The sequence below is a fragment of the Notechis scutatus genome, chromosome 9 (assembly GCF_049901735.1).
Source record: "Notechis scutatus isolate UNSWTSFEM ecotype Mainland chromosome 9, rNotScu1.2, whole genome shotgun sequence".
NCBI lineage: Eukaryota > Metazoa > Chordata > Lepidosauria > Squamata > Elapidae > Notechis > Notechis scutatus.
The window spans coordinates 10,363,655-10,827,089 of record NC_142017.1 but is presented as its reverse complement, the minus strand read 5'-3'; the positions used below and the strand labels follow the sequence as shown (position 1 = coordinate 10,827,089).

At 42.6% G+C, this 463,435-nt stretch overlaps 17 protein-coding genes, 2 long non-coding RNA genes and 1 pseudogene across 35 annotated transcripts in view; 13 read left to right on the top strand and 7 right to left on the bottom strand.

The window, feature by feature from the left end:
* Positions 1 to 10,102, top strand: part of LOC148129831 (uncharacterized) — a 14,299-nt gene extending 4,197 nt beyond the window's left edge. Inside the window, exons 1-6 of one of the 2 annotated variants that reach the window (XM_087971566.1) lie at positions 62 to 228; positions 666 to 717; positions 6,914 to 7,101; positions 7,427 to 7,585; positions 8,583 to 8,690; positions 9,908 to 10,102. In XM_087971566.1, coding sequence (XP_087827692.1) covers positions 202 to 228; positions 666 to 717; positions 6,914 to 7,101; positions 7,427 to 7,585; positions 8,583 to 8,690; positions 9,908 to 10,021 — 648 coding nt within the window. In that variant the 5' untranslated portion in view covers positions 62 to 201 and the 3' untranslated portion in view covers positions 10,022 to 10,102. Of the gene's footprint in view, positions 1 to 61; positions 229 to 665; positions 718 to 6,913; positions 7,102 to 7,426; positions 7,586 to 8,582; positions 8,691 to 9,907 lie in introns of those variants that run through there. The other variant, XM_087971567.1, reaches the window with a different exon arrangement.
* A 1,918-nt stretch (positions 10,103 to 12,020) lies between these two features.
* On the top strand, positions 12,021 to 16,563 carry LOC148129830 (uncharacterized). The gene is made up of 6 exons (XM_087971563.1): positions 12,021 to 12,180; positions 13,187 to 13,238; positions 13,385 to 13,572; positions 13,897 to 14,055; positions 15,047 to 15,154; positions 16,376 to 16,563. The coding sequence occupies exons 1-6, from the start codon at positions 12,025 to 12,027 to the stop codon at positions 16,487 to 16,489; spliced, it is 777 nt and encodes a 258-aa protein (XP_087827689.1). The 5' UTR covers positions 12,021 to 12,024; the 3' UTR covers positions 16,490 to 16,563.
* A 1,352-nt stretch (positions 16,564 to 17,915) lies between these two features.
* LOC148129829 (uncharacterized) lies at positions 17,916 to 30,485 on the top strand. Its single transcript, XM_087971560.1, has 7 exons — positions 17,916 to 18,088; positions 19,127 to 19,178; positions 25,497 to 25,684; positions 26,010 to 26,168; positions 27,160 to 27,267; positions 28,480 to 28,632; positions 29,742 to 30,485. The coding sequence occupies exons 1-6, from the start codon at positions 17,933 to 17,935 to the stop codon at positions 28,591 to 28,593; spliced, it is 777 nt and encodes a 258-aa protein (XP_087827686.1). The 5' UTR covers positions 17,916 to 17,932; the 3' UTR covers positions 28,594 to 28,632; positions 29,742 to 30,485.
* A 2,485-nt stretch (positions 30,486 to 32,970) lies between these two features.
* Positions 32,971 to 40,192, top strand: GFOD2 (Gfo/Idh/MocA-like oxidoreductase domain containing 2). Its single transcript, XM_026675959.2, has 3 exons — positions 32,971 to 33,144; positions 35,100 to 35,446; positions 37,834 to 40,192. The coding sequence occupies exons 2-3, from the start codon at positions 35,188 to 35,190 to the stop codon at positions 38,730 to 38,732; spliced, it is 1,158 nt and encodes a 385-aa protein (XP_026531744.1). The 5' UTR covers positions 32,971 to 33,144; positions 35,100 to 35,187; the 3' UTR covers positions 38,733 to 40,192.
* C9H16orf86 (chromosome 9 C16orf86 homolog) lies at positions 39,632 to 47,346 on the bottom strand. Its single transcript, XM_087971562.1, has 5 exons — positions 47,142 to 47,346; positions 45,727 to 45,886; positions 43,711 to 43,919; positions 42,414 to 42,575; positions 39,632 to 42,169 (listed from the first exon to the last, which is right to left on the bottom strand). The coding sequence occupies exons 1-5, from the start codon at positions 47,260 to 47,262 to the stop codon at positions 42,009 to 42,011; spliced, it is 813 nt and encodes a 270-aa protein (XP_087827688.1). The 5' UTR covers positions 47,263 to 47,346; the 3' UTR covers positions 39,632 to 42,008.
* A 3,087-nt stretch (positions 47,347 to 50,433) lies between these two features.
* Positions 50,434 to 63,434, top strand: ENKD1 (enkurin domain containing 1). Of its 3 annotated transcripts, none has more exons than XM_087971549.1 (8): positions 50,434 to 50,529; positions 55,255 to 55,458; positions 56,418 to 56,642; positions 56,946 to 57,118; positions 58,431 to 58,589; positions 60,855 to 61,024; positions 62,121 to 62,257; positions 62,849 to 63,434. In XM_087971549.1, the coding sequence occupies exons 2-8, from the start codon at positions 55,374 to 55,376 to the stop codon at positions 63,007 to 63,009; spliced, it is 1,110 nt and encodes a 369-aa protein (XP_087827675.1). In that variant the 5' UTR covers positions 50,434 to 50,529; positions 55,255 to 55,373; the 3' UTR covers positions 63,010 to 63,434. The 3 variants fall into 3 exon arrangements, with proteins under 3 accessions (XP_087827675.1, XP_087827677.1, XP_087827676.1); XM_087971550.1 differs by having other exon boundaries at positions 50,440 to 50,531; positions 55,317 to 55,458; XM_087971551.1 differs by lacking the exon at positions 58,431 to 58,589.
* A 4,142-nt stretch (positions 63,435 to 67,576) lies between these two features.
* Positions 67,577 to 84,724, bottom strand: PARD6A (par-6 family cell polarity regulator alpha). Of its 2 annotated transcripts, none has more exons than XM_087971548.1 (3): positions 84,513 to 84,724; positions 78,912 to 79,134; positions 67,577 to 68,846 (listed from the first exon to the last, which is right to left on the bottom strand). In XM_087971548.1, exons 1-3 carry the CDS (start codon positions 84,573 to 84,575, stop codon positions 68,053 to 68,055), a joined length of 1,080 nt encoding a protein of 359 aa, XP_087827674.1. In that variant the 5' UTR covers positions 84,576 to 84,724; the 3' UTR covers positions 67,577 to 68,052. The 2 variants fall into 2 exon arrangements, with proteins under 2 accessions (XP_087827674.1, XP_087827673.1); XM_087971547.1 differs by having other exon boundaries at positions 67,577 to 68,843; positions 84,513 to 84,708.
* Positions 84,725 to 95,681: 10,957 nt separating this feature from the next.
* ACD (ACD shelterin complex subunit and telomerase recruitment factor) lies at positions 95,682 to 113,902 on the top strand. 6 transcript variants are annotated; one of them, XR_015750635.1, is made up of 14 exons: positions 95,682 to 95,829; positions 97,270 to 97,405; positions 98,190 to 98,305; positions 99,523 to 99,613; positions 102,398 to 102,477; positions 103,491 to 103,535; positions 104,865 to 104,899; positions 105,299 to 105,477; positions 106,769 to 106,856; positions 108,295 to 108,366; positions 109,783 to 109,860; positions 110,096 to 110,896; positions 111,980 to 112,046; positions 112,416 to 112,471. XR_015750635.1 is itself a non-coding variant. In XM_087971535.1 (14 exons), the coding sequence occupies exons 1-14, from the start codon at positions 95,762 to 95,764 to the stop codon at positions 112,474 to 112,476; spliced, it is 1,911 nt and encodes a 636-aa protein (XP_087827661.1). In that variant the 5' UTR covers positions 95,682 to 95,761; the 3' UTR covers positions 112,477 to 113,902. The 6 variants fall into 6 exon arrangements, 5 of the variants coding, with proteins under 5 accessions (XP_087827661.1, XP_087827660.1, XP_087827663.1 ...); XM_087971535.1 differs by having other exon boundaries at positions 109,786 to 109,860; positions 110,096 to 110,883; positions 111,970 to 112,046; positions 112,416 to 113,902; XM_087971534.1 differs by having other exon boundaries at positions 110,096 to 110,883; positions 111,970 to 112,046; positions 112,416 to 113,902.
* Positions 112,795 to 190,725, bottom strand: CARMIL2 (capping protein regulator and myosin 1 linker 2). The gene is made up of 38 exons (XM_087971778.1): positions 190,686 to 190,725; positions 183,766 to 183,854; positions 180,994 to 181,044; positions 178,576 to 178,635; positions 176,344 to 176,465; positions 175,515 to 175,606; positions 174,437 to 174,507; positions 172,521 to 172,594; positions 170,694 to 170,769; positions 170,207 to 170,295; positions 169,061 to 169,155; positions 168,153 to 168,239; positions 167,480 to 167,589; positions 163,048 to 163,125; positions 162,579 to 162,655; positions 159,841 to 159,945; positions 159,628 to 159,697; positions 158,759 to 158,840; positions 157,407 to 157,503; positions 156,917 to 156,974; positions 155,106 to 155,278; positions 153,860 to 153,928; positions 150,278 to 150,371; positions 149,948 to 150,020; positions 149,173 to 149,186; positions 147,890 to 148,000; positions 147,521 to 147,544; positions 141,842 to 141,902; positions 138,938 to 139,212; positions 128,998 to 129,101; positions 127,840 to 128,245; positions 126,143 to 126,262; positions 124,374 to 124,410; positions 123,095 to 123,166; positions 121,414 to 121,764; positions 118,663 to 118,770; positions 116,685 to 116,789; positions 112,795 to 116,032 (listed from the first exon to the last, which is right to left on the bottom strand). Exons 1-38 carry the CDS (start codon positions 190,723 to 190,725, stop codon positions 115,869 to 115,871), a joined length of 3,984 nt encoding a protein of 1,327 aa, XP_087827904.1. The 3' UTR covers positions 112,795 to 115,868.
* Positions 190,726 to 195,485: 4,760 nt separating this feature from the next.
* On the bottom strand, positions 195,486 to 215,569 carry CTCF (CCCTC-binding factor). Its single transcript, XM_087971545.1, is given in 13 exon segments — positions 195,486 to 197,226; positions 198,242 to 198,406; positions 199,063 to 199,198; positions 200,229 to 200,411; positions 200,529 to 200,689; positions 201,003 to 201,128; positions 201,131 to 201,148; positions 202,727 to 202,847; positions 205,903 to 206,036; positions 206,970 to 207,140; positions 208,286 to 209,075; positions 210,335 to 210,454; positions 214,689 to 215,569. Coding segments are annotated over 12 exon segments (2,190 nt in total). The 5' UTR covers positions 210,338 to 210,454; positions 214,689 to 215,569; the 3' UTR covers positions 195,486 to 197,044.
* A 227-nt stretch (positions 215,570 to 215,796) lies between these two features.
* LOC113417519 (uncharacterized) lies at positions 215,797 to 221,055 on the top strand. The gene is made up of 2 exons (XR_015750636.1): positions 215,797 to 215,899; positions 218,363 to 221,055. It is a non-coding gene; the product is annotated as an uncharacterized LOC113417519 (long non-coding RNA).
* Positions 216,105 to 221,055, top strand: LOC148129828 (uncharacterized). Its single transcript, XM_087971546.1, has 2 exons — positions 216,105 to 218,542; positions 219,305 to 221,055. Exon 1 carries the CDS (start codon positions 216,144 to 216,146, stop codon positions 217,461 to 217,463), a length of 1,320 nt encoding a protein of 439 aa, XP_087827672.1. The 5' UTR covers positions 216,105 to 216,143; the 3' UTR covers positions 217,464 to 218,542; positions 219,305 to 221,055.
* On the bottom strand, positions 220,523 to 337,722 carry RIPOR1 (RHO family interacting cell polarization regulator 1). Of its 8 annotated transcripts, XM_087971542.1 has the most exons (24): positions 281,691 to 281,871; positions 253,893 to 254,019; positions 251,874 to 252,026; positions 250,682 to 250,760; positions 249,467 to 249,490; positions 248,917 to 248,970; positions 247,039 to 247,191; positions 246,858 to 246,921; positions 246,252 to 246,295; positions 245,574 to 245,699; positions 245,329 to 245,477; positions 244,986 to 245,115; positions 243,242 to 243,385; positions 239,573 to 240,274; positions 236,416 to 236,537; positions 233,963 to 234,143; positions 231,386 to 231,521; positions 229,713 to 229,874; positions 228,187 to 228,345; positions 227,426 to 227,622; positions 226,955 to 227,038; positions 225,587 to 225,677; positions 224,318 to 224,383; positions 220,523 to 221,568 (listed from the first exon to the last, which is right to left on the bottom strand). In XM_087971542.1, the coding sequence occupies exons 1-23, from the start codon at positions 281,707 to 281,709 to the stop codon at positions 224,361 to 224,363; spliced, it is 3,123 nt and encodes a 1,040-aa protein (XP_087827668.1). In that variant the 5' UTR covers positions 281,710 to 281,871; the 3' UTR covers positions 220,523 to 221,568; positions 224,318 to 224,360. The 8 variants fall into 8 exon arrangements, with proteins under 8 accessions (XP_087827668.1, XP_087827667.1, XP_087827666.1 ...); XM_087971541.1 differs by lacking the exons at positions 224,318 to 224,383; positions 281,691 to 281,871 and adding an exon at positions 337,578 to 337,722; XM_087971540.1 differs by lacking the exons at positions 224,318 to 224,383; positions 281,691 to 281,871 and adding an exon at positions 322,070 to 322,231.
* Positions 293,544 to 293,659, top strand: LOC148129827 (small nucleolar RNA U3; annotated as a pseudogene).
* A 20,034-nt stretch (positions 337,723 to 357,756) lies between the features above and the next one.
* Positions 357,757 to 366,629, top strand: LOC113417515 (uncharacterized). The gene is made up of 6 exons (XM_026675946.2): positions 357,757 to 357,985; positions 359,795 to 359,846; positions 360,741 to 360,931; positions 362,615 to 362,773; positions 363,681 to 363,791; positions 366,410 to 366,629. Exons 1-6 carry the CDS (start codon positions 357,839 to 357,841, stop codon positions 366,521 to 366,523), a joined length of 774 nt encoding a protein of 257 aa, XP_026531731.1. The 5' UTR covers positions 357,757 to 357,838; the 3' UTR covers positions 366,524 to 366,629.
* A 1,157-nt stretch (positions 366,630 to 367,786) lies between these two features.
* LOC148129826 (uncharacterized) lies at positions 367,787 to 376,639 on the bottom strand. The gene is made up of 3 exons (XR_015750638.1): positions 376,460 to 376,639; positions 371,280 to 371,418; positions 367,787 to 367,951 (listed from the first exon to the last, which is right to left on the bottom strand). It is a non-coding gene; the product is annotated as an uncharacterized LOC148129826 (long non-coding RNA).
* Positions 374,289 to 384,267, top strand: LOC148129825 (uncharacterized). The gene is given in 7 exon segments (XM_087971559.1): positions 374,289 to 374,458; positions 374,846 to 374,897; positions 377,542 to 377,607; positions 377,610 to 377,728; positions 378,152 to 378,310; positions 382,101 to 382,211; positions 383,517 to 384,267. Coding segments are annotated over 7 exon segments (774 nt in total). The 5' UTR covers positions 374,289 to 374,311; the 3' UTR covers positions 383,637 to 384,267.
* Positions 384,268 to 389,128: 4,861 nt separating this feature from the next.
* On the top strand, positions 389,129 to 396,802 carry LOC113417513 (uncharacterized). The gene is made up of 6 exons (XM_026675943.2): positions 389,129 to 389,510; positions 389,984 to 390,035; positions 392,405 to 392,592; positions 394,201 to 394,359; positions 394,507 to 394,617; positions 396,210 to 396,802. Exons 1-6 carry the CDS (start codon positions 389,364 to 389,366, stop codon positions 396,327 to 396,329), a joined length of 777 nt encoding a protein of 258 aa, XP_026531728.1. The 5' UTR covers positions 389,129 to 389,363; the 3' UTR covers positions 396,330 to 396,802.
* Positions 396,803 to 412,015: 15,213 nt separating this feature from the next.
* LOC113417514 (uncharacterized) lies at positions 412,016 to 427,464 on the top strand. Its single transcript, XM_026675945.2, has 6 exons — positions 412,016 to 412,506; positions 418,042 to 418,093; positions 419,969 to 420,156; positions 421,629 to 421,787; positions 423,277 to 423,387; positions 426,869 to 427,464. The coding sequence occupies exons 1-6, from the start codon at positions 412,360 to 412,362 to the stop codon at positions 426,986 to 426,988; spliced, it is 777 nt and encodes a 258-aa protein (XP_026531730.2). The 5' UTR covers positions 412,016 to 412,359; the 3' UTR covers positions 426,989 to 427,464.
* Positions 427,465 to 429,910: 2,446 nt separating this feature from the next.
* On the bottom strand, positions 429,911 to 445,397 carry LOC113417512 (uncharacterized). Its single transcript, XM_026675942.2, has 6 exons — positions 444,802 to 445,397; positions 444,524 to 444,578; positions 434,758 to 434,945; positions 433,166 to 433,324; positions 431,808 to 431,924; positions 429,911 to 430,870 (listed from the first exon to the last, which is right to left on the bottom strand). Exons 1-6 carry the CDS (start codon positions 444,946 to 444,948, stop codon positions 430,751 to 430,753), a joined length of 786 nt encoding a protein of 261 aa, XP_026531727.1. The 5' UTR covers positions 444,949 to 445,397; the 3' UTR covers positions 429,911 to 430,750.
* Between the last annotated feature and the right edge of the window lie 18,038 nt (positions 445,398 to 463,435).

Here is a 463,435-nt window from a genome sequence, read left to right as displayed (position 1 = left end):
CCATTCAAAGCAGAGGAATGAGAGAGTTAAGTAGAGGAAAATATCAAGCAAAATAAATTAAGGCATAATGCAAAAGGTAAGTGAGACAGTGAAAAGAACATGTAATTAAATCTACTTCATATCAACAAAATCTATTACATCTCTCTATGAATTTTTTTGATCGTATCCCAGGGGCAAGCTCTGTCATAAATACTCTGCTTCATGCATTATATTCCTAGAAAACAAAATGTGAGTAGATCAAGTTGTTTGTCCACCAATGGGCTATTTTGCTCCTAATTGTCCAGATAAAGATTGAATAGATAAGCTATTCTACAAGATAAGACTCAGAATTCAAGGGTGAATTCAGGACTGAACCATTAATTTTATAGTGGGGGGGGTTTCCCCCTTAAAATGCTTTGAATCTACAGTAGAGTGTAGAGGGTTTTGAGGGGAGCAATATATGGTTGGGTTGGGTTAAGTTGAATGGATTAAGATTCTAAATTGCATTAAGCTTTAATTTAGTTTCTTAAATTTTGTTTGGTTCAGAAAGACTTGTAACACATCTAATGAAGCAGAAATCACATATCATTCCTGCTTTTGAGATTGTCTTCCTTGGCATCCAGCTCATATCATTCTCTGTGAATTTTAAGTCACAGGACAATCTAAGATCTTTTTTCTCTCTCCAGGAACTAAGAGAGTTGGCTTGCAAACATCCGAATCTGGTGGTATTGCAATTAGGTAAGTTTCAAGAGCCATGTGAAAATGGGACAAGTTTGGTATTAGAGGAATGTCCAGAGCAACAAAATTCAAAGTTATTCTCAGAACTAACCAAAGCTGTAAACATCATTGGTTGGGTTTGTTAGGAATAACATAGGTTACCTAACGTAGTTTGAGTAAAATAATATATATAGACTATGATTGTAAGTTAAAGTGTGTGTCACTTTAAACAGCAAAGCATGTAATTTTGGGTGCGGTGGTAAAACCGCCATAAGAGGGAGCAAGAGAACCTGCTAGCTTACTGTATTGCTGGCTTACTGGATTGCTTGCAGACGATGATGGATTGATGGTTTGATAACTGCGTGTTTTCCCTGCTGTTGCTGAAGGAAGAAAAGAGGTTTGACTTCTTCATATCTCTAACTGCAAGGAGATATATTGCTGGACTGATTTTGTAAGTTTACTGACCTCTTTTACGACACTGGACTTTGCAACTGATTAATCCCCGGACGGACTGAACTAGTGTATGATATATGGACTGTTTGACTATGTTATAAATCTTACTGGAATAAACTATTTAACTAGCACATTGTATCTGTTTTACTGAGTGTAAACTACAACAACGTTTATCTCACATATTTGCCTGCCTGCCTGACTGCCGTGCAGGTTCTGCTAGGCTGTATATCCCTAACACTGGTTATGGGCCCAGCTGCACAGTCAGACTAACCAGGATATAACAGGCTTATATAAAGTGAGAATTTGTGTAGTTACACAATACTGTAAACAGACAGCTGTGGTTTATTAATTATAGTTTAATATCCAGAAAAAGATGGCACAAGTCAATTTACCAAGTTTGTCTCTAATATCCAAACTGGATGGAACAAACTATGTTTCATGGTCTATGAAATGCAGCCTACTTCTACGCAGAGAAGGTTTGTGGAGTATAATACAAAACCCACCAGAGGTAGATGCATGGGATCCGGAGGATGAGGATGATGCCCAGAAAATACAAGAATATAAACTAAAGAATGAGCAAGCTCTCTGTATAATAGGACTGACACTCTCTGACCAGCAGCTTGTCCATATTCGTGGAGAAGAAACAGCTGCGAAATGTTGGGAGAATTTAAAGAAGATTTATGTTCGAGACAGTGTAGGAGCACATATAAATCTTACACGGAAACTGTTCAGAACAAATCTTCAAAAGAATGGAGACATGTTGAATCATATAAACACAATGAAGAGAATTTTTCAGGAACTGCATGAAAAAGAACTTATCTTCACAGTACTACATCAGATTTATATAATTTTGTCTTCGTTAGATGAGAGTTATGACGACTATGTAACTTCACTGGAAGTACTGCCAAAAGATAACCTCACATTAACTGACATTACTGGCAGATTAATTGAAGAAGCCAGGAGAAGGCTTGAAAGGGATCAACTCAGAAGGGAACAACCAAAACAAGAAGATAAAGAATCTTCGACAGCCTATACAATTAGAAAATGTTTTAATTGTGGAGGAAAAGGACATTTGGCTAGATTCTGCAAGAAAGGAAAACACCACAATACCAGCCAGAATGCTAAAAGGCATCAAAAGGATAAAAAATGCTTTGAGTTAGCCATGTACAGCAACGAAACTGTGAATAATAATTTATGGGTTGTAGATAGTGGAGCATCGCACTGCATAACGAAAGATAAGAAAAGATTTGTTAAGATGTCCACGAGTTCACAGCAGATATCGTTAGCTAATGGCTGGAAAATGAAAGCAAAAGGTTAAGGTATTGCACATTGTTCTTGCATAAAAGAAAATGTAAAAATGTTATATGTACCACAACTTAAGTTTAATTTGCTTTCGGTTAGAGTTTTGGTTAAACTAGGTTATGTAGTTACCTTTAGGGGAGAAAACTGCATAATAGAAAAGGAAGGTAAAAAAGTGACTGCAACTTTAAAAGGTGAATTGTATGTGTTAAATGATAATTCATTAGAGGTAGCTAACACAGTTTATAATAACGTTAAACCTCATGATGAATGCATACATTTGTTACACAGACGTTTAGGGCATATAAATTTTAAAATGCTCAAACAAACGGTTGAACTGTCTGAAGGTATAAAACTTAAGCCTTGCAGTAAGTATTTGCACTGCAATACTTGCAGTCAAGAAAAAAGCAAGGTAATACCAGCAAATAGAATAAATGGATTTAAGACAAAGGAACCTCTAGAGGTCGTATTTGCTGATATTATAGGTCCTAAAAAACCAAGTGTGGGAGGTGCTCGTTACATATTAAGTATAATGGATCATTATTCTAGATATGGTTTCTGTTATTTAATGAAGAGTAAAACGGAAACATATCAGAATTTCTTTAATTGGTTGAAGTTTGCAGAAAGAAAAACTAAAAGGAAACTAGTAACTCTTGTAACTGATAATGGTATGGAATTTATAAATAATAAATTCCAAAATAGACTGAAGATGGCAGGTGTTGAACATAAAAAGTCTGCACCATATAGGCCACAACATAATTCCTTTATAGAAAGACGAGGCCAAACAATACAGGCAATGGCTCGTACTATGTTGTCGGATTCAGGATTACCTGAAACTTTGTGGGGAGAAGCAATAATGTGTGGTAATCATATTTGAATAATGTTGTTAACTCAACAACAGGTGAATTACCATTCACACGGTGGCATGGTAGAAAACCTGACCTAAGCTATATGCACACATTTGGAGCACCAGCATGGGTGCATATTCCTACACAACTGAGACATAAGGGGCAGCATAGGGCTAAAAAGTTATACTTTGTAGGTTATGAATCTAATCACAAATCATACAGATTCTGGGAAAAAGGTACACCTAGAGTTTACTGTAGTGCTAGTGCACAATTCCTTGAACATGTAGGATGGGAAAAACTGGAACAAGATTTAAGTAAGGAAGTAATCAGAGAAACCTACAAAAGATCAAAACAGCATATCAGTAATAAGAAGAGTACAATTAAAGAGGAAGTACAGGAAGAGCACATAGGACCAGAAGAGGAAGAAATAGATGAACAGGAAGAAATAGATAACCAGGAACAGGTAGTACATGAAAGTCCACCTGTAAGCCCTGTAATACCTAGACGAACAACACGTGAAACCAGACCACCTGATAGGTACCAAGCAAGTGTAATTTGCCAAGTTAGTAAAGTTCCAACTACTGTTGAAGAACTTAGAATGTATCCAGCAAAGGAACAAGAAAATTGGCAAAGAGCAATGGAGAAAGAATTAAATTCATTAAAACAAATGGAAGTTTATGAAAATGTTAAATTACCTCCAGGTGAAAAGTCCATTGGCTGTAAATGGATATTTAAATTAAAAACAGGTAAAAATGGGACTTTTATCCATAAGGCTAGGTTGGTAGCTCAAGGATTTAATCAAACTGCATGTGATTATGATGAAGTATTTGCACCGAGTCTAAAAGCAACAACCTTGAGAGCAGCTTTAGTGTGGGCAGCTAAGAAGAATTATATTATAAATCACTTAGATGTAGAAACTGCCTATCTGCATGCGCCATTGCAGCAAACTATATATTTAAAGAAACCAGTAGGAATTAAGGATGATAAAACTAATAATGACTGTTGGAAACTTAAAAAGAGTCTCTATGGATTAAAACAATCTGGTTACGAATGGAACCAATATATTGTTAAGGAGTTAAACAATATAGGGTTTAAAGCAGGTTTAGCTGATCCATGTGTATTTAAGAGAGAGAAAAATGGAACAGTGTCATTATTATTGTTGTTTACAGATGATATTGCATTAATTACAAAAACTAATAATGAAGCTACTGAAATAATATCATTATTAGGTAAGAGGATAAAATTAAAGCAATTAGGAGAGATAAAACAGTATCTAGGATTGACAATAAATAAAACCAAAAGTGGCTATAAGATATCTCAAGAGGATAAGATTTATCAATTACTAAAAACATACAAGATGGAACTTTGTAAGCCGGCTAAAATTCCAATGAGTCAGGAATTTGGCCACACTGATGCTCAAAGTCCAAAATTCGATAAGACTATTTATCAATCACTAATTGGTAGTTTATCATACATTAGTAATTGGTCAAGGCCAGATATTGCCTATGGCATTAATCAATTGGCAAGATTCAACGCTGAACCCACTGAACGACACTGACAAGCGACAAAGCGTATATTAAGATATCTTAAAAGAACAATGCACTATGCATTGTATTTGGAGCCAAAAGATTATCTGATGCAAGTTTTGCAACAGACATAAACACTAGGAAATCAACTTCAGGTACAGCTATACTTTTAGGTAAAGCACTGATTGGTTGGAGATCAATTAGACAGCAACACATAAGTATGTCCACAATGGAAGCAGAATTTTCATGTCTATCTTTATTATGTACTGATTTAATTCTGTATAAACAGTTGTTATTGGATATGGGAATAACTGTTAATGATTCTATTGTAGTTTATGAGGACAATCAAACAGCCATACGGTTGGCTACAAATATTGCTGTGAAAACGAGATCTAAGCATACAGACCTTAGATATCTGAATGTAAGACAATCTGTAAAAAATGGTTTGATAAGATTGGAATATTGCATGACTGAAGAAAATATTGCCGATCAATTTACAAAAGCCCAAGGTTCAGTCAAACATAAAGAAAGTTGTGACAACTATGGTTTAAAGATGTAAATAGATATATATATATTATTATATTACCCAAAAGGGGAGTATGTTAGGAATAACATAGGTTACCTAACGTAGTTTGAGTAAAATTATATATATAGACTATGATTGTAAGTTAAAGTGTGTGTCACTTTAAACAGCAAAGCATGTAATTTTGGGTGCGGTGGTAAAACCGCCATAAGAGGAAGCAAGAGAACCTGTTAGCTTACTGTATTGCTGGCTTACTGGATTGCTTGCAGACGATGATGGATTGATGGTTTGATAACTGCGTGTTTTCCCTGCTGTTGCTGAAGGAAGAAAAGAGGTTTGACTTCTTCATATCTCTAACTGCAAGGAGATATATTGCTGGACTGATTTTGTAAGTTTACTGACCTCTTTTACGACACTGGACTTTGCAACTGATTAATCCCCGGACGGACTGAACTAGTGTATGATATATGGACTGTTTGACTATGCTATAAATCTTACTGGAATAAACTATTTAACTAGCACATTGTATCTGTTTTACTGAGTGTAAACTACAACAACGTTTATCTCACATATTTGCCTGCCTGCCTGACTGCCGTGCAGGTTCTGCTAGGGTGTATATCCCTAACAGGGTTCATGAAAGTCAGCTTCCCAGAGAGAAGAGAATTTAACTTACATGCCTCCACATGTTAGAATAGCATGTGAGGATGTTCTGAACAACTAGGTCTCATGGCAAGTATCTGCAATTACAGGCTGTTCGATTTGAAGAAAGACTCTGCGACTTTGGTGTTGAAAGACTTCACATATATACTGTTGATATGATCCGATGGTTAAACAATAAACTCAGTTGTTGGTGGTGATGGTTGTGGCTTGGTTCACAGTGGTTACTTTGAGTTGGGGTAGATTGTTGTGTGACCACCACCACCCCAGTTAAATAAAGATAAACTGCTTCCCCTTCCAAGAGGTGGGCAGTCAGATAAAGCTCCATGCATGGACATCTGACATAAAGGAACATCTGCACCTCTGCTTTGAGAAGGGAAGAGACTGTACACAGCAGCTTTAAGAAATGTGGACTTCCGACCCTCAGAACTGAACGCCAAACTGTCCCGAGAATCTGTAAACTGATGGAATCTTTTTGCAGCCCTGATGGGTTATGTATTAGGCAAACTTTATATTAGTTTGTAGGGTCCAGGAAGACCTCATGTGCATCTTTATATTTTAATTGTTTTATTCAATTTCTATAGTCGCCCATCGCAATGCAAGTGATTTCAATTGTCGGTCTGGGGTTGAGTGTTGGAGAAACAGAATCAGTTGTGAGTTTGTGCTTTTGGTTATAAAGCCACGATTTGGATATAGTGTGTGAAGACCATCTGAGTTTAGCGCTCTGCGGGAGTCAGTTCAGAGCAGAAAAACTAGGTCGACTTGTGTGATCATAAAAGTTTTCTTTGAAGTTTGAAGGTGGTTAGTGGTGTGAAGAGACACCAAGAGACACTGTGGTTTCAGGAAGCTTTTGCCTTGCAACTACAGAACTTCATGTTACTGATGTTTCCATAACTTTGTTTATTCCTTAGATGTTACTAAACTTGAAAGCATCCAGGCCGCTCAGCAAGAAGTGCAGAAATGTGTTGGAGAAGGTGGCCTGACCATCCTATACAACAATGCCGGCATTTGGACTTTCACTGACCTGCAAACAGAAAATGCCAAGAATATGATGAATGTTTATTCTGTCAATACCATTGGTCCATTACAAATGAGCCAGGTTTGTTTAGGAACAAAACACCTTTCAATCAAAGGAAGACTTTTAATAAAAGAAAAAAAAAAGATTGAACCATTGAATTTAGTATAACTCAGGGGCTTGGTATCACTGTGGTGCTCAAACCCTAGAAATTGTATATTGACTTGCAAATTAGGGATGTGGTTTTTTTAGGGAGTGTTGGAATATAGCAGTTTTCCTGGGTGTGTTCAGATTATGATGAGTCTCTGAAGGTCCCCTTGGAAAAGAGACAGAAGACCTTTCCCGGTCATTGTACAGCTCTTTTCCTTAGAAATGACTGCAGCTCCTTCTCTTTTCTTCTCTCTACAAGGCATTCCTACCCCTGTTGAAGAAGGCAGCCCGGAGAAGCCCATGTCAAGGGCTGAGCAGAAGCAAGGCAGCCATTATTAATATGAGCAGCATTGCGGGTTCAATTGAACTTATGGCTCTTTGGGACCAATCTCAAGTACTTGGATACCGCTGCTCTAAGGTATCTCATGTGTTCTTTTATGTGGACCTGCCTGCAGGTATTGGGACCTCCTTTTTCATCCAGGGGGGCATGTGTCCATGCTTCTGTGTCCCTGCTAAATATGCATATTAATCCATTGCTGAGATGCAACCCTGTGTGGTGTCCCACTTCTGGGTCAGCAATGATGCTTTATTGCTGTCATCTGTGCTCTTCTACAAGCAGTTTCCCCAGTTTTGATGCTGGAGTCTTGTATGAAAGCCCTCCCTTCCACTTTTGAGCTCTTCCTCACAAGAACTTGGTTCAAATTCAGTAGGAAAGGATTATTTGAAAAAGAAAACTCACTTAGTTGTGGAGAATGGTTTACCTCTAATGTAAGGACTGAGATAAAGAAAAGAGAAAAACTAAGTTGAGCAGGTTGTTTTTGTACAACCAAAATGTTACCACTTTCATTTATTGTATAAAAGTCAACTGCTCCTCAGGAACAATATAAAAAATATTTCAGTGGGAATGTTTGTCTTGGGATGGTGCAAATAATTATTTGCAAAAAGCAGCTCCATTGGTACCTTGGTACTCAACTTCTTTGAAACTCATCAAATTGGTGCTCAATGTATTTTGACATGAAAATTTTGTCCTGGTACTTTCATTTGTTTGGTACTAAAATGCACAAGCTAGAATATGTCGGTGCCAGTTGCTTTGTGACTCATTACATTAATCCTTACGGAAAAAAATTGTTTGCTACTCATCATGATTAACCGAGGTACCACTCTATTTAATGGGATATTGTTTTGACAGGCCGAACAGGTTATTAAGCAGACCCTGACACATATTTTGCTTGCATGAGATGAAGAATAATTAAACATTTTCACTCTGGTGTGACCTCAAGGAATTTTTCAGTTGATTGCTGATGCGCCTCATGGACCTTTCCAGGCCTGTGTAACATTTTTATCTCCACTTTATCCTTCCCTTTTTTCCTTCAATGCATTTTCCCCTCATAGTCTTTTTTTCCTTATTTTTATAGGCTGCTCTAAACATGCTCACCAAGTGTCAGTCTCTTGGATATTCAGCCGATGGTATCATGACTGTGGCCATCCACCCTGGATCTGTTAATACTACTCTCAACTCACGTGTAAGTTGGAAAACCAATAAGGGAGAATATTTGCAATTCAGGGTTGAAGTGAGAGGTCCTTGGTGCTTTCTGAACTTGGTTGTTTTCTTGTAGATGTTTCATTACCCAACTAAGTAACATCATCAGTGCTAGGGATGTTGTTCTCTAGTACTGATTACTAGCATTGATGATGTTGCCTAGTTTGGTTAATGAAATGTCTTCAAGAAAACAACTAAGCTCAGAGATCACCAAGGACTCCTCAGGACATAGGAAAAGATAGAACACATTCAGTTATCTATGAATCAGCATAGACAGACATTTTCAAAGACATATGAATGATAAAGGAGAATATTTGTAGGTCAAGGTTGAAATGAAGATCCTTGGTGGTCTATGACCTCGTTTGTTTTCTTGCAAACATTTTGTTACCAAATTACATAATACCAGTACACTGATGATGTTACCTAGTTTGGTTAATGAAAGGTCTTCAAGAAAACAACCAAGCTCAGAGAGCATCATGGGCCCCACACATATGAATAACTTAATGATGAGTCCCTGAAAGTGTTGGTATCCTGATTATTTGGGTCTTTAGTGCTTTGTTTGATGAAATAATGTGCTAGTATAAAAATAGACACATCAACTACGTCTGTTAAAGTTACACTACATGTTGAATTAAAGCACTGAATGAGATGTAAAGATAGTGAAGGAACAATAATTTTAAGCGAACAAACTGAACAATCTTCCCCTATAAAAGTTAAAATACATTTTCTCTTAAAAGGAAATCTACTAAATCTTACCTTCTCATCTTTGAATCTCTTCTACTGGTGATTCTGCCTATTTGCAGAGCGCTCTTTCTACAGGAAAGCATGGGCTTATATACAAAATGTCAAGGACTCTGTCCATGCCATACATGAGATTCAAAGCAGGATTGACACATTTGTTTTGGAAATCATAACAGCAAAGCAAGTAATAAAAGTTCCACTTTGCAAATATTAGAAGTAAGTGGATGAGGCCTGCTCATTCATGCTCAACTTAACGAACCCAAATTTAGGGATTGACATGATGCTTTGCATCATCACCCATCACAGGGGCTGTGCTTGTACAAGCCAAAATGAGGTTGGTCTGTTTTAGAGTTGAACATTTATGTCAAGAGGTCCAACTGCATTCTGCTGATCTGTTTAGGGGAGGGTTCTGGGCTGGCAGGACCGATTATGTTTCACAAGATTCTTTTTTTGTGGCAGCCGGAAATCAGCGTGGAAGAGAGCACACAAGGCATCATGACTGTGTTGTCCAACCTTTGTGAAGAGGACAACGGGACCTTTCTGGATTATTTGGGTCAGCGACTTCCCTGGTGATCCATCAGTCCCACCTTAACATCATGGACATATAATAAAGCGAGGAGAAAAAAATAAATAAATAATTGAATGGCATGAAAATCTTGGTTTTGTGTTCTCTTTTTTTCAGAAGAAAGCAAATAAGAGTTCTGTTAGGGATAACATTGTTTACCCTAACTGGTTTGGGTAAAAATAATAAATAAGGTATCATGGTTTGTTAATTAAAGTGTGTGTAACTTTAACTGCAAGAATGTAATTGAGGGTGTGGTTGTAAAAGCACTATATAAGAAGCGAGGCAATTCCAGCTCTCTCTCTGGCTTACTGATCCCTAATTACTTGATGGATTGATGACTGCGTTCTTGCTGGAAAGGGGAGAGAAGAAGGAGTGTTGATTTTCTCAACGGAGAGAAAATAAAGATTGGACTGATTTATTGTAAGTGAACTGACATTGGCTATTCAACACGGACTTTGCAAATAGAGTATCCCCGACAAGAATTGACTGAAATTGATATATGACTAATGGACCGTTTATATGACTATGCTATAATTCTTAAATGGAATAAACTATATTTTTGATAGCACAAGCGTATCTGTATTTTTACTGCGTGTTAACTAGAAAACTTATCTCACACATTTACCTGTCTTCCTATCTGACTTCGCTGCACGTTCTGTTTAGTTTGTTTTCCTTAACACCCATTGGGGAATCCAGGCTTAACAAGTTCTACTTTGCAAGTACCCATGTGAAGTTATTTTGAACTATATTTGCTGAACTACAATTTTGAATGTAGACTTGCAAGGTGTGCTTATGTGTGGTTAATTTAATTTAACTCATCCAAATTTAGGAATTTTCATAATGTTTTGCATCATAGGGACTGTGCTCATATATCTTTATAAGCCAAAATGAGATGGGCTCATTTAATACAAATCCATCTCAGTTAGTGTTGAAGATTTATGGACAAGAAGTCCGTCTGCTGACCATAAATCCTTACCAGGGTAAGGATTCTGGGCTGGGCCAAATTGATTCTCTAAACTTCATGAGATCTTTTTTGGGGGCAGCTGGAAATGAGCATGGAAAAGAGCACACAAGACATCATGACAATCTTGTCCAAGCTTTGTGAAGAGGACAAAGAGGACCTTGGTGGATTGGTTGGGCTGCCCAACTCCCTGGTGGTCCATCAGTTTCACCCAGATGTTTCAGCTCGTAACAGACAACAGGCGATGGAGACTTTTTCCATTTACAGCAAAAAAAATCCCACAAACTTTCCAGAGTTTTCTCTTTCAATAAAGGTACTTATAGTTTTGTCCCTGTCCAAATAGGTCAGTGGTGCCCTTTCTGCCATTTTCTCAATCTGTTCTGGGTAGTCCAGAATGTCTCCTTTGTTGTCCGTATCATCATGTTGGCTGCCTAGAGAAAGATCAAATAAGGGAGACAAAGCCAGCTGCTGCCTGACAGGCAGAGAAAAGAAACCAAGGAAGGGACATTCCTAACTTCTCCCACTGTGCAAGATATTGTGGCAGATCTGTACATTGACTGGGTGGGAACCAGATTTCACAAGGAACAGGGTTGAAGGTAAGCCAGCTCCTTGGTGGCACTTTCCCATGAAAAGTGTGGCTCTGTCACAACTTCTGGATACAAACTGACCGTGAAGAATGACATTTAAGGCAAGGCATGCCTTTCCACTCTTTTTCCAGGGATGAATTCAGAAACAGGAGTGTCCTAGGAAATACATTACAGCCGTGGGTGCAAGTAAGTCATAAATATATTCCGTAGAGCAGCAGCTTGTTTTCCTGATTGTTCCTTCAGTTATAGGCAAGCAATGCTGGTTTTTGAAATAATTAAAATAGTTGTGGACAGAGTCGCTGGGAGTTGGCAGCAAACAAATGTAATAATAAATACAGTTCCCCAAAAGATCTAAAGGTGGGTGTTGTCCATTCATTATAATGTTATATCTCCAATTGTGAGAAGAAGCATTTGAAACATACCACTGCGCAAGTTGCAAGCAGAAGCTGCAGCTCCTGGAGAGATGGCAAAATCAATGGATTTCTGTGTTTTCAGTGTTCTGGTGACTGGATCTGATCGAGGGATTGGTCTGGGTCTGGTGAAGAGATTTCTGGAGCTGCCCTATCCACCCAAATGGGTCTTTGCTACAACTCTTGATCTGGAAGGAAAAGAAACCGAGGTAAGAATTAGTTAGTACAGGATGGGTTGGAAATAGTGATTCGGAATTTGAATTGAGGCTGAATGTCAACCTTGCATTTTGAATATCCCAGGAATATTCTGACACACGTACACTTACAATTATGTTCTTTCCTTTCGCAGCAGGCAGTGCTAAGTAAAATGCAAATGGAATTCCTTCTGTTTAAACAGTATAGAGTTCCCCTTTTCTTTTTTCCTTTTCCTTAAATTCTATTGACTTGGTTATTATGTATTAATTTTTCTCACTGCATAATCCCCGTTGTTTCTTCTTCTCTATAGCATAATTTGTTTCTTATATTCAACCAAAAATATTTTTTTAAAAAAACAATGCCATTCAAAGCAGAGGAATAGAGTTAAGTAGAGGAAAATATCAAGCAAAATAAATTAAGGCATAATGCAAAAGGTAAGTGAGACAGTGAAAAGAACATGTAATTAAATCTACTTCATATCAACAAAATCTATTACATCTCTCTATGAATTTTTTTGATCGTATCCCAGGGGCAAGCTCTGCCATAAATACTCTGCTTCATGCATTATATTCCTAGAAAACAAAATGTGAGTAGATCAAGTTGTTTGTCCACCAATGGGCTATTTTGCTCCTAATTGTCCAGATAAAGATTGAATAGATAAGCTCTTCTACAAGATAAGACTCAGAATTCAAGGGTGAATTCAGGACTGAGCCATTAATTTTATAGTGGGGGGGTCCCCTTAAAAGCTTTGAATCTACAGTAGAGTGTAGAGGGTTTTGAGGGAGCAATATATGGTTGGTTGGGTTGGGTTAGTTGAATGGATTAAGATCCTAAATTGCATTAAGCTTTAATTTAGTTCCTTAAATTTTGTTTGGTTCAGAAAGACTTGTAACACATCTAATGAAGCAGAAATCACATATCATTCCTGCTTTTGAGATTGTCTTCCTTGGCATCCAGCTCATATCATTCTCTGTGACTTTTAAGTCACAGGACAATCTAAGATCTTTTTTCTCTCTCCAGGAACTAAGAGAGTTGGCTTGCAAACATCCGAATCTGGTGGTATTGCAATTAGGTAAGTTTCAAGAGCCATGTGAAAATGGGACAAGTTTGGTATTAGAGGAAGAGACACCAAGACACACTGTGGTTTCAGGAAGCTTTTGCCTTGCAATTACAGAACTTCATGTTGCTGATGTTTCCATAACCTTGTTTATTCCTTAGATGTTACTAAACTTGAAAGCATCCAGGCCGCTCAGCAAGAAGTGCAGAAATGTGTTGGAGAAGGTGGCCTGACCATCCTATACAACAATGCTGCCTCTGGGACCTTCAACGATCTGCAAACAGAAAATGCCAAGGATATGATGAATGTTTATTCTGTCAATACCATTGGTCCATTACAAATGAGCCAGGTTCGTTTAGGAACAAAACACCTTTCAATCAAAGGAAGACTTTTAATAAAAGAAAAAAAAATTGAACCATTGAATTCAGTATAACTCAGGGGCTTGGTACCACTGTGCTGCTCAAACCCTAGAAATTGTATATTGATTTGCAAATTAGGGATGTGGTTTTTTTAGGGAGTGTTGAAATATAGCAGTTTTCCTGGGTGTGTTCAGATTATGATTAGTCTCTGAAGGTGCCCTTGGAAAAGAGACAGAAGACCTTTCCCGGTCATTGTACAGCTCCTTTCCTTAGAAATGACTGCAGCTCCTTCTCTCTTTTCTTCTCTCTACAAGGCATTCCTACCCCTGTTGAAGAAGGCAGCCCGGAGAAGCCCATGTCAAGGGCTGAGCAGCAGCAAGGCAGCCATTATTAATATGAGCAGCATTGCGGGTTCAATTGAACTTATGGATGCTTGGGACCAATATCAACTAATTGCATACTGCTGCTCTAAGGTATCTCGTGAGTAATTTTATGTGGACCTGCCTGCAGGTATTGGGACCTCCTTTTTCATCCATGGGGGCATGTGTTCATGCTTCTGTGTCCCTGCTAAATATGCATATTAATCCATTGCTGAGATGCAACCCTGCGTGGTGTCCCACTTCTGGGTCAGCAATGATGCTTTATTGCTGTCATCTGTGCTCTTCTACAAGCAGTTTCCCCAATTTTGATGCAGGAGTCTTGTATGAAAGCGCTCCCTTCCACTTTTGAGCTCTTCCTCAGAAGAACTTGGTTCAAATTCAGTAGGAAAGGATTCTTTGAAAAAGAAAACTCACTTAGTTTTGGAGAATGGTTTACCTCTAATGTAAGGACTGAGATAAAGAAAAGAGAAAAAGTAAGTTGAGCAGGTTGTTTTTGTACAACCAAAATGTTACCACTTTCATTTATTGTATAAAAGTCAACTGCTCCTCAGGAACAATATAAAAAATATTTCAGTGGGAATGTTTGTCTTGGGATGGTGCAAATAATTATTTGCAAAAAGCAGCTCCATTGGTACCTTGGTACTCAACTTCTTTGAAACTCATCAAATTGGTGCTCAATGTATTTTGACATGAAAATTTTGTCCTGGTACTTTCATTTGTTTAGTACTAAAATGCACAAGCTAGAACATGTCGGTGCCAGTTGTTTTGTGACTCATTACATTAATCCTTATGGAAAAAAATTGTTTGCTACTCATCATGATTAACCGAGGTACCACTCTATTTAATGGGATATTGTTTTGACAGCCGAACAGGTTATTAAGCCTGACACATATTTTGCTTGCATGAGATAAAGAATAATTAAACATTTTCTCTTTTGTGTGACCTCAAGGAATTTTTCAGTTGATTGCTGATGCGCCTCATGGACCTTTCCAGGCCTGTGTAACATTTTTATCTCCACTTTATCCTTCCCTTTTTTCCTTCAATGCATTTTCCCCTCATAGCCTTTTTTTCCTTATTCTTATAGGCTGCTCTAAACATGCTCACCAAGTGTCAGTCTCTTGGATATTCAGCCGATGGTATCATGACTGTGGCCATCCACCCTGGATCTGTTAATACTACTAACAACCCAATTGTAAGTTGGAAAACCAACAAGGGAGAATATTTGCAGTTCAGGGTTGAAATGAGAGGTCCTTGGTGCTTTTTGAACTTGGTTGTTTTCTTGTAGATGTTTCATTACCCAACTAAGTAACATCATCAGTGCTAGGGATGTTGTTCTCTAGTACTGATGACTAGCCTTGATGATGTTGCCTAGTTTGGTTAATGAAATGTCTTCAAGAAAACAACCAAGCTCAGAGATCACCAAGGACTCCTCAGGACATAGGAAAAGATAGAACACATTCAGTTATCTATGAATCAGCATAGACAGACATTTTCAAAGACATATGAATGATAAAGGAGAATATTTATAGGTCAAGTTTGAAATGAAGATCCTTGGTGGTCTATGACCTCGTTTGTTTTCTTGCAAACATTTTGTTACCAAATTACATAATACCAGTACACTGATGATGTTGCCTAGTTTGGTTAATGAAATGTCTTCAAGAAAACAACCAAGCTCAGAGAGCATCATGGGCCCCACACATATGAATGACTTAATGATGAGTCCCTGAAAGTGTTGGTATCCTGATTATTTGGGTCTTTAGTGCTTTGTTTGATGAAATAATGTGCTAGTATAAAAATAGACACATCAACTATGTCTGTTAAAGTTACACTACATGTTGAATTACAGCACTGAATGAGAAGTAAAGATAGTGAAGGAACAATAACTTTAAGCGAACAAACTGAACAATCTTCCCTTATAAAAGTTAAAATACATTTTCTCTTAAAAGGAAATCTACTAAATCTTACCTTCTCATCTTTGAATCTCTTCTACTGGTGATTCTGCCTATTTGCAGAGCGCTCTTTCTATAGGAAAGCATGGGCTTATATACAAAATGTCAAGGACTCTGTCCATGCCATACATGAGATTCAAAGCAGGATTGACACATTTGTTTTGGAAATCATAACAGCAAAGCAAGTAATAAAAGTTCCACTTTGCAAAGATTAGAAGTAAGTGGATGAGGCCTGCTCATTCACGCTCAACTTAACGAACCCAAATTTAGGGATTGACATGATGCTTTGCATCATCACCCATCACAGGGGCTGTGCTTGTACAAGCCAAAGTGAGGTTGGTCTGTTTTAGAGTTGAACATTTATGTCAAGAGGTCCAACTGCATTCTGCTGATCTGTTTAGGGGAGGGTTCTGGGCTGGCAGGACCGATTCTCTACATTTCACAAGATCCTTTTTTTGTGGCAGCCGAAAATCAGCGTCGAAGAGAGCACACAAGGCATCATGACTGTGTTGTCCAACCTTTGTGAAGAGGACAACGGGACCTTTCTGGATTATTTGGGTCAGCGACTTCCCTGGTGATCCATCAGTCCCACCTTAACATCATGGACATATAATAAAGTGAGGAGAAATAAATAAATAAAATAAATAATTGAATGGCATGAAAATCTTGGTTTTGTGTTCTCTTTTTTTCAGAAGAAAGCAAATAATAAGAGTTCTACTTTGCAAGTACCCATGTGAAGTTATTTTGAACTATATTTGCTGAACTACAATTTTGAACGTAGACTTGCAAGGTGTGCTCATGTGTGGTTAATTTAATTTAACTCATCCAAATTTAGGAATTTTCATAATGTTTTGCATCATAGGGACTGTGCTCATATATCTTTATAAGCCAAAATGAGATGGGCTCATTTAATACAAATCCATCTCCGTTAGTGTTGAAGATTTATGGACAAGAAGTCCGTCTGCTGACCATAAATCCTTACCAGGGTAAGGATTCTGGGCTGGGCCAAATTGATTCTCTAAACTTCATGAGATCTTTTTTGGGGGCAGCTGGAAATGAGCATGGAAAAGAGCACACAAGACATCATGACAATCTTGTCCAAGCTTTCTGAAGAGGACAAAGAGGACCTTGGTGGATTGGTTGGGCTGCCCAAATCCCTGGTGGTCCATCAGTTTCACCCAGATGTTTCAGCTCGTAACAGAGCAACAGGCGATGGAGACTTTTTCCATTTACAGCAAAAAAAAAATCCCACAAACTTTCCAGAGTTTTCTCTTTCAATAAAGGAACTTTTAGTTTTGTCCCTGTCCAAATAGGTCAGTGGTGCCCTTTCTGCCATTTGCTCAATCTGTTCTGGGTAGTCCAGAATGTCTCCTTCGTTGTCCGTATCATCATGTTGGCTGCCTAGGGAAAGATCAAATAAGGGAGACAAAGCCAGCTGCTGCCTGACAGGCAGAGAAAAGAAACCAAGGAAGGGACATTCCTAACTTCTCCCACTGTGCAAGATATTGTGGCAGATCTGTACATTGACTGGGTGGGAACCAGATTTCACAAGGAACAGGGTTGAAGGTAAGCCAGCTCCTTGGTGGCACTTTCCCATGAAAAGTGTGGCTCTGTCACAACTTCTGGATACAAACTGACCGTGAAGAATGACATTTAAGGCAAGGCATGCCTTTCCACTCTTTTTTCCAGGGGTGAATTCAGAAACAGGAGTGTCCTAGGAAATACATTACAGCCATGGGTGCAAGTAAGTCATAAATATATTCCGTAGAGCAGCAGCTTGTTTTCCTGATTGTTCCTTCAGTTATAGGCAAGCAATGCTGGTTTTTGAAATAATTAAAATAGTTGTGGACAGAGTCGCTGGGAGTTGGCAGCAAACAAATGTAATAATAAATACAGTTCCCCAAAAGATCTAAAGGTGGGTGTTGTCCATTCATTATAATGTTATATCTCCCTCTGTGAGAAGAAGCATTTGAAACATACCACTGCGTAAGTTGCAAGCAGAAGCTGCAGCTCCTGGAGAGATGGCAAAATCAATGGATTTCTGTGTTTTCAGTGTTCTGGTGACTGGATCTGATCGAGGGATTGGTCTGGGTCTGGTGAAGAGATTTCTGGAGCTGCCCTATCCACCCAAATGGGTCTTTGCTACAACTCTTGATCTGGAAGGAAAAGAAACCGAGGTAAGAATTAGTTAGTACAGGATGGGTTGGAAATAGTGATTCAGAATTTGAACTGAGGCTGAATGTCAACCTTGCATTTTGAATATCCCAGGAATATTCTGACACACGTACACTTATACATCAATTATATTCTTTCCTTTCGCAGCAGGCAGATGGAATTCCTTCTGTTTAAACCGTATAGAGTTCCCCTTTTCTTTTTTCCTTTTCCTTAAATTCTATTGAATTTAAATTCTATAGAATTTCCTTAAATTCTATTAATTCTATCTTGGTTATTATGTATTAATTTTTCTCACTGCATAATCCCCGTTGTTTCTTCTTCTCTATAGCATAATTTGTTTCTTATATTCAACCAAAAATATTTTTTTAAAAAAACAATGCCATTCAAAGCAGAGGAATAGAGTTAAGTACAGGAAAATATCAAGCAAAATAAATTAAGGCATAATGCAAAAGGTAAGTGAGACAGTGAAAAGAACATGTAATTAAATCTACTTCATATCAACAAAATCTATTACATCTCTCTATGAATTTTTTTGATCGCATCCCATGGGCAAGCTCTGCCATAAATACTCTGCTTCATGCATTATATTCCTAGAAAACAAAATGTGAGTAGATCAAGTTGTTTGTCCACCAATGGGCTATTTTGCTCCTAATTGTCCAGATAAAGATTGAATAGATAAGCTATTCTACAAGATAAGACTCAGAATTCAAGGGTGAATTCAGGACTGAGCCATTAATTTTATAGTGTGGGGGGGGTCCCCTTAAAAAGCTTTGAATCTACAGTAGAGTGTAGAGGGTTTTGAGGGGAGCAATATATGGTTGGGTTGGGTTAAGTTGAATGGATTAAGATCCTAAATTGCATTAAGCTTTAATTTAGTTCCTTAAATTTTGTTTCATTCAGAAAGACTTGTTACACATCTAATGAAGCAGAAATCACACTTCATTCCTGCTTTTGAGATTGTCTTCCTTGGCATCCAGCTCATATCATTCTCTGTGAATTTTAACTCACAGAACAATCTAAGATCTTTTTTCTCTCTCCAGGAACTAAGAGAGTTGGCTTGCAAACATCCGAATCTGGTGGTATTGCAATTAGGTAAGTTTGAAGAGCCATGTGAAAATGGGACAAGTTTGGTATTAGAGGAATGTCCAGAGCAACAAAATTCAACGTTATTCTCAGAACTAACCAAAGCTGTAAACATCATTGGTTGGGTTCATGAAAGTCAGCTTCCCAGAGAGAAGAGAATTTAACTTACATGCCTCCACATGTTAGAATAGCATGTGAGGATGTTCTGAACAACTAGGTCTCATGGCAAGTATCTGCAATTACAGGCTGTTCGATTTGAAGAAAGACTCTGCGACTTTGGTGTTGAAAGACTTCACATATATACTGTTGATATGATCCAATGGTTAAACAATAAACTCAGTTGGTGGTGGTGATGGTTGTGGCTTGGTTCACAGTGGTTACTTTGAGTTGGGGTAGATTGTTGTGTGACCACCCCGCCCCCCCAGTTAAATAAAGATAAACTGCTTCCCCTTCCAAGAGGTGGGCAGTCAGATAAAGCTCCATGCATGGGCATCTGACATAAAGGAACATCTGCACCTCTGCTTTGAGAAGGGAAGAGACGGTACACAGCAGTGCTTGTCAAAATTAGCAGCTTTAAGAAATGTGGACTTCCAACCCTCAAACTGAACGCCAATCTATTCCAAGAATCTGTAAACTAATCTCTTTTCAGCCCTGATAGATTGCCCCTGATTATATATCAGGCAAACTTTATATTAGTTCACAGGGTCCAGGAAGACCTCATGTGCATCTTTATATTTTAATTGTTTTATTCAATTTCTATAGTCGCCCATCTCAATGCAAGTGATTTCAATTGTCAGTCTGGGGTTGAGTGTTGGAGAAACAGAATCAGTTGTGAGTTTGTGCTTTTGGTTATAAAGCCACGATTTGGATATAGTGTGTAAAAACCATCTGAGTTTAGCGCTCTGCGGGAGTCAGTTCAGAGCAGAGAAACTAGGTCGACTTGTGTGATCATAAAAGTTCTTTCTTTGAAGTTTGAAGGTGGTTAGTGGTGTGAAGAGACACCAAGACACACTGTGGTTTCAGGAAGCTTTTGCCTTGCAATTAAAGAACTTAATGTTGCTGATGTTTCCATAACCTTTGTTAAGGCTGGATTCCCCAACGGGTGTTAAGGAAAACAAACTAAACAGAATGTGCAGCGAAGTCAGATAGGAAGACAGGTAAATGTGTGAGATAAGTTTTCTAGTTAACACGCAGTAAAAATACAGATACGCTTGTGCTATCAAAAATATTGTTTATTCCATTTAAGAATTATAGCATAGTCAAATAAACGGTCCATTAGTCATATATCAATTTCAGTCAAGTCTTGTCGGGGATACTCTATTTGCAAAATCCGTGTTGAATAGCCAATGTCAGTACACTTACAATAAATCAATCCAATCTTTATTTTCTCTCCGTTGAGAAAAATCAACACTCCTTCTTCTCTCCCCTTTCCAGCAAGAACGCAGTCATCAATCCATCAAGTAATTAGGGATCAGTAAGCCAGAGAGAGAGAGCTGCATTGCCTCGCTTCTTATATAGTGCTTTTACAACCACACCCTTAATTACATTCTTGTAGTTAAAGTTACACACACTTTAACTAACAAACCATGATACCATATTTATTATTTTTACCCAAACCAGTTAGGGTAAACAATGTTATCCCTAACATTCTCCCCTTTTGGGTAATAATAATAATATTACAATAATATAACCATTTACACCTTTAAATCATAATTGTCACAACTCTCTTTAAATTTTACAACACCTTGAGCTTTTGTAAACTGGTCTGCAATATTTTCTTCTGTTATGCAGTACTCAAGTTTAATTAGACCATTTTTCACAGATTCTCTAACATTTAAGTATCTTAAATCAGTATGCTTTGATCTAGTCTTTACAGCAATATTAGTAGCTAATTGTATAGCTGCCTGGTTGTCCTCATATACAATAATAGAATCTTTAACAGTTATACCCATGTCTAATAATAATTGTTTGTACAGAATTAAGTCAGTGCATAGTAATGACAGACATGAAAATTCTGCTTCCATCGTTGACAAGCTAATATGCTGTTGCCTGATTGACCTCCACCCTATTAGTGTCTTACTAAATAATATAGCCATCCCAGATGTTGATTTTCTAGTATTTATGTCAGTTGCAAAACTTGCATCTGCATAGGCACTAAGAATCAAATCACCTTTTGGCTCTAGATACAATGCATGATGCATTGTTCCTTTAAGATATCTTAAAATTCTCTTTAGTGCTTGCCAATGACATTGATGTGGATCATTATTAAATTGTGCCAGCTGATTAATACTATAAGCTATATCTGGCCTAGACCAATTGCTAATATATGATAAGCTACCAATCAAAGATTGATATATGGTCTTATCAAATTTGGGACTTTGAGCATCAATTTTGCAAATTTCCTGACTCATTGGAGTCTTTGCAGGCTTACAAAGTTCCATTTTATACAATTTAATTAATTGGCAAATTTTATCCTCTTGAGATATCTTAAATCCTTTTGTGGTTTTGTTAATTGTCAATCCTAGATACTTTTTGATTTCACCTAAATGCTTTAATTTTATCTTTTTGGCTAATAATGAAATAATCTCAGTAGCTTCATTATTGGTCTTAGTAATCAAAGCAATATCATCTGTAAATAATAACAATAATGACACCGTTCCATTATTTTCTCTTTTAAACATACATGGATCTGCTAAACCAGATTTAAACCCTATATTGTTTAATTCTTTCACAATATATTGGTTCCATTCATAGCCAGATTGTTTCAATTCATATAAACTCTTCTTGAGTTTCCAACAATCATTGCTATTTACTTTATTATCATTTATACCAACCGGTTTTTTCAAATATATTGTATGCTGCAATGGTGCATGCAGATATGCAGTTTCTACGTCTAAATGGTTAACTATATAATTATTCTTAGCTGCCCATACTAAAGCGGCTCTTAAAGTTGTAGCCTTAAGATTTGTGCAAATACCTCATTATAATCAAATAGATTTTGGTTAAATCCTTGTGCTACTAATCTAGCCTTATAAATTACTTTCCCATTATTTCCAGTCTTTACTTTGAATATCCATTTGCACCCAATGGATTTTTCTCCTGGAGGTAATTTGGTTTCTTCATAAACCTTCATTTCCTTTAATGAATTTAACTCTTTTTCCATTGCCTTTTGCCAATTCTCCTGATCCTTAGCAGGATACATCTTAAGTTCATCTATGCTAGTAGGAACTTTATTTACTTGGCAAACAATACTTGCCTGATACCTATCAGGTGGTTTAGTTATACGCGTTGTACGTCTAGGTATAACAGGACTTACGGGTGGACTTTCCTTTATTTCCTGTTCTTGACTATCTATCTCTTCTTGATCAATTATCTCCTCTTGATCTGGTTCTATTTGCTCTTCATGGACTTCTTCTTTAATTGGACTTTTCTTATAACTAGTCTTTTCCTTCTGCCTCTTATAGGGTTCTATAATAATATCATTATCTGAATCTTGCTCTAATCTATTCCATCCTATATGTTCTAGGAATTGTGCACTAGCACTGCAGTATACTCTAGATATACCTGGTTCCCAGAATTTATAAGATCTATGGTTTGCTTGATATCCAACAAAAATTAATCTTTTAGCTCTACGTTGTCCTTTGTGCCTGAGTTGTGTAGGGATATGCACCCATGCTGGTGCACCAAATGTGTGAATATAACTCAAATCAGGTTTCCTACCATGCCACAGAGTGAATGGTAATTCACCTGTTGTTGAATTAACAACATTGTTTAATATGTGATTCCCACACATTATAGCTTCTCCCCACAAATTGTCAGGTAATCCAGAATCAGATAACATTGTCCTTCCCATTGATTGCAGTGTTTGGCCTCGTCTCTCTATAAATGCATTATGTTGAGGCCTATATGGTGCAGACTTTTTATGTTGAATACCTGCCATACTAAGTCTATTTTGGAATTTATTATTTGTAAATTCCGTACCATTATCTGTTATAAGAGTTACTAGTTTCTTTTTAGTTTTCCTCTCTGCAAATTTTAACCAATTAAAGAAATTTGTATACGTTTCAGTTTTTCTCTTCATTAGAAAACAGAAACCATACCTAGAATAGTGGTCCATTATGCTTAATATGTATCTAGCACCACCTACACTTGGCTTTTTAGGACCTATTATATCGGCAAATACTACCTCTAAAGCCTCTTTGGTAGTAAATCCATCAAATCTATTTGCCGGTATAACTTTGCTTTTGTTTTGATTACAAGCAGAACATTGCAAATACTTATTACAAGGTTTCAAACTTATTCCTTTAGATAGTTGAATCATGTTAATCATGTTAAATCATGTTAATCATGTTAAAATTTAAATGACCTAGCCGTCGGTGTAACAAGTGAATACATTCATTATGAGGTTTCTTATTATCATAAATTGTGTTAGCCACCTCTAAACCATTATCATTTAACACATATAAGTCACCTCTTAACGTTGCAGTAATTTTCTTACCTTCTTTTTCAATTAAACAAGTATCTCCCCTAAAGGTAACTATGTATCCTAATCTAACCAACATTCTAACTGAAAGCAAATTAAATTTAAGTTGAGGTACATATAACATTTTTACGTTCTCATTTATATAAGAACAATGTGCAATACCTTCACCTTTTGCTTTAATTTTCCAGCCGTTTGCCAATGAGATATGCTGTGAACTCATGGACATTTTTACAAATTTTTTGTTATCATTTGTTATACAGTGGGATGCACCACTGTCAACCACCAATAAATTATTATTTACAACTCCATTACTATACATTGCTAACTCATAATTCTTATTTCTTCTTTGTTGGCTTCCAGTATTCTGGCTTGCATTCTGGCGTTTTGATTTCTTACAAAATCTTGCAAAATGTCCTCTCCCCCCACAATTAAAACACTTTTTAATTGCGTATGCAGTAGGAGATTCATTATTTTCCTTTTGAGGTTGCTCCCTCCTTAACTGATCTCTTTCAAGCCTTCTTCTGGCCTCTTCAATCAATCTGCCAGTGATATCAGTTAAAGTTAGGCTTTCGTTAGGCAATATTTCAAGGGAAGTTACGTAGTCATCAAAACTTTCGTCTAATGAAGATAGAATTATGTAGACCTGGTGTAGCTCAGAGAAAATTAACTCCTTCTCATGAAGTTCTTGGAAAATGTTTTTCATAGTATTCAAATGACTCAGCATATCTCCATTCTTTTGGAGATACGTGCGGAAAAGCTTCCATGTTAGATTTATGTGAGCACCAACGTTATCTCGAACATAAATCCTCCTCAGTTTTTGCCAACACCCAACAGCAGTTTTCTCTCCACGTATATGAACAAGTTGCTGATCAGTTAATGTTAGTCCTATGATGCAAAGTGCTTGTTCATTTTTCTGTTTAAATTCTTCTATCTTTTGACTATCTTCCTCATCTTCAGGATCCCATTCTTCTACGTTTGGTGGGTTTTCAATTATGTTCCACAGACCTTCTCTTCGTAGAAGTAGACTACATTTCATAGACTATGAAACATAGTTTGTTCCATCCAGCTTGGATATAAGGGACAAACTTTGTAGACTGTCTTGTGCCATGTTTCACTATATGGATATAAAACTTATAATTGATAAAACACAGCTGTCTGTTTACTGTAACGTGTAACAATACAAAATCTCACTTTTTACATAAACCTGTTTTTATCCTAGTTAAACTGACTTTGCACTCTCTCTGGGCCCATAACCAGTGTTAAGCCTGGATTCCCCAACGGGTGTTAAGGAAAACAAACTAAACAGAATGTGCAGCGAAGTCAGATAAGAAGACAGGTAAATGTGTGAGATAAGTTTTCTAGTTAACACGCAGTAAAAATACAGATACGCTTGTGCTATCAAAAATATTGTTTATTCCATTTAAGAATTATAGCATAGTCAAATAAACGGTCCATTAGTCATATATCAATTTCAGTCAAGTCTTGTCGGGGATACTCTATTTGCAAAATCCGTGTTGAATAGCCAATGTCAGTACACTAACAATAAATCAATCCAATCTTTATTTTCTCTCCATTGAGAAAAATCAACACTCCTTCTTCTCTCCCCTTTCCAGCAAGAACGCAGTCATCAATCCATCAAGTAATTAGGGATCAGTAAGCCAGAGAGAGAGAGCTGCATTGCCTCGCTTCTTATATAGTGCTTTTACAACCACACCCTTAATTACATTCTTGTAGTTAAAGTTACACACACTTTAACTAACAAACCATGATACCATATTTATTATTTTTACCCAAACCAGTTAGGGTAAACAATGTTATCCCTAACAACCTTGTTTATTCCTTAGATGTTACTAAACTTGAAAGCATCCAGGCCGCTCAGCAAGAAGTGCAGAAATGTGTTGGGGAAGGTGGCCTGACCATCCTATACAACAATGCCGGCATTTGGACCCTCAACGATCTGCAAACAGAAAATGCCAAGAATATGATGAATGTTTATTCTGTCAATACCATTGGTCCATTACAAATGAGCCAGGTTCGTTTAGGAACAAAACACCTTTCAATCAAAGGAAGACTTTTAATAAAAGAGAAAAAAAAGATTGAACCATTGAATTCAGTATAACTCAGGGGCTTGGTACCACTGTGCTGCTCAAACCCTAGAAATTGTATATTGATTTGCAAATTAGGGGTGTGGTTTTTTTAGGGAGTGTTGGAATATAGCAGTTTTCCTGGGTGTGTTCAGATTATGATGAGTCTCTGAAGGTCCCCTTGGAAAAGAGACAGAAGACCTTTCCCAGACATTGTACAGCTCCTTTCCTTAGAAATGACTGCAGCTCCTTCTCTTTTCTTCTCTCTACAAGGCATTCCTACCCCTGCTGAAGAAGGCAGCCCGGAGACGCCCATGTCAAGGGCTGAGCAGCAGCAAGGCAGCCATTATTAATATGAGCAGCATTTTGGGTTCAATTGAACTTATGGCTTTTTGGGACCAATATCAAGTAGTTGGACACCGCTGCTCTAAGGTATCTTGTGAGTTCTTTTATGTGGACCTGCCTGCAGGTATTGGGACCTCCTTTTTCACCCATGGGGGCATGTGTCCATGCTTCTGTGTCCCTGATAAATATGCATATTAATCCATTGCTGAGATGCAACCCTGTGTGGTGTCCCACTTCTGGGTCAGCAATGATGCTTTATTGCTGTCATCTGTGCTCTTCTACAAGCAGTTTCCCCAGTTTTGATGCAGGAGTCTTGTATGAAAGCCCTCCCTTCCACTTTTGAGCTCTTCCTCAGAAGAACTTGGTTCAAATTCAGTAGGAAAGGATTCTTTGAAAAAGAAAACTCATTTAGTTTTGGAGAATGGTTTACCTCTAATGTAAGGACTGAGATAAAGAAAAGAGAAAAGGTAAGTTGAGCAGGTTGTTTTTGTACAACCAAAATGTTACCACTTTCATTTATTGTATAAAAGTCAACTGCTCCTCAGGAACAATATAAAAAATTTATCAGTGGGAATGTTTGTCTTGGGATGGTGCAAATAATTATTTGCAAAAAGCAGCTCCATTGGTACCTTGGTACTCAACTTCTTTGAAACTCATCAAATTGGTGCTCAATGTATTTTGACATGAAAATTTTGTCCTGGTACTTTCATTTGTTTAGTACTAAAATGCACAAGCTAGAACATGTCGGTGCCAGTTGTTTTGTGACTCATTACATTAATCCTTATGGAAAAAAATTGTTTGCTGCTCATCATGATTAACCGAGGTACCACTCTATTTAATGGGATATTGTTTTGACAGACCGAACAGGTTATTAAGCCTGACACATATTTTGCTTGCATGAGATGAAGAATAATTAAACATTTTCACTCTGGTGTGACCTCAAGGAATTTTTCAGTTGATTGCTGATGCGCCTCATGGACCTTTCCAGGACTGTGTAACATTTTTATCTCCACTTTATCCTTCCCTTTATTCCTTCAATGCATTTTCCCCTCATAGTCTTATTTCCTTATTGTTATAGGCTGCTCTAAACATGCTCACCAAGTGTCAGTCTCTTGGATATTCAGCCGATGGTATCATGACTGTGGCCATCCACCCTGGATCTGTTAATACTACTAACAACTCAGGTGTAAGTTGGAAAACCAATAAGGGAGAATATTTGCAGTTCAGGGTTGAAGTGAGAGGTCCTTGGTGCTTTTTGAACTTGGTTGTTTTCTTGTAGATGTTTCATTACCCAACTAAGTAACATCATCAGTGCTAGGGATGTTGTTCTCTAGTACTGATGACTAGCATTGAGGATGTTGCCTAGTTTGGTTAATGAAATGTCTTCAAGAAAACAACCAAGCTCAGAGATCACCAAGGACTCCTCAGGACATAGGAAAATATAGAACACATTCAGTTATCTATGAATCAGCATAGACAGACATTTTCAAAGACATATGAATGATAAAGGAGAATATTTATAGGTCAAGTTTGAAATGGAGATCCTTGGTGGTCTATGAGCTCGTTTGTTTTCTTGCAAATATTTCATTACCAAATTAGGTAATAGCAGTACACTGATGATGTTACCTAGTTTGGTTAATGAAATGTCTTCAAGAAAACAACCAACCTCAGAGCGCACCAAGGACCCCACATATATGAATGACTTAATGATGAGTCTCTGAAAGTTTTGGTATTTTGATTATTTGGGTCTTTAGTGCTTTGTTTGATGAAATAATGTGCTAGTATAAAAATAGACACATCAACTATGTCTGTTAAAGTTACACTACATGTTGAATTACAGCACTGAATGAGAAGTAAAGATAGTGAAGGAGCAATAACTTTAAGCGAACAAACTGAACAATCTTCCCTTATAAAAGTTAAAATACATTTTCTCTTAAAAGGAAATCTACTAAATCTAAACTTCTCATCTTTGAATTTCTTCTACTGGTGATTCTGCCTATTTGCAGAGCGCTCTTTCTATAGGAAAGCATGGGCTTATATACAAAATGTCAAGGACTCTGTCCATGCCATACATGAGATTCAAAGCAGGATTGACACATTTGTTTTGGAAATCATAACAGCAAAGCAAGTTCCACTTTGCAAATATTAGAAGTAAGTGGATGAGGCCTGCTCATTCACGCTCAACCTAACGAACCCAAATTTAGGGATTGACATGATGCTTTGCATCATCACCCATCACAGGGGCTGTGCTTGTACAAGCCAAAATGAGGTTGGTCTGTTTTAGAGTTGAACATTTATGTCAAGAGGTCCAACTGCATTCTGCTGATCTGTTTAGGGGAGGGTTCTGGGCTGGCAGGACCGATTCTCTATGTTTCACAAGATCCTTTTTTTGTGGCAGGCGGATATCAGCGTGGAAGAGAGCACACAGGGCATCATGACTGTGTTGTCCAACCTTTGTGAAGAGGACAACGGGACCTTTCTGGATTATTTGGGTCAGCGACTTCCCTGGTGATCCATCAGTCCCACCTTAACATCATGGACATATAATAAAGTGAGGAGAAATAAATAAATAAATAAATAAATAATTGAATGGCATGAAAATCTTGGTTTTGTTTTCTCTTTCTTTCGGAAGGATTTTTTAAAATTAATATTTAATGTTTAATGTGAGAAGATGAAGAATTAAACCTTACATCAAACCTGTACCATAATCTATTAGTTGCCAATACTTTTTTCACAACATATACCTTAAACATATCCCTATAAACACATATATGCAATCAACACACACATACACATATGCAAAAGAAGAGAGAAAAGCAAAGTAAAAGAGAAAAGAAAGATAATTAAAAAAACAAGAATCAGAAAAAAATAAGCAACTTCCAACCATCTTTTCAACAATTATAAACCAACTCATTGTCCTTCTTACCTCTTCAATATATTACAAAATCCCTTATTCCATTCTTTTTTTAGTCATCAAATCCAGAATTCATTATTATTTCATTTTTTGCCATTTCCATCAAAAATGTCCACAAGGTTTCCAATGTTTTATAAAATTATATATTGTTTTGTACTTATCCAGACAGGTGAGTTTTTCCATTTCTGCCAGAGTTGCTATTTTTACATTCCTTTCCTCTATTGTGGGTGTTTCAGTATTCCTCCATCATTGTGCATGTTACAATCTTGGCAAAGCCACGAATATACCTGTACCTGAAATGAACAGGAGAGTAATTATTTGCCACTCCTTCCAGGTAGGAAAAAGGAACTTCTTTCATTTGAACTTTACATCTGGTCGTTGTTTTAAGGGCCCTTCTAGGCTGGATGTTTCAAGAAAGGAAATAAGCAAACCCAAAGTTCTTTTGAGGGCACCGAACTACAGTTTAGGTGAAATGATTTTTCCCTGACTTCCAGAGCTTTTAAAACCTGTCAAAGACTTTTGTCTTGTGGTCTCCTTATGGGGAGCCACTGTATGGAGTACTTTTGTTGTGGAAAGACAGGCTATTAAGATTTTTCAACAGTTTTAGAAGGGAGTGTGCCGTATTCCTTATTATAGTCCTTCTAATGAAAGGAAGAGATATTTGAAGGAAGTGTTCCAAGCAAATTGGAAGCAGAAGCTGCAGCTCCCGGAGAGATGGCAACATCACTGAATTTCTGCGTTTTCAGCGTTCTGGTGACAGGATCCAATCGGGGGATCCGTCTGGGTTTGGTGAAGAGGTTTCTGGAGCTGCCCTATCCACCCAAGTGGGTCTTTGTTACAACCCTCGATCTGGAAGGAAACGAAACGAAGGTGAGAATCACCTAATCTAGCAGGTACAGTAGTTATTGTGTTGAATGGAGGTTGGAATGACCTCCATGCAAGTCCTCAGTTGGCCAGGGTGCTCACAGGTGATTAGGGGCCTCCTGTTTATCCCCACACCTGCTTGTTCCCAAAGGTTGTTGTTGGGGAGAAAAGAACTGAAGGTACCATCTACACTAACCAAGCTTCCAGATGGAAGACAGAAGAAAGTGTGACCTTGAAAACTGAGTAGCAAATTACCCAAAAGATTTACATCACAATTAATTATCTTATCCTGTAGTGATGGCAGAGATGAGCAAGCTGGCCAGATTGTCCTCTGCAGCACAGGATATGGTTTCTCCAATTAAGAAAATCAGAGGTAGCACTGAGATGTGGACTGTTTCTTGGGGACACTATGGATTCACACATTATGTTAAGCTTCAAAGTGGTTTGTTTCCATTTGTTTTATTGGAGCTGTAATATTGCACAGCTGCCATTTAATGAAAAAGACCCTTCGTACTTTTCCTGGTTGGTCCACTTTTTAATATTATTCTTTTTAGAATCTTGCTCAGCTTGTTACTTGCTCCTGGTATGTATAATTACAAGTTTTAATTCCTTAAGGTTTTGTTTTGTTCAGCTAGTAAAATTCTATAGCTGCCATTTAGTAAAGAAGAAAGTGTATACCTTGTTTTTTTAAATATCGACGTCTTTAATATCCTGCTCAAATTATTATCTGCTTCTTGTACATAATTGTGAGTTGTAACTGATAATAAGGTGCCCTATGATCTTTTATTTCTCCTCTAGGAGATGAAAGAGTTGGCTTGCAATCACCCATATCTGGTACTGTTGCAGTTAGGTAAGTTTCAAGGAGCCTGCGCAAATAGGACACATTTTGTTCTACACAAATGTAGTATGTACTACATAAATGTAGTATGAATCTAGAAGCCATTCTTGGAACTAACATGACTTGCAGAGTCACTCGTGGTAAATCCAGATAGTGACTCTGCTGGATATTTTTTAGGGTTTGGCTGGTTTGGCTACTGATTTTGTGGTATTTTTTAGGGTTTGGCTAGTATGTGTCATGTAAATGATGGCAGTTGTGTAGTTTGTCAGTTAACAGAATGAGTTACAGCCATAAGCTCTGGGCTACAAAATACCGATGAGAATGACATGTCAGGAACGAGAGAAAGAAAACTGATGAAGATGTTGAGGCTCTAGATAGAGTGCAGAGAAGAGCAACAAAAATGATGAGGTGACTGTAGGCTACAACATATCAAGAATGGTTGCTGGAATTGGGTATGTCTGGTCCGATAAAAAGAGGGACTAGAGGTGACATGATAGCAGTGTTCTGATATTTCAGGGATTGCCACAAAGAAGAGGGAGCCAAGCTATTCTCCAAAGCCCCTGAGGGCAGGACAAGAAGCAAGATGGAAACTAATCAAGGAGAGAAGCAATCTGGAACTAAGAAGTAATTTCCTGACAGTTAGAACAATTAACTAATGGAACAACTTGCCTTCAGAAGTTGCGAATTCTCCAATACTGGAAGTTTTTAAGAAGATCTGTGTCACAATTGATCTTTGATCTCACTAATCAAATCCAACTACCGATAACAGATTTTGTTTCAGCTCTGCTTGGAGCCCAGATTTTAAGAATGACTGGGTGTGTGACCTTAAACTTCTTATATTTAGACAATATCATTTGCACTAGATGACCTCCAAGGTCCCTTCCAACTCTGTTAATATATATATATATACACACATGTTTCGGCAGAATCTCATCTGCCATCATCAGGCATCATCACAATACAGAAGCCTGATGATGGCAGACACACATACACACATATACATACACATATACATACACATACACATACACACACACATACACACACACACACATACACTGAAGGGACTAAATACCAATGTCATTACTCCTATTATGGAAAATTATCCAAAGAGACTGTTTTTCCAGAGATTTGGAAATCTTATTGTTGGCCTTATATTATGTGTGTGTGTGTGTGTGTGTGTGTGTGTGTGTGTGTGTATCATGATGAGCCGCACCTCACATCTGCTTCAGGCTTGGTAAGAAACAACACCATTTTTGTCAACTACCAGTTGCAGGAGTCAGGTAGAGTTTAATGCCCCCAATAAAACTCATTATCAACCTCAGGCAGTTGCCTTGGATTCTTTTTTACTTTGCTTGTCTGAAGATGGTCACAAAAGGTGCAACCGTCATAAAAATGAGTCAGTTGCCAAGCATCCAAATTTTGATCATGTGATCATTGGGGATGCTGCAGCGGTGGTAAGTTGTCATTAAAATGAGGACCCAGATTGTTTAGAAATTTAGAGATTTATGTAAAGCACTGTAAAGTGGTGTATAATATAAATCTAAGTGCTAAATGTTATTGCTACCAGTATATCCTAAGAAACCCGGAATATCCTAAGAAATAAGTTCTCAGACAGTCCTTTGGACATCAAGTGCGGACTGATGGAATTAAAGCACTGAAAGATAAATTAAAATGAAACATTTTGCAGGTTGATCTATCCTTTCTCCGCTAGCAGGAGCAGGAGGGAAATCCCACACCCCTTCCATTTTGTTTGACATCCCCTCAAGAGCCCTGTGAAGTATTTTGAAAGTTGTGGCTAGAAATCAGTAACAACATGGTTTTGTAGGGTGGCAGATCGCCTCCTGCTGCCCACTGTGAGTTAATGTTGCCTTCTGCAAAATTTAAACGAAGTTTATAAGGAAAACATAAAGTCAGCGTGGCATGTAAATCAGATTGGCAACACCTATAATGGAAAAGAAAAACATTTGAAGGGAATCTTGAAGCATTCAAGAAGAGATTTATTGGATTGTCAATTTGTCAGAAATGGTGCATGGTCTCCTGCTTGGGGGAGGGAGGTGGGGTTGGACTAGATGACCTACAAGGTCCCTTCCAACTCAGTTATGTTATGCTATATTGGACACGGAAGCTGTCAGTGGGGTTCCCTCTCATTGTGAAACACGAGGGAGGGAGGGACGCAGCTCCCGCCGCCCTCTTTGTCCTGGCTCCGCCCCGCGCGTCGGCGCACGCGCAGAGCGCTCCGCCCTCCTGAGATGGGGGGGAAAGAGGAGGTGGCCGGCCGGAGCGCGCGCCGCTCGCGAGAGGGGAGGCGTGCGCGCCGCCGCGGGCGTCGGGGGCGAGCCAGCGCGGAGCCGGCCGAGTCGTCGCGGCCCGTCTTCGCTTCTTCTCCGTCTCCGGCCGAGCCCGCGCGTTGAGAAGGGCAAGGAAGGGACGCCGACAGACGGGAGGTGGGTCCTGGGGGGGAAAAAGGGAGAGGAGCGGGGTGGGGGCCGGGATCTCTTGTCAGGTAGCCGTGTGAACGTGCGTGCACGCATTGGCGCGTGTATGCGTGTTAATGTCTGTGTCCCACCTCCCTCTGTGATCTCCATGTGCCTCAAGGGCGGACAGATGTCTCAGTCTGGACTTTTGTGCCGACACGTGTCTGTGCACGCGTGTGTGGATGAGCGTTTGTAATAACCCAGGTGTGCCTGTGGGTTTGACGCTGCCATTTAACAGGTCAGGGATCCCTCGGACACCAAAGAAGGACCTGCCTCTGTCTAAGCCGCCACCCTCACACATGCATCGCCGCCTTCTTGGGGAGCCCTTAATGCAAAGCACCCCAATGAGTGGCAGGGGTCCTACAGATCCCCACAACCCCACCCCGGTTTTGCAGGGGTTGCTATCCAGGGCATCCGTCTGAATGAGCCAGATCCTGTTTTACAGCGCAGACCCCTTCAGTCTGCAACGGCGATAATAATCAAAGATCTTGATCCATTCCAGCCTGGCTTCCAATTGGAGTTTTTGTCCCCAAAGTCTTCTGATTGTTTTCAGCCACGGATATAAAACAGATGGATGGACCCAGGTAGCAAGTGGCCCTTCGACTCCTCTTTGTTACCTCCTTGGCTTTGCAATCACCTTTGTTACCTTTGTTCCTTGGCTCTGGAATTCTCTCTAGGTTGGACCATGGAGTCAGGGAAGGGCCGTGGCTTGGCTCATGTTTGAGAGAACAGAGTTTAAAAAGCGACGGGTTGTGTAGAAGGGAACCGTTTGTAATGTGGGTCCTTCGACGCTCCCCATATTTTTTGTAGCCACATGAAGCTCTGCTGGACGAAGGCCGTTGGCAGGTTGGCTTGAAATGTGATGAATGCAGTGGTGAGACATAGCTCCACCCTTCTTGGGTTACCTGGGGTCCAGAAAGAGATGGTGAGAATCTGAAACGGAACAGATCTATGCAGGCAGGCTTATTAGCCTCTGTGCTCACTCACACAGTAGCCAATACATATGCAAATTCATGAAAGGAAATGTTTGCAGTGCCTACAGGTAGACCTTGGCTTACAACAGTTCGTTTGCTGACTGTTCGAAATTACAACGGCACTGAAAATAATGACTTATAACCATCTTATAGCAGCACGCTGAAAAGCAGAGACATCCCCCTGCCAATAAAAGTGCGTATAGTCAAGGCTATGGTGTTCCCAGTTGCAATGGGAACAAAGGGGGCGTGCATAAGCGCACCAACGTGCCTACCGTCCCTTTCCTATTGTTTCTCTTATTCTTTTATCTTTCTTATATGTACCCATTTCATGTATTCACAACTATGTATACACTTATATTTATTATCTTGTAAACAATTGGCAAATCAAATAAATAAATAAAAATAAAATAAATAAATAAATAAATAAATGTATGGCTGTGAAAGTTGGACCGTAAGGAAGGCTGAGCGCCAAGGAATGGAGGCCTGGAGAAGACTCCTTGGACTGCAAGGAGATCCAACCGGTCAGGTCAGTCGTAGAGGAGATCAGCCCTGACTGCTCTTTAGAAGGCCAGATCCTAAAGATGAAACTCAGAGACTTTGACCACCTCATGAGAAGGAAGGACTCGCTGGAGAAGAGCCTAATGCTGGGAATGATTGAGGGTAATAGAAGAAGAAGGGGAATTAATTTTGTTTAATTAATTAATTCCCTTAACAAACGTGGTGAGAAAAGTCATGAAATGAGGCAAAACTCACTAAGCTATTTAAAATTTTGGGCTCAGTTGTGGTCGAACGTTTAGGGCTATCTCTATTGCATACGGGCAAGATTACTATTTAAAAGAATATAGAAAGGCAGTCAAGTAACTACCTTTAGGTTAAATAGGAAACTAGCAAATCAAACATGCATTTTGTGAATGATCCATTTCCCCCCCCCCCGCCCCCCTTCTCTTGTAGACGCGATGGATGAAACAAGATGCTGAAGAGATCCGCCAGCTCTTTGGGAGCTTTGCCCAGGGGCACTGGAGTGTGAAAGGAGCACAACATGAAAATGCTTCCCGGTGTCGGGGTGTTTGGGACCGGGAGCTCGGCCCGTGTGCTGGTCCCTCTGCTGAGAGCAAAAGGCTTCTCCATTGAAGCTCTGTGGGGGAAGACTGAAGAGGAAGCCAAACAGCTAGCTGAGGAAATGAACATTTCCTTCTACACAAGTCGAACAGATGATGTTTTACTGCACCAGGATGTAGATCTGGTTTGCATCAACATTCCCCCACCACTCACGCGACAAATAGCTGTGAAGGCTCTAGGTATGGTGTTTTTTCCCATAGCCAGTTTTGGGCATTGTATAAGATTTCAGTTTTCTCTTGGGTAGAAGCCAACTGGAAGACGGTCATGGTTGTTGAGTAATTAAGAGCAGAAAATTGAAAATTTCATCCTGGAACAAATTGTATCAGGGAACTGGGAATTCTGTTGTTAAAAAAATCTCATACCTGGTGAATTTTCAGTTGGTAAAGTAAAGGCCTGGTGTTTGTTTCTAACTACAAACTTGGAGGGCTATTGTTACTCCAAAAAGAACAGACCCCATGAATTTCCCATAGGAAAAATGGTCATACCACTGCATGCCTTGCAAATAAATAGATCATGGGGAACATACAGAAAAAAAATTATGCATAGAACATTTCCTGCAGAGGCTCGGATCCACATGGTGAGCTTGAAAATGATTAGGCTTTAAGGCAATTGTTTGTGCCCAGAAATATGTTTTATTTCAGGCTTTTGTGTTTGCAGGTACAATTTTCTGATAAACATATTTGCTTTTCCGAGAGTGAATTTGCATAGCAGATGCCACATATTAAACCAAAAATACCTTGGGAACAGAGGTCTTCTTTTCATTTTTGACAGCCAGCCAGTATTAATGCTATCCTGCTTTGTTTAAACCCAAATTACAGGTAGTCCTTGTTTAGCAACCACAACTGAAATTGACAACTTGATCATTGAGCAAAGGGTGGCTCAATGAAACTCTGGCTGTGTTTACAATCTTACTTCAGCTTTACAGACCTGTGAAAGTTGTAAATGTGAGTCTTGGTTGCATAGTTACTTTCTCATCACCATTATAACTGCCCACAGAAAGGACAACCTGTATTTCTTCATGGATTTATTTTGATTTATACAAGATAAAACTTTTCTATGTTTCAGTAACAATATTGTTGCACGGTCTTCTCCTGGGCAACACAGCAAAAAAATAGTTATGTTGATTGTTGAAGGAATATTCAGGACGATTTGCACAATCTTTTCCTAAGGAATATAGCAAAAAATAGTTATGTTTACTTTTGAAAGAGTATTCAGGGCAATTTGCTTGCCTGGGTGCATACAGGCAAAATTATATATTTCAGGAGCGTTATAAGCTGTTTTTAATTCTTGGCTTGACTTGGCTTTCGCTTTCTTCCGCGTGCAGTTCTCTGAATACAGACTTGTACTTCTTCCTACTCAAGATTAATTCAGCATTCCACCCTTGCTGCGTCTGGCAATATTTTCTGCCCAATGCCTGGGAGAACAGCCAGGTCTTCAAAGTCTTTCAGGCTGCCTCTGGGTTGCCTAAAACAGTGCAGCTCGGTAGCTGTTTCTCAGGGTATTTTTCACCAGCCTCATCCCTGCAAATTACAAGCGTTATTGTGGCTTGTTGGCCTATCCAGCACTATAAGAAAGAAGATTACTTAGTCATTTATATTCCTCTTAAATAAAACTGAAATAATGTCCCAGGCTTTCAGAACATAAATGCTTTTTTTTTTTTTTTTTTGCAGAAGTTAAAAAAGTGGCATTTTCTGTATATGACTGAATTGACTGTATATGTTCTGAGAAGTTCTAAGGGATAAAGTTATAAATAAACCAGCATGTTTCTGTAAATTTGCTAAGCACTGGAAATCTACAAAGACTACAACAACATCTTTAAACTTTAAATGATAGAATGAACAACTTCAGATGTTCCGGAAAAAAATAGAATTTTTAGTCACTGCATTTCTTGTTATCAGTCCATCTCGCTGCTATAACATGTATTACAAAAACAAGCAGACAAGTTCATTTTTCATGGATGAATTGCTAAAAATAACTTAACATTGCTTCCTGCTGAATTAACACAACCAGTTTAGGAGCATCTTAAGTACTAAAAAGATGTCAGGAGGAATATATAGAAAAAATATAAATGAAATGTGAGCACCTGTTACGCTGCGCCTTATCCTCCAATCTAATGGGAAACATGACAAATAGTATAGAGGCCTGATAATCCTTGCAGGCAGTAAAAAAAATGTAGATCATAGCAGAATGTAAAATAAAAACAAAGTAGTTGGACATTGGCTAGTTACAGCTGCCCTGCTTTCAAAGGCTTCGTTTTTCTCATTGTTTGGGTGTTGAATAAAAAGTCTCCAAATTAACCATTGGATAAACAATAGAAATAAGGAATTAAATAAATAAGGAATGTATGAAAGAGACATATACATAAGAACAAATAGGAGTATAAAATATGCACGGGAATAACAATTGAAATGTAAGCGCTGTCAAAATGGATTGTAATATACATAACACTTTCATTTTAAATATTTGTATTGCATTTTGTATTTTAATGTTTTAATTTTTCAATAAAGGTTTGTAAAAAAAATTTTTTAAAAAGTCTCCGAATTAAAATGCCGCCCTTTGTTTGCAGGAATTGGAAAGAACGTAATCTGTGAGAAAGCCGCTACCTCTCTTGATGCTTTTAGGATGGTCACGGCTGCTAGGTATTACCCCAAGCTCATGAGCATCGTGGGCAATGCCCTGCGCTTTCTACCCGCCTTTGTCAGAATGAAACAGTTACTCGACGAGCACTACGTCGGCAGCATCCTGGTCTGTGATGTGCGTGTGTACTGGGGGAGCCTCCTCAGCCAGAAATACAACTGGATTTGCGATGAGCTGATGGGCGGTGGCGGCCTTCACACGATGGGCACCTACATCATAGACTTGCTGACCCATCTCACAAGCCAGAAGGCCGAGAAGGTCCACGGGCTGCTGAAAACCTTCGTCAAGCAGAACTCGGCCATCAGCGGCATCCGTCACGTCACCAGTGACGACTTCTGCTTCTTCCAGATGCTGATGACCGGCGGCATCTGCAGCACCGTGACTCTGAACTTCAACATGCCCGGGTCCTTCGTTCACGAGGTCATGATCGTAGGCTCCGCGGGCCGTCTTGTCGCTCGCGGGATGGACTTGTACGGCCAGAAGAACGCAGCGGCCCAGGAGGAGCTGCTGTTTAAAGACTCCTTGAATGTCCACGCGGAGCTTTCCGAGAAGGAATTTGAAGACATCCCTCTTCTGTACCTCAAAGGGATGGTCTATCTGGTGCAAGCTCTCCGCCTTTCCTTCCAGGATCAGGAAGACCAGCGGACCTGGGATCCCAAACCGGTGGCCATGGCAGCTTCCTTTGAAGACGGACTCTACATGCAAAGTGTCGTAGATGCCATTAAAAGGTCCAGCAGGTCTGGGGAATGGGAAACAGTGGAGGAGATGGTGGAAGAGCCTGATGCTAATCAGAACCTCTGTGAGGCGCTGCAGAGAAATAACTTATAATGCAGATATTCCTGCAAAACAGAACAATTGGAAACAGAAGTGGGGTGGGGTGGAATGGAAGCAGAGGAAAGGAAGAAGGGTATGTGTGTGTGAAGGGTTTTTAATCTGGGAGAATTTTAAATGTGGCAGGTGTACGTGTCTTTGGTTACTTAAATTTAATAATTTGTGTATTGTTACGAAAACTTGAATTGCCAGTTGCACTCAGCGGACAAGGGCTCTGACCCCCCCCCATCCCCAAACAAGAACTTTTGGGGTGCAAAACTCTCTTCTCCGCCCAGCTCACGTATTAATGCAAGTTGAACATAATTGGCATGTAGTGCTAGAGAACGCCGATCGTTGTTTTTAAAATAGGAATTGGAAGTTATTTTTTTTTACAGCTCTTTTGAAATGGGAAACAGCTTCCCCAAAGGAATATAAGGAGTCAGATCTTTAGAGCTGGTTTTCAAAGAGGATTAGAAGAATCAGAAACAGGTGTCTCATTGCAGATACACAATATTTTGCTACAATTCAGGGACAAACCGGTAAAGATCATGTTCATTCCTTGGGTTTCCCCAACTTGGGTTTCAGTCTTTCAGTACTGAAGCATGGATCTGAGAAAGTTTGCATTGAATTATCCCAGTTTAGAACTCTATAGCTAGATGCTCAAGACTCTTTCCGGCTGTTTTTCAGTCTATCCGTGAAAGTAGAAATGAGGAAAAGATGATTGGAGCCCAAAGCCAAAAACAAGTGAAATGGGGAGTATATGTATGAGGATAACAAAAGAGACAGAGAGGATTTAGAATTAAATTCCTATATTCCTTCCCTTGAAAAAAGAACACATACACACCAAATCCTGCTTTTTGCATGAACAGGGTGAACTTGGAAGTGACTATCTAATTTGCATCATCTTCTTGAATGCCCTTGCTTTATCTGATCTGACAAAACACCCGATGGAATGCAGTTGCTGTTTGTGCATCTCAATGCTTCGTACCCTTGCTGGTACGAGGGTTGTGCAAGGCCCAATATTCTTTTCTGCCTTTTTTCCATGCTGCCCAATCCCACCAAGGTGGTTTCTTGGCCAAGCAAAAAAAAAAAACCCATGTGCTTTGATGGTGAGAATTTTCGGCTGTTTAATGAAGCAAGCATTAAGACTGTCCAAAGGAAGGGAAGCTGACCTTGAAAATATATCCGAGTTACTCTTTTAACTGTAATCTGGTAGGGCTTGGCATTTTTTGGAGACTATCCAAGATAAACAGTTTAGTGAATTGAAGCAAACTCTGGTTCCTTGGCCTTTCTCCCATTTTTTTTTTTATGCTGTAGGATCTCTGGAGGAGATTTTATCACCAGGACTCAATCTTAACTTTTTAAAACAACCCTTAACTTTTTAATGAAGGTCGTTTACTTGAATGTTATTTTATTTTTCTTACATTGTTTTCCTACTGGGTTTTAATCCTGTAAATTAAGATAAAGCATTAACAAGCGTGCCTCCGTTGTGTTCTTTTAAGTGATAGTCTATAATGGAAACTAAGAACAGATAACAATCAGTGACCAGATCAGCTGCTCTGCTTCCCCAGGGGGGGAAAAATCTTAATTATTTTCTTATCTTTGGTGACTTTGAAGCTATTTTTAGCTACCACGGCTAATTCTTATGATTAGCGGCTAAGTCTTATGATTAGCGTTTCAGTTGGACTGAGGAGGTCCAGGATTTATACAGCTTCTCGAGTAAACAAAAGGCAAGATCTTGAATGATGATTCCCCCACCACCACCAATTTCTCTTCCCAGTACAGGTAGTCCTCAACTTACAACAATTCATTTAGTGACCAAAGTTAACAGCAGCACTGAAAAAAGTGACTTTCGACTGTTTTTCACACTACCATTGTAACATCTCCATGGTCACAATCCAATTTTAGATCCTTGGCAATTGACTCATATTTATGACAGTGTGTTAAACGTGAACCACACAGGCACATAAGATTTGATTCCAGGAATTCAGAGATCTGGCTTCTGAATTTTTTAAAGTGTATCCTCTTTATATACTTTCACATTAGGAGCAGTAGGAATTTTTTTTTTCCAAATACAACCTGATAAATAATACATCAAAATAATACTTCAAAATTTATTGCTTGCAAATGTGCAAAATAAGTACAGCTCCAGGTGGTAACTTCTGTTTATATTTTGCCTTACTCAAAAGAACTGATTTTCCGAAGTCATAAATTCCTCTCTTCCTTTTAAGGCAGAAAATCTGATTAAATAAGAACACTCGATGGCTTTGTCCTTCAGCAATAAGGAATCTCGCAAAATGCTGATGATAGAATTCTCTCTAAGAAATTCAAGATTCCTCAGATGTCTTTAGGGAACCTGTATTTGCCTTGATAGATTCCCCCCCAAAAAAAGTACAATCCAGTGATGGGAAAGTGGACAAAATAATTTAATTTGAAGTTTTCTTTGAGTAAATACATTTTATTGTCAAAGGACAATGTAGTCCACCACCCCATCTTTTAAGTCTTGTTTCCTTGTTTATTTTCAGTGAATTAGAATATCCTTTTCTTCCTTAATTCCCTCTGTAAGTTCACATCAGGATTCAAGGCTAAAAATATCATTTCTGTTCTCTGGGATTTCTTGTTCAACACATGGCCCTTGTGACATACATTTTGTATGGGAATCTCTTTAACTTTGTAAAGAGTAGTAGAGTATAAATGGTATGCACTTGAACCTGCAAAAGATACGTAAGAACATCCACGCCATCTATTGATGTTCTGGAAATGTTAGCCAAATGTTTTGGAAAACCCCAAAGCTAGGATGGATGGACAAAGTCCTTCCCAGCTGCTATTAAAAATGTATAGAAATTAAGGTTGTGTCATCCATAAGAAGCAGGTACAAATTATTTACTATCCTTGCTTGGACCAACTAACTCATAAGAGAGATTGCTATGGGAATAAAATGTGGGAGAAACCCATGTACATCTTGGTCATTGTGTAATTACTCAGAAATGTCCTAAGGGCTTGAGGAGGATCGAGATGATGATGAACAGCCTTTTGTGTATTTTTTTATACTCACTTTGGCACTAATTTACAGTATTTAGACAGGAGCAATTCCACTCCTGTTTAGACTGCCTCCATTTTTTCCTCTTATTTTACAGCAAGGAACAAGACAAATACTTACACTTTTTGACCCTGACTATAATGAACAAAACTTAAAAGAATTTGATGCTCCTCAGATGACCTTCAAGGAGCAAACTCCAGTTTCTGGAAGAAAAGCACCGTTGAGCAACGAGCTTGGCCTCCTATCAGATACGATTATTTGTTCTGCGGGGACAGGGGTGGGACTAGGTGAGCTGCACAGACGCTGAGCATCTTATCAATGTCCACTTGAGTAGACTTATCCACTTCTGTTTTCACCGCAGCTCCAGAAGTGGCACTCGGTAGACTCCTCAGTTCCCTGCCTTTCTCTTCTGCAACTGCTACAAAAAAACAGAGGATCAGTATGGAGTAACTTCTGACCTAGGTAGATAAGCAAAGGCAATGGTCGCAAACAGAGTGGCTTTTTGAGTTCCGTAGCATAGATATTTCAAACTGCATCATAACTTCAGACTTTTTGAAAAAGGAAAGACATAGATTTCACATCAAGAATAGGTTTAGCCAATCACTAAGAGCACCAAACTATTTTTCAATTCCAGCCCCTCTTCGTTTCCAGATTGTTACCTATTGATGGAGTTGTTCTCAGTTCTATGGCGCCTGTCTTGTTTTCTTGGGTAGAAGGAGCCTCCATTGGGGGCAGATCATATTCCTTGTCCAACGGTCTATTCATTTCTGGGTTGTCGTAGTTAATGTATTGATATAAAGGACGCAAACGCTGGGATTTTTCTAGAAGTAATGAGACAGTGAATGTTGTAGAGCAGATGACCTCTGAAATATAACAATCTGTTAGTGAATACAGCTACGGTACTCCTTAAACGTGACAAATGCAACCCAATTTGGTGTAGTGGTGAAGGCATCTGGTTAGAAAGTGTGAGATTTGTGAGATGATTGATAGATGAGAGAGAGAGATGACAGATAGATTCCCACCTTTTGTTAAGGTGGAAAATGAGGTAGGTATTGTCCCTGAATCTTTATCTGACCTATTTAGGTACATACCTTGCAAACCTGTCCAACTGGTAAAACCATAAACACCTTCAACTGTTTTGCTTACGACTTCATTCATCCATCCATCCATCCATCTATACATCTATACCTCCATACTTCCATACATCCATTTATTCTATATGGTGCTGCATTCCCTTAGTTTATGAGTCATCATAAGGAACAACGACTTTGGAACTGGATTTCCCATTCTCCCATGGTGGAATGTGTTTGAGAAAAATGTTCTTGGTTTTCCAAACAAGCAGTAACACTATTCTTTCTTTTCCATGTCTGCTTAGATCTTTCTTGAAGAATATCACATACACATACTTCATGGGACTGAGTGCAAGATATAAGTAGCATTTGCTACTTACTATTTTCTGTGTCTATATCTGTCTGTCTGTCTGTCTGTCTGTCTATCTTTCTATCTATCTATCTATCTATCTATCTATCTATCTATCTATCTATCTATCTATCTATCTATCTATCTGTTTCTATATTGTGAAAGAGAAAAAGATGTATCTGTACCTGATACAAATACAATTAATTTTGGAGGAGGAGTTCCTTACTAACAAATGAAAAAGGAATTACATTCATAATAACTATTTTAATCAGTAGTTATTTAATATTTATTGATTTAATCTCATTTATGCTTTTTTTCTTCTGTCCTGGTCTTTCTGCTGTGGGACTCCTGACAGAGCAACAATTAAATCAACAGCTAATAGGGTTCAGTTAAGATAAACTAAACAAACGTTATCTCCTCATCTTCAGACCCTTGAAATGCAGTACTTGCATCAGAAAGTAATACAACAAAATGCTGAATATCCCAGGTATTGCCACTCTCTCAAATCCACCCTCCGATGCTCTCCTGTCCACTCACTCTCGGTAGTTGCAGATTCTGGGGGCAGAGAAGTCCCCGGGGAGGCAGGTGGAACTGGGGTGGTCTCTTGAGTGGACTTCCTTTTCTTAGATTTCTTGGGCTGCTTCAGAAGAAGAGAAGCTTCCATTTTGGCGCTTTCAGCCTCCTCTGCCCTCGGAGACAACTTCTTGAAGTCTGCATGCTGAAAAGTGAGCATGTCAGAATCAGTTCTGTGGGGCAGAAAGAAGACAGGAGAGGAGCAAGGGGGGAGGTCCAGCCCCTCTCCCTTAACCCCCATCCAGCGGTGGGATTCAAAAAATAATAATCTTTTTTTAAAATAAAGTTTTATTTCAGTTTTCCACATTTTTAAAAACATCTCTTTTCAGTGAACAACATGATTCCAGGTTTTCACATTTCATACAAAAATGACCATAATTGCAACATTCATCTTTCATATTCAACTTCATATCTTATCAATACTTCACATATTTCTATTATATTTTTTCCAAATACTTTCCTCCTATTTGAATCACAAATAACTCTCATATCTTCTTAATCATTATACTTTTGTACTTTTATCTGTCAGATTTGCAATTTCATCACATATTCTTATTTCATCATTCCACAAATTCTAGTTTCATTCGAACATTTCAAAAAAATTTCCCCCTCCACAATTACTAATTTGAGTATGCCATCCCTATAGCTTGCATGTTCTTTAATTATTCCCCCTTTATATCCCAATAAACATTTAACTTTTATTACCTATAGATTTAATAATAAAACTCTCCTAACAACTACATAACATATTGTGTATACCTTTTAGGTTAAAGTTAGAATGATTCCGCATAGCATTTCCCTCTTCCATTTCAGAAAAGATTTTTTTTTATAATTTCGATAAAAAAAAAAAATCTATTCAATTAATCCTAAACACTGATATTAATCTCATTACAACAATCCTCGTAATTCTTTTCAATTGTGTTCTATGTATTCATTAAACATATTTAATAAACTTATCATTATTTCCCTTTTTCCATATTTATTCCGTTTAAAAGAGAGAAAAAACCCAAGTATTCCAATAGCAAAAGAAACTCTATATGGCCCGATCCCTTCTTAGAAACCCACATTGCTAGACCATGATTGTTGGTTTGAAGTGTTGGTCTCTATGCCTTCTTCTTGCATCCATCCTTACGGAGGGGCAGAAGAAACAGTCAAGATGAAGTCTTGCTCCAAGAAACAGGACCACCTACAACCAGTCTCGAAAACTCTTAGGACCAGAAGGCCTTAGGGCTTTATAGGAAGTCCTCAACTTACAACACATTTAGTGACCGTCTAAAGTTACACCAGCACTGAAAAGAAGTGACTTGGGATCGTTTTTCACACGTAACGACCACTGCAGCATCCCCATGGCCATGTGGTCAAAATTTGGACGCTTGGCAACTGACTCCTATTTACAACGGTTGCAGGCAATCACCTTTGGCAACCTTTTGACAACCAAAGTCAGTGGGGAAGCCAGATTCACTTAACAACGGTGTTACTTGTTGAACAGCTGTGGTGATTCGCTTAACAACTGCGACAGGAAAGGTCATAAAATGGAGCAAAACTTACTTAAATGTCTCGCTTAGCAACAGAAATTCCGGGCTCACTTGCAGTCATAAGTTAAGGACTGCCTGTATTTTTCCTATCTTAGGTGACATGATGCTTCCTACTCCGTTTTGCATAGAGAGATCTTTGGGGTCTCCAACCTTGGCAACTTTAAGGTTTGTGGACTTCAATTCCCAGAATTCTGGGAGTTGAAGTCCACAAACTTTAAAGTTGCTAAGGTTGGAGACTCCAATATCATTTTTTTCCATACGTGGAGATCTTCCTCCTGAATCAGGCTCAATCTTTAAAAGTAGAGGGTAAATCCTTTCATTCCACTCAAGTTTTCTTCCACCTGTGCGTCCTGAAAACCTGAAACACTAAATCCGTGATACTCAACGTTCCCACTGCGGAATGATCTCCTTTGGAGTTCCAAGGCACAGATTTCCCATAACTTACTTGGTCATCCTTGCCTTGAAGCCGTAATTCGCCAGCCAAGCTTGCAAAACTGGAGCAGATTTCAGGTTCTTGAGCTCAGGAAACAAATCTTGGTGTTGCTGGACTTCTTCCTCATACAGCTTGGCATGCAGGTTAATGCCCTTGCCATCTTCATTCCACTGGGAAGAACGTGAAATGTGAACCTAATTTTCTCAGGAAGAATATGGAAGTTTATGGGGGTGAAGCAAATTAGTTTTTTAAGGCCCGGGGCATATTAAGAATTATTATTTATATAGTGCAGGCTTACGAAATACAGATAGTCCTTGATTTATCACCATTCATTTAGTGACTGTGCAAAGTTACAACGACACCCCAAAAAAGTGACTTACGACCGTTTTTCACACGGCTGTTGCAGCTTCCCTGTAATCGGTCATTAAGGGAACTGTTGTAAGTAGAGGATTATCTATACAATGCTACAAGTTGGATCTTCTAACACTATGCCAGATTGCTGGGGTTTTTTAATTATTAAAAGTGCTTTTAAAAAAGATACAGTAAGGAATCTGTGAGTATCAAGGAATGTGTACAAGATGTATACTGCCAATAACTGAGCTTGGGACAAAAGACATAATTTGGAGAAAAATAAGGCGTAACCTTCCAAAGTGGTAATCAATATTTCTAGTATTGATTCAGTGGTGGGATTCAAAAATTTTTACTATCAGTTCTGTGGGCGTGGCTTGTTGGCAGAGGTGGCATTCAGCAGGTTCTGACCAGTTCTGGAGAACCGGTAGCGGAAATGTTGAGTAGTTCGGAGAACTGGCCAATACCACCTCTGACTGGCCCCGCCCCATCTAGTCTCCGCCTCCCGAGTCCCAGCTGATTGGCTGGGTCTTCTTTGGTTGCCCTGCACAGGAGAACGGAGCTGGAAAGCAGGTTAGTGGGGTGGGGAGGGAATGGAGATTTTGCAGTATCCTTCCCCTGCCACGCAAGCCATACCCACCAAGCCACGCCCACAGAACCAGTAGTAAAAAAAATTGAATCCCACCACTGCTTGGTGGGCGTGGCAGGGGAAGGATACTGCAAAGTCCCCATTCCCTCCCACCTCACTAACCTGCTTTCCAGCTCCATTCTCCTGTGTAGGGCAACCAAAGAAGACCCAGCCAATCAGGTGGAGGCAGGCAGAGAATAGATGGGGGCGGGGCCAGTCAAGAGGTGGGATTTGCCGGTTCTCTGAACTACTCCAAATTTCCACTACTGGTTCTCTAGAACTGGTCAGAACCTGCTGAATACCACCTCTGTATTGATTGACATATCCTTCTCTCCTGCTCATTCCTGCATCAAGTTATTATCCATTCGTTCCAACTTTCCAACATATGGGTGTTGCCAGTGTTTATAAGTCATGCATCCTTCCGTTTTTTCTTTCCTGTATTACTCATCTTTTACCTCCAGTGACTTGATGGTGGGATTTTCTAAGGCTGCAGCCAGCTGGAACAGGAAATGTGGGATGTTGGTCTTCCCTCCCAGTTTTTTCTCATTGGGGCTTCTGGCACAGGTTGCCATCAACTACCAGATAAGAAAAGAAGAAGAAAAACAAAAACAGAAATGGTACTGGCTGTTGTGTGTATTTTGCTGGGCAAATAAAATAGCAGATTTACAGTTTATTTACAGTTAGAAATAGTGGTGTTTCCTGCTCTCAGGGCACCACTGTTTGAATTGTGGAGAGAAATTGAGAGTTAGAGGAACTGGATTGATGCAAAAGATAACAAAGTGAAGATTTTTCAGAATTGTACTGGGGAAAAGAAGTTTGCAAAGCAGGGTCATGATCAGCTATAGCACAATAACTGGTTACTAAATTGTTTATGTCTATGGAGATTCTCAATCATCCAAACCATGGTTGTCCCAAAGGTCCTTTTGAAAAGGTCACTGGACTTTCTTGTTGTTGTTTTTTGTCCTTTGAAGACGTTTTGCTTCTCATCCAAGAAGCTTCTTTCATTCTGAACTAAGAACGGAAGAAGCTTCTTGGATGAGAAGCAAAATGTTTTCAAAGAAAAAAAACCCAAGAAAGTCGAATTGTCTTTTGGAAAAAGCAAAAGGTAACAAAGTGAAGATTTTTCAGAATTGTACTGGGGAAAAGAAGTTTGCAAAGCAGGGTTTTTGGATCCCTTCGTGATCAGCTCTAGCACAATAAACTGTGGTTGAATAAACTGTGGTTACCAAAAACCCAACTTAGTGCAGCCTTAGAGAAAAATGCCTCAGTTCCCATGGAAGCTCTGGGTAAAACTTCTAGTTATTATAGCAATAACTCTAGCAAGTGATGTCAACTGGATTATAGAACAAAAAGCAGATAATTCTGATGCACCAAGGACAGATAGCTTTTTGGGGTGTCCTTCTCAGTGACTAATAATTGTTCCTTCTGTGACTCCGGCTGCTCCTGCTAACCATTTTAAGAAGCTTCTAAAGTTATATTATTTACCACTGGTTCATGAATGATGGGGATTTCAAAAAATCCTGAAACCCGAATGAGGACTTATTTTTAAAAGGTAAGGAGGTTCTGTTTCCCATTTTCATTGCTGTACGCTTGGAAGCTATGAACATCCAAGCATCACTTTGTTGTTATCATTCAAACTAAAGCACCAACTCAGTGATAATGGCAATTCAAAAATAGATAAATAAAGGTTCTCACCACAACTGCCTGTGACAGTTTGTCTAGACTAAAGCGCTGGCGGGTTTCCACTGCTCCAACCAGTAGCGAATGGTTAGTAGGCCTCGGAGATATTAGCTTGCCTTCTTTAGGACCAGGTTGCTAAGCTACCAGGTTCCTAGCATTCTGCTGCCACTCCATCAATGGCTAGGAATCTAGATCCTTTCTTCGGTACAGCTCCAGAAATGCTTGCTACGTTCTCCATCAGTTAGCCTCTTGGAGTGGTGACTAAATTGCTTAATATGTTAGCTACAGAATATGCTGCCCTTCTGTCTTTTGGCAAGCCATTTCAACTGTGCAAGATCAACAGGTGTGGAAGGGCATTGCACATTGGATGAATAACGAATTGATTTTTCATTAGAAGTCACAAATAGGATGCTTTCAGTGGGTCTTTCCCTTATTTATCTAAACCTCTGCCCAATGCTTCTGAAGAAGGCCTTAACACTAGGAAAGGGAGGAGGAAGAGGAGGAAGAGGGTAACCAGCAGCCAGAGGAGTGGATGGACTCAGTTATGGTAGTAATGCTGGAAGATCAGAAAGATCAAATTAGGGACAGATCTTCTTCATGGAGGAAATCGATGTGGTCACCAGCTACAAACTGATGGCACATAATCAATATTCTAGCAAACTAATGAGCACCAAAATGAAGATATAGACGATAGGAAGATGGGTGGGTGGGTGGATGGATGGATAGATAGACAGATGAGGGAGGGAGATGGGGAGTGGGAGAGAAAGGAAAAGAAGGAAGAAAGGAAGGAAAGAAAAAAGGAAAGAAGGAAAGAAAGAGGGAGGGAGGAAGTAGGAAGAAAGGAAGAAAAGAAAGAAAGGGAGGGAGGGAGGGAGAAAGAAAAGAAGGAAAGAAAGAGAGGAGGGAGGGAGGGAGGGAGAAAAGAAAGAAAATAAAATAAGGGAGGGAGGGAGGAAAGGGAGGGAGGGAGAAAGGAAAAGAGAAGAGAGAGAAGAGAAAGGAAAGAAAGAAAGAAAGAAAGAAAGAAAGAAAGAAAGAAAGAAAGAAAGAAAGAAAGAAAGAAAGAAAGGGAGGGAGGAAGGGAGAAAGAAAAGAGAGAAAAGGAAAGAAAGAAAGAGAGGGAGGGAGGGAGGGAGGGAAAAAAAGAAAATAAAATAAGGGAGGGAGGAAGGAAAGGGAGGGAGGGAGAAAGAAAAGAGAAAAGAAAAGAAGGAAAGAAAGAAAGGGAGGGAGGGAGAAAAGAGAAAAGAGAAAAGAAAAGAAGAAGGAAAGAAAGAAAGGGAGGGAGAAAGAGAGAAAAGAGAGAAAAGAAGGAAAGAAAGAAAGAAATTGAGGGAGGGAGGGAGGGAGGGAGGGAGAAAAGAAAGAAAATAAAATAAGGAAGGAAGGAAAGAAAGGGAGGGAGGGAGAAAGAGAAAAGAAAAGAAGAAGGAAGAAAGGAAAGAAAGGAAAGAAAGAAAGAAAGAAAGAAAGAAAGAAAGAAAGAAAGAAAGAAAGAGAAGAAGAGGAAGGGAGAAAGATAGAAAAGAAAGGAAAGAAGGAAAGAAAGAAAGAAATTGAGGGAGGGAGGGAGAAAGAAAGAAAATAAAATAAGGAAGGAAGGAAAGAAATTGAGGAGGGAGGGAGAAAGAAAAGAAAATAAAAGGAAGGAAGGAAGGAAGGAAGGGAGGGAGGAAAGAAAGAAAGAAAAGAAAGAAAAAGAAAGAAAGAAAGAAAGAAAGAAAGAAAGAAAGAAAGAAAGAAAGAAATTGAGGGAGGGAGGGAGGGAAAAAGAAAGAAAATAAAATAAGGAAGGAAGGAAAGAAAGGGAGGGAGGGAAAAAGAAAAGAAGGAAAGAAAAAGAAAGAAAGAAAGAAAGAAAGAAAGAAAGAAAGAAAGAAAGAAAGAAAGAAAGAAAGAAAGAAAGACAGACAGACAGACGGGCGCTGGCTGAGATGAAGGGAAAGGAAGCTCAGCGTACTTGAAAAGGCTCCATTGGGCACCGGTTCTAAGCCGGTCCTGTACAGAGAAAGGAAAAACTACAATTCCCAGCAGCCTCCGGGGAGCCCTGTTGCTAAGAGACCGGAGGCGGGGAGTCCAACTGTCCGCAGCCGGATTTTTCTCGGCTCCGCAGAGCAGGAATCGCCACGCGGGGCTGCTGCGGAGGACCGGCTCCAAATGTGAGTCGGGGGCCTCGGTGGGGAGGCGGGGGCGCCTGGGGAGCTTCTCCGGGAAGAGGGGGCTGTTGCTGGCATGCAACCAAAGCAGGGGGGCGGTTCGCGTCCATGGGGGAGGGGGAATCGGGGGAGCTGGACGCGGGATCCCCTGGGCTTGGAAGGGTGGGGGCGGCCATTGAGGGAGGGGGGCGGTTGCTCGTGACGCGTGGATTTTGCATTGCCCCCCCCCTCCCCCGGAGCTGGAATTGAGATGCCTGGCTTTGCAGTTTCTTGTTCACAACAACCCTTTGCGGTAGGACTGCAAAACAGGACTGGCCCCAGGACCCTCAGCGACCTGGGAGGGGGGAGGAACCCGAATCCGGTCTGAGCCCTCTGCATTGCAGGACTTTGTGGGCTACACGGAGTTGTGGAGAGTTGAGCGGCAGACAAATTTAATAAATGGTGGTTGTTGTTGCAGTTGTTATATTGCATCGCGCGTGTTCAGTGTTGGCCGGATGTTGGGGTGGTTCCTTTTGAGTGGAAGGATCCTCCAGATGGCAGGATAGAAAGTTTGCAACTGTTTGCAATTTTCCCCTCTTCTTTGCATTTCCTCTCACCCTCCCTCCCTCTCTCTCTCTCTGTGTCCCTTGCTAAATTCGCTCAAGGGGCTGCATTCATGCAACCTGCTAAAACAATAAACGTACTAAACTAACAATACCAGCTAAATTTTCCTGAGCCACAAACTAGCCAACCAAGATCTCCCTGGATATTTGGAGAAGGAGGTTCAGCAAAACTCAACTGCTAGTTTTTATATTGACTGTTTTCTAGTATGATTTGATGGCTTATTGTACTCTATGACTATTATTAAGTGTTGTACCTGATGATTCTTGACTCTTGATGAATGTATATTTTATTTTTATGTACACAGAGAGCATTTGCACCAAGACAAATTCCTTGTGTGTCCAATCACACTTGGCCAATAAAGAATTCTATTTTATTCCTATTCCTATTCTATTTTATTCTATGTTCTCCTCTACATTCTGTTCTACTCTACTCTACTCTACTCTACCCTACCCTACCCTACCCTACTCTATCCTCTCCTCTCCTCTCTATTGTCTATATTCTACTCTACTCTACTCTACTCTACTCTACTCTACTCTACTCTACTCTACTCTACTCTACTCTACTTTACTTTATATTCTCCCCAAATTCTATTCTATTATAGCATGTTTTTTTATGATTGGGATGTATTGTTTATCTTCGTTGATTCGGTCATTGAGATCCAGAGGTGAAACATAAAAATGCACTGAAAAGCAGTGGTTCCCATTCTCCAGCACTGTTATTTCCAAAATGCCTCTGAGACCTAAATATTTGCCATATACTTCCTTACGAATCTTTAAAAAAAAAAAAGAGGTGAGTAACTGAAGGGCTTTGCTTGGCAATATGTTCCCCTGAAAAAGGACTAATACAGAAAGTCCTCATCTTACAGCAGTTTGTTTAGTGACAGAAGTTACAACGGCACTGAAAAAAGTGACTTATGACCGTTTCCCACACTTATAGCTGTAGGAAGTTAGCACCCACTCCTCTCCTAGAAAAATGAAATATCCTGGGAAATATTAAAAAGGCAGAATATTTCCCCTAAAAAGAGTAGAAACTCAGAAGAAGAAACTCACCTCAGAAGCAGAAGCTCACCCCCATCTTTGTTAATGGGTGGGCCATTAAGGCCTGGGTCAGTCTATTTTACATAACAAAGATCTACCTTCTTCAGGCAGACCCATAATAGGAATTGCCCAAAGCCCTTTCATTACATCATCATCCAGCAAGGCTCAACCAAGCCTGGCACTCAGGACAGCCTACAGAGTTGCCCCTGCATGGCCCCATGGGAGTCTGACAACCCATCAGAATACAAGCTCACATTCAAATCTCAACAGGGTATATAAGGGACTCTCAGCATCTCAGTCCTTCCTTCTTTTCCTTCATCTTGAAGCATGTGATCGTTCTTCCTTCTTTGGAGCTCCAAGCCATGTGGTCCTGTCCACCATTAAACCATCTTTCCAAACAGCCTCCATGTTTCCAGTGTCTTTTTCCACACTTGGGACTGAACCCAGAAGGATAGTTCTTCCAACAGGCCATTGCAGCATCCCCATAGTCAGGTGATTTACATTCAGATGCTTGGCAACAGATTCATATTTATGAGGGTTGCAGTAGGGGTTGTGTGATACCCTTTTGCGACCTTCTAACAATCAGGTTACTCCTTTAACCTCCGCAGGGATTCCCTTAACAAACGGGGCGAGAAAAGTAACACGGGGCAAAACTCACTTAACCAATTTCTCATTTAGCAACATAAATTTTGGGTTCAATTGTGGTTGTAAATTGAAGACTTACCTACATTAGCAGAGGTGGCAGAGAAAGAGAAATTTCTGCAGGAGAAAGAGGCAGGGAAGAAGAGGGTAGTTAGCACAAGTAGTCCTCAAACTATGAACATAATTGAGCCCAAAGTTTATATTGCTGCAACCGTCGTAAATTTGAACCAGTTGCCAAGCATCTATCTGGATTTTGATTACAGCAATAGCAAAAACACTTAGACTTATATATCACTTTGCAGTGCTTTTACAGCCCTCTCTAAGCGGTTTTACAGAGTCAGCCTATTGCCCCCAACAATCTGGCTCCTCGTTTTACCCACCTTGGAAGGATGGAAGGCTGAGTCAAGTCAACCTTGAGTCTGATGGGATTCGAACTGCCAAATTGTAGGCAGCTGGCTGCAGCAGAAGTAGCTTGCAGTACTACACTCTAGCCACTGCGTCACAGAGACTCCTCATTATGTGGCCATGGAGATGCTGCAACGGTCGTAAATGTGGAAAAATGTTCATCAGTCGCTTTTTTCAGTAACTTTGGTAACTTTGAACTGTTGTAAGTCAAGGACTACCTGTGCAGTTGTGCTTTCTACCTGCCTCATAGCAAACCGTAGTTGGGCAGGGCAGTTTTCCTGACTAACTGCAACCTAGTCTCAAGATTCCAAACTCCCCTTGCAACCACCAGCTTATCTGGGTCAACAGTCCTGCTAAATATTTAGTAAGATTTTTCTTACACCAGCGTAAAGTTTGCTTCCCCAGCAGTTTTCCCAGGTTGGAACCACCTGCCCTCAAACAACCCTTACAAAAGGGCCTCTTCCCTTCCCCTTTTAGATCCTTGCAGTCCCAATGATTTCAAGCCAAACAGCCTCCCAACTGCATGTTTGTACAGTACTTGGCTCTTAAAAACAGCCGTTTACCCTCCAAGCTGACAGAATAAACATCTCTTTGCTGGGCCTGGAATGAGGCCAAGCATTAATCCTCCTCCTCCTCTTCCTCCTCCGATAACAGATTACAGGTAACAGATAATCAGAGTTGGAAGGGACCTTGTAGGTCATCTAGTCCAACCCCCTGCCCAAACAGGAGACCCTACACCATTTCTGACAGATGGCAGTCCAATCTCTTCTTGAAAGTCTCCAGTGGTGAAGCTCCCACAACTTCTAAAGGCAAGCTCTTCCACTGGTTGATTGTTCTCACTGTCAGAAAGTTTCTCCTTATTTCCAGGTTGAATCTCTCCTTGTTCAGTTTCCGTCCATTATTCCTTGTCTGGCCTTCGGGTGCCTTGGAAAATAGCTTGACCCCTTCCTCTCTGTGGCAGCCCCTCCACTATTGGAAGACCGCTATCCTGTCTCCCCTGGTCCTTCTCTTCACTAGACTAGCCAAGCCCAGTTCCTGCAACCATTCTTCATATGTTCTACCCTCCAATCCCCTAATCATCCTGGTTGCTCTTCTCTGTCCTTTTTCTAGAGTCTCAACATCTTTTTTATAATGTGGTGAACAAAACTGGATGCAGTACTCTAGGTGTGGTCTTACTAAGGCTTTATAGAGTGGTATTAGTACCTCCCTTGATCTTGATTGTATCCCTCTGTTAATACAATTTAGGATTGCATTAGCTTTTCTCCTCCTCCTCCTCCTCCTCCTCCTCCTCCTCCTCCTGCCTCCTCCTCCTCCTCCTCCTCCTCCTCCTCCTCCTCCTCCTCCTCCTCCTCCTCCTCCTCCTCCTCGTAAGAGAAAAGCATTTGGCTGCTAACGCCAAAGCAGGCCTGATACAGTGCCAGCCAGCTATTGTCTTTATGCAAACTCAGGGATCATCCATGGCATTTTGCTTCTCCTAGGAACGCAGGGAAAATATTTAAAATTGGCTTTTAGGATGTTCCAAGTTCAGAGACTGCTGCTATTTTTTGCTCACTGTCTTTATGCCTACCTAGCTCCACAGGCAGCTTCCTGGTATCTGTTTATAGATGCACCCATCCCAGATATCTGCAATGAATGTATCTGCTCGGTGGAGACAGATTACCAAGGTTTTGATGTCTCTCTGCTATGTCGAAATGCAAGGCATGAACTTTTTACTTGAAAAAGAGGTTCACAACTGATTTGGTTCGGACCATTGCAGTGTAAACAGCCATTGGCATGGATTGTTTTAGGAATATCCTCACTTTAAAGAATGGTCCCTGAGTCTGTTATCAGGACGAGAGCTCGTGAATACTGGATTGAGCTGCATCTGGAGGACCACAGGAGTTTCATTTGCTATTCTGGGCATGACTATGACACATAATGTATGAATAATACAATAGAAGGGAAGAAAAATATATCTAATTGGTGCCTGACATTTTCACTCCTTAATAATACAGTGGTTGATGATGGCATTTTCTTCTTCTTCTAAACTTCTTCCTTCCAGCTACCCACTCATACATTATCCATGGTTCCATCCCAGACTTGGTTCTTGCTTGCAACAGATTCCCCCCAAAAGATGAGATTTTAGCCAATCCTGGTTAGAATCTACGAAGGAAGCTTGAGATGTCGGAAGGCCCCTCCAGGATCACAGGTCCCATTCCTCCAGATCCTACCCTGTGTCCGGATTACTACAGACGCCCACTATCAGGTCAGTGTCTGGTTGTGTCTGGAATACTTATGAAGTCTATTCACCGCAATGAACCTGTCCTCCACCTGCAGGTTGCATGTTTGTCTTCCTACATCAAAACTGATGGCCCAGGTTTGAGACCTATGCACTGAGTGACGGGGTGAGCTCCCTGCTCTTTGCTCCAGCTCCTGCCCACCTAGCAGTTTGAAAGCATGTAAATGCAAGTAGATAAATAGGTACCACTTCGGTGGGAAGGTAACAGCATTCTGTTGTGGTTCGCCAGCAGCCAGTGCAGATGGCAGCGGAATCGGACAGTGAGGAAGAAAGGGACCAGTCAAAGAGTCTGCAGAGGACTCGGACGAGGGCCCTGCGTCCAATGCAGAGATGGGGCCAGGACCCTCTGGGAGAGGGGTTCTGCCTCCAGAGCCTTTGGAGTCTGGCAGCAGCGAGGCAGAGGACCCAGGGGAGCCTGTTCCCAGTGTGCGTGTGCGCAGAGGTGCCAGAAGGCGAGAGCAGCTGAGACAAAAGGGGCGACTTGGGAGTAAGGCTGGGAGGTGATTGCCATAAGATATAAAGATCAGGCCAAGATGACGAAACCTTTGCAGGAAGCAAAGTAGTTCAATCGGTTCAGAATCATTCTTGAAGCTTTTTGTACTTCGGTTGTTTTTTTCTTGTACTTCGGTTGGTTTCTTTTCTAGTTAATTTGATACTTCTGTTTTTGGCAGCATTTCACAGAATTGAAAGGTGGGTGCTTATCTCGGGGGACTGTTTGAGATTAATTCTGGCTGGGAATGAAAACAATTCCCAGCGTTGCATTAAACTAAGTCTTGTTTTTAAAATAAGCGTGTGCGTAATTACAGTTTAGGAAGCCTTAGGTCAGACACGTTCCATTCAGTATGGCATATGCTGGCCACATGATCACAGAAAAATGTCTTTGGACAATGCTGACAATCCTGGTTTTCTCTTTTTTCTGTCTTTAGCACGAGGAAGGTTAGAAGGGAACTCCCTGAAATTGGATCTGCTCCCTGGCCCCATCCCGCCAGAGTTCAGCCTCTATCCTGGGTGCTACAGTGCTCGCTGCCCACAGCCTCCTCCACGGATTAAGCCCAACGCCAAGGACATCTTGGAGAAGGGACAAAATGGCACCGTAGGAGTTCTCCTGAAGCTAGATGAGATCTCCTTCTTTGAGGAACTGAGGCCCAAACGTAAGTGGAGCAGTTGCTGCCCGTGGATTCCACAGATATTGGTAGAGTTTTATCTAAGCTGACAACTGGTTCCTCAGACCTGCTTTTAACATCTGCTCTGTTGGAGCAGTTTATGGCCAGGGTGCCTTCAGAGCAGGGGTCTCCAACCTTGGCCACTTGAAGACTTGTGGACTTCAACTCCCAGAATTCTCTTGGTCTACGGAATTCTGGGACTTGAAGACCACAAGTCTTAAAAGTGGCCCAGGTTGGAGACCCCTGCTTCGGAGTACACCCCAAGAAGCCTTCTTTTTCCCTTTGGTGCAGGCAGGGATCACAAAGACCACGAGAAGGAGAACCTGAGGCGCATGAGAGAGATCCAGCGGAAGTGCCGAGAGAAAGAACAAGCCAGGCAGCTGAGCCAACCCAAACCCGTGAAAGCCCTGTGGAAGTCCCAGAAGTATGAAAACGTGGAATCCAAAGTCAAGGCAAAGTTGCAGGTACCACCGAGGCCGTTCCTTACTTTCCTTAAATTAATGCGGTCGAGAAACAATCCGGTGTACCAGTTCAAAAGCAGTAGTTCCCCCACCTGAGCAAGTATTCCAGATATGTGCATATCAACTCCCCAGGATTCTTGGCCACCGAATTGGTGGTTTGGGTTAAGAAATGTGCAGCTGTTGGGGGTCCTTGGTGTTCTCGGAGCTCGGTTGTTTCCTTGCAGATGTTTCATTACCCAACTAGGTAACAACCACCAGTGCTAGAAGAGAGTGGGGTTTGCCCTCAATTTATATTCTAGTGGTTTGCCCTGTCAGTGTTGGTGGGAGTGTTCGTGGTAGTTCCCTTGATGAGGTTTGATGTTAGCTTGTTTGCCTAACTTGGTCATTCCTTGATTGTGGTATCTATGGAGATTCTGAGTCGTCCAGGTCATAGTTGTCCCAAAGGTGATTTTTTTCTGGACTTTCTTTGAAGACGTTTCACTTCTCATCCAAGAAGCTTCTTCCGCTCTGACTGGATGGTGGGGAATGGAAGGATTTCCACGGGTTAATTGTTCTAACTGTCAGGAAATTTCTCCTTAGTTCTAAGTTGCTTCTCTCCTTGATTAGTTTCCACCTGTTGCTTCTTGTCCTGCCCTCAGGAGCTTTGGAGAATAAGGTGACCTGTGGCAGCCTCTCGAATACTGGAATACTTCTCAGTAGAGACCTGCTGATCTGAAATATTTGTTTATATAGTAATATATAATAAATACTCTATATTATAAGTAAAATATAATGTAGTTTTCTTGTTAGATAAGGATATTATCATCATCATCATTTAACGACCCCATAATCCCTTGCGGGGTGTAGCCTGGGCAACTGAATGGAGCTAGCAGAGCGTTTATTGGCCGGATGCCTTTTCCTGTCACCAATGAGGAGTTTTGTTCAGCAGATATATTCTCATTGTGCCTCAGAGAGAGAAATAACTGCCTCTACCTAGGATCGAACTCACAGCCTCCTGATTGTGGGGCGGGAGCTCCACCTCTAGGTCACTGCACCACTCTGTTAGATAAGGATATGCCCGTGATGGCGAACCTATAGCCTATGTGCCGGAAGTGGCACATAGAGCCACTTCTGCCGGCCCGCGAGACGTCGCCCGGAAGAGCCCTACTGCGCATGTGCACACACACCCCCCACCACCCAGCTGATTGTCGGGTATCTGCTACACACATGTGCAGAGGCATTTGGCACGTGGGGGTGTTAGCCATCACTGGGATATGCAGTACTTCCCCCCAATCTTTTCTCAAGTACCTGTTCCTTCTCTTTCTGGGCTTCGCAGGAGAGTCCCAGCCCACCACATCCAGAGGCCCAGAAGTTCCTGAGAGCCTATTCTCGCTGCGGCACAGGAATTCATCCACGCCGATCTCCATCCCCGAACCCTCCCCAGTTGTGTGAAATGGATCCAGGAGCTGCCCCGGCTCAGAATGGGAATGGCAAGGTGCGTGTATGTGTGTGTGTATATACATATACAGGTAGTCCCTGACTTACAACCAGAGGTGGGATTCTACCATTTCGCACCTATTCGCTAGAACCGGTTGTTAACATTCTAAGCAGTTCGGAGAACCGGTTGTCAGAAGAAATTACTGGCCTAATCCTGTAAGGAAGGCAGGAAGGAAACATTCTGGTGTTGCTTACAGAAACTGCCTCTCCGTTAACCCTTATTACGTTCTTGGCAGGACTAGACTTCCTGTCTCAGGAACTTCTCTGGAGTTTTTTCCCCCTCCTTTGCTGGTACTTTGCTTGTGTGGAGTGGACCATTCAAAGTTACAATGGCACTGGAAAAAGTGAGTTATGACCATTTTTCACACTTACGACTGTTGCAGCATCCCCACAGTCATGAGAGGCTAGGCGAGGAGATGCGTGTCTCGATGTGAGTGATATTGAGTTGGCCACACCCAGCCAATAACATGAGCACCAAGCCATGTCCACCCAGTCACATGACCACCAAGGCACGCCCACCACCTAAGCCATGCCCACCGAACCGATTGTTAAAAATTTTGAATCCCACCCCTGCTTACAACACTTCATTTAGTTGACCGTTCAAAGTTACAACGGCACTGAAAACAGCGACTTAGGACCGTTTTTCACACTTCATGACAATTTCAGCACCCATCCCTTCCATCAAAATTCAGATGCTTGGTTTTAGGTAATAAAAAGTTAAAATGATTAATGGGATTTAAAAGGGGAGATAATCAATGAATATGTAATACTTAGAGGCAGCACACGTAAATGGATAATTTAGGGGGGGGAATTATTTCTTGGAATGATTGTATCAAATGGGAATTCAAGATGAAACATGCAAATGTGACAGTTAAAAGTATTAAAGTATAATAATTATGAAGATATCAGAAATATTGGTGAATTAAATAAGAGGCAAGCATTTGGAATAATACAATAAAATAGAAAATGTATAAAAGCATTGTTAAGATAAGTTGAAAAAAAACTGAATATGTAACTATAGTCATATTTGTATGTAAATGTGGAAACCTGTAATCATGCTGTTCACTAAAAAGAGATGTTTTTAATATGTGAAAAACTGAAATAAAACTTGTTTTTTTTTTAAAAAAAAAATCGGATGCTTGGCAATTGGCTCGTATTTATGACGGTTGCAGGATCATGCAGTCAACTTTTGTCACCTTCTGACCAGCAGAGTCAACAGGGGGGGAGCCAGGTTCACTTAACAACCGTATGACTAATTTAACAACTGCAGTTTGTAGCAATTCACTTAATGACTGTGGCAAGGAAGGTTGTAAAAACGGGGCAACATTCACTCAAATGTTTCTCTTAGCAGCAGAAATTTTGGCCTCAGCGGTCATGAGCTGAGAACGACCTACAATGGGGAGGGGAGAAGAAAATAAGAGGCAAGGAAAATATGAGGGATTTGAATCTGACTAGATGTTTCTGAACTACAGTTCCCAGCTTCCCTCACCGTTGACAGCTAGGGATGCTGGGAGATGTAGTTCCACCTCTGCAAAACATGGCAAAAAACAGGACCTGCCTCTATCCTGAGTTTGCTCTGTGGCACCGTTATGGGAATTATGCCTTGGCCCAGTGGATGGATCCAGCCATTTCGGGGTTGCCATCATCCAGAAGCTCCCTGCTTGGTATCGTTGCCTTCCGTTGTGATTCGATGGCAGCGGGTGAGGACGGCTGAGGTCTCGGAGAGCGAGGACTCGGATGAGGGGCCTGCGTGGGATGCAGGGATGGAGCCAGGACCATCAGGGAGTGGAGTGCTGCCATCGGAGATTGTGGAGGCTGGCGGCAGCGATGAAGAGGTCCCTGAGGAGCCTGTGCCCAGTGCGCACAGGGCTGCTCGAAGGAAACTCGGGAGTAAGGCTGCAAGGTGATGGCTCCTCCCTTAAGGGATAAAAGCCAGCCTGAGAGACTGGAATTCTTTGCAGGAAGCAAAGAAAGTCTTGCACTTCAAGCCTTGTGGAAGTTCGGACTATCTTGGTTGGTGTTTGAAGACTTTGTGTTTGGAATATTTCTTAGTAACTTTATCTGGTGTTTTTGGCAGCCTTGCACAACCTTGGCAAGGCTCGTTCTTATCAGAGACAATTAATTTTAATAGCCTTTTAACGGTGATTGAACGGGAATTCGCAGAGAAGCATTCAAGGGCTTTGCTTTGACCTCTGTTTGGCGTTTGTCTCCTTGGAACAAGGTTTGGGTCAGAACACTCTTTCTTTCTTTCTTTCTATTCCAGGTCCCAGAGAACAGCAGCAAAGTGGATTTCGTCAGCCACAACGCCCACAACGCGAAACGCACCTCGATGCAACGCTCCCGCTCCCTGCAGTCAATCCACAAAGTCCTGGAGCAGAAGCAGAAGGATCTGGAAGAGTACAACACCAAGCAGAAAGGCCACGTGCCCCACTAGTAAGCTCCCCGGGCTGGCTGAGGCCATACGGGCTGCAGGCCAGCCTGTCTAGAGGGTGGCAGGTTGGGAACGGCTGTGCTGCCCTTGGGCAGAGGGCAAGCGGCCGCCTCCAGGAAAACTCAGAGCGCCACTCCTCTCCGGTACTTTCAATGGCCCAGAGCGGGTCAGATTCAGCTTTGGAAACATGTATTGGCAAACCAGTGGAGGTGGGATTCTTCTGGTCTTAACAGCCTGCTTTGCTATATCGGTGCAAGAAACTAAAATCTGTATTTTTGGATCCAGTTTCAGAAAGGTGCTTTAGATTAGAATAGACCGAACATTTACTTGTAGTTGTGACCTCCACTGAGTTCCATTGCTAAAAAGGCTGGGTTGATGACCATGCCAGAAAGAGAAAGCATTTTGGCTGGGAAAAGGATTTTCTTCCTTCCTTCCTTCTTCCCTCCCTCCCTCCTCCCTTTCCTTCCTTCCTCCCTCCCTCCTTCCCTTTCCTTTCTTCCTCCTTCCCTCCCTCCTTCCTTTCCTTCCTACCTCCCTTTCCTCCCTCCCTTTCCTTTCTTCCTCCTTCCCTCCCTCCTCCCTTTCCTTCCTACCTCCCTTTCCCTCTTTCCTTCCTCCCTCCCTCCCTTCCTCCTCCTTCCCTCCCTCCTTCCTTTCCTTCTTCCTCCCTCCCTTTCCCCCTTCCTACCTCCTTTCCTTCCTACCTCCCTTTCCTTCTTTCCTCCCTCCCTCCCTCCTTCCTTTTCCTTCCTTCCTCCTTCCCTTTCTTCCTCCTTCCCTCCCTCCTTCCTTTTCTTCCTACCTCCCTTTCTTCTTCCCTCCTTCCCTCCTCCCTCCTTCCTCCCTCCTTCCTACCTTCCCTTTCCTTCCTTCCTCCTTCCCTTTCCTTCCTTCCTCCTTCCTCCTCCTCCCTTTCCTTCCTACCTCCCTTTCCTTCTTTCCTCCCTCCCTCCCTCCTTCCTCCCTTTCCTTCCCTCCTCCCTTTCTTTCTTTCCTTCTTCCCTCCCTCCCTCCCTTTTCCTTCCTTCCTTCCTTCCTTCCATGTGGTCTCCGCTTTATTATTCTTATAAGTGACTTCCACTTTTCTGCTCTATGTAGCCTGATTGAGCGGAAGGACCACTGGCGTAAGGAAGCGGAGGAACGCCTGCGTAACACACCTGATCCTGACACGCCACCTGGCCATGCCATGATGCCCGAGAACCAGCGCCTGGAAACCCTCAAGAACCTGAAAGAGAGTAAGAAGGATGGAGATGAAACCCTCTGAAGCTGCCTTCTTATAGGCTTCACATACACACACACACACACACACACACACACACACACAGAGAGGATAAGGAAAGCACTAGGGGTTATGCTAAGGATAGGATTAGGTTCCAGGTGTTCCTTTCTCCTCTTCCTTGCCTTACTGAGTTTTTAATCTCTTGGAATTTAAACAGAGGGTGGATTTACTCTTAAGATACAAGGAAGGTGTTTGTGGCAAACTAGATTTCTCAGAATCCTAATGTTACCTTATAAGCATCCCAGTATTATCTTAACAAGCAACCAAGGATTGGTCTCATGCGTTGTGCTGAGCCATGATTCATGTAATCATGGCTCATTGAACATCACATCTTGCTGGCTAGTGGTATGCAGTACAACAGGGTAAACCATAAAACCAGGCTCCCAAATCCAAATGGCTGAGTTCACACAACCAACGACACTAGAACCAAATAAGCCCCAGTTATGGCTTGGCGCAACATGTTGAATAGAATCAACTGGAGTCACTGAAGGCTGTTAGAATTGTCCACTGATGGTGCTTCTTTTTCTTCCCCATCTCTTCTCTGTAGGCCAAGAGAAGTTCTTAAAGGAGCTCCTGTTGCTTCCCATGAGAGTCGATACCCTGAGTGTTCACACCCGGCGTGTTTCTTTAGAGAAGAAGCTGTCACAGATCGAAGAGGCCCTCAAAATCTTCTCCCGACCCAAAGTCTTCATCAAGTTGGACTCCTAAGCACAGAGGCCCTCTTGCCTTTGGCCTCTCCAGCCTTGTGCCCTCAAATCACAGGTGGCTTTGCTTCCTCACATGGTGGTTCCCGCAATGTAGGGTTTGTCTTGTTGCGTTGTCCTGATTCTTCTCAGCATGGGGAAGCAAATCCATGTGTCTAGGACAGGCATGGGTTAACGAGTGCAAGCAGTAAGGGTCAAGACCTGGGATGATGGAACCCAAGAGCTTCTGATGGGCCAAGAGAGCCGTTTCCAAAATAAATCTTCTCAAGAAGATCTTCTCCTTCAAGCAGAGGGAAAGTTGTATTATTATTATTTTTTAAAACTACATATTCTCAGCGAGTTTAGAGGAGTATGTGCATTTTTAACTGAAACGATTGGACTGTTTTAAACAAATAAAGCATGTTTTGCAAGCAAGCTTGTAAGTTGAAAGTTGTGAGGGCCTTCCTAAGCAATTCTGAACGATTCTTCAACATTGGCCGTGTCAAGTCTTTTTATTTTCTTCAATACATCAAAAAGGTTGCCCTTAAATTACAAATTTCAGTTAAGATGATTTTCTCCTTTGAAATAACTTTCCAAAGTTTGTTTGTTTCTTCCTTCCTTCCTTCCTTCCTTCCTTCCTTCCTTCCTTCCTTCCTTCCTTCCTTCTTTCTTTCTTTCTTTCTTTCTTTCTTTCTTTCTTTCTTTCTTTCTTTCTTTCTTTCTTTCTTCCTTCCTTCCTTCCTTCCTTCCTTCCTTCCTTCCTTCCTTCCTTCCTTCCTTCCTTCCTTTCTGCAACTCACCATGGCCAACTCGCCACCACCAACTTGCCACGGGACCAGAGTTACACTAATATTACAAATAATAATAATGGTGGAATTGAATCATGAAAGAAAGGATGCAAAAAGGAGGGGCAGAACGAAACGTGAATGACAAAACTGTTAAATATTTATTTATTTATTTTAAACCATTAGATCGAATGGTTAAATTAAATTGTCCTGCTTGCAGGTTGTCCCATGGGAAGTTGGAGGCGGGGAGTTGGCTGCATCAAGGCCAGTTGTCTCCTTCGGAGCAAGAATGGTGGCTCTGGATTTCTTGGCCAAATTTTAACATCTTTGTTGATCTGGTTTGCGCTGCCCTCTACCGAGGGATCCAAGAAATGCTTCACTGCCCAGGAAGGACTACAACAAGCCAAGGGTTTATTTTAGGGTTAGTGTGACCTTTGGCAACTATGGCATGACTTAAGCTGGTTGGGCAATTCCGGGTGTTGAAAGTCCCACAAGTCTTCAAGTGGCCAAGGCTGGAGACCCCGGTCCAGATAATCCTGTATCAGTAAGTTATTTGGATGCACTGAAACATTCAGTGCTTTGAGAAGTTAGTAATCTGCTTTAACTATCTGCACTAAAGCACTTTTAATCTCTTACTGTAACGCAGTACAGGTAACCACCACAGTCGGGACCAGAATTTTTGTGGCTAGGAAGGTCGTGGTCAAGTGAAAGGGGCCCAATTTTATGACCTTTTTTTGCCACAGTTGTAAAGCAAATCACTGCAGTCCTTAAGTGAATCATAGGATGGTTAAGTGAAACCACCGTCCCCAGGCTGGGAAGGTCATAATTGGGGGGTCACATTACCCCGGGGCACTGCCACTGTTTGCCCAGCCCCTGAATTTGGATCGTGTGATAATGGGGGATGCTGCCACCATTGTGTGAGGATCCATTGTGAGTTGTTGTTGTTTTTCCCCAGTGCCGTCACTTCACTCGCTAAACCAAAGGTTGCCAGTTGAGAACTAGAGAGATAGAATTCTTTATTGGCCAAGTGTGATTGGACACATGAGGGATTTGTCTTGGTGCAAATGCTCTCAAGTCTATCAGAGATGCTGTACGATTCCATCTGATCTCTTTGCCTTCCTTAGCAAAACGTAGGTGTAGCCCCTAGATCAGCAGTCAGCAACCTGCGGCTCTGGAGCCACATGTGGCTCTTTCGGCCCTCTGCTGCGGCTTCCTGTCAGCTGATCCCACCCCTGGCTGGCCCCTCCTCTCCCCTCCCCATCACTCCTTGCCTGGCCTGAGAAGTTGAGGGTGATGGCAGGGGATGGAGACTCGCTCCATACTCCAGAGCAGGAGGTGACTGGCTGGGAGCAAGTGACCTAGAGTTGGCCACGCCCACCCAGTCGCAGCAGTTGTTAAACGATTGGCTCCCGGTGTTTTCTTTTTTGTGGGAAACGGGTCCAAATGGCTCTTTTGAGTATTTAAGGTGGAAGACCCCTGCCCTAGGTGTATAGTGCTAAGGCAGAAGAGCCCTCAAAACATCACGGTCCCTGTTCCTACACATCAAAGAGGTGCAACTCTTTGCAGCCCCACACAAAAGCCAGGGGCACAACTCCCGCTGTCTTTGCAGACATTGCCACCGAGCTGTGGTGGACTTGGTCCCCTCCGCAGAACGAGAGAACTTCGGTCTTCCAAGGGGGACGTCAAAACAGTCAAAGTTTCAGGCAATGGAATTTTTTTTTTTCCTGGGTAGCTGAAGACCAGTGGGTCAGTAAGCTTGGTACCAAATGTGGCATGTATACCGAATGCTAATTTGTGAACATTTGAAATAACACTCATCGTTTTGTTACATCCTAGCTGCTTAATAGTTCTTTTCTGGAGCACTGCTAGGCAGCACAAACGATGAAAATGCTGGAGATGATTGATAGATTGGATGGATGGATGGATAGAGACGGATGTAGATGGATGGATGGATAGAGAGATGGATGTAGATAGATGATAGATGGATGTAGATGGATGGATGGATAGAGATGTATAGAGATGGATGGATGGATGGATAGAGAGATGTAGATAGATGATGGATGGATGGATAGATTAGATGATAGATAGATAGATAGATAGATAGATAGATAGATAGATAGATAGATAGATAGATAGATAGAGATGGATGTAGATGGATGGATGGATGTAGATAGATGATGGATGGATAGATGGATGGATGGATAGAGATGGATGTAGATGGATGGATGCATATAGATAGATAGATGATAGACAGATATGTAGATAGACACACAGAGAGAGACAGACAGACAACAGACAGGTATAGATGCTTAGCCACATTTCGCTTAGGTCTGAATGAGTCAAAAGAGCAAGTACCCAAAACCTGCAGGCCGTGTCTCTGCTGGTTAAACTTTAAAGTGAACAAGAGGAATCTTGAGTGTCTGTAATTTAAAAAGTAAATGAAGTTTCTGCATGATCAGTCTTTCAAGTGCTGTTAGCCGACTGTAGGAGAAAAGCAGCCCTGACTTGCTGCGATCAATACAGTAGGTTTCGCTTGAAAGCATCAGTACCTCTCTTTTGTTTGTTTGGCTGGAGAAGATTTAAGTAAGTGGGTGGCCACCATTTCCTGATCATTCATGAAAAGACAGTAGGTTCCACCTCGCAAAGATCCATACGTGCATCAAGAACGCAATGTGTACATCAAAATCTGCCCCCTTAGTGAGAAATAAGATAGTTTTCCCAACCTGGTGCCCTCCAGACAGATGGAAGGACCATCGTTGGGCGGAAGGCTGGCATACAAGATTAGCCTTTCAAGTGCTTAGAAGCTTCGCTGTTGTTCTTGGAGATCACTCTGGGTCCCCTTCTAAAAGATGAAAATAAAAGCCACCCTTTGGCCCAGGGTCTTTCAACCCCAGCCGTTTGAAGATGGGTGGCTGGGGAATTCTGGGAGTTGAAGTCCACCCATCTTCAAAGGGGCCAAGGTTGAGAAACATCTGCTTTTAATTTATGGAAGAAATTCCCCTTGTCTGCTGCCCTTCCAACCTACACCCCGTTCCTATCAGCAGGCGTTCAATAGCATCGTGGGAGAAAATGAAGACCGTTTTGGGATCTTCACCAATGTGGTCTTGGTAATAAACCATGTAAGTTGTATTATCTTGGCACAGGTTCTTTGCTCACTTGCTAAAAGGCCTGGGAGTGTTCTTGGCTAATGGGGGGGTGGTTCACCCCCAGTGAAGAATGGTTGCAGGAACTGGGCATGGCTGGTCTAGTGAAGAGAAGGACCAAATATTGGAAACATGATAGCATCTTCCAATATTTGAAAGGCTGCCATAGAGAGGAAGGGGTCAAGCTATTTTCTAAAGCACCCGAAGGCCAGACAAGGAATAATGGATGGAAACTGACCAAGGAGAGATTCAACCTGGAAATAAGGAGAAACTTTCTGACAGGGAGAACAATCAACCCATGGAACAGAAGTTGCCTGAGTTGAGGGAGCGCCATCACTTGAGACCTTCAAGAAGAGATCGGACTCCCATTTGTCGGGTGTAGGGTCTCCCGCTTGGGCAGGGGGTTGGACTATATGACCTACAAGGTCCCTTCCAACTCTGGTTATCTGTTATCTAATCTGCCTGCCATAGAGACTGAGGAAGGGACGTGGCTGAATTTGCCAAGCCGCCACTTCAAATGGACACAGGTGCCTGTCTCTCAGAGGCAGACCAGTTTCTCTCTCTCTTTCTCTTTCAGGATGGTTTCCTTCCATTGTCGTCTCCTCCTATCCCTCCTGCAGGTTTCTTTCAAAAATAAAATAAAACAATGTGAAGGAACACTGTATAAAAAAAAACCCCATGGTTTAATAGTCTGTTGCAATATATTAACTGTGACACACATATGTCATCGTAAAAACACCTAAAATCAAACACCTCATGAGAAGTTGGTGGAGGCAGAGCTTGGGGGATGAATGAGGCCAGCCCTCCCCTACCTGGAAGACAGGTAAGAGGCCAAAGAAAGTAATAGGAGGCCCGTCCCTTTAGCCCCCTGGACATGGAAAGGAGAGAGAGCCTCTGGGGCAGCCAAGGGTTGGGAGAAGGCAAGTTGGTCCTTCCAACTGCCCCAGTCAACCTGGTTGCAAGAAGCACCATCGGAGCATGAAGGGGGTGTGTGCATGTCCGGCTCAGTGAGGGCGAGCCTTGGTTCCAATCTCTAGAGTTGACCTCCGATGGTCAAGGAGGGCGTGGCTCTTCCACGCTGACCCCAGAAACCATGTTTTTCAAGTAGAACCGGGAAGGAGAGACCTTGCCGCCCAAAGGCTATAGGGTGATGATGGTGCCATCCTCCTGGAGGCTTCCTGCTCTGCTACCCCGCATGGGGCTCCCACTGCCGCTGTGACTGTTCAGGGAAGGCAGGGAGCCTTGGGAGCTATAGAGCGAGAGGCTGTGCTGGAGGCTGTCGAGGAGACCCCCATTGGGGCAGCTGGCAGGCAAGTCGCTCTCGATGACCAGGTCTCCTTCTTCGTCACTTTCCCCTTCGGCGGTGCTACAGTTGCTCAGGTACTGGGAAGCCGGGCTAGGCGTCTGCTGGCTGGGCGTGCTGTCCGTGGACATGCCGGAACTCCCCGAAGCCTTGCTGCTGCGGATCACGTTGTTACGCTGATTGGCCGGCTTGACGGTGATGATGAGGTTGTGGCTGTTGGCCACCATCATGTCAGTGACCTGGTCCAGCGACTTGCCCGCCACGTCAATGCCGTTGACTTCGAGGATCTCGTCGTTGACAGCCAGAAGTCCGGTGCTCTCTGCCAAGCCGCCCTTGACCAAGCGGGAGATGAAGATCCCGGGCACTTTCTCCACCCCGTGGTGCGCCACTCGCACACTGACCCCATCCCGGATATAGAAGCCCAGGGGCTTGTTGGATCCATGTTTATGGAGCCGCACACGCCGGTGGGTCTCGGGCAAGATGTCCACGTCGATAATGGAGGAGATCTGGCGGAAGTCCTGAGGCATGCCGATCAACAGGTGTGGCTTGGCCCGTTGGTGCGCCGGCCGCAGCAGTCCCTTTTTCTTCCGCTGCAGTGAGTTGGAGGCAAAGACGCTGGCGTTGGCTTCTGCTGCAATGAACAAAGGAAACAAACAAGAAAATGTCACAAGGGGAAGTTCCCCAGCGATAGGGTGGGGTGGGGGGTGGGTGGGGGGTGGAATAGAATAGAATGGAATGGAATGGAATGAAAATATGAATGGAATGGAATGGAATGGAATGAATAGAATAGAAATAGAATAGAATAGAATAGAATAGAATAGAATAGAATAGAATAGAATAGAATAGAATAGAATAGAATAGAATAGAATATAGAGACTAGACTAGAGAACTATAGAATAGAATAGAATAGAATAGAATAGAATAGAATAGAATAGGAATAGAATAGAATAGAGGAGAATATAGAATAGAATAGAATAGAATAGAATAGAATAGAATAGAATAGAATAGAATAGAATAGAACAGAATTCTTTTATTCTCCAAGTGTGATTGGACACACAAGGAATTTGTCTTAGTGAATATACTCTCAGTGTACATAAAAGAAAAAATACGTCAAGAGTCAAGAATCATCAGGTACAACACTTAATAATAGTCATAGGTTACAATAAGCAATCAAATCATACTAGGAAACAGTCAGTATAAATCATAATGATACAAGCGACAAAGTTACAGTCATACAGTCACAAGTGGGAGGGGTGGGTGATAAGGAGTGATCAGAAGATTAATAGCAATACTAATGCAGACTTTGTAAATAGTTGGTCAGGGTTGAGGAATTATTTGTTTAGCAGCGTGAAGGCATGGGGGGGAAAAACTGTCCTTGTTTCTAGTTCTGGTGTGCAATGCTCTATAGCATCATTTTGAGGTTTGCTGGAATGCTGACATTAACCCGAATCTAAAGTTTTTTCGGCTTTCCACAATTAAATGCCAGCGTTCCAGCAAACCTCCATTCCAATCAGTTACTCTGAGACAAACATACTGTATTTTCCGGACTATAAGCCGCTACTTTTTTCCCATGCTTTGAACCCTGCGGCTTGTACAACAATGCGGCTTATCTATCAATTTTTCTTTGCTAACTGCCATCAGGGGGTGCAAAAAAGTGACAGACGCAAGAGGTCAATGCAAAGAAGAAGACGCTACCGGTAGTTTTTAGCGCACTCGACACAAGCAGCACGACACACACGAACGCAAAATATTTTTCACACCCTCATCATGGAAAGTACACGAAGAAAAGCATATGATGCAGCTCTTCAGTTGACAGCAATCAATCTATCTAGGAAGGGGATAGAGCTGCTGCACGTAAGCTTGGCGTTAATAAATCAATGGTGAGACGTTGGAGACTTCTGGCTGCATGCAAAGAGCATTCTTCTCTTTCTGTGTAAATATCCCATTTCACAACATATATATCTGCGGCTTATAGTCTGGTGTGGCTAATATATTTAAAAATATTTTTTTCTTTTAAAATTTAGTGGGTGCAGCTTATATTCCGATGCGCTCTCTAGTCCGGTAAACATGGTATCTCAAAAGTACCTTGATTAGAATAGCAACTGGCACATCTGTGGAAAACCGAATCTAAAAGTTTTTTCGGGCTTCCCACAATTTCCCAAACTACAAATCTATCCCCGCTTGGCCGTCATCACATCTCATGGGCCAATCAAGCATCCGTCCAGAAGTAAGATCCTTATTTCATCCTGCGCCACACTAAATGACCTTGAACTAACAAAAGAATTTTATCACTTAGAGCTACTCAATTGAAATCACCTCCCGCCCACTCTCTTAGGTTATGTGGCAGCATGGAATATGGCTCCCAAAGCGGACACATAGATCCCAAATCTAATAGCTTACCAGCCACTTATCACCTCCCATGTGGCCTGGATACATACATACATACATGTGTATATTTGTACACAAACATACCTATGTTACCCATTTACAAACATAGATTTAACATAGAATAACAGAATTGGAAGGGACCTTGGAGGTCATTTACTCCAACCCATTGCTCGAGCAGGAGAGTCTATTCCAAATATTAGCCTTTACCTAGGATCGAACTCACAGCTTCCCGATTGTGACAAAGTTGCCTTTCTCTCCCTATTGGCTACCCAGCAATATTAGGTGCTAAATTCTGAGTTTCCATCTCTTGGGGTGCTCTTTTGTAATCCTTCGTGCCTTTGGATCACCCAAGTGATCTATCTTTTCACAGCTCTCTCTTTCTCCCAACATCGGATACTTTGAAAGTGCTGGATGGTTTAGTGATGCAAAAACGATTTAGCGTTTGGGATGTAGAATAGCTGAAGGCCAAGGTGGTGTCTGTCTGGCAAGGAGAAACATCAGCCAGATGTGCCATTTTTGATTTTGTCTAAGCAAGGCACAGCACCAGGCCATATGACTTAATCACCCAAGGATAATCCTCTTATCTATGTTACATAATGGAATGTTAGAATATGAGTTATTCTCTTCGTGGAAACCTGCCAGACTGGGGTGAGGATTAAGGAAAACTGAATAATTGGGTGCTTTTATACTTACACGCTGGAATACTGACAATACTATGGCCAACCTGAGGAATTCTGGGAGTTGAAGTCCGCCGATCTTAAAACTGCCCAGGTTGAGAAACCTTGCTATAAGAAGATAAATCCAATATTTTTCTCCTCCCAGAAGGGTTGCCTCCTTCCTCTCACCCTACTTCTGAGTGGCATTTGCTTCTAGGATTACAGAGCACAGCCTGGGAGGATTACAAAGGAGTATGAATAATTCAGTTTTAATCACACTTTGAGTTATGCCCCGCAGGCATTATATTGTAGATCTCAGCTACAGAACACAAAGGGCCACAGCATTTAACCATTGCCACAGCCAGTGCCCCAGACAAAGAAGGCAACCAATGGGTTTGAATCCCGCAAGAATTCATCAGAAATAACCTTCGCTGAAACCCTCAAAATATATGTGCTTAGGCTGCCAATTGTTCCATATTGAACAAGGGGTTAAAAAGGGATGTGTGTGGAGGGAGGGGTGTTTTGTGCCATAATGCCATAGGATGACTTAGTTAAACGTTTGCTGACCTAAAATAATTACATATTAGCATTTAAGCAGAGTAAAAGACACAAATACACACATTCATTAAAATTATTATTTAGAATTGACATATTCCAATGGTAAATAAAAAAACATTGGGTGCCCAATGGTAAAAATCAGACTTGGAATAATGCATCCAGTTTTGGCCACCGCCACAATGCAGAAAAGATGTTGAGAAAGGGTGCAGAGAAGAGCAACAAAGATAATTAGGGGACCTGAGGCTAAAACATATAAGGAACAGTTGCTGGAATTGAGTATGTCTACGTTTAATGAAAAGAAGGACCAGGAGTGACATGATAGCAGTCTCCCAGTACCTGAGGGGCTGCCACAAAGAAAAGGGAGTCAAGCTATTCTCCAAAGCAACTGAAGGGCAGGACAAGAAACAATGGATGGAAACTAATCAAGGAGAGAAACGACCTAGAACTCAGGAGAAATTTCCTAACAGTGAGAATAATTAACCAGTGGAACGGCTTGCCTCCAGAAGTTGTAATTCTCCAACACTGGAAGTTTTTGAGAAGAGATTGGATAACCGTTTGACTGAAATTACATAGGGTTTCCTGCCTGAATAAGGGGGTTGGACTAGAAGACCTCCAAGGTCCCTTCCAACTCTGTTATTCTGTTCTGACCTCAAGCCATTTGTTTCAGCCCTCCTCTGAAGCAGGCCAGGTTGAATCCCACCGTTTGTTTGACACTTTCTCTTCCTCTGCTGACAGATACGAGTCAGCTCTACATTTCTACTGCCCATGCCTCCCTGAGCTCTAAAGGCAAAGTTTGTTTATGAAAGAAAAAAGACAAAATTGGAAATAACGAAAAGAGAAGAGCCCATGAATCTGGACAATCCAGCTCCCTACATTGTAAAAAACTGCCAAGGACCGATCTGAAGGCCTGGGAGAACATCCAGTTTGCAGGCATATTGCTATGATTCCGTTAAGGCCATGATGGCAAACCATAGGTGGCACGCAGAGCCATTTGTGTCGGCACGCAAGCTGCAGGCAAACTTACCTCACTGGGCCTGCGCATGCCTCACAGCTGATTTTCGGCCCGTTTGAGGCCTTTTTCGGCCTCCCAAAGGCTTGAGGAAGGCTTCTGCAGGCTGAAAACTAGCCCCGTTTTGTCACTTCCTGTTTTTCCGAAAATACCAGAAGTGATGAAACGGGGCTAGTTTTCGGCCTGCAGAAGCCTTCTTCAAACCTTTGGGAAGCCAAAAAAGGCCTCAAACTGGCTGAAAATCAGCTGTGAGGGGCAGTGCAGGTAAGCGGGTGGCGGGGGTGGGTGGGTGGGGTTTACGCACGCAGGCGTAGGGGACGTTGGGGGGTGCATTGCCTTCTGTGTGCAGGCACGCAAGTGCCAGCATGCAAGCGCACACACCATTTTTAGGCACAGGAGCCCCAAAAGGTTAGCCACCGCTGCATTAAGGGCCGGGGAAGGAGAAGAGGGAGTCATTTGTTTTGCAACTAACCCAAGTATGATTTGCCAAAAGGTAACAACAAGACCAAGTAGACATATCTTTGAAGCCTTGCTCCCTTCCAAAGCAATGGGAAGGTGCAAAAGGAAAACATAAACAACTCTCATGCTTCTGCCAGTTTTTATACCATATGTCGTCAAAAAAAGGGGGATGCCAGAATGCAAAGGAGCTGGCAAGACCTGAGGGCTATGTGTAAAAGAATTCTTTTTATAAGGAGGGACACCAGAGCTGCTTTTCAGGCTTCAGGGAGCCATCGCTTCACATTTTCCACGCCTCGGTGAGTAGATGAACTACAATGGCCGTCACCCAACCTTCGCAGTCATGGTTAGTTTTGGGGAGGAGTAATCAAACACATACGAAGGATGTCAGACTAGAGAAGGTTGGCCTGCTGATCCATGAAGAGCTCTGGAGACAGGAACAGAAAGGGGTCTATCCATCTTACGACTTTGTGCGCTATATAAATTGAATGGTTTTCTCTCTCTCTCTCTCTCTCTCTCTCTCTGTCTCTGTCTCTCTCTCTCTCAGCCAGACTAACCGACAGCCAAACTGGTTTTGAGAACGAAACAGATGGTAGAAAGAGCTAACAGTCCACAGAGAAATAACAAGTAGCCAAAAGAAGCAGCGTAGTGTGATAAAATTGGAATAGTTCTTAAACGGACAAGCCACCGAGAATACGGGTAAGATACAATTTATGAATGAGCTCTCGGTATTAAGCCAAAGATCGCATACAAGCAGCAGAGAAGCAGGTTTGGGTTAAGGGATCTCTTACATCATAACATGGATTTGAAGAATAAAAACAATAACCTGGCTGGATGTCCCAAAGCTGCTTTTTTTTTTTTCTTCAAGAGGCAACTGGACTTTCTTGCTTTTCTTTTGAAGATGTTTCACTCCTCATCCAAGAAGCTTCTTCAGCTCTGACGGGATGGTGGGGAATGGAAGGATTCTGACCATTCAGTCAGAGCTGAAGAAGCTTCTTGGATGAGAAGTGAAACATCTTCAGAGAGAGAGAGAGAGAGGGAGGGAGGGAGGGAGGGAGAGAGAGAGAGAGAGAGAGGAAAAGGAAGAGGCCTTTCCAGATGGCCATGCCTAAATGGAGCACCTTGGCAGACCCAGATCCCAAGTTATAAATATCATCCTGTGTTTTGGGTACAGCGGCTTATTTTTAGCCTGGGAGCCTGGGTTGAACAACAGAATCTTTTTCCCCACTCCAGGAAGTGATCCAAGTTACATCAACTCCAGGTTTTGCCAGGAATCTTGGACAAGATGTGCTCCATGGGGTCTCCCACTGGAAGTGGGCATTGTTCTCCCTATCATCTCTCAGCTCAGTGTGTACCATCGCACACAAGACGCCAGAAACCGTTCTCAGAAGCCATTCTCTCTGGAGCTCTGAGAAGACAGGAAAACGAAAGAAAAGAGATATGAAAACATAAGCTGGTTTCTGGCCAGTGGTTGGCTATGGCCAGCTCTGGTATGTGCCCTGATTCCAAATAAATCACATTAACCGTCTCATGAACTTTACTGCTGCTACTGGATGCCAACCGACTGATGAGATCAAAACTTCACTGCGGAGAGACATGCCAGCAGCTCCCACCAGTTCCCTCTGCCCAGCCTGATGCTCTGTCACCGTTGCCTAACTCTTTTTGCAAACTCTTTTTCAGATCTGTAGTTTATACAACCTTGGTAATCTGTGATTAGCTGGATTTTTATTTCTCACAATGTACGTTTAAAGGCCAACAGCCCGGTGCTGTTTGAAATGCGATGCTCGTTATTATTAGTAAATCAGAAGACTTTTAATCCTGGAGGGCAACTTTTCTTGGGCAGCAGACAAGATCATTTTCAGAATAGGTTTTTGAAAGACCTGAAATGGCAGATCAGGAGCTAAGAATACATGCACTGCAGCTTGTGAATTTGGGTCTAAACGTTGAGCTAAGTAATCTGATTTCTTTGGGTTTTTTTTATTTAGCATGTGGTGCAAACCCAGCCAACTAAGGTAACTGAGTTACCAACTGAGTTAACAGAAGGTATAAATTCAAGTCTGAATGTCTGGGATAGTATCTTTACATACGGCTCCCCAATGTTCAATTCTTTTGTACTCTGCTCTAATCCTTCCAATGCTGGAATGAAAATAAGTAATATGCAAAAATGTAAACTTCGATGGAGTCAAATCAAACATTGACAAATACGCTCATGTCATTTTTTTTTAAATTGCACAACAAATGTCAACTGTCAGGATTTCAGCCCACAAACATCTTTGGATTCTATTGTTATCGCAAAGTATACAAATTTATTTTCTCTTCTTTAAGGCAAGAGGGCGCTACTACTGCACAGATCGTCTCTGATGAAAGGACCCTCCTTAATATGGGAATCCCCCTCAATGCCCAGATTCAGAGGAAGAAGACTCTGATTACTGAAATTATTACAAGATCCTAGATTACAACTCATAGTATTTCATTATAGGGTGTTGTGGTTAGCCGTCAGAGGTGCAGATGGCTGAGGAGAGCGAGGACTCCGATGAGGGGACAGGACCATTAAGAAGTGGACTGCTGCCTTCAGAGATTGTGGGGGCTGGCAGCAGCGATGAGGAGGTTCCCGAGGAGCCTGTGCTAAGTGCACATGCACGAAGGATTGCTCGGAGGAAAGAACAATTACAGCAGCACAGGCGACTCGGGAGTAAGGCTGCAAGGTAATAGCCCCTCCCTCAAGAGGATACAAGCCAGGTTTGGAAAAGCGTTCTTTGCAGAAAGCAAAGAAGCTCTGAAACTCAACTGGTGGACATATTAGTTCGCGTTTGGAGAATTCTGTAAATTAGTTCTTATCTCTGGGTTTTTGGCAGCCTTGACAAACAACTTGACAAGGCTCTTTCTTGTCGGAATTAATTGTTAGAGAGCAGCCTTTTATCTGTAAAGGAACAGAATTGTGATTAAACCTTAAAAGGTGGGGGCTGCTGGCTTTGTCTGTGTTTGCTCTCTGGGAACCCGGTTAGGTCAGAACATAGGGTCATCAATGACCAGTCCGTATTTTCCTACGGGCTAGCTAAGTTTTGGAAAGCAGATTTTTCAACCCATTTAAAACAACATCTCCTATCAAAGCACAACTATTTTTTTTTAAAAAAAAACCTCTTAATCTTCTCCCTTCTGATCTTTAAAAGCCCTATTATTAACACCACATCCCTAGTCAGGCATTTGTGGTAGGCAAAGATAAGGGAGCTGTTCCCTTTCAAATATTGCTAAACTGCAATTCCCACCCTTCCTCACCATCGCACCTACTGCCTGGGACTGCCTAAGACACCGTTTTTTCAACCAGGTTGGCTGGGGAATTCTGGGAGTTGAAGTCCACCCTCCTTAAATAGGTACACAAGGGATGGTGTCCGTTTGAGCTTCCCGTCCCTGGTTTCATGTTCCCCATCATATTTTTTTAATCCTTTGTCCCCCTTCTCCTACAGCCAATAACCTAGTGACTGCAAATAGGCAAAGAAATTTCACCACTTGGAGGCTTTCCAGAAGAGACTAGGCTGTCATTTGTCAGAAATGGTGTAGGGCAGGGGTCTCCAACCTTGGCAACTTTAAGCCTGGAGGACTTCAATTCCCAGAATTCCCCAGCCAGCTGGCTGGGGAATTCTGGGAGTTGAAGTCCTCCAGGCTTAAAGTTGCCAAGGTTGGAGACCCCTGGTGTAGGGTCTTTGCTTGGGCAGGGGAATTGGATTAGATGACCTACAGCAGTGATCCCCAACCTTTTTTATGCCGCGGCCCGGTACCGGCATCAGCTGGGCGCCGCGCCCGGTACCGGCATCAGCTGGGCGCCCGCCCGGTACGCACAGCTGGCGCCGCCATCTTTTTGATGAAAAAGTGCTTCCGGTGACCTCACGGAAGCACTTTTCATCAAAAAGATGCGGCGCTTCTCGTGAGCTTTTCCGGTAGAAATGGCTTTCTACCCGGAAAAGCTCACGAAAGCTAGCCGCCATCTTTTGATGAAAAGTGCTTCCGTGAGCTTTCACCCGGAAAAGCTCACCGGAAGCACTTTTTCATCAAAAAGATGGCGGCGCCCAGCAAACCAGCGGCCCGGTAGGACTTGTTCCACGGACCGGTACCGGTCCATGGACCGGTGGTTGGGGACCCCTGACCTACAGGGTCCCTTCCAACTCTGTTAATCTGCCTGAACTCAAAATGTTAAAACTGAATTGAATCGAATACTCTATTGGGGGGCGTGCATAAGCGCACCAATGTGCCTACCGTCCCTGTCCCTGTTTCTTTTTATTCGTATCTGTTTCATGTATTCATAACCATGTTTACGTTTATACCTGTTATCTAATACTTGCTTGACAAATAAATAAAATAAAAATAATAAAATAAAATAAAATAAAATAAAATAATAAAATAAAATAAAATAAAATAAAATAAAATAATAAAATAAAATAAAATAAAATAAAATAATAAAATAAAATAAAATAAAATAAAATAAAATAAAATAAAATAAATAAATAAATAAAATAAATAAATATTTGGCTAAATGTGATTAGCCACACAAGAAATTTGCCTCTGGTTGCAGAGGCTCTCAGTGCACACGGAAAACAACAGAATAATGATAATCATTGTAAAGAAGATAATAGAAGGATAAATGATAATGCTACGGCTACATTACATGGGTAAATACACACAGAAATTAGGCAGCACTGTGAGAATTAGGTATTCAGTTAGAGTGATGGCACGAGGGGAAAAAAACTGTCCCCGTGTCTAGTTGTTTTGGCATGTAACGCTCCATAGCGCCATCCCAAGGGGAAGAGTTGAAACAGTTTGTGTCCAGAATGTGAAGCGTCTGCAGATATCAACTCAGCCCTCCTTCTGACTTGCACAATATGGGCCTTTCCATAAAATGCAGGTAATTGCAGTGGTTCTTTCCACAGTCTTAACTTCATCTGTTGGAGTCTATACCTGTCCTGTTTGCTTGCTGTACCAAACAGCAGCCAATATAATATTGTTCTCAATATATCATAATTGATTTGTTTTCCTATTCAGAATCATCGTCTTCATTTAACGAGCCCATAATCCCTTGCGGGGAGGAGTCTGGGCAACTGAATGGAGCTGAGTGTTTACTGGCCAGATGCCCTTCCTATCGCCAGTGAGGAGTTTTGTTTGACAGACACATTCTCAGTGTGCCCAGAGAGAGAAATATCTGCCTCTACTTAGGACCGAACTCACGGCCTCCTGATTGTGAGGCGAGAGCTCCACCTTTAGGCCACTGTGCACTACTCTAAGTGTTTAATGGCCAGGTGCCCTTCCCGTCGCCAATGCAGAGTTTTGTTTCAGCAGATATATTCTCAGTGTGCCCCAGAGAGAGAAATATCTGCCTTACCTAGGATTGAACTCACGGTGTCCTGATTGTGAGTGTGTGGGTTCTACCTGTCAGCCAACGCACGACTCCTTTTACTATTCTGAATGAAAGTTATCAATCTTTCTCAGCATTTGATGAGAACCTGAAGCAATGACCCTCATTTTAACTCTTTAAAAAATGCTTTAAATAAGTAAAATAAATAAAAGCACACACCACCGGAAATAGAACACGTAAAAGAGGTGAGGGGTGGGTGGGTTAATCCTCAAGATTTAAACCTACCTCTCTTCTGGATGATGATTCGGAGAAGAGGATTGGCAGAGGACAGGGCCTTGTGATAGTTGTCATCGTTGTTGATGGGGAGCAGATCTCCATGGATGTCGGTGTATCCCAGGAGGACCTCGGAACAAGGGATCTGGTGGACCCTCTGGATCAGCTGATAGAATTCCTGGAAACCCCCCACGCTGGATCTCTTCATGGCAAAACGGCGGAACTCAGCCTCGAACTGCCAAGAAGACAAAAACAGACACAAAATAATAGCCAAACCGATAAAACCGCTTGGCCAAGGCAGGGGGAAAAAAAGAAAAAGTAAAGAAAACTGGCCTTGGGGAAAACTTTCCAAAGCAGCAAAGAAAGTTGAGATCTCTCTTAATTCACCTTCCCCACCCCCCAACCCCTCTTCAAATGAAAACTACCTTTTTTCACGGTTTGGAGAAAATACCCAGCAAAGCACCACCTGCGCTGACACATCCCAACAAGCTGTCATGTGCTTGTTTGGTTTTTGGCTTAGTGGGAAAGGTAAGCAGGGCGTGGAGACAATCCATTTGAGTTTGTCAAACTACAATGAACACAAACCAGGGCTTGGTGTGATATAAACAAAACACTCTATAGCGGTTTTAAGAGAATACCGGGAAATAACAGTCCTTTAAGACACCTGGAGGGCAGAGGATCCAACAAGGTAGATTTAGCCTTCCATCCTTCCGAGGTCGGTAAATGAGGACCCAGATTGTTGTGGGCAATAGGCTGATTCTGTAAGCCGCTTGGAGAGGGCTGGAAAACACTGTGAAGCGGTATATAAGTCTAAGGACTAATGCTGTTGTCCATCCATCCATCCATCCTTCCTTCCATCCATCCATCCATCCATGATGAGCAGTGATTAGAATGCAATATTGCAGGCTAACTTTGCCGACTGCCAGCAGTTCAATCCTGACCAACTCAAGGTAGATTCAGCCTTCTATCCTTCCGAGGTCGGTAAACGAGGACCCAGATTGTTGGGGGCAATAGGCTGACTCTGTAAACTGCTTAGAGAGGGCTGCGAAGCGCTGTGAAGCAGTATCTAAATCTAAGTGCTACTGCTATTCAGAACTGTTTTAAGGATTTGCTAAATACTATACTGGTAGTCCTTGAATTACAACAGTTCATTTAGAGACCAAACTTATCACAGCACTGAAAAAAGTGACTTACGACCATTTTTCATACTTAACACCCGTTGCAGCCTCCCCCATGGTCACGTGATCCAAATCCAGGTGCTTGGCAACTGACTCATAGTTATGACGGTTGCAGTGTAACTCTTTGCAACCTTCTGGCAAGCAAAGTCAATGGGGGAAGGCAGTTTCACTTAACAACCGTCTTACTAAATTAAGAACTGTAGAGATTCACTTAGCAACCTTGTTACTAACTAATTAACTTCAGTGGTTCACTTAACAACTGTGGCAAGAAAGGTCGTAAAATGGGGCAAAACTCTCTCAGCCAACGTCTCGCTTAGCAACAGAAATTTTGGGCTCAATTGTGGTCATAGGTCGAGGACTACCTGGACAGACAGGTAGTCAGTTTTGAGTAGCTACATGATGTTGTACTCAAGGAAGATCATGAACGTCGTTCTCAGAGACTCAAATATGTACAACACAGCATCTTCTCTTCTATATTTGCTGTTTAAATGGAAAAACGGATACAGAGGCTGGGCATGTTATTAGAATTAGCTCATTTCCTGCTCTCAAAACCTTTGATTTTAATCTCCGCTAACTGTGAATTCATGCCTTGAATTTCTGATCTTTCCAGCCTGAGTTGTGCCCAGCAATCAACAGAATCATCCAAATGGAAAATAAAGTTTTTTTTTCTTTTTCCTTGACAGAAGCTTTTCTAACTAATGCCCTCTGGATATGTTAGGACCGTGTTCTGAGAATCCGCAGCCCACTGCTCCCTAATTTGGAAAGTCATACTTCCAACACACCTGGAAGGCACCTGTCAAGCTTTAGCAGCTGCTTACCAGCTAAAATTAGATACAGGTACTTGTGATGACCCAGAGTGTAACACAAACGTAAGAAAATCCAAAACGTAAATAAATGTCCTTTAATGCCTTCCAACTCGGCCCCACTGTTCAATAATTCTCAGTTGGAGATGTAACGTATTCAAAAATAGTCTTCAAAAGAAAGCAATACTGTCCGAACTTAATGAGCAGATAGAGGTGAAATAAAAAACCAAACAAACTACAATGAAGGAAATTCCACAACAGACCAGAATAAGTAATTACCAAATTCAAGGAGATAACAAGGCACAGTCTGTTGGAAGGACGCCAACCAGATAACTTCAGACCAAAATAAAACACGTTTTGCTTCTGGCAATGCTGTGTTGTAACTGTCTCTCTTATATGCTATTCTCCCCAGCTGCAACTAATGAGGGGGATCATGGCCGCTTCCTCTCTCGTAAGCCAAGTTGTTTCCTTCTCTGTTCCTCCCTGCATATCCTAGGATGAAGAGGGGATGGGCCTAGTTCTTCCTCTGACTGCCCAGCCAGCCTCTGCCCTTCCCCAGCCTCCTCCACAGCCTCTGGAGCCACACCTACACTCCCTGTCGGCTGTTCCTCCGCTCCCTCAGAGTCCAACTCTAAGAAGGGCATGACAGTAGTCTTCGACTTATAACAGTTCATTTAGTGGCCGTTCAACATTATAGCAGCACTGAAAAAAGTGAGTTATGACCATTTTTCACACTTAACAACTGTTGCAACATCCACATGATCATGTGATCAAAATTCAGAAGCTTGGCAACTTTCATATTTATGACGGTTGCAGTGTCCTTGGGTCATATGTTCCCCTTTTGCGGCCTTCTGATCAGCAGAGTTAATGGGAGGGAGCCAGGTTCACTTAACAACCGGGTTACTAACTGATCAGTTGCAGTGATTCACTTAACAGCTGCGCCAAGATAGGTTGCAAAATGAGGCAAAACCACTTAACCAATGTCTCACAACAGAAATGTTAGGCTCAATTGTGGTCGTAAGTTGAGGACTACCTGCCTATTGAAAAGGGGAAAAAGGTATTAGGTTAAAAAAAAATGTCTTGCCAAATGGATTCCTTTGCATAGCAGTCATTTCATCTCTAAGTTTGTTGTGGATTTTCTTGATCTTCTTGCTAACTGCTTGTTGATTTCCCGGGGACACGGCAACTCCTTTTCCAAATAAAAGCACATTCTCCGTATACCTTTAATATTTTGCAAACTTCCCCAGGTCCTGAGAAGCCCATGACAGTAACTATTCAGCACTGGTGGGATTTTTACTACCAGTTCTGTGGGTATGGCTTAGTGGGTATGGCTTGGTGGGCGTGGCAGGGGAAAAGATACTGCAAAATCCCCATTCCCTCCGCATCCCACTAACCTACTTTCCAGCTCCGTTCTCCTGTGCAGGGCAACCAAAGAAGACCCAGCCATTCAGCTGGGACTCAATGGGAGGCAGAGAAGAGATGGGGTTGGTGGGGCCAGTCAGAGGTGGCATTTGCCGGTTCTCCAAACTTCTCAATATTTCCGCTACCGGTTTTCCAGAACTGGTCAGAACCTGCTGAAGACCACCTCTGCTATCCAGGCACGTCTTACATAGTCATTCTCTTCAAGCGCACAGATATTTTTCAACCATTTAATACAGGCATGCCAACCCACAACTCACACGCCACATGTGGTCCTCGTAATGCAGCCCCACAAATTCATACACTTGTATATTTTATACATGGCCCAAGACAATTCCTCTTCACTCAGTGTGGATCAGGCAAGTCAAAATGTTGTCTATTAAGCCTGATCTCACACATTATTTCCTTGAAAGCAATCACATTCAGTCCTTGCTATTTATCCTCATTATGAAATAGACGCTGTGTTTTTATTATACTATTTATGGTTACATTTGTGTCTTTTTCATTATGAAGGTTGTATTTCTTTTTCACCTGGTGAACTTTGGAATTCTCCAGAGGATCCAAACAACAGCAGACTTTTTTTAAAAGGTTTTCTTGCTCTGTTGCAAGAAGTTAATGTTATGCTCTCCAAAGACAACTATGAACAAAGAGCAACATATGGCCCATTATTACAATAACTGAGAGCATACAAGATTTTCATGCAAGGTCTCAGCTCCTCCAGGCTAACACCATACAAAACAAAATTCCTTATTCAGTGCTACTTCTAATCTCTACAACAATCAATAACAACAGCCATCCGTTAGGAGCAGCATACATTAAACAGGGTGTATTCAAATATCAAACTATATTAAACTACACTGTGATTTATTCAACCCCGCTGCATTTGAACAAACCACATTTTCTCGGTTCCACATATCAAATCACCCACCCCAATTTCCCAGTTCATCCAATAAAATCAACCCAGGCAAGTCAACAAATGGTTGTGTGAACCAGATTACAGTGCAATAGCCTTTCCTGGAAATACGGAAATGCCGCTTCCATTAACTGCAACCAATATAGGTAACCCTATACAAGTAGTCCTCAACTTACAAGAGTTCGTTTAGTGACTGTTCTAAATTACAAGGGCACTGAAAAAAGTGACTTAGGACCATTTTTCACCCTTATGACCATGGCAGCATCCACAGGGTCATGCAATTTACATTTGACAACTGACTCACACTTATGACAGTGGGTTTCCCCTTTTGCGACCTTCTGACAAGCAAACTCAACGGCGAAACCAGCTTCTTCCTGCTCAAGCAGGGGGCTGGACTAGAAGACCTCCAAGGTCCCTTCTGACTCTGTTTATTCTACGTTCTCTATTCTAAAGCAAAGCACTCCCATGCTCCCTCTGATTTTCCATGCCTTGTGTGTGTTTTCAATGTGTTGTGGTATCCCACAACAAAGGATACCCTCCCTTTTTACCAGGGGGGTCCCAGAAGAAGCAAAGCCAGTAGCCTCCCTGGATTAGGGATACTCACCCCCCCTCTCCATCCTTGGGGGTGGGGGGGTGCATTTGCTACACCGAGACATCCCCTCAGCCGCCGCCCCCCCCTCCCCTTTTGCAAACCCCGCACTATTGCATAACCCGTCGGTGGCGGCTGTGTGTGTGTGTGTGTGTGTGTGAGTGCTTATCACCTAGGAGGAAAAAAACTCCGGGCGATTCCTCTCTCACGTACAGGCTGCCCAGCAGCAGCAGCAGCACCAGCAACGCGCGGAAATCCCTCCAGATCGGAGCAAATACTAATCATCCCCATCAAAAGCATCAGCCCCGCCGCCCGTTAGGCCGAGCTTCCGAGGCCGGCGCAGCGCTGCGCCCAGCAATAAGGCAGATGCGTCGCGATCCCCCACCCACCCGCCTCCTCCTCCTCCTCCTCCCCAGGCAAGAGATCGCCGGGTCGAGCCGGGTCGAGAGACCCAACGCCCGCTTGGGAAGAGGAGGAGGAGGAGGAGGAGGAGGAGGCTGCTCCTAGGTGCACCTGCCGCGCGGCCGACATCCTACATTCAGCCCGGCATCCGACATTGCACCGCTGCCTGCCTGGGCCCGGCGGCTCTCGCCTTGCATCTCGCGGGGGGGCGGGGGGGTAGACTGCCGCAGCCTCCTCGGAGGGTTTCTCCCCGCCCGCCGCTTGGAGCCGTCCCCGATCTGGGCAAAGCCCCGCTTCCCGCTGGCTCACCTTGCTTTTGACCTCAATGACCGGCTCCGAGCTGCGCGCCGGTGTGCGGTGGTGCTTAGCCATGCTGCGCCCGCCGGGCAGGGCCGGGGTTGCCCTCAATCGCCCCGCGGGTGTCTCGCCGCCGCCGCCGCCGCCTCCTCCTCCTCCGGCTATTATTGCTGCTGCTGCTGCTGCTCCGCCGCCGCCGCCGCCGAACGGGGACAGCCAGCAGGAGGGAGGGAGGGAGGGGGGAATAAAACTCACCGTCCATGACGTCACCCCCAGCAGAAGGAGAGGGGCCGCGCCATTGGCTCAGGCGGGGGCGAAGGGGGCGGGTTCAGAACCTCCGCGGCGTTCGGACGGAAGGATGCTGACAACGTCGTCTAGGTAACCGAACTCCGGTGGAGGCGGGGGGTTGCGGTTGGTCCAAGGTGTATCCCGCGGGGTGAGATCATAGCGAGTTTGGACCGTTCAGCGTCATTCAGAGTCGCTTGGCTTCTTCAATGGGGAGGAAGGGAAAAGAGGGGGGAAACTTACCTGAGCCTTTGAGTCACCGTCGTGCAGGGGTCTCCAAGCATGGCCACTTTAGCCTGGGGACTTCAACTCCCAGAATTCCCCAGCCAGCAAAGCTGGCTGGGGAATTCTGGGAGTTGAAGTCCCCAGGCTTAAAGTGGCCATGCTTGAGACCCTGCTTCCCTTTGCCGGGGTTGGCGAGGTCTCTATAAGCCCACTTGCTGCTTGACGAAGCCAAAGCGAGCATCCTCCATCTGAGATCCAGTATGAGATCTTCAGGGATCCCACTCTCAACCACTCCGATTCTGTCCAAGCAGAGGTGTGGGCAAGAGAGGGCAGAGGACAACCTGGAAGAGAGCGGGGGCAGCAAACGGGGCCGGGGTGCCTCTTGGGGGCGTATCAGATGATGAGTGGCCCCTTGGAGGAATGGATTGGATGCAAAGAAACCTTTGAAACCCTCCCCCAAATCACAGACCGAGGTTGAGGATCCGTAAGAGATGCAGTGCAACCTAGTTATTTGAGGGCTCCATATTGTGCAAGCTCAGGGTGGCAGATTAACTGATCTAAGTATAGAGGTCCCCCAAACCTGGCAACTTTAAGACTTGTGGACTTCAACTTCCAGAATTCCTCAGCCAGCTATGCTGGGAGTTGAAGTCCACAAGTCTTACAGTTGCCAGGTTTGGAGACCTCTGGACGATTATTGTGAAGCATAACGTGCAAATGCAGTTGATACATAACATCCTGTCTGGGTCTAAAGTAAGGGTCTTCAAACTTGGCGAGTTTAAGACTTGTGGACTTCAACTCCCAGAATTCCTGAGCTAACATGACTGGAGGAGGAATTCTGGGAGTTAAGTCCACAAGTCTTAAACCTCTCAAGTTTGAAGACCCCTGGTCTAAAGTGCCCTTAGTCCTTTCCCTTTAAGGTATGTGGACTTCAACTCCCAGAATTCCTGGCTAGGGAATTCTGGGAGTTGAAACCCACACATTTTAAAGGTTCAGAAACATTGCTTAGCGCCTTACTTGTGCTGTCTTATTCCTCTCTAGCTGTCTCAACTATATTCAGTACAGTAGAAGTGCCTGGGAGGAAATGGATATCTATTTCTTTTTGTTTTGAACTGCAGTTGTCCCTAAAAATCTAACAAAATAAATACACTGTGTTTTTTTTTGCATATTTGTAATTAAATATTATCAAGTAAGAATGGAGCTTCATGTAAGGGTTTAATTAAAGCTCACTCACTGAATTGTTGTTGTTTTTTTTAATTGAGGAAATGTACTAAAGGGCTGGGTAATTCTGTCTTCCCAAATGGCCCCACTTTTAGCTTAGTTTAGACCAGGGGTCTTCAAACTTAACAGCTTTAAGACTTGTGGACTTCAACTCCCAGAATTCCTCCTCCAGTCATGTTAGCTCAGGAATTCTGGGAGTTGAAGTCCACAAGTCTTAAACGTGCCAAGTTTGAAGGACCTTTGTTTTAGACTAAACAGCGAAGCCTGTCAAAGGCCTGGGTGCCGTTTTGGAGATTAAAAAAAAGTTTCCTGCAACTTATGGTTACCAAGGAAAAACTGAATTTTGTAGGAGTTAGTTACTTAAATTAAATCATGGTTAGTGGCTGCCCTGCCCCCACCCACTTCTATTTTTAGGAATGCTTAAAAACAGTTCAGTTTTCCTCTTTTAACTATATTATTCTTGAAGTAATTTTGGGCTAACAGACCATTCAGAACTAATTCCCTCTAGATTTTGTTTTGCCCACTGTTTACAGCACTTTACAGCTGAAAGTAATGCATGTAGAAGCTCATATATGTTTGCCTAAAGCCACAATGTTTCTCAGCCTTGGCAACTTCAAAAAATAGATGTAATTCAACTCCCAGAATTCCCCAACCAGCAGTAGCACAATTATGTCTTTGCTGTTTGCAGCTTTAAAACCAGAAAAGGGAGGAAGTGGAGTGTAAAGCATTTGAAACCTTGAGTAAATGCACTCTTCCCAAACTCATGTCTTTTTTTTCATGTCATGGTATTTAATGTCTGGGGGGGGGGGGAATCTTTGATTCTTTTTCTGTTGTGGATTAAAGACATTAGATTTGTTTTTTTCTCTGCCCAGTTTTTCTAACACAGAACGATTAGAAACAATCTGTTTAGATTTGGGAAGGTTTTTTTTTTGCAGTCTTATTTTTATAGATTTGAAAAACAACTTTAAAGAAATCTTTGAGCTTGGATTAAAATTTGCAGGAACTGGTAACAACAGTGTGAACCTTATGTATCATTTCGGCCAGTGTTCAAAGTATTTTACCATGTTTTATCTTTATTTTTTAAGAAAGTAGGACATGCTATTTTGAATGAAGCCTGCTTCCTGCAGAGACTAATACAGTGCTTCTAGAAAGGCTATAAGCAAGCTATTAAACATAGATTATTAAATATACATTCTCCTCTGTTTCTATCCTTAGCAACTGATATGCAGTGATATATATGGCCCTTAAACTTTCCATGCCAAGATAATAAATTATTTTGAAGACTTCTAAGCAGGTGACAAAATTCTACGATGATGGTCTAGTCCAGGGGTGTCCAACCTTGGTAACGTTAAGCCTGGAGGACTTCAACTCCCAGAATTCCCCAGCCAGCTTTGCTGGCTGGGGAATTCTGGCAGTTGAAGTCCTCCAGGCTTAACGTTACCAAGGTTGGACACCCCTGGTCTAGTCGTTCAGGCACCAGGCTACAAACCAGGAGGCTGTGAATTCTAGTCACGCCTTAGCCATGAAATCTGCCTGGGTGTCTTAGGGCCAAACTCTCTCAACCTTCCTTTCTCAACCCAACCCACCCAGGGGTGGGCTTCAAAAAGATTAGCAAAGTAAAGGCCTCCCACACACATTAAAACAAACCGGCCTTTACTGCTCGGTTGCTGGGTGGCGTGGCCATAACATGTTTTGGCCATGGTGGGCATGACCTCCTGCACCACGGCGAGGGCGGGGCATTTTTGCCCTTTCCTCAAGCCTCGAGGAGGGTGAAAATGGTCTCTCTGGGCTCCAAAAGCTTTCTGGGAGCCGGAATGGGCCCATTTCCGGCCTTCCCAAACTTCCGGGAGGCCCGTTTTTAGCCCTCCCTTGCACTTACCTGGATCCAAAACCGGCCAGGTGGGGACTCCTGGGAGAGGCGGGCTGGGGCAGGCTGGGCAGGGCCAGAAATTGGGGGTTCTCCGAAATTCACAGAATCTTAGCTAGGGTCTCTCCCGAACCCCTGCAAACCCCCAGCAGCCCACCCCTGAACCAGAGGTCGTATGCAGCCGGTTCTGACCAGTTCTGGAGAACCGGTAGCAGATATTTTGCATAGTTTGGAAAACTGGCAAATGCTACCTGTGACTGGCCTGCCCCCATCTCTTCTCTTCCTCCCGAGTCCCAGCTGATTGGCTGGGTCTTCTTTTGTTGCCCTGCACAGGAGAACGGAGCTGGAAAGCAGGCTAGTGGGGTGGGGAGGGGAGGGAGATTTTGCAGTATCCTTCCCCTGCCACGCCCACCAAGCCACGCCCACCAAACCAAGCCACACCCACCAAGCCACACCCACAGAACAGGTAGTTAAAAAAATTTGAATCCCACCACTGCCCTGAACCCACCTCACAGGGTGGTTGTTGGTGGGAAAATGGCAGGAAGGAGGCACGTTGAATATGTTTGCTCCCTGGAGTGTTTTGTAAAAATAATAAAAGTGAAATATAAACAATTGTGTGAGAGGAGAAAAAAAAATGTCTGCCCAATATTTCTTGATCGCACATAAATTCATGCAATTCTATCCCTGACCCCCTTGCTTCCTTTATAAATGAGTTCTGACAATGCCCAGCAACTTGTTTAAGAAGAAGATGGCGGCTATGGCTGTCATCTTTTGAAGGTCTGGCCTTTTCTGGCATACTTTGCCCATTCAAAAATCCCAGTTTTGGTTTTAATGTGTGTGGGAAACCTTTACTAATTTTGCTCTGCAGCAGCTTCCTTGGGTGTCCTTGGCTGGCTTAACCTTCCTTTTGTAAGGGGTGCCTTCCGAAGGAGGCTTTGTACCGCTTAGAAGGCGTGGAGCATGCCGGTGATTCAACATAAATGAGAACGTTTTGGTCTATTCCCTGCAGGATTTATGACCAGCTGGTCCAGCTGATGATAGTGAGTAGATGCAAAAAGCGAGCTGTAGGTTTATTTATTTATTTATTTTCTCTCTCTGTCTATGCTTTGAAAAAGCAATTTCCAAATGTTCTTCAGCCCTCTTTTATTACATCCCTGCTTTAATCAGTCCTGATTACTGGTGACAACAGGAACCGGTCCCTGAATATATATATTCCATAAATAATAGTAATAATTTTTGTGGCCAACATTTACCTGGGGCTGGGAAGGCCTGACTAAGTCCATCCCCATCCATCTGGTTTTGTGCCTAAGGCAAGACTAAACTCCCGGTCTCCTGGCTGGTAATCCAGCACCGGATCCATTAGGCCAAATGGTTTTCATAGCTCCAAGCAATGCGTGCTCAATTCTGCCAAAACAGAAGGAACAGAAGGATGTAGGCAACTGAACCAGTGGCATATCAGTGCAACTGTAGAGAGATGGAGCTTCTCAGGGCACCTTGGAGGTCTTTTAGTCCAACTCCCTCCTCAGGCAGGAAACCCTATGCCCAGGGGTAGGATTCAATTTTTTAACAACCGGTTCTGTGGGCGTGGCTTAGGTGGTGGGCGTGGCTTGATGGTCATGTGACTGGGTGGGTGTGGCTTGGTGGTCATGTTATTGGCTGGGTGTGGCCAACTCAATATCACTCACGTCGAGGCACGCATCTCCTCGCCTGGCCTCTCATGACTGTGGGGATGCTGCAATAGTCGTAAGTGTGAAAAATGGTCATAAGTCATTTTTTTCAGTGCCATTGTAACTTTGAATGGTCACTCCACACAAGCAAAGTACCAGCAAAGGAGGGAGAAAGAAAACTCCATTCCTGAGACAGGAAGTCTAGTCCTGCCAAGAATGTAATAAGGTTAACGGAGAGGCAGTTTCTGTAAGCAACACCAGAATGTTTCCTTCCTGCCTTCCTTACAGGATTAGGCCAGTAATTTCTTCTAACAACCGGTTCTCCAAACTGCTTAGAATGTTAACAACCGGTTCTAGCGAATAGGTGTGAACTGGTAGAATCCCACCCCTGCCTATGCCCATGATGGTGAACCTTTGGCACACGTGCCAGAAATGGCACGCAGAGCCATCTCTGCAGGCACGCAAGTTCAGTTCCACTGCGCATGCACGCACACCTCCTGCCAGCCACCTGATTTTCAGGTATCTGCCACACATGAATGGGGGGGACAGGGCACATGCAGGAGACGCGTGCACATGTGCAGGGAGGCAGGGGGAGCGCGGGGGGTCCCACGCACATGTGCGCTGTGGGAGTGCAGGGTGGTCACATATGCATTGCATTATAGGTGCAGGCACGCATGCACGCTCTTATATGCACACGCACGTACTTTTGGCACACAACAACAAAAAGGTTAGCCATCACTGTCCTCTGCCATTTCAGACAAATGACTATCCAATCTCATCTCAAAAACTTCCAGTTTTGGAGCATCCACAACTTCTGGAGGCAACTTGTTCCACTGATTAATTGTTCTCACTGTCACTGTTTGTTTCTATCCATGGCTTCTTGTCCTGCCTTCAAGACGCTTTGGAAAATAGCTTGTCTCCCTTTTCTTTGTGGCAGCTCCTGAGATATTGGAAGACTGCTATCATGTCACTCCTAGTCCTTCTTTTCATCAAACTAAACATAACCCAATTATCCCCATGTCTTTGTTGCTCTTCTCTGTACTCTGTACATAGGGCCACCATAAAAATAGGTTGAAATATTAAATAATTAAATAGGTAGAAAAATGATCTTGCATTTTTCCATAGCAATTTTCACCCAATATGCAGAAATAGAATTAGCTTTAGAATTTTAGAAAGAAGATGCTTATGCAAAAAATTTGAGGTGTATTTATTTAGTACTGAAAGACTCTGAATATCTTGTCTTTGCTGTATTATCCTCTCTCCAGTGCTCTACAATCTTGCAAGCTCCCCATTGTTCCATTAATTCTCCAGGAAAGTTCTCATGAAGTGACTCATTCAATAACTATTCAATAACTATTCAAGTTATTCAGTACCACAGAAGAAAGTTGCTTTTCTGAAATAATCCAGACACTGAGAAATTCATGGGGAAATTCTTTCGTTGGAGAACATTGGGTGGAAAAATAAATCACCCCCCTGTACATCAATTAAATAAGAGGATTGAAAGACAAGGTGTGTGCTTCACTTAAAAGCCACTGCATCAGGTAGCTGGGCTGAAGTTCTAGTCATTTTGTTTGATGGCTCCTGGCCATTTCCCTTTCTGAATCTGTTTTATAACTTAAATTGCTCTCCTACAGCCCTGTTATATAACAAAGAAGCCTCTTCTGTCAACCCAGCTGAGCTGAGATTAGGTTACTAGCTGAACTAGATTCTAGAACAAGGATCTTCAAACTTGGCAAGTTTAAGATTTGTGGACTTCAACTCCCAGAATTCCTGAGCTAACATGACTGGAGGAGGAATTCTGGGAGTTGAAGTCCATAAGTCTTACAGCTGTCAAGTCTGAAGGCCCCTGTTCTAGAGATAGATTGAAGCCCCAAAGAAAAGTGTCAACTGTGTATAACCAAGCCAATGAATGAATGGTGATGTTGCAGTAACCAAACAGGCTCCCGAATGCCATGATTTGAGATGGAGTTGAGCTCAAATAATAGGTTGGCATATTTGTGGTTTCCTGTTGAGTGAGGATTATTTTTGTTCCAAGTAGCTGATTTTTTTTTTTTTGGCTGGATCTGCCCATGTCCGGTTTATGCCCTTAAAATTCAGGAAAGGGAGTCCAGTTTTTCATGCTTAGTAAGTAATATTATCTTCTGACCAGGCTGATGGTTTTTAATTGCTCGATACATTTTTAACAACCGAACTGGGTGTAAAACACGGAAAACAGTCCCTCCTTGGCAACTTGTCCAAGGTCTTATCACTTCTGCCGAGAATGTGAATTGCAGAAAACCCGGTGGCTATCTTAGGCCGCCAGGCTGATGCCGAGCATGTTTGCATGTTCTGCCCTGTCAGATGTAGTGTCTGCTCTTAATCAGCAACTTAGCAGATATCTGCAACAGCATGAAAGTTCTTCCCCTAATGTTGTTCTCACTGAGTGCATATCGGGGGGGCATCGGAGGATCAAATTAGATCTTGGTATGCTATAAGGCGAAACAATTTCTTTTGGGTAGTGGGAATTCAGAAGAGCGATGAATGCAAAAAATGTGTGTGTGTGTCTCTGCGTGGGAGACTCACCGTGTGGGCCCTTTATATCAAAGCGGTGAACACTTTTGATTCTGCACGTAAAAACACAGCATTGAACCCCTGGCCAATCTGTCCCAGCAATCTGTTCTCATAGCGGCCAACCAACTGCACAAGGAAGCCAAAGATTTCCCAACAGATGGCTTGCAGAGGCTTCTATCCAGATTAAGAAGCACTGATGACCAGGACTTCCATAAATGTCTCCAATTGGTAGCCAGCAGCACATTTCAGGAGGAAGCACTTGTTGTTTTTTATTTATATCCCGCCTTTATTATTTTATAAACAACTCAAGGCGTTGAACATATCTAATATCCTCCCTCCTTCTATTTTCTCCACAATAATTATCCTGCGAGTTGGGCTGAGAGAGAGGGGCCAGTCCAAAGTCACCCAGTTGGCTTTCATCACTAAGACGGGACTATAACTCATGGTCTCCCAGTTTCTCACTGTAGGAAGTTAGCCCCTCTCCTAGAAAAATGAAATATCCTAGGAAATATTAAAAAGGCAGAATATTTTCCCTAAAAAGAATAGAAACTCAGAAGCAGAAGCTCACCCTTACCTTTGTTAATGAGTGGGCTATTAAGGCCTGGGCCAGAATATTTTACATAACAAAGATCTCCAGGTAGAGCTGTAATAGAAATTGCCCAAAGCCCTGTCTTTTTTAAAAATAGACTTTATTGAATTTTTATTACATTAAAAACATAAGAAATATATCACTCAATAAATCACTCAATAATGCCCAAAGCCCTTTCATTACATCATCATCCAGCAAGGCTCAACCAAGCCTGGGACTCAGGACAGCCTACAGAGTTGCCCCTGCATGGCCCCATGTGAGTCTGACAACCCATCAGAATACAAGCTCAAATTCAAATCCCAACAGAGGGTATGTAAGGGACTCAGTCCTTCCTTCTTTTCCTTCATCTTGAAGCATGTGATCATTCTTCCTTCTTTGGAGCTCCAAGCCATGTGGTCCTGTCCACCATTAAATCATCTTTCCAAGCAGCCTCCATGTTTCCGGTGTCTTTCTTCCCCACTTGGAACTGAACCCAGAAGAATAGTTCTTCCAACAGTTAGTAGCTTGGTTGTTAAGTGAATCTGGCTTCCCCATTGACTTGGCTTGTCGGAAGGTGGCAAAGGGGGATCTCACGACACAGGAAACACAGCAATGGTCATAAATCTGAGCCAGTTGCCAAGCCTCTGAATTTTGATCGCATGATCATGGGAACAAATGCCACTAGGTCGTAACTGTGGAAAAACGGTCATCGATCACTTTTTCCAGTGCTGTTGTGAGTTTGAACGGTCACTAAACGAACCATTGTAAGCTGAGGACTACCTGTATATACTGCCCTCCCCCCATTCTAGAGGCCTCTGGAGGTGACAAAACAAATGTGGGGCAGCCCTTCATCCAAAGTGACTGATATTTCTACAAACCTGACCATAGGGGTGAACTGTATTAATCTAAGGTGGCAAAAATCCAGGGTAGCTTCCTAGCACCTTTCCTGACCAACCAATTTTCTTGAAAGGCACAAACTTGACCCTTGTCTCCTTGCCTCCAGCTCTTCCAAGTTAATAGATTTGCACCTTGCTGTACACAATACGCATCCTGCCAGTTCTAATTACTCACATCACTTCACAGGGCCATCCTGCAAGGGGGGATATAAAGTCTTTTAATATCATTTTTAGCAGCCGATACATGATTTGGTAGCGGTTGCCTTTACGTCTCATTTGGTAACTCAGCATGATGTCCGAGCCCTGACTTATGATGGATTACGGTTGGGTGCCACTTTGTCCCCAACTTCCTTCCCCATGCTCAAAGCTAGCTAGGTTAAAACGAGCAAGATGTGTCAATAGAATTCAGTACAATCGCGTCTTGCTCGTAATAAAAAGCATTATTTTTCAAGACATGCTCTTTCAGCTACTAGCTTTCCCCATTTCCCCATAATTTAACTGCAATATATATATATATAATTTGTCTGTGAATCAGGCACAATACAGAATACAGTACTGACACAATACAGAAGCCTGATGATGGCAGATGAGATTCTGCCGAAATATTGCTACAACTTTAAAAGCACAACTATAATGACGTGGGAAAATACCTGAACAAAGCTGAATACCATACATGTAAGTACCACGAAAACTTAAGAAAATATATATATACATATACATACATACATACATACATATATGTATGTATACATATGTATACTAATACCCATGAGAAAAGAAGAAATACCTCAGAACACACACACACACACACACACACTATGAATCTATTAAAACCATAACAGGAAATAAATATATATATATATATATATGGTATTTAGGTTTCTTCGGGTATTTTCCCACGTCTTAATATTTGTGCTTTTATTATAGCGATGTTTCGGCAGGTCTGACCCTTTTTCTTTCTTTCTTGTGTGTCAGGCTTGGCAGCCGTTTTTTGTTTGAATTTGGTGCTGGCTTTCTGCTTTATTTGAATGGTTTTTTTTTCCCTCATCCTCATCAAGAACCCAGCAACTCGAATACCAATAAACACAGACCTAGACTCCCAGCCAATCAGGATGAGGAAAAAAACCATTCAAATAAAGCAGAAAGCCAGCACCAAATTCAAAAACACACGCGATTAAAAAGAACCCAATACACAAGCCTGAGGATGGCAGATGAGATTCTGCTGAAACTTCGCTATAATAAAAGCACAAATATTAAGACATGGGAAAATACCCGAAGAAACCTAAATACCATACATACATACATACAATTTTCTATATATGCTACTATCTATCTCTGTCTGTCTGTCTATCTATCCACTCTCTCACTCTCTCACTCTCTGTCTGTCTGTCTATCATCTGTCTATCTATCTATCTATCTATCTATCTATCTATCTATCTATCTATCTATCTATCTATCTATCTATCTATCTATCTATCTTTCCCGTTGTGGTTGTTTTAATAGGTTCGTGGGTCCTTATTTCCCCCCTCCAAAAAAACATTTTTACCCAGATTTGGGTAATTCACCCAGATTTGGAAAGCACTGGTCTATTAGACCGCAGGCTGAGCGCAACTGAGGTCGACGCCAGGTCACTCCACCCGCACCAACTGTTTCCCGGCGCTCAGCCAAGCGCTTTCGATCCTGGCGCGCCCCCTAACATTTGAATCGGGACAAAAATCTGCCTGCGGGTTAAGGCTGCGAGAGGCCGGCGTGAGCTCGCCTCCCTCCTCCAAACAACGTGGGCGGCCGTTGAATCCAACGGGCTGCGCCAGCGCCTTTGTTTCCTTTTTGGCGCTTGGGTTGCCCTTTGCAGCAGGGACGAGAGGCGCGCAAAGCGCCTGGCTTCATCGGGAGGAGGAGGAGCCCGGGCTTGTGACGCGGCAACGAGGCTTCGCAGTCGTAGCAAAGGGGACAGGGCGGCCTAGGGCAGCCTAAGCGCCGTCCGCATGGATCAGGGCCCGGCGCCGTATTGCTTGCGCCGAAGGAAGTCTCCGCGACGCGCGCAGCCCGGCGGGTGAGCTTGCAAAACGGCGGAGAGGTTGCAAAAGAGCCGCTCCCCGTGGAAATCGCAGGTTTCCCAACTGTCCAGGATCCCACCGCCATTCCCGGGACTTCTGGGATCGGGGTGGGGTGAGGGGGTCTTCCACGTTGCTCCCGTCTGTTATCGCCTTTCGGTCTCCAAGCCTCGCCTTGGCGCGCTTGCCTGGCGTTGCTTTTGCTTTCGGTTTGTTGGGGTTGTTGCAAATCCCTTGTAAGTCGGGTCCGCTTGACTCTGCCCCGGGGTGGCCTCGGAGGATAGTTTGGCTGCCAGCCGTCTTTGCGATGCATCCGACAGACTTTGGTGGACCCCCGAGGTAAAAGATAGGAGACTGCGGTCTTGGGGGCGTTGCATATGATTGCACACCTTTAAACAGGAATGGTTTCAGCATCCGTGGATCGGTTTAGCATGGTAACTTTTTGGGGGGACAAGCTTGCTTGGTTGCAAGTTTTATTAGGAAAAATACACGTCTTTTTGCTCAGTGTATTATTGGGTTTTTTATTGTGTGACCTCAGAAGGATGTCATAAGCATCGCTTTTGCTCCTTATTGTTTGTAAAGAGGAGGCGTGCACAAGCGAACCAACGTGCCTACCGTCCCTGTCCTGTTGTTTCTTTTTGTTTTTCTTACATGTATCAATTTCATGTATCCATAACTGTGTTTATACTTATACCTGTTATCTTGTAAGCGATTGACAAATCAAATCAAATCAAATAAATAAAAAGCAAGTTTCATCCATGTGGCATATACCCTTGGGCACGTCTCTACAAGCTTTCTACTCGGATCTTGGTTGAGTTCAAGCTTCTCCTTGCCTGGTTTGTAGGGCAAGCCAGAAATCTTGACACACACACCCTCCAGGTTTTCCATAGAGTGAAAAGAAGAACATCTCGAGGTAGCCAGATATTTGATTGAGTAGAATGGCAGGATTTAAATACTGCTCATCCTAGTTTATCATGGTTTATTAAATAACTAGATTCATAGAGTGGACTAAGTAGAGAACCAGACTGGAGAAGTGGTTAAAGTATCAGGCTAGAAACTGGGAGGATGTGAATTCTAGTCCTGCTTCAGAATGGGGAGCTATCTGCATGCCCTTTAGGCCAGTCACTTTCTCCCAACCCTAGGAAGAAGGCAACAACTAAATACTTCCCCAAAAATTTTTGCCAAGAAAATGGTAGGAACTAGTCCTGGACATTGCCTGAAATAAAAGCTGACTTTTATTTCCCCAATTAATAAGAAACAATCATAGGTTTGCATCTCATTGTTAAGCCATGATTATTTTGGTTAGAGTGATCTATCATTATGGCTAGTACTGTGGTTTTCCCTATCCTCCCTTTCAGATGATGTTGAGTTGAATTGATGCTTCCTTCTCACCATTTTTACAGAAGCTTTTTGACTTTGCTTACATTTTTTCCCACCAGCTTAGACACTGAGTATAGCCTGGCCAGCAGCAATAGACCTAATTTATCGTATTTGGACCCTTGGATTGTGACTCTTCTGTTGGAGTACAAAGAATCCGTAATCAAAACAGATGGTCAGCTTGGACATGTTCTGAAGGTGGACTTTCAAACTTACTTATTTATGTTGTCTCCCTCCCCCTTACTCAACTCTAAGAATGCAGACCTGTCCTGCATATCCTTGGTTTGTTTTTACTTTGCAGCAGACTAGACACAGTTCAGAACAGTTATAGGCTTAACATTGGAATGTTGAGAGTGCCTTGCATGATACTACAAAAACGTGCATACCAAAGGTGTTTTTTTAAAAAATTATAAAATGATTGCTGTCATTGGCCTGGCTAATTGCAAAATACAGTATCTGTTTACCAAAGGAAACGGGTATCTTATTTCCTGCTGCTTCCTCAACAGCAGTGTTTCTAGAGCTGCCTGGGGAATTCTGGGAGTTGGTTCACACATCTTAAAGTTGCTGGAGTTGAAAAACATTGCTGTAGATATCCAGGGAACTCCATTCTAGCTTAGCACCATGTTCCTTCTGTGAAATAACAGCAATTTTCTAAACAAAACTCCAGATTGCATTGGGCTATCGCTTTCATCTTTTAATAATTATTATGGAGTCCCCGTGAAGCATCCTGATTGTTAAAAGATGGCAAGACTGCTTTTTTTCCTTCTGTGCCAGGTTCCAGTACTTCTTTTTCTGTTTTAAACTAAGACAGACACAGGTAGAAGAACCCAATAGACAGCCAAAAGAACTATCTGCAGATTTTATAGTGTCTGTGATACCCATCTCTGCTTTACACTGATGGAAAATAATGGGCCCAAATCACAGAATAAACTCGGTTTCCAAATATGTTTGTCATGGAGTAATTTTTTTGCCTCTTCCCCAGGTTTTGAATGAGCCGAGGGTTTACGAAGATGCTGAGCAGGAACCAAAAACAATTCTACATATTGGAGATGGGCTTCACTATATTGAAGTGATGGTTGCAGGCAAAATGACAAAACAGTAAGTTTTACTTTGAATTTATTTTGGATCACTATTCAATATATAGATTTTTACGGAATCCAAAATTTATGTTTCTCTTCCATGAACTCTATACAATTTTACAAGACCTCTGCATTACTATGAACAGAATTTATTGTGATTCATAATTTCATTTTATGATTTATGGTGTGCTGACCATGATCTTTGACATCTAGTGTATGCTTGCTTAGAGCTTAATAGAGATCTTCAAGCAATCAGAATTATAATGTATTCTTTCATTCACATTCTATTAAAATTCTAATCTGTATTTGTAAATCCTTTATTTATTCATTTGTTTCCACTCCTTTATTCCTTTTATTCTCTTTCCTTTTTCGTTTACATGTTTACACTAAAATGTCTGATAAATATGTGTATACAGGTGGTCCTTGACTTATGACCACAGGTGAGCCCAAATTTTACGTTGCTAAACAAGACATTTGTTAAGCGAGTTTTGTCCCATTTTATGACCTTTTTGCCACAGTTGTTAAGTGAGTTACTGCAGTTAAGTGAATCATGTCATTAAGTGAATCTGGCTTCCCTCACTGACTTTTGATCATGTTACCATGGAGATGCTGCAATGGTCACAAGTGTGAAAAACAATCCTAAATCATTTTTTTCAGTGCCAGTGTAACTTCAGCCAGTCCCTAAATTAATTGTTGTAAGTCAAGGATTACCTGTAATATATCATCTATAAGTATTCATTTAGAAATTTTGTGCTTCTGCAGAAATTATAATTGGAGATCAACCCTCCTCAGTTGGATTTTATCATTTGTCTGTAACAAAATATGAGGGATTATGCCAATCTGGTAGAGGTTTGATAATTCCATATTCAAAATTTGTTACATCGTTATTTGAACTAGTATTTTGGGTTCTGGAATTAACAGTTATATATTTTTAAAGTTGCCAACTTTTTACATGTGGTTTCAAAGTCATGTTTACTTGGAAAAATCTATTCTACTAGATGGTCAAAACAATTTACAAGAGAACTATAATCCCTTTTTATATATGCTGGCATAGAAAGTTTGACTGTGAGAATAAATGTTGACTTTATTGATAAAAAGAGATTCCCAGCATTCTAAAGAAGCTTGTGGATCTTTTTAAATTTTGCAGATCAATATGGAAAAATATCACCCTTAGCTGTAAGAGACAATGTGATGCTTTAAGATGTGGTGATACATTTCTTCCTGTTTATTTCCCAGGTCTATGGCTCGGTCTGGATTGTCTGGAATTATTGGCCAGTTCATCGTCTTGCAGAATTATAGAGTCAATTTTAAAAGAGCAACTGAAATGGTAAGGTGCACTAAATGCTCTTGTTGTAGTGTTTTCTTTGGAGGAGCACATACTGATAATGCAGTTTGACCCTCCGAGGATATGACATGAAATTTATTTATTTATTTAGAAAATTGATATTGCCGCCTACTCGCACATGGTGAATCAAGGCAGCTTTCGGGACATAAAAGCACAATATAAAAGAAATAAAAATGATAAAAAATGAAAATAATAAAATAATAACACGTAGTCCTAGTCTTTAGGATCACAATTGGGATCAGAATTTATGTTGCCAAGTAAGTTGTTAAGTGAGCCGTGCCCAATTTTAAGATTTCTTTGCTACTGTTGTTAAGTGAATCATGAGTCATTAAGTGAATCCAACATCCTCCATTGAATTTACTTGTCAGAAGTTGGCTGGGCAGCTCCCATGTGGTGATAATGTGAATTCAAAGATGCTGTGTCTATTATAAATACAAGCCAATTGCCAAGCACCTGAATTTTGATCACGTAACTGTGGGAATGCTATTGTAACATGAGGACTGGTAATAAGTCACCTTTTTTAGAGCCATTGTAGTTTCAAACAGTCACTAATGAATTGGTTGGTTGACTATTGCCCTCATTTAAATGCCTATATAGGAAACAGGATTTCAAGATGAGTTTACTGCAGCATATTGTAATTAAGGACAGATAATGGCTGAAATCATACAGTTTACTAACTCAAACTAGGTGTTTTTTTTTAATAAGCCACAGAGGTGTATAAAAAGTGTTAAAACACTTTTCCTGCACTGATAATACTTGGCATTGGAGTGGCATATAATTTAAATTTAAGAAGCATTCAACTGTAATGATTACTCTGCAGTTGTGTTGAATTTCAACTTCTCCCTTTCTATCACGGTACAAATTAAAATTCCCTATCAACTTTTGGAAGTCACTTCCAAAAGGGGGACTTACTTCTTGGTAATCAGACTTTTAAAAAGAAAGAAAGAAAAAAAGGGTCAGACCTGAAGGAGTTTCATGAGGGGAAAATATAGGTTTGTTTGTTTATTAAATTTATATGCCACTTGATATTAGCTTGGTCCAAACCCTGTGGCCCTTTTTGCAAGCTCATTTTCTATCAATATTGAGGGCATTTTTATGATTCTCTGATTGTTGTGCCTTTCACTTAATAGTGAACGTGTGTGTGTGTGTGTGTGTGTGTAAAACCTTTATATGGACAGAAAGCTATCCTTTAAATGTATTCACACATTTATTTATATATTTATTTACAGCTGCCGTTTAGATTTATTCACATTTCAGATACGGTCACTAAGGGAGGCAATCGTTAAAACGAGGACTCCCTGTATGAAAATTTTCTCCTGCCTACCGCAATATTTATATTTATTTGGTTGTTCGTTAGTTAAATTTATTCGCTGCCTATCTTACAGTGTGATGGGGATCGCCTGTAAAATGTTATTTATTCAGCATATGGCAAGCCTGTAAAATGTCTCCCATAAAGAAACGGGCCCATCTTTGACCAAATTATTTGAGGCTCCTTTTTTTTCTTGATTTCATTGGCAGTTTGCCCTATTTTTGAATCTTGACAGCTACTCCATGCCCTACAGCCATTCCTGCAACAAGTCGAGGGTCACTTTATTCTTTAATTAAAACGGATACAATAATTCGTCTCCTGTGTTTGGCGTGAGGGAGAGAAATCCACCTTTTTTGACTTTACTCCCTCAAAGTAGGCCTATTGCCAGGCGGAATATATGTATCCTTAAACGTGCAATCTTTGGTCTCCGATGTTTAACCCACCAGTGGTTTTTCGCCTGAAATGTAGCTTTTTGTGGCCTTTTTGAAGCCTCCCTGAGGGAGCCGGCCGCCATTAAATCCCACTTAGCAGCCATAAAAAGCCCTGAAAATCTTCCTCCTTCAGGGAGGAAAGGAGGACAAGGCAGACCCACACAAACCCCACTGCTGTTTTTCTTCCAGTGGGGTTTGTGTGAGTTTCGGAGGAGACCGTTTTTCCCTCCGAGGAAAACTTTGGATATTCAGGAAACCCTCTTAAGCCTTTCAGAAGCCACAACGAGCCTCATGGGGCCTTGTATTGTTTTATTTCTTTTTGGTGCCAGAGAGAGGAAGGGGCTTCATTGGGCAGGGGGAGCCCCTCAATGTGGGGATGGGTTGCATCATTTGAGGGATGCTTTTCCAAGCATCCAAAAGTCTCCGGTTGATTTTTTTTTTCCTTGCTTCTTTCACTGATGGAAGGCAACGGAGAGAGAAGCCCCTTGCCTTTTGCAGCTTAGGTTCATTTTTGGGAGGGGGGGGGGGCGGCATAATAAGTATAAAGTATTTAATTTGGGCACCTTCCACTTCTTGAAGAATTCTTCCGGTTCTTCAGGTCTGACTCAGGAATTCTGAGAGTTGAAGTCCAGAGATCCTCAAGTTGCCATAGTTGCTTCTGCTTTAGGACGCTTATATCTTCATTTCTGTTTGAAAGGTCTCCTAATTGGATCCTTGCCCACCTCCTTGGGTAAAGCTAGTTTGGGCTGAGAAGCAGGGACTGGCCCAAAGTCACCCAGGTAGCTTTGTATCCAAGTGGGGATTTGAACTGGGGTCTCCCTGAGTTCAAATTCCACCCTTTTAACCATCAATATATCCTGGATTTGAATTCCACACGTCTGGTGGAGGGCACCTCAGCTGGAGATGCCTTGCTTTGATGATTTTTAATCACAGGCCATGCTGCTTTCTCTCCATCATTGAGATCACGTTCAGTGTGAGATTTCTCCTTGAGCATCGTTCATTGTGCTTGTTTTTCACTCTTTTCAGGAAGATTGTCAATTTTATCTCATCCTTGAGTGTTTCCAAGTCATGCCCATAAAGAGAGAGGGGAAGAATCTGCAAAACTGGTGAGACCCACAAGAACACGGATCTTAGTTGTGTAGTTGGGGTGTAGTTGGGAAGATGGGGGCCTAAGCTATAACCCTTAAGATTGCAGAATTTTCTGCATCCCATCCAACATGCATCCTATTTTAATCAGGGTTTGGAAATTTAACAGAATGTATTCTTTATAAACGCTTAACTGTACTTCAATAGCTGCTGTTGTCTGTTGTTGACTGTTCTAACTCTTGCTGTAGAGTTGAGTAGGTTTACAAATTTAAAAATAGTCAAGTTTTGGAAAGAGGAAGGATTAAACAATACAGCTGCACCTAAATGACCTTTTGATTTTCAAAAAGCTAAGTATGGTTAGACTTGATATTTGGATGAAAGATCACACACAGGTCCCAAGGCGGTTGATTAGAGGTTGGAAACATGTTCTGCCAGAAGACAGCACTTCTGTTTTCCACAACATAAATGTGTCCATGGTCACCAGCAACTGACTTGAACTTGAGAGGGAATTGACTATCATCTTTACCTAGGTATTAAAATGGAAGAACGAGGCCCCAAGAGAACTATTCTTTTTGTCATTCTCTGATTCAGTTGATCTTTATAGTGACACTGAACAATCCATGATCTGTTGGGTAGTAGTTTCAGAGATATTTCTTTACCAGATTCCTCAAAACAATGGTAGAGCTTTTGATGTACTACATTCAGAGATACCTCATGTTGAAGTGGATAGCCCAGTCAAACATTGGCACAGGAAATGTTTTATGACATTTGGTATTATGTCATAAACTGGTTTATAATAATATTTATGTTATAAAATGTTTAGAATAGAATAGAATTCTTTATTGGCCAAGTGTGATTGGGGACACAAGGAATTTGTCTTGGTGCAAACCAAATTGATGAGATGCTTGGGGTTCTACATATGTCAACAATCAGCTTCTGTTTCACTGACCTACTGATTGGATGTGGTTTTATTATATGAGTTTTTATACTATGATAAAAAAAAACTGAGGATGTTAAATGTCTTTTTGTATAGCAATCAGGAGCTGTCAGTCATACAAAAGATAAAGGACCTATGGCAGTAAGTATGTGGGCCAGCTGTTTGTTTCTGTTCTATGAGTGATCTTAAAGCTAGCAGTTTGAAATTCAGATCTGTTCATAGCAACATTATAAAATCTTTCTATGTATCATGGAAAATTCCAGGTTCAACACACAATCCAAGGACTAACTTTTTATTGTATTTGACCTCATTATGCATTATGTGAATGGCAGCCTGCCTTCTCATGCTTGAAAAGCAGTAGGACATTCTCTTATTGTGTATTAATAATGATTAATGGATAATTAATGAATAAGTCAATAATAAGCAGGATAGTCCTTGATAACAGATTTGTTAAACCACTTTCCATTTCCCCAAGAAATGCAGCATTAGCTGACCCACCGAAAACTTTAATTCCGTTCTCATGACAAATTAGTAATACATCATGATCTAGCACTCATAATGGCTGTTTGTAATGCTGTTCTCATTTTGATTAAAAAGGAAGATACAGGATTTTTCCCTTTTTTCCATCTAGCACAATGTTCAAGTCAAAATGTGGCTTAGTCCTAGGAAACACCTGGCTACAATTAGTAAATTGTGTGTTTTTTAAAAAAATGTTTTGATTGCAGTTTTCAAAAAATACAAATCTTATGTATATTTGTTGCAGCATTTTGGCAACGACAAACACATATATCTTATATACCTTATTATATACACATCTACATTGGTTTTTATGGCATAACTTAGTGTAAAACCACAGCCAAATGTCATTTATTAGGTAAGAACTTTGTTTAAAAGTAGTTTAAAGTAGGCATATCCAAACTGCAGGCCACAGTCCATATGTGGCCCTGGACAGCTAGTAATGTTCCGCAAGATAGAACAAAATATTTAAAAATAAAGGCAGATTGTTATTTATGTACCTAAACTATATTATATATTTTATATGCAACCCAAGACAATTCCTCTTCACTCAGTTTGGCTCACAAGCCAAAAGGTTGGCTGCCTATGGCTTAAAGCAAAGTACAAAATCAGCTAATTGATAGCTTGCGTTGGCAGTTGAAATGTACATTGATGTTCAGAATTGGTCCTCTTGACCTCAGTTCCTTCATGTCTCTCCTCCATTTAACCATTTTTATCTGTTTATCCTTATACGAAGTGATGATGGATACCCATCCCGATGAGCTGCATTGAGGAGACAATAGAAACATGCCAAAAGTTACCTTCTTGGAAGGTTGAGATTGGGGTAGAAGAAGCTTGGGAGAAAGCAAAAAATAACTCTGTATAGGGCATTTCAGGATGTAAATAAACAAGGGAGAAGGCCTGAGAAGTTACTGTCATGCTTAACTCTTAATTCTGTTTGGTTGTGTATTTCAGAAAATGTTTTGCCAGGGAGACATGGTTCAACTCAGGTATGCTAGATTAAATGTTGGTGGCCTTCTAAATGAAGTTTAGTGAAAAGGGTCAGTTTTAAGTGGGTTCCTCTGATTTTCTGTCATATTTCATTGTGGAACAAATCTTATTTTATACTCCCCAATAGAGAATTCATTCAGGCCACCTAAAGGCTAAACATTTATAACCCAAGTCCTTCCTAAATTGTATTTTTTTTCATAACATAACTTTTTCACCTTGTGAGATAGATTCAAAAGATGTTTACCTTCAGGCCAGAATGATGCCAATGTATTTCTGAATATGACAGTTGATTAAAAAAAAATTGCTAGTTCTGCATCATTCAGTCTTAAAGCAAAATGTTATAGGGTATTGCTTGTAAGCCGGTTGTCTATTTACAATGTGCTTTTTTTTATATTCAGGACAAGAATCCCAGGCAGTTTCCCAAATATTGAAAGAAGTAAACCAGGATCCCCTGAACACTTTGAAACAAACTGCTAAGGATTGTCTCAACTTATTAGGCACCAGCAAACTGTTGGACTCTGAGCAACTGGCTGTGTATCCAGAAACTAAGTGGCAACTGGAGCGGAAGCAAAATAAGGTTTGTATTTATTTTCTGTGCCCTGGTTATGACATTGCAATTGAAATTATAGGTGGAGGGGATGAAGGTAATTCGATAAATACCTCTGGTGAAGGAATAGATAATGGAAAATTGGGAAACATAAAAAAGGAAAACTGTTAGCATTTTTTATTTATTTATTCATTTATTCCTCACTACAGGAATTACTGTGGTCACATGATCAATATTTAGAGACTGGGCAACTGGCATGTACTTATGACAGTTGCAGTGGGTCAAGTGATCACCATTTGCAATCTTTCAAAGGGACTTCCGACAAGCAAAGTGTGATGGCACAAAGGCAACACAGTCATATAAGCAATAAGAGTCCCTTTATTATCTCTAACTTTGCCCCCAATGTTCAGGTTGCCTTCGGCTGGAGAGAAAATCTCCCAGGAACAGTCTTTAACTGTAGAAAATTCAGTCCAAAACAAGGTACATACAAACTGTAACTAAAAATCCAAACAAACCAAACTGAAGTAATTAGCTTGACAGGACAGGAGAAGGAATTTCAGACTTGAAAGCATGGCAAAACTCACACAGTTGGGAAGACGCCAGGAGCACAGATAAGCCACGACAAGACCAGATAAATTCACGATTTGCTCCCAACAACTTGCTGTGCGCAGCTGCCTCTTTTATACACTGTGTTCCCAGCTGCAATTAATGAAGGGAATCAGGGCCCTTTCCTCCCCTGTAAGTCACGCAACTCACGTTGCTCCCTTCTCCGTTCCTGTGTGCCCTAGGATGAAGAGGGGGTGGGCCTGGGTCTTCCTCCAAATTCTCTCTGCCTTGCTTTACCTCTCCCCTACTCTGCCCAGCCAGACTGTGCCCTTCCCGTTTTTTCCACAGCCAACGGAGCCACACTCCCACTCCCTGTCAGCTGTTCGGCTTCCCCCTCCGATTCAGATTCCGACAGGCATGACACAAAGCCAATGGGGAGATCTAGATTCTCCCTAACAGCTGAGGGATTCGCTTAATGACCGTGGCCAAACAAGTCATAAAATCAGACATGTTTCATTTAACCACATCACTTTGCAATGGAAGCTCCAGTTGCAATGATGGTCTTAACTTGAGACTCCCTGAATTGAGGCTTTTGACTTCTCAAACCAGTGGACTATTTTTTTTTTTTAAGAACTATTTTTAGAGTTACTTGATTCCTAGGTTAAGAATGAAAGTGAGGGAAATTGGAAGAACTTGGCACCCGGCTGCGAAAGAGCAGCTGAGAATGCTTATATATTGCATAAAGCAGGAACAGATGAAAAGTTTTTGATTTCAGATGCACGAAGATATCTTCACGGTTCCAGCTGAATACCTGGTGATCGGTGCAGAAAACGAGGCAGCCCTTTCCCAGTCCTACATATCAAGTGAGTGCCAGAACCGGGGGCCAGATTTATGAATGAAAATGGGTTGGCTTGGATGTTTCTTCTCTCTCTCTCCCCCCAATAAAACAGTATTCCTGATTTCTGACTACAGGTACCCTGTTTCTCCAACAATACGGCCTCCCCCAATAGGAGGTCCCAGCATGTTTTATAGGCATGAAATGAAATTAAGCCCCTCCCCCCCAAATTAAGGCCTATATTAAAACATGCGGAATGGCGGGGGGGCTTGCCGTTAGGAAGTACTTTTGTTGCACACCCGGATATGGTGCTGCCTGCGTTGACCCCGATACGAAGTGCCCCACCAACACCGAGGTCAACATCCAAGCCATTGCTGCCTGCCTTAAGATGCAAGGGGGGGAATTAAGTCACCCCCGAAAAGACGGCCTAGCCATTTTTTCAGGGCTCAAAAAAACATAAGACCCAGCCTTATTATATGAGAAACACGGTAGTCGTTGATTGATTGTTGAAAGTTAGAACAGCACTGCAGAAAATGACTTACGACTGCTTTTTCACACTTACGACCTTTGCAGCAGTCACATGATCACGTGGTCAAAATTCAGGTGCTTGGCAATTGGTTTGTACTTATGACTGTTGCTATGTCCCAAGGTTGCAGCCTTTTGACGAGCAAAATCAATGGGGAAATCAGATTCACTTAGCAACCTTGTTGCTAATGTATCAGCTGCAGTGATTCGTTTAACAAATGTGGCAAGATAAGGTCGTAAAATAGGGCAAAACTCACTCACCAAATGTCTCACTTAACAACATACATTTTGGACTCAATTGTGGTCATAAGTCAAGGGCATTGTAGTTAAATGTGACAATCGTAATGGAGTTGTCAAGGAATGGCATTACTCATCCGTGAAATTGAAGCTGAAATTTTGCTTGTCCCTGTGTTCCAGCTTATATAGGACGGGCAGACAAATGGGCTAGGTTTTAAGTTCACAAGATTTTTGTAGTTTTTATTGAGGCACATCCTGCAATCTTATCGTCAAGAGATACATATATCTTACAGATTCAGTTACAGGACTATCTTGTGGATAATTTTTCTTTTGAAAAAATCAAGAATAAAAAGTAAAGAGAATTGGAAAGCAGTTCTCTTGGAAAGAGAATTGGAAAGCAGTGGCTACTAGCAATTTAAGTAGCTTTCTTAAATCAATGTTGGGTAGGGTCGCTATCGTAAATGTATAGGCTTACAACAAAACAGCAATTCCCATGCCACAGTTTGATAAGTTAAGCTATATTGCATTCCCTTAATTTGTTCCTGAAGAACCTGCAGAGTATGTCTCATTACCTACTTTGGATTCCAACATTGGCTGTTGCAAAGCCACAAATTAAGTCCTTAAGTTTACTTGTGTGGATTGATCTAAAATGATACCCTTTGGGAGGGAGTGGATGCTGATAGTGAAGCTCTAATTTTTCTCAGATACCCCTCAAGCTCCTGAAGAAGGTGAAGATGTTCAAGAAGATGATCGTAGTACTGTCTCCTTTTTCAGTGGTGAGTACCATTGGTTGTCTCTCGTGAACAAGCAGGTGAATGGTGCATTTTAAAGTTCCTTTTTTACAAAAGGGAATATTACCCCAAAGATTCAGGAATCAACATTCAGAAAAGTTTCTAGCCAATGAATATTTTGTAATTATCATTAGTGTTCGATGTACTTTTTTTAGTCATATCTGTGCCAAGGAAAGTCATTCTGTTTCTGTTCTCATCTTCTTCTTTTTTTGCACTTTTATCTTGCTTTTTTCTGATCTTTCGGTTTTTTTCAATTCTTTTTTTTCTTATTCATTTAACTTGTGATTGATTTATTTAATCTAGTGAAGAGAGATATTTATATCCCTTTACTGGAGTGTGTGTGTGTGTGTGTGTGTGTATGTGTGTATACACACGTACGTACATACATACATAAATACATATTCATTGGCATCCATTCAAGATGATCTTTAGAACCAACAATAAAACATAGTCTTAAACTCTCACAAAGTCTGCACTATTGCATCTCCCAGGAAAAAAGTGATATGGATAGTTGCAAAATGGTATATATAGGCCACCTCCCTTAAATCTTTAGGGACAGAGTTGCTCAAATATTACATTTTGTCATGCCCGCATGTACAGAATGTCACATGATTTCCACCTGCCTCTGTTTTTACCGTGTTTATCTTGTGTTTTTAGTTGCATTGTCCGCCAGGAGGCACCATTCAACCAGGTTCACTCTCTCGTCTTCCAAAGGAAGTAGGGGTGGCCTAATGTAAAACTTTGAATGTAGGGGCCATGGCATAAAGTAACACCTGCTTCTGTCTCTTCTCTGGGACCCTAATGGGCAGCATAAAGTATAAAGTATAATTAAGAGATATAAAGAGTATAAGGAGACAGTATAATAAGTCAGTTTGGTCTAGCGGTTAAGGCACCAAGCCAGAAACCAGGAGAGCATGAGTTCTAGTCCCATCTTAGACATCAAAGCCACTGGGTGACTTCGGGCCATTCAGTCTTCCTTAGCCCAACTATCTCCCAGGGCTGCTGTTATGGGGAAAATAGGGAGGAGGAAGGGAGTATTAAGAATTATCTTTAGCTGGATATCAAATACATAAGAGCAACAATATTGGGCTTGTGAATCTGGGTGTTTTAATAGAAACCAGCAACTCCACTTTCAACACCTAACACTGTTTATGAAGTCTGTTCAGAAGACCTTCCTCCTAAATCAAATTTTGAATGAACTTAGGTGAATTTACTCCCTATTTCTTGAGCTCTTCACCCTGAACGCAGGTCCGTTTGTTTGACATACTGGGTCAGAATGGATTCCTATAATCTTTTGCACTGTTTGAATATTGCTGCTCTTTATGACTTATTCTAACCTGCTCCGGCATGGGATGTTGAGAGGAAGATGTTAATTTGCTTTTCTTTATGCAGCAGATTCTGCAGATTCTGCAAGTTTGGATGGTTCTTTAGAAAATCCCTGGGATGCAGTTCCTGGAATAACCTTGAGCACCTCCAGTGGTGAGTGAAATCAAAAGCTACCTGTACTGGTTTCTGCATCCCCATTGAATCATGTTAAATCAAGTGTTTGATAGGGGTTATTGGCTCTTACTATTCATTTCAACACGCTACCCCTTTTCTAGCAACATGCTAATACACGGCTCAAAAAAATAAACCACTCAACCATGACCTGGATGACTGAGAATCTCCGTAGACTTAAAAACAGCTGAACTTTTTCTTTTTTGCACTTTGACAGATGCCTCTAGCACATCCCATGGCCTTCCCCAGGTGCAGCAAATGCTTTTGGCCAGTCCTGCTGAAGAAGCAAGGCCAGAATCCAACACTAGCACCCCACGTCTCCCGGAGCCTTGTGATAATACACCTCACTGTAGCTCTGAGCACGCTGCACCACCGAAGTTCCCGTCGCTGTTTCATTCTCAGAACAGTGAATCTCTCATCGAAACGGCCAAACAGAAACCCAACTTGGTTATGTCAACCGCATCAGGCCAGGCCAGCGAACTTGCAGACAGCCTTCCTTGTGGCCAGCCATTAAATAAATCCTACCTTCCTTTTTCTCCTGTTCGTCATTCCAAAGAGGGCGACTTCTCCTTGGAGCCGGTGTCTGAAAATAGGAAGGATTGTCTATCCCTTACCCATGGAGCTAAAGGGATGACAGCTAGGTGGAAATACTTTGAAACTGAGAAATACGTGTCAGCTCAAAGGAAACAGGTGCCAAACGAAGGAGAACCTTCTGCGACTTCTACTCCAACTTGTAGTAGTAACAATCTGGAAGCCGTAGGGCATTGCTCTACTGAGACCGTTACAAAAACTCGTACTCCAAATAAGAGACGTGTAAATCAGCACCTTCCCTTGAAATTTGAAAACACCCCCAAGAAAAGGCGGCTGGGGGAGATTCAGGATGAGCAAACCCATGTATTTGCCCGTCGCAGTTGTAGAGAGAGATCTCTAGAAGAAAGAAGCGAGGAGGAACCAATAGGAAGGGTCACCAGGAGGAAATCAAAGCAAATTGGAGTTCAACAAAAGGTAAATCTGCCATGTGAGCGAAGGAAAATAATAATAAACCTCTCTATAGCTTTGTTTCGTGACCAGAGTCAGAGTGGAATTAGTGGCTCTTTGCAAAGGAAATTCCTGTCTTTTCTCTCGGGCTTGTTTTGTATATATGTTTTGGTTGCCAGTATAAATTTAATATTCAATCAGTCAAACATCGCCGATGCAGGTAATCCTTGACTTTGCCATAATTGAGCCTGTCAAACGACCGACTAGATTTTATCACTTTTTCAAGGTGGGTCCTTCAGGTAAATTCATTGTGTACTAAGGAGGGATTTTTGCCAGGAATCGGAAATAAACCCTGTTTTTTTCGGCAAAAACATCATAAAACGGAGTCCTGTGACCACAGACACCTGCAAACAGCCATAAATGCTGGCTGGTTGCCAAAACCCCCAAATAACTAGCAGGTAGTTGTCAGAACTTCAGAATAAGATTGTATGTACCTTTTTTGGGGGGTGGGGGAGTGTGTGTGTGTTATTAGTTCAAACAGTTACTATACCACTGTAGTGAGTTAGGACGATCTGTAATTCTATCTAGTGAGAAACCATAAAGTGGCAACATTTAACATGAGGTTTTTCCCATTTGTGGAACTTAGGACCACAATTGAGCCCAAAGTTTATGTGGCTGAGACATTCGTTAAGTGAATCACTGCAGTTGTTAAGTGAATCCAGCTTCCCCGTTGACTTGGCTTGTCAGGAGCTTGCAAAAGGGGATCGCCTGACCCCGGGACATTGCAGCCGTCATAAATAGGAGCCAGTTGCCAAGCGTCCGAATTTTGATAGGGATGCTGCAATGGTCATAAGTGTGAAAAATGGTTGTCCCTTTTTTCCCCAGTGCTGCTGTAATGATGAACGGTCCCTAAATGAGCTGTTGTAAGTCAAGGACTGCTTGTAATTTGGGTGGCACTTAAAGCCCAGCAACCATATTGTTGATTTCTCACTCAACACCTTCTCTCATCCTCAAATTGTTCCAAAATAGCAATTTCAAAATGAGCAGAATTTTAAAAAACAAGGATTCACTTTGCTTCTCGCTCTCTCTCTGTCTCTCTCTCTCTCTCTCTAGAATGGGAAAGGAAACGGTGTTCATCTTAAACGCAACGCACCTACACCAGACCTCCGCTCTCAAGTGCAGTCTGTAAGGTTAGTCTCTTTCTTGGCTAGTCACACATATCATGGGGAAGGGTCTACGTCAGGGGTGTCCAACCTTGGTAACGTTAAGCCTGGAGGACTTCAACTCCCAGAATTCCCAGCCAGCTTTGCTGGCTGGGGAATTCTGGGAGTTGAAGTCCTCCAGGCTTAACGTTACCAAGGTTGGACACCCCTGGTCTACGTTATATGTGCTGGGCCAGAACAACCATATATTAATGGAGAACAGTTTGTGCAGCGACTGCCGCTTTACTTAAAATCTTGCTAATAACCCCATATTTTTGCTCCCAAGACCCAGCACATTTGAATATTTGCTTACCCTTCAGGTCTGATGCTTTCATGTTTCTTCTTTTTGATCTCTAGGATCTCAAGAGCATTACTGGGTTGGGCACGCTGGGTTTTCAGCAAGGCAGAGAAGCAATAAACTTCCCAAAGATTCTATGATCTCAGGTTGAATTACCTGGACACTTTTGTTAAGGTTAAGCTGTTTGTTTTTTTTAATTCTGTTTTTCTGAAGATATGTTGTTTCAATTTTACATACAGAAAAAAAAAGGAAGCCATCACCTTTTCATCTAAGGTGGTTTGGATGCCTCGATCAAAGATGGCTTTGATTTTTGATAACAAAGATGTGCCACCTGCTTTTTCTAAGGATGGCAGAATGACAATGCCATGAGACATAATGCGACTATTTACATACACTATAAGCGGGACTCAAGCTATAAATGCAAACGTGTTTGTATGTTTTTGCTTTGTAACTTGTTAAAACAAACTGGCAACCATTACAGCTTGTCTTGTATGTCACAAAGATAAAGAGTTGTTTTTAAGTATGGGGGAAGCTGTTTTTTTTTTTACAGTTGATTGTAAATACAATGCAAAGAAATTTAGTCTTTAAAAGTTGACATATGGAAAGCACAGTTCCTAAAGCTAGTGAGCCCTGGCATGCAAAACCTGTAATTTTATCTGTGATAAGGGATTTGCAGGTATTTTAAGGAGCATGTCCATTTTTGAAGTTAGAGAGGGTCTGTAGCCTACGTGCCTTAGAGCTGGTCCAGGAATTGTTCAAATTATTGTATTCATTTTGCTCTCTTAAGAGACTTACACTTTAGACAGAGAAGTATATTCTCTGTCTAAATGTGACATGTTACACAATTTTCTTGTGCCTTAGAATTCCAGGAGTTTGTAGAGAGTAAATCCATAAAACAGTAGCATGTAGCTAGGACCACATAGTGGTTTTTAATGCAGTTAAGAATACATTTCATTTCATTTATGGGTACAATTCCAGTCTGGTTTGTTGCAGTGAGAGTGAGATGTCAGTAGTAAGCCTGCAACACATGAAGACAAATACTAACTCTGATATTATTCTCCGGTGACAGAATTTATATCTTTTTTGCTTCTAAAGTGGCAAGTTACAGGTTATGCCTGATACCCGTGAATCTGTTTTATCTCTTTGAGAACATTACAAAATGGATGTAATTGCTTCTTGTAGCTTTCATAGTTTAGAATTGTATAAATAAAAACTTCCTTTGTCTGTTCTCATTTTTCTATCATTAGATAACTATGCAGGAAAGCAATGCTAATTTTGTAGAGCATTTCAGGAGACAGATATATTAGGACAGTTATGTGTCATTAAGGTAACTTGAGTGTGGCATTGAGAAAGACCATATGGAAGACGGTAAAACATTCATTACTCTAATAGAAATACATCTAGTGAAATGCTACACAAATTAAACATTACTTGCTTTAAGTGATGAATGGTTTCTACAGCAGTATATATTTGTAAAAAAAAATGCCATAAAGGTAATAAACAATTGTATGCCAACATCAATGTGAATTAAAATGCTTATTTTTAATTATTTTTGTCATCTCCTCCTTTCATTTAATTACAAAATACTTCATATAGCTTACATGCTTGATAAAATGTTTTGAAAATTAAAACAAATTAGGAAAAATACAACAGCACAGCTCTCGATAAAAAATATACCTTGTGTGCCAATTTTCCAAATCCGAGCACAGTCACTCAAACATAGTTTGAAAGTTAAAATAAAATTCTGTGATTCTTTGCTTTAAAATAAGGACCTTAATGTAAATAAGTTGGCTATCTGTGCTAGAATATTTTTAAAAGATGCATGCAATAATCATCTGGTAATAGATGGCAGATACCCAAGTATGGTTACAAGGAGCTCAACTCCTACTGAGCTTGTGGTTGAGGATGATTGGTAATTGAGCCATTATGCCAAAACGTTATCTGTGTTGAAACAGGTTCGTGTGTATGTGGCGTTACACTAGTAGACACTGTTGTGAGAACTCTGCGTCTGCATATATCCTCCATTATCTTAACTGTGGTGTGGTTCATAATTCTTCCTTGTTCTCTCAATCCAAATGCACCGATAGCCAGAATCAAAAGCCTCAAAGGATGCCTTCAGGTGATGGGACCCTGAACTTTCCACATTTGGCTGGGAACCTCTCAGCTGAAAGCTGTATAACTTTTCCAATCCTCTGGGGAATATAACACAGATTAGCCGAGCACCACATATTTTTTTTCTTCCAGTGTCTGAAAAAAAAGGCTAGTGGTGAAAGTACCGAATACTCTACGAAACAGCTGCATTTTTTTTTCATAGTATGTAACTATATTTAACACAGTGTTTAGTTGCAGGCTATCAGTGTGGAGAAATATGTACGTACCCTTTCGTCTATGTGCTAGTGCTTCGGATGGAAGGAGCTGTAACAAGTTAAGCAATTCATGTTGTAAAAACTATTTCCTAGAGCCTCCTTAAAAGCCAATGGATTAGAGTAAAGGTGTGTTTCCTTTAAGAAGGCTGCAAATCCTGGTTCGTGAGACAAGGCTACGGGGTTAAGCATCTTCACAATGAGTTTGAACAGAAACACCGAGCTTGGTGTGTTGCCCTCACATCTTCCCATGATAGATGTGAAGTCTTCTCCGTTCCTTCCATTTTCTCTGCCACGGCAAAGCACTGCTGACTCTTGTAGCAATGTGAAATGAAGCTGAGAGGAGAGGCCTAATAACACCAGAATAAATGAGATGGGAACAGTTGCAATTTCCAAGATTTAATTGTAGACAGGAGGAACTACAACCTGATTTGGGTTAAACGTGGCTGAAAGCTGCTATAATGCATATCGTTCCTCCTACCTTGTTCACGCCAAGCCTCTCATCGGTGCCAGCAGATATTGGTTCTAGCATGACAGCTTTGTTCCTAGACTGCAAAAGGATGTGGACATAAGGAAATAAGACCTTAAGGGCAAATGGGGTATAGGATGGCAGCGGAGTAAGTTTGTTACGAGAGACATGTACCTGGATTAACCGAGTGCCTGCTTTTAACTCCCCTACAAACCACAAACTAGCCTAGTCTCAAACTTCCAAAACATACAATGCAAGGCAAGCAAGTTTAGTGTATGTAAAACAACCCCCATCCCGCCTGCTGGTGGTTCTGAGTTTCTGGCACTATAACATTTGTCACATCTGGTACCAACTGTACAACGTCTGCTGGAAAAGACTAGTTTCCGGCAGACTGGAGATTTTGGCTTTCCTCACACAAACCATTAGAATACTGGGCACTTTGATGAGCGTGTACAAGGATGAAAGATGAAACGGGGCGATCCAGAAAGACGTGCAGGAGATTAAGATGCCACTATCCATCACTGGAAATCCCAGTTCTTCCAGCCAAGGAGCTATGGGAGGGCAGGTCCCTCGCTCATCCTTGTACCAAAGAACTCTTGGCACCCTCACCGCTGGCTGTTGCTTCAAACCGTAAGCCTTCCCTCGGTCCTTCAACGGAGCGGCCATCATGCAGAAATCATTCAATGCTCATGTATTGGAGACTTGGAGAGGGGCACAGCAGTTCTTTGGTCTAGCGCTGTATTTTGTGCATTCTTTAGAGTTTGTTCTGTAGCTTGGGGCAACTCTTCTTCTGTTTCTGCTCTCGAGTCGGAGGCAACCACATTCTGTTCTTGTGGAGGAGGGCCTAGAAAAAAGTTCCCACAAATGGTCATCACAACTGGATTGATTGACAACAGCCCAATTCCCGGAAGCAAGGGGACCCCAAGAAATCAGGACTGAGAGAACCTCTAGTCCAAGGGTCTTCAAACTTGGCAAGTTTAAGACTTGTGGACTTCAACTCCCAGAATTCCTGAGCTAACATGACTGGAGGAGGAATTCTGGGAGTTGAAGCCCACAAGTCTTAAAGACCCCCCTGCTCTAGCTTTAATGCTCGTCAAACGACATAGGCACTAAATGAAGGTTGGCTGAGCATTTTATGTGATTCTTCTAAGCTTTGATTGTGAGCCACGGTTTGCGCAGTGGTTAGAGTGCAGTACTGCAGGCTACTTCTGCTGCCTGCCGGCTGCCTGCAATTTGGCAGTTCGAATCTCAGCAGGCTCAAGGTTGACTCAGCCTTCCATCCTTCCAAGGTGGGTAAACTGAGGACCCAGATTGCAAGAGGCTGTAAACTGTTGAGAGAAGGGCGGTAAAGCACTGTGAAGCGGAATATAAGTCTATTGCTATTAACGATCAAAGTAGTCCGGTCCTAAAACTTTGGAATGAACGTGGGAGACGTTTACGATTTAGAAGATGAGTTTATATCTAGGAAGAGTAAAGTTGGGGTGTTTCTCTCTCACCTAGAGAATCCGAGGGCGCAGACGGTCCAGTCTCCAAAAGCAACTTGGGCTTAGTCTTCCATTTCAGAATCGGGGAGCGTTGCAAACAAAGAGGGAATTTTGCATCTGTAAAGGAATGCAGGCCGTGTTAACCAGATCTAGAAAAGACACCTCGCAATCCAGAACAAAAGTGTGCCGTGTATAATTCAGGGTGTAGATCACACACTGATGTAGAAAACCATGTTTCAGCAGAGCTACTGGTGGCCAGACACCTCATTTTTACCTTCTGGGAAATGGGCTCCTGCTTTGAGTCTATAGCAGCAGCTGCAGATCAGGCCCTGCATCCTTTAGGACAGGGGTCTCCAACCTTGGCAACTTTAAGACTTGTGGTCTTCAACTCCCAGAGTTCCCCAGCCAGCAAAACTGCTTTAGGATACAGTTATATTACTTCGCTGAAGTAGAATGTTGCTGTTGTTTCTTCACAATTGACATAATTTTTGTACTTTTCTAGGTCTACATTTGAATGAGCATGCACTGCACAGTCTATGTCTTTGTTTCCAGCTATTTATCATGGGCAAATGAGCTCCTTGGGTAGCATGATATACAAGTGAGCTGGATTTGCTTAAGGACTTTCCATGATTAACTGAACAGCTGCCATGGTTCACTTAACCACCATGGCAAACCTTGTAAAAGGGGAGGCGTCCCAACCTTTGCTTAAGCTTTGCTTAGCAATGGAAATTCTGCTATCCACTCTGGTCATAAGTAAAAGACGACCACTATTTCAGGTTCCAATCGTTGTCTGCTCATCCCTTATCAACAGGTAATTGTATTTTCTCTTCCCTTCCCCTGTACGCATTAACTCTCTCCATCCCTCAGCCTAAAAGGCACCTGATTTTCACCTAAAGCGTAGGTGAAAATTAATGGTTGCGCCAATTTACATTCTGCGATACAATAACCCATAATAAGGATGGAAAATTGAAATGGGCCCATCGAAACCTTTTGTTTAATAGATACTGCACTATCGATCTGCACTCTGATTAAACATCATAAATTTCCCTATTGGCCTCACCTCCACTTTGCATGATTACAAGGAAGCATTTGTTGTAGTTTCAGGCAATATAGACATTTCTTCTTAAACATTAACAACATCTGAAATGACTCATAGAAACATTGACTTGGAAAGGAGATTTTATCTCAGATTTTTTGGGAGGAATCGGCATTTTTGTGGAAATATTTACAGACCCCTCACATCCTGGACATAAACTGTTTCAACTCCTTCCCTCAAAACGACGCTATGCACACCAGAACAACTAGACACAAGGGCAGTTTTTCCCCGAACGCCATCACTCGGCTAAACAAATAATTCCCTCAACACTGTCCAACTATTTACAAAGTGTGCACTACTATTACTGTTAATCTTCTCAGCACTCCTTATCACCCATCTCCTCCCAGCTGTGACTGTATGACTGTAACCTTGTTGCTTGTATCCTTACGATTTATACTGACTGTTTCCTAGTATTATTTGATTGCTTATTGTATCCTATGACTATTATTAAGTGTTGTACCTGATGATTCTTGACTGTTGACGAATGTATTTTTTCTTTTATGTACACTGAGAGCATTTGCACCAAGATAAATTCCTTGTGTGTCCAAACACATTTGGCCAATAAAAGAATTTGATATTCATTCTATCCATCTAATAAATATTACTTCTATTCTATTCTATTCTATTCTATTCTATTCTATTCTACTCTACTCTACTCTACTCTACTCTACTCTACTCTACTCTACTCTATTCTATCCTATTCTCTATTCTATTCTATCCTATTCTATTCTCCCCCCGCATCTGCTTTTTGGAAGTCTTTCAATTAGATAAAAGTTTCTTCCTTGTGAAGAGAAGAAGGTTGTCAGTCTACCTCCAAACTCCCTCCCAGTTCTATTCTTACCAGTTGATTGGTTGAAATGGTCTAGGGTCTAGGGATTGATTGAATTTACTTACGGTGAAGCTCGGCTGCACAAGCCTGGTCCCTGAGCTGCTCTTCATGAACAGACATGGCCCTTCGGTTGACCGCTGGCTTTAGGCGAGGTTTGGGTTTGAACTGATTGTCTGAAAAGTGGGAGCGAATAAAATCATAACGATGTTCAGGCAGGCAGGCATCAATCCATGGCAGGTAAATAAATTCGGGGGGCTACCTTTGCTCCCCCCAAAAAGTATCCAGCAAATTGTGGCTCAGAGGAAGTTCCTGACTTAACAACCACCACCACCTAGAGCACCATTTCCCAGCCGCAAGGCAGTTCAGTGAGTCACAGCCGATTGTATGTATCGCCCTTGACTTAACGATTACAACTTGCTCAGCAAGAGAGCGGCTGGGTGAGTTTTGCCCCAGTTTATTGCCTCAGCGGCTTAAGTGAGTCGCTGCAGTTGTTAAGCTAGGAAACTGGCTTCCTCACGGACTTTGTCAGAAAGTCCACCAAAGGTGATCCCATGACTCTGGGACCCTGCAACGGTCATCCATACATGCCAAGCACCTCAGTTTACATCATATGACCATGAGGATGTTGCGAGAGTCGTACGTGGCAAGACCTGTGGTCAGGGCCTTTGCAACTTTATAAACAGTCGCTAAATGAATAGTTGTAAGTTGAGGACAACCTGTACTACTCCTGACTTGTCACAATTGGATGGTTTTTGCTGGAAAGTGGAAATAAATGCCAATTGCCATATTATATATACATATACAGTATACACACACACACACACACACACACAGGCTATTTGCAGCAACATGCGGTTGTGGTACCCCAATGTATGTCTATACCTAGCTATATCTATCTGTCTGTCTGTTGTCTATATCTATGTATCCAGTGGTGGGATTCAGTTTTTTTTACTACTGGTTCTGTGGGCGTGGCTTGGTGGTCGTGGCAGGGAAAGGATATTGTAAAATCTCCAGTCAGAGGTGGGATTTGCTGGTTCTCCAAACTATTCAAAATTTCCGCTACCGGTTCTCCAGAACTGGTCAGAACCTGCTGAATACCATCTATCTATCTATCTATCTATCTATCTATCTATCTATCTATCTATCTATCTATCTATCTATCTAAATATCATCTATCTCGCTCCCTCTCCCTCTCCCTCTCTCTATCTCCCTCCCTCCCTATCTCTCTATCTTTATCTCTCTCTCTCTCCCTCCCTCCCTCTCTCTATCTATCTATCTATCTATCTATCTATCTATCTATCTATCTATCTATCTATCTATCTATCTATCTATCTATCTATCTATCTATGTATCTATCTGTCTATCTATCTATCTATCTATCTATCTATCTATCTATCTATCTATCTATCTATCTATCTATCTATCTATCTATCTATCTATCTATCTATCTATCTATCTATCTATCTATCTATCTATCTATCTATCTATCTATCTATCATCTAACTATATCTATCTATCTATCTATCTATCCATCCATCCATCCATCCGTCTATCTGTCTATCTGTGTATATATATATATATTGTGGTCGCACAGCCGCATGCTGCAAATAGCCATAAAGGCATGCTGGTTGCCAAGCATCCAAAATGCAGCCCTTATGGCCATGGTTCATTCATGGTCATAAGGACTGCATTCATCTACTGGGGAAAGTAGATGCTGGAACTTCAAAGCCAGGTTGTAAATACAGGCAGCCCTCAACAGTTCATTTAGTGACTGTTCAAGCTTACAATGGCACTGCAAAAAGTGACTTATGACCATTTTTCCCACTTAGCGACCTTTGCAGCAGCCGCATGATCACGTGATCAAAATTCGGATGCTTGGCAACCAATTCATATTTATGATGGTGGCAGAGTTCCTGGGGGTCTCATGATCCCCTTTTGCGACCTTTTGACAAGCAAAATCAAGGGGAAAGCCAGATTCGATCAACAACCTTGTTACTAAAACTTATCGACTGCAGTAATTCACTCAGCAACAGGGGCCACGAAGGTCACAAAATGGGGAACTCACTTAAGAAACATCTTGCCCTTAGCAAAAGAAATTTTGCCCTCTATTGTGGTCATAAGTTGAGGACTTATTTAGGAGGGGGAGTGTCCTAAGTTTGGTCGCTAAACAAGCAGTGGTAAGTTGAAAATCAGCAGCCTGTTCTGACCAAGGCTTCCGAAACTAATTATGCACATGCTTATTTTAAAAAGAAGTCTTGTTTTATTGCAATGCTGGGAATTATTTTCATTCCCCGCTGGTAATGAATCTCAAACAGTCCCTCGAGATAAGCACTCACCTTTCTTTCCTGTGAAGTGCTGCCAATAATAGAAGTGTCAAATAACTAAAACAAAACCCAACCGAAGTACAAAGAGATTCAAGAATGAATCTGAACCGAATGAATGACTTTGCTTCCTGCAAAGGTTTCATCATCTTGGCCTGATTTTTATCCTGTATGGGAGGGGCAATCCTCTCCCAGCCTTGCCCCCAAGTCGTCCCTTTTGTTTCAGCTGCTCTCGCCTTCTAGCAGCTCTGTGCACATGCACATTGGGAACAGGCTCCCCTGGGTCCTCTGCCTCGCTGCTGCCAGACTCCGGAGGTTCCAGAGGCAGCACCCCACTCCCAGATGGTCCTGACTCCATCTCTGCATTGGGCGCAGGACCCTCATCCAAGTCCTCTCCAGAGTCCCTGACTGGTCCGTGTTCTTCCCCACTGTCCAGTTCCACTGCCGTCTGCACCGGCTGCCGGCGAACCACAACACAGCCTCCATTTCACCTACCTCCAGCAACCGTGTTCAAGTGGGCGAAGGAATTCTGCAGTTCGACAGGCGCCCGTCCTTCGCCCGCATTGCTGGTCCTCCTGAGCAGAAGAGGAGCAGCCGTGCTTCTCCCAGTCCTGGGCAAACTGCTGCTCCAGCTCTCTCTCCCTTTTTGCTCCCGGAGCCCGGCTGGCTCCTGACCGGCCAAACCTCTTCTTGGCGAAGGGCTGAGTTCCGAACACTTGCCCTTAAACTCGGCGTTCAGCTGCTTCCCAAGAACCTTCCACGAAAGTCGGCCCTCAAAGGATCCACCGCTTGGCTCTGTGCCTGCTCGGCCAACGGGATCCACAGATCCGGTGCGTACGGAAGGATCTGCAATAGAACGGCCTATGTTCTCAAGCTGATAAAAACCCAAATGAACGTTCCCACTTCACCACATGCCTCTGCTGGAGTTGCCCTACCAGAATAAACTGTTGGAAGGGACTTTGGAGGTCTTCTAGTCCAACCCACTGCTCAGACAGGAGACCCTATAGCATTTCAGACAAGTGGTTGTCCAATCTCTTCTTGAAAACCTCCAGTGATAGAGCATTCACAACTTCTGGAGGCAAGTTATTCCACTGGTTAAGAAATATCTCCTTTGTTCTAGGTTGCCTCTCCATTGCTTCTTGTCGTGCTTTGGAGAATACGTTGACCCCTTCTTTGTGGCAGCCCAGAAGTGGTCTTCAGCAGGTTCTGACCAGTTCTGGAGAACTGGTAGTGGAAATTTTGAGTAGTTTGCAGAACCGGCAAATCCCATCTCTGACTGGCCTCACCCCCATCTATTCTCTGCCTCCCGAGTCCCAGCTGATCGACTGGGTTTTCTTTGGTTGCCCTGCACAGGAGAACAGAGCTGGAAAGCAGGTTAGTGGGGTGGGGTGGAGAGGGAATGGGATTTTGTGGTATCCTTCCCCTGCCACCAAGCCACACCCACCAAGCCATACCAGGCCCACCACGCCATGCCCACAGAACCGGTAGTAAAAAAATTTTTGAATCCCACCACTGTGGCAGCCTCTCAGATATTGGAATACTGATGTGATCTCTCCCCAGTTCATTTTTTCATCATACCCATCTCCTGCAATTGTTTTTCATATGTTTTAGCCTCCAGTCTCCTAATCATCTTTATTGATCTTCTCTGCACTCTTTCCAGAGTCTCAACACCATTTTTGATTGTGATGACCAAGATGAACCAAGGTGCTAGGATGGTTCTCCATCCATTGGTGCTGTAGTCACGTTTTAGCTTTTACTTATCTCCGAAATAGGCAAAGGAACCAGTTGGGGATAGTTGCTGCACATATGGTTATTTATCTCGCCACAATATCCATCAAGCCCCAAGCACAACACTTAATATTATAATGCTCTCCCCCATCCACTAGCCAGTCCTTGATTTCTGGGTTTTGCACATATGTCTAAGCTCAAATGTCAAATGCTAATTGTTTTTGGGAGTGCAGTAAGATTGATGGGAACAAATTTAATTAAATTGCTTCATTAAAATTGGCATTTACATTGACCAGTCTGCCTAAATGGCTCACATCTACCTTGGGACTGTGCGTTTTCAGGGAAGGATTCATTAGCAAGCAACCGAATCCAAAGGCTCCGCAAAGAAGAGAGAATGAAAAAAATTAGGTACCAGGGAACTGAGATGGTCTGCGTCTCCCATGCTTACCTGTGGATATGGAGTGGGTTCGTGATTTCAAAGAGCATGGAGGAGACTCTGCAGAACAATCTACAATATCCCCTAAAAGAAAATAAAATTCAAGCAGTCATACTTCAAGGAGTGGGATGAATCAAGCAGGAGAGAAGAAAGTATTTGGCGATCTATCTGTGAAGGCTGATCAAACCATTAGTTGTCTACACCATCAGATCCTCATTTTGAAGTTAGCCAACTTAAGCCATTTGAGAACGCAAATGAGGATTTCGAGGACAGAACACTAGCATGACTAAACCTTGGTTAGTTTATATGTGAAGGTATGTTTGGATGTGGCAGGGCTATTTTATTAAACATTAAGCCAGCTTGGGTCTAAACAGCAGTGAATTTGAGGGGTCCCTGGTGCTCTCTGAGCTTGTTTTCTTGCACACATTTCATTACCCTGACTAAGTAACACCATCAGTACTAAGGGTGAGTACTAAGAAGCTCCTTTACTTGATTTTTACAACGATGGGAAAAACGCTGGGAATGAATGAGATTAACAATAAATACCATCATATGGTTCTCATTCACAGGGTGGAGCAGTATATAGATCCCTTAAAAGAACCCTTGGTTAGGTTCCTACAAGCTCATTATATTGTCTTACCCACAACCCACAACCCAGCACTGCTTAAGATCTGGATTCATGCTACATGCCTAATACTGAAATCTGGTCTGGGACTTCACGTTGCTTTCACAGGTTTATTTTATTTTATTTTATTTTTATTTTTATTTGTCAATTGCTTACAAGGTAATAGGTATAAGTAAAAACATAGTTATGAATACATGGATACATATAAGAAAAATAAAAAAATAAAAGAAACAATAGGACAGGGGGCGCGTTGGTGCACTTATGCACGCCCCCCTACAGACCTCTTAGGAAAGGGGTGAGGTCAATAGTAGACAGTCTAAGGTTAAAGTTTTTGGGGTTTGGGGAAGAAACCAGAGAGTCGGGTAGAGTCAGGTATGCGATACTGATAGTTCTTGATGTACAACCGTTTTGTTTAATGACTGTTCAAAGTTACAGTGGCACTGGAAAAAAATGGTGATCTATCCATTGCAGCTTAAAAAATTAAAAGAAGTTTTGAAAAGCGGGCTTTTCTTGCTAGAAAGTTCCCCAGGGGATCTTGTGTCATTGTGGTTGCCGTTTCATCTCAGAAAGGAACATCAAGGGCCCCTTTGCTGTTTAAGCTTCCAGTAAAAGCTTGAACTCTCAGTAGTAAACAGAGGGGGGAAAAGAACATTGATTGTTACTCACCGTCAGACCCGGCCTTTTTGATTTCTCCATCTTTGCTCTGTAAAAAAATGCAAAATAATACAAGCTCTCAAGCAGGATATTTTCTAGAAAAAAGTTTTACTTGTAAAATAGACTGTATCCAAAACAGGGGAAATGAACCCCCCCCACACAACTGGGCCTGAATTGAAGAAGCCCTCAGATGAAGAAAAGCAAAAATCATATTTTAATTGGACCACGCCAAATAGATATGTGTGGCACTTAAATCAGTTTCTTTATAGAAGTATTTCTAGCAGGACTACCAGATTCTGGGACAGCTCTGTTCCACCTATGCCATCCGTCTGATAAACTTGCAGGATTCATTTCTCTTGCCATGTACAGGTATACATCTGAGCTAGACTGTGTTGTTTCTCTGTGTTGTATATATACAGGTATATTCATATTTGTTTGTGTGTTTGTTTGTTCTGTCATGATTATGTAGTATATGTTGGAGGTGATGACCCGTTGAGAGCTCTATGCAACGAAATTTCATTTTAATGTATGCCGATTAGTATACATTCGAAGTGACAATAAAGTTCTATTCTATTGTAGCATAACCTTAACTCTTCTGCTATTGTCACTGTCATCCATCAGTGGGATGAGAAAGTGAGGTTAGGTGCATTATGACATTATTGCACAAATGATATGAATTACATAATTGACATGTCATTTATATGAGAATGTCATGTCATAAGTGACATCCTTCTGGCACCTGGCATGATCTCTACAATGAAACTGAGAATAGGTTCACCCAAAACTCTAAGGGTTTCCTGCCTGAGCAGGGGGTTGGACTAGAAGACCTCCAAGGTCCCTTTCAACTCCTCTTCTCTTCTCTTCTCTTCTCTTCTCTTCTCTTCTCTTCTCTTCTCTTCTCTTCTCTTCTCTTCTCTTCTCTTCTCTTCTCTTCTCTCCTCTCCTCTCCTCTCCTCTCTCCTCTCCTCTATTCTACTCTATTATTCTGTTCTGTTCTGTTCTGTTCTATTCTATTCTATTCTATTCTATTCTATTCTATTCTATTCTATTCTATTCTATTCTATTCTATTCTATTCTATTCTCTCCTCTCCTCTCCTCTATTCTATTCTATTCTATTCTATTCTATTCTATTCTATTCTATTCTATTCCATTCCATTCCTACTCTACTCTTATTTCTATTTCTATTATTTCTATTTCTATTCTATTAGATGTATTGTTCTTTTATATTATTACATTCAATGCCCATTTAGTGATGGATTCCAAATGTTTCCTGGAATCAGAGAGATCCGCACCCCTCAGCTTTTTTTGCCAAAAGAACTATTTTCTTAATCTTGGCATCTTCTAACATAGCTCGGAGTTCTGCAAATTTCCAGCACAGCACGACGGAGGGCACTGGGTAGGATAGCCTGATCTGGAATAATTCTGTCAACTAACATCCATGAGCAAACTCCTCAGGCTCTCTGCTCAGGAAGGTGGAATATCAGTCAAGCAAGAGGCTACAATAGAAGGTTATTTTGGAACATTTTCTTCCACAACAACCCATAGGAAAACATTTCATATGAAAGGTAACCCTGACTGGCAAATGGAGACCTTTCAGAATTGGTACTGCGCCATCCCTGCATGTTTAGGCCTAGTTTGGTTGGTGGGTTTTACTTCCTGGAAAAGGGTAGAGTAGAGTACAGAGAGCCAGGTTGATGCAGCGGTTAAGGCACCAGGCTACAAACTGGGAGGCTGTGAGTTCTAATCTTGCTCAGGAAAATGTGCAACATTCTCTTCCTTACCTGTTTCTTTTTGCCTTCAGAAGACAACACCTTGGTGACCCCAATCCGATGCAACATGACATGGACACGCTGTTCAAAGGAACTGGGCAGCTCACCATCGCTCTTCTCAAAAGATCGCTTCTGTAGGGCAAAGCATTGAAAGTTAACACACCTTATTAGGAACCTATGACTATAACTAAGTGTTGTATCTTACAATTCTTGATGAATGTATTTTTATTTTTATTTTTTTCTTATGTACACTGAGAGCATATGCATCAAAGACAAATTCCTTGTATCCAATCACACTTGGCCAATAAATAATTCTATCTATCATCTATCTATCTATCCTCTATCTATAATCTATCTATCTATCTATCTATCTATCTATCTATCTATCTATCTATCTATTATCATTTATCTATCATCTATCTATCTATCTATCTATCTATCTATCTATCTATCTATCTATCTATCTATTATCTATCTATCTATCTATCTATCTATCTATCTATCTATCTATCTATCTATCTATCTATCATTTATCTATCATCTATCATCCATCCATCCATCCATCCATCCATCCATCTATTATCTATCTATCTATCTATCTATCTATCTATCTATCTATCTATCTATCTATCATTTATCTATCATCTATCCATCCATCCATCCATCTATCTATCTATCTATCTATCTAATAAATATTACTTTGATTCACACATCAGAAGCCATAGTTATTTCACACCCACTAACACAACTGCCACACTGATTTTTTTTTTTCCATTTCCAGGGGAGATCTTTTTGAAATCAACCCTCTGGTATTCTGCTACGAACACAAACAACCCAAAAGAGAGGTCCTTGGTGCTCTCTGAACTGGGCTTTTTTCTTGCAGACGTTTCATTACCTAAACAAGGTAACATCAGGGTTAGTGCTAGTGACTAGCATTGATGATGTTACTTAGTTTGAGTAAGGAAACATCTGCAAGAAAACAACCAAGCCCAGACAGAACCAAGGAGCCCTCATTTCAATCCTGAGCTACAAATATTCTCCTTTTTAAGTAGACTAGAGATGCCATTTTTCACAAACCATAATTGCTGCCATCCAGATCACATTCAATTCCATCCACTTTCATTCTCTGTTTTGAGACACCAAGAAATATCATTTCTCTGTTTCTACAGTAAGCATTGTTCAGTAAACTTGGGAGCTGCTATCACCATACTTGCTGTTTCCTATGACATCACCAGGTGGGGAAGACAATTCTCCTACAATTTCCCTATAGCTCTTCCATAAAGTAGACAATTATCTCGGGATAATTGCCTAAATATTGTTGCATGTCCACAATGGTCTCCTTCACACACAACCAGAAAATCAACACCCTCAAAAGGACACATCCCAACGACTCCCATATAACTCTGCTGAAAACCATAGGCCCAGCGAAGTCCACTTGGGTTGGTTGGTGAACCTACCAACTTCTCGTTGACAAGTTCCCTCTGCCAACAATGTCCTACTTTCCATTTTCAGAGAAAATGGATTCTTCATGTGATAAGCAGAGATGATAATTCCAGGGTATCTTCTGAAGGTTCAACCCTGTCCACCACGCCTTGTTGAATAAGAGGCCTCCTTGAAATGCCATGAGTTCTCCACTTTGAGTTCCATGGAGGAAGGAAAGAGGAACAAGTAACCACAGAGCTACCAATGACATCAAAGAAGAGACTCACCTTCTCATGCCTCACACCAAGTCCCTCTGTCTCTTCTCCTGACAAGAGTATCAAAGACTGAGACTTCCCTTCTCTGGAATACTTTGGCCTGGCCCTACGAGCACTATCTGGTGTCTGGCTTTGGTCCAGGTAGCCTCTGTTCTCCCCAGCCAGCCCTCCTTCCTCAGATTTGCTTAGCGCTTTGGCCGAGTCGCTGGCTTTGCTAGGGGTCCTTAAAATGTCACTGAGCATCAGCTTCCTGCCTCTTGCTGGTGAGGGGCTCCCCTCAGAGTCTTTCTCGGACTTGGTCCCTCGACTTGACCTCGGCTTCTTGAAGGCAAAGAAGTGTCCGATTTTCTTTTTCAAGGTCCGAGAACCAGAAGATGGTGATGCGGCGGCTGTTGGAGAGGTTTCCAAGGAAGTAGGACTGCGGGAAGGAAAGGAAGCATGGAATTACTTGCAATATTATATGGGGTGGGGAGAACGAATGAAGAGATTAAGTAGGTAGGTCACCGTTGCCAAAAAATATGTCCATAAAGTTTTGCATGTATTATTTGGAAGAAGAACAAGATCGGTGCTAATATGATCAACCTATTTCTGACAGAGATGAGAACATAGAACACAGAATCTTAGGGTTGGAAGGACCTTGAAGATCTTCTAAACCAGCCCTACACCTCCATTCACCAAGGCCTGGGGGGAGGCGGATAGGTATTAAGGAGAATAGCTTTGCATACATAGCCCCAAAACACAGACATTTACTACTTATACAGTAGAAGCCAGGCAAACTGCTCTGCTTGTTCCATCATATGGCTTGACACTGTCACTCATTTATGACTCCAAAGGGATTCTAGGCTGATCTCGCTTTTCACTCCACCCCTAGTTTCTACCATCTCTTCTCCTACATCAAAGGACTTCAACAATAACAACATTTATATATGCTGATGACCCTTGTTTTTACCTGATCATGGCTGGCTGGGGAATTCTGGAAGTTGAAGTCCACATGTCTTGAAGTTGCGAAGGTTGGACACCCCTGATCTAAATATTGTTTTGGTCGAAGCTCTTCCTCCTGTTCCTCAAAGTTACCACCTTTTTCCATCCCCTGTTCTGTAGAAAGTCCCCGTCTATGCCTACCACCCGGTTATCACTTGTTGGAAATGCCTCCACAGAGTCTTTACTTACAGTAAATATTCATGAATCACCGTCTTGGTGAAGAATTCATCTAAGCCTTCATCCAGCCTGGCAATGCTTCTGTCTTCTGTATTCTCACGCACAGGCGGCTGGACCTAGAAGAAGAATCAGTTACTTTTCCTCCATTTGGGGCTCTTGGGATATTTTAGGGAAACAAGCTAGAAGATACATGGAACAGCACTTTCCATCACACCAATCTGCACACCTTGTGAATGCTGAAAGGAAGTAGAAGGTCAGCATGGGTGAGGGACAACAGAAGAAAACAATCTAAAGTTTAAACCTGATGTGAACATTTGAGCATGGACCAAGAAGAGCAGGCAAGTGCTGAATGAAGCATGAATGCCATCTGTTTGATTCCTAAACTAAATATAACATTTTACTTGCATCAATCATTTTGCATAAGTCCCACAACATTCTCAGAGACTCTTCCCATCCTGCTCACAATCTTTGTGGACTGTTGCCTTCTGGCAGAAGATACAGAGCAATTAAAACTCAGATCTCACGTTTTCTGAACAGTTTTTATCCCAGAGCTATAATTGCACTTAACAATGAACTTAGGGACCACCATCAGTGAGCTGTTGGACAGTATTACTTGGTCTGTTGTGTGAATGCTTGTGTGTTTTTAGGGGACAGGGAATTTTGGTGAGTGAGGAGATGTTTGGGGATTTTCATGTGTGTGTGTTGGGCCTGGTCTCTGGGTGTTATGTGAATTTCGTTGTATGGGTATACTGTGTATATTCGTACAATGGCAATAAAGTATGATGATGATGATGATGTGTGGTTGATGCAAGTAAAAACATTAAACAAGCTGCTAAATTTAAAAAATATACTAGTCAAGCGGACTTCATAGATTAGTTTATATAAACAGCACGCAGCCCCAGGAACTAAACCCGAAGGTTTCTGTTCAGTGGGATTTTAGCGTGCCTATATTCCATGGCACAAATCCAAGCCACGCTAAAACCCTATTAAAATCAATAAGACATAAATTCATTCTGACAACTTGCTGCATTGATTTCACTAATAATTCAGCATCATTTGGGTCACCAACTACCACCACAAAGGACACAGTGCTACACGATTAAAATAGACCAGTCTCCCCATCAACAAAGCCTAGTCCAGATAGGAGAAGGTCTTCATAATATGGTCACTCCGTAAAACTTGGCCTCATTTTGCCCCATACAGGTATTCCTTGAGTTACAACCACAACTTGCCATTTATTGCTAAGTAAGAAGGTAATTTAGTTGCGCTCGATTGTATGATTTTTTTTTTGCCATGGTTGTTAAGCAAAACATGGTGTCATTAAGTGAATCTGACTTTGCTTGTCATAACCAAAGACCTCTGAGAAGGTCGCAGAGGGAATTCAGATGGTCTGAGGATACTGCAACTACCGTAAATACATGCTGGTTGCCAGATACTCAAATTTTGATCACATAACCATGGGGATGTTGAACATAAGTGAGAGAACCAGTCTTAAGTCGCTTTTTTCATGCCAACTTCAAATGGTTGCTAAATGAGTAGCCACTACTTGAGGACTAGCTGTACGTGCAAATGCAGACTTTGGCAATTCTGTCCTCTTTAAATTTTAGCAGGACAGCACTGTCTTATCTTACATATAAGCAAAGGAGGCAAATATAATTTATTACAAAGCCGCAGATGATGCACTAAGTTGTAGAATAAACCCTTTAAATTAAGACCTGGTATTCACGGAAATCTTAGAATTACGAAAGGTTTCCTCCAGGAAAATCTGAATTAATCCTATAAATCTTGTTGTGTTTAACCCCATTAAGTAGTGGAGTAGAGGTCATATGATCAGCATCCCAAAATGGCAACTTCTTTTGCATATAAATATACCTACTTTTAAATTATTTGGTTACTGTACTGTAATTTCTTTTAGTAAATAAGAAATTCAGAGAGTCTTATCTTTAACACATATTCCAGAAAAGGAGATGATGATTTATTACCAGTCTTGGCAGATACTAGGTCAAAGATAGTGAAAGTTTGGTTCATGGAAATATTTAAAAACAGTGTTGCTGGCTGGGGAATTCTGGGAGTTGAAGTCCACACGTCTTTAAAAGTCACCATGGTGGAGAAACACTTGTCTAAAACATCATAATCAGCTTATGATTATGGCTAACTGACAATAAGTAGATATATGTATAATGAAAATAATGCAGTTATTCCCTTATTTCAATGGTTCTCAATTATTCTTCACCACGGATTCCCTTTAAATACCTTCTGTGGCCATGGACCACCAAGACTTAACTCAAGATTTAAATCATAACATTTCTTCAAACCTTCATGGACCCAATGTAATGACATTGTTGCCCCCTAAGGGTCCGTGGACTACTGGTTGAGAACCACTGCCTTATTTAGTGATTAAAACGGTAGAGGTAAACTGTTACACCATATTATAACATCATTATAGAAAATTATCATCATTTTTTAACGACCCCATAATCCCTTGCAGGGTGGATTGTGAGTAACTGAATGGAGCTAGCAAAGTGTTTAATGGCCAGATGCCTTTCCTGTTGCCAATGTGGAGTTTTGTTCAGCAGATATATATTCTCATTGTGCCCAGAGAGAGAAATATCTGCCTCTCCCTAGGTTCGAACTCATTGCCTTCTGATTGTGAGGCAAGAGCTCCACATTTAGTGTAGAAAATTAAGATTCAAATTAATGAATTAAGATGCTGTAGGAAGTATGCGGTTGCCAGCAAAATAGAAGGGCCTGGTGTAGGTCCTGTTGTAGCGAATGAGGTTATTGGTGGATAGCAGAATATATTCTTTCTAAACAGAAAAATGGTATTTTTCAGCTTGGAATGGTGGGCCCATTTCGTAAAGAAACTATCGATTCCTGGACACACGGGGTTACTAGCATTGTGGGAGGCAGAGGGAACAGAATGTAATTTAATTGCAGGACTGACCAAGGGAGAAAGGAAGAGATAGATAAAAACATTCTGGAAAAAATTAAAAATAGAATACAAGTAGTCATCGACTTACAACAGTTCATTTAGTGACTGTTCCAAGTTGCAATGGCGCTGAAAAAAGTGACATATGACCGTTTTTCACACAACCGTTGACGTATCCCCTTGGTCACCTGATCAAAATTCAGATACTAGGCAACTGGTTCATATTTATGATGGGTTGCAGTGTCCCAGGTTCATCTGATCTCCTTTTGCGACCTTCAGACAAGCAAAGTCAACGGCGAAGCCAGGTTCAATCAACCACCATGTTACTAACTTAACAACTGTGGCAAGAAAGGTCATAAAATGGAGCAAAGCTCACTTGACCAATGTTTTACTAAGCAAATTCTGGGCTCCATTGCGGTCATAAGTGGAGGACTGCCTGTATTAAAAAATAATAAATGTATTAAAAAGAAAACAAAAAAACAAACTCAAAGAGGAGCTTGATGGACCACTAGATCTTTTTCTGCTGTCTGTTTTCTATGTGTGTTGACACAACCATGAATTTATAAATGTATAAAGTACAAGGGTAGAGACAGACATTTCTCTCCCTGGGCACACTGAGAATATATCTGCTGAACAAAACTCCACATTGGTGACAGAAAGGGCATCCGGCCATTAAAACACTCTGCTAGCTCCATTCAGTTGCCTTGACTCCACCCCACAAGGGATTATGGGGTTGTTAAAAGATGATGATAGAGTACAGTGATGGCTAACCTTTTTGGGCTTCTGTGCCAAAAACTGTGCACGCACTCACATGCCAGCACCCAGAAGGCAATGCATGCCTCCCCCATGCCCCCTGCGCGTATGCATGCAATCCTCCCCACACTGCCCCCTTATCTGCACTGCGCCTCACAGCTGATTTTTGGCTGGTTTGAGGCCTTTTTCGGCCTCCCAGAGGCTTGAAAAAATCCTCTGCGGGCTTGCAGGATGAATAATAGGCCCGTTTCTCACTTCCGGTATTATAGGAAATGATGAAATGGGCTTATTATTCGGCCTGCAAAGCCTGAAGAAGCTTTTTTCAAGCCTCTGGGAGACCGAAAAAGGCCTCAAACCAGCTGAAAAATCAGGTGTGAGGCATGTGCATGCACAGTGAGGTAAGTTTGCCTGTAGCTCACGTGCTGGCACAAATGGCTCTGCGTGCCACCTGTGGCATGCATGCCATAGGTTCACCATCATGGATATAGTACAAGGGTTCTAGTTCTATGTTAACACCAGTACTAGAACTCTCTCATTTCATCTCTCCCCCCCCCACACACACACACTCTCACACACACTTCAGATCATGTTCTATCATTGTTTCCTTCCATGGATATCTGCAGAGAATGTTCTGAGCTTTATAACTTCTCTGGCAACCCAGATTGTCTCTAATTTTAAAAAAAATCAGCACACACAGGAAGCATTGGCTATTTTCCCACGTTTAACGCCAATTTGAGCCTCCCTGAAATTACACCACAGACTGTTGTTCACCCTTGTGAATTAAAGGAGTATCTACACAGACTTGTCATCTGACTGCAAAAAAATAAAAATAAAAAATGAAGGAGGCTGTTATATTCCCCGAGAGCTTATGTTTAACTAGAAATTTTAGGGCCGTCAATTTTAATTCTACATATGTTTCAAGGCATTAGTAGATGTATGGCAACGTTGGAGAGTTTCAACAAGTTTGACGCCTCCGTGAAATTGGAGCTCTTGTGGACTAGAAGGGTAGTGAAGGTTAGACGCTCCTTCTTGTGAACTTATTCGTCTCAGGAGGAACCTAAGGGCTTCACAACATCACCTTTCCTTCTGAATCATTCTAAAAATGCAATTCTTTGCTTGGCTCATGCCTGGTGCCATCAGCCAAGGTGGACTAGGAGCACCATATAACCTTGAGCTGACATTGCCTGCACTGATTTCATACTATGATTGTTCACAGGCGTAAATCTGTGATTTGGTTCCAATGAGAAAGACCAGATAAAAGGAACAGATACTTGATTGAGCCTCCCAACAGCCCAGTAGTAGAAAATGGTAGGCGAGATTAATTCAAGTCTGCCTCAAGTATAAGTCAGATTCCCATGATTATAAGTTGCTTATGGTAAGTTAGCTGGTACTATTTAGATCTAAGGCTACCAATAAAGGAGAGTATTTGTAGCTCAGGGTTGAAATGAGGGGTCCTTGGCGCTCTCTGAGTTTGTTTGTTTTCTTGCAGATATTTCATTGCCCCAACTAGGTATAATATCATCAGACTAGCACTAATGATGTTACCTATTTAGGTTAATGAAGCATCTACAAGAAAACAACCAAGCTCAGGGAGCACCAAGGATCCCTCAGATCTAAGGCTAATTTATCCAGGACACAGGAACAAATCTGGATAATTTGTTCAAGAGTCCAACTCTCAGACATGAATACCTGACTAGTACAAACCTTCTGAGTTAGCAGCTTAGAATTATATTTAGGTATACCTGTTTTTATATATCTATCATCTCTATCTCTCTATCTCAATCTCTTCTATCTCTCTCTCTCTCTCTCTCTCTCTCTCTCTCTCTCTCTCTCTCTCTCTCTCTATCTATCTATCTATCTATCATCTATCTATCTATCTATCTATCTTCTATCTATCTATCTATCTATCTATCTATCTATCTATCTATCTATCTATCTATCTATCTATCTATCTATCTATCTGAGCCTCTGTGGCGCAGTGGTTAGAGTGCAGTACTACAAGCTACTTCGGCAGCCAACTGCCTACAATTTGGCAGTTCAAATCCCACCAGGCTCAAGGTTGACTCAGCCTTCCATCCTTCTGAGGTGGGTAAAATGAGGACCCAGCTTGTTGGGGGCAATTATGCTGACTCTGTAAACCACTTAGAGAGGGCTGTAAAGCACTTTAAGTGGTATGTAAGTCTAAGTGCTATTGCTGCTATCTGTCTGTCTGTCTGTCTGTCCATCTGCACACACACACACACACACACACACACACACACACACAACCTAAATGAAACCACATGAAAAGGCCCTTAGTTTCATCAACTACATGCATGTAGGTACAATGGTAAAGGAGAGAAAGTGAACCTATTTGGACAAAAATTTGGACACTTCAGCATTCAGAGATGTCCACCTGCCTATCATGTTTAGTGACCTACTACAGGATACTTATTTTGCTGGAAATTTTATATTTCATTTCTAATGGGTCACCATGAATAGGAGACAATTTCTTCAGTTGTTTCATTACAATACGGGTGAATAATTAAATTCTTCCTCCACTTGATACAATTGATACAAAAAGAAAAATGGATAATAAGCTTGGTCCCCATGCCTTAAGTCATCATGCATCTTGAAATGTTACTTCTCAGAAGAAATTATGATTGCTGGTTGTTTGTGCACTGGAACTTAGTTCCCTTAATAAAATAGGATAAGGAGGTACACCATTTCCCCCTCTGCCTCAACTGCTATTAATTATTAGACATGACTCAGTCATTTCTTTCCTTTATTCCACTAGTTTTCTGATGGAGAAGCCCTTTCAAGTTATTAGATTAGCAGTGCTCACCAAATTACAATAAGTCAGGTTTGTGAATTGCAACAGCCTCCAACTGATTCCCACTTTTAGCATAGATAATTTGCACAAATAAGTTCTATTAAAGGATCAGACTCATTAATGTTGATTCAGGGAACATATACGGAACTGCAGAATCCAATTTATTGTAGACCTCTTTCTACATGAAATATTTTCTTGCCTCCTTTGATAATCCTAGAAACTATCCTTGCACCTCCTCTTATTACATATTCATGAGTATATGAGCAAAGATGAATCATCTGGTCCAACCAAAAAGAGATAACCACTGTTGCCTTTGGGAATATAATTGACCAGTTCATTTCAACTGAAATCTGGAACTTCTCAATACTTACTTTGGCTACTATGGCTAATGGATGACTATCGATCTATCATGCATAATATAATTTGACAAAGAAACCATCCACAATAGACTTTAGTCACCCTAAGAGGGACCACCAACAAGCTGCCTTCCCTTAAGTCAGATCCAAATTGTGCTGATATGAGTTCTCAAAGCTTTGGTCCATAATTATTCATGTCCATCTAAAAACAACAGAACTTGCTACACGAGAAGGACACGCTCAACAATGAGTTATCACTCCTCTGTATAAAATGCTTAATCTTCAAGAACGCAACCTACCCTTAAACAATTGTGTTGTTAAGAAGCTACTTGAAAATTCCATACAGTATGTTAAAAAGATAAGTTGTAAGCAACGACACACCAAACAGGTTCAGATTATAGTATTAAACATTGATCTGAACATGTGGAAATGCTATAAAAATGATGCTTTGTGGAGATTAACCCAACATCCATATATTCCTGTATTGGCTGAGCAGTGAACTTGAACTGAAAGCAACTTTAGCTGGCCACAAGCTTTCAGAGTCTGTCGCATGGCATAGAATAATTTACCAAGTATAAGCATGTATTCTACATTTGTCTACATATACTGTACGTCTATCCAATGCCAAACATAGATAGGAGATACTTTAAAGCACGGATCTTGAGTTCTGGTTAGAGGACACGGGATTTTAATTGGCGAATCTTGGGGTTCTAGAGAAAAACTAAATAGATCCTGAAATCTGAAAGCTGCTCATCTCTTTGCTTAACTGAAACCAGGTGGAAAATAATATGGTAAGTGTATTTTGCACACATATGCAGTCCAAACACAAGGATGTGTTTTCCCACCGAAGTCCATTCTCCCAAAAACAGAAGTTGCTTATACCAGAGTTTGTCAACAGTTGGGATGAAACTCTTTGAGACATGACTAGACATGACAGATCCAAGGTACTTTACTGGCATCAGTTGAATGATTGCTTAGAAATAATTAAGGTCAACCAATATCAAGCAGATAACCTAATACAGGCCCATGCAAATCTTTCTCTCTTTTTTTTTTTTTTTTTGGCAGAAGGGATTTTTCCTTTCTTTAAACCAGAGACCTGGTAATAATAGGGATACCAACTAAAAAGATACAGTTGAAGTTGTCTGTCTTTTAGTGGTCAATTGTTATTAAATTTGGTGTAGTGTATGTTGGGGAGGCAGTAAAATTTTTAAGCAAAACCACATGCTAAGTCTTGAGGAGACAACATATCTATTTTGCTTCCTACTATATTAGAAATAGCTCAGAAATTCTTCTATAAATCCTTGGTAGGATGATTTGGTAAGGGTTGCTCACTCCCACCCTAATAAGTGTGGGTAGGATTGCAAATATCATGTTATTAATTAAGTAATTAATCAGACTTGCATGCCCACCCAGTCAAAGGCCCGTTGACATCAAATCTAACCTGAAAAATGCAAATCAGATCTATAAAAAAGGTTTTAAAAAAATCCTAGCACAAAAATAATAACACTCATCCTCAGCATTATTGCTTATATTTTGAAGGAATCCTTTGGGGTTTTTAAAGAGCTTTATGGAGTTCTGGATGCTAATTTCTTGTATTCCAGGAGCTCGGTAGGTTGTTGAATATTTCAACACATTTGCATCTTAATGGAGTAAAAAAAAGTGTTACTCTGTGCTGGAAAAACTGGAGCAGTGGAAGAAAATTAGCCTAGGATTTGTAATACACCCCTTTCTGGCCACTTCTCCTGCATTGCTTCCGGGATAAATCTTAAGAGGAAATATTGATGGCAGGGGAGAGGTATCCATTGTACAGAAGAAGAAAAAATATACAAAATAAACCATGTATTTTGGTGTCTTCCATTTTCATTCATTTTTTTTCATGGATGCCCCTTTGAATCCAGGATAATCCTCAAGAGCCTGAGCTCCAAAGTTCAATTCATATTCTGCAGATTTCTAGAGGTAATCGATAATTATGCCCTAATTGGATAATTAATAAGCTCTTTCCTTCTCCTCCCCCCCACTTTCCCCCTAGCACTGGTCACTTTGTAACTGGATTGAGGTTTTATTAAGAGGCATGATCAGAAAGGGGTATGGAGCCTTCCCTTCAAGGCTACAATGTCTAATTAGCAATAATAATAATAATAATAATAATAATAATAATGTTTTCCAGGGTATCAAGTTTTACCTGATTAGCTCTGGAGAGTTTTATTGCTGGAGACCTCAACCTGGGTACGTACTACATGTTTTATTTCTCTCCCATATACACTCATTCACATCCTATGTAAACACTGGATTTTCCTCCCTACATCTCAGCTCTACGGTTTGCCTGCACCAAGAACTTATTTCCCCACCACAAGCAAGGGCTCATTCCATCAACGGTCCCTTTTCTGACAAAAGGACATCCAGATCAGATGCTGATCTCATCTTCCTTCACCTGAGAAAGCAAATCCAGCCCATGGCCCCAAAGGTTCCGAACAGGGGGGAAAAAAACCTGACCTTCCCCCAGAAAGCGGAAATAAATAGCAGTGCACCGTTTTGTTTTTGTTTAAATAAGAACAATCATCATGCAGAATGCAATGACATAGATAATGTCTGATAACACGGGAGCAGCTTTCCAGGAAGACATAAGCAAATGAGACGCTTGTTCTTCTTCCGTAAATGGGAGCAGGATTTTCATAAACATATGCCAAAAAAAAAAAAAGCCAGTACATGCATGTAAATAGGCTGGGATCCTTTCCTTCCCTCTGCTTCCTTCCCTCCCGAGCCTGCAGTTGCAGAGCAGGCATCACCGCCACGATTCCCCACCACTAGTAAATAAACACAGGCAGCCAAGATGCCAGCCATCCTGCTCTCCTCCCTCAGATATTAACTAGCTTGTCCTCTGTGCGGAGATGGCCAGTGGCCCAGCTGAATAGGCGCATAACCGAACAGCCGCTGCTCCGGTTCCTTCTCCCTTTCCCAGGGTTGCTGCTGTGGCTGCTGCAACGAACATCACCTCACCCTCGGAGAGCACACACCACCACAAATGTAAATAAAAATACAGCCCTCTCCCCCCAGCCACCCCTCCCCTGTGCCCACCTCCCGCTGGTGTAGGAAAGCTCTTACATTCGACTTGCTGGGAGGCTGCCTGTTCCTTCGGTTCGGCCTGGGCCTGTCTCGGGTGTAATGCTCCAATTTCTCCCCTGCAGTCGGCAGGTCCATAAGGGATGCTGCGGATGCAGGCTCTGTGCGAGGCAGCAGCCCGCTCCCAAGCTTAGCATCCTTTGTGGAAGCAGGGCGTGACTTCGCGGAGGCACGGCTGAGTGACAGCTCAGGCTGGGGACTCCCAATCTTGTTCTCGTCGGCGGCGGCTCCTACCTTCGGCGCCCGTTCTGACAGACCTGGGAGAGGGAAGAGGCAGGGGAGGCAGGCAGGGAAGGAGGGAGGGAGGAAAAAGGAGATAAAAGAGGGAGGGGGGGGTTGGTGGAGAGTTGCCAGGCAGACAGCAGAGTGCCCCTCTCTGCCACACAACAACATCTCTTGTCACCTGAAGGCTTGTTACAGCCCAGGCGACTAAACTGACAAGGCATCCTTAGCCACCAGGCTCTGGAGGATGGGAATGGACAGGAGAAGCTTGACTTGCCCCAGTAACATTACGTATCTGATATTAACACAGTTGAGAAAGTCCAGAAATATTTCACAAGAAGAGTTCTCCACTCCTCTACTCGGTGCAGAAAGGGGGGGGCACCTTATGCCACCAGACTTGAAACTCTAGACCTAGAAAAGCTAGAACTATGCCGTCTCCGGTCCAATCTAAGAATAGTATATAAAATTATACACTGCAATGTCCTACCTGTCAATGAATACTTCAGCTTCAACCATAACATTACAAGAGCAAACAATAGATACAAACTCAAGGTTAACCGCACCAAAGTTGATTGCAGGAAATACGACTTCAGCAACAGAGTGGTCAATGTCTGGAATACACTACCTGACTCTCTGGTTTCTTCCCCAAACCCCAAAAACTTTAACCTTAGACTGTCTACCATTGACCACACCCCTTTCCTAAGAGGTCTGTAGGGGGCGTGCATAAGTGCACCAACGTGCCAACCATCCCTGTCCTATTGTTTCTTTTATTTTTCTTATATGTATCCATGTATTCATAACTATGTTTTTACTTATACCTATTATCTTGTAAACAGTTGACAAAAATAAAAAAATAAAAAAAAATAAAGTAAGGAGGAAGAAGCAAGTCCAGAGAGAGTCTCTAATGTCCAAGCCAGAAGGACTCAGCTCTTGGAACATGTATACATGCCCAAGAGAGACAAATGTGTGGCCGTTTCCTCCTTCCTCATCTCTCTGGGATTCTGTCAGAGGTTGCTGAGGTCACTCTTGAGGTCACTCTTTAAAACTAGAGGAAAAGGAGGTTGGGATTGTCTAAAGGCAGCTCTTCCCTTGACCCCCACCCCAAGAGGAAGAGAGACCAGCCTGGATTCCCCGCTTAATGCAGAGTCAGAGTTGACTTCCACGGAGGCCAAGCAATATTGCAGCACATCTTCGGATGGGTCCAGAAATCAAACCACTTTGCAAATGGAAATAAATATACATGTCCCAGGATAATGTTGCAGGATCCAATTGAGGTCGGTCATTGGGACCGGAGGTTTACATTTCCAAGCTTTCAGGCTTGTGCTGGAGCCCACATCTCTCTCTCTCTCTCTCTCTCTCTCACATGCACCTAAACCACTTTGAATATGGATCCTAAACCACTTTGCCCCAAAGCCAAGGGGGGAGGGAAATGAATCAATCTGGGATGGTTCGATTCAATTCGATTAAGATTAGATTAACAGAGTTGGGAGGGATCTTGTAGGTCATCTAGTCCACCCTCCCACCCAAGCAGACCCAACAGCATTTTTGACAGATGGTAGTCCAGTCTCTTCTTGAAAGCCTCCAGTGATGAAGCTCCCACAACTTCCGAAGGCAACTTCTGTTCCATGGGCTGGTTGTTCTCACTGTCAGAAAGTTTCTCCTTATTTCCAGGTTGAATTTCTCCTTGTTCGGTTTCCCTCCATTATTCCTTCTCTGGCCTTCAGGTGCTTTGGAAAATAGTTTGACTCTCTGTGGCAGCCCCTCAAATATTGGAAGGCTGCTCTCATGTCTCCTCTGGTCCTTCTCTTCACTAGACTAGCCATGCCCAGTTCCTGCAACCATTCTTCATATGTTTTAGTCTCCAGTCCCCTAATCATTTTGGCTGCTCTTCTCTGCACTCTTTCTAAAGTCTCAACATCTTTTTTATAGTATGATTATTATTTAGATCCCATGAATTTAAATTAGCATGATTAATTTTCTTTGGCTTTCAGAGTTTATGGGGTTTGTCCAATTTGCATGTTTCAGTTTTGCTGAAATAACTCCCTGACAAATACAACAATATTTTGGTGGCTGGTGGTCAGAATTTATTTTGAGCAGTTAAGAGCTAGAGATGGCAGGACAACCAGAGGTGGAATTCCGCAAGTTCTGACCAGTTCTGGAGAACCGGTAGTGGAAATTTTGAGTAGTTCGGAGAACCGGCAAACACCACCTCCGACTGGCCCCGCCCCCATCTATTCTCTGCCTCCCAAGTCCCAGCTGATTGGCTGGGTCTTCTTTGGTTGCCCTGCACAGGAGAGCGGAGCTGGAAAGCAGGTTACTGGGGTGGGGAGGGAAGGGGGATTTTGTAGTAACCTTCCCCAGCCACGTCCACCAAGCCACAGTAGTAATATTTTTTGAATCCCACCACTGAGGACAGCCCTCTAGAGTTGATGGAATGATGTTGTTCCCAGGATATTCTTCATGTTTCTTTTTTTTTTTTTTTGCAGGAAACTTTTGCAAGCTTTTTTTTTTTTTTTTAAAAAAGCACCCTTTTCATTAAAGATGTGCCATGTAGGGAATGTGAAGTTGATTTTTTGGCAACTCCAACATGGGAAATAATGGGCCGAGCTGAATGCGATGTCAAGATCTAGACTGCCCACTCCACTCAAATAGGACAAGTCTTACCGTTTAAACTAGGTGTTGGCAGAAGACTCAGAGGGCAAGAATGTCTCCATTGGGCAGCCACCTATGGATAAAAGAAACAGTATCTTAAATCTCCACTAGGCTGAGCAGATGCAAGCTAAGTACAGAACCAAGGCATGAGAAGAGCCTAGGCTGAAAGGGATAAATGAGAATATTCTTTTAAAGAGAGAGGAATGTCTGGTTAATGGGAAGGGAGCAAGGCAGTTGTTAGCATGCAAAAACATCTGGCTGAACTCATCAAGGCTTAGAAGGGAAGTAGGATCCCTCCTGGTTACCTGGAGTTCCTACAGGAGGAAATGCTTGGAGAGGTTAGAGGATGACGTGCTGTCAGCTGTCACTTTTCCCACCTGGTGGCTATGCCTGAGTTCGCTTGGACAATGAGGAAGATGCTTTGGCGAGGTTTGAGCCTGCGTAGGATGGATTGCGTTCCTCCCAGGACTTTCTCTTGCAAGCTGTCACTGTTGCACTCAGGTGTGCATCAGGGCTTACCACCGGATGCGGTTGACAGTCTGGCATGAAAGCTCTGGGAAGGATGAGAGACTGAGAAGAGGAACGGGAAAAAGGGGTTTGCCGAGACTGGTTTGGGACAAAATTTGGAGAGAAGCTGGAAGATCTGGCTGCATATTTATGTTCCTGAGATGCTTTGACTTCAACAGGTCACGCCAAGAACTTGGCTCAAGGAATTAACCCGTCATACTGGACTGTTGTGTTTTTTCATTTAATGGACTTCCCCTGTTGCACAGGTGGCATACGCAACCTACTCTGGAAGTGACCATTCTGAAAACATCTTGCTTGAATCTGATTGGACATGGGGGCAGGGTGATCAGCGAGGGGAGGTAGTTGAGGGAGGGAAAAGTTGAACTTAGGGATTTTGGTGAGCAATTGTCAGTTCTGCCTCTAATAATATTTTTCCTTCCCAACAAATGGAGCCAAGGGTTGCTTTTACTTAAGAGTTTTAAGGAGTGGCGGGTTTGACAGGTGCCATCAAATTATTTTCAACGCTTAGTGACCACATGGCAACGTTGCCTTTTTCTAGGATTTATTTTGGCTTTTTAGCCAACAGCCCTTGGATCTCCAAGGAGTCTCCCACCCAAGTAACGATGAGGGGCTGTCATGTTTACATTTTAAGATCAATCAAGGTCAACTTGATGCTGCCACCTGCTTGTTGAAGCTCCCAGCATCCCAAATATTGACCATGCTGGCTGTGGCTGGTGGAAATTATATTTCAGCAAGAACCTGAATCACTTGGAAGAGTTCAGCTGGGACTGAAGCGAGCCATTGTTCAAAGCTGTGGTTAGAATACTTCATCAAGTCAGGTTTTATATCTGTTATTTTTCAATGACATGGCACATCATTTTACTTTGGACTGGCTGACATCATTTTTGCTTTGTCTGTTTCTGTTTTGTGCTGTGCCAAACATTTCTTCTTATTCATAGAAATGTGTCTGCTTCTACTTTTTTTTTTTTAATTCAGAAGAAATTCTGACTATATCTCAATTGAAAATATCCTATTGTCCTTTTTTCAGATTAGGAACAACTGACGAAGTCTTAAAAAAACAAATCAAACCAAACCGATCCACAACCTAAGCTGATTGTAGCAAAACAAGATAAAACATGTTATCGAAAAAAAAAAAAAAAGATTCATCCCGAGAATGAGTTGTAAAATAGACTTTTCTTTTGCAGGAACTGAATTTAAGGGTACATGAATTACTTCTTCTTGGCATAATATTGCCTGAAGACTTTTATATTGTCAGCTGCCTTGATCACATAGGGTGGATATTTGGGGTTATAGTAGACAAAAGGAATACAGTGCGATCTTACCGATAGTTTGCTCAGAGCAAAATATTGTTCTTCCTAGTTTAGTGTGGGGATCAAACCTACTGAAGAATGGAAGGGTGGAAGGAAACAGTAGTACAACTTACAACAGTTCATTTAGTGACCAAGTTAGAATAGCATTGAAAAAAGTGACTTCTGACCATTTTTAAACTTATGACCCTTGCAACATCCCTATGGTCACCTGATCAAAATTTGGATGCTTGACAACTGACTCATATTTATGACGGTTGCAGTGTCCCAGGATCATATGATACCCCTTTCCTGACAAGCAAGGTCAATGGGGAAGACAGATTCATTTAACGACTGTGTTACCAACTTAACAATTGCAGTGATTTGACTTAATAGCTGTGGCAAGAAAAGTTACAAAATGGAGCAAAACTCACTTAACAAATGTCTCACTTAGCGACAGAAAATTTGGGCTCAATTGTGGTCCTACGTCAAGGGCTACCTGTACACAAAACTTCTATAGGGCCATTGATGTCTTTGAAGGTTGGCCAACCGACTCACCAGCCTGTCTTGAATGGTGGTTAACTCTTCCAACGTCTTCTCAGTGATAATATCGGTCATGGCCTCCGTAATTGATCGTTGGATTTTCCTATCAAGCAGAAGAAGACTTGGTGGGCCAGGAAAAACGAAATATGGAAGCTGAGTAGGCCAAGAGAGAGGATTGCTCAAGACTCCTTGAGCAAGTACCCATATACTTGTGGGGTGGAAAGAGAAGGTAACACTCTCTTGCTCCTTCAACCCAATCACACTGGGTCACCAGGCATGCTGAAATCTGACGAGCAAGACAGCTTACAGGCAAAGCCTGCAATATACATATATGTAAGTACAAATGCAGCTATTTTCCACTCTTCTGATAAGTCCTGAAGGGGGTGGATTACTTACATGACCTTGTCATACACTTCAGTCAGCAACTGGTCCAGGAAGGTTGTCTCTGAGGCATTGCAGAATAATTGCTTCAAGATATCTGTTTTCTGCAAAATTTGAGGGTGCAAACTCTGCGTAGCATCCAACTGTGATTGCACAACAGCCTGTAAGGAAAGCTCGGTGGGTATCACTTCTGGGAACTGGAGTAAATTAATTCATTCTCTCCTCACTAGTAACTTCTAGCATCTTCATGACATCTCCTGGTCACTGTTGAAAGCCAATCCTCATTAGTAATATTTTGGCGCAATGATAATTAGAAGACAACATAAATAGTTGTCAGTGGGGCAAGTAGCTGAGGTGATCCTGCCCTTTGTGTGTATCCTTCACGTCCATGGCTAATTGACACAAGGTTAGTCACCAAGGAGATGTTTGAGCAAAGCTGCTGGAGTGACCAGAAGAGATAAAATCAGAAATGAGACCAGAAGAGAAAGAATTGGCATAGAACCAATCTTAAACTACACACAAAAAGAAGCAAATAAAGTGGTTTGCTCACCCCCCCAAAAGAAGGTGTCGTAGGATTCCATACCGTACAAGGCTTATACAAAAAGAAGGAAGGTCAAAGAACATGAGGCAGACCCAGAAGAAGATGGAGAGACAACATCAAAGACACAACATCAACGGTTGAGGCCGTCACAAGAGCAAGAACCAGATGTCCGAAGCGATAAAAGAGAAAGCAAAGAAGTCCAGAAAAGGAAACTAAGGCAGGTGAAAGCAACATTTTTTTTCTTTCTGCTGGTCTTCACCTACTTGGAGAAGGCAAGTGAAACCACCTTTGTGGTAAGAGGAAGGAACAGTCAAGTGACACTGGAAACAATAATGTCAACCTATTGGCCCTCATCACAAGCAAAGGACAACAATGGCAGAAGGACAAGTTGGAGCTTTTGGAATATACCATCAATTTGGTAATGTTTAAGACAAACCATCCTTGTTTCCAAGACGCTTTTGTGTTTTCCATGATAGTGACAATGTATAAAAAAGTAAGCATTCACATCACACTTTCAGCTTCCTTGGTGCTCTCTGGCCTTGGTTGTTTTCTTGCAGGCATTTCATTACCCAAAGTAGGTAACATCATCAGTGCTAGTAAGGTGTGGGGTTTGCTCCCAGTTACCTAGTTTGAGTAATGAAATGTGTGCAAGAAAACAACCAAGCTTAGACAGCACCAAGGACCCCGTATACAAGTCTGAGTTACAAATATTCTCCTTTATCTTCCGCTTCTCAAAGCCAGAGAAAGGGACATGTTTGTGAATGCTCAAAGATACGACCAAAATAATCCTTCTTCACCTGGAACTTTTTGAATGGGCTGAGTCAGTGGTGGGATTCAAAAATTTTTTACTACCAGTTCTGTGGGCGTGGCTTGGTGGGTGTGGCTTGGGAAGGATATTGTAAAATCTCCAGTCAGAGGTGGCATTTGCTGGTTCTCCAAACTACTCAGAATTTCTACTACCGGTTCTCCAGAACTGGTCAGAACCTGCTGAATACCCACCTCTGGGCTGAGTGGACAGTTTTGGTATTTCCATTTCCACATAGCCAGATGGCACCAGCATGGCAAAAGCTAAGCGACATGTTCTTGGACATATTGTTCTATCATATGGAGTAGATATGTTCATTTTTAAAAAGCAATTAAAGCAAGGTTACCAGGACACTAAGTTCCAGGCCAACACCAAATGCTAGGTTTTGCAGTACAAATGTTAGATGAAGAACACAGAAAGGAAGTTGTCTTCTTCTAAATCCTAAAGTCTCTCTATCTAATTCAATATAGGCTCTCTGCGGCTATAGCAGTTTCCCAAAAGATCAAGGAGAAAAAAAAAATGTTTGCAAGTAGGGGTAGAATTCTACCGGTTCAGAAGGGTTCGCGTGAACCGGATGTTAAATTTGCATCTGGTTTGCAGAACCAACATTTGAACCGACAGGCTGGCTCTGCCCATTCCTGCCCTCCCCTCCCTGGAGTCTCCACACAACTCATTTTTGAATCCCACCCCTGTTTGCAACCAACAGGTCAACGCAACACCAGCTTTACCTGGATTTCCTTGCTGTAAGTCTGAGAAACTTCCTCAATTAGTTTTTCCAGTTTGTGCTGAAGTTTGCAGTTCTGGTAGGAAGCCCTTCCTCCTGCCTCGTACAAAATGGGCAAAATCTGTTGGAAAAGAGATCGGTATAGTTTTCACAAGTAGCCACGCATGGTCTTTGTGATCAACCCTGAAAGGAGGAGAACTTCATCAACATCTGAAGAAGGACAGAAAGGTTGAGGAACTTTCAACTCTCCAGATCAGATCAACAACTCCTACCACTGCCAGCAGGCTGATGGACAGGAATTCTAGGAGTTGTTGCTCATCCATGAATTTAGAGGAACATATTTATTGGACCAAATGTTCTTGTTACTTTAAAAAACAACAACACTGGAATTAAACGAACAGGCAGCACATAAAGCAAACATTTTAAGGCTGGAACATCTATCAAGGAAAGTTATTCATGATATCAGAACATTCCAGCATAACCTTAATTCTTCTGCTGCACATTGTCACCCATCAGTGGGATGAAAAAGTGGGGTTCGGCGCGTTATGACATTATTGCACAAATGATATGAATTACATAATTGACATGTCATTTATATGAAAATGTCATGTCATGAGCGGCATCCTTATGGTTATAGTTACAGGGGCACCTGGCATGACCTCTACAATGAAACTGAGAATAGGTTCACCCAAAACTCTATGTGTGGTTCCTCTTCATCACTGTTGCCTGAGTGCAATTGTTTGGATGCTCCACATCAAGTACACCACTAGTCCTGACCTACAAGCCACAATGGCTGGATTCACATAACCAACTAATTCTGACATTAACTCTGAAAACGATTGTTATTTAGTGCAATGGTGAAATCATTGGGCAATGAAACTACCTGATAATCAGAGGAACAACTTGCCTCCAGATATTGTGAATGCTCCAACACTGGAAGTTTTTAAGAAGAGATTGGACAACCATTTGTCTGAAGTGGTGTAGGGTTTTCTGCCTAGGCAAGGGGGTTGGACTAGAAGACCTCCAAGGTCCCTTCCAACTCTGTCCTATTCTATTCTATTCTATTCTATTCTATTCTATTCTATTCTATTCTATTCTATTCCAGTCAACTCTACTCAACTCTACTCTACTCTACTCTACCCTCCTACCTATCCTACTCTCTACTCTCCCATCCAAATCAAGAGAAGCCATCAAAAGGAAAAGTAACAAACACAATGAAGAAGACAAAACCCACATCCATGAAGAGGGTTGCATCCTTGATGGCTTCCTCAGCCCAAAGCAGATCAGCCTTAACTTCCAAATCCTGAACACAGCTCAGCAGCCCAATGTATCTCTGCACAGTCTGGCAAGCATGTTTCACTGCCTAACAATGAAAGCAAGATCATTAGATCTTCCAAGGCAATGTTGCAAGAATAGGTCTGAGCTAGAAAGGGAAAGGGAAACTGAAAGATGTCTGATCCGTGAAAAACATTTTTTAAGATACTGCACCTGGAGTGCTTTTGTTGGAATTGGGCTTGTAGCCTTCTTCTGGAGTACCATAGACATACACGGGACATGTTTCTAGTGCAAATCTATACGATTTGTACCTTTATTCCTTTGCCCATAAAGTCAATTGTCCCACATAACATTCAAGTTCATTGTTCAAGACACTGATGATGTTACCTAGTTTGGTAAAGAAATGTCTGCAAGAAAACCACCAAGCTCAGAGAGCACCAAGGACCCCACACAGTTCAACAGGGAGCTATAAATATTCTCTTCTGTCAGGGCATTGTAGCCTCTTGTAGACTGATTTCCCCCAGGTGTACTGGATTTCAACTTTCAGAACTCCTAACCAAAGGCTGCTCTGAGTAGGCATTCTACATTGGGGGAAATGTTGCTTAATAGTCTTTAAAAATGAAAAGAGGAAATACTTTGATGATCGCAGGACCTGTAGCCTTATAGAACTTCTAGGAGTTCTTAGTCAATGTGAGAGAAGCTGAATTGTCTAGCCTTCTATAGATCTGATTTAAAGAGAAAATGGATGGAAAAAGGGGAATTTGCTTTAATGTGGTTTTCAAATTTTTCATCCCCTTCAGTACCTTTACACTTTCAATTTCACACACTAGTCAGAATTCAGGAATTCTGCCACTGTATACTGTAAACTGGGTATATCCATTGGGTTCAATTCCTAGTGATACAGGAATGACCGTTGATTGATTTGGTGGCCATAGGGCAGCCAGGGTCAGCGTTAGAATCTGGTATTTTGAGGGCAAATTCACACCCCAATGAAATATTGATTATTTCCCATCATGAATGCTATACGGGAGAGACATTTCCCAAGAGGCATTGTCACATTTCCGATTCCAGAACAGTCTAGCATTTGGTGAAATATAAATAGCACCTTCCTGCTTGTTGCAGATTATAACATTTCATTTGTACCAGCATCCCAGTTTGACTTGGAGGTCTGCCACTGTGGAGGCTTGCAAACTGAGAATAAGAGGACATATTTCATTGAGGAGACTGCCCTCAAACATGGACTCAGAAATGTTCTTGAACTTTGGGGTTCCCATCTGCTCTGGATCATAAAAATAACTTCACGGTGTTGTTCTAAGTCCTGGAAGATAACAACCGTGAAGCACTTCAACACATTGACTTGTTTTATGATTTTATTCTTATTACTGGCAGTTTTCATGGACCTCTTGGGAACAGCTCATTGTCTTTAGATCAGCCTTCTCCAAGCAGCATCTTGTCGATGTGCTGAATTTCACCTCAATTCAGAAGGGACTTTGGAGGTCTTCTAGTCTGACCCCCTGCTCAAACAGGAGACCCTATACCATTTCAGACAAGTAGCTGTCCAGTCTCTTCTTCAAAACCTCCAGTGATGAAGCACCCACAGGAAAGCTGCTCCACTGGTTAATTGAACTCACCGTGGGTGGCTTCTCCTTAATTCTAGGTTGCTTTTCTCCTTGATTAGTTTCCGTCCATTGTTTCTTGTCCTGCCCTCTGGATGCTTTGAAAAATAAGTCAACCCCCTCTTCTTTGTGTCTCAAATACTGGCATGCTGCTATCCTGTCCCCCTTAGTCCTCCTTTTCTCTAGAGTAACCACAGCCAAATCCTGCAGCCATTTTTCATTTGTTTTTATACTGAATATAGTGCCTGTTCTTATACACATCAACGCTCAACATTCCCAGCCAACCGATGTGCAATGTGATGTATTGACCTCAAGCAACATCTTTTGCCTTTGCTAGAAGACGAAGGTGAGCTACATGCAAAGCAACAAAGGTAGGCAGGTTCCAGGTATTCCCACCTGTTCAGAAGAGTTGGCTTGACTGTCTATCTGGAGCTGGCTTGTCTCCTTGGGCAGGTTCGCCTGAATCTGATTTCTTGCAAGGTAAGACTGTATCTGTAGACACATACAAGCATTTCACGTACACAAGGAATACACATGCCCTTCCCCTTCTACCTAAACAAGCAGCTACGCTTACCGAAAAATAAGTATCATTTCCCCACCATCTTGGAACATGCAGGATTACATAAATCCTGTACATAAATCCTTTGGTAGAATCTCAGCATTCAAAAGAGGCCCCCAAGCTGAACAAAGTTGCTTTGTGGGTTAAATTATTACCCATTCTTCTTTCAACATCCCTTCCTCCTTCATACCTGGTGCACAATTTCCTCCATTTTCTCTGGATGACTCCGGTAAGCCACAGCAATGTCGTTCATGGGCAAAGGCATTTTCGTGAGGATGAAATTCCTGGGGAACAAACACTACATTCATTAGACGACCCAAATTACAATGACCTCTTCAGGACATTGTCCAGGGCACTGGTGTGCTTGGCCCCATCACTGGGGTGCACAGAAGGGGCAAAGCATTTCACATATTGATGTTTATAAGTCTATAGATATTGAGATGTCTGCTTAAATACATTGGCTTTGATTCAAGTTTCTGAATTGTATACTTCAACATTTTAGTTCATTCTAGCCAACTTGCACACCCAGATGGAAAAGAAAGGTGGACTTATGGCCACAACTGAGCCCACGATTTCTGCTGCTAAGTGAGACATTTATTAAGTGAGCTTTGCCCCATTTTGTGACCTTTCTTGCCCTGGCTGTTAAGTGAAGCACTGTAGTTGTTAAGTTACAAACACGATTGTTAAAATGAAACTGACTTTCCCGTTGACTTTGCTTGTCAGATGGTCGCAAAAGGGGATCGCATGACCCAGGGACAATGAAACTGTCATAGATATGAGTCAGTTACCAAGGCTCTGAATTTTGATCAGGTGACCATGAGAATGCCACAACAGTTGTAAGCATAAAAAATGATCGTTACTTTGTTCAGTGCTGTTGTAATTTCATACAGTCACTAAGTGAAATGTTTTAAGTCGAGGACTACCTGTATAAATCCATTCATCCATCTATCCATCTATCCATCAATCCATCTATCCATCCATCCATCCATCTATCCATTCATCTATCTATCTATCCATCCATCCATTCATCTATCCATCCATCTATTCATTCATCTATCCATCTATCCATCAATCTATCCATCCATTCATCTATCCATTCATCTATCCATCCAACCATCTATCTATCCATCCATCCATCCATCCATCCATCTATCCATTCATCTATCCATCCAACCATCTATCTATCCATCCATCCATCCATCCATCCATCCATTCATCTATCCATCTCCATCTATCCATCTCCATCCATCCATCCATCCATCCATCCATACATACATACATACATCTATCCATCCATCCATCCATTCATCCATATCCATCCATCCATCCATCCATCCATCCATCCATCCATACATACATACATACATACATACATACATACATCTATCCATTCATCTATCCATCCAACCATCTATCTATCCATCTATCCATCCATCCATCCATCCATCTATCCATTCATCTATCCATTCATCTATCCATCTATCTATCCATCCATCCATACATACATACATACATACATACATACATACATACATACATCTATCCATTCATCCATCCATCCACATAGGTACAACATACTATATTTACCTATTTTATGGACAACCATGTATCTATCCACAACCATCAGCCATACATATGAAACATCTTCGGTGTTTCATGCTAGTTAATTCAGGATTGTTTTCTAGTTCCAACTGCTGAAAGATGTATTAAGGCAGAAAATATGACAGTCACCGCTTACCTGGGGAGTTGGCTAATGTTAATTCAGCAAAACTAAAGGAAGAAAGGAAGGAAGAGAAAGCGGGGAGGGGGGGGGGGGGGAGAAGCAGAGTCTCATTATGATACCTCAAAGACTAACATGCTTAATGTAGCCATGAGCTTTCTAGCGTACAGATTTCCTTAGCAGGAACATGAAGAAGTTGCTCAACAAATCAAACGCAGGTGTGCTTCATTAAGGTGCATTTTAAGTCACAATTGGCTAGATTTGCATCAAACTACACAGGTAGTCCTCGACTTACAACAGCAATTGAGCCCAACATTGCTGCTGCTAAGTGAAACATTTGTTAAGTGAATTTTGCCCCATTTTACAACTTTTCTTCCCGCAGTTGTTAAGTGAATCACAGCAGTAGTTGAGTTAGTGACACGGTTGTTAAATGAATTGGCTTCCCCCTTTGGTATTTGCTTGTAAGATGGTCGCAAAAGGGGATCATGTGACCCTGGGACATTGCAATCGTCATAAATATGAGCCAGTTGCCAAGTGTCAAAAAATTGATCACATGACCTTGGGGATGCCATAACGGTCATTAAGTGTCAAAAATAGTCATAAGTTACTTTTTTTGGTGCCATTGTAAGTTTGAATGGTCACTACATGGACTCTTCATGCCCCTGTTAAAGACTGACTCCGAGGGAGAGGAGGAACAGCCAACAGGGAGTGGAGATGTGGCTCCTGAGGTTGTGGAGGAGGCTGGGGAAGGGCAGAGGCTGGTTGGGCAGTCAGAGGAGCACCCAGGCTCATCCCTTCTCCATCCTAGAGCATGCAGGGAGGAGAGGATAAGGGTGAGACATGAATGGCATGGTCTACGGGGGAGGAAAGGGCCTTGATCCCCTTCATGGGCTGCAGCTGTGGGAACTGGTTAAAAGGACAGACATGCATATGGGCCAGTGCTGGAAACAAAGCTTGGAAATATCTCTAGTTTGTCATTCCTCTCTGAGTTTGGTGTCCTTCCCAGTGTGTGTTCCGATATTTGTGGACGTCTTCAAGCCCTTATCTTGCCTGGTTCCCTTAATTGCTTCAGTGTGGTTTGTGTTGTTCTTACTCTTTATAATTTATAGGCATTTTTGGTTTAAACGGCATTTCCTCCTTTCCGTAATTGTTTGTGGGGGAGGTTTTTGTCTCCAGTCAAGGATATTTGGAGCTTTGAAGCAAAGTGAAGGAATAAAAGGGGCTTCATCTGTTTTTGGGACTTTGTTTATTTTGTATCCCACCCTGGGTCATCACATGTAAGTCGAGGACTACCTGTAAACTCGTAAAGCTCTAAGCAGTGGTTGGGATTTGACTACTCTTGAACCAAATTATGGTGTAACTTGCTGTGTGATACCAGTTATCCTCCCTCAACATACTGCGGCTGAGTTCACACAACATTTATAAGCAGGCCAGATAGCAGATGCATTCTGTGCTTAATCTAGCACCAAGCTCCTTTAATCTTCATTGTGATTTAGCATGCTGTGTGAAAACAAGTAGGTTAGGATTTACAGGTCATCCTCGCTTAATGACTGGCTGCTTAGGCACCATTCAAAGTTACAACGGGCTGCCAAAAGGTACTTATGACCTGATTTCAAAGTTCTGAGCGCCACACCCATCCGCAGTGGTCACTTGATTGCATTTTGGAATGAATTTATGAGTCCAAACCTTTTCTTATAACCCATAAAAATATTTAATTTTAACTTGTTTAATTGCCTTGTGCGGCCTGAAGCAATCTGATGTGTTTCAGTTTCAGGCTTTGCTTCCTGCTAAGGGATTCGCAAGCAAATTAAGCATCATCAAAACCCAAGTCTAAAAATAATCCTGATACATTAAAATTGCAGCCTGCAAAAGATGCCATTTGACCTACCCTCTCCAGTTTATGTTGACATTGTTGTTATTAGCATTATATTATCTTGTACACTTGGATGCTAGTAAGAAAAAACGTTAGGGATAACATGAATTTGTTGTTCCTTATTTTATCTTCTTTTTTTAGCACTTGGCTACCCCTATAAAAAAGATAAAAATACGCACCTCTCCAAAGCTGAAATCACATCAAGAAATCCATATAAGGTTGTGTTGTTTCTGTCCCACATTAGAGTCCTATGAACAGATAAATGTTTAATAAAAAAAATAGATTTGGTGTAGACATCAAGCAATTGGGTGCATCCTCTAAGTTTTCCCTCATTATAAATATCTATTGCACTTTCCCTGAAAATACTTTGCTATTTTATTCTAGGATGTTTTTTCAACATTTGAATCTAGGATAGATGGCTATCAACCTTCCCAGGTTGTCCAGACAAGAAGCCAACCCCAAATGCAGACTAGAAGTAGGCTTTATTGAGATAGGCCACAGTAACAGAATCTTGCAAGATGGATTGTGTTTTTCTTTCTCTACCTCGCATACTCTGCATGCATACATGCATCCAGTTTAGGTCACCACATTATAAAAAAGATATTGAGACTCTTGAAAAAATGCAGAGAAGTGCAACTAGGATAATGAGGGGACTGGAGGCTAAAACATATGAAGAACAGTTGCAGGAACTGGGCATGGCTAGTCTAGTGAAGAGAAGGACCAGGGGAGATATGATAGCAGTCTTCCAATATCTGAGGGGCTGCCACAGAGAGGAGGGGGTCAAACTATTTTCCATGGCACCTGTAGGCCAGACAAGGAATAATGGATGGAAACTGAACAAGGAGAGATTCAACTTGGAAATCAGGAGAAACTTTCCGACAGTGAGAACAATCAACCAATGAAACAGCTTTTGTCTTCGGAAGTTGTGGGAGCGCCATCACTTGAGACCTTCAAGAAGAGATTGGACTGCCATTAGTCAGAAATGGTGTAGGGTCTCTTGCTTGGGTGGGGGGTTGGACTAGATGACCTACAAGGTCCCTTCCAACTCTGATTATCTGTTTATCTGACTCTAAGAAGTCAAGAAGGAGCTCGCTCCTCCTTACCCTTTCTCCTTTCCCAAGGCTTAAGGAATGTTTCTTGTCCTTGTTGTTTCTGAAACAGCTTCTGGGTATTTCCCTCAAGATGATCTTTGTGGCTATCTACAATAGCCTTGAGGTTTTCTACCCATGCTACTATTCAGCCTTCTGAACTCAGCCAGTTCAGTCAGTCATCTTTTGGGGACATAGACTTGCCCCCCAGTTCTTGTACCTTGACATGTCAGAGACAAAGCATGACTATTTCTCTGGCAAACCAAAATTCTTCTAACAAGTTCTGTCTTCCCCATCCCGCTCTTTCATCCACTGATCGAGAAGAAGTCCAACACACCTGAGAGTTTTATTCACCGACAAAGTTTTGGCCAGTATTTTGGCACCCAGGTCTCCCATGGCATTTCCGCTGATATCCAAGGCCACAAGATGGCTGCTGCTTCCTAAACCATTAAAGAGAATGCCAGTTCTCAGCTTCAGGCATGATTCGGCCACTGATACAGATTCAACTGACTGAAATAAAATCAGGGGAAAACAAAGCAGAAAATCTTCTAAGTGCTAATGTTTATCTTGGTCATATCAGAGAGGAGAAGGAACAGGTAGCTGGTTCACACACAACGTACTAAGCCTTGTCAAGGATGAACTCAAAAGCAATGGTGGTGTTTTCATAACTTATTATATTTAAATAAATAAATACATATTATTCCTTTGCGTTGGGTTTGGGTCTCTTCCACTGACTCACTGGCTGACTAAACCAGGTTAAAACATAGTTCATATGAAATGCAACTGTTCATTAAATGGGACAATAAAAGTTTACCTAACATATTATCAGTCTGGCAAGATAGTCCGGAATAGAAGCACATCCAGAAGAACTAGCTCTACTTTATTTTAAGGTGAGATTAGCAGAATGGTCAAGAGTTGACCAGCTTGGTCAGCAACAATCTTGGCCTGTATGGAAATTGCTAAATAGACAGTGTGCTGGGCTAGGAAGATCGAGGGACAATCCAAGAAAATGGGGCTTCCCTTTAGAAGATACTTTGTGTGAATGTGGAGAACCATCCATCTCACATATGCTACGGTGCATAGAATATCCTTCAATGTATTCAGAGGAAGACTCATGCTGGCAAGAAAAAATGCTGTTGACATGGTCCAATACTGGGTGAATGTCATTTAATTTCAATCTTATTTATTCTATATAGTTTTACACAGGCAACATTTCTATGACCTATTTCATACCTGTTTTATTCACTCAGTATTGATTGCTATATGTCTATCATGTGTAGGAAACTTCTGACATGAATAGACAAAAGAAGTAACAGAATCTTGCAAGTCTGAAAACACATTTCTCCCCCATTATCTTTGCAGCCCAAGAATCTAGGGAAGGTCCCTTCTGAGATGTTTGCCACATTTGACTTCCTGCTGTGGGCTACGCTGCCTCTTATCCACTTGTGGCTCTTCCGCCTGTCTCCCAAGGTCCTTCCCACACGCCATTACACTAGAGACAATGGCTTTTCCAGAAGAAGATGAAGTACATTACCAACCTCACTTGAGCTTACTCTAGCACGCTGTACAACATTGATCTGTGTGTCAGCATCCCAATTAAACTCCCCATTTCATTCAGCACTCAGAATCAAAGTTCATCCAAGTAAGAATTTATTAAAGAAGTCATGTTGTCACATCTGGAAAGTCCCGAATCAGGCAGTTTCTGGGTTTTCCCTTCCTAATTGAAAATCAAAAGCCCCATCCCCCTGCACCCAGCAGTCCATCACATGGCCCAATCAACCATCGTACCAACTGGAGACATCCCTCCTGTCACTCCTCTCCTGGTGCAGGGTAACTTGTCCTTGACTTTATGAGAAGAATGTTGTTGAGTCTAATCTTCCAGCTCTTTATGAAATCGCCCTCCCAAATCCCCAGGCACTAAAATGTGGCAGCCTTGAAGCTTCCAAATAAAACATGGCTTCCAAGGCCGACACTGTGGTTCAAACTTTGAAAGCAGGTTATATTTTAACGATCAGCCTGGTATCAAATAGACACGGACTTTGGTAAGACTTCACATTTATAAAAATAGGGGTGCTGATAGCTTTGCCCCAGAGATGATGAGATACTATGCACAATGAAGCTTTCTCTTTTTTTTTAAGTTTCACTTACACAATCTTCATCCTGAGTGAGTTGAACAATCCGGTGCAAGGTGTCAACCAGAGTGTCTCTAGGGGAATGAAACAAAAAGAATCTGACAACTCTTGAGTTTTAATTCATATAATTCAATCTCCTGTAAGAGGTGTCCAATTGCCTCAGTAGATTGATCTGATGGAGAAGCTTCAAGTGATATTAAAACACCTTCTGCCTGGACTTGGGGAACCCAAGTTGCTCTAATCTTTCAAGAGCTGTAACCTTTCTGCCTTTAAGATTTACACTTTAAGAACCCTGGACAATTGAGTGCAATAGACACGACTTCTTTACTATGTGACTGGATGTTCAGTTGAGCATCAGATCTTTGTTTCAAATTCTCATTAGCAGCAGACCATTTTAAATTATGATGCCTCTCCTGTGGATGGATCTACTCTTATCAAAAGCATAGCAATGCTATCTTATTTTGGGCTTGCTTTGTTTTAATGCCACGAGAGTGCTGTATGCTTACCTAGATTGGATGTTAAAGTTCTTCCCTAATGCGACATGTTTAATGGATTTGCTTCGGTTGAGGCTCAAAACCAGAGTCACCATGTCAGAATCAAAGCCTGCAGAAAAGAGGCGATCAAACAAGAACCACAGGTGTTTTCATTCAGGGGGAGGTAAATGTTTTGAGCCATTGGACACCCTGGAAATGCTGAGGGCATGCAATGGACTTGTTCTCACCAATGGCTTTTATGGGAGAAGGACTATTCCCAAAATTGCAAGGCCATTCTTGGTATTTTACGGTGGGTTTTTAAAAATGAGATTTTACTATTAGGTTTTTATTGAATTTTGGGAAGCCAGCCAGAGACATTAAAGGAACAAAGAACATAGTCATTTAAAAATAAATAGATTCCCATTCCCAGAAAGCAGGCAGATGAGATTAAAGCGTACAAAGAATGGTTGCAGGAATTGAGTGTGCCTTGTTTAACGAAAAGAAGTACTAGGGGTGACATGATAACAGTGTTCCAATATCTAAGGGTTGCCATAAAAAAGGAGACAAGCTATTCTCCAAAACAGCTGAAGGGCAGGACAAGAAGCAATGGATGGAAACTAATCAAGGAGAGAAGCAACTTAGAACTAAGGAGAAATTTCCTAACAGTGAGAATAATAAATCAGTGGAACAGCTTGCCTCAGAAGTTGTGGGTGCTCCAACACTGGTAATTTTGAAGAAGAGATTGGACAACCACCTGTCTGAAATGGTATAGGGTTTCCTTCTTTAGCCGGGGGTCGGACTAGAAGACCTGCTTACTGTCACTGTTATTTTGTTATTCTGGTCTAATTCTCTCTCAATCATCTCAGAGATTGGTCCCCAGTCACCCAATGGGATCCCTGCCTAAGAGAAGAATATATCACACACTCTCCTGGCTTCTAATCCACCACCTTAACCACTATACTGAAACTGGATTTCCCGATTGTACTTCTGCAGAATCTCTCTTGAGGGGGAAGATAAGGTAGAGCATCCATTGACAAAGACCCTAACCCTAACCCAGGCTGGACAAAAATGGGGAGGGGTATGTAATGCAAGCAAACCAGTACTTAGGTGCTATAAACCTAGCAAGACCCCCATCTGCTTCTCTTTGGGAAGTCTGTGCCTGCAAACTTGGTCAGGAACCAAATGAGCACTCTGGATATTCCCACAAAGATTTTTTTTTTTAAAAAAAAAATCTACATATCCTAGTTGAAAGCCAGAGAGATTATTGTACTGACTGCTATCCAGATACAGTGACAACTGCTTGGGTTAATGTCAGGTTGAAAAATGTAGGAAACATTACCCTCCCCTTATTCTCAACAGGCTGGCAGAGAACAAATAGACCCTACCGTTGTCTGACAAATTCAAGTCACGGATTGAACTGGCATCTGATATCAGATCCTGGATCACTTGGGCTCCTGCTGATCTCAGCTATGGAATAAGGATCATAGTATTGAGGGTCAGATAGTTTTGTTGTAGTAACATTGAAATACTCAGAAAACTATGATCCTTTTAATCTTCAGAAGCTTCTACAATCAATATATCTTCACTGTAGCTACTGAAAGCAGCTTATATCTATTGACAGATATCTCCCAACATGGAGGGTGCACTGAATTATTATGACTAGGAACAAATAGTAGAGCAGATCTTCTAAATTCACCTAGTCTCCTTTTCTCATGGCAGATGTAAGGATGTAATTGATTCAAAAGAAGTGTTGTAGATCTTGCATAAACACAGCTTTTTACATTTTTAAAGCAGGCACATCTTTTTCCAGACCAACCTGGAAAGGGATGCTGTTGCTTTAATGAGTAAAATTGATTAAAATGCAATCTTTCTAATCAAGCCTATTCTGTTTGGCTTGATTTAAATGCAAAAAGGCTACCCAAGAGTACACCATTTTTGCAAAATAAAATAAAATTATATCCTCTTGTAACCCCACTCTTCTCAGTGACAGGAAATACATTTAGACTGAAATGTCTTCAAGGAAAAACAAAGAAAGGCCAGTTGTCTCCTAAAAAAGCACTTTGGGACAACCATGACCTGGATGACTGAGAATCTCTGTAAACATTTAGAACGACTTCCCCTTATTCTCCTTGATGAATCTCAAGGGGACAGTAATATTGTGTTTCCTGTGTATTTCCAGCTTCTTCACTTCAGATTTCTGGAACTGGCTCTTGTACCATCAATCAGACGTGCTTCCTAGGAAATCACTGTTTACCTCACAGCTACTGAGGTCCAGGTGCAGGTTCTTCAGTTGGGTGTTGTTGGCTAAAGCCTGAAGCAAAGCTCTGAGGAAAACCAAACAGGAAGCAAGCAATGAATTAGCCAACTCTCTTGTTGACACATCCCTTAATGCATTTTGTCCCATGTCATGGCCATATTTCATCTTTCTCTCTCTCCCCTTTGAGCTAAGTTTTCATCACTCCTTTACCTTAAAGCCTCTGGAGGAAGCTTGGTTCCAGACATGGAAACCTGTTGTAGGGCAGAGGCCTGGCTGAAGAACTGGCCGATTGCAAAAGGATCACCTCTGGATTTTCTGAGGAGAAAAAAAAAAGTTGGCACCTACATTTTATGTGAGGACTCTTCAAAAGCAATCACCTCTCTTTCGGGAAATGGTAGTAATGGAGTACCACAAACCCAGCATGAATTCGGATAGAATAGCATCTCTAAAGGAATCCTTTCCTGTTTCTACACTCCACAGTCTTTATCCAATCAATAACAGTATTTTGGGAAGCCACAAGATCCAGCCAGTCCTAGGTGGCTTTGGTTGATCACAGAAAACCTAGCAAGATCAGATTTGATTAGTAATTCAGTGGGAATGTTGGAAAAGAAGAAGAAAGTAATGGCAAATAAGAGAACAACGTAGATCAGTGTTCCTCAAACTCAGTAAATATAAAATGTGTGGACTTCAACTCCCAGAATTCCCCAGCTGACATGGTTGGCTGGGGAATTCTGGGAATTTTGGGAAATCTGGGAATTGAAGTCCACATATCTTAATGTTTTTGAAGATGAGAAACATTGACATAGGTGAATCCAAATTCAACATAAAGGAAATGCAATTTTTGATATTCTAAAAAGAAGGGCGCAGCAGTTCTGAATATGTGGAGATTGAGGCATTTTGCATTTTTGAACCAGGATGTCAGAATCACTATTTATTTAGCTTTTTTTTTTTTTTTTTTGCAAATACTGTATATTTTCAAACAGGAATTAACTTTTGCAGGGATGCTTGTTTTAAAATAGATGTGAAAATAGATTAAGGCTTTTTTTTTTTTAAAGAAAAACCTTCTTTGTATTTATTAGAAAAAGCAGGCTATGAAATGCTCTCTATTGCTTGCAGACATAAGTGCATTTAGCTTTAAAAACACACAACAAATTCAAACACAAAAAATATTCAATACACAAAAAAGGATAGAAATAAAAATGAATAGATTCATCCATCACTTTTTAACATTTTTGCAGCCTGGTGGCTGTTGTATCTTGCACAGAGTTACTGGAGAGAGAACAGCTCTTTTTCTCGTCTCAGTAATAAGGCAGTTTGTCAACTGTTGCTGGACAGCTCCCTGCGAAGCATGAAAAGCTAGTAAAGGCCAAATAGATGTTGCTTGCATGAGGCTGCGTAGAAGAAATATTGCTACTGTAGACTATGTCTTCGGGACACAAATGATTCTGGACCTCCCAAGATTTAATGTGCAAATGCAAATTCTGGCAGAGATTATCCTCAAGATCTAAATTACAAACACGTACGATGATTACATCCTCAAGATCAGGGCTTCAGAGCTTGCATCAGGAACAAGGCAAATCTTTTATGCAGCAGAGAGCCAGTTTGATTACATTTCGGAAATAATTTTTGGCTCCCTCTCTTGTTTAACCCTTTAGAGCTCTCGGAAGCCAAAAGTAATTTTAAAGTGGAAAGCGCCTCCATCCTGTTTCAGAATGATGGACCGTACGTGATCTAGTCTCCCACCCACTCTAAAGAATTGGCTGACTTGGATTCTTATAAGCCTCGCCTTGCAAAACGTCTCCCTTTGTTCTCTGTATATTTGTGCCCAATGTTGCAACTAGAACCATAGTGGCATGTTTGTGCACCTGGCTGTGTTTGCCTGGGAAGACAATCGCTGTCTTTTCTTTGCAATTAAGGTCCAATATTTTGCCTCTGAAAGATGTGGCTTCAGAGTTGTGCCTGATGGCAATAGGTAAGGGAGCACAGAAAGGCCAGCTTATTTAAGAAAGGGCAAGCAAGTTTTTGCTCCACTCTATATTTCTGTTCCTTGCCATCATTGTCCTTTTGTCTTATGCTGCTCTTATCTTTTTTTTCTCTTTGTTCTTTGTTTTTGAATGGTTTAACGGTTATAAATTGCTCAAAGCTGCTGGGATATGCATTTAATACATCATCATCATCATCATTATTATTGTTATTAGGCTGGTGATGAAGACTGGATTTGGCATTTTTATCCATCTATCGAGTCCTTACCAAGGACCTGGGAATAGGCAGATATTCCTGTTTCATAGTATTAAAAAGTATTTTTGCAGGATGTAAGCTGTTACAAGTCAAGCTGCCTTTTGTAATCGACTCTTGGGGATTTTGTCAATGCTGATGGTATTTAAGTGGTGGCTACAGATGTTCTGGGTTTGCATGAGGTGCCTATTGCTATATATTATTCATGCATTATTCATTATCATGGTTCTTTGTACAGTTAGCCAGATGTTTAGAGTGAATTTGGCATTTTTATCCACCAGCGGAGTCCTTCCCAAGGACTTGCAATATGCAGATGTGGTTTGATTCCAGGTCCTTAGGAAGATTTACTGTGGTTCATCAGTCAGCCAGGTGTTCAGACTGGATGTGGCAATGTTTATCCACCTGTTGCATCCTTCCCAAAGGACCTGGGATAGGAAAACGTTGTCGTTCAATGGTATTAAAAGTATCGTTTTAGGATGTCAGCTGTTCCAAATAGAGCTGTTTTTTTGCGATTGTCAGAAAGTGGATTTTGTCAATGCCGATGACAACATGACAATCGTCTAGCAAATTCCAAAGCAGGTGTGTGTGTGTGTGTGTGTGTGTGTGTGTGTGTGTGTGCGTGCTAGTGCAGGCATGAACCCAGCCTTCCCACCCCCTTCACCAACTTGTCTCCCCCAGCCGGAGAAGTTGAGCAAAACATTTCAGGCTCTTACTTGTGAGAGTAAACGTTCTTGCAGAGATTCAGATGAGTCAGGTTTACACAGCACCCACCGGCCAAGGCACCAAAGAGCTTGCAGGAGGAACAAAAAATAGACAGCAACATGGTGAGAAACAAGTCAACTCATGGAGCAGGTGTCTGGCTTAGCGTACAAGGGGTCCTTGTCCTTTTACTACAGGTGCTCATGACAGTCTTTGCAGTCATGTTGGATTTCACCAAAATGATGCAAAAAAAAAAAAAAAAAAAAAAAGAGGACAGGATGTCACACATTGTAAGGGGCGTGCATAAGCGTACAATCGTGCCTACCGTCCCTGTCCTATTGTCCCCAGTTATTAGTTCCTATTTCTTGTATTTAAACTGATGTTTATTCTTGTTTCTGTTATATTGTAAGCTTTTGACAAATAAATGAATAAATAAACATTCCAGGTGGATCGGAAACAATGGTTGCTACGGTAGTTGCTCACCATATCCACAGCACAGTCTGACCCAGAGAGATCAAGATGACCCAGAGCATTTGGATGACTCAGGAAGGAAAACAAACCCTGGGGGGCAAAAAGAGACAGGGGAGAGCAGATCAAAGAGAAATTGCGACTGGGCTCTTGTCAAGAAGGGCATGACATTAACTTACAACCACAATTCGGGGCTAGAATTTTTCCATGCCTAAGCAAGGCAATTCTTAAGTGAGTGGCGCCCGATTTTACAACCGTTTTTGCCATCGTTGTTAAACAAATCACTGCAGTTGTTAAGTGAATTCTATGGTCGTTAAGCAAATCTGGCTCTCTCCATTGATTATGCTTGTTGGAAGCCAGCTGAGAAGGTCACAAATGTTGATCACACGATCCAGGGATGCTACTTACCAGTTGCCAAGCATCTACTCCCCACTAGAGCGAGGAGGCAGGGAATATCCTGGGTCCCGCACCCTGAGGAGATACACCTGGTGGGACCCAGAAGAAGGGCCTTCTTCGTGGTGGCTCCCTCGTTCTGGAAAATCATTCCCCCAGAGATGAGACATTCTAATACTGTTTCGGAAGGCCTTGGAAACATAGTTTTTGCCAGTGCGCCTGAGGAACCCAGAGTGAGATGGAGCTCATTAAATGGTTGAATTAATTGTGTGTTGTCACCAAGGGGTGGATTGGGGGGTGTATTATTATTTTATTATTTTTTCCTTTTATTATTTTTATTTCCTTTATATGGTGTTTTTATATCCTTGTATGCTGCTTTGAGTCGCCGTGGGCGTGTAGGTGGCAATATAAATTTTCTAAATAAATACATAAAATAAATAATAAATCCAAATTTTGGTTACGTGGTCATAACCGTGAGGACTGATTGCAAGTCACTTTTTTCATTGCTGTTGTAAGTTTCAAACAGTCACTAAACAAATGTCAATGTGAGGACCCAGAGTGTAACAAAAACGTAACAAAATCCAAAACATAAATAAATGTACTTTAATGCCTCCAACTTGGCCCCACTGTTCAATAATACTCAGTTGGAGATAAAATGTACTCAAAAATAGTCTTCAAAAGAAAGCAAAACAGTCCGAACTTAATGAGCAAATAGAGGTGAAATAAAAACCCAAACAAAATACAATGAAGGAAATTCCACAACGGACCAGGAGAAGTATTTACCAAATTCAAGGAGATAACAAGGCACAGTCTATTGGAAGAACGCCAACCAAGATAACTTCAGACCAAAATAAAACACGCTTAGTTTTCAGCGTTTGCTAGTCTGCAGGTCCAAACTCTTATTCAGTTGTCACAGCTGCATCCTATGAAGAGGATCAAGGCCCTCTCCTCCCGAGGAGACCATGTCTCTCCCTTATCCTCTCCTCCTTGCGTGCCCTAGGATGGATAAGGAATGGGCCTGGGTCCTCCTCTGACTGCCCAGCCGGCCTCTACCGGTTCTGTGGGTGTGGCTTGGTGGGCGTGGCAGGGGAAGGATACTGTAAAATCTCCAGTCAGAGGTGGGATTTGCCGGTTCTCCGAACTACTCAAAATTTCTGCTACCGGTTCTCCAGAACTGGTCAGAACCTGCTGAATACCACCTCTGCACCCCACTAACCTGCTTTCCAGCTCCGTTCTCCTGTGCAGGGCAACCAAAGAAGACCCAGCCAATCAGCTGGGACTCAATGGGAGGCGGAGAATAGATGGGGGCGGGACCAGTCAGAGGTGGTATTTGCTGGTTCTCCGAATGACTCAAAATTTCTGCTACCGGTTCTCCAGAACTGGTCAGAACCTGCTGAATATCTCCTCTGGCTCTGCCCCCTGTCTCCTATATTTCCTTGTTGTTTTAGCTAAGCTGATTTGCGGCAGACCGGATTGCCCTGCCTCATCTGAGGTAAAAAAACAGTTCAGGCAGCTCACCAGCATTGACAGAGGTCAGTATATGAGCCTTGCAACCACGTGCACATAGAACCAGTAGGAAAAAAAATGGAAACCCACCACTGGCTGTTTGTCAAGGACCAGCTGTACATAATATTACCTACCCCTGAAGTGTTCAGAAATGGAGCAGGCTGGAAGTCCTGCTGCGAAATTATTTTATGAGATTATAATTCTGCTTGAGCTACATTAGTGATGATGTTTCCAGCCTCCAGGGAACTATCTTTACAAACCCAAAAGATTTTAAGGCTGGGATAGATTAAGAAAGGGGGCAATGTTACATATTTGTCAGTAATTTTTGGGAATGACTTTTAAAGAACCTTTCTGCTGAATTTTGGCCATTGTTTAAAATCGGTGGTGCTTGATTTAGCCAATAGCACAATTTTTAAAAAATAGAATTATTATTCTTATTTTTTAAAAGCAGCTCTTTTTTCTCCCCCCAAGTTTTTTATTTTTTACAAGCATATCAATGCATGAACAGCGTGGCACCTGTGTCATACATTTTGATACAAATAAAACAGTATTAATCATATTTGTTCCATTTAACAAGCTTATATAATTCTAATAATAATGCACATATTTTGATTAAATTATAATCTTTCATTATTTAGTTATTCAATATTTCAATGTGTTATTTTTATGCCAGTCACCCTATTTTAAATGTCATACCTTTTAACACAAATGGAATATTATTTATTATATTTATTATATTAAGCAAGCTTATATAATTCTAATAATAATATTTTTTTAAATTATTATTTTAAAAAGAGTAACTCTTCATTGGCCTCACTAAGAGAGGTGATCTGGTTATTATCTCACTTCTTGATTCTTTAGCCATTAAATAGGATCTTAGTTCACTAAAATATTCTCCTTTACTTGCAAGGAGTGAACTAAACATGGACTTGATTGTGTCATGCAACAATATTATGGAACAATATTATGGAATATTACAGTATTGATCAACAGACTCATGATCCAAATTCAGATTAAAAGATAACATTTAAAAATCCACACCAATTATATCTCCCACCACAATTCTATTTAATTAGTAGGGAAATTTATTTTATTTTATTTATTTCCAGTATCTTTATTTTATTTATTTATTTTATTTATTTTGATTTATCAATTGCTTCAAAGATAATAGGTATAAGTATATACATAGTTATGGATACATGAAATGGATACATATAAGAAAAATAAAAAGAAACAATAGGACAAGGACGGTAGGCATGTTGGTGTGCTTATGCACGCCCCCTACAGACCTCTTAGGAAAGGGGTGAGGTCAATAGTGGATAGTCTGAGGCTAAAGGAGTGGTGGTTAGAGGATGTAACCACAGAGTCAGGTAGAGTATTCCAGACATTGACCACTCTGTTGCTGAAGTCATATTTCCTGCAATCAAGTTTGGTGCAGTTAACCTTGAGTTTGCATCTATTGTGTGCTCTTGTGTTGTTATGGTTGAAGCTGAAGTATTCATTGACAGGTAGGACATTGCAATGTATGATTTTATATACTATGCTTAGATCAGACCGGAGACGGCATATTCATGGTTTTCTAGGTCTGGAATTTCAAGTCTGTTGTTTCAGGAATACAAGCAAAATCAGTGAACCATGAATGTTATCTCCTTCATTGGGGAAAACTGCAAATATTTTGCCTTATTTACTCTTTCACCAATTATGTATCAATTCTAGAAGGAACATTTTGTCAACAATTAGAACGGCTCCTCAGATACTGATAGTCATAAAATCTCTGATGGGTGAAAGCTATGTAAACCACTGAGCTGGTTGCAAAGTTTGCTGAAATAGCCAGAAAATTAAGAGCAATTTTTCTCTTGTGGGATACAGTTGACTGCAAAGGATATGAGTATGTGAAATGTCTTTATGTTTTGAAATCTACTTTTATTGGTTTGAGAGCAATTAAACTGAAATGCTTCTGCATTTTAACATTCCTTTTGCATGCTTGAATTGCAGAGCCTTTGGCTATAACCAGACAAAAGTGTATCAGTTATTTAACTGCCACCAATAAAGCAAATCACCACGTAATATAGACTTAATTTATCTTTTCATCACACCGATTTCATTTCCCATCTAATCCTTACTACAAGTAGTCCTTGACTGACAACAGTTTGCTTACTTACAACGGCACTGAAAAAGGTGACTTATGACCATTTTTCACAGTTATGACCACTGTAGCATCTCCATGGTCATGTGATTTACATTCTGATGTCTGACAACGGATTCACATTTATGATGGTTGCAGTGTCCTGGAGTCACATGATCCCCTTTTGTGACCTTCTGACAAGCAAAGTCAATGAGGAAACCAGATTCACTTCACAACGATGCTACTAGTTTAACAATCGCAGTGGTTCACTTAACAAAAGTGGCCAGAAAAGTCGTAAAATGAGGCAAAACTCATTTGACACAACTCACCTGAGAACTAGGATTATCTGTTTCTCCCTGTTCTTAAGGAGTGAAGAAGGCAGAGTTATTTGTTAAACTGCTCCCATAACTCATTCACACTTACATTTCCACCTTCAGCCAACAAACTTCCTGGATTTCCAGAGAGGTCCAGATGGGATAGGCTGGTTCTGAATTGTCCATTGTTGACGAAAGATTGACATAAGGCCATCATTCCTAGCAAGACATGGTCAAAAATATGTTAAGAATACACTTGGGCAGAAAAATTATCCAGGGATCATTCAGTACACTACCAGAGATTAGCTAGTCACTTATCTGATATAGTATTGGTTTAATGTGATAGTTGGTGCATTCAGTCTTTGTCTGGTGGCATAAATTTTTGTATCGGCTTTTGAAGTTGTCAACGTGACCAGATTTGTTTTTCCGCCAAAGTGATCTCTTTTTGGATTCTCCTGCTTGAGCAGGGGGCTGGACTGGAAGACCTCTTAAGGCCCCTTCCAGCTCTATTCTATTTGAATTCTAATTACAACATGAAACAGAACTTCCTCTCAAAGAAATAATTTTGGAGAAAATCTTGGGGAAGGAAATGTGCACAGTGTCGGATTTAGACATAAACTGAACAAGCTAGAGTTTATGCAAGTAAAAGGCCCCCAGTCACAGTGATAGATCTCACAGCAGGACAGCAATAGTGATCCAGTGAAAGAAGAGAGTTTGTGGATTTCAGAAAGATGGAATTCATCATTAGAAGCTTTGGAGAGAAGAACAAGGATGGGATGTACCTTTCTGAGTGACAGAAGTCCTTGCGAAGTTCAGGGACTGGAAACCCTTGTTCCCTTGGTCGAAGATCTGGCTTAGAGCAATTATACCTGTGGGCAGAGTAAGTCAACCAGAGACAAGTCATAGGGGTGGTGCAATCCACCATTGATATTGGTAGTTGTCCGCTTATACTGTATCGCGGGTTTCTATTGTGAAGGATACATGAGCAAGTTCATACAGATGCATACACCCATCTGAGATTCTACTATGATTGGCCTAAATTCTCCCAATAGCTTTCCATGTCTAAATGTGGGCTTGGACCTGGATCTCCCTAGATCTGATCCACATGTTAACCATAGTACCAACTCTACAACAGGCTCCTCCCTGGTAGGCGCCCTCCAACATGTGGAGAAAGATAGCACCATGGCCCTGGCTATATAATTCCACCAGCAAGTTCAGATCATACTATTCTAATCATATGACAGAATAAAATAGAATAGAATAACAGAGTCGGAAGGGACCTTGGAGGTCTTCTAGTCCAACCTCCTGCTTAGGCAGGAAACCCTACACCACTTCAGACAAATGGCTGTCCAATCTCTTCTTGCAAACTTCCAGTGTTGGAGCATTTACAACTTCTGGAGGCAAGTTGTTCCACTGGTTAATTGTTCTAACTGTCGGGAAATTTTTCCTTGGTCCTAAGTTGCTTCTCTCTTTGATGAGTTTCCACCCATTGCTTTCTTGTCCTTCCCTCAGGTGCTTTGGAGAATAGCTTGAGTCCCTCTTCTTTGGGGCAGCCCCTGAGATATTGGAACACTGCTACCATGTCACAGTTGAAAAGCTGAACAGTAGTGATGAATCCAATCCATTTTTATGGCCAGATCATGGGAAATCCTACTTCAAAATATCTGCTGAGACATTGGGAATATCCTACCTCGGTCCTCCAGGAGGTTTCTAGAGAGATTAAGGCTGTTTAAAGCAGAGTCTGGATATTCTTGAAGGACAAGGGCCATCTGCTGAGCAAAGTCACTACAAAAGAGAGACAATTTCACACAATAACAAAAAAAAAATCCATGCACAGACATATATACAAGGCTGTAGGAAATATTTGTAGTTGTCTGGAGTTTGTTCCCTCCTTGTGTCTTATCCATGACGTATTTTCCACAACACAACTCAAGCACCATGGACAGCGAGATAGTCCTTTGAATTCAATTGTTTGACAACAATGCCAGATTTAATGGGTTTTTTTTTTTTTTCATTCCGTGCTTCCAAAATATATCAAACATTTATGAAACCCAGCCTGGATTGAGGAGAAAGGGAGGAAAGGAGACCAAATGTGCAATCGTGCATACAGTATAACTTTGAGGACAATCCCTGACTTCCCTTTCCAGCTTTTGAGATTGAGAGAGAGAGCCTGTGGTTTGGTGTCCATGCAATGGAAAGGGGGAAGAAGAATCTGCGATCACAAGGAGGTTGAGCAGAATTCTTGGCCAATGTCCAGTTGGCTAGGACTGATTTCCGATTAGATTTCTGGTTGGTGTGTATATGTAATCTAGAAAAACAGCTAAAGTCAACCTGGAACCATCAATGTCCTTCTAAACCTAGACAAGTGCTCGAGTTTTTTGGTGGTTTGGATGGGCTGCATTTGTGCACAACATGAATAACTGAAAATATGGTATCCTGGTTTCTCCAAAATTATAATGTAAGCCATGTGTAAAAGTGGGTAGTTTTAAAACAAATAAAATTTGTTGAACTACCCAGAGTCATTGGGACTCAGCCAGTATACAAATTGTATTGCTTCTTCTACTAATAGCAATCATTCATTCTCTTTCATTAAATAGCTTTGTTTTGTTCTATTTTTGTGGGTTGGAGTTCTTTTGTTTGGTTATTTTCCAAGATAGTTTACTCACCTCTGAATAACTGCAGTGTTTCTTCTACAGTTTTTGTTTTAAATTATTGGCTCTCTTAGTCAGCTACTCTAATACAAACTCAATTGTCAGAAAGCTTCCACATTTTACCGCAGCTAGAATTTTATTTCTTAAATTTCTAAGGAAGCTGTAGTTCAAGCACCTTCGCTTACCATTTTAAGCCACAGTTTTCCAGTTCCAATTCTTCCAAAGTCACTGATTTTCTTAGGGCCAGAAGGATCTCCTCCAAAATAACCTGATTCTGTTATAAGGAAAACATAGACAAAGCTAAGAAATGAAAGCATATGAAAAAGTTCTCCTTCCAAGTTACGAAAAAGAGTAAAAATTGTGATCAAAAAATAGTCAGACACTTCTTGACATTTTACTGGTCTACAGCAGGTTAATAATCAATAATCACTATTGAAAGCCCTTACTGCATTTCTATCCAACTTCATCTATTCTCTCTGATCATTATCTCATCCTGGCCTGGTTATGGGAACATTAAAAACTATTCCATGCCAGAGCAGACTGTAAAACTTGTCACACAATAATCTTAGCACATCAAGATGCTTTTATACAATGTGCAAAAATTTGATTAGGATTAAACCTGTTTAGATGGGAGGGGTATTTTTAAGTCTTTTGGGTGACTGCTGCTCTCACCAGTTTGAAGTCTTTGCAATGTAGCTTTGTAAACCATTGATTGAACGATAAGCTGGCCACACAAAGAGCAATATCTCTGCAGAAAAACAAAAACAATATACAAAGATAATATTCTTTGCAGCTAAGACAGCAGTTCAGCAAGAATCTCATCTAACTATAGGGAGAACAATTAACCAGTGGAACCAGTTGCCTTCTAAAGTTGTGGGTGCTCCACAGAGGTGGTATTCTGCCGGTTCTGACCAGTTCTGGAGAACCGGTAGAGGACATTTTGAGTAGTTCAGAGAACTGGCAAATACCACCTCTGACTGGCCCCACCCCATCTATTCTCTGCCTCCCAAGTCCCAGCTGATTGGCTGGGTCTCCTTTGGTTGCCCTGCACAGGAGAACGGAGCTGGAAAGCAGGTTAGTGTGGTGGGGAGGGGTGATTTTGCAGTAATCTTCCCCCTGGAGTGGGGGGAATGGGGATTTTGCAGTATTCTTCCTCTGCCACGCTCACCAAGCCAAGCCACACCCACCAAGCCACGCCCACAGAACCAGTAGTAAAAATATTTGAATCCCACCACTGGATCACTGAAGGTTTTTAAGAAGACAACGGACAGTCAATTGTCTGGAATGGTATATGATCACCTACTTGAGCAGGGGTTGGACTAGAAGACCTCCAAGGTCCCTTCCATCCCTGTTATTCTGTTAATCTGTTATATGGCTTTAGGCCAGGGGTCCCCAAACTTGGCAACTTTAAGACTTGTGGACTTCAACTCCCAGAATTCCTCAGCCAGCTATGTTATGTTGGCTGAGGAATTCTGGGAGTTGAAGTCCACAAATCGTAAAGCTGCCAAGTTTGGAGACCTCTGTTTTAGGCCATCCTGCAAATATAAAACATGATTTCTACTTGGTTAAATAGGAATGTGATGGGATTTTTTTTTTTACCTCTATGTGACCTATTCAGATGCCCATCAACCAAACGGATGATTTGCATGATCCCCTCCTTAACTTTGCTAAGGGGTTGAGAATTAAAAAGTTGTAGCATTACCTTAGATCAAAGACCTCTCAACAAATACAGGCAGTTGCGATCAAAAATTACAAAGGTACAGAAAAAAAAGTGACTTATGACAATCCTCAAAGTTAAGAACCGCTGCAGCATCTCCATGATCAAAAATTCAGGCACTCAGCCATGTGATTGCTATTGGCAGTCTTCCCAGCCAACGTCCAACAAGCAAAATCAGTGGAGTAAGCCCAATTCGCTTAACAATTGGGTGATTCACTTAACAACTGCAGTGATTTGCTTAATGACCATGGCAAAAAAGGTTGTAAAGTGGGGAGGTGACTCAAATGCCTTGCTTAGCAACAGAAATGTTGGTCCCAATTGCAGTCGTAAGTTGAGGGCAACCCATTTTTAGATTAGATTAGATTCAACTTTATTGTTATTGCCATGGATACAGGCAACAAAATGCAGTTAGCATCCAACAAGAAGTGCAAAATAACAGTAAAATATAAATATATGTATGCAAATATGCAAGGCATCCATGAATATGTCAATGGAAAACACAATAAAATGTATGTACACGAGCACACAAAGATAAGTGTGACTGCACATATATGAACCTATACAACTGTACAAAATGTTTATGGACACATTGAATATAAATTCAATTCATTTAAGGCTAGAATTCTGCTTACTTTTTTTTAAAAGCAAGAAATGAAATTGAGGACTGCAGGTGTTTAAACTTATTTTAACCCTCTTTTGTGATTGCTGTTGCACAAACTCCAACCTACAATTTGCACATCCAAGCGCCTCCATTACCCCAGGATTCTTTGATATAAACTCACTTGCTGGGCAGGTGGTTGAAATCCAACAGGTTGAATTCTCTGCATCCCCGGGCACGATAAATATTATCCACATCCTGAGAGGGGAAAAATAATATGTCTTCTCTTACTGTCAATAAGAATTTGTGATCGGTGAATGGACACTATCTTTGCTGAGTGCCCAATTGTTTTGAAACGGCCTAGTGAAAATTGAAAAGAGGTTTTCTAGTGAAAAGAAGGACTGGGGGTGACTTGATAGCGGTGTTCCAGTACTGGAAGGGGGCTGCCAAAGAGAAAAGGAGTCAAGCTATTCTCCAAAGCACCTGAAGGCAAGACAAGAAGCAATGGATGGAAACCAAGCAAGGAGAGAACCAAACTAGAACTAAGGAGAAATGTCTTGACAGCGAGAACAATTAATCAGGGGAACAACTTTGTCTTTAGAAGTTGTAGGTGCTCCATCACTGGAGGCTTTTAAGAAGAGATTGGGCAGCCACTTGTCTGCAAAAGGTTTCATCCAGGGGGTTGGTCTAGAAGATCTTTGAGGTCCCTTCTCACTCTGTTCTGACCTCAAGCCATTTATTTCATCCCTCCTCTAAAGCAGGTCAGGTTGAATCCCACCGTTTTAGAGGTGGTCTTCAGCCGGTTCTGACCAGTTCTGGAGAACCAGTAGCGGAAATTTTGAGTAGTTTGGAGAACCAGCCAATACCGCCTCTGACTGGCCCCGCCCCCATCTCTTCTCTGCCTCCCATTGAGTCCCAGCTGATCGGCTGGGTCTTCTTTGATTGCCCTGCACAGGAGAACGGAGCTGGAAAGCAGGTTAGTGGGGTGGGGAGGGAATGGGGATTTTGCAGTAACCTACCCCCAAGAATTGGGTGGGAATGGATATTTTACAGTATCCTTCCCCTGCCATGCCCACCAAGCCATGTCATGCCCACCACAGAACCGGTAGTAAAAAAATTCAAATCCCACCACTGCACCGTTTGTTACTTTCTCTCCCTCTCCCTCTGACTCACCTCTCCTGACAGATACGAGTCAGCTCTCCATTACTACTGCCCATGCCTCCCTGAGCTCTAAAGGCCAACTTTGTTTACGAGAGAAAAAGACAAGATTGAAAATAAGGAAAAGAGAAGAGCCCATGAATCTGGACAACGCAGCTCCCTACATTGTAAAAAACTCTCAGGGTTCCCTATCTGAAGGCCTGGGAGAACATCCAGTTTGCAGGTATATTGCTAAAAATGTAGCAGGGAAAGTGCTAAAAGAAGCACACACCCCAAAACGTTATATTTCTGTAAATAAGGATGTGGAAATAAAAACACAGCACTTTGTTTTTTTCACCCGCATTCTCGAGCTAATTTCTTATTGGGTCTGGCACAGCAATTTGCAGCATCCGTCCCACCTTTCCCTCAAAGGAAATCTGTGTGCAGTTGATCTTGGCAGAAGCAGCAATTTCAGAATGCTGATCCCAAAATCCTCTATTCCTGAATCTTTCTTTCTTTTTTTTTTCATTAGGAAAATACTTTATTAAACATATTTTCACAAATACGATAGAACTAAACAGTCCGCTTATTGCAACGTGAGCAAAACAGTGTTCACTCAATTTGACATCTCTCAAATTATGTAAAATAATCATTCACACTTATTACATTAGTATATAACACGAAGTTTCGTCTAGTTATATATGACAAATGAATCTTTCAAAGAACTTCCTGGTTGACCAATGAACCGGTTATAAAGGCAGCCTCATTCCCAAAGGCAACATGTTGACTGTCTCCATCTTTGGAAAAAATCACTATAGGACGTCTCTTTGTAGGATTTCTAGTCTCACCAACAGCAGTCCTTGCCTGAATTCTGTGTTGACACACTAAATCTGATGGTTCTACAAACCCCAATTTCTTTTGATGTTTGTGGCTGAGCTAAAAATGACCCATCTGTTTCCTTACCCATTGGACTTCCTCTCGGACAGAAAGCCCACTGTAATCGCAGAGGGCAGCGTAGGTCTCAGAAAATCCACCTGTAAGCATGAAGAGATGCTTAATCAGAGGTCACCAAACTTGGCAACTTTAAGACTTCAACTTCCAGAAATGAGTCTTTGGGACCCTGCAAGCCATCCTGCTCCAAGAGGCTGTGTTGGCAAAGACTCGTTTCTGGCAGAGTTTGGGAGAGAGAAAGAAAGACTTCTGCTGCTTCTGCTGCTTTCCTTGCATGAAGCCAAAAGTCTCTCTCTCTCTCTCTCTCTCTCTCTCTCTCTCTCTCTCTCTCTCTCTCTCTCCCTCCCTCCCTCCCCCCCCCCGTCTCTCCCCTGAGAACAGAGCTGGAGACGGTATCCTGCGATCCCAAATAAAGAATGATCGATTGGTAGGAAAATGGGATGGGGAATTTTCCTGCAGACTTTTTTTTTGGCGATTTTCCCAGGGTCTCTGGTCTGCAGGATTTAAAATTATGAATTTGGTGGTCCCTGAGGTCCAAAAGGTTGGTGACCCCTGCTCTAGGCAATGGTATTGTCACTGGCAAATCCTTTCAACCCAGAAGCACCTTTAGGCTAGCTTTGTAGGTGCTTCTGATGTGAATGCAGGCAGATCTTTGCTTAAAATGCTTTCCAAAGGGTAGAGTATTGGAAGGAAACAATAGCTTAGTAGTATTTCCAAACTGAAAGTGATTTAGATCTTGGCATACATCATAAAGTTCTGCTTCAGAAAGGGTGCGGAAGTTCAGATTAGACAGTAACAACACAGTTGTGCATTAAGTCAAGGGAATGGGTACATGCTACCTTCAAGGTTATTTAGATGCTGACTTTCCTCCGTTACAATTCCCTTGGGGGGAATATTAAGAAATCGTAGTCCCAACTATTTGGAGGCTCTTGGGTTATCCAAGAACGTTATCCCATTTTCAGGGGAAAACGATGTAGCTTTATCGCCACACTAACCGTGTGCACTTAGATCAACTATTCTCCAATTGCCCCTTGAATCAACTATTACTTGGAATATTTTCCCGCCATTAATTTCCATAGAGTTGAATTACCGCAAGGACTTTCTTTCCATGCCTCTTCCAAGGAATCGATCGTCCCTTGAATTCTCGCAAGCAAGCTGGGAGGGGCGTTCTGGAGGAGATCTCTTTAATATCAAGAGGGTGATTAAATTAGCATTAAAGAAATAACTTTATTCAAGAAAAAGTGCCAAATACCATTTTATTTCGGAGTTTCTTCCTTTTGAGAGGGGAGCTGGCCGGATGAGAGAAGCTACTGCTTTTTTAAAAGCATCTTATTTTTATATTTCTCTTCCTTCACAATGGCTTTGATATCAGAATTTATAAATATTGTGTTGAATAATTAAAAAAGCGAGCCTGTTCAATCTTAGCCTTAGTCACAACTTCTCAAACATCTCTTCTCAATAGAAGTTTCTAAAACAGAGGAGAGAACTCTAGCTATCATCAGTTGAGGTGCAGAAGGATGCATGTCTTAAGTCATCAAGATCTGGAAAGCCGGAGTATTAATGGTCAGGCTTCATTCAATGGTCATGCCTAGATTCCATCTTCAGTGGTTGAATGTCCATGGAGACTCTCAATCATCCAGGGCATGGTTGTCCCGAAGGTGTTTCCAAAAAAAAAAAAAAGAGCAACTGGGCTGTCTTGGTTTTTTTTTTCCTTGAAAACATTTCGCTTCTCATCCAAGGAGCTTCTTCACTTCTTCAGAACCAAAGAAGCTTCTTCATGCAAGAACTTCTCATCCAAGAAGCTTCTGAAGAAGTTTTGAAGAAGGGAAAAAAAAAACCCCAAGGAAGTCCAGTTGCCTTTTGGAAAAAAGCAGCTTTGGGACATTTTCCTGGTTTATCATCCCTGACAAACTCCTTACCCAGGTGAGGATCCTGGAAAAACCTTTTTGAGTGATGTAATCATGTGGCTGACCGCATGTTCCAGATCATCTGATGACAGGAAGTCAAGCTCAAAGGAAGAAGTATCCGTTTCTATGACGATCTGGACAAGATGGAAGAGGAAGAAACATGAGAAGTAGTTCTCGACTTACAACCATTTGCTTTAATGACTGTTCGAAGTCACAACACCACTGAAAATTGTGACAGGATTGGCCTTCCTATTTGCAACTGCTGCAGCATCGTCACACAGTCACATAATCAAAATCCGGCTGCTCAGCAACCAATATGTATTGACGATAGCAATAGCAATAGCACTTAGACTTATATACTGCTTCACGGTGCTTTAAAGCCCTCTCTAAGCTGTTTACAGAGTCAGCCTCTTGCCCCCAACAATCTGGGTCCTCATTTTACCCACCTCAGAAGGATGGAAGGCTGAGTCAACCTTGAGCCTGGTGAGATTCAAACTGCCAAAGTGCAGATAGCCGGCAGTCAGCAGAAGTAGCCTGCAGTACTGCATTCTAACCACTGCAACACCACGGCTGTGGTTGTCACCACGCTGGTTGTCATGTGATCACCATTTGCCACCTTCCCAGCCAGGTTCCCACAAGCAAAGTCAATGGGGCAAACTGGGTTTGTTTAATGATGACCATTCCCACACTCTCCAGACCGCATGGGGAGTTGAAGTCGAAACACGTTGTTAAAGTTGAGAAACGCTGCCCTACAGTTTCAAGGCAGGATGGAAACAGCCGTCTCCCAAGCACCAGGCGATTTCAGCCATTGCTGCTAACAATCTTAAGCTAAGTCGACTATCACCTAGGTTGCTTGTAAGGAAACGCCGTGTTCCTTTGCTTGATTTTTTTTAATAAGGAGGAGGAATATAATTTTATCCTCAAAGGAACTCCTGCCCTTTCGCGGCTGGACATTTGCAATTTCAATGAGATTAGATTGACTGTTGAATGTCAGGGCTCTCAACAGGTCTGGGCATCCTGTCTCCTGTGCCCTTGGCTGCACTCCTCAGTTAGACCAATGCTTCCATTTCCTTCATCTCCAGTGTCACGAAAAGATCCCCTAAAGGTCTGTGCGTCATGGGTGCTCAAAAAGAAACCAAAGGCGAGTGAATGACACCGAAGACGTCGGGAGCTGCCAAGGAGAAGGCTGCAATTTTAAAAATTAAATAGATAAATCTGGTACCATTGCAAGCACAGATTTGAGGCCTGATGATATGCAAATTCTTATGAAAGTTTCTTTGGAACATTTGCTATGGGAAAGAAAGGGTTTCTCCAAGAAGATACCATAAACTCAACCGACAGGGGTGGGAGAAAAGCATATGAGCCATGGTGGCGCAACGGTTAGAGTGCAGTACTGCAGGCTATTTCTGCTGCCTGCCAGCTGCCTGCACTTTGGCAGTTCAAATCCCACCAGGCTCAAAGTTGACTCAGCCTTCCATCCTTCCGAGGTGGGTAAAATGAGGACCCAGATTGTTGGGGGCAAGAGGCTGACTCTGTAAATTTATTTATTTGTTTATTTGATTTGTCAGTCGCTTACAACAGTGGCCCCCAACCTTTTTTGTGCCACGGCCCGGTACCGGCATCACAAAATGATCCACGGCCCGGTACCGGCATCAGCACGCATGACCAAGGCAAGGCGAGCCGAGCGACCGGCCAGCCAACCGTCCCCCACTTCTCCCCGCCACCTTCAACTCCTCCTTTGTACCTTTTTTGTGCTTTTTTGTGCTTTCTTAATCTCCTCTGCCATCGGGACGTCTCTTCGTTCGAAGCTGCCCCCCCCTTCGATGAAACTAAGGCGCGAGGATTCCTTCAGGACCCAAACGCCGCTTTCCAACCGGAAAAGCTCACCCGGAAGCACTTTCTCGTTGAAACAAGATGGCGGCGCCCAGCAAACCGGTGGCCCGGTAGAAAATGATCCACGGACCGGGACCGGTCCGGGGCCTGGTGGTTGGGGACCACTGGCTTACAAGATAATAAGTAAAATATAAACATGAGTAAGAATACAGGAAATAGGTACAAATAAATGGGGACAATAGGACAGGGACGGTAGGCATGATGGTGCACTTATGCATGCCCCTTAAATGGCTTAGAGAGGGCTATAAAAGCACTGTGAAGCAGTATATAAGTCTAAGTGTTATGGCTATTGCTGTATTTTTTTTAGAGGAGGAAGCAGATTGCACAGTTCATTCCCCAACTTCAAGTTACCTTTTTAGCTTCTCTCATTTTGATCAACTGCACAGCTAGGAAGCTGAAGCTAACTTGGACCTGCGAAGAGAAACGCACGAGAATTATTCCATGCCTGCTTTTGGTGTAACAAGCCGATAGCTAAACATTTTAAAGAGAAAGCTTGAAACCCATACAGGTAGCCTTCAACTCATGACAATTGGGCCCAAAATGTCCGTTGCTAAGCAAGGCGCAAAATGTTCATTGCTAAGCAAGTTTTTCAGTGAGATGTGCTCCATTTTACGATCTTCCTTGCCACGGACAGTAAGCGAATCACTGCAGCCCAAATTTTGATCACCTGACCATTGAGGATGCTGCAACAATCGTTAAGTGTGAATGTTGGTCATAAGTTACTTTTTTCTGTTCTGTTGTTAACTTTGGTCACTACATGAATGGGTGTAAATCGTGGATGTCAGGCTCTGAGTTCGCTACGGAGCCCGTCAGCTCCAAACTCGCCTCGCAGCAAGTCCGCTGGCCATGGAGAATGTCACCTTATCTCTGCTGCCGGATCTGTATTTCTGCTGGCCGATGGTGTTGAGAGTCGCTGCAGGATGGATTCTGGAGCAACTGCAGGGATGCAGGATGGATTCTGAAGCAACTGCCGGGCTGCTGGAAATGGCTCTTTTCATGTATTGATGCGATGCATATTGTTAGAGGGGATTGGGGCACAGATAGGGGGTAATTCATCCTTAGGTTAAAACATGGTGAAGGGGGCACCAGGTGGGGATCAGTTAGTGAGGGCTGGAATAGGTTGGGGATGTAGACACGTCATAGGGTTAATAGCATTTAGGGATAATAGTTTAGGCGTGGCCAGAACTAGAACTGCGTATTGGCCTGGGTGTGGTGGGGTGTGGCTGGGCGTGTCACATGATAATGGTAATAAAAGGAAAGGGAGCAAACTCAAACCCAACAGTAACCTTGCCTGGCGTTGAGCCTTTCTTGTCAGATAAGGAGTTTGTTGTTTGCTGATCTAGTGAATAAACCATCATTGCACTACAAAGGAGCTGGAGTCTGTATGCATTTCAGCACAAATCTTCAATACTCAAGGATTGGCTGAGGGAGGACTGCTGGTATGTATCAGGAGAAATTCCCTACAAATTAATCAATGGAATGACACGCCTCCAGAAGCTGTGGGTGCTCCAACATATAGAAGGTTTTAAAGAAAAGATTGGACAGCCATTTGTCTGAAATGGTACAGGGTGCCCTGATTGAGCTGGGGGTTGGACTAGAAGACCTCCAAGGTCCCTTCCAACTCTATTATCCTGTATTCTGAATCGATCTGAGGTTTAACTGTGCTCGGCCTGATAAGTTCAAAATCCAAAATCTGCCTTTGTGCGACTGTTCTTTTAGGTGTGACTTACCAGGTTGTACAATTTAGTTCACTCAGAAAGCTTAGGATACGCTGATTCGGCATGAGAGGCAAACTCACGAACCAAGTTAAATGTGTTTTGCAAGCCCAGCTCAAATCCTCTTTTTTATCTGCTGCACGTATCTTGTAAAACTCATCCCAGGACAACAGCAGTGATGGGAAGAGATAAAATTCATTCTTGCAAAGTTTCAGGCTGATGTAATTTGCATTCAGGCAAAATACATGTGCAAAATTAAGAATTAAAAAAAAGCAGCATGTTCGATTTTGGTCTACACTTCTTAAGCTACGTTCCTCCAAGTTCCCTTCCAATTCTGTTATTCCGTTAAGGCAGGGATCTCCAAACTTGGCAACTTTAAGACTTGTGGACTTCAACTCCCAGAATTTCCCAGCCAGCATAGCTAGCTGGGGAATTCTGGGAGTTCAAGTCCACAAGTCTTAAAGTTGCCAAGTTAAGGGATGCTGTATTGATCACTTGGGAAGGGATGCGGTGGCTCAGTGGCTAAGAGGCTGAGCTTGTCCATCAGAACGGTTGGCAGTTTGGTGGTTCGAATCCCTAGCACTGTGTAATGGAGTCAGCTCCCGCTACTTCTCCCAGATTCTGCCAACCTAGCAGTTCGAAAGCTTGTAAAAAATGCAAGTAGAAAAATAGGGACCCCTTTGGTGGGAAGGGAACAGAATTCCATGCGCCTTTGGTGTTTAGCCATGCCAGCCACATGACCATGGAGACGTCTTTGGACAGCGCTGGCTCTTTGGCTTTGTAACAGAGATGAGCACCGTCCCCTGGAGCCAGAAAAAGGCTTGGTGAGTTTTCACCGGCACATGTCATAAAAGAGGGGAACCTTTTTACCCGAATACCTTTTCCTTTACTGATCACCCGACTAATAATAGGGGGGAACCCCTTTTCCTTTACTGATCACCCGACTAATTTAGGCACCTGCATTTTTGCAGGTGGCTTGATGGGACTGTACTAAGAAAAACAGCACCTGATTGCTAAGTCAAGAAGGCTAAGGACAAAATAGGGTTTAAGATACCTTGAGTGGAAGATTTGCCATCACCACCAATGCTCGCCACGGCATCAAAACCTACATACAGAAAGAGACATTGAAAAAGAAAAGAGACCCAAGTAGGATGAAGCCAAGGTTGTTCTCCACGTGTGATATCGGTAGCAACTAAAACTTGACCAGGAAATCCCTGGGGAACATCCACAAAGGATTTAAGAGTTGTAATAGATGGTCACATATAAACACACTGGCCCATGGAGTTGATTATCTATATAATACTCTGTAAAACAGGACATACCATATGGCAGGACAATCTTAGAATTAACTTAGAATAGAGCTGGAAGGGACCTTGGAGGTCTTCTAGTCCATCCCTGTGCTCAAACAGGAGAACCTATACAATCTCAGACAAGTGACTGTCTAGTCTCTTCTTAAAAACCTCCAGTGATGGAACAGTCATAACTTCTGGTGGCAAGCTGTTCCACTGGTTAATTGTCCTCATTGCTAGGAAGCCTCTCCTTAATTCCAGATTGTTTCTCTCTTTGATTAGTTTCCACCCATTGCTTCTTGTCCTGCCCTCTGGTGCTTTTTGAAGAATAATTTGACCCCCTCTTCTTTGTGGTAGCCTCTTAAATACTGAAATACTGCTCACCCCTAATTCTTCTTTTCTTTAGATTAGCCAGGCTCAAAATCATTATGCAAAGAACCAATGTATGGCACTCTGCAGTTTGGGTCTCCTGCTGAAACAGGAAATGAATGAGACCGATTGCTAGGTAGCTGATATTAATTAGCCAGCACTTAAAATCCAGCAAAGGGACAGGTGCAATTATTTAGAGCTGTTGTTCTCAACCTCGGCAGCTGGAAGATGCGTGGACTTCAACTCCCAGAATTCTTTGCTGGCTGGGGAATTCTGGGAGTTGAAGTCCACACATTTTCCAGCTGCCAAGGTTGAGAAACACAGATTTAGAGAGCTGAATGTACACAATTGCTTTGGTATAAAAGATCACTACCCTATTTTTTTTTTTCCGAGTAGTGAAAAAGCAACAGATTGAGCATATATAATATAGTAAGTATTCCCTGGTACTTCTTAAGTCTTAGCCGAACAAGGTGTGATATTTCCTAATAACGTATCTCCATAATTTATGCAGCTCAGTAGCATATGAGCTATTGTGTTCGTCTAATTGGCTCCTTGTGAGCAGGTACAATCGGAGCCTGGTGTGACTCACAACCTGGCCTTGCTGGGGCTGCTGGAGAAACGTTCAAATGTCTCCATGCAAATCTAACTTACTGCAGCCAAATTGGAAAAGGATCCCAGCTGCAAGTAAGATCTTTCACCTTGTATTAATTTGGCCCGATATTTCCCTGACGTTGGATATCAGTACATGCTGGTTAATCCGTTGTTTAACTTTTCTCCCATGTAAAATCTGCTAGGAATCCCTTGTAGATGCTTTTGAATTCTTGGATGTTTCAACTTTGCAAATACGGTTTCACCTTACAAAAACCTGGGGAAATACAGCACACTATTTTGGGGATCACTTCCAAACGAGCTCACTTCGTAATCATCTATGCATTCCCAGGTCTTCCTCATTTAACAACTGGTTTAGTGATTATTTGAGGTTATGACACCAATCACCCAAGCAAACTGGTTCTGGAGTTCCAGTGGTTGAACCCCCATACGTAACTGCATTTTGGGTGCCTTGCAAGTGATTCAATTTTATGGCCGGTTGCAGCATGCTGCAATCACATGACCACAATTTACAATGGGGTTATTTTTGCCAGTTCTGGCCCCTTCAGCTATTTTTTAGTTAAAAACACCCATAGGAATAAATTCATTTGCTATCTATCTATCTATCTATCTATCTATCTATCTATCTATCTATCTATCTATCTATCTATCTATCAATATAGAGATAGAGATATAGAGATATAGAAATAGATGATAGATAGAGACAGATAGATAGAAAGATAGATAGATAGATAGATAGATAGATAGATAGATAGATAGATAGATAGATAGATAGATAGATGGATGGATGGATGGATGGACGGACGACAGACAGACAGACAGACAGACAGACAGACAGACAGACAGACAGACAGACAGACAGACAGACAGATAGATAGATAGATAGATAGATAGATAGATAGATAGATAGATAGATAGATAGATAGATAGAGATACAGATATACAGATATACAGATTCACACACACGCACACACACACACACACACTACAAACTATTCTAAAAATACGAGTTCCAGGTATACTTGTAAAAGAAGAAACAGACATCCTGTGATCTCCGGAACTTAAAATTTACATTTATTGTAATTTTATTGTACATTTATTGTACTTACTAAGCTTTCATCAGCCTCTGCTGACGTCGTCAGAGTATTAAGCTACCATAACAAAGATCTCTGCCTTTTAATGATATATAAAGGCAGAGATCTCTATAATGGTAGCTTAATACCTGGACGATGTCAGCAGGCGTCATGACTTAGAATGAAAAATCAGGCTCCCTTATGGTCGTAAGTCGAGGACTACCTGTGCACAGGATCGCATCGAGCAGATATTACAGGAACGGACAAACAAACCCACAGCTTGCAACAAGAGTCTAACAGTGAGACGCAAATGGACTTTTTCCATTCATTCTTTCTGTTAAATTTGTTATACATCCCTACTATCAATCAAAAACGTTTCCCCCAAGGACTTCAAAGAACATTGTGCTGTCTGTTTTCGCACAGGAATTACGCCCACACACACATCAAACTGACAAGATAAATAAAAAACAAACCACACATACATACCATGACAATTTCCTCTACTTTGGACTTGATGTGGAACCGAGCATCCAGTAAAAGAAACTCACGTGTCCCTAAGAAATTAGTGATGCTTTCTGGAAAAAACAAAACATAAATGGATAAATGGAACTGGGAGAATAGTTACAAACAAACAACACCAATAAACTTCCAATGGTTTCTTAGAAAAGGATATTTGCTGCTGTTGGGAGGCGATCCAGCATTGGCTTTTATTTAAATTTTATTTAAGTTTATGGTATGGATAGGATAATGGGGTAGTTCTCCACCTATTTTGGCCTGCAACTTCATCAGCCCTTCTGCAAACTAACTGCAGCTAGTAGGCCTTGAAATCAAATTTATGGAGGAATTCATGCTAAAGAAATTTGGCCTGGAAGAACGAGCTAAGCTTACACAAAAGGCAGGAATAAACTACAGGTATTCCTCAACTTACAACTGTTCGTTTAATGACAGTTTTAAGTTACAACGGCACTAGAAAAAAAGGTGATTTTTGACCATTTTTCACACTTACGATGGTCGCAGCATCCCTATGGTCACGTGATCAAAATTTGGGCACTGGAAACTGGCATGTCTTTATGACGGTTGCAGTGTCCTGGATCCATTTGTAACCTTCCTAACTGGCTTCCGACAAGCGAAGTCATTGTGGAGGATTCAGATTCGCTTAATCATCATCCTTTTTTAATGACCCCTTGTGGAGTCTGGGCAACTGAATGGAGCTGAGTGTTTACTGGCCAGATGCCTTTCCTGTCGCCAATGCGGAGTTTTTTCTCTCCAGCAGATATATTTCTCAGTGTGCCCAGAGAAAGAGAAATATCTGCCTCTACCTAGGATTGAACCCACAGCCTCCTGATTGTGAGGTGAGAGCTTCCCCTCTAGGCCACCACACCACTCATCCGGATTCGCTTAATGACTGCAGAGATTCATCTAATAAGTGTGGCAAAAAAAGGTCATAAAATGGGGCAAAATTTACTTAACAACTTGTTTGCTGAGCAATGGAAATTTTAGGTTCAGTTGTGGTTGTAAGTCAAGAACTGCCTCTATACTGAAACCCAAAATCCTCAGATGGGCCAGAAATCAGTGTGGATTACAGGATCCACCTTCTTAATTCTCATACGAAGGTAAGCTAGTACATTGTTTTAACTGCGGTGGATTAAATCAAGTGGCCAGACACATCAATCTTCTCTATGGTATATTTACGTATTCCCTCATTCTTTTCCTAATTGCCATTTTATTTTATTTTTATTGCTAAACCACTCATACCAGACGTCCCAGGCCCTATAGTAAATTGAATCTTCTCTGTCTTTTATTTTCATCGTTAGGCGGTCCATCTCTTATAACCATGCCTTCTGGTGGAACCCTTTTTTCTTTCCAGAGTTGTGCGTAGGAAATCCTTGCAGCTGTTAATATGTGTCACATGACATATCTATCTTATTGCATTTTTGTGTTATTATACCTAATAAAAAAGTTTCCGGATTAAGTTCAATTTTTCTGATTCGTGATTTCTTCTAGCCCTTGTCTAATTGTATCCCAATATTTGATGTGTAAGGATAAATATATATTGATTTATAGCAAGAATGAGATGTAATGGTAAAGGAATAAGTAAATACATATATACTGAAAAATGTAAGGAGGTGCAAAAGATGTCTTGATGTTGTTAACAATGTATAAAGTTTTATTTTGTGTTGTTAAAATTTGAAAACTTAATAAAATTTATTAAAATAAGTAAATAAATCAAGTGGCCAGGTTTACAGGTAACCACAGAACGTGAGCCATTGTTTATAGCTAAAACCAACAATGGGACAATGGGCTAGGCAACCACCCTCTTCTTCTTTAGGTAGATGTTTCGCTTATTACAATTATCTGAGTGCTGCCCAGCCCCAAAAGTCAACCTATAACCAAGACCTGGCATAGAAAAGCAATTTAAAGAAAAAAAAAACCAACCAGATGCCCCAAACACCAGCTTTTGGAAGGTCAAAATAAAATGATTTCGATGACCTTGTGGAAGGTCAATCGTGAGGGTGGGTCAGGTGTAACTCCAGGATAAGGGAGTGTAGAGCATTAGGGCTACCATGAAAAAAAACGTATCTCTAGGTCCTAAATTTGGAGGGGAGGTGTGTTGAAACCCTAAACAGCACCTTTCTCCCTGATCTCAGAAAAGTGGAAGAATTATTCCAAAGGAAACAATCCAGCAGCCATGGAAAGCTGGCCAACACTTCAAAGATAAATCCATGTGGGATTGGGACTTTATTTTTAAATCTATACCGCCCTCCCCCCCCCCAAAAAAAAAACATTTGTCAGTGTTTGGAAAAGAAAAAGAAAAAGAGGAACATTGCACCGTTGAGAAAGATGTCCACTTTGCATCGAGCTCAGAAAGGGGGCAAAGAAACTCTGCCTTCCAGCTGCTGCTGCTGCTGCATCTTGTCCACCTGACACTCCCAAATGGCCTTCAAAGTTAGGTCAGGTACATCATGCGGCAGCAGCCCAATTACGCAGTCATGAAGGTATGAAGCCACCGTTCTTTTATAGGAAGAATAAGGTTTGTCTTCAGAGGTTGTGGGTGCTCCATCACTGCAGGCTTTTAAGAAGGGACTAGACCGGGGTGGGATTCTACCAGTTCGCACCTATTCGCTAGAACCGGTTGTTAACATTCTAAGCAGTTCGGAGAACCGGTTGTTAGAAGAAATTATTGGCCTAATCCTGTAAGGAAGGCAGGAAGGAAACATTCTGGTGTTGCTTACAGAAACTGCCTCTCCGTTAACCCCTTATTACATTCTTGGCAGGACTAGACTTCCTGTCTCAGGAATGTCTCTGGAGTTTTCTTTTCCTCCTTTGCTGGTACTTTGCTTGTGTGGAGTGACCATTCAAAGTTACAATGGCACTGAAAAAGTGACTTATGACCATTTTCACACTTACGACTGTTTCAGCATCCCCACAGTCATGAGAGGCCAGGTGAGGAGATGCGTGCCTCGATGTGAGTGATATTCAGTTGGCCACGCCCAGCCAATAAAATGACCACCAAGCCATGTCCACCCAGTCACATGACCACCAAGCCACACCTACCAACTAAGCCTCGCTCACAGAACCGGTTGTTAAAAAAATTTGAATCCCACCCCTGGACTAGACAGCCACTTGTCTGAAATGGTATAGGGCAGTGACGCCGAACCTTTTTGTTGTGGTGTGCTGAAAGTGCCCGTGCTGGCACCCACAATGCAATGCGCCCCGTCCCCCCTGCACATGTGCGTGCAATACCCCTTGCCCCCTTAACTGCACTGCACATGCGTGTGCCTCCCAGCTGATTTTCGGCCCATTTGAGGCCGTTTTTCACCCTCCCGGAGGTTCGTGGGAAGTTTCTGCAGTGTCGGAAGGCCGAAAAACAGGCCTTCCGGAAATACCGGAAGTGCCCGTTTTCAGCCTCCAGAGGGCCTCTGGAGCCCAGGGGAGGCCATTTTAGCCTCCTGGAGGCTTGAGGAAAGCAACCTCGGGAGGCCGAAAACGGGCCCATTTCGGCACTTCCGGTATTTCTGGAAGGCCAGTTTTTCGGCCTCCTGAGGCTAGAGAGGCTTCCCTCGAGCCTCTGGGAGGGTGAAAATGGCCTCAAACGGGCCAAAAATCAGCTGGGAGGCATGCGCATGCGCAGTGCAGGTCAGTTTGGCTGGGAAACATGTGCCATAGGTTCGCTATCATGGGTGTTTGAGCAGGGGGTTGGACTTGAAAACCTCCGAAGTCCCTTCCAATTCTATTGCTCTGTATTCTGAATAAATCTGTGGTTTAACTGTGCTCAGCCTGAAAAGTTCAAGATCCGAAATGTTCCTTTGTTCTTTTAGGTGTGACTTATCAGGTTGTACGGCTTAGGTCATTCAGAAAGTTTAGGATACGCTGATACGGCGTGGGTGCTGCAAATTCAGGAACCAAGTTAAATGCATTTTGCAAGACCAGCCCAAATCCTGTTTATCTGCTGCTCATATCTTGATAACAGCAGTGATGGGAAGAGATAAAATTCATTCTTGCAAATCTTCAGGCTGGTGTAATTTGCATTCAGACAAATACATGTGCAAAATTTAAATTTTTTTTTTTTTTAAAAAGAGCAGCGTGTGTTTAATTTTGGTCTACAAATCTGGAGCTATCGTCTTTCCCTTCTGTTAGCCCATGACATTGTTGGAAAACATAAATAAGAATCCTGCGACTTTTGCCCTGATCTAGTGAGTGTTTCTCATTTTTTGAAACATATTGATTTATTCAGTTTGTGCACTGCCTGATTCTCAATAGCTCTGGATGGTTCACAAGAAAACATAAAGCAGTAGAGCAATAAAAAAAAGACACAAGGATGGCACAACCAGCAGCAATCAAAACACACCCAGGCCTTCAAAAGGATTATACCCATCCTATCCAAAGGTCCTCTTAAACCGCTCTAAGGTAGGCCTCACCTGAATATGAGCTCCTAGAATTTCCAGAGCCACCAGGACATTGTGGATCTTCATTGAAGCATAAGATATAAAAAGCTGCTGCAAACTGAGAATGTAATTTGCCATATCCTGTTTTGCTTTGTTTTATGCAAGTGAACATTAACCATTGTCAATCAAAGGGAATTGGCGCACTACCCACAATTTCTTTTTCCACTCCCGCACGTTGTAAATTTGATAACCATCAGGTGTTATACTACAGCAGAAGATTTTCTATGGGAGAGAGATTGCACTGGGATCTTAAAATACCTTTTGTGATGATGGAATTGAGTCTTAAATCTTTTGTAGTCCCTCTATTTTGAGTTTCTCTAGGAGCTGTTGAAGGCTGAAGGCCAAGTGCCTAGTACATATTTATTTATTGAATTTATATTGCTGCCTCTTCACCCAGGGCGACTTGAGGCGGCTTACAGAATGTAAAACCATGTTTAAAATTAAAAAAAAACCACAATAAAAAGTAACAAAAAGAATCAAATAAATTAAAGTACAATAGAACAAAATCTGGGGAAAAATAAATAAAAAAATTACCCCCCCAACTCCCACCCCCCGCTCCGACGACAGCAGATCACACGAGCCATTTGATGGGCTCCATCCCATTCTGGGTTACCCAGACCCGCTGGTAGAACCAGGTCTTCAGCGCTTTCCAAAAGAATATTAGAGAGGGGCCTATTCTAATCTCTGGGGGATGGGGGGGGCGATGAGGTTCCAGAGACAGGGAGCCACCACGGAGAAGGCCCTTCTTCTGGGTCCCACCAGGTGTATCTCCCTCAGGGATGGGACCAGCAGCATTCCCTGCCTCCCTGCTCTGACGGGTCGGGTAGATGTTACCGACAAGAGACGGTCCCTCAGACACCTGGTCCCAAGCCACGAAGGGCTTTAAACTGTTGGTCCAGGAAAGGAAGTAACTGGTGCACAACCCTCAGTTGAGCAAAGACCCTCCTGGCCACGACCGCCACCTGCTCTTCGAGAAGCAGAAATACGACTTCAGCAACAGAGCGGTCAATGTCTGGAATACTCTACCTGACTCTCTGGTTTCTTCCCCAAACCCCAAAAACTTTAACCTTAGACTGTCTACTATTGACCTCACCCCTTTCCTAAGAGGTCTGTAGGGGGTGTGCATAAGCGCACCAACGTGCCTACCGTCCCTGTCCTATTGTTTCTTTTTTATTTTTCTTATATGTATCCATTTCATGTATCCATAACTATGTATATACTGGTACCTGTTATCTTATAATTGCTTGACAAAATAAATAACAAATAAACAAAGAAAACCCCTAGATTACGCACAGGTTCTGTTTGGGGGGTAGTGTCACCCCATCCAAGACCAAAGGTGGCAATTCTGCCTGAGCCAACGAACCCCAAACCCAGAGCCACTTCCCATATAAGAGACAGAGATAGAAATATGTGTTGCCTGGAGTCAGGCTGCAAACTTCCAGATGACCACTAGCTAGCAGCAGAGTTGGAATTATTTCTTTAGTGTCATCTAGTGGTCATCTGAATTTTGGCAGTCTTGAACTAATAATAGCCTTCGTATTATCTAGTACAGTGGTCGCCAAGCGGTGGGCTGGGGAGAAAATTTTGGCGGTCTGCAGAGAAATGTCCCCCCCAAAGCAATTAATCCAGGCTGCACGGGAATACAAGGCTGCACCGCCCACATGGCACCCCACCTGCTGGCCCCCACAAAGCTTACCTTGAGTAGAGCCACTGGAAGATAAGGCCAACAGGGGGAGGGAAATCCGCCCCAGGGTGGCTCGCTGACATTGGTGGGAAAGTCAGTCCCATATTCCAGGGCTGCAGTAGTCACAGGACTGGCCCTTTGGTCATCCAGAGCAGCTCCTCCAGTCCATGGCAGGCCGGTGCACCCGGGTGGAGGAGCAGCTGCTCCGGGATGACCAAAGGGCCAGTCCTGTGATTACTGCAGCTCTGGAATATGGGACCGACTTTCCCACCAACGTCAGCAAGCCACCGTCAGTCAAAATTCATATTAGCGGTCCGTGGAATTTAAAATTATGAGCTTGGTGGACCCTGAGATCAAAAAGGTTGGTGACCCCTGATCTAGTAGTTCATTTACATTTTATGGAGAGTACCTAACCAGCTAGATCTACAGAATTAGTTATTAGCAGTAGAAGGAATACAAGAGAAACCAACGTCAACATTTCTGAACGTTAGAAATTGACTCTTGGACTACTTTGATTAACTGGAAAGAAATTGCTCATCTCCCTTCTCTCTCTCACACACACAAGCACACTTCTTAATAAACAAGCCCATCAAATATGTCAAAGCTAAGTCCCAAATCCCCATTTAAGAGAAATCAATCAAACAGGGACCACCAGAAAGATAGAGGGAAGTTTTCCTAAGCAACCCGACTAGCCTCCTGAAGACGAGTAATCGTAGCAGTCTCCTGGCCTTCTTTGCTCAGGCTGAGAAGGACAAAGAAAACATGACTTTGCTTACCATGCAGCTCTGCAGATCTCTCTTTGAAGGAGGCAGCCATCTTCTGACCTTTTGCAGAGACCTACTTGGAAGGAAGTGGTGTTTCCGTCAGGCTTAGGCACAGCAGGTTACCAGGGCACAGGATGACAGTTTGTGTTGCCTACCTCCTTTTTTGCTTCTTCTTCCTGCCCTTACCTTGAACTGGCTCTTCCTGTCTTCCAGAACTTTGACTTAAAGTAAGCCCTGAGCAGGGAAGCAGACACCACAGGTGCATTTTGCATGAGCAAGTAAGGAGAGCAGAGCCCCACAGATGGGAATCTATTTGTCCTCCTACACACTGCATGTAAAGTCAAAAGCTCATTGCATTAAGATCAGTGACTAATTAAGCAGCCCGTTGGATAAATGAAAGCAAGGACTTGTGAAGCACCACATCTCTCTTGCCTAACAGCAACCTGAACCTTGCTGTTGAAGGCTTCAAGAAATTGCTGAACTACAAGTCCCAGCATCCTTCATTACTGAGGGGAGTTGCTGAGGTAATTCAACAGCCTTCTGGAAAGCCAGAAATTTGCCCTTGTAATATTAGCCAAATTCACAACAAAGACTACCAGTTATGAAAAAAATAATACATAATTAAAAAATAATTTAGGGATTCAGGAGCTAAATTACACCATGACCTGGGATATAAACTAAGTTAAAACAGATTGGATTCCACAAATCCAGTAAACTACCAATGATTTTATTTTGACTCCGCTAACAACCAAAGCAAGTTCCATGTCCTTATGAAAACTGGAGTTCACCATGAACTAGATCAAGGGTTTTCAAACTTGGCATGTTTAAGACTTGTGGACTTCAACTCCCAGGATTCCTGAGCTAACATGACTGGAGGAGGAATTCTGGGAGTTGAAGTCCACGTCTTAAACATGCCAAGTTTGAAGACCCCTGAACTAGATAGTTTTGCTGGTGTGGACTCCGTTTAATTCTCGGAAATCATACCTGGATTCAGAAGTCTTTAATGCTAAAAATATTTTCAACCATGGGTTCTGGTTGGTGGGTTTCTGAATTACTGACAAAGCAGTTTCAATCCTTTTAAGTTTGAGGCTTCCTAGTTCTGCTTGGAGAGGTTAACAAATAGAGAGGTTAACTTTCATCCTCCCCCCTATTTTTTTTTTTTTTTTGTGGGGGGGCAGAGGTTCTGATACTCCATTTCTGGAGAACATTTTGGAAGTTGATCTGTTAGCAACTGGCTACTTGCTTCTACAAGGGAGTCACAGTTCTAGAAAAGCTCTAGGAACAATACAGGAAAGCAATTAATTCGTGACTGTTTAATAAACTTCCTACAAATACACAATTTGTTTTAATTTCATTCAACTCTGCAGAGTTCATGGCACCACCTTTTAAAGGATAGAGGAATCAGAGTAAGTTCAGAGGAAACTTACTAAGATGAAAGGGTTCTGGTAATAAAGCTGTATGAATAATGGTTGAAGAAACGACGACCCCTTTAAGTTGGAAAAGAGCAAAAGTGTTGTACAAGTCTTTAATTTTCTAAAAGATGATTGGCATGCAAGTGGCCCAACAGCCACTCAACTGAAACCAAAGGCAAGATAGATTTGTGTAAATTTAAAAGAAATGATATTCAGACTGAAAACCAAATAATTTGTTGATGGTGAATGTTCTTTCAAGCAGTGGAACAGTCTGTTAAGACAGTGAACTCCCTTTTGCTGGAAATTTTCAGCAAAATGCTCTTAAGATAAATTCCTCTGCTGAACCTTATGTTGAATTAAATCAGGGATGTCCAACCTTGGCAATTGTTAAGACTTGTGGACTTCAACAGCGTGACTGGCTAGGAAATTCTGGGGGTTGAAGCCCACAAGTTTAAAAGTTGCCATGTTTGGATATCTGTGGACTAATCCAGAAGAGAACTTTCAACTAGTATATTCTATGAATCTAATTAATGTTACCTTGCTTCAGTTATACAAGAACCACGAAGTACGCTAGAATGGAAAAAAAAATACATTCTATTTTTTGATCTGATCGAGCAAGATTATTTTTCATGCTTATAATACCCAGCGTAGCAATATATGCGTAGAAACGAAAAACCTGCCTTTGAAATTCAAAACAGGAAATCACAACAGGTTTATTGAAAAAATTGCTGAGCCCCAGTATGTGGGTGATACGTGGAATGTTTAATTTGCTAAGTTGCAAACTGCACACAACCAGTGAAGAGACTGTGAATTTTAATACATCACTCAAGTCTTTTAACATTTAGCATCGGTCTACATGGAGTCAGGGAGAAAGCTCTGAAGTTTTCTCATAATCTCAGAACATTGTGGGCTCAAAGATCATATTAAGCTCTGAGAAGTTTCTTCTTGTTGTGCCATTTCCATCATTGGATGTTAGCGATCCTATTTTTATTAACAGCCACATGAAAAAGTGCTGCTGAGTTTTGTCCAAACCAGTCCCTTAGATTTGAAGCCATGATGTTCTTCTTCTGTCTGGACCTGGTTTGCCTTCAATCTTTCCCTTGGGGTTTAAGTAAAGTATGCTGTATTTTTCCGGGTGTCGCATCACATGTCCAAAATATTCTAACTTTCGCTTTTTAATGGTTTTGATGATTTCCCTTGGCTTTCCCAGGCAGCTTATCACCTCTTCATTTTGGATTTTGTCAACCCAGTTTATATGTAATGGCCATCTGTAAATCCACATTTCAAAGGCTTCTAGTCTCTTCAGGTGGGTTTCTGTCAGAAACCAGCTTTCCACTCCGTAGAGGATAGAAAAGATCGAACATCTGACAATCCTCACTTTCAGTCTTAGTCTTATGTCGTGACTGCAGAAGACCTTTTTCATTTTGAAGAATACTGTTCGAGCTTTCTCTATCCTTGTCTTTACTTCAGTGGTCACGTCCCAGCTTTCTTGTAAATTAGAACCCAGGTACGCGATCCTTTCGACTTTTTCTAGTGGTATTCTGAAAAGTTTAACCACTCTTATTGAATTAACTATAATGGCTGGGGTTCACATGATCAACTAATGTGAAGGAATGGATTAAGATTATTGTCAAGCTTCATCTTCCGTTACTGAATAATTGCAAAACTCTGCAACAATATGATTCATAGAAACAAATAACAAGCTGTCCTGAGAGCATATTAATTTTACTAATAAATTAACAAATGCTATCTTAAATTTGCGCAAAAATGTCTAAGCCTAGAGTTCTGTTTGATTTTTAATACAGAAGCATAAAAACACAACCTCTTTTGAATTAGGAATATTAAAAAGCACAGAGGGAATAAAATCTGTGGAACATATTTACTCTACTTTTGCAAGGCTCAGATTTGACTTCGACCTCTTTAGAAAACAGTGTTAATTAAATGTCAATGGTCCAGAATATTATAGTAATATATCTAAGTGCAAAGTGCATGAAAAGATACATGCTCGGCAATACAAGACAAGATAGAAAGACCTGTACACGGATTAGAGAACAAATGAAAGTATATGATGCCATCAAGAGTAAAAGAATTGAAATGGAAATGGGCTGGTCACATAGCAAGAAGGACCGATGGTAGGTGGACCAAGGCAGTCACAGAATGGATCGCACTTGATTAAAAAGTTTCCACAAGACCTAAAACAAGAAACGACATCAGGAAGCATTGTGGGCCCAATTGGCAAAAGGAAGCTTGGTTGGAAACATGTCGAAGAGACCTTCATTCTGCAGTGAATAATGGCTAAAATGATGATGGTACAGTATCCCAGTTTTAATCCTATTCTACACCACCAGCTTCTCCTAAATAAAACGATTAAAGCAATTCAGAAAAATCCCAACATTGATTAGGCTTTGCAATGTCCACAACAGATCTTGTGTATTTCTTCCGACTACCACGTTCAAAGAATAAACAACTCAGATCTTCCAGACAGCAAAAAAAAAATTGGAAACTTGCAGCACTCTTGGGAAACGACCTTTTCTTAAAATAGGCCGTCTATTAACACAGGGATCTCCAAGCTTCTCAACTTTGTAAGACTTGTGGACTTCAACTCCTAAAATTCCTCAGCCAGCCGTACTGGGAGTTGAAGTCCATAAGTCTTAAAAGTCGCCAAGCTGGGAGACCTCTGTATTAACACGTGTCCAGTGCAACTCAAGTAAGGAAATCCTGAAAGCAGTTTTAAGTGAAGAAGCTATATAGCAGACAAGCTTCAGTTGCATAGAAATTGCAACTGGATTTTTGTGAAGGACAGCAAGGTTTTGAGGAAGTATAATCGCCCCAAAGCAAAGTCTGCGTGTATATAGGCATCCCAAAAAGTGCACACAAAGCCTTATGAGATTTCCAGAACTCTAGTATACTTTTATTATTTTGTAAGGTTTTGGCATGTTCAAGCAAGTTTTGGGTAAGAATGAAAGAGTATCTCAAGGTTTTGTCAATGTTTAAACTATTTTTTGAATGGAGATTCGCATGAATTATCCAAGGGCGTTTGCAGGTTCAATGGCCCTCTCTGATATTTTATGGCCGATCCCTACATATTAAGATATTTTATTTTCTTATAAAAAACTATAGGCTGAATTACATTTTGGCATGGATATCATGCAATCATGGAACACTGCTAGAAGCTAGAAATGCACAGCTCTTATTCACATCACTGTATATACAAAGCTGCCCTAAAGGCATAAGCAACTGCCAACAAATTGAGATGTATAAAAAATGAGTGTTTAATAGGAAAAACCTTCCCCTTCCTACCCCAAATAAAATAAGATGTGGCACCCCATGTTTACTAAAATTGACCCCCTCCAATGGGGAGTGCTCCAAAAAGTAGAAAACACACAAACTCACGCACACAGAGGATAATCATTGTTATTTATTAGCTGTACAGCAGTATATTCTCCTTCCCATAGTCCAAACCCCATTATACGTTTTATGATGTTTTGTTTCATGTTGGTTTCCTAAAATAATGAAAAATATCACACAGTACAGCTAAGTACAAAAATGCATCAACCTAGAATTGGATAGCTAACCTGATAGCTCTCTTAAAAGCGATACATAGAACAAAAGTTCTTGGTTCTGAAATCAGCAAGACTGAGGCTCTATAAAAAGCTTATGCGTTTTTAACATGTGATGGTCTGATATACAGGCATCCTTTTTTTAAAAAAAATTTCACATTATTCTTTATTTTATTTTTTTAATTTTAATTAAACCCCAAATTTTATGATCACTGACCTAGTAAAATTTCCTGCCCTAGGTTTTGAGGGGCTGGGAAGCCCTATTACAAATTAACACCTTGGCTTTTTAAACACAGAATTCATAAACACACACACGCCTGAAGGGGTGAAAAAAGAGAGAAAGAGAGACAGAGACAGAGAGAGAGAGAGAGAGAGAGAGAGAGAGAGAGAGAGAGAGAGAGAGAGAAAGAGAGAAAGAGAGCAAAGAAAAGAGTTATGACAACTTGAAACTCAAAAGGGTGCTTTTTAAGGGACACACGTTTTGAGACCAAGTTCATGGACTAAGAAACTGAGCTGGGGTGTGGATGTCTACCACTTTTAACCCAGGTAGCGCTCTCTCACTGACTTGATAGGTTCCAGTATTTCATTCGGTAGCAATTCCTGCATAATTCCTAGTTGCAATAGTTAAAAATGACAGGTTTTTTTTTTTCCTTTCAAACTATAAGCCCCACCCCACCCCAAAAAACCTCTTAAATGGAAAAAAAAGTTTAAAATGTAAAAAAAAAAAAAGTTATTTACAAGCTCGATCATTACAAAGATGCCCTGCAGACAGCAAAGCATCTGGGAGAGACGGGATGATGGTATAAAGCATGCTGAACCTACAGTGCTGATGTGGCGCTGGGGAGGAGCAGGTTCGGGTAAGAAAAAGCAAACCTAAAATGCAATATCAGTTTTACAACCCTCCTGAGTCTGAATTTACAATTAAAAAAATCTCTAGACAAGAGGAAAGAAAAAAAAACAAAAAAAACGAAGCCGTGGGCTTCTAGAAATGCATAAACAGCTCCAGAACAGTCTGGGTGAGGTCCAGACGGAGAAAGCCAACCACAGCCTGGCACTAACAGTTAATTGGATTGAGTGATTTGCAAAAACGCCCTTGGGGAACTGAGAAAAATCAACCAGCAAATTAAAAATAAAAATCACCCCATGTTCCATGATCCGGTTAGGTAAACATTAAACATAAAGGGGGGTGGGTTGGGGGGGGGGGGGAAGAGAATGTTCTAGGCAAATCACATCCTATCATCATTTGAAGTTTTGTTTCCCAGGTTGTTTGGTAAAACGGTCTTTAAAAAACAAAAACACGATGCATTTCCCAAAGCCGAAAATAAGATAAGAAGGAAAATAAAATAATAAAATAAAACGGATTGAGCCAGTTCAGTTAAGAGCGTTAACCCTTCCTCCATCACCGGTCCATCATGCTAAGGATCATCTCTGGGGTGAGGTCTCCGTTGGGCGCTTCCACGGCTGCTGGCTGACTTCCTGGAGTAGCCCCGTCAGTCTCTGCTTCCGACTTCTTCTTCACTTCCACAATAATGTTTTCAATTGCACCAGTGCTCTGGTCTTTCACCTGAATGATTGCTGTAGCTAGTGGATAAAATAAAACCAAAACAGAAGGGAGAGGGAAGAGAAATCAGGTTCTGCCTGGACATCATTGTAAGTCACTGACCTGGTTTGCCCCTTGCTAGGCAATTTCCCAGCATCTAAAGCAAGGGTGTCCAACCTTGGCAACTTTAAGACTTGTGGACTTCAACTCCCAGAGTTCCTCAGCCAGCTTTGCTGGCTGAGGAACTCTGGGAGTTGAAGTCCACAAGTCTTAAAGTTGCCAAGGTTGGACACCCTGATCTAAAGCAAAAGTGGCTGGGGAATTCTGGGACTTGAAGTGCACAAGACTTATATTGTCAAGGTTGGACACCCCTGGACTAGATCAACCCAGAAAAGTCCTTCCAACTCAACACATTTCTATGAATCTTGCCTTAGTTACACAAGAATCACACAATATGACACGATGTAGAAAAATAGGGCTGGGGAATTTTGGCAGTTGAAGTCCAGAAGCCTTAAATTTGCCAAGGTGGGCTCTAAAGGATAGGGCCTTCTTTTCAAGAGAAGTCTGTTTCAAGTCTACATATGACACTACAGTTGAGTGTCACAATAATGGCCAGAGGAGTCCTCCTGTCCTATTGCATTTCTCGAGACTAAACGCTTCTGCTCCGGGTTTTAGATTAATCACAGCTTATGGTGTTGTTTAACCTGAAGCCTAAACCATGGTTAATGTTAATTACAGTAAGTAAAAGAGAGTCACAAGCCAGTGAATGTAAATTCTGACTTGCACTTTCCACTCATGGTATCTTGAAATCTGTCTACAGCAAAATCTTCTTGGCACTTCTTACTAAAAGTAGGGATTACGCAGGTCCCATACTCAACCTGAGCTGGCCTTATGCAGATGTAGCTTGTATTATCTGGTCCAAAAACAGCACCAGAGACCTCCAGTTATTTACTGAAGATACCTCCTCTTCAAGCTCCTCATCTCACCTGACTTAACTTTCCTCTTTATTTATAAGACTGGGCCCTGCAGTCATCTGTAGAAAAATGGCAAACTTACGCTGGGGCTGTTTGGGTTGGTTGGCTTTGCCTGGTGGACGTCCTCTCCGTTTCTTGGCTGGTGGAGGAGTTGGGGCCACAGGTTCTACTTCTGGCTCAGCCTCAACTTCAACCGCTGTTTCTTCTTCCTCTTCATTCTCATCCAATTCTGGTTCAGCATTTTCCTCTTTATTATGAGCAAGGATTTTTTTTAAAAATCAAGGCAATGAACAAGGAAGAAAATAAAATGTCAACTGCCTAACTATGTTCCCCTGAGGCAAAGCTGTTGGGTTAATGTTTCTACCAGAAAGGAGCCTTCCATTCAAAAGGTGGTTGGGCAACAGAAGGAAGCCAAAGTGCCACTGCCAGAAATTTCAGTTGGGTGAAAATTACTTTTGTTACTTGCAAAAGCTTTGATGGAAAAGTGATGACTGTGTGTGTGTAAATATGTTTGCATCCAAGTATGAACACACCATGATTATGTTTAGTTTGACTCTGTGAATGTTTTAAACTGAAATATGTCAATTATTATGAGATAAATTATTAATGGAATGGAATGGCAGAAAGCAATTCTGAAAATATTTTCCCTGAACAAGTTCAAATACACCAACAGCTTTCTTAAAAGAAGGAATGTCTCCCACCCTCAAACTTTTGCCCAAAGATCCTTGCTGTACTCTTATCAACATTTTTCTGCCACTGTTCAGAAACTGAAATGGCTGAGGTGGCTATTAGCAAGTTACTATTTTGTGCTCTGCAACAGCTGATAACACCTGCAGTGACTTTATGAATCATTCAGCAAGGTCAGGAGATCTAAAATATTTTTGGAGATGTTCTCTTTCTTACCACTGTCAGAAGAATCCTCTTTCTTGGAGCGCATCTTTCTCTTCCGCCCACGTTTTCCCTTCTTGGGCTCCCCTCCGTTCTCTCCTTCAACCCCATCAGGCCCTAAGCAATTATCTGCATGTCTGGCCATTGTGTTCTGGTGATAGAAAGGCAGGCAAATGTTAGATGTTGGCTGCATGCAATGAGAGGTATCTGAACAACCTCCCCCAGTGAATCAAGAAATTCATTAAAAAAACAACAACTGCCCTTCAGGTCATTCTTGACTCCTGGCAACTATTTGGACAAGCCCCTGAAGTTTTCTTGGAAGGGGCTCCTCACTGCTTTCCTCCTTGGGCTGGGAGAGAGAGTGACTGGTCCATGGTTACTCATTTTTAAAGGCAGAACTAGAACTCACAATCTCCCCCCCCTTTTTTTAAAGAATCTGCATTCATTGTCAGCTTTTGGAAGAGCCACCCAAGCTTGACGTGACCTGACCTCCGATCAAACTGCTTCAATTTGCAAGAACATGTGTGTTATGAGTCAAAGATAACATGGGTCCCACAGCTTCTGAGACAAGGGATAGAAAAGACACCCCCACACAACCACACAAAAAAAGTAGAAGGCAGCAGCGTGTAATAAAACAAGACCGTGCAGCTTCTGTTGGCTCTTTTCTGCCACGCCGAGTGGCACGCGAAGCTCCCCCTGTAAAAATGGGTGAGGGCTGGGCCTATTTGGGAGAGGATTTCAGAAGCTTTAAGAGGAAAGAAAGGGTGTCTCAAACATGTGCAAGGCTTGTTTGCACCCACCTTGTTCTTTCATCTTAATTTTCAAAAGTGGGAGGGGAAAAAAAACCTCTCTCCCAGCACTGTGTTCCAAGGCCATTAAAAGCTGGCAAATTGTGACAGTCCAGACCACATTTCTCCTATCCTTGCCTTGAAGTTTTGCCGCCCTCAAACAGTTCCCCGTTTTTAAAAGCGGCAAACGCCGTCCGGATGATTCCCACAGCAGGGTTTACAGACCATGAGCTCGGGCTGTTTGCCAGAAACGTAACACAGGGGGTTTTTTGGTAACCCACTGGCGTTAAGACACCATCCATCTCCTTCTCTTATTTACTGGTACTTCATTCGGAGCTCCCTGCAACACTTGTTTCCCACCCCAAAATCCTCCCATGTGTTCTGAGCACTTACACGGCGTGTGAATGTTTTGCCACACTTAGAGCAGACGAAGGCAGCTGGGACAAAGTTGGGATCATGGTAGCGCTTGAAGTGCATGTCAAGCAGCTGCTTCTGGCGGAAGGTTTTGTCGCAATGGCTGCAGGCGTAAGGCTTTTCTCCAGTGTGGGTTCGCTTGTGCATGATCATGTGCCGTTCCTGGGAGGAATCAGAGGGCAGGATATCAAAGGGGGGGGGGGGGACGCAGTGACCCACAGGTAGCCTAAAGGTGGTAAATGAACCGATCCCAGTTTCCTTGTGAGGGTCCATGCTTACCTGTCGGCACGCATAGTCGCACTGGTCGCATTTGAAGCGCTTCTCATTTTTGTGAGACTTCTGGTGCTGGATGAGCGCGTATCGCTCGTGGAACACGGCGTCACAGTAACGGCACTTCTTGCCCTGCTCAATGTAGGAATGCTGCTTCCGCAAATGGACACCTGGAAAGAGACAGTCACGTGGAACCCTCCGTCTTTAAATCACCATCAACTGGGGAGGAGACTGAGGGATGCAAACATCTTCCCTGTAGCCGATTGTTATATTTAACTGAGCCACCAGATTCCTGCCTGATGATGTGAAGACAAAAACGTTTAAAAATGCTAGGATCTAAGCCAGCTGGGTCTAGTGGTTGAAGCACCAGGGTTGAAATGCTGAGTTCTAGTCCCACCTTAGGCACGAAAAGCTGGATGGGTGAATTTGATAAAGAGTCTGCCTCTCCTTTTTCGCAGAAGACTCAACTCCCGCAACGCTCACCTAAGTCGCTCTTTCGTGCAATCACTGTGTCACAGTGGGGGCAGTGGAACTTAGCCACATTTTCCGTGTGCTTCTGCAGGATGTGCATCTTCATGGTCCCACTCTGGGTGAAGCGAGCATGGCATAACACTCGTAGGGCTTCTCACCTTTGGGAACCAGGGAGAGAAACGGTTAGCTCTGGGGAGGAAGGCATTGTGGATTATGGGATAGAGAAGAGGAGCTTGGATAGATGGTTTAATCCCAGTTTGTCATATAAGCCAAAATCAAGACTAGGTTTTGCTGACAAACAACATGTGCACTGTTTGTTTGTAGTTTCCTGATCCATTCTCCTTTTTAGACATTCTTACATTTATTTCAGTTGGTTATAGCTTTCCTCAATCTTTTTGTCCCGGAGGAATCCTTTACATTATTTTCAGTTCTCAGGGAGCCCCTGAGTAAAAATTATGATATCTACATCCCATAGTATGCTACCAGAATCAGTAAGTTGAGTTACAATGTGTAAAAATTCCCACCATTGTGAGTGCTAACGTTGCACAGCATGCAAAGTAAAAACAACAACACACAATTATTTTCTTTTCCAATTGAGAAAGGCTGGGTTAGAATCTTGGGCAGAGCACAAATTAGGAATACAACAGAAATCTATAAAAATGCAAAATCTACATATCTTGCTTCACACATCATACTGTATCATAATTGCAATCAAGTCAAAAACATGATTTCAAACTCTGCTTAACTGACCAAAACAAACTGTAGGTACTGTAACAAATATGAGCTTCCTAGTTAAGCAAACAAAGGAAAGAAAAGCAATTTTGTTTTAATCTATTGTGGAAATAGTCCCCAAATCTAATTAACTTGCAAAACATTTCCAGTTATACAGAATAAATGTTGTAAAACTGCTATAAGAGAACCTCTATTTCCAGTGCTTGCAACATGCTTTACAAAGGTATGAAATATCAAGAACCAAGCATGAAAGCAACCTGGAAAGGCTTTCTCGTTGCTTTTAGGGATAGGCAGCTTCATTTACAATGGCAGATGTTACCTAAACTCCCTGAAACGTTAAAATGAATGCCGCCCGTTGTAGGACAATCAAGAAATTGGACACAAGAGAGAGAGAGAGAGGGAGGGAGGGAGAGGGGAGAGAGGCAGAAGAGAGAAGAGAGAGAGAGAGAGAGAGAGAGAGGGAGGGAGAGAGAGAGAGAAGAGAGAGAGGAAAGAGAGAGAGAGGAGGAGAGGGAGGCAGAGGAGAAAGAGAAAGAGGAGGGGGAGGCAGAGGGAGAAAGAGAGGAAGAGAGAGAGAGAGGGAGAGGGAGAAAGAGAGGAAGAGAGGGGAGGGAGAAAGAGAGGAAGAGAGAGAGAAAGGAAGGGAGGGAGAGGGAGAAAGAGAGAGAGGGAGGGAGGGAAAAGAAAGGAAGAGAGAAAAGAGAGAGAGGGAGGGAGAGGGAGAAAGAGAGAGAGGAGGGGAGAAAGTGAGGAAGAGAGAGAGGAGGAGAGAAAGAGAGGAAGAAAGAGAGAGAGGGAGGGAGAGAGAGAGGCAGAGAGAGAGAGAGAGAGGAGGGAGAAAGAAAGGACGAGAGAGAAAGAGAGAGGGAGGGAGAAAGAGAGGAGAAAGAGAGAGAGAGAGAGGGGAGGGAGAGGAGGAGAGAGAGAGAGAAAGAGGGGGGGAGGGAGGGAGAGAAAAGGCGTTCAGCACATTTCAGTCATTTTTAACAAAGTGCAACCCGTACCAGAATGGGTCCTCATGTGCCTCTTCAGCTTGTAAGTGTCTCTGCTGGCGTAGCTGCACAGGCTGCATTGGAATGGGCGTTCCCCAGTGTGAGAACGAATGTGGCGTTTCAACTTGCTAACCTGAAACCCAAAGAATATTGAAGGGAGATTAGCAATGCGCAGATCACTATAGCTAAAAAGAATTTTATCATTCTGGAATGATAAAACGAAGAGGCCTTTCAATAAGGAAAACAGACGCAGGCCATCCTCAACTTCACAACAGTTGATTAGAGACCGTTCAAAGTTACAATGGCACTGAAAAAAGTGACATATGAAGTCTTTCACACTTACGACCATTGCAGCATCCCCAGTGGTCGTGTGATCAAACTTGGGAGGCTTGGCAAGTGGTTCATACTACGTTTGACATGTGTCCTGGGCTCATGTGATCAGCTTTTGCGACCTTCTGACAGGCAGAGTCCATGGGGAAGCCAGATTCACTTAACAACCGTGTTGCTTACTTAACAACTGCAGTGATTCACTTAACAAGTGTGGCACGAAAGGCACGAAAGGTGGCAAAATTCACTTAACAAATGTCTCACTTAACGACATAAATGTTGGGCTTAATTCTGATCAGTAAGTTGAGGACTACCTGCAGTATTTTAAGACTGGCTTGTAGACCAGTCCAATGGGATTAAAAACCACTTTTAAACTTTCCCCCCCTGAACAGCATGCAGTATTTCATTTATTCTTTGTGACGCAAAGGAGTATTCTTGAAATATTAAAAAAAAATAGTTCCTAGCTATCCAATAATGGCTCATATTTAAGAGAGGATCCTTTTAGACTATGATGGCCCAAGGAAGGAGCAGCACTTTATAGCCTGCAATGATAGAAGCAGGCAAGAGATTACCTAAGATTATTCAAAAGCCCAAATTATTAATATTGTAAAAATGCACTCTGGAATTATGAAATATTAAAAAAATAGACAAAGCTGCTTCTTGAAAGAGTCAATTGGCAGAGATTGTGAGGAAATCTATCCCTTGAAACATTATCTCTCTCCCTCTGATCCACAAATTCAGGATTCAGCAGCTACCTTAACTTTGAGCTCTTTAGCCAAAGTCTTCTGCTTGAACGTTTAATGTGAACGCACTTGTCTGAACCCTTTACCTTTAAAAATATTATTACTATAAGTTTTAAATTTTATCAGTCGTTTTAATCTGCTGCTGGTTGCTGACACAACACAACATTTTCAATATGGAAAAGCGGTGGCATAAAAATAAATCTACTGGGGTCCAAAGACCACCAGAGCATCCAGAATTATGAGCTCCTCTGTGGATAGCTGCATCCGAGAAATGTTATTTCATTTTCAGTAGTTGAAACACATTTGGAGAACTCAGCAATTCTGCTCACGAACCAGCCACAGGAAAATAATCCAGAGTTACAATTATAGGCTTGTAAAGTGTTTTCTCTTCTCTCAAACTTGCCTGTCACTCAACTTTGTTATAAAACCTTTTCATTTTGAAAGGTTGTCTGTAACCCTTAACGGAGCCCAAAAGATCATTTCAGAAAGATAACATGTTCATTTCTTCTGGGGTGAAATTATGCAGATGTTTGATAACAGTTTATATACCAAAGTAGATTTGTTGCATTTCTCCTGATCAATACGTTTTCTGAAACGACAATAATTTAAAAATAAAGGTAGTCCTCAACTTACAGATGGGTTCCGGTGATTGCCCTAATTAAATCATGAATCTCAAGCCAAGCTTCAAAAGAATCCAAAAGATTTATTAGGAGCAACATTTCAGCATTGACCCATATGAAGCCAATTCTGTGACACGTAATTTACAGCCACCTGTGACCCTATTTCCCCACTCCTCCCTGGGTGTGTCATAAATCAGATTCTCCAATGAAGCACCCAGTAGGCCAAGCTACAATCTCTGTAAGATAAGCGTGAAATATACTTCTGGTTTTACTTGCTTGGTACAGCTCCTTCAGGTCCCCCCTCTCCCCCGCTTATGGCAACTCAAAAACAGGCATAGGAATGCTTTACAAGTTGACAACAACCACAATTGAGTCCAAAATTTCTGTTGGTATGTGAGACATCGGTTAAATGAGTTTTGACCCATTTTACACTCTGAATCCCTGCAGTTGTTAAATTAGTAACATGGCTGTTAAGGGAATCTGGGTGGCCCACTGGCTTTGCTTATGAGAAGGTTGCAAAAGGGGATCACGTCACCTCAGGACTCTGCAACTGCCATAAATATGAGTCAGTTGCCAAATGTATTTTGATCACATGACCATGTGGGATGCTGCATAAGTCATAAATGTGAAAAACGATGATAAGCCACTGGGTTGAGCAAGAGTGTTTTGTGTTCCAATATCTCAGGGGCTGCCCCAAAGAAGAGGGAGTCAAGCTATTCTCCAAAGCACCTGAGGGCAGGACAAGAAGCAATGGGTGGAAAATAATCAAGGAGAGAAGCAACTTAGAACTAAGGAGGAATGTCCTGGCAGTGAGAACAATTAGTCAGTGGAACAACTTGCCTCCAGAAGTTGTGAATGCTCCAACACAGGAAGTTTTTAAAAGAGGTTGGACAACCATGTCTGAAGTGGTGTAGGGCTTCCTGCCTAGGCAGGGGGTTGGACTAGAAGATCTCCAAGGTCCCTTCAAGGTCCCTTCCAACTCTGTTATTCTATTCTATTCTATTCTATTCTATTCTATTCCTATAGAATAAAAGGAGTTAAGTCAAAATAATAAGCGTTAACAAGAATTTATAACTAATTGAGGCAGTTCACCCTTGACTTTATAAATAATCGAACAAAATCTAATGCTTTAAGATCTATGTGCTGAGAAATCCTAGCTTTGGATGTGGCAAAATTATATAATCCATAAAATGGTTTCCAAGTGACACTGAAATTAAACAAGGTAGATTTGCAACACATTTCTACACAGAAAGAGGCAGCCTTGAAGTTCCACTTTTTATCAGCCACAATGTACCTCAGAGGTCTCCAAACTTGGCAACTTTGTTTGAGGACCTCTGTGTACCTGAGCAATGGACCCACCTGAACATTTTTAAGATCCGGAAACAAACGTTAACTATGAAGGCAACTCTTTCAAAGCTCCAAGCAAAACACTGAATGGGAAAATTGGTGTAGCTATCGTAGAACAGAGCAATGATAGCAAACTAGACACGAAACGCACCTCCACGCTGGCGTAGTCACACATGGAACACTTGAATGGCTTCTCATGGGTGTGTTTGTAGCGACGATGTCGAACCAACTCTCCGCTTGTCACAAAGGCCATGTCACAGTCAGGGCACTTGTGAGGACGAGTACCTGATGGATGACGAAGATTGAAAAAAATTCAAATAGGCAACAGCTTCATTTGACTCCCAGTAACATGCGAGTCTCAATTGCACTGTTTTATTTTAAAAGGACACCACTTTATACGTAATATGTGTTCTGATTACAGGTAAAAGTATTTTCAACACAGCGGTCTCCCATCTTTCCAGCTCCGCAGACTGGCGGTAGCAGCGGCAGGGGAGAGGAGACGGGATGGTTTCACACACAATTATCGCTTTCACAAATTCAGCTTTGCGTGCACATGTGCGCTCGCCTACCCCTTCTGCGGCCTGGTTCCGAATGGGCTATGGCCCAGCACCGGGCCACAGGCTGGGAGTTGGGAACCCCTGTTTTAAAAGGCAGGTACCAAGAACTATTTATATGTATCTTATAGGGACGCAGTGGCTCAGTGGCTGAGCTTGTCAATCAGAAAGGTCGGCAGCAGTTCGAATCCCTAGCACCACGTAACGGAGTGAGCTCCCATTACTTGTCCCAGCTTCTGCCAACCTAGCAGTTTGAAAGCATGCAAGCAGAAAAATAGGGACCACTTTGGTGGGAAGGTAACAGCGTTCTGTGCGCCTTTGGCATTTAGCCATGCTGGCCACATGGACCACGGAGACGTCTTTGGCAGCGCTGGCTCTTCGGCTTTGTAATGAAAATGGAGCACTGCCCCCCAGAGCCAGAAATGACTAGCACGTATGTGCAAAGGGAACCTTTAACTTCACCTTATATAGCTCAAGATAATGTTCTTTTCTTATGCAACTGGTACTCAAAACAATTTATGTGCTATATATTTCTGATACACCACAAATGCACGTACATTCACAGCAGGGGCTCGATCAAACCTTCCACTTGCACCTCCCAAATCAGCAGTCACTGCAGGGAGCCTATGAGAAAATGGCACGACAGTGTCTCCTTTCACGGTACCTGTGTGAGTATTGAGGTGATTTCTCAGCAGTGTGACTGTCCGGAAGGCTCTGCCACAAAGGTGGCACTTGTGTGGCCTCTCGTCCGTGTGGCTTTTCATGTGACGGTCCAGGTTCGAACGCCGGGGGCAGGTGTAACTGCATAGTTCACACTGAAATGTCTTCTTCACCCCTATTCAGAAAAGGATGTTCATTGCTCTGAGGCAGAAACCTCTGCTGTCCATCACCCCCCCCCCCGCCCCCCAATTTTCATTTCTAACAGACAATATGCCCAATTAAAGGGAGCAGCGCATTTGAGGGAACCGAGAGAAAACTTTAGTCGTTATCAAGGACAATAACTTGATTTGTATCCTGTCTTTCGGCCTAATGGGCAGAATGTAGAGCAGGGGTGTCCAACCTTGGCAACTTTAAGACTTGTGGACTTCAACTCCCAGAATTCTGGGAGTTGAAGTCCACAAGTCTTAAAGTTGCCAAGGTTGACACCCCTGATGTAGAGGATCAGCTACATTAACCAGGCATGATATTCCCTCTGAAAAAAAATCGGGGCCGGCCAAAAGAGACCCCCCACCGCGCGCCAAGAAATCGCTGCCCAGCTCCCTTTTCCTGCCACTCAGTGGCCTCCGCTCGCACCGCCCGCCCGGCTCCGCTCAGGTATCCGGCTGTGGGCTGTCAGGAGTTGCTACCCCGGCGCGGCTCGCAGCGGTCCAGTCCCGCGTTGCCTCGGGAAGGGAAAGGCAAAACCAGGAGCCGCTGCTGCCGTTGCAAGTGCCGCCGCGGCTCTTCCTTTTTGCCTTTCCTTCCTGAGGCAACGCGGGACTGGAGCCACGCAGAGCCGCGCCGGCGGTAGCAACTCCTGACTCGGGGCCTCCGAGGGGAGGGGAAGGAGGAAAAGAAGGGGGGGAAAGGGGGGGGGCGATTCCCCAAAAAATCGGAATTCCAATTTTAATCGGAAGAATATCATGTCTGATTAACTAGGCCATAAAACACAACAGAAATCACTTGGGGGAGCAATCTTGTCTTTGCTGAGGGGAAACGGCTTACGGCTTCCACATCTGGCGCGTTGGTTACCCTGAAATCTATCCATGTGAATGTGAAACTCAACTTCTGTGAATCTCTGTGCCTAGAATTATACCTTTCAAGGAAGACCTAGGTCACAATTAAGCCATCATCAAGGCTAGTCTTTCTGAACCTGGCTGGGTTTTTAAATCAATTAAACCTCTGCCCCGGATATAGTTCAAGAGCCGTGGGATAATTAATATGCGGCACAAACCGCGAAGGTCTATCCACCCAGCCTCCACGCTCAACTGCCTAACGTACCTTTCTTTTTAATTTTTGTCGGTTTGGGGGGCTTCATGTTGCCCACCACTTTCTCGGCGTTGACGTCCGAAAGCAAGCCCTCCTGCTGCTCCTCTTCAAAATCATACACGGACACGTCCACGTCTTTCCCCTCCTCGGTGTAACGGAGTTTGCTCTTTTTGGTTTTCTTTGTCTTTTTGGTGGGGGGCTGATAGTCTGGGTCTTTCTGCCAGTTAGGATCCTCCTGAGGCTGAAGTTCCTCCTGCTCCAGGGTCTCCACCTCGCCATTGGCCCCAACCTTGACTACCTGGAAGCCTTCGGGCAAAGGGAGCGTGTGGCAGATCATGGGCTCCCCCTCCTGGAGGCCACCCTTGGAGACCTCGTTTTCATAGGCCCCCTGAAGTTCTTCTACGGACGTGGTAGCGACAGGGACGGACACTGGGACGGGCACTTGGACAAGCTGGAGCTCGCCCAGGTTGATGGGCTGTTCTTCCATGTTCACGACCTGGAGGGTGATTATTTGGGTGTCATCCACAGTGGCTTCGGCTTCTTGTGACACGGTACCTTCCATGACTTCCGTCTTCATGTGAAGCAGCGTTGGATCAAGCTGTTCCATCATGACCATCTGAACCCCGGCGTTAACCTCCTGTACTACCTCAGTCCCATCTGCTTGGCTGGGCGGCAGCGGGCAGACGTCCTCTTCCTGCCCGCCGTCCCGGCGTCTCTGGTAGGTCTTCCGTTCTTTGCCTTTAATGAAAGTTTCGGATTCTTCCCCAATGGTTTCAACTGCTTCTGCTTCCATGTCACCTTCCTGGTAGGGAAAACAAAAGGAAACAATCCACTTAAGCATGCGCTTTGGCACCTGGCATGAACCAATGCAGCAGATTCTCAGAACCCTTAAAGCAGGGGTGTCCAACCTTGGCAACTTTAAGCTGGCTGGGGAATTCTGGGAGTTGAAGTCCTCCAGGCTTAAAGTTGCCAAGGTTGGACACCCCTGCCTTAAAGCATTGGGGCCAGATAAATGTGAGACTGCAGCTGCTGGAAAAAGCGATCAGACTTCTAGTATTGTTAACCACTGCTATAATCACTCCAAAAATGACGTTTCTCAAGTGTCCTGTGCCTGTTGCAGTAAGAGGATCCAACCACTAGAGATCAGTAACGCGACAGTATCTGTTTCATAGCAGCGCCTCCCTACAGGATCCCAGCTCTTACTCCAATGAGAACTAGAAAAGATACTAGACAAGTTTGTAGACAGGAACAGGGAAGTGATAAATGACAGAGGGAAGAAGCAACACACGCTTCCCATACCCATGCTCACAATAGCTCTGTACCCAAGCTATTCTTGGGTACAGGGAACAAGAATGGAGATCACTGAAATGTGCTGAGCTGCAGAAGGACAACTGGGGATGGAGTCAAGAGAGGAATCAGCCTGTAGTCGTTATGTTCCCACAAGCAATCTAAATACAACCCCCTTGAATAACATTAATTATTATCTAGTATCAATTTAGAACTGACCATTAGTTGACTAGATTCTTGGGTATAGGCAGGGGCAATAAATCAGTTTAATTGGAATTTAACTTGTGGTCCTGATTCTTCGTGCTTGACAAGAGCCCCAGAAATCAGAAATGTTAATATTCAACTTTTGCACCAAGCACAATTGACTATTTTCTTTGCAACCCACAATTAAAAAAAAGAAAAACCACACAAACAAACAACCCACCCCTCCAATTCCTTAGACATCTGGAAGGGGGACTTGTTTTGGGAATTGCTTCTTTTTTTTTTTAAGAAAAGGAGTGAATTAAGCATAGGAGAGGGTGATGATGCCATTTTATTTTAATGTTCTGATCTTGGAATTGCTTTGGTGATGACTAAGCTCCCGCCAAAGGGAACTAGGGAGGCATAAAATTGGTATTGTAACATAGAATGTTCCTATGGTATTAACTAAATTCCTAGATATGTCTTTTAAAAATGTATGGAAATAGAAGTATTCAGATCTGTGAAGAAGCCTCTCTGAAGATAGCTTTTTTTTTTGTTTTAGTAAATCCCTTTTGCCATATAACAGCTGCTCACCATTGTGGCACATCAGTCACATAAACTATCTTCTTTGTTTTCTTTTTCTCCCAAGATAATTTCTTTTCTTATTCTGGTATGACTTGTTCCTCCACAGGCATTGTACCCTGGTCTGGTTATCTGCAAAGATGAAGAAAGGCTTAAAAAGACTGAATAACAATACACTTTTGGTCAAGAATAATTGACATAAAAGTAGCAATAACTATTTAGATAGCTTTGAAAAGAGGACAAGATCATCAATGTAAACTATAATTAAGTATCTGCCACGTAATACATAGAAAACTCTTTATTTCAAATAAACATAATTCTAAATGTCACTAAGCAGCGGGAGATAATTGTGTCCAGAAACCCCAGGTGTTTGTCCACTGAATCTTTTCTCTACTCCACCTACAATTCCTGCAGGTTTTGTTTTCAGCTGAAACCTGGAACAACAAAAAGATTTCATGACTTATTTCTGCCAAACCAATCCAAAGAAGGATACATTGTTTATTCCATCCAAAACAAAATGCATATTCCAAATGAAACACACGTTCCATTTGGTGTGTATTTTCATTCTCATTTTTTTCTTAATCCAAATGTCAATAAAAAACATCGTACTTCTAGCACTTTGTAGGACAAATGTGCATGGTGTAAAGACAGGAATATCACCCAGCCACTCATTTCCCTATTTTTTTTCAGCAGCCAACATACGTTTTTATAAGAAGAATAAGCAGAATTAAGTGATATTTTGTTAGAGCCGAAAGACAAAATTGACAGTGTTCCTTTAAGCTGGAGATGAAACCAGAATTTCCAGAGGGAGAACTTGCCTGAAGGTGCACCATTTTAAACTATGGTACCCTCAAGGCTCCCTGTCTAGAATTGGTAGGGAAGGCAAGAGGCTAAGCAGAGGAGGCCACTGAAGAAGTACCACGATATTAAGGGGTTCAATGGCTAAGGGCCTTAAAGAGGACAATGGCAGACTAATGGTTGGTATGGGGGACCTACTGAAGGGAACCTAGCGGTCAAGTGCGACTGAAGAGGCCATAGCGCCCCTACCAAAGTGCGTCAAGTGGCTGCCAACTTCAAGATTTTGTCCATTACTGTAAACAAATAAAAGAACTGGATCCAATGGTGCAGGTAGTCCTCGACTTACAACAGTTCATAGTGACCATCCGAAGTTACAACAGCACTGAAAAAAAGTGACTTATGGCCGTTTCTCATACTTTTATGGCCATTGCAGCATCCCTGTGATCATGTGATCAGGCATTTGGCAACTGACTCACACTTATGACGGTTGCAATGTCCCCGGAGTCATACGAGCCATCTTTTGTGAACTTCTGACAAACAAAGTCAATGGGAAATTCGGATTCACTTAACAACTATGTTACTAACTTAACAACCGCGGGGATTCACTTAACAACTGTGGCAAGAAAAGTTGTAAAATAGCACAAAACTCACTTAACAAATATCTAACTTAACAGAAATTTTGGGCTCAATTGTGGTTGTAAGTCGAGGACTACCTGTAATTTAGTGTGTGTGTCTTTGGGCTTGACACAGCCTGAATTGGTTTTCTACTCTAAGAATTTATTTATCAATCTGTTCTGATTGTACCATCCAAATAGTACAAGTTGCCTGTGACTTACATGCAGTAATTCGATGCAGTTATTTATATGTGTTTAAAAGGATCTTTTAATATAATAATGTAAAATAATATATTAAAAAACCTTAAAATAAAATATTAAATGTGATTTTAAACTATTGATCTCATTTCCAGTCCAAATATTTGTACAGTAAATTCCTAAAATATTATTTATGGCTCAAAAGAATTCAGAATATTTCAATTAATACATCAAGTCCTGTCAGAAACACTCAGAGGTACATTCAGTCTTTTGCAGAGCTGCTAAATGAAAAGCCAACACAATTATGTTAGAAGTACAGATGGATACTAGATAAATCCAGACACTGAATGTAAGACTAGATAAGGATCTGATTCCATGGCAGGGTGAATGCAGTTAAGTTAGCCAATTGACAGGAGAGCTCAGGGATTTTAAAGGCCTACACAAAACCCAGGAGATTATTTCCAAAGCGAGGCAGAACATAACAGTTGGTAATTCTGAATCATATTTCACAGTATGCTGCTAATATCAGGTCACAGGAAGAAAGTATCTCCAATATTGTAAACCATTCAGCAAAATGTAGTAAGGAATTAGCCCCCTCTAAATCAATGAAACTGCAATGCAGGTCAAAACTCTTATTTGTTGTAGTAATATAGAAGTCATGTAATACTTGCTATGCTGATTCAATCGCTTCCAAACTTTAACCAAGCCCTAACCTTTTGTTCTTGTGTGTTTTTAAAAATTCTTTATTGAAAGGATAGGATACAGAATATAAGCAAACTACCAAGATACATAACCATAACAAAAGTAAAGCAAACACTAGATAAAAATGATAAAAAGACAAGGAAAAGAAAGCAAACATATCTACATTCTACCGTGTTTCTCATATAATAAAGCCGGGTCTTTTTTTTTTTTTGAGCCCCGAAAAGACGGCTAGGCCGTCTTTTCGGGGGTGACTTAATTCCCCCCCTTGCATCTTAGGGCAGGCAGCGAGGGCTTGAATGTTGACCTCGGCGCTGGGGCACTTTGTATCGGGGTCAACGCAGGCAGCACCATATCCGGGTGTGCAACAAAAGTACTTCCTAATAGCAAGCCCACCCACCATTTCCCCCCATTTCGCATGTTTTAATATAGGCCTTAATTTGGGGGGAGGGCCTTAATTTCATTTCATGCCTATAAAACATGCTGGGACTTCCTATTGGGGGAGGCCATATTGTTGGAGAAACAGGGTATATATTAAACTAGTCACTGTTTTTACAAAAATACAATATAATAGTATTGTCAAATACATTCAATACTATATTAACGGTATACAAAAATTATAAAATATCATAACATCTATGCCAAAGAACCTATTGATTTATACTGATTAGTAGAAAATATTGCTTTTCCCAAGACAGAGAAGTTACAGATTTTCAAAACCCAATCTTTAATATCTGGAATACGATCACTTCTCAATATTGTTCTTTTAGTCACCCTCACCATGCACACTAGAATAATGATTCCTCAAAGACAGAGATTCTGTCTATGTAAGTCAGGTTCTATTTATATAATATTACTTGGTACATAATATTCAACATCACATATTTAATATTTAAAGATTTCCCCCATAAATCATATACATTATTGAACTTCTAATAAAGATATGTTGTGGACTTAAGTTTTAAAGATACTTTTTTGTAAAATTCAGTATTAGGTTGAAGAGTGCAGAATGGTAATTTAAAAATCATATGAGGTTCATCTATTTCATGGTGAAGGATTAAAATGAAAAAGAAGCCAAGTGTAACAATAAAAAGAACAATTTAGTTCTTTGGCAACGAATCACACTTTAGAATAGCTGAGTAAACAGACTGAACAAATGGATATTTGAGAACTGTATTTTTAATACAAATAACTAAGCTATCTGACTGAAAAGACTTTACATAAAATTATCTAAAGATAATTATTTAAAATTATATTTTGGAAACCCTTAACTGGTTTTTATATGTAAGAATTGTAAGTAGAATTGTAACCCTCAGGGTAAAATAGCAATTGTCCCCACTGTCAAAAACCTGTTGAAGGTGCTGCTTTAATGAATATCCACCACCAATCTATGGATCCCTACTTTCATGAGTAACCTGGACAAGTCCAATAACTTCTGTCCATACTGATACTTACTTTAACCTTTTCATTCATTTAACACACCTAACCCTTCACTTCCCTGCATGTAATCATATGTTCAATCCACAGCGTATTTCATTTTCCCTTTGGTTTTAATACTATTTATGCCATTCAGCTCACACACCTACTTTTTTCATTTCAATTCAGAGTATTCTATGTGCCATGGTTATTATCACACAGACCCATCCACAATGATCTCTTCCACCCACCATGGCTTGGCTTAATTCAGGTTTTCTCCTAATACGTTTTAGCAACATAAGGTACAGATTAGGTCATCAGTCTTAGTCACATGTTCATTATGTGCAAATGTTTTGTGCTAATGGTGAAGACAGTAATACTCGATTTTGGCACATGTTGACTAACATGCACAAAACCAATCAAAGCCCAATTTTGCCCTAAATATATTAACAGAATTTTATGCAGGGCGGGATTTCTACTATCTAATCTAGAAATTATCTTGTAGACCAATATACTAGGGCTCAAATTCCCTCAATCAAGAGATATTTGCAGTCATACTGAAAGATATTAAATTCACACTACATTTAACTTACAGCCTAAAAATATTCAAGGTAGTGTTTTTATAATTCTAAATCAGATACCTGTTAAAACTGGAAATAACTGCTTTTGAACACAGAGGAGCACCTTTGCGTCTCAGAGCAAAGCAAGCCTGTGATGTAACCCAAGATTTAATCAGAGGCATTTGCCCTCCATCCTTCTCATGAGTTTTTCCCAGAAGCAACCGGTTGGCTTTTGCGAAAACAAGACTTAAAAGAGGCCTTCGGTCTGATCCTGCCCAGCTTCTCCTATTTATTACAAACCGCTCTTGGGCTATTATCTCTGATCTTGCCCTTGCCTAATTTGAGGAAGAGAGTCAGCAGCAGGCCTACCAACTTTCCACCACCACCAGCTGCTCCCTGGTGGGGCATCCGCTTCCTTCCTCCTCAACTGTCAAACCTTCCAATCCAGAAAGCAAGGCAGCCCAAAACGGGGTGTAAAATAAATAAAATAAAATAGGTGCATTTCTACCCACTGGGATCAATTCCTTCCCTAATATCAAAGCAGAAAGAGGGGGGGGGGGGGGGGGAGTCGCAAATTTCAAGGCTGCCAGCATTAAACCCCGGGAACATATGGCACCAAGATGGGCAGAGAGAGAGAGAAAAAAACCCAGCAGCAGCAGCAGCAGCCGCCTGTGCCTGGCCTCCATTTCCCGGCTGCCTGAAATGCAGACCCACCGGATCCGAACCGAGGAAAGGCAGATCCAATGGATCCTAATGGGGAAAGGCAGATCCAACCGTTCCTAATGGGGGAAATGCGGACCCAAGGGATCCGAGGGAAGGAAAGGCAGATCCGAGGGATCCTCACTGAGCCAATGCAGACTCCATAGATCCGAATCGAGGAAAGGCAGACCCAGCAGATCCGAATCGAGGAGGGGGCGGCGGGGAGAGCCAGAGCTGCCCATGGGGGGCCCGGAAGGGAGAAGATCCGGGGTTCATCGGCGTGGCTGGGTCAGGGAGGAGGGAGAGCCTTCTCGTCCCGTCCGCTGCCCGTCTCCCCTCGGGGGTCGCGGGGCGAGAGGCGGGGGAGGGGCGGGAGAGGCAGGCGAGCCCGGCGGCGGGGCGAGCTCGGGCGTCCCCGCCTGGCGCTCGCCCGCGCTGCATGGCGCTGCAGCTCAGCCTGCCTTGCAAGAGGGAGCTCGAGTCCCGCTCTTGAGCTCGCAGCGCCTCTCACTCCGCAACGCGCACAGCGAGCAGGCGGTCGGCAGGGGCGGACGGACGTCCGCGCGGACCGGGCGCCCCGCAGGACGGACACGGTCAGCCGGGACGGGAGGCGGCGAAGAAGGGGAGCCAGGAGGAAGGACCGGTTGGGCGGGAGGGACGGGGGGTTGGTTGGTTGGTTTGAGAAGCCGGAGGCGGGCGGAGGAAGCGGGAACCGGGAAGCCGGAGCGGGAGCCGCGGACGCCTCCGGGGAGCCAGGAGGGCGGTGCTGCGGCGGCGGCGGCGGCGGGACGGGGAAGGGCCGAGGCGGCGGAGCGCCCGGGAAGCCGCCGTGTCGTAATGGCGGCGAGGCAGCGCAGCCCAATCCCGGGCCGTCCCCTCAGGCGGCGGAGAGGATTCGGGGTCGCGCCTTCCTCGGGGCGGCCGGGTTTTGGCAGCGCGGCCTCGCCTGGCGTCGTGTGGGCGGCGAAGGCAGCCTCCGAGGCCGCCCGGGCGTCCTTCGCTAAGGCGCGGCCTGGTTCCGGCAGAGGCGCTGCGCGGCGAGGCCGATGGGCGGCAGTACCAGGCCGGCATCAGGGCGGTGGGGACGATAGAGGGAGACAAAGCCCCGCTCCCCATCCTCGGCGGCGGCGGCGGCGGCGCGCGGCGGGTCCCAGCCCGAGCCCCATCGTGACACCTAGAGGCCGGAGAAAGCGACTGCAAACCCCCGCGCCGCTTACCTGCCCCGGAGGCGCCTCCGGGCCGCCCCTGCTGCCCCGGGCCCCGCCCCGTTGGGCTCCGCCAAGCGCCCGCTGCCGCTGCCCCGCCGCTAGCGGCCACCGCCAGCGCCCAGCACCAGCTCGCGGTTTAATCGCTCCACAGTCGCCTCGGACACAAAATGGCGGACGGGGCGCGAGGTGCGCCTGCGCGAGCCCCGGCAGCCGCGGCCGCCGGACCCGATCGAGGGGAGGAGGGAGCGGGAGAAGCGCCCGCGCGGGGCACCATGGGAAGAAACGCTGGGCGCTAACTTTAAATGCCGACGGGCCGGATCGGGCGGCCGCGTTCGGGCAGGCGCGGGGAGGGGCCGTGACGTCACGCACCCCCCCACTACACACCCCTCCGCTAGCCGGAGAGGGTGGCCGTGACAGGGGCGGCCTCCGTTCCTCTGAGTCTCTGACGGGTGTCCCGGCTGCCCCTGTCTTCCCTCGTGGGTCGGGGCTGCGGGGCAAGAAGGGCGTCGCGCCCCTCCGGGACGGGTGTCGAGGCGGAGCGGTTTGGGCGGGAAGAGGGCGAGGCGAAACGAACGGCTGCTCAGGACCTTGGAGGGCGGGGGAAAATCTTTTCCTCTTCGCGGCATGGGTCACGGCGCCCTCTGGCGCCCCCTGCAGGCGGTGCTGCCAAAGTGGGCAGGCAGATGTCCACCCTACTGTTTTATTTATTTATCTGTATGGCAGCTTAATTTTTTTTATAAATAATTCAAGGCGGCGAACATATTCCTATTTTTCCCTACAACAACCCTGTGAGGTGCGTTGGGCTGAGAGAGAAAGAGAGATTGGGCCGGTCACCTTCTGGGTTAGCATAAAGAAGCATCTATACGTACATAACATACATACACATGCTTACAAGTGTTTGCATGTGTGTGTATGTGCATGTCAGATGTATGCGTGGATCTGTAGGTAAGGTTTAGGGTTTCCTTCTTGACTGGCGGGGTTTGACTAGAAGACCTCCAAGGTCCCTTCCAACTCTTATTCTGTTACACCTCCACTCTTAAGCCATACATAGTGGAGCCCCAGGTACATGGAATAAAACACAAACAGACAGACGGTGCAGGAAGTCCTCGACTTATGACCACAACTGAGCCCAAGTGAGAATTTGTTCTAAGTGAGTTTCGTCCCATTGTACCACCTTCCTTGCCAAGCGTCTTAAGGGAATCACTGCAGTTGATAAAAGTTACTAATCTGGCTGTTAAAGAGAATCTGGCTTCCTCATGGACTTTGCTTGTCAGAAGGTCGCAAAAAAAGGAGATTGCATGACCCCTGGACACTGCAATGGTCATAAGTATGAGTCAGTTGCCAAGCATCTGAATTTTGATCGTGTGATTATCAGATCAACGGTCACAAGTGTGAAAAATGGTCGTAAGTCACCTTTTTCAGTGCTGTTGAAAACTTTGAACCGGGTAAATGAACTGTTGTAAGTTGAGAACTACTTGTATGCGCACCATTGCAAACTTTGGCAGACAAACGTAAGAGACTGTCCACAGCCGGCCCAATGGAAAGGAACAATCATTCTTCATTTTTCAAGATATTCAAAGATAAATGCAAAATCTGAGCCTTGACGGTTCTGCAGTGCCAGAATGGGTTTTAATTGCAGACTACCATGGCACGATGCAGATGGGCAGAGGCTAAAAGTTGCAAGACTCTCCAGAGTCATGCATATTTTGCCAGAGGCATAATATAGCAACAAAAACACGATCAACTGGTTGGAGGCCTTCGAAGAGAGTTATTATTTTCCTTGAAATGTCCAAGGACAGTACAGTATGTCCTTAATGGGCAGATTTCACATATTCCATTCATCCATAGGAGTTAATGAAGTACTGCTTTCAGAAAAGGAAGTGATGGAAATTGGAAGAGGCTAAGATCCCTATCTTTATCTGCACCAATGAAAATCCGTATTTCATTTGAAAAAAATAAAACCGTCTTCCAATCGTGCAGGAAGTATGCAGCAACCGCATGTGCCTCCATTTCTTAACCACTCAACAGGTAAAAACACCCTAGCTCAAAGTCAGTTCTTGGGAACATCATAGACACATCCATGTGGATTTCTTGGCAACATTACAAAAGTGATTGCCGTTACCTTTTTCTATTTTTCATTTTATCAGTTTAGTGTAAAAATCTGTAATCTGGTAGCATCCTTTCTAAAAAAAATTAATTGTTTATACATTTTTCTTCTTTAAAATACTTAAATGCTTAATGAAGTGTATTGTCTGCCATTTGTTCATATAAAGTAAACTAGTAATGAGAGTAATATTAATAACAGCCATAATTAAAATACTATTAATTGCTTATTTATAATAAAATTCTTACATAATTTACTTATAGTATGCAATGATATTGATAATATAACTAATATTAATACTAATATTTGTATATGATTTCTTGCATTCTTTTCTTACATATATTAATCTTTCATCTTTTAGTTTCTACCTGTTTTACCCAACCATTGATAAGAGCATATCCCATGTTAAAAGTATTGTTTCTTCCTTATCCTTTATAATTAATGTTAATCTATCAATCTCTGCACAGTCTAATATTTTTCTAATTATACTTTCATCTGTAGGTGTGTCTTCATTTTTCCAATGTTGTGCAAATACAATTCTCACAATTTATTTAAGGGCATAAACTTTTCAAAACGTAGGTTTTTTTAAAAAACCATGCTATTTGGGAAAGGCGCTGCTAGATTTGAGGAGTTTTTTTGGCTGCCATATAGTGTACTAACCTGGATCTCCTCAATTCCTTCCACAGGCTGGGTCTCCAATGCCTCTGGTTTTCTTGAATTAGAAATGAATTTTCCCTTTTCTGGGTTTCGCTTCTTTTCAGAATGTACCTCAAAATGTCCTAGCCCAGGTTGGAAAAGGAAATCCATTTTACACAGTAGAAATTACAATATCTTTCATATTGCAACCAAGGGGCAATCAGGTTCATTATTTTGTGTGATTTATCGCAAATTGCAACCACCGGTATTTTGGTGAAATTGTAAAGCCTAATTGGGATTATTGGATGGAAAGCCCAGCCAACAGAATATTGATCCCTGAACTCAAAGCAATGAGTAAGCTGCTTTGGCTCAGTTATGCTTATATATATTTTTTCCCCTCAAACATGTTTGGCCTTTCAGAGAGTCCTCAGCTTACAACCACAATTGAGCCCAAAATTTATCTTGCCAAGTGAGAAATTTGTTATGTGAGTTTTGCCCCCTTTTACGACTTCTCTCACCACATCTGTTAAGTGGAATCACTGCAGTTTCTTAAATTAATAACACAGTTGTAAGTGAATCTGCTTTCCCTACTGATTTTGCTTGTCGGATGGTCGCAAAAGGGGATCCTGTGACTCCAGGATACTGCAACTGTCGTTAATGTGAGTCAGTGTGGAAAATGGTCATCAGTCCCTTTTTAAAGTGGTTTTGTAAGTTCGAATGGTCACTAAATGAACGGTTGTAAGTCGAGGATTACCTGTACTGCAACCGTCATAAATAGGAGCCAGTTGCCCAGCATCTGAATTTTGGCCATGTGGCCATGGAGACGTTTCAATGGTCCTAAGTCACTTCTAGTACCATTGTACTCGACTCGCCTTAACAACAGTGGCAAGAAAGATAAAACGGGGCAAAACTGACTTACGTGTCTCCCTTAGCAACTGAAATTTGGGGCTTAATAATTGTGGTTGTAGGAAAGCTAGAAATGAATATTGTATAGTTTTTCAGTTCTGAGAAATAGATATGTTGACTTGTGATGTGTGTTTGATCCTCAAATTTGCCCAACCGCCTTCTGAGGGCAAAAGGAAAAAAAAAATTTAAATGTCTTCTTTGTTTAAAATAAATGATAAATAAACGATGATTAAAATAAAGCTGTTACATTTTGCTGACCTAATTCATTTGCAGTACTCTCATCCTACAGCTGCTGAGGAAAGCTGCCCACCTCTCCACCAGACAAACAAACCAAAAAGTCCACAAAATTGCACACTTTCAACTTATTTGCTCAAAGTTCTTTTTATTTCAGGCTGAAAGTCAAAATTAGCCAAACCTCTTGATAATTACATTATATATATATATATATTTATAGCTATGTAGATGTACAGATAAATTTATAGATACTTTGTAGAAAAGGACATTTTGCTGCCATTTGGCTGCTGCCTCCCTCCCTCCCTCCCTCCCCCCAACACACACACGCACACACGCACCACAAGCACACACACACGTACATAAAAAATATTAAAATAGCACAAGAAGAGGCAACTTTTGCCCGTTAGGTTTCCATCTTCCATAGCGTCGTCATTATAAAGACATTAGTTTCCCTTCCTTCGCTGGGAATAAAGGACTCCTTCCTGTCGTTTTTTGTTGTTTTTTTTCCCCCTCTCTCCACCTTGCAATCCCAGAGGAGAAACCTACAAATTTATCCAAAGCCCTAACAGAGAATCTAGCTGGGCCCAATTTCCTGCTAGATTCACAGCCCCCGCAGGGTGGAGAGAATAGTGGAGAATAGAACAGGTTAAACATTAAAGCTGGACTTTGAACGTGTATCTTCCCGAGTGTATCTCAAACCGATGATTTCCCCCCCCCTACCGTGGCTGGTTTGTTTTCCAGCAGATCCAAGTCGAGAGGGATCTATTTTGGTCCTGGCTAACAATAACATGCCCAGTTCAACACCAGATTCTGTAGGAGGAAGAAAACCGCAGAAGGGATCGCCTCCGTGCTGCTGCTGCTGCTGCTGGAGCCAACGAGCTAAGGCATTCTCCACCTAAGGCAGCAGGCCAGCGGTCCTAATACTGCTGTGGGCATGGCCCCACGGGTGATGGAGATGCCCACTCTGCCAGAGGCCGGGTTGACTTCGGTTCGAAGGACTCCGCTGAAGTTCTGTCGGCATACAAGGTCCGTGTGCCCAATAAAGGATCAGCAGGTGAGATCGAGGCCGCCATCCTTCAAAATGCAGTACTGGCCATGCTGCCTGGGGCAAAGATCCGGGGCAAATTGTCCAGGGATTCTTCTAGCCTTCGGTGAGCTGATTTGCCATCGTCCCCTGAAAACATACACAGAAATCAGGTGCCCATCAGGGACATTTCTGCCTCAACTTTAGACACTGCAGGCGCTGACCTGAAGGCCCTGTACAAAAAAAAAATCTGCCTTTTTCGGCCATGTATAAAAATCTGGCCTGGGTTAAAAAAAAAAAACTTTTTGGGATGTTTCCTGGCTGCTCACTTGCAGTCAAAATGGTGGCAGCTTTTCAGGAACATTGTTTATACAATATGGTGGTAAAGTAGAGTACAGTAGAGTAGAGTAGAATAGAATAGAAATAGAATAGAATAGAATAGAATAGAATGTAGAGAATAGAAAAGAGAGGAAAGGATAGAGTAGAATAGAATAGAAATAGAATAGAATGTAGAGAATAGAAAAGAGAGGAGAGGATAGAGTAGAGTAGAATAGAATAGAATAATGGAGTTGGGACCTTGGAGGTCTTCTAGTCCAACCCCCTGCTTAGGCAGGAAATCCTATACCATTTCAGACAAATGGTTGCCCAATTGCAGCTTGAATTTTGACCCTGGTCCATGATCCAAGTATAATTATTCATAATGCAAACCTTGACTGTCAAAACTCCTTCTTTTAAAGAAGTGTTTAAGAATAAGTATGTGCTCAATTCTTAAACATTTTTGGTTTTGTTACCAACTATCTTATTCTGTGTTAAGTCTCTAATATACTTCTTACATCTCATTAGTCAACACAAAATTTTGTTTGAAGGGCCCCACCAAACATACAATGTGAAGCCCTTCAACTGAGCACATATTTCACTATGTCTGCCCTCTCACTTACGTTGTACCCAGGGCTATATAAATATATTTTATCATTTGTTCCATGCTGATGTTTCTTTGGACCACATGCATGTAAACACGGGAAGGATGGTTGGGAGACATACATCGTTAGGCTGACAATCTGGAGAACTTTGTGTGTAAAATTCAGAGCAAGAGACATCTCAGCATGCTAAGCAGATAACTTGACACAGAATGGCTGGATAGACATTGCAACAGACTATGTATAGCATGTGGATTTAGAAATCACACTTCTCATTTAAAGGCCTTTATCAAGCATTTTGTTCAATCTGTACAAACATATCCTTGGGTTGCTCTTAAGTACCAGGCCCATGTTTGTCCTTCAGAGATAAGGAATGTTTAGCACAATCGCCCAATGCTCTGGTGTCTTCTGAGACACGTGAGTAGCAGTTCTTAGAATTCCTAGGAACTTTTGATAATTTGGGAGTTTGCACTAGATTGGGGAAGGCTAATAAAGTCCAGGGGAAATTAAATCATCTTGCTTGCTTTTCCGAATTCTGTAGAATCTGGGTGTACCCTCCATTCCACATTTTGAAAGGAATTAATGTCATGAACCTCTTCCAGCTGCCTGCAGACAACTTTAGAGAATTTGCAGATGAATAAAACAGTATGTTTTAAAATCCTGGTAGCTGTGAAATGTAAAATTCAACCAGAAATTTAGGTATATTTTACAGGATGTAAATGTTGATTTCTCAAGCCAAGGATCAGATTTTGGCTTTTGAGTGGCCCCACACCCTAAAAGAGCAGGGGAAGGTCACGGAAAAAAAATTCCAAATTTATTTCCATTAAGTATGGTCTCTGATAAGTATTCCTAGCATTGAAGAGCCTGGGGAATTTTCACCCCATTGTTTCTGAGCTGCTTCTCGGCCAGGGTTTAAATGAGCTTCTGTGAGTATCAGGATTGGGGGCAATAGGAGTTTGAAGAAAGTACTCAATCTATTTTCCTCTTCCTCTCCCCACTCCTCAATAAATGAATCGCCCATGCAGACCTTTTACTCTGCCAAACTTTTCAAGCTTCTTAAAAATGCAAAATACCCTGAGCTGAAAGGACTTCCAAAAAAAAAAAAAAAAAAGCGCTTTCCTTAAAAATCAAGGGACAATACAGAGAAGCCAACGACAAACCAGAAAGTTGGGTGTGGTTTGCCCTCAAAAGAACTGTCTTTAATATCTGACTTCTCTGATTAAAAAGACCAGGTATTGGGTGAAGGGAAAGACCTACGTGAGTTCTGGCCATCTGAGCATTCAAGCATCGCTTATGCCTTTGGCTCACTCCATGGCTCTGAAATAATCTCGGGATTCTACTCGAACCTTATTTAGGATCTCCTCTGATTCATGCAGTTAATGAAATGGGTTAGTTTTATTGGGTTGAAGGGAAAGTGTTGGCTGAAATCCTGAATCCTGCTTTGGATGAGCCTTCCCCGCATGTGGGATCCTATCAAAAGCCATATGGCAACCCAAGGCTACTGGGCAATGCAGTGCTAGGTGGACAAATACTCAATTGCTTCACACCACATGCTAACTCTTAAGCCCAAATTAACCAAACACAAATATACCGGGTTCGTACCGCATGCAACACCCGAACAAATAAACCACATTTAGGGTGAACGGGACGGTGTGGTTCATTTCTACTTGAGACAAAGTTATTAGATTCACACAACACACAGAATCTCATTTTGGTCCGTCGTAGCATCTTGTGTCAGCCTTTCACATCTGGGACCAAGGCAGAGTCCCTCAACCGGCGTGCCATTCCATATGCAACAAAGACAAAGAGACGTGCAGAGCCAGAACACAAGCACAGCTGGGAGATGCCTGCCACGCGTGGCCACGGTGGAAGACGTAAACCCAACCACGTCAGGTCTGATGAGACCCAGGACAAGAGACACCAGTTAGACATGCAACAAGGGCAGGGAAGGGTAGCTAACCGGCTGGCTACGAGATCCCGACCTGTGCAGCCGCTGTCCTGACCCAGGAGTTCTACTGAGCCCCATCAGAGGGTTCTTTCAGTGCCATCTATCAAAGGATAATAAACAGCAAGGACTACATAAGTGCCTTTATTCTCTTCCCAGGATAACACTAGCACTTAAGACTCATATACCGCTTCACAGTGCTTAGTTTACGGCCCTCTCTAAGCCAGTGGTTGCCAACCAGTGGGCCGGGGACCACTGGTGGTCTGTGAGGACATTTTGGTGGTCCACAGAGAAATGGCACCCCCCCCCCGAAGCAATTAATCCAGGCTGCGCGGGGACACAAGGCTGTGCCACCCAAAGGGCCTGCGGGAATACAAGTCTTGTGTCCCTTGCATTATGCACAACATGAGATAGTGAGGGGAGGGAGGACAGGGGCAACTTGCCCCACTCGCCCCCCGCGCCTGGTCTGGCCACCGGGCTGCTTCTTTCTGCTTCTTGGCTGCATGCAGGGGAAGCAGCAAAAGTCTTTCTTTCTCTCCCCCAAATTCTGCCAGAAATGGGACCCTGCAAGGCCTCCTGCTCCAAGAGGCTGTGACAAATCTCACAAAGACTCATTTCTGGTGGAGTTTGGAGGAGAGAAAGAAAGACTTCTGCTGCTTTCCTTGCATGAAACCAAAAGTCTCTCTCTCCCCCTGAGAACGGAGCTGGAGACGGTATCCTGTGATCCCAAATAAAGCATGATCGATCGGTAGGAAAACGGGGTGGGGAATTTTCCTTTTTTGGGGATTTTCCCAGGGTCTCTGGTCTGCGGGATTTAAAATTATGAGTTTGGTGGTCCCTGAGGTCCAAAAGATTGGCGACCCCTGCTCTAAGCAGTTTACAGAGTCAGCATATCTGCCCCCAACAATCTGGGTCCTCATTTTACCCACCTCAGAAGGATGGAAAGCTGAGTCCACCTTGAGCCGGTCAGAATCGAACTGCTGGCAGTCAGCAGAATTAGCCTGCAATTACTGCATTCTAACTGCTGCACCACCACGGATGCAGTGCATGCATCACTTTTCCTTAAGCAAGGAGTAGTACTGATAGAGTGGGAGGCCAGCCTCGGCTGTGATACCAGCAGAGATCAAGAGAAGGACTGGAGATTTAGGAAGGACGGCTCTTATACAGAAGCAGCGCCATCTAGTATAAAGTCAACTGAACTAGTCCTTTGTGTACTGAGACCCCACACCCACCAGCAATAAGCCTTCCTCCTAAGGCAGGAGAAGATTAAAGCGGCCTGGAAAGAGGGCAAGAGAGGCTCACTTACCGCACATAAGAAGGCTCTGTTTGGCGGCGTCCCGCACGGCTTCCTTGTCAGTTTGGCACAGATATACCAGCTGTTCAATGCTCTCCTTGGCCTGTTGGTTGGGGGAAGCGTTAAGATAAAGGAAATGACATAATTCCTTAAGGATCCGAAGGGAGCTTGCACAGACCACAGCCCTGATCCACCTTCCCGATTGCAGTCTTCGGGACCAGAGTTATGGAACACCAGGGGGAAAAAAAATCTTACAGGTAGAACACTTTTGACAGTGGAACCAATGACTTGAGTTAGTGATGGATTTCTTAAGCCTGACTGTATTTAGAGACACCTCTAGGGCAGTGGCCCCCCAGATATTTGGGCACCAGGGACCGGTTCCGTGGAGATAGGTTTTTCCACAGACCGGAGAGGGCATGATTTCACACGCTGCCTGCCTCCCAAAGATGGGGCTTCACTTGTTTGCGCGGCCCAGGTTCTGGCATGCCATACACTGGTGCTAATCCATGGACCGGGGCTGTGGGCCCCTGGTATAGGGGATGCTTTTCCAAGAGAAAAAGGAGCAAAATGCATCTTTCCCAAGGATGCTAAGTAGGTTTTTTCAGTTCAGGTTGCTCCACAGACTGAAGTTGGCTGAGGACTCAAGTAGAACTCATAAGCTCATAAGGGTGGCCACTGAAGGCATCTGGACAGCAAAATGGGTGGTACATAAATCTCAGATAGATGGTAGATAGATGGATGGATGGATGGATGGATGGATGGATGATAGGTAGGTAGGTAGGCAGATGTAAGTAGATAGATAATAGCTAGATAGACGATAGGTAGATGTAGATAGGTAGCTAGATTTAAGTAGATAGATATAGGTAGGTGGATAGATATAGGTAGGTAGATAGATGACAGGTAGGTAGGTAGATATAAGTATATAGATATAGGTAGGTAGGTAGATATAAGTAGATAGATGTAGGTAGGTAGGTAGATAGATGTAAGTAGATATATATAGGTAGGTAGATAGATATAGGTAGGTAGATATAAGTATATAGATAGATGTAAGTTGGTAGGTAGATAGATGTAAGCAGATAGATGTAGATAAGTAGGTAGATGTAAGTATATAGATAGATGTAGGTAGGTAGACAGGTAGGTAGATATAAGTATATAGATAGATGTAGGTAGGTATGTAGATATAAGTAGATCGGTAGAAGTAGGTATGTATGTAGATGTAGACAGATAGACGGACAGACACAGACAGACAGACAAAACAATCTCTAAAAGCCAGCTTCTTCCGAGTGGTGTCTCCAAATTTATTCGGAGAAGCAGCAGCCAGTAAATGCCAGGAAAGACGCGGAGCTACAGGTGATTATGCTCGGAAGAACCAGCCCTCACCTTAAGGCAGCCCAGAGCTGCACAGGCAGCCACCCGTGTCTGTGTCTCTTCATCTTCCAGCTGCTCCAGGAAGCAGATAAGGGCCTGAGAAAAAACATCAAAGCAATCACGCTGCTTGGCCTCAAAGGAAAACAACCTCTTGTTTTAAAGTGACGTGCGTCGTTGGGTCAGAACCCTTGGCTTCGTGAAAGTTTATGCAAATAAAGAATGGGGGGGGGGGGAATGGATTTTTATAAATGCCTTCCTTTTTCCATCATAAAACCTGCACCACAAAATCTGTCAACCCACAATACTCTTCCCTATGGTTGATGAACAACCTTCGTCATCTCCAAATTTCAGCAATTAAATTACATTGTAAAAGCCCAGGAAATGAAACAATTCTTTTAAGAATGTGTAATGTGGCTGCGGGCAAGAATGAGGTATCTGTTCATCTATCCATTCCCGTGCTGCAGTAAAAAATTAAATACTTGCCCGCTCCCGAAAACTGGGATTCTCTGAGAGGTTGCGCAATTGTGCCGTTACAGCCCCAATAACTTTGGGGTTTCCTTCCACAAGAAGCAAACTCAAAGCTTTCAGTCCATCCTTGCGTAGCCGGCTCTCGGGAACTCGCTTCAGTGCCTTCAAGACCACGTCTTGGTCGTCAGAATTCAGGTTCTGTGCTAGCAGGACTGCGGGCCAATTGAAGGACAAGCGTTGGTATTAATGACAATTACGATTCATGTTGGATCTTGCCCCAAAGCAGGTGATAATATTCCAACCGGGAAAAAATCACCAACCCAATCCCACTGCTTTCCTTCTGGGTGGTTTTTAAGACGGTCCACGCTGAACATGCTCACTTTTGAGATCACACTGAGACCAATATATGGCACTTAATTTATGGCAGGTATTCACACGAGCATGTCAGCTTGCTATCACACTGGTGTCAAGCATACTTCTTGTATCCTAAGAGAGCTATATGTGGTAGCTCCACCGTACTTTAGGGATATCCAACCTTAAGATTTGTGAATTTCTCAACTCCTAGAATTCCCCACCAGGCTGAAGTCTCACAAGTCTTAAAGTTGCCAAGGTTGGGACACATCTGCTTTAGGTAGAACCACTGAAACATAGGACCAACACACTGATCTTCAGCAATACATATTTTCTTTTTGGGACTCTTAGACCCTTTCCTGGTGCCCCCAGCTGCAACAAAACAGCTGCACATCCCCACCATAACGTTGTTAAACACACGTTACCTTCTTCAGCCAGCTCCATGATGTAGGAGTCCAGTGTAACTGCAGGCAGGACCTCAAAGTGGCTCCAATATTGAAAGAGGGTGACTTGCTCGGCCTGACAACTCCCCTGACGCCTGGGCAGCCTGTGGCCCATAAGTTCTTCCACCAGCTTTACACACACTGCAACAGGAAGAGACGCTCCGTGCGTTAGTGTCATTTCTAAGGAGAAGAACTCGAAAACTTCCTGGAGCCAAACTCAAATAGTATGGAAGCCACCATTTGCTCTTTGGTTAAACTAGTAGAACATAGACACGAATCTTAGGAACAATGGAACAATTGCTTCTTGAGTAGGACTGGAAATATATAAATGATTGGGAATCCGTCTGCTTATGCTTTGTGTGTGATGACCCGGAGTGTAACACAAACGTAACAAAATCCAAAACGTAAATAAATGTCCTTTAATGCCTCCAACTCGGCCCTACTGTTCAATAGTTCTCAGTTGGAGATAAAACTTACTCAAAAATAGTCTTCAGAAGAAAGCAATACAGTCCGAACTTAATGAGCAGATAGAGGTGAAATAAAAAACTAAAACAAACTACAATGAAGGAAATTCCACAACAGACCAGGATAAGTAATTACCAACTTCAAGGAGATAACAAGGCACAGTCTGTTGGAAGGACACCAACCAAGATAACTTCGGCCCAAAATAAAACACACTTTGCTTCTGGCAATGCTGTGTTTTAACTGTCTCTCTTATATACGATTCTCCCCAGCTGCAACCAATGAGGGGGATCATGGCCGCTTCCTCTCTCGTAGGCCAAGTTGTTCCTCCCTGCGTGTCCTAGGATGAAGAGGGGATGGGCCTGGTTCTTCCTCTGACTGCCCAGCTGGCCTCTGCTCTTCCCCAGCCTCCTTCACAACCTCCGTAGCCACTCCTCCACTCCCTGCCGGCTGTTCCCCCTCTCCCTCAGAGTCTGACTCTAACAAGGGCATGACACTGTGTCCCACAAGTATAGGCAGTCCTCACTTAGTAATCATTCATTCAGCAATGGTTGGAAATTAGGACAGCACTAAAATAAAGGACTTAGGACCAGTCCTTCAAGTTGCAACTGTCACATAGCGTCCCCACAGTCACGTGGTTTAGATTCTTGGTAATTAGCTCGCGGTTATAGCCTTGCAGCATCCTGTGATCATGTGACCATTAATAATTTTTCCCAAGTCAGTAGGGGAGGCCAAGAGGAAACCACAAGTCACGTGACAGCACATTTAACAACCCAGGGTGATTCACTTAATTGCAGCCAGAATTGACAAACAGACAAACGGTCCGTGTCTTTTCATGTAACAACTGAATCAATTAGCCAATGAAGTTGCCCATCCCAATTGTGGTCATTAAGTAAGAATCATTTGTATGGCTTTACAGTTGCTCTGGGAGTTGAAGTCCACAAATCTTAAAAGCTGTCAAGTTTGAAGATCCCTGATCTAGAATCTGGAGGGGAGAAGGAGAGAGAAATAAAGCAGGAATTGCTCTGAATGCAAAATACACTCACCTGAATCGGCCAAACCTAGCTGACGGTCATTGATGCGTGCTGCATACTCGGCCTTAAAGTTCTGCATGAACATTTCTACGGAGCAGGTATACACGTTAGGGACGGCCACACCTCTGTCCCAGAAAGAGAAAACTCCTTCTTTCCGCTTTGAGAACTGTACGACTGAGAACAGAAACAAGGCCCACAATTATCACTTCTGGTTATCCCATCACCATCTAAAACACTGGCTGAGGAATTCTGGGAGTTGAAGTCCACAAGTCTTAAAGTTGCCAAGGTTGGACACCCCTGATCTAAAAGAAGGGACTTCGCCTTGACTCGCAGCCTTGAGTTTATGAAACTTCTTCCATAAATGTTAACCCCGTCCTGTTTGTGTCAGAGGCACTGTTTAAGGTGCTTCTGGGTTCAAAGGATTAGCCCGTGACGTCGCCATTGCCCGTGGGACACCTGTGGCAATTCCTTTCATGTCCTCACCCGGGAGCTGGAGCGAATGACGGGAGCTCACCCCACCACACAGCAGCACTGGGTCTCAAACGCGGGCTTGCTCACCTCTAACTCAGCATCCTAATCACATGAACCACTGCGCTCCACTATAAATATTAATTATTCATACCAACTGAAGTTTATCATCAAGGTGTACCTTATTTCTCTACAACACTCTCAGGTTATATCTGAAGAAAGGCAGCTAGTCAGGCCTATATTGAAAAACAGCTGTGTACAAAGCTGATTGGCTAGCAGTTTTGGGAACAGAGATACCTAGTTCAGAATTGGTTCTAAAAGTTGTTTTGTTTTTTGTAAAGTATCTTGATGTAAGCAACAATTACAAAATAAATAGATGAACCCTTTGAAGTAAAAATAGAAAAAGTCCGCCTGCCACACATGGAATTATGGGGAAAGTGGGCATGGCTAATAACAATCCCAAATAAGTACATTCTTCCCATAAATAAAAATAAGAGGAAAGCAAATTCCACAATGAAACAGACGCATCCCTATTGTGTTTGTTGATGCCTTCATATATGCCTTAGTTACACACCCTGTGCGTTGTCTTCCAGGAAAGGTTGGTTTCTAGAATATACTAGCTCTCTACTCGCTACGAAACTATGTGATCAGGCTTACGTTTTTGGGGCGGAAAATAAGGGGAAAAAACGTGCCTCTGTCTACCAGCATCCACCAGTATTCATCTGGTTAGCGTTCTGTCATTGTGTGAGAGAGTTGAGGGCTGTTTGGAAACTGAAACAGTATTTGCTGTGTGAGCAAGGAGACATCAAGGAGCTTGGGCGTGGCTTAGCTCAACTGTTCTGTAGTAAAGCTGCTTGCTGCTCTGAATCTCTGACACTCCTCTCCTCTGCTTGTGTTTTGCATTTGGAACAGATTTTTTTTCAGGTGGGAAGGGGGAGTAGAACTCCTTAGCATCAGAGCGTGTTAATAATAGTATAGGAAGTACTAATGCTCTGATGGTCATTTTGAAAAATCCTTTCTTAGTGAGCACCTAGAAGCCAAGAGGAACATACGTGCCAAATTTAAAGTTTGTGGGCTTTACAGTTCTGAGGATTTTATGATTATGCGTGAGTGGTCTGCCAACACGTTCTGATTGTTCAGTGTTGATCCCCTCCTCCCCAAGCATAAGGGTATGCCAGGGCCTGATGTCGCCAGCTTCAGAATGCCCGTGGCCCTACCTTCCTCAGCAGAGCCGGCCATCCCGGCTCGGTCCACGATCAGACGACTGGCCATCTCTAGGACCTGCACGTCTCTCCCCAGCCTGTCAAGGGCGTACATTTCCTGGCAGCGGAGAGGCCCAAAGTTGCCCAGCTTCTGTGAATCAAGACACACATCCCAAACGAGGGTCAGAGGAGTGTTCTGACCCAGGCTTCGTTCAAATTAAGAAAACACAAACGGTGTGTAAAAGCAAACTTTTAAAAATGCGACACTGGGAATGATTTGCATTCCCAGCCAAAACTCATTAAACACAATTGCCTGAGATAAGAGCACGCCTTTCAGGGTTGTAAAAAGGCTGCCAAGAAACAGAAGTCCCATTACTGAGAAATATCAACCGACAGAAGTTCCAGCAAAGACAAACCAGAAGTCGCGGGGCTTCAATGAGGAATCAGAGTCGAATGAACTTCTTTGCTTCCTGCAAAGGTTTCGTCATCTTGGCCTGACTTTTATCCCTTATGGGAGGGGGCAATCACCTCCAAACCTTACTTCTGAGTTGCCCCTTTTGTTTCAGCTGTTCTTGCCTTCTGGCAGCTCTGTGCACATGCACACTGGGAACAGGTTCCCCTTGTTCCTCTGCCTCGCTGCTGCCAGACTCTGGAGGCTCCGGAGTCAGCACACAACTCCCAGATGGTCCTGGCCTCATCCCTGCATCAGATGCAGGACCCTCATTCAAGTCCTTGCCAGACTCCCTGACTAGTTCCCTTTCGTCCTCACTGTCAGATACCTCTGCCGTCTGCACCGGCTGCCGGCGAACCACAACAAGGAGATAAGATGCGATGCCAAGGCGCTTTTAACGTGCACCGTTGTGCAAAAAGTCAGGATGAGCAAAACCGGCACAGCAATCCAAAGCCCCAAGAGCATATGTGCCCTTCCAAACGCTTTTGGCTCAGAACCCTGGCCGAAAACGCGGCTGGATTATCGTTTTAATGGGGCAGGCATGGAAAATTATTACAGGCAGTGCATTTCTGTTGCGAAGTGAGATGTTTGTTAAGCGGTTTTGCCCCCTTTCTGGCCACGGTTGCTAAGAGAATCACCGTAGTGGTTAAGTTCGTAAGAGAGCTGTGAAGTGAATCTGGCCTCTCCATTGACTTTGCTCGTCAGAAAGTTACAAAAAGGGACACTGCCACCGTCATAAACACGGGTCAGTTGCCAAGCGTCTGAATTCTGATGGCGTGACCACAGGGATGCTGCCACGGCCGTAAGTGTGAAAAGTCCCTTTTTTCAGTGCCGTGGTAACTTTGAACTGTCTGTCACTAAATGAACTGCTGTAAGTGAAGGACTTACCTGTACTTCATGTATTTCATAACTTAAGATCCATTTAAAGATAGTTGTCAATTTACAACCATTCATCTAATGCTCATTCAAAGTTATAATGGCACTGAAACAGTGATGGGATTCAATTTTGTTTACTACAGGTCCTGTGGGTGTGGCTTGGTGGGCGTGGTGTGGCTTGGTGGGCGTGGCAGGGGAAGGATACTGCAAAATCCCCATTCTCTCCCCACCCCACTAACCTGCTTTCCAGCTCTGTTCTCCTGTGCAAGGCAACAAAAGAAGACTCAGCCTATCAGCTGGGACTCAGGAGGCGGAGCATAGATGGGGGCGGGGCCAGTCAGAGGTGGGATTTGCCGGTTCTCCAAACTACTCAAAATTTCCGCTACCATTTCTCCAGAACTGGTCAGAACCTGCTGAAGACCCACCTCTGCACTGAAACTCTTCTAAGAGTGGGTGGGACCTAGAGGATGGGCCTATTCTGCTGTGCCCCTCCCTCCTGCTGAATGGAATATCATTTCCCCAGGTGAGATTGGTCCCACCCCTGCTTGTCCTTCCGGAAAACCCTCAAAAGATGCTTTCCCCACCAACTCTGGGGGTCCCATGGGGAGCCGGCAAACAGTTGTGTAATGTCAAATGGCAATTATTCTCTTGCTATCGCAGGGTTTTTATAGCAACGGCACTTTAAGATTTATATACCGCTTCATAGTGCTTGTACAGCCCCATCTAAGCGGTTTACAGAGTCAGCCTCTTGCCCCCCAACAATCTGGGTCCTCATTTTACCCACCTCGGAAAGATGGAAGGCTGAGTCAACCTTGAGCCGGTCAGGATCGAACTGCTGGCAGTGAGCAGCAAGTTAGCCCGCAATACTGCAGTTCTAACCATTGACCCACCACGGCTCATCCTTGTAGGTTTTCTATTCTATTTGTTTTATTTTACAGTTGTACTGTTTGTTTTTTTGTGAAATGGGCGGCTGTATGAATTTGCCAAATAAATCAATAAACCGCCAAATCATGTCATTCCAGTCCAGGGGTCTCCAACCTTGGCCACTTCAAGACTTGTGGACTTCAACTCCCAGAATTCCTCAGCCAGCTTTGCTTTGCTTTGCTTTGCTGGCTAAGGAATTCTGGGAGTTGAAGTCTACAAGTCTTAAAAGTGGCCATGGTTGGAGACCCCTGTTCCAGTTTCCATTGGGAAACTCCGATTTCAAAAAGATGAGGGCAGGCACACACCAGAGGACAAAAAAACACACACGTCTTCACACTCACTAGAAGCAAACGGTTGCAGTGGTTCAGGTGCAGGACCAGGGCCTTGTCAAGGAATTCGTTGCCAGTGGTCATGGGCTCCAAACTGCCCTCCGAGCTCAGGCACCCAGCAGAGTCTTCAGCCGCCATGTCAGCAGTCCCTGGCACTTTGCCCACAGGTGGAGCTTGGCCATTGCTTGCCACCCTGCAAAGAGAGGCAGTGGGCAAAATATAATCCAGGTTCTTGTCTTCCATAAACCCCCACCTGGGCCATGGGCTCCCTTTCCATCCATGGTGGCCAGATCCAGCTTAGAAGGAAAACGCAAAGGCTCAACCTGAATAAATTTGCCCATCCTTTCTGAGCAACCACCAGGGTGGAGAAGGCAGGATCAGATCGATGTATATTGGAAAGCTGGTCAAAGGAGGTTTCAAAGTATTTCTAGCCAGGACTACCAGATTCTGAAACAGCTTCGTTCCCTAGGCCCTTCGTCTGGTGAATTCACAAGATTCGTTTTTCTCGCCATAAACATGTATAACTAGATTGTGTTGTTTTTCTGTCCTATAACATGTGTTGGTACGTACATTATTTTGTATTTATTTATTTATCTTGTCATGTTTATGTAGTGTACAGCTGGAGGTGGTGACCCTTTAAAAGCTGTATAAAATGAAATTTCATTTTTAATGTATACCAATTAGTATACATTCAAAGTGACAATAAAATTATTCTATTCTATTCTCACTTGCAAATAGAAGAGTGTGTGTGTGTGTGAGAGAGAGAGAGAGAGGGAGGGAGGGAGAGATCGATCTTGCTAAATTACAAATTTTCTCCAGAGTCCAAAATAATGTCCTTTGACTTTCTTGCAAACACCCAGCATTGCTCTCTAACCAGTTGCTGATTTGCTTTGTTGACATAAACTACTTGGCGTTTGCTTGAAAAGTATCTGTCACACCAGCCTAAATGTTCTTTTAATGAAGACAGTCTAACAGGTACAAAACAAAAGAGAGGGAGAGAAATAGAAACGTAGTTGGAAGTAATGTGAATGTGAACGAAGCAAGCCCTTACCTAAGTAATGTGGCCATAAACAAAGAAAAAACAGAAAGGAGGGGGGGAAATAAATCGATTGTAGCTTTGGAATTAAAATATTGCTTGGTTAGTCCCCATCTGATCCAACACACAGAAAGAGAGAGAGAAAGCTAAAAAGAAAGAGCAACGTGTTCAAAATCCATATATACAGTGTGTTGCCTGGTTACATTTCTTGGAGTAATATTAATTTTAAAAAAAGAGGGTGGGGGGGGGAGAGAACTGATTGTAGCAGCAGTGTCAGGCATTGGCCACCGAGTGGCGCTGCTGCTGCATTTTTCTGCCAGCCTCCACCTGTTAGACCAGGTGGCTTTAGAGGGTTTGCCAACAGCGGCATCAGCACCAGTTCCTGGCATCCTGTGGCAAACCCTGCCAAAACAATTGCTTGGAGGGAGCAGGGTCCAGCCAAAACACAGGAGGCATGGGCAATCCTTGACTTAATGACCTCAAATGACCCCAACATCTCCGTCGCTAAGCGAGACAGCTGTAAAAAGTGAATTGTGCTCCGTTTTACGACCTTTCTTGCCCGAGGTGTTACGTGAATTGCTGCAGCTATTACGACAGTAACACGGTTGTTAAGCTGGTCAAAAGGTCGCAAAAGGGGATCGTGGGACACTGGAACCATCATAAATACGAGTCAGTTGCCAAGCGTCTGAATGTTGATCACATGACCAGGGGAATGCTGCAAGGGTCGTAAAAACGGTTGTAAGTCACTTTTTTTTCCCAGTGCTGTTTGTGACTTTGAATGGTCACTGAATGAACTGTGGTTAAGTCGAGAGTTACCCGCATGCAATGCTGGCTATGGGCAGTTGCGGCCACCTTTAAACCAGCCTTTAGCCAGTGGTCACCAACCAGTAGGGGGAAAGGACAGAGGGGGAACTTCCCCAAAGCAATTAATACACACAAGGCTCGCCATATGCTACAGAAACGGCCTGGCCACCCCACCGGGCTGCTTCTTTCCGCTTCTTTCTTCTGCTTTTGGCTGCATGCAAGGAAAGCAGCAAAAGTCTTTCTTTCTCTCCCCCAAACTCCGCCAGAAAAGGGACCCTGCAAGGCCTCCTGCTCCAAGAGGCTGTGACAAATCTCACAAAGACTCATTTCTGGTGGAGTTTGTGGGAGAGAAAGAAAGACTTCTGCTGCTTCTGCTGCTTTCCTTGCATGAAGCCAAAAGTCTCTCTCTCTCTCTCTCCCTCTCCCCGAGAACAGAGCTGGAGACGGGATCCTGTGATCCCAAATAAAGAATGATCGATCGGTAGGAAAAAGGTGTGGGGAATTTTCCTGTAGACTTTTTTGGGGATTTTCCCAGGGTCTCTGGTCCGCGGGATTTAAAATTATGAGTTTGTTGGTCCCTGAAGTCCAAAAGGTTGGCGACCGCTGCTTTAGCCAGCTTACTCACTTGTCATCGTCTCCTTCCGAGTCTTCCGATTCAGAAGCATTAAGGAAGCTGAAACTCTCGAGCGCATGTTCCACCGTCAAGCTGGTACTGGAGGCTCGGCTCAGGCACAGCCCTTGTTTTTGCTTGTGGGGTGGAAATTAAAAAACAAGCGTTAGACAGGTCCTCTTCTGTGGATCGAGCAATTCTCCTCACTACTCTGCTTCTTGCTCTGCAGGGCCTGAGCCAGTGGTGGTATATTCTACTGGTTCAGCCCGGTTCTGCCAAGCCGGTAGCGACAACGAGCAGTGGAGACCAAATGCGGCAGCTGCTGAAGCGTCAGGGAGAGCGCAGGATTGCAGGTGATTGCAAATCGCCTGCGCAAAATGTGCATTTGGGGGGGACGGGGACGCGCACACACAAAGTGTGTGCGCATGCGCAAAGTGTGCCCACCCAGCCCACCCACCGAACCGGTGGTTAAAAATATTTGAAACACACCACTGGCCCAAGCATCCAAGCATAACAAGAGAAAACACACACCCGCCACACAAAAATGAAACACTCTTGCGTCTAATGTCCAAAGCAATGTTCCGAGAGGAGGTGCCCCAAAAGTTACGTATACCTTTTCAGCTGAAAATCTTGGGGCTTAATTTCTGACCTAGAAGGTCATCTGTCGTAAATTTGGGAGATGCCTATATTACAGCAGTTCAGCATCTGAGCACACCGAGTTTTCATTAAAATCCAAAGATTGCTAGAAAAACCACATTCGTATCCTCCTCGGTTTATGTGAACACAAAAGCCTAAAATTGCAGTCTACCTACAGCCAATGATCTGTGCAGAATTCTCTGCATTTCTCCCCAAAGGAGGTTTTTTTTTTTTTTGTATGTTATTTGCCTTCTCAAAACAACCAGTATGGGCCTCTAATGTATAGGCAGGAAGTTTATCTTGTGGAAAAAAATAAAAAAAGGCAGCGGAAGTGTGTGAGTTGAAGATATACCCTACAGTTGCCCTCCAAAGTTCACAGGAGCAGATGTGGTGAGAAATTTAACTGAAAATAATCTACTATACATAAGAAGTGTATAGCTACATCGGTCCCTTCAACATTTGTCTTCCTTCCTAGAACTGGTCAGCAGAATTGTGCAACATGGACATAAACATAAAACAAAGATGCACAAAGCTTTGCATCATTCGGGAAAGTTCTCAAAACCAGGTTTCAGATGCAGGAATTCCAGAACTCCTAAAAGAGTGAGCCGCAGTCATGCAGAATGGGCAATTAGTAGATCTCAAAACACAGACTGGGGAGTTTCCAAAGTTAAATATAGCCTTTGTTTTAAAGCAGGAAAACAATCTCATGGGATCACTAACTCTCTTGAGATTTTGACAGATCTCAAGGAGATGACTCAAAATCCCGTGACGTTTGGAATCAGGCCAAAAAAATGTCCCTGAGATAGAAAAGAGATTGCTAAAAGTTGCAATGCTCAGTTTTATTTTTTTCCACATGGGTAGCCAGACAATCCTTGTGATCTCTTCCAAATCAAAAATTGGTTACAAGAGAGATTACTGGGTACCGGATTGAGCTCAGACCGGAAACCTTCCTTCTAGGAATCATCAAGGATAAACTACCAAAAGAAGTAAAATATTTATTGCTACACATTACAACAGCTGCCAGAATAGCCTTTGCGCAGGTATGGAAAACATCAAATATTCCCAACGAAGAATTGATAATACATAAAATAACGGAAAGTGCTGAGATGAATATGTTAACATTGGGACTGAAAGCAAAAAATGACTCAGAATTCTTTTTAATCTGGAACAACTGGTATAAATGGCTAACAAACAGAACTAAGAAATCTAATTGAAATAATCCTTATGGGAGTAAAATGTAAATATGTAAATTATATAAAGATATAAGGATAACAATTATAGTGGAAATTATTATTTAATATTAGTTAAACGTAATGTAATGTATTATGATATTTAATTTAAGAACCTGTATGGATGCCAAGAATGCTGTTGGAATTGAGATATTTTATGATGTAATAAAAGAAACTTAATAAAAATATATTTTAAAAAAAATCCTTGTGATCTCCACGGATGAATTGTTCTATCAGGAAATTTCTCTTTAGTTCTAGGTTGCTTCTCTCCTTGATTAATTTGCATCTATTGCTCCTTAGGACAATAAGGAGAATAGCTTGACTCCCTCATTTCTGGGGCAACCGCTCAGATACTGGCACACTGCGATCATGTCACTCCGAGTCCTTCTGTTCATCAAACTAGACATGCCCAGTTCCAGCAACCGTTCTTTATATGTTTTAGCCTCCAGCCTCCTAATCATCTCTGTTGCTCTTCTCTGTACTCTTTCTAGAGTCTCAACATCTTTTTTACATCGTGGAGACCAAAACTGGATGCAGTATTCCAAGTGTGGCCTTGGAATAAAGTGGTACTAACCAGGGGTGCGATTCAAATTTTTTAACAACCGGTTCTGTGGGCATGGCTTAGGTGGTCGGCGTGGCTTGATCATGTGACTGGGTGGGCGTGGGTTGGTGGTCATGTTATTGGCTGGGCGTAGCCAACTCAATATCACTCACGTCGAGGCATGCATCTCCTCGCCTGGCCTCTCATGATTGTGGGGATGCTGAAACAGTCGTAAGTGTGAAAAATGGTCATAAGTCACTTTTTTCAGTCCCATTGTAACTTTGAATGGTCCCTCCATACAAGCAAAGTACCAGCAAAGGAGGGGGAAATAACTCCAGAGAAGTTCCTGAGACAGGAAGTCTAGTCCTGCCAAGAACGTAATAAGGGTTAACGGAGAGGCAGTTTCTGTAAGCAACTCCAGAATGTTTCCTTCCTGCCTTCCTTACAGGATTAGGCCAGTAATTTCTTCTAACAACCGGTTCTCCAAACTGCTTAGAATGTTAACAACCGGTTCTAGCGAATAGGTGCGAACCAGTACAATCCCACCCCTGGTACTAACACCTCATATGATCTTGATTCTATCCCTCTGTTAATGCAGCCTGGAACTGCATTGGCTTTCATGGCAGCTGCAGCACACTCTCCTGGCTTAAAACACATCAGTATAAGAAGACCTCAGGAAGGCAGTGTCGAGTTTCTTTGTTTAAATGCTATTGAGAACCCCACCAGCTTTGGATGCGGTCCTGAGCTTTCTACCCCACTTACTTACCAAGAGAATCTCCTCAAGATGCTTGAGTTCCTGCTCCAGGACCTGCAACTCAGGGAATTGGCCCCGATAGTCATCCAGAGCAGAAGCCAGTGTATTGATGGCCTCCTCCAGGCCAGAGTCCACAGGTTTGGGCCTTGGTGCTTCTGAGATCCCTGATGGCTGTAGCTGTCCCAAGGCTGATGGGAGGGCCAAGGAGGACCTGGGCTGTTGAACCTCTGGGGCTGGACCAGGAGGGTCCCCACTCTCCTCTCCAACAGGGGTAGCCGCATCAGGTTCATCCTCTTGCTTTTCGTCCTCACAGACCTGAGTGTCCAGTTGCGAGCCCACACTTGGGGGCGAGGAGTTCGTTTCCAAGGGAGGGACAACCCAAGGGCCAGGCTCCTTGGGGACAGGACACTCCCTCTCTTCTGCTATGGGCATGTCTACACTTGCTTCACTGATCTGGCTAAGAGTCCGGGCATAGGGCACGTGTCCGTTGGCCATGGAGGCCTCCTCTCGGATTGCCGGCTCCTTCTCCTCGGGGTGGGTGAAAGCGATTTCAATGGCGGGCGCAGTGGCCTGCACTGCAGGTTGCACAATAGGCCTGGGCAACGAATGTCGGGCGCTTCCGGACAGCTGGGGGCTGGACGAGTCATCAGACGACTCCGAAGAGATGGACCAGGCTGCTCCGTTCTCCAGTTCCTCCTGCTGCCGCAGCATGTTCTGAAGAAAACAACAACACGGGTGAGATACAACTGCACCGAGCACGGCAGGTCAGAATGAGCACCCAACCAGGACTTCTTCCACCCACAAACACACTCATTCACATCCCTTCTTTCCACAGCCCCAACTTTGCCACCTTCTGGAATATCAACAGCTCTTCTTCCTGGACCTGATGTGCCACCTCCAGGTAAACACAAGGCTGTGCAGCTGAACTAACCAAAACCAGTTCCGGCTGCTGGGTCCCCTCCGTATCATCTTGCAAATGACCCAGGGGCAAATAGACGTATTTGCATTTTTTACAAGACTGAAACCTTCCGCTGGCTATTCTTAATAACATACTTTGAAAACGTTTAATGTTGAGATAGGACATGGAGGGTGGGATGATACTTTACACCTCCCAAGCCCCGTAATCTCAGCCTTACTCCTTCTTATCTACACACAGGAGGCTGTTCAATTTAGGTGGAGAGAGAACCAAGAATCAGTTGGTGTGGTCTATGATTGGGAGAAGAACTGGCTTCTAACATAATTCATTTTCTTCCATTGCTCCTCAATCTTTGCATCAAGCTCACCATCTGGAGAAAATCATCCGCCCAGATGTTGATGCTGGCATGTCTGGCAGAATTAAGTAATTTGCTCTGCCTTCCATAGACATTGGCAAACCCCCAGGGAAGAGAGACCAGCTAGTTCTCAGCAGCGTTGGCTTTTGGGGGTAACCATTCTGAGTTGGGACTTTCTGTCTCATGCTATATCACCCCCAAAAGCCTTTAGCAAGAAAGTTAGTATAAACGATGGCTGTATTGGTAACATGGAATTAAAAACGGTGCGCGAAATGCAGCCCTTTGAACGAATCCCTGCTCAAAACTCCTATTCACAGAACTTAAAATTCTCCTTAGCAATGATCCCTGATTGGGGGTTACATCCTAACTAATGGCTCGTTTTAATCATAATTTGTTGAATAGGCCTGATGTACCAGCCTCATTAAGCCATACAGCGTGGTTGATCAGCTGAATTTACACCCTGGGCTATGCCAAACCAAACAAGCCAGATTATGATAGCACGTGTGAAGAAGTAACTGCTTCTCTTTATCTCATCTCTTAAACCAGTGGTCCCCAAACTTGGCAACTTTAAGACTTGTGGACTTCAACTCCTAGAATTCCTTAGCTGTCATGCCCCTGATGGAGACTGACTCTGAGGGAGAGAAGGATCAACCGACAGGGAGTGGAAGTGTGGCTCCGGAGGTTATGGAGAAGGGCAGAGGCTGGCTGAGCAGGCAGAGGAGGACCCAGGCCCATCCCCTATCCATCCTAGGGCACGCAGGGAGGAGAGGATAAGGGAGAGATGTGGTCTACTTGGGAGGAGAGGGCCTTGATCCTATTCATGGGCTGCAGCTGTGACAACTGGATAAGAGTTTGGACCTGCGTACTGGCAAATGCTGGAAACAAAGTGTGGAAATATCTCTAGTTTATAGTTCCTCTCTGAGTTTGGCGTCCTTCCCAGTGTGTGTTATCTCTGGACATCCTCCAGCCCTTATCTTGCCTGGTTTGTGTTGCTTTTCCCCTTCTTCTTGTAACTGTTTGTGTGGGAGTTTTTTGTCTTCCTTCAAAGATATTCAGAACTTGGAAGCAAAGTGAAGGAATAAAAGGGGCTGCACCTGTTTTCTGTGACTTGTTTTGTATCCCACCCTGGGTCATCACATCAGCCAGCATAGTGTCTTAAAGTTGCCAAGTTTGGAGACCTCGGTCTTCAGCAGACTTAACAGTACAAGAGTTAAGTATAATTTTTGGGGAAGCACCGTATTGTCTCAAATATCAGGTTGTAGGTGGGTAAAGGTCAAAAATGGGTGAAGAGACCCATTCTTTCTCATTCTCATTCTCTTTATTCCAGACAGGATGCCATCGAGGAAGATACATGTAGTCCTCGACTTACAAACAATTCATTTAGTGACCGGAGTTACAAGGCCCTGAAGAAAATTACTTTTGACTGTTTTTCACACTTAACGACCCCCATGGTCACGAGATCAAGATACGGCTGCTTGGCAGCTGAGTTATATTACACAGTTGCCATGCCCCGGGATCATGTAATCCCCATTTTACGACCCTCTGACAAGCCAAGCCAATGGGATTCATTTAACAACCATGCCACTGACTTAAGAACTGTTGCAATTCACTTAGTGATTGTGACAGGAAAGCTCATAACCTTGAGCAAAACAACTGTCTCACTTAACCAGAGAACTCTGGAGCTCAACTGTGGTTGTAAGTTGAGGACTACCTGTTGTTCTTGCACAAAGCCTGGATCGATCAACTTCAGAGGGAATCTGAAAGTAATGTCCTGGGGCTATTTCTAAGCAGACCAAGATTACACACGGCCAGGGGTGGGATGCTGCCGGGGTAACAACCAGTTCTGTGATCGTGCGCTTCACACATGTGTGCGCACGCTCGATGTGCGCTGTGGATGTGTGAATGGCGATGCAAAAATCCTTACCTTCTGCGTTACTTCGGGGGAGTAACACAGCTGAGAAGCAGCAATCTGCTCTTCCACGCTGATCAGCTGGGACAATAAACGTCAGTACAGGGCAGGCCTACATGATTGTCGGAGCAAACCGGTTCACTCCCGGCTGATCTTCGGAGCTAGGGATTCGCCCGAACTGGTACAAACCGGCAGAATCCCACCCCTGCACATGGCCCACGAACCAAAGATTGCAATTTCTAATTTAAAGGAAGACCTTTCATGCTAAATCACTCAATGGTTGGGCCCTCCCAACTCCCCGGCCTGCAGGAGTAGCAGACAGTAAACACACCACAATCGCAATCAGGAGGGACCACTACAAGACAACGAGACAAAGGGAGTTTGTACAGTTCACCACTGCCAAGTGCCACTTATCTACCAGAGCTCTGCCAGGTGCTACGGACTAAGGGAGAGGTTGAAAGCAGAGGAAGCACCAAGCGATGCAACAGTGCGAGCACTTACGCAGCCCTGAGACGCCTTTGTGCTGAGCTGCACCGAGGAGACATCGCTGCACGAACAGCTCCACGGCAGCCTTTCCAGGACGCTCTCTTGGAAGACGTCCATCAAAGCCCGCCTCTGCTTGGGGACCGCCTCCCAAGGCAGGCTCTTGAGCAGAGAAAGAGGCAACCATCAAAGAGGCACCAGGTGCAGCCAGGACTTCCCAAACTCAGGTGGGCTCCGTAGGTTACCACTTAGGGCAGGGGTGTCAAACTCGATTTCATTGAGGGCCGCATCAGGGTTGTGTTTGACCTTGGGTGGCTGGGGGTGGGCGTGACCAGGGTGGGCGTGGCCAGCTCGACGTAACTCATGTTGGGGGCGCCTGTGGCGGCCCCGAGCACTCTGCCAGCAAAAACAGGCTCCTGAGCTCCATTTTGGCGGCGATGGCCTCCTGCAAACTTCTGCCACTGAAAATTGATCAACTCACAAGCTCCATTTTCACTGGCAGAGGCACCGTGGGACAGTCCTTTGCTGTTCCCAGGGTGACCCTGCATTCCAGATCTAAGCACTTCGTGGGCTGGATCCGGACCCTGGGCCTTGAGTTTGACACCCCTGCTTTATGGGATCAGGGTGAAGAACGCCCTACTCCTCTGCAATAAATCTAGCTGTCTATTTTCTCCAGTTAGAAAGATCGGAGAAGTTGTTCTCCTTCCTTGTGGAAGGTTTCATGTACAAACAGGAACAACCTTCACCTGATAAAACATAGTTTGTTTTGGATTGCAAAAGAAAATGTTCTGTTTTTCACACTTTTTCTCCCCTTTCTTTTTCTTTGATGTGAATCGGGTTTTTTTTTTCCTGAGGGCCACCTATGGACTTCAAATAAAGTGCTTGGAGATACACACACACACACACACACACACACAAAACATCCCCCCCAGGAAGTAGACAAGGCCAGGATTAAATCAGCCAAGGCAGATCAAAATAAAATTGGATTAAATAAAAGTAATCCAAATTAGCACCATTTATTCCATCTATTCCACTCTATGTTAGAATTCAATTTTGGGGGAACAACTTTTTGAGATCTCTGGGGACTGCAGCCAAAGCATCAAGAGCCACATTAGTGGAATAATCTCAAATTGCACAATTCCTGTCCTAATCTAGCATTTCTAGAAGTGGTTAAACCATAGATTTCTGGATTAACTGAACCAAGAAGCTGTGTTTCAAGCTCTGATTTCAGACCGAGACTGCAGAAACCAATTCAAGATTACATCCTGGGCATTTGGTTTGAATGCGGTAAGAGCTGTGATTTGACAAATTCCACCCCAAGTCTAATGTCTAGAGATATAAAAACAATTAAGTGGACAAAAAAGTACGAGAATGTTCTGTGTTGCAGGATCTAGTCTGAGTCGGTCGCCAGGACCAAACTAGGTTTATTCTTCCAAGCTTTCAGTTTCGTGTTGGAGCCCATCATCAGGTAACTTCTCTCTCTCCAGAATATGTGCATGTTCTTTGTGTCATATTTATATAATTGCCAGGAACAAAAGACCTCCAAGGGAGTCTGGCCTGCTTTATTTAAAACTTGTTTTTTTTTTTAACAATAACAAAGACTTTGTGGGTAAGACTGAAGGAGAAAAGTGATGCATATTTTCTTATTGGACTACACCTTCTCCAAATCCTTGGTGAAGCTACTGGTGAAGCCATAAGGACAAAGAACTTTCCATTCTCTCCATATCTTAATACATGTAGCACCCAAAGAAGGAGTACTCACATAAAAGGCTTGTTCTCTCATGGAAGGGGTATCAGGAGGGCTCTGGTTGTATGTGGAGAACCGCTTGTTGACTGTTGATGTCTTGTTCACAGTACTGGCAGAAGATGGTTGGTCCTCTTTATCAAACGGACTGATGGAAGGAAAGCATTGTAGTTAGTGGAGAAGAAGGAAAAGGGAGCTGATGGGAGAGGTGGCCTCACGTGCTCTTTAGATCACTTGGAAGATCTTCAAGGAGACACTATGGACTCTCTTACTGGAACCCTTCTTTCACTATGGCCCACTCAGACACCCAAAAACATTAGAGAAGAACAGAAGAAGCCCAAAGAAGGCCAAGAGGACTCACTTCCAATTGACCTCCAGGCTTAGCTTGATTGTGCCTAGGTCATTGATGTCAACTGCCACCACTTGGGGCAGGGCGGCAAAGAGATCCTTGGTCTCGCAAGAGACATTCCCCACCACTACATGGCTGGCCAAGCTCTTGAGTTCCGTCACCTGAAAGGAGAAAGTAAAAAAGCAGAATGGTCGCGACTAAGGAAAAAAACATCTTCTTCTAGGTAGGAGACATCTGACCAGGGAGATATCAATCACCTTGATAGACAGAAATTCTGTAATAAGGGGCAAGAAGATCATCTCCTCACTATCCCAGACTTGCTTGCTGTTGGCTTCGATGCGACCCCGTAGTTTCCATCGCTGGCGCCCATACCTCATGAAGATCTACCGTGAAGGAAGAGGAATTTGGGTATCAGTTAGATGACTAGCAATGAGATCCAGACTCACAGTTTTAAGCCAGGTTGACTGCAAGCCTTTCTTGGATAACAAACAGAAGGGACAAATTCACCTTATCTCTTAAGTAATAGCAACTGTCCAACCTCTGGGATGACTTTGATATAACACCCACCCCCGCACCCTGCGCATGCATGTGCGATCCCCCCACTGCCCCCTTACCTGCACTGCACCTCCCAGCTGATTTTTCGGTCCGTTTGAGCCCCTTTTCAGCCTCCCAGAGGCTTGAGGGAAGCCTCTGCAGCCTTTGTAGGCCGAAAAATGAGCCCGTTTCATCACTTCTGGTATTTCCGGAAATACAGGAATTGATGAAATGGGCCCCTTTTTTTTTTTGGCCTCCAAAGCTGCAGAGGCTTCCCTCAAACCTCTGGGAGGCCGAAAAAGGCCTCAAACGGACCGAAAAATCAGCTGGGAGGTGCACGCATGCGCAGTGAGGTAAGTTTGCCTGGGGTCCCCTCCATCACCCATCTTGCTTTTACAAACCTCATATTGGTCGCCTGCACAAAGCCTAGCAAAGCCAGCCAATCCTGCAAGAGAATGACAAGACAAGGCATAAGACATAACAAAAGAAGATAAGTCATAACAACATAAGGACTATTTAGGGTGGGCCACCTAGGTGGTCCTAATGTTGTTATCTTTCATAAAGAATCAGAAAACTACATTATAAGGCCACCGCCATCCCATCTCTTTTCTCCAGAGGCACATTTATGAGGAAAGGGTGCGACCTGGAGGAGACATCAAGAGGCAGAGAGTAAACACCCTTCTCCTCCTCACCAAGCCAACTCCTATACTCCTCAAGGGTGTGGTGAAATCTGGCCTTGAGTTGAGGGGGTGGATGAAATGGCGGAGTAGCCTTGAGTCCCTTGTGGTGAGGAAGAGACTGAAGGGAGATCCTCCCTAAAACCTCGCGCTATTTATCTAATAGTTATGCAGTCTGTGATGTACTCTGGCAAGATGCCTGCCTATAGGCGAGCAACAATCAACATACCACTCTAATTAGCTCACTGGGTCATTTCTGATCCCTGACAAGGTGCTTTTAAAAATGGCCGACCAAGCTTCCTCAGGCAGATGTGGTTTGTCCCTTCCTACCTTTCATCTTGATATGGAACTCTCCCAACTGGCTCTCCAATTCACTCTCCAACAGACACATATTCTGCATGGGGAGAACATCGACAACCAACTGTTAGTGCCGTCAACCCAGGAACTTTCCTCTCGTCCCTCACCCACCAACCGATTTCTTCCTCCCTGAGTGCCAGCCATCTTGACTCACTTCCGTGTACTCCTTGTAGCCCTTGCCAGCTTCAGCCAAGCTCTCCCGGGCCTCCTTGCTGCCAGGGGAACCGGCTGTGTAGGCCTTGACCATGTTGTGAGCTCCATCTCGGAGCCGTCGCTGGATGCAATACGCCTCGTAGAGCTCATCAATCTATTGAAAAGAAAGACGGAGCACGAGCGTGAGAAGCTGCGAAGTGGTTGCGCGGAAAGCCGAGCCAGCGGCGAGGACGCCTGCTGAAGTATCTAGAAGGTTTGGCTCCTAGACCATCCTAGGTTACACAGCAAACTATTTTGTCTTCAAAAGGTTCTTCCTGATCTTTACGGAATTTCAAAATAACAGCGGTAGGAGAGAAGGAGCAGGGGAGACATGATAGCAGTCTTCCAATATTTGAGTGGCTGCCCCAGAGAGGAAAGGGGTCAAGCTATTTTCCAAAGCACCCGAAAGCCAAGGAATAATGGATGGAAACTGAACAAGGAGAGATTCGACCTGGAAATAAGGAGAAACTTTCCGACAGTGAGAACTATCAACCAATGGAACAGCTTGTCCTCGGAAGTTGTGGGAGCATCTTCACTTGAGACTATCAAGAAGAGATTGGACTGCCATCTGTCAGAAATGGTGTAGGGTCTCCCGCTTGGGCGGGGGGTTGGACTAGATGACCTATAAGGTCCCTTCCAACTCTGATTATCTGTTATCTTCTTGTCCAACTCCCTATAGGAGACTCTATACCAATTCCGGATAAATGGCTATCCAATCTCTTAAAAATCCTCAGTGATGAAGTACCCATAACTTTTGGGGAGAAAACCATTCCACTGATTAATTGCTTTCAGGCAGAGGTCCCCAAACTTGCCAACTTTAAGACTTGTGGACTTTAACTTTCAGAATTCTCCAGCCTGGAGAATTCTGGGAGTTGAAGTCCACAAGTCTTAAAGTTGCCAAGTTTGGAGACCCCTGCTTCAGGGCCACAACATGGCTGTCATGCTGCCTGGATAATTCTGGGAGTTGAAGTCCACAAGTCTTAAAGTTGCCAAGTTTGGAGACCCCTGCTTCAGGGCCACAACATGGCTGTCGTGCTGGCTGGAGAATTCTGGGAGTTGAAGTCCACAAGTCTTAAAGTTGCCAAGTTTGGAGACCCCTGCTTCAGGGCCACAACATGGCTGTCATGCTGCCTGGAGAATTCTGGGAGTTGAAGTCTACAAGTCTTAAAGTTGCCAAGTTTGGAGACCCCTGCTTCAGGGCCACAACATGGCTGTCGTGCTGGCTGGAGAATTCTGGGAGTTGAAGTCCACAAGTCTTAAAGTTGCCAAGTTTGGAGACCCCTGCTTCAGGGCCACAACATGGCTGTCATGCTGCCTGGAGAATTCTGGGAGTTGAAGTCTACAAGTCTTAAAGTTGCCAAGTTTGGAGACCCCTGCTTCAGGGCCACAACATGGCTGTCGTGCTGGCTGGAGAATTCTGGGAGCTGAAGTCCACAAGTCTTAAAGTTGCCAAGTTTGGAGACCCCTGCTCTCAGGGATAGAAAATTCCTCTTATGTTCTAGGTTGGATTTCTCTTTGATAAGGTTCCATCTCTTACTTCTTGTCCTGCTCTCAGATTTTTTTTCTTCTCCTTCTCCTTGGGAAAGGTCATGGCTGAATAGCTGAACCCGAATTTTTACATACCAAAAGACCTTAGCATCTCTATTTAAGAAGGATCAGGTAGCAGGGAAATTGCTTAGCCAGAAATCTTTGGCAAGTTGCAACCGAATCTCTTTAGGATGCTCTGGCAAAATAGGCCAAACATTTACACAAAGGCATAATTTATAAAGACAATTAAAAAAAATAGATTTTCTTGGCACTGCAATCTTACTGGCATGGTGAATTCAGAAACAGGAGGTACCTTGCTAGCGTGAAACTCCAAACGGCGCAAGAAACGCTCAATGGACTTGACTTGCTGTGAAAATAAGAAAGAAATGCCATTGTGAAGGATCTGGAAACTCAACTGGTAAAGGAATGTAGAAAGATAAAGGTTACTCTGTCCAGTGGTGTCTGACTATAGAGCACGGTGCACTGCAATAACGGCAGCGAGTAGCATCCTGTAGTCATATGACTGAATTTTATGAAGTTGCCAAAACAAGCAAGCAAGCAAACAAACAAACAAACCCCAGCACTACCAGTTTCGAGGCAGCAAATCCTAGAGAGGAGAGGGAGGGAGGGAGGGAGGGAGGGAGGCAAGAGGGGCGGAGGGTGCAGGATTTCCACTGAATCAATGAACTCAACCAACCAACGTCAGCAAGATCGCTCGGCAAAGGCAGGGAGAGAAGACGGCTGCAAAGACCAGGTGGGGCAACCTTTTGCATGCAGAAACATACGAGATGCAAGAGGGAGTCACCCCGTGCCACCTAACATTAGTCCCTTGGGTTCTCTGCTTCCTTCCCAGCAGGTCTTACCTTGTCAAGGTCATAGAGGAAGCCCTAAAGGAGAAAAAGAGAAGAAGAGAAAACTTGGAAGAACTGCTGACTACATGCCAACAGCAGCTCAGGGCTGAACTGTGGACTCCTGGATGCTCTCAGAGTTTGGTTCTTTTCCTGCAGACGTTTCATGATCCAAGTAGTTGGGTCACAAAACAGAAGATGTTCCCTAGTTGGGTAATGAAACGTCTGCAAGAAAAGAACCGAGCTCTTGAGAGCACCAAGGACCCCACAGTGAATGCATGGCATCATATTAGGCATTACAACATGCTCCTCCACGCGTATTTTTTAAAGCTGCATTCCCTGACGTTGTGGTAAGAGGGAAGTATCAGGGTAGTGATTTAAGAGCTGACCAGCTGCTACAATGATGCACTGATGCACTGATGTAATGATGGGAATGAGTCAGCAAGGTTTTTAGCTACTATCCCTTTAAGAGCCTGTATAATAAGAAGAGGCCCTGTTAGGGCATCACTCTCTCGCTGTGTGTTCTTCCCTGCTGTCATTTACTGATGGTTTGACTTCTGCCTATTGTATGTGTATGTACAGTATATATCAGTGATGGCTCACCTTCTCGTCCTCGCATGTCGAAGGTGCGCTCCTGCACATGCATGCCTGCACCCATAATGCAATGCATGCGCCCCTCCCCTCTGAGCATGCATGCGTGACCCCTCGTGCATTGTGCACCTCTGTGCATGTGCAGCAGATACCTGACAATCAGCTGGCTGGAGGGAGGTGTACACGCAAGCACAGTGGACCTGATCTGGGGCTACGGCTCACATGCCAGCAGAAATGGCTCTGGGTGCCACTTCCGGCACACATGCTATAGGTTCACCATCGCTGGCATATATTCTCTGGTAGATAAAACCACTATTTATTACAAACTGTTATTGCTCCTAGGTTGTTCCACCTAGTAAAGCACTCTGACATTTCCACAGGCAGTGGGAAGCGTATACTGTGTATGCATTATCTATGTACATATCGGTTATCTGCATGGAGGCATTTTTGTGGGTGTCTATCGGGGAGATCCTCTGCACAAAATGCCTGCAAATCATCACCCTCTGTTCCGCTGGAAGTGACTGGAAGGCCAGCCTGCCTGCAAATTTGAGGACCGGAGACTGAACTTCTGCCATTTGCAAGGACAGCTTTGCATTCCATCAGAGGTTGGCAGCATCAGATAGGAACCGCGTCACTCACCAAGCGAGAATTCCTCTTGGATTCACGGATCTGGGTGCTCAGCTTCTCCAGTTCCTGCTGGTGCACCTCCAGGTAAGCGCTGCAAGGAAGGAGAGGTGGAAGGGACTGAGTAGAGAAAGAAGAATGATCTCCCCATCGCTTGGAAGATTAGAGCCGGCAGCATCCCGGCTCCCCAATCCAAGGCACTTGCCCTGGTTTTTTTTCATGCAGGATGTTATCCTTGGCAGTAAAAGCCAAGAGCAGAAAACTTCCTTTCAGCCGATTCCCACCACGCTACCCGCACTCTTGATCTTCAAGTTGAACTTTAGGTTGGTGGGGGGGGGAGGAAGGAATCGGGGTCAGCTGCATTTACACAAAGCTGAATTGCCTTCGGGTTGGTGTTGCTTCCTGACAACCACCTAAGCAAGTTCCTGCGATTTTGTCGACAAGTTTTCAAAAGTGCTTTGCTCTTGCCTGCTTTGCTCTTCCTAGGGCTGAGAGAGAGAGTGTGACTGGCCCAAAGTCACCCAGTTGTGCCTTGGGTGGGACTAGAACTCACAATCGCCTGGTTTCTAGCTTGGTGCCTTAGCCACTATATCAAACTCTCCATTGTTACCGCAGCTTTGGAGAGCACTGCCCAATACTGCAGGGAAATATTTTAAGTATTTATTTATTCATGAATTCATATCCTGCTTTTCTTACCTTTTTATAAACAATGCGAAGCAGCAAATATATCTAATTACACCTTTCTCTTCCTATTTTCCTCATAACAACAACCCTGTGAGGTGAGCTGGGCTGAAAGGGAGGGACTGGCCCAAGCTCACCCAGCTGGCTTTCATGGCTAAAGGCAAGATTAGAACTCAGGATCTCCCTGTTTGTAGCCTGTGGTGCTTTAACCACTAGATCAAAAGTCTCCAAACTCGGCAACTTTAAGACTTATGGACCTGAACTCCCAGAATTCCCGTAGCTGGCTGAGGAATTCTGGGAGTCGAAGTCCACAAGTCTTAAGGTTGCCCAATGGGGAGACCCCTACATTAGACCCAAATGCTTCTCAATATCCCACTGAAGACACTTGGTTTCACAGTGACTCCTCACCACCTCCTCACGTATCAACACGGAGTAGAAAAGCAAGCTTAGATGTTTGTGAACAGATAAAGAGGTATCACCGCCTGTCACACGCTGAGCGTTTGGTGATGCCCGCAGCGACACTTACCTCAGGCCTTTCTTCAGTGCTTCGTACACTTCATCGAGTCTCTCTGGCTGGGGCACCTTGGGTGGAGGGGATTTATGAGACATTGAAAACATCCTACTGACCCTGGAGCCAGACTTCCTGGAGACAGTGGGTGTACTGAACGCAGGGAAATTCCTACCAAAAAAATAATGATGATAAAAGCCCCACAGACAAAAGAGGATATCACAGAATAGGCCGGCCGGCTGATTCTTAATAATGCAGGATAGTTTTCTGCGTAGTCTGGGTGGGAAAACAGCAGCTCCTGTACACACCCCTGCAGTGATACCAAAAAGCCTTAGAAATGTTTCAGGAAAAACATATCAGTAAAGAAAGGATGTTTTCCCACGCACCTCATTGCTAAGTATAGACTGGGTGAAGCCAGGCTCAATAGCAATAACCGTGAGAGGGATCTTGGAGTTTTAGTGGACAACCAGCTAAATATGAGCCAGCAGTGTGCAGCAGCCATCAAAAAAGCCAATTCAATCCTAAATTGTATTAACAGAGGAATACAATCAAGATCAAGACCACTCTGTAAAGCCTTAGTAAAATCACACCTAGAATACTGCATCCAGTTTTGGTCACATTATAAAAAAGATGTTGAAAAAATCTTTGAGATATTGCTTTGAAGCCCCTTTGGTGCTCTGAAAAATGTGAGATCCAAATATGGAGTTGTAGAATTAGAGAACCGAGGAATTCTGACTCTGAATTTCAACATGCCATCCCTGATCAAAACTAAATAACTCGGCTCCGTCTATATATATATAAAATGCAAGGTGATAAAAAAAATGTGGCTCGATGGTATCCATTTGCTTCTAAATGCACGGTTCTAACTTCTGATTAAAGAAGGGCATTGATCCTCCTGCTCTGAATGATATTCAGCTTTTCACCTGGGCCCACCACCATCCTCGTTCCTGCCACACCAGACTGGACTTTTAATTAATTCCCCCCCCCCAAATAAAATAAATTGGAGGTTATCTAACTGTGCATTTGTTTCCAAGACCCCCCTCCCCCCTCGGACAACAACAGGCCTCACCGAAATTAAAAAGGATGCAGGAAGGTGTTCTAGGACTTTGGAAAAAAGTCCCACCTGCCCAGAGGAATAAATAAACGTTAGCTGGAAAGAGAAAAAAACAAGGATTTGGAAAAACAGAACTAGAGAGAGGTGAAGGGCAAATTTAAAATAAATGTTGCTTTCCGGGGAAAATCATGTTGCAATTGCTATGGAGACAGTTTGGAAGGCCCCTGTAAAATGTTCTTTAGTGTGTTTGAGGAGAACAAACAGACCTTTACAAAACTGGCCTGTCTTCTTATCCAATTGCATTGGTTTCGTCCCAAAATATCTGATGTCTACCTCTTAGAATAGAATAACAGAGTTGGAAGGGACCTTGCAGATCTTCTAGTCTAACCCCCTGATTAGACAAGAAACCCTATACCATTTCAGACAAAATAGTTATACAATCTCTTCTTAAAAACGTCCAGTGTTGGAGCATTCACAACTTTTGGAGGCGAGTTGTTCAACTGATTAACTGTAACTGTCAGGAAATTCCTCCTAAGTTCTAAATTGCTTCTCTCATTGATTAGCTTCCATCCACTGCTTCTTATCCTACCCTCAGGTGCTTTGGAGAATAGCTTGACTCCTTCTTCTTTGGGGCAGCCCCTGAGATATTGGAAGACTGCTATCATGTCTGTCCTAGTCCTTCTTTTCATCACACTAGACACACACCCAGTTCCAGCAACCGTTCTTTATATGTTGTAGCCTCCAGCCCCCTAATCATCTCTGTTGCTGTTCTCTGCACTCTTTCTAGAGTCTCAGCATCTTTTTTACACCGTGGTGACCAAAAGTGGATGCAGTACTCTAGGTGTGGCCTTCCCAAGACGTTATAAAGTGATATTACCCTCCCCAGGGCTTTCTTGGTGCAATTCGCCACTAGGAACCATGCAGGAAATCAGAAGCTTCCCTGATTATTTCCGTTGCCCAGAGACAATTTTTGCTAAGCCTACCTGAAAGGTTTGTCCTGGGAGGAGTTGACTCCTGCAAATGACTGGCTCCTATTGATCCTGACCACCAGACTGCGCCGCTGGGGTCGTACAGAGAGGGACATCGTGGAATTCCACCGGGAAGGACTCCCTACAAAACAAACCAGGAAGATTGAGTTGAGCTTGCAAATCGGTCACAACATTCTCCAGCTTTTTTCATACGTGGGAGTTTAGGTTAATAGCAATAGCCATTTAAGACTTATATACCGCTTCACAGTGTTTTACAGCCCTCCCCTAAGCGGTTTACAGAGTCAGCCTCTCTTGCCCCCAACCATCTCATTTTACCAACCTCGGAAGGATAGAAGGCTGAGTCAACATTGAGCTGGTCAGGATTGAACTGCTGGCAGTTGGCAGAGTTAGCCTACAATACTGCATTCTAACCACTGCTCATCATGAATGGATGGATAGATGGATGTACAATAGCATTAGTACTTAAGACTTATTATTCTCTCTTCACTGTGCTTTACTGCCCTCTCTAAGTGGTTTACAGAGTCATGCCCCCAACAATCTGGGTCCTCATTTCACCCACCTGGGAAGGATGGAAGGCTGAGTCAACCTTGAGCCTGGTGAGATTTGAACTGCAGGCAGCCGGCAGGCAGCAGAAGTAGCCTGCAGTACGGCACTCTAACCACTGCGCCACCGTGACTCATTAATCCTTGACAGCCAACTGAAACTGCCCAAAACGAACTAAAGGTAGACCTCAACTAACAAGCATTCACGCAGCCACTGTTTAAAGTTACACCAGCACTGGGAAAAAACCCAACAACTTACAACTGGTCCTCACCCTTATGACCGTTGCAGCATCCTCACAACCATAAGATCTGGGTGCTTGTGACAACTGCCATGCATTTATGATGGTTGCAGCATTCTAGGGTCATGTGTGATCACCGTTTGGGATCTCCCCAGCTAGTTTCTGGTAAGCGAAGTTGATGGGGGAAGCCAGATTTGCTTAACGACCGTGTGATGAATATCAGCAGTGGTTCATTTAACAACCATGGTTTAAAAAAAAGGCAGAAAACTAAGCCTGGCTCTCTTAACAACCCGCCTTACTTAGGAATGGAAATTCTGGTTCCAATTGCGGTCGTAAATTGAGGACTACCTGTAAATTGTAATGCTATGCCCAGAATTAGGTAGGCAGCCATTTACACGTACAGGCAGTCCTCGACGTACGACCGCAATTGAGCCCAGAATTTATCTTGCTCAGTGAGAAATTTGTTTAAGTGACTTTTGCCCCTTTTTGAAATTTTTCTCGCCATGTCGGTTAAGTGAATAGTTGTGGCTAATGAAGGGAATCAGGGCCCTTTCCTCCCCCCATAAGCCACACAACCCACGTTGCTCTCTTCTCTGCTTCTGCCTAGGATGAAGAGGGGGCAGGCCTGGTTCTTCCTCTGAACTCCCTCTCCCTTGTTCTATCTCTCCCCTTTTCTGCCCAGCCGGACTTTGCCCTTCCCCAGCCTCCTCCACAGCCAATGGAGCCACACTCCTGGCTCCCTGTCAGCTATTTGGCTTCCTCCTCGGATTCAGACTCTGATAGGAGCATGACACCACCCAAGAGTGAAAAACCAGGCAAGCGGGAGACTTCAACCCCCCCCTGGATGAGGAGAGCAACAGGCATGTTACGACCCATTGAGCCAAGGAAACACCCCAACCCGTCTCTATAAACATATCCTCAGACACCTCCTGCGGTCCAGCAAATTTTAGATTGAACAAATGAGTCAGGAACAAGGAAGAGGCCAAAAGCACTCCATTATTTTCCCATCAATATTTATAATCACCGTTTCTCGGCCGGGAGAGTTCCGCCCTTATCGGCTGGGTGGAGCTGAGCTTGCCAAGAAGCAAAGACAGACGAAAATAAGACCCAGCGCTCCATCCACCGGCTTTCAGGCAGTCCTTGATTTACGGCCACAGAATTCCCATGGCCAAGCTTTGTTAAGGGAAGGGTGCCCAATTTTATGACTTTTTTTTTGCCATGGTTGTTAAGCGAATCAGGGAAGTTGTTAAGTGAACCATGCAGTCAAGCGAATTGGACTTTCCTCCCCCCTTCCCCATTGACATTGGTTGTAAATGGGGATCCCGTGACCTCAGCACACCGCAACCGTCATAAATACGCACTGGTTGCCTGAATTTTGATCACGTGACCGTGGAGAAATTATGACAGTTGTAACTGCGAGCTTTTTTTAAAGTGCCATTGTAACTTCCAATTGTCACTAGCTAGCCGGATGGTTGTAAGTCAAGGAATGCCTTTATTGGATACCCAAATTCTTCTATTTCAGTGCTTGGTCCATTCTCTAATCTGCAAAGGAATGCCATTTTTCACTTCCAAGCACGAGACATCCTTTCGGTTTCTATTTTAAGTTTCCAAAATAAAAAAAGCTACCCGAAGTTTAAAAGGCCAGATTCTGTTGACAACCGGTATTGTGAGTGTACAAAACTTACAAACGCACATTCAGCCTTGCACAAAGCAAGCAGTCCAGTGAGAACACCCTTGCCCAATGGCATGAAACGAAAGGCAGAATAAAAACAGAGCATCGCATGATGCCACATTAGCTTGAGCCGCAATGATGATTGATGGTGCATGTTTAGGAACAGACTAAAGTACACCGATGACACAACAGGAAGTAATATTGCTACAGTTTCATATCAAGTATAACCTGTAAATCGAGTCTAATTATAGACAAGTCAGATTTACTTTATGTATTTCCTACATGTATCCATCGAGATGTTTGCTTAAAACTGTATTTGTTTCAGCTCAATACTGCTGCTTTCTGTATCACTTGTTTTACTAAGCAGACAACAGATCCAGTGTTTTTCTACTGAATGTTTCTGTTTTGCTTCTGTCCAGAATATTGTTTCATTGTTTTCTACTGACTTCCCTTTCCCTACCAGTTGTTTGTTTCGATTATGCTGGTTCTTTGCCAGAGAGAGAAAGACAGAAACAGTGGAAAAACCCGGCTATAGGTTTAACATCCTTATTGGGCTCTTCAATGAGATCATGGCATTAAGAAGGGAAGGTGTTCTACAAAGGACAAATCTCAAAATATTTCCTTTTTCCAAAGTGAGAAAGAAAACAGATACATAAAGAAGTCCATTCATTCCAGAAAATGCACCCCGCTTTCGAAATAAAGATAATTTGGAAAGGGAGCAACCGAAGACGAAAGTCAGTGTGTCTTCCAGTCCAGAGTGCGACCTGGGAAGGTGGCAATGCTCTAAGAACAAGGGTTTCTATTGTATCAAGCAATCAAAATCGTGGCCTATTCAAAGAGATGGATTACATGAAATTGTTCTGAATCTAGCTCTTTTTTTAAAAAAAAAATACTGACTGATAGGAGGAGGGAAACACCCAGATAACAGAGCAAATGGCCCACAACCAACACCAAAGATAATTTACTTCTGGTCCAGAGCTTTGGACACCTGAATAACACCTTCCTGGCTGATAAAAGGAAATGAAGACACAGCAAGCCACACAGAAGATCTGCCTTCTTCCTACTTAACCCCCACTGACCCATAGGATTTGAACGACGTTCAAACCAAGTTAACCAGTAACCAGCCAAATACACTTTTTTCCACAAACATCTCAGCTACCACATGCCAATCTAGGAGAGATGGGGCCACCGGTATGCTAGCCCCCCCACCCCTCCACCCACGGAAAACAAGGCCCTACAGAATTTGTGAGCCAACACAACCTCCTTCTTGGTTTAATCAGAGCTGTGAAACAGTGTTGGGTCACAAGTGCAACAATTAAACAATTAAGAAGGAGCAGCAGTTCCTAGCAGGGTTGACAAACGACTTTCTAGTAGGCCCTTTAATTAGATCACTCAGCAAATTGTGCCTTGATTCTCCAAACTGTTCTCCTTTATCCCCACCTCTCCTATTTCCCACCACCACGCTAATTCCAACTGGTCTTCAGAGGCTATGGGTTAGAATGAAAATACTACAAAGCCTGCACAATGCCATCCGCTGGTCTGCTCTAGGTGCTGGAAGATTTTGCTTTGTACAACAGGTAGCAAGCAGAGAAACCCGCTTTCTTACATTCAGCCTTTACGGGCCCCAGCGTGGTCAACCAAGCGTGTGAAAGTACAAGGAAGTAGCTGTAAATTCCCCCCCCCCCCATTTTTTTAATTTCAATCTGCCTATATCACAACAATACATTAATAGCGTGGCATCAATATATCATACATTTTATTATAGGCAAAATTAATAGTATCTCTCAATGCATAATTTCACATTCATTCATGACCCTTCGATGCTTATTTTCAACCTTTCAAAACTCTCTCCAAATGCCTACCACCGTTATCAGTTAAACATACCTAGTAATTCCATTATTCAATTTCCTCCCTGCTTTTTATTCTATTTAAGTAGCTGTAAATTCCAAAGAATTACCTGGGCAATGAAAATACCTGTAAGATCCTCGGAGTCCCTAAGATGTTGTAGGACCTCAATCTCAAGGAGGTGAGGCTCTAGGTTTTACCGCGCTCTTCAAATTCAGTGGGGAAAGACACTTTCCCATTTCTGAACCTACAGTATGCATACCACTGGGTAAGGAAGAGGCCTCCTGGTGCTTTCTGTCCAGGGCTGGGCTCCACTTGTACATTCCTAGCATTTCATAGATAATCAGCAACTGGTACTGTCAACAGCAGAGGTGTGGAAGGCCAGGAGGTCCTCCTGACAGGCTGACTAAGAGGCAGGTGAGTAAAGCAACAGCATTGTAGTTTGCTAAAACTAAGTTTCAGAGGAGTGGGGTAGATTCCTTTGGACCACGAGGATTTCTACATCTTTCTTTAATGTTTAAAGTTCAGAAAATGCTAGCTACAAGCCTTCTTGTATCAGGATACCTTGGCAAAAGCAGCTCATACCCTGATCATCATCCCCTTTAGATCCGCAGCCCCTGGGTCACAGACCAGTACTAGTCCATGGCCTGTTAGGAAGGAACTGGGCTGACAGCTGGAGGTGACCCACAGGCAAGTGAACCAAGTTTCATGTCTACAGGTAGTCCTCGACTTGCAACAGTTCATGTAGTGACCGAAGTTGCAATGGTCATAAGTGTGGAAAAAATGTCATAAGTTATAGCAGCACTGAAAAAAGTGACTGATGACCGTTTTTCACACTTATGACCGTTGCAGCATGCCCATGGTCTTCTGGCAGAAGATACAGAACACTTAAAACTCAGACCACACATTTTCTGAACAGTTTTTATCCCAGAGCTATAAATGCACTTAACAATGAACTTAAGGACCACCATCAGTGGGCTGTCGGACAGTCTTACTTGGTCTGTTGTGTGGATGCTTGTGTGTTTTTAGGGGGTGGCGAGTTTGGCAGCTGCGGGTGAGTTTGGGGACTGTCATGTGTGTGTGCATGTTGGGCCTGGTCTCTGGGTGTTATGTGAATTTCATTGTATGGGTATACTGTGTATACAGGGTTGGGATTCAAATTTCTTAACAACCGGTTCTGTGGGCTTGGCCTAATTTGTGGGTGTGAGTGGCTTGCTGACTGGGCACGGCTTGGCGGTCACGTGACTGCTGGGCACGGCTGTAGGTAAATATTGTAAAAAAATATTATTAAAAAAAGAGCAACTTTTACCCAAAATCAGGCAAAGCAGGCAGGCAGATTGAGTTGTTCACAGAATCACAGATTCACTCAGAGTTCTATCTTTCTGCAATCTGCTACCTGAGTCTGCACTGAAAAATAGAAGCTTCAGTCCTTAAGGAAGGTTCAGCTCTGCTTTTAGATTAGCTAGAAAGCAAGAAATCCAATGATTTCCTGCTTTCTAGCTAATCTAAATCTCCTGGCACAGCTGGTAGTCGGAACAGCTGATGGTGGGGGTGTGGGGGGAGGAAAAATAGCAACTTACCAAAGGTACAAGCAAGCAAGCAAGTTGGATAGTGTGTATGGCAGGTAAAGAGTGAGTGGGCGGGGCGGAACCAGCCAGTGACGCGATTTGCCAGTTCTCCGAACTGCACAGAATCGTAACAACCGGTTCTATAGAACTGGTCCAACCAGGTAGAATCCCACCCCTGCCACATACAATGGCAATGAAGTATAAAATAAAGTATGGCTACATGATCAAAATTCAGATGCTTGGTGACTGGTTTTGCATTTACGACGGCCGCAGTGTCCTGGGGTCATGTGATCTGCTTTTGCAACCTCCTGACAAGCAATGGGGAAGCTAGATTCACTTAACAACACTGTTACTAACTTAACAACAGCAACAATTCACTTACCAACACTGGCAAGAAAGGTCGTAAAATGGAGCAAAACTCACTTAACACATAAGTTTCTCTTAGCAACAGAAATGTTGGGCTCAACTGTGGTCATTAAGTCCAGGACCGCCTGTATATGGAGCTGCTCCCCAGCGCTAGAATCACCAGCTCAGCTCACATCCTCAGATCATCAGGCATTAAATTCTCCTAGGAGTATGAATCCCTCTGTAAATTGCTCATGCGAGGAACTTGGGTTGCATGCTCATTTCGCCCCGCCCTGATCCGTGGGAAAATTGCCTTCCATGAAACGGCTCCCTGGTGCCAAAAAGGATGGGGGCCACTGCTTTAGACCATGTAGGACCCCCGTACATAGGACTGCCTTTGGGGATTAATTAAATGATATATAAGCTATAGGGGTGGCACACTCTTAATTGGTAATGGTGGGGGAAACTTGTCTGAAATGTTTGAACTGAAATGGAATTTTTGGAATGACGAAATAAAAATATGCGATGAAATTGCAAACTTGACAGATAAAAGTATAAAGCATAATGAGCATAAAGATAGGAGAGTTATTTAAAGTTTAAGAAAATAGGTTAAGTCATGAATTGAAAAAATATATAAAATAAGCTGGAGGAAAGTATCTGATAAAAATAATACAAAATACGTAAAGTAATGGTAAGATATGAAATTAAATGTGAAAGATGAGTATGAAATTATAGTCATGTTTGTATGGAAATGTGATAACCTGGAATCATGCTGTTCACTAAAAAAAAGATGTTTTTAATATGTGGAAAACTGAAATAAAATTGTATTAAAATACATGGGACTGCCTTTGGAGGAATCTGCAGCTACCAGAAGTTGATGGGAAAATCTTGTCATTGTGGAGTAACACCAATTTTTCTGCACTGATTACCTCTAAAGGCCCATACAGACCAGGTCGCAGAATGCCTTGCCAGAATTTAATTTCCAAACACCTGGAAAGGCCCTGTTGAGCATCCCTCCTTCCTTGAAAAGTTTCATGGAGCTCAGGTTGGACAAGAGACCTTCTGGAAACACGGTCATCTCCATCCCATTTGAGCTTTTCAGAAGCAGGTTCAAATCCCACACCATGTCAACAGAGCTCTGGGGTCTGGTTGACTGGAATTGTTTCCTTTATATTTGCTTTTATTGTCCCTGGTGGGGAGGGTTTCCCTTGGGGATTTCACCCCCTGAAATCTATCCAGTTACAAACAGGGTCAAAGAATTTTTTAAAAAGGAGAGAAAACAAAGATGAAGATAAAAAATATTTGGTCCAAGTGTTGCTGAATAATGTAGAGATGGAAGGGAGGGAAGGTAAAGAAACATGATATCTCCACCCTGTGCTCCTTTATTGGAATTTATGAAGAATGAAATCAATCTCCCACCCTTCCCTTAATAAGAGGGCGGGAATGAGATGTGGGCCTGGCCATTTTGCTCTCTCCATTTTATAAAACTGAGCCTTTCCAGTTGTTTAGCAACCAGAGGTTTAGATTAGAAGCAGCCCCAGGTTCAACCCAGAATAAAGGAAAGGAGGAAGGAGTGACTCTTTGGAGAGAGAAGATAAATACATGAAGATTTTTTTTTTTTTGGATAATTGGGTGTCAAACACGGGTAGTCCTTGACTTCCAACCATTTATTGAGTTACAAAAACAGAGACTTATGATCATTTTCTCAGGCTTATGGACGTTGTGGCATCCCCATGATCAAATATTTGGATGCTTGGCCACTGGTTCATGTTTATTTATTTATTTTAAATACAATTTTTTATTTATTTCTACAAACACATCATTGTGTGAACAGTGTGGTTCCAGGTTATTTTACATTTTAACTACAAACGTGGCAATAGTTTCCTATTGGTGCTATTAAACGTTCTTATCTAGTTTGAAATTAATACATATTAGCAATCTTTATCATTCAATATTCCCATATATTATTTTATGTCAATCTCTATATTCTTAACATTGCTTCTTTTGTTATAAATGCTACATTAATGGTCATATTTGCAATGTTTAACAAATTTATATCATTCAACTAGTCATTCATAAATTCATATTGATTTATATTATCCATTATTTATCCCCCTTTTTTAATTATGCCACTTTTTAAAACAAAGTCCCTTTCTAGTTGATTATAATACACACGTCTTAATTTCCACTCTATTTTCATTCAACAACTTGTACAATTCTAATAATAATATAATCACTATTATCTGTTATCATATACTATATTATTTTTCTATCAGATTCCACACATCGTTTCTTTCCCTGCCATACAATATTAACTTTATATATATTACATGATCACGCAATCAAAATTCAGATGCTTGGCATCTGAACTGGTTCATATTTATGACGGTAGCCGTGTCCCTGGGGCCATTTTGATTCCCCTTTTGCAACCGTATGACAAGCAAAGTCCATGGGGAAGCCAGGTTCAGCTAAAAACCGTGTTACTAATTTAAGAACCGCAACTATTCACTTAGTAACTCTGGTCGTAAAATGGGACAAAACTCGAATGTCTCGCTTAGCAACAGAAATTTTGGGCTCAATTGGCGTCGTAAATCAAGGGCTACCTATATTGTAGTATTTTCCCCATTTGGACTGCTAGCTGAACCATGGTTCTGAATTCTCATTGCTTCTCTCTTACCACCAAAGGAGGCACATAGATTTTTATCTGCTGAAAAAGGCTCTGCCCTTGCTCCACTCTTCCTGACAACATTGTGGCTTCAATTTTAATTAAGTTGATGCAAACCCCCAAGCCTGCTCAAGCTAAAAACACACCCACCCACACACACCCCCGCACACACACACACACACACACACACACAAGATGTTTCAAAAGATGTGCAAACAAAACTTCAGAAGGCGCAAGAGGCAGTATATCTTCAGATGAATGCAGTCAAACCAGCAAGCTATCTATATTTGCTGACACTCAATCAGCCCGTGAATTAATTGCTACTCCAGGCTGGGCTGGGAGAAAAACCACCCAAGCAATTTGAGGCCGAACTGTGAAAACATAAAGCAAAATTTAAAAAACCCACACCTTTGATTTCAAGACTTGCTGTCTCTTTTTTCTTCTTCTTCTTTTTTTTCTCAAGAAAATGTGTTTGTTGTTTTTAATATTGCATAACCACCAACAAACATTTGACTGGAAAGGAATACAATTCAAGCGCATTTAGAACTCGACAACCACACGAAAGCTAAACCACAGTGGAGTTTCTTAGATTTTCACCTACCATCCAAGGCTGGTAAATAATGGTTTATGGTTTACCGTGCCATGTGAACCCAGCCAACTATAAAGCAAACCATGGTTTAATGCAGAAAGCGGACTTATCAGCGGTGGTATTCAGCAGGTTCTGGAGAACCGGTAGCGGACATTTTGAGTAGTTCGGAGAACCGGCAAATCCCACCTCTGACTGGCCCCGACCCATCTATTCTCTGCCTCCCATTGAGTCCCAGCTGATTGGCTAGGTCTTCTTTTGTTGCCCTGCACAGGAGAACGGAGCTGGAAAGCAGGTTAGTGGGGTGGGGAGGGAATGGGGATCTTGTAGTAACTTTCCCCTGCCACACCCACCAAGCCACATTCACAGAACTGGTAGTAAAAAAATTTGAATCGCACCACTGGGACTTATCTATAAGTTTTACCTATAACTATCAGTCTGCCCAAAAAATAAATTGCTTAGATATTTATAGGAACAATTACAAAGGAGAAAGGTTTTTAGAGACCAATATGAGCTGTAAGAAACAATCAAGGCAAGCAAAAAGACAAAGAATAAATTTTCCTAGATATTCCTACCAGCGTTTCAGCAATGGAACATGAGTTTGGGCAATGAAAGACTTTTCTTAAACGAACCCGCCTATGAGAGGAATCAAAATACGATCCTATCTTCAGCTGAAAGTGGCAGTCTATCTCAAGCCAACTGCACATCCCCTCATCCTGAGAATTAACTGAGGGCTTCGAAGCATCCTAAACAAACCTCAGAGGGGAATAAGGAAAACCTCCCAATGGCTGGCACTACTCACAGAAGGAAGAGAGGGGAAAGCTGATTAAGATGGTATTTATACTAATTTAGCCTGCTTCTTTGCTCACTCCAAGTTTAGCTGCTTGAATAGATTGTCGAAGGCAATTGTTTGCGGGGGGGGAAAAAACTGTAGTTTTTTTTTTTTTTTACTAAGTCCAATGAGTCACTAACCCTGATTTAATCAAAGACTGGCATGAATCATCCAGGGATTTTTTCCCTCTTTTTAAGGGGTGGGGGTGGTGGCGAAGGGTGGGAGGCAAACGAGGGAAATGTGGTCCGAGAGAAGAATAGGCTAAAGAAATCCTGGACAAATGGGAGGGCAAGTCCTGAGCTGTCTTTCCATCCACACCCAGGGGCTTCCCTTGTGAGTCCTCTGGGGGTTTCACACGTAGGCTGTAGAAAAGTATGGAGTTATTTTCAATGCTAGCGAAGGAAACGTGAGCCAACATGTCTATCTTTTATGGACACCAAGAAGGAGAAATGGGAAGCTAGAGAGAAAAGAAAGAAGGATGAATGAACAGAGAAGAAGGGATGAATGAACAGAGCAGGGATGATCAACCTGATACAGATACATATTAACAGAGTTGGAAGGGATCTTGTAGGTCATCTAGTCCAACCCCCTGCCCAAGCGGGAGACCCTATACCATTTCTGACAAATAGGAGTCCAAACTCTTCTTGAAAGTCTCAAGTGATGGCGCTCCCACAACTTCCAAAGGCAACTTCTGTTCCATCGGTTGATTGTTCTCAATGTCAGAAAATTTCTCCTTATTTCCAGGTTGAATTTCTCCTTGTTCATTTCCATCCATTATTCCTTGTCTGGCCTACAGGCACTTTAGAAAATAGCTCGACCCCTTCTTCTCTGTGGCAGCCCCTCAGATATTGGAAGACTGCTGTCATGTCTCCCCTGGTCCTTCTCTTCACTAGACTAGCCAAGCCCAGTTCTCGCAACTGTTCATTGTATGTTTTAGTCTCCAGTCCCCTAATCAACCTGGTTGCTCTTCTCTGCACTCTTTCTAGAGTCTTAACATCTTTTTTATAGTGTGGTGACCAAAACTGGATGCAGAATTCTAGGTGTGGTCTTACTAAGTCTTTATAGACCAAGCCCATCTCAGTGTATCTCCAAGTATCTTGGAGTAAAGCCTATCATGTTCTTATTTCATAGATTTACAGTATCAGTAAAATAACCATCTGCAAAGCACCAGCTCCAACTTCATCTTTGTAAATTATTACCTCTGAGCTTTATACACACCATAGCTGCATTCTTTTAAAAAATGCATAAAGGTAGTGGTTGCTTTAAATGGGTGCATGCCAACCCCACCCCCAAAAAACGTCAAAGTAGGTTTGGATTGATTGATAGACTCTACAGAAGCTGATCTTTGCAGTTACATGGACTACTTAGTACCAGCAATAACAAGTTATCTATACAAATCAGGTCCCTGACTTTCCCACGAAGACTCTAGAGTGCAATTTGAGTTCTCAGGCCAAGATTATTGTAGTCGGCTGGATGGAAATCTTGAAAGCCGGTGTCACAGGGTCTGAAGGAATGACAGGGATTAACTTTGCTGGTTAAATAGTTGGAGTTTTCTTTTTAGTTGCAATATGCCGATCTTTGTTTGCTCCTGAAGCAAATTGACTGCCTTCATTTCTGCAGAGTATTTCTGTTTTTAAGGTCAAGGTTGTTTTTTGAAGGAGCCCTGATTTCTCCTGGAGCAATGTGCTAAAAAATGCCGAGCTTTCTCCTTCAAGAACAAACAGCTGGAGAAGAAGATGTAGGGAGATGATGTGCTATGAACATGAACTGCTGGCATGGTGGCTTCGAAAAAGAAGGTGCTATCATTTACGACACAAGTTGTGAACTCAGTGAATTTTGTCCCGGGACTCTCTTACCTGGGAAAAGGCATTCAACACCACTAACACATTCTCTGCATGCACCGTAAAACATTTGCTGAACCTGTAGTCAGCCGCAGGTGCAAACCTTCTTTGCTTTCAACTTTTTTTTTAAAAAAAAGATAGGAATAACAGTGATTGACCAGACGCCTAACCTAATGGGATACCATGGCAGCAGGGGTGGAATTCTCCTGGTTCAGCCCAGTTCGGGCGAACCGGTAGCTCCGAATATCAGCTGTGAGTGAATCAATTCGCTCTGACGATCAGCTGTTGGGCCTGCCTGCCTGCCTTGGCTCTAGTCTGCGCTTTATTTCCGGGTTTTCCAGCTCAACTGATTCGTGCAGCAAAGTGGATTTCCATGCATCAGCTGTTTTACACACAGGGCTTGCAGCAAAAGGTGAGTTGCAAATGCTGTGCGCGCATAGAAAGTGTGCGCTCACCGAACCGATTGTTACACTGGTTGAATCCTATCCCTGGCATGGCAGGACTCACCACTGAACATACATGGCTGAGAAGAGGATTTTTTTTTTCACTTGAGTTGCCAGCTTGCCTGCTTTTTAGATGTATACCCCAAGGCTACATCAGAAACAAGAACTCCAGAAGCCAGAAGAGAAAGACCAGCAGTGGGCATAGCAGACTAAATCAAATCGATTGACCGAAAGTGGTGACTGCAGCCCCGAGATCAGAAGGCATTTGGAAGAACTGCAATGAAGTCTGGCATGAATAACATCTGGAAGAATAAAGACATCAGCCTCACAGCCAAATGCAGATTAATTCACACAATATCTTTTTTTCCCAATTGCTATTTACGGCTACGAAACCCGAACTCTGGAAAAGGCTGATAGGAGAAGGGTGGATGCCTTTGAACTGTGGTGCTGGAGGTGATGGTTACGCATCTCATGGACTTGCAAAAACAACGAAGAAAGAAGTCCTAGACCGAACCTCACTAAAAAACATCCCTTGAAGCCAAGATCGCCAAACAGTGGCTGCCATACTTTGGTCATGTCATGCGAGCTGACTCATTTGAAAAGTTAACCATACTGGGAGGGATTGGTGGAAAAAGGAGAGGACGCCCTAATACTTATTGGCTGGACACTATAAAGGAAGACACCGGGTTGACCGTGGTACAGGGGTGTCAAACTCGATTTCATTGAGGGCGTTATCAGGGTTGTGTTTGACCTCAGGGGTCAGGAGTGGGCATGGCCAGCTTGACGTATTCATGTCAGGGGAGACTGTGGTGGCTTAAGCGCTCTGCCAGCAAAAACGGGCTCCTGAGCTCACCAACCTTGAGGGGTGTGTGTTGAGAATGACACAAGGGAATGGGTTGGGAGGAAAGGCTGATCTCCCTTTTAGCAGAGGGTAGATGAGGGGTTTTTTTTATTTATAGAAGGGCCTCTCTCTTCCTCTTGCCTGGCTGAGTCCTTGCAAGCAAGCTGAACAATAGCAGGAAGTTGGGGCGTCAACAGGAGGCCGGCAGAGCGAAGGCGCCTGCGATGTGTGTTTTTCCTGCCGCACCAAGCTTAAGTTACACCCCCTTCTTCCAGCTCTGTTGGTTTGCTGAAACTCGTCTTGAAGGAATCGTCTTCCTGCAGGCACTTCACAGTCCCAAGGTCAACCATCTGGGAGTGGAGAAAGCGGAACACCGGTCCCTGTTCAGTTGTGGAATCCTTGCTTTGCTCAATGTTGAGTTTCCTCTCTTTCCGTAAAATGAGAACAACATGTAAAAACTTCTCCAGCTGCAGGGACACCTGAAGGGCTCCTCTGCACAACAGCCGATGCTTTTTAAGGATCTGCATCGCAACGTCCCATCTCCCAGTGCAAAGATTACCACGATAATACTGCCATCCACAGTATCTCCGATTTCCCAAAATGACCCATGATGAGCGAGGCTGGAAAGGCTCTTTAGCATGATTTTAGAGAAGTGGTCAATGCCTGGAATGCACTACCTGACTCTGTTATTACATCCTCTAACCCCCACTTCTTTAACCTCAAACTATCCACTACTGAACTCACCCCGTTCCTAAGAGGTCTGTAAGGGGTGTGCATAAGTGCCCAATCGTGCCTACCATCTCTGTCCTATTGTCCTCACTTATCCATACCTATTTCCTGTATTCTTACTCATGTTTACTGCTTATACCTATTATCTTGTAAGCGATTGATAAATCAAATAAATAAAAAAATAAAAGTACACGTACCCCCAGGTTATAACAGTTAGAAAGCAAGCAAGGTCCATTGTTTTCTCTGCGCTGTCATAACTCTCCGGACAATTTAATTGTCTAGCATTTTAGGAAAATGCACCCGTGTAATTTTAGTCATGATTATCAAACATATACAGGCGTCATTGCCAGATATCCAACCAGATGAGTCAATAATATGCACAGTGCATGCACGCAAACACACACCACTTAGAACATCATCATCATCTGTCAAACTGTACTTCCAAGATCTCTGAAGTGGCTGGCACCAACTGCATATTTTTAGGATTTTGAGAGGGTGGCCTGTAGCCACAAGGATTAAACACTTTTTTTGCATTTCAAACCAAGGGCTTGAATCCCTTTCCCCTGGTTTTGCAAGGAATCCTTAAGTTCCAAAAGGTACAAGGGAAAATCATTTTGGATCAGGAGCACACCTTTCTGTGCTGCATGCTCCTTTCTCAAACTGTCACTCATTTATTAAAAAGGAGAGCACTGCCATCTGGGCCAGAGAGCGCTTAAGGGTGGAGATAGTTGAATCAAGAGATTCTATCTACCTGCAGTGAAACTCCAAAGTCCAGAGGAAGTAGTTACCAATTCCTAAGGTGACTAACAAGTAAGTGTACTGGAGCACATAACAGCAGACCTATCAGCAGAGGGCAAAAATCACAAAACTGCCATCTCACTTATTTTGGCCATGTCAGGCATGGGGGGATTCACTGAAGAAAGCAATTATGGTGGTCTCTCATGAATGAAGACACTGAGGCAGTCGTCTTGAAGCCAAATCGGGATGAGAGCCCAGGGCAAGCTCTGACACCCTCTTTTATTAGAAGCAATCTTTGTTAACGTTTGCAATTTTTGTTAGTGTGTTGTTACAAACTCATTACATCACACAAAATACCATATGAGAATACAAAGCTGTAAAGTTTAAGTTTGCTACAATTCTGGGTAAGAAGTGGCAACATTTCGACCTTGTCCTCGCCTCGTGTTACAAACAACTACCAGAAGGCCCGTTGTCCTTGCACGCGCGCGAGGAAACAGATAGCAATTCCCACATCTCCTCTGTTTTTCTTTTTTAAAAGACAGGGAGTGTTTTAGTTCCAACAGCAGCCTTTGTTAGGCGCGTAGGCAAGAGTGCTGTGTATGCTGATGTTATCCATGGCGTTCGTGACTTCTTCGACCATCACAAACATCTTGTCCTCGTCTGGGTCATCACAGGTTGGCTCTCCCATTTCGTCTTCGGATGGCAGTGGTTCATATGTGTTAGTTATTTGTTGATTCCAGAGAGCCATTACCTGTGCAGTGGCTTTTTTCTCAGCCAAAAGGGATAAACTGTTAGAAATAGTGCGTACAAAGATAGGTAATACACAAGGCAATATAATACATCCTGCAGCAATCATACCAATAAGCGCTACAATAGCTTGCAAACCAGGTAATTTTGGAAACCAGGATCCAAACATGTCTCTAAAATCAAGACCATTCCATGTTTGTACAGGTACATGTGCAATCTTGATCATTCTATCAGTGATTTGTTGAATAACTTTTCCACTATCATCTATTTCAATACAACAATTACTAAGATTAAATTTTCCACACACTCTTCCTTCTTTGGCAAGAAGATCAAACGATTTTGCATGATATATGTTCTAGACAATGCACTTTCTTTAGCTAATGTTTTCAAAGCAAGAGCAGTTTCATTGGTTATAATTTCTAATACAGCTTGCAACCTTATAATTCTATTGAGCATATATATGTGGGGGTATGGTACCCCTTGTTTCAGGTAAGTGAGTGTACAAGCAAATAGGATTACATTTGTCAGTGGTACATGAAGTAGAGCTTGATTTAACAGTGATATTAATATTTTGAGGGCCTCTTACTTGAGCAGAGTCAATAGGTGGGGTGTATCAGTAGTTGTAAACAGTGGTGGCCCCCACATTAGTCCCGGACACCTTTTGGAAGAGATATTTCTTTTCCTGTAGATAAGATCTTTGCCAGCTGTGTGAGCTGCAGGTGACTCCTGCAGCGTCGTTAGGACCTTGGCCTTTGTTGATGGCAAAGCAAGCATCAAAACACACAAAAGTGTTGGTAACCCCCGAGTGACATTATGGGCAATGTACCCATTTTTTGCTTGACTGGTAGAGAACATTGAGGCAAGGTCAGAGCTGGATCCTCCTTTGTAGGCATAGACATACAGTGAGGCGGTGATGGGCCCCACAGCCTTTGGTTCGTAGCATTGGATACCTTGTTTGGTGTAGCATCGTGCATATTGAGTGTTGTTATGCAGACAAGGGGAGACCGTCGTGGAGTTGCACTCAGGTTTCAAAGTATGATAGATCAGGGTGGACTGGGTCTTCGTTCCGCTGTGAGTAGTTTTGATGCAGGCATCGCAGGAGGATGGGGTGGCTGTTGTATTGGCAGGAATGATGTGGAAACCCAGGAAGCAAATGATGAATGCAGTGGGCAGCTTCATGATGTTGATGTAGGCAAGGCTGGTTTGGGTAGAAAAGGCCTTACGTGTCGTCCAGGGACCCAGATGGTGTTGTTGTTGTAGGAAACAGCAGCGCACTCGTCCCCAGGTTATAAGTTCAGCAGGACCTTTCCACTGAGGATCTGGAAGCTGATACCATTGGTCTGGGTTCAGGATGAGGCGAAGAAGCGAAATGACGTGATGCTGCTGTGCATGGGGGGATCCAGACTCATTGAGGAAGTTAAGAGTAAACAAGCAAACATTCAATGCATTCTGGAGTCCTGGCAACCCTGTGACATTTTTAAATTTGAATTTAAACTGTCTGGCCAAGGCTTTTTTATTTTGATGAAAATAACTATGACTGTCCCAGGGTGTTTGTTGTGAAAGAATCATGCAAGAGATGGCGCTGTCTGCGGTTGCAGCTGCCGCATCAGCCATATCATTGCCTTCCTGGAGAATTCCTGGGAAGGGTTGGTGGCTGCGAATGTGTGCTACAAAGAGCGGGTGCTGGTGCTGTGCAACAAGGTGTTGCAATGTAACAAAAAGAGAGAGAAGATTTTTAGAGACAGAGAATGAAGTGAAGGATAGGCAGTAGTTGAAAGCATTTTATGCGTATGGAGTTAGTACTTCGATGAAATCAATCTGTGTTCTCTGGAAAGGCCAGCCCATCAGGGGTTGCCCTCCCATTTCTTTTTCCTTGCTACTTTCTTGTTTACTTTCAAACATACTTTGCATTCACAGAAACCACTTTCACCCCTTCTCAGTTTCCCAACTCATCTTTCTCTTTTTCCTCAGGTTTCCAATCCTAACAACTCACATTTCTGCGCAGACCATGAAGGAAGGGAGGGAGCCCTTTTATGACCTCCCCTGCTCCTATCATGACTGCAAATCCTGATTTCTCTTTCCTTCTTCAACCCTGCTTGACCCATCCACCTACTTGCAACAAACAATCATGGTCCTCAGTTCCCACGATTCTGCAAGCCTTTAGATAGTCCGAGAGGGAAGCCCCCTCGGGCAGATAGAGGCTGCAGAATCCTCTTTCAATCCTCATTTGCATTTTCAACAACCAGTTTTAACAGACTAAGAGATTTTTTAGGAGTGTTGAGGAAGATGTATCCATTCTAAGATAAGGAGGTTGCTAGTGTGCTGAGACTTTTGGGTTAATACAGCAGTAGGTAAGGAGGGGGCGTATTGAGCAAGATTAAGGAAATAGGAGCATTGTTGTGACATCGGTTGACCCACCTTTTCTGCATAATGTGCTATATGTCCTGGGTGATTTTTAATTGATGATCTGTAATGGTAATTTTATCCCCTGGAGTGGTTCCTCCCTTTAACACATCAAACAGGGGTTGAGCATGTGTGTAGTGATGCCAAAATAGGGACGGGTCCAATTAATAGCCCCTAAATATTGTTGTAATTGTACGAGGGATGTCTACACAATGGCATCACGTGTGGATGGACTGAAACTTGTATATCAAAATTTAAAAAGAAAAGCAAGAAGGGAAAGGTGTCCTAGGCACTCTTTTCCAATATTTTACAAGGAGAAGAAGAAGCAAGGGAGAAAGGAAGAGAGATGAGAGGCCTTAAGCAAAAGTTCTCCAGAGACAATAGACAAATTCCACTGAAAAAGGGATTCCAGAAAGGCACACAAGACCGCACTTCTACACCTGCATCCAGAAATAACCATAGAAAACTGGAAACAACATGCAATTCAAAATGTGACAAAACACTCAGTATAATCTAGTGAAACCTTTGCCAAGAAAAGGAGTACTGTAATGAAACAATGATTTAAGACATGGGATGTGGGGGAAAACAATCCCGGAAAGCATAAGTGTTTCCACAAAGGCATGATATCTAACCGAAAGGGGTAAAATGTTTAAGACATAAATGATTGTCAACATCAATGATTAGACTATGTTATCCCAGCGAAACCTTTTGTGAAATGAGAGATCTGAAGTAGGAGAAGGGGGAACACTGCAATGAAATAATGATCTATAATATGTGATGTGGTTTAACTGAAAAGCAATGCACCAAATGTTCAAGACACAAATGAACATCAACACTAATGAATAACAATACTGCACAATTTCAGAATGCACCAGATAGAATCCCAGTGCAAATTATGTGTTCTATATTAAGTATTACAAATATAGGGGAAAGAGTTAAAGGCATCACACTCCATTCAGTGCACAGGAGAAGTTTTTCTTCAAAGAAGAAACTGGAAATAGAACAAAGAATAACAAACTATGATTCGAATTGAGAGGAGATAAACAAAATAAAACTGAGAAAATTCAAAAGAGAGGAGAAGCTATGTAGAAAATTGAAAATGCCAATAAGATGCCAATGGTATGCAAAATGCCAATGGTATGCAAAATGCCAATGGTATGCAAAATGAACATGAATCTGAATCTGTGTCTGTACCAAGAGTTTTGACCTGGGACTAAGCAACTTTCAGAAAAGAGATTTTTATGCTTTTATGTTTTGTGTTTCTGTGTATCCATGTTCTGCATGTCTTTAAAAATTAACAAAGTTTGTTAAAAAAAGAGAGAGAGGCTGAGAGTTTTGAGGAAGGATAGAGCAGATCGGGAACCACAGAGGTGTGCTGACAGAGATGGGGAAAGGATATGAACACATCTTCTGCCATTGATAATTCATACACAGTGGATGGTATATGGGCAGCCTTGGGAGAGGGGCTAGCTGCGGCCCTCTACTGTCGAGCATCTCTGCTGGCGGAGGGCTTTGCTGCCCCCGCCGGGCTCGACATTGTGATTTAAAATGACCAGGCTTCCCACAATTGTAACAATTACCAGATGGTTTATTACCTCTGGTGATAGCTGCAGCCATCATTTCGGAAGTGTCTAAAGAGGCTTTACTGAGGGGTTTTTCAAGAGAGCCCCTCTTTTAAAAAGGAAAAATTTCGTTTGGTTGATTCTCTTAGTTCCTCAATGTGCAATTTCTGGTCCTGAGAGAATCCTCCACCCATACTCACGAAGGGATCCACGGCGATCGCCTGCGATCGAATCAGGGATGAGGTATACCAAGGCTATGCCAGCCGATGAGTATGGATGGTCCAAAGACGTACCACCTCGCAGATGATCACGTCGGGGTCACCAGTTATGGTGGTCTCTCATGAATGAAGACACTGAGGCAGTCGTCTTGAAGCCAAATCGGGATGAGAGCCCAGGGCAAGCTCTGACACCCTCTTTTATTAGAAGCAATCTTTGTTAACGCTTGCAATTTTTGTTAGTGTGTTGTTACAAACTCATTACATCACACAAAATACCATATGAGAATACAAAGCTGTAAAGTTTAAGTTTGCTACAATTCTGGGTAAGAAGTGGCAACATTTCGACCTTGTCCCTCGCCTCGTGTTACAAACAACAACTACCAGAAGGCCCGTTGTCCTTGCACGCGCGCGAGGAAACAGATAGCAATTCCCACAGCAATTATACCAGGAAGAGTTAGTGGTAAAAGGAAACCAGGCAGTGGTACATATTCAGAGTTTTGCAGCGTTAAGTCAGCACCAGAAAAATCAACACAGATGGCTGATGCTTCATTTAATGTCTTTATAAACATAAGTAAATTTTACAAACCAGTTGTAGATTTCTCCAACATGGAGCAAACTCAAACAGAAACATGTTGCAAGTTCAGAGGTTCAGCAGCAACTCAGCTTCAGCTCAGAAACAGACATAAGTTTCACTTTAGTTCAGCGGGTAAGCAAGACACACAGCAGGAGACAATCAGTTTCATTTTCAATAGACAGACTCAGAGCTCAACATAGCTGCAGAGTTGTAGAGCTTAATACAGAGCCACGCCTAGGCTACTTCTAGTTTCAGTTTCCAGCCTAGGCTACTTCTAGTTTCAGTTTCCCTGTGGAGCATGTCCTTTTATATTGCCCTATGTACAACGCAGGCAGATCTAAGTTACTGTCTCTCCTTGAAACAGACCCTTCTAGACCCAATGTTAGTAATTTGTTCTTATATTGTCTAGGGGATGGCTCCTCATACATCACTTCTCAGGTTTCCAAAAAAAATTTAAGAGCTGTAACCATCAGAGGAGAACGCTGTAATTCCCCTTAGTCAAGTTTTTGGGTGACCAATTGTTCATGATTAATTTTCCATGTTCTTCTTTTGTTGTACTTGTGTTTTGGTCTGTGACCGCAAATAAAGTATTATTATTATTATAGTTTCAGTTTCCAGCCTATGCTGCTACTAGTTTCAGTTTCCAGCCTATGCTACTTCTAGTTTCAGTTTCCAAAACAGTCCTCATTGGCTATTTTAGTTGCTATGCCTATTCATTGGCTGACCTTTTTACCATATTCTTTTCCAGTTCATGAATATACTCTGACAGTATATTAACCATTAAAAGCAGACTAATCATCTGCTTAGGGCACCAGGCCCAAAGGAGGCACCACAAAGTTGAGAATATGGCTGCATTTGTACAGTATTTACAAAGGAGGGGGGAGGCACCAAGATTTGTCAGTGCTTAGGGCACCAGTGAGCCTTAATCCACCACTGGGCCACCAAAGAACACGATGGCTGGACACCATCAAAGCTGACACCAGGCAGAGGACAGAACAACTTAAAGAAGTAGTGTAAGATCAGAAGAAATCTGGCCCATAGAATTAGCAAGCGTCAGACATGACTGAATGGATAACATCATCCTCATCACAGTGGGGTGAGAGACATCTGGACCCGTGTGGGCTAGAAGGACCAGGTGTCTGATAATGCAGGTACAGCTGTGAAAGAGATCCAGGTTCACATGAAGAGGAGGCCAGTTTGTTCCCTTGCAGCAGAACGAGACTGCGCCCCATTCCTGCCAGCAAAGCTGAAACTCCTTGCCAAGAGGCCTCTCCATCTGCCGTGACTTCTGCCAGCGTTTATTATTGGTAACTAGCAATTTAACAGGGGATGGGGAGAAACCTCCTAGGAGGGCAGGAGAAAAGGGAGAGAAAATATGAAGGGAAACTTTAAAGCAATCGATTCATAAGCATGCCCTGGATTGCTTTCTTAACTATCGGGACAAAAATGGGGCACAGCTCACCCTGCCCATTCAAAATGAGACACACAAAATGAGAGAACTGGTTAGAGGGAGCTAAAGGGGAGAAAAAACAGACACTGCCAAAAAGCTGGCATGGAGAACACAGATCTGAAACCAAAGTGAGGTTTCCGTTCTAGCAGCTGGAGGTTGCGGTCCACAAGCAAACAGAAAGAGGCTTTGTGTCTTTCCTTGCTTTCTTTCCGAATTCAGATCTCCAGCCACCAAACTGCAACATCATAACGTTCATTATTTCCCCGTGTTTAATTTGCCAGCAGAGTTCAAAAGCTCTGCAAGACTCCTTTCTGGATGCAAATTAAAGTTTAGGATCTGATCACCTGAAATGTCCAGGTGGCCTGAGAATCCCTAGGTCCATCAGAAGCTGCCCAGTTATTAAGATCTTCTCTGCAAGGCTAACACCAACATCTGGCCGCTACCAGCACCCCCAATTCTTCATGGGACTCTCTGCTGATGGCCTGTCTTGACTCTCCACATCTCACTATGCCTAACATTGCAAGTTAAGACCACAGGACTTCTGGATCAAACACTTGAGTTTTAGAAGATTGGGTAGACTTGACACAGCCATATGTTTTGGAGGCCTCCAATCACAATTATCAGGCATATCTGGCAGAATAAGAGGTCTATGAGAAGACACTTTGTTCCTCAACTCTGGAGTCAGTCCTAGATCTGCAGACCATCCTCTTAGGGTTTCTACCTCCAGGGCTAAGGTAGGACTTTCTTTAAGGCAGTATCTTAGAATTCTCCTTCCAAAGGGGATCAACTTGGACAAATGTCAATGGAGTTTGTCAGTCGTTCAAGTCATGGTTGTTCCAAAGATGTTTTTCAAAACCAAGGAAGTCCAGTTGGCACCTTGGGGATGATCAACTTGTGCCGGTGACTGCATTGGAATCACAGACTGTATTGTCCCCGACCAACCAGGATGATAAAAGATTTGGAGTTAACATAACCGGGTGGTGTTGAGAAAGAGTTAATGCTGATTCTTAGAGGGAAACGGTCAAAAATTTCTTCCTTCCTGCTACTGAACATATCCTGAAAAATGGGTTGCTTGGAGAGTTAAGATTAAGATACAAATGCTATCTGAATTCTCACCCTTTCTCAAAAGAGAGAGAGAAGGAAGGGGATACACAAAAACAAACTGCAAGGACGATAGGGTTGAGAAGAAATTCAATCCTACCTTGTTCATCTGATTGCAAATACTATTTTTATTATTGTTCCTCAGCCAATTCTGCCTGCTGGTATCACCAAGTAATTATCATTTGAAACCTATGCTTAAAGGCTCTGAAAACTTCCCCCAAGGTTAACTCCTACACAGAGAGGGGCCTTTAACATCAGGCTGTGCCAAAGCCATTCAAATTATTAACTCTTTTGTGCTGATGCCAAGCCCTCCTTAATGGTCTTATTTCCTTGTGATGTTTTATTATACCATGTACAACATAACGTAAGCTCTCTTGAATACTCTCCAAGGTGGGGTTAAAAAAATAAAGGACAGGCATTTCCCGAAGACTCTTTTTCCGACTTCAACAAAGTTTAGTTCGGGGGCATGCAACCTTGGAAACTTTAAGACCTATGGACTTCAACTCCCATGCTGGCTTGGCTGGGGAATTCTGGGAGTTGAAGTCCACAGTCTTAAAAGTTGCCAAAGTTGGACAGCCCTGGTTTAGACACTTCCAAGAATCGTCTAGTCCAGGGGTGTCCAACCTTGGCAACTTTAAGACTTGTGGACTTCAACTCCCAGAATTCCTCAGCCAGCTTTGCTGGCTGAGGAATTCTGGGAGTTGAAGTCCACAAGTCTTAAAGTTGCCAAGGTTGGACACCCCTGGTCTAGTCATAGGAGCGAAAAACATGCCTTTCTTCTTTTCACAAACACATGACTTTTAGTGCCGTGTCTACTGTGGACAGTGTCCAACTCTGCAGTCATGGAAAAGAGTCATATAAGCTCACAACCCTGGAATTAGCTAGTTAGCCCCCAAAAAAAAACCAACAAGAGACTTGCAAAATTGATGCACCAATGGATGCCTCATTCTTCATATTTCTTTTACCACCTTAAAGCCATAGTCATTTATAGCAATAGCAATAGCACTTAGACTTATATACCGCTTCACAGTGTTTTACAACCCTCTCTAAGTGGTTTACAGAGTCAGCGTATTGACCCCAACAATCTGGGTCCTCATTTTACCCACCTCGGAAGGATGGAAGGCTGAGTCAACCTTGAGCCTGGTGGGATTCGATCTGCCAAATTGCAGGCAGCCGGCAGTCAGCAGAAGTAGCCTGCAGTACCACACTCTAACCACTGCGCCACGGCGGCTCTTACAGTTTATGCAGTGTTTATTCTCTTTAAAAAAAACATTGTAATCTCGATCTGTCACTCAACGAATGGCTGTAAATCAAGGACCGTCTCTACTACAGGGGAGAGGAAGGAAGCCCTATCTTCCTTTAAAAACCACGAGGAAGTAGATTTTTATCCTGACCATCCTGATGGATGGGTCCTATTGGGGAATAGGAAAGGCAACCCCCCCTATGATTGAAACTGAACATGGATCTTCCTGGAAAAAGTCTTCACTATGACCCAAGATCAAGGGCTCTGCTTACTCATACCCTAAGTCAGGATTTGTTTGTCCAACAAGCCATTGTCACGGTCCATTTCTGCTGATGAAGAAAGCAATCATCACTTGTTTATCCAAACCCTGCCTTGTTTTTCTTCCACTTCCTCTGCCAGTGAATTGGGTGGGAACATAAATACCCCCCAAAATAACATGACATGATGCTGGGTTCAAACACAACATACTTTAGATAAAATAAGTCTGGATTGAGAAGAGAATCCCAGGGTTCAAATTCTGGTTCGTAGCCCAAAATAAATCATCCAGCCTTAAGATGGGCAGGCATAACACATTCAGACAAAAGCAAATTTCCCTTTATAGAAATTAGCCCTGTGCCTGAACTATAGATACTCAACTTATAACTGTTGGTTTAGTGACTGTTTTAAGATACAAATGAGGACCTAGATTGTTGGGGGCAATATACGGACTCTCTAAACCAGGGGTTGCCAACCTTTTGGACCTCAGGGACCACCAAACTCATCATTTTAAATCCCGCGGACCACTAATATGAATTTTCACTGACGTTGGTTTGCTGGTGTTAGGAAAGTCGGTTCCATATTCCAGAGCTGCAGGAGTCACAGGACTGGCCCTTTGGTTATCCTGGAGAAGCTGCTCCTCCACCCGGGTGCACCGGCTTGCCATGGACTGGAGGAGCTGCTCTGGGATGACCAAAGGACCATCTTGTGACTCCTGAAGCTCTGAAATATGGAACCGACTTTCCCACCAACGCCAACAAGCCACCCTGGGTTGGATTTCCTTCACCCGCCATCGGTCTTGCCTTCCAGTTCCAGCTCACATGGCTCTACTCAAGGTAAGGTTTGCGCTCGGGTGAAGGGTAGGGGCAGGCAGGTGGGCGGGCCATGTGGGCGGCGCAGCCTTGTGTTTCTGCGCAGCCTGGATTGAATTGCTTTGGGGGGGACATTTCTCCAAAATTTTCTCGTGGACCACCAGTGGTCCCTGGCCCCGATTGGCAACCAGTGCTCTAAACTGCTTAGAGAGGGCTGTAAAGCACTATAAATCAGTATATAAATCTAAGTGCAATTGCTATTGCTATTACAGCATCTCCATGGGCATCCGATCCAAATTTGGGTGCTTGGAAACTGGCATGTATTTATGACGGTTGTACTTTCCCAGGGTCGTGTGACCACCATTTGTGACCTTCTGCCGTTGACTTCTGACAAGCAGAAACAATGAGGGAGGCCAGATTCACTTAACGATCACGCAATTCACTTAACAACTGTAATGATTTCTTTAACAACCTGATCAAAAAGTTTGCAGACAGGCCCGACTTAATCAACTTTGTTTAGCAACAGAAACGTTGGGCTCACAATGGATTACGATTGTGGACTATCTGTAAGTCTTATTTCTTGCCCTTCTACCCTTCTTCTGCTGCTATTCTGCCTTCTACCTCCCCAAGCAAGCATTTCCTGAGTAGCCCCGAACCCCTTTCTGCTATTCTATCAGTCTCAGCTAGTCGCAAGAGCACTTTTGGCAACCTGATCTTGTCCCGCCCAACAGGAATGGGGCTGCGCTAGTATCGCCAGAACTCCCACAACGTTTCAAAGCAGCCCAACTAAATATCATGTAGGGATCCAGGCGAAGGCCGAGGAAAAGGCACAGCAGAGCTGGCACTGAATGGATCCCGTCTCGTGGCATCTTGGAATATCAACAACTCCATTATGGGAGAAGCTTTAATGCCAAAGGTTTTTGCCACGTGGCCTTGTGCTTTTGGCTTGACACACACACACACACACACACACACACACACACACACCTAGAAAAATATTTGGGGGGGGGGCAGAATCAGCACTGTAAAAAACTTACAGTGTATTACAACCCCAAAGAGACAAATGTGTCCCACCATGGCCCAACCAGAGGCAGGATAGTGCCTTATAACCAATGCCTCTAATAATACCCTCAGGGTCAAAATCTGGCCATCCCTCATTTTATGAAGCCAAAGTAATAATAATAATAGATTCGACTTGAATGCCACCCAATTCTCAACAACTCTTTCCTACACCCTTTTTTCAACCACTGGGCAATTTATAGATTCGCAACGATATCATGCCTGTGCAGATAAACACATACCACTAAGCGCAATACTAATATAATGTAACTGCATTTTAAACTGCCAACATTAATTGATTTATTTGTTGTCCTTCTTGTAATATTAACAACTCTGGGTGCCTTATTGCAGCATTAAAACATTTAAATCCTAACTAAAAAAAGGATAAAAGCATGGCAACTTGTTAATCTGAGATGTTTCATTACTCATCCAAGTAACTTCTGCAGTCAAAATTAAAAAAAATAGTTAGGCAGGGAGTCAGAGTAGTTGGAATGTACCAACTCTTGCCACACCAACTGCAGGGCTTTCTCCCCAAAATATATTGCAATATGTCAATGAAGACTCAATCATCCAGGCCAAAAGTATCTAGAATAGAATAGAATAGAATAGAATAGAATAGAATAGAATAGAATAGAATAGAATAGAATAGAATAGAATAGAATAAAATTCTTTATTGGCCAAGTGTGATTGGACACACAAGGAATTTGTCTTGGTGCAAATGCTCTCAGTGTATATAAAAAGAAAAGATACATTCGTCAAGAGTCAAGAATCATCAAGTACAACACTTAATAATAGTCATAGGATACAATAAGCAATTAAATCATACTAGGAAACAGGTTAGAAATGATGGCAACTGGAACGAAGTGTGTTAATCTGAGACATTTCATTATTCATCCAAGTAACTTCTGCAGTCCAAAAAAATATATATATAGTTAGGTAGGGAGTCAGAGTAGTTGGAATGTACCAACTCTTGCCACACCAAGTGCAGGGCTTTCTCCCCCAAAATATATTGTAATAGTTTCAATGAAGACTCATATCATCCAGGCCAAAAGTATCTAAAACAGGTTAGAAATCATGGCAACTGGAACAAAGTGTGTTAATCTGAGACGTTTCGTTACTCAGCCCAGTAACTTCTTCAGCCAAAATAAACGCTAAGTAACAAGTATCTCTAAAACAGTACAAATGGAGAACTTTTCAAGCAAGAGAGGCTTCTCTCCTGTGTGAACCTTGCTGACTTCTTCAGCCCCCCCTCCCCCCGATTTAAGCCATTCCCACCGAGTCAGACAACTTAACACTAAGAGTGGTGCAGAATCATCCATATGTATTTACCATTCGGAATAAATGCCCATGCAGCATTACAGACAATCCACCAGCCTTGCAAATCTGAAATAGCAACAGCATTTAGACTTCATATAGGTTGCTATATGAAGAGATATTTTTGGGGGGGGGTTCCTACTTTTTTTTTAAGGAGCCAACCATTACCTTTGCACTTCCCTCTCATCCTGAAGCTGGGGCTTTAGTCCATCCTCCTGAACTGGGGAGGAAGAGTGGGGTCTCTCAAGGATCAGCAGTGGGGTGTCCTAAATGCTGGTGCTACAGCTTCTCTGTGGAGTCCCCGGGAACTGTAGCAGACAGAAATTCTGGCCGGCTAGCCAAACAGTTTGTGTCTCCTCCCCATCTTTCCTGACATCACCAGAGTTCCTGCTGCTCCCACGGTGAGTCAAAAAGCCACACAAGCCAGTGAAGGAAGCCAGAAGAAGGGAGAATGGAACAAGATTTCCCAGGAAAAGCTGCTATTTTTCCACCGCCTTCTACCGGCGTAGTTAAGAACACGGATCAACCTTTTTTTCCCTTCTTCCTGCCTCATTTTTAAGGATTTTTTTAAAAAAAATATCCAGGACGGTTATGTTTTTTTAAACGTTCTAAAAACGAGAAGACGAAGCCACAGGTCTCAACATAGCCTATATTTAATTACCAGCATATAGATCAAATGAATTATATACAGTCAATAGTTCATATGTGGGTCATTTTTTCCTGCTAATTAGTTTTTTTTCCCCTTTTCTTGCCATGTTTAGACTTTAGTTACCATAATGTATCTGAGCTTCTTTTCTTATTTTCTTTCCTTCCCTCCTTCCCTTCCTTCCTTCCTTCCTTTCTTCTTCCTTCCTTCTTTCTTTTTCTTTCTCTCTCTCCCTTCCTTCCTTCCTTCTCTCCGCCTCCTTCCTCTCTGTATAACCACTATTTACATTCCTTTATTTCTTTTTCCTGTTGGTGCTCCAGTTGTTTGTTTTCTGCTATTAATATTCTTTTTAATACAAATATTGAAAATCCTGTGGGTTTTCAACTATATAGAGGTGTAACTTCCATATATCCTATCAGATTTAGTGCACTGGACCCCGCATGCATCTGGACGAGATCCAGGTGTGGAAGAGACCTCTGAGAATTTTAATCATCTTCCTTGGAGGCCAACAGGCTCAAGGTTTTCCTTAAGGTGACCACATGCAAAGGAGGGGAAATTGGCTTTTCAAGAGGCACAGAAAAATGAGAGTTCGCTTTTGTTTTCTTTAATCAACTAAGCTCATTTTATGGGGCAAGAAAACCGCTTATGAAAAAGATCTGCTGCTGTTCCGCGTTAAAGATTGAGAAATACTGTCCTTAATGGATTCTAGGCAACAGCTCTGCTTCTTTCAATTAAAAGTCCCATATTAAAGTCATTAATACTGATACGAATGAGGAATAGGATAAAGAATGAGGAACAATGTTCTCCACTTTAGGGATGGGCACAATCCCAGCATCTTTCTCTTAATAATTCTGCTTTCGTAACTGGGAGAAATAAATCTTCCCGGGGAATACCACCACAGACCATCCAAGATGCTGCCAAAAATCAAACCGGAGTCTTATCAAGCACACCATACTCCATTTTATGGAATACAACCTTAGATCTCCTGCCCGTTTCATCAGAAGAACAGTAATAGAATTGAAACGATGCTTCAGATCACTTTGGAGAAAGCCAACAGGTCAAGGGGAAAGTAGAGGAAACCATTAGGAGGCAAGAATAACTTTTTCCAGGCTGCTAATCCTTACTGGAAGAGCTCTTCTGTCAAAAATCCTTCCAAGACAAGTCTTTGTCATCCACAAAAAGAAAAAAAAAACTATCTTTCTTTGGAAGGAAAAAAAAAACAGCATTAGGGATCAATTGTACTCAGAGGTCATTGCTCATTTTCTGTGTAAAGGTACAATTGAGCTAATCCTGGCAGGGCTCCAGGTGTCTCCAATTTCTGCCATAAAATGCCACTCCTATTCTTTGCACACAATGACAGATCCCAGATTTAAAATTCTTATAGAATTAGATGAGTATTGTTTTACTGAGACAGGCACAATTCGAAGTAGAGGTAGTCCTCGGGTTACGATGGCAATCGGGGCAGGAATTTCTTGTCGCTAAGCAAAATATGGTCATAAAGTGCAACATCAAGTACCCGTATTGCTTAGTGACGGCAATGATGGCAGTCCCAGTTATTGTTGTAACCTCAGGAGCATGCAGGTCATTAAGTGAGGACCTGGACTGACACGGGTGGGGCGGAGCTTCTGAAGACAACAGGCTGGCAGACAAAAGCTACAGTTGAGATCTACAGGCGAGGACACTATGGAAAAGTGAATGGGTGAGAAAGCATGGTGGGAACAGGAACAACTTGCGATTTCCTGCTGGCTTCCCCAATGACTTTGCTTGAGGGAAGCAGGCAGAGAAGGTCACAAGTGGTTATCACATGGCTAGGGAGCGCTGCAACGATTGCTAAATGCAAGTGGGTTACCAAGCACCTAAATTGTGACTATGTAACCATGAGGACACTGCAACAGCCGCAACTTTGAGGACCAGCCAGAAGTCTTCCTCATTCAGCACCACGGTCACTTTGAACTGTCACAGCAATTGCAAGACAACCTGTAAGCGCTATTCTGCAGTTGGAAAGGACGTCTAAAGAGCAGATCAATGAAACAAACATCTCTCGGCCGAGGGCATGTGCTCAAGTGTAGATACAGGATGGACAGGCAGACAGAAGAGAAACATGGACCCCTTTCAAGCACCGGGGGGGAAAAAAACTCTTGGAAGAATAAACACAGCCGCAAAATGAACATCCATAACCAGATGTCCAACCAGCCAACTACAAACCCTTTGAAGGGAGAGGGGAATTAGTACTTACAATATCTACATCGGTCCTGGAAGTGACTCAAGGCACTTCTGTCACTCCGTCACCTCCCATACTTTGCTACTTCCGAGACTTTCTCCTTAAGTAGTGAGATCGCAGAGACTCAATGTTAAACCGCGATACAACCTGGGCAGCGATTCCACAGCTTTGCAAACCCAAACAAGCCAGTCAGCAAAGTTTCCTTGAAGCTCCAAAGATTAGTTCTCCCACGAGAAAAAGCCGGAAGAAAACAAAAGCCTGTTGCTTCTAATTTGCAATCCGTGCTACCTTAAACACACACACACACACACACACCCCACACACAGATAGCTGAGCTGGCCCACCCTGACTCCCCACAAACCTGATCGTCTGGAATCTTGTGGGTTTCCAACCAAGGGCTACACACCTTTTTGCTAAAAGGTTAGCATTAAGTCAAAAGTCTCTTCAGAAGTCTCCCCTAACCAAGAAGCGGGAGGGCACAGCAAAATGCTCTGTGGGTTCACTGAAATGCTTGAAGGCGGAGCAGGGCGCCCCTTTTTCTCTTCCTGGCTCACAGTGCCCTCTAAAGGTCACAGCCTTTCACCATTTTTAGAATAGAATAGAATAGAATTCTTTATTGGCCAAGTGTGATTGGACACACAAGGAATTTGTCTTTGGTGCATAAGCTCTCAGTGTACATAAAGGGAAAAAATAAAATACATTCGTCAAGAATTGTAAGATACAATCCTTAGGGATAGTCACAGGTTACTAATAAGCAATCCAATCATACTAGGAAACAAATAAAATATAAAATTGTAAAGATACAAGCAACACGGTTATAGTCATAAGTGGGGATAGATAGTAGGAAGGATGAGAAGAAGAATAGTAATACAGTCTTACTAAATAGTTTGACAGTTTTATGGGAATTAATTGTTTAGCAGAGTGACGGCTTTTGGGGGAAAAACTGTCCTTGTGTCTGGTGGTGTGCAGTGCTCTATAGTGTCGTTTTGAGGGAAGGAGTTGAAACAGTTTATGTCCAGGGATCTGTAGATATTTTCACAGCCCTCTTTTTGACTCGCGCACTATGCGGGTCCTCCACGGAAGGCAGGTTGGTAGCCATGGTTTTTTTCTGCAGTTCTAATTATCTGTTGAAGACTGTTGTCTGTCTGGTTTGGTTGCAGAGCCATTTTTAGGGCCAATGAAAAAAGTCTGGGGCTCACCAGACGTGCTTGATCTCAATTCTCACAATTAATCCACCAGACGGCCAGGAAATATGGGGGATGAAGTGCAAGATGTCTGGAGAACATCTGGCAGGCAAAAGCTGAATCAAAGCATTTGGAAAGCCATTCCTGCGTCGTTTAGGTTGCAACTTGAAGAAAACCAAGAAGAAAAAGTCTGAGATGTTCAGACATAAAAATATATTGCTAGGCTCGCAAACAATGAAAACGAAGGAGAAGTGCTACTAAAAATGTATCATTGTTGACCTGATGCATGCCAGAAAACAAGAAAGACCCGGGCTTAAATATGCGGTAGGTTATAAAATATAGTATGCATACATTATGCATCACTGGTATGGTATTGCTTATGTGTGTGCGTGTTTATCACATGTAATTTTCTTCATTTAAATATTCAGCTTTTTCTTGCTAAATATTCATAGACTTCCCTCATGCGCACAATTTTTCTAGTTAACTTGAGTAGTCCCTAAATTTAATTACACTAGTTCTCCAATTTAAAAAAAACACCAAAAACCAAAAATTATTTTCATTATCGTACACGGGGTCAAGGCATGGTTCAATAAAAAGAAATCCTTTGGTCTTACACATCAACCAACGCCAGCAAATAATTAGAAATCCCATGTGATTCTTCTTTATAATTCCAGGAATATTATTGTGTTTATATGTTTATTCACGCACAAGTCAGAACGTGCAGCAATTTTTAAGACCAAGCAAGCTCCCTGTAGATAACAAAAATTCCTTATATTTGTGGTCCATAAACAGCTGCTCCTTTCCATACCTTTTATTTTGAGAGTTTAGCTGGAGTTGGCTGAACAAATACAAGGGTCTTGTGCCATGGTGCAAGTTCAGCAAGTTCAGCGATTTTTAAGATGTGTGAGCTTCAACTCTTAGAATTCCCCAACCAGCATGGGAATTCTGGGGGCTGAAGTCCACATATCCTAAAATTGCTGAGATTGAAAAAGGAAAGGAGAAGACGCTTAAGAGAGGGCCATAAAGCACTATGAAGCAGTATGTAAGTCTAAGTGCTGCCGCTCTTCCAAAGCACACTTTTCCCAGTCAGCACTTTGAGAAGATGAGGCCAGGACAAAGCTAAAATTAAGTTTCATTTTGATTTCAATTGAATTAAAATTAAATGTAATTACTACAGCTGCTTCTCCAATTGCCCGCTTAAAATGTTCCTCTTTGGCAGTACTCAGAGTTGAAACGCGATGACAATTTTGGGAGTCCTAACATGGCGTCCTTGGTGCTCTCTGCTCTTGGTGGTCTTGGTTTGTAGATGTTTCATTACCCAACTAGGTAACTTCAGTGCTACTGATCCTGGATATAGTCAATGCACAGGATAGAGGGAGCCCCAGAAATTAAGCAAAACATCAAATTTGTAGCAGACACCAAGGAAACAAAATTAGGTTGCTCCAGAGAGTTATTTTGTTCTCCCACTGGTTCCAAGAATTTATTCGTTAGATTTCAGAAGTTCAGGTAATATATCTAGCATCCCCTTCTCCAACTGTGACCCAACCTTGTGAGATGGACTGAACTCAAAGTCCCAAAGTCATAAAACGTCCATGGTTGAGAATGGACATGAACTTGATTCTTCCCCATCTTATTCTACAGACTTAATCACTAGTTCTCAAAACACAAGCTAAGAAAACTCAGACTCTTTAAAGACAGCATAAAGTAAGTGGACAATCTGATACAAGTCCAATGGAAAATGAGTTCTCCGTACCCTCTTGTTGTATCACGGCAAAAATACCAACCATGGAAATTATATTTAGCTGGTGTGATCAGAACCTATCTAGCAGAAACATGCTGTGTTCCATAAGCAACATCAAAAACACAACATCCCTTTCGCATTTCCTGAGCAAAGCAATTTCACATGTAACATTTTTTTCCAGTGCTAACAAAGAGTTCCACCAGGCTGTATGCAGATGCAGCTATTTGATGCATAGCGTGAAATGTCCCACTGGTTCAGGACACAAGTTGTAATTCCAAACTTCTAAGAAGTCACCTGGTGACACGTTGAAGTCACAGAGATTGTGAAACCCAAACTACAATCACCCTGTTTTTAAACCTACCCTCTCCCCATTAAAATGGACACACAAGTGCAAAATTTAACTAATTTGCAACCAACTTTCTCTTTTTTTAAAATAAACTTTATTAAAGATTAAAAAGAAAAATATATACAAACTTTCTCACACAGACTGGGTGGGTTGCAAATAACAAGTTGTGAAGTCATGTGGGATGCTCACTCTGTTCTTCAGAGATGATTAGCAATCATGACATAAAGACTAAGTTTATGTAAATAATGATGCAACATAACACATGAAAGCAATAATAGGGCTGGTTTAGTTTTAGCTCCCATTTGTATGAACATTTGGCATTCCGGTATGTAAGTGATTATTTATGAATTATGGCATAGCACATATGGACGCTGCTGACAGTGATTTGTTCAACAGATCAGAGTTAATCATAATATAATTATGAATCCAGCCAATTATGGGTTTATCTACAAACGATGCTTTAAGAAATCACTGGTTAAACACCTTCTGGGCAGTTTGTCTCATAATGTAGGTACTGTAATCCACACCTAGTCATCGTAAAGCCCTTCTCTTTTTTACAATTACTGCCTGTCTGAAAAATGCTGTCCTTGAATACTTTTATTGCAGCAGGTGGCAGCATCTACCTGACCTTGGCTGAGTCCAAACAACGTTAAGCGGGACCTGATTTGATATTTGCATCCTATGACTATCACTAAGTGTTGTATCTTATGATTCAAGACGAATGATTCCTATGATCATGATTTATCACTTATATCTTTTATGTGCGCTGAGAGCTTATAACCGCACCCCTGCATAAAGTTCTCTCAATGTTTGCTTATACTTTTATTTATTTTCTATTTTTTTTGGATGCAGCAGTGAAGCTCTCACTGTAATCACAAGGATTGGCTGCTTCCAGATCCAAAGCCTATGGAAAAAAATATATATATCTTTGATCTACTCGCAAAGCTTCAAAGCAGCTTCTGACACATGAGCAGCTGCGGGAGACAGAACAGATTGCAGCTTCAGCAAATCCCTCTTCTCCTCCCATCTCATCAAAATTGGTGTGGGGGGGGGGTTGGAGAAAGAGAAGGAGGGGACTTTTCCAAGAAAAACCAACGGTGCATAATTTATTTTAAGTGCTAGCTATGGAGCTGCCTTGGAGGAGCTGCTAATTAGCTATCTACTCCTATATTTATTCTGAGTGGAGTGGCCCAGGACTCTCACCCGTGAAATTCTACCCAGAGAAACACAATATAATTTGAAATAGGGGGCAGAGTTTTTCTCTGGGGGGGGGGGCAGTGCCACCAAGCTGGGGCGGGAAAAAGGTTAAAGGGTTCAAATTGGCTTCCTCCCTTCCTACTAACTCCCCGCAGATGGCCTTAAGAGGACAAGGACATTCACTGCATCTTCCTGCGTGCACAAACACACACACACACACACACACACACACCTCATTGAAGCACGTTCCTGAATGCTGAACACTTTACAGGTACTCTTCGACTTACGTCCACAATTGAGCCCAAGATTTCTGTGGCTAAGGGAGACAGTTGTTAAGTGAGCTTTGCCCCATTTTACGACTTTTCTCTGCCACCGTTGTTAAAGTGAATTGCTGCAGTTGTTAAGTGAATCTGGATTCCCCCATCGACTTTGCTTATCAGTAGGTTGGCAAAAGCGGATTACATGGACCAGGGACGCTGCAACCATCATAAAGATGAGTCAGTTGCCACACATCCGAATTTTGATCGGATGGGGATGCTGCAACGGTCGTAAGTGTGAAAGATGGTCATCAGCCACTTTTTTCAGGCCCAGGGTAGCTTCGAATGGTCACTAAATGAATTGATGTAAGTCAAGAACTAACTGTAATTTCAATGGAGATCTCTCATGTAGCTAAAGATTGCTGGTTTTTTTTTTATTCTCCCTCTCAAGCAAAATAAGGGAATCTGGAGCACATTCCCAGCTTCTGTTCTAAACCTCCGCTGGAAGACAGTTGTGCATATGACAAAAAAGCAGTAAAAAAAAAAATTGAAACAATCAGTACAGGAAGTTACAGCAAGATTTGTTCGGTATGGCTTAGGACAGTGGTGGCTAATCTTTTTGGGCTCCTGTGCCACAAATTGTGCACGTGCTTGCACTCTCACGCTTGCGTGCCAGCACCCAGGAGGCAATGCACGCCCCCCCCATGCCCCCTACGCATGCGTGCGCAATCCCTACTCACCCACCCACCCAGCCCCCCTTACTTGCACTGCACCTCACAGCTGATTTTCGGCCAGTTTGAGGCCTTTTTCGGCCTCCCAAAGGCTTGAGGAAGACTTCTGCAGGCTTCTCCAACTTTGCAGGCCAAAAACTAGCCCCGTTTCGTCACTTCCTGTTTTTCCGAAAATACCGGAAGTGTCAAAACGGGGCTAGTTTTTGGCATGCAAAGCTTGCAGAAGCCTGCAGAAGCCTGCAGAAGCCTTCCTCAAGCCTTTGGGAGGCCGAAAAAGGCTCAAACTGGCCAAAAATCAGCTGTAGGGCGCGCACACGCACAGTGAGGTAAGTTTGCCTGAAGCTTGCGTGCCGGCACAAATGGCTCTGCGGGCCACCTGTGGCAAGTGTGCCATAAGTTCGCCATCACGGGCTTAGGATGAGAATCCAGCTATTAAAGTTTGTCAACCACACTTTGTAGAGTAGCATGAATCCAGCACCACCACGGTCTGTCCAAGAATGATTCAGCCGAAGGGATAACGCCAGCAAGGGGGAAAAAAATCAAGTTACTGCAACCAACCGACAAGCTTAGGATCTAATTTGTTTTACTTAGCCCTGAAATACAGTGACATAAACAAACAAAAAAAATACTGCAGGCAGTTGCTATTGTCAGAAATAGGATGCTTTGTGCAAGAACAGAATACCACTGCACGAAACCATAGGGGCACACTAGGAAAAGCTTACAACAGAGTGACTTGCGTATTTGTTCTCATTCACTTTTTACAAGAATGTCACAACTAGGTAGAGAAAGTGGGGAAAAGTGAAATTTCCAGGCAACATAGCCACTCCCTATCTCCCTATCTCTATTTCTTTCTCATTTTATGCTGGTAAAGCCACCCCATCCAGGTAAAATCTCCCTGGAGTATCAGAAGAGTCTGCAGTATCAGAAGGTACAGGGCATGGAACTGCTCCTAATTTTACTTTCTCTCTGAGGCTAACATAGTATTTGAATTATTGCCACATCACGGGCAGTTCTGGTCTATGCGGGGAGGAAAGATGTCCAGAATACACACATCCAAAAGAAGAGCAGCCAAATGGACTGTCATTAGACAAATGATCCTAAAATGGAAACAGCTGTTAAGCTCCGAGACAGATCCGCACAAGCTGCTGAAGATTAAGAACAGGAGACGTTCAACGTACACGTCAGTAATTCTTATAGCAGCTCCCTGAAGTAGGGTAATATTCCGTTTAACTAAAAGGTCCAGTCAAACCCCTATTATTTCAGCTTCTGACTTTCTTCCAGTCTCGCGCGACGTATCAAGAGGCACAACAGTCCCATCTACCTTTGACGACATTTCCTCTTCTGGGTTCCTGCTCTAGAAAGCTTTAGTAAGGCCATGCCTGAAATACTGCATCCAATTTTGGTGACCACATTATATATATATAAAAAAAAAGAGGTACAAACTTTGGAAAGAGTGGCACAGGGGAGCAACAGAGATGATTAGGGGCCTAGAGACTAAAACATACAAAGAACGGTTGCGGGAATTGGGTACGTCTGGCCTAGTGAAAAGACGATGTGAGAGGATAGCAGCGTTCCAGTATTTGTGGGGCTGACAAAAAGAAGGGGAGGGGGGGAAATCAACCAATTTTCCAAAAAATCTGAAGGCCAGACAAGAAACAATGGACAGAAATTGATCCAAGGAGAGAAACCAATCGAGAACTAAGGAGAAATTTCCTGACAGTGAGATCAACCAACCAATGGAACAGCTTGCCTTCATCACTGGAGGTTTTTAAGAAGAGACTGGACAGCCATTTGCCCGGAACAGTATAGGGCAGTGATGGTGAACTTTTCGTTATGGTGTGCCGAAAGCACGTGCTGGAACCCACAATGCAATGCCCCCCCCCGTGCATGTGCGTGCAACACCCCGCACCGCCCCTTACCTGTACTGCACTTGTGTGTGCCTCCCAGCTGATTTTCGGGCCGTTTGAGGCCGTTTTCGCCCTCCCGGAGGTTTGAGGGAAGCCTCTGCAGCCTTGGGAGGCCGAAAAACTGGCCTTCCAGAAATACCGGAAATGCCCATTTTCAGGCTTGAGGAAAGCCTCTGGAGCTCTGGGGAGGCCGTTTTCTCCCTCCCGGAGGCTGCCCGTTTCAGCACGTCTGGTTATTTCCGAAAGGCCCGTTTTTTTCGGCCTCCGGAGGCTTCAGAGGCTTTGGGAGGGCAAAAACGGCCTCAAATGGGCCGAAAATCAACGGGGAGGTGTGTGCATGCGCAGTGCAGGTAAGTTTGGCTGGGACTCACGTGCCCACACAAACGGCTCTGTGTGCCACCTGTGGCATGAGTGCCATAGGTTCGCCATCACAGGTATAGGGTCTCCTGCTTGAGCAGGGGGTTGGACTAGATGACCTCCAAGGTCCCTTCCAACTCTGTTATTCTGTTACTCACCCGGAAGCTTGCCAAGCCTTTTCTTTCCTGATTAGCTCCCTGGACTCCAAAAACAGTCAGTTCCAATTCTGGAACGCCCTCCCAAGAGCGCTGCCACAATTATGTCACCTCATTAAGCTGTCACTTGGTGGAATCCACGTGGCTCTTCCATATAATCAACTGTTGTGGTATTGTGTGGTATTGAAAGTTCAAGATCTGACTGCAGTCTAATTATTCTCAAACCTCCCATTAAAAGAGCAGGGGAGGGAGGGAGGGAGAAGAAAAAGAACTCAGATTCAGAGAATATTTAAAATCAGCCTTTGCAAAAGCCAGAAGTATAACAGATGGCAACTTCCATACAATATGAGATAGTTACACCCTTATACATGGTTCCCTGTTAAAACTGCGGTTTCCCAAAATTGAGTTAAATATTGGTGGATTCCATGAGCAACAGCTGTTAAAATCTGTATTGCATTCTTGTTTCTCTGTATTTTAATTTGCAAACTTATCAAACAGACTCAAACCATCCAGGCACATCTTAGCGTAATCCTGTGTAGATAATTGTACTAAACCCCTTAGGCCAAGTTTCCTCCATGAACCATTTAAAGTTCATACAGAAATAAAAGCAAAAGGCTTCCATTTTTTAAAAAATCCAAAATCAGTCGAAAGTTGTTCCATACTAACATAACGAGAGCGATACAATAAAGCAAAAAAACAGAGAGGAAGAACATTAAAATGGTTCTGCTATTTTTCTGCATGCAGGGTGAGTTTTATTTATGTAAAAAACTGCAGAAGCCACCATCTACTGTGTGATACGGTATAAATCAGTCCCAGGTTCTGGCTTCAGTAAAAGAGAGTTTCCCGCATTCATTTCCCTTTTAGGATTTTTCATTCATTCTGATAAGCTTCCATTACAGATAGTCCTTGACTTATGATCGCAATTGGAACCAGAACTTCCTTGCTAAGCAAGTGAATCACACCCAATTTTACAACCTTTTTGGCCACGGTTATATGAATCCTTGCAGTTGTTAAGTGTTGTTTATCAAATCTGGCTTTCCCCCATTGACTTAGCTGGTGGGGCCAGTGACGTGCGCAAGTCAGTGGATGCCATCCCCCCCCAAATAAGACCTGGTGCCTTTTTTTTGGTGGCAAAAAAATAAAAATAAAATAAAAGACGGGGGAAACGCGGTATCTTCATCCAAAACCAAGTAAACAAATCAACCTTCGTCATTTCTCTACTGACAACTTCAGTGGGACAAGAGATCCGTTGGTCTAGCCCTCGTGTCTTTCTCCAGCGATATCTATACTTTCAGAGATCATTTCTATAGTATCCAAGTAGAGAAATTCACTCAAACACTGGAGGCTTTCAAGAAGAATTGGACTGCTATCTGTCAGAGATGGCGTAGAGTCTGCTGCTTGGGCAGGGTTTGGACAAGATGACCTACAAGGTCCCTTCCAACTCTGTTAAATCTAAAAGTGATCAGCTGAGTTCCTCCATTTTGTAACCATCCTAAAAGACATCCTTCGCTCAGGAGCAAACTGGTTAATGTTTAGCAGGAAACAGACATTTGTTCAGACAAACCAACTTTTGACTTCTCCCCACAGCTGTCTTCTTGGCAGGCATAGACTGGAGCGGTGGGGGGAAGAAAAAAAAATACCCCGAGCCCGGGCGAACAAAGCTTGGCCTATTATCTTAATTCCCACCACAAATCAGAAACCGCAAAAAAGAAGAAAAAGTGGAACTAAGCCCATGGGTCAGGCTGCAATTAGAAAGGCTTCTCCCTCCCTTTCAATCCTCAATGGCCTCACTGTATCTTTACACCACCAGCTAAACTGAGATGCAGCCTTTATTTTCTTGGTTCTAAATCCGAGATCTCCAAACTTGGCAAGTTTAAGACTTGTGGACTTCAACTCCCAGAATTCCTCCTCCAGTCATGTTAGCTCAGGAATTCTGGGAGTTGAAGTCCACAAGTCTTAAACTTGCCAAGTTTGGGGACCCTTGCTCTCAATTGTGAAGCATCTCAGCTATTTTCATGGGGCAGTTCAGATGTTCGGACCTCAGGAATTCCCAGAATTCCAAACCAGCCTGGTCGTCGCCAGATTTTTGGATGTTGAAATCCACCCCGTTGGGGGATCCCCAGACTGAGGAAAAGTTAGACCAGGAGTCTTCAAACTTGGCAGCTTTAAGACTTGTAGACTTCAACTCCCAGAACTCATCCTCCACTTATGTTAGCTCAGGAATTCTGGGGGTTGAAGTCCACAAGTCTTAAAGTTGCCAAGTTTGTGGACCGCTGCCCTACACAATTTCTGACTGATGGCAGTCCAGTCTCTTATTTGAAAGAACCTCAAAAGAACCTCTCTCTTTCTCCCTCTCTCTCCCCCCCACTTTCTTTCTCTCGTTCCCCCTCTCTTTCTCTCCCCTTCTCTTTCTCCCCCCCCTCTTTCTTTCTTTCTCTTTCTTTCTTTCTTTCTTTCTTTCTTTCTTTCTTTCTTTCTTTCTTTCTTTCTTTCTTTCTTTCTTTCTTTCTTTCTTTCTTTCTTTCTTTCCCCTTCTTTCTTTCTCTCTCTCTCTCTCTCTCTCTCTTCTTTCTCTTTTCCCATCTCTTTCTCCTCCCCCTCCACACACACACACACACACACACACACTCCTATCCCTTTGGATAGGCAAAAAAAAAAAAAAACCTGTGGCAAAAAAAATATTTTCTGAAGGCCACATTTGGAAGCATGCGGTAAGGATTATAAATGCAGCAGCTGATAGCCTTGTATCTCCCCAGGAGTGAAAGACCAAGAACGTCCTGCTGTATCAGTGAGAAATGCGCCAGACTCAGAGTCTCCGTTTTCCACTTAAAAGTTGCCATATCAGGTCTTTAAGCATAAATTCAAACTGAGGATCTCGGCAAGTCGATCCCACAAGTTCCCCTCAAAATCGAGAACTGCTTGACCAGGCTTCGAATTCTCTACATCAGGGGTCCCCAACCACCGGTCCGTGGACCGGTACCGTCCGCGGAACAAGTCCTACCGGGCCGCTGGTTGCTGGGCGCCGCCATCTTTTTGATGAAAAAGTGCTTCCGGTGAGCTTTTCCGGTAGAAAGCTCACCGGAAGCACTTTTTCATCAAAAGATGGCAGCGCCAACGCTTCAGTGAGCTTTTCCGGGTAGAAAGCCATTTCTACCCGGAAAAGCTCACCGGCGCGTGGCGCCGCCATCTTTTTGATGAAAAAGTGCTTCGGTGAGGTCACCGGAAGCACTTTTTCATCAAAAGATGGCGGTGCCCAGCTGATGCCGGTGCCGGGCATGGCGCCCAGCTGATGCCGGTACCGGGCGCGGCATAAAAGGTTGGGGATCACTGCTCTACATGACACGGTTGCACAGGAAGATCCTGCCCTTCAGGCCCAAATTAGCGTGCCCCAATAACACATGATGGTTCATCAGGGATTGATAAGCGGCGTGAAACGATGGCTGGTGTCTACACTGATCAAGAGCACTAATGAAACACATGTTTCTTTAAACCACACCAAGGGACCTGAATCTCGAAATGCGGACATATCCAAAGTTAGATTTTCCTTGACCTTAACAAAATAGCGGATCAAACGCGTCCTTCGCTCATTCTCCCGGCCCTGTGCTGATTTTTCTCGCGGTGAGAGATTTTCTGCCTTCAGAAATACGTTCCGTCATATCACCGTTGCGTTTTATCTTTCCTTCCCCCAATTCAGGACAAAGGCAATAACGGTTTCTATGAGAACCGAGGATGAGTTGGATTTAGACAAAAGATAAATAGCTGATTGGAAGCCTCCTCTGGACTTTATTTTTTCATGAAACAGGGGAAAAAAAATGTGCTTCTGATTTAATCCAAGATAGATTACAGAAAGAAGATAGCCGTGATGCAACTTTAAAGAAAGAGGTAAATTTATGATTGTCCTTAAAACTGTTGTAAGGAAGATCAAAAGCTACTTCTTCACGTCATTTTCTTTCCCTTCTATTTTCCTTTTATCTTATTTTTCTTTCTTTCTTGCACTTTTAGCCCCTAGTTTCTCTTTTTTTTATTCCTTCCTCTGTATTAGTTTGTATTTGCTTTCACCTTCGTTTTTAAAGTTTTAAATAAAATTATACACAATGTGTAAAAATTAAAAGAATTAAAGGATGCAATGGACTGCCATATTCAAACTACACCCTGAATGTGAATAAATCTTGGATTCAAATTACTGTGTGACTCGATTCAATGGACAATATGATCTTATTTCAAACCTCCCACCACCAAGGCAGAAGAGTTAGATACATGGACATGAAAAACCATGCTTTACTTATTTATTTATTCATTTTATTTATTTAGACCTCACCTTTATTGTTTTTTAATAAATAATTAAAGGAGGTGAGCATATCTGATACTCTTTCCTCCTCTCATTTTTTCCCTACTACAACAACCTTGTGAGGTGAGACGGGCTGAGATTGTGTGACTGGCCCAAGGTCACCCAGCCAGCTTTCATGCCCAAGGTGAGACTAGAACTCACGGTCTCTCAGTTTCTAGCCTGCTGTCTTCACCACTGGGCCAAATCAGCTGTCCACGATATGGGGAAGACTGGTCTGCTCTCAGGATTTTGTCTCCCCACCCAACACAAATCCCCATGAGGGAAACTTGGTGGCTAAATCATCTGATCTTCTCTATCTACTGTCGCCCAGAAGAAGAAGAAGAAAAAATCAAATCATCTTCACTCTGATCAGCCTCAACTGCCTGCTCAGGAGGAAGAAAAACACAGAAACGTGGTTGTAGGAATAAGCGGTCACTGGGGTTTAAAATCAATGCAAACCGGAAATTACAAAACTGAGATAAGTTTTCTCCTGACCCCATGAAGGAAGGGAGGAAAACAAAAAGAGGACAGTTGAGAGGACAGTTGTGCAACTGAACACTTTTGGCAACAAAAAAAAGGTTGAGATTTCCACTCTTTTAGTGGTGCAGATCTTGTCCTCTTTCCTGCCAGGGGGAGGTGGAAAGAAAAAGCTGTTAGAATCCAATGGGCTGGGCTTTTTTTTTAAAGTCAATAAATGCCAAGATTGATTTTAAAAACATAGATCAAGTTCTTTGCTACCCAACGCCCTCCCCCTTGTTGGACACACCTGTGCCCTTACCTGGATTCAAGAGAAACCAGGAAGATGTTTGCATGCAGTACATCCCAAATGCCAGAGTGATTCCCTCCAGGCAGAGCACAACAAAAGCTTTCCACCTATCCAGTTTGACAGTGTCCTCCAGGTGGTAGAGATGACCGCCTGGGACTTGCCTGCTTCCGACACCAACCCTCTGCACACAAAGCACACACACACACACACACACACCGCTCCTGAAGCATCTCTGCTCCAAGCTCAAAAGAGACCCCGCGTACAACGCTAGAATTGCCGTTCAGAAGGAAGCAGAGGATCAAAACCAGGGACCCCGTCATTCCAGAACTCCTGTCCCATGAAGGCATTCAGCCCTTTCTTCCAAAGGTTCTGCGGTTGCTGGGATGGTGGGGGAAGAAGACTTACATATCCACGTCCTCCGGGGAAGAGCAAAGCAGAAAGGGGAAGAGAGAGAGAGAGAGAGAGAGGAGTCAGGATCCAGCTGTGGTATTTCCTTTGTTCCACTCTATGGACAGAGTGAAAACACTGAAGTCTTCCAGGCGTTCTTGCTCCAGAGCGCCCATCAACCCCACCTCCTTGCCTTCGCCATGGAAACCGGCCAAAGCCACGTGATTTAAGACAGGAAATTAAGGAGAAGCGCCTCCTTCCCACATCTCCCACTTCCCATCCATCCGTCCCGGATAGAAAAGAGAAGAGGGCCCGGAGGCGTCTGTCACACCACATGGAACGTTAACAAAGGAAAGCTGCTTAATGGAAGATCGCTTGAGATTGTCCAACTATCTGCACCAACATTGGGCTAGCACAATGGAAGAACAAGGATGGACACACCCGTCCCATTGAATTTCAGGCACCCTGGTAGCCTTTGCTGGAGGATCAGCTTTAACTAGCTTGGAAGACACAAAGGAGAGGGAAATTGGCATTTTTATCATGGCATAAGAATTTGCGTAGCATCAGCATGGACGGGGACGATAAGTTAGGATCGAATTCTGTCTCCAGGAAATAATTTATCTTCCTTCTCCAATTGGCTCAAAGCTCCCAGGTGAAATTTGGGGTGGGATACGTAGGTGGGTCATCCCATATTCACTGGGCTCATTTCGTAAAAGCGCCAAACATTTCCACCCTTCAATCAATCTCTTGCAGGGCCACTGCTGATTTGTTCTGGTGCTCTCATCGTAGTGGGTACGAATTCAGGGGCTTGCTCTTGGTTGCTGAATTTGGTCTGTTTTTGTTTTTTTTTAAATGTGCCTGTGACCCCAAAAGTTTGTCCATCCTGACTTAGAGCAAAACCCATAAAATTCTCATGGGATAACTTTATACACAACTGCAAGACTTTTATTGTGAGTTATTGTGCGAAAAATGGTCATAAGTCACTTTTTCAGGGCCGTTCTAATTTTTTTTCTAATTTCGAATGGCCACTAAACGAACGGTTGTAAGTCGAGAACTACCTGTATTCTCTTAAAAATGCAGCGGGAAGAAAAGCCGAAAGGAAAGGTACCAGCAACCAATTCAAGGACACTCAATGGAGAGAAGAGTCAAGAGGAAAAGACCAGAACACAATCAACACTTGCCAGTTACAAACACAAAACTGAACCGAGGCCAAGGATTAGGCAATGGGCAGCCTCCAAGTGACTTGTGCATGGCTGGCCGATGACAAGTTGGCTTCCAAATCGAGGCCCCGGGGCAAGCCTGGCCAATGAACACTAGATCGTTAACTTGTGAATAAAAATAAGCATGCACCCACTTCTCTCTCAACGACACACATGCAGACTTAGCAACCCAAAGCAGAAAGTAAACAGTCATAAAAAGATTCTCATATGAACAGGAAGAGAACTTTCTCTCTCTACCTCCTATCTCATTTATCTCTATATCAATCTATTATCTATCATCATCATCATCATCTTTTAACAACCCTATAATTCCTTGCAGGGTGGAGTCTGGACAACTGAATGGAGCTAGCAGTTTAATGGCTGGATGCCCTTCCTGTCACCAATGTGAAGCAGATATATTGTTATTGTGCCCAGAGGGAGAAATATCTGCCTTTACCTCGGATTGAACTCACAATATTAATCCACATAAACCCTTGCGGGGTGGAGTCTGGACTACTGAATGGAGCTAGCAGTGTTTTAATGGCCGGATGCTCTTTCTGTCACCAATGCGGAGTCTGTCTGTCTGTCTGTCTGTCTCTCATCTATCGATAGATAATCTATCTTCTATCTTCTATCCCTATTATTTCTATTCTCCATATATCATCATTGCATTCATTTCTCTCTCTTTCTCTTTCCCTTTCCCCCTCCCCTCTTGGAACTGCAGAAAGATAAACAGGGTGCTTCAACAACCTGCTGCCCAAATTTCTAGACACAACTGCTGAACATATTTCTGAAGGCGTAGTCCACCCACACTGTTCCTGAGTTACACATGCCTAGCAGCTGGAAGTCATGGGCATCAGTAAAGCATCATTAAACAAGCTTCCTTATGTGCAATTAGCAGCATCTTTAACAACCTAGAAATAGGGATACTCTGTTCCAGGACCTCATTTAGCCGGAAGAAGGATGCTAACTTTTGGTAAGGTATAACAACCGAAGCATCTTCCTCCACTACCAAGAACAAAGCAGAGTCCATAATAAATGCAGGGACTGCTTATTTTCATATTCCAAGTTGCAAGCAGCAGAAAGGGCTCATCTTCCTGAAAGACAACACCAAGAATTGATAACCCAGGCCTTAAGGTGTGATGGCTCTTCTTGCTACCCTCTGTTGATCCCTACAAGATTTGGAGTACCAACACCAAGAGATTTCAGCATTCTTGTTCAAGATCTCCGAGACGAGACTCTCAATTTCTTTCACAGAGTTTTATGATCTCACTAAGGTTTTCAGTCACTGGGGAGTGCACCTGAAAATGCAGTAGCCAAAAAGTCCCAGGTGACATAAAATGGTTTCCTGCAAAATGTCAACAACAATACTACCACTATTAATTTTAATTTTAAAGTTATTATAGGTCCATGTTGACATGCACACATGTACCACTGTCTGAAGGACTAGGGGTGATGTGATAGCAATCTTCTTGTCAGGATTCCAGCAACTGCCCTAATTAAATCATGATTCTTGAGCCAAAGTTCAAAAAACTTCAAAGGATTTATTAGAGGTGACATACTGGCACTGCCCTGTATGAAGCCAACTCTGGCATACGTAATTTACAGTCACCTGTGACCCTGTTTCCCTCCTCCTTCCCCCGGGTGTGTCATCAATCAGATTTCCCAATTGAGCACATTCACAGGCTGAGTGTCATCAATCACGTTCTTCAATTAAATATATTCATGGGCAAAAGCTCTGGTATTTTAGTTACAAGCTTTTAAAGATAAGAGTTGGAATGTACTTTCCCTTTGCTGCACTGCTCTTCCAGATTTCCTCCCCCCCTCTTTTTATGGCAACTACTAAAACAGGCATAGGAATGTTTTATGTGTTGACACTTTTAATATTTGAGAGGCTGCCACAAAGAAGAGGGAGTCAAGCTATTCTCCAAAGCACTTGAGGGAAACAATAAGTGGAAGCTTAACAAAGAGAGATCCAACCTAAAATTAAGATGAAATTTCCTGACAGTGGGAACGATTCATCAGTGGAATGCCTTGCCTCTAGAAGTTGTGGGTACTCCATCAAGGGAGGTTTGTAAGAAAATATCAGACAGCCATTTGTCCAGAATGGTATAGGACAGTGGTGGCTAACCTTTTTGTGCCAAAAATTGTGCACATGCTTGCACGCTTGTGCTCACATGCCAGCACCCAGAAGGCAATGCACTCCCCCCACGGCCCCTATGCCTGCACACGCAATCCCACCCACCCACCCCCCGCCGCCCCCTGCCTTGCGACTCACAGCTGATTTTCGGCCACTTTGAAGCCTTTTTCAGCCTCCCAAAGGCTTGAGGAAGGCTTCTGCAAGCTTTGTAGGTCGAAAACTAGCCCCATTTTGTCACTTCCTGTTTTCCCAAAAATACTGGAAGTGACAAAACGGGGCTAGTTTTTGGCCTACAAAGCTTGCAGAAGCCTGCAGAAGCCTTCTTCAAGCCTTTGGGAGGCTGAAAAAGGCCTCAAACCAGCTGAAAATCAACTGTGAGGCGTGCACTTGCGTAGTGAGCTAAGTTTGCCTGCAGCTCGCATGCCAGCACAAATGGCTTTGCATGCCACCTGTGGTAGATGTGCCATAGGTTCGTCATCACGGGTATAGGATCTTCGGCTTGAGTAACAGGTTAGACTAAAAGACCTCCAAGGTCCCTTCCAACTGTTGTTATTCTGTATTCAATTTTTATGGGATTCATTCCCACCCTGCCATTTTTCTGGACTGTTAGATCCCTTTCTACGAATGTGTGATTCTGTACAGATCCTCTTCTAGCCAGCCTAAGCAAACAATTTCTCAGGAGAAAGGTATGAGGAGCTGAAAACTGTGCCAACTCGGCTTATGACCTTGCAATCCGATTGCAGACAAAGCAATGGTTAACCTGACTTTGAATAGCTGAGACAGCTACAGACGGGACTACCTTGTGCACATGAAGAGCCCCAACAACACAAAACGACTCTTCCTTCCCAATGGCAGAGCTTTGTAAAGAAGCTTTAATTAGTAGCATTTGCAAATCAGGTTTATGGAAGTGCAGAACTGAACCGCTGCACACATGTTTGATTTGCAATGGCCATTTGCTCTCACCCATAATAGGATGGAAAAGAGGCAGCCCCAAAACTACAGTCCTCTGGTGATAAACCTCCATTCTCAGCCAGCATTTTATACATCAGCACAAAATGTGCACAATCTTTATTTAAAAATCTGCACAAATTACTTTGGGAATTAACTTGTTTTGGTACATTGATCCCCATGTCTGCCCTTTGAGAGTAATCTTCAAAAGGGAGAAATGTATTGGCTAGGAAACAGCATCTGTATGAGTGCTTTGGCCTCGGTAAGCATGCTAGTTCTTCAAATCGGTACAGAACAGGTAATCCTCGAGTTACGACAATTGTCCCCAAAATGTTTGTTAAGTGAGATGGTTGTTAAGTGAGTTTTTCCCCATTTTACAAACTTTTTTGTCAGAATTTAGGTCAATCACTATAGTTGTTAAGTTAGTAACACCGTTGTTACGTGAATCTGGTTTCCTCACTGACTTTGTTTGTCAGAAGGTCGCAAAAGGGGATCAAGTGACCTTGAGGGACACTGCAGCCATCATAAATAGGAACCAGTGGCCAAGCGTCTGAATTTTGATCACGTGACCATGGGGGGGAGACCATGTAGCAATGGTCGTAGGTGTGAAAACGGTCATAAGTTGCTTTTTTCAGTGCTGTTGTAAGTTCTAACAGTCAGTAAATGAACTGTCGTAAGTTAAGGACCACCTCTACTGCAACATGATTTGCTTGTATATTTATGCTTCATTGGTCCACACCTCGACTTACAAAAATCAGAGCATTATGTGAATGAGTTAGCCAGTGTTATTAGAAGATTCCTGCTGAAGACCCCAGAAAGAAGCTCTCGATCCAAGAAGATGATGCACCAGGAATCCAGTGCCTTCTGGGTGCCTGTGCTGATGGATAAAATGCTGGCTGACAATGGAGGTTTATCACCAGAGGATTGTAGCTTTGGGGCTGCCTCTTTTGCGTCCTATGTACGGGTGAGAGCAAACGGCCATTGCAAATCAAACATGTGTGCAGCGGTTCACTTCAGCACTTCCGTACCTGAGTTGCAAATGCTACTAATTAAAGCTTCTTTACAAAGCTCTGCCTTCTGGGTGCCTTCTGGGTGCCTCTTTCCTGTGGAGTGGGGGAGGCAGTGGTGCTATTCTACCGGTTCGGCCCGGTTCTGGTGTACTGGTTGCGCCGAAGATTGGCAGAGACCGAACTGATTCTCTCCGAGGAGCTGCTGTTGGGCCTATCCGCCTGCCTGGGCTTCCATACTGACCTTTATTCCTTGCTTTTGAAGCGCAGCTACTTTGCGCGGCACACCAGATTGCCGCGCGGCAGATGCTGAGGCAACCGGGAGAGTGTAGGCTTGCAGGAGGTGAGTCGAAACGCCTCTCTGCCTGTGCAAAGTGCATGTTTGGCAGGTGTGTGCGCGCAAAATGTGCGTGCCCATGCAAAGCGCACCCACCAAGCCATGCTCACCGAACCGGTGGCCACCTACTTTGCAACCAGAGTTGGTATTCAGCAGGTTCTGACCAGTTCTGGAGTACCGGTAGCGGAAATTTTGAGTAAGTCGGAGAACCACCAAATCCCACCTCTTGACTGGAGATTTTACAGCATCCTTCCCCTGCCACGCCCACCAAGCCACGCCCACCAAGCCACGCCCACAGAACCGGTAGCAAAAAAAATTGAATCCCACCACTGTTTGCAACCCATCACTGGGGAGGGGGGAGGGGAAAACCCCTTTCCCAGTTCCATCCCTGCCTCGCCCATTTGAGGCCTTCCCTGACCAGTCAGTGACCAGGGGAATTAAATTTCTCTTCTGCCTCATTTTTTAAAAAAATAAACTTTATTCAATTTTCAAAAGTTTTAAAAACATAAAATAAAATTATGTACATAATTGTGTCAACGTCAAGACATCATTTACATTTCTTTATCTCATTTCTATACATACTGTCTTATTACATTACAATCATATATTCTTTTCCTTATTCTTATTCCAAATTCATATCACATATTTTCATCATATGAAAATCTATTTATTCTACATTCAATATATATATATAATTTCCTATTCTTTACTTAATCACCACATTGTTTTTCTTCCTATTCTTAAGCCATGCATACCAGGCATCCCGGACTATATAGTATGTCGATTCCTTTTTATCTTTTAGTTTTAGAGTCACCTTGTCCATTTCTGCACAGTCTAATATTTTCTTTATGACTGCCTCATTTTTCAGTATCTTAGCAGACGCTGTTACGCTCCTGGTCCATTGAGGTCGTACTTGTTAGGTAACTGCTGCAGAATCGTCTTACCTCAGCCGGCCTAGAAATCTTGTTATTGAAGAAGCAGTTAACTTTTGCTAGACAAATATTAACTTTGCATTCTCGATTGGCAGGGTACAGGCTGTTCTGCGTCTAAACTCTCTCCTGTTAGGCCTTTCAAATTAAGCCAGCCTGCAGAAGAAAACTCTGGAACAATCATGTGCTTTAAATGTCCAGAACTTAGGGTAGGGAGAAACTTGGCCTGTCAACACAGCTGCACTTTCCACCTTGAAGCTTGGATGAGAAGCGAAACATCTTCAAGGCAACGTCCAAGCTGCCTTTTTGAAAAAGCACCTTGGGGACAATTCTGACCTGGGTGACTGAGAATCTCCACAGACAAGGGAATTTAATTTAACACAGTTTTCCCACGCTATCAACCAGTTATGAAATGAGCCATCCAAAACTCAGGAGCAGAAAATCCAAAGAAACCTCAAATCCAGAGTAAGTTCCCTCAACAGCCTGACCTGTGAGTTTTAGGCTGAAATTTGAATGGACATTTTCTTCCACATTTACAGCGATACAAGAGGCAAGAAGCAGATGGCATCACCCGGACAACTGGGGAGGAAATGCAACTTCAACATGTTTCTTTTGCTAACTTGACTCAACATATGGTAACCAGAACAGACGGTACAAACAACGCAGTTAACTGTACAAAATAGTTCTATAACACAGCCCCCTTGCAGTGGGTGTTACATAGCAATAGCACTTATATACCACTTCACAGTGCTTTTCACCCCTCTCTAAGCGGTTTACAAAGTCAGCATCTTGCTCTGAACAATCTGGGTCTTTATTTTACCAACCTTGGAAAGATGGAAGGCTGAGTCAACCTTGAGCCAGTCAGGATTGAACCCTTGGCTGTGGGGCAGAGTTTGCTTGCAACACTGCATTCTAACCACTGCACCACCACGGTTCATACCTATTTTGAGTCATACTGCCAGTTCCTTGGTATAATCTGTATTTTGAGCCAGGAATACAATAAACAGATAAGCGACATAAGTTCTTGCTTGGCCTTCTACCTCTCAAAAGTGGAACACACTGTACTGTATGTTTCCACCATCTATATGAAACTTAGTTTTAAAAGTTCCTTCATCTGCTAAGAACTTCTCTAGGGTGTTGGGGTATTAAGATTTAAGAGCTGACCAGCAGCTGTAAAGCTGATGCAAGGTAAAGCTGACGCAATGTAAAGCTGATGCAATAAGGATGAATAAGCATAGCATGGGTATTGCCCTTTTAAGATGAAGAATGGATCCACAGAAGTTTTACCTCTTTAAGAGGTGTCTATATAAAGGCAGCCATTAGAGGGTGTGTTCTCTCCCCTTGTGTCTTGTATCCATTGCACAGTTCTCCATATAGAGATAAGAAGATTGACTGCTTGTCAGGTATTTGCCTACCACATATATTTCTGTATATACGTCTTGTATATAAACCACTGTTAAATGTCTAAGTCTCTGTGTGCCGTGTTTTGCTCCTGGATTGTCTCATAAGAGTAGTCATGCTGCAAACGCTCTGACATAGGGCTTGAGTAAATGCTTGTGGTTTCAGAGGACAGAGTGGGTTGTATATCGTAGTCTACAACTCCACCTGAACAAACTGCAAAAGATGGGATGGTACAACCTGGAGGTAAAGAACTATCATCCATTACAGGTTGTTCCTGAAAAGCTGGGACAGGAACAACTTTTTGCCATGGTTGTTAAGCGAACCACATGGTCATTAAGCTTGTTGATGTCCACAGATCACAAAGTTGTCCAGTTGCCGATCCCTGGGTTAGAGATTAAGGGACTGCAAAATAACAATGCTTTCTTTCCCATTTCCCCGCCAATTGTTCAACCCTCTAGAACAGTGGTGGCTAACCTTTTTGGGCTCCTGTGCCAAAAATTGCGAGCACAACAGCATGACCACATTCGTGTGCCAGCACCCAGAATGCAATGCACGCCCCCATGTCCCCTGCGCATGCAATTCCCCCCTACACGCCACCCCTTTACCTGCACTGCGCCTCACGGCGGTATTCCGGTATTACAGGAAGTGATGAAACGGGCCTATAATTCGACTTGAGAAGGCTTGCAGAGGCTTTTTCCAAGCCTCTGGGGGGCCAAAAAAAGGCTACAAACCAATCAAAAAAAAAAACCAGCTGTGAGGCGTGCGCATGCACAGTGAGGTAAGTTTGCATGCAGCTTGCGTGCCAGCACAAATGGCTCTGCGTGCCACTTGCGGCATGCATGCCATAGGTTTGCCATCACGGCTCTAGAAAAAAGCAGGCAACCGGTGTTGACATGGGAGTTTGAGTTTGCAAGTTAAGGAATCTGGGACCAGAAAGGACTATTTTATGAACAGAAGAACAAGCAAGCAACCAGCCAGACTGAGAAAGGGACTGCAGGCAGTTCATTACAACGAAAAGGAAACTTCCATCTCCTATCAGAACTAAATGTTTTGTTATTGCAGAAATTCATTTTCATCATTTTAACTACAGTTGCTTGTTAATGACAATCAAGTCTCTTATCTATTCCAGCCAAGAGTCCCTGTTATGAGATGACGCCACTGAGTTCCTGGAGAAAGAATCATTAATTAAAAATGCTTAGAGCCTGATTGTTCAACTTTGACAACTTTAAGCTGTATGGACTTCAACAATGCTGACTGGGAAATTCTAGGAGTTGAAGTCCATACAGCTTAAAGTTGTCAAAGTTGAAAAATATTGGCCTCTGACTCTTCGCCTGAGAAAGAAGAAAGAAATTTCATGCTTAGGAACACAAAATCTTGAAGGAAGCTTTTACAATAGTTTCTGCCATTAAAGGCAAGGCCACCTAAACATCTATAGAGATTCTCAGTCATCCAGGCCATGGTTGACCCAAAGGTGCATTTTTGGGAGGCAACTGAACTTATTGGTTTTTTTCTTTGAAGACGTTTCACTTCTCATCCAAGAAGCTTCTTCAGCTCTAACTGGATAGTGGGGAATGGAAGGATTTATATTCCTTGTAGACAGCTGGTCATTTGCATCCTTTTAGAGGGTGGTTGAGGCCACTTGGGAGGTTTATCTGTGTTCTCAGGGGTCACCTATTCAGGTGTACTCTGCAATTTTTCTGGAAATCCGTTCATACCCCCACAGCATCCGAAGGGGATTCATCCCAAAGTGCATAGCTAAAAGTCTATGGAGATTCTCAGTCATCCAGGTCATGGCTGTCCCAAAAGCACATGGTTGTGCTTTTACAGGAAGCAAATGAACAATTGTCTGCAAGGAATATAAATCCTTCCATTCCCCACCATCCAGTCAGAGCTGAAGAATCTTCTTGGATGAGAAGCGAAAGGTCTTCAAAGAAAAAAGCTGCCTCCTAAAAAAAGCACTTTTGAGCAAAGCCACCTAGCTGACCTGCTTCCATTCCATGCACGAAGCCCAAGGAGATTACAAAACCACCTCTCATATTACCTCAATGGCTGCTTAATGCAAGTTGCACCCATTAGTACATGTCTCCGTGGATCAGGAGAAGACAACCTACAATTTCTTTTCTTTTTTTAATAAATAAATTTTATTAATTTTACAATTAAAACAAACCAACAACACATACACAAATGAAAGAAAAGAAAAGAAAAGGAGAAGAAAATAGAAAGAAAAAATAGAAAGCAATTAAAAACATTCTCATCTTCAACAGTTTGTAAGATCTCTCTTCTTTTTAAACCCTTAATTTATGCCATATACATCCTACAATTTCTATCATGCACAGATCCGTAGATTATAGACAGAAGCTAGCAGAAAGGCCATGTTCCCCTCCTTCTACCAAATTTACAAAGATGTCCAATGACAGGCCTGCAAGAAAAAAATGTTAGGACTAAACAAAATGAAAGTGTTTGTACCGGACATAACATCAGACACAAGAGAGTCAGCAAACCACCAAACAGAAGCAAAGAAACAGGAAATGTATTTGAAAGACCTCTTCCTTTTTCTGGTAGGAAGATGTCCAAACTGCAGGTTTGGTCATGCCTTATTTGATAAAACATGGCATAGAAGGAAGCAACCAGAGCTGTTTATTTCATGTTTTAGACATTTCTTTTGCAGAACTTCCTAAAGAGTAGAGAAGAATTGAGGTTAAGGAAGTTTTACAGCTCCAGAGCTCAAGATATGAGAGGCTGCCACAAAGAAGAAGAGGTCAAATTATTCTTCAAAGCACCAGAAGGCAGGAGAAGAAACAATGGTTGGAAACTAATCAAAGAGAGAATCAACCTGGAATTAAGGAGAGGCTTTGGAGCAGTGAGGACAATTAACCAGTGGGTCAGCTTTGCCTGCAGAAACCGTGGGTGCTCCAGGATTTTCAGAGCACCCATGGATGTTTTTAAGAAGATCTAGACATCTAAAATGGCACAGGTTCTCCTGTTTGAGCAGGGGGCTGGAACAGAAGACCTCCAAGGTCCTTTCCAACTCTATTCTAAAATCAATATTTGATCAAGCAGGAAAGTGACCAAGACAGAGCCCTCCTCCCTCTCTCCTTGAATCTACAACCTAAGCAAAAAAAAAAATCTGCATCTGGCCCTGGGAAACAAGGGAAGCCAGCCCCAGTGGACACCAGAAGGAATGTGAGAAAAATCCAGCTCCAGCTGCTACTTCTAAAAACAGAAGGCAACTGTTGCCTGGTGTTGTCTGTTTCATCATGTTGCAAATGAACAAAAAGAAAAGAGAAGCCGAGCTATTTCAGTTGCCTGCCGCCTCTCCAGCCCACGGCGATTTCATCAGGCTACTTGAATCGTTTGAGTGCCAGTTCATTCAGTGGGACTAGAATTACAAACTGGAAGGATTGGTGCTTAGGCAGCGTTCCAAGGGGGCTGCCCCAAAGAAGAGAGGGGGTCAACTTATTCTCCAAAGCATCTTGAAGGCAGGACAAGAAACAATGGATGGAAACTAATCGAGGAGAGAAGCAACCTAGAGCTAAGGAGGAATTTCCTGACAGTGAGAACCATCAATGGCAGCCGCGCATAGACTTATATACCGCTTCACAGTGCTTTACAGCCCTCTCTCAGCCGTTTATGGAGTCAGCATACTGTCCCCCAACAATCTTGAGTCCCCATTTTACTGATCTTGGAAGGCTGCATCAACTGAATTAATCAGTGAAACGACCCCCAGAAGTTTTGGATGCTCCATCGCTGGAGGTTTTTAAAAAGAGATTGGACAGCCATTTGTCTGAAATAGTATAGGGCTGTGATGGCGAACCTATGGCACGTGCAAGCCGCAGGCAAAATTACCTCACGGCGCATGGGCGTGCCTCACAGCTGATTTTTTTTGGCTGGTTTGAGGACTTTTTCAGCCTCCCAGAGGCTTGAAAAAACCCTCTGCAGCCTTTTCAGGACCAATAATAGGCCTGTTTCATCACTTCCTGTAATACCGGAAGTGACAAAATGGGCCTATTATTCATCCTGAAAAGCCTGCAGAGTTTTTTCAAGCTTCTGTGAGGCTGAAAAACCAGCCAAAAAATCAGCTGTGAGGTACAGTTCAGGTAAGGGAACGGCGGCAGCAGGGGGGATTGCACATGCATGCGCAGGGGCGTGGGGGCGCGCATTGCCTTCTGGGTGCTGGCATGTGAGAACGCACGCGCGAGAGAGAGAGCACAATTTTTGGCACAGGAGCCCCAAAAGATTAGCCACCACTAGTATAGGGTGTCCTGGAGGTTGACTAGAAGACCCCCAAAGTCCCTTCTAACTGTTATACTCCTTCCTCATCCCATTTCTGTGTCGAATCTTTTTTTGATATGTCTGAGAACAAGGATTCCTCATCTCCATTTTTTCCATCGGCTGCACTGGTGGATTAGCAAAGCAAAATTGAAGGCGTACTTGGGGTGGCGGGGGAACTAGCCTGATTTTCTCTGTACTTCCATCAGGATAAATCTACCAATGCCTGGAGTATCTCCTCTGTTGAGTTGATATGTTAAGACAAGGGTCTTCAAACTTGGCAAGTTTAAGACTTGTGGACTTCAACGCCCATAATTCCTGAGCCAACATGACTGGAGGAGGAATTCTGGGAGTTGGAAGTCCACAAGTCTTAAAGTTGTCAAGTTTGAAGACCCCTGTGTTAAGATATAGTGAAAAGATTGCAGCCTGGAGTCCATGTGTTGTCTTTCCGTGACCTCCACAATTTCCCGAAAGAGAACGGAGCCAACCATTTGTACGTATTTCAGGAGGCTGCAAGGTTTAGGGGCCAAATGGATTCTATAAGACTTGCCAATACTTAATGCATCAATTTTACTTCTTAAAATACTCACTTCCCTATTCAGAATGATCCCTGCCTCTCCCCATGAAGTGGAACCACACGAAGCCTCAGTAATCCTCAAACGAATAGGAATTATGCCCCAGAGTTCTCCAACTCTTTCTTTGTCACATCTCTTTAGTTCAGAAAAGCTACCTGGAAGACTGCTTAAATCCTAATTGAGCTGAAACCAAACTAAGCCTCTTTAATCTCAGCAGGGCTGATGGTACTTGATGACCTTTTAGAGTTTCACTTGTTTTTATCTTCATTCATTTTTTTCCCCCAATGTGAATAGGTCCATAAAGTCGCCAGGAATCCAGTCTGATTTGAAGGAATCTAAAATTTACCTTAGCTTATTTTTTCAAATCCATCAGAGAGCCACTTAACATCTAGAACCTTAAAAGAAGATAATATTGTCTTCCAAGATTAAAGGGAGTGAGAGATTTTTCTGCCTTTCTTTTTTGCAATATTATTTCCTTAGGGAAGCCTTCAAATGTTATGTTGACCTTTCAACAGGCCTAATCAAGATTGTTCCATTATGTTGGCCAACATAACTACCTTGGCATTTCTCATCTTCAACATATTTATGGAAAAAGCTCAGCTGGTCTTACAGGATCTTCTTTGTTACGTTTCTTATTATGCTGCTCTGAGTATTGCTAATAAATGAATTGCCCCGAAGCAATATCTGGAATTGCCACATGTGTCAATTGCCTGGTAATCTGTTGTCATGGGAACTAACAGGTTAGCCAATGATTTCTCCCAAGTGAGCTATTTTGGGAGAAATCTGAATAAAAAAAGATGGCTCTGAGAATTTGAGGCAGATTTTAGAATGATATAATGGAAGTGTGACTCATCTGATTGGCCCATTGTTATAATTTAACTTGTGACTTATTGAGTAAATCAGTACCAGGGTTCACACAACTTAAATTATAATCCCTGTGTAACAAATCTCACTTATGTTGCATGAATCCAGCCATTATTAGTTAGCTCAAACTGTGAATCTTGCTATTACAATGTCTATACCACAATTTATAGATTAGTGTACTGGGTAAAACTAGCCACAAGTAAGCAAACCATGTCTTGGCATATATATATTTTTTCTGTCCAATCTTGTTCCATTCTCCAAGATGGCCAAGACAAGTCCCCTGCACTTTTGTTGACAAGGATTTTCAGAAGTGACTTGCTGTTGCTTCTTTTCCAGGGCTGAGAGAAAGGGGCTGGCCCAGGGTCTTCCAGCTGACTTTGTGCTTAGTTCAGAACCAGAACTCATGGTCTCCCAGACTGTAGCCTGATGCCTTATTAATAATCACTGCACCAAATTCAAAGGTGCTTTTTCAAGAGGCAACTGGATTTTCTGGTTTTTCTTTGAAGACATTTCGCTTCTCATCCAAGAAGCTTCTTCAGCTCTGACTGCAGAAAAGTTGAAGAAGCTTCTTGGATGAGAAGCGAAACATCTTCAAAGAAAAAAAAAACTAAGAAGTCCTGTTGTCTCTTGAAAAAGCACCTTTGGGACAACCGAGAACTGGATGATTGACGATCTCCATAGACTGCTCCAAACTGGCTTTCTTCGCAAAATATCTGAACCTAACTATTGGGAGGTGAATTTGGTCTCAGAAAAAGAAGCTTATGGGGATATCAGTGTTCCTAGAAGATTAGAGGTAAAACCAGCAGATCTATAAGAATTAAGAAATATTTACACTGGGGTAAGCACCATGGTTTCTCTAACCTCTTTCTAAAGGGAGCCCAACCTCAACCAGCATGGAAGCCATGAGGTTTCTCAGTTATCAAAACTGTTAGGTTTTGCCAAAAACAAAAGTTTTTCTTCTTAGTTCCGAATTTTAGAAACATTGAGTCAATGAAAGACAATGTCATCTTATCTAAATGATTCTCATCAGTTACAAGACAAGATTTTTGTCTTTTTGTCATCCTGCATTGCTAAATTAATTGCATGTTGTAACCACATCACCCTATTTGATATTAGGATTTCTACTATTAAGTCTTTACTGAGATATGGGGAACCTAATTAGCAAATTGGATAGAACATGACCCAAAAAACCACCCCCCTATAGGCTAGATTGGAAAGTTTCCAATCCCAGAAATATCTGGGGAAAAGGGTGGACTCTGTTCTGTTAATTCACTCAGAGTTGAGCTTCAACTCAGAGAGTCTTTATTTTCTGTTTCTTGAAGAAAGTAGACACAGATGAGGTTTTGGAAAGAACAGAAATGTCGCTGCCCGAGCCAAAATATCTTCCCAGATTGTTCCAAGGCAGCTGCAAAATATTCCACTGGCTCAGTCTTATTTTAAAAGCAGTTATATAGAGAAGATAAAAAGAAACGGTCAGTTTATGCAGCTGCGGGCACGTTTCTTTCAACAATTATTTGAAATTTGCTTTTTCTGCAAATAGTCCTCTAAAAGAAAAAATATCCGTGCTTGGGAAGGCAGTCTTCTATCCTTTGCAAGACCATTGGGTCTTCTCAAGTAACAATTAGGAAGGAAACAATAAGATTAAAAATAGACAGCAATCTCAGGCAGACAGTCCACAAAGAATGATTGAACAAGCCATGGTGGTTACTCAATGAACCTCCTCTGGAAACAGATTTGCTTAAAAGTATACCGGTAGTCCTTGACTTTTAGTAACCGTTCCAAGTTACAACGGCAGTGAAAAAAGTGATTTATGAGCCTTTTTCAGTTATGACCATTGCAGAATCCCCTGGGTCACGTAATCCAAATTTGGAGGCTTGGCAACTGACTCATATTTATGACGATTGCAGTGTCCTGGGGTCACAAGAATCTCTCTTGCAACCTTCTGACAAAGTCAATGTGGGAATTAAGATTCACTTTACAGCCATGTCACTAACTTAACAACTGCAGCAATGTCATTTAACAACTCTGGCAGGAAAGGTTGTAAAATGGGATAAAACTCACAACCCAGGGCTCGCTTAGCCACCAAAATTTCGTGGTCGTTAAGTTGAGGACCTGCCATATTGAGCTTTTTCAATCCTTCCAAGTGATGTCCAGGTCCATTTCTCCTTCGTTTCATGTACAATCTGGAACTGAATACAGTCAAAAACTCAAACTGCCAAGGAGCTGCTGATCCAGTTTTACAGAGGGATTACTGAGTCTGTCATCTGCACCACTATAACTGTCCGGTTTGGTTCTGCAACCCATCAAGGACAGACACAGACTTCAGAGGATAATTAGGACTGCAGAAAAAAACAGTTACTACCAACCTGCCTTCAATCGAGGACCTGTCAAAAAGAGGGCTGTGAAAATATCTACAGACCCCTCACATCCTGGACATAAACTGTTTCAACTTCTTCCCTCAAAACGACGCTATAGAGTCCTGAACACCAGAACAACTAGAGACAAGGACAGTTTTTCCCGAAAGCCATCACTCTGCTAAACAAATAATTCCCTCAACACTGTTCAACTATTACAAAGTCTGAACTACTATTACTATTAATCTTCTCATCACTCCTTATTATCCATCCCCTCCCATTTGTGACTGTATGTCTGTAACTTTGTTGCTTGTATCCTTACGATTTATATTCACTTTTTCCTAGAATGATTTGATTGCTTATTGTACCCTATGACTATCATTAAGTGTCGTACCTTATGATTCTCGACTCTTGATGAGTGTATCTTTTCTTTATGTACACAGAGAACATATGCACCAAGACAAATTCCTTGTGTGTCCAATCACACTTGGCGAATAAAGTGTTCTGTTCTATTCTATTCTATTCTATTCTATTCTATTCTATTCTATTCTATTCACCTGCCGTTGAAAGAGGGAACACTACATGCCCTCCAATGAGTTTCAGTAGGAAAGATGTAATACTCTTTAAGAAATTGCTAATTGATTAAATACACCACAGGGACATTTCTCCACACTGACACCCTTCAGAAACATTGAGTCTTCAGCCCCCAGATTGAAGAACCAACCTCCCCAAAACCACATTGATTGGGAATTTAAAAACACTAGTTTCAATCCATTACGTAAGCCAGCAGGCTGGAGAAGTAGGATGTGTGATCTAAAAAATGAAAAGTCTACGTTGTCACCAGATATGAACACGCTGGTGTTAGTCCTCTCTAAGATAAACCAGCTGGAGAGAAAGCAAGCTTGCAAAATGTGAGCTACAGATGAATCTGTTGAAAGAAAGAAGACCCGAAGGGTACAGTCATAAAGACATTGACTCAGTCTTTCTCGTAATTGACTCAATCTTTCTCGTAATTGTCGATTTAAGTCAGAGGGCCATCTCCGTATCTTGAACTTTGCCACACAGCCACTAAAAGCAAAAGGACAACTCACTTTAATTCCCCAGGCACAGAAGAAGCAAAGCAGCAAAGTCATTCCTAAAGAATAAAACTTGGAAAGAGAAGAGAGACCAGACTCTGCCACCCACTTCTCCCTGTTTGAATTTGCAGCCCTCCAATGTTACTAGGCCACAACGACCAATTTAGACAGAGGAGAAGGGTGGTGGATGATGTGATTGAGAATCTCTACCCCTAGGACTACATTTGCACATCTGTGGGTCTCTTTCCTTTGGCAAGATGCAATGTTTGGCCCAAAGCCTTCCACCAAGACCTTAGAGCTTTCATAACTCCTTCATTCTAGATCTCTACCTTGGCAGCTCGAAGACGTGTGGGCTCCAACTCCTAGAATTCCCCCAGCCAGCATGGCTGGCTAAGGAATTCTGGGAGTTGAAGTTTGCACGTTTTCAAGTTGCCAAGGGTGGGGAGAAAAAAACAACAACCACTGTTCTAGATTAATGAGAGACAAAGGAGCAGTGTGCTTTTTTACTCCTTGGCAAACTGCTTCATCTAGATTCCTCTAGCATGGTCCATCCGGTGACAGGAAAAAAAAGGAAACAAGGACTCACAAAGAGCCAGCTCTGGCATCAAAATCACAGCAAAAACGTACAAAGCTGGAAAGCCGAGCAGCAGGGATGCCAAAGGGCTTTCATCTGAAAATTACACCCTGCCAATCTCCTCATACCGTGAAACCCACGCTTAAAATTACATCCTTCACAGAACACATTGCAAGGGGGGACGGTGGGGGGCGGGTGGGTAAGCAGTGAGCCAGTCACAGCCAATTGACAGCCAGGCAAAAGGCTTTGGGTACCGATAGAAGAGAATGTTTGTAGCTTAGGGATGAACTGTGGGGTCCTTGGTGGTCTCTGAGTTAAAATAACAAGAGTTGAAAGGGACCTTGGAGGTCTTCTAGTCCAACCCCCTGCTCAAGCAGGAGACCCTATGATCGTGATGGCGAACCTATAGCACGCATGCCACAGGTGGTACACAGAGCCATGTGTGCCGGCACGCGAGCTGCAGGCAAATTTACCTCACAGGGCCTGCACGCGCCTCACAGCTGATTTTCGGCCAGTTTGAGGCCTTTTTCGGCCTCCCAAAGGCTTGAGGAAGGCTTCTGAAGGCCGAAAACTAGCCCCGTTTCGTCACTTCTGGCATGCACGCACAACACCCCCGCCCCCTTACCTGCACTGCACATGCACGCACCTCCCAGCTGATTTTCGGTCCGTTTGAGGCCGTTTTGGCCCTTCCGGAGGCTCGAAGAAAGCCTCTGCAGCCTTTGGAGGCGGAAAACAGGCCCATTTCAGCACTCTCCGATATTTCCGCAAGGCCCGTTTTCGAGCCTCCGGGAGGGTGAAAACGGCCTCAAATGGGCCGAAAATCAACCGAGAAGCGCGCACATGCACAGTGCAGGTAAGTTTAGCTGGGGGTCACGTGCCCACACAAATGGGTCTGCGTGCCGCACACCTGCCATAGGTTTACTATCACGGTAATAGGCATTCCAGCCTCTTTGTGGGGCAGGCTAAATGAATCAAGCCAGGCGGTACGGACTCTCCCTGAGGACCCCAGAAGCTTCAAAGATGTAGACATTTCACCAGGTGCTTCAAGAGGTTGGCCATTCGAGCCACAAAACCGGGAAAACGAAGAACACATCAGAACACCAAAGCACAGGGGATTATTGTCAGGAACCCCGCAAAAGGCCACAAAGCAACTTAGAGAAAAGGCAGAAAAATCATATATATATATATATATATTTTTTAAAATGATCAGCCTCACGCACCCAGTGAGAAATCTCTCACCATTTCTCCTGGCTTGGCTTGGCTTAGCCTTGCAAATTGCCCTGAGCAATTACAGGACTGCAAATATGCACCCCTCTCTTTATTAATTATTAAAAGGAGCGGATGTATTTTTCACTCAACTTTAATCTAAATGAATCCTTTGCAAAGTCATTGATCACTTCAAGGAGTCTGCATGGCAAAGTTAGAAGATCACTTCCCACAACAGACAGGCTGGGGGGGTGGGGTGGGGTATGTATCCAAACATTTAATTTATGGAAGTTGTATCACAACAGCACTGATGATGATACCTAGTTTGGTAATGAAATATCGTAGAGTAGAGTAGAGTAGAGTAGAGTAGAATAGAATAGAATAAGAATAAGAATAAGAATTAGAATAGAATAGAATAGAATAGAATAGAATAGAATAGAATAGAATAGGAAGGGTCCTTGGAGCAGTGGTGGTATTCTACCGGTTCAGGCTGGTTCAAGCGAGCAGGTAGTAAAAAAATGCTACTGTTCGGCTGAACCGGTAGTAAGAAAACAGCTATCAGTTCAGCCGAACCGGTATTTCTTTTCCCGTCCCCCAACGATCAGCTGTTCCGATGATCAGCTGTGCCAGGATCCCCCTCACTGTTTTACTGCTTTGCCCAGGAGGCCCAGGAGGCAAAAAGGGACAAGCGGAGGGGGGAATGCTGCAAAAAAGGCCACACCCACCCAATCACATGGCCACGCCCACCCAGCCATGCCCACACAACCGGTAGTAAAAATATTTGCGTCCCACCCCTGCCTTGGAGGTCTTCTAGTCCAACCCCCTGCTTTGCAAGAAAACAACCCAAGCTCAGAGACCATCAAGGACCCCCTCATTTCAACCCTGAGCTACAAAATATTCTTCTCGATGGGTCCCATAATGTTCTTCCTTGGAGTGGTTCTGTTTATCCTCAAGAGGGGTTCTTCATGGCTTGGTGTTACGTGGAACCTCCCTTTGTTTATTGTGTTGTGAAAACCCAGCCAATTGCAGTTTATTCAGTAACCGTGATTCAGCAGGATGTGTGAGGCCAGCCAAAAACTCAAGACCAGCCACTCCGTCTCATTCTCTCTCTGCCTCCCATCACCACACCATTTTTATAGCTAACATCACAGGCACCTGCCACCTCCTCCCTTTGTTCATGAAACACATCCTGTACAAATACCAATTCAGAGAGATCCCTTTCTAAAACCCATGCTCCAAACAAGGGATTCAGCCCCAGGGACTCACAATGCAATAAAACAAGAGTTCCTGAACATACACAGAGCACTGTCTACAGCAGGGGTCCCCAAACTTGGCAACTTTGCTGGCTGAGGAATTCTGGAAGTTGAAGTCCACCAGTCTTAAAGTTGCCAAGTTTGGAGCCCTCTGAGGTACACTGTGGCTGATACAAAATGGAACTTCAAGGCTGCCTCTTTCTGCGTAGAAATGTGTTGCAAATCTACCTTGTTTAATTTCAGTGTCACTTGGAAACCATTTTATGGATTATATAATCTTGCCACATTCAAAGCTGGGATTTCTTGGCACGTGAGATCTTAAAGCATTAGATTTTGTTCAATTATTTATAAAGTCAAGGGTGAACTGTTTCAATTAGTTATAAATTCTTGTTAACGCTTTTCATTTTGACATACTCCTTTTATTCTTGCGTTCTTTACTAAGCAACACTGGGCAACTGCAGGCAATCCTTAGAATAGAATAGAATAGAATAGAATAGAATAGAATAGAATAGAATAGAATAGAATAGAATAGAATTAGAATTAGAATTAGAATTAGAATTAGAATTAGAATAGAATAGGAAAGAATAGGAAAGAATAGAATAGAAAATAGAAAGAGTAGAATTAGAGTAGAATAAGAATTAGAATGGAATAGGAAAGAATAGAATAGAATAAGAATAAGAATTTGAACAGAATAGGAAAGAATAGAATAGAAAATAGAATAGAATAGAATAGAATTAGAATAGAATAAGAATAGAATGGGAAAGAGTAGAATAGAATAAGAATTAGAATAGAATAAGATTTAGAATAGAATAGGAAAGAGTAGAATAGAATATTGAATAGAATAGAATAGAATAGAATAGAATAGAATAGAATAGAATAGAATAGAATAGAAAATAGAATAGAAAATAGAAAATAGAAAATAGAAAAGAATTCTGGGAGTTGAAGTCCACAAGTCTTAAAGTTGCCAAGCTTGGAGACCTCTGGTCCACAGAAACAAAAACATCTTCTCTACATTGCATATCTTTGGCAGTCACCACAAATTTACAACAAAAACAAAGGAGCAACTTTGTTACATGCTTTTGCCTCCTTGGAAAGAATAACATTTTTCAACTCCAAATTTGAATACAGGGTAAAGGAAGAGAAACAGCCTGGGTGAGTTCACATCACACACCAGATTAGAAAAAAAAGTTGGGTTGTGGTGCTATCTGGTTCCCTGTTGTGGGAAATCCACATCCTCCCCGCATGTTGTACAAAGCGCACTATATTTCTGAAAAGTTTTTACTTTAATAAGAAAAATAAATATCTAATGAAGATACTGTAGATAGTACTTGACTTACAACAGCTCATTGAGCGACCGTTCAAAGTTACAACAGCACTGAAAAAAGTGACTGGTGGCGGTTTTTCACACGTACGACCACAACCACATCCCCATGGCCGTGTGATCAAAATTTGAACGCTTGGCAACTGACTCGTATTTACAACAGTTGCAGTGTCCAGGGGTCACATGATCCCCTTTTGCAACCTTCTGACAAGAAAAGTCCATTGGGGAAGCCGGATTCACTTAATAACCGTCTTACTAACTGACGGCAATTCAACTTACAACTGCAATGATTCATTTAACAACTCTGGCAAGAAAAATCATAAAACGGGGCACAAAACCCAGTTAACAAATGTTTACTTCACTTTACTTTACTGTTATTGCACCTCATACAATGAAATTAAATACCATCTTCAGTGTACATTATGACTATGAAAATAAAACACAAGCACACATCCTTCATATTCTATACATTGAATAGAAAACCCCTGATATTGCATTAATATTGCACTACACAGAAGAATTCAAAAGAGCTGCTGCCCTGGGATAAAAGCTGTTTTTCAGCCTGTTTGTCCTTGTTTTTATTATTATCCTGTACCGTCTGCCAGATGGTAATAGTTCAAAAAAAGGGTTCCCAGGATGAGATGGATCTTTGAGGATGTTTTGAACTTTCTTAAGGCAGCGGGAGCTATAAAGCTCTTCCAAAGAGGGGAGAGGACAACCCATGATCTTCTGGGCAATGACGTTAACTCTCTGGAGTGCTGTCCTATCTGCCCCTGTGCAATTGGCAAACCACACACAGGTGCAGTAAGTTAAGATACTCTCTATGCCTCATTTAGCAATATAAATGTTGGGCTTGATTGTGGTCATAAATTAAGGACTACTTGTATGCTAGCTGGACCCTAGATTAGCTTTATTATGAGCATTTGAGGGAGTAAATAAGACTGGCTGCATTAAAAAAAAAAGAACTTATTTTTGTCAGCGGCTGCTATGCAGTTTATCATTAGTCATGGACGATGGAATAATCGGTCAGACTCCATTGGAGTCAATGGAGAAACGGATGAGAAACAGAGAAAGCCTCATAGAGCGGAAGAGGGTTTTCCAACAGTTCAATACCACTTTATTGATGTATCTATGAAAGTATCAAACTATGTTTTTCTAACAGACATAATAATCCTTCCAGATGATCCTTCCAGGGAAAACCCCCTCAAAGTCCCAATTCAAAGGGAAAGTTCTACAGATCCCAAATAATCACCATCTTCATTCTATTAGGCGACACAGATCCCTTCATTTTGCAAACTCCAAAAGCAAGAATGAAGGCCATTCCGGCTTGGTGGGGGGGGAAGCCACCAGCCCCTAAAACCAGCCCCCTCCCCACCAAGGCTTGCAAACCAGGGCTTGGGGCTCTGTGCGCTATCTCAACCCCTCTCAATTTGTGCCTTAGTCCCTCAATCCTGGCGCTGTTCCTGCAGAAGAGATCAGGAAGGCTCACTTTTCAAGCCCACCAACCCCCTCCCTACCCCAACTCTTTCCAACTCCCGATCACCTTGTGCTCTTTGGGCTGTTACACCAATTTGATTAAGGGATGAATAATAAACATAATAAAAACCGGAGGAGGAGGAGCAGAAGGAGAAGCAGGGGAAGGAGAAGAAGGAGAGGAGGAGGAGGAGGAGGAGAGGAGGTGAAGAAGGAAAAGGAGGAGAGAAGAGGAGGAGGAGGATAAGGAGAAGCAGGAGGAGGAGCAGAGGGAGAAACAGGGGAAGGAGAAGGAGAAGGAGAAGAGGAGGAGGAGAGAGGAAAAGGAGAGGAGGAGGAGAAGAAGAAGGAGAAGGGGAGGAGGAGGAGGAGAGAAGATGGAGGAGAGAAGAGGAGAGGAGGAAGACAAGGAGAAGCAGGAGGAGGAGGAGCAGAAGGAGAGGCAGGAGAAGGAGAAGAAGGGGAGGAGGAAAGGAGAAGGAGGAGAGAAGGAAAAGGAGAAGAAGATGAGAAGAAGGAGGAGAGAGGGAAGAGGAGAGGAGGAGGAGAGGAGAGGAGGAGGAGGACAAGGAGAAGCAGGAGGAGGAGCAGGAGAAACAGGGGAAGGAGAAGAAGGAGAGGAGGAGAAGGAGGGGAGAAGGAAGAGGAGAGGAGGAGGACAAGGAGAAGCAGGAGGAGGAGGAGCAGAAGGAGAGGCAGGAGAAGGAGAAGGAGGGGAGGAGGGGAGGAGAGGGAGGAGAGAAGGAAAAGGAGAAGAAGAAGAGGAGGAGGAGGAGAGAGGGAAGAGGAGAGGAGGAGGAGGACAAGGAGAGGCAGAAGGAGAAGAGGAGGAGGAGAAGGAGGAGAAGGGGAGGAGAGGCGGAGGAGGAGAGAAGGAAAAGGAGAAGAAGAAGAGGAGGAGGAGGAGAGAGGGAAGAGGAGAGGAGGACAAGGAGAGGCAGAAGGAGAAGAGGAGGAGGAGAAGGAGAAGAAGGGGAGGAGAGGCGGAGGAGGAGAGGGAGGAGAAGAAGAGGAGGAGGAGGAGAGGGGAAGAGGAGAGGAGGAGGAGGAGGACAAGGAGAGGCAGGAGAAGGAGAGGAAGGGAAGAGGAGGAAAAGGGAGAGAAAAAGGCCAAGGGCCCTGGGGCAAGCGCCGGCCGCCTCCCAGCAACCGAGCGCCCTCCGCATGGCTCGGGCTCCGGCGCTCAACCTCCCCAGCCAGCGTGGCCCAGGGAAATGGGGGGGGGGGGCCGCCGGAGGGAAGCAAGCGGGGATCGCAGCGCGCGTTCCTGCGGCGGGGGCCCAGAGGCTGGCGGGCAGGGTCCCCACCGGGGCTCCCGGTAGCCCCCTCGGGGAAGCGCGCCGGGAAGCCGCGGAGCCCTGGGCGCACCGGAACCCCCCGCCCCGGACCCCGCACTTACATGGCTGCAAAGCGTCTCCGGAGCTGCGCGGTCAGTCCCGGGGCCGAGGCCGCTGCTGCTGTTGTTGCTGCTGCGTTCACCGCCCGACGGCCAGCCGCCCACCCAGCGATCCAGCCGGGGAGGAGCCGGAGGAAGAAGCGTCGGGAGAGCGAGCGAAGGAGCGAGCAAGAGGCGGGGTGGAGCTTCCCCCCGGGCGGGGTTTTCTGGGCACTAAGCGGGGTGGAGGGGAGGGAAGGGCCTGCGTGGCGCTTACTGGGCAAAAGGGATCCCGAGCTGGGCGTCGTGGGGTCCAGCCGAGCACGCAGGTCGTGGGCGCGGAAGGCGCAAGGCGAGGGTGCCAAGGACTTGCGTGAGCAGGCCGTGTGACTTCCACCAACCCGCTTTCCCCGGTGTTGTTATTTGGTCCCAAAGGTGCTTTTTCTTTCTTTCTTTTTTTAAAGAGGCCACTGGACTTCCTGGTTTTTCTCTGAAGAAATTTCGCTTCTCATCCAGGAAGCTTCTTCAGGTCTGACTACTATCCTGTCTACTAGCCACTATCCTGCCAGAGCTGAAGAAGCTTCTGGGATAAGAAGTGAAAGATCTTCAAGAGAAGTAGTTGCCGCTGCAGCTACAAAATGGGAATATTTTATTAAAAACTTGTTTATTCAACAATGAATCAGGGTTTGTGTGTGTGTGTGTGTGTGTACTAAGCAATCAGTGGAACAATTTGGCACCTGAATTTGTGGACGCGCCATCCCTGGAGGAGATGAGACTGACAGCCATCTGTTCAGAATGGGCAACGGTCTTCAAAACTTGACAGCTTCAAGACTTGTGGACTTCCAACTCCCAGAATTCCTGAGCTAACATGACTGGAGGAGGAATTCTGGGAGTTGAAGTCCACAAGTCTTAAAGCTGTCAAGTTTTGAAGACCCCTGCTATAGGGTCTCCTTCTTGAGCAGGGGTTGGGCTAGAAGACCTCCAAGAATCCTTCCAACCCTTGTATACCTCCTAACACTCAACAACAGTTGGGTGGCTCACAGCAGTCAAAAGAAATTGCAATAAATTTGGCTGCGATTGGCCATCATTCCACATCTTCTTCATCCCTACTGAAGGTGGTGGAAAGAAAATGGCCACTTGAGGTCCGTAGAGATTCTCCATCATCCAGGCCATGGCTGTCCCAAGGGCGCTTCTTCAGGAGGTAGCCGGACTTGCTGGTTTTTCTTTGAAGACGTTTCTCTTCTCATTCAGGAAGCTTCTTCAGCTCTGACTACTATCCTGTCTACTATCCACTATCCTGTCAGTGCTGAAGCTTCTTGGATGAGAAGCAAAACGTCTTCAAAAGAAAAGAAAAAAATGAGAAACTCTAGATGTTGCCTCTGAAAAATGCCAAACTAGCCTTACAGCTATAGGATCCTTAAACTGCTGTAATTAATCAATGGGATGGCAGAAACCTGACTTGAGATTCCTGGCTGTACTTTTGAAAAACAACTCCTCTGTTTCTAATCTGGATTTAACAGATTAACAGATAATCAGAGCTGGAAGGGACCTTGTAGGTCATCTAGTCCAACCCCCCGCCCAAGCGGGAGACCCTACACCATTTCTGACAAATGGCAGTCCAGTCTCTTCTTGAAAGTCTCAAGTGATGAAGCTGCCACAATTTCCGAGGACAATCTGTTCCATTGGTTGATTGTTCTCACTGTCAAAAAATTCCTCCTTATTTCCAGGTTGAATCCTTGTTCAGTTTCCATCCATTATTCCTTGTCTGGCCTACAGGCACTTTAGAAAATAGCTTGACCCCTTCTTCTCTATGGCAGGCCCTCAAATATTGGAAGACCGCTATCCTGTCTCCCCTGGTCCTTCTCTTTACTAGACTAGCCAAGCCCAGTTCCTGCAACCGTTCGTTGTATGTTTTAGCCTCCTGTCCCCTAATCATCCTGGTTGCTCTTCTCTGTACTTTTTCTAGAGTCTCAACATCTTTTTTTATAATGTGGTGACCAAAACTGGATTCAGTACTCTAGGTATAGCCTTACTAAGGCTTTATAGAGTGGTAGTAGTACCTCACTTGATCTCAATTGTATCCCTCTGTTAATGCAATTTAGGATTGCATTAGCTTTTTTAGACACTGCTGGCTCATATTTAGCTGGTTGTCCACTAAGACTCCAAGCTCCCTCTCACAGTTAATTTTTCTTCCCTGGAGGCAGAAGGAGAAAGATCACCAAGAAATCACTGCTAAACCACAGTTAGGTCTCTACAATCCAAGTGGGCAACGTTTATTTCAAGCTAAATTAAACCTTAACTGCACACACACACCCCGCAATGTTTCTATTGTCAGGAGAGGCGCAAGATATTAAGATCCAAAAATATGAAACAAGACATTCAGTAACCGCCTCTGTTTGTAAACTAGAAAAATCTGCAGAAATTAATTCATGCCATCATTCCCCCCCAAAAAAAAGCATTTCAGGGAGAAGAAACGTTTCTGTTGGTTCAGTCCAGAAAAGAAGGGTGCTGTCCGAACCAGGACAAGTAACAAGTAATCTGGTGAGCATGCAGCCTGAACAGAATAGAAAAAAAAAGAAACGACGACAGATGATCAAGATCTGCAGTTTTGATTTTGCTGTCTTCAAGCAAGAGGCAGAAGTGTAGTCTTTGGGCCTTGTTATTCTCTGGAAGCCAAAAAATTCTTTTCCCAAAGGACGGCTGACTTCCGCTGCCCACTCTCGTCTCCAGAACCGAACTCCTCTTTCTGAGTCCTCGTGTTATTCTCCAGCCCTCTCCTTCATTCCTGTCCCTGTAACAGGGTGAGTCACTCTTGCTTTCTTCTCCTCCTCCCTTTTTCCTCCTCTCCCCCTCTTGAACGCGGCTGTGAAGTATCCAGCAAATGAGGTATTTCCATAATGAATGGCGGAAGGCTACATCATTCGGTCCGTTTTTAGAGCCCATCGTCCGACTTTGGGCCTCTGGCCAACTGGTCACACGGATCCCTTCAGTGTTGGGCCGACTCGATTTTGCTCCTTGGTGCTCCTTGGTGCTCCTTGGTACTCCTGGGCTGTAGCCAGGGGTGGACTTCAAAAATGTCAGCAACAGGTTCTCTGCCAGGTTGCTGGGTGGGCGTGGCCTAGTCGGCCTCCTGCATCATGGCCGGGGAGGGGGTTTCACATTCCCCGGGCTCCGGAGGCTTTCCTTGAGTTTCTGGGAGAGTAAAAACTGCCTCCCCCGGGCTCTGGAGACTCTCCAGAGGCCGGAAACAGGCCCATTTCTTCCAAAACCTCTGGGAAGGCCATTTTTTTGCCCTACCCGAGCCTCTGCGTGGGCTCGGCACTTACCTCACATCCGAAACGGGCCGTGTGGAGACTCCTGGGATGGCTGGGGTGGGAGGGGCAGGATGGGGTGGGCGGGGCCAGCCAGGGGTGGGATTTGGTGGTTCCTCTGAACCGGCCATAATATTAGTTATGGGTTCCCTGGAACCTGGCCGAACCCGTAGCAGAACCCACCCCGGCTCTAGCGGTAGCTTAGAATCAAGATTATCAGTTAGTATGAAGAGCATAGAGAGAGGTACAGGCACTCTTCGACTTAGGATCACAATTGAGCCCCGAATTTCCACCGTGACGTGAATTTCATGCCGTTTTACGACCTTTCCTGGCCACCGTTGTTAAGGGAATCGCTGCGGCTGTTAAGTTAGCAGCACAGTTGTGAAGGGAATCTGGATTCCCCGCTGACTTCGCTTGGTCGCAAAAGGGACTGCATGACTTGGGGCACTGCAACCGTCATAAATCCAGGACAGTTGCCAAAATGCGTCAGAATTTTGATCCCATGACCACGTGTTGTGGTTCACCGGCAGCAGGTGTGGATGGCTGAGGCCTCGGAGAGCGAGGACTCGGATGAGGGGCCTGCATGTGATGTACGGATGGGATCAGGACCATCAGGGAGTGGAATGCTGCCTTTGGAGATTGTGGAGGCTGGCAGCAGTGATGAAGAGGTCCCAGAGGAGCCTGTGCCCAGTGCGCATGCTCACAGGGCTGCTCGAAGGAAAGAGCAGATGCAGCAGCACAGGCGACTCAGGAGTAAGGCTGCAAGGTAATGGCCCCTCCCTTAAAAGAAAAAAACCAGCTGAAAAACTGAAGTTCTTTGCAAGAAGCAAAGAATTTTTTACACTCAGGCCTGGTGGACGGTTGGAATATCTTGGTTGGTGTTTGGAGACCCTTTGTGTTTGAAATATTTCTTAGTAACTTTATCTGGTGTTTTTGGCAGCCTTGCACAACCTTGACAAGGCTCGTTCTTATCAGAGACAATTAGTTTGAAACAGCCTTTTAACCGTGAAGGAACAGACTTCGTAAAGAATCATTAAAAGGTTTTGCTGTTACTTCTGTTTCGCGTTTGTTTCCTTGGAACGAGGTTTGGGTCAGAATAGTACGGAATGCTGCCAGTGTAGGAAAACTGTCATCAGTCCCTTTTTTTCAGTGTCGTTGTCATTTTGAACTGTCTTGCAAGGAATGGTTGTAAGTCAAGGACTATATGTTCTCTACTACGGCTCAACAGCTCATAACATATGGTTGATCTTCTCTGGCCACAGAAACTCAAACAAGACAGACTTTGGCTAGTAAATGAAATGGGATATTAGGCGACAGAGGCTTTAGAAGAGACTGGGAAACCAAAACACATTCCGGAAGAAGGCTACATAAATTTGTTGAATAAACAAAGGAACAAACAAGGCACTTCTTTAAAACACTTCCTGTTGCCAAACAGCCCCACTTACATTCCTAGTAATCCTTGAGACTCTAGCACAATTCAAATCTTCCAATACCCCATTACGCAGCGCTAGGGATTTGAACCGCCGAACTGCCACCTTTCTGATCAACAAGCTCAGCGTCTTAGCCACTGAGTCACCTGAGCGTCCCTATATTTAAAAATACTGGGGGTTTAAGGACAGGAGTCTGCTATTACGATTTCTGTTCGAACCCCACATGTCACACAAGCACTACTCCCCGGGAAGTAAGCCATGCTTGCTTTGAAGTGGAGTAAATGCTCCCTAACTATGTTGCTTGCTTTCGGACTCTCTTTCAAGATCTTGGCCTCAAAGTCCTTGTTGTGATGGCACAACATTCAGAGGCACATGTTCTCTGGCAAATCTCAGCTTGCCCCAAAGATGGGGAGGGCTGTTGCATGTTCGTTTTATGCCCCCCTCCCTCTGATGTAAGGGACAAAAACAGCTGGGCTGGCCATTTTGCCACCGGTTGCTGCGTCAGCTGCCTCTTTGGTTGATGAGCATTGCCTGGTGCTGCTGCACAGAAGGTACACATAAGTGTAGGTGCTCCTTAGTTTAGTCCACAGTTTGCAGTTTAACATATGCTGCGAAGCCCATCCGGTTTACTTTATCCTGTAAACTGTAGGTAAGCAAAGCAGGGTTGGTTACGTGTGAGGTGGGAAAACCCAGGCCCAGAACTGCACAATGCTGTTAGCCATATATGGATTCTGTCTTGGTGCACGCATATCTTGTATTGAATGGTTCCCTAAGAAACCGCATTGTGCCAAATACACAGCCTGCAAACTCAGCAGCTCTGGTCCAAGAGTGGGCAGAGAGTTGCGAAGATGTGCCAACACAGGCATGTAAATCACTTGAGGTGCTTTAGAGGGCAACGCTGGGTAAACTTACTGCTTGAGGAATGTGCTGTTGTGCAGCCAAGAGGGAACACATTCTAGTACCCAGCAGGTTTCGGTATGAATAACTTGAGAAAGAAAACAAACTGAGATTTATGCCAGATGGAATACTTATTAGAGAAGTACTGGCTGTGCAATGTGACTAAAAATAAGTGCTGAGACTGGAAGTTTCTATTCTTGTCCTATTTCTTGCATTTATTTTTTCTTTCTTTCCTCTAAGCCAGTGTTTCTCAAGTTTAGCACCTTTAAGATAAAGGGGACTTCAGCTCCCAGAATTCCCATGGCTCACTAGGGAATTCTGGGAGGGGAAGTCTGCTTATCTTAAAACTTGCCACAAGTTGAGAAACATGGCTCTAAGCTTTTAGCCAACATGCTAAATAACTAACTAGCTTTTCATTTTCACTGTTATGTGCTTTTCAATGAAAGAATGGATGAATTACTGGCTGAAAGTAGAAACCTAAAACATTCAGACTAGCATTCACATACTGCCCTGAGCATGGTTGATTGAGTACGGATCAAGCCACGTATCATGGTTTAGAAGCCATCCTGGCTGGGATCACAGGAAACATTGAGCCGAAAGAAAGTAAGTGCCATTAATTACAGCATGATAGCAGCCATTCCCAGCAAAAATATTTATAAAATTGCTTTTACTTTCGTGCCGTTGGTTTGATCTGTTGAATTTTCCACCCGCATCAGTCTGACCATTTCTCTTTTTTGCTTTCTTGATTACTAAACAAATCACGGTGCCATTCCCATTGCCTAAGAGCAACTCTGTTTCCTCTTCAGTTTGCAATGCTTTGTAACAACCTGGGGTGATGTTAATTGATAAGTAGCTACACTGGGGAAAAAACATATGAAAGGCAACTTTTAAAGGTTACTCTTCTGGAGTGGCTTGAATGAGTTTTAATGCTACCAAAAGATTCGACATTCAAGTTCAGGGGTTTTCATTTTAAGTTTCATCCCTAAAGCTTCCTTGTTTATCCATCCCCAGTTTAGGAATCTATCCAGCACAACCACAAATGAGTAAAAACCCCTTTTACATTAATATGTTAATTGGCCCAAGCCTATCTGGTTAGTTTATCTTCTGTATATATAAAAGCGAAATACCACTCACACATCATCACAAAATCTTCAGAACAGTAAAGCCTACAACCTTGAAATTTGCCGCATATGTTCCTCTTGGCTTCTAGGTGCTCACTAAGAAAGGATTTTTTCAAAATGACCATCACAGCATTAGTATTTCCTATACTATTAGTATTAACACGCTCTGATGCTAAGGAGTTCTACTCCCCTCCCTACCTGAAAAGAAATCTGTTCCAAATGCAAAACACAAGCAGAGGAGAGGAGTTTCAGTTTCAGTTTTAGTTTCACAACACCAAGCAGGTTTAGTACAAAACAGTTCAGCTAAGCCACGCCCAGGCTCCTTGCTGTTTCCTCCTTGCTCACACAGCAAATACTGTTTCAGTTTCCAAACATCCCTCAACTCTCTCACACACTGACAGGATGCTAGCCAGATGAATACGGATGGATGCTGGTAGGCAGAGCCAGAATTTCCCCCCCCTTATTTTCCTCCCCAAAAACTAAGCCCGACCACTCTAACCCTAACTAAGTGATTCATTTAAAGCTGTGGCCAGAAATGTTGTAAAATGAGACAAAAAATTCATTTATCAACTGTCTTGCTTAGCGGCAGAAATTTTGGGCTTAATTGTGGTTGTGCGTCGAGGGCTCCCTGTATTGTGCGAACGCACAAAATTGTGTAGATCAGGGGTGTCCAACCTTGGCAACTTTAAGACTTGTGGACTTCAACTCCCAGAGTTCCTCAGCCAGCAAAGCTGGCTGAGGAACTCTGGGAGTTGAAGTCCACAAGTCTTAAAGTTGCCAAGGTTGGACACCCCTGGTGTAGATCGAGTAAACCCCGATTCCATTAACTACAGGGAATTGTGATACCCAACAACAGCCACAGAGATATCTCCATATTTGTAGATCAACCCTTGGCAGTCATAAGCTGGGTGTTAACTTTTAGCCTGTTGGCGACTCTGGCCCCTTCCTTCTGTTTGCAATTACTGAGATAAAAGTCCTTTTCCAAAGCCAGTTTATCATCCAGTGACTTATTTAATCACATGCTTGTTTTCTGCCTTTCCTGCTGGAGACACACTTCCTTTTGGAACCCGGTTTTATTTATATCCTGCTCTTGGAACACACAGAAGCCTTATCTTTAAAAAAAAAAAAAAAAAAGGAGGGGGGGACGGCAGGGTAACCTTAAGCAGCCATGAATGGCCTCCGAAGGACACTTCTACAACCCCGCTAAGCCAGGTAATGCCTGTATACGACCTTTTCAACTCTCCATCAGCCCTTAGGTTCAAACTTGTTCGGCCGTGCAGGTGGTTTATACCAGGGGTCTTCAAACTTAACGGCTTTAAGACTTGTGGACTTCAACTCCCAGAATTCCTCCTCCAGTCATGTTAGCTCAGGAATTCTGGGAGTTGGAAGTCCACAAGTCTTAAGCTTGCCAAGTTTGAAGATCCCTGGCATGGTATATAAAATCATACATTGCAATGTCCTACCTGTCAATGAATACTTCAGCTTCAACCATAACAACACAAGAGCACACAATAGATACAAACTCAAAGTTAACCGCACCAAACTTGATTGCAGGAAATACGACTTCAGCAATAGAGTGGTCAATGTCTGGAATACTCTACCCGACTCTGTAGTTTCTTCCCCAAACCCCAAAAACTTTAACCTTAGACTGTCTACTATTGACCCCACCCCTTTCCTAAGAGGTCTGTAAGGGGCGTGCATAAGTGCACCAACATGCCTACCGTCCCTGTCCTATTGTTTCTCTTATTCTTCTTTTATTTTTCTTATATGTACCCATTTCATGTATTCACAACTATGTATACACTTATACTTATTATCTTGTAAACAATTGGCAAATCAAATCAAATCAAATAAAATCAAATAAATAAATAAATAAATAAATAAATAAATAAATAAATAAATAAATATGCTGACATGACTGGGTTCAAATGGCAGGCCCCAAACTGTACACTTGCTATGGATCATTACCCAGTACAGAACTCAGTCCAATCCCCACCCACCCACCCTTTTTTTTTTGAATGCCTGTACTGATGGTACAGTAGATCAGCGGTCCCCAACCTTTGTGGGTTGGATGGAGGGAGAGAGGGGGACCGGGCCATGCAAGCAGCAGGCTGACACCAGAGGTGGTCTTCAGCAGGTTCTGACCAGTTCTGGAGAACTGGTAGCGGAAAATTTTGAGTAGTCCGAAGAACCGGCAAACACCACCTCTGACTGGCCCCGCCAACCCCATCTATTCTCTGCCTCCCAGATGATTGGCTGGGTCTTCTTTGGTTGCCCTGTGCAGGAGAACAGAGCTGGAAAGCAGGTTAGTGGGGTGGGGAGGGGATGGGGATTTTGCAGTAACCTTCCCCTGCCACGCCCACCAAGTCACGCTCACCAAGTCACGCCCACAGAACCAGTAGTAAATTTTTTTGAATCCTACCAGTGGCTGGCGCACATGCATGCACAGCTTGATTTGCACAAATTGAGCTGCACACATGTGTACAGGCATGGTGGCCACAACTCATGCATGTTGAGCTGCCTCTCACATGGCCTGATTCCAAACAGGGCCCAGGCTGGGGACTGGGAATCCTGCAGTAGATAGTAGTAGTGGTAGTGGTAGTGGTAGTAGTAGTAGTAATGATAACAATAATAATAATTGATTAGCCCTTGGGCCATTTAAAAGTGCAGAATTCCAGAAACAAATTATTACTGAAATTTGATCAAAGCAATTTAAAATGGAAATTGGAATAAAACACGATTTAAACATGAAATTGGAATAAAATACGATTTGGAATGGAATTGGAATAAAACACGATTTAAAATGGAATTGGAATAAAATACAATCTAAGGTGAAAATGGAATAAAATGGAATCATTTAAGATATAGGTAAAATATGATAAAATTATATTTCGGTGTCACCCCTACAACCTACCCCGATTGCAGTAGATAATGAAATTGCAAACATTGACATTGACGTGCCGATTGCAATGTCTATCCATCGAGGGCAGAGACTACATTGTTTCTCCTAGAGGTTAAGATGGACCCAACTCAACATGTCCAGAGGTATGCTTATGACCATTTTTCACACTCAACAGAATAACAGAGTTGGAAGGCACCTTGTAGGTCATCTAGTCCAACCCCCCCCCCTCCGCCCAAGATCGTTGTAGCATCCCCGTGGTCACAACATTCAGATGCTTGGCAACTGGCATGTATTTATGACAGTTGTATTGTCCAGAGGCCATGCGAGCACCTGTCGCGACCTTCTGACAAAGTCACTGGGCAGTCAGATTCACTTAACAAGCAATTCACCAACAACTGCAGTGATTCACTTGACTTTGGCAACAAAATACGGCAAATTTCCCTTAACTGTCTTGCTTAGCAGCCTAAACTTTGAGCTCAGAGGCGGTCGTAAGTCAAAGACAACCTGCACAGAGGATAAAAATTAGTAGGGAAAGCTATGACCCTCAAACTCTGTTGGAAAAGACTTTCAGATCCCTTTTCCAGACTCCCTTTTTTCCTTGAATAAATAAGTGTAGCCATCAGCTACAATTTATGCAATATATTAAGTTAGAATAGGGTTTGTGAATGTGCGAGACATTAAGCAGTCCTAATTGAGGCAATTGGGTCAATTCAAAATAAACCAACAGGTTAAGAAACCTGGGAAAGCATTCTTCACAAATACAGGGTATGTCTGGATGAGGCAGTGACTTGAACAAGATTTCCAACAAGCCTGCCAAGTTGGGCTTTTGCAGCAAAAATGATTTTTCACCTCCATTAAGGGGAGGGGGGGGGGAATCTATTGTAGACATAAGCTTTTGTAGGAAAAAAAGAAAAACACCATCAGGAAATGAACTGTCAATGTTTGTCTTGAAGTTGCTGCCATCTGCTGATTTCTGACAGTATTATTATACTGAGATCAATATTTTTTTAAATAAAGGATGTAGCATTTGATAAAATGGACGCTGGCGTAGAAAAACATCTGTTTCAATAACTCTGCTAGGGTTTAAGAAATTAGAATAATTTTAAACGGGTCTACAGTTCCTCAAATTAATTGTACAATTAATGGTAGAAATAGAATTGCACAATTCATTGATTGTATGCAATTGATGCAAAGTATTCTGTTATTTTCTTGTAGCAATGAATGTTTCCTGTGATGGAAACTCTTGCGGTGGAAAATAAGTCCAAGACTTAGCTTCAGATCCAGTATCTATCACCAAGCAGCAATATTTAGTAGTCCATAAATATAAATTTGCCCAAACAATTATGATTCTGAACATGGTTTTTATGTTATCTATAAACAAATGCTTTGATGGATTGAGTTTAGAGATGACTAAGATGTCTGTAATGTTTCATTCCAGGCTGTTTTATACTTTCCAGGTTATTGGGCAAAACATCACATACTACAGGGCATAAAATCTAGGCCAGAACTTATTCATTTAGTTGCATTTGTTTAGCTAATTCAATGTCTGTCCCCTCCCTAGCTTCAGGAAAACAAAGATAACTCAAAAATAAATGGGAACAATAAACACAAATCACATGTGCCCCAGTAACACACTTGTACAGCTCACTCTCCAACAGGATGTGTCAGTGTGCCCCAATAAGGGAGTATTTCTCTGCACATGGCTTGGGGCAAAATGCTGCCTTAATCACACAACAGTCAGCAATTTGATGCCTGCTGGCCATTGGTCCCCAAAAGTGGGTGGGACTCTCTGGCTATGCATTTTGTTCATGAGGACTGCCCACTCTGAAGTTGAGTAGCAATAGCAATAGCACTTCTATGCTGCTTCGTTGTGCTCCACAGCCCTCACTAAGCGGTTTACAGAGTCAGCCTATTGCCCCTAACAATCTGGGTCCTCATTTTACCAACCTCGGAAGGATGGAAGGCTGAGTCGACCTAGAGCTAGCCAGGGATTGAACTCCAGACTGTGGGCAAAGTGTGTCTGCAATACTGCATTCTAACCGGTGGTGGTATGCTACCGGTTTGGACCGGTTTAGCCGAACTGGTAGCAAAAAAAAAAAAAAGCCTCCAACGATCAGCTGAGAGGATAAGAAAAGAAAGTGCAGGATCGGCCCTCTCACTGGCCCCTGCCCTTTTCCCTTCTTTATCCTATTAGCTCAGTGGTCCCCAAACTTTTTTGTACCAGGGACCAGTTTCACGATTGTTCATTCTTTGCGGCCCGGTACAAAATGATCCACCGCCCGGTACCGGCATCAGCACGCACGACCAAGGCAAGGTGAGCCGAGCGACCGACCAGCCAGCCGTCCCCCGCTTCTCCCCGCCACCTTCAACTCCTCCTTTGTACTTTCTTGCGGTCGATGGGCTTTTCGGGCTCTTTCTTAATCTCCTCCTGAGTAACGCGAGACTCCACCACCATCGGGACGGCTCTTCGTTCGAAGCTGCCTCCACCTTCTTCGATGAAACTAAGGTACGAGGATTCCTTCAGCACCCAAACGCCGCTTTCCAACCGACGACCAACAAGCTCAACTGGAAGCACTTTCTCAAGCGCCACCGAAACAAGATGGCGGCACCCAAACTTTCATTCTTTGCGGCCTGGTACAAAATGATCCACGGACCGGTACCGGTCCGGGGCCCGGTGGTTGGGAACCCCTGTCTTAGCTGATTGGTGCTGCATACCTCAGCTGGTGTGGGCAAAGTTGCACGCGCACATTAGGCAAAGCACGCCCACCAAGCCACGCCCACCAAACCAGTGGTAAAACAATTTGAGTCCCACCACTGACTCTAACCCCTGCACCACCACGAATCATAGGACTAAGAGGGTCCTCAAAAGTCTTCTAATTGAACCCCCTACTCAAGGCAGGAGCATAATAGCATCCCAGTCAAGTGGTTCTCCAGTCTATTTTTGAAAACCTCCCATGATGGAACCACCCACAATCCCAGAAGGCAACCCCAGAAGGCAAGGGGTTCCACAGATTAGTTGTTCTGTCGGGAAATTTCTCCGCAGCCTTAGACTGGATCTCCCTTGAACAAGCTTCCACCCATCCGTCTGTAGAGATTCTCAGTCAGATAAACCTCCAAGTGGCCTCAACAATTCTCTAAAAGAATGCAAATGACCAGCTGTCTGCAAGGAATATAAATCCTCCCATGCCCCATTATCCTGTCAGAGCTGAAGAAACTTCTGGGATGAGAACATCTTTAAAGAAGAAAAAGCAAGGCAGTCCAGTTGCCTCCTGAAAAAGCACCTTTTGGGACTTCCACCCATTACTTCCTCTCGTGCCCTCAAGTGCTTCGGAGAATAAATCAATCACTTGAGGCGAATCGGTGGGGGCTGTTTCTGACTGAAGTTAAACCGGCCAAGATTTCATAACCTCTTAAGCTGCCATGGCTAGATGCCGGTCTGCAGCCTCTGCCAATTGTTATTCTGGACATGTCAGCGGTAGGTAGCAGGAGGGCTGGGCTCAGAGACACTCGGGCTCCTCCAGGCAGCAGGGCAGGGCAGAGTTAATTTCTGAAAGGATGAGGAATTTGTTATTTGCTGAGCCACTTCCTTTCAGCTAACAATAATAAATCAGCCCACAAGGAAGGCCCCACGTGGGATCTGGGCTGTGGATACAGGCTGGCTGACCCAGGGCAGGCCAAGAGGAAGCCTCTCGCATTATCTGCCGTTCACATTTGGTCTCCTTGGCAGGCTGGGCTTTTGCAACGGCTGCAGAAATCAAGATGTGCTTCCTTCCAAACAAGGCCGGCTCTCCCCAAGGCCTGTCTCTGCCATGGCAACCATCTCTTCCCTATCCCAACACCTCCCCCAACCCCCAGTCTTTCCATACACAGATGCTGTGTAAGGCAGGATGCCAGATGGACACAGGTTCACACACACGCTTGCTTGCTTTCCCAGGAAAGCTGCTTGCAAAGCCATTTACCTCTGAATGGCGGGACCCAGGCCATGAGAGGTTCAAGGCACTCGGCAGGTTGAGCAAGAGGGATTTTTGTCCAACATCGCAGGGCTGGCGTCCCACATTTGAGAGTGGAACTATTCCTCAGGATTGTTGGTCTGGGGTTAAAGTTGGGGAAACCCCCATCTAAGTTGCCAGTAAGTCCATTAACTCCATGATGGCAGTGTTGGACAGGATGCAAGTGAGTTTAAGGGGATGAATTGCCACAAAGAAGAGGGAGCCAAGTTGTTCTCCAAAGCAACTGAGGGCAGGACAAGAAGCAATGGATGGGAATCTAATCAAGGAGAGAAGCAACCGGGGACTAAGGAGAAATTTCCTGACTATTAGAACAATCAGGGGAACAACTCGCCTCCAGAAGTTGCAGGTGCTCCAACACTGGAAGTTTTTCAGAGATTGGACAACCACTTCTGAAATGGTATAGCATTTCCTGCCTGAGAAGGGGGTTGGACTAGAAGACCTCCAAGGTCCCTTTCAACTCTGTCTATTCTATTCTATTCTATTCTATTCTATTCTATTCTATTCTATTCTATTCTATTCTATTCTATTCTATTCTATTCTATTCTATTCTACTCTACTCTACTCTACTCTACTCTACTCTACTCTACCCTACCCTACCCTATTCCTATTCCTATTCCTATTCCTATTCCTATTTATTTCCATTTCCATTTCTATTCTATTCTGCTGTATAAAAGAGACGTGAGGAACTTTATAGATCATGGATGTTTTCAGAAAAGCCCCTGCACTGGTCTTGGGTCCTCCTAAGAAATAAACCTATATAGAGTAAATCAGAGTTGGGACACCTGTAGTAGTATTAAGATGCCCAGAGAACTCATTTTTCTTGGATACATTATTGCTCATGCTCATATATTAAGATCTGATTGGGTTTTACTGAATTAATTACAATCGGCTGAGTTCGTTTGGTACAGTACACTAAGCCACACTAAACAGCCCACATGATAGCTTCCTATGTTGTGTGAGAACCTCATTCTAGTCTGTTCGACTGCATGAGATCTTCCAGTTTGTCTTTGACCACAACCTTCTGCCTTCCCAACAGCGCCCAGCAAATTGTCTGCTAAATGCAGAAGATGGAAATAAAGAGTCCATTGCATGCACAGATGCCAAACTGGGTAAGGTTGCTCTGTGGAACACCTATTGAACTAAAGGGAGGGGGAACCCCACTTCAATGGACCAACATTGGGGTACATGTTTTCTTGCAAGCCACAATTCTAGTTTTGCCCATCATCATTTTTTTTTTAAAAGCCACACCCAGCAGATCCCACTGGCACCAAATCCTATGGTTCAGTTTGATAACGTTGATTGTAGGTCTGATCAATTGCAACATTTCAGGTCCCAAATGTGTCCCATAACCCAGTGCTACCCAATCGACATTTGGGTCCAAAAGATATGGATAATTATAGCTGAAAAAAAAAGGAGAAACCCCCACCGACACCAAAAGATAAGAGGGAGAGAAAAAATGGATCCTGGATGAATATTGTTCTCAGGTGCGTTGATAGCTGCTGAGAGTTTAGAGGAAGGCAGTACAATAAGCTAGATCTGGTGGAGTGTTGGGTGCCCCCTCAAAGATAAGCAAAGGGTGCTTTACAAGGAAAACATGGGGAAGGTCTGAGAAACCAGACTTCAGATTAAGGAATGACCATTCTACAATGCCACACTAGAGAGGCAATTGTGCACTAGGTTCCAATGAACATCAACTTAGGCTATCGCACTTCAGTCCATCTTATCCCAGCCTTCTTGCCCCATTCCGGTCGTCAAACTCTGGATGGAAATCCGCTGAGAACCCAGGTTCTCTCTCCTATAATCCAGCATTTCAGAGATTTGGTTTGGCCTTCCCAGAGGGGCTCTTAAATCAAGTACTCACCAATCCCAGGGATTTATTCCAAGGGCTGAAAATCCAATTTATTCTTGAGTTCAGTTAGGGCTTGACCGACCAGTGCGTTAAGTCTTCTTTCCTGATCTGGATGTGTTCGTGATGCATTCCTTTCTCTCCGGTTAAAACAGGGCAGGCTGAAAGAATTTCCTTTCACTCTGGACACTGCTGATCTCCTCTTGCACTTGAATGCTCCACCTTCCACTGAAGTATTTCAGTTTCTAAAATATTAAAAAAAAAAATCAAAGGGGTATTTCCTGGTAAGAACGTGCATAAAAATACCACACTGCTATACAATCTGTAGCCTCGTTTCTGCCCTTATTCCATTGCACAACAATTAAACATGACGTTGCACCATTATATCCTGAAACAAAAAAAAAAATCTTCTTGCATTATTCATATCTTTTTTTTTTTTGGTCCTGTTTCCATCCCCAAAGTAATATATTTGTTTAATGGATTTAATGGACTAATGTATGCCGTGCATTACATTAAAAAATGATTCAGTAAAAGTACCACGCACCTCACTGCATTACTGGAGTTCATTAAAGCAGCCACCTCCTATTTTCAGGATTTGGTTTGTTGACTTCATAGTCCTACTAACCTCAAAACATTTACATCCATGAGATGCTGGAATGGGATCCTAAGTATAAATCTGATCTATATATTGGGATCAAAGCTCATAAATACAATCAACCCATATCAATTATAGAAACATGATCATCAATGAATGGAAAATGTGTGCAAAGGGGAAGATTGTATTTTCATATGGGTCATAAGGTGATTACAGAGGTCAGAGAACAGGAAAAAGAATGATTCGATTGTTGATAACAGCCATTTGAAAGCCTTTTAGACAATTAGAAGAAGACAACAAGCAGATGAGGAAGTGGGAAGCGACATCTGGAATCTACAACTATTAGTCAACTGCCAGGACCACAAGCCATGACCCTGGAGAAGTAGTCTGGTGCCTGAAGCAGACCAGTAAATGACTTCATAGATCAACAATCATAGAAACAAAAAAATTGAATCGCTTTCTTAGAATGGGATAGAGAGAATGGACCCATTTGGGATCCATCAACTTATTGACAGCTTGAATTGTACCAATTATTTATACCAGGGGTTTCATGGAAAGCTCCGGCAGCTTTCCATCCAAAGCCAACCAGGGTGTTGGGACTTTGGAAGTGCTGATGGTGGGTAGATGTGTGTGTGGGATAACAGTAGATGGCAGATGACAATGGATCTTTCCAACCTTCCTGGACATTTTGCTTTTCCTTCAGCCAGTCCCAGAGAAGAAGAAGAAGAAGAAGAAGAAGAAGAAGAAGAAGAAGAAGAAGAAGAAGAAGAAGAAGAAGAAGAAGAAGAAGAAGAAGAAGAAGAAGAAGAAGAAGAAGAAGAAGAAGAAGAAGAAGAAGAAGAAGAAGAAGAAGAAGAAGAAGAAGAAGAAGAAGAAGAAGAAGAAGAAGAAATAATAATAATGAATTCTTCTTTGAACGAGGGGATTATTCCTTGACTTCTTAAAGAGGTCTTGGTTTGCTTTTTCATCAAGAAGTCATCAGAATCAGAATAGAACTGGAAAGGCCTTTGGGGGGCTTCCAGACCAGGCTCCTGCTCAAACAGGAAATCCTATACCATTTCAGACAAGTGACTGTCCAGTCTCTTCTTAAAAACCTTCAGCGATGGAGCACCACAACTTCTGAAGGCCAGCTGTTCCACTGGTTAATTGTCCTCACTGTTAGGAAGTGTCTCTTCAATCCCAGATTGCTTCTCTCCTTGGTCAGTTTCCATCCATTATTTCTTGTCCTGCCCTTTGATGCTTTGGAAAATAAATTGAGCCCCTCTTCTTTGTGGCAGCCTCTCAAATACTGGAATACTTCTATCATGTTTCCCCTAGTCCTTCTTTTCTCTAGACTAGCCAAACCTAAATCTTCCAACTGTTCTTCATATGTTTTAGCCTCCAGGCCTCTTTAATCATCTTAGTTGCTCTTCTTTGCACTTTTTCCAATGTCATCAGTGGACCCCAGAATACTGGATAATTTTTATCTAATATCTAACTCACACTTTTGGGAGAAATGGGTTGAGAAGATGGTTGTCCAACAGCATCAGAGTATCTTGGATGAAATGAATGTATCTTTTCTTTTATGTATACTGAGAGTATTTACACCATGACAAATTCCTTCCAATCACACTTGGCCAATAAAGTATTCTATGTTCTATTCTATTCTATTCTATTCTATTCTATTCTATTCTATTCTATTCTATTCTATTCTATTCTGGATATGGATCTATTTCCATCAAGTTTCTGATCCATGTATTGGATAGAAACAGCTTTGGATGATCTCTGGTGAGGATGAGATGGGGGTTGTGCATCCATCCTTGCTCTTACTTGACCTCTCTGCATAGAACTTTTAAACAGATATACGTTTCTATGAATATAAGTCTATAGTTTTGAGGACTGGGTGGTTTCTTTCTTTTTTTTTTTCATTTAATCTATGAAAGTTCTCTCTACATGTATAATTTTTACAGTTCTAAGTTGCTAAAGGCTTGCCTTGTTCTGTATCAATCTATATATAGAGAATTAAGAGGCATCTTTAACTGGGCCATGATCATTGCTGATCTTGGTCAATGGTGGTAAAAGAACATAGCACTATCCATGTTGTGGACCTCTTATTGAACATTCCTGATGTCTCGTTATAATCCTTCTCAGTTTCTTTTCTCTTTTTGGAAACTGGGTTATATGTTGCTGAACTGATTATATTTTTTAAAGCTGTTGGTTGTATTTGAGCAACATGTTTACTTGTCCTTTGCTTATTCATGACTGCATAAACAGGTTTCCTGCATTTGCACATCATACCAAACAATAAACTAACTACACAGGTTGAGTTTGTATAATATAGTTAGCTACATACTGGTTCACATGCAATGAACGTTCAGCCCTCTTGTTTCGATATTGTTGTAAACTGCACTGGGAAATTCAGCAAGCTAGGAAAAAAAAAACAAGATAAAATAATAGCCACAAATATCCAGTGATGGGGGAGCAGCTTCATTTTGTGCTTGATGGCTGCCCTATAAACCCCAAGATTGTTTTAGCAAGCAAAGCAGCTATTATGTTCTTATTCCAGTCTATGGAAATGTTGGAGAATAGTGGTAGAGTAACTAAGTGAAACAATGTGCCGGGAGGGATGAAACAATTGCAAAAAGATTGCGGCATTGATTTCTGCAAACAAATAGATATTTTGTTCTTGTTGCAGTAGAGAAGGCTGAGTTTTCTCCATCCTGGTTCATAAAGAAAAGAAAAGAAAGCCAATAATGCACAGTTGTCTAAATGCTTCCTTAGGACCCCTAATAACAAGATTTAGAGTAGTTTTATTCACTATTCATTTGGGGGTGGGGAAGAGAGAGGGAGGGAGGGAGGGAAGAAGAGGAGGAGGAGGAGAAGGTGGAGGAGGAGGAAAGGAAGGAAGGAAGGAAAGGAAAGGAAAGGAAAGGAAAGGAAGGAAGGAAGGAAGGAAGGAAGGAAGGAAGGAAGGAAGGAAGGAAGGAAGGAAGGAAGGAAGGAAAGGAAGGAAAGAAGGAAAGAAGGAAAGAAGGAAGGAAGGAAGGAAGGAAGGAAGGAAGGAAAGGAAAGGAAAGGAAAGGAAAGGAAAGGAAAGGAAAGGAAAGGAAAGGAAAGGAAGGCCTTGAAAACACACGAGCACCCAAACCATCTCTTAAATTAGATCCAGGGCTTTGGCAGAGCAGAAGTACAGCACAGCACTGAAACCATTTATAGGAGAAAACCGTGTTAGTCTAGGGTGGCAAACACACAAAAATATACGCATCTGACAAAATAAGTTGCGGCTCACAAAAGCTTATGCCTTTTCATGAGCTTGTTATAGTCAGAAAAGGTGCTTCCAGCCTCCTGATTTTGCCATGAGCCGATGATTTCAGAATCTTCCAGAGAATGCTGAAATGCTGACACAAACCGGTGGAAACCCTGGTTTTCTTTATTTTATCACAGGCTCTGATCTCACCATTACTTCATCCAAAGAAAGTTGGAAGGGAAGAAATAGAATCCTGTGCGAGCCGAAGAGAGCCACGTATCCCCTCTGCCTACCCCCACCCCCCCACTTCCCCTTGAAACACCGAGGATGAATAGGCTGACTGTGAAGCCAGCAGGAAGCAGATCCCCCCTTTTAGAAACAATGCAGATGTTTCCGTTCTCTAGTGTGAAGAAGATCCAGCAACAACAATGGAAGCTGCGCATGACTGCACAGGTGGCCCAACTGTGGTTTAGAACAGGGAAATCTCCCATGACAAGAAATGGCAAGGAAAATGCAATCCCGGCGGAAGAATTTGTTCTTCACAAATGAGTTGGAAAGTCCACCTCAAAAGGCTCTTTGCTTTTTTGAACAGAGTTGGAAGAGACCTTGTGGGTCATCTAGTCCAACCCCCCTGCCCAAGCAAGAGATTCTATGCCATTTCTGACAGGTGGCAGTCCGGTCTCTTCTTGAAAGCCTCCAGTGATGAAGCTCCCACAACTTCTGAAGGCAAAAGCTCTTCCATCGGTTGATTGTTCTCCCTGTCAGAAAGTTTCTCCTTATTTCCAGATTGAATCTCTCCTTGGTCAGTTTCCATCCATTGTTCCTTGTCTGGCATCCAGTTGCTTTGGAAAATAGCTTGACCCCATCCTCCTCTCTGTGGCAGCCCCTCAACTATTGGAAGACGGCTCTCATCTCTCCCCTGGTCCTTCTCTTCCCTAGACTAGCCAGGCCCAGTTCTTGTAACCATTCATTGTACGTTTCAGCCTCCAGTCCCCTAATCATCCTGGTTGCTCTTTGCACTCTTTCTAGTCCAGGGGCCTTCAAACTTGACCGCTTTAAGACTTGTGGACTTCAACTCCCAGAATTCCTCCTCCAGTCATGTTAGCTCTGGAATTCTGGGAGTTGAAGTCCACAAGTCTTAAAGCGGTCAAGTTTGAAGATCCCTGCTCTAGAGTCTCAACATCTTTTTTTATAATGTGGTGTCCAAAACTGGATGCTGCAAGATACCGTCGTTTCTTCAGGTCTCGGTCATTATGTTGGACCTAACTCTGGCTGCCAATGGGTTCTCCTCTGATTGCGATCGATGGTTTCTGGTCTTTGACTGGAACAAACTTGATCCGATTGCGATCAATGGGATACAACTGATCGACCTACGACCAGAACTGAGCCCATAATTCCTATTGCTGAGCAAGATGTTTGTTAAGGAAGTTTTGCCCCATTGTATGACCTTTACTGCCACCGTCGTTAAGTGAATTACCACCATGAAGGTAACAAGGTTGTTAAGTGACAGCTTTGCTTGTCAGGAGGTCATGAAAGGGGATCCTGGGACCTTGGGACACTGCCACTGTCATAAATATGAGTCAGTTGCTAAGCGTCTGAATTTTGATTACATGACCTTGGCAATGATGGTCGTAAGTGTGAAAAACAGTCATAGGTTGCTTTTTTTCAGTGCTGTTGTAACTATTGAATGGTCATTATGTGAACCATTGTAGGTCGAGATCTATCTGTACAAGTAGTCCTCGAATTGCAACCATTTGTTTAGCAACGATTCATCTTCTGGGTGCTCCAAATTAAAGGGTGATTTACGACCAGTCCTCATACTTACGACTGTTGTAGCATTCCCCCACACAGTCACGTGATTAAAATTTGGGAGCTTGTCTCAAAGGGGGACGTCTGTCAGCTTTGGAAGCCATATTCCACGCTGCCACATAGCCTGAGAAAGTGGGAGTGATTTCAATGGAGTAGTTCTAAGTAGACGAAATAAAATTCCTTTCTTAGTTCGAGGTTATTAAGCGTGGCGCAGGATGGAAAAAGGATCTTACTCTTGGATGGATCGTGATTGGTCCATGTGAAGTGATGATGGGAGAAAACGGGATGGATTGTAGTTTGGGACATTGTGGGAAGTCCGGGAAACTTTTAGTTTCGAGATTCCACAGGTGTGCCAGGTGTTATTCTAATCAAGGTACTTTTGAGATTATGCTTGTCTCGGAGTTACTGATTGGAATGGAGATTTACTGGAACGCGGACACTTGTATTTATGATGGTTGCAATATCCTGAGGTTATGTCATCACCATGGACGATCTCCCCAGCTGACTTCTGACAAGCAGAGTTAATGGGGGAAGCTGGATTCGATTAACAACAGCATGGCTCACTTAACAACTGCGGTGATCTGTTTAATAAATGTGGCCAAAAAAGGGTGATAAAACTGGGTGCAACTCACTTAACAACCAATTGGCCTGTGGGTTGGGGATCCCTGCTCTAAAACGTTATTTATAAGCTACACTTGGCTCAGGTTAGTGGAGTGGTGTGGTGGCCTAGAGGTGGAGCTCTGGCCTCCCAGTCAGGAGGCTGTGAGTTTGATCCTAGGTACAGGCAGATGTTTCTTTCTCTGGACACAATGAAGAGTGTATCTGCTAAACAAAACTCCGCATTGGTGACAGGAAGGGCCTCCGGCCAGTAAACACTCTGCTAGCTCCATTCAGTTGCCCAGGCTCCAACCTGCAAGGAATTATGGGGCCATTAAAAGAAGATGAGATGACGATGACGACTTGGCTCAGATCAGTAGGCTAATTGCAGAGAAACCACATTTAGGATCGGGACGGCCAATCTGCAGGTCATATGAGCTTTCAAGTCTCCAAATTTCACCCCTAAAAATATCTCCAAATTCATTGTGATTCAGAAGCGTACCATCTTTATTTCTCACTCTGAAATAAAAATATATATCTTGCAAAGCATCTTCCCCCTAAATTTTGGCATTGCACTTTCAGGCTGTTGGGATGCGTATGCGTTTCAAAATGTGGCTGGGAAGAGTCCTCATCTTCAGCCCTTACAAAACGGCACCGTCTCCCATTCTCGCAAAAGTGGTGCACCTCAAATTTCCTGTGGCTTCTGAACCTACGGAAAATGCCAGATTTCTCCTTATTCCTCACACCTGCCGAGTCTTAAGCTGTGGGTTTCCTCTTCCATTAGGAAGTCGACAGGAAACTCCATCTGGAGAATTCCTTTACCACAATTTCCCCACCGATGTAGTGTGTTTCCTTCTCTGGATTTAAGAAGAGGGTTTTGGGGGCCACCGTGTGGCTGTTCTCCAACACCAGTTTGATCACAATCTGTTTAAAACTTACCAAGGAGAGAATTGTGGTTGTCCAATGCCAGCCAGCAGCAGGTCCATATAATGAAGAATGCTGGGAATTGAAGTACAGTAGGGCACTAAAATATTTGAAGGCAGAAGTGGTTTCAAGCCAGGGTCTTAATTTACCATGGTTTAGAAAAATCAAACCAAATAGGGTTGTTTTGCATTCACAGCCTGAATGTCTTTAACCAGTGGAACAAAGTGCCTTCTGACATTGTGAGTGTTCCAACACTGGAGGCTTTTAAGAAGGCACTGGACAGCCATCTATCAGAAATAGTATAGGTCTCCCCTGGCGAGAGCAAGGGGTTGGACTAGATGTCCTCCAAGGTTTTTTCCAACTCTTATTCATGTTATGTTTTTTAATTCCAAAATTTCCTTCCAGTATCAAAGCATAAGAAGAGCAGCCAATAGAAATAATCAGAAAGAGCTTTGTTTTATATTTAACTAGCTCCACCATAATTCAATACAAAAGTCAGGATTGTAGACTTTATGTGAAACTTAAGTCAACAATGAAGGATTTCACAATGCCCTGCTACCAACCGCTTCACTTCTTTCAAAATGAGAAATTTTCACAAGGCATTCCTGGCAGGAAAGGAAGTTAATCAGAATTAACCCTGGAGCGTAGCGAGCTTTTTCAGCCAACAGGAATGCCAAGAGTGAAGTAAGGCAGGGATCCCCAACCTTTCGACGCCGCGGCCCGGTTCCGACATCAGCTGGGCGCCGCGGCCCGGCCGGCGTCAACTGGGCGCCGCCATCTTTTATGACGAAAAGGCGCTTCCGGTGGCGTCACGGGCGCTGTTCGTCATAAAAAGATGGCGGCGCAGCGCTTCTGGTGAGCTTTTGGGTAGAAATGGCTTTCTACCCGAAAAGCTCACCGAAGCGCTGGCGCCGCCATCTTTTATGACGAAACAGCGCTTCCGGTGAGCTTTCTACCCGGAAAAGCTCATCAGAAGCGCTTTTACCAAAAAGATGGCGGCGCCCAGCAACCAGCGGCCCGGTAAGGCTTGTTCCGCGGCCCGGTACCGGTCCGCGGACCGGCGGTTGGGGACCCCTGAAGTAAGGGACAAAACTGCAGGTTGTCTCTTTTGAAATTTGAACCTCTTTTGAAAAAGGTTGTCTCACCTTCAGGACTGAATTCGGTTACAACAGGGGCCGCAACTTTCAGTCTTTCATTGCTTCTGTCCATTCCAGTTCATAAACGTTTTAGTCGGCCCATCAGAGATAAGCAGGAAGGGGTGACAACAAAATAGACATCTTTCTAAGGTTGATATCTTTTTTCCCCCTCACCTCCTGGGTGCTGCATCTTCACACTTAAAAATGGGCCCATCCTGTAGTCAGATTCTAATCCTCCTAGCTGGGGCCTGGCTGATTAAATCTGTTTCTTAGTGATTAACCTTCTCTATTGATGGTTTGACTTCAGGGATCCTGTTTTCCTCCTAGGGTTCTAGGTTGAGGGTCTGATCATCTGTTTACTTTGAATGTACGGATCACAGAATGTATTTTCCAAAACCCAAATGTCCCAGGATTTGCCCAAACTTGGAAACTACCCATTCTGTACCAGAAAGTTTTGCCCAGTTCCAAGCTCCATCAAAGATGCCCTATCAAGCAGTGGCGGGATTCAAAAATGTTTACTATCGGTTCTGTGGCTGTGGTTTAGCGGGGCATGACTTGGTAGGCGTGGCAGGGAAAGGATACCATAAAATCTCCATTCCCTCTCCACTCCTGCGGGAAGGATACCGCAAAATCCCCATTCCCTCCCCACCCCACTAACCTGCTTTCCAGCTCCGTTCTCCTGTGCAGGGCAACCAAAGAAAACCCAGCCGATCAGCTGGGACTCGGGAGGCGGAGCATAGATGGGGGCGGGGCCAGTCAGAGGTGGGATTTGCCGGTTCTCCTAACTACTCAAAATGTCCGCTACCGGTTTGTCCAGAACTGGTCAGAACCAGCTGTAAATAGTCAGCAGTGCATGCCCCATCGTCCCAGGATTAATGCAGGCCATGGGTAATCACTTCACTTGGCAAAACAGACTCAAACTCTGGTTGGTGAGCATGGACTCTACCATCCACAGCATGAATGGGGGGAACCACCTGCTGCTGTTCTCCTGCCTTGTTTGCCTATTGTTCTGACCCAGCTCCCAAACAAACCCTGTGATATGAACTCAAAATATTCCTTTATTAGGAGCGCCGGCAGCCCCGGCTAAGGGTTTCTCTCTCACCGCAGGCTAACAAGTCCGTCCTGCAGGGAGATTAATAGTTGTCTGCCACCCGTATTCATCTCCGTCCCCTGCCTTTTATCCCCAGAGCTAGGGTGGGGCCTCGCTAACAGTGGTGGCTCTTCCGTCCCAAGGACCAGCCCATAGATTTCCACTGCTCTCCTCTCCTCTGCCTTCTGCACAGTCGCGCGTCAGGCACTGGGCCCAGCTGTTCCTCCTCTTCCACATCAGCCATCCCCAGACCTGGGGACTGTTGACTCTCCATCTCAGGGCTGACGGATGTCTCAGGCTCTGCCTCTCTCTCTCTCTCTCTACCAGCTCCATTCTGTCTTCCCCCTCGGAGCTCTCAGATTGCCGAGATGCTGACCCTGACTGCCATACCTCCTCCTCCTTTTCTGATTCGGCTGCTGGAGGGGCCGGAGGCCAACAGGTCACACCACCTATATTTTATTTATCCCACTCTACTTTTTCCCAGGACAAACAACTCAGACTTGCAGGAAGTCCTCGATGTGCGACCCCCTAACTGAGCCCAACATTTCTGTTGTTAAGGGAAACCTTGGTTGAGTGAGTTTATCCCATTTTACGACTTTTCTTGCCATCGCTGTTCAGTGAATCACCGCCGTTGATAGTCACCCGGTTGTTAAGTGAATCTGTCCTCCCCATCGACTTTCCTTGTGAGAAGGTCGCAGAAAGGGATCGTGTGACCTTGGGACACAGCCACTGTCGTAACTATGAATCAGCTGCAAAGCACCTGAGTTTTGGTCATGTGACTATGGGGATGCTGCAAAGCAGTGGTGGGATTCGAAAACTTTTACCACCGGTTCGGTGGGCATGGCTTGGTCGTGTGCACACACTTTGCATGCACGTGCGCACCAAACACGCACTTTGCACGGGCACAGAGGCGTTCCAACTCACCTCCTGCAAGCCTGCACAATCCCGGTCACTTCAGCAGCTGCCACGCGGCACTCTTTCTGTGCTGTGCAAAGCAGCTGCGCTTCAAATTCAGCGGATAAAGGTGAGTATGGGAGCCCAGGTGGGCAGGTGGGCCCAACAGCAGAGCGAATGGAGAGAACCGGTTTGGTCTCCGCTACTCATCGCTGCTACCGGCTCTGCAGAACCAGGCTGAACCAGTAGAATACCACCACTGCTGCAAAGGTCGTAACTGTGAAAAGCAGTCGTAAGTCACCTTTTTCGGTGCCGTTGTAAGTTTGAACGGTCAGTAAACAAACTGTTGTAAGCTGAGGACTACCTCTACTTCTCTGATGCAGCCAAGAAACTCTCTCTGCTACTGTTCTCCCCAGCAGGTAGTCCTCGACTTACACCTGTTCATTTAGTGATCGTTCAAACTTACAACGGCACCAGAAAAAAGTGACTTACAGCTGTTTTTCACAGTTACGACCTCTGTGGCATCCCTCATGAGGGTCACATGATCAAAATTCAGACGCTTGGCAACCGGTTCATACTTATAATGGGTTGCAGCGTCTCGGGCGGGGGGCACATGATCCCCTTTTGCGACCTTTTTGATGTGCCAAGTCAATGGGGAAACCGGATTCACTTAACAACTGGGGGGACTAATGTATCAACCGTGGTGACTCACTTAACAACTGTGTCAAGGAAGGTCATAAAACGGGACAAAACTCAGTTAACAAATGCCTCACGACCAGGGCTGGGCAGCTGGGGGTTTGCAGGGAGAGCCCCCTAGATAAGATTCTGTGCAGTTCAGACAACCCCCAAATCCAACTCCTGGCCGGCCACACCCACCCCTCCGCTCTCCTCCCAGGAGTCCCCACGTGGCCCATTTTAGGGTAAGTGCAGGGCGCGCACGGAGGCTTGGGGAGGGCGAAAAATGGGCCTCCCAGAAGTTTGGGGAGACTGGAAATGGGACCATTTCTGGCTTCCAGAGAGCCTCCGGAGTCTGGGGAGGGCAAAAATGGCCTCCCCAGACTCCAGAGGCTCAAATAAAGCCTCCGGAGCCCAGGGAGGGAAAAAAACACCCCCCACCACCATGGTGCAGGAGGCTGACTAGGCCACACCCACCATGGCCACACCCACCCAGGGAACCCATTGCTAACATTTTTGAAGTCCACCCCTGCTCACGACAACAGAAATTTTGGGCTGAATTGGGAACTTCCGGTTTGCAAGGTTTCGGCGGTGGCAGGGATTCGCGATACTGCGCGATCCCTACTGCGTTCGCCGCCAAGGTTCTCCCGATCCGTTTGGATCTGGGGGATATAGCTGCCCCGTAGAGGCAGCTGAAGATGGGGGGATCCGGACAGGGGCTTGTGGGTGTCTCAGACCCCCTCCCCAGCCGGCAAAACCCCCTTTTCCCAAGGCGGAGGAACGGCGGTCAGCAATGGCCGCCACGAAGACATCTGCAGCCGGACAAGCAGGTGCAGGAGGGAGAAAGTTGGAACAATTATGAAAGCTGCTTTCAACCGGGACAAGGCAAGAGAAAGTGACCTGGAATCTTGAAGGCTGCTAAGGATACATTGTTTCTAGTGAGAGTTACAAGCTGCGAATATCCTAAAAGGGAAAGTTTTTTTTTTTTTCATTTCACTCTCCTTCCTAACGTGACAGCGGATGGAAAAAATCTTTTTGGCTGTGAGTGGGAAGGGAGAGGGAAAAAAATATTGGAGCAAAATTTGAAAATAAGGAGAAGATTGCCTAGAACTTTAAAGAGTTACTAAACATCAATAAGCCTTCTAAAAGATATATTTTAAAGGGAACTTTGTGATTAAACTTTAACCCCAGAAAGAGAAAGTGAAGAAGGAGAAGGTATTTAAAAGAAACAGCTTGTTTGGATTGTTTGGTGATTTTGGAACTTCTGAGAATTATTTCTGATTAAAAGCACTTGGGTGGTTGTTTGGAAAAACCTTTTCTCTACACAATGGCATCACTTGTGGATGGACTGAAACTTGTATACCAAAAATATGAAAAAGAAAAGCAAGAAGGGAAAGATGTCCTTGGCACTCTTTTTCAATTTTTAGAAATGGCGGTTTATACTTATGTAAAGCTGAATGAGCAACAGGATGATGAGGACAAAGAAGAAGCCATCTTTGATGAACAAATAACTTTGGTCAGAGAAGGAAAAAAGAAAGAGAAAAAGGAAAAGAAGACTTTAAGATCTGGAAAAACAACCCAAAAAGAGAAGAATAAGGTGAAAAGGGGACATTATGTTAGGAAACAACAGAAAGGGGGAAAACAGAATAAAAGGGAGGTGGAGAGACAAGGGGATAAAGAGGACAAGGAGAAGAAGAAGCAAGGGAGAAAGGAAGGGATGAGAAGCCTTAATGGTGGGGAGCAAGATTTGAAGAAGCAAAAGTTTTTTAGAGATAATGGATAAATTTTATTGAAAAAGGGATTCTAGAAAGGTACATAAGATTGCATTTCTATATTTGTATTTAGAAATAACCATAGAAAATTGGAAATAATATGTAATTTAAAATGTGATAAAATACTTAGTATAACCTAGTTAAATTTTTGTTAAGAAAAAGGGAGTACTGTAATGAAATATGATTTAAGATATGTGATGTGGGGGGGGGGGGGAAATAATTTTGGAAAGCATAAGTGTTCCCACAAAGGCATGATATTTAATTGAAATGAGTAAAATTTTTAAAATATAAATGATTGTTAATATTAATGATTAGACTATGTTATCCTAGTGAAACTTTTTGTGAAATTAGAGATTTGAAGTAGAAGGAGGAACATCGTAATGAAATAATGAGCTATAATATGTGATGTGTGTGTGTGTGTGTGGGGAATAACTATGGAAAATAGGTGCTCCCATAAAAGTATGTGATTTAACTGAAAAGTAATGTGTTAAATGTTTAAGATATAAATGAATATCAATATTAATGAATAGATTTGTATTGGTTTTGATAATATAGTATAATTTTAGAATGTACCAGACAGAATCCCAATGTAAGTTATGTGTTTTATATTAAGTATTATAAATATAGGGGAAAGAGATAAAGGCATCATACTCCATTTAGTGTATAGGAGAAGTTTTTTTTCAAAGAAGAAAGATAAATGGATAGCTGGAAATAGAACAGACAAAGAATAATAAATATTATGATTCGAATTGAGAGGAGATAAATAAAATAAAATTGAGAAAATTTAAAAGAGAGGAGAAGTTATATAGAAAATTGAAAATGTTAATAAGATATGAAATGGTATGTAAAATGAATATGAATTTGAATTTGTGTCTGTACCGTTTTAACCCGGGACCAAGCAACTTTCAGAAAAGAGATTTTTTATGTTTTTATGTTTTGTGTTTTTGTGTATCTATGTTTTGTATGTCTTTAAAAATTAATAAAATTTGTTCAAAAAAAAAAAAAAAAGAAATTTTGGGCTGAATTGTGACTGTCCAATTGAGAACTATCTCATACAGAAAGTAAGGAAAGTAAAATACCAGTAGATCCCTAAAGAGACCACAAGGAGGCAGATTTTGATAACAAAACATGATTACTCCCCTGGATAACCAAAAGATGGAACTACATCAAGAGTATTTATTTATTTATTTATTTATTTTTGTCAATTGCTTACAAGATATTAGATATAAGTAAAAAACATAGTTATGAATACATGGATACATATAAGAAAAATAAAAGAAACAATAGGACAGGGACGGTAGGCACGTTGGTGCACTTATGCACGCCCCCTACAGACCTCTTAGGAAAGGGGTGAGGTCAATAGTAGACAGTCTAAGGTTAAAGTTTTTGGGGTTTGGGGAAGAAACCAGAGAGTCAGGTAGAGTATTCCAGACATTGACCACTCTGTTGCTGAAGTCGTATTTCTTGCAATCAAGTTTGGTGCGGTTTACCCTGAGTTTGTATCTATTGTTTGCTCTTGTGTTGTTATGGTTGAAGCTGAAGTATTCATTGACAGGTAGGACATTGCAGTGTATAATTTTATATACTATTCTTAGATCGGACCGAAGGTGGCATAGTTCTAGGTTGTCTTGGTCTAGAATTTCGAGTCTGGTGGCATAAGGTATTCTGCAACGAGTAGAGGAGTGGAGAACTCTTCTTGTGAAATGATTGCACAAGCTGAAACAAGAACCAACTTATTGCTTGCCCAGATGCTGTAAAAAATTGCTAAGCTCATGGGAAAAATCCAAGCATGGTAGCCCTGCTCTGGTATCTTTATTGACTTTACCAGTTCAAGGAACTTGGAGCAATAGATATAACTTTCAAACATTAAACAAGAAGGAGGAACATTGAAGCAAAGTCCAATGAAGAATAATGCCAACCAAGAGGCAATTCTCTAGCTTTCCAAGATGAAGAGTGTTCTAGGAACACTCTTCAAAAATATATTCCGGGCAAGAAGCCCATATGGTTCTTCATTTCCTCCAGAGCCTGTGATGACCCAGGGTGTGACACAAAAGCAACAAAGTCACAAAAATAGGTAAAGTCCCTTTAATATCTCCAACTTGACCCCCAATGTCCAGATATCCTCAGCTGGAGATCAAACTGTTCCAAAAACAGTCTACAAAGGGAAGAAATGCAGTCCGAACCCAAAGTACAGATAAATTAGAAATAAAGAAAACAACACAAACCATGATGAAGTAATTAACACGACAGGCCAGGATAATAAATTGCAGACTTCCAAAAGATAATGAAGCACACCTAGTTGGGAGGACGCTAAAACCCAGATAAGCCTCGACAAAGATAATGCACGCTTTGCTTCCAGCAAGGTGTTATGTGCCCTTGTTATATGCTGTTTTCCCTGCTGAAACTAATAAAAGGGATCAGGGCCCTTTCCTCCCCCGTAAACCACATTGCTCCCTCCTCCGTTCCGCCCTGCCTGCCCTAGGATGAAGAGGGGGTGGCCCTGGGTCTTCCTCTGAATGCCCAGCCTGTGCCCTTCCCCCATTTCTTCCAAGCCATCGGATCCACACTCCCACTTTCTGTCAGCTGCTTGGCCTCCCCCTCAGAATCAGATTCCAACAAGGGCATGACAGCCAAACTGAGACAGAAGCTAAGCAAGCTTCAGCCTAGGGCCTCACAATTTCAAGGGGCCTTGAAAAAATTAAGAGGGCTTAATTATTTTTTTTTTGCCATTTTGTTATAAAATCACATGTAAAGGTTTCCATAAATTATGACTTTTGTCTGGCTCACATGATCCTTATTACCTAACATCAACCTTGTTTCAATGCAAATGAATCCCAGCTAGAGAAATGGTGCTTCCCTATTCCATCACGTGTATGTTATGAGTATTGGCATGCTCAGGTGTTCCTCAATCTTCTTCTCTGTGAACACTTGCACAACCTACATTGTCAAGCCCCATCCCACAAAACGAAGCACAGAATGCGGTATTGCACACTAATTCTGCCAACTGTCAGCAGTTCGATCGTGACCAGCTCAAGGTTGACTCAGCCTTCCATCCTTCCGAATAAAATGAGGACCCAGATTGTTGGGGGCAAGAGGCTGACTCTGTAAACTGCTTAGAGAGGGCTGTAAAAGCACTGTGAAGTGGGATATAAGTGCTATTGTTATCCACCGCCCTCATGTCTACATCCAAGCCTGGATCTATCCAAATCTTTTTACACACTTGCAATTTCAGAGAAGTCAAGGTTTTATGCTGCTATCTTATTCTACTGCACCAAAAGGAGTAGGGTGTCAATGCTACTTTCTTTTTCCCCTTTCCCCTACACTTTTCTCTCTTTCCCTTTTCCTCTCTTATTTTCCCATTATCTTCAATTTTCTTTGCATTTCTGTAGTTTAAAACTAACAAAAACATTTGAATGGAGAGTTCAAACCTAGGTAGCAGTAGAGCAGTTTCTCTCCTAGAGCACAAAGAAAAAAAATATCTGCTGCTAACTCCGCTTGGTGTTAGGAAGGGCATCCAGCCAGTAAACACTCAATTCCATCTGCTTATCCCGACTCTATCCCAGATTAAAAGATTACAGGATCATAAAAAGGGCGGTTTTCTTTTTTTAAAATTTGGATCATCCTCCCTGGCTGGCTCCCTTTGCATTGCCAATTCTAAGATGCCACAAAGAGGCATAGGAAGATGTGGGTTTTCCATCCACAACACACCCAGAAAGTTGTACAAATCTACAACTACCAAGCTCACTTTCTCTCTCCCTCTTCTAAATGTCAAATGTCTTCCCCTTCATAGCTCCCTTTCCCAACACAACAATATACTCTTTGGTGCAAATTCAGGATAGACCTGTTTCTCTGTATTGTATTTCCACTGTGAATTATTGCCAAGGACAGAATGTAAGTTCATCCACCAGATAAAGGCACAAGATCAAATGGGATTTGGCTGGTGTAGACTGAAAGCCAAACAACACCTATTGTTGCCAGTGCGCCTTATACCCTTTGCCTAGGTTGTTGAACTGGACCTTGATCATGTTAGTGTTTGTTTTTCTTGTGAATTCCTGGCTGAGTTTTCATTTTATGTGAGACCTAGGACAGGTCCGCAAAACAAACACAATAGGTTGAATCTCCAAAGCAGTTTTTTCCCCAACCCAAAAGTGAAGCTAGAACAATAAATGCCTTTGCAACACTGATTAAAATCCTACAGGTTTTGTTCTGCAAGATGGAGGTGAGATCATGTAACATCTTGCAAGTTCACAGACACATTCGCCGTTACCTTGAAGCAGAATACCACACTCTCGGGGGAGATTCTGGAGTCTGTAAAGATCTTGAAGCGTGCTGAAAATCTCACGTGTATTTCAGAAGTTGCTGTTTTCCTGTTGTTGTTTTAGCACCAGGGCATTGTCCAGGAGAACTCAAGGCCCATATCTAATAAAAATAATAATACAGTAATTACATTTAGGATGGGGGAAAAAAACTAGAAGCAGTTGCTGTTAGCTCTTATAGGATTCATGATGCAACCCGAACAACAGACATGCATAAGCACACAATCGTGCCTACCGTTCCTGTCCTATTGTCTCCAATTATTCATACCTGTTTCATGTATTTATACTTATGCTTATTCTTATTTCTATTATATTGTAAGCATTTGACAAATAAAATAAAATCAAATAAATAAATAAATAAACAGACAGCATGGTCCTTGTGAGATCTAATTGTTCATGGAGACATGTCTAGGTTTTGCAAACCAAACACCTGCACAACAACCCCTACCCATCACATTCAATGCTTTTCACATCTTTTCATCTGGACTACTTCCCAGATAGTTGGATTGCAAGTAAGGATGCAGAAGAAAAGTCACTTGTTTTTCCCAGCACAAAATTGCTTTCATAAGATCACCAAATGATAGCAATAGAGGAGAATATCCGCAGCTCAGGGTTGAACTGTGGGGTCCTTGGTGTTCTCTGAGCTTGGTTGTTTGCTTGCAGACGTTGCATTACCTAAACTAGGTAACATCATCAGTGCTAGAGGGGAATGGGGTTTACTCTCAGTTTATATTCCAGTGGCTTGCCAACAGTAAAGAACCCAACCAAAGAATCTCTAAGACCACTCCCACCAAATACTGGGCAATCCACATGCAGAAGTTTTAATAAATCTGCTGGCAATGAATTGCGCTTTAAAAGTGGCCCATGGGATTTTTACTTCTCTCTTAAAGGCGGAGGAGACAGAGACCCAAGGGGATTCATTGCCAGGCAATGAAGAAATCAGTTTATTATTGTCGTAAGAAAATTCCAACAGGAAACAAAGACAACAACACAAGCAATAATTCTTACGTTAAGATCAGAGATTTACTGTTTCGAATAATTTGAAACATAAGAAATGAATAAGTAGGGAGGAAAAAAACCTCTCTTGCAGGTTTCTCAGAACTGCATAAGCAATTAACTAACGGTTCGGGCGAACCGGTGAGAACCGGCTGAATCCCAGTTGTGCTTATGACCATTTCCCACGCGTAATCCCTGTGGTCATGTGATCAAAACTGGCATGTGTTTATGACAGATGCTGGTCCTGTCATTTTCATTCAGATCCTTGCCAGCTGGTTCATATTTATGACGGAGTCCCAAGATCACGTGATTCCCCTTTTGCGACCTCCTGACAAGCGAAGTCCACAGGGAAACCAGATTCACTTAACAACCAGATGACTAACTTATGAACCGCTGTAATTCACTTAACAATGGCAGTGGTTCACTTAACCACCGCGACAAGAAAAGTCATCCAACGGGGCAAAACTCAATAGCTGTCTTGCTTAGCAAGAGGAATTCTGGGCTCCGTTGTGGTCACAAGTTGAGGACTACCCTGTATTGAAAGAGTTTTACCTGTGATGGAAGATAAGCAGGGGTGGGATTCAAATTTCTTAACAACCAGTTCTGTGAGTGTGGCCTAATTTGTGGGTTTGGCTTGGTGATCATGTGACTGGCTGGGTGTGGCTTGTATGTAAATATTATAAATATTTATGTAAATATTGGATTTTTTTATAAAAAAAGAGCAACTTTTACCGAAGATCAGACAAAGCAGGCAGGCAGATTGAGTTGCTCACAGAATCACAGATTCATTTAGAGATTTATGATTCTGCAATCGGCTACCTGAGTGTGCACTGAAAAACAGAAACTTCAGTCTTAGAAGGCTCAGTTCTGCTTTTAAATTAGCTAAAAAGCAAGAAATCCAATGATTTCCTGCTTTCTAGCTAATCTAAATCTCCTGGCACAGCAGAACAGCTGATGGTCGGGGAAAATAAAGGGAAAATAGCAACTTACCAAACATAGGTAAGTTTGATGGCGTGCATACCAGGTAAGGAGTGAGTGGGTGGGGGATGGAAGGGGCAGGCCAGCCAGTGGTGCAATTTGCCGGTTCTCCGAACTGGGTAGAATTATAACAACCGGTTCTATAGAACCAGTCCGACCAGGTAGAATCCCACCTCTGAAGAGAAGGTGGATAAACAATAAAAGTGGCTCGGGATGATGATGATGATGAAGATGATGATGATGAAAACTGAATAATATGGGAATTATTCTATCGATGGTTAGAGGAGAAAAATGGAAGTTAGAAATAAAAGGAGACAAGTGAATGCTAGAAAATACGTTAAGATAGAGATGTAAACAATATGATGATTGTAATTGATATGATGATTAAGCTCACCCTGTTTAATATTATCACTATATTTTTACTAGAAGATAGGTTAAGAGGGAGGAATGGAAAGTTTTACTATTTGCAATATGACGGTTGTGAGATTAGAAAGTCAATATCAAAGTAATGTATATTGTTGTAAATGTTGATGGTTACTGCACAGAAATACTTGTAATCAGATGACACTTTGTTGAATGGAAGTTGGAATGTTTATATGGAAATAAAAAAATTTAAAAAATGACACTGGGCAGGTACTATGCTGTGACTGTGTCTCTAGCTTTTATAGAGAATGGCAACACTTGAACTTTAAAGATCTGCACCCTGAGCAAATATCGTGCAACTGAGTAACTGAATATTTTGTTTCAAACTTTTCCACCCTGAGATTAGGGGGAGGCTCTCCCTCGTTATATACATATATCACCTTACACCATAACAGAGTTGGTTTACTTTTCACTTTTTTAAAATGATCCCAGTGTTGTGGTTGGTAACCAAGGCTTATTCTTTAGTTAAGGTGTTCACATCGAATAACTGTTGCTTGCATTTGTCTCTGTGTTTGCATCTCCTCCTTTTTGTCCCCAATTCCCTGTTCATCTTTTGTGGCAACTTTTAAAAGGGTGCATGGAAAGTAGGGAGGTCTCAGATACTATTGCTCAGTCAGGAAATTTGCAAGCCTGTAGGAGGAACCCTGAAATGTCCAAAGGTCACCCATTTATTAAATCCAGGCGTTGCACCAACTTAATTGGTTATCTCTTCCTCTTCACTGTACCATGAGCATTATATAAGATTAGGTGTTTGCAAATACTTGGAACCGTGAGAGAGAGGGACAAGTAGTTTGTAAAGGTGTGGATTCCCGAGTTGTTCTAGATTGGCTGGCTAGCAAGGAAATATGGAAGGGCTGAATCTATGCAGTGTCCTGGTGACAGGATCTAATCGGGGCATTGGTCTGGAGATGATCAAACAATTGGCCAAGAAAAGCAAACCACCACAATGGATCTTTGCAACGTGCCGGGATCCAGAGGGACCACGTAGCCAGGTATGTCTTAGGGTGAGGTCAGTTATGAGAGAGAAGTTGACTCACAATCTTTAACAATTGTTTAACATTGAAATCAGAGCCGCAGGCAGGAAGCCAAATACTTGCATAACTCTTGGGAGTCACGTTTTCACACACGAGATTTATTGCCTTTAATCCAAAGTATTGATCCAGCCAATTAGTTCCAAGATTAAGTTTGCCTTTGGATGCCTCGAGGGGTGCTAGAAAATTGGAAATGAATATCAGATATTAGACTTTATCTTCCGTATTGACAATGTAAGAAATTTGATTCATAGCATTTGATCATGTTCCCATAAAGATCTTGTGTGTGTGTGTGTGTGTATCTCTGTTTTAAATTTAATAAATATGAATAGTTTAATAGATTATATAACTTTGGGGGGAAACATAGTTGTTCAACATTGACTGTTCCCCACTGGCCTATGACCATAATGAAGATTTGGTGATAGTTACTAAAGATGGAAATGTGATGACAAATACAGTTTTTTAAAAAAGGGGGGTTGTCATTTGATGACAAACGGCTCCATTGAAGACCTTGAGATACCTAAGGGAATCATTCTTCCTTACTGAAAACAAAGCCCACACATCAAAGAATAAGATTCAGGAGCTGTGTTTGCTGTGATTTTTAAATTATCTTCATATTGTAGAAATAAGATGGAACAGGCTATATCTATGTGGTGCAAACTCAGGATTTGACTAAAATATCTTTCCTTCTTAAGAGCCATTAGGAATTCTCCTCTCCCACAATTATGTATACTTTTTAAATGCATCTTCACTTTATTTTGTTTTTAATTTCTCTCCTGCTTCATCCTCCATCGGTCCACCATTCCACTGACTCGTTAGCCAAACTGTTTTTTGAACATGGGTTTACCTGTGTTTCAGAAGCTCGATAAAGTGCCTTTCAGAAGGCCACTATAGAGTAATGTCTTATTCAGGGTAGATGAGAAAAGTGGCCAAACTCTTTCCAAAAGACCGGTAAACCCAGTGCTCCATGGCAGGGGTCTCCAACCTTGGCAACTTTAAGACTTGTGGACTTGCTAAGGTTGGAGACCCTGACTCTCTAGGGCTTCTTCAAAAGAGTGAGGCTTGGCCCACACTTCCAAAGTGTCAGCCGGGTATGATGTGGACATTCCCTTCTGCAAAAGCCAAGATTTCGATTTCTCCTGCAATCCAAAATAAAATGGAAATACAGACTGCAGCATTTAAGAAGGGTACAATAGGAAGCGGGCAAATCCTTGCTCAGGGCTGTGTCATCTCCATCATCATCGTTCATGAGGTGTTGCAGATTGTTAATATGGCAAAAAACCTTCCTTGGGAAAAAGAAAAGAAAAAACGCTACTTCAGAACTGAGACAGCTCAAATTGAGAGGGTTTCTGCAGCGAGCCAAGGATGAGCAAAGCGCAGCATTTAAAAAATAGTTTGAGAGATGTCTGAATGCAGAGGTGGTATTCATCCGGTTCTAACCAGTTCTGGAGAACCGGTAGCGGAAATTTGGAGTAGTTCAGAGAACCGGCAAATATCACCTCTCTGCCTCCTGAGTCCCAGCTGATCAGCTGGGTCTTCTTGGGTTGCCCTGCACAGGAGAACGGAGCTGGAAAGCAGGTTAGTGGGGTGGGGAGGGAATGGGATTTTGCAGTAACCTTCCCCTGCCATGCCCACCAAGCCATGCCCACAGAACCGGTAGTCAATTTTTTTGAATCCCACCACTGTCTGAATGCCAAGGGTAGTGAGATGTAGAAATCAGCCCATCAGCTGGGAGGTGTTTCCTAAATCTCTGGTTTTCCTATCTTTCAGGATTTGAGGAATTTGGCTGCTCAGCACCAGGAAATTGTGATCATCCCACTGAGTAAGTGACTGACCCTGACGATATCCAGGGAAAGACGCCAGTACCCTATCACTATCCATGCAAACTTCATTTCCGCCATTGAGTTCAATTTCCAGAGAAGGATTCGGATCATTTGTTGAACTAGTGGCAATGAAATATTTAACCCTGGAAACCGATATAATATGTCTCTTACTATACAGGTAGTCCTCGACTTATAACTTCCTTATATACTCCTCGGCTTACAGCAGTTCATTTAGTGACTGTTCAAAATTACAATGGCTGTCAACTCATAAAACATTTTGTATATACATTTTATAGTTGACAACAGAAAGAAGGGGGGGGAGTTTCAAAGAGCAGGCGGCAGTGTGGAATTGAAAGTACATTCCATTCATATTTTCTTCAAACACTGATTAGATGACTGAAGCTTCTGCCAGTGCAAAAATCTAGTTGGAGAGCATGATTGATGACTCTTGGCTATGATTGATGACTCTTGGCTATACACCCAGAGGGGTGGCGGGGAAAGCAGAATCAAGGGTGACAGCGAATTACGTATCTTGGTCTTGGCTACGCCCAGGTAAATGCCGGACGTAGAATGTTACCTTCAAGTAAATCTTCTTTAGTTTTGGGAGTGTGGCTCAAGGCTCATGATTTAATTGGAGTAACTGCCAGAATCCTGACAACGGCACTGAAAAAAGTGAATTATGACCATTTTTTCACACTTACAACCATTAGTCAATGGGGAAGCCAGATTCACTTAACAACTGTGTGACTAATACAGCAGCTGTGGTGATTCGCTTAACAACAGTTGCAAGAAAGGTCCCCAAAATAGGGCAAAACTCACTTATGAAATGTCAGCAGCAGAAAGCTTCAGCTGTCAATCAAGGCATCACCTGGACCTTCTCCTTGTTCCCATAGACATTACCGATCCATCCAGTATCGAGGCGGCTGTAGCGATGGTCACGGAGCGGCTGAATGGAACTGGGCTGAACCTGCTGATCAACAACGCAGCAATTGCCTCCCATGATACCAAACTCATCTCTCAAACACCTGAAGACATGGCCGAGGTCTACAAAACCAACGTCATTGGGCCCATGTTGATTAGCCAGGTAGTCATGAGCTACGGTGGCACAGTGGTTAGAGTGAGGTACTGCAGGCTACTTCTGTTGCCTGCAGGCTGCCTGCAATTGGGCAGTTCAAATCCCACCAGGCTCAAGGTTGACTCGTCCTTCCATCCTTCCGAGGTGGGTAAAATGAGGTCCCAGATTGTTGGGGGCAAGAGGCTGACTCTGCAAACCACTTAGAGAGGGCTGGAAAGTACTGTGAAGCGGTATATAAATCTAAGGGCTATTGCTAGGGCTAGTGGAAGCACCTGTTTGTGCTCCTCCTCTTTTCCTCTTCAAACCATTTCTTCCTACTGCCGATGTTCAGAAACAGAATATCACTGATCGACAGGGCTTTCTGGGGTGGTGGTGGTAGAAGAGAATAACAGTGTGCCTTTTCCAGCCAAAGAAGGTACAGGGCCAAATATTAAGAGGAAGAACTTCCAAAGATACAGCTTTTAAGCGTGGGGAGTTGCCGTTACTAAAACCATCAAATGAAAATTTAAAAAAACCCCAGATCTTTCCTGAGTAATTGTTGGACTCTGGTTTGTTTTTAGACCATAGATTTTGCAATGGGAGGAGATGGCCATCGATTTCCTAGGGTGAATCCTTAGTTCTGCAGATAGAGCACTAGCCATGGCGCTTATGACTTAGACCAGGGGTGTCAAACTCGATTTCATTGAGGTGTTTGATCTCGGGGTGGGGTGGGGGCAGGGTCCAAGGTGGGCATGGCCAGCTCGATGTCACTTGTGTCAGGGGTGGCCCGAGTGCTGTGGCTGAGAAAACGGGCTCCCGAGTTCCATTTTCAGCTGCAATGTCCTCCTGCAACTCTGTCAGTGAAAATGGAACTTGGGAGAATCACGTTGGACCTCTGTTTTCACTGGCAGAGGCATCGTGGGCCGTAGCTTTGCCGTTTCCAGGGCGGTCCCGTGGGCCAGTCCTAAGCACCCCTTGGGCTGGATCCGTCCCGTGGGCCTTGAGTTTGACACCCCTGACTTGATCATGATTTATCCCTTATTGCTTGTACGTACACTGAGAGCTTTATGCACCAGAGACAAATTCCTTGTGTGTCCAATCACACTTGGCCAATAAGGAATTCTATTCTATTCTGAGACTTCTATACCAGTGGTGGGATTCAAATATTTTCAGCACCGGTTTCAGTGGGTGTGACTTGGTGGGCGCGTGAGCATGCCAAACGCGCACTTTGCACAGGCACAGAGGCATTCCAACTCACCTCCTGCAAGCCTGCACAATCCCGGTCGCTTCAGCAGCTGCCACGCAACACTCTTCTGTGCTGTGCAAAGCAGCTGCACTTCAAATTCAGCGGATAAAGGTGAGTATGGCAGTCCGGGTGGGCAGGTGGGCCCAACAGCAGAGCGATGAAGAGAACCGGTTTGGTCTCCGCTACTCATCGCTGCTACCGGCTCTGCAGAACCGGGCTGAACCGGTAGAATACCATCACTGTTCTATACCGCTTCAGGGTGCTTTTACATCCCTCTCTATTGCCCCCAACAATCTGGGTCCTCATTTTACAACCTCAGAAGGATGGAAGGCTGAGTCCACCTGGATACTGCAAAATGACAATCCCTAATGCTGATAGATGCTGGGAATGGATATTTAGCAACAATTCAGGGGTCCCTGGCTTCCAAGCCTATGAATAAGCCCTAAGTTCTGTCTTGTTTTTTCTAGGCATTTCTGCCTTTGCTGAGGAAAGCATCTCAGGACAGTCCCACAAAAGGTATGAGCTGCAGCAAAGCCTGCATTGTCAACATGTCCAGTTATGCAGGCTCCATCACGGACGTTTACCTGTGGGAGTACGGGCAGGTTCTTCCTTACCGTTGTAGCAAGGTAGTAAATACACATTGGTGCAAGGCGTGGAAAATAATTAAAATAACTCTGTACAGGTAAACCCTCAGTTACTGACCAGCAAGTTGAGACCAGCAACTCGGTTGTTAAGCGAAGCAGTTGCTAAGTTAAAACCGTGACCAGGTCTGTGATTTTAGTTCGGCTCTCCTTAGTTTTACAGGCCACAAGGGTTCATCAATGCAAAGGTTGGTGATGAAGTTACTTTTCATTCACCGACATCACTGAATGGTCCATAAATGAGGATTACCTGTACTTTAGGGTACTGATCCTGTTTTTAGAAATGGCGTTTATGGGGTAAATTATGCATTAGCATATATTGGCAAACATAAAAGAATTCAGAGGTATGTTATTGAATCCTGACGAAGCCAACATTCGTTTTCAAAGAAGCATCAAAAAGAGAATCCAGGGATTATTATGTTAATGTAATACCTGTCACTTTCCTGTCTCATGTTCCATTTATTTGTGGAATCTCTCTCCTCTCCTCATTTCTTTTTTTTTCTTCCTTTTTCCTTTCCTTCCCTTTCCTCCCTTCCCTTCCCTTCCCTTTCCCTTTCCTTTCCTTTCCTTTCCTTTCCTTTCCTTTCCTTTCCTTTCCTTTCCTTTCCTTTCCTTTCCTTTCCTTCCTTCCTTCCCTTCCTTTCCTTCCCTTCCCTTCCCTTCCCTTCCCTTCCCTTTCCTTCCCTTCCCTTTCCTTTTCCTTCCCTTTCCCTTCCCTTCCCTTCCCTTCCCTGTCCTGCCCTGCCCTCTATCCAAAATCAAACTCCCATCTGACATGGAATAAAATACAAAGATTTTTCTGGCATTCAAATGATTTTAAAAAATGCATTTTTCTCTTGCTCATGGAGTCTGCTTGATGCAATTCCCTGCTCCTGGCACATCTCTGTTCTAGGCTGCTCTGAATATGCTGACACGGTGCCAATCATTGGCATTTAGCAATGATGAAATTCTGTGCGTCTCACTGCATCCAGGATGGGTCCTCACAGACATGGGAGGCAACATGGTAGGTTTTTTTGGTTGTTCTGGAAACTCATTCCTACCTTTGGAGGGGGATATTTGGGGCTGATGACCAACCATGACCCAGAGCATATCATATAAATTGGCCCAAATCCAAAAGAGAAGTACCATAAGCCTGTTTAATTCATTTATAAGTTTTCACTTGGGTGGAACTGTAGCTGGACCTCCTGAAAAATTTAGAAGAAGTGAAGGAAAGTTGTTCCAATATTTGAGGGGCTGCCACAGAGAGGAAGGGGTAGACAAGGAACAATGGATGGAAACTGAACAAGGAGAAATTCAACCTGAAAATAAGGAGATAAACTTTCTGACAGTGAGAACAATCAACCAATGGAACAGAAGTTGCCCTCGGAAGTTGTGGGAGCGCCATCGCTTGAGACTTTCAAGAAGAGATTGGACTGCCATTTGTCAGAAATGGTGTAGGATCTCCCGCTTGGGCAGAGGGTTGGAGTAGATGACCTACAAGGTCCCTTCCAACTCTGATCTCCCGCTTGGGCAGAGGGTTGGACTAGATGACCTACAAGATCCCTTCCAACTCTGATTATCTGTTATCTGTTTGCCTCCAGCACTGAACAATTTGGTAGTGATTTGCTTGGGCATGGACACTGTTTTTGTGGGTGACAGCTGCCGAAGACCCATTGCCCATAGATTGGAGTTTAATTTCCCTTCATGCTTCATATCACATCCTAGTTTGCAGGTGTTCAGAATGGGACAAAGCTGAACATTTGAAGTTCTAAAAACTCCAATATTAAAGCTCCTGCTTTGGCTTCCCCATCAGATGTCCAATCTCACCTGGTATCTCCATCCGATGCTCAAATATAGAAAGAGGGATTATTCTTTATACAGGTAGCCCTGAACTTACGAACACAATTGAGCTCAACATTTATGTTGCTAAGTGAGAAATTTGTTAAGTGAGTTTCACCCCATTTTACGACTTTCCATGCCACCATTGTTAAGTGAATCACCGAAGTTCTTAAATTAGTAACACGGTGATTAAATTATTCTGGTTTACCCCCATGGACTTTGCTGGTGAGAAGGAGTGCAGTTTGCGGTCAGTTTTTATTCTGGTGTCTTGCCTGTCTGTGTGGATGAGGGCAGCCTTAGAGGTTCTTTGGTTGGGCTGTTTACTGATGGCTCTTTGGCAGTTTCCTGATTGGGGTATTGCTTTTACTTGATTGTTGGTCTGGAGTTGACCTTGGAGTCAATCTATGCTGATCTGAGTGGTGGGAAAAATGGGACAATCCTAGACCAGGTCAAATCCCAAAGTGCCAGGGAATTTCTAGAAGCCTGGCGCTCTGATAAATCAGCCATCAATAGACACATAGACACATTGACAACAAAAGAGACCACCAACCAGCCCCAAAGAGAAAAACACTACAGCACTTCTTCTCCGCCAGTAATCAGCTCTCAGATGAACTTCAAGATTAATTTCAGACTAAGTAAGCAATACCCCAGTCAGGAAACTACCAAAGAGCCATTAATAAATGGTCCAACCAAAGAATCTCTCAGACTGCTCCCACCCACACGGACAGGCAAGACACCAGAATACTTCTTCAGCCTCAACCACAATAATACACGGGCAAACGATCGATACAAACTCAAGGAAAACCGCTTCAAACTCAATTGCAGAAAATACGACTTTAGCAACAGACTGGTCAACACCTGGAATCAGGGGTGGGATGCTACCTGGTCGGACCAGTTCTATAGAACCGGTTTTTACGATTCTGTGCAGTTCGGAGAACTGGCAAATCACGCCACTGGCTGGCCCCTCCCCTCTCCGTCCACTCACTCCTTACCTGGCATGCACACCATCAAACTTACCTGCGTTTGGTAAGTTGCTATTTTTCCTCCCCCCCCCGCCATCAACTGTTCTGCTGTGCCAGGAGATTTAGATTAGCTAGAAAGCAGGAAATCGTTGGATTTCTTGCTTCCTAGCTAATCTAAAAGCAGAGTTGAACTTTCCTTAGGATTGAAGCTTCTATTTTTCAGTGCAGACTCAGGTAGCCGATTGCAGAAACATAGATCTCTGAGTGAATCTGTGATTCTGCAAGCAACTCAATCTGCCTGCCTGCTTTGCCTGATTTTGGGTAAAAGTTGCTCTTTTTTAATTAAAAAATCCAATACTTACATAAATATTTATAATATTTACATACAAGCCACACCCAGCCCGTCACATGACTACACCCACAAATTAGGCCACGCCCACAGAACCGGTTGTTAAGAAATTTGAATCCCACCCCTGCCTGGAATGCTCTACCTGCCTTCATTGTTACAGCCTCAAACCCTCACAGCTTCAACCTCAACCTCCACCGTGGACCTCACCCTATTCTTAAGAAGTCCTTAAAGGGGGCATGCACCAGCGCACCGGCATGCCTACCGTCCCTCTCTTACTCTCCCCATGTATCTGTAGTTACTCCCTTTGTTCATGTTTATGTTCATACTTATACCTGCTAACTTGTACATGTTTGACAAACAAACAAACAAACAAACAAATAAAACAGAGAGCACCTAGAAGGGCTTAGTTGTGGATAATGAGAAATGTTCTTAAAGAGGCCACCTGTCTCATTTTGTTTTTACTCAGTGTAAATATTATTCTCGTTTCTCTAGGCTCCAATAACAGCGGATTCAAGTGTAGCAGCCATGCTAAAACTTTTGGCTCATCTTTGTGAGAAGGACAATGGCACTTTTCTGAGCTGGGAAGGGAAAATCCTTCCATGGTGAACAACAACAGGCTTCTTGTTTGAGGAACAGGACAAACTTCTCACTTGGGCCAATGTGAATATTTATCTGGTGTTATTTGTTGATTAAATGGACTTTTGTCCCCAAATTGTTATGGCTGGTTCCTCTTCTTTTTTAGCTGCCCTGGAGGCTAAAGTCATGAGACTGGACTGGAATCATCTCATCTGTATTAATCATTTCAACTGGAATAGCAATCCAGATTGCAAAAAGAAAAGGCACAAACCACATTGGTGAAATAGGCCAGGATCAGAGGTGGCATTCAGTAGGTTCTGACCAGTTCTGGAGAACCAGAAGCAGAAATGTTGAGTAGTTCTGAGAACCGGCAAACCCCACCTCTGACTGGTCCTGCCCCATCTATTCTCTGCCTCCCATTGAGTCCCAGCTGATTGGCTGGGTCTTCTTTTGTTGCCCTGCACAGGAGAACAGAGCTGGAAAGCAGGTTAGTGGGGTGGGGAGGGAATGGGGATTTTGCAGTATCGTTCCCCTGCCATGCCCACCAAGCCACACCCACCAAGGCACGTCCATCAATCCACACCCACAGAACCAGTAGTAAAAAAATTTGAATCCCACCACTGGCCAGGATACTGAGGGGAAGTTTGTCAGAAGCAGATGTAGACACTCGGTTGCAGATGCAATTGTTAACAACCAAAGTAGAAATGCAACAATCGGGCATGCTAATTGCTTATTGGTTGTAAACCTTTTAAGCATGCTTCTCACAATGCTATTGTACATTGTCGTTAATATTCAGGATACAGCTGCTTTCAAACCCAGCCGTCATAATTATCTGGATGAGAACAATGGGACTTATTACCCCAAGGATGTCAGGTCACATTCTTTTCCCCCAAGGTCCTTTGTGTAACGCAGGGCTACCATTGGGCCCCCCATTTCTGTTGCTAAGTGATAAAGTTGTTAAGTGGGTTTTTGTCCCATGTTACCACCTTCCTTGCCACCGTTGTTAAGAGAAGCACGGCAGTTACGTTAGTAACATGGATTGTAACGTAAATCTGGCTTCCCCATTGAGTTGGCTTGCCAGAAGGTCATAGAAGGTGATCACAGGACCTACAACCATCCTTCATATGAGTCAGTTGCCCAGGGTCTGAATGTTGATCATGTGACCATGTTAATCGAGGTCTACCCGTAATTCATTCTTTTCCATGAAATGTACTTATGATTATTGTTAATCTTTTGGGCAGGACAAGGACTTTAGAAGCTTCAGGTCCAGCGGCCTTTTTGGAAGGGGTGGGGGAAGGCTTTATTTGTAGTTATGTAATGTGTTCTTTCACACAGATATTCCCTTAACAAATTATAGCTTGAGCCAGAAAGGTTTTATGTTTCTAAAAGCTCTTTCAGTGAGAGAAGAAAATAAACCATCACTTATATGTTTCAGAATATACAAAACTGGCAGCCGTCCTAAGAAAGGGAGGATAACATAATGCCAGGTGAAGGATATTAATCGAAAATGCACGGAGATTTGTTTAATCCAAAGCACACCAGCTTGGTGTAAGAAAAAAACAAAACATTTAGAAAAACAGCATCTGGAAAATATACCAGAGAGACATTCAAAAGGCAGAGCCTGTCTTTTGTTTGAACCAGATGTCAGAGTGCTGGCTTAAATCATTTTGGGTAATAGCCTTAGGATGTGTTGCCTGTCTTTAATGCTAGTTATGAAACAATTCTGATTTTTTTTCTGCGCTGCTTGCCAGAAGTTGAGCTTATGTAATGACAAAGTGAAATATAAATTGTCACATTTTTGGTATTACTGCCAAAAAACTCTGAGATGGGCATGCCGTATTCATTGTGTTTAGGCCTCTGGGCACATTTGGAAATTTATGAGCACATTATAAATTAGATTGATCATATCCGGGCTGCAAAAATCTAGACAACCACCGGTTGGCAGCAAAAAGATTCTGAAGCATTCCCTCTGTTGCCCTCTAGTGGTCATATAGCCCTTTATAGACCAGGTATGATCAACTTACATACAGCATGTGCTTTTCCAAAGTCAATAGTATATAGATAGCTTTCCTCCTCACAAAATGTTTCACCTTTTTGGCGAGACTAATTCAAAACTGCTACTCAGGTGAAGCAAGGAGCTTGGCGGGAGGAGTCCATAAGCACATTCATGTTCAAAACTGCCAAGATCTAAACTTACATACCAAGTTGTTGACATCTAAGTACACTTAAAGAAACTTCTCTAATTAGATGTATTAACGGAGGAACAAAAGATTACACAAACCTCAACAAGCTTTAAGATCCAATTTAACTCTTAGTTTACAAGGCTGGATCTTTCTTCATTCGTCTGGTTGCAATAATTTGAGGAGATGGTTACCTGTGATGTCAATAAGCATCTAAACTACCTTGGCAGCTTGACCTCTTAGTCTTGCTGGCTGGGGAATTCTGGGGCCGAAGTTGAGCAACAGTGCTTTTTTTTAAAAAAAAAAAACAAGTTTTATTAATTTTCAAAACACACAAGTCATCATTATCCATTACATGTTTAAACCTTTTTCCATTATAAATTTAACAAGTCAGATAAACTATAATTCTGTTTTAAACCATTTCCATGTAAACATACAAAAACCTCTTATCCAATTTCTCTTTATTTCTCTTTACTCTTATTCAATTTTATTATTATTATTTCATCTATTTCTTTCTGACTTAGTTACTATTATTCTCATTCTATATTTCTGCAAGGTTTTATTAATTCTCCCCAGAAAAAAAAAACATATACACAAAACATAAAAAAAATCTTTTTGGAAAGTAACTTGGACCCAGGTATCTCTCTCTTCAGGGACTTCAACTATATTCATGCTCATCTTACATATCATTACTTATTTTATTTACCATTCTAAGTCTTCTATATTAACTTCTCCACATATTTCACTCTTCTTAATTCTATCTTAATTAATCATCTTAATTTAAGTCATTATATTTGTATCTTTTGTCCATTCTTTATTGTACCTTTGTCTCATTCCTTATAAAAAAAAGAAATTTCTCCTGAAATCACTAATCAGAGTATGATGCCTTTCTATCTCCCCACTAAATTAATCAAGTTAATCTTTAAAATAACGCCAAATACCCAATCCGATTTTGCTTGGTACATTCTATCTGAATAGTACATCCAAAATAATTAAATACATAGTTAAACAATAAATCTAAATATTAAGAACAAATACTATAATAAAAATTTTATAATAACATCAATACCATAATATTAAACTCTTTAATTAAAACTCAATATTCTATACCTCCCTCATATTATTAAATTTTAAAACCAATCATTATTAAACATTTCAACATTTTAATCTCTTATCAACTCTTAAGCCATTTAAGTTTTCTATTTCTAATACAATACTACAATATCATCTTATGTACCTTGCAAAATCTCTTTGAAGAAATTATACTTTATCCTTTATCCCTAAAAGATTCCTTTTTCCTATTTAGTTTCAAAACTTTGTAGCTTTTCTCCATCTTTTCCCTTTCTTTCTTCTCCCAACAAACCTTTCTACCCCCCTTCTTCTAGCCTCTGCCTCACTGGCTTCCCTTCTCTGTCGTATTCCTTTTCCCTTTTGTTTACTATCATTATATTGATTTTGCACCTTATTTTCCCTTTCTTAAATGTTTTTAAATCTTAAGTCCTTTATTTCTCTTCCTTTCCCTCTTCCTTCTTTCTTGGTCGAGTTCTGAGATTTATTAAAGATGGCTTCCTCTCCTTCTTCTTCTTCTGCTGTCTTTATCTGTTGTAATGTTTGTTGATAGTTAATAAGCGCCATTTCTAAAAAAAGGAAGGCTTCTTTCAAACCAGCTTTACCATTTTTTTTTTGCTTGTTCATAATCTTTTCTCAGTTCCTCAATAGAAAGAGCCATTATAAATCTTTTCTTTTCTTTTCCCCTTCTTTCTTCTTACAACAATCAGAATATTCCAAAGGAAAAATAAAACAGTCCCAAAGTTATCAATCAGTCCAAACCAAGGCAGAGTTCTCACTTTCTCCTCCTAGGGTAGTATCAATCAAAGAAAAGAAAGTCCACATCTGTTTCTTAAAATCTTATTGCAATATATTTTAGTCTTTCAATCCTTAAGGCATCTCCTCCAACAAAGTCTTAGCATACAAATTTTTTTTAGTCCTCTCTCTCCCACTCATCGCTTAAAGCCAATTTTCACCTAAAAAAATAGGTTTCTTAATATTCACTTATTTATTCTGTAGGAAAAGAGGGTAAGCTTTCCTTTCAGCACCATCAAACTGCCGCTTTTTCCTCTTCTCGAAGGTATCATTCAGAAAGTCATACTTTTCAGGAATTTTGTTAAATATGTCTTAGAGTCCTAGGAACCAAGAAAAACTTTCTCCTTTGAACACTTTCTCCACTTCCTCCTGCGCATTCTTACCCGGCTGCCAGCTTCTTTGTGGCGGCCATTGCGGAGCCGCTGCACCGTCTTGGGAAAAGGGGTTCTGCCGGCCGGGAGGGGGTCTGCAACACCCCCAAACCCCTCTCTGGATCCCCCTACCTTCAGCTGCCCCTGCAGGGCAGCCTAGCTCCGCACCCGTCCGGATCGGAGCCCCAAAAATGGCTAGCGCAGCAGGATCGCGCAGCCGCGAATCCCTGCCGCTCGCGAAGCCAACAAACCGGAAGTCCCGAGCAACACTGCTTTTGAAGACCAATACATACTGTCTCCTTATTCAATGTGACTCCCCCGCCCTCCGTAGAAGAAATATGTTTATGGACTATTTACTTTATAGACACTGACCTGAATGGCTTGCTAGAAGTTCTCTTCTCTCTCGCTATCACATTATCCACTGAAATTCAGATTCTTGCTGGTTGTCAGGCTTAAATCTAAGAATGACATGTGGCAATTCTTCCAAACTGAGTTTTTTATTGTTTCATACCTATAGGGAAAAGAAAAATCTTGTCAGACTGAGGACTCAACTGTGTAAGTCTGCATACAGGGGTCTTCAAACTTGAGAGCTTTAAGACTCCAGTCATGTTAGCTCAGGAATTCTGGGAGTTGAAGTCCACAAGTCTTAAACTTGCCAAGGTTGAAGACCCCTGGTGTACAATATACTCTATGAACTATTAAGGAGGCTCTGTCTTCACCCTCTTTCTCTCACAGATAATATCTGTCCCTTCTTAACTCCTCTCCATTGCACAGCACTCCCTCCATGAGATCTGCCTCTTCATCACATCCCACCAGACTAGGTCTAATACAGGGGTGTCAAACTCATGTCATCATGGCTGCATCACATGATGTATCGGGACTTTCCCCCACCTTTTCTAAACTGGGTGTGGGTGTGGCCAGCGCATGAAGCATCCTTACCATGGGCTGGGAGTTTGGCAGCCCTGCTCTAATAAGTCCATCTTAGACTGTTTCAAAATAATTCTGAAAATAGATTCTAACTGGTATTTTTGGACAACTTTATTTCTGCAGGAGGGGGGGGACAAACATTGTTAAATAGGTGAACTGTTTATCCGACTTTATGTAAAGAATCCATTTTAGACAAGAGAGATGAAAGACAGATCATGCTTTTGATAATGTTATTTTTTTCCTAGAAAGTATGATTTAGGCTAAAATTGCTAAAATTTAGACATTCAAAAGTTTACGACAAGCAGCCAAATTAATTGTAGTCCCCATAGCATTGTGTTTAGGACATTGTCTTTTATTATAATCAAAATGTAATTTTAATTCTGTGCACTTAGAATTGACAATGTATAAATATTATATAGAAAGAAAGAATGAATAGATTGAATACTGAGAAGTCAAAATCAATTGTGGGCAACCCAAAGTGGGTTTTTTTCCCCTGAGTTCCCTCTTTAAGAAGTTGGAGATCCAAGAGTTTGTGTTGGTTTAGCAACTGGTTGGAAGCAGCAATTCCCTGAATGAAGTAAAAAAAATGTGAAGTCCCACCCCTGCAACAACCCATGGTTTGAATGTCTAAATCCTTTTCTACACACAGAGCAGGCAACTTTCCCTCCCCAGTTGCACTGATTTTTCAGGTTGGGAGGCAGACAAACAGATCAATAGACATTCAACATTAAGAAAGCATACACCCTATTATTTATTGTGAACCAAGAAGCATCTTATTTCATTAAACCTGAATCCTACAATGCAGCCTGTTATGGAGAAAGCAAGGTAAATATCTCATCCATGGTTTCATTCCCTGAGGTTTTCAAACGAGATCTGGTTTGTCTGTTTAAATGGATTTACCAACTTGTTTATAAGCTTTTTTTTTTTTTTCAGGGCGGGAAGCGAAGCAAATATCCTTTAGAGGAGTAAACATTCACCATTGAAAATGCCAAAAATGAATCCCTCCCCACACACTTAACGCAATAGAATATGACCTGAGCCTTTGGGTGATGGCCAATCATCTTTTTTTCCCCCTTCTCTTGTCCAAAGAACCAAAGACTGGAGCCAAGTTAACTTATATAACTGGCGTGGAGAGATTGGGGTCCAGCTAGGACTCAATGAGATTGAACTGGGTTGAGCACAATGTGGTTTGTTAGGGTCTAAGCTAGTGTAAGGGTAATAAATAAAGAAATAAAATATATTATAGCATTAAGTAGAGAGTTACTCTATAGGCATTTCTTATCTTGCTGTTGTGGAAAATATTTCTCTAACCTTTCACGTGTTGTAAACCTAGTAATAACAAATGCAATCAGTTACACCCCTCTCCTATTGAGACACATGATTACCCCCATCTAAATCAATCTGAATCCCTCTGGTTTATGTTTCACACCCCTGAGAATGAAACGTACTTCTATGGGCATGCAAACTCCTCCATCTGGAGATATCCACACTTTTGAATCATGCTGTTAATAGCCCTCTTAAGTGATCAATTAGCAGGAAAATAGGAGAAGGGATAATGAAAGATAAACAAAACCAGAAGGGCATTTGTCTTTTGCAAGAAAGATGTAAATCTAAGTTAGAGTGTTTACAATGCAGTTACTCTACTTGTAAGGATTTTAAAAGTATAAGAAGACTCTACTTGCTGTATATGTTTTGTAACTTTCCTCACATATCTATCTTGTGTGTATGTGGGGAGAGGTCTTACTCTTTTATTGATCAATAAAAGTTAGATTTTGTTCTTCAAAGTCTCTGCTTAAGTTCATTTTTGGCACATCATGATCTTAAGTTATACCCAAACTTTACACTAGCAACTTCTTTCTGTTCCAACCGATGAAAACAAGATTTGAAAGGAGGGATATTATTAACAAACAGCTCTTTTGCTTTTTTTCTCACATGATCCGGCAACCCTCTTTTGGATAAGAGGACAGAATATAGAAATAGAAATCCATTTCACAAGCCCTGCATGTCAGAGAGGAGGCTTTTCATATATATATATACCTTCCAAATTATTTCTCTGTATCTGAGAATAGATATTATTTTAATCTATAAAACATTCAGATTTTCAGGCTAAAACCAACCAACTCCATACAGGGTCCCAGCTTCTCATTTCATTTTCCTGCAAGGATTTGATGGATTTTGTTGTTTTTAGAGCTTTTGTTCAGGGCAGAAAACGTAGATAAGATATTATTTCAATAAAAATATTCCCACTGAACTTAGCAAAAGAGAAACAAATAGCTGGTTAGAATTGGGAAAAAAGAAAGGAAGGAATTTGCTGTGCTGTAAGATTGGACAAAAACCCATTTCCTAATTTCTTTCAGACAAAATGTTTGCAAATGTTGTAACCTGAACGGAGTGACCAGGAATGAACTGACACGTGAGGCCATAATTAAGGGAGCGCATAAAAGTCGCTTCTTAGTCAGCCTGGGCTGGCAAGAGAGATGGAACAACTGAATCCACAGAGCATTCTGGTGACCGGTTCCAATCGGGGACTTGGCCTGGAGCTGGTCAAGCAGCTGGCAGGGAAGAGCAACCCTCCAAAATGGATCTTTGCCACTTGCTGGGACTCAGCCGGATCTGGTGCTCAGGTGAGGCCCGAGGTGCCTTCAGCCCTTGGTGGGAAGAACAAAGATTTTTTTTTCTTTAACGGAAATTTGCTTGTCTTCTAGGAGGTGGTGACAGTGCAGGCAAGGTTAGAGATAAAGATATACCAGTTTATTAAATGAAGGCTAGTTATATTTAAAATGTATTTAGGATGCTTCTATTTTGCAGAATTCGGGAGAGGCAAATAATGGGAGACGAATTTCTCCAATCAATGGATTGGAAGATACGTGCAATGGCTGCATCTTTGCAAATGTTAAGAACCTGTGTCAGATTTCATCACCTTTTGTTTTTAATTCTTATCCCATTTCAAATAAACCATTTGCAAAATGTGCTGCTCCAGGCTAAGTTTGTGGATTTTTTTTCCCTTTCAGGATCTGAAGAATTTGGCTGCTGAACATCCACAAATTGTCATCATCACATTGGGTATGTGTTTACTGAAAATCCCCTTGGCTGTTTAGCTGAGTTAGTAGTGTGATATTACTAGATCATGTTAAGGAAGCATTAATTCCCTCAGAGCAGATAAACGTTGCCTTGCCTTACCATTGGTGCAGGTAGTCCTTGACTTGTAACCACAATTGATCCAATGGTGGGATTCAAATTTTTTGACCATCGGTTCTGTGGGTGTGGCTTGGTGGGCGGTGGCAGGGGAAGGATACTATAAAATCTCCAGTCGGAGGTGGGATTTGCTGGTTCTCCAAACTACTCAAAATTTCCGCTACCGGTTGTCCAGAACTGGTCAGAACCTGCTGAATAGCACCTCTGAATTGAACCCAACATATCTGTTGTTAAGTGAGACATTTGTTAAGTGAGTTTTGCCCCATTTTACTACCATTCTTGCCCCAGTTGTTAAGACTAGCAGTACCAATCAGCTTTTGCCTTAGCGGGGATATTATGTGCAACATTTTATTAATACAAGGTTGGAACCATTGTGGTTTTAGCCATTCAGTCTCATCTGAGTCACATAACTCTCTGAACAACATATCTGTACCCCCTACTTCATGTAAAGTCCTCACATCATCAGTTAAGTCATTTAATCTTCTTTGCTTCTGCTAATTTTTTCCATTGCCAAACGGATACAGTTTATAACCTGCGTGTATTAAATTGGTGTGGTTCTCTTACTGCAATAACTCACGCTTATTTGATAATGATTTATTGGGTGAATTGCAATTTAATAGGCGTGTATGATATGTTAAGCTGTAAATCAAGAGTTACAAATATTATAAACTACCCAGAGCCACTGTGGAAAGTGGACGGGCAGCATATAAAGTTGAATGTAAATTATATTTATAAATAAATATAATGAATTGTTTAGGCAAAAATCTAGGAATGGTGTTGGATCTCCTACCAAACAATGAAACAAATATTTTGCTAAGTAGATGTACTGGATAATTAATATTCAAGCATAAACTTGGTACATTCCAACATTGGATAATGAGCACACAGGTGCTGTATCTTTCTAATCTTTTAAATGACATTCTAGAGTTATTTCATTTATTTATTTATTTATTTTTATTTTTATTTATTTGATTTGTCGATCGCTTACAAGATAATAGGTATAAGTATAAACATGAGTAAGAATACAGGAAATAGGTACCAATAAATGGGCACAATAAGACAAGGACAGTAGGCCCGATGTTGCACTTATGCACGCTTCTTACAGACCTCTTAAGAATTGGGTGAAGTCAATAGTGGTTAGTTTGAGGTTAAAGGAGTGGGGGTTAGAGGATATAACAACAGAGTCACGTAGTGCATTCCAGGCATTGACCACTCTGTTGCTGAAGTCACCAAACCAACAAAAATGTAATATGCATACATGTTCTGTCTCACCTTTCTTCTTAAAAGATGAAAGAGTACAAACTCACACAAACACAGGCAGGCAAGCTGGCTCGGACTTCACAGAGTTAATTCTTTGGAACTAATAACGTCTTTGGCATTCCAACACGCTCTGCCTGCCAAGCCCGAACTGATAACAAGTAAAAAGCTACTTGCAGAAAATTACAAGGCAGACCACAAAAATCATTCACAAAGAAAAACCTGAAGTAAGATCAAACTTTATCCCATACAAAGTTCCAGCCGACAACACACCCACTTTTATCCCCTGTGGGGTGTGGCTCAATGACTCAGCTCACTCTCTGACCCTCCCATGCCTCCTACGTTGCTGCTCACGTTTCTCCCTACGATGCTGCCTAGGATCAAGCCAACCTTCTTCCTCTTGACTCCCTGTCAGGGGCTGCTCCGATATGCCTTCCTCCTGATTAATCTCAGGCTGTTCCTCTTGGTTGTTTGATGAAACCTGAGGCATTATCAGGGAGGAAGGCATTGCCAGAGAGGAAGGTCCTGGGGAGGAAGGCATTCCCAGTTCCTCCTCCTCATCTTCCGAGTCCTCTTCCTCTAACAGCACAGGCTCGGGAATCGGAGCCACAACACATACGTCTGTGTTAACTAAGTGATGTAACATTAAAATTGAAGGAAGGAGAAAAAGTGGATATCAGACATAGAAGTAAATTTTCCTGGTGATAAGATAGGCAACTTTCTGTACGACCTCCATGGTCTACATAAACCATTTATGGATGTATTCTTCAACACTAACTTAAACCAGATCAGCTGGCACACTAGAGTGAGTTTCTCAGCAGAACCTGGCTTAAATAAGCCATGGCTTCATGCAAGGTTTCCTCTTGGCTACATAAATTCCTTATTGGATTCCCATCAATGAACGTTTCAAAAATGATCAAACAAGCACTTTTCTTGGCAGTAATGAGACTAAACATCATCATCCTATTTTAACACCCCCATAATCCCTTGTAGGAAGGAATGTTTACTGGCCGGATGCCTCTCCTGTCACCAGTGTGGAGTTTTTTCCTCAGCAGATACATTCCCAGTGTGCCAGAGAGAGAAATATCTGCCTCCACCTATGATTGAACTCACAGCCTCCTGATTATTACCACTCAGTAATAAAATTAATCTCCCCTTTTAAAAAAATTCAGCAAAATATCAAGGAATTCAGTAGGACCGAACTGGGGTACAAAGCCAGATATGGGATAATGCATATTTATTTTTCATCCTGTAGACACAAATGATCCATGCAGCGTTAAGGCTGCTGCAGCCAAAGTCACAGAACATCTCAAGGGGGCCGGATTAACCTGCTGGTTAACAATGCAGGGATTTTAAAACTGAGCACAGTAGAGACAGAAACACCCGAAAACATGTCGGACGTATACAAAACCAATGTCATTGGGCCCATGATCGTCAGTCAGGTAAGGATAATATATTGTCCTTTTATGGGGGGAAATCGGCTACTTGGATGGATGGATTCTGCAGAACAGCTATTTGATAGTTTGGATTTTGTCCTGGACTAAGGAAAACTCCTACCTCACACAATTGTGAGGTTAAAAAGCTAAACCAGGAGCCCCTAAACAGGGCATAAACACATGATATTTTTTTTCAAAAGAATTGCCTCATAATTGCACAATCAAGAGATATCTGATAGGCTATGGATATAGTGAGGATGAAAAGATCGGGTTGGTTGGAACAGAGATGAAGGTGGGGTGGATCTGTTCGATTTCTTCTGACATTTATCGGGGAGCCGCTGCATCTTTGCATTGTGGATTTTCATTGGTTAAGAGATATGTTGGTGCCCTTCATTTGTCTGTGTTTTTTCCCCCCCTTCCCTCCTCCAGGCCTTCCTTCCCTTGCTAAGGAAAGCATCCCAAAAAAGCCCTCAGAAAGGCATGAGCTGCAGCAAAGCAGCGATCCTCAACATAACTAGCGAGTGCGGCTCCATGACAAACCTCTTTGCCTGGCATATGAATGAGCTGATCTCTTATCGTTGCAGCAAGGTAGGCACAAGCTAGCGGAAAAGGGCTTTTGTTATGATTAGTGTTAAGGGTAAGAATTTCAGTTTCACTTTCAGTTACAGGCAATCCTGGACATATGAACACCACGGAGCCAGGGTAAGATTCTACCGGTTCAGGCGAACCATTTTTTATGATTCTGCACAGTTCGGAGAACTGGCAAATCATGCCACTGGTTGGCCCTGCCCTGCCCGCTCCTCCTTGCCCTGCCCCATCACTCCTTATCTTGTCCGTGTGCCATCGCTGTGTGCAGCCTGCCTTTGCCCGCCCGCCCGCCGTCACTGCCTGCCTTCCGCTGTAGCCCTACCTGATCTGATCTCCCTGGGTGAGTGAGGCTCTGCAAGCTCCAGTTGCCTACCTGCCACCACTGCTGCCAGTCCTGGTTGAGTCCTGACTCCCAGGCCACTTGGCCGTCATCTTCGCCCGCCCGCCATTGCTGCCTGCCTTCACGATCGGTGAGTCAGGCTCTGCAAACAAGCCCCAGTTGCGTATCTGTCACTGCTGCTCACCTTTCCCCCCTGCTCGCCTTTTGCTGCCATTGCCATTAGCCGTTCACCTCCCTCCCGCTTGCCTTTTGCCGTTGCCGTCGAGAACAGGTTGCCACAGAACACGTGGAGAGGCTTCATGGGGTCTCTGGGTCAGCAGCTGCTTCTCTGCCTTGCTGCTCTAGCTGGGAGAGCGAGAGAGTCTTTCGCGGCACAGCAAAATTTAGCTTTGGGTCCCGCAAGTCCCGCTCTCATCGGGAAACGGCTCCAGGTGGCAGAGAAGCAGACAGGTTGAATCCTTTTCCTTTCTGCTGCCCGGAGCCATTTCCCGATGAGAGCGGGACTTGCGGGACCCAAAGCTAAATTTTGCTGTGCCGCGAAAGACTCTCTCTCTCTCCCCAGCTAGAGAAGCAAGGCAGAGAAAACAGGTCACTGGAGAATACGTGGAGCCACTGCTTTTGCCAGGAGAACGAGGGAGTGTTTTAGCAAGGCGCCCCTGGATCAAGTGCAGAACAGCTGGTTGGCGGCTGCGGGAAGCAGAGCCTGGAAGCCCCGATTCACCACATGGGCAGCCTCAGGGGCGAACAGCTGTGGGGAGAGCTGGTCCAGGCCATTAAGTGAGGACCACGTGTATTTGGTTTGCCAGTCACGTGGCCACCTGCCCTGCCCACCCCAGTCACATTGCCACCTAGCCACGCCCACCAACCAAGCCATGCCCACCAACTAAGCCACGCCCACAGAACCGAGTGTTAAAAAAATTGAATCCCACCACTGGCCACGAGGAAGGAAAACTCACATTAGCAACTTAGAGTTTTGCCTTCTATTTTAGTTTTTTTATTTTATTTGGTTTGTCAATTGCTTACAAGATAATAGGTATAAGTAAAAACATAGTTATGAATACATGGATACATATAAGAAAAATAAAAAAAAAATTAAAAGAAAAATAGGACAGGGATGGTAGGCACGTTTGTGCGCTTATGCACGACTCCTACAAACCTCTTAGGAAAGGGGTGAGGTCAATAGTAGACAGTCTAAGGTTAAAGTTTTTGGGGTTTGGGGAAAAAACCACAGAGTCAGGTAGAGTATTCCAAACATTGACCACTCTGTTGCTGAAGTCGTATTTCCTGCAATCAAGTTTGGGGCAGTTAACCTTGAGTTTGTATTTATTGTTTGCTCTTGTATTGTTATGGTTGAAGCTGAAGTATTCATTGACAGGTAGGACATTGCAATGTATGATTTTATATACCATACTTAGATCAGACTGAAGACAGCGTAATTCAAGGTTTTCTAGGTCTAGAATTTCAAGTCTGGTGACATAAGGTATTCTACAACGAGTAGCGGAGTGGAGAACTCTTCTTGTGAAATATTTCTGGACTTTCTCAACTGTGTTAATATCAGATACGTAATGTGGGTTCCAGACTAATGAGCTGCATTCAAATATTGGTCTAGCAAAAGTTTTGTATGCTCTAGTTAGTAGTGTAATATTACCAGAGAAAAAGCTACGTAAGATTAGGTTAACAACTCTTAATGCCTTTTTGGCTATGCAGTTACAGTGGGCTCTAGCATTTAGATCATTAGAGATGAGTACTCCAAGGTCCTTGACAGAGTTTGGATCATCAACAAGTTCTTGACTATTCAGCCTGTATTTTATTTTCTGATTTTTTTTTGCCAATATGTAAGACAGAGCATTTGTTTGTTGAGATTTGAAGTTGCCATTTGCTTGACCATTATGATACATAGTCGAGGTCTTTTTGAAGGGTAGCAGTATTGTCTGTCGTGTTGAATAGCTTTACATCATCAGCGAAGAGGACGCAGTTGTTCTTAATATGATCACAGAGGTCATTTATGTTAGAGTATGAAGAGAGTTGGTCCTAGAACACTGTCTTGGGGGACACCACAGTTGACAGGTACAGAATTTGATAGGACGTTCCCAATTTTGACCATTTGTTGTCTGTTTGACAGAAATGCTTCTATCCAGTTATGCAGGTGTCCAGAGATACCATAAGATTTTAGTTTTAGGAGTGGTTTGTCGTATACCACTGAATCAAAGGCTTTACAGAAATCTATGTAGATTGCATCTATTGCTTTGCCTTGATCGAGTTGTGTAGTCCATATGTTTTTGCAGTGTAAGAGTTGCAGATTACAGGATAGTTTTTTTCTGAAACCAAATTGTTTATTAGAGAGTAGGTTGTTTGTCTCTAAGTGGGGTATGATGGAGTGGCTAATAATTGATTCCATGACTTTACAGGTGACGCAGCATAAGGAGATTGGTCTGTAATTTTCAACTAGGCTTGGGTCTCCCTTTTTGAAGATGGGGATGACCGTGGCTTGTGACCGTAGTTTTGGCAAGGAGCTTCTGTCAGTGTATGTGGAGGCGAGAGACTGGATGCAATTCAACCATGTGTTTTTTGCAAGAAACAAGCAATAACCAATTTGTTGTTTCTAAGGAGAGGTCCTGGCCCACAGTAAGACCTTTCTGAACTCCCACATTCCAAAGCAGAACATGAAAAGATATAAACCGTTTGCATGTTTTCCCTTCTGAAGAATTGAGAAAATAGTGCAACAAATAGAGCAATGAGTGTCTTAAACTTGATATAAACGTCAGGCACACTTATTATTTGTAAAACTTCCTGGCACAAGATGCTCACACTGTAAACCTCTCAAAGAGCGTTGTAAGCAAAGTACTATGGAGCAGTGTATAAATCTTAAGTGCTATTGTAATTCGTAGATAGTAGGAAAGTTTTCTTAAGATAAAAGCAAAATATTGGAAATTTTCTATAAATTGTCATAGCTTACAGGTGTGAAAATTCTTCCCCCTCCCTCCTCCCTCCCTCCCTCCTGCCAATGAGGAGATGGTCAACTCAATAAGCAGAACTTTGAGGGTGCTGAAAATACTCCGGGGTGTCTATCAAAAAATATGAGGTTAGGAGGAACCTTAAGCTTTCCGGGTGTAATATCTTTCATCAAACACGGACAGAGAAGGTCTACTTAGTAGGTTCCCGTAAGGTCCTGAAAAAACGTTCCTTCTGTCAATCAATATGGAGCCACTGCCAACAGGATGGAGGGAGGGGAAGAAGTGAGTCATACCTGGGAGGAACGAGTGGGAGGAGATGATAGCATATCTTTACCGATACGTTAATGTTCTTATCTTTTGCAGGCCTTTGTGGGGTGTTCAACATATTGACCAAGGCAGACTTTCAGTTACAGAAGCTACCCGTGAAAGGGCTGGCATCCCTGAATCCTCAGATGAACCACTAATTGATTTCCTCCTTCTTTTGTCTCCTTCTCAGTCTGCTCTGAACATGCTGACTCGATGCCAGTCCATGCACTTTGCCAAAGATGAGATCCTGTGCGTTACATTGCACCCTGGGTGGGTGCAGACTGACATGGGAAACAAACTGGTAAATGAACTGGAGAGAAAAAACACAAGCTCCGTATAACAATCAGAAAACAAGTGTGGGCAAGATTCATCGGATTAGGAGTGGAATCTTCTGAAGATTTCTGAAATGTTTTGTTCCCGCTGGATCACGCCATACCACCTGCTGTTTCTCCTGGTGGGGGGAATGATCTCTGAATTGGAAGCATTCCTAAGGTTTCCAGGGGTACTTCAGACCCCTGTTGGAAGAAATATCCATCTGGTTCCGTTCCAAGCCAGGAGAAAGACAGTGGAAACAGGGAGGTTAATTGGAAAAATTGTTTCATGGTGAAGCAGAACCATCAAGCCCATGGTTCTGGTGCAACTGACCACATGGAGTTGAGAGAGTGGGGTATTTATACATTATCTTGGGCTTTGCACTTGGACTTCCTGTTCCTGTGCAAGAACATATATTCTGTTGGCTGTTGTCTGACTCCCATGGGGCCATGGACAAATCCTAGGAATCTGTCTGAGCTAAGTTTGGTTAAAGCTTGCTGGGGGTGGTGCAACTGAGATGATGCAATGAAAGGGCCTTGGGCAATTCCTATCCTTGTTGGATCTGGGGTGAGGATATTTGCTTAGGAATGGACTAGCTATTTCCTAATCTCTGTTGACATCTGCTGAGGGCTATTGAGACAGGTGGGGGCTGCTTTCCAAGAGCATGTTTCTCCATTTCTCATCCAGGGAAATATAATATTCTGCTTTTTAAATATTTCTCAAAATATTCCATTCTTCTAGGAGAGGGGTGGGTGCTAACTTTCTACACCACAAAAAAAAAGCTTGTTTCATTGGAACACTCTGCGTGAAACACCTTGAACTATTTGAAGTTTGGAAAATTTATTTACTGAAATCACCAAACCACCCTAGTAATGTCATGGCCCCAAAGGAAATATTTCAGAATTCTTCAGAATATTGCATTTCCCAGATCAACAATTCTGCACAACCCTAACAATATCAGTTAACACTGGAGTAATGCAAAGGAGTAATGCAAAGTTTGCTGCATCCTGAAAACGAAATCTGCTTCTAGACAAAGATTTCATTGCACAGTTGCCATAAATAATTGATGGGAAATGCAGATGGCTTGGGTTTTGTTTTTTCTACTGCTTTTTTTAAAAATAAAATTTTTAAACAGTTGGAGAATGGAATCCAGATAGAATCTCTTTCAGGACTGATCTTCTGTTTTGATTTCATGGCTGTTAAGTAATTCACTGCCACTTTATGTTACCTGGCCTTGTAGATGTTATTTTTTCCACCATGAATCTCTTTTATCCTTTGTCTATTTTTTTCCCAGGGATCACCCCCACTGACAATAGAGCAGAGTTTGCGAGCTACTCTGAACACCCTTGGCCGTCTCTCTGAGAAAGATCATGGCACATATATTAACTGGGAAGGGAATCTTATTCCTTGGTGAGATAACCAAGAATGTTGACAAAGTCCAGAAATATTTCAGAAGAAGAGTTCTCTACTTCTCTACTCATTGCAAAATACCTTATGCCACCAGAGTTGAAATTCTAGACCTAGAAAACCTAGAACTACGCCGTCTCCGGTCCGATCTAAGAAAAGTATATAAAATTATCTACTGCAATGTCCTACCTGTCAATGAATACTTCAGCTTCAACCATAACAACACAAGAGCAAACAATAGATACAAACTCAAGGTTAATCGCACCAAACTTGATTGCAGGAAATATGACTTCAGCAACAGAGTGGTCAATGTCTGGAATCCTCTACGTGACTCTGTGGTTTCTTCCCCAAACCCCAATAACTTTAACCTTAGACTGTCTACTATTGACCTCACCCCTTTCCTAAGAGGTCTGTAGGGGGCGTGCATAAGCGCACCAACGTGCCTACCGTCCCTGTCCTATTGTTTCTTTTCTTTTTTTATTTTTCTTATATGTATCCATGTATTCATAACTATGTTTTTACTTATACCTATTATCTTGTAAGCAATTGACAAATAAACAAACAAACAAACAAACAAACAAATAAATAAATAAAATCTGCTCCATAGTACTGCAGAAGGATGTTTTCACCAAAGGCAATGCAGCTTTCTGTCTTCAGTGCATATTGTATCCTGTTTCAATTCTCGCTTTCTTGAGTTACTCTGTCTGGTGTCCATAAAACCTTGCTCACTCAGGGTCTTTCAGGCCCTGTTTGATCTGTTCTGATCTTCTAGATGTCACTGCAGAAGACTGCAAAAGCATCCACTTCTGTCCTGCAAGCTGAAGATAATTTTTACCCCCAGAAATCTAAACTACACCAACGGGAAATTCCTGACTTCATTGCAATTGGGAATAATGCTCTGGAAAGAGCACACATGCCAGAGCGAAGTCTTAGGGCGGAGAATTGGTTGAAGTAGCACTGTTGGGGCTACAACCTCAAGACAGGTTCAAATTTGATGCAGGCGAAAAGCCATATTTTCTGCCATGCTGGTCTCATCTATTGAACGAACAAGCAAAAGCTATGTTTTAAAAAGCATATAAAAACACAGCCATTTTTTATATCAATTTTCCATGCAATATAATAAACCTTTAATGTAACCTAAGCGATTAGTTTCTTAAATCTGTTTTTTTAGAGAAATGCTTTACCAAATGCCCTAATACTCTATTGACAAATGCATTTAATCAATTCTGTTTCTTTCTGCAAAAAATAAAAATAAAAAATCACTTAGAACAAAAGTGACCCAACATATATTTTTGGGTATGTATCTTTCTTGTGTTGGAAGAAATATCCTTCTGGATTCAGAGAAAAAGACACTGGAAACATGGAGGCTGTTAGGAAAGATGGTTTAATGGTGGACAGCAGGACCACATGGCTTGAACCTCCAAAGTGAAAAGGATGACCACATGCTTCAAGGTGAAGGAAAAGATCAAGAAGGCCGACCAAGATGTTGAGAGACCCTTATATATACCCTCTTATATATACACCTTAGTGTTTCCTGTTCCTGTGCAAGGAATGTATCCCATTGGCTGTCAGACTCCCAGGGGCGGGGGTCTTAGCTAACTTTGTAGGCTTTCCTGAGCTCCAGGCTTGGTTCAGCCTTGCTGGATGATGATGCACTGAAAGGGCTCTTGGACAATTGCTATACCTTTACCTGGAGATCTTTGTTATGTAAAGTATTCTGGCCAAGGCCTTAATGGCCCACCCATTAACAAAGGTGGGGGTGCGCTTCTGCTTCTGAGGTGTTTCTACTCTTGAGTTTCTACTCTTTTTAGGGGGAAAATATTCTGCTTTTTAAATATTTCCTAGGATATTTCAATTTTCTAGGATGGGTGAGTGCTAACTTCCTACACTTGCAACGAATTCATTCCTGCTTCGTATGCACTGAAGGAGAACATCTAGATAACAAGTATGGTTTTAATTAACATGATGCTAATTACACACATACAGGGATATTCATTATTCGTTTACATTCAGGCAGATTCTATGAAGTTGCACAGAGCAACCTTTTTGCTCGTTCATAAAGAAGAGTATCACAGAGGTCTCTGTCTACTGAGCTTTCAACTTCATAAACTCTTAATGTAAGCTTATATAATACTCACAATTCCAGGCATGCCCTTCCAAATGTAAAGGCACAGCTGGTTTTAAGGCATAGAAATGGCTGGCTTGATTTTCTACCTTTTGAGCTTCTAGAAGAGGTAAAGCAAGAATCACTTGTGGTAGGCCTACCGGAACTTGGCATACTGAAGAAAACATGCCCAGGCAAATTTGGATGCAGAGGATCTTTTAAAAATATCGTTTGAATTTTCATCAAGCCTTATTCATTCTTGGTTTAGAGGCCCACAAGAAAACCTTTCACAAGATGCTCACACTGTAAACCTCTCAAAGAGCGTTGTAAGCAAAGTACTATGGAGCAGTATATAAATCTTAAGTACTGTTGTAATTCGTAGATAGTAGGAAAGTTTTCTTAAGATAAAAGCAAAATAAGGGAAATTTTCTATAAATTGTCATAACTCACAGGTGTGAAAATTCTTCCTTCCTCCCTCCTCCCTCCCCCCCTCCCTCCTGCCAAGTAGGAGATGGTCAACTCAATAAGCAGGACTTTGAGGGTGCTGAAAATACTCCGGGGTGTCTATCAAAAAATATGAGGTTAGGAGGAACCTTAAGCTTTCCGGGTGTAATACCTTTCATCAAACATGGACAGAGAAGGTCTACTTAGTAGGTTCCCGTAAGGTCCTGAAAAGACATTCCTTCTGTCAATCAATATGGAGCCACTGCCAACAGGATTGAGGGAGGGGAAGAAGTGAGTCATACCTGGGAGAAACGAGTGGGAGGAGATGATAGCATATCTTTACCGATACGTTAATGTTCTTATCTTTTGCAGGCCTTTGTGGGGTGTTCAACATATTGACCAAGGCAGACTTTCAGTTACAGAAGCTACCCGTGAAAGGGCTGGCATCCCTGAATCCTCAGATGAACCACTCATTGATTTCCTCCTTCTTTTGTCTCCTTCTCAGTCTGCTCTGAACATGCTGACTCGATGCCAGTCCATGCACTTTGCCAAAGATGAGATCCTGTGCGTTACATTGCACCCTGGGTGGGTGCAGACTGACATGGGAAACAAACTGGTAAATGAACTGGAGAGAAAAAACACAAGCTCCGTATAACAATCAGAAAACAAGTGTGGGCAAGATTCATCGGATTAGGAGTGGAATCTTCTGAAGATTTCTGAAATGTTTTGTTCCCGCTGGATCACGCCATACCACCTGCTGTTTCTCCTGGGGTGGGGGAATGATCTCTGAATTGGAAGCATTCCTAAGGTTTCCAGGGGTACTTCAGACCCCTGTTGGAAGAAATATCCATCTGGTTCAGTTCCAAGCCAGGAGAAAGACAGTGGAAACAGGGAGGTTAACTGGAAAAATTGTTTCATGGTGAAGCAGAACCATCAAGCCCATGGTTCTGGTGCAACTGACCACATGGAGTTGAGAGAGTGGGGTATTTATACATTATCTTGGGCTTTGTACTTGGACTTCCTGTTCCTGTGCAAGAACGTATATTCTATTGGCTGTTGTCTGACTCCCATGGGGCCATGGACAAATCCTAGGTGTTTGTCTGAGCTAAGTTTGGTTAAAGCTTGCTGGGAATGGTGCAACTGAGATGATGCAAGGAAGGGGCTTTGGGCAATTCCTATCTTTGTTGGATCTGGGGTGAGGGTATTTGCTTAGGAATGGACTAGCTATCTCGCTATCTCTGCTGAGGGCTATTGAGACAGGTGGGGGCTGCTTTCCAAGAGCATGTTTCTCCATTTCTCATCCAGGGAAATATAATATTCTGCTTTTTAAATATTTCTCAAAATATTCCATTCTCCTAGGAGAGGGGTGGGTGCTAACTTTCTACACCACAAAAAAAAAAAAAGCTTGTTTCATTGGAACACTCTGCGTGAAACACCTTGAACTATTTGAAGTTTGGAAAATTTATTTACTGAAACCATCAAACCACCCCAGTAATGTCATGGCCCCAAAGGAAATATTTCAGAATTTCTCTAAGGCAGAAGAAAAATGCTGCTTTGGGTTGATTAACTGCCCATCAAATGATAATAACTTTGAGAACATCATGTGTGGTATCTACTAGGGCCACCTTCTAGAACAGGACTGAAGGACTGTTATGGTGATTCTGGCAATTTTCCGGGCTTGGTTTACCTTCCTGCCCAAGAAAAGAAAAAACTTGTCTTGGATTATTTTGAAATACCAGAGAACCAAACAAGATACCTAACAACCTTCCTGGATAACTTGCAGTTCCAAAGCGTATGTGGTACCTCTAACAAATAGGGAATGTTTATTCAGTTCAGTGTAAGAGTATCGAAGTTGACACTATGGCCAAAACCCAAATAATTGTTTTGATAGAACTTGCCAACATTATTGTTGCTTGGAAATAATTGGACACTTATTAAATTTATTTAAAGGGAAGAGCCCAAGACAGAGCAGTCAAATTTTAATTCCTGATATCTAATTTGCTTTATTATGCTGTATTTTATTGTAATCCAATACATTATTATGCTTACAATGACACATGAGACATAAACATTTCACGTAAGCCAATAAGTAAACAATATATCTAATGATTGGTAATGAAAACATTTTTCCAATGCTTTCATTCTAGGACATCTTTTATGTACCTTAATCATCCTTCTTCAGTGTAAAAATAATGGAAATGTTATAAATGACTAAATATGAAATAAAATATTATAAACTTTATAAAACTTTGTAAAAGAATTTACATTCATACTTATTTGTTTCCTGGGGTTTTTATGATGCTTAAATCACAAGCAAGCCAGAATTTCTTGGTTGTCTACTGCCAAACATCAATACCAATTCTCCTCCTAACAGTCAAAGCAAATTTTAGTGTTAATGGTTGATAGGTGTCCCATCCTTCATTAATTCTCTTCTGGTTGCAACTCTTCCAACAGAATCCTGCAGAAAAAGGAGATGAGAAACTGGGACATTTGATGGAATCAGCATGGAATTATTTGTTTGGTCTCAACTCCTGAACTTCTTTCTAGTCCAACCAATGAAAACAAGATTTGAAATAAGCATACCCAAAAGGAGGCTTTTCTATATCTATATTGATATCATCTATATCTATATCTATATCTATATCTATATCTACATCTACATCTACATCTACATCTACATCTATCTATCTATCTATCTATCTATCTATCTATCTATCTATCTATCTATCTATCTATCTATCTATCTATCATCTATCATCTATCTATATTCCAAATTACCTATCTGTATCTGAGAATAGATGTTATTTTAACCCACAAAGCATTGAGCATTCAGACATCAGGCTAAAATTATCTTGGGTTTGATGGGTTTGATTGCTTTAATAGCTTTTCTTCAGGGCAGAAAACACAGAAGATGTTCTTCAAATAAAAACATGCTCACTGAACATAGCAAAAGAGAAACAGCTGCACAGAAGGGGAAAAAGGAAAAAAGAAAGAAAAAAAACCCTACTGCAAGACTGGGCAAAAACACTGGCAGTGCTTGCCAAATTCCTCCTTCCTAATTGTCTTCAGGCATATTATTTGCAAGTCAAATAACATGGGTGGAAGGACTGGCAATGAACGCAGTTGCAGTAATATTTAAGGAAGTGCACAAAGCGATTTCTTAGTTGGCCTCGTCTGGCAAGAGAGATGGAACAACTGAATCCGCAGAGCGTTCTGGTGACCGGTTCCAATCGAGGACTTGGCTTGGAGCTGGTCAGGCAGCTGGCAAAAAGGAGCAACCCTCCAAAATGGATCTTTGCAACTTGCCGGGACCCGGCTGGACCCCGTGCTCAGGTGAGGCCTGGAGTACCTTTATCTTTATGTGGGAAGAACAAAGATTTTTTTTTTTTCTGTAATGGAAATTCGCTTATCTCCTAGGTAGTAATGGTGCAGGCATGATTAGACACGAGAGAGAGAGAGAGAGAGAGAGAGAGAGATTTGTAAATCTTAAGAGCCCGTGTGGAATTTCATCACATTTTGTTTTTAATTGTTATCCTGTTTCAAATAAGCCACTTGCAAAATGTGCTGCTCTGGGCTAAGGACCTTTTGTTCAGGGGCAACTTAGAAAGCTCCTGCTATCCCTGCCCTCCCTGTAAAACTCTTGTAGTTCTTTTCAGTTCTTCACTCCGTTCTGAGCCTTTGCGACACAATGGGCACTGTTTATCAGAATTGCCTCTCATGAAGGCAATTCTGGAAACAATTAGTGGAAACATATTTGCCATAGTTAGCTATAAAGGAACTAAGTTTGTGGTTTTTTTTCCTTTCAGGACCTGAAGAATTTGGCTGCTGAACACCCACAGATTATCATCATGGCATTGGGTATGTGGTTCTGCAAATCCTTTGGTTCTTCTTTAGCTAAGAGGGAAAATAACTGAAATTTAGCAACACAGTAGATCAAGGAAGCAATATTTCCATACACCCACATCAGAACAGGTAAACATTGCCTTGCATTACAATTGGTAGTTTATACAGTTTAGGCAGAATTCCAAAAAGGGATTCCAAAAACAGCTCGATCTGCTACCAGAAACCTGCATTCTCCTGGGCGTATGCATTGGAAGATCAGTATCCAAGCAGTAACTTATGACTTTCTCATTTCTGTCAAATTTATATATGGTATTGGCAGCAAATTTGGGGGTATTGTTGGGAGGAACTGTCACACAAAGCTCGGCGGTGAGTTTTGTTGTTGTTGTTGTTGTTGTTGTTGTTAGTTGCGAAGTCGTGTCTGACCCATCATGACCCCATGGACAACATTCCTCCAAGCCTTCCTATCCTCTACCATCTTCTGGAGTCCATTTAAGCTCACGTCAACTGCTTCAGTGACTCCATCCAGCCCCCTTGTTCTCTGTCCTCCCCTTCTTCTTCTATTGCCCTGAATCTTTCCCAGCATTAGTGCAAATAGTGTTTTCTTCTTCAGGGAGTCCTTCCTTCTCATGAGGTGGCCGAAGTCTTTGAGTTTCATCTTCAGAATCTGGCCTTCTGAAGAGCAGTCAGGGTTGATCTCCTCTAGGACTGACCGGTTGGATCGCCTTGCAGTCCAAGGGACTCGCTGGAGTCTTCTCCAGCACCAGAGTTCAAAGGCCTCAATTCTTTGGCGCTCAGCCTTCCTTGTGGTCCAACTGTCACAGCCAAACATTGCAACTGGAAAAACCATAGCCTTGACTATATGCACTTTTGTTGGCAGGGGGATGCCTCTGCTTTTTAGTGTGCTGTCTAGATTTGCCATAGCTTTCCTCCCCAGGAGCAAGCCTCTTTTAATTTCTTGGCTGCAGTCCCCATCTGCTGTGATCTTGGAGCCCAGGAAAATAAAATCTGTCACTACTTCCATTTCTTCCCCTTCTATTTGCCAGGAATTGAGAGGGCCAATGCCATGATCTTAGTTTTCTTAATGTTGAGTTTCAAGCCAACTTTTGCACTCTCCTTCTTCACCCTCATCAAGAAGCTCTTTAGTTCTTCTTCACTTTCTGCTATTAGAGTGGTATCATCTGCATATCTGAGGTTGTTGATATTTCTCCCGGCAATCTTCATTCCAACTTTTGATTCATCTAGCCCTGCCTTTCTCATGATGTGCTCTGCATATAAGTTAAATAGGCAGGGCAACAGTATACAACCGGATGCTGGACACCTTTCCCAATTTTGAACCAATCAGTAGTTCCGTGTCCAATTCTCACTGTTGCTTCTTGACCCTCATATTAGAGACCTATATGAGTTTAGTAGTTTGCGTATCTAATAAAGGTGATGATCCATCTAGCTGTACTAATCAGCCTTTGGCTTAGAGAAGCTATTCTGTGTAACATTTTACTAATGCAAGGTTAGTTGTTTTTCAGCCATTCAGTCCCACCCAAGTCACATAACTGGCCAAACAACACTTCTGTATCACCTACTTAGGTGAATTGCAATTTAATAGGTTTGTATGATATGCTAAGCTATAATCAGAGTTACAAACATTGATTCAGGAATGCAACACAGAAACCAGAGGTGGTATTCAGCAGATTCTGACCAGTTCTGGAGAATCGGTAGCGGAAATTTTGAGTAGTTCGGAGAACCGGCAAATACCACCTCTGGCTGGCCCCGCCCCCATCTCTGCCTCCCATTGAGTCCCAGCTGATCGGCTGGCTCTTCTTTGGTTGCCCTGCACAGGAGAACAGAACTGGAAAGCAGGTTAGTGGGGTGCAGAGGTGGGTATTCAGCAGGTTCTGACCAGTTCTGGCGGAAATTTTGAGTAGTTAGGAGAACTGGCAAATGCCACCTCTGACTGGAGATTTTACAGTATCCTTCCCCTGCCATGCCCACCAAGCCACGCCCACAGAACCAGTATTAAAAAAACCTGAATCCCACCACTGACAGAAACCTATCAATCATGCTGCTCTCATACATACTTTCTATTTCAGAGAGGGGGAGGCACGTTTTCAGTAAATTATATCTTCCGGTCAAAGCTTTATCCCATCCCTAGTTTAATAAAAGGTATGAACTCAGATGCTGCCTTATCTTTATGCGCTTTGCAAAGAACACCAGCATTTTTCAAAAGCGTTAGATGACAAGTCTCTACAATCTTGAGATTACTCTCACAGGTTTCTACAGGACAGTCATTTTATTATAAAACAGTATATTTATATACAAGTATATTTATTGGGTTACCATGTGGTATGCAAAGTTGGAGATGGAATAACCTACATTTCTTTTTCCTGTAGACGCGGATGATCCAACTAGCGTCAAGGCTGCCGCAGCTAAAGTCACAGAATGTGTAAAAGGGGCAGGATTGAACCTCCTGATTAATAATGCAGGAATTGTAAATAGCAGCAGCTTGGAGACTGAAACACCCGAGAGCATGGCTGAGACCTACAGAACCAATGTGATTGGGCCCATGATAGTTGTCCAGGTAAGGAAACTTTCTGGCCCTTTTCTCTTGGAGTAGAAAGAATATTTAGATGCAGGCATTCCATACAACACGTTTTGGCTTGTTTGCATTTTTTTTTCTGGATTAAGGAATTCCAGGCTGATGCTGAACTTGGTCCAAGGAATTCCCTAAGGAACTTTGGTCTGCTCCCTCCCTCTCTGCCCAACTGTCCCCCACCCCCATTCATGGTTTTAAGAATGAATCCTGAACTCCTTGAAGAATAGCATATCAGGATCTGAATAGAAATTTTGCCCAATAGCTGCTTAGACTATGATAGACTATGGATATAAGATGGAAAAATTGTGTTGATTGAAAGAGGGATGTTGTGGATTCCATTTGGTTAGACTAAAGGACTATTGTGACATCTTCCAGTAAGTTATTGGCAAATCTTTGGGGTTTTTTGGGGGGGGGGGATTTTTCTTGATTGGGAGATGTCCCAACTCTCCTGCCACAAAGAAGAGGGGGTCAAATTATTCTCCAAAGCCCCAGAGGGCAGGACAAGAAACAATGGTTGGAAACTGATCAAAGAGACAAGCAACCTGCAATTAAGGAGAAACTTCCTTAACAGTAAGGACAATCAACCAGTGGAACAAAGTTGCCTTCAGAAGTTGTGGGTGCTCCAACACTGGAGGTTTTCAAGAAGAGGCTGGACAGTCACTTGTTTGAGATTGTACAGATACTCCTGCTTGAGCAGGGGCTGGACTAGAAGACCATGATAAACCATGATGATCCAAACTCTGCCAAGGACCTTGGAGTACTCATCTCAAATGATCTAACTGCTAGAGCCCACTGTAACTACATAGCCAAAAAGGCATTAAGAGTTGTTAACCTAATCTTACGTACCTTTTTCTCTGGTAATATTACACTACTAACTAGAGCATACAAAACATTTGCTAGACCAATACTTGAATACAGCTCATCAGTCTGGAACCCGCATTACGTATCTGATATTAACACAGTTGAGAAAGTCCAGAAATATTTCACAAGAAGAGTTCTCCACTCCTCTACTCATTGCAGAATACCTTATGCCACCAGACTTGAAATTCTGGACCTAGAAAACCTAGAACTATGCCGTCTTCGGTCCGATCTAAGTATGGTATATAAAATCATACATTGCAATGTCCTACCTGTCAATGAATACTTCAGCTTCAACCATAATACAAGAGCACACAGTAGATGCAAACTCAAGGTAAACCGCACCAAACTTGACTTCAGGAAATACGACTTCAGCAAAATAGTGGTCAATGTTTGGAATACTCTACCTGACTCTGTGGTTTCTTCCCAAAACCCCAAAAACTTTAACCTTAGACTGTCTACTATTGACCTCAACCCTTTCCTAAGAGGTCTGTAGGGGGCGTGCATAAGCGCACCAACGTGCCTACCGTCCCTGTCCCATTGTTTCTTTTATTTTTCTTATATGTATCCATTTCATGTATTCATAACTATGTTTATACTTCTACCTATTATCTTGTAAGCGATTGACACATCAAATAAATCAAATCAAATCAAACCTCCAAGGCTCTATTCTGTTCTATTCCTATTGCTTACAGAAGATTTGACTGCCCTTCATTTGTTCCTTTCATTCTCCAGGTGTTCATTCCTTTGCTGAGAAAAGCAGCTCACGAAAGTCCGTTGAAAGGCATGAGCTGCAGTAAAGCAGCCATCGTCAACATTTCCAGTGAAGGAGGTTCCATCACAAGTGTCCTTGAATGGCAGCGGGGCCACATCATTGCTTATCGCTGTAGTAAGGTACAGATGAACCCATGATCTGAGAATGTAAGGGTCAATTCTGTTGTTATCCCAAGTAGGAGAAGAGCACATTTGAATGGTCTGGCATCCATGAGAACTTAGATGAAGGATTCCTTCATTTTCTTCTTCTCTCTCTCTCCCTCACAGTCTGCTCTGAATATGCTCTCCAAATGCCAGTCCTTGCATCTTGCCAAAGATGAGATCTTGTGCGTTGCGTTGCATCCTGGATGGGTACAGACTGACATGGGAAATGTAATGGTAAGCAGATTGGAGGGGGGGGGGGAAACACCTAAATTTTATACAGTGGAAATAAACATGGACCAAATGATCTGTACTAGAAATGGAGTGTTTTTTAAAAAAAGAAAGCACCTCCAGACCATGCTGAATCTATTCATGGATCTTGCCATTCTAGGGATGGTCCAACAGTTTTTCTAAACCAGCGGCTGCTCTTTTTATATAAAAAATTCAATATTTACATACATGGTGTGTTGTGAGTTAATTTTGTGAGTTTGCTTGCAAGCAAATTTTATGTGACAGACTGAGCTAGCTGATGGCAACGATAGCTATCTGAATGAATCTATGACTCTGTGAGCAGCCCAATCTGCCTGACTGCTTTGCCTGATTTTGGGTAAAAGTTGCTCTTTTTTTATAAAAAAATCAATATTTATACAAATATTTATATTTAAATACAAGCCATGCCCAGCCAGTCACATGACCACCAAGCCACACCCACAAATTAGGCCATGCCCACAGAACCGGTTAGTGGTCCCTGGGATTTAAAATTATGAGTTTGGTGGTCCCTGGGGTCCAAAAGGTTGGCGACCCCTGCTCTAAACAATTTCAGGAAGTAGTGCTTGGGTTTTTCTTGACATAGTCTCATCTTAAATCAGGCTGTGTCTGAAATAATATGTACCAAATACCATGAAACTCTTTCCCCTTGATAGATTCAAATTCTAGAAACAGCCAGATGGCCCCTGGAATCCTGTGGTCCCACAAGTGGTTTCAATCTGGTCCTGAAGGAATCTGAATGTGATCACCAGAATATTATATTTCGGGCTCAATTTTTCTACATCACTATCAGTTAATTTATGTTAGCTGCTACTGAGTAGGGTTTTTAAAATTACAGTGTTACCTTGGTACTCATCTTTAATTGGTTCCAGGAGGCATGATGAGTACTGAACAAATTTTTTCCATAAGGAATAATGTTGCCAACATCAACAAGTTCAAGTTTGTGCATTGAGTGCCAAATAATGAGTCCTGGGACAACATTTTTGTATCAAAATACATTGGGTATCAAATTCAATCAATTTCAAACAAGTTGGATACCAGGGTAACACTGTATTCAGTGTAGAAAGAATATATCATTCCTGTCAGAAAATGGGTAGAAACCTAAAGTTTCTGCTTAATGGAACACACTGGACCAAAAATTAGTCATGTGAAATTGAGGCTCTTCAATTCTATAAACTTCCACTGGTTCTTTATGATGCAGTGACCAATTCCTTCAAAACGGGTCAGTTTATTTATTTATTAAATTTATATGCCGCCCTCTCACTGGTAAGGCAACAAAATTAGGTCATGAGTAGTTCTGTTAATTTTGAGGATGATGTAAAAGCGTATCTGTTCAATAATTTTGTGATAAATTTTGAATAATTAAACATGGCCTCTCCTTTCCAAAACCTAGTCTGATTCCATTTCAGCAAAACTTGTTCTTTGATATAATTTCTTGTCTAATAACATTTTCTTGCTGATATACCATATTAAACTATTGCCTTGAATTCTCAGTCGATGTTACTAGGCCTTTAAGCTGTTTTCACTATCATCTTCTTTCATTTCTTGTTTTTTTTCCCCAGGGAAAACCCCCAATGACAAAGGAGCAGAGTTTGCGAGCTATTTTGAACACCCTTGGCCATCTCTCTGAGAAAAATACTGGCACATTTGTCAACTGGGAAGGGAATCTTGTTCCCTGGTGAGACAACCAAGGTTTTGCTTCTCTGCACTGAAAGGCAAAGTTCTCATCAAAGACAATGCAGATTTCTATCTTTAGTGCTTGTTATATCCTGCTCTGCTGCATGTGCTCCAACTCTCCTTTGCTTCAGATAATCTGTCTGGTGCCCATCAAACGTTGCCGATCAGCCAGGCTCTTTCAAACTGCAGGTCCCTGTGATTCGTCTGAATATGTCCAGGTGTCACTGGCAGCGGTTGCAAAGCAGCCATTTTGTATTGGAAAATTTTATTTCCAGATCTCTAGAATCTAAAGCATACATTTAAGAGATGCATACATTCAAGAGGATGATCTTTTCCCCCAATTCCACATCTGGCAACGCGAGTCTAGATGTGGGCTGTACCTCTCTTGCAAAAAGGCCATCTGGAACATTTTATACTTCCAATATGTTAATCTACTTTTTAAAGACTGTCATGCACGAAATAAAACTGATTAAAAACATTGACAAGATTTTTAATTTGGTTAATTTTTAGTTTTGTGATATAATGATAAATTGTCAATTCATTAGGAGTATTGGCCAAGGAAGGCAGCAACCAACCAACCAGTGGTGGTCTTGAACTTTGAGATAGTCACAAGGGATTTGTTGGGGGTCCCCATAAAAAGACTTATAGATGTATAACTGATGACCTATGAATTCTGATGAATCTGATTCTTTTCTCAATTTCCTCAATTCATTGCATAGATGAAAGGAAAAAATAAAAAAACCCGTTCTCCTCTTGAATAAAGAAGCCAATTGCTCTACTTCTTCCCCAGAAGAAGCTAGCTAGAGTCAGTGGAGACATCGCTTCATCTTGATAATGAACTTTATAATGCTATGGTAAGGCCAAACTTGGAATACTGCATTCAGTTTTGGTCGCCACGATGTAAAAAAAATGTTGAGACTCTAGAAAGAGTGCAGAGAAGAGCAACAAAGATGATTAGGGGACTGGAGGCAGAAACCTATGAAGAATGGTTGCAGGAACTGGGTATGTCTAGTTTAATTAAAAGAAGGACTAGGAAAGACATGACAGCAGTGTTCCAATATCTCAGGGGCTGCCCCAAAGAAGAGGGAGTCAAGCTATTCTCCAAACCACCTGAAGGCAGGACAAGAAGCAACGGGTGGAAACTAATCAAGGAGAGAAGCAACTTAGAACTAAGGAGAAATTTCCTGAAAGTTAAAACAATTAATCAGTGGAACAACTTGCCTCCAGAAGTTGTGACTGCTCCAACACTGGAAGTTTTTAAAAAGATGTTGGATAATCATTTGTCAGGAGTGGTGTAAGGTTTCCTGCCTAGGTAGGGGGTTGGACTAGAAGACCTCCAAGGTCCCTTCCAACTCTGTTATTCTATTCTATTCTATTGATTGGGAATCCCATTTTCTTTAAGTGAACGAGCTTCAATTGACTTTTATCAGATGTTTTGGCAATATTGCTGAGCCTGAAGTTTATGCCTCATGCGTTTTATCAGGATGGCACAGATATCTTTGCATACATAAAAACATGAAGTCTGATGAAATTACATTTAATAAATTAAATTATTAATGATATCCCTGAGGCAGAGGCTGCAAAACTAAATACTGGATATCTGGCTCAATTTTTGTAAGGAACAAACGAAGGTCTCCTCTTTCGGAAATATTCAGGCGGTTTCTTTCTTTGGTCATAACATGATTAACAGCACTAAAGCCTGATTCCACAAGATTAGACTGTCTACTATTGACCTCACCCCTTTCCTAAGAGGTCTGTAGGGGGCGTGCATAAGCGCACTAACGTGCCTACCGTCCCTGTCCTATTGTTTCTCTTATTCTTTTATTTTTCTTATATGTACCCATTTCATGTATTCACAACTATGTATACACTTATACTTATTATCTTGTAAACAATTGGCAAATCAAATAAATAAATAAAAATAAAGATATGAGGTAGGGAAAGGTATCAATAAACTGAATATCATTTTCCACATATTTTTTATATAAGACTGGCATTTTTTTTTATTTTGCCATAGGTTTTCATATCCACCACTATCGAATTTATGTTTACTTTCTTCATCATATCTAATTTCTAACAGTTCTTGGCAAGTTGTATCAACCTCTTCAATATTTGTGGTAAAAGGATTTTTAATCCAGTCATACATCTTCAATTTCAAAATATCTTCAAATCGTTTTTCCATGTCCAATTTAAGTTCATTGGGGTGGCTACTGAATCTGTCAGTATCCTCTGGAGTTATACCATCTTTTATAGATGATAATTCAGGAAACTGATGAAATTCTCTCTTCAATAGATTATAACGAAGTAGTTCAAGTTTGTCAATAAATAATGACACAATACTCTGGCAACCTATAAGAGTTTTATTAGCTCCTTGAAGCTGCAAATTGACGTCATTAAATCCCTTGAAAATATCTGCCAAATAAAAGGCATCATTCTTTACTGTTTTTAACTGTTAACACAGATTGGTCTCATTGTTACTTTCAAAAAATTGTATGACACTATCATATAATGTTACAAAACGAGCCAAAGATTTGACAGCCACCGAACTTCTGTGTGCAAAAGTAATGTAATAAAATCTTTATTATTGTCCTGGCAAAGCTGTCAAAACATTCTATCATTTTTTACATTTGATCTGATCTTGTTTATGGCTTGAATTATTATAGTTAATGATGAATGGAGACTTGTACTTAGATGTTTTCCTACAAGATGCTGTCTGTGCACCACACAATGAATACATAAAATATTTGGCACTTCTTCCTTCAAATAAGCAAGAAATCCACGATAGCGACCTACCATTGATGGTGCTCCATCAGTAGCGCATGCAACAATATTATTCAATGGAATATTTGTAAAGTATGATTTCACAGTATTAAATATAGATAATCTTCTTGTATCTGTAATGAGATATATTGCGAATAGCATTTCTTCTCGTAATGTATTGTTTTCATCAAAATAATGTACATATACCATCAATAAAGCATTATTATCTGCAATGGTAGACTCATCCAATTGCATGGAAAATGAAGAGTTTTGGAGAATACTTATAAGTTTTTTTCAACATTAACTGCCATTTCTTCAATTTGTCGCTTTACTGTAGTATTGCTTAGGGGCAACATTTTTAAAATTTCAGGTACATCCTGATGCATTACTGTTGAGATAAATTCTTTTATAGAGGGTATTATTACAGTTTCTCCAATTTTATAGCTTTTACCACTTTTTGCAATTAATTGTGAAATGAGATAAGTGGCAATTAATCCATCTTCGTTTGCTGCATGTTGTTTCTTAAATGATGCAAGAATTGTTGAACAATTTTAAATTTTTTTATATATTTCCTGAAAATATTAAATGGGCTTGTCCGTATCATTTGGATGCTTTGTAGAAAGATGTTCTCGCAATCAATTTGGCTTCATTGCCTCATTGGATAATGTTTTATGACACAATAAACACATTGGATGTTGTTTATTTACAACAGATTCTATGAAACCCATCTTCAGATACTCTGGCAAATAGCCATGAGTGTATTTCTTTTTTTGAGACATGGGCTCACAATATTTCACAATATTTTGTTTGAAGCTGTAGGCACGTACTCACTCTCACAAATCTAACTGCGTACCGACAGTGCGACCGCAAACAAAAGAGCCTGCGCCATGTATCGTCGTCTGTGCATGCTTCTCACGCATTGTGGATTGGGTTTGGGGTGGGGGAGATGTGGAAGCTATTCTGGGACGAGGCTCTTTTGTTTGCGGTCACGCTATAGCTCCATTTAGTTTCACTTACGTAACGTGAACTAAACTTATGCGTGGGTGATACAAATAGTATATTTTCAGAAATTTAAATTGTCATGGGGAATTTTATGAAAACCTAATGAAAATGTTTTTAAATAATGCTATGATTTTTTTTTTTTAAAGTCAATTAAATTAAAAAAAAGGAAAGTGCTTCAGTATCGGACAAAATCCCTACCGCCCACCATGAAAGCTGGAACGCCCACTAGTGGGCAGTAGGGACCAGGTTGACTATCACTGGTGTAAGCTTATACCATACTCACAATATCAGATACACCCTTCCAAATCTGAATACACAGTTGGTTTTAGCTCTACGTGTCTATGCTGCTCTGAATGAATAGATATGTTTGAGTTGATCTTCCATCCTTTCAGCTTCTAGAAATACAGATGAAAAGAGGTGAATCAAGAATCACTTTGGGATAGGCCAAGGGAACTTAAGATACTGTAGTAACAACAATAACAACAACAACAACAACAATAATAATAATAATAATAATAATAATAATAATAATAATAATAATAATAATAATAATAATAATAATAATAAAACATGCTCAGCCACTTTGGATACAGAGGCTCTTATTTTAACTTTCACCTAGCCTCAGTCATCTTGGATATAGGTACATGAAGTTGTGGACTCATTTTCTGGATTTCTCTAAGGCAGAAGAAGAATGCTGCTTTGGGTTGATTAACTGGTTACTGACTGTCAATAACTCTTGAGATCATTAGATGTGGCATCTACCTGGACCATCTCTAAGAAGAGAGTGGAATACATGACATTATGGTAATTCTGGCAACTTCTTGGGCTTGGTTTCAACCGTATTTTTGTGCTGGCTTTTCCGTCATCTCTGCCTAAGGGATGAGAAAAAGTTTGTGTCTTGGGGTATTTTGAAATTTACCAGAAAGAAAACGTTAACGATCTTCTTGGATACCTTTATGAAATAGGCGATATCTGTTCAGCTCATTGTGGGAGTTTTAAAGTTGCAAAAAAAAAAACCCACAAGTCCTTGTGATTTCTGATGCGACTTGCAACATTATTGCTCGCTGGAAATAATTCTGGCAGCTGCAAACCACAGTTCTAACTTCTTGAATTACACTTGTACCTAAATACACAAACCGATATTTAAACGATACATTTAACAAGGGACAATGTGGAAAGCCTTTTTCTTCTATCTCTCAGCAGACCCTTTTTGTACCTAAATTATCCTCCTTCCAATGAAAATCTGTGAAAGAAAAGCTACATAACAACAACCCTTTACAAGCTTTGTGAAAGATCCAATGATGAAGCACCCACAACTTCTGGTGACAGTTGTTCCACTGATTAATTGTTCTGTCAGGAAATTTCTCCTCAGTTCTAGGTTATTAAGTTAGTCACACGGTTGCAAACTGAATATGGCTTCCCCGTTGACTTGTTGCTTGTTGGAAGAATGTAAAATGTGATTGGGTCCATGATAGTTATCCAGGTAAGGGAACTTCGTGGCCTTTCCCCCTGGAATTGAAAGAATGTTTAGAGGCAGCATTCCATACAACAATTTTTGGCTTGTTTGCATTTTTTTTTCCTGGTTGAAAGCACTCCGGGCTGATCAGCTGGATTTTCTCCAGAGAACTCACTGAGGGTCTTTTGTTCACACCCTCCCTCTTTGCCCAAACAAATCCACTCACAGATTTATGGTTTTAAGAATGCATCCTGACCTCTTTGAACTCTTTCAGAAAGGGTTACCCTGACAAAATAATCTCCAACGTGCATAATTTGCCCCTTCCAGTTATGGCTCCACCCAGGGGTGGGATTCAAATTTATAAACAAACAGTTCTGTGGGTGTGGCCTTATTTGTGGGTGGGGCTTGGTGGTCATGTGACTGGGTGGACATGGCTTGTATGTAAATATTATAAATAATTATGTAAATATTGATTTTTTTTTTAATTAAAAAAGAGCAACTTTTACCCAAAAGCAGGCAAAGCAGGCAGGCAGATTGAATTGCTCACAGAATCACAAATTCACTTAGAGATCTATCTATCTGCAATCGGCTATCTGAGTCTGTCACATAAAATTTGCTCGCAAACAAACTCACAACATACCATGTATGTAAATATTGAATTGTTATTTAAAAAAGAGCAACTTTTACTTCAAAGCAAGCAAAGCAGGTAGGCAGATTGAGTTGCTTTTTTAAAATAAAAAAATCAATGAACCATTCATTCTATCTTCCCCTTCCTTCTCTCCCGCAGTGCCTTTGTAACTTCCAACAGTCGCTAAACGAACTGCTGTAAGTCGAGGACTACCTGTCATTTCAGCAGGTGTAGCTTGATTTTTTTTTCTTGGGGCAATCTCAACCTAAACCAGGCTTAGTCTGGAACAATATGTACCAAATACCTTGAAGCACTTCCAGTTTGAAAAATGGAGGTTCTAGAAATAGCCAGGTGGCCCCTGGAATCACCTGATCTCAGAGGAAGTTCACGAAGGCCCTGAAGAAAACGGAATCTTCCTGACATTACCAGAACACTACATTCCTGATCAAGAACATCTTTAAATCTCTATCAATGATTTTTAATTATAAAAATTACAAGTGTATACAGGATGGGGGAGACATAATTGTTATTGTGCTGGTGGTCATTCTCAAAAGTCAACAAACGGGGCTCTCCTTTCCAAAACCCATCCCGGTTCTCCTACAGAAATATCTGTTCTGTCATGTAACATCATGTCCAATAACATTTTCTTGCAAATACATGTTGGGGAGATACACACACACAAAAACACACGTAAAACATATTAAACTATTGAGCCACGGTGGCACAGTGGTTTGAGTGCAGTCCTGCAGGCTACTTCTGCTGACTGACAGCTGCCTGCACTTTGACAATTTGAATCTCACCAGGCTCAAGGTTGACTCAGCCTTCCATCCTTCCAGGGTCGGTTAAATGAGGACCCAGATTGTTGGGGGCAATAGGCTGACTCTGTAAACCGCTTAGAGAGCTGTAAAACACTGTAAAGCGGTATATAAGTCTAAGTGTGTGTCCAATCGCACTTGGCCAATAAAGAATTCTTTCTTTCTTTCTGTCTGTCTGTCTGTCAATATCTATCTATCTATCTATCTATCTATCTATCTATCTATCTATCTATCTATCTATCTATCTATCTATCTATCTATCTATGCCAGGGAAAAGTTCCCCTAACAATGGAGCAAAGTTTGCGTGGTATTCTGGACACCCTCGGCCGTCTCTCTGAGAAAAACACTGGCACATTTCTTAACTGGGAAGGGAATCTTGTTCCCTGGTGAGACCACCAAGAATCTGCTCCACTTTCTAGCTTGTATCGGTGCCCACAACACAGTGGTTTTCTGCATGTGTGCCAAATCTTGCTTGCTTCAGCTGATCTATCCTTGCTTGGCCAGGCTCTATCAGGCGGCAGGAGCCAATGATCTGTTTAGATGCAGGTAATCCTCAACTTATGACCACAACTGAGCCCATCATTGATGTTGTTAAGTGAGAAATTTGCTCAGTGAGTTTTGCCCCCACTTTATGACTTTTCTTGCCACGGTTGTTCAGCGAATCGTTGCAGTTGTTAAATTGGAAACACGGTTGTTAAGTGAATCTGGCTTTCCTATTGACTTTGCTTGTCAGAAGGTCGCAAAAGAGGATCGCGTGACCTCGGGACACTGCAACCGTCATAAATACGAACCAGTTTTCCAGAATCCGAATGTAAATCACATGACTATGAGGATGCTGCAACGGTCGTAACGATCACAATGTCACTTTTTTCAGTGCCATTGTAACTTCAAACGGTCATTAAGTGAACTGTTGTAAGTCCAAGACTACCTGGATTTGTAGGCATCGCTGGCAGCTGTCTGTAAAGCAGTGATTCCTTCCAAGACCATGATGGTGAACCTATGGCACACGTGCCACAGGTGGCACACAGAGCCATTTGTGCCGGCACATGAGCCCCAGCCAAACCTACCTGCACAGCGCATGTGCACGTGCCTCCCAGCTGACTTTCGGCCCTTTTGAGGCCATTTTTGCCCTCCCGGAGGCTCAAGGGAAGTCTCTGGAACCTTGGGAGGCCAAAAAACGGGCCGTCTGGAAATACAGGAAGTGCCGAAACTGTTGTGAACTAAAGAAATGTAATTAATAAAGATTCATTTGCCTAGCAGGATCGTAATCCTGCACGTCCTATTGGCCCATATAATGGCAAGTTATGATTGGTTCATTCCGAGCAATCTGACTGGCTGTTGGCGGGCCGCGCCAAGATTCAAACGCTATAACACTATCCATTGGTTATCCGGATAGCAGCTTACTCTATAAAAGAGTGACTGCTAGCCGGTTTTTTTTTTGTCTCTGTTATGCTTGTTATTAAAGAGCTGAAGTTCAAGGTTTACAGTCTGGTCTCCGTTCATTAAACCCATGCCTCAAACTTAACACTGGCGACGAGGATGGGATACGGAGACAAAAGAGCTGACTAAACCCTACAGAGCACCAACTGAAGCACGTGGCTGAGAGCGCATCTACATCGGCAGGATGTCAGGTGGCGCTATACCACCCGCTCCTTTTGACCCGGAAAAGGAAGACTGGGAGTCGTATATGGATCGGTTTCAAATGTTTCTAGAAACCAACAATTTGAAAGACGCAACACCCGGAAAGAAGCGGGCGGTGTTCTTGACCCATTGTGGACCAGCCGTTTTTAGGATGGCAAAGGCGCTCGCGAAACCGGCTGAGGTGAAATCAATGGATTGGGTCAACCTCGAACCTATCCTACGGGCTCACTATGCCCCCGCCATACCAACGTTGGTCCGGAGACACGAATTTTATCAACGGGATCAGCGGAAGGGTGAAAGTATTGCAGACTTCATCGCTGACCTTAGAAACCTGGGAGGCCTCTGTGGTTTTTCAGACCTAGAAGAAGCTATGCGAGACCGTATAGTTCTGGGATTAGATGACCACACAGTACAGAGCAAGATCATGGCAAAAGGGGACATCGATCTTGCAGATGCCATTGCTGACGCTACTGCAGCAGAGGCAACCAAGAAGTCGGCCGCTCGAATGCGCTGCACCAACGCACCGATCCATCAATTCGGCCGTGAAGCGATTCCACGAATATGTGTACAGGCGGCCCTTTACTCTAATTACAGACCACAAGCCGTTACTTGGCATTTTAGCAGGTGATAAACCAACCCCGCATATATTATCGCCTAGAATGACTCGCTGGTCAGAATTCCTAGCAGCCTACAACTACGTACTGCAGCATCGCCCGGGAAAAGCCATTCCCCACGCTGACGCTTTGAGCCGTTCCCCACTTCCAGAAACCATCAGCGACCCAGCTCCAACCCTCACCACGCTGCAAATTGAAACCCTCAACTCGCCGCCACTAACGGCAAGAGATATCGCTGCCGGCACAAAACGAGACTCTATCCTCGCAAAAGTCCTCAGTTGGGTCGAACGCGGGTGGCCAGTCGAAGAAACCCCCGCCATTTTTGCGCTGTTCAAGCACCGGCAAACAGAACTATTCTCCCAGAAGGGCTGCATCTTATGGGGAGATAGAGTCGTCGTGCCAGAAAGACTACAACGACTCGTGTTGCAAACCCTGCACGAAGGACATCCGGGCATCGTCCGCATGAAGGCTCTCGCTCGAAGCTACGCATGGTGGCCAGGCATCGATAAACAAATTGAAGCCTGGGTAACCACGTGTAGAAACTGCCAAGAGGTCAGCAACGCCCCACCGAGAGCAACCCCCACTGAATGGGAAACTCCTCGAGGCCCGTGGTCCCGCATCCACATTGATTTCGCGGGACCCACGAAAGGACACACTTTTCTCCTAACCGTGGATGCTTACTCTAACTGGCTCGAAATCCACAAGATGAAAAGCACGACTACTGACTCCGTTATTAAAAAACTAGATAGATTATTTGCAACACACGGTTTCCCGGACGTTCTAGTTTCCGACAACGGACCCCAGTTTACTGCTCTCACCTTCGAACAATACTTGGCGGCCCGGGGCATCCGCCATGCCTTAACTTCGCCGGCTCACCCTGCGGCAAACGGTAGGGCGGAACGGATGGTCCAATTCCTTAAAAAGACACTACAAAAAATGGATCCGGGGGACATCGACGCTAGATTGAACAAAATACTCTTACTACAACACATTACCCCCCACAGTGTCACCAACAAGACTCCAGCCGAACTTTTAATGGGGCGGAAGCTTCGCTCCTGCCTCGACCGATTACACCCGTCTTATTCGCCAGAGAAACCTTGTGGATCCAGCGGAACGTATCGCCAATTCAAGGTAGGTGACTTGGTCTACGCCAAAAACCTTTCCAGCGAACCGTTGTGGGTCCCAGCCACCGTAGTCTACCTCACTGGCCCTAGATCTTACCGCCTTAAGACGACAGACGGCAAGATATGGAAACGCCACATAGATCAACTTCGATCTCGTTTACAACCAAATATCCGCGACCCCCCGGACTTCCAAACTCAGGGGGGAGGGAATACCGAGGGGGACGAAGACCGTATAGACGACGACGTAATCGAGGACAGATGGCCACTAAACCAAGTGCTCACGCCACCTAAAGAAGGTCTGGGATCGGGGGCATCCTCCCCGCAGAGGAACACCATAGCGGAAACATGCCCGCCCGATCCAGGAATGGACTTAAGGGACCCTGATAGTGTCACGGAATCAACCCCGTGCGAAAACGAGCCTTGCATTCCACCGGAACCGAACTTTAAACATAAACCAGTGGAACAGCGGAAATCAACTAGGCAGGTAAAATGACCTGTGTACCTGCGTGATTACGTCACCCCGGCCGTCAAACAGAACCCAGGGGGGAGGGGTGCTGTGAACTAAAGAAATATAATTAATAAAGATTCATTTGCCTAGCAGGATCGTAATCCTGCACGTCCTATTGGCCCATATAATGGCAAGTTACTGGCTGTTGGCGGGCCGCGCCAAGATTCAAACGCTATAACACTATCCATTGGTTATCCGGATAGCAGCTTACTCTATAAAAGAGTGACTGCTAGCCGGGTTTTTTTTTTTGTCTCTGTTATGCTTGTGATTAAAGAGGTGAAGTTCAAGGTTTACAGTCTGGTCTCCGTTCATTAAACCCATGCCTCAAACTTAACAGAAACGGGCCTGTTTTCAGCCTCCCGAGGCTCCAGAGACTTCCCTAGAGCCTCCAGGAGGGTGAAAATGGCCTCTCCCGGGCTCCAGAGGCCCTCCGGAGGCTGAAAATGGGCACTTCCGGTATTTCCAGAAGGCCCATTTTTCGGCCTTCCGAGGCTGCAGAGGCTTCCTTCGAGCCTCCAGGAAGGCGAAAACATCCTCAAAGGGGCCGAAAATCATCTGGGAGGCATGAGCATGCGCAGTCTAGGTTAGGGGATGGGGATGTTGTGCGTGCATGTGCAGGGGGATGGCACACCACAACAAAAAGGTTCGCCATCACTGTTCTAGGACAATTTTCTCCCCAGATCTCTGGAATCTAAAGCAGAGTTCCCCAACTGGCCAGCGGGGCGGGGGGCAGGAAGGGGCGATGGCTCGCATGAGCGGTGGCCCAGATTGCGTGTGGGTGCAGCTCCATTCGTGTGAGCAGCAGGCACGCGCGCACACCACTCATGCAAATGGAGCTTGTGCATACATTTTACACTTCCAATACGTTCTTTTTTTTTTTTTTTTTTAATAAGGTTATGTGGAATGAAATAAAAGAGAATTGGTCAAAACTGTCTTTTTTTGTTAATGATAGGTCAATTCATTTGGAGCCAAAGGAAAAAGCAGCAAGTGGGGGCCTTAAAGTTTGGGATACTCTTCAACAGGGGTTCCTAACTCCCGGTCCGTGGAATGGCACTGGGCCGCAGCATGACAGAAACAGGGCCACGCCAACAAGCGACACCCCATCCATGGGATGCAGGCAGCATGCGAAACAGGTGGTATTCAGCAGGTTCCGACCAGTTCTGGAGAACCAGTAGCAGAAATTTTGAGTAGTTCGGAGAACCGGCAAGTACCACCTCTGACTGGCCCCGCCCCCATCTAGTCTCTGCCTCCCATTGAGTCCCAGCTGATCGTCTGGGTCTTCTTTGGTTGCCCTGCACAGGAGAACAGAGCTGGAAAGCAGGCTAGTGGGGTGGGGAGGGAATGGATATTTTGCAGTATCCTTCCCCTGCCACACCCACCAAGCCACGCCTACCAAGCCACATTTTGCCCACCAAGCCACGCCCACAGAACTGGGAGTAAAAAAAATTGAATCCCACCATTGATGTGAAACCACACCCCTTCTGGTCCATGGGAAAAAAACTCTCTCCATGGCACCGGTCCCTGGTGCCCCCAAAAAGTTGGGGCCCGCTGCTCTACGATAGTTTCAATGGGGGGTTGCCATGAAAGATTCAGACTGATAACCTATGAGCAACTGAGTTCCGAGGAATCCAATACTTTTCTTCATTTTCTCAATCCATCGCATAAATCAAAGGAAACAATAAAGTGTTGTCTTCTTGAACGATGAAGCAAGCTGCCGTAAGTGCACGCAGAGTGATTCACCTCTTTTCATCTCTTCTAGAAGCTCCAAGTATGGAAGATCAACAAAATGTACACATTGTTTAGTTCTTTCTTTACCTATTTAGTTAAAGTGTAGTTTTAGATGTTGAAAGTGTAGCTTCAGGCTGCCCAAATTATTTCCAATGAGCAATAATATTTCAGGTTGCATCAAAATCACAACAGCTTTTTTTTTTTTTTGGCTGCAAGGTGAATTTTGAAAGTTGCATAGTGAGCTGTAACTTTCCCTTAGTAAAGGTTACAACGACCTTTGGAAGAGAAAATTATCCAAGAACATCATTATTGTTTTGTTTCATGATGTTTCAAAAAACATCCCTTAAGGCAGGAATTCTACAAAAGCCAGCAAAAAAAATACTGCTGGAACCAATTCTGAAAATTGCCGGAATCACAGAACCAGTAGTAAAAAAATTTGAATCCCACCACTGTTCCTTTGTTTGATTGTTCTCACTGTCAGAAAATTTCTCCTTAATTCTAGGTTGAATCTCTCCTTAATCAGTTTCCATCCATTATTCCTTGTCTGGCCTTCAGGTACTTTGGAAAAAGCCCTCCTCTCTGTGTCAGCCCCTCAAATATCAAATATTGGAAGACTGCTATCATGTCTCCTCTGGTCCTTCTCTTCACTAGACTAGCCATGCCCAGTTCCTGCAACCGTTCATCGTACGTTTCAGCCTCGAGTCCCCTAATCATCCTGCTTGCTCTTTGCACTCTTTCTAGAGTCTCAGCATCTTTTTTTATAGGGTGGTGACCAAAACTGGGTGCCGTATTCTAGGTGTGGTCTTACTAAGGCTTTATATAGAGTGGTATTAGTACCTCACTTGATCTCGATTGTATCCCTCTGTTAATGTAACTTAGGGCTGCATTAGCTGTTTTGGCCACTGCTACACACTGTTGGCTCATATTTAATTCAATTATTTGAATTAATAGAATTAATTTACTTTGGAGGATAGAAGATAAACTCGATCTTATCTATGCATTAAGAGCAGGCATAGACACATAGTTCTCAAACCAAGTATGTATTCAGATTTGGAAGGGCATGCCTGACATTGTGAGTATTGCAGAAGCTTACATCAGGAGTTTATGAAAGCCCAGAAGCCACTGATCTTGTTGTTCTTTACTGTGTCTGATACTTTTCTTTATGAAAGAGGGGGGGAAAGTTTCTCTGTGCAACTTCATAGTATCTCATAGTAACTGCATAAATATAAATGAGTAACAAATACACATGCATGTGTGATTACATAGGTAAAGTATGTAAAACAGTAAATATCTGTTATTTAGTTATTGTCCTTGTGTACATAGCACAATTAAAAATATTAGATACAAAAGGTTTTTGTCATGCCTTGGAATCTGATTCAGAACGGGAGGCCAAGCAGCTTACAGGGAGTGGGAGTGTGGCTCCGTTGACTGTGGAAGACACTGGAGAAGGGCAAAGTCTGGCTGGGCAGAGCAGGGGAGAGGTAGAGCAAGGGAGAAGGAATTCGGAGGAAGACTCAGGGCCACCCCCTCTTCATCCTAGGGCATGCAGAGAGGAATGGAGAAGGGAGCAACATGAGTTGTGTGGCTTACAGGGGAGGAAAGGGCCCTGATTCCCTTCATTAGCTGCAGCCGGGAACAAGGTGTTTAAAAAAGGAAATTGCGCACAGCAAACTATTGAGAGCAAATTGTGAATTATCTGGTATTGTCGAGGCTTATCAGGGTTCCTGGCATCTTCCCAATTGTGTGTGTTTTGCTGGCCTTTCAAGTCTGCAATTCCTTCTCCTGCCCTGTCAAGTTAATTACCGCAGCATGGTTTGTTGGATTTTTATTTACAGCTTGTATGTACTTTGTTTTCGGACTGAATTTCCTCCACTTAAACACTGTTCTTGGGAGAGTTTTTTCTCTAGCCGAAGGTAACCTGGACATTGGGGGCAAAGTTGGAGGTACTAAAAGGACACTTCTTATTTATGTGACTGTGTTCCTTTGTGCCATGCCCCTTTGGGTCATCACAGGTTTTCATTAAGTCATAGCTGCTCTTAAGCTGAAATGCTTTTGGAGAAGAAAAAAGAATCAATTAGATAAAACTGCCTATTAAGAGTACTAGGTGATTATTGTGTAGAAGAACAATGTTTATACAGCGAATTGTTTAGGCTACATTAAACATCTATTAAATGTGCGGCAGATTCAAAACTAATACAAACATAGTGTTGTATCTAGAATTAAAACTCTAACCACAAATTGAAAATCTAAGGTAACATCAACTTGGTTTCAGAAAAGAAAATCCTGTTCATTAACATCTGAGATGACCACCAAAACAATGCTTACATTGTCACCACTATTGACCCAATTGGTCCAATTTTAGGGAATTTCCCACTGCATATTAAAAGAACCTCTTGGAGTTTACAGAATCACCTGACTATTTTGTGGTTGAGTGTGTCCTCCAAACACACTCCTCCTGTTTCAACCTGAGTTCTAGAATTCTAGGTCACACTCTAGTTTTCCAAAATGTTCCATTCCGAATCTAATGTTTCCCATTAGTTTTCCTGCCGTATAAAATTTAGGGTTTTTCTTTTCTCCAGTTTTCTTACCTTCCCACGTCAGTCTGCACCCATCTAGGATGCAACACAATATATAAAGTCTCATGTTTGGCAGAATACATTGGCTGGCATTAAGTGAGCATATTCAGAACAGACTGGGAAGGAGAGATGGGTGGAGAAGATAAGTAAATTCTTGGTCTGAGGGCTTTGAGATTCCAGCCAGTTCAAAGGTGGCTGTTGTAGCTGAGAAATAAGCTGAACATTAAGGCCAATAAAGCAGAATATTCATGTCATACTGGTAGGAATGTGCTTCTACGTCTCTCAATCTCTTGCAAGTTATTTCACTTCCTCGCAATCTGTTGGTTGCAATTCCATGTTGATTACCAGAAAGTGGAAGATATCTATTCAAAACTTCGCTAGATCTATTCAACGAATGTTCTAATCCTTATTTGGAGAAAGCTGTTCTGTTGGGAAATCTCCTGACTCCCCCAAACCTCATGCTTGGTAGTACACCTAGAGGTACTCCAACACGCCCAAACACTTTCCTCTAAATGATCTGGAATCTGAAGAGACATCAACCAACTGCCTCTTAGCAGTTTGGAAGGAATGAAACAATGGAAGGGAACCAACTAACGTATTAAATTTTCTTAAGTTGGAGCCAGTGAATATTGAATTAAACTTTTCAAAATTAACGTTAACCAGTTATGGTAGGAAGGTAATTGTAAAAATTTCATATTAATGAAAGCAATAGAATTGATTCCTTCTTTGTTCCCAGGCTCATCTGTACCTTAATGCAGCAGTTAGACACCACCACCAGTTAGATCCAGTTGCCATCTAAAGAGGCTCTATAAATAATACACCATCTGAATCCGTAAAGCGTAACTATTAAGATTTTCAGGCTAGACCTGTCCTGGGCTGGCTGGATCTGCTAAGTTGTTTGAAGACAGAGGAGGTATTCTTTGAATAAAATAACATTTACATAGAAAACAACAGAGGAGAAGCAGCTAATCAGAGAGCAAAACCCCTGCAACAAGAATCAATTAAATATTGTAGGTGTTTGCCAAATCCCTCCTTTTATATTTTCTTCAGAAGTTATATTTCCTTCCCAATAGGAGCCAAGCACCTTGCATAATTGGCTGGATGGACTGGGAACAAGCTGAATTGCAACAAGATCGAAGGAAGTGCGCAAAAGTTTATTTTTTGGCCTTGGGTGTCAAGAGAAATGGAACAGCTGAATCCACGTAGTGTTCTGGTGACCGGCTCCAATCGTGGACTTGGCTTGCAGCTGATCCGGCATCTGATAGGCAAGAGCAACCCCCCAAAATGGATCTTTGCCACTTGCCGGGACCCGGCTGGACCCCATACTCAGGTGAGACCTGGGGTGCCTTCAGTCCTAGATGAGAAGAACAAAGATTTTTTCTTTCTTTCATGGACATTTGTTTGTCTCCTAGGTGGTAATAATGCTGGCATGGTTGAGTTAGGCATGATGAAGAAACACAAGAGTTTGTTAAATGAAGACTGGTTATATTTAAAATGTCACTTTTAAAATATGTTTAAATAGCAGTGAGCTTAATTTCTCCAATCAATTGGTTAGTAGATCCTTACTCAGGTTGTATATTTATAAGTTAAATATTGCAGATATGACGAGTAGTACAGAATTTATAACAAAAGAAGGGATTTTTTTTAAAACAAATTTTATTAATTTCAAAGACAAACAAATCATCATCAACCATTACATATTTGAACCTTTTTCCATTATAAGTTTTACAAGTCAGATAAAACCTTATTTTATACAATATAATTCTATTTTAAGCCATGTCCATATGAGCATAAAAATACCTCTTATCCAATTTCTCTTTACTTCTCTTTACTCTTATTCAATTTCACTATTATTATTTCATCTATTTCTTTCTGACTTGGTTACCATTATTCTCATTCTGTATTTCTACAAGGTTTTATTAATTCTCCCCAAAACATAAACACACAACAAACAAACATATAAAAAATCTTTTAGGAAAGTAACTTGGCTCCAGGTACCTCTCTTTACATGGGCTTCAATTATATTCATGCTCATCTTACATATCATTACCTATTTTATTTACCATTCTATATCTTCTATATAAACTTCTCCACACATTTCACTCTTCTTAATTCTATCTTATTTAATCCATCTTAATTTAAATCATTATATTTGTATCTTTTGCCCATTCTTTATTATCCCTCTATCTCATTCCTTATAATAATAAAAAAAAAGAATTTCTCCTGAAATCACTAATCAGAGTATGATGCCTTTCTATCCTCCCCCTAAATTAATTAGATTAACATTTAAAATAACACCTAATACCCAATCTGATTCTGCTTGGTACATTCTATCTACTAATTTTTTTTTAATAATAATAAAAACAGAGTAATAAATCCAAAATGATTAAATACATAGTTAAATAATAAATCTAAATATTAAATCTTATAGCATTCCCATTGCTTTTTCAAAAAACAAATGCTACTATAATAGTTTTATAATAGCATCAATACCATAGTCATATTAAACTCTTTAATTAAAACTCAATATTCTAAACATTCCCTTTAATATTTTATTAAATTTTAAAATCAATCATTATTAAACATTTCAACATTTTAATTTCTTATTAACTCTTAAGCCATTCTAATTTTCTATTTCTAATACAAATGTTACAATACCATCTTATGTACCTTGCAAAATCTTTTTTAAAGAAATTGTACTTTACCCTTTGTCCCTAAAAAAAATTCCTCTTTTCCCATCTAATTTCAAAACTTTGTGGCTTTTCTCCACCTTTCCCTTTCTTTCTTCCCCCACCAAATCTTCCTACCCCTCCTTCTTCTAGCCTCTGCCTTGCTGGCATCCCTTCTCTGTTGTGTTCCCTTTTTCTTTTGTTTACTATCATTATATTTATTTTGCATCTTATTTTTCTCTTTCTTGAATGTTTTTTTAAATCTTAAATCCTTCATTTTCCTCGCTTCCTTCCTTCCTTCTTTCTTAGTTAAATTTTGAAATTCATTAAAGATGGCTTCTTCGTCTTCTTCTTCTTGTTATTCTTCTGCCTCCATCTGTTGTATTGTTTGTTGATAGTTAACCAGCGCCATTTCTAAAAAAAGGAAGGCTTTTTCCATACCATCTTTACCGTCTGTTTTTGTTTGCTCATATTCTTCCCTCGGTTCCTCAAAAGAAAAAGCCATTATAGATCTTTTCTTTTCTTTTCTTTTCTTTTCTTTTCTTTTTTCCCTCTTTCTTCTTACACCAACCAAGATATTTTTAAAAAAAAATTAAAAAAAAATAGAACAATCCCAAAATCCTCAATCAATCCAAGCCAAGACAAAGTTCTCCCTTTCTCTTCCAGGGGTAGTATCAGACAAAAGAAAAAAGAAAATCCAAATCTGTATTTTAAAGCCTTATTGGAATTATATTTCTGTCTTCAAATCCTTAAGGCATCTCCTCCAACAAAATCAGACCAGATGAATATATATATTTTTTTTAAAACAAGTTTTATTAATTTTCAAAACACACAAATCATCATTATCCATTACATGTTTAAACCTTTTTCCATTATAAATTTAACAAGTCAGATAAACTATAATTCTGTTTTAAACCATTTCCATATAAACATATAAAAACCTCTTATCCAATTTCTCTTTACTTCTCTTTGCTCTTATTCAATTTCATTATTATTATTTCATCTATTTCTTTCTGACTTAGTTACCATTATTCTCATTCTATATTTTTGCAAGGTTTTATTAATTCTCCAAAAAAAAACAAAAAAAAACACATATACACACAACACACAAAACATAAAAAAAATCTTTTTGGAAAGTAACTTGGACCCAGGTATCTCTCTCTTCATGGACTTCAATTATATTCATGCTCATCTTACATATCATTACCTATTTTATTTACCATTCTATATCTTCTATATAAACTTCTCCACACATTTCACTCTTCTTAATTCTATCTTATTTAATCCATCTTAATTTGAGTCATTATATTTGTATCTTTTGTCCATTCTTTATTGTCCCTTTGTCTCGTTCCTTATAAAAAAAAAAGAAGTTTCTCCTGAAATCACTAATCAGAGTATGATGCCTTTCTATCTCCCCCCTAAATTAATCAAATTAACCTTTAAAATAACGCCCAATACCCAATCCGATTTTGCTTGGTACATTCTATCTAAATAGTACATCCAGAATAATTAAATACATAGTTAAACAATAGATCTAAATATTAACAACAAATACTATAATAGAAATTTTATAATAACATCAATACCATAATCTTATTAAACTCTTTAATTAAAACTCAATATTCTAAACCTCCCCTCATATTATTAAATTTTAAAACCAATCATTATTAAACATTTCAACATTTTAATCTCTTATCAACTCTTAAACCATTTAAGTTTTCTATTTCTGATACAATACTACAATATCATCTTATGTACCTTGCAAAATCTTTTTGAAGAAATTATACTTTATCCTTTATCCCTAAAAAAGATTCCTTTTTCCCATTTAATTTCAAAACTTTGTAGCTTTTCTCCACCTTTTCCCTTTCTTTCTTCTCCCAACAAACCTTTCTACCCCCCCTTCTTCTAGCCTCTGCCTTACTGGCTTCCCTTCTCTGTCGTGTTCCTTTTCCCTTTTGTTTACTATCATTATATTGATTTTGCACCTTATTTTTCCCTTTCTTAAGTGTTTTTTTAAATCTTAAGTCTTTTATTTCTCTTCCTTTCCCTCTTCCTTCTTTCTTGGTCAAGTTCTGAAATTTATTAAAAATGGCTTCCTCTCCTTCTTCTTCTTCTGCTGTCTTCATCTGTTGTAATGTTTGTTGATAGTTAATAAGCGCCATTTCTAAAAAAAGGAAGGCTTCTTTCAAACCAGCTTTACCATTTTTTTTGCTTGTTCATAATCTTTTCTCAGTTCCTCAATAGAGAGAGCCATTATAAATCTTTTCTTTTCTTTTCCCCTTCTTTCTTCTTACAACAACCAGAATATTCCAAAGAGAAAATAAAACAGTCCCAAAGTTATCAATCAGTCCAAACCAAGGCAGAGTTCTCACTTTCTCCTCCTGGGGTAGTATCAATCAGAGAAAAAGAAAGTCCAAATCTGTTTCTTAAAATCTTATTGCAATATATTTTAGTCTTCAAATCCTTAAGGCATCTCCTCCAACAAAGACTTAGCATACAAATATTTTTTTTTTAGTCCTCTCTCTTCCCACTCATCGCTTAAAGCCAGTTTTCACCTAAAAAAAATAGGTTTCTTAATATCCACTTATTTATTCCGTAGGAAAGGAGGGTAAGCTTTCCTTTCAGCACCACCAAACTGCCGCTTTTTTCCTCTTCTAGAAGGTATCATTCAGAAAGTCATACTTTTCAGGAATTTTGTTAAATATGTCTTAGAGTCCTAGGAACCAAGAAAAACTTTCTCCTTTCAAAAACTTTCTCCACTTCCTCCTGCGCATTCTTACCCGGCTGCCAGCTTCTTTGTGGCGGCCATTACGGACCGCCGCTGCACCGTCTTGGGAAAAGGGGATTCTGCCGGCCGGGGAGGGGGTCTGCAACACCCCCAAACCCCTCTCCGGATCCCCCCTACCTTCAGCTGCCCCTGCAGGGCAGTTTAGCTCCGTACCCGTCCGGATCGGAGCCCCAAAAGCGGCTAGCGCAGCAGGGATCGCACAGCTTCACGAATCCCTGCCGCTCGCGAAGCCGACAAACCGGAAGTCCCCAGATGAATATATTTTTTGTCCTCTCCCTTCTGACTTATCACAAAAAGCTAGTTTTACCTGAAAAAAAAAACAGGTTTCTCAATATCCACTTATTAATTCCGTCGGGAGGGAGAATAAACTTTCCTTTCAGCACCTCAAAATTGCCGCTTATTTTCTCTTGTGGAAAGAATCATCCAAAAAGCCATAATTTCCAGGAATTATATTAAATGTATCTTAGAGTCCTGGATCAACCAAGAAAACTTTCACTCTCAAAGGCTTTCTCCTCTTCCTCCTGCGCATTCTTACCCGGCTGCCAGCTTCTTTGTGGCGGCCATTACAGACCGCAGCTGCACCGTCTTGGGAAAAGGGGGTTCTGCCGGCCGGGGAGGGGGTCTGCAACACCCCCAAACCCCTCTCCGGATCCCCCCTATCTTCAGCTACCCCTGCAGGGTAGCCTAGCTCCAAACCCGTCCGGATCGGAGCACCAAAAACGGCTAGCGCGGCAAGGATCGCACAGAGTCGCAAATCCCTGCCGCTCGCGAAGCCGACAAACCGGAAGTCAAAAAAGAAGGAATTTTAAGAAGGTAGAGATTGACACAAAATAGTATATGGGAATATTGAAGGATTAAAATTAAGATTGATAAAATGTATTAATACAAAATTATATAAGAAAGTCAACAGTATTCATGTAAAATTATTGTCATATTTGTTTTTAAAATGTAAAACACTCTGGGACCATACTGTTCACACAATGAGTTGTTTGTAACAATTAAAAATAATAAAAAATGTATTTAAAAAAGTCTTGGAATATGAAGTATTCAGTTAAGTAATCACTTTGTCGAAGGATTAGAAATGGTTGAAACCAGCTACTCGTTTCAACCATTTCTAATCCTTCAACAAAGTGATTACTTAACTGGATATTTCATATTCCAAGACTTTTTTAATGCATTTTTTACTATTTTTAATTGTTACAAACAACTCATTGTGTGAACAGTGTGGTCCCAGAGTGTTTTACATTTTAAAAACAAATATGACAATAATTTTACATGAACATTGTTGACTTTCTTATATAATTGATGTATTGAACCAGTTGAGAGTAAATTACAAAATAATAACAACAAAATGGGGAATTTTACAATTTTCTCACTGCACTAAATTTGTAGGTTTTCTTTCTTTCAGGACCTGAAGGATTTGGCTGCTAAAAACCTGCAAATTATCATCATCACACTAGGTATGTGTCCTGGAAATCTCTTCGGTCCTTCTTTAGGGGGAGGGAAAATGCTGAAATTTAGCACCAGAGTAGATCATGCCAATTCCATCAAGCATCAATTCCATACACCCACATCAGAACTGACAAACCTGGCCTTTCATTACAATTGATAGTTTAGGCAGAATTACACAAATGGATTCCAGGAACAGTTGGATCTGCTACCCAACCAAGAAACAAACCTTCTGCTACTAGGCAGGTGCATTGGAAGGTCAATATCCAAGCAGTGATGTCGAGAAGGTATGGTGAGTAGTTCCCCCCTCTCGTCCCACTCCCCACCCCCATAGTTCATGGCAGACTGACAGTTAGAGAATGCAAAGCTCAAGCGCATATGGTGGCAGTTTTGACAATGAACTTCATTTGTGGATCACCTTTTTCATATAAGGTCCTTCTTGGGTCATCAGTCAGGGGATCTGGCCTCCTTGTCTTCTGTTGATCTTTCTTCTTCATTGTCTTTTGATTGTTCAAAGCTTTAATATCTTCCTCAAAGACATTCCCCTTTGTGTTATGTGTCTTACATGTTTAACTTCATTATTTGTGTGCATCCGGTGAGCAGTGGTTTAACCGCATCTGGCACTCAAAGACATATATTTCTTGAAGTTCAGACAATGAACTCTCAACAATTTTCTCCACCAATAGCTTTGATTTTACTTTGTTCAGCCATCTGACTGTCCACAGTCCACACGATTCACAGTCATGCAAATTTATTGAAAAGACAGTCTTATTATTGTTGTTGGTGTTTGTGAGTATAATGGTTTCCATGTTAATATTTGCCATGGTCTTTCCCAAGGGAGCAGACACATCTTTACAGTTATGGCTACAGTCAGAATCTCTGGATTCTTGTGTCCAAGAAAATAAATTTCATTGCCCCTTGAAACGATCTTCAATACTTAGCAGGAACCAGATATTAATTGTGTTCAAGAAGGAATTCCTAACTTCCAGACATCAGCATATATCTAAGATGACTGAGATCTCTTTGAGCAATTTTAATTCCAATTCCTCTTGCATCTATTTAACATTTACCATGACATGTTTTCATATACAATACAACATACCCTCATAGCAGTCCATTCACTGTAGCACTCCATCTAATCCCTGCGTGGCTTGACAGTGAGATTGGCAGCATATAAATTTAATAAATAAATAAACAAACCTTAACAGCATCATCCTGCAAATTTTTAAACCCTTCCACAGGCATTTCATCACCCTCTACAACCTTTGTGTTAGAAATTGGTGTGGTTCTCATAGCACAATATCTCATGCTTGTTTGATACTGATTGATTGGCTGAATCAAAATTTGATGGGTCTGCATCATACGCTAAGCTGCAAATTGGAGGTTACCCATAAAACAGAAATCCAATCAATATTACTGTCACTTTCTCTGTCAGAAGAACACCCCCATCAGAATACTTTTTTTTTTCTAATTTCTTGCCTTGCTTTATCCCATCCCCTAGTTTAATAAAACATATGACATCAAATATTGTGTTGTCTTTACTGGCTTCATGAAGAAGACTTGCATACTTCAAAACTATCAGTGGCTCACATGTTCCTACAGTCTTAAAACTAATCCCAGGAAAGTCATTTTATAAAAGAAAGAAAGAAAGAAAGAAAGAAAGAAAGAAAGAAAGAAAGAAAGAAAGAAAGAAAGAAAGAAAGAAAGAAAGAAAGAAAGAAAGAAAGAAAGAAAGAAAGAAAGAAAGAAAGAAAGAAAGAAAGAAAGAAAGAAAAGAAAAGAAAATGCAATATCCACAGAATAGAAGTAAATTTATTGGAACACTGTGCAGTCTGCAAAATCAGATATGGAATAACCCACCTTTATTTGTTTTTTTCCTGCTGTAGACACAACTGATCCATCCACCGTTAAGGCTGCTGCAGCCAAAGTTACGGATCATCTAAAAGGGGCTGGATTGAACCTCCTGATTAATAATGCAGGGATTTTAAATAGGAGCAGCTTGGAGACTGAAACACCCGAGAGCATGGCTGAGACCTACAGGACCAATGTGATTGGGCCCATGATAGTTGTCCAGGTAAGGGCACTTTGTGGTCCTTTCTTCTTTGGGTAAAGGAAAACCTATTTAGTTGCAGGCATTTCACACAACAGATGTTGGCTTGTTTGGTTGTTGTTTTTTTCTGGACTAAGGAGTTCCAGGCTGATGCTGGAGTTTCTCCAGAGAACTCCTTGAGGGACTTTTGTCCACACTTTGGTGCATGAGCTCTCAGTGTACATAAGAAAAAATAAAATAAAATACATTCATCAGGAATCATAAGATACAACACTTAGGGATAGTCATAGGTTACTAATAAGCAGTCAAATCATACTAGAGAACAAATAAACAATATAAATTGTAAAGGTACAACAACTTGTTAATAGAATAGAATAGAATAGAATACAATACAATACAATACAATACAATACAATACAATACAATACAATACAATACAATACAATAGAATGTAGAGGAGAGAATAGAATAGGAATAGGAATAGAATAGAATAAAGAAGAGAGAAGGGAAGAGCAGGAGGAAGAGAAGGAGGAAAAAAGGAAGGAGAATAGCATAGAATAGAATAGAATTTAGAATAGAATAGAGTAGAATAGAATAGAACAGAATAGAACAGAATAAGAATAGAATAGAACAGAAAAGAATAGAACAGAACAGAACAGAACAGAACAGAACAGGAACAGGAACGGAACAGAACAGAACAGAACAGAATAGAATAGAATACTTTATTGGCCAAGTGTGATTGGACACACAAGGAATTTGTGTGGTGTAAATACTCTCAGTATACATAAAGAAAAGATATATTCGTTAAGAATCAAGAATCATAACATACAACACTTAATGATAGTCATAGGGTACAATCAGCAATCAAATCATATTAGGAAACAGTTAATATAAATCATAAGGATACAAGTGACAAAGTTACAGTCCTACAATCACAAGTGGGAGGGGATGGGTGATAAGGAGTGATGAGAAGATTAACAGCAATAGTAGTGCACTCTTTGTAAATAGTTGAACAGTGTTGAGGGAATTATTTGTTTAGCAGAGTGATGGCTTTCGAGAAAAAACTGTTCTTGTGTCTAGTTGTTTTGGTGTGTAGTGCTCTGTAGCGTTGTTTTGAGGGAAGGAGTTGAAACAGTTTATGTCCAGAATGTAAGGGGTCTGTATAGTCATAAGTTGGAAGAGATAGGGAATAGGAAGGATGAGAAGAATACTAGTAATACAGCCTTACTAAATAGTTTGACAGTGTTATGGGAATTAGTTGTTTAGCAGATTGATGGCATTTGGGAAAAATAGAATATTGATATCCAATGGATGGGAAAATTGTATTGAATGAAACAGGGATATGAAGTGGGTTCCAGGACAATTCTGATGTTGTGTTGCAAGTAATTGGCAAGTCTTTGGAGCCTGTCCATTGGGAATTTGTATCGATTGGGAGATGTCCCAGCCCTCCTTACGGAAGGTTGGAATGCCCTTCATTTGTTCCTTTCACCCTTCAGGCATTCCTTCCTTTGCTGAGAAAAGCAGCTCAAGAAATTCCCCTGGAAGGCATGAGCTGCAGCAAAGCTGCCATCATCAACATTTCCAGTGAAGCAGGTTCCATCTCAGGCACCTTTGAATGGCAGTGGGGACACATCATTGCTTATCGCTGTAGTAAGGTACAGATAAGTCTATCATCAAACAATGGCTAGATCAGTTTTGTTTTATCGTACGTATGAGAAGAGCATGCTTGAATTTTCTTATCCATCTTCCCATCATTGGGTAGCACAGTGGTTAGAGTGCAGTACTGCAAGCTACTTCTGCTGACTGCCAGCTGCCTGCAATTTGGCAGATTGAATCTCACCAGGCTCTAGGTTGACTCAGCCTTCCATTTTTCCGAGGTCGGTAAAATGAGGGCTCAGATTGTTGGGGGCAAGAGGCTGGCTCTGTAAACGGCTTAGAGAGGGCTGTGAACAGTGGTGGGGTTCAAATTTTTTTATTACCTGATCTGTGGGCGTGGCTTAGTGGGCGTGGCAGGGGAAGGATAGCGCAAAATCCCCATTCCCTCCCCACCCCACTAACCTGCTTTCCATCTCCGTTCTCCTGTGCAGGGCAACAAAAGAAGAGCCAGCCAATTAGCTCGGACTCGGGAGGCAGAGGATAGATGGGGTCAGGGCCAGTCAAAGGTGATATTTGCCAGTTCTCCGAGCTGCTCAAAATTTCTGCTACCGGTTCTCCAGAACTGGTCAAAACCTGCTGAATACCACCTCTGGCTGTGAAGCACTATAAAGCAGTATATATGTGTCTAAGTGCTATTGCTATCATAACTGGTGAATGCCTAAACCTGGTTTAATATTTCCCATTATTTCTGATGAGGAGCAGATGATCAGTGATGATAGCTCTTCAGATTCCATTAGAGACAGACAAGTATTTGGGCATGAGAATACTTCCAGATGTCACTATCAGATATGATCTTTGGGATAGCCATCAGCTTTCAGACCAGAACATGTTCCTTCAAATAAGGACAGAGAACGTGCCCTGAGTAGTTTCAACCGAAGTTTAGAGTAATTTCTTTGTCCTTCTGTCAATCAACATTGAATCACAAACCAATAAGATTAGGGGACATATCTTGAAAAAGCGGAGGAGGAGGGGATGAAAGCCCGTCAAGACAACAGATGAATGTTTTGGTTTTCCACAGGCCTGGGCTGTCCAACATATTGCCCAAGGCAGCTTTTCAGTTACAGAAGCTACCATGGAATGAGGTGGCATCTTAGAGCAGGGGTCCTTACTTCCAGATGTCGCTATCAGATATGATCTTTGGGATAGCCATCAGCTTTCAGACCAGAACACGTTCCTTCAAATAAGGACAGAGAACGTGCCCTGAGTAGTTTCAACCGAAGTTTAGAGTAATTTCTTTGTCCTTCTGTCAATCAACATTGAATCACAAACCAATAAGATTAGGGGACATATCTTGAAAAACGGAGGAGGAGGGGATGAAAGCCCGTCAAGACAACAGATGAATGTTTTGGTTTTCCGCAGGCCTGGGGTGTCCACCATATTGCCCAAGGCAGCTTTTCAGTTACAGATGCTACCATGGAATGAGGTGGCATCTTAGAGCATTCAGATGAACTTTTCATTCTATCTTCCCCTTCTCCCTCTCCCTCACAGTCTGCTCTGAATATGCTCTCCAAATGCCAGTCCTTGCATCTTGCCAAAGATGAGATCTTGTGCGTTGCGTTGCATCCAGGATGGATACAGACCGACATGGCAGGTTCAATGGTAAGCAAACAGGAGGGAGGGGAAAAAAATTTATACCGTGGACAAAAAACAAGGATAAAGTTGGCTGAACTGGGAAGGTAATGCTCCAAAGAGTTCCAGATCATATTGAAACTTTTCCTGGATCACACCATTCCAGACAGCAATCAAAAAAGAAAGTGAGCCTTTTATGGTTTCTCCACTGACATCATCTTAATTTTAGAGTCAGATGAAGCTAGAGCTATACTAAGGCAAAAAAAAAAAAAAAACCCTTAAGCTATAGAAGGTCGGACAGAAATGGCTGCTTTCAATTTTTATATGCAGGGTAGTCCTTGACTTACAACCACAATTGTGCCATGCTTTTCTGTGATTAAGTGAGACATTTGTTCAGGGAGTTTTGCCCCATATTACGATCTTTCTTGCCATGGTGGTTAAGTGATTCCCTGCAGCTGTTAAGTTACTAACACCGTTGATAAGTGAATCTGGCTTCCCCATTGCTTTTGCTTGCACAGAAGGTCGCAAACGATGACCCCATGAGCCCGAGACACTGCAACCGTCATAAACACAAGTCAGTTGCCAAGCGTGTGAATTTTGATCATGTGACCCATGATCATGTGACCCATGAAGGTCGCAATGATTGTAAATATGAAAAGCGGTCATAAGTCACTTTTTTCAGTGCCTTTTAACTTTGAACGGTCACTAAATAAATTGTTGTAAGTTGAGCACTGCCTGTAATTGCAAATAATCAAACGTTGTTAGTGTTGTGGCCAGGGGTGGGATTCAAATTTTTTAACAATCAGTTGGGTGGGCGTGGCTTAGGTGGTAGGTGTGCCTTGGTGGTCATGTGACTGGGTGGACATGGCTTGGTGCTCATGTTATTGGCTGGGCGTGGCCAACTCAATATCACTCACATCGAGGCATGCATCTCCTCGCCTGGCCTCTCATGACTGTGGGGATGCTGCAACAGTCGTAAGTGTGAAAAAGGGTCATAAGTCACTTTTTTCAGTGCCATTGTAACTTTGAATGGTCACTTTGAATGGTGCAAGCAAAAGCAAAGTGCCAGCAAAGGAGGGCAAAAAAAACTCCAGAGAAATTCCTGAGACAGGAAGTCTAGTCCTGCCAAGAATGTAATAAGGGTTAACAGAGAGGCAGTTTCTGTAAGCAACACCAGAATGTTTCCTTCCTGCCTTCCTTACAGGATTAGACCAGTCATTTCTTCTAACAACCGGTTCTCCGAACTGCTTAGAATGTTAACAACCGGTTCTAGCGAATAGGTGCGAACTGGTAGAATCCCACCCCTGGTTGTGGCCTGTCGGCTGCTGGTCCCTCTGGCAGCCAAATCAGACGAGGAGGTGGCTTGGGAGTCAGGGTCAGCATCAAGGCAAGCTGAGGGGAAGAGGGAATGGAGCTGACAGAGAGAGAGAGAGAGACAGAGGCAGAGCCTGGGTCACCTGTCAGTCTTCAGATGGAGAGTCAACAGCCACCAGGTTTGGGGATGGCTGATGAGGAAGAGGAGGAACAGCTGGGTCCAGTGCCTGACGCGTGGATGCGCAAAAGGCAGAGGAGAGGAGAGCAGTGGAAATCCGTGAGCTGATCCTTGGGATGAAAGAGCCACCGCTGCTAGCGAAACCCCATCCTAACCCTGGGGATAAAAGGCAGGGGGTGGAGATGAATAGGTGTGGCAGACAACTATTCATCTCCCTGCCAAATAGACTTTTTAGCCTGTTGTGAAAAAGAAACTTTTTTGCTGGAGCTGCTGGCGCTCCTAATAAAAGAATCATTGATTTAACTTCAGAGGGTTTGTCGTGTTTGGGGAGCTGGGTCAGAACAGTTAGTGCCAAAATCAGCCTCATATTTGTATCATATCACAGTTCCCACATTTAGGAGAAGCTTATCTTTAGCTCAAGTAAACATTTTCTCCACAGCTGTTCTGGAAGGGAAATATCAGAAAATTCCATACAAAACCCATTACTGCCTCTGCGAGAGGGATGTCATAGAAACCACCACTCATGTTCAAATCAATTCAAGTTTATTACAGTCAAAAACTAGAGTCCAGAACAAATAAAAATACTCAAGGGGCATCCAGTTAAAACTTCTACAATGAAATAATAAATAGCAGATACAATCGATATTAAAAACACATTTTGGCATCCAGTTTGTCAGTTACACACAGCCTAACTACCAGTCCTTGAACTGTGAGGCCCATAGTCATTAAATACTAAAATACAGTCTCTTCTCTAAATGCTCTACAAGGATCTTCACAACCAGATGAATAGACCCCTTTTTAAGATTTCCACGGCCCTCTGATAACTTATATTTGCTATTATACTGTCAAGAAAACAACTCTCTCTCTAAAAAAAAAAAAAAAGAGCAACATTTTGCTATACTATGCATAAGCATTATTTGTTAATAATTCTTGTTGTTAGGGGATCATTTTGCATTGTTTATTTTACTGAGTGTACTTTTTATTGGTCAATGACCGAAATAAAGTTTTGTTCTGTTTGCTTGTCTGGAACATGCTGAAGCAAAAACCACTCACACGAAATGGGGAGTCTTCAATTCTGTAAACTCCAGGTGGTTTTTGTTTTGTTTTTTTACGATGCTGTGGGAAGTTCCCTCAAATTCAGCCGATAAGGTCAAGAGGGGTTCTGTTAATTATGGGGGCATCAGAGGTACTTGCTAATGGTCATCCTCAGAAGACTTGGTAGTTCTTCTGCAAGATTTGTCCTGTTCTGACCTAGGCTTGAAAAAAATCACCAAGCAGACAAAGTCCCAACAAAACCCCTTTTCATTTGGCTAATGTGAATTCTTCTTATTCACATCCAGCAAAGTCCTGGCAAACAGTCTTTCAAGAGTGATTTACAACCACAGAGCTTATCAGGCTTGGGGAGTTGCCAGGCTGATAGTTTCCAAGCGCAACAATGCTGTAGCAGAAAATACACTTGGTAAGGAGTCAGGAACAAATCTTCACCCTAATAAATTGAACTAATTGTCTCCTGCAAACACCACTCCCCTTTCGCTCTTCTTTTATTCCCTATGGGAAGGGGCATTCATCATCCACCTGTGCCTTGATTCCCGAGTCGACCCTTGTTCCTTAACTGTTCCCTTCTAGCAGCTCTGTGCATGCGTACACTGGGAACAGGCTCCAGCTGCTCTTTTGCCCCACTGATGTCTAACTTCGAAAGCAGCTGGTAACTGTCGGACGGCCCTGGCCCCATCTCTGCCTCTGATGCAGAGCACCCATAAGAGCCTTCCCCAGATTCCAGGACTGCCCCATGTTCCTCCTCAACCTCCTCACTGTCCAAGTCCGCTGGCCACTGGTGGGCCACAACATGTCCTCTGATGATAATTTCACACCTAATAATGGAATGTTTTGTTGCTAATACACCTTGGAATCGCACCATATTACACTATTGCCTTGAATTCTCTCAGTGACATTACTACTGTAGGCTTTTAGACTTTTTCCACTATCAACTTCCTTCATCCTTTGCCTATATCTTTACAGGGATCACCTCCCCTGACAACGGAGCAAAGTTTGCAGACTATTCTCAACACCCTTGGCCGTCTCTCTGAGAAAAATACTGGCACATTTGTTAACTGGGAAGGGAATCTTATTCCCTGGTGAGACAACCAAGATTCTGCTTCTCCCCATTGCAGGATGATGTCCTCATCGAAGGCAATGCAACTTTCTGTCTTCTACCAGTGCTCACTATAGAAGATGCTCTGCTGCATGTTCTCCAACTTTCCCTTGCTTCAGTTACTCTGTCTGGTGCCCATCAAACCTTGTTCAGCAAGGCTCTTTCAGGCTGCAGATCGCAGTGATCCATCTAAATACTTCTAGATATCACTGGCAACCATTGGTAAAGCAGTGATTTCTTACTGGAGAATTTTCTTTTGAGATCTCTGGTATCTCTCTAAACCACGACAATTAAGCCTCTGAGAATCAGTTCCTGTTCTGCAACTCCATTTGTTTGGAAATGGATCTTCACTTAGGCTGTGAATTCTCTTGCCAAAATGCCACCTGGAGCTTCCAATATGTTTGTACAGGATTTTTTTTTTTAAAGATTCTATTGCATGAAATAAATGAAAATTGAGGACAAATCTCTCTTTTGTTAATGATGCTATAAATTGTCAAGTCACTAAGACATGCGGTGACCTTAAAATTTGAGATTCTCGGCAAGAGATTTGTTGGGGTCCCCATGAAAGACTGAAGTTTGTAAGCTATGAGCAACTTATGAATTCTGATGACTCTGATTGTTTTCTAAATGGCTTATTGGCAGGTAGAAGAACTGACGTTAACATCTGAGAACGTTGGTTGTGGTGGTGTCTATCGGGGCCACCTTCTAGAATAGGACTGAAGACATAGTCTTGTGGTGATTCTGGCAATTTCTTGGGGGCTGGCCCCAGGCATTGGGCTAGAAACCAGGTGAGAGAGAGTTCTAGTCCTGCCATGGGCAAGAAAACCAGTTGGGCAATTTTGGACCAGTCACTCACTCTCAGCTCAATTCAACTCACAAGGCTGTTGTTGGGCAAATAGCAGGAGGAAGGAGTAACGGATACAGATACAGATTAACAGAGTTGGAAGGGACCTTGTAGGTCATCTAGCAGTGCAACACACACCCCAAGCAGACCCTACATCATTTTTGACAGGTGACAGTCTAGTCTCTTCTTGAAAGCTTCCAATGATGAAGATAAGTTGCCCAACTCTATTAAAATAATAAAAGTGGGATTTAAAAAAAATCTAAAAACAAAGATTGCCTTTGTATTCTTGAATAGCTTTATTTTCTAAAGTGTGCAGAAAATATTGCCAAATAGGGATTAATTTTAATGATTTGGGCTGCTTATATGTATTCGCACAAACTTTAATTAATCTCCAAAAAGAATAGATATTTGTCTTGCCAACACTGTCTTATTAGCTGCTGCCATCATATGGAACTAAAATGTACAGTATAGTTCACTTCCATGGCTTCAATTGAATATTTGCTATTTTAGGCTACATAGAATATTTTCACTCGCATCTTTACACTCGTAATACAGGTGATTCTTGCCTTTGTGTTCTATTCTGGCAGGATAAAGATCATCAGTCTTATGGTATAGTTAAGTAAAAAAAAATTAGAAATGGTGGAAAGTATCTGTAGCTTGGATGGTAGGTAGCCAGACCAACCAACGACGGCGTCAACCAACAACCAACTCACATCATCTCCAGCCAGGGTAGCCCCACCACCAGATGACCCTCACACAGCATGGCCAGTCAGTCACATGGCCAGCCAGGATGACCTTACCACCAGATGACCCTCATAAAGCGTGACCAGTTGGTCACGTGACCAACTAACCACATAAGACCTATGAAAGCAGAAGAGAAGTAAAATAAGACACTTCAGCTGAAGTTTTGCTGATGATTTATTTATTTTATTTATTTTGTCAAGCGATTATTAGATAACAGGCATAAGTATAAACATAGTTAAGAATACATGAAATGTATACGAATAAGAGAAAAAAAAGAAACAATAGGACAGGAACAGTAGGCATATTTTGGTGCGCTTATGCATGCCCCCTACAGACCTCTTAGGAAAGGGGTGAGGTTAATAGTAGACAGTCTAAGGTTAAAGTTTTTGGGGTTTGGGGAAGAAACCACAGAGTCAGGTAGAGTATTCCAGACATTGACCGCTCTGTTGCTGAAGTCGTATTTCCTGAAATCAAGTTTGGTGCAGTTTATCTTGAGTTTATATCTATTGTTTGCTCTTAGTATTATTTTGTTCCCAGGCTAGGTAATATCTTATATGATGTTTCCTAGCCTGGGAACAAAACTTTCAGAAACTAAACAAGGTCGGAGAACAAACCAATGGTGGGATTCAATTTTTTTTTTACTATGGGTTCTGTGGGCATGGCATGGCTTGGCTTGGTGGGCGTGGACTTGGTGGGCATGGCAGAGGAAGGATACTGCAGAATCCCCATTCCCACCCCACCTCACTAACCTGCTTTCCAGCTCAGTTCTCCTGTGCAGGGCAACCAAAGAAGACCCAGCCGATCAGCTGGGACTTAATTGTGTGAGCCCCTCTTTAAATCGCAGTCAACAACAGTTCATTCAAGGGAAATTGATATTTGTTGCAAGTTAGGGCTGTAAAATACTTCTTTTGGTCCTTCCTAAATCTCTAGCCGGTCAGTTTTCTTGAGTGATATAAACTGCTAGTTTTGCATCAGAACAATAATTCACTTTCCGTTATCCACAAAAACCATGATGGCTTGCCCTCAGGTGCCATTCTTAAATCTCCCCCGCCATACTGTTTTATTTATTTCATTTATTAATTCAATGTACAAGTAATCCTTGACTTAATGACCACAACTGAGTCCAACATTTCTGTGGCTAAGCGAGACAGTTGTCAAGTGAATTTTGCCCCATTTTAAAACCTTTCTTGGCATGGTTGTTAAGTGAATCTATGCAGTTGTTGAGCTAGTCCCAAGGTTGTGATATGAATCTGGCTTCCCCACTGAGGTTGTGTCAGGGCTCCAGTAGTTACCCCCATTTAACTCATGAGTCTCTTGCTGAATTTTCAAGACTTAAAGAAGATTTATTAGGAGTAAGCATGCCAGCACTGCCTGGGTGTAGCAGACTCCGAGACACATCATTCATAGTCACCCTTGACCCTGGTTTTCCCCCACCCCCTGGGTGTATCATAATTCATATTCTCCAATGGGACACATCCATAGCCAAGAGTCATCAATCATGTTCTCCAGTTAGATATTTGCGAGGCAAACACTTCAGTCACCTAGAAACTATCTTTGAAAACATTTATGGAATGCAGTTTTGTTTTGGCAAGCTGCAAAAATAAAACTGCTGGCAACTTTAAAAGACCACAGTTGACACTTCGCTTGTCAAAAGGTTGCAAAAGGGGATCACACAATCCCAGGACACTGCAACTGTCATAAATATGAGTCAGTTGCCAAGTGCCTGAATTTTAATCACGTGACCATGGGGAAGTTGCAATGGTTAAGTGTGGAACACGGACATAAGTCCTGTAGTAACTTCAAACGGTCACTAAATGAACTGTTGTAAGTTGAGGACTACCTGTATACGCCACCCATCTCCCTATGCAAAGTGACTCTGGACAGCTTGAAATACAATAGAAGCAGAAATACAAAAACATTGACAAGTAACAGGAATGATATAAAACTAATAGCCAGATATACGACATGGGACCTTCTCTCTTACACCTCCAGCCTAAAAGACCCTCGTCAAGGCCCAAAGCTAGTTAGCAGAGCCAAGGTTTGAAGATTTAAGGAAAGTTACAAATCAAAGTTACAAATCAAAACCCTGTTATTATATGAAGAGTCTTCAGGGCTCTTCATATCTTCTTCTTAAAAGGCAGGCTGATTGAAAGTTGCTGGATTACCAAGGAAGAGGTTTTCCATCCCAGTTCAGAAAAGTGCCAGTTTCTTTCTCAGAGAGGTGGGCAAGTGTTTTAAGAATATTTTGTACACCATCCTCAACTGTAGTTGGGGCTTTCAACTGGAAAGAAAGAAAGGAAGAAAGAAAAGAAAGAAAGAAAGAAAGAAAGAAAGGAAGAAAGGAAAGAAAGAAAGAAAGGAAGGAAGGAAGGAAGGAAGGAAGGAAGGAAGGAAGGAAGGAAGGAAGGAAGGAAGGAAAAGGAAGGAAGAAAGGAAAAGAAACAAAAAAAGAACAAAAAAGAGAAAAAAGAATAAACGTAATGAAATAGGCCAAGTTTTCCCCTAATTTATTTGTGAATTCATTTTTTTTAAAATTTTGCATAATCCATTTCTCTTATTGTTGTTGTAAATGTTTACTAACTTTCTTTTTCATTCTTTTTTCATTTTTATCTGATGCATTGGGATACTTAATGGACTAAAAGTCTATTCAACATCTTTCATTTTTTAAAAAAAATCCCAACCAAGTCTAATGAACAGAGGACAAAACGTATTGCCACAAAATGTTTTCCTGTCTACTGACTTAGAAAAAGAAGAATTGAACAAACATATGATTTTTTTTTTTTGCCTGAAGGACTTTCTTACCTACAACGTTCTGTTGCCAAATTCATAACAATAAAAGCAAACAGTATTAAATGATCAAATGGCTTACTTGATACCAAAGAAAAGATGTTACTTCATTAAATTGTTTTTTTCCTCTGGTTCAACTGAGCTACAAGACCAACCCCAAGACTTTTTTTCTCCTAGTTGTTAAAAAAATATAATTTTGAAAGCCCAGAAAGGGAATTAATGTAATAGCATGCTAATGTAGCAGCTCATATATACAATAGATCAGGGATCTCCAGCTTAAGGCTTATGGGCTTCAACTCCCAGAATTCCTCAGGCCAATTGAGGAATTCTGGAAGTTGAAATCCACAAGCCTTAAAAGTTGCCAAGTTGGAAATCCCTGTAGTAGATGTATTAATTTTATGGGGAGAGAAATTCCGCTACAAGCCACTTACTGTTTTGCATCCACTTCCCATATCTGTCTGCAACCATCCAGGGTGCAATGCAACACACAGGATCTCATCTTGGGCATATTGCAGGGACTGGCATCGGTTGAGCATGTTTAAAGCAGTCTAGAAGAGAGGCATTGTAGAAAGAGGAAGATGAATGGCACATCCTAGTTCTGCAAAGAATATTGTAAGTTATGCTGCAGCTGCCCAAAAAGCCAATGCAATCTTAGGCTGCATGAGCAGAGGAGTAGAATCAAGATCACGTGAAATGTTAGTAGCAATAGCAATAGCACTTAAATCTATATACTGCTTCACGGTGCTTTACAACCCTCTCTAAGTGGTTTACAGAGTAAGCCTCTTGCCCCCAACAATCTGGGTCCTCATTTTACCCATCTTGGAAGGACAGAAGGCTGAGTCAGCCTTGAGCCGGTGAGACTCGAACTGGCAAAGTGCAGGCAGCTGGCAGTCAGCCTGCAGTACTGCACTCTAACCACTGCGCCACCATGGCTCAATAGTTTCATATGTTTTGTGTGTGTGTGTGTGTGTGTGTATTTCCCCAACATGTATTTGCAAAAAAATGTTATTGGACATGATGTTATATCAGAGAACAGATATTTCTGTAGGAAAACCGGGATGGGTTTTGGAAAGGAGAGCCCTGTATGTTGACTTTTAAGAATAACCACCAGCACAATAACAATTATGTTGCTCCCATCCTGTATACACTTGCAATTTTTATAATTTAAAAACAAACAAACAAGGATCCCCCTTGCAGGCAACCGGCAGTCAGCAGAAGTAGCCTGTAGTACCGCACTCTAACCACTGCGCCACCACGGCTCTTAATAGTACCACTTTATAGCCTTGTAAGACCACTCTTGGAACACAGGTAGTCCTCGACTTACCACAATTCTTTTAGTGGCCATTCAAAGTTACAACAGCATTGAAAAAAGTGACTTTTTTCACACTTACGACCGTTGCAGCATCCCCATGGTCGTGTGATCAAAAAATTCAGACGCTTTGGCAGCCGGTTCATATTTATGACGGTTGCAGAAGTCATGTGATCAACTCTGTTGACCTTCTGACAAGCGAAGTCAATTGGGGAAGCCAGATTCACTTAACAACTGTATGATTAACTTAACAGCTGCAGTGATTCACTTAACAATCACTGGCCAGGAAGGTGGGGCAATGGGGCAAAAACTCGCTCAGCCACCGTCTTGCTTAGCTACAGAAATGTTGAGCTCCATGGTGATCGTTAGTTCAGCACTCCCTGTATTGTCTGAGATTTTAGATGAAAAGTCTATACATATAAGATCTATAAATCTGGTATTTATATGACCGCGTGGGCAGTGACCAAGCCTTCTCCAAACCTTGCTGCAACGATAGTTGGGGATTTGTCCAATATCCCAGGCCAGAACGTTGGTGATGGAGCCGCAGTCACTGGATACATTAATAATTGCAGCTTTGCTGCAGCTCATTCCTTTCAGAAGACTTTCCTTGGATGCCTGCCTCAGCAAAGGTAGGAAGACCTGAAGAAAAAGTGGGGGAGGGGAATTAAAAACAGCGGCACACTAGGGCTGGGAATGGAAAAGTCACCATGGGAACCTGCAATTGCAATAGCACTTAGGCTTATGTACAGCTTCAGGGTGCTTTACAGCCCCCCTCTAAGCACTTTTACAGAGTCGGCCTCTTGCCCCCAACAATCTGGGTCCTCATTTTACCCACCCCGGACAGATGGAAGGCCAAGTCAACCTTGAGCCTGGTGGGATTCAAACTGCCCAATTTCAGGCAGCCGGCAGTCAGCAGAAGTAGCCTGCAGTACTGCACTCTAACCACTGCACCACCATGACTGCAAATGATAATCCAGAAATTATTCATCAAAGGCTGTCTTGTGGTTTTATAATCCTGGTGCAAACTTCTGCCCTTTCCTAATTGAGAAAGCTACACCTGATGAAACACATTTCTTCTTCTTCTTCTTCTTCTTCTTCTTCTTCTTCTTCTTCTTCTTCTTCTTCTTCTTCTTCTTCTTCTTCTTCTTCTTCTTCTTCTTATTCTTATTATTATTATTATTATTATTATTATTATTATTATAATTCAAAACACAACAATGTAAAAAGAAGTAGGAAAAACAGGGGAGGGCAACAGGAAGGGAGAAGTGTAGGAAAAAGGGAAAAAAGAAAGATAAGGCATTGACTTCCGATTTCCTTTAGTATGGTAGAATAAGATAGTAGAATCAAACCTCAACTTTTTACTTTTATGTAATAGTATAAATAAGCCATTTCTATACAACAAACCTATCTAATCGGTAATACCCAAAATCAAAGTTTCATTCCCCCCCCCCACACCTCAAGCATAAAGTCCAGAAGCAGTTTCCAAGTAGAAACAAAAGTAAGTGTGTGGTATTTATTTGTTTGTTTGTTTGTTTGTTTATAGAATTCATATTGCCACCTATTCGCCCATGGTGACTCAAGGCGGCTTACAGAATGTTAACACTATATTTGAAAAAACAATTCTTTTCTAACAAAAAGAATCAAATAAATTAATAAAGTACATTAGAACAAAATCTGGGTGGGGGGGAATCACCTCTCAACTCCCACCCCCACCCCGATGACAGCAACTCACACAATGAGCCATTTGATGGGCTCCATCCTGCTCTGGGTTCCCCAGGCCTGCTGGCAAAATCAGGTCTTCAGCACCTTCCGGAAGAGGTGACGCAATGGTTAGAAAGCAGTATTGCAGGCTAACTGTGCCTGCTGCCAGAAGTTCGATTCTGATCAGCTCAAAATTGATTCTGCCTTCCATTCCTCTGAGGTCAACAAAATGAGGACCCTGGTTGTTGGGAGGCAAGATCCTGACTCTGTAAACTGGTTCGAGAATGCTATAAAAGGACCCTGTAGTACTATATAAGTACTATTGCTAAGTGAGACCTAGTCAAAAGCAGAGATCTGAAGGACATTCCTACCTGGCCCATTACCATAGGACCAACGACATTGGTATTGTACACTTCTAGCATGTTTTCTGGTGTCTCTGATTCCAGACTGGATGGCTTTACTATTCCAGCATTGTTGAACAACAGATTCAGCCCAGCTCCGTGTAGACGTCCAGTAATTTTGACTGCAGCAGCATTGATGCTGGATGGATCAGAAGTGTCTAAAACAGAAACAAGAAAGGTTTTGTAATGGGTGCAGATCCCTAGCCAGGAAGCAACCCTGCTGTTTCCCAACAAGACACCTGACTGCATTTTATATATTGGAGCTCTCTATATTAGAAAAGTTTTCCTTAATCTCATCTGAGAGGTTCTGGCAATTCCAATCCAAGGCTGGATCAATGGCACCTCCCAAGAAGATGCTGTAACTTGCAGAATTGTGAGGTATAGTTGCAAAATGCAGAGCAGGAGAATCAAAACAATAGTTTTTGGGAACTTTTATGAAAGTATATCCATGTATGTGTAAGAAGTAGAGCAATATGAATCCATTTTGTATATGTATGTGTGTTTCAAAAGGCAGCTTCAGTACTTTTCCAGAGGAAATAGCCAAAACCACTTACTGTCAGTTGGTAGCCTGGAAAGTACTGATAAGAAATGGGTGTTCCTATCTGTGAACCAAGCCATCGTATGATGGGGCGGGGGCTAGGGTATAAGTATGTTGAGTAAACTATGCTCGAGGTTCCATCCTGCTACCTTGGATGTGAACCCGCTTCTGCAGAACTGAATAAATCAACCCGTGTTTGAAGATCCGTGTCGTGTCTTGTGTTTCGTGTGAATCGCAATCTCACAATTGGCGAGCCAGGCAGGAGCCTTCACGGCGACCCTCGGGGTCTCGGGGACTGGTGAGTAGTGGCCACTCTATCTCCTTTTGTGAGATAAACCCTCCCCGATTCTCGAGAGGTTCCAGAGGCTCCTCGAACCAGAAAACCCAGAGAGACATACGAACGGACTTCACCGGGTGCGAGAGAAAAAGACGGTACCAAGAATAGCCAGAGTGGTCTGGGACCACGGAGAAACCTGAGTTGGGGACGCCCACACATCCGCAAACCTGAGAGAGGTCCCGGAGTGATCAGGTAATACTGTTCCTTTTTAAAGTGTTTCGGTAGGAATAAGAGTGAGGGATCCTTAAATTCTCGACGAAACTGAGAGTCCAGCGCTTGCTGGAGGATAGGTCAGGGAAGACGAAATGGGAAAAGGACAAAGTAAGAAGTTGAGGGAAGACTTAGAGGCTAACGTAGGAGAGACAGACAAAGAAGGCAGAAAACCTATTCCGGTGGATTCGCCGTTGGGACAACTGTTACAACAATGGTTTTCCCCGAATCTGAAACATTATACCCGGAATCTTGAAAAGAAGCACATGATTTATTTGTGCAAATACAGGTGGCCGAAATATCCCCTAATTGATCCTAAATTTCCATATCATTGGTCTCCGGAGGGAGAGACCAGTATATATTGGATGAATCAATTGAAAGATTATATATTGGCTCATAAACAGAATGCTGAAATCCCATATATTGAGGTGTGGTACCATGTAAAGCCCGCCACCGGCTGATCAATTTGTGTCCAAAACCAAAGATCCGGAATCGGACGATGAATTCTATCGTCCACCACTTCGGTATGTTCCTCCAGATCCCCAGCAGGTAATTGCCGCCGCGGCAAACATCCCGATTCCTCCCTCCCCTCCGCCTGCGCCACACGCGCCTTTGCGGAGAGAATTGAGGGATCTGGAAAGGAACGTGCAAAATCTTCCTTTTCCACCAGCGCAGCCGGTACAGGCTTACCCTTTGCGAGAAGTACCGAATGGTCTAAATGCTTTGGGTCAACCTGTGGCTATGTACGCTATTCAGCCTATGAGGCCAGGGGAACTGAGAGAACTTAAACAGTCACTTTCCCGACTTCATGAGGATTCGCAGAAAGTGTCAAAGGAATTGGAATTGTTTTTGGGGCCGAATGATTACACCTATGAAGAAATAATGTACATACTTGGTCATTTATTTAGTAGGGAAGAAAGAGATTTGATCAGACAGGGAGCAATAGAATATTGGCGAGTATTGCAATTGGGAAATGCACAAGCAGTTGCTGGAGACGTCAAGTTTCCCTTGGCACCTCCCAATTGGAATATTCAAGATGCAAACGATAGACAGAATATGAGAGATTTGAAAACAATGATAATTGAGGGAATCAAAATTGCTGTCCCACAAGGACGCAATTTGACAAGAGCTTTTGAAATTTCACAAGGGAAAGATGAATCTCCTGGGGACTATTGTGCCCGGTTGAGACAAAGTTTGGAGAAATATTCGGGCGTTGACCCAAACTCACCTGCATTTGAATCTATGCTGAAAATGCAGTTTGTGGCTGGGGCATGGCCGGATATTCAGAAGAAAATTCAGAAAATTGAAAATTGGGAAGGACAAGGAATTACGGATTTAATTCGGAATGCCCAACAGACATTCATGAATAGAGAAGTGACAAAGACAAGACAGAAATCCCAAATGATGTTAGCAGCAGTACAAACAGCTGCTCAGAATGAAGTGAAGAAATCCATGGGAGGAGGTTTTAGAGGAAAGGGCAGAGGATTTGTGCCCAGAGGAAGACCTTTCAGAGGTAGAGGAACTGGTCTAGGTAGAGGAGGTGTGGATCGTACTTGTTTCAAGTGCAGCAAGGAAGGACACTTTGCGCGCGAGTGTCAGAGCAGCCGCCCTGAAAGAAGTTACGCTCTATACGAAGACTAGGGAGGTTCCGGCTCCTTTAAGGAGACCCGCGGGGAGCCATTGGTAAATATAAAAGTGGGTCCAGACCGTCAGGAAATGACTTTCCTGATAGATACAGGGGCTAGTCGTACGTCTGTATGCAAGCCTGTAAGCAAGAGAATGGAAGGAAAAGAAACTATTTTAGTCACGGGAGTGAGTGGAAGGCAAGATAGAGTGAGAGTTCTGGAAGGAGTGGAAATGAGCATGGATGAGATAGAGGTTTGTAGTAAGGTGTTGTATATCCCAGATAAAGGGGTGAATCTGTTGGGAAGAGACTTGATGCCAGTGTTTGGATTTCAGTTATGTAATACAGAAGGCGTGAGAATGTGTGTGCTGACAGCTGAAGATGAGGAAAAGATAGAAGATGAAGTTTGGGCTGAAGGAGGCAAAGTAGGAAGAATGAAAATTCAACCTATTAAGATACAGGTGCAGCCTGGAATTGTGAAGAGTTGGACTCCACAGTATTCCATAAGTCAGAGAGGGAGAAAGGGATTGAAACCGGTAATAGATCGATTACTGGAGCAAGGTCTCCTGGAACCGACTATGTCTCCGTTCAATTCCCCGATATTGGCTGTTTTGAAGAAAGATGGAAAGTATAGAATGGTGATAGATTTGAGAATTATCAATAGCATAGTTGTGCCACGTTTTCCTGTGGTTCCTGATCCGTACACTATCTTGGGGCGTATTCCGCCCAAAGATAAATAGTTTATGGTGATAGATCTGAAAGACGCCTTTTGGGCGTGCCCGTTAGAAGAAAGGAGTAGAGACTTGTTTGCCTTTGAATGGGATGATCCAGAGACAGGAAGAAAGCAACAGTTGAGATGGACTGTGCTGCCTCAGGGCTACACAGAAAGTCCCCTGTTGTTTGGACAAGTTCTGGAAGAAAAGTTACAGACATTTCCAAGGGAACCAGGGGTGAGTTTGATTCAGTATGTGGATGATTTGTTGCTATCAGGAGAGAAAGAAATAAAAGTTAAAGAGAGTTCAGTAGCTTTGCTGAATTGGTTGAAGGAACAAGGATTGAAGGTGTCAAGAGAAAAGATTCAGTTTGTAGAAAAGAAAGTGAAATATTTGGGACATTATATCCAACAGGGAGTGAGGTCATTGGATCCAGAACGAGTGAAAGGGATAATGAGTCTAGCTCCTCCTAGGAATAGGACTGAAGTGAGAAAAGCTTTAGGATTGGTGGGATATTGTAGGGCATGGATAGATCAATATGCGGTGTTGGCTCAGTTTTTGAATCAGAAACTGAGAGGCAAAGAAGAGCAAATTAGTTGGTCAGAAGAGGATAAGCAGAAATGGGAAGAAATCAAGAGGGCATTGGCCACTGCTCCGGTATTGGCTTTGCCTAACTTGAAGCTTCCTTTTCACTTGTATGTTTCTGCAAGATCAGGAGTTGCAGTAGGGGTGCTTGCTCAGAAAAGGGGGGGCGTTATCAGCCCATTGCCTTTCTGAGCAAAATGTTAGAACCAGTTGTGAGGGGATGGCCTGTTTGTGTACAAGCAGTTGCAGCCACAGCAGTGTTGGTTGTTGAAAGCAGAAAATTGACCTTTGGGGGAGCACTTGTGGTGCATTCCCCACATCAAGTGACATCAGTCTTGAGTCAGTTGGTATCCACTTGGATGACAGAGGGAAGGATTTTGAAATATGAAACTATTTTGAGAACTAGTCCAAATGTAGTCATAGGGACAGACAAGAATTTGAATCCAGCTGAGTTTTTGGAGGGATCAAGGAAGGAGTGGGAAGTAGAAGATCATGATTGCCTATTACAAGTAGATTCAATGACAAAAGTCAGAGAAGACTTGGAAGAAACTCCTTTAGAAGAAGGTGAAAGATGGTTTGTTGATGGATCTAGTAGAGTAGAGAGTGGTGTAAGAAGGTCAGAATATGCCATAGTAACTGGAGAAGGAGAGGTCATTGAGAAGGGGCCTTTGTCAACAAACTGGTCAGCACAAAAATGCGAACTGTTTGCATTAAAAAGGGCTTTAGAATTGGCAGAGGGAATAGATGTGACCATATGGACAGATTCCAAATATACTTGGGGAGTGGTCCATACATTTGGGAAGATTTGGCAAGAAAGGGGGTTCATTAAATCAGATGGGAAACAAATTGAGCAGTTGCAATTGGTCGAAGAAGTACTCGCTGGTCTACAGTTGCCACACAGACTAGCCATAGTACATGTGAATGCACATCAAAAAGGGGATAGTCCAGAAGTTGTTGGGAACCGATGGGCAGATAAGTGGGCAAAGGAGGCAGCAGGAGAGTTGATATTGCAAATGGTGTCTATTCCTTTGCTGGAAGAAGAGCCACATGAGGAATGGAAACCAGATGAGAATGATAGAAAGAAATTAGAGAAAGAGGGATGCGAAGAAACTGAGAAAGGATGGTTTACATCTAAGGGAATACCAGTTTTATCGGGACCCCAAATGAGGAATGTGATGCAGTATTTACATGAGGGAAGTCATTGGGGAACTGAAGCATTGGTACAAGCCATAAAACCACATTATTGGAGTTTAGATATGTGGACAATAGTGCACTCCATTTGTTGGAAATGTTTGATATGTTTGAAAGTAAATAAAAGTGCATCCAAAAAGACAGATAGAGGAGGACGGCCATTAGCAGCCTGGCCGTTCCAGAAGATACACATTGACTATACTGAATTGCCACCTAGTGGTGGATGGAAATATTTGTTGGTAGTCAAAGATCATTTGACAGGATGGATGGAAGCCTTTCCTATGAAGCAAGCTACAGCTTCTATGGTGACAAAAATTTTGTTAGAACAAATCATACCCAGATATGGCATGTTTGAAGTAATTGATTCAGATAGAGGTACACATTTTACGTAGAAAATTCTTCAAGAAGTAATGAGGGCGATAGGGGTGAAGTGGGATCTGCACACTCCTTGGCATCCTCAATCATCTGGAAAAGTGGAACGCAGGAACTTTGAAATTAAGAAACATTTGACAAAACTGCATTTAGAAAATGGATTGCCTTGGACTAAGAATTTGCCTCTGGCTTTATTAAGAATTAGAACTTGTCCTAGGAAGGATGTGGGTGTTTCACCCTTTGAAATGTTAATGGGCCGACCATACCTTACAACCCTTGGGGGACCCATACCAGAATTCAGAGATATGTTTGTGAGAAAATACCTGTCTCTTCACAAACAGGGACTTTTGGCACAGCGACCACCGCTAGTAGGAAGTCAACATCCCTATGGAGCCGGTGATTGGGTGCTTGTGAAGACTTGGAGGACTGAGAAATTGCAGCTGGGAAGGACCATACCAAGTGCTTCTGACTACTGAGTCTGCTGTCCGGACGAAGGAGAGTGGATGGACTCACTACAGTCGTGTGAAAGCGGCTCCAGAACCTAAGAAGCCTTGGAGAAGTCACCCAGTGGAAGGACAACCTTTGAAATTGACTTTTAAAAGATAAAATCATGTATATGTTTCTGTGTATTTCAACTGTACTTGTGAGTGTTTTTGTCTTACAACAGGTTGAGGAAGCAGAGACCGAACAATCTCGATACGTTCAGAGAGCAGGGGATCTTGGGGAAGATCTCTGGACGGATAATTGCTATATCCAAGACATAAGAGCAACGGCTAAGAGTTTAAATGTTACTGATTGTTGGTTATGTATGCATTTACCTGGGAAAGCTAAAGAAGGAGTGATTTTACATGGGGTACCACTAACACAACAGATGATGGTGCCACGAGGGGGGGAAAAAACTGGACCTGTAAAAAGAAAAATGACTAGGAAAGTATTTCTTCATTTAAGAGAAACGGCTTATGTTTGCTTTAAAAGGAATGTTACTGGAGGACCATCTCTTGGAGATTGGGAAAAGTGTAACAAGACATTGGAAATGCCTAAAACATGTCTTAATCATAGTATAAGTAACAGTTATAAATGTAAGAATGAATATATGCCAGAGTATAAATATTATTGTCAGATGTGTGTTTACTTTGAGAACATAATCAATTGGACTAGAGATTTAAACATGCCCTGGGCTATGGAAAACAATAGATGGATGCTGTGTGGAAAACATGCTTATAGAGAAATACCAAAACAATGGTCAGGTACTTGCACCATAGGTTTTGTATTACCTGTAATATACAAATTAGATAAATTGCCAAATACACGAATTAGAAATAAAAGAGAGTTAGATTCTGGAATACATCATAGATCCTGGTATGAGGGTACGGCCAGAGTTTTAATAGCCCCACTTGGAATAGGGATGAATTATCAAGATATTACCAGACTAAATAATTTTATAGTTGCTATGTTTAATGACACAATCAGAACAATTAAGATGATTAATGAGGAATTATCTGAGGTAAGACAAGTAGCTTTGCAAAACAGATTCGCTTTAGATATTGTGTTAGCTGCTAAAGGGGGAGTGTGTGCCTTAGTTCATTCACATTGTTGCACCTATATACATAATTATGAACCAAACACCACTAGAACTGTAAAAGATATGGAAGAAAGAGTGAAAGAGTATCAGAAACAATGGGATGAATCTGGAATAGCAGGTTCATTGTGGGATGCATTATGGTCTTGGCTGCCAGATGGTAGTTGGTGGGAATCTATTTTGACAACGGTTATAACAATTATAGTAATTTTGATTGCTTTATGTTGTTGTATTCAATGCTTGCCTAATTTGATGCAAATGATGATATCTGCCTGTGGTAAGATAAAATTTAGTAAGCCAGAAGAAACAGAAAAATTGTTGTATAATAGAGAGGATGAAACTGCCATTTCGAAAAGAATTGATAAGGACTTAATTGCTTTTGAAACAGTTATGATCCAGAAAAGGGGGGATTGTAAGAAGTAGAGCAATATGAATCCATTTTGTATATGTATGTGTGTTTCAAAAGGCAGCTTCAGTACTTTTCCAGAGGAAATAGCCAAAACCACTTACTGTCAGTTGGTAGCCTGGAAAGTACTGATAAGAAATGGGTGTTCCTATCTGTGAACCAAGCCATCGTATGATGGGGTGGGGGCTAGGGTATAAGTATGTTGAGTAAACTATGCTCGAGGTTCCACCCTGCTGCCTTGGATGTGAACCCACTTCTGCAGAACCGAATAAATCAACCCGTGTTTGAAGATCCGTGTCGTGTCTTGTGTTTCGTGTGAATTGCAATCTCACATATGCTTTCCAAAAGGATGCCATGATTGAAGAACTAACCCCCATGTTCACGTCACTGCATTTCTCATTCTCTCTCTTGTTTTTTTGTTATTTGGGGTTTTTTTGTTTCTGTTTTTGCATTTCGGGCCTACTGAAATATATATTTGCTAAGGTGGTTGTGAAAATGAATTATGGTTGAAGAGGCAGCAAATTTTTTATAACCCAGCATGAAGACCAAAGACAAATTCTAAAACTAGCCACTACAATACAAAAGCATGATTGTTATTGTTGCACACACACACACACACACACACACACACACACATATATGTATGGCATTCAGCTTTGTTCGGGTATTTTCCCACGTCATTGTAGTTGTGCTTTTAAAGTTGTAGCAACGTTTCGACAGAATCTCATCTGCCATCATCAGACTTCTGTATAGTGTTCATCTGTGAACAGATGAACGCTATACAGATGAACACTATCACAGATGAACACTATACAGAAGCCTAATGATGGCAGATGAGATTCTGCCGAAACGTTGCTACAACTTTAAAAGCACAACTACAATAACGTGGGAAAATACCCGAACAAAGCTGAATGCCACACACACACACACACACACACACACCCTGTACAATATACCCTAAGATCCTTTGGCCTCCAGGTTCATTGCCTATCCTATCAGCCTGTGTTTTTTGGTCTTTAAATGTTATTATGCAATTGCTAATTGCATGTGTACAATTCTATCTAGCTTAAAATCTCAGAACAGAGAACAAATAAATGCCTTGGTTTTTACACATTTTTTTTTTTTGGCAGCCACAGGTCTGGCTATTCATTCACCCTTTGGGAGACAAAGGGAACGAACTAAAGGAGAAAACAGCAGATTTTCGTTTGGACAATCCCTTTTACGAGGACTGTTATTGGAGCAACAGACCTATGATGCAGGTGTGACAAATTCCTGCAGGAAATGCAAGACAGCTTCAGCCAAAACAATACAAGAGCACACAATAGATATAAACTCAAGATAAACTGCACCAACCTTGATTGCAGGAAATACGACTTCAGCAACAGAGTGGTCAATGTCTGGAATGCTCTACCTGACTCTGTGGTTTCTTCCCCAAACCCCAAAAACTTTAACCTTAGACTGTCTACTATTGACCTCACCCCTTTCCTAAGAGGTCTGTAGGGGGCATGCATAAGCACACCAATGTGCCTACCATCCCTGTCCTATTGTTTATTTATTTTTTCTTATTTGTATCCATTTCATGTACTTATAACCATGTTTATACTTATATCCGTTATCTAATAATTGTTTGACAAAATAACTAAATAAGTAAAAAATAAAAAAAAGTTGACTGATGACCAGTTTTCACACTTAATGACCGGAGTAGCATCCCCACAGCCACGTGATCAAAATTCAGATGCTTGGCAATTGATTCGGATATATGACTGTTGCAATGTCCCATGTTCACTTTTTGCGACCTTCTGACAAACAAAGTCAGTGGGGAAGCCAGATTGACCGAACAACTGTAATTTCACAACTACAGTGATTCCCTTAACTGCGGGGCAAGCTGACTGAACAAATGTTTCACTTAGCAAGAGAAATTTTGGGCTCAGGTGTGGTCGTACATCAAGGACTACCTCCACTCCCATCTCACAGAAAAATCCCCCCTGCAAGCCAGCTCTTGGCCCATCAGGGAAAGGGGGCAACCAGCAACCATCCAGACCCTGCTGGCCCACCAGTGGCTGGCTCTCAGACCCCAGAAGAAGGACAATATTAATACATGCTGAGAGTTAGGAGCCAGCAATATCGGAAAGGACTCCAGGTTGCTCGGTTTGAATGCAAGGGCAGGAGCCCGGAACTCACCAAGCTGGATGATTTCTATTCGGTGCTGGTGTTGGGCAGCCAGATTCTTCAAGCTCTGAAAGACACAAATGCGAGAGGCTTTGGAAGCTGTTTTGAGGCTGGTGAAGAATGTGTGGCTGAACAGAAAGGAAAGCAGGAGGCCGTTAAATTATTTGCAGAAGAAGAGAAGAGAACGTTTGTAAGAGGTTTCCACCTCATTCCCTTTCCCAAGCAACGCAGGCTTTGCCTGTCACTAGAGCCAAGTTATTAATCCCCAGTTGATTCCTTCCAGGACTGACCTTTGCACCTGGTCCCTCTGGGTCACGGCAAGTGGCAAAGATCCATTCTGGTGGGTCATTTTTCCCCACCAGTTGCTTCACCAGCTCCAGGCCGATGCCCCGATTAGATCCTGTCACGAGAACACTGCGTGGATTCAGCCCTTCCATCTCCTTCGGTAGCTAGAGTCCAACTGGAAAAATTATGCAACTTGACTTCAATAAATCGAGTTTCTGTCCCCTTTCATCTGCCTTGGCTCCCAGAAACTGTTTCTATTCTTTTGCTCTACACTGGGCGAGCGTTCAGAAGCTCTGAAGGTAACTGCCCACACCCAATATGCAAAGGAAGATAAGTGGTTTTTTAAAACTGCTGGTTGCTTAGTGAGGGAGGACATTGGAGGGAAGGTTGTGTGTGTCTGTGTGTGTTTGTGTGTTTGTGTGTGTATGTATGGAAAGGAAGGAAAGAAGAAAGGGAGAGACAGAGAGAAACAGAAAAGAAAAAAAGCAAAGAGAGAGAGAGAGAAAGAAAGAGAGAGAGAGAGAGAAAGGGAGGCAGGGAGGGAAGAAGTAAGGAAGGAAAAGATAGATAAAAAATGGAAGGAAATGAAAGAAAGAGAAAGAGAAAGAGAAAGAGAAAGAGAAAGAGAAAGAGAAAGAAAGAAAGAAAGAAAGAAAGAAAGAAAGAAAGAAAGAAAGAAAGAAAGAAAGAAAGAAAGAAAGAAAGAAAGAAAGAAAAGAAAAGAATATCGGAGGGAAGAAGAAAAAGAGAGAGGGGAAGTAAAGAAGGAAAAGAGACAGAATGAAAGAAAGAGAGAGAATGGGAGGAAGGAAAGGAAGAAAAAGAAAGAAAGAAAGAAAGAAAGAAAGAAAGAAAGAAAGAAAGAAAGAAAGAAAGAAAGAAAGAAAGAAAGAAAGAAAGAAAGAAAAGAAAAGAATATCGGAGGGAAGAAGAAAAAGAGAGAGGGAAGTAAAGAAGGAAAAGAGACAGAATGAAAGAAAGAGAGAATGGGAGGAAGGAAAGGAAGAAAAAGGAAAGAAAGAAAGAAAGAAAGAAAGAAAGAAAGAAAGAAAGAAAGAAAGAAAGAAAGAAAGAAAGAAAGAAAGAAAGAAAGAAAAGAATATCGGAGGGAAGAAGAAAAAGAGAGAGGGAAGTAAAGAAGGAAAAGAGACAGAATGAAAGAAAGAGAGAAATGGGAGGAAGGAAAGGAAGAAAAAGGAAAGAAAGAAAGAAAGAAAGAAAGAAAGAAAGAAAGAAAGAAAGAAAGAAAGAAAGAAAGAAAGAAAGAAAGAATATGGGAGGGGAGAAGAAAGGGAGGGAGGGGGAAGTAAGGGAGGAAAAGAGACAGAATGAAAGAAAGAAAGAGAGAAAGTATAGAAGGAAGGAAGGAAAAGAAAGGGAGAGAAAGATAGGAAGGGGTGATCTTCAAATATAACTTGGACCAATTGGGTATTCTTTTCAAAGACCTCATATTCGCTGGAGGGTGAGGGAGGACAGCACTGACTGGATCACTGCCAGATTTTTGTCACACACTTTCCAAACAAAGACACGTAGGGAGGTGAGAATCACTGCCGATTCCTTCCTTCTTCCTTCTTCTCTTTAGCCGAAGGAGCTGCTATCTTTTTTTTGCCCCCACCCCCAAGGAGGCTTCCCTGAGGCCCAGGAGCACCAAAAAACGGAGCACGGGGGAGAAGGTGCTGCACACAAAAAAAGAAGCCACACCCACCCAGTCACAGGGCCACACCCACCTAACCACGCTCACCTAGCCACGCCCACAGAACCGCTTGTAAAAATATTTGTATCCCACCCCTGGATGGAACAGCTTTTGCCTTCAGAAGTTGTGGGAGCTTCGTCACTTGGAAGCTTTCAAAAAGAGACTGGACTGCCATCTGTCAGAAATGATGTAGGGTCTCCTGGGGGTTGGACTAGATGGCCTACAAGGTCCCTTCCAACTCTGTTAATCTGTAAGCTCAGGGGTTGAGCTTGCTTGTTGTCTTGCAGATGTTCTATTTGCCCAAGCTAGATAACATCATGGGTGCGTGTCTGTAACGTCACACCTGCTCCGGCTTGTTTGAAATGGCGGCTACCAAGGCAGTATTTTCTCTTGGAATTGCTTAAACTGTCTGGCATTGCAAACCTGGAGTGGGGCCGATCCATTTTCCCCTGGAAGGAAATCTGGCCTCATCCTGCCTTGCAATGTTGGTGCTGCAGCCAGCCACAAACCTTTCCCTCTGTGCCATAAAAATACATGCCATCTTTCTCACTGCCTTTAGAGGTTACTTCACCTAATCCAGCTGTCATAGCAACATAAACCCTGTTTAGAAAATCACTTTTTGCTGACGTTTCCATTGCATAACTCAATTCTTATAATTTGATTTTATAACTCCTTTCACTGCCTCCCCTGATGGGGAAGTTGCATTGTTGTTGTTTTTTGTAGACATCTTGCAACACCCCAGTCTCAAAAGTCTCAAAAATGAATATTGTGAAAGGCAGACCGAATGTGTTGGGACCAGCAACTCAGTCGTAAAATGAAGCAGTCGCGAAAAGAAGCATTGCACACTTTGATGATCTTAGCATCCGTTTTTCCTGCGCTTTACAGACCTGCAAAGGCCGCAATGTGAATGAGAACCGGTTGGAAACGGGTGTTTTCATCGCCATCTTTACCACGGTTGCTAAACGAGGATTACTTGGATTTCCATTTTGAGTAGAGCAGGGAGGGGAGATCTTGCTACTTCGTGAGCAGCGGCAAAAGGAGGGGAAAAGAGATTGAAATGGGGTTTTGGCTTTAGAAGGGAAATTTCAACCTGAAGTTACTTCACAAACATGAATGTCCTTCTCAAGACTAGATTTCTAATGAGTCTAACCTCTAGGGGAGGTCTGAAATGGAAAGACCCAGGTTTCCTCCCCTCTCTTGGACTAGAATGCTAATTTTTCTCTTATTGCATCATATATATATATACATACATTTTTTCTCCCGCAGTGAAGCTAGGACTTCATGTAACAGAAGTAATGTGAGAAATCCCAGATGTTAAAATGATGGTTTAAAAAAAAAATCAGTCTGGTTTCAATTATATTTTAACCAATTAGGCTTTGCTGCCTTGAAGGAAAGGAATCAGTCCATAGATCTCTTTCAAAGTGTGGAAAGGAAACTTCACGAGGACAGTGGTGTCACCCAAGCAGGAAAAGCCCAAAGGGAACATCAAGCCAGCCATAAAACAAACTTGCATAGGAAAAGGAATCAAATAAAAGGTATTAAAGAAGCCCCTTAGACAAAAGTCCAAATAATTAAGAAAACTAGGGAAACAAGAAAAGAAAACCCTTCCAAATCAGCAAAACAAACAAAAGACACAAAATATATTGCAAAGGAGACAGACAGGAGATTGCCACAAAACAAATATAAGAAAACATTAGGACGAAACTGATAATCCAATCAAACCACCCCACGGAGTTTACCCTCTGGCGGAAATGAAGACAACCCCTGACAGGATTTAAAACATTAAGAAATACAAACACAAGCACTCACACATGAAAGGAGAAAAAAAGTATAACAATCAGGGGCTTATTATACAAAGCTAGCTAGCCCCAGGAACGCAGACTTCTTGCTATCTCTCGCCTTCCTGAAAAATAAAAAGAACCAGCTTTCAAGCAGTTGTCTGTATCCTTGCACCGGAGCTCTCCCAGCAGGAAAATCGAATCCTCAGAAGAAAGGCATTTTGTCAGCCTTTCAACAAAAGAATTCAGAAGGTTGGTCGGTGGATTCTTGTGGGTGGGAAGAGAGATCTGAAAACATTTTGTGGGGAGAGGGAAAAGAAAATCAAGATGGCAATCAAGGTTGCATGACCAATCCTGTCTCCTTGCTTATTTAAATTGCATGTACAATGCAGACCACAGGGCTGGGGCTATAAATATGCAATTTTGTTGCCCATCTTGAATGGTTTGGACTTTCCTGCAGTCTGGAGTCCGGAGCAGTTATATCTTTTCCAATGGTTCTGAATATGGGTGACACTTTTAGTATTTTCTTTTGCTGATGTAGAATAGCAATAGCAATAGTACTTAGACTTATATACCAATTTATAGTGCTTTACAGCCCTCTCTAAGCGGTTTACAGAGTCAGCATCATGCCCCCAACAATTTGGGTCCTCATTTTACCCACCTTGGAAGGATGGAAGGCTGAGTCCACCTTGAGCCTGGTGGGATTTCAACTGCCAAATGGCCACTGCCTGCCTTGTCTGGGAACTGAAAAAAGATGGAATTTTATGCACTTTGATCCATCCTGGCTAGGTGAAAACTGATGAGGGAACTGTGCACGTACAGTGAAGTCACCATTCAGAAATAGTTGCAGGAGAGAAATAATCATCTACCATGCAGTTAAGGATGTTGCAGCATGTCAAAAACTCAGGGATTATCGCTGAAGGGCCAATTAAGATTGGGAAAATCAACCAGGCTGAGATAAAATAACCAATCACAATAGGTGGAGGCTCAATTTGTAGGCTCTACACCAGAGGTGGGTATTCAGCAGGTTCTGACCAGTTCTGGAGAACGCGTAGCGGAAATTTTGAGTAGTTCAGAGAACTGGCAAATACCACCTCTGACTGGAGATTTTACAGTATCCTTCTCCTGCCACACCCACCAAGGCACACCCACAGAACCGGTAGTAAAAAAATTTGAATCCCACCACTGCCCTACCACTATATAAAATATTTCTACTTGCAGAAACAAACTTGCATAACCTGGAGAAAGTTTCTGTCTTCAGAACCATGAAAGGTTACTCATCCTGATTTAGAAATATAGAATAACAGAGTTGGAAGGGACCTTGGTGGTCTGCTAGTCCAACCCCCTGCTCAGGCAGGAAACCCTACAAGATTTCAGACAAATGGTTGTCCAACCTCTTCTTAAACATTTCAAGTGATGGAGAATTCATAACTTCTGGAGGCAAGTTGTCCCACTGGTTAATTGTTCTAACTTATCAAGAAATTTCTCCTGAGTTCTAAGTTGCTTCTCTCCTTGATTAGTTTCCACCCGTTGCTTTCTTGTCTTGCCTTCAAGATGCTTTGGAGAATAACTTGACTCCTTCTTCTTCGTGGCAACTCCTGAGATATTGCAACACTGCTACCATATCACCCCTAGTCCTTCTTTTCATCAGACTAGACGCACCCAGTTCCAGCAACCGTTCTTCATATGTTTTACCCTCCATTCCCCCTAATCATCTTTGTTGCTCTTCTCTGCACTTTTTCTAGAGTCTCAACAATCTTTTTTTTACATTGTGGCGACCAAAACTGACATTGTGGTGATCAAAAACGTACCTTCTGGATTCGTATAGTTGGATATTCCCTCAACTGCTTCTAAACTTGTTTTGGGGCTGAGGCCTGAAATAAGCAGGTAACATTGCAGATGAGGAGTCTGTCCGTCTTCTTGTGAATCCTCAGCTGTACATTTGTCCAATGAGGGACAAATCATATCAACTGGAAAAGGAATCCAGCTTCTAGATGAATTCAAGCTTCCCAATGCTTTGTGTGTGTTAATGTTAAACATTTACTGTTTCAGACTAGTCCTTAGAGGTTTACATTTGGCTGTAATGAAGGTGTGAGTCATTTTTTTAAAAATAAAATAAAAATAAAGCCAGCTCCCTCCCTCTTCTCCCGCAACCCCTTCTCTCGCACAAACACATATATCAGGAGCTCCTCAAAATGGTGTCCTTTCTGGATGGTAAACCTCTGTCCCGTTTTTTTCTTCTCAAAGGCATCCTTGACCATTAATAAGAGTATGCACGGTATTCTTAAAGTGTTGGCTGGTTTATCATCATCATCATCTATGTCAGGGGTGCCAAACTCACGGCTCAGGGGCCAGTGGTGGGATTAAAAAAAACAACAAAAAAACTACCAGTTCTGTGGGCATGGCTTGGTGGGTATGGCGTGGCTTGGTTGGCGTGGCAGGGGAAGGATACTGCAAAATCCCCATTCCCTCCCCACCCCACTAACCTGCTTTCCAGCTCCATTCTCCTGTGCAGGGCAACAAAAAAAAAAGATCCGGCCAATCAGCTGGGACTCAGGAGGCAGAGAGTAGGTGGGAGCGGGGCCAGTCAGAGGCGGTATTTGCTGGTTCTCCAAACAACTCAAAATTTCCACTACCGGTTCTCCAGAACTGGTCAGAACCTGCTGAATACCACTTCTGCTGGGGGCCGGATCTGGCCCACAGGGCGCTTAGATCTGGCCCATGGGGCTGCCCTGGAAACAGTGAAGGACCGCAGTGCCTGCAGTGCCTCTGCCAGCAAAAATTGCTTGGGAGGATCCACGGGACGCTGTCCTGAGCTCCGTTTTCCCTGGCAGAGGGTTGCAGGAGGCGTCCCAGCCGAAAACGTGTCAGCCTTCCAGAAAAACCAAATGGTGCGGTGTCGAGGGTTTTAGATTCAATGTGGGAGGGTGAAGGATGTGTGTGTTTAGTTTCATGGTCATGATGTGCACTGAAGATGGTGTTTGATTTCGTTGTACCAGGTGCAGTGACAATCAAGTAAAGTAAACGCCAACACCCAAACTCCGAGGCGGGCATTTTCTCAAAGTTCCATTTTATTAGAGTAGTCATAATGGCACATCTGGGAAACCCCAAATCGGAGAGTCCCAGGTTTCCTCACCGTAATTCAAAACACAAACACAAATCCATCCCCTGCACCCATCAGTCCATCCCGCTAATATGGCTTCCAAAGCTGACGAAACGGAGCTCGGGAGCCCGTTTTCAGTGGCAGAACGCTCGGGCCCCCCACAACACAAGTGACGTTGAGCTGGCCACGCCCACCCTGGCCCTCCGAGGTCAAACACCACCCTGATGCGGCCCCCTCAATGAAATTGAGTTTGACACCCCTGATCTATGGGAACCTTTCTGGACTGGGAAGTTAACAGGATCTCTTGGTGAGCATTCCATGGACCATGATCTTCGGAAGCCTTCAGAACCTGGCACTGCAACAGGGAGAACTTGAATTTTGAATTTTAACAATAGATTGCAGCAATTTGATATATATATATTTTCATTTCTGTCTATCTATGAATGGAAGGAACAGGAGATATATTGAACTACATCATGAAACATGTCATGTTAGACCATCCGCCCTGTGGAAGAGAGCCGAAAAGGGAGGCTAATGCATTTCTACTGTTTTTAACTGCAGTCTTTGGAAACTGAACATTCTTCATCATATTTTCTAAAATGTTTTCGAATCTATTCCCTCATCGCCATATATCTATAGACAATAAATACTTGGTCACACATCCATGTTTTAATATTTAAAGTCTTAAAATATGACTTCCTGGCCTAACTGTCGAACAGCAGGTAGTTTAAGCAACTGGAGTCATGTATGGATGACTTAGACTTTAAATTGGTGCTGCACAAAAGAAAACCAAAATAAGCCTAATAATAATAATAACTTGCTGTGTGATAAAAATAACTGAACTCAATCTAAACATCTGGCTGACTGCAGAACCAACGCAATTGGTAGATAAAATTGCCAAACCCAGTCTAAACATCTGACTGGTTGGGTGACCAATCATGATTATAATATTAGTAACAATAGTGGTGGTGCCTTGTGCGGCTTTGCTCCGCATTTGGAAGGCTGCCCACTGGGTGGTCGAATGCATCAAGAAAGACACCAATGCAGGTTCTGTCTTGGATGAGCTGCCCCGATCACAAGTTCGGGAAGCTCTTTTATTAAAAACACATAGTGATACGTCATAAGCGGTGAATTCTATCCAATCATTAAGTTACATGAGTAGAAATATTAGTGGACACATAGTTACATCCAATTACAGTGCATAAGGTCAGTTTGAAAGGTACAAAGTAGCCAATTAGCGTTTGCATTTCAGTTATTTGCCCATGATGACGTGTTGTTGATTGATGTTCCTGGTACACGCTTTCAGCCTACGTGAGGCCTTGAGGCCTTGAGGCCTGGTATGTACTGAAACTATACAAGCTAATTTATTACTGCATCTCCTCTGTTTTAGTTTTATAGAGAAATTTCTTCTGGATCTTCGTCACTGCCCATGTAAAAACTCGTGCGAGAGCACGCATCAGGGTCTTCTGAGGGTATGACATTGTACAGAGGTTCCTTTTCCCAGAGGGCATTAACCTGTGTAATGGCGCGCTTTTCAGCTAACAAGGATAGACTATTGGATATAGTGCGAATAAAAATTGGTAATACACATGGAAGAATAACGCATCCTAAAGCAATCATACCTATGAGAGCTACTATAGCTTGTAATCCTGGTAGTTTTGGGAACCAGGAACTAAAAATATTTTTTTAAAATCAATACATTGCCATACTTGGTTAGGATTATAGGTTAATTGTTGCATCTCATGTTATCTAAAGCTAAACGATTTTGGTAGACAGCTGTGCATGATTTGTCTGTAGCAGTTGCTAGAGTGTTTAGAGCCTTGTCTATTCGTTGGCCTGCTAAATCTAAAACAGCTTATAAACGAATGATTCTATTAATCATATATATGTGGGGGTTAGGTCCAGGTATCCCCTGTATGTTCTGATTGACAGGGGAAGCCTGCAAAGGCATTATCGGTGTTTCTTTTCCTGCGGGATAATGTATCATACACAGGGATGCCTAGTTCTTGCTTAATGGAGATCGGGAGGAGGAAAAAGGAAGGTCTTATCCACCCCAATACACATGACCCTTGCCAATCTGCAGGAAGGGATGGATAGGCTAGGTTACCACAAATCCAATACATGTTATTTGGGGCTGTCCAAATTTGGGAAGATGTTGTGTCATTGAGATAGGGGAGGAGGGAGGTGTTGAATTTGGCAGGTGTGGTGGTAGCATTGTCAGGTGCTGTCCAAGTCTGGTAGGAATTATCCCATGTACCTTTTGCTATTTTTTCTGCCATATCCATGAACAAGTTTTATGCAATAACACTGGTATCAGGGGCTGTATCTAATTTCCTCAAATTATTGTATACCGACCAACCTAATGATGTTTCCTTACCTTCATAAATTATTTCGGTTGTTATGGTGATGTAAGTGTTTGGATCCGATCCTGTGCCATCAATCCTTATACCATAAGTATCCAAGGCAGGGTGTTGTCTGGATATGGTGATTTCTACCTTATTGTCTGTGGTAGACCCTGATATTTGTTTGAAATGTGACAGATGATTGCAGCCCAAGTACCCTCCCCTGTATAAACACAGACACAAGACCAACCCGAGCACTCGATGGAACCTCCACAAGGGACCCATTGATTGGGGTTCCCTATGGCCCAGTTGATGGGTGTAGGACACAAATATTTATGATTGTGAGCGTATGTTGTTTTCCAGTCAACCGACCCGCATGAATACCCCCTGGTTTAGAACAAGCAATACAAACATCAAAGGTTAAAACAATTGGGTTAGTACCGTCCTTGAGCACGGTGGTGTGGTTTAGGTAATAAAGTTTTCCCTCCCCTCAGGATCAGATCTGCCAGAGGTTCTTGGAAGTCCCGCCCATAAGGTAACGTTGAGACGAACAGCCGTCTTGGGATTGTAGCAAATGGTTTTTGAGTTCATCTTTTGGCAGGTTTTTCTGGTAGGAAGGCACTTCTGCGGTTGTTGGGTATGGTAGATGAGAGTTAGTTGAATGAAGCCTGCTTGTGTGGTTTTGGTCAGGCAGGGGGAGTTCAAAGGTGTTGATCTGGAAAGAAGCATTGCTGGAGATGTGGAGCCATGGCTGAGGGAGTGTTGACCATCGGAGATAGGGGGAATGTCCCCAGATGCGGTGCAGGTCAGCAGGAGGGAGTACCTGCCGTGAAGGGACACTCGAGATGGGATGGAGACCTTGGAGGCATGTGTGGCAAGAAGGAGGAAGAGGGTCGGCAAGGCATCGAGACGAATCATGTTGGTATGTCTGCGGGTGGTGATTTTTCTATCTTGGGGTGGTATGGTCTGACGTGTCGTCCAGGAACCCACAGGACACGATCTGGAAGCTGGATAGCTGCGTAGCCACGACCCCAGGTGAGGAGACCAGCAGGGCCCTTCCAAGTAGGGTCTGGCAGTTGGCGGTAGTATACCTGTGGTTTGGGAGAATCAGGGGAAGGGGGGGAGGAAAAATGCCGCTCCGCTGCCGTCATAGCAGGGGTGCCAGAAAGATTGAGGAAGTTGAGAGTATAAAGACAGAGATTAAGAGTGTCTTGCATTGCCGGGAGGCTAGGGGTTCTTTTCCCTTTGATCAAATGTCGTTCTAACGCTGTTTTATAGCTGTGCTAGTGTATGCAGGACCATTATCTGTTTTTATTTCATTTGGGCGTCCCAACGATGCAAAAGTGCGAATGCAATGATTGATGACATGTTTGGAGGCTTCTCCTCTTTGCGGGGTTGCCATTATGAACCCTGAATAAGTATCAATTGTGACATGCAGTTACTTCCAGGGGGCAAACGGAGGAAACTGAGTAACGTCCATTTGCCATATTTCGCAGGCTTTCAAAGTAGCCAATTAGCGTTTGCATTTCAGTTATTTGCCCATGATGACGTGTTGTTGATTGATGTTCCTGGTACACGCTTTCAGCCTACGTGAGGCCTTGAGGCCTTGAGGCCTTGAGGCCTGGTATGTACCGAAACTATACAAGCTAATTTATTACTGCATCTCCTCTGTTTTAGTTTTATAGAGAAATTTCTTCTGGATCTTCGTCACTGCCCATGTAAAAACTTCACGCATCAGGGTCTTCTGAGGGTATGACTTTGTACAGAGGTTCCTTTCCCCAGAGGGCATTAACCCGTGCAATGGCGCGCTTTTCAGCTAACAAGGATAGACTATTGGATATAGTGCGAATAAAAATTGGTAATACACATGGAAGAATAACGCATCCTAAAGCAATCATACCTATGAGAGCTACTATAGCTTGTAATCCTGGTAGTTTTGGGAACCAGGAACTAAAAATATTTTTTTAAAATCAATACATTGCCATACTTGGTTAGGATTATAGGTTAATTGTTGCATCTCATGTTATCTAAAGCTAAACGATTTTGGTAGACAGCTGTGCATGATTTGTCTGTAGCAGTTGCTAGAGTGTTTAGAGCCTTGTCTATTCGTTGGCCTGCTAAATCTAAAACAGCTTGTAAACGAATGATTCTATTAATCATATATATGTGGGGGTTAGGTCCAGGTATCCCCTGTATGTTCTGATTGACAGGGGAAGCCTGCAAAGGCATTATCGGTGTTTCTTTTCCTGCGGGATAATGTATCATACACAGGGATGCCTAATTCTTGCTTAATGGAGATCGGGAGGAGGAAAAAGGAAGGTCTTATCCACCCCAATACACATGACCCTTGCCAATCTGCAGGAAGGGATGGATAGGCTAGGTTACCACAAATCCAATACATGTTATTTGGGGCTGTCCAAATTTGGGAAGATGTTGTGTCATTGAGATAGGGGAGGAGGGAGGTGTTGAATTTGGCAGGTGTGGTGGTAGCATTGTCAGGTGCTGTCCAAGTCTGGTAGGAATTATCCCATGTACCTTTTGCTATTTTTTCTGCCATATCCATGAACAAGTTTTATGCAATAACACTGGTATCAGGGGCTGTATCTAATTTCCTCAAATTATTGTATACCGACCAACCTAATGATGTTTCCTTACCTTCATAAATTATTTCGGTTGTTATGGTGATGTAAGTGTTTGGATCCGATCCTGTGCCATCAATCCTTATACCATAAGTATCCAAGGCAGGGTGTTGTCTGGATATGGTGATTTCTACCTTATTGTCTGTGGTAGACCCTGATATTTGTTTGAAATGTGACAGATGATTGCAGCCCAAGTACCCTCCCCTGTATAAACACAGACACAAGACCAACCCGAGCACTCGATGGAACCTCCACAAGGGACCCATTGATTGGGGTTCCCTATGGCCCAGTTGATGGGTGTAGGACACAAATATTTATGATTGTGAGCGTATGTTGTTTTCCAGTCAACCGACCCGCATGAATACCCCCTGGTTTAGAACAAGCAATACAAACATCAAAGGTTAAAACAATTGGGTTAGTACCGTCCTTGAGCACGGTGGTGTGGTTTAGGTAATAAAGTTTTCCCTCCCCTCAGGATCAGATCTGCCAGAGGTTCTTGGAAGTCCCGCCCATAAGGTAACGTTGAGACGAACAGCCGTCTTGGGATTGTAGCAAATGGTTTTTGAGTTCATCTTTTGGCAGGTTTTTCTGGTAGGAAGGCACTTCTGCGGTTGTTGGGTATGGTAGATGAGAGTTAGTTGAATGAAGCCTGCTTGTGTGGTTTTGGTCAGGCAGGGGGAGTTCAAAGGTGTTGGTCTGGAAAGAAGCATTGCTGGAGATGTGGAGCCATGGCTGAGGGAGTGTTGACCATCGGAGATAGGGGGGAAATGTCCCCAGATGCGGTGCAGGTCAGCAGGAGGGAGTACCTGCCGTGAAGGGACACTCGAGATGGGATGGAGACCTTGGAGGCATGTGTGGCAAGAAGGAGGAAGAGGGTCGGCAAGGCATCGAGACGAATCATGTTGGTATGTCTGCGGGTGGTGATTTTTTCTATCTTGGGGTGGTATGGTCTGACGTGTCGTCCAGGAACCCACAGGACACGATCTGGAAGCTGGATAGCTGCGTAGCCCACGACCCCAGGTGAGGAGACCAGCAGGGCCCTTCCAAGTAGGGTCTGGCAGTTGGCGGTAGTATACCTGTGGTTTGGGAGAATCAGGGGAAGGGGAGGAAAAATGCCGCTCCGCTGCCGTCATAGCAGGGTGCCAGAAAGATTGAGGAAGTTGAGAGTATAAAGACAGAGATTAAGAGTGTCTTGCATTGCCGGGAGGCTAGGGGTTCTTTTCCCTTTGATCAAATGTCGTTCTAACGCTGTTTTATAGCTGTGCTAGTGTATGCAGGACCATTATCTGTTTTTATTTCATTTGGGCGTCCCAACGATGCAAAAGTGCGAATGCAATGATTGATGACATGTTTGGAGGCTTCTCCTCTTTGCGGGGTTGCCATTATGAACCCTGAATAAGTATCAATTGTGACATGCAGTTACTTCCAGGGGCAAACGGAGGAAACTGAGTAACGTCCATTTGCCATATTTCGCAGGCTTTCAAAGTAGCCAATTAGCGTTTGCATTTCAGTTATTTGCCCATGATGACGTGTTGTTGATTGATGTTCCTGGTACACGCTTTCAGCCTACGTGAGGCCTTGAGGCCTTGAGGCCTTGAGGCCTGGTATGTACCGAAACTATACAAGCTAATTTATTACTGCATCTCCTCTGTTTTAGTTTTATAGAGAAATTTCTTCTGGATCTTCGTCACTGCCCATGTAAAAACTTCACGCATCAGGGTCTTCTGAGGGTATGACTTTGTACAGAGGTTCCTTTCCCCAGAGGGCATTAACCCGTGCAATGGCGCGCTTTTCAGCTAACAAGGATAGACTATTGGATATAGTGCGAATAAAAATTGGTAATACACATACTTCCAGGGGGCAAACGGAGGAAACTGAGTAACGTCCATTTGCCATATTTCGCAGGCTTTCAAAGTAGCCAATTAGTGTTGTGAATCAATAAAAAGTAACTAGCCTAAATGCAAAGCAGGTTTTGAAAGCCTGCACACCTGATTGGTCCTTAAACAACGTATAAGGATTGGTCCATAACAAGTCCCTGATTGCCCAATATTAGGACACTTCTTATTGGGTATTAGTTGAACTTGTTGCACATATTATTGGTTAATAAGGTAGCAGCCAACCCTATAAAAGGGTTACTGCTGCCCCATAGCCTTGCTCTGTTCTGTTCTATTTACTGTTATTAAAGAGTTGAAGTCACTGGTCAGATGTCTGGTCTCCATTATTCTCCAAACATAACACTGGCGACGAGGATGGGATGCGGAGACCGAAGAGCTGACTGATCTACAGAGCAACCAACAGAGCACGTGGTCGAACACGCACTATCAACGGCAACATGGCCAGCGGTGCCATACCACCCGCTCCATTCGACCCAGAAACCGAGGACTGGGAGTCGTACATGGATAGGTTCCAGATGTTTCTGGAAACCAACAATTTGAAAGATGCTACAACCAGCAAAAAAAGAGCTATATTTCTAACCCACTGCGGGCCTACCGTGTTTAAAATGGCAAAATCACTTGCCAAGCCAGCCGAAGTAAAAGCGATGGACTGGGACGTCCTTGAGCCTTTGCTACGGGCCCACTACGCGCCCACCGTGCCAACCTTAGTCAGAAGACACGAATATTACCAGAGGAACCAGCGGAAAGGCGAAAGCCTTGCCAACTACGTCGCAGACCTCCGCAACCTTGGAGGCCTCTGCGGATTCTCTGACTTAGAAGAAGCCCTCCGAGACCGCCTAGTTCTGGGCCTAGAAGACTGCACGATCCAGAGTAAAATCATGGCTAAGGGGGACATCAGCCTCACCGATGCCCTTAAAGAAGCCACTGCAGCGGAAGCAACCAAAAAGTCGGCAGCCCGAATGCGTCACACCAGCGCACCGCTACGTCAACTCGCCAACGATACCTCGCCTCGCTCAGAGAAACACCCGGTATCGACTCACACGAAGACCTAGAATCCCCGTCAGAAAGCGATGAGGAAGAGGTCAACCGACTCCGAACGGAACGAGACCAGTCCACACAACGCCCATTTCGACCTTGTGCAGGATGTGGAGCTAATCACCCACGATCCAGCTGCAAATTCCTCGACGCACTCTGCCGTGTTTGCGGGAAAAGAGGTCACATCGCAAAGGTTTGCAGAAGCAAACAAAACTACAACTCCAAACCCCGACAGGCCGAATGCCAGTCTTCAGGATTCTTCGGGACACCCGAGACAAACTGAATCACCAATGGGGAAGCCACTCCTACAGAAACAAACCGTCCACCACTTCCACCAGGCGGGAAGAAACCTGGCGGGAAGAGACCCACCAGACAATTACCATAGGCCACGCTACATCCCTTGATGCCGGGAAAATCAGAGTGAAGGTCGCTATCGAAAACAAACCTTGTGTAATGGAGGTGGATTCAGGATCATCCCTCTCAACGGTGTCCTGGAAGACGCTCCAACAGCTCATTCCGACGATTCGCGCCAAGACCTCAACCCTCAAAGGGTTATACTCAAAGATTACCAGGGTAACCGAATTCCCATTGTTGGATCCCGCCGATTCCAGGTCTCTTTCAAGGACCGCACCGTCGCACTGCCACTGACTGTCGTGGACCGTGACTGGCCTAGTCTTTTAGGCCTGCAATGGTTCAGACCGCTCGAATCACTGTAGCCGAGTCCACCATGCCGAGAGCAACGATTGGGAGGAAGCCCTCGTGCAAGAATTCCAAGACGTTTTGCGAACGGACTAGGCAAGTACAAGGGGACCCCGATCTCATTTGGCTTGAACCTGAAGTAGCACCCATCCGCCTTAAGCCGCGTCGGGTGCCGTTCGCCTGAAACCAAAAATTGACGAACAACTCGATAAGCTAATAGCACAGGGCGTGCTGGAACCCACCGACCACGCCCGGTGGGAAACCCCAATAGTGACGCCCATCAAGCCTGATGGGTCACTGAGAATTTGCGGAGACTACCGGGCCACCTAAACCACGCACTTCAGCAAAGTGCATATCCAGTGCCGGTAGTGCAACACCTGCTCCATTCCTGGGCGGCGGGAAAGTTTTAGCTAAATTAGACCTAGCGCAGGCGTATCAACAATTGCCTGTAGATCCGGCCGCCGCGGAGCGCAAACTATCGTCACGCATAGGGCGCATTTAAATGCAACCAGCTCCAGTTGAGGTGGCGTTGCACCAGGAATTTTTCAGAGCTTAATGGAAAGGCTGTTACAAGGAATAAAAGGGTCGTACTGTATTTCGACGATGTACTCATCGCCGCCCTAACAGAGACATTCTAGAAAAAGCGACTCCGAGAGGTCTTACAAAGGTTCCAAGACGCAGGCCTCAAAGTTAAAAAAAATAAATGCCAGTTATGTACCGAAAGGGTGGAGTTTTTGGGATACCTCCTGGACAGTCAAGGAATCCATCCCACTGAGGACAAATTAAAGGCAATTAAGAAGGCCCCCACTCCAAGGAACAAGGCAGATCTACAGGCGTTCCTTGGACTTATCAATTTTTATAATGTCTTTTTACCCAATAAAGCAACGGTAGCTGAACCATTACATAGACTCTTAGACAAAAAAGCAACGTGGGTTTGGGGACAACGTGAACAACACGCTTTCCAACAAGTAAAGAAATTGCTTACTTCTGATTCTGTACTTATGCAGTACAACGAGACTCTGCCGCTAACTATTACTTGTGACGCCTCACCTTTTGGGGTTGGAGCAATCCTGGCCCACGTATTACGAACGGAGCAGAAGCTCCCATCGCGTTTTTTGTGAACTTTAGCTAAAGCTGAAAGAAATTATAGTCAGCTGGATAAAGAAGCTTTAGCTATTGTGGCTGCAGTTAAGCGATTTCATGAATATGTGTATGGGCGTGCGTTTACAATAATTACCGATCATAAACCTCTACTGGGGATTATTGCGGGTAATAAACCAACCCCGTATATATTGTCCCCCAGAATGACCCGCTGGTCTGAATTCTTGCGGCGATAAACTACACCTTGCAACACCGCCTGGGGAAATCAATTCTCACGCTGATGCATTGAGCAGAACGCCGCTCCCAGAATCGGTTGAAGATCCAGCCCCAACCATCACAACGCTGCAAATTGAGGCTCTACACGTGCCGCCCCTGACAGCGAGAGACATTGCCCTCGAAACAAAAGCGAGATCCGGTCCTGCAACACATCCTACGCTGGGTTGAACGTGGTTGGCCAACAGAACAACTATCACCTGAATGGGCGCCTTTCAAAGCCTGCCAAACCGAACTGTTTTCCCAAAGGGCTGCATCTTGTGGGTCGACAGAGTCGTAATCCCGGGCAAACTGCAACAAACTGTTTTAGCGGTATTGCACGACGGACATCCGGGCATCGTGCAGATGAAAGCACTCGCACGGGAGCTACGCCTGGTGGCGGGAATTGACAAAAGAATCGAGGCCTGGGTCGCTACTTGTCAACGCTGCCAGGGCGTCAGCAACGCCCCACCTAAAGCAAGCCCAACCGAATGGGAAACTCCGAGGGGACCATGGTCCTGTATTCATATTGACTTTGCGGGGCCTACAAAAGGGCACACTTTCCTTATTACTGTCGACGCCTATTCAAATTGGCTCGAGATCCATCGAATGAACACAACTACAACGGACTCAGTTATCAACAAATTAAACAGGCTATTTGCCACACATGGTTTTCCGGACGTTCTGGTCTCGGATAACGGCCCACAGTTCACAGCATTACCATTTGAACAATATCTTGCGGACCGGGGCATCCGCCATGCGCTAACCTCGCCCGCGCACCCTGCAGCGAACGGACGTGCAGAGCGCATTAGACCATTGTGGAGGGTCTAAAAAAGACCCTCCACAAAATGGACTTTGGAAACATCGATGAAAAAATCAATCGAATTTTATTGTTGCAGCACATCACACCCCACAGCGTTACCAACAAAACGCCCGCTGAACTTCTCATGGGGCGGAAACTACGATCGCACCTTGACCGGCTCCACCCCGCATACGCACCTGAAAAGCCTTTCGGCTCCAGCAGCAAATGCCGGGAATTTAAGGTAGGCGATTTAATCTTTGCCAAAAACTTCTCCGGCGACCCTTTATGGATACCCGCAACCGTCACCCACCTCACAGGGCCTAGGTCTTACCACCTGCTAACAGACAATGGGAGGGTGTGGAAACGCCATATAGACCAACTCCGTTCGAGATTACCACCCAGCGCCCATGGCTCCCCAGGTTCACCAACTGAGGGGGGAGGAAATATCGAGGAAATTGACTTCGATATGACAGATAGCAGGCCAACGGAAACCCTACGGCCCAGCGAAGTACCAGGAATCGAAGCAGGGAGGGAGTTGACTTTCCCATGGGACGTGAACACAGGGGAAACCGAACTGCGAAACCCCGAAGAAACACTGATTGGTGGGGACAACCAAAACGAAAGCAACACGGAAATTCTGTGCAGCGAAACGGAGCTTAATAGAGATCATCCAAACGCTCCACTGGAACCGGACTTTAGGCCTAACCCGGTGGAACCACGGAAATCATCCAGACAGACCAAACGGCCTGTCTACCTTGAGGATTTTGTTACAGCTCCCCTCAAACGGAACCCAAGGGGGAGAGGTGTTGTGAATCAATAAAAAGTAACTAGCCTAAATGCAAAGCAGGTTTTGAAAGCCTGCATACCTGATTGGTCCTTAAACAACGTATAAGGATTGGTCCATAACAAGTCCCTGATTGGCCAATATTAGGACACTTCTTATTGGGTATTAGTTGAACTTGTTGCACATATTATTGGTTAATAAGGTAGCAGCCAACCCTATAAAAGGGTTACTGCTGCCCCATAGCCTTGCTCTGTTCTGTTCTATTTACTGTTATTAAAGAGTTGAAGTCACTGGTCAGATGTCTGGTCTCCATTATTCTCCAAACATAACAATTAGCGTTTGCATTTCAGTTATTTGCCCATGATGACGTGTTGTTGATTGATGTTCCTGGTACACGCTTTCAGCCTACGTGAGGCCTTGAGGCCTTGAGGCCTTGAGGCCTGGTATGTACCGAAACTATACAAGCTAATTTATTACTGCATCTCCTCTGTTTTAGTTTTATAGAGAAATTTCTTC

Bases quoted from the DNA above. Each gene is read 5' to 3' on its own strand.
- LOC148129830 (XM_087971563.1), top strand. From the start codon at position 12,025: ATGGCAAAATCAATGGATTTCTGTGTTTTCAGTGTTCTGGTGACTGGA. The intron at 13,573-13,896 runs GTTCGTTTAGGA...TCTCTCTACAAG, and splicing joins GTCCATTACAAATGAGCCAG to GCATTCCTACCCCTGTTGAA. The intron at 14,056-15,046 runs GTATCTCGTGAG...TTATTCTTATAG, and splicing joins TTGCATACTGCTGCTCTAAG to GCTGCTCTAAACATGCTCAC.
- LOC148129829 (XM_087971560.1), top strand. From the start codon at position 17,933: ATGGCAAAATCAATGGATTTCTGTGTTTTCAGTGTTCTGGTGACTGGA. The intron at 18,089-19,126 runs GTAAGAATTAGT...TTCTCTCTCCAG, and splicing joins TGGAAGGAAAAGAAACCGAG to GAACTAAGAGAGTTGGCTTG. The intron at 26,169-27,159 runs GTATCTTGTGAG...TTATTGTTATAG, and splicing joins TTGGACACCGCTGCTCTAAG to GCTGCTCTAAACATGCTCAC.
- GFOD2 (XM_026675959.2), top strand. From the start codon at position 35,188: ATGAAAATGCTTCCCGGTGTCGGGGTGTTTGGGACCGGGAGCTCGGCC. The intron at 35,447-37,833 runs GTATGGTGTTTT...CTTTGTTTGCAG, and splicing joins AATAGCTGTGAAGGCTCTAG to GAATTGGAAAGAACGTAATC.
- C9H16orf86 (XM_087971562.1), bottom strand. From the start codon at position 47,262: ATGGCAACCTGTGCCAGAAGCCCCAATGAGAAAAAACTGGGAGGGAAG. The intron at 43,920-45,726 runs GTAAGTTATGGG...TCTGCCCCACAG, and splicing joins TTCAAGGCAAGGATGACCAA to AACTGATTCTGACATGCTCA. The intron at 42,170-42,413 runs GTAACAATCTGG...TTTTTGTAGCAG, and splicing joins GAGAACAACTCCATCAATAG to TTGCAGAAGAGAAAGGCAGG.
- ENKD1 (XM_087971549.1), top strand. From the start codon at position 55,374: ATGTCGGAAGGCCCCTCCAGGATCACAGGTCCCATTCCTCCAGATCCT. The intron at 58,590-60,854 runs GTGCGTGTATGT...TTTCTATTCCAG, and splicing joins CTCAGAATGGGAATGGCAAG to GTCCCAGAGAACAGCAGCAA. The intron at 62,258-62,848 runs GTAAGAAGGATG...TCTTCTCTGTAG, and splicing joins CCTCAAGAACCTGAAAGAGA to GCCAAGAGAAGTTCTTAAAG.
- PARD6A (XM_087971548.1), bottom strand. From the start codon at position 84,575: ATGGCTAAGCACCACCGCACACCGGCGCGCAGCTCGGAGCCGGTCATT. The intron at 79,135-84,512 runs GTGAGCCAGCGG...TCTTCTTGGCAG, and splicing joins TCATTGAGGTCAAAAGCAAG to TTCGAGGCTGAGTTCCGCCG. The intron at 68,847-78,911 runs GTAGGTTTAAAT...TGTTCATTGCAG, and splicing joins AATCATCATCCAGAAGAGAG to CAGAAGCCAACGCCAGCGTC.
- ACD (XM_087971534.1), top strand. From the start codon at position 95,762: ATGGATCAGGGCCCGGCGCCGTATTGCTTGCGCCGAAGGAAGTCTCCG. The intron at 103,536-104,864 runs GTAAGTATGTGG...TGTGTATTTCAG, and splicing joins AAGATAAAGGACCTATGGCA to AAAATGTTTTGCCAGGGAGA. The intron at 108,367-109,782 runs GTGAGTACCATT...CAGCAGATTCTG, and splicing joins TACTGTCTCCTTTTTCAGTG to CAGATTCTGCAAGTTTGGAT.
- CARMIL2 (XM_087971778.1), bottom strand. From the start codon at position 190,725: ATGGCTGCCTCCTTCAAAGAGAGATCTGCAGAGCTGCATG. The intron at 175,607-176,343 runs GTAAGGAGTTTG...TTGATATTAAAG, and splicing joins TTTCCAGGATCCTCACCTGG to AGATCTCCTCCAGAACGCCC. The intron at 163,126-167,479 runs GTAAGTGTGAAT...TTTGCCCCCCAG, and splicing joins TGTTGGCTGAAGGTGGAAAT to GGTTTGTTTTCCTTCCTGAG.
- LOC148129828 (XM_087971546.1), top strand. From the start codon at position 216,144: ATGGCGGCGAGGCAGCGCAGCCCAATCCCGGGCCGTCCCCTCAGGCGG.
- RIPOR1 (XM_087971539.1), bottom strand. The intron at 249,491-250,681 runs GTGAGTGACGCG...TTTCTCCTTTAG, and splicing joins CCAAGAGGAATTCTCGCTTG to GGCTTCCTCTATGACCTTGA. The intron at 245,700-246,251 runs GTTTGTAAAAGC...CCTTCACGGTAG, and splicing joins GTGCAGGCGACCAATATGAG to ATCTTCATGAGGTATGGGCG.
- LOC113417515 (XM_026675946.2), top strand. From the start codon at position 357,839: ATGGAAGGGCTGAATCTATGCAGTGTCCTGGTGACAGGATCTAATCGG. The intron at 359,847-360,740 runs GTAAGTGACTGA...TTGTTCCCATAG, and splicing joins AATTGTGATCATCCCACTGA to ACATTACCGATCCATCCAGT. The intron at 360,932-362,614 runs GTAGTCATGAGC...TGTTTTTTCTAG, and splicing joins GGCCCATGTTGATTAGCCAG to GCATTTCTGCCTTTGCTGAG.
- LOC113417513 (XM_026675943.2), top strand. From the start codon at position 389,364: ATGGAACAACTGAATCCGCAGAGCGTTCTGGTGACCGGTTCCAATCGA. The intron at 390,036-392,404 runs GTATGTGGTTCT...TTTTTCCTGTAG, and splicing joins GATTATCATCATGGCATTGG to ACGCGGATGATCCAACTAGC. The intron at 392,593-394,200 runs GTAAGGAAACTT...TTCATTCTCCAG, and splicing joins GGCCCATGATAGTTGTCCAG to GTGTTCATTCCTTTGCTGAG.
- LOC113417514 (XM_026675945.2), top strand. From the start codon at position 412,360: ATGGAACAGCTGAATCCACGTAGTGTTCTGGTGACCGGCTCCAATCGT. The intron at 421,788-423,276 runs GTACAGATAAGT...TCTCCCTCACAG, and splicing joins TTGCTTATCGCTGTAGTAAG to TCTGCTCTGAATATGCTCTC. The intron at 423,388-426,868 runs GTAAGCAAACAG...ATATCTTTACAG, and splicing joins CCGACATGGCAGGTTCAATG to GGATCACCTCCCCTGACAAC.
- LOC113417512 (XM_026675942.2), bottom strand. From the start codon at position 444,948: ATGGAAGGGCTGAATCCACGCAGTGTTCTCGTGACAGGATCTAATCGG. The intron at 434,946-444,523 runs GTGAGTTCCGGG...TTTCTGTTTTAG, and splicing joins AATAGAAATCATCCAGCTTG to ACACTTCTGATCCATCCAGC. The intron at 431,925-433,165 runs GTTTGGAGAAGG...CCTCTCTTCTAG, and splicing joins CCAACTATCGTTGCAGCAAG to ACTGCTTTAAACATGCTCAA.